The sequence below is a fragment of the Talpa europaea genome (assembly GCF_964194135.1).
Source record: "Talpa europaea genome assembly, contig: HAP1_SCAFFOLD_42, whole genome shotgun sequence".
NCBI lineage: Eukaryota > Metazoa > Chordata > Mammalia > Eulipotyphla > Talpidae > Talpa > Talpa europaea.
In genome coordinates, this window is record NW_028168046.1 from 1 (window position 1) to 490365 (window position 490365).

Consider the following 490365-nt stretch of genomic DNA (forward strand, 5'->3'; position numbering starts at 1 on the left):
TATAAATAGAAAAAAGTTCTATTTGCAGAACTTCTAACCTCCTGGAATCCCCTGTGCAGAGTAAGCAGGTGCTCTCAGAGACTCCAGCTCCCTTTAGGGTGGCAGGTGCCAGCACACCAGCAGAGGACCTTACACTACTTCAAAGGAAATTGGCACCCCCTGATCACTGCAGCACTATTTACAGTAGCCAGGCTGTGGAAGGGGTAGTACATTGATAATAGAATATTACTCATCAAGAAATATAAACTCATGCCATCTGGGGCAACATGGATGGAGCTAATGGAAATAAGCCCAAAGGAGAAAGACAAAAACATCACTTAGATATGGATATAGAGAAATTAAATAAAGGGCTAGGTTAAGCTATCCCTTGAGTCTCCCAGGTGGTGCCTGACTACTGGCTGGGGCTGCAGACCAGCCTAGACATCCTGGCCTGGCAGCACTGGATGATGGACTGACCCTCTGTAGTTTGACATCAAACTTATTTGACGACAAAGCCTGACTCCTGCTGACTGAGTGCCCCATTGTCTTGTTTCACTTACACCACCACTGGGTACCCAGCCTCTGCTATTTACTGGGTCTGAGAAGGATCTTGTACTTGATGCTGCATGTAATTTTTTGTTTCCTTGTTTTTAGATTCATTTTTAATTTATTTATGCATACGAGAACTGGGGTACAGGCCAGAGGTGCACAGGGTGAGAGGATTCACCAGACCCAGAGTAGGGAGCAGAATAGGCCAATCCACTGAAATCACCTGCTGAGGGGAGTAGTGGGTGAGACAGGAGAGGTCTGCTGCCCCATGTGGGTTGCTCCCTGGTCAGGAATCAAACTCAGGTCTAAGAAGTGATAGCACTCAGACTTAAACCTTATGCCCCCACGGAGGCCCTGTTTGTTTTTTTTTTTTTTTACATCTTTTGATATTATTTAAAATAATAGAAGCACTCCTACTGCTCTACTTTCATAATAAACACGCTCCAGCCCTTGGCTCAGGTCAGGTTTACAGGTGTCTTTGTCACCTTTACTCAGTGTCCATCTCTCACGACAGTGCAAGCTCCACATCTACAGGGTCCTCTCTCTGCTGCCATTGTATCTGCAGGGGAGGCAGCTTGGTGAGGCAGGAGCCAGCCAGGGAGAGGGATGCTGGCAAGTGAAGAGGAGGCAAAGGCAGAGAAGACTTGGGAGATGCTCCCTGGTTCACTGAGAAAAGCATTTCTCAAAGTGTGGTTGTGGAATCCTTGAAGTCACCCAGAGCCTGTCACAGGAGCCACGAGGTCAAACTATTTTCTAAACGTCACTAAGACACCATTGGCTTTTTCACTATTTTGACATCTGCTGAGGTAAAACTTACTAAAAATGGAGCTTATATTACTAACTGCAGTTATTCTTCACAACTACTAACCTCAGAAACACAACTCAAAGGCAGTGTCTTTCAAAGTGTCTTGGTTGAAGCATTAAAAATTATCTTCATTATTCTGTCATCCTCAAATCCACATTTTACAGCACCTGATGCGAGGACACGCAAGTGCACACACAACACTCCTTTTGTGTCCCTAACTACCATGTGCCAAGGAAAATATTTGCATGAGATGAATTAGGCTGTTTTTCTTTTTTTGTAGGCAATACCATCTTCACATGAAGGAATGAATGATAAAATCTGTGGCTATTTGATCTGGTTAATGAGCAGACATTGTCCTGAAAATGAGTGTGTGCTCCTTTGAGAAAATCAACTGACAATTGCTAACTGAGAGTAACTTCACCTTGACCAAATATAAGTGCTCAGAAAAAACCAGAATCATGGAAAATTGTGTCCTGTCACTAACTTGACAACTTCAAGTACTACTTTTACTTTTTGGATTTGTGGTGAAAAATAAAATAAATTTTTTAAAATAATTTGATTCCAGTGTAATGAACATTGAAGAGCTTTATAATTTGTGGAACAATATATTACTTTTAAAAAATCACACATTAAAACTAACTGCAGTTAGTTTTATGCAAGAGAGAACTAAGGAAATGTAACTGAATAAGAAATATTTAATGATATTGTTTCAGGTTTCACTTTGCAAATAACCTGGGAGAAAATGCCAGCTGTATAGATTTAATTTAGTATCCAAGTGGAATATTCACGATAATGTGAAAACACTACTTCAACATATTTGTGTGAGGCTGTAGACATTTTTTTTTTTTATAAATTTTATTGTTATATTCCCCATACAATTGCAGCCCCCCATTCCAACAATGTATCCATAAGATAATTCACCACGACCAAGTTGGATTCATTCCAGGGGCACAAGGATGGTTTAACATCCGAAAATCAATCAACGTTATCCAACACATCAACAAAAAGAAATATAAAAACCATATGATAATATCAATAGATGCTGAGAAAGCTTTCGACAAAGTGCAACACCCATTCATGATAAAAGCCCTTGAAATTCTTGGGATACAAGGAACATACCTCAACATCATAAAGGCCATCTATGACAAGCCAACAGCCAGTATCATTCTCAATGGTGAAAAGCTGAAAGCAATTCCATTAAGATCTGGAACATGGGCCTCCCCGGTGGCGCAGCGGTTGAGCGCTGGGTTGCGAAGCTGCCCGCAGCCTCTGCAGCGCCGGTTCGATCCCCGGCTGCTCCCCGGCCACTGGAGGAGGGTCCCACATGGCGCGCAGACCTCTCCTGCCGCCCGCTGCTCTCCTCAGCAGTGTACTTCGGTCCTTCTTGCCTGCTCTGCTCCCCGCTCTGGCTCTGGTGAATTCTCTCACCCTCCCGTGCTTCTGACTGTACCCAGTGCATGTATAACCAACCAACCAACCAAATAAATAAATAAAGCATGCCTCTAATCTGGAACAAGACAAGGATGTCCACTCTCACCATTGCTTTTCAATATAATACTGGAAGTCCTAGCCAGGGCAATAAGACAAGAGAAAGACATCCAAGGAATCCAAATAGGAAAAGAAGATGTAGACATTTTTTTAATAATAAATTTTATTTTTATATTCCCCATACAATTTCAACACCTCCATTCTGAGCTGTAGACATTTTTTCATAGACTTCAACCAGAACCACAGCTAAATGCAGAAGGAAACATGAAAATCCTACTGTCTTCTAATGAGACAGACAAGAAAACACAATGAGACAGACAAGAAAGACAACTGCAAGCATAAAACACATGAAAGATCCACTCTTCCCATTGCCCTGATTAAAGGAAGTTATTTAACAGGCATTGGTTATTGATTATATATTAACAGGCATTGGATTATTATTATTATTCTAAATGAAACAACTACATGATCAAACTCGCTTTATTCCCAGTGTGGTAAGTATGGGGAGCGTTACCTCCTAAACAAGATTATACTTGGCGTCCTCCCTAATTTGTAAGACTGGACACGGATCCGGAAGGAAAATACTGAGAATCACAGACCCAGTGCTTGGGTCATGGAGACAGGGTGAGGAAGCTTTGGGTGAGGAGAGGAGGGGCCAGAGCAAAGCCCCAGGTCCCTAGTCTGGTTCTCATAGTTCCAGGCCCCAGGGCTGTATCTAGAGCAGGAAGGTTACTGTTGGGGATACCCCACTGTCCCCTTAGCCTCCCTTCTGTCTCCACCACCTGTGCTGGGCCCTGGACACTTGTGACTCCTCCCCAGTTCTCAGTCCCCAGTGCCTGGAGGCTCCCAGGGAAGCCAATCAGCATGGCCCCCAGGTAAGTCTCCACCCACCAGCCTGGAGTCAGGAGCTCCCCAGACCCCAGTAGTGCTGGTCATGGGGTCCCCAACCCTCCTCCTGCTGCTTCTCTCCAGGGCTGTGGCCCAAACCTGGGCTGGTGAGAGCAGGGAGGAGGGAAAAGGCTTCTCTGGTGGAGGCTGTTGGCTTAGGCTCCTCTGTCCCCCCACAGTTCCTCTCAATCCTAGTCCCTTTCTGTCCCCCCACCCTAGCGCCCTCTTCTGTCCCCCTGAGTCCCACTCCTTCTCCACCTGATGCCCCTTTTCAAGCTCTCGAGCCTCCTCCCTTCCTGAACACGTTCTCCCCTCATGCCCCATCTCCCTGGGACTCAGGACCAGTGCAGGGAGGAGGTTCAGCCCAACTTTCACCCCTTCCTGCCCCCAGGCTCCCACTCTTTAAGGCTTTTAGAAATCAAGACCTCCCAGCCCAGCCTCCAGGAGCCCCGGTACATCACAGTGGGCTACATGGACCACGCACAGTTCAGGCGGTTTGACAGCAACTCTCCAGGTCAGTGTGGAGATGCTGGAGCCCAGGGCGGAGCAGGTGGGGCAGGAGGACCTGGACAAGGAGAGACAACCAAAGACAATAGGCACAGAGGTTCAAAGCTGCCCTAATGGCTCCTGGAGGACCTGCATGGCTGCTACAACCAGAGCTAGGATAGTGAACAATGCTTGCCCAGGGCCAGGTCATGCTCTCATTCCCCAGAGACCTTTGCCCCTAGTCAGGGTCGCAGTGATTCCCAGAGGCTATGGCACCTGCCATAGTGGAGGAGGGAGTTTGGGTAAAGCACAAAATGAACAACCTGTAGGGCAGGTACTTGGAGTGGATCCCAAGTCTCCTGGAGATGGGGAAGGAGGCGCTGCAGCTCAGAGGTAAGAGGGGCTACAGGGCCTTTGATCTCCCTGAGGCTCACACCCTACAGGGAAAACTGAATGGTCAGAAAAGCGCCCCCTTCTGGTTAGAAAGAGAACTGTCTCTCAAGTTTTCAAGCTCTGGGATGGAGACTGGCCCAGAGGGTCCTATTGTATCTGAAGGACAGTTAAGGAATCCAGTTTCTCCTCAGAAAGAGGGGAGACCACCCCTGAAATCACCCTGCACAGGACCCTTTTCACCAGCAGACATCGTAGGAACAATGAGTTTCTCTCTTGAGATCTTGTTTTTTGGTCAGAGAGCATTTTTGGAGATCTCACTCCTGCCTGTCTGTGTTATCACCCTCCACCCAAGACAGCAACAAAATGTTTAGAGACCTGCATCCCACCCTGGGCTCTCACCTGCTATCCCAGACTCCCAGACCAGGCTGGTTTCTGGGGTTTGTGCTACCTCCCTCCAAGCATGTTTTCCTGTCCATTCTGAGGATGGTCATGAGGCTGCTTCAGTGACCATAGAGGAAATAGCAACCATAAAATGTCCGATTCTTCCCGCTCAGGCCCCCAAAGGGCATGTGTGACCCAGCACCACATCTCTGAGCATGACTTCACCCTGAGGTTCTGGGCCCTGGGCTTCTGCCCTGACCTGGCCCTTTACATGGAGCTGGTGGAGACCAGGCTTGGCGGATGGAAACTTCCGGAAGTGGGCGGCTGTGGTGGTGCCCTCTGGAGAGGAGCAGAGATACATGTGTATCTTCAGCATGAGGGGCTGCTGGAGCCCCTTATCTTGAGATAGGGTAACTAGGGGGACTTGGGCACGGAGCCCATTCTCAGGACAATCAGGAGCCCTTTGAGAACTTCTAAGGGTCAGACTAAGGACTGGGGTCTCCCCTTCCCTTCCCTTCCAGTGCCCCCTCCTCAGCCCTCCATCCCCACTGAGGGCATCACTGCTGGCCTGGTTCTCCTTGGAGCTCTGCTCACTGGAGCTGCAGTGGCTGCAGCTGTGATGTGGAGGAAGAAGCGCTCAGGTGGGGAAGGGAGTGGGGGAATCTTGTCCACTGGGGGCTTCTATGTCCCAGGGAGAACTTGCCCTGCCTGGTTAATGGGAAGTACCATCCACACATGTGTGTTGCCCAGAGGGCATTTGGTTCAGTCCCCCCTCACCTCCTTTCTTCATTTTTCCCAGTCCTGACCTGGGTCTTTAATCACAGTATTCCAGGATTAGAAGATTCCTTAAAGAGTGCGTGGGCTGACTCCTCCCTTGTCTCACATGATAATTCTTCCCACAGGAAGACAAGGAGGAAGCTACACTCAGGTTGCAGGTAAGTGTGGATCAGGGGTTTGATCCCTGAGGCCTTGGGGATAGTGTTGATGAAGCCATTCAGTTTCCATTCATGATGGTGATTTTCATGTCTTCAAATCTTAAGGCCACTTATTAATGGCTCAGCTCACCATACAGACATTCACCTCTTTGACTTCAACTGTGGACAATAATTTACATTGTGGGGTAGAATTGGAGGGGCATTCTTCCTTTGAAGGAAAGAGACCACAGTTATGTGAAGAAGGTGACGAAGGAAAGCACAGCAGCAAGCAGGAAATGGTTGTAAAAATGAGAAATTAGGGCATCACTGGTGGTGCAGGTAGTTGAGTGCAGTGCTGTGAAGCAGTCCACACCCTGTGCAGTGGCACGGCAGACCTCTGCTGTCTTGCCCGCTGCTCCCCTCAGCAGTTTATTTCATCAGTCTGCCTGTTCTGTTCCCCACTCTATCCCTGGTGAATCCTCTCACCCTCTCGCACATCTGGCCTGCACCCTACTTCTTGTATAAATAAATCTTTAAAAGGAAAAGAGAGAGAGAGAAAAGACTCAACGCTGACTTTACAAAGACTGAGCACATTATTTTTTTTTGGTACGTCATGGCGCGTTCTGTCCTTGTTGTCTTCCATGGATTTTATGGTTTCTGGTCTTAAGTCCCAGCCTGTTATCCATTTTGAGTTGATTTTTGTGTGAGGTGGGAGACAGTGCTTTAGTTTCATTCTTTTGCACGTGGCTGTCCAGTGTCCCCAGCACCATTTATCGAAGAGCCTTTCCTTGTGACCCCTCATCTTAACCTTGTCTACATAAACTTCACTGGATGGCACATTGGAGAAAGGGGTTTACTTCTTCCCATCAGTAGTTGTATTTTAAAATTACAATTCATTTTACGTTCTCCATTGTCTTTCAGCAACCTTAGGTATTTACCTGGAACTATTTCAAAAGCACTTGAAACAATTGAAAGATTAGAGGCATATGTCCATTACAGAGGAAAGTGAATGAAGGACCCATCTGGATCAGGACCATTAATATCTGACAAGACAGAACAAGGAACAGTGTGGGCTGACAGAGCAGCAGGAACAGGCCCTGAAGGGCTGGGAGATGCAGTGAGGGGGTGAGTGTCCTTCCTGCAGGGTGTCCAGGATCCCCTAGTGTTGTCCAGGGACACCTGCCCTGTGCTCTGTACCCCCCTCTTTTCCCTCTCCACTTGGAACAAAAGGAAGCACTAATGGGGAGAAGTGTGTCCTCCTGGGGCAGTTTTGAGTCCAAGTCACTTCCTGCTCCCCTCCCCATGAGGTGGGTGGATTTAGGGGCTGCACTGTGCTGAGAGCTGGGTTGGGGGTGGTTTATATCCTGCAGCTGCAGCCCCACTCCCCAGGAAGTCTGGCTGGTCATCTACCCTTGGGAGAGGGGGCGTGGTAGTGCCAGAAAGGCACAGAGCTGATTCTCTATGATCTGAGCAAACGTGTAAAGAAAAGCCCTGGAGCCCTCGCTGGCTTTCTCAGGCTTTTATTGATCTTTTACATGTAGTGCGGCAACCAGGTACACAGCAGACAGGGGTGCTGGGGTGCCAGGAGCTGGCACTCTTTACTGGGCTCTCTGGCAGTTGTCCCTCTCCTGTGTTCTCTGCTTCTCTTGCCAATATAAATACTGCAGCCCCGGCCCACAGAAGTAAACAATACAACTGAATATAACAATGTAACAAAATACAGGTGTTCCATCAGGCATGCGATGCTAACGGCGGGAGAGCAGAAAAGCCTGACAATCATTTACCCCACAGGGTGGGTAACTTTCAGTGTTTTGTTGGGAAACTGTTATCCCACTGTAATAGGATGGTCTCCAGGAAATGAGGAGGTTCCAGGTTTCCTGCCCCACCCAAAAGGAGGGTGGAGCTGAGCGGGGAGATAAAAAGCTGCAGAGGAGACTGAGGAAAGGGGATGGAGCCAGAGGAGACCTGGAGGAGGCACATGGAGCGGAGAGAAACGTGAAGAAACTGCGCTTGCCTATTGGTCGTGGACTGGGTGACACAGATGTGGATGAGACCCGTGGGGAGGTGACAATGGCAGCTTTTATCTTTGATTTTGATTTTGCTTTTTTCCTCCCATACTTGTCTGGTTGTTTCTGATCCTTTTCTGTGGGTCCCCACTGGAGGATGCTTTAGACTTGTGGCAGGCTTTGGGGCCTTGCTCGGGGCCAATCCCGTTTGGGTAGAATTTTACCCACAAGGGTATGAATAACTTTGGGTGCTTGATTTAGAAACTATATTCTTTGTCTTTTTTGTACTGTTCCCTAATTGTATTAAATTTACATTTCATTAAAGTCTCATATGTTTTGTGTTGATGGGTGCATGGCAGAACCTATTTAGAGCAGGCAGGTTAGCGGGGTCAGGGTGCCCGTCTCCCTGCCCTGTAACAACATCTTCCCTTCCCCTCTGGCGCTCCTCTGGTGTGTTCTTTCACACTCAGAGTGTGCCCTGCCTTTATGAGGCAGATGGCAAAAGCCATTTGGAGCATACAGATTTGGGTGTCCCAGGGTGCCCCTCATTCTGCCTAACTGATTGAGGGTGTTTTCTCTGATCATGACTCATTTCCCTTCTCTATTGCTCTGCCTCCACTGGATCCTCACCCAGAGACAGGAATCCCCCAGGAGGAGGAATAAGCCCTCAGTGGGGATCTGAGCAGGTTCCTGCTGTTTGAGGCAGGCTGGGGAGGGACTGACCTTCAGGTAAACTAAAGGAGCAGACAGAGCAGAATAGAATAGGGGCCTGTGGGGGGGGGACCCCAACTCCTTGGGGGACAATATTGTGTGTCCTGATGCTTCTCCATGACACCTGCTCACACTGAGGGGGACAGGACCATAAGCAGGTGCTGGCCTGTCCTTCATGGGGGGCCTGGGTCTGGGCCTCTGACCTGGGAAGTCACTGGGTGATGAGGAGGAGGGAAGAGCAGTTTGCAGCCGGGACCAGGTGCTGGGAATGGAGGGGTCCAGTGTTTTGAGCAGAGTGGGTCTGGGGTGTGGGTTCCATGGGGTGGGAAGGGAAGGGAGGATGTTTTTTTTCCAATAAACCTCTTGGTCTCTAGCAGCACAGAGGCTCAGCAGCCCTGAGAGGAGCCAGGTCTGTCCTTGGTCTCAGGGCCTAAGGAGTCACCAGGAAGGGCCCTGCTCCTGCTGGTGGGGGTCCCTGGGCCCTTCTCCCCCCTGAGCCCAGAGCTCCTGGCTGCCCTGCTCCTCTGTGTGGGCCTGGCTCCCTCTTGCCCTGTTTCTCCCCAGCCCTGAGGAGATGGTGCCTGCTCTTGTCCCAGCTCTGTGCTCCTTGGGGACAATAGCATCAGCCTTGCCCCAGCTCTGCCTCCTCCCCTCCCTGCTGCTCCTCCTCCAGCTGTTCCCCGGGGTCCAAATGTGAGTGTGATGACCGAAGGGCATGATGGCTCAGAGTAGGATCTGTATGAACCCATGCAGAAGTGTGAAGGAGTCCTTGAGCCCTCAGTGGCTTTTTCAGGCTTTTATTGGGATTTTCAGGCTCTTATTGGGCACACCCCTGCCTGCCATATGCCTGGGGGCCAGGAGGCTGGCAGGCCTCATAGCTCCCGGTGAATCTTCACTTTTTTTTTTTTTTTTGCTCCCCACAGCAGTGTATTTCAGTCAATCTGACACTCTGGTGGATCTCTGGTGGATCCTCTCACCCCCCACCCCTTTCCTCATCGCAGGCCTTACCCCAGCTCTTGTATGCATAAATAAATAAATCTTTTAAAAAAAAAAAAAAGAAAAAGTATCTTCACTCTTTCTGGGTGCTCCAGCATTCTCTCATGGTCTTGTTCTCTCACTTCTGGTCGTTTTCCATTCTGCGACACCGCCCTTACAAGCCCCGTCTCAGCCCAGGTGCACCCACCTGCGCATGCCCACACCCTTCTCAGGTGCCCGCCATGAGACATGCATTCAGGACCACAGGGATCCATCATCAATCCTAGTGGCGAAAGAGCAGAAAAGCCTGACAATCATTTACCCTACAGTGTCCCTCCCTGTTCTGTGGAAGTGGAAACTGTCCAAAGTAATGTTGAAACTGATGGTGAAGGGGAAAGCAATGAAACAACTGATGCAGTAAAAGGGCCCATCACACCCGCCTGGCACAATTAGCACGTTTACCATCTTAGAATTTGCAAGTTCCTCTCTGAGCAATTTATGACTTGACTCTTTTTTTTTTTTAAAGATTTTTATTTTATTTATACAATAACTGGGGTACAGGCCAGATGAGCGGGAGGGTGAGAGGATTCACCGGAGACAGAGCGCGGAACAGAACAGGCAGACTGACGAAATACACTGCTGAGGGGAGCAGGGGGCGAGACAGGAGAGGTCTGCTCGCCAGGTGGGTGGCTCCAAGGCTGGCGGGGATCGAACAGGCACTGCAGAGGCTGCAGACAGCTTCACAGCGCTGCGCTCAACCGCCTGAGCCACCAGGGAGGCCCTGGTCTCTATCTTAACTGGGCCTCATTCCAAAAGAAAGGAGTCAAGTGGCTGGCTCCTTCCCCCTCCCATAGCACAGATCCTTGTCTAACCACCCCTCCACCCCGCCTTTGTCTAAACAGCCCTGTGCTCTACCAAATGGCCTGTGCACTACAAAAAAAAATGAAATCTGTCAAATTTATCAGTGTAACGAATGCTGAAATTCCTGAGTATAAATGGAAATCTTTGTATATGTTGGTGGCCCAGATCTTAGGGGGAGACTCTCCTGTCTGGTGCCCACTAGTGTGATAATAATGAAACCTGTACCCACTTGTCCTTGGAGTGCCCTTTGTTCCTTTCTAGCCTGGCAAAATAGTTTTCAAGTAGGTAGGGCCCTGGGGTCTGGAGCTCTTCCTTCAGGAAGGATGGCTGTGTGGGGGGACCCTGGCTCTAGAAAAATTGGGGTACTTCCCAGGGGAGGGAGAGGGATCAAAACAGAAGAGGGAAGAACACAAAGGATAATGCTGATGGTGCGTGGGTGAACTGGTGGTGGGAATTTTAAGGGGACTACACCTGAGAGTGTTACAGGGCAGGGAGAGGGGCACCCCAGAACCCCCAAACCTGCCTGCTCTAAATAGGTTCCGCCATCTGCCTCATCAACACAAAACATATAAGACTTTAATGGAAAGAAGCTTTAATACAATTAGTAAACAATACAGAAAAGACAAAGACTATAATTTCTCAATCAAGCACCTAAAGCTACCCGTCCCCTCGTGGGTAAAAGTTCACCCAAACAGGATTGGCCTCGAGCAAGACCTGAAAGCCTGCCCCAAGTCTAAGGCACCTTCTGGTGGGGACCCATAGAAAAGGATCAGAAACAACCAAATAAGTCTGGAAGGAAAAGAGCAAAATCAAAATCAAGACAAAAAACACCGTTGTCACCTCCCCATGAGTCACCCACATCTGTTTCAACCAGTCCACGACCAAAAGGCAAGCACAGTTTTTTCACAGTTCTCTCTGCTCCATGTGCCTCTTCCAGGTCTCCTTCTGGCTCTCTGTCCTGCTTCCTTCCTTCTCCAGTTTCCTCCTCCAGCTTCTGCTCCTCCCTGCTCAGCTCCACCCTACCTTGTGTGGGGCAGGGAACCTGGAACTTCTCCTTTTCGTGGGCACTACCCTGTTACAAGAGGAGAAAGCATACATTCCTTTCATCTGTTCTTTAGAACTTGGGTTGTTCCCTATTTTGGCTATTGTAAATAGCACTGCAATGAAAATAGGGGCCCTGTCTCCTTTTGAATAAGTGTTTTCTTATTCATCAGGTCAATATCCAGAGGTGGAAATCCTGCATCATATTGCAATTCTTTTTTATTTTCTTGAGAACCACCGTATTGTTTTTCCAAATGGCTGTACCAATTACATCCAACCATTAGTGCAAAGGGTCCTTTAAACCTTGTTCCTCACAGAATTTATTTCTTGACTTTTGATAATAGACATTTTTACTGGTGTGAGCAGAAATCTAATTGATTTTTTCAAATGTTGACCCATCCTTGTGTTGCTGAGATAAACCCCACTCTGTCATGATGTGTGATCCTTTTTCATGTGTGATTGAATTTGGTTTGTTAAGGTCTTGTTGAGGATGTTTGCATCTATGTTCATCAGGGATTAGTCTGTAGCTTTCTTTTTGTGTGATGTCCTTCTATGCTTTTGGTATCAAGGGAATGTTGGGCTCATGAGATGTGATGGCAGCATTCCCTCTTCCTCTGTTTTTTTGAAGAGTTGAGAAGTCAGGTGTTAGTTCATCTTTAAAGAGTTTGTAGAAGTCACTGAAAATGTCTGGTCCAGGACTTTGTTTTTCAGGAAACTTTTGATTCATGTTTTAATGTCTTTGCTTGTAGTTGCTTTGTTCTGAATCTTCCTGACTCAGTCTCAGAAGGTTGTATACTTCTAAGAATTTGTCACTTTCTTCCAGATTATTTGAGGTCATTCAATTTATTGACATATAGATATTTGGTATTATGACATATAGATATTTGGTATTATGATCTTTTGTATCCTAATGTGTCTGTTGTAACTTCTCCCCTTTTGTTTCTTATTCTATTAGTTTTTTTTTCCTTTTTTCCTCCTTGAAAGTGTAGTAAAATATTTGTCTGTTTTGTTTATTTTTTCAAAGAACCATATTTTGGTTTCATTGATTTTTTTGTCTGTCTTTGATTTCTCCATCATTTATTTCTGCTTTAATATTTTTTTCCTTCTACTGTCTCTTGGTTTCATTTGTTCTTTCTAGCTGTTTAGATTCTTTACCTGAGCTCTGTCTTGACTCTAGGTGTGGCCTGTATTGCTCTGTATTGCCCTCTTAGTGCTGCTTGTGCTGTGTCATTTGTCTCAAGGTATTTTTAAATTTCTTGGTTGTTTTCCTTCTTAACCCAAGAGTGATTTGGTAGAGTGTCGTTCAATCTTCACATGTTATTTTTCCCCCTGGTTTCTTTTTATGGTTGATTCGCGTTTGATACCATTGTGATCAGAGAGATACTTGTATGATTTCAGTCATCATGAATTTATGACACTTGTTAGATGACCCAACAAGTGATGTATTCTGGAGGCTATTCCAGGTGCACCTGACAAGAATATTATTTAGCTTTTTGGAGTGTAGCGCCCTATAAATATCTATTCAGCCCAGATGGTCTAATTTCTCACTTAAAGTTATAGTTTCCCGGAGTTCTGTAGGGTGATGTGTCCTTGATGAAAGTGCAGTGTTGAATTTCTTTACCACTGTTGTGTTGCTGCCAATATCTGTTTTCAGATGTGTTAATAGTTGCCTTATGTATTTTGCTGCTCCTTTGCTTGGTGCATGTGTATTGATGAGTGTTATGTCTTCCTGATGTAGGATTCCTTAATCGTATGATGTTCATCTCTGTCTCTTGTTACCTTTTTTTCTGGAAGCTTATTTTATCTTATATGGCAGCCCCTGCAAATTTGGGGGTGCCCCATTTTCTTGTGTTTTTCCCAAGAACTGTTTTGATCCAGTCTCCTGGAGACAGCATAAAGTTGGGTTTTATTTTTTGGTACAACCAGTCACTCTGTGTCTTTCTCTTTGGTGAGTTCAATTCATTTGCATAAAGGGTGATGACATGATGACTTACTACTGCCCTTTTGTCTTTAGTCAAATCCAGCCCAGAAATGTGCGGTATCTGGAGAGGGTGGTGGTGAGGGCTCCAGGGTCCCTGCCTCATAGGTCCTCTGGTCAGTTTGCAGGATGGTGTCAGGCGAGAGGCCCAGACATTAGCCAGGCAGCTGGGGTTCAGACCTGGACACTGCCATAACCCCTCAGGCTCCATGTCCTTGTTTCTGAAGGGGAATGTGGGGGAGGGGTGTCAGGATAGTATCAATTCCCAATTCACAGAGTGCTGGGGAAGAATCCCCGAGGTGACACAGAGAAAGTAACTGCTGAGTTATGTAGCCGGCTTCAGTCAGCACCCTGAGCCACTTCTGTTCCTGTGCCCACCTCTGGCTTTTGAGACCCAACTCCCATGTCCCCTTCCTGCTGAGGAAGGAACCTCCCTGGCTCTGTTTTGGCCCCCTCAGAGGCAACTACTGCAGCCCTTGTCTCCTCACACACCCCAGGCTGCAGGACCTCCAGGGCGGGGTCACGTGGTTCTCTGTGACCCCAGCACCCTGTGGAGTATGTTCCTGGGCAACAGCATGCATTGGGCTTGGGGACCCCAAATGCCTGACTGCAAGTCTGTGCCATAAGCATCACCAGGGGTGTATTTAGAGAGAAGTTCCCAGGCCTGTCCCCAGAGGCAGAGAGTGGGCTCTGGCTGCCCAGGGCTGGGGAAGGGAAGATCCTTCCACACTGATCACAGCCCTTCAGATCCACCAACATCTCATCCCCATCGCAGCCTCCTGAGACCCAGAGCAGGAGATCCTGAGCAAAGCCCCTCCTGCTGCCTCCCCCTCAGAGACTGTGCAAATTGCCAGATCTTTGTTTAATGTGCAAAGGATGAAGTGATTGGTACAAACTATTAAAAAAATTAAGGCAATAAAGTGATCAGTGTCTGTTTTCTTACAAGAAATAGTGGAGACTGAATAAGTCACGTGACAGTCAAGGTCCTGATAGCAATGAGCTGTCAGACAAGGATTCCACGTCCCCTGAAGTGTCCTTCAAAATAAACCTGATTTAAAAAAATTATTCCTAGTGTTTTAAAATTCCATTTAATGTTGCTGTTCATTTTTTTTCACATTATCCTCAGAGTGGTGTCTGCAGGATCACGGCACAGAGGGACTGTCAGCAGCCTGGGGCTGTGAGCAGGGTTGACTCTGACCCACCTGCAGGGAGTGGGGCCCTGGAGCCCCAGAATCAGTCCCAAGGGCTGGTCCTCCAGGGAGGCACAGGCCTTGCTCTGCCCTCCTCTTGGCTCCCTGAATCTCCCAGACCCCCCAGCAACGGGGAACTGAACGGGGATGTTCTGGATGAGGAAGGGGACTCCCCTTAACTATTATCTCCCCCATCTCCCTGCCATCCGCAGCATCAAGACAAAACATGGAAGACCTTTCATGGAAAGGATTTTTAATACAGTTAGTGTGCAACAAAGACAAATGAAAGAATAAAGTTTCCAAATCAAGCACCAAAGTCACCATCCCCTTGTGGGTAAATGTTCAGCCAAACAGGGTTGGCCCAAGCAGGGCCTGAAAGCCTGTCACAGTCTAAAGCACCTCCTGGCGGGACCCATAGAAAAGGGGGGACAGGGCTGTCAAGTCTGGAAGGAAAAGAGCAAAATCAAGATAGAAGCTTCCATTGTCACCTCCACATGGATTTCTCACCCATGTCTGTGTCACCCAGTCCAAGGCCAAGAAGCAAGAGCAGCTTCTTCACGTGTCTCTGTCCCATGTGCCTCCCCCAGGTCTCCTTCTGGTTCCATCCTGCTTCCTCCCTCCTCAGCCTCCTCTCAAGCTTCCTCTCCCTGCTCAGCTCCACCCTTCTTGGGTGGGGCAAAAACCCAGATCCTCCCTTGGGGGCCCCCCTGTTACAGTCCTCTCCGTCACCAGCATGTGCATATGTGTGGGTGACACCAGCCCTGCAAGGACAGGCAAGGCCCCAGATGTGCGCAGTTCCCTGGGCAGTTACAGGCCAGCACTGCTGCATCCCCCAAGGGAGACAGACGCTCCAGCTCCCCAGTGAGAGCCTATGTCACCCACACAGACCTTCCCCCTCAGTGTCCCCCGTGTTGCCCCTTCCCTGCCCGGTCCTCTCTGGCTCCCCCTGCACCCCTTTCCACCTCTGTCCCCTAAAGTCCCCATTTCCATCCTATGCTCTCTTTTCCAGGAGTCTCCCCATCTTCCTAGCCAGTGCCCTGGGGGATCTCCTAGGCCCTCCCCTCCTCCAAAGGATGGAGAATGTAAGGTGATTCCCAGGAGGAGGGGCTTTCGTCCTTGATAGCAGAGGCAGAAACAAATTACAGGGACCCTGGAATCTAAGTTTTCATATAAAGAGACTGAGGCAATCTATATATTTGGGGATTTGCCCAGAACCTAGGAACCAATTATGTCCTGGAGACCACTGGAAACGAAAAATAAGGACACTGAAACTGACGCAGACTTGGGCGCCCCCTTGTGTGCAGATCCCTGTCCTGCCGCTGGGGGCCCAGGGAGCCTGGGGAGGGCCTGGCTGAGCAGGAGAAAGGGCGGCTCTGGGCTCCTGTGCTCAGCCCTGTGGCCACACGGGGGCGCTGCCGCGCTGCTCCGGATTCTGGTGGAGCCGCCAGGTCGGGGCGGGGGCTGAGGTGGGCAGAGTTGGGGTTGCTGGAGGGCGGTGTTCTGGGATGAGATGCTCTGTGAGGAGTCAGAGCAGCAGGGCTCAGAGGAGAGGAGACTCCGGAGCCTGCCTTGTGTGTGAGGTTTCCGTCTTTTCTCCCCAGAACTCCTCTCTCCAGTCCCTGGACAGTGATACCTGGGAGAATCGGAAAAGAGAAAATTTTTTTCTTCTACAATCTATTCAATATTGAGGACATTTTTTAAAAAAATAATATTTAGGGCCTCCCTGGCGGCTCAAGGAGCTAAGACATAGCACTATGAAGCTCTCCGCAGCCACTACGGCATGAGTTTGATCCCCAGCCAGGGAGCTGCCCATATGGCAGGTCAGACCTCTCCTGTCTCGCCCGCTCCTCCCCTCAGCAGTGCATTTCAGTACATCTGCCTGTTCAGCTCCCCACCCTATCTCTGGTGAATCCTCTCACCTCCACATTTCTGGCCTGCACCCCAGTTCTTGTATGCATAAATAAATCTTTATAAAAAAAATAAATTGATCTTAAAAAATAACATTTAAAGAATACTATCAGATTTATAGAAAAGTTGCAAAGGCAGTACAGGTCTTGTTTATCCCACACCATTTCCATGTTGTTAACATCCTACATGAATACTTTTATTTTTTTACAACTAATGCAGCTATGTTGACATAATTACTAAATGCCATCTTTGCTACTGTCCATTTTATGCTCCATAATCCCATCCAGTTCGCCTGGATGACAGTTTCTCAGATTTTCCTTGTTTTTATAACATTGACACTGGTGAGGAGTGATGTTTGGGAGAGGTGTTGGGGTCACAGATGAGGGTTCTTGGGTCACCTCTAAGAAAAGCGTCACCAGAGTCCTCCTTTCAGTAGCGTGTGGGCACACACACACACACACAAGGAAAGAAGATGATGCTTGCGCAGACAACAGCAGGCAGGAGGAGCTGCCCCTGGAGAGGGTGGGTGTGTGAGGAGAAGCCTGTTAGTAGAGGCTCATTAGAACTCTGTTAGTGTGTGTGGTGTGGAATTACACATTCTAATAGATGTGTAGCTGTACTCCAAAGATTTATACAGTGTTATAAAGTAGTGTAACACACACACACACACATATATATTAATTATTGCTTTTGGGTATTTTGCTTACATTACTGCTAAAAGCCATGATCCATTACAGAGGTCTTACTATGTGGGCCTCTTAGTTGAATTATAGTCTCTGGTGTACTATCAGCTTTCCAATCCTCAGATATGGAGGAAATTTCTAATTCTGTTTATACCACAGCTAGGTCATGGGTAAGAAAATGTTTACTCCTCCGTTGATCTATGTAGCCAATATCTGCATCAATAATATAGAAAATCCTTGAATTTCCTCAAATTATGTCCTGGAAAATGTTCCTCAAATTATGTTCCCTGCAGTTATTTCATTGTTTTCCTTTCCTTTCCAGTCTGATTTGGCTAATTTTAATGCCATTCCAATAGGGAACTGTGGGAGAGAAAGAAATAGATGAGATAGTAATAAATCACTCCTTGAGTCTTGTAGCCCTAGGAAAATCAAGTGTCCTCTGTGGTGGCGAAAAGAGATGATTTCCCGATGCAGGAGCACTCACAGTGTAATGGAAATGCAGGGTTGGATTGCCTTGGGTTTGATCCCTAGCACATTTTGGAACAGGGCCCGAGTCCTGTGTCATAAGCCTATATAACTGACCTGGGACCTGGGTTCCAAGGAGGACAATGGACTTGTGACTCATGCATGCACACTTCTCTGCCCCACTGGGGGCCTTTTGTGGCACCACCCTTGTAGAGATTTGGGCCCAAGACCTGTTTCCTGAGGTGAGGTTCCCCAAACTGTGTTTGCATGGAATAGCTGTGAGCCATCCACAAACTTCCACAATGGAGTTTCCCTTCATGTATTTAAGTTTCATTCTATTGTGTAGTGATTTGTGGACTAGACAGTGTAGCAGAAGTACACTGAAGCAAGTTGAATAAGAGTGGATAAATGAATAAAGTGTAACAGAATTAGCTGATTGATTTATTCTCAAAATGTTTATACTTCAGTTAGTTTATGCTCTAGTTTGAGTTACCATGTTTATCCCTTCATCATATTGCTCTGTTAGTATTGTTGGTAGAGTTAAGTTAGCATTGCTAGTATTTAGTGAGGTTAGTGAATACTTTTTGAGTACTATTAATACTAGATTAATAGTACATTTGTTAATATCGCAGGAGAGTCAGTTGTCAGCAGAGGTAGCGCAAGGGCTGGGAGCACAGTCAGGGCTGGTGAGTGTAGTCAGCGTAGTCCAAGTGCATAGGCGCTATACATAGGGCACCTCCCTGCTGACCTCTGCAGGATTCAGAGGGAAGCAAGCCACTCCTGGGGAGTGGGAGGGGACCCTGACCCCGGCGACCCTGAGCTGGTCCTCAGCCTGCCCCTGCCCACTGCCCACAGGGGCACCCAGGAGCCCCAGGTACGCACACCTGTCAGGTGTGTTCACTCTATAGTGGGTGCCTGGTGTGCACTGTGTGTCACTCCTGCCTGGAGCCATGCACCGCCCGCCCGCCCCTCTGGCCACCCCCACTCTGCTGTCAGGTGCCTGTCCCTCACCCCAGCAGTGAGGCGACACCTGTCTTACCTCAAGAGCAGCTCCCTTGCTCTTTTAAGTGATTCGATGATTCGAGAATGTCTCCTGTGCACATTTTATTCAGAGGCCTCTCTGGCTGGCGTGCTGCCAGGGTCGGCAGGGCTTCAGAGGACAGCACTGCAGGTCTTGTCCTGAGGGACAGCCCGTGTCCCCGCGGACTGTGGGGCCAGCCCCACCTGGGTATTGGACACCAGCCAGCGCTGCCCAGACACCAAACCCTGCCTGCCCGCAGGCCCTGCCCTGTGCTCGGCCTTCTCCCTGTGGGGACCACGGCCTGGCCCTCGGGGCACAGCCCCTGCTCACCTCAGTGAGCACCAAGAATGGGAACCCCAGGTCCTCCCGGACCCAGCAGGCGAGCATGGGGGTGCAGAGAGAAGCCCTCCCCGCTGCAGGACACAAAGGGAGAGCGACTGGCCAGCTGGTGCGGAGGCGGCGGCCTATGAAGAGGGTTTTCCAAGAGGGAAATCAGCATGAGGCAAAGCACTCAAAAAAAGTACAAGTTTATCTTCAGTTATTTTGCTTAGAAATAAGCACATTTTCAAAGTTTGTAAGAAGTAATGTGATCAGAGCTGGACCCTTAAAAAGCAAAATCAAAAAATACTGTTTGGGAAATTGAAGGTGAAATCCTAACCATTACAGGCGCGGGGCGCACGGCCCTGCTCTGACTTTCTTTCCAGGCGAGGCCAGGGCCTGTGGCCGCCGCCAGGGGCTGTTGGGCGGGGAGGCACCCATGGGCGGTCACTGGGCAGCCCCGGGCTCGCAGGCCCTCTCTGGGGGCTGGGGATGTGGCTCGTTGGGCTGCTGGGTAGGGTTCCCAGCTTCCCTGCCGTGGGAATCAAACGTCCTGGTAGTTTCACGCTTTTCCTGGGGAGACCCTGATGAATGGAAAGCAGCTCCCCCAGGTGGACATGGGGCGGGCACAGGGTGCACCCCACCCGTGAGCAGGCTGCTAGGCCCGCAACTCAGCTGAGAGGCTCCGACCTGCCCTACCCATGTGCAGCGACGTTTATGTGCGCGATTCCTTGGTGGCCCTATGAGCAGGACCCTACTATCACCCTGCAGTTGCCCCGAAAGCCTGCATGATGGTGAAGGACCTGGAGGCAAGACCTCCCTTCTGACCCTGGTCTAACGCCCCCTCTGCTCCCTGGCACCCCCTCTGTGCCCTAGCACTCCCTCTGCGCCCTGGCACCCCCCCTTCGCCCAGGCACACCCCCTCTGTGCCCTGGTACCCCCTCTGTGTCCTGGCACACCCCCCTCTGTGCCCTGGCGAACCCCCTCCTCGCCCTGGCGCCCCTTCTTCCCCGGGAGCCTCCACTCTCTCCGCCTACAGCTGGTGGGCCCTGGGCCTTGGGCTGGCCTGGGTGGTATGGTGGGGTCTGGCATCTGACCTGCATTGAATAAACGCAAACCCATCACCCGCAAACCCATCACCCCCGCACACACTGTGCCCCAGAGGAAGGAAGGAAGGAAGGCGGTACCCTGGGACTTGCCTGCCTGGGCTAATTGTTCTGAGCTGGCTCCTCCTGCTGGGTGCTCAGCCTGGGGAGGAGGGAGGCCCCAGCCTGGGGAAGAGGGTGGCCCCAGCCTGGGGAGGAGGGTGGCCCCATCCTGGCGGGGGGCTGGTGAAGATGCTACCTCCATGTGGTGGCCTTGGAAGTTGTGCCCACGCTTCACTCGCTTGATTCCAGAGGGGGTTTAAATGATAAAAGAAGTCTCTCTCGCTGGGCCTCTAAGGGTCCAAACTGCAGAATCCCCCAGGGAGAGGGAGCAGAGAGGCCTCTGGCTCCCCTGAGGCCCACCCCCAGGGCCCTCAGCACTCTGGGGAAGGCACATCTGAGGTAACCAGCAGGCCTGGGGTACTGGACCCTCCCCCGCACCGAGCCCACGCCCAGGGCCCGTGGGTCTGGGAGTGGTTCTGAGAGCAGGTCTAGACAGATCATCGGGCACCCCCTCACCCTGTTCAGAGGCGGGGTTTGCACTGCTGGAGCTGGATCCAGACTTTGTCCACACTGTGCTCTGATGAATAACTGTCATCTATGAAACTTCCGAAGAAACGCAGGAGTTTTATAATCATTCCCTTTTTCATACCGAACCCAGTGATGCTCCGTGCGGGGCTTCAAGTGTGAGTCTTAGAATTTCCTTCCATGGACCCGGAAGACCTCCTCCTGAAGGCCCATCTGGAGCGGCGCCTCTACCCTTACAGGTAGAGATTCCACCCCTCCTGTAACGGCCGAGTCCCTGGAGTGACCCCACGAGAAAGCTCCTGGCCGGGCTTCCTCTGCTGACTGCCCCGTCCCCAGCGAGCACAACACACCCTCGCCCCCAGACCCCGGCCTGGGCCCGCGGGGTGGCTGCCCCCACAGCTCGCCAGGGCTCCCCCTGGACTCCTGCTTCCCCTTCCCTGCCTCACAGACCTGCCCCTGCCTGGGCGGCCCTCCCACCCCTGGGCCTGGTGCACCCCACATGCCCCAATCCCTGGGCTCCGGCCACGTTGCTCTGGGGCCCGCCATGGGATGAGCAAAGCCCCAACTCAGCCGCCCCAGGAAATGGCCGGCCAGGACCACGCACCGCCGCGCCAAGGGGGCAGGTCACTTTGCCTAGACTGAGGTGACTTCAGCACATCTGGTCAGCGTGAGAGTGACCACCGATGGCAGTTTCCGGCACCCCTGCCCGGCCCCTGTGCGGGATGGAGGGGCTGACCGCGTGGGCGTGAGGAAGTGTCCCAGCGACTGCGCGGGAAAGAGGAAGGAGGGATTCTGGAAGGTACTTCCGGGTGAGGATTTGAACATCTCAAAGTATCTGTGAGCTTGTCTTGGTGGAGACGGATACACAGATGCCGACTTGTAGCCGATGGTGCACCCGCACCCAGGGGCGCCCGCCTGAGTGAGAGCAGGCCGTTGTGCTGGGGACGAGGGCGCGTGCCAGGGTGAGGACGCGTGCCGGAGTGGTGCTGCGGGGATGGCACGGGCGCCTGGGGCTGGTCAGGCAGTGGAGGCTGGGGCCTGGGGAGTGGGGAGGACAGCCTGGGGCGCAAAGAGGTCTTGAGGCCAGTCCTGGGCCTGCATGTGCTCCCAGGGCCGGGACTGGAAGCCTGGGGAAGCCTGCTCTGGCCGGCCGGCTCGGGACGCAGCTGGGGCGCGTGTCTGCCATGGCCCTGCTGCCTCTTGGAGGTGACGTTTTCCGGCCTCTCCTCCGTCGCACGTCTGCCGGGGCGAGGGGCCCCTCAGATGTCAGCACACCTGAGCCGGGCGCCCCCCCAGGCTCCTCAGGCCAAGCCTCAGGCTGGTCGCCTGCTGGCACGTGAGTGCTGGGGTGACCTTGTGGGGCTTGCGTGCCAGTGCCCTTTGCCGGCCACCCTCACGTGGCAGTGCTGATGGGGTGGGTGGCCTGGGTGTCCCCAGGTCCCGCTGTACCCTGTGCTCTCACCTGCTGGAACCCACCCACCTGCCTGCTCGCCTGCTCCCTGGGTGCCTGCACTGCTCTCCTCCCCTGGCCGCGGCGTGCCAGGCGAAGAGTGGGGGCCCAGTGTGAAGACCTCACGGAAGAAGCCTGCCCACAGGCCGGGGTGCAGCTTGTTTTCTTCCCCATCTCTAGCAGTGAGAAAGACGGTGATGGAGAGGGGCTAAGGCCAGCCAAGGCCGCAGCCGCAGGGCGCGTGCTGCCCGCGAGGAACAGGAGAGCTGCGGGCTGGGCCATCAGGGGGCCAACTCGGGTGGAGTGTAGTGGACCCCACCCAGCCCAGGACCCTGCCTGGGACCCCATCCAAGAGCCTGGACACTCTTCCCTGCAGCCTCACCCCCATGAACTCAGGTTTCCTGGCGCCGCGGGCACCCCAAGACCCGGTGGTGCCAGCTAGAGCTTGCAGCGGCTCCTTACCCACTGCCCCAAAATGCACCTGTGCGTGTGCAGCCACCCGTGCCCCTGAGCGTGTTCACAGCGGGCACTCGTGCACGCGCCGCGCCCTGGCCGTCTTCTGTCTGCAAGTTTTCTGAAAAATATACACACGGATAACATTATTTTGGAAAATAAGTTATTAAGTCAAGCACAAGTGCGTCGCGGGACAGTGCCCCCCCATGCAGCAGCCTCTGGTCCTGCTGGTAAGAGGGGGGCGGGGGCATGTGGAGGGCTCCGCTCAGGCCTTTCCAGGCTGAGATGCTGCGTTTTCCTTGTGGAGTTGGGAGACGCCCTCGGCGCAGGTGCTCTGGTCTCTGGAAGTTGGCCTGGGTGGGGGGGTCTCACCGTGTGGGTGAGTGGATGTGCTCTCGTGGGCACACCTGAAACTGCAGTGTGAAGCGGAAGGCCGCTGGCACCCGTCTGTCCTCAGGATGGGCCCCTGGGTACCTGCTCCCTAGATTTTCAAGAAACACCCATTTGTTTGAGTCAGTCCAGTTCAGCATCTCCGGGGCCATCCTAAGCTACATTTTAAAAAAGTTTTCCAAAGAACTGCTTGGGTCCCAGGGGTGCCCCCGTGCTGAGCCCCCTGGGCAGCGGGGAGTCTCAAAAGTTTGCTTTTGTTGATTATTAACTCGTAGGCAAACTGTGGAAGAATACCTGGGAGGAAGATTCCCCGAAGGCCAGGCCCCAGGAGACCTGGGTTGTTGAAAGGTGGAGCGTGTTCCAGCCCCGTCACCCGCAGAAGATGGCCAGTCGCAGCAGCCAGGGCCAGCGTGCAGGGCGGAGGGCAGCAGGGCCGAGCCGGCAGCAGGGAGGACCGTGGGCGCCGTGTGCCAGGGAGATGGACAGGTAGGCTCAGGGCTCAGAAGGCCACCAGGAGAGGTGTGTTTGGAGCCAGAGGCCATGCCTGTGGGTGAGGGACTGCGAGCCTGAGGCTGCAGGCCCTGCGGATACTCTGTGGATACTCTGTCCAGGTGGGATCGCCCGCCCTGTGGTGCCTGGAGAGCAGCAGGGAGGCCCTAGCCCAGAGGCGCCTGGTGGCCCTGGATGGCGGGAGGTCTGTGGTACTGGGGCCTGTTTATTTCCATAAAGGCTCCAGGGAAGCTGTGAAATGAGATGTGGGGCTGGCACATGGGAGGTTCTGTCTCGGGGCGGGTCTTGTTGGCTGAGCTCATTGTAAATCAGGTGATCCAGTCCCTGGGATAGCCAGGACTTGATGTCAGCCCCAAGCAGGTCTGCACCCCCACCCCCATCACCCCACCACCTGCTCGCACCCCCACCCCTGCCACCCCCCACCCCCGCCAACCCCCCACCCTGTCACCCCAGCACCCCGTCCTGCCCCAAAGGGCTAGGCCCAGCAGGTCCTTTTTCCCTTGTGTCTTTGACTGCGTTTGAGGGGGACTTTAGGTGACTCAGAAATGGGGCCAAATGCCCTGTGACCCAACCACGTTGCCCATGCTGACCCCGTCAACCAGGCCCTGGTGGTCTCGGCATTTAAATTCTGCCTTTTTCCGGTCACTGCTCATGTCACGGAAGTGGAAGCAATGTCAGGAAAGGACCATGTTCCAAAGTGAATTGCATCACTCGCTGCCCTGTGGGGTCACGCTTCCCCTCAGCCTGGGCTCCTGGACTGGCCTGGGGTCAGCCTGCCCCGGGGCAGGGCCCAGGAACAGCAGTGAGCAGAGAAGGCCAGAGACTGTGGTCTGTGCTGTGCGCAGGAGCTGAGATGGGGTCAGAACAGAGACCCAGAGGTCTGGTGCCTCTGAGGAGGAAGGGGAGCGGCTGGGAGGGAGCAGGGCAGGCCGGCCCTAGGCACAGAGAGCAGACACCATGCAGCAGGGCCAGCTCCTGGGCACAGCCAGCAGGTGGAGCCAGGGGCCTTTTTCACTGTAGAGCTCCAGGGACCATGGCTCCAGAGCCCTGAACTGGCCACTCTCTGCAGCCTCATGCCCAAGCCCCTCGCCAAATCGTCTGCTTTGCGCGCTCTGGTTTCCACCCTAGCAGAGGCCTCTGCTGTGGCAGCTGCTCTGTCCACTTTCCCAGGAGGAAGGACGGGTGTGCCTGGGGCGCAGGGAGACTACAGCAGTCGGGTGGGAGGGGCGGTGCTCCTTGGGGGGATGCGGCATTTCCGAGGGGGGGGTTGTCGGTTAATTTGGGCAAGAGACCAAATAAAGCCACAGCCAGCTCAGGTGCAACCTCTGGGGGAGAGGGGGGGAGAAGGGGGTGATGCACCACCCATCGGGCTCCCGGGGAGACAGAGGGGGGCGGTGAAGGAGGGCCTCCGGTTACTTCAGCTTCATCACTTTCCTACACAAAAAGTCTTGGAAGGTTTTGGAGAAGCGCCTGAAATAGTCACTAGGGGAGAAGGAGGGACGTGGAAGGGCCTGCGGCTGGAGTCCTGCGCCTGGGCATTACAGAGGTGACATCACGCTCAGTCCTTGGTGAGGGAAGCCCCTGATGGCGGGTGGATGCTGGCTTCATCCAGAACTAGGCTAGACCTTGAAAAAAAGGAGGGGTGACTTGTTGACTGGACACAAAATCCGATCACTAAGCTGGTGTCCACCTGGGTGAGAAGGTACCAGTGGAGATGCAGGCTGGCTCAGCCCTGGCCACACAGACACACACAGACACACTCAGATGCTCAAGTACCTGGAGGAGGTGTCCATAAACACTGAGGGCAGAACACAGTCTCCCGGGGCTGGGAGACGGGCCAGGTGTGACCTGTTTCCAGATGAGGGTCACCTGTGGGAGGAAAGGGCCCAGGCCCTTTCCAGGAAAACATAGCTATTAATTTTTTAAAGGTTTATTTATTTATGCATAAAGAACTGGGGTACAGGCCAAAGGTTGGGGGTGGGTGGGTGAGAGGATTTACCAGAGACCAGAGACAGAGTGGGGAGCAGAACAGGTGCATCTACTGAAACACGCTGCTGAGGGGAGCAGCGGGGAGACAGAAGAGGTCTGCCTTGCCCTGTGGGTCACTCCCTGGCCGGGGATTGAACTCATGCCTTAGTGGCTGGGGACAGCTTCACAGTGCTGAGACTTAACCCTCGCGCCACCAGGGAGGCCCGGCTATTAATTGTATTTCCTGTGTTTGGCTCAGTGAGCCCCTTCTTACCTGGGGTGTTGAACCTGAAACTTCTAGATCTCAGAGAGCCTGGTGAGTGGAGCTTGCTGAGGCCCTCCCCCAACTCTTGCGCCCCTTTCGCCTAATGGGTTGAAACCACAGTGGTCTAAAAGCCAGGTGGAGCCGCGCACGTTCTTCCAGAAAGCTGTCGTGGAGACGGGAGTGCTCGAAGACAGTCTCTCATGTTCCAGATAGCACCGAGGATTTTCATGCCTTGTCCGCAGTGCTTTCCAAGGTCTCTTCCCCTCCGCAGGCGATGGAGCCCCCAAATGTGTCTGCTGTCACTGAGTTTCAGCTGCTGGGGTTCCAGAACCTTCTCGAGTGGCAGTCCCTGCTGTTTGCCATCTTTCTGTTCATCTACCTATGTGCTGACGGTGGTGGGGAACGTCGTCATCATTGCCGTGGCGAGCCATGACCGGCGGCTGCACACGCCCATGTACACGTTCCTCAAGCACCTGTCCTTCGTGGAGGTCTGGGACACCTCCACCGTCGTGCCGCCGCTGCTCGCCGGCCTGCTGTCCCCGGGCCGTGCCATCTCCTTCCCCGCCTGCATGGCCCAGCTCTACTTCTTTGTGTTTTTCGGGGCCACCGAGTGCTTCCTCCTGGCCACGATGGCCTATGACCGCTACCTGGCCGTCTGCAGCCCCCTGAGCTACCCCCTCCTGATGCGCCCCAGACCTGCGCCAAGCTGGTGGCCGTCTCCTGGGTGACCAGGGTGGGCACGGGGTCCTGCCCTGCCTGATGATCTTCAGGCTGGACTTCTGTGGCCCCAACCGGATCAACCACTTCTTCTGCGACCTGCCCCTCCATGCGGCTCTCCTGCTCCCGCGTCTACCTCACCGAGATGGTCGTCTTCGCCCTGTCCATCGCCGCCTGCGCGTGTGCCTCCTCCCCACCCTCGTGTCCCACGTCTTCATCGTGGCCGCCATCGTAAGCATCCCCTCCGCCTCCGGCCCGCGAAGACCTTCTCCACGGCGGCTCCCACCTGGCCGTGGTCACCACCTACTCCGGGACCACGATCTCCATGTACGTGCGCCCCAAAGCCCACCTGTCCCCTGAAATCAACAAGATCATTTCCGTCTTCTACACCGTGGTCACCCCACTGCTGAACCCATCATCTACCATTTGAGGAACAAAGACTTCCAAGAGGCCGCGAGGAAAGTTATGACGAGGAGGGGCCTCGTCTGAGGCCTCAGAGCGCAGGGCAGCTTCTCGCTCAGGTGCGGCCAGTTGGCGGGGCCAGGCGCAGCCCAGTGCGGTGGGGCCCTCGGGGGCGCTGCCCAGGCTGCCACAGGTGGGGGCTGCTCCCCGCCCCCCCCCCGCCCGCCGGCTGCTCGCTGGGCCCCTGCCGGCCCTGCTGTCCTCGCTCTGCCCTCCGGGGTCCCGCTGTGTGGCCGCGGGCTCTGCACGTCCCGTCCCCGTGCATGGCCGGCCCGAGCTCGTGGGGCCGCGGACAGAAGCCGCCCGGGGGCCTGCGCGGGGTGTCCCGGCGTCGCCCCGGCTCGCGGCAGGCGGCCCAGGGGCGCTTCCAAACGCCAGGCTGGTCTGCAGAGACTCAGATCCCGGGTGTGTGTTGAATGGAATCTTAGGAAAAGCAGTCAAGGCGGGAGGAGAGGGCGGGGCGGGTGAAGGGGGCAGAGGCGAGAGATGGACGGGCGGGGGGAGGAGGGAACCGAGGGGGCGGGGGGGCGGGGGAGGGACAGGCCGCCGTGGCCCGCGTGGCCGCCCCGTGCAGCTGCCGTCCCCGCCGACTCTGGACCCGCCGTCGACGCGCCGCTGCTGACCGGCTGCCCCTGCCCCTCCCCGGGTGCCTGTCCCCGCCGGCGTGGGGGCCGGGGCGGCCTGGGGCGTCTCTGCCTCGGTGGCGTCTGTCTCCGGCCTGCAGCGGAGGCCGGCAGTGCCCGCGGCGCCTCCCGCCCCCGCCTGGCTCGGGCCGCCCGCCGCCCTCCAGCTCGCCCCGGCCCCAGCGCGGGCCGCGGAGCTGCTCCCGCCTCCCCGGGCCCGCCCCCCAGGACGTCGTCGGGCCCGGGCGAGGCCTTCGGGCCGGGTGAGCGTGGACCAGGGCAGCGCGCGAGGGAGGCGGGGGACGGGCCGGCGCGGACCCGCCGCCCAGAGGCCCGGGAGGCCGAGGCCGGGCCCGCCAAGGGGCAGCGCGAGGGCGCACGGGGCGGCGGACGCCCAGGACCGGCCAGGGCCCCCCGGCCGCCGCTTCCCGCCCGCCGCTCACCGCGGGCGCCGGCCAGCCACGGGGGCCGCCGCGGGCCGCTCGGCGAGAGACACCGGCGCCCGCAGCTGCGTGAGTGGCGGGACGACACCTGCGGCAAGGGACGCCCTGAGACCCCGGGCCCCGGGGCGCCTTCGGGGGCCCCCAGAGAAGAGGCGGGGCCTGCAGCCCGCGCCCCCGCCCGTGTCTGAGCACCGCCAGCCCTGCTTATAGCCGCTCTCAGGCTGCCCCGCCCACACAGCTGATTGGACCGTTTTTCAATCCTGAGGCTGATTGGACCGTTTAGCACCAGTCAGCTGGTAGCTCACACCTGATTGGGCCAGCCCACAAGCCGGGAAGCACAGGTTGCATAAAAAGGCGCTGAGGCGCCGGTCGGCTCTGGCCCCGCTGCCCCAAGCCGGGGCCGGGCGTGGGGCGGGGCTTGGCCAGGCTCTGCGGGGAGTAGCGGGAGGGGTGACCCGCCGCGCCCGGCGATGCCCAGCGGTGGTCAGCGGCCTGCCAGGCCAGCGCTGTGGGCTTGTCCCTGACCCCCTGCCCTGGCGCCCGCTGTACGGGGAGCAGGCGGGGCTCCCTGCGCACCGAAGAGAGACCTGCGGGCTGAGGCGGGGCTTCCCTGGGTCGTGGTGGCGCTGGGGCTCGGAAATCCTCGGGGTTCCCGGGAACAGGACGCGCCCCTGAGCTAACCTGGGGCCGGGCCAGGGCCTCTCGGGCTTGACTGAGCGCGGGGCCGGGGCGGGCGGCTGCGTGGACCTGCTGGGCGGGGGGTGGGGGGCTGCGTGGGGGCTCCGGGGGCGCCATCCTGAGGCATCCGGGACGCACGGGGCCCTGCGCGGCCGGGAGACGCGTGGGTCCCGAGGAACGGCGCGAAGGCGAAGGCGCCCGCGCGGGCTGCGGGTCGGGCGAGGGGCGCGGCGGGGGCTCCCGGGGTGCCCGAGTCCTCGGCGGAGGGGCGTCCCTGCGCCCGGCGCCCCCGCCGAGCCCGCACCGAGGCCTGAGGACTTGCGGACGCGGTGCCCGGGCGGGCGGACGCGCCCCTGGCTCTGCCCCATCCTCTGCAGCCGGCCCGGCGGAGCCGCGGGCCCGGGATGTCCTCGGAGGCTCGGACGCGCGCCCGCCCGCCCCCGCTCTTTGGGGCACGGAGTTCTGTGACACCAGCCTCGTCGCCCGAGCCCGTCCCTCGCGAGGTCCGGCTCCGCGCTGCCGGGACGGGGGGCGCAGCCCAGGTGGCCAGGGGCGCTGCTTCCCCCCAGGCGCGTCGACCCCGGAGCCGCCGGGAACGCCCCTCGGCCGGCGGGGCCCGCGGGGCTAGCCGGGCCTGACCCCCGGGCGGGCGGACGCGCCCCTGGCTCTGCCCTGTCCTCTGCAGCCGGCCCGGCCGAGCCGCGGGCCCGGGATGTCCTCGGAGGCTCGGACGCGCGCCCGCCCCCCCCTCGGGCTTCTCTGCGGCCCTGGAGGAGGGTCCTCGCCGGCCGGGCCGGACAGGCAGCAGATGGACCGAGGGGCCCGAGGAGCCAAACCTGCGGGGCGGGGGCGCCTCGGGAAGCACCCGCGGTTTTTGAAAAAAAGACATGTATTTATTTATTCATGCGCACAAGAGCCGGAGTGCAGCCAGCGGCGGGGCGGGGGTGGCGGTGGGGAGACTCCCCAGGACAGCGAGGGGCGGAGCGGGCGGATGGGCTGAGGCGCCGCTGCGGGGCGGCGTGGCCAGAGCATCGGCTGCCCCTGGGGTCTGCGCCTGGCTGACCCACTCGGCGCCCGCCTGAGCCTCGGCCCGCGCGCCCTCGGCGCTCCCCGCCTCGGAGCCAGACTTGGGGACTCTGGGGCGCGTCCCTTAACGCCCGCCTTGGCGCTGCTTCTCCTGATTTTCCCTGCAGCCCCCCACCCCTTGTGCGGAGGGGGCCCCGCCGCGCCCACCCCGCCTGCGTCCAGTCCTCCTGGCGCGTGACCCGCGCGGGGGGGGGGGTGCGCGGGGAGCGCCAGAGCCCCTCGGAGCGGGGGCCTGGGCCTGGGAACTGAAGTGGCGGGCGGAGGACACGGGTCTCAGGGCGTCCCGTTCATCCCTCACGTTGGGTCCTCACCGGACACACCCCCTTCTGCTAGCTGGTTCCCCTCACCGCCCCCCTCCCCACCAGCTCCTGGCGGGACCGTCCCCACAGGGGACAGACAGAGGCTGCCAGGGAGCCCAGGGGCCCCTTTGGTGTCTGCAGCGCGCGCCAGCCTCCTCCGCGGCTCCTCACCCGGGCGCCCTGGCAGGGTGAGCAACGAGTGCGCACCCCCGCCCGCCCCATCACCCCCTCCCCAGCGCGCCCTGCTCTGGGGCTCCCCTGCGGGGCGCGGCCATAGTTTCGCAGTTGAGCGTGGCCCCACGATGGGTCTCAGTCCCCCAGGCTCCCCCCTCCGTCACGGGTGCCCCCAGGCGCCCCGAGGAGCCCAGGAAGACCCCGGGCGCGCCGCGGGCGCTGAGGAGGCGCCCAGTTCGCCTAATGAGCCCCGGGCCTCACAGGGGCGGTTTGGAAAGGGGGGGGCTCCGCGCCTTGCTGTCCCCAGCGCGCCTCCCCTGCGCTCCCTCCGCGCGGCCAGGGTAGCTGTGCCCCAGGATGGGAGAAGACCCTGGGGACCCCAGGGGCGCCCATAGACACCAGGAGGGCTCCGGGCGCGCCTGAAAGACCGACCTGCGCCGTCCCCGGCTCGAGCTGCTGTCCCGGGTCCCAGGGGGCCTCCAGCAGGGCGCAGAGTCCCCAGCCCAGACTCGGGCCAGGTGGGCGGCAGCGCCCCCCCCCCCAGCCCCCGGCCCCCACCCGCGCAGGGGACGGGCAAGGCCGCCTTACCGGGCGAGGGGAACGGGGCGGGGGAGCAAGCTCTGCTCGCCCGGCCGCCCGCGGGCCCCTGGGGGACGGTCCCGGGGAGCCCCCGCTGCTGCCCGGGCTCGGCTCCCGCCTTGCGGTCAGCGCCGAGCTCCCCGGCCGCGGTCACTCCGTCCCCCCAAGACCGTAGTCACCTCCCCGTCCCGGGGGATCCCTCGCGTCCACCGCGCCCCTCACTGATGGGACAGGGGTCGCTGCCCCCCCAACCCAGCGCGGGCCCTGACCTGGGGGAGCGGCGTCTACGCGGACCCGTCTCCCGCGGGGTACCCGGCCTGGCGGGTGCGGCGGCCTGAGGCTCCTCCCCTGCCTCGAGTGTGGCCCCGGGCTCCTGTGCCACAGGGAACCCAGACGGCGGGAGTGTCGGCTCCCTGCTGCGCATCCTCCCTCCTCTGGGCTCCTGCCTGGCCTCGGCTCTCCGAGAGGGCGGGATGGGGGCCCAGGGGGGCCCTGGAGGGGCCGAGAGCGCGGGCGGCCCAGCGCCCAGGGATGGCCGGTCCATGCCGGCCGGGGCGCCACACCTGCTGGACGCATGGCTGGGCGGCTCTGGGGCCTGAGCCCCTGGGCGGGTGAGCAAGGTCCGGGAAGTGGGGCGCGCGCAGAGCGGCGCGGGGTGCGGGCCTTTCCTAAACCGCGGTGCAGCAGGATCAGCCCGGGTCGCTGCCCGCCGCGGAGCTGCCCCTGCCGCGGGCCAGGAAGGGCCAGGAGCCCTGGAAGCGGCTCGGCTGCGGCTCGTCTCCGGCTCGGGGGCGGCCCTCGAGGGGCGGGGCCGGGAACCCCCCTTCCCGGCAGCGGTGGGGCCGGCGGGGCAGAGCTGGTGGGCGGGTGGCGGGCGCTGCCAGGGCTTCGGAGCCGTGGTGGGGGGAGGGGGTGGCCTGGCGCTCCAGCTCGATTTCAGCTTCGGTCTCCACAGTGACCCGCGCCCCTGCGCGCGCGAGAAAACAGGAGGCGAGTTCTGCTTCCCGCGGTCCAGCTTCTTGTGGTCAATAATTATCTTCCTTCCTTTTTAGCTTTTGATACTTTCTAGTGAATTTAAGTTCGTAATGTATTTCTTGACCTTCTATATCAACAGTTGGAATGTACGACTTCTGGCACATTGAGAATTTATAAAAATGTTATTTAATACCCACAACTGTGCTAGCAGCAAGTTAACATGATAAAAAGAAATAGTGAGATAAATCATTTAGTAACGCCAAGTAAGAAAAAAAAATCAGAAATCAATGGTTTTAATTGTGATTAAATGTTTGAATTCATACAACTCAAAGCAGTTAATGTTTTATTAACTTATATATCTAATTACGTTGTACAAGGTTGGCAAAAATGTTGGCAGTGAAGAGTATGTGTTTAGAATGGTCTGATCCAGTTTCTTGTTCAATGCACACACTGGATTCTCATTATATTCCATAACGTTTATTGACCAGTGTAACAGCATCATGAATTAATGTTAACAGAGTCACTTATCGGCACTAAAAATAAAAAGGCCAATCACTTAAAAGAGCAGTAGGCCGTTGTCAGCCCAGAAGCTCAAAGGTCAGGATTCTGCCACCTCTTCTACTGCCCCTGGCTGGTCTCCAGAATTGCCTGGTTCCACCTGGAACTCCCCCAGGCTGGACGCAAGGTTAGCCTGACTCAGCCCCTCCCAGGTGAGTGTTTGAGAGTGACTGAATGTCTGATATCCAATTGGAACTGCATTTCATCATGAAATATTTGGTGTGAAATTTTCAAGTATGGAACATCACAGATGGGAAAGTAAAGGATGATGCAGTCAGCGGAGAGGAGCTGAGGCCAGACAGCAGCCACACCCACGGGGCACTTCACTTCCCAAATGAGATCTTCTTCAAATCCTTTGCATGTCTATGAACACACCAAATGATAGTGTTACTTTTTGCACGTAAATCCGATGGCTTTTTTCACTTTAACGAGTTCATAAAAATGCAGACACTCTGTGTGAGATTCCTGTTGATGACCTGCCCAGCCAGGGCATTGTCCTGCCATTCCCACCCGCCCACTCTAGGTGATGAAATAAATGGGGACAACACTCCTGTGAAGTGTGGTGTGAGTCATGGATGGCATCCCTAACACATTTCTAGGAATATTAGATACGAGGTAGACTACTAGCTACCGTTTTGTTTTGAGCAGATTGTTTCTCAAAAATTCCCACCCAATGATTTTTGTAATATTTTAGTAATTATACTGCACAGGAACTTAACTTTCTTATTTCTGCTGTCCACCAAGCGCTGAGTGTGTTTATGGTAAATGTGGTGACACCCATACCAGAGCTTCCAGAGGGTCTCCACCACATCACGTGTGTGGGTCCTTCTCTACAGTGGATCGCAACTGCTCAGATTCTAACTTGGACCCTAAGACCTTGTTTATGCTGTGAAGGCCTCACTCACTAAGTACAGGGGCCTCTGTCCTACCATGACCCCTGATCCCACATGTGACCGTGAGGGTCAGTGACATTAGAGGGGAAGCCGCCTTAGAGACTGGAGATGCTGCCCCAGGGACAACTAAGATGACAACAGATGAAACTGCTGCTGACAACTGCTGACAACTGAGATGAAACCCAGCCATCTTCTCTCTTGGCCGGGAGCTACAGAAATGGAGAACAGCAAAGAGTGGCTGAAAGTTCAGTTACTCCAGTATACACGGAATATCACATGGCACCTAAGAGGTAAAAAGAGCAACAACTAAAACTAAGGGTATATGAAGTTATCTTAATATGATGATGGTAAAGGGAAATGTATAATTATTGTGACAAAAATCCACAGCATTTGCTTTTATATATTCTCTTTAAAAATCTTTAAAAATGATTTCTTTCCTTATTAAATTACCATTTTACTTGCTCTCAAGTAAAATGAGCGGGAATGAACATTTACAAAGGAAATTAAACCCTCTTGATAGAGCATGGTCAGTGGTCAGATTGTATAAGTGGGGAATTAGCCTGCAATCATATGTGCTTTCCTCCCTTCTGGTCCTCTTTTATGGCCATTTTCTTCTTCGGGTAGTTTGCTGGAGTCGTCCGTTTATCTTCTGTGTCCCAGTTCTCACTGGGACCTGCCGCTTTTCCTCCCTATTAACTTTTTTTAATGGGAGATCTTACTCACAGCGTCTTCTCGCTGCCATGTTGCTCTGCCCCTCCTGTTAGAATTTTTTAATGTCTTCTGTGACCTTGCTCTTCCCTCCTCTTGGCTCCCTGAATCTCTCTGATACCCCAGCATTCGGGAACTGAGGGGGGATATTCTGGATATGTAGCCTGGCCTCCACTTAACAATCTCCCCCAACTCTCTGCCATCCGCAGCATCAAGACAAGACCTGTAGGACCTTTAATGGAAAGGAACTTTAATACAGTTAGTGTGCAACAAAGACAAAGGAAAGAATAAAGTTTCCAAATCAAGCACCCAAAGTCACCATCCCCTTGTGGGTAAATGTTCAGCCAAACAGGGTTGGCCCAAGCAGGGCCTGAAAGCCTGTTACTGTCTAAAGCACCTCCTGGCGGGGACCCATAGAAAAGGGGGAACAGGGCTGACAAGTCTGGAAGGAAAAGAGCAAAATCAAGGTAGAAGCTGCCATTGTCACCTCCCATGGATTTCTCACCCACACCTGTGTAACCCAGTCCAAGGCCAAGAAGCAAGCGCAGCTTCTTCACTTGTCTCTGCCCCATGTGCCTCCCCCAGGTCTCCTTCTGGCTCCATCCTGCTTCCTTCCTCCTCAGCCTCCTCTCCAGATGCTTCTTTCTGTTCAGCTTCACCCTCCTCAGATGGGGCAGGAACCTGGACCCTCCCCTGGGTACCCCCCCATTACAGTACTCTCCGTCACCAGCATGTACATGTGTGTGGTTGACACCAGCCCTGCAAGGACGGGCAAGGCCCCGGATGTGCACAGTTCCCTGGGCAGTTACAGGCCAGCACTGCTGCATCCCCCTAGGGGAGAGAGACGCTCCAGCTCCCCAGTGAGAGCCCATGTCACCCACACAGACCTTCCCCCTCAGTGTCCCCTGTGCCGCCCCTTCCCTGCCCGGTCCTCTCTGGCTCTCCCTGCACCCCTTTCCGCCTCTGTCTCCTAAAGTCCCCATTTCCATCCTCTGCTTTTCCAGGAGTCTCCCCATCCTCCTAGACAGTGCCCTGGGGGCTCTGCTAGGCCCCTCCCCTCATCCAAGGATGGAGAATGTCAGGTGATTCCCAGGAGGAGGGGCTTTCATCTTTGGAAGCAGAAGCAGAAACTAATTCAGGGACCCAGGAATCTAAGTTTCCATCCCAAGAGACTGAGGCGACCTATATATTTGTGGATTTGCCCAGAACCTAGGAACCAGTTGTCATGTCCTGGAGACCACTGGAGACTAAAAAGGACACTTAATCTGACACAGCACTTGGACACCCCCTTGTGTGCAGATCCCTGTCCTGCCGCTGGGAGCCCAGGGAGCCTGGGGAGGGCCTGGCTGAGCAGGAGAAAGGGCGGCTCTGGGCTCCTGTGCTCAGCCCTGTGGCCACACGGGGGCGCTGCCGCGCTGCTCCGGATTCTGGTGGAGCCGCCAGGACGGGGCGGGGCTGAGGTGGCCAGAGTTGGGGGTCCTGGAGGGCGGCGTCCTGGGGGGTGAGATGCTCTGTGAGGAGTCAGAGCAGCAGGGCTCAGAGGAAAGGAGACTCCGGAGCCTGCCCTGTGTGTGAGGTTTCCAGCTTTTCTCCCAGAACCCCCCTCTCCAGTCCCGGATGATGATGCCTGGGAAAATTGGAAAAGAGAAAATTTTTCACTTCTACAACCTATTCAATATTGAGGGCATTACAAAAAAATAACATTTAGGGCCTCCCTGGCGGTTCAAGGGATTAAGACGCAGCACTATGCATGTATCCGCAGCCAAGGCGGCATAAGTTTGATTCCCCAGCCAGGAAGCTGCCCACATGGCGCAGCAGACCTCTCCTGACTCGCTCCCTTCTCCCCTCAGCAGTGTATTTCAGTCGGTCTGCCCGTTCTGCTCCCCACTCTGTCTCTGGTTAATCCTCTCACCTCCACATTTCTGGCCTGCACCCCAGTTCTTGTATGCATAAATAAATCCTCATAAAAAAATAAATTGATCTTTAAAAAAAAACATTTAAAGAATACTGTTAGATTTATAGAAAAGTTGCAAAGGCAGTACAGGTCTTGTTTATCCCACACCATTTCCATTTTGTTAACATCCTACATGAATACTTTTATTTTTTTACAACTAATGCAGCAATGTTGACATAATTACTAAATGCCATACTTTCATTAGTTTTTGCTAATGTCCATTTTATTCTCCATAATCTCATCCAGTTCGCCTGGATGACAGTTTCTCAGACTTTCCTTGTTTTTAAAACATTGACACTGGTGAAGAGTGATGTTTGGGAGAGGTGTTGGGATCACAAGTCTTGGGTCACCTCTAAGAAAATCTTCACCAGAGTCCTCCTTTCAGTGGCTTGTGGGCACACACACACACACACACACACACACACACAAAAGGAAAGAAGAAGCAGCTGCTTGCGCAGATGCCGGCAGGTAGGAGGAACTGCCCCTGGAGTGGGCCGTTGTGTGACGAGAAGCCTGCAGGCCCCAGGCGGAGCCTTGGGAGCAGAGCTGTGTCTTCCCAGGGCAGAAAGGGCCCTGAGGTAGTGTTCTAGTTGGGAGGGCTCATTCCTTTGTGGGATTGTCATCTGTCATTAAATTAATTACTTCTATGGTGTGACTAGGCTGATTTGTCAGGAGCAGCGAGTCTCTGCAAAGGCTCCATCCCTGTATCCCACCTCTACTCTGCGCCTCCTTATACTTCCTGCAGCATCTGATACTTGCTATATCAGTTGGCCCAAAACAATTTTCATTTCTATAGTTGGTTTAATAACTATGCTAATCACTTCTACCTCCACCTCTAGTTTTTTTTTTTTTTAAAGATTTATTTTATTTATTTATGCAAGCACTGGGTACAGTCAGAAGTGCGGGAGGGTGAGAGAATTCTCCAGAGCCAGAGCAGAGAGCAGACAGGCAGAAGGACCGAAGTACACTGCTGAGGGGGAGCAGCGGGCGGCAGGAGAGGTCTGTGTGCCATGTGGGACCCTCCTCCAGTGGCCGGGGAGCAGCCGGGGATCGAACCAGCGCTACAGAGGCTGCGGGCAGCTTCATAACCCAGCGCTCAACTGCTGCGCCACTGGGGAGGCCCTCCACCTCTAGTTTCTGGTCATGTTACCCCTGCACCCTAAATTTTCTACTCTTAGCCTCCATCAAGGAGCACTGCTCAGGACTATTGTTCTTCAACTTAGGGTTTTGTTTTTTTTTTTTTTTTGACTGGGACTCTGGGTTTAGGGAAGCAGACCCCAGGGGTGCAGGGCCATTGTCCACTCAACACGTCAGTGCTCATCATGTCCACCTGACTCATCACTGATGGTGTTAACCTTCAATGCCAGATTAAGGCAGTGTTACCCAGATACCACCTTACACCTGTGAGAATGACCCATTGAAGTGTGTGGAGAAAAAGGAATTCTGGTGGTGGGTCAGAATGGAGACTAGTCCTGTTAGCCAGCAGAATAAGGGGTTCTTAAACCTGTGCACTCCACATGAGTTATGTCATCAGCTGCATAAAGACAAAACATACTCTAATGCATAACACCTTCGTTAGAAAAGAAAATTAATACAAATCAGTGTGCAATAGAGAATTAATGTGCAATAGCAAAAGAGAAGAAAAGGAATATAGGTAGAATAGTTCCCAAGTGAAGCACCCAAAGTTACCCGTCCCCTCATGGGTAAATGCCCAGCCAAACAGGCTTGCCCAAAGCAGGCCAGCTGAGGCCCAAAGGCCTGCCACAAGGTGAAGGCATCTAGTGGTAGAGACCCATGGGACAGGGGTAGGAAATGCCAGACAAGTCTGGAAGGAAAAGAGAAAAGTCAAAATCCACAAAAACATAAGAGCAGCCATTGTCAGCCTCCCCTTGAGTCTCTCATGCACGTCTTTGTCTCTTTCACGTGTCTCTTTCCATGTCCCCAACTCCTTGGCACAAGTCCAAGCCTGAGGAGCGAGAGTGGCTTCTTCTTGGAATGTCTCTCTGCTCCATGCGCCTCCTCCAGTCTCCTCTCCCCATCGTGCTCCACGTCTTCCTCCTCTTCCTTGGCTTCTCCTCCCTGCTCAGCCCCACCTTTCCTGGGGCGGGGCAGGACACCTGGAACCTCCCTTTTCTATGGAGAGCACATGGTACAGTCCTGCCCCTGTGGAGAACAAATGAGGGTTCCTCAAAATATTCAAAATAGACCTGTCACCTGGTCAGGGACTCCATTCCTTGGGATTTATCCAAAGAAGGTAAAACACTAATTCCGAGGAATATGCGCCTCCTATGGTCACTGCAGCGCTGTCCACCATAACCAAGCTATGGACACAACCTAAGTGCCCAACGGCAGAGGAGGGGATAAAGAACACAAGCTTTATACCCAGTGGAATACTACCCAGCTGTGAAAAAGATGAAATATTGAATTTGCAACAACATGGATAGATGTGGATGGGATGACGCTAAGTGCTGCACCTCCCCCTGCAGTGACCTTTTGCGCAGTCTCTCAACCCTGAGACGGCCTCATCGTTCACTGCTGTGCTGGTCCGCGGCAGCTAAGTGAAAAAGTTTGGAGGCGAAAGTTAAATACTGGATGATTTTATTCATATGTGAAATATAAAGAAACAAAGCAGGGACTGGTAAAACTAAACCAAAACAAACTCTAGAACTGTAACTGCAAAACTGAAGCTATGGGGTGGGGTGAGAGCAGGAAACAAGGTAGGAAGAGGGTCCCATGGACTGTGGTGGAGGACTATGGGGGCCCTTAGGTGGGTGGGAAGTGATAATGAACATCTAAAGAGGGTGACCCTGTGCCTCGCACACATGCAGTGTGTAAACCAGTGTTACCTCAACTGAATAATACAATGAGGGGAAAAAAGAAAAGTTCTTAAGCAAAAGAAAAAAATTAACTGGTCTTCTCCATCAATCACCGGCCTCAGGACTTTGCCTTCGCCTCCTCACTGTCATGCAGGCTGAGGGGCTGGTTTTCCACAAGGGCAGAGGTGCAGGGACTCCTGGGGCTGCTCAGACACCGCTGGGTAGAGACACTGCAGAGAGGGCGGCTCTGAGGGGACCAGAGACAGAGGGTTAGAGTAACCCCAGTGCTGAGCGAGGATCTGGTTCCCAAGGAGAGGGGAGTGTGTGTGTGTGTGTGTGTGTGTGTGTGTGTGTGTGTAACAGCAGAGACAGGATACACAACATAAGATGATGGGAAGTCAATTAACATCAAGCTCCAGAATAAATTAATTCAAATCACACACAGAGTAGAGAGTGTCAGAACAACAACTCAGTAAATACAGTTCCACGGAGAAGCAGTTTTTGAGCAGGACTGAAAAAGCATTGGGCCTGAAGAGGAGGAGGAGGTTTAGAAATACCTAATGTTTGGCTTGAGGTGGAAGGAGCTGGGCAGGACCCCCCTCCAGTCCCGCCCACAATATGGTGGCACCTTCACCCTGACAGCTCCCTCCCCCAAACCCCAATTTTTCTCTCCTTTGGAGTCACCATAGAAAACCCACTGGCCTCAGAGTCAAGGAGCACCATGGGCTGCAGCTACTTTCTCTCTAGACCAGAGCTGGAGGGAGCCACACAGGGGGAGAGGGGAGTGTGTGCCCTGCTGGCCTGGTCCAGGGGCAGGATTAGCCCAGGTCACCCCAGTTACCAAGCTGAGCCTTTGTCCACAGTCCAGGAAGGGAGGGAGAGATGGAGCAGGGTCTGCCTCAGCTCCTGGAGGAAGGTGTAATGTTAGGTGGGTGAACTTAGGTTTCTTTCTCATTCTGGCCTCCCCCATCTCCCCAGGTACCCCTCCATGTGCAGCAGGGAGAGGATCTCAGAGAAACCCAGGCTGGATCCCGCACCTCCCTCCCCACTATAGTGTTCAGGATGAATCCCCTTGTATTCATGGCTACACTGGAGGAGAGCACAGAAAGGTAAGTATTATTATTGTATTCGCAAGTGATTAGAAGTAAGACTTTTTACTATAAATGCTCTTTTATTTTTGTTGTTGCTGTAACAGTGCTGTGCAATCAGAAAAAAAACCTGGGAGAGGGAGAAAGTGTGGACTTGAGTTTTCATGATGCAAACAAAAAAAAAAAAAAAAAGGAAAAAAAGCCAAAAATGAAAATAAGACAAACATGGATTATTCAGTTTAACCCATGACACCCTGGAAGTTGCCAGATATCATGATCCCAGAGCAATTAATGTCTGTGGGGAGTGAGACTCAAAAGCCCAGCCCAGGAAACACAGCAGGGGATGCAGGGCTCTGACCAGCCCAGGGCCCCCCTGCTGTGGCAGCTGTAGTGAGGAAGGGTCTCTGAGCTGAGGAGTCTGGGAACTCAGTGTGGTCACATCCACTGGAAACATCCAGAGTGAGGTTGGGTCATCCTAGTGACAGCTGCCTCACTACCAGCCCAGGCCGTCCTACTATTGATAAGTCAAATTTAAAAAATTCCTCCCTGGAGGGAAAGTGTCAGGGAAAGGTGGTGGTGTCCATGCAGCCCTTCCCTCACAGCCCGGCCCAAGGAGAGTCCCCGAGTGTCTCCTCAGGGGCCTCTGCTGCCTCCTCTAGTGAGCAGAGGACTCACATCACCGGGGAGGGAGACCTGCCCTGCCATGTCTTCCCTCCTGGGGATCCTGTGGGGAGTGAGCCCCTGAGCACGTGTGCAGACAGCTCGGGACCCAGCACAGGGAGTGCTTGATCCTGAGGGCTCCTGGGCCTTTGTGGGAAGGAACTTGAAATATAATTAGGTCTCCCCAGCTTCTCCTGGAGCTCCCAGAGGGACAGGGCTGTGCACACAAGGGGAGCCGCATCCAGAGTAAGGTTCTGTGTCTTAATTGTCTCCCCAAGAGGACATTGCCTACTCCCTAGAAGCTTCCTGGAGTGCTTGGATATCTAAATAACATTAAAATATTACGAAAATCGAAGCCTCCACCATCTGGGCGTCTAGCTCATCCCAAACCTGGCATTTATCCTAAAGACAGGCATCCTAAGACATTCAGGCACCCGAGCTCAGAACGCCCCACCCATTGCCTTCTCAAAACAGCATCATGCCTTGAGAACATCTTACCGACAAGGTAAAGGAAGGCTAAGGCCTAGGGTAAGGCAAAACTTAATTCTTTGCTCCCTCTAAGGAGCCATGTGGAATGGGGCATGGTGAGAACCTGAGGTTTAAGGAAAACCCGGCGTTTGGGGATGACCTGACAATTTGACTTATAAGTTATGGTTTTCAATAGAGAATAATTGAACTTAAAAGAGTGTTCATAAGTTTGTTTAATCGCCACTGGGTGGTAAAAACATCCATCGTGATGTTGGAAAACGACGCCTCTGGTGTGTTTCAGTCCCTAAACTGATGTTTGCAGGAAGTTTGCCTTTTCTTTCTTCTGGATTGTAGAATCAAGTGCCAGGTATCAACTTTTATTCAATTTTTTTCCCAGTGGGAAATTTTCTTCAATTCTCAAGTCAGAATTTACTAATATTTGAAGCTGCTGTCACCTGATGATTTTGGAACGGATTTCACCAACCTTCTTCATTCCAGTACACATTTCAAAATCCTTCATACTTAGAATCTTCACCCTGAAGATTTCCTCTGTGAGGGCTGTGATAACCGACTCTTTGAAATAGAAAGTTGCGGGCCTCCCTGGTGGTGCAGCGGGTGGAGCACTGCGCTGTGAAGCTGTCCGCAGCCTCTACAGTGTGGGTTCGATTCCCGGCCGCCCAGGGAGAAACCCACATGGCACGGCAGACCTCTCCTGCCTCTCCCGCTGCTCCCCTCAGGAGTGTCTTCTGTCTGTCTGCCTGTTCTGCTCCCCACTCTGTCTCTGGTGATTTCTTTCACCCTCCCAAGCCTCTGACTATACTCCAGTTCTTATATAAATAAATAAATATTTAAAAAGAAATAGAAAGTTGCCTATATTTTCCAAAATTCAAATCATAATTCATAAAAGGGCTTCAATCACTTCCCCCACCTCTCAAAAACACTGTCTCAATTCCTTCCCACTGCACGGTCTGGTTAGGAACTGAACCAAACTATATTAAGGACAATTATAAATGAAAGACTTGAAACAGTGGATCAGAGGGAGGGATAATGACGGAAAGAAAATTCTGAATAAACGGCATCATTCCTCATAGGGCCCAAATCAACCTTTGGAACACATAAGCCAATTTAATTCTTCTTGTTATCTCTCATAAGTGAGAATTTTGTGGCAATACCAAATGCCTGAGAGTTTAGGACATTTTTTTTTTCTTTTTCTCCAAGTGGGAGTTGGAGTTATCTGATTTCAGCAAGGTTGGAGGATGGTGTGTGAGGAGAGCAAGAGGTTCCAATGGAGCTCAGATTGAAGTCCAGCCCTTGCTATGCAACTAGTGGGCTTTGCTCATGCCTTGACACTTCTTTTGACAAGGTAAAACTTCTATTTACTTCCATAGGGAAGGGTTTGCTTTCTGGGTCTGCTTTCATGTGTAGATGTCTAAAGTGAGAAATCCCACCTTGTCTCATTATTTGTACTCCCATTTTTACTGTGTTTCTCTAATTATATTATGTAAATATCACACATTCATTGTGAACAACTCAAACCATTTATAAAATATGAAACTCTGAAATATAAAAATGTAATTAAAAATATCTTGTCATCTTACCATAATAATAAACATTAATATTTTGGTGACATTTTTGCATGCATCTCTTTACATATCTATGTGTTTTTAATAAACAGCATTTAGCATAAATGATAATTTTCCTGTGGATACCTTTCCACACCCATCTCAGCAGCTTAATCCCCATCTCCATTTTCCCCAAGTAACACACATATCTTAGCCAGAACAAAAACTTGAGATTTTGCATGGGAATAGTTTATTTGGGTTCATTACCGTGGGAACAGGAAACATAAAGCAGGGAGTGGAAAAAAAGTTGATACCAGGGAGCTTTACTGACCTGGGTACTGCCATGGGCAACTGGGGTTCAATCTCCCTGACAAATAAGGTGCAACTGGACTAAGGTGGTGGAAGTTGATACCTGCATGAAACTGCTTACTATGATACAATAAACTATAGCAGTAAAAAGGTGAACTGAAGGGATAGAAGACATGAGGTCTGAGAAATGTCCAATACAGTCTACTCCTTACACCACTCAGATCTTTTCATGGGCTCTGTGGAGTCCAGTCAGTCACAGGGTCTTTGATGTGGTGGCCAGTGACAAGCTCTACAAAAGATCAGTTAATGGGCCAAGCCTCCACAGATGGATGTGGTCACAACACCATTATTAATGTGCTTTGTCTCTTTCCCACATAGCCATTCCAGATTCCCCTCCCCCTGGAGCAAACCTACATTCTTCATCCCTGCAGAGTGGGAGGCTGAGTCCCTCACCCCCATCAGGACATGGCCTCTTTGTATTTCTACTTGGCAAGAAGCCCCAGTTCTCCAGAGTTTCTGCACGTGCTCATTTCTTATTACATTGTGCAGCAGCAACCCTAGCTCCTCATAGTAATCAGGGTCAATTATTCTGAAAACAATAACAATAGAGTTCATTATGGCTCACTGGCTCAAGGAATATAAATGCTTAGGCAGTAGATATAACATCAAATCTAGCAGAACCTTGCTGGTACAAATATGCCTCTCAACGTCCCACCTCACGTCCCTGGAGAGCCTCTAAACTAATAGGGTGAAGGCGTGGGGTGAGAAGGATAAATTCCTCCAGTGGATCATTAGGAGTAATGGTGAGAGTGGCTGATCCTTCTTCACCTCTTAGTTGCAGGATCCATGCTTTCTCGATATTGGAACACAGATTATATATTGGCCATTACTCAATGTGTATAACACATGTTGAAAGCTGCCTACCACCATCTCAGAGTGTTTTGCCCAAGATAAAATGTTAAAAGTTTTTAATGTCTCTCCTCCTTCAATTATGCTGTCAACTTCCAAGTGACATGCTGTGTGGTAGAATCAGTGATTCCTGCAGACATGCTGCCAATGTCATACTTATTTCACCATAAAACGTGCCCCTTATCAGAGGCAATGTTATATAGGCTCTATGCTGTTGAATCAGGCAATCTGTTGGCTCTTGAATGGAGATGCTGGCAGTCAGGGAAGGGAATCTTACATCCAGAATGGATGTCAATTCTTGAGAACACATCACTCTCCATAACAGGGTAAACTGAGTGAAGAAATCCACCTGTTTCCATGTAGCTGTCTGGTCTACTTAAGTGATGTTATCACAGCAAGAGCTTGACTGTGATTTCTTTGACTGGAAATCTGGGCATTCGTGAGTGACAGTGACTTATGAATCTCCCATGATGAGAAGAAACTCATGCTACTGGACTCAGGTATGATCAAATCACCCTTGATCTCGATTTCTATGACTTTCAGGGACTGTTGAATAAGCCCTGGGGTGACCAACGAGAGAGACTGAGTGTTATCCACACAAAGGGGATATTATCTGTGGTAGGTGCTCTCTGAGGTGAGAACTCACATGAGACACAAAGGTCTTACACCCTGTGTCCACTCCCATGGACAAAAATGCCTCATTTCCTAATTTCCTTTGACGTTCATCTTCTCATCTTGCTCCTTCTCAGCACTGAATCATTCAGAAAGTCACAAACCACTGCCAGGAGTCTATTTTATAGCCGTAACGGAGGGAGGTCAACATTGCCACCATTCAAATTAAGTCATCAGGGCACTGCCTGCAGCTCTTGCCAATCCTCACTGTCTCATTGGGTGCTCCTGGGTGAGGCTATTTAATGAAATTGTAGCCCTGGATGTCCCATTACATCTCTAATCTTAATATCTTCCTCCTAAAACATATGTTCTTATAAATGGATGCCCTAACATGGACTGATATAGACATTAATAATGATTTCTTGATTATACTTATGTAATGACCTATGGCTGATTTGATAGATATTGCTCATTTACAAAACCCTACTGTTTAACTAAAATTCAATATCCCCAATTTTTTTTTTCTTTCGGCATAGGGATAAGAGGATTCAGCAGAGACAGAGTGGGAAGCAGAACAGGTAGATTTACTGAAATACACTGTTAAGGGAGCATCTGGTGAGATAGGAGAAGTCTGCTGAGCCCTAGCAGGGTCAGCTCCCTGAGCTGGCCTAGATTCAGGCCTCAGTGGTGACAGCGCTGAGACTTCACCCCTAGGACACCAGGGAAGCCCAGCAAACCAAATTTGCATTACACCTACCATGTGTACTACCTCTATTGTGTACTTGGGAAGATCCCAGGTCACCACTTATTTGGTTCCTGCTCTGTAAAACGCCCAGGTAGAATTCAGAACAGAGACAGCAGACATGTGAAGGAATCAGTGCCTGAGGGGCCTGGGCAGTGAGTGGTTTGGCTAAAGGGTTTACACTAGTTGTAGATCTTCTGCAAAGGCCATAGCAAGAAGGAGGCCAGCACTATGACAGAACTGGACGCAAAAGGAGTGAAAAAATTTGGGTGAAACAAAACAAACTTTATTAGTATTTCTATAATGAACAAGAAACCCTGGAGGAAATAAAATGAAAACAATTTGAAATCAATTAGGAAACAAAGATTTTTGAATTACAAGAGGAGGGCCAGGTGTCAGTGGTTGGAGGGATAGTAGAAGTTAAACGAGGATATGTGGCTAGAGAGGTGGGTGAGGAGAGGTTTGGGGTCAGCGGTGCTTAGTCAGCACCAGAGGTGGGCAGGCAGGACAGGGGTCAGGGGATGGGACCCTGGAGGAACGGCATCAGGTGAGCACCCTCTGCATATGTTGTTCCAGACGAACAGGAGAGCCCAGCAGGCCTGCTGGGTCAGACAGACAATGCCCAGGGTACTGTAGATGTTCCTGGGCACTCTGAGCTCACTAAACCCCTACATAGCCTGAAACTCCCCAGATTCCAGCAGGATGTCCCCAGGCTGCTGAGCTAATACCAGCCCTCTGGGGAAACTAGTCCAGGACCTGCAACCTGTGGGACAACCTGCTGGACATAACCATACACCACCTGTTTGTGGGGAGCCAGGCCCTAGCCAGGCCCCAGCAGGGCATGCTGGCAGTGGTGTGTTTACACCAGCCCCACCGCGGGAGACAGGTAGAGGCCAGGATGCTTCAGGAGCTGCCCAGTGTGGGCAGTTCACACCCACCCCTTCTGGGGAAGCCAAGACTGGCGCAGGATCCCAAAGACTTCTTTGAGGATTTTGAGATAAGAGGAGTGCTGCAGGAGGAACCAGACAATGACCAGGATGCTGCACCCCATGGGGACAGTGCTGAGCTCACTTCACCCCTGCTGGAACAGCCAGGCCCTGGCCAGGAGAATGCAGCCTATGCAAGAGCGTCCTGAGCTCGAACCACACCTGTGGGAGGAAGCCACTTCTGGCCAAAATCCTGCAGGTTCCAGTGAGGGTGCGAAGGCAGCAGCAGCCCTGCCTGGGGAACCAGCCCCTGCAGGGATCCTGCAGCACAAGCAGAGACAACCCCGGTGTCTGCTTCTCTCCAGTCAGCAACTTGGCTGGGCTCTGGCCTGTCCCATGGGCTGCAGGGGAGCCTGACTGTGCTCCTTGAGAAGCGGCTAGAGATGCGATTGGACAGGCCATCAGCCACATGCCAGATTGCCACTTGCCTTTTCAAACAGACCACATGCTAGAGCCCTGAGCAGGGACCACCCTAAAATAGGGGGCCCTTGGTATTCTGTTCCTCAAATGAGGCAGTTGCAGATGCCAGGTCAGACTGCTCGTGGTCCAAATCTAGCCCGTGTGGTCTCCTCCAAGGGCCACCTGACCCTACCCCGCCCAGCCGGGCCCATGCACCAGCCTGGGCCACTCACCCTCGGATGGCTCCTCCCGGGATTTCGGGTACTGCAGCCAGTTCCTTTGGACATGTGCCCCAATCTCAAAGTTGCAGGTGCACTTCAACCTGGGCTCTGTGCTGGGACAGATCCCACACTGGGCTGTGGGAGGACAGTCGGGGAATTGCACTCTCTGGATCTCTTCACCTTCCTGGACACAAAAGACCTCCTGGGAGTAAACAGACGCACCTGCTGGGTAGCAACCAGCTGGGGCAAGAGGGAGCAGCCATGACGGTTTGGGTCCCACCACCAGCCAGGCTGGTTCTGGTGTAGACATGAGCAGACTCCTGGGTGGGCCAGACCCTCCTTCCTGGAGCACGCACACACTCACTCTCACTGCACGCACACCCGCACTCACAGGGTGAAGGGAGGAGTGGGGGCATCAGAGCCCTGGAGTGGTCTGACCTGTCCCCAGGGCCCCCCGAGTTACCTCAGGGGCAGTGCTGGCGCTGGCCTGAGGCGTATGCACAGGCTCCTCATGCCTTTCGGCAGAGTGTGACACGAGTTTTGGGGACCTTTTTTGGGTCCACTGTGGGGAGACCTGGGCAAACAGCAAGAAAACGTGGGGCGGGTCCAGGCCCACCAGGCAAGTGAGCTGGGTCAGGTTTGGTTCAGAACCAACTGCCTGGGGACCAGGGTTCCGAGGTCATGTGTGCCCTGTCATCTCGCGGAGGTGATGTCACTTCCTGGGTCCCCTTCCCTGGACTTCCTGCTCAGACAGATGCCCAACCCACTCCGCCCCCTCCTGGCCTGCCACATGGCTACCTGGGCCACTTCCTGTTGGCTCTCCATACCAGGCTCATCTCACAACACTGACAGCAGCACAGCCTCCCAGAGACCTTGGATGGAGCCATGCAGCCAGGGACAACCTGGGGACCCAGGTCTCTGGCTGCTGACCTGGCTCATCCTCCCTGCCAGGGAGCAGGCCCTGCAGCATCGGCAACTCCAGGCTCCTGTCTCCCATGGGCCCAGAGGAGCTCCAGAGTGTGGATCATCTCCCTGGGGCGGTCCTGGGGAGTGGGCCACTCCTCTCTGCTGCCCTTGGAGGGGAGGCTGGTGTCAGGCTCACAGCACTTGGAGGGTCCCACCCGGGGAAGGGCACCTGCACACGCCTCACCCAGGCCTGGCCAGCCCTGCTGGGGGCAGAGACATCTCCCACCCGGGGTGCCTGTCCTCCCACCCAGTGTGCCTGTCAGCCCTGCTCCTCTCTGGCCGTGCCCTACAGGGCCCTGTGGGCCCAGACAAGGTGCCAGGGCCACAGACAGTGCACACCTGCCGGCCACAGACTTCTCAGGGCCCCCTGCCTGCTCACACACCTGCCCACCTGCCTGGAGGTTGTATTGACTTGGGGCTGGGTTCTGACTGGGACGAGGCCACCCAAGGCAGGGGGTGTCCACTCCAACAGTGACTGATGCCAGCGAGGCCTCTTCTGTCTCCTTCCCTGTCCTCACTGGCTGACTCTCCCTTTCTCTTTCTGTATGTCCCTCTGATGTTCTCTCTCCCCCTCCTGGTCTGTCCTCATCTCACTCTCTGTGTGTGTCCCTGTCCTTCTCTGCTTCTCTGTCCCTGCCCCATTCCTCTGTGTCCCTGTCTCAGTCTCTCTCTGATCCCCAGTGTGCAGAGGACCAGAGGGAGGGAGGGAGGAGCACAGGAGCACAGGAGGACTGAGGTGATGGTGCACGGGTGCCTTGGAGAAGGAAACTCTATGGGGACTACACCTGAGGGGGTAGGTGGAAAACAAATAGTCTTTACAAGTGAAAAGTGAAGTTAAAAAATAAAAAAAGAAGAATATAAAAAAAAAATACAATCACGCCTGCAGGATCCTCATCCTGTCTTGGCTTCCCCAGCAGTGGGGGTGTGAACTGTCCACACTGGGCAGTTCCTCAAACATCCTGGCCTATACCTGTCTCCCGCAGTGGGGCTGTTTTGATCCTGTCTCCTGGAGGCAGCATAAAATTGGGTTTTGTTTTTGGTACAACCAGTCACTCTGTGTCTTTCTGTTTGGTGAATTCAATTCATTTCCATGAAGGGTGATGACATGATGACTTACTACTGCGCTTTTGTCTTTAGTCAAATCCAGGCAAGAAATGTGTGGTAGGGCCTCCCCGGTGGCGCAGCGGTTGAGCACTGGGTTGCAAGGCTGCCCGCAGCCTCTGCAGCATCGGTTCGATCTCTGGCTGCTCCCTGGCCACCGGAGGAGGGTCCCACATGGCGCGCAGACCTCTCCTGCTGCCCGCTGCTCCCATCAGCAGTGTACTTCATCAGTCTGCCTGTTCTGCAACCTGATCTGGCTCTGGTGAATTCTCTCACCCTCCTGCACTTCTCACTGTACCCAGTGCTTGTATAAATAAATAAATAAACAAATCTTTAAAAAAAAAAGTTGTATCTCAATAAATTTGCTTTAAAAACATAACAAATAGGGTCTACAAGTTGCCCTGTGTCTGTCCTCCACAGTATCCTCATCAAGGGCTTGTGGGGCAGGAAACTGCCTGAGCCCACGAGGAGCTGAGCACAGACGGTTTCACTGGACAGAAGCCGTCATGGCGCCTCCTCTGCGTGGTCCTGAGTCACACGATGAGATGCTGACATCACGCTGCATCTGTGATGGGAGAGACTTTAGGGGCCTTGGGTGGGAGGCAGCTTATTTTTCATGTGGGCAGAATAGAAATAATGAGTGTCCAGAAGGTCTACTGTGTTGGTTTTCAATTCTCCACCAGTTCTGGATACACAGGAAGGGAGACAGCTCCCCCCGTGAGTGTGTCTGACTCCCTGGCTCTTCCTCGTGAGGAGAATGAAGCAGAAGGGACGTGCCACGTCACAGAGTCAGGCTCACAGGGGCTGAGACTTCCCGCCCGGGCTGCCCCTCTCTGGGGTGACTCCCTGCACACGGTGGACCCTCAGCTAAGGGGACGCCCACAGGACAAGGACCTGAGGGTTTTCTCCAGGAGCCACATGCAGGAGCTCTGAGGCAGGTCCTTCCACGCTGATCACGGCCATTCAGAGTCGCCAACATCTCGTCCCCATCACAGCCTCGTGGAACCCAGAGCTGGAGCCTCTGAGTGAGGCCCCACCTGCCGCCTCCCCCTCAGAGACTGTGGAGATGCCAGATCTTTGTTTTAGGTGCAAAGGAGGAAGAGATTTGGTACAAACCAGTAAAATATTCAGGCGATAAAGTGATCAGTGGCTGTTTTCTCACAAGAAACAGTGGAGGCCAGAGTAGCTCACGTGACGGTCAAGGTCCTGATTGCAATGAGCTGTCAGACAAGGAATCCAAGTCCTCTGAAGTGTCCTTCAAAATATGTGATTTTTAAAAATCAGTTCTACCGTTTTCAGATTCCCATTTAATTTTGCTGTTTTGTTTTCTTTATACTATCCCCAGAGCGGTGTCTGCAGGGTCACGGCACAGAGGGGCTGTCAGCAGCCTGGAGCTGTGAGCAGGGCTGACTCTAACCTGCTAGCAGGGAGTGGGGCCCTGGAGCCCCAGAATCATTCCCCACAGATGGCCCTCCAGGGCAGCACAGGCCTTTCTCCTCTTGATTCCCTGAATCACCTCCTCTTCATTGCAGGAATCTCCCTGCCACCCCAGCATTGGGGAGTTGGGGAGGATGTTGAGGCTCAGGAAATGGGGGCCTCCTCCTAACCATCTGTCCTCTCCTCCTCTCTCTCCTTCATCAGCCTGAGTGTGCGTGTTTGAGTCACACAAGCCCTGCACTGACAGGAAAGGCCCAGATCCTAAGTGATTCCCTAATCAGTTACAGCTCCAGCCCCTCTGCAGTCCCACCAGGGGAGACAGAGACTCTCCCAGGCCCAGCCAGAGTCGCATCTCCCACACAGACCTTCCCCTCACAGTGTCCCCGATGCTGCCCCTTCCTGGCCCCACCCTTCTTCGTGCCCCCAACACTCCTTTTGGGCCCCATCCCCTAGTCCCCATTTTCATCCTCTGCTCCATTTCCAGGAGCCTCCCTGTCTTCCTAGTCATGCCCTGGGGGCTCTCCTCAACCTCCCCTCATTCAGGGATGGAAAATTTTTAAAAGATGTATATTTGTTTATTCATTTCCTTACAGCGTGGGTCATCTTTCTATAGTTATTGTTCCTCTTAGGTGCGGCCCTTCCACCAATGATCCACCACACACCACCACCAGCTCCCCGGGTCTCTCCCCGGCTCTGATCACTCCTGCTCCCCCCTGCTGTAAGACGTGGATGGTGGTTGGCCCCGGGTCTTGGTGTTTTCCTGGAACCTTGTCCTTTTCTTGGGCGAGGCCCTGGACTCCTGGGTAGAATTGAATGTTAATTCCCTGGAAGCAGAAGCAGAAACAAAGTACAGAGACTCTGGAGTCCAAGGATCCATCCGAGACTGAAGGAACCTCTATATTTGGGGATCAGCCCATAGTCTGGGAATCAGCTGTAATGACCTGGAAACCTGCCTTTGTCCTTTGTCCATAGGACTAAGAAAATTTGGGGACTTCTGACCTGACACTGGACTTGGGCGCCCCCTTGTGAGCAGATCCCTGTCCTGCCGCTGGGGGCGCAGAGAGCCTGGGGAGGGCCTGGCTGAGCAGGAGAAAGGGCGGCTCTGGGCTCCTGTGCTCAGCCCTGTGGCCACACGGGGGCGCTGCCGCGCTGCTCCGGATTTGGTGGCGCCGCCAGGACGGGGCGGGGGCTGAGGTGGGCACAGCTGGGGATGCTGGAGGGTGGCGACCTGGGGGTGAGATGCTCTGTGAGGAGTCAGAGCAGCAGGGCTCAGAGGAGAGGAGACTCCGGAGCCTGCCCTGTGTGTGAGGTTTCCATCTTTTCTCCCAGAACCCCTCTCTCCAGTCCCTGGACGGTGATACCTGGGAAAACTGGAAAAGAAAAAAATTTTTCTTTATATAACCTATTAAATATTGAGAGTATTTTAAAAAATAACATTTAAAGAATACTGTTCGATTTACAGAAAAGTTGCAAAGGCAGTACACGTCTTGTTTATCCCACACCATTTCCCTTTTGTTAACATCCTACATGAGTACAGATTTTTTTTTTTTACCACTAATGCAGCAATGTTGACATAATAACTAAACGCCATACTTTAATTCATTTTTGCTAATGTCCATTTTATGCCCAATAATCCCATCCAGTTTGCCTGGATGACAGTTTCTCAGACTTTCCTTGTTTCCTTGGGAGAGGTGTTGGGGTCACAGATGGGGGTTCTTGGGTCACCTCTAAGAAAAACTTCACCAGAGTCCTCCTTTCAGTGGGGTGAGGGCACACACACACACGCACACATATGAAAAGAAAGAAGTCCATGCTTGCACAGACACAAATTGGCAGGAGGACCTGATCCTGGAGTGGGGGGGGGTGTTGGGGAAGCCTGTTAGTGGAGGCTCATTAGAACTCTGTTGGTGTGTGTGGTGTGGAATTACACATTTTAATAGGTGTGAAGCTGTACTCCAAAAATTTATACAGTGTTATAAACTAGTGTAACACACGCATATATATATTAATTATTGCTTTTGGGTGTTTTGCTTACATTACTGCTAAAAGCCATGATCCATTACGGAGGTCTTACTATGTGGGCCTCTTAGTTGAATCATAGTCTCTGGTATACTATCAGCTTTCCAATCCTCAGATATGGAGGAAATTTCTAATTCCATTTATACCACATCTAGGTCATGGGTAAGAAAATGTTTGCTCCTCAGTTGATCTATGTAGCCAACATCTGCATCAGTAATATAGAAAATCCTTGAATTTCCTCAAATTATGTCCTGGAAAACGTTCCTCAAATTATGTCCCCTGCAGTTATTTCATTGTTTTCCTTTCCTTTCCAGTCTGATTTGGCTAATTTTAATGCCATTCCAATAGGGAGCAGTGGTAGAGAAAGAAATAGATGAGATAGTAATACATCACTCCTTAATTCTTGTAGCCCTAGGAAAATCAAGTGTTCTCTATGGTGGTGAAAAGAGGAGATTATTTCCTGATGCAGGAGCACTCACAATGTAATGGAAATGCAGGGTTGTATTGCCATGGTTTGATCCATAGCACATTTTGGAATAGTGCCCAAGTCCTGTTTCATAAGCCTAAATAACTAACCTGAACCCGGGTTCCAAGGAGGACCATGAATTTGTGGCTCATGCGTGCACACTCCTCTGCCCCACGGGGGGCATATTGTGGCAACACCCTTGTAGAGACTTTGTTTCCTGTGGTTTCCTGAGGGGAGGTTCCCCGAACTGTGTTTGCATGGAATAGCTGTGAGCCATCTACAAACTTCCATAATGGAGTTTCCCTTCATGTATTTAAGCTGTATTCTGTTGTATAGTGATTTGTGGACCAGACAATGTAGCAGAAGTACACTGAAGCAAGTTGATTAAGAGTTGATAAATGAATGTAATGTAACAGAATTAGCTGACTGCTTTATTCTCAAAATGTTTATACTTCAGTTAGTTTATGCTTTAGTTGGAATTACCATGTTAATCCCTTCATCATATTGCTCTGTACTATTCGCAAATAGTTTCTCATTAAAGTCTTTTCTCCTTGATCTGCTTTGCAGACTTTCCAAACAAAGACTGCCACCTTTTTCCAATGTATGTTTCTCAAGCATCACAGAACTGGGGTGTAGACCAGAGGTGCAGTGGTTGAAAGGATTCACCAGAGAGAGTGGGGAGCAGAACAGGCAGATGTACTGAAATACACTGCTCCAGGGAGCAGCAGGCATGACAGGAGAAGGCTGCTGTACCCTATGTGGCTTAGCTCCCTCGTGGGGAATTGAACTCAGGCCACAGCAGTGATAGAGCTGAGACTTACTCTCAAAGCCAACAGCGTGGCCCCTTTCCCAATAATTTCTCACTGCCCCATTGGCCATATAGAATTTAATATAAAATGAATGTGTCTTTACTGATCAATGAATCATGTCACAGGCAAGTTTTAGATTTAAATTAATTGGTATGCATGTGTAAGGACTATATACTACATGGTTACTATGAATAGTTTTTTCTGAAATTGAAAAGACTCTTTTTGGTAAATGTCAAAGTAAAAACTAATATGAAAATATTTAACCTTTCGTTCTTATTATAACAAAATGGAAAATAACAAATGACAGGGTTTCACATGGTAGCCCTGAAGGATAATGCTTTTCAGATCCCTTTTATCCATCTCTTTTAATAAATAGCCCTTCATTACCTTTTTATGTTACAAGTTTGCATACTGAACCAGATTGCAATGAAATAACAGTCTAATAAAAAACATTATGTTTGAAATAGATGTAGTTCATTCTGGCCCATAAATTTTTAAGTAGTTGATGGAAAATTGGTCTCTCTAAGTAAGAGATTTTTGTTTTATTTTCAAGTTAGGCTATAGTTTTGGATCTGTGGACAAACCATTTACTCTCCCTGGTATTATCTTTCTTCTAGCTAATTCTGTGAGTCATAGTCTCTTCTGGTACCATCGATATTATTGCAAAGAGGAAGATTTAATCCGGTGGGGTTTTTTTAGTAGCTGAGTAGCATTTGTGTGTTGTGCGCCATATTTTTGTAACCAACTCATCTATTGTTGGACCCTTAGGTTGCTTCTATCACTTTGGTATTGAAAATACTATTACAATGAACATAGGAGTGCACATATCCCTTCATATTAGTGGTTTTGTATACTTCAGAGAGATATCTAAGAATGGGATTGCTGGATCATCAGGTAGAACTATTTTTAGTGTTTTCAGAAATACCTATCCTACTTTTCTAGGAAAGGAAACAGTCTTCATTTCCACCAACAGTGGAGTAAAGACATGGCTATAAGTTCTGAAATCACAAAATACACAGAAAAACAAAAATGACACAGTTCCTTAATCAGCCTTAGAGATGACTTTTGTCAATCGGATTACATTGGCAAAGGAAACAAAAGCAAATATAAACAAATGGGACAATATTAAACTAAAAGGTTTCTATAGAGTGAAAGAAACCACCATTAAAAAAGCTAATGATTTGGAGAAAATACTTACATATGTCAGACAAGGGCTTAATATAGAAATTTTATAAAGAACTCATTAAACTCATCACCAAAAGAACAAATGCCCCCATTGAAAAGTGGACAGAGATGTTGAAGAGCGCCTTGTCCACAGGAGACAGAGATGGCAGCAGGCCCATGAACGTGTGTTCTTCCTCTCCTATTCAGAAAGCAAATCAGAAGCAAAATGAGCGATCATCTCCTATCTGTTAACAGGGTTATTATCAAAATAGACAAGAAACAAGTGATGGTAAAGTTGTGGAGAGAAAAAATTCTTTGTAGATGTTGTTACAAATTTAAACTCTTCTAATCATGGAAATAGTGTGGCAATCCCTCAACAAAATTAAGAAAAGAAATATCACATGACCCAGCTAGCTGACTTCTCTTTAGTTGTCAAGCTTTACCACAAAAATATACAAACTTAAATTCAAAGAGATATATGGAACACCATGTTCATCATAACATTATTCACAACACTCAAGACAGAGAAACAAACTCAGAGCCCACTGATAGATGATAAAATAAAAAAAAAGTGATATATATGATATATATATATATATATCATATATATATATACAGTGGGAGACTACTCAGCTATAAAGAAGATGAAATCCTGCTGTTTGCAACAACATGGATTGACCTAGAGTATCTATATTTTGCTATCTAAAATAAGTCAGAGGGATAATAAAAGCACCATATGATTTTGTTACAGGGCAAGGAGAGGGGTAGCCCAGACACCACAAACCTACCTGCTCTAAATGGGTTCTGCCGTCCTCCGCATCACCACAAACATATGAGACTTTACTGGGAAGGAACTTCAATACAATTAGGAAACAATATAGGAAAGGCAGAGACTACAGTTTCTTTTTTTTTAAATATTTTATTTTATATAATTCTTACATCATTTTTCATCTTGGCACAATGTATGCATTTTCAGTTTGGTTATATTCCCAATACAATTGCACCCCCCCCCTTATTTTGACTCTAGTCCTTCCTCTCCCTGCCCTCCCTCCCTCCCCCCACCCCGCACCCCCTCCCCCTGCAGTGTGTCTCTATAGTTTCTAAATAAAGTATCCAATGTTACCAGTCCCCTTGTTGGTAAAAGTCCATCCAAAAGGGATTGGCCCAGAATAAGGTCCCAAAGCCTGCCACAGGTCTAAGGCATCTTCCAGTGGGGACCCATAGAAAAGGATCAGAAACCACCAGACAAGTCTGGAAGGAAAAGAGTAAATTATCAAAAGCAAGGCAAAAACCGCCATTGCCACCTCCCCACGGGTCTCTCGCCCACATCTGTGTCACCCAGTCCACGACCAAAAGGCAAGCGTGGTTTCTTCACGCGTCTCTCTGCTCTACGTGCCTCCTCTGTGTCTCCTTCTGGCTCCATCCTGCTTCCTTCCTTCCTCAGTTTCCTCTGCAGCTTCTTCTCTCCCTGCTCAGCTCCACCCTCCCTTGGGTGGGGTGGGAACCTGGAACCTCCCCCTTTCCTGGGGACCACCCTGTTACAATTTCACTCCTATATGGATGATAGAGAAACAAAACAAATGAACAAACAAAACAAACCAAAAACAACATCTTAGTCTGTAAGAACAAAATATTTGCTGCCAGAGGGAAACAGGAAAAGGGGCTGAGGAATTTGGGTGAAGGAGTTCTTGTATGGTGAAGAATAGAAACTGTTTATTCAAATGTTAATTTTTAATGTACACCAAAACCTATCGCTATATAATGGTACAAACCAGTGGAACTTCAGTAAAAATTAAAAGAAAATGAAGTGAAACACAAAGATGTTTATTAGAGCTTATGAAATTTGTGATAATTCCGAATCTCCGTTTGTATATATATGTAAAAAAGTAAAAGCTATTCTGAGATATTTTGACTTGCTCTCTTATATGCAATCCTCATACTTTTCCTTTTTTAAATTTTTTCTCCCTCAGCAGTTAATTTTTAAAAACAATGGAATCAACTGATGGCCTATGAAGGGACATTTAAAGGTCTTAATTTCAGAGGACATTTATTCTGATTGCTGTGTGTTCTTTACAGTTTTTGCTATAATACATGGGAGTCAGAATCTCCAAGATGGATGAGGGTTGCTCAAAGACCCACATTTTGATGCAAATTTCCTAAGTCATCCTAAATTCCAGCCACTTCAAAATTCATGGAGCAAACCCAAAGATGTAAAATTGTGGAGAAAAGGGAAATGATTTCCTTAGAACAAGAAAATGACACCTCAGGCTAAATTCAACCTTGTAAATACAATGAAAAACCAGCCACATTCATTTGTTAATTGTCCTTGGCTATCTCCTTGCTGTAGTGCAGATTTTAGTAGTTGCAAAAGGAACTACAATATATGGTAAATAAAGTTTGAAATATTTATTCTTTGAGGAGAGAGAAATTTGTCAATCCTTGTTCTACAGTCATGATTTGTAAACATTCAAGCCAGCTTCTCTGGCATAGGGAGGGTGAAGAAAGAGATCTGAGCCTGTGTTCTTCTTCCCTTATCAGGTCTCTGAATCTACAGAAAATAAGGGAACTTTTTAGAGTTTGAAAATCAGTGAATTTATCTTTAATTGCCGCATCAATATTAGCTTGCTAATGCTGTTAATAACATTTATATCAGAAATAATAATAATTCAGGGTCAGTGATATAAGCGAAGATTGGATAGTTCATTAAGTGGAACAAACATTATTAAGCAGTCTTTGTGGTGGAACCATAGCTGGGGGAGGCGTGAGGTATGGGGGTGTAAGAGTGCGGCAGAGATGGAGTAGAGAACAGAAAAGGAGGATTTATTGAAATACCCTGCAAGGGAACAGGGGGCAAGAGGGAGCTATACAGCTGTGTGTGAAGGATTTGAGACTTTTACACTAGGGTTCCATAGGGTTTCTTACTTGGGGAGCCAGTTTGCACAGGTTATCGGCTGGGGTGTCTGCTCTTGGGTGCAGACCCTTGACACAGACACATGTGCAGGCCCTGCCTCTGCATTCCTGGAGTTGGGCTGGTTTATCTGCCATGGTGGTCAGTCTAGCGGCCCAGTTCCCATGGCAGCCTTATTGATGCCCTTCTCTGCTCAAGTCTCTCAAACATGACTGTGGGGTAAGAGTGAGAGCTTAGTTTTTAACCTTATGAAATGACACCCTGACACCCCTGTTGGGCCAGATGTATACTGCAGGAGTGACAACATAATCCTTTCTCTGGAAATCACAGTATTTTCTTTCCTTTTTCCAGAATTTATACTATTTTTGCTGATTTGATGGGCTCATGTTTTAATATTTGGTAATTAAACATGGTTTTGACAGGGAATGAGTAATAAAAAAATAAAGCAACCCAATTCAACCCCCTTTTGCTCTTTTGATTGTACCATAACTTACAACTTAATTGTCAGAAATGCTCTCTTAAGAAAATGTAGAATTGCTTCCGTGTTTAGCCTTTGGGGATTTGGGGTTCCCTTTTTGGTAATTTACTTGACACTTATTGATATAAGAGTGTTAAGTCATAAAGTGCATGCTTTGAATAGTTTCTGTCAGTAGAGACTTCCAAATTTAATGGCTGCAGACAGGTGAAGACCAAGAAGAGGGAATGTAAATCGCATATAGGGAATTATCCACTGTGGCAGAAAAACAGAAACCAAATGGTGGGGTAGTGTTAAATAAGGTTAAAATTAAGCCCCTACCCCTTGCCCAGCAGGAAGGTTTGGGAGGCTTGAACACAGAGAGAACTGATGAGGCTGCTCTGGGTCCCAATCCGTAAGATGGATCCCTTTGACCAGGAATGTGGAGGCAAGGCCAGGACACATTCTGGGTCAAAGATCAAGCCCCCAGGATCAGACACCCCTGTACTAACCAGCCCAAAACTAACTCCCCAAAGCAAAACTGACAAAACTATTTATAAAAGGGAGCCCAAAATCTTTCTTCACTTGCAGATCTTTCCTGTCTCCCTAGCTGCTTCTCTTAGCAGTGTATTTGAACAAATGTGCCTTTTCTGTTCTCCAGTCTGCCTCTGGTGAAATTTTTCACCCCTGCACATCTGGTCTGTCAAGGTATCATTAAGAATTTGAAAACCAAGCCCCCACTCCTTGGCCAGAGGCAAGTTTGGGAGGCTGGGATGATAAAGGGAGTGGATGGAACTGCCATGGAAACATGGACCTTAAGCTGGTGAGGCCCAGAACTGATGATCCTCTATGCTGATTCAGATCATCAGTCAGGACACACCCAAGACTAGTCAACCTAACCAGTCAATGGTTCTAAAGCGTAGAGACTTGGGACCCAAACTCTGAGCAGTCCACCCTTCCTGTTTCGCCCTCTGCTTCTTTTAGCAGTGTATTTCAATAAATTCGCCTGGTATTTCCCATCTGTCTCTGGTGAACTCTTTCACCCCTGCAGCAGGGCCTCCACCTTGATTCTTCCCCACAACATTCTATATCAATAATCTTTGTTAGATAGAGTGGTGTGATTTCTTATAAAAGAAGATGGAACCTAACCTCTTCAACTACACCAATCTTCCATCTACCCAAACCTCTACTCTTTGTTCTCTGAATTCAGCAAATAAAAATAAAACTTAAAAAAAAAAAAAAAAAGCATGGGCCTCCCCTAGTGGCGCAGGGGTTGAGTACTAGGTTGCGAAGCTGCCCACAGAATCTGCAGTGCCGGTTCAATACCTGGCCACCAGCGAGGGTCTCACATGGCACCACAGAACTCTCCTGTTGTGCCCGCTGCTCCCCTCAGCAGTGTATTTCGTCACTCTGCCTATTCTGTTCTCTGCTCTGGCTCTGGTGAATTCTCTTACCCTCCCGCACTTCAGACTGTACCCAGGGCTTGTATAAATAAATACATAAATCTTAAAAAAAAAAAAAGCAAATAGCAATTACATCTACCAAGTTGCTCAAGATAGAAAGTTTGGCAGCATCTTTAATTTCTGTCTTTCCCTCACTTTCTATATCCATCCAAATCAGCCCTATTAGCTAACATCCTAAGCAAAGTACCACTCTGACCCACTCCTCTCTCTTTGTCTACTGCAAGTTTCTCCGTTTTTTTTCCCTGTTGCATCTTGTTCTCCTACAATCTAGTTTCCCCAATGCAAAGAGATTTTTCTCAAACACAAATTATTCAATTCACTCCACTCGCCAACACCTCTCTCCATTTTCACAATTAGTTGAAGTTCAGGCCATCCCCCTGAATTAGGAAGTTCTGAGTGACTAGTTTCTGTGAATATCTTTGACCTTGTCTCACAATTCCTTCTCCTTTGTCCACATGAAACACTGACCTCCTTTTTCTTACTGCAGGGTGATTCAGTCCTTTCTGCCTCTCTGTGCTCCCCTCTGCAATTGTGCTTTCTCCCAAACTTTGCTGTATGCATCCTGGTCTGTCAATAGAGTTCATATTGTCATTTATTGAAGTCTTATCATTTCCATGAAAGAATAATGTTTTCATAGCTTTACAGATACATACATTTTATTAAAAATATCCTGATGGGTTTCATATTTTGATGTTATCCTAAATGGCATTGAAAATTCAATTGGTTTGTTTCGATCCTTTGTACAGTTCCTATCACCATTTGTTATTTCTCTGTTGGATATTTTAAAACTTATTTATATTGCTTTTATTCCCTGCCACTGAAAAGTCAGTTTTATCACAACAATCTCTCTATATCTTGATCACTAGAACACTATCAATTCTACAAAAGTACAGTGTAGTTTCTCAATAATTAGTCATTGTTTCTTTTGAGTGAATATCATATATAGGTAACCTTGGAAAAAGTAATTAGCCTCTCTAAATCTCCTTCCTCAGATATTAATATATATGTAAGTGCACATATTGATATATGTAATATACATAGAATTAAAACAATGATACTTATACTTCCTGATATTTATCACTATTAAATCACTTTATTTTGGTTGAAGTGTTAAAAGCAACCTAAAAAACAAAGTATTCTGAATTTCCTAACATTTTTGTTTAGTTTTAAGCACACTGGTACTGTTATGACCTATTGGATTTGTTAGTATATTCCTTCTCAAAGGAACTTTTGTGCATATAGTATTATTATTTAATGTTATTTTTCTACTAAACTGACTGCATGACACAATTACAGCCCCCCAAAAAGAAAGACAGGCTGAAAAAGAATCCTGAAATTACCTCTTGAAAATTTTAGAATTTAAACCTTACTAGTTCATTGCAACAGCAGTAACTGTGCCTTTATTTTTTTTTTTTAATTTTCTTAAAGATGTATTTTATTTATGCAAGCACCGGGGTGCAGGCCAGATGCGCGGGAGGGTGAGAGGATTCCCCAGAGACAGCCTGGAACAGAACAGACAGACTGACTGAAATCCACTGCTGAGGGGAGCAGCGGGCGGGGCAGGAGGGGTCTGGGCGCCACGTGGACCCTCGCGGGCGTGGCAGAGGCTGTGGACAGCTCCCCAGCGCGCGCCCAACCGCCTGCGCCCCCTGTTTGCTGTTCTCCCCACAGTGTGAGCGCGACCGTAAAGCATCTGCACAAGGCAGGGCCAGGATGGGGACGCCTGGAAAAGCCAAAACCCAGGACGGGATTGCTCAGGACCGATGAAAGGGCCTCTCGGGCATTCCAAGGGTTGTCGTTAAGCGGCAGCTTTTTCGTTAAGGCTGAGAAACCGCTGGCGGTTCCCTCTGCCAATGGCTGTGGCCTGTGGCTCTGACGCCACAAAGAGCCCTTGTGACGGCACCGGCACCGCCTGCATCAGGCCCGCCCGGACTGCGCCTGTGTCCTCAGGAGCCGGGAAGCTTTGGACAGTGACCTGTGCACTCCGGACGACGTGAGAGACAGTGAGAGCCTGTTTTGGTTCTCTTTGGGTTTATTTATTGGTTTATTTATTTAATTATTTGTTTAGGCTATTTATTTTAGTTATTTTATTTTTCTTTCTTTGTTTTTTACCTTATTTTCCTTGTTTTTGGTTTTTTTTTTTTTTTTGTATTTGCTTATACTCAGGGCTGGTGAGGGGGGTCAGCGTAGTCAAGCGCACAGGCGCTATGTCCCAGGGACGGCAAGGGCAAAGCTACCTGGTGCTGCGGGAGCTGGGGCGGGGCTCCCATGCCAAGGTGACGCTGGCGCTGCATGCGCTCACGGGCACGAAGGTGCTCATCAGGGGCGTCCACAAGTCCGAGGTGCCCGACCTCCGCCTCCTGGCCCGCGAGATGGGGTGCATGAAGGCCCTTCACCACCCAAACATCGTGGAGCTCTTCCAGGTGGTGGACACCGGGCCGGAGCTGCAGCTGGTCATGGAGTACGTGCAGGGGGAGGACCTGCAGGACTTCCTGGACAGGCGTGGGCGCCTGGGCGAGCGCGAGGCCCGGCCGCTCTTTCGGCAGATCCTCGCGGCCCTCAGCTACTGCCATGCCAAAGGCATCGCGCACAGGGATGTGAGGCCTGAGAACATTCTGCTGACCCGAGAGGGGAAAGTCAAGCTGGTGGACTTTGGGCTCAGCGTCCAGGCCTTCAACCGGGCGCTGAGCAGGTGCTGCTGTCGCCCAGAATACAGGGCCCCCGAGGTCTACCTTGGCCAGCGCTACAATGGCCCCAAGGTGGACGTGTGGAGCCTGGGCGTCGTGTTCTATAAAATGGTGACCGGCACACTGCCCTTCAGGGGCCCAAACCTCTGGGAGATCAGGGTGCGCGTCCTGGGCAGGCGGGTCCAGCTGCCCGACTATCTCACGGAGCAATGCCAGGACCTACTGGCCAAAATGCTGGCACCAGACCCCTGGAGGCGCAGCACCCTGGAGAGCATCCGGCAGCACGCCTGGGTAGCAGAAAAGACTGAGGGACTCCTGCCCTTCAGCGAGCCGTCCCTCAGCCCCCAGGACCCGGCCATAATCAAAGGTATGGAGCGCCTGGGCTACCAGAGGCAGGAAATTCGGGAGGCCATTGACGCTAACAAGTACGACAAGGTCATGGCCACCTACCTGATCCTCCGCTCCAGGAAGCAGGCGGGGGAGGAGGACTATGAGGAGGAGGGCCAGGAGCGGCCCAGGCGCGTCACTTTCCAGGTGCCAAATCTCGTCACCTTCCGGGAGCCCGGTGACCCCTATTCCAAGGACAGCCTCCCGCAGCCTGAGGTTTCGGGGAATACCCCAAGGCCGGGTATCCTGCGAAAGCAGGAAGTCCAAAAGAGGGCAAAGGATGCCACCCCGGGCACCAGGGTCATCTCCGCAGGAGTCCCTGAGCTGGTGGAAGCCCAGAAGCACACCACCGCCTCAGGGCCAGGCCGCCTGTTAGATGATGCCCCGAAGGGCAGACCCTCTGCGCTAGGCCCGGTACTGGAGGACGCCTGGGGGGACACCAGCACCTCTGTGGCCAGACCCCAGCAGGAGGACACCGGGGAGCACAGTAGCACCTTGGTGTCAGTCCTCCAGCTGGAGGACACTGGGGAGCACGGCAGCACCACTGAGACAGGCCCCCAGCTGGAAAGGGACCAGGAAAGCAGGGCCAGCACGATCTGTCCAGCTCCACAGGCCTCCAGCACCCCCCTAAGACCTCCCCCAAGACGTGGCTGGCCTTCCAGTGCAGTGGCCCCTTCAGCAATCATCAGGGCCAGAGACAGGATATTAGATATTATCCTAGAATTTTGTTGCTGCTGTGCAGCATTCGAGTTGCAGAGCAACAAAGACTAAAAATAGCACCACACCAGACAAAAGCCTCCCCACCCCAAAGCACAAAGTGGCCATGGGGAACAGGAGTACACCAGGGAAGGTTGAGGCTCTGGAGAGGCTCAGGGGCTGGGCCCAGTCACAGGAGCCAGGAGCAGCATGAGACCCATGGGACTGCAGCACAGAAATCTGGGCAAAACTGATGTCCCTGAGCAGAGCAGGTGAAGGGCCAGGAGGGCCACAGAACTGGTGAAACACCTGGAGGGGAGCAGAGTGGGTGAGTGGTGGGGTGTGGAGGGGCTGGGGAGAGCTGAGCAGGTACAGGGCCCAGGAGGGGTATGAGGCTGTGTGGGTGGCCCCAGGTCCAGAGGCAGGAAACCCTGGGCCTCTCTCCCCCATCATAGGCTCAGTTCCCTGAGGACCATACTGCCCCCTTGCTGGGAGAGACCTGCTGCTCTATCCTGGGCACAGGGAGGGCATAGAGGATGCAGGAGCTCTTGCAAAGGCTTGGGTCCAGATGGTAAAACGTGCAGATTGCAAGGAGCAGATAGAGAAGGTCTCTAGCTCCCCTTAAGAAAGACTCGGGGACCAGTATATTAGAATCCAAACAGGACTCTTCAAGGTGGACAGAGTTTATGCACAGACCAACCTTACTCCACACGACCTGCTCAGCTGGAAAATCTGCACATCTTCCTACACCAGGAAGCCCTAGGCTGTGATCAAACTCAGTCCCACAGTGAGCATTGTCACCTCAAATTTTTGCAGCTTGGGATTCTTACACAGTGTCAGCCCAGCTGGTATTTCCCCTTTTAAAAATCCTCTCCAGAGGGCCACCCACCCCTCCTCCTCCCTGGATTCAAACCCTGCAGGGTGACCTTAGCCAAATTGGAAACGTTAATATCACCCAACAGATGCAGGCTTTGGACACCAGTCTCTGCCAAGTAAATCACTGGGTCCAGGAACGAAAAGCTACAGGGGCTGTCTACCTTAAATTTGTGTTTTTCATCATTGTTTAGATGGTGTTCAAGATGGGTAAAATGAAATGGCATAAGAAAGAAAGAAAGCAAAAGAAAGTGTTGAAGGTCTGAGAGAGATTTTGGTGAGAAATCATGTGTACTCAGGTGTCTCCCCCTCCTCCAACACATTCATGGACTTGCTCATCTGACCAGCAAAGTCCCCTCTGATCGATACTTCATCAGCCGAAGCTGGGGCAGGACATCCAAATGTGGACCAGCTCTCCCTTACTGCCATGGATCCTGCCCCTAGTAGGCCCAGTGATTATGATGATGCTTTTCTTTGTTTCTACACCCTGTTTTCTCTGCTTTATCCACGCAAAGCTCTCTGAGATGAGCCTTCGCTCTCCCAGACCCGGGAAAGCCATTCCTGTTATTGACAGATGAGCAACAGGGCGTTGCTCTAGGGGTTCTGGGCCAACCTGGGCTGTCCAGCGACCAGTTGCTTATTTCCCTAAACAAACGGATCCCACTGTAAGAGGATGGCAGCCCTGCCTGCACGAACTTGCGGCAGCTGCTCGTCTCGCTAGACAGGCCTTAAAACCCACACTGGGCCAATCTGTAGATGTTCATTCTCCACATCGGCTCCAGGACCTACTCAAGCAGTATGTATGCAAGTGCTGGGCCCAACTCGGGCACGCATCACTGCTCCCCTGGTCCAGGTTCCACTCAGCCTACAGAGCAGAGACCCACTGTTTCTAATCCCATCACTTCAAGCCACTTCCCCTTCTTCTGTCTATACCTGGAAATTCCAGATCAGCGCAGCCTCAGGCAAGGTATTAGCACTCACAGGGCCTCTGATCCTAACCTTATTTTTTTCTTTTTGCCCCATGCTTACTGCATTTCATCCAACACCGGATCCAAGACCCACCCCGTAGCACCTTTAACCAAACCTTCCACCTATATCCTCCCGTCCCTGCAAAGACCTTCTCATAACCAGGCCTGAGCCCCCACCCCGGTCTTCGCCCCCGTCCAGCAGGAAGTAGCCAAGGAAAGAACCGTCGCCCCTTTTCCTATCAACAAAAGGCTGGTATGAAAGGTCGATGCAGGGGCCAGGAATGGGGAAGCCCACATACAAACAACAAGATGGCCCTGACACCAGTACCCCTGATTCCATCAAACCGAAACTGAAGCCATAAGCAGGGGAAAACAACTCGGCTCCACGAAAAAACAACTTTGTTCCACCTAAACCTGTTCCCCCCTGCCAACCCAGTTTTCCTGCCTAACCTCTCCTCACCCTATGAAATGACATCTCCCCCCACAACGGGCGTGACTTCAGGGACACCCCACCTTGAATCAGCAAAGCTCGCCTGGGGGCACAATGAATGTCCCTTCCTTTGAGAAAGTTTAGCCTGGCTCCCCTTTTCTTTACCGCGCCAAACCTTTCATCTTGGTGCCCGAAACCTGGAAGGCTGTGTCCCCTGGCGCTGGGGCCGCCTTCCCGTCCCTGGGACCTCTCCTCTCCATGGCAGACGCCTCACATCCACCACCGGCCTTGATCCTTGGGGTGAGTCACCTGCCTGACCCTCCTTCCTAGGAGGCCCTCAGCCCTGGTTACCTGGCTCCTCTCCTCACCCCCATCCTGGTCGACTGTTCCATAAACCGCAGGCCTACGCCAGCCGACCCCCATTGCTCCTGGGTCTGATTTGGGGACGCCCATCCAGTCCAGGTGTCCCTTTCTCATGCCCTCCCATCTCTCCCTCCTGCAAACCAGTTGTACTTTCCAAGTCTCCAGTCTCCTCTCCCTCTTCGCCCTCTCCTCTTCTGCGTTCTCTGATCCTCTAGATGTTCAGTCTTCACCTCCTTCAGCTCCCCAGGCCTGCCCCCGCTTCCACCTCCCAGCTACCACACCTGCTCTCACAGTCGTCCTCTTTGTCCCCTTAGGGAGGTTGCGGGGACTGAAGGAGCAGGTGGAGTCCACGATCCTTTCCCTCTGTCTGATCTCTCCCAGATTGAAAAGCATCTCGGCTGTTTCACTAAGGACCCCACTACCTACACCAAAGAATTTCTTTATCTTACCCAAGGTTACACCTAAGGTAACACCTATAACCTTCGGTGTCATGACTACACGTTATCCTCTCTTCCACCCTGACCTCTAATCAAAGAAAGCCACCCCGGGCAAAAGGGTAAGGAAGCCACCCCGGGCAAAAGGGTCACCTTTGCAGGAGTCCATGAGCTGGAGGACGCCCAGAAGCACACCACCGCCGCAGGGCCAGGCTTCCTGTTAGAGGACGCCCTGAAGGGCAGACCCTCTGCGCTAGGCCCGGTGCTGGAGGACGCCTGGGGGGACACCAGCACCTCTGTGGCCAGACCCCAGCAGGAGGACACCAGGGAGCACAGCAGCACCTCGGTGTCAGTCCTCCAGCTGGAGGAAGCTGGGGAGCACGGCAGCACCACTGAGACAGGCCCCCAGCTGGAGAGGGACCAGGAAAGCAGGGCCAGCACGATCTGTCCAGCTCCCCAGGCCTCCAGCACCACCCTAACACCTCCCCAAAGACGTGGCTGGCCTTCCAGTGCAGTGGCCCCTTCAGCAATCATCAGGGCCAGAGATAGGGTATTAGATATTATCCTAGAATTTTGTTGCTGCTGTGCAACATTCGAATTGCAGAGCAACAAAGACTAAAAATAGCACCACACCAGACAAAAGCCTCCCCACCCCCAAAGCACAACCACTCAGTGGCCATGGGGAACAGGAGTACACCAGGGAAGGTTGAGGCTCTGGAGAGTCTCAGGGACTGGGTCCAGTCACAGGAGCCAGGAGGAGCATGAGAACCACGGGACTGCAGCACAGAAATCTGGGCAAAACCGATGTCCCTGGAGCACAGATGTCCCTGGAGCAGAGCAGGTGAAGGGTCAGGAGGGCCACAGAACTGGTGAACCACCTGGAGGGGAGCAGAGCGGGTGAGTGGTGGGGTGTGGAGGGGCTGGGGAGAGCTGAGCAGGTACAGGGTCCCTGGAGGGTTATGAGGCTGTGTGGGTGGCCCCAGGGTCAGAGGCCCCAGGGCCAGAGGCAGGAAACCCTGGACCTCTCTCCCCCATCATAGGCTCAGTTCCTTGAGAACCATACTGCCCCCTTGCTGGGAGAGACCTGCTGCTCTATCTTGGGCACAGGGATGGCATAGAGGATGCAGGAGCTCTTGCAAAGGCTTGGGCCCAGGTGGTAAAACGTGCAGATTGCAAGGAGCAGATAGAGAAGGTCTTTAGCTCCCCTTAAGAAAGACTCGGGGACCAGTATATTAGAATCCAAACAGGACTTTTCAAGGTGGACAGAGTTTATTCACAGACCAGCCCTCCTCCACACGACCTGCTCAGCTGGAAAATCTGCACATCTTCCTACACCAGGAAGCCCTAGGCTATGATCAATCTCAGTCCCGCAGTGAGCACTGTCACCTCAAACTTTTGCAGCTTAGGATTCTTACACAGTGTCAGCCCAGCTGGAATTTCCCCTTTTAAAAATCCTCTCCAGACAGCCCCCCACCCCTCCTCCTCCCTGGATTCAAACCCTGCAGGGTGACCTTAGCCAAATTGGAAACGTTAATATCGCCCAACAGATGCAGGCTTTGGACACCAGTCTCTGCCAATTAAATCACTGGGTACAGGAACGAAAAGCTACAGGGGCTGTCTACCTTAAATTGGTGTTTTTTCATCATTGTTTAGATGGTGTTCAATTCCCTTCTAAAACTAAGGTTTTGCTAAGTCTGGTAAATGCAAGTGAGGTGAGGTATGTGTGTTTGAAAAAAGAAATGTATGGAAGAGGGATATTCTGAAGGGCCTTAAGATTATGTAAAGCCGGATGGATAAAATGAAATGGCATTAGAATGAAAGCAAGCAAAAGAAAGTATTGAAGGTCTGAGAGAGAGATTTTGGTGAGAAATCGTGTGTACTCATGTGCCTCCCCCTGCTCCAACACATTCGTGGGCTTGCTCATCTGACCAGCAAAGCCCCCTCTGATCACTACCTCGTCAGCCAAATGTGGGGCCAGGACATCATGGATCCTGCCCCTAGTAGGCCCAGTGATCATGATTATGCTTTTCTTTGTTTCTGCACCCTGATTGCTCTGCTTTATCCAGGCAAAGCTCTCTGACATGAGCCTTCACTCTCCTAGACCCGGGAAAGCCATTCCTGTAATTGACAGAGGAGCAACAGGGCATTGCTCTAGGGGTTCTGGGCCAACCTGGGCTGTCCAGCGACCAGTTGCTTATTTCTCTAAACAAATGGATCTCACTGTAAGAGGATGGCAGCCCTGCCTGCACGCAATTGTGGCAGCTGCTTGTGTCGCTAGACAAGCTTTAAAACCCACACTGGGCCAACCTGTAGATGTTAGTTCTCCACATCGGCTCCAGGACCTACTCATTCACCAGGCTCTCTCCCCTCCATCACCCTCTTGTCTGTTAGATTTCTACTCTCTTTGTCAAAGACCCTCTCATCTCCCTCTCCCAATCCTCGACTCTCCATCCTGCTAGGTCTCACGGGTGTTCCACTCCCTAACGCAGATAACACCCTCTTCTTACTATGGTAGACACCATCACCAGTCGCACAATGGACCTGCCTTTATCTCAAAGATTACTCCACAGGTCTCCTCCCTGGGCATCACCTGGAAACTACACATTCCCTCCCGACCGCAATCCTCTGGTAAGGGAGCACGGGTAAATGGTGTGACCAGAGACCACCTAACCAAACTCTCCACTGAGCTGCGGAAATCCTGCGTGGAGCTGCTCCCACTGGCTTTAATGCACCTCCGAGCCACCCCTTGTGGCCCCTTGTTCCTGACCCCCCCTTGAACGGATGTGTGGCAGACCTCCTCTTACTAACCATGAGCTCCCCGTCCAACCTTCGCTGTTGGCTGGATATTTTCCATACTTCTCTTTGCTCAGACAGCTGCTCCAAGAAAACGCACACCATTGTCTGCCACAACCTGTGCCTCCGTCCCCTGATGCACCTGTCAACCTGCTGTGTCCTGGAGACCAGGTTCTTCTGAAAGCCATCTCTCCAAAACCACTTCCGCCAAAGTGGATGGGTCCACACACGATCATCCTGACTACACCAATGGCTGTCAAGGTCTTGGGCAACACGTTCTGGCATCAGCTTTGCAGGTTCAAACCAGTCCCTGTGGACAAGCAGTATGTATGCGAGTGCTGGGCCCAACTCGGGTACACATCACTGTGCCCGTGGTCCAGGTTCCACTCAGCCTACAGAGCAGAGGCCCTCTGACTCTCCCTCCTCTGTTTCTAATCCAATCACTTCAAGCCACTTCCAGTTCTTCTGTCTATGCCTGGAGATTCCTATCAGCACAGCCTCAGGCAAGGTATTAGCACTCACAGGGCCTCTGATCCTAACCTTATTTTTTCTTTTTGCCCCATGCTTACTGCATTTCATCCAACACGGGATACAAGATCCGCCCCGTAGCACCTTTAACCAACTCCTCCACCCATGTCCTCGTGTCCCTGCAAAGACCTTCTCATAACCAGGCCTGAGCCCCCACCCCGGTCTTCGCCCCCATCCAGCAGGAAGTAGCCAAAGAAAGAACCGTCGCCCCTTTTCCTATCAACAAAAGGCTGGTATGAAAGGTCGATGCAGGGGCCAGGAATGGGAAGCCCACATACAAACAACAAGATGGCCCTGACACCAGTACCCCTGATTCCATCAAACCGAAACTGAAGCCATAAGCAGGAGAAAACAACTCGGCTCCACGAAAAAACAACTTTGCTCCCCCTAAGCCTGTTTCCCCCACTACCAACCCAGTTTTCCTGCCTAACCTCTCCTCACCCTATGAAATGACATCTCCCCCCACAACGGGCGTGACTTCAGGGACACCCCACCTTGAATCAGCAAAGCTCGCCTGGGGGCACAATGAGTTTTCCCTTCCTTTGAGAAAGTTTTGCCGCAGACCAGCACAGCAGTAGACGATGAGGCCACCTCAGGGTTGAGAGAAGCGTGCAGGGTGGTCAGGGAGTCGGCGAAAGAAATGACAAACAGACACACTTCAAGAGTGAAAATCTGAGTGTAATTTTTTTTAAGTTTGTGACTAGTATATATATGTTTTCTAAAAGCACAGGAATGAATATCAAAGAAATTAGCTTGCTCGCTGGCTCAAGGGGGAGGTGCAGCAAAGTTTAGCCTGGCTCCCCTTTTCTTTGCCACGCCAAACCTTTCATCTTGGTGCCCGAAACCTGGAAGGCTGTGTTCCTTGGCGCCGGGGCCGTCTCCCCTTCCCTGGGACTCTCCTCTCCATGGCAGACGCCTCACATCCACCACCGGCCTTGATCCTTGGGGTGAGTCGCCTGTTGACCCTCCTTCCTGGGAGGCCCTCACCCCTGGTTACCCGGCTCCTCTCCTCACCCCCATCCTGGTTACTGTTCCATAAACCGCAGGCCTATGCCAGCCGACCCCCATTGCTCCTGGTTCTGATTTGGGGACGCCCGTCCAGTCCAGGTGTCCCAGTCCAGGGGACAACCGAGCGGTGGGGACGTCACCCTCGCTCGCCTGCCCTCATTCCATAGGCCAGGACCAGGTCGTGTGTTGCTGCGATTCGGGGTCTGGGCCCCCAAAGGTCAGATCATGTCGTGGGACGCTCTGGTCCTGAGTCTGTACCCCCATTTCTTGGGGAGAGGAGCCGACTTAACCAGGAGTCCACAAATTCCAAGCCGAGCCCGGCCACCCCTCTGGGACGCCTTCTCTCAAACCTCGATCCTCTGGGACTCAGGCCAGATCTGCACCTCAGCGTCTCATCTTCTGCAACACTGCCCGGCCTCAGTGCCCATTGGAGAATGGCTCTCACTGGCCGGGACATGGCACTTTCCATTTCACGGTCCTTACAGACCTAAACAGTCTCTGTCACCGCAATGGAACATGGTCAGATCCCTCATGTCCAGGCTTGCTTTCTCGTGCGCTCCCGTCCCTCCCTCCTGCATACAAGTTCTACTTCCCAAGTCTCGAGACTCTTCTCACTCTTCACCCTTTCCGGACCCCTCTTCTGCATTCTCTGATCCTCTAGATGTTCAGTCTTCACCTCCTTCAGCTCCCCAAGCCTGCCCCCCTTTCCACCTCCCAGCCAGCACACCTGCTCTCACAGTCGTCCTCTTTGTCCCCTTAGGGAGGTTGCGGGGACTGAAGGAGCAGGTGGAGTCCAGGATCCTTTCCCTCTGTCTGATCTCTCCCAGATTGAAAAGCGTCTCGGCTGTTTCACAAGGACCCCACTACCTACACCAAAGAATTTCTTTATCTTACCCAAGGTTACACCTAAGGTTACACCTATAACCTTCGGTGTCATGACTACACGTTATCCTCTCTTCCACCCTGACCTCTAATCAAAGAGAACGTGTTTTTCAGTCTGCTCGAGGCCACGCAGATCAGGCCACTTCACTGACACAACCATGCCCCAGGCCCTGAAGCAGGTCCCCGCCAGGAGCCTGGCTGGGAATCCCAGACTGACACTGATGCTGGTCGTAGGGGCAGGGCTCGCTGCCTCTTAGCCAGGCTCCAAGCAGCAGCCTGTCTCCAAGGCAGTTAATTTTGACAAGCACGGGAGATCACCCAGTTCCACCCCATACGAGGAGGACGGTGACTACAAACAGCGATGAAGAGCATGTGGGTGCTAGATCTGTTCATAAACCTACCCGGGATGGGTTGGTTGCACTACAACTAGCGTAGACGGCAGGACGGTTCAAAGCAGGACGGCTCTACGCAGACGAAACCCTTTGGAACCTGGGGAGGGGTTGCCAGGTGGCCAGCCACGAGCAGATGGTACTCGGTGGCCAACCTCCTCGCCCTGTGGGCACCTCTCCAGGAATGGCCAGAGGTAGATGGATCCCCAGGGCAGTTGGAACAGGCCCTGTATGAAATAGAAGAAACCCTGAGTGGATGCAGTGCCCGCGAGGTGGCAGGAGCAGTGGGATGGGTGTTTCTCACAGCTCTGCTTGAGTCCAGGCAGAAAGAGCAATCTAGAGTCCAGCGAGTATGTGATGAGATGCGGGAAAAGATGCGAAAACTACAATGTTTGAGGATTCTGGAGGAAGAAGTTCGGAGAAACCAACCCACTATTCTGGAGATGCCAGACTCCAGCTCAGAAAGGAAGGAGAGGGAGGCTGGCCCTTTGCCCGAATCGCAGCTGGTGGTGGGAAACCAACCCATGACTCCAGAGATGCCAGACCCCTCCTCAGGACAGGAGGAGAGGGAGGCTGCCCCTTTGCCCGAGTCACAACCAGCAATGGCAAACCAACCTGCGACCCCTGAGATGCCGGACTCCTCTGGAGAGGAGGTGGAGGCTGGTCCCATGCTCCGGGCCCGCCGAGTGGTGACTCAGAAATAAAGCGGCAGCCACCCATGGCCCCAGGTGGGTGGTCAGGCTGCTGGACCACCACAAATGACAGAATTTACTTCCTATCAACCATACACCCAGGCGGAACTGGTGGACTTGGACAGTTTCCACCAGAAACCAGGGGAACCCTTGGCTGCTACATTTGTGGGGCCTGGGGCTGGATGGGATCATTTGCACGGCACAAGTGATGGAGAGACTGGCCTCCATGGTTTACACCCATCCTTGCGACAGAGGCTACAGAACAGCCAGCAGTATGGCCAGGGCGACCACACCCTCCGGGAATGGATAATGGCTGCCACACGGACAGTCTGGCTGATGCAGGAGACGTGCCGGACACAGTAAGTGGATGGCAGACGTACGCCGAGCTGGTACAGGTCCTTCGGGAATTGGGGATGCGGCAGGCCATGTTTAATGTGAATTCCCGTGGTCCTGATGATGAGCGTTTCACAGCAGGGATGAGAGACTTGGTATTAAAAAATGTCCCCTCATCCTCATTTGGATCCCTCATGGCAGTTGTAGCACCCCATGTGAGTCGTCAGCTACACAACGTCACAACAGTGATAGCCAGCTTGGGCGAAGTTGAGAGCCGGTGCTCTCAAAGTCAGAAGGGAATATGGGTAGTTGTTGAAAAGTCAAAAGGAATGCCAAGGAGGGAAAGGAATCTTCTTGGCACCACAGAACTTATTAAAGTCACCCATAACCAAATGTGGACAGATTTAGTGAGAGCAGGTGTAGATAGCACTAAAATACACGCACAGCCCAATCTATATTTGTTGGAATTATGGCAGCAGCTGCAAGAAGACCAGAGGTTCACGCCTATGAGAAGGACTGCTGCTCAGGGGGAGCCTGGAAGCTCCAGGCCTCAGGCACATGTCCTGCGCCTGGAAGACACTTGCTGCCAACCCCATCCTCGGGTGATGGCCTGATTGCTTTCAAATAGGGTGAGGGCCAAGGAACCTGTCCACAGGGGATGGGCGGGGACCGGAGGCCACATGTGGAGCTTGCCATCCACTGGTCCCCAACTAACATGCAAAGGGTTTTAGCTCTGGCAGACACAGGAGCAGAATGTACTCTGCTCTATGGAAATCCAGAAAGATTTCACAGGTGTACTTGTATTGATGGCTCTGGAGGCCAGAGTGTCAAGGTGATATCAGTGAGACTATCTCTGGGGATTGGGCCATTACCCCCCAAAAGAATATAAAGTATATGTTTCACCTGTCCTGGAGTACATCCTGGGGGTGGATGTACTATGTGGCTTATGGCGAGAGACCACAGCTGGAGAGTTTCACCTTAGAGTGCGTGTGGTAAAGGCAGTGGTGAGAGGACACGCTAAGCATCTGCCCACACAACTGCCAGTCCCTAGGCGAGTTACTAATACCAAGCAATATCTGTTGCCCAGAGGCCACAAGGAAATGACGGGCACAATATCAGAACTGGAGAAAGCGGGCATTGTGCGTACTGCCCACAGCCCCGACAATTCACCGGTGTGGCCAGTGAAGAAGCCGATGGCTCTTGGCGCATGACGGTAGATTATCATGAGTTAAATAAGCTAGTTCCCACTTTGCATGCTGCAGTGCCTTCGGCAGCAGATTTGGTGGATCATCTGCTGGTGCCAATGAATGTCTTTTGCCACTAGGTTTGTACCTCGCCTGGAATAACTTGTGTTCTCTTGTCTTTTTTGTTATAGTGTGATGTGTACTATTTACTTTTGTGGGCCATGGCTGCGTTGTTTATGTTTGCTAAGAAACAAAATTGTCTATATGTAGATGGTCTGGCAGAAAACCCTGAGGGGGTGGATTGTAGGGTAAGGTAAAAAGTATCAGGCTTTTCTGCTCTCCCGCCATTAGGAGAGATGACGCATCCCTGCGGGCCTGAACGCAGGCCTGATGGCGGCACCTGGAGTAGGGTGGGGGTGAGGTGTCGAGGGTGGAGGAGGACAGTGGAGTGTGTGGAGGAGAGCGGCGACTACAAACAAGGGCGAGGAGCATGTGGCTGCTAGAACCGTTCATAAACCCACCCGGAATGGATTGGTTGCGTTACAGCGGGGTCCTGGGGTTCACTCTGGGAAAGGTGTCTGCAGAGCTCCCCTGTCAGTGGCACGCGGCGAGTTTCCCAGGCGAGTTTCTCCACGAGACAGAGACGGTAGTTATATTTAAAAAACAGGTTTATTGGGGAAAGTGAAAGGGGCAGGTTTTGCTGAGAGAGGCCTGCATGGTTGAAGGCTGGCAGCCTTGACAGGTCATAGGCGGGCAGGAAGCTGCTGCCCTGCAGAGGGAGAGAGTTGGTAAGAAGAGGAACCTACACAGTCCCAGGTGGGCAGAGGGAGTGCTGCCCCGAGCCAGTGCAGAGAATTTACAGACACAGTCCTCTTCTGTTTGGGGGGGGTCACTCCTTGTGAGCCGTCAGTTGGTTGCTGATTTTTGGATAACCACGCAGAATCCAAGAGGGACTGGAGATACCAGGATGGGGAGTGGAGATTCCAGGATGGGCCCAATCTCCAAATCTTTCCCCTCAGGCCTGTGCTCCACTCCCTAGAGCATCTGATCCTGCTTGGGTCTCATGCCTTGTGATAAGGCCCTGGTGCCTAAGGGTCACGACCTCTACAGCTGAGTTAATGGTCATGCTATTTCCCTCTATCCCTACCTCCTTGTGAGTCAGGTTCTGGTGTCAGGGTACCTCCTTTCCAATCTTTCTATTCTGTCTGCTATTAAGGTATTCCTGTTTTGTGAGGAGGGGAAGCTGGGTCCCGAATGCTGGGTGAGTATGGAGTAAGTGGCTCCTATAGCAATCAGAGAATTAATATCTTACCTGTGACATCCAGGGTTACTCTAGGCTTAACCACAGAGACCATGTCATTGGGGACCTGGTGACGTCCTTGGGCCCTATCACTTGTCATCCAGGAGGTATCAGTAGTCAGTCTACTACAGGGCAGGGAGAGGGGCACCCCAGAACCCCCAAAGCTGCTTGCTCTAAATAGTTTCTGCCATCTGCCGCATCGACACAAAACATTTAAGACTTTAATAGAAAGGAACTTTAACACAATTAGTAAACAATACAGAAAAGACAAAGAATCTGTTAGAGGTCAGGGAGAAGGGCAGCCCAGACACCACAAACCTGCCTGCTCTAAATAGGTTCTGCCATCCGCCGCATCAACAGAAAACATGTGAGACTTAAATGAAAAGGAATGTTAATACAATTAGTAAACAATGCAGGAAAGGTAAAGAATATAGTTTCTAAAACAAGCATCCAAAGTTACCTGTCCCCTTGTGGGGAAAAGTCCACCCAAACAGGATTGGCCTAGAGCAAGGCCTGAAAGCCTCTCCAAAGTCTAAAGCGCCTTCCAGTGGGGACCCACAGAAAAGGATCAGAAACAACCAGACAAGTGTGGGAGGAAAAGAGCAAAATCAAAATCAAGACAAAAACCACCATTGTCACCTCCCCACCGGTCTCTTGCCCATGCTGTTGTCACCCGTCCACGACCAAAAGGCAAGTGCAGTTTCTGCACGTGTCTCTCGGCTCCATGTGCCTCCTCCAGGTCTCCTTCTGGCTCCATCCTGCTTCTTTCCTTCTCAGTCTCCACTGCAGCTTCTTCTCTCCCTTCTCAGCTCCCTTCTCTCTCTTCCTTTGGGTTGGGCAGGGAACCTGGAACTTCCCCTTTACCTGGGGACCACCCTATTATCTTGGATATCTCATACAGAAACACATATTTTAACTGTCTTAATTTGTTTAGGTGAGATGTCATTAAATTTTAGTTTTCTTATAATAATAAGAAAAAAAATAAACCTGCAAGCTCAACAATATTTAAAGAAAGTGATATTGTTTAACATTCTCATTCTTAAACTTAATAAGACCTTAGTTTTATATGAAATTTGGCCACCATTTAAATAATGATAAAAGAAAAAATTTAAGGGAGAGATACCAATTGTAGCTGTTAGTTTTTCTTAGGACAGGAATTTTAAATTAATTTCAGCGTTGCAAATTCTAACATCCCAAAAACCAAATTTCTTTCTTAGGCAAGTTCTAGACAGATTGATGAAAACCAAGAAAAATAAGAGAGACTTAATATCATATACATTTCCTACATACCTGTGAGGAACACAGTGTTGCTAAGGAACTTGCCCATGAGGCTAGATTTTGCTAGGACAAGGGGAAAGAAAGAAGTCAATCTGGGATTTTTCTGGAAAAGAATTTTATCAAGAGATTTAGGACTAATCATCAAAATGCAAACTTATCTTTTTTGATGTAGACTAGGTCAATTACTCTTTTTTTTTTCCTGAATACTGTGTGCTTCCTTTTGAAAATAGAGACATTTCAACATAAAATATTGATACTCAACATGAAAACTGTAAGGCTTGCATGCTACAAATTCAACCATTAAGTTTTGATCTAGTTTTTGATTACCAAAATCTTAAATCCTGATCTCAAAATTGGGAATTTTTTATAAGACTTTATATAGTTGTCATTTATAACTAATACTCCTAAGGCATTAGATAGTGATACAAACAGATTTTTTGATTTTTTTTTTTAAACTTTGGTCATGGTCATGTGCATTACTTTTAAAAAGTAGTTATTCTTTTTTTTTAATAATAAATTTTATTTTTATATTCCCCAACAATTGCAACCCCCCCCATTCTGACCCCAATCCCTCCCCTCCCGCCACCCACTCCCAAAAAAGTGTCTCTGGTTCAAAGTTTTTTGTTGATTTTGATTTTTACTTTCTTATAGTTACTCATTTTCCTGGTCCCTTATTTAAGTTTTCTAGATTCCTGCTATGAGTGAGACCATCCGGTAGTTTTCTTTTTCTTTCTGGCTTATTTCGCTGAGCATGATCCCTTCCAGCGCCATCCATGTTGCTGCAAACTGCATGTGTTTAACTTTTTTGAATGCTGAGTAATATTCCATGGTATATATGTACCACATCTTCTTGATCCAGTCAGCTCTCCATAGTGGTTGGACCAGTTTGCACTCCCACCAACAGTGCAGAGAGTTCCTTTTTCTCCACATCCTCGCCAATATTTGTTGTTGCTAGTTTTTTTAATATGTGCCATTCTCACTGGTGTAAGATGGTATCTCATGGTAGTTTTGATTTGCATTTCCCTGATTACAAGTGATGTTGAACATTTTTTTCATATGTCTGTTGGCCATTTGCATTTCCTCTTCAGAGAAGTTTCTTTTTAGCTCTTCTGCCCAATTTTTGACTGGATTATTTTCTTTGTTGTTGTTGAGTCTCATCAGCTCTTTGCAGATTTTTGTGATCAGTTCTTTATCATTAGTGTTGTGTAAAAAAATGTTATCCCAGTTGGTGGGGTTTCTCTTTGTTTTTGTTATTGTCTCTTTTGCTGTGCAGAAGCTCTTTAATTTGATGTAGTCCCAGCTGTTTATCTTTGCCTTCACTATCACTGCTTTGGGTGATGTGTTTGTAAAGATGTCTTTGACGTGCAAATCATGTAGTGTTTCGACTATATTTCCTTCTATGTATTTTATGGTTTCAGGTCTTATGTCTAGTTCTTTAATCCATTTTGAGTTGATTTTTGTGTATGGTGTGAGGTAGTGGTCAAGCTTCATTCTTTTGCATGTGGCAACCCAGTTCTCCCAGCCCCATTTATTGAACAAACTTTCTTTGCTCCAATGCATAGTCTTTGCTCCTTTGTCAAAGATTAGTTGACCATAAATCTGTGGGTTTATTTCTGGATTTTCTATTCGATTCCATTGGTCTGTGTGTCTGTTCTTGTTCCAATACCATGCAGTTTTGATGATTATGGCTTTGTAGTAGAGTTTGAAGTCTGGGAGTGTGATGCCTCCATTCCCTTCTTTTTTTTTCTCAGGAGAGCTTGGCTATTCGGAGTTTTTTGTAATTTCATCAATAATTGTTCTAGTTCTTTGAAGAATGACATTGAGATTTTCATTGGAATACCATTGAATCTGTATATTGCTTTTGGTAGGATGACCATTTAATAATGTTTATTCTACCAATCCATGAGCAGGGGATGTCTTTCCATTTCTTTGTGTCTTCTATTTCTTTTAATAGTGTTTTATACTTTTCTTTGTATAGGTCCTTTACCTCTTCGGGCTCAGTGTCCAAGACTTCCCCCAGGCGCTGAGCACGTGCTGCTGTCGCCCAGAATACAGGGCCCCCAAGGTCTACTTTGGCCAGCAGTACAACAGCCCCAAGGTGGACGTGTGGAGCCTGGGCATCATGCCCTACGAAATGGTGACCGGCACACTGCCCTTCAGGGGGCCCAGCCTCAGGGCAATCAGGGAGTGCGTTCTGGGTGGGAACGTCCACCAGACCACCTACCTCATGGTCCAGGGCGGGGACCTGCTGGCCAAAATGCTGGCACGGGACCCCTGGAAGCGCAGCACCCTGGAGAGCATCCAGTAGCACGCCTGGGTAGCAGAAACGAGCAGGGGACTCCTGCCCTTCAGCAAGCCGTCGCTCTGCCCCCAGGACCTGGCCAAAACCAAAGGTATGGAGCGCCTGGGCTACCAGAGGCAGGAAATTCGGGAGGCCATTGACACTAACAAGTACCGCGAGGTCATGGCCACCTACCTGATCCTCTGCTCTAGGAAGCAGGCGGGGGAGGAGGACTATGAGGAGGAGGGGGAGGAGCGGCCCAGGGGAGTTACCTTCCAGGTGCCGAAGCGCGTCACCTTCCGGGATCCCGGTTACCCTGATTACAAGGACTCCCCACCCACCCCCACCCCGCAGGCACCTGAGGTTTCGGGGAATACCCCAATGCCGGGTATCCTGGGAAAGCACCCAGTGCAGAAGATTGGAAAAGAAACCCACCCCACTCCCTCAGCCTGAGGTTTTGGGGAATGCCCCAAGGCCAGGTATCCTGCGAAAGCAGGAAGTCCAAAAGAGAGGAAAGGATGTCACCCTGGGCAACAGGGTCATCTCCACCAGGTCCCTGAGCTGGAGGATGCGCAGCAGCACACCACTGCTGCAGGTCCAAGCCCCCTGCTAGAGGACACCCCAAAGGGCATTCCCTCTGCGCTAGGCCCAGAGCTGGAGGATGGCTGGGGGGACACCAGCACCTCTGTGGCTAGACCCCAGCTGGAGAACACTGGGGAGCACGGCAGCACCACTGAGACAGGCCCCCAGCTGGAGAGGGACCAGGAAAGCAGGGCCAACACAATCAGTCCAGCTCCCCAGCCCTCCAGCACCCCCCTAAGCTGTCCCCCAATATGTGACTGGCCTTCCAGTGCAGTGGCCCCTTCAGCAATCATCAGGGCCAGAGATAGAGTATTAGAAATTATCCTAGAATTTTGTTGCTGCTGTGCAGCATTGGAACTGGAGAGCAACAAAGATTAAAAATAGTGCCATACCCGGCAGAAGACCCCCTACCCCCAAAGAACAAGCACTCAGTGGCCATGGTGAACAGGAGTACACCAGGGAAGGTTGAGGCTCTGGAGAGGCTCCGGGGCTGGGCCCAGTCAGAGGGGCCAGGAGCAGCATGAGACTCACAGGACTGCGGCACAGAAGTCTGGGCAGCACTGATGTCCCTGGAGCAGAGCAGGTGAAGGACCAGGCAGGCAACGAAACTGGTGAAGCATCTGGAGAGGAGCAGAGCAGGTGAGGGTTGGCGTGCGGAGTGGTTGGGGAGAGTTGAGCAGGTACAGGACCAGGAGAGGGGTGTGGGGCTGTGTGGGCAGAGCCTCCAGAGGTCTCAGGGCCACAGGCGAGGAACCCTGGGCCTCTCTCCCCCATCTTAGGTACTGCCCCCTTGGTGGGAGAAACCTGCTGCTCACCCCTGGGCACACGGATGGTGCAGAGGATGCAGGAGCTCTTGCAAAGGCTTGGGCCTGGGTGGTAAATCGTGCAGATTGCAAGGAGCACATAGATAGGCTCTCTAGCTCCCCTTAAGAAAGACTCTGGGACCAGTATATTAGAATCCAAACAGGACTCTCCAAGGTGGGCAGAGGTTATTCACAGAGCAGCCCTAATCCACCATGACCTGCTCAGCTGGAAAATCCGCACATCTTCCTGCTCCACGAAGCCTAGGCTATGATCAATCTCAGTCCCGCAGTGAGCACACCTAGGTGTCCAGTGTCCCCTGGGCCGAAGCTGCAGCTCGTCATGGAGTACGTGCAGGAGGGATTTTGCAACTTGGGATTCTTACACAGTGTCAGTCCAGCTGGAATTTCTCCTTTTAAAAATCCTCTCCAGACGGCTACCCACCCTTCCTCCTCCCTGGATTCAAACCCTGCAGGGTGACCTTAGCCAAATTGGAAACATTAATATGCCCAACAGATGCAGGCTTTGGACACCAGTCTCTGCCAATTAAATCACTGGGTACAGGAATGAAAATCTACAGGGGCTGTCTACCTTAAATTTGTGTTTTTTCATCATTGGTTAGATGGTGTTCAATTCCCTTCTAAAACTAAGGTTTTGCTAAGTCTGGTAAATGCAAGTGAGGTGAGGTATGTGTGTTTGAAAAAAGAAATGTATGGAAGAGGGATATTCTGAAGGGCCTTAAGATAATGTAAAGCCGGATGGGTAAAATGAAATGGCATTAGAATGAAAGCAAGCAAAAGAAAGTGTTGAAGGTCTGACAGGGAGGTTTTGGTGAGAAATCGTGTGTACTCAGGTGTCTCCCCCTCCTCCAACACATTCATGGGCTTGCTCATCTGACCAGCAAAGCCCCCTCAGACTGACCTTTTGTCAGCTGAAGCTGGGGCCAGGACATCCAAACTTGGACCAACTCTCCCTTACTGCCATGGTTCCTTCCCATCGTAGGCCTGGTGATCATGATCATGCTTTTATTTGTTTCTACACCCCATTTTCTCTGCTTTATCCAGGAAAAGCTCTCTGAGATGAGCCTTCACACTCCCAGACCCGGGAAAGCCATTCCTGTTATTGACAGATGAGCAAAAGGGCGTTGCTCTAGGGGTTCTGGGCCAACCTACGCCAGTCCAGCGAGCAGTTGCTTATTTCTCTAAACAAATGGATCCCACTGTAAGAGGATGGCAGCCCTGCCTGCGTGCCCTTGCGGTAGCTGCTCGTCTCGCTAGACCTAAGGCCTTAAAACCCACACTGGGCCAACCTGTAAATGTTAGTTCTCCACATTGGGTCCAGGACCTGCTCGCTCATCAGGCTCTCTCCCCTCCATCACCCTCTTGTCTGTTAGATTTCTACTCTCTTTGTCAAAGACCCTCTCATCTCCCTCTCCCAATCCTCGACTCTCCATCCTGCCAGGCTTCACGGGTGTTCCACTCCCTAACGCAGGTAACACCCTCTTCTTACTACGGTGGACACCATCACCAGTCGGACAGTGGACCTGCCTTTATCTCAAAGATTACTCCACAGGTCTCCTCCCTGGGCATCACCTGGAAACTACAAATTCCCTCCCGACTGCAATCCTCTGGTAAGGTAGAACGGGTAAATGGTCTGACCAGAGACCACCTAGCCAAACTCTCCACAGAGCCCACAAATCCTGGGTGGAGCTGCTCCCACTGGCTTTAGTGCATCTCCGAGCCACTCCTCATGGCCCCTTGTTCCTGAGCCCCCTTGAACGGATGTATGGCAGACCTCTTCTTACTAACCATGAGCTTCGCGTCCAACCTACACTGTTGGCTGGATATTTTCCATACTTCTCTTTGCTCAGACAGCTGCTCCAAGAACACGCAGACCTTTGTCTGCCACAACCTGTGCCTCCATCCCCTGATGCACCTGTCAACCTGCTGTGCCCTGGAGACCAGGTTCTTCTGAAAGCCATCTCTCCAAACCACTTCCGCCAAAGGGGATGGGTCCACACACGATCATCCTGACTACACCAATGGCTGTCAAGGCATCAGCTGTCCAGGGTCAAAGCGGCCCCTGTGGACAAGCAGTATGTGTACAAGCACATGGGCCCAACTCGGGTTTGCATCAATGCATCCCTGGTCCACATCCCACTCAGCCTATAGAGTAGAGGCCCTCTGATTCTCCTTCCTCTGTTTCTTTTTTTTTTTTTTAAAGATTTATTTATGCAAGCACTGGGTACAGTTAGAAACACAGGAGGGTGAGAGAACTCACCAGAGACAAAGCGAAGAGCAGAACAGGCAGACTTGACGAAGCACACTGCTGAGGGGAGCAGTGGGCGGCAGGAGAGGTCTGCCCGCACATGTGGGACCCTCGCCTTGAGGCCAGGGATTGAACCGGTGCTGTAGAGGCTGTGGGCAGCTTCACAACCCAGCGCTCAACCGTCAACCGCTGCGCCACCGGGGAGGCCCCTCTCCTTCCTCTGTTTCTAATCCCATCTCTTCAAGCCACTTCCAGTTCTTCTGTCTATGCCCAGCAATTCCAGATCAGCACAGCCTCAGACCAGGTATTACCACTCATAGGGCTTCTTATCCTAATCTCCTCATTTTTTCTGTTTGCCCCATGCTTACTCCATTTCATCCAACACCGGATCCAAGAACTGTCCCATACCACCTTTAACCAACTCCTTCTCCACCCATATCCTTGCGCTGCAAAGACTGTCTCATAACCAGGCCTGAGCGCCCACCCTGGTCTTCGCCCCTGTCCAGCAGGAAGTAGCCAAAGAGAGAACCATTTCCCCTTTTCAACAAAAGGCTGGTATGAAAGGTTGATGCAGGGACCAGGAATGGGGAAGCCCACATACAAACAACAAGATGGCCATGACACCAGTACCCCTGATTCCATCAAACCCAAACTGAAGCTATAAGCAGGAGAAAACTACTCAGCTCCACGAAAAAACAACTTAGTTCCCCCTAAGCCTGTTTCCCCCCGCTACCAACCCAGTTTTCCTGCCTAACCTCTCCTCACCCTATGAAATGACATCTCCCCCCACAACGGGCACGATTTCAGGGACACCCATCTTGGGTACGACACTTGCCTGGGGGCGCAATGAATTTTCCCTTCCTTTGAGAAAGTTTAGCTTGGCTCCCCTTTTCTTTACTGAGCCAAACTGTTACAGGGCAGCCCCGGTATAAAAAGGGTTGTCTGACTGTTTCCCGATTCTGGTGGAGTGTTTCGGATTCTGGTGGAGCTGCCCGGACAGGGCCGGTTCTAAGATGGGCAGAGTTGGGGGTCCTGGAGGGCGGCATCCTGGTGGTGAGATGCTCTGTGAGGAGTCAGAGAAGCAGGGCTCAGAGGAGAGGAGACTCGGGGGAATGCCCTGGGTGTGAGGTTTCCAGCTTTCCCCCCAGGACCCCTCTCTCCAGCCTCTGGATAACAAAACCTGGGGAAACAGGAAAGTAGATCATTTTTTCCTTTTACAACCTATTTAGTATTGAGGACTTTAAAAAAAAAAAAACATAACATTTAATGAATACTGTTAAATTTACAGAAAAGTTGCAAAGATAGTACAGTTCTTATTCATCCCACACCATTTCCACTTTAACATCTTACATGAAAACAGTTGTCTTTTTTTTTTTCACAGCTAATGAAGCAATGTTGACACAGTTACCAAACTCCGTGCTTAATTTCATCAGTTTTCCCTAATGTACATTTTATGTTCCATAATCCAAATTGCCTCACTCAGTTACAGCCAGTTCTCCTCGATGTGCCTCTTGCTGACTGTTTCTGACTTTGCTTGTTTTTATAACGTTGACATTGGTGAGGAGTGATATTTTGGAGAGGTGTTGGGTTCACAGTTGGGTTCTTGGGTCACGTCTGAGAAAAGTTTCACCAGATTCCCCCTTTCACATACACAGTGAGTTTCCCCACAAGACAGAGACTTTTTGTCTCTGCCAAAGAGAAGTTTTATTATTTCTTTTTTTAAAAAAAGGGAAAGAGTCAGAACCCTGCTACTCTCCCCCACCCACTGAGTAGGCTCTCTCCGACCAACGGAAAGGAGGGGAAAAAAAAAAAAAAAACTGCAAGAACGAACTACAGATCAAGTGGGACACTGAGTAGAGAGGAACTATTTCAGGCACCGCACCCCACAAATGGGAACTGTGGAGAACGGTGAAGAAATCACCACAGAGGTGATCGAGCGGCTCCGGGCGCCATCAGAGGAAGACAAGGATTCCATGGTGACCTACAAATAGCCTAAGGCCAGCCGAGAACCACTGGGAAAAAGCAAAGGTCAGCAAGGACAGGTCTCTGGTGCCACCTCATGACCAGAACAAAATCACCAACTAACTGATTCCCTGTTGGAACTAACTAAATACAGAGGGAGGGAACTGTAAGGGACAGTGCCCAGCAACACAGCATCAACACTCTGGTGGAGTGTTGTCCCCAGTGCTAGTCTCAGTCTGGTGAACAGTTTCCGACACCCCTAAAGGAGCACTCCAAAGAGATGGAAGCCACCCTTAGGACAACTTGGATCCTTCTCCTTTGGGGAATTGCTGGCGCGGGGTTGCACAGAGAGGAGGGGGCAGAGCTTGCTGGCTTTCAGGGCTGCTTCAGAACCCAGGGGTTCTCTGAGCCCCTCTGGCTGCCCCCCCCCAACAGTAAATGGACTGAACAGTGAAGAGGAGGAGGAAGAGGAGGACAAGGGTCCCCTGACAAAACTAAGCATCCCGGACGATCTAGACAGCTGCGAGGCCATGGTGAGCTCGGCCCTGGGCCCCCTTCCCTGCCCCACCTTCCCCCTCCCACCAGCACACCCTTCTTCTTGGTTCCCCTCCCTTTGATTAAGCTTTCACCCACCTCTGCTGGGAGCCAGTGGGTAGACACCAACACCATCCTCGAATCTCAGGTGTGCCCACGGAGGCCCTGAGAGGTGTGCCTCCCAACCTCCTGCCGGGCCCACAGGGGCACCCTGCACCTCTGGCCCACAGGTGGCATTTTGTGACTCGGCCTTGGCCAGTGCTGAGGAAGAACAGGCGCGGCTGCACAGGCAGCTAAAGGAGCAAAAGCTGCTCTGCTGGCTCCTGGCTCAGCAGGTAGCCCCATGGGACCAGGAGCCTGAGAAGATGGAGGCCCCAGCCCCCGGGGGGAAAGTGTGCCTGGGGAGACCCACCAGGCCCTTCAGGGAGCCATGGAGAAACTGCAGGTGAGTGTGTGTAAGGCAGGAAGGAATGTCCACAGGGCAGGTTTTCTGATCCAGCAGACCAGGTATAGGAGAAGTGAGTCCTGGAAGCCTCAGTGAATTTTGCAGACTTTTATTGGGATTTACCAGATACATGGCAGGTAGGGGTGCTAGGGGGCCAGGAGGCTGACAGGCCTCCCAGCCCCCAGCAAGTCTTCACTCTTTCTGGGCTCTCTGGCGTTCTCTGGTGGTCTCTGCTGCTCTGCTCTCTCGGTTCTGCTTCTGCTTCTCTGTTGCTGCTGGCGTCCCCATGACGCCACCCTTAAAAGCCCATCTTAGCCCAGGTGAATCCCATCTACCTATGCCCACACCCTACTCCAAGTGCCCGCATCAGGCATGCATTAGGGACCGCAGGGTTCCATCATCCATCCTATGGGCAGGAGAGCAGAAAAGCCTGATACTTTTACCTTACCCTACAATCCACCCCCTCAGGGTTTTCTGCCAGACAGTCTATACAAGTGATACACACGTTTCTCTTGACGAATAGGAACACTGCAGCCATGGCCCACAAAAGCAAATGAAATATATCACAATGAAATAGAACAGAACACAAATAAGTCCAGGCAGGGCATCAACCTAGTGGCAAAAGACAATTATTGGCACCAGTAGATGATCCACCACTTCCGCTGCCGAAGGCACTGCTCATGCGAGGGAGGGAACCACTCAGGCATCAGCCGTCACATGCCAGGAGCCATCAGGCCTCCCGGCCCCCTCCGGTTGCAGTCTCGGCTACAAGCCACACACCGCATCCACCCCCAGGATGCACTCACTCTTGGGTTGGCGATTCTGTATTCTTTGGGAGTAATCGCCCATCCCTCAGGGTTTTCTATCTGTGGTCGCTCCAACGCTCCAACATGCAGGCCCCTGCACTCAGGCCAACCCACTGCACAAGCACATGGGTCGGGGATCCGTGGATACAAGTCCACACGCGGCCTCTCTTGGGTCCCCTCTTTGGCTGTGGGCTCCACCACAAGCCACGTTCCCTACCCATCCCCCAAAGATGGGCTCCTCAGCTCCTCCCCCTCACTCAACTATGAGCAGGGCATCACCCACAGGTGATTTTAAAAGACTCACTGGCCTTTAGCTTACGTAGTGCTTAACAGCCGCTCAGGGCTTCCCGAATAGCACCAGCTTTTGCCTTCTCAGTTGGCTTTTCTCCTCTGCTTAGCTGCTGGGCAGTACACCGGCTGCCTTTGGCCACCAAGGCCCACTGACACCCCCAGACTCCCATCTCTGGGGGTGTACAATCCCATCCTTCCTCAGGGTCCCCAAAACATATCAAACTTGCCAAGGTCCTCCCCCTTCTGGCGGCATTGTTAGTCCATTAGTCCAAGTTCATCGGCTTTTCCCTTTGTCCACACTGGGGAGCTCTGAGTCGTGGTCCTTTCTCCCCCGATGATTCTTGCTGCCTCGGCGGGGATTGTTGGCTGGTCCTCTCGGGCATCTCCTCCTCCAGGCGAGGTCTCATCCCGCAGCTCCCGGACTTTGCCCTTCCCCTGTCCCGCCATGACACGTCCAGCGCTGTCACAGGCAAACACTGTCTGCTTCTCCTCAGTCCCTCCCGGTCTTCGGAGGGCTCCATACCGGTCTACATGGATCATCTTGCTGACTTATACCAATTTTAAGAGAGGAGGGAATGGACACGGGGCAGGTTTTCTGATCCAGCAGACTGGGTACAGGAGAAGAGAGTCCTGGAAGCCTCAGTGGCTTTTGTAGGCTTTTATTGGGATTTACTGGATACATGGCAGGTAGGGGTGCTAGGGGGTCAGGAGGCTGGCAGGCCTCCCAGCCCCCAGCAAGTCTTCACTCTTTCTGGGCTCTCTGGCGTTCTCTGGTGGTCTCTGCTGCTCTGCTCTCTCGGTTCTGCTTATGTTTCTCTGCTTTTGCTGTGAATGCCACCCTTAAAAGCCCAGTCTTAGCCCAGGTGAATCCCATCTACATATGCCCACACCCTACTCCAGGTGCCTGCATCAGGCTTGCATTCAGACCACAGGGTTCCCTCATCTATCCTAAAGGCGGGAGGGCAGAAAAGCCTGATAGTTTTATCTTACTCTACAGTGTGGTTTTCCGGAGGGCTGGGCGGGCTGGGTGCTGGGCAGGCCGGCACTGCTGAGCCCCTGAGCCCGATCTCTGGCCGAGGGCCGCTTTACCGAGCTCATGCAGGAGAAAGTGGGCTTACAGGACTGGATGGAGGAGCTGGAGCATCGATGTATCCAGATGTCTGGAGAGACTGACACCATCGGTGAGCGGGGAGGCTTGTGCCCTGCAGCTGGGGTGCTATGCAGAGGCTGGGGAGACCCCAGCAGCTGAGCTGTCTGCGCGCCCTCCCCCTAGGAGAATACATCGCTCTCTACCAGAACCAGAGAGCAGTGATGAGGGAGGAGCACCAAGAGAAGGAGGAGTCCATAAGCAGCTGGCCCAGGACAAAGAGGAGATGAAGGTAGTCAGAGCTCTGGCTCCATGGTGGTGCGGCTGGGGGGGGGGGGTGGGCTTCTGAGCATCTCTGCTTCTAGGTGAAGCTGTTAGAGCTGCAAGAGTTGGTTTTGCGGCTGGTGGAGGCACGCAACGAATGGCGGGCGAAGCCCTGAGCACCTGCCCAGAACCCTGCTGCTGAGCCCGCTAGCGCATGCCTAGTCCCCAAGAAGCTTGGCACCGCCAACGTCCAAGGTGAGGAAGGCCCCTAACGGGCGGCTGGTCAGGAAGAGCACACTCCGCCAGGCACACAGCATCCTGTCTCTGTCTCTCTGTAGGGTAAAGAAAATATCAGGCTTTTCTGCCCTTCCACCATCAGGATAGATGATGGATCCTTGTCCTGAATGCATGCCTGATGGTGGGCACTGGAGTAGGGTGTGGGCATAGGTAGATGGGATTCAGCTGAGCTAAGACTGTGCTTTTAAGGGCGGTGTCACGGGGACGCCAGCAGCAGCAGTAGAAGCCGAAGCCGAAGCTGGAAGAGAAGCCGAGATCACCAGAGAGCCCAGATAAAGTGAAGATTTGCTGGGAGCTGGGAGGCCTGCCAGCCTCCCAGCCCCCCAGCCAGCACCCCTGCCTGCCATATGCCTGGTGAACCCCAATAAAAAACCTGCAAAACCACTGAGGACACTGACTCCTCCTTTACCCGGTCTGCATGGGATCAGAAAACCTGCGCTGTGCCCTGCTCCTGCCCTTACTCTCTCTAAAGAACCAAGTAAGGTGAGCCTTGTCCACGATGTGTAGCTGACCCAGGGCGAGGCCCAGCTGGGCCTGACTCCCCTCGAGAAGCCTCTGCACAGCAGGTCGTTCAGCTGCTTCAAGAAATGCAGAACTCCCAGGAAGGCGTCACCATTGGAAACAGCCCATGCCTTCCCTTCTTCTACCAGGCTGACGGCAACGAGGTGAAGATAATGGTGGTCTAGGCCACCGGCATGGGGCCGGAAGCTCTGCCCCCACCTGGCCCTCACCAACCCATCCCTGTTCCCCAGGCTTTCCCCCCCCATCCTTTGGCTCTCCTTCCCAGTCGTCCTTTCATCCCTCGGCTTAAAAAAGGGGTACAACAACTCCCCTATCTAATAGGGTGAAATAGGTGCAGACCCTAGCCTCTGAGGTTAGGGCTGTGTCTTCATTTAACTCTGGACTAATCATACTTGCAGAGGCAAGGAGCTAGAAATATCCAGCTAGTTATTTAGGGGGCTCCGTTCTACAATATAGGGGCTCCTTGAATGACCAATTGAATCCTTACCAGGCCTTCTTGCAGAGGGCCTAGTTTATATTAGGCAATTTTGGGCCACGTGCCCCCCACCTCACCCCAACCATGTCGAGCGGGGCAGCACTTTGTGGAAGCCCAGCACGGGGGCTAAGTGCAGACAGAGATACCAGCTGGGGCAGGTGGGCACCAACACCTGTCTAGAGTGTAGCCACAGAGATAGCAGTGGTTTATTTGAGACCACCCAGATCCACAAAGGGGTGGCCTCCCCTGCTCCCTTTTGAAATTTCCCCATGGGCCTTTGCACCCAATTTTGTTTTTGTTTTTTTTTTGTTTTGTTTTGTTTTTAATTTTTTGTTGGACCAAATAATTGTTTTGATTTTTCTTTATTTTTTTTTATTTTTACTTTTTGTTGCACCCAATTATTCTGGAGGTGATCCCTATCTGCAAAGGGGAGGCCTCTCCTACTACCTAGCAAAAGTCCCCATGGGCCTGTGTGCCCGATTATTTTGTGGGAACCCACCTGTTAAGGGGGGGCTCTGCTCACTACATATGTCTTGCAGCTTGAGGTTACCCTGTCCCACTCACAAAAGTCCCGTGGGCATGAGGCCACCACAGTCCTCAAAGGGGTGTCCTCCCCTGTCCCCACTCACAAAAGGTCCGCGGGCATGAGGCAACCCAATCTGCAAGGGGGTGGCCTCGCCCATCACCCCTCAAGTCCTGCGGGCATGGGGCTACCCCAATCCACAAAGGGGTGGCTTCTGCTGTCCTCCTCACAAAAGCCCCATGGGCATGAGGCCACCCCAATGTGCAAAGGGGTGGCCTCCTCCTTCCCCCCTCACAAAAGGCCCATGGGCATGAGGCCACCCAATCTGCAGAGGAGTGGCCTCTCCCGTCCTGCACCTCACAAAAGATCCACAGGCATGAAGCCACCCCGGTGCACAAAGGGGTGGTCTCCCCCTTGCCCCCTCACAAAAGTATGAGGCTACCCCAATCCACAAAGGGGAGAACTCCCCCATCCCCCTCCTCACAAAAGTCCTGCAGGCATGAGGCCACCCCAATCCGCAAAGGTGTGGACTCCAGCGTCACTCCTCTCGAATGTCCCACAGGTATGAGGCCACCGCACTCCACAAGGGGGTGGCCTCCACTTGCTGTCTTTGCAAAAGTCCCGTGGGCCTCTGTGCCTGATTATCTTGGGGCCACCCCGGATTTGCAGAGGTGGCCTTCACTCTTCTTTTACAGAAAGTCCCCATAGAGGGGATGCATGGCTTACTCAGGCAATTTGGGGGTACACACTCCCCCAACCCTGTGGAAAACTGGGCTTGGCCAGAAGCCGGGCCGGGGTGGCTGGTGGAGGCCAGGCGGAAGGCGTGCGGGCACCCCGCGGTGTACATACTGTGCTGGGACGTGTGTACATGGGGCTGAGAAGGCCCCTGTATCACAGTGGAGGCTGCGGTGGCCCCTGGGAGAGGAGGTTTCTATGAATCAGTTGACATCGAGGAAACTTATTTATAGATCGCCCAGGACATAGGAAGGAGGCAAGGCCAGGGAGTGGTTCCTGGTGTTTCACTTTTGTTTCTGAATAAACCGAACTCACCACGTGGTCGGGCCCTGGGATCTGGGCTCAGGTGCTGCGCTGGGTGTGGGTCCTGCCAGCAGAGGGCAGGCTTCGGGGTGCAAGGTGCTCATTGGCGCTGCCTGTCAGGGCATCCAATCCCCCTCAGCTCTCTGACCTGTGGGGCCTGTGGGCTGCGTGCCGCGCCGGGAGGGCCAGAGTACTGGCTTCCAGCCTAGGCATTTCTCCTCTCACCCTGTTCCTCTGGGGCCCCCACCCAGGCCCCATGAGTCCTCCAGGCTGGCACTCTACCCCTGGTGGCCACAGCAGGGTTCAGATGAAGAACAGCTAAGTCCAGGTGCTTTCCCAAGCAGCCTGGGAAAAACTGGGGCCTCCCAGGCACCTCTGCGCCCCCATGCTTAAACCTTCCCTTCCCCTTGAACACCACAGAACACAACCAGCACACAACACGTTGCTCCCCATTGTTCAGAAATGGGTTTCATTCTCAGCCAAGAGACAGCAGGACTGGTCGCAGCCAGAAGCACACAGCTGCCAGGACAGCACCCCCATGCTCGGGGAAGGGGCAGGAAGGTGGCTGGGGGGCTGATTGTGCACAGGCCGGGAATGGCAGGGAGGCTCGTCGGAGGTGGCACGTGTTGGCGGGGGTGGCTGGGGTGACAGCGTTTGCTTGTAGTTGGGCCACAAGACTCAGAAGGACAGCACAGCCGGCGGTTCCCAGCACCAGAGATGCGCGCTTGCACGTGTGTGTGTGCCCGTGTATTTATAGACATGCATAGAGCAGGGCAGGGGCAATACCACCGAGGGGGCACAAGAGTCACCGAGGTCACGCCTGGGGTGTCAGCTCACCACCACAACAGACTAAAGTCACAGATGAAGGGGGAGGCTTGGGGGCTGGGGGCCAAGTCACAGAACAGCCACCCAGGCAGGCCTGGGAAGAGAGGTGTCCCAAGAAGAGGAGGGGTCTGGTTAGAGGCCGAAGGGGGCCCTGGGGCTCTCAGGTTGGATGGACTTGCCTGACCCGATCAGCTGGCAGCTGGAGAGAAGCAGAGAGAAAACGGGGGAGGGCAGAGAAGGGGGAGAGCTGGGAAGGCAGGTGCAGCCTGGGCTGCAGCGCTGGGGGGGAGGTGGGGAGGGAAGACGAAGCAGGGGAGGGTGTGGGCAGGGGTTCTGGATGAGAGGGGAGGGGGGAAAGGGAGGGGGGATGCAGGAGCAGGAGCTGGAGCCTCTCCCTGCTCACTCACCAGCCTCTCACACACAGGAGACAGTGCACCCCTGTGCCAGACATGTGATCGGCCCCCTCCGGCTCCCTCCTCTCTGTTCCCCTGTCTTTCAACCCCCCAGCCCAGGGTCACCCTTAGTGTCAGGAGGAGGCGGCCTCGGGCCCCACGTGACTCCACCATTTCTGATGGAGAAAGACAGGGGAATACCACTGTTTGCCCCGGGAGGGCAGAGCTGAGAGGATGGCTGGAGGGAGCACTGGGGGCCCCCTGGGGTAGGCAGAAAGCACAGTAGTTCCCCATATGGACCCTGGGGAGGCAGGGAGGGCAGGAGGCCAGATGCTAGTGGCCACAGGCTTATAAGTCTAAGAGGGGAGCCTCAGCAGGCTGGGGGACCACAGGTCGTGTAGGTGAGGCTGGGCCCTTCCTGGTGTGGAAAAGCAGAAGAGCAAGCATCAGTGTAGGGGTGCGGGGGCAGGCAGGTCTGTGGGGCGAGTTTTACTGACCAGCTTGGGTAGAACTCAGAGAAGCCGACTTGCCCAGGTCAGCCGACACTGAGGTCCCCTGGCTGAAAAAGGAGAGGTGACACTATGAACAACAGGCCCAGGTCCACGGGCCTGCAGGCGGGCTTCGGTGCTTCACCTGGGGCACAGGGGCTGCCGTGGCCCTGTGCTGGCGGGAACAGCAACAGCAGGCACGGAGGGCAAGGCGCTCTGTGGCCTGCCTGGTTGCAAGGTGGCTGCGGGCCGAGGGTGTGGCTTGGACCCTCAGGCTCTCCAAAGCCATCAGACAACCTGAGCCTTCCTGAAGGCAACTCAGTTGCCACAATAAGGAGGAGGGGTCAGACCTCCACTGCCCTGTGGTGGATCCGGTTCCAAAGCTCCCAAGGCTGCTGCCCTGCCCCAGCAGCACACTCACATAGGGGGATGGGGGCTGCACCCCCAGCATGAATTTCGAAGGCTCCCTGACGGCCTGCTCCCTGACAGCGGCACAAGCGGCCTATCAGCTCAACACCCTGCGTGACCATCTGCACTGCGGGTCCTCGAGCCTAGAGACTTCCACAGCCAGAGAACATCCACCTAGGTGGAAGGCCCGGGTAAGACAAGTCTCAGTGGCTGTCTTCAGTCGGAGGTACTTTGGGAACCTGGGGTTGGCTTGCCTGTATGAACTTAAGTGTGTGTGTGACCAATATAGGAATCAAATTCTCTCTGAGAGCCAACTTCTGACTGAAGCTTATCTATCACCCTCGCGGCAGATGCCTTCTCTCAAACCTCGGTCCCTTGGAGCTTAGGCCAGATATGTGCCCTAAGCGTCTCATCTTTTACTGCAGCGCTGCGTGGCCTCCATACCAATTGGACAATGGCTCCCACGGGCCGAGCATGGCGCTTTTGACTTCTCGATCCTTACAGACCTAAAGAGTTCTGTCACCGCAATGGAAAATGGTCAGAGATCCCTTAGGGCCAGGCTGTCTTTCTCTTGTGCTCCCGTGCCCCCCTCCAGCCCCTCCCTCCTGAAAACCTGCCACACTCTCCAAGTCTTGAGACTCCTCTCACTCTCCCCCTCTCTGGACCCTCTTCAATGTTCTCTGATCCTCTAGTTCTCAGTCTTCACCTCCTCCAGCTCCCCAATCCGGCCTCCCCTCTTTTTTTCACCTCCTAGCCACCACACCCGTTCTGGGTGGTCCTCTTCTGGGTCCCCTCAGGGAAGTGGCGGGGACTGAAGAGGAATTAGGGTCCATGGTCCTTCCTCTCTGTCTGGTCTCTCCCAGACTGAAAAGCTTCTTGGCTCTTTCACTAACAATCCCACCACCTACACCAAAGAGTTTCCTTGTCTTACCCAAGCCTGTGACCTTACTTGTCATGATTACATGTGATCTTCTCATCCACCCTGACCTATGAAAAAAGGGAGCAGGTTTTTAGGTCTGCCCAAGACCATGCAGATCAGGTCCCTGTGACTGACACAACCATGGCCCCAGGCTCTGCAGCAGTTCCCAGCCCAGAGCTGGGGTGGGGCTACCAGACTGACACAGGCAGGGCCCCCGGGGCAGGGCTCACCAAGACCATTTTATTACCTGTCTCCTAGCTGGTCTCCAAGCGGCTGTGCACAAAAGTGTAAATTTTGCTAAGCTCAGGGAGATCACCCAGTCGGCCTCAGAAAACCCTGCTGCCTTCCTTAGCCGCCTGACGGAGGCGTTCCAGCGCCATACCAGGCTTGACCCTGACTCAAATGGAGGCTCAACAGTTCTGGCTACCCATTTTATATCTCAGTCAGCTCCTGACATTAATAGAAGCTTAAGAAGTTTGAGAGGACTCCCCTGATGGCGCAGATGGCAAAGCGCCGCGCTGTGAGTCTCTCCGAGGCCTCTGCAGTGCCGGTTCCATGCCGGCCGGCCAGCAAGGGTCCCACATGGCACAGCTGACCAATCCTGCCTCGCCCGCTACTCCCCGCAGCAGTGTATTTCGTCAGTCTGCCTGTTCTGTTCCGCACTCTGTCTCTAGTGAATCCTCTCACCCTCCCACGTATCTGGCCTGGACCCCGGTTCTAGTGTAAATGAATAAATAAATCTTTTTTTTTTTTTTTTTTTTAAAGAAGGCTGAGGACTGTCCTCAAACCCCTATCCAGGATCTGCTGAATATGGCCTTGACAGTATTTAAAAACCGGAAGGAACAGTACAGGGCAGAGAGGGAACCCCGTAGTCTTCAGATGGCTGGGCTTCAAGCTCAGGCCCTGGTAGGGTCTTGAGACCGCCAGGCCATGTTCCTCCAACCACCGCAGTGCCTGCCGCCCGACAGAGGACGACAACGGGCCCCATGGCCCCCAACCGACCACCGCTGGGAGCCTGCTTCAAATGTGGTCGAGAAGGCCACTGGTCCAGACAATGCCCCAACACCTGCCAGGACCGTGCCCCATCTGCAACGTCCAGGGTCACTGGAAAAGTGACTGTCCCTCCATGCCTGGCTGCGGTGGACCAGTCCTTCCAGCCCCTGCAACTCTTGCCACCGGCGGTCTTTGGTTTGGCAGCTGAGGACTGAAGAGGCCCGGACTCATCGACCCCGATAAACTTCAAGGAGCCCAGGGTAACAGTCAAGGTAGCAGGTAAGTCCAACTCCTTTCTGGGCTCTCCTTTAATATGTTGCTGGCCTCCTCCTCTGCAGACCTTCTCTGCCACAATCTCAGCAACACACTGCACAACTCCTCACCTTCCTGGGCTCAAAAGGATACGGTGTCTCCCCGTCCAAAGCCCAACTTTCAGTTCCCACAGCCGTCTATCTGGGTCTTCCACTAACTCCTTCCTCCAAACAGCTGACGGTGGACCACAAACAGGCCATCCGGGACCTTCCCTCCCCTGAATCGGCAGAACAAATCCTTTCCTTCCTAGGTTTGGTCAGATTCTTCCGTCACTGGATCCCTAATTTTGCTTTCCCAGCCAAGCCACTGTACGACACAGCAAAAGCCTCCCTCGAAGGACTTCTCCAATCCCCCGGGGAGGTCTGCAGGGCCTTCCTTTTACTCACACATATCCTCCTTAGGGCACCTGCCCTTGGCCTTCCTGACCCAGAAAAGCCTTTCCTCCTGTGCACAGACGCACGTCGGGGTATGGCGGCAGGCGGCCTTTCCCAACCTCTGGGCCCAGCCCTGTGTCCTGTCGCTTATCTCTCCAAGCAGATGGATCCCACCGTCAGGGGCTGGCAACCTTGCCTTAGAGCCCTGGTGGCGGCAGCTCTACTCACCCGGGAAACCCTCAAACTTACTCTGGGAAGACCTGTCCAAGCACATTCCTTGCACCGCCTTCAGGCCCTCCTGTTTCCCGGCCCACTCTCCACTCTCACTCCTGCCCGCTCACAGGACTTCCACGTGCTCTTTCTCGAAAACCCTCTGGCGAGTCTCACTCAGTCAACTTCTCTCAACCCAGCCCCTCTTCTGTCTCTGGCCCCCCTTCTGCCGCTCATTCATGCCCTGAAATCCTGGGCGAAATGCAAACCTCCAGACTGGGTTCGGCCGACTCCCCTTGGTCAGATGCCTACTGGACTCTACCTGTAGGCGGCAGCTCTTGTGAAGGTGTGCGAGGTCAGCGGAGGGCTGCCCAGGCCATGGTTACCCTCGATCACGTCATCGAGGCAGGAAAGCCGCCCGGAGGAACCACTGCCACGGACCAGCGCAGCGGTAGACTTGCAGGACTGTCTCAGGATTGAGAAACTGTGAGGATGCTCAAGGAATCGGCGCATAAATGACAGACAGACACACAAATGACAGACAGACACACTTCAAGAGTGAAGATCTGAATGTAATTTGCTCAAAATCATCATACACTTTTATACCTTTTCCAACAATAGATGATTTCATACAATTTAATTCTTTCTCAGCATAAAATACTTTGTAAGGCATAAGACATCTACTTTGTTATTCATGTTCATGTGATCGCTGTTCCATGACATGGCACAGTAAACGATCTCCAGGTACTGAATCTACACAATCATTTTTGCTTATACAGAACAGCACTCTTTAAGCTAGTTTTTCTTGATTTGTTTCCCAAGACCTCCATTATCAGAAAGCATTGATATTTACCTACTGGCACCTTTTACTTTTAGTGATCACGAGCAATATATTCTCTACATAAGCATTTTGATTTTTATGGTGTTGTCTCATGTGAGAAGTATTATGATTATTATAAAACTACCATTGCCACACACTATTTTCTTTATCATGCATTTCCTGAAACTGATTGTACACATATAAAGAAAAAGCAAAGTAAGTGAAAAGTTGTATGATTATGGACAGGTTGCTAAGTTGTTGCTATTTCTGAAACAATGTCTATCTGGTTAATGGTTAAACTGCTTTGTAGGTAATTCCATCAGGCTTGTTTGCAGGTGACGCCCTTAGCAGCCTTGTTTCCATCAAAGGAGGGGTTAATTACTGGGGGCTTGTTGCCTAAATTAGGCTTATAGGCATGTGTGCCTTGTTTGATCTGAACACCAAAGTTTATCATGATGAAGCCCCTCGGGGACTGCGCCTGTCTTAGGTCGTCAGGAGTCACAGACATGAGGCTGGCCAGTGCCTTCTTTAGTCTGCCCCCGATCTTACCCGTCATTGACTGTCCAGTCCAGCGCACAGGGGAAGGGGGTCTTACTGTAAGGGCAGGAACTGGACACAGAGCAGGTTTTCTGATCCCATGCAGACTGGGTAAAGCAGTCAGAGTCCTTAGTGGGTTTTTGCAGGTTTTTTATTTGGGGTTCACCAGGCATATGGCAGGCAGGGGTGCTGGCTGGGGGGCTGGGAGGCTGGCAGGCCTCCCAGCCCCCAGCAAGTCTTCACTCTATCTGGGCTCTCTGGCGTTCTTTCTGCTGCTTTTCCGCTTCGGCTTCTACTGCTGCTACTGCTGCTGCTGCTGGCTGGGGCTGCTGGCGTCCCCCCTTGACGCCGCCCTTAAAAAGCACAGTCTTAACTCAGCTGAATCCCATCTACCTATGCCCACACCCTATTCCAGGTGCCCGCCATCAGGCATGCATTCAGGAAAAGGATCCATCATCTATCCTGATGGCGGAAGGGCAGAAAAGCCTGACATTTTCTTTACCCTACAGTCCACCCCCTCAGGGTTTTCTGCCATACAGTCTATACATATATATACAATTTTCTAAGCAAACAAACAATGCAGCCATGGCCCACAAAAGCAAATACATCAAATATAACAAAATACAATATAACAAAATACAACAGAACACAAATAAGTCCAGGCAGGGCACCAACCTAGCGCAAAAGACAATTATTGGTACCAGCAGATGAGCCACCAAATCTGCTGCCGAAGGCACTGCTCATACGAGGGAGGGGAATCACTCACGGCATCTACTATATCACACCAGGAGCCGTCAGGCTTCCTGGCCTTCTCTGGCTGTAGTCTCGGCTACAAGGCACACACAGCATCCACCCCCAGGATGCACTAGCTCTGGGATTGGCAATTTTATTCTCTTGGGGGTAATCACCAACCCTCAGGGTTTCTGTCTGCAGTCGCTCCAACACTCGGCCTTCATAGCCACCAATGCGACTCGCAGACCCCTGCACTCAGGCCAACCCACTGCACAAGCACATGGGTCGGGATCCAAACTCTGCATTCGGCTTGGGCTCCACCCCAAGCCACGTTCCCCACCCGTCCCCCAAGGACAGGTTCCTCAGCTCCTCACCCTCACTCAAGAATGAGCAGGGCATCACCCACAGGTGATTTTACGAGACTCACAGGGCTTCAGCATAGTCAGGCTGCTTAACAGCCGCTTAGGGCTTCTCAACTTAGCATCAGTACCAGCTTTTGCTGCCTTAGTTGGCTTTTCTCCTCCACCTGGCTGCTGGGCATGCACAGGCTGCTTTTGGCCATCAAGGCCCACTGGCCACCCCCAGATTCTCAAAAAAAAAAAAAAAAAAAAAAAAAAAAAAAAAAAACATAACCTGCCAAGGTCCTCCGCCTTCTGGCAGGATTGTCAGTCCAAGTTTATCAGTCCATGTCCATTGGCCTCTCCCTGCGTCAGCAGCGGCCTGCTGCCTCAGGGGTCATTGCCTGGTCCTTTCCGGTGTCGTTGGCTGGTCCTTTCCGGTATTGTTGCCTGGTCCTCTCGGGCATCTCCTCCATGCGAGGTCTCGTCCCACAGCTCCCGGACCGTATCCATCTTCTGTGCCGCCATGGCGCCTCCAGCGTCGTCACAGGCAAACACACAGTCTGTTCTCCTTAGTCCCTCCAGGTCTTCGGAGGGCTCCAATACCCGTCTGCATGGATCTTGCCGACTTACGCCAATTGTAAGGGCAGGAACTGGACACAGAGCAGGTTTTCTGATCCCATGCAGACCGGGTAAAGGAGTCAGAGTCCTTAGTGGGTTTTTGCAGGTTTTTTATTTGGGGTTCACCAGGCATATGGCAGGCAGGGGTGCTGGCTGGGGGGCTGGGAGGCCTGCCAGCAAGTCTTCACTCTATCTGGGCTCTCTGGCGTTCTTTCTGCTGCTTTTCCGCTTCGGCTTCTACTGCTGCTACTGCTGCTGCTGCTGGCTGGGGCTGCTGGCGTCCCCCCTTGACGCCGCCCTTAAAAAGCACAGTCTTAACTCAGCTGAATCCCATCTACCTATGCCCACACCCTACTCCAGGTGCCCGCCATCAGGCATGCATTCAGGAAAAGGATCCATCATCTATCCTGACGGCGGAAGGGCAGAAAAGCCTGACATTTTCTTTACCCTACACTTACTCACTCTGATGTGTCTGAGTGAAAGCCTCCCTCTTTCCAGTAAGTTCACTGGCGTTCAGCGGCAGAGGCTGCCGCAGTTCCCCCTCTATTTTTAAGTTTAAGCTGCATGGCGTACATGTCACGTTTTACCGTTAACCACCTCCCGAAAGGCAGAACTCAGAGCACTTACCGGGGCCCTCACCCTCAGCCACCATAAGAAAGTCACCATCTATACGGATTCAACATATGCCTTCCTTATGGCTCACAGTCCTGCTGCGATTTGGCAGGAAAGGGGGTTCCTCTCCACCCAGGGGTCCCCCATCATGAACGTTAAACTTGCCCTTAAGCTTCTAGCAGCCTTGCAGCTTCCAACTGAAGTCGCCATGATCCACTATGAAGGACACCACACGGACAATTCTTACGTGACCACAGGGAATAACAAGGCTGATGCAGCACCAAGGGCTCCCACCACTCACTCTGCTGCAGATCCTGGTCCTATTCTCTCTCTATCTGTCCCCTCCATCACTCCGACTTAGGAACCTAATGAACGCCAAATCCTGAGTCTGCTCTTCCACCCCTCCTTGAATGCAAAAGTCTGGCAGCTGTGTTCCCATCGTCAAACCGGTGCTCCTGGATCACCTCAAGGGGGAATTCACCAACCTCCTTCTTCTGCAGCTCACCAGCTGCGTGGACACTTACCCGGACAGGATAGGCAGGTTGATTTTACTCACCTCCCTACTCACAAAAAAGTTAAATATCTGCTCACAACGGTTGATACAATAACAGGTTGGGTCAAGCCCTTCCCCGCAGCTAGAGAAACGGCTCAGGGGGTAACCGAGGCCCTTCTTAACCACATTATCCCATGCGTTGGCCTCCCCACATCTGTCCTATCTGACAATGGTCCAGCTTTTATCTCAAAGATTACTCAGCAGGTCTCCGCAGCTCTGGGTATCACCTGGAAGCTTCACATTCCCCACCACCCACAATTCTCAGGGAAATTGGAGCGCGCCAATGAGCTAATCAAGGGTCACCTGACTAAACTCTCCTGAGAGCTCTGCGACTGCTCCAGGAACACGCAGACCGGTACTTACCCAGTCCTGCCCGAATCTCGACCTCCTCAACTGACCTTCCCCACCACTGCATCCAGGAGACCAAGTTCTGCTCAAACCGCTTCAGCCAAAGCCACTGCAGCCTCCATGGACTGGTCCGCACACAGTCATTCTCACCATGCCTATAGTGGTAACACCTCTGGGAGACCCCTCCTGGTACCATCTCTCTCGGGTCAAACGTGCGCCCGAAGACAAACAGTATGTATGTTGTAACCTGGGTCCTGCTAGGATGCACATTTCTTGTCAAAATCTCCCCTAGCTCAGTGTCCTATGTGTAGAAATTCAAAGTTAGGGAGACCTTTGTCTCAGGATCCACGGAGACTACCCACTTGGTGGGTACTGCAGAGTGCCCACAGGCCGGATGCACAGCACCCATCACTCTCACCCTAACTCTTTCATCAATGAACAACACTATGAACACCATGTTTTCTTTCTTTTACCATCAAACCTTAGATCATTGCAAGAATACCTACAAAGAATATGGGGGGTGCCCTTGCCCGTCATGTGCAGTGCACCTTCCAGACAAAGGCCGAATGTTCTCTCCATCTGTCATAATACGGGTTTCAATACGAATCAAGTTAACTATACTATTTCAGGTCCTTGGGACCTACGCTGGGTACAGGGAGTCCAAGCCACCGGGTACACAGGCTGGCATTCCTACACAGTGGCAACATTTTCCCATCTCAAGGGACTATGTCCCGACACAAAATGCCACAGTCCAAGTCTCCCAGGACATCCTCCATTCAGAGCAAGTCCTACATAATCAGCTAACATCATCAGAAAAGACTGAGACGCCCTCAACCTGGATTCGTAAAATACAAAACGCTATACTATTCCTACATAACTCTTTTGGATCTAATACCTTTCTTGTTTCCTCTGTGCTTCCCTTCAGAGGCCTCTACTGGCGGCAGCTCCAATTCATCTCAATACCACTATGATCAAGATTACAGACGCTGCTTGCCAGACTCTCCAACTCTCAGTCGCCCTATGGGACTCCAATCACAGCTACCCCTGCTATCCATCTGATGCCCTTGTCGGCTTTCATTCCTGCACTTCTAACATTTCGGTTAAAGGTATCTACCCCTCCTTAGAAAAAACCTCTGTGTCTTTAGCATCATCACAAAGACAGCTCCCCTCCCTGGCATAGGCCATGCTCCAAAACCGGCGGGCTCTGGACCTGTAAATGGCTAACAAGGGGGGCACCTGCCTGTTCCTCAGGGAAGAATGTTGTTATTGTATCAATGAATCAGAGATTGTAGAACAAAATGTGGAAGCCTTCATGAAACTACGCAAAGACATGGAAAGGGAAATTGGGGGCTCCAATTCCCCGCTGACATGGTTTCAAAATCCTATAGTGTCATGGCTCCTCCCACTCTTGGGGCCAATACTAATGATGACTTTACTTTTTTTTTTCTTTTTGCTCCTTGCCTCCTGAAATTCAGACAGGCTCACATTCAGGAAATGTCTCCTACCACCTTTAACCAACTCCTTCTCCACCAACGTTATCGCATCCCTGCAGAAGACCCTCATAACCAGGCCTGAGCCACCCCCTTGGCTCTCTGCCAGACCAGAGAGCAGTGACGAGGGAGCAGCACCTAGAGAAGGGGTTCTCATAAACGGGCTGGCCCAGGACAAAGAGGAGCGGCGAATGTGCGTGGCGGGGCAAGGGTTGGAAGGTAGTTCCCTCACAATCCCTGGGAACCATCCTTATGTCACATCAAGAGCTGGGTGCTTGATTTGTTGCCCCAGCCCCCCAGGACTAACCCCCTTTCAGGTTTCTCTTGTGGCTGCAGATTACCAACTTGAAGGGGACCCAAGACCATGGGACCCGACCCTGGGAGAGGGTTCAGGCTCGCTTGCTCTGTACTGTACCCCACCTTTAAACACTGAGCGCCTACAAAGCCTACGCTTCCCTAGTAAACTTGAAACGTTGGCAACTGCTCTGGGAGACACTGGGAAGAATTGTTTAGTTTGGTTTTCTGCGGGTTTCTACTCCACGGAGACTTTCCAATTTTTGTCTGACTTCTCCATCTCACATTCTAATTCCTTATGACCCTGGGGCCAGAGTGCCCCCCAATCAGTGCTCTTTGGAGTGATCTGTTTACCCTCTGTGGATCAGATCCCAGCAAACTGACCTTCCCAGTTGGGAATCTTCCCCCAGTCGTCTCAACATGGGTTGCTCAGCTCACCACAGGATAAACAGGCGACTGAAGCATCAATTCTGCTTGAGTCTCCTGAGAAAAAAAAGCCTTCTGTGTTAGTGCACGTATGCAGACATATGTGAGATTGTAACAGATTGCTCTGAAATGGGCCTGGCTGTGCCCCTGGCTGTCCCCTCACTGCCTCCTGCCATCAGCATCCATTGGTGCAGGAGCTTGAGCAGCGCTGCCTGCTGGCAGCTACTGAGTCATGGCATCCCAGAAGTTCGAGTCTGAAGACTGAGTGAAAATTCCTAAACATTTTTTCTTTAAACCAAGTTATCAGTCCATTTCTTCTGTCATTGGGAGGATGGGACGGGGGGATACTCACAGCACCTGGTGGAGATGTTGGTGGCATGACGTCAGATGGCAAATCTAACTTGTAAAGTGGGGTGTGAGTACAGGGGCTTGCCGTTCTCGTGAGCCTCAACTCTCTTTTTCCTCTCCGCAGTTGACAGACTACCAAAGGAAAAACACCTTGGGGTCTCCTGCAGGAGTTAAGGAAAAAAAGAAGAAACATGGCAGTAGGCCAGAGACAACCACTTCCAGTGGTTGTAAGTCATCTGAAGATGTAAGTCTTGCTCAGCCAGGCTGGGAGAGGGGTGCTCCAGGGGCAGCTGAGTGAGAGGTGAAGAGCATGAAAGAAGTGGGTAAGAACCCTGGGTCTGAGTGCGGCCTCTCCGTAGCTCTGCTGGGGATCTGATTTGGGGCAACACTGTTTAAGCTCTTTGTCCACCTGTGAGTCAGGGTGCTACAGCTCTACTTAAATCTAGGCAGCATCCGTGAGAGGATTGTGCATTCATCCCTTCATGCGGGGCCTGGTGCGCAGTGAGCCTTCAGTACAGGGCGTCGCTATGGACTTCTTGCTCTGGCAATTTCCCTCATCCCCAGCCTCAAGGGGAAGCCAGTCAGTGAGGACACCCTCTCCCTTTAGGGTGGCACAGATGAACCCTGGGTGCTCGGGATTAGGTGACCTCTGAGGTGGGAGTCCGTCTTTGCCACCTGCTTGCTGGGTGATCCCAGGGAAAGTCACGTCCCTCCCGGGCCTCAGTTTCCTCACCTGGAAGATGAAGTTGTTGGGCCAGATCAGTGTCCTCCAGACTGATTTGGTAGCTTTGATCATCTCTTGGTTCATGTTGCTTTCTGCCTCAGGTGAGGTGGTGAGTGGCCGTTTAGAAAGATGGCGCAGGCCGTGGTATGATCCCTCGACCATATCTCCAGCATCCATCGTCCAGAGCTGCTCTCTCTTTACTTCTCTGACCTTTTTGTCTTCTCTAAGCCACTTTTCTCTTCCTCCCCGCATACTCTTGTTTTTCTCTTTTCACCTCCTGTAGATTCAGGACATTCTGCAGGTGCTGGTGTCCGACCTTAACCGCTCCAATGGGGTAGCGCTCCCCCCATTTGACAGGAGGAAGGTGAGGCTGTGCTGAGACCCCCTCTCTGGCTTGCCCTCTCCCAGCATGCATGCCCGAGGATTGTCTGCTTGGGGTACTTGGCCTCTGGCTGATTTTATGTTGCCATCATTAACCCTCGGTATGTCCACGTCTGCTATTTCACCTGCTTGGTTGATCGTTCTTTTCCTTCCTGCACATCTTTATCATCTTGGAGAAGATACAATACACCGTGAAGGGTGAGAGGTCATTTGGGAAGAGCTTCCAGAGCAGGGGTGTGAGATTTGGGCCTTCCAAGCCTCCAGGGTGAATGCTCAGGGGCCCGTCCTACTGGGAGAGCCTCAATAAACCCCTGCCCCAAACACAGGGCTTGCCCTCTGGGCATGTCCTGCAAAGACCAACAGTCCACACTGCAGTTGATTTTCCAAAGTGATGAATTCATTTTAGCTTAGGAGTAGGAAATGCAAGATTAGGAGAAAAGGGGCTTTTGTTACAGGTGCAAGGACTAAGGTGAGTTTTGTAGCAGAACTGCAAGTGCGTGAGGTTCACCAGAGATAAGTGACTGGGACATCCTCCCCCACTGTCTTTTAAAAATCAACTGGACACTTACCCATCTCCCATGGGCCCTTGGCAGCAGACACTTTGCTAGGCGGCAAGGTGGGATGTGGCAACTGAGGGAGCAGTTGGCTCTGAAGGGTCTGGAGGCTGGAGGGGGTGGCCTTTGAGACTGATGTGTAGAGGTGGGCAGTGTTCATCCCCGTGGAGAACGGGTGACGTGGGAGTCCCGGGCAGAGGGTGGGTGCAGGAGATGATCGGATTTGGAGCCCAGAGAGCGCTTGGCAAGAAGGTAAGGTGCCTGGGGTGCCCTGGGCTGGGGGATGACCTCGTCCTGATGTGGAAGGGGACACTGAGCTTTGGGTCTCCAGCTGTATTGGGTGGCGTCTCATTGTTACTTCTGTCTGTCCTGGCCCATCAGAGTATGGACCGGCTCCCTCCAAACAGAGCAACACACCAAGAGCGAGCTGGCCATGAAACTCGGCCAGCTATGGGAGAAGCTGGCAGAGCTGAAGGAGCTGGTAAGGCCTGCGCTAGCTGGGAAGGGCTCGGAGGCCTCCGGGAGGGAGGTCCTTAGGCCAGGACAGAGGTAGCTCCAACTCAGGGCTGGGGGGCACTGATGACCCTGCAGTCCTGCAAGGTCTGTGACCACCTGTGCCCTAGGTTCTGACATGGAGTGGTGGGTTCCTCAGGACTGCAGGTCACCTCCCTGCTGAAGGCATGAGCCAGTAGGGGAGAGACGGAGGAGACGTGGAGACATCCTGGTTCCAGACTTGGCCCGGGTCATGCTTCACTGAACAGGGCTGAGCCTCAGCATCCTTCACTTCAGAGAGCACTAGAAAGCAGTTCTGCTGCGGTGAAGGAAGGGGCCTAGGCAGGTGGCAAAGTCCCACAGTGCCTGCCTCAGGAAGAGGGGCCCGCGCCTGTCCCCCGCATCTATGGGCATAGATCTGTGAGATGACTTGGCGGCAGGAGCCAGCAGCAGCGGTGGTCTCCACTCTGTTGCTCCACCACAAGTCTGTTGTAGCAGTTGCTCCTCAGAATTGCCCTTTTCTGCATGCTTCCTGGGTTATGGGCAGGACCAATGAGGTGCAAGTTCTGAGCTGATTGGTGCTAAGTGGTCCAGTCAGCCAAGGATGAAGATTGTCCAGGGCCTCCCTGGTGGCCTAGATGTTAAGTCTCGGCACCCATCATCACTACTGCCTGAGTTTGATCCCTGGCTGGGATCTGACCCACAGGGCACAGCAGACCTCTCCTGCCTTGCCAGCTGCTCCCCTCAGCAGTGTGTTTCAGTCAGTCTGCCTGTTCTGCTCACTCTACACCTTTGGCCAATACCCCAGTTCTTCTGCACAAAAAAGGAAAAATAGTCCAACCAGACTTGATGTTGGGACACCCTGAAGAGTGATATAAGCCAGGGTTAGAGGGAGCTGAGGGGCTCTGTTCCAACCTCCAAAGAAAGAAGGGGAAGACTCTGTTCCTGGCCTCTGAATAAAGGAGAACCAGAAGCTGAAAGAAGAAAAGCAGCACCCAGGAGCCAACCTCTGCAGGAGGAAGAGAGGATGAAGACCTCTGTCAGAGACTGGGCCTCCAGTCCGCAGTCTGACATCACCGGAAAGGAGCAAAGGCTCCGGGCCTCATGTCTGAAAGAGCTGTTTGTTGTTGGTGTTGTCCAGCAACTCATAAAGAGCTTTTAACACTTGGTGTCTCTGACACCGGCTGGGATCCCAACTGAAAAGGGTAGTCACGGGGCATGAGGATGGGATGCCAGGATAGGCCGCAGTGGCACCCACCTGCCCGGGCTCTAAGACAAGAGAGCCACCAAAAGCCCCAAAGCCAAAACCAAGGGCTGGAGCATTACAGTACCCATATGATAGGGGCCTACAGGCTGGAGCCGATGGAAGGATAGTGCCTGGTAGGGGACTCATCACTGTGGTTCTCAACCGTGTGCACAATTGCAAGAGACTTCAGTCTGGGAACAACCACCTTGGGGGCCTCCCCTGGTGGCGCAGCGGTTGAGTGCTGGGCTGTGAAGCTGCTGCCTCTGCTGCCTGCAGCCTCTGCAGCGCCGGTTCCCCGGCTCTATCCCTGGCCGCTGGTGAGGGTCCCACATGGCGGGACAGACCTCTCCTGCCACCCACTGTTCCCCTCAGCAATGTACTTGGGTCCTTCTGCCTGTTCTGCTTCCTGCCCTGGCTCTGGTGAATTCTCTCACTTTCCCGCGCTTCTGACTTTACCTAACGCTTATATGAATAAAAAAAAGAAAAAAGTTCTATTTGCAGAACTTCTAACCTCCTGCAACCCCCTGTGCAGAGTAAGCAGGTGCTCTCAGAGACTCCAGCTCCCTTTAGGGTGGCAGGTACCAGCATACCAGCAGAGGACCTTACACTACTTCAAAGGAAACTGGCACCCCCTGATCACTACAGCACAATTTACAGTAGCCGAGCTGTGGAAGGGGTTGTACATAGATAATAGAATACGACTCATCAAGAAACATAAACTCATGCCATCTGGGGCAACATGGACGGAGCTAATGGAAATAAGCCCAAAGGAGAAAGACAAAAACGTCACTTAGATATGGATATAGAGAAATTAAACAAAGGACTAGATTAAACTATCCCTTGAGTCTCCCAGGTGGTGCCTGACTACTGGCTGGGGCTGCAGACCAGCCTAGACTTCTTGGCCTGGCAGCACTGGATGGTGGACTGACCCTCTCTAGTTTGACATCAAACTCATTTGATGACAAAGTCTGACTCCTGCTGACTGAGTGCCCCATTGTCTTGTTTCACCTACACCACCACTGGGTCCCCAGCCTCTGCTGTTTACTGGGTCTGAGATGGATCTTGTACTTGATGCTGCATGTAATTTTTTATTTCTTTGTTTTTAGATGCATTTTTAATTTATTTATGCATACGAGAACTGGGGTACAGGCCAGAGGTGCAGAGGGTGAGAGGATTCACCAGACACAGAGTAGGGAGCAGAATAGGCCAATCCACTGAAATCACCTGCTGAGGGGAGTGGTGGGTGAGACAGGAGAGGTCTGCTGCCCCATGTGGGTTGCTCCCTGGTCAGGAATCAAACTCAGGTCTAAGAAGTGATAGCACTCAGACTTAAACCTTATGCCCCCACGGAGGCCCTGGTTTTTTTTTTTTTTAACATCTTTTGATATTATTTAAAATAATAGAAGCACTCCTACTGCTCTACTTTCATAATAAACACGCTCCAGCCCTTGGCTCAAGTCAGGTTTACACGTGTCTTTGTCACCTTTGCTCAGTGTCCATCTCTCATGACAGTGCAAGCTCCATGTCTCCAGAGTCCTCTCTCTGCTGCCATTGTGTCTGCAGGGGAGGCAGCTTGGGGAGGCAGGAGCCAGCCAGGGAGAGGGATGCTGGGAAGTGAAGAGGAGGCAAAGGCAGAGAACACTAGGGAGATGCTCCCTGGTTCACTGAGAAAAGCATTTCTCAAAGTGTGGTTGTGGAATCCTTGAAGTCACCCAGAGCCTGTCACAGGAGCCACGAGGTCAAAACTATTTTCTAAACGTCACTTAGACACCATTGGCTTTTTCACTACTTCGCCATCTGCTGAGGTAAAACTTACTAAAAATGGAGCTTAAATTACTAACTGCAGTTATTCTTCACAACTACTTACCTCAGAAACACAATTCAAAGGCAGTGTCATTTCAAAGTGTCTTGGTTGAAGCATTAAAAATTATCTTCATTATTCTGTCATCCTCAAATCCACATTTTACAGCACCTGATGCGATGACACGCAAGTGCACACACAACACTCCTGTTGCGTCCCCAACTACCATGTGCCAAGAAAAATATTTGCATGAGATGAATTAGACAGTTTTTCTTTTTTTGTAGGTAATTCCATCTGCACATGAAGGAATGAATGACAAAATCTGTGGCTATTTGATTCGGTTAATTAGACAGACATTGTCCTTAAAATGAGTGTGTGCTCCTTTGAGAAAATCAACTGACAATTGCTAACTGAGAGTAACTTCTCCTTGACCAAATATAAGTGCTCAGAAAAAACCAGAATCATGGAAAATTGTGTCCTATCACTAACTTGACAATTTCCAGTACTACTTTTACTTTTTGGATTTGTGGTGAAAAATAAAATGAATTTTTTAAAATAATTTGATTCCAGTGTAATGAACATTGAAGAGCTTTATAATTTGTGGAACAATATATTACTTTACAAAAATCACACATTAAAACTAACTGCAGTTAGTTTTATGCAAGAGAGAACTAAGGAAATGTAACAGAATAAGAAATATTTAATGATATTGTTTCAGGTTTCACTTTGCAAATAACCTGGGAGAAAATACCAGCTGTATAGATTTAATTTAGTATCAAAGTGAAATATTCACAATAATGTGAAAACACTACTCCAACATATTTGTGTGAGGCTGTAGACATTTTTTCATAGACTTCAACCAGAACCACAGCTAAATGCAGAAGGAAACTTGAAAATCCTACTGTCTTCTAATGAGACAGACAAGAAAAAACAATGAGACAGACAAGAAAGACAACTGCAAACATAAACCACGTGAAAGATCCACTCTTCCCATTGCCCTGATTAAAAGAAGTTATTTAACAGGCATTGGTTATTGATTATCTATTAAGACATTGGATTATTACTATAATTCTAAATGAAACAACTACATGATCAAACTCGCTTTATTCCCAGTGTGGTAAGTATGGGGAGCGATACCTCCTAAACAAGATTATGCTTGGCGTCCTCCCTAATTTGTCAGACTGGACACGGATCCGGAAGGAAAATACTGAGAATCACAGACCCAGTGCTTGGGTCACGGAGACAGGGTGGGGAAGCTTTGGGTGAGGACAGGAGGGGCCAGAGCAAAGCCCCAGGGCCCCAGTCTGGTTCTCATAATTCCAGGCCCCAGGGCTGTGTCTAGGGCAGGAAGGTTACTGTTGGGGATACCCCACTGCCCCCTTAGCCTCCCTTCTGTCTCCACCACCTGTGCTGGGCCCTGGACACTTGTGACTCCTCCCCAGTTCTCAGTCCCCAGTGCCTGGAGGTTCCCAGAGAACCAGTCAGCATCACTGCCTGCCCAGTTAAGTCTCCACCCACCAGCCTAGGGTCAGAAGCTCCCCAGACCCCAGCAGTGCTGGTCTTGGGGCCCCCAACCCTCCTCCTGCTGCTTCTCTCCAGGGCTCTGGCCCAGACAGACACCTGGGCTGGTGAGTGCAGGGTGGAGGGAAAAGGCTTCTGCAGAGGAAGCTGCTGCCTTAGGGCCCTCTGTCACCCCCGTGGCCCCCTCAGTCCTGGTCCCTTTCTGTCCCCCCACCCTGCCTCCTCCTTTTGTCCCCTGAGTCTTGCCCCCTCTGGACCCGCTGCCCATGTTCAGTCTCTGGAGCTCCCTCCCTCCTGGACACTTTCTCCCCTGCCCCATCTCCCCGGGACTCAGGACCTGCCCTGGGAGGAGGGTCCGCCCGGCTTTCACCCCTCCCCGCTCCCAGGCTCCCCCTCTCTGAGGGTGTTAGAAATGGTGATGTCCCGCCCGGCCTCGGGGAGCCCTGGTGCATCGCGGGGGCTACGTGGACAACACGCAGTTCGGGGTTCGACAGCGACTCCCCGGGCCAGAGCGCGGAGCCGCGGGCCCCTGGGCGGGCGGGCGGGCGGGCGGGGCGGGAGGTCGGGCGAGGAGACGCGGCTCCGCAGACACTCGGCGCGGAGGCTCCAAGCGCTCCTGGAGGCCCCGCGCGGCCGCCGCAGCCAGAGCCGGGCCGGGGAGCAGCGCGGGCCGGGGCGGGTCACCGCTCCCGCCCCACCCCCCGCCCCGAGTCTCGGGGCCCCGTGACCCCCGAGGCCGTGGCCCCTGCCAGGCCCCTTGACCAGGGAAGAGTCCGCGGGACTTTCCCCCTTTAGGTTTTATTTAAGTTTGGGATTATTCAGGGCGGGAGATCGGGTGCGGGCGGAGACCACGGGGTGACTGCAGGGCGGGCTCAGGGTCTCCCACGGTCCAGAGGACTCTGGGCTGCGCCGCGGGGCCCGACGGCGCCTCCCCCGCGGGCACGACCAGCTCCTCACGACGGCGCCGGGGACGCGCCCTGGGCGGGGACCTGCGCGCCTGGACCCGGCGGGCCCGCGGCTCAGCTCCCCGGCGCGAGGGGGAGGGGGAAGGTCGGGCAGAGCAGGACGGGAGCAGCCTGGGGGGCGGGTGCGGGGAGGGGCCCCCAGACTCCTGGGGATGTGGAAGGAGGCGCCGCAGCTCAGAGGTGAGAGGGCTGCGGGGCCTTTGATCTCCCTGAGGCGCGCACCCCGCAGGGCAATGGAATCATGGAGAGAAAGCGCCCCCTTCTGGCCAGAGAAGGAGCTGTCGGCCACGTTTTCCAGCTCTGGGATGGAGACTGGCCTGGAGGCTCCTGCTTTTTCTGAAGGACAGTTAAGGAATCCAGTTTCTCCTGAGAAAGAGGGGAGACCACCCCTGAAATCACCCTTCACTGGATCCTTCTGACCAGCAGCCATCGTAGGAGCAATGAGTTTCTCTCTCGAGATCTTGTTTTTGGTCAGAGAGCATTTTTGGAGATCTTACTCCTGCCTGTCTGTGTCATCACCCTCCACCCAGGTCAGCAACAAAATGCTCAGAGACCTGCATCCCTCCCTGGGCTCTCACCTACTACCCCAGACTCCCAGACCAGGCTGGTTTCTGGGGTTTGTGCCCCTCCCTCCATCTACACTGTTCTCTCCACTGGAGGATGGTCACATGAGGCTGCTTCAGTGTCCATGGAGGAAACAAAAAGCATTAAAATTCCATTTCTTCCTACTCAGGCCCCCCAATCGCCATATGTGACCCATCACCCCATCTCTGAGCATGAGGTCACCCTGAGGTGCTGGGCCTTGGGCTTCTACCCTGATGACATCACCCTGACCTGGCAGCGAGTTGGGGAGGACCTGACCCAGGACACAGAGCTGGTGAACACCAGGCGGGGGGCAGTGGGGACTGGAAACTTCCAGAAGTGGGCAGCTGTGGAGGTGCCTTCTGGAGAGGAGCAGAGATACACATGCCATGTGCAGCATGAGGGGTTGATAGCACCCCTAGTCCTGAGATGGGATAAGGAGGGAAATGTGGGCACAGAGGCTGACTCGGGGCCATCAGAAGCCCTTCTGGAGACCTTCAGAGAGTCAGACCGAGGCCTCAGGTTCAGGGTCTGACCTTCCCTTCCCTTCCAGTGCCACCTCCTCAGTTCTCCATCCTTGCCGTGGTCCTCATTTCCAGCTCGGTTTTCTTTAGAGGTGCTCATTGGACACAAGGTGGCTTCATGTGTGAGGGGGTAGAAGAAGTGCTCAGGTAGGGAAGGGAGTGAGGGGATCTTGTCCACTGGGGGCTTTCATGTCCCAGGGAGAAGTTGCCCTACCTGGTTAATGGGAAGTACCATCCACACACACGGGTGTTGCCCAGAGGGCATTTGGTCCAGTCCCCCTTCATCTCCTTTCCTCATTTTTCCCAGTCCTGACCTGGGTCTTTAGTCCCAGTTCTGGAAACTTCCCTGTTCTGCAGGATTAGAAGATTCCTTTAGGACTTCTGACCTGACTACTCCCTGGTCTCACCTGATGCTTCTTCCCACAGGAGGACAAGGAGGAAGCTACACTCAGGCTGCAAGTAAGTGTGGTCAAGGCTTGGATCCCTGAGCCCTGGGAATGGTGTAGATGGAGCCCATGAGAGAGTCACTCTCATCAGTTTCTCCTGTGGTCTCATCTCTCACCAAGTTTTGTTGTGTTCTCCCCTGGGCAGCCACAGTCCCTGTGCTCTGAAGTGTATCTCCGCCCCTATAGGTGAGACCCTGGAGAATTGCAGTGGGGGTGGGGATTGAGGCAGAGAGGCTGGGACTATGCAATGGGGATGCTTTCAGGAGGACATCTTGGGAATGCAGTGGACCATTGATAATGTTAACACTCGGGTAATGAGGGAGCTGTCAGGGGTGAAGATGCCACCACAACCTAGCAGGGGCCAGTGCAGGAGGAGGGGTCCCGCCCAGTTTCTTACACCTCAAGCCAACCATGAGGTATTTCTAAACCTCCTCCTCTTCTGCAGGTCCAGTGCTTTTTCAGTCCCACTCAGAAGCTTCTTCTCCATGGAATTGTATTTATTGGGGTGTTGTTCTGACACTCTTTACACTGTGTGAGATTTGAATTACTTTATTCTGGGGCTTGATGTTAACTGACTTCCCATCATTTTATATTGTGTACCCTGTCATTCTTGTTACACACACACACACGCACACACACACACACACACACACGCACGCACATTCCCCTCTCCTTGGGAACCAGCCCCTCACTCAGCACTGGGGTTACTCTGACTCTCTGTCTCTGGTCCCCTCAGAGCCGCCCTCTCTGCAGTGTCTCTACTCAGCGGTGTCTGAGCAGCCCCAGGAGTCCCTGCACCTCCTGCCTCTGACCTTGTGGGAAACCAGCCCCTCACCCTGCATGACAGTGAGGAGGCGAAGGCCAAGTCCTGAGGTCAGTGACCAATGGAGGAGACAATTTACCTATTTCTTTTCTTTTCCCCCTCATTGTATTATTCAATTGAGGTTAGCATTGGTTTACACACTGCATGTGTTCAGAGGCAAGGGTCACATCTCTTCAGATGTTTGTTACCAAATCACACCCACCCTAAGGGCACCCATAGTCTTCACTATAGTCCGTTGGGCCCTCTCCCTACTTTGTTTCCTACTCTTACCCCCAGCCATAGCTTCAATTCTGCAGTCATATATATATAGAATATGTTTTGGTTGAGTTTCATCTGTCCCAACTTTGTTTCTTTATATTCCAAATATGAATGAAATCATCTGTATGTAACTTTTTCCTTCAAATTTATTTCACTTAGTATAATCCCATCCACATCTATCCATGTTGTTGCAAATTCAATTATTTCATCTTTTTCACAGCTGAGTAGTATTCCATAGTGTGTATAGCTTGTGTTCTTTATCCCCTCATCTGCCGTTGGGCACTTAGTTTGTCTCCATTGCTTGGTTATGGTAGACAGCGCTGCAGTGACCGTAGGAGGCGCACATTCCTAGGAATTAGTGTTTTTACCTTCTTTGGATAAATACCATGGAATGGGATGCTTGACCATGTGACAGGTCTATTTTGAGGAACCTTCATTTTTTTTTTTTCCATAGGGGCAGGACCAATGTGCTATCCATAGAAAACAGAGGTACCAAGTTACTGCCCTGCCTAAGGAAAGGAGGAGCTGAGCAGGGATGAGAAGCTAAGGAAGAGGAGGAAGACGTGGAGCAAGATGGGGAAAGGAGGCTGGAGGAGGTGCATGGAGCAGAGAGACATGTGAAGAAGAAACCACGCCTTGCTTCTCACTTGGACTTGTGCCACGGAGTTGGGGACATGGAAAGAGTCATGTGAAAGAGACTAAAAACATGGGTGAGAGACTCATGGGGATGCTGACAATGACCGCTGTTATCTTGTTGTGGATTTTGATTTTGTTCTTTTCCTTCCAGACTTGCCTGGCCCCTCCTGCCCCTTTCCCATGGGTCTCTACCAGTAGGTGCCTTAGCCTTGTGGCAGGCGTTCGGGCCCCAGTGGGCCTGCTTTGGGCCCAGCCTGTTTGGCTGGGCATTTACCCTTGAGGGGTGGGTAACTGTGGGTGCTTCACTTGGGAACTATTCTAACTATATTCTTTCTCTTCTTCTCTCTATTGCACACTGATTCTCTGTTTTATAGTAATTGTATTAAAGTTCTTTTCTATTGAAGGTCTTACGCTTTAGTGTATGTTTTGTCTTTATGCAGCTGATGGCAGATCCCATGTAGAGTGTACAGTTTTGAGGGTCCAGGGAACCCCTCATTCTGCCCACTGACAGGACAAGACATCATTCCCACCCACCATGTGCCAGAATTCCTTTTCCTCCACACCTTTCAATGGGTCATTCTCACAGATGTGAGGTGGGAACTCACTGTGGTTTTATTTATTTTTTTAAAGAATTATTTATTTATTTAGTTCTCCACATCGGCTCCAGGACCTTCTCAGGCTCATTCACCAGGCTGAGAGCAGGTCTTGGAACGATGTGGAGAACTAACATTTACAGGTTGGCCCAGTGTGGGTTTTAAGGCCTGTCTAGCGAGACGAGAAGCTGCCGCAAGTGCACGCAGGCAGGGCTGTCATCTTCCTACTGTGGGATTCATTTGTATAGAGACATAAGCAACTGGTCACTGGACTGGCCCAGGTTGGCCCAGAACCCCTAGAGCAAAGCCCTAGTGTCAAAGACCCTCTCATTTCCCTCTCCCAATCCTCGACTCTCCATCCTGCTAGGCCTCACGGGTGTTCCACTCCCTAACGCAGATAACACCCTCTTCTTACTATGGTGGACACCATCACCAGTCGGACAATGGACCTGCCTTTATCTCAAAGATTACTCCACAGGTCTCCTCCCTGGGCCTCACCCGGGAACTACACATTCCCTTCCGACCGCAATCCTCTGGTAAGGGAGAACGGGTAAATGGTCTGACCAGAGACCACCTAACCACTGAGCTGCACAAATCCTGGGTGGAGCTGCTCCCACTGGCTTTAATGCACCTCTGAGCCACACCCTGTGGCCCCTTGTTCCCGAGCCCCCTTGTATGGATGTATGGCAGACCTCCTCTTACTAACCATGAGCTCCCCGTCCAACTTAAACTGTTGGCTGGATATTTTTCATACTTCTCTGCTCAGACAGCTGCTCCAAGAACACACAGACCGTTGTCTGCCACAACCTGTGCCTCGTCCCCTGATGCACCTGTCAACCTGCTGTGCCCTGGAGACCAGGTTCTTCTGAAAGCCATCTCTCCAAAACCACTTCCGCCAAAGTGGACGGGTCCACACACGATCATCCTGACTACACCAACAGCTGTCAAGGTCTTGGGCAACACGTCCTGGCATCAGCTTTGCAGGGTCAAACTGGTCCCTGTGGACAAGCAGTATGTATGCAAGCACATGGGCCCAACTCGGGCACGCATCACTGCGCCCCTGGTTCAGGTTCCACTCAGCCTACAGAGCAGAGGCCCTCTGACTCTCCTCTGTTTCTAATCCCATGACTTCAAGCCACTTCCTGTTCTTGTGTCTATACCTGGAGATTCCAGACCAGCACAGCCTCAGGCAAGGTATTAGCACTCACAGGGCCTCTGATCCTGATCTTATTTTTTCTTTTTTGCCCCATTTCATCCAACGCTTACTGTATTTCATCCAACGCTGGATCCAAGACCCGCCCCGTAGCACCTTTAACCAACTCCTCCACCCATATCCTCGCGTCCCTGCAAAGACCTTCTCATAACCAGGCCTGAGCCCCCACCCCGGTCTTCGCCCCCGTCCAGCAGGAAGTAGCCAAAGAAAGAACCGTCGCCCCTTTTCCAATCAACAAAAGGCTGGTATGAAAGGTCGATGCAGGGGCCAAGAGACTCTTCTCACTCCTCGCCCTCTCCGGACCCCTCTTCTGCGTTCTCTGATCCTCTAGATGTTTAGTCTTCACCTCTTTCAGCTCCCCAGTCCAGCCCCAGCTTCCACCTCCCAGCCAGCACACCTGCTCTCACAATCATCCTCTTTGTCCCCTTAGGGAGGTTGCGGGGACTGAAGGAGCAGGTGGAGTCCACGATCCTTTCCCTCTGTCTGATCTCTCCCAGATGGAAAAGCGTCTCGGCTCTTTCACTAACGACCCCACTACCTACACCAAAGAATTTTGTTATCTTACCCAAGGTTACACCTAAGGTTACACCTATAACCTTCGGTGTCATGACTACATGTTATCTTCTCTTCCAACCTGACCTCTAATCAAAGAGAACGTGTTTTTCAGTCTGATCGAGGCCACACAGATCAGGCCACTTCACTGACACAACCATGCCCCCAGGCCCTGAAGCAGGTCCCCGCCAGGAGCCTGGCTGGGAATCCCAGACTGACACTGAAGCGGGTCGCGGGGGCAGGGCTCGCTGAGATGCTTCATCCCCTGCCTCTTAGCTGGGCTCCAAGCAGCAGCCCGTCTCCAAGGCGGTTAGTTTTGACAAGCTGCGAGAGATCACCCAGTTCCACCCCGTACAGAGGAGGACGGTGACTACAAACAATGGCGAAGAGCATATGGCTGCTAGAACTTTTCATAAACCTACCCAGGATGCGTTGGTTGCGTTACAACTGGCGTAGACAGAGGGACAGTTCAAAGCAGGACGGCTCTACGCAGACGAAACCCTTTGGAACCTCTGGAGGGATTGCCGGGTGGCTGGCTAAGAGCAGATGGTACTCCGTGGCCAACCTCCTCGCCAAGTGGGCACCTCCCCAGGAATGGCCAGAGGTAGATGGATCGGCGGGGCAGTTGGAACAGGCCCTGTATGAAATAGAAGAAACCCTGAATGCATGCAGTGCCCGCGAGGCGGCAGGAGCCATGGGATGGGTGTTTCTCACAGCTCTGCTTGAGTCCAGGCAGAAAGAGCAATCTAGAATCCAGCAAGTATGAGATGAGATGTGGAAAGAGATGCAGAAACTTCAACAACATTTGAGGATTCTGGAGGAAGAAGTTCTGAGAAACCAACCCACCATTCCGGAGATGCCAGACTCAGAAAGAAAGGAAGGAGAGGGAGGCTGGTCCTTTGCCCCAATCTCAGCCGTTAATGGCAAACCAACCTGCAATGCTGGAGATGCCAGATTCCTATGGAGAGGAGGAGGAGGCTGGTCCCATGCTCTGGGTCTGCCTGGTGGTGACTCTGAAAATGAAGCAGCAGTGATCTATGGCCCCAAGGGGTCAGGCTGCTGGACCACCACAAATGACAGAATTTACTACCTATCGACCATACACCCAGGCAGAACTGGTGGACCTGGGCAAACATTTCCACCAGAAACCAGGGGAAACCCTTGGCAGCCTGGCTGCTATGTTTAGGGGACTGGGGGTGGATGGGATTATTTGCACAGCACAAGAGATGGACATACTTGACTGACTTTACACCCATCCTTGCAACAGAGGCTGCAGAACAGCCGATGGTGTTGCCAGGGCAACCACACCCTCCTGGAATGGATAATGGCTGCCATACGGACAGTATGGGCTGATGCGGGACACGTGCCGGACACAGTAAGCGGATGGCAGACGTACGCGGAGCTGGTACAGGTCCTTCGGGAATTGGGGATGTGGCAGGCCATGTTTTATGTGAATACCTGTGGTCCTGACGACGAATGTTTCACAGCAGGGATGAGAGACTTGGTATTAAAGAATGCCCCCTCATCCTCATTTGGATCCCTCCTGGCAGTTCTAGCACCCTATGTGGGACGTCAGATACACGACGTCACAAGAATGATAGCCAGCTTGGGCGAAGTAGAGAGCCGGCACTCTCAAACTCAGAAGGGAAAACGGGTAGTTGTTGAAAAGTCAAAAGGAATGCCAAGGAGGGAAAGGAAACCTCTTGGCATCAAAGAACCTATTAAAGTCACCCGTAACCAAATGTGGACAGATTTAGTGAGAGCAGGTGCAGATAGCACTAAAATAGACGCACAGCCCAATGCATATTTGTTGGAATTATGGCAGCAGCTGCAAGAAGACCAGAGGGTCACGCCCATGAGAAGGACTGCTGGTCAAGTGCAGCCTGGAAGCTCCAGGCCTCAGGAGTGCGCCCTGCGCCTGGAAGACCATTTGCTGCCAACCTCAACCTCGGGTAATGGCCTGATCACCTTCAATAGGGTGAGGGCCAAGGAACCCGTCCACAGGGACGGGCGGGGACTGGAGGCCACATGTGGAGCTTGCCATCCACTGGTCCCCAACTAACGTGCAAAGCGTTTTAGCTCTGGTAGACACAGGAGCAGAATGCACTCTGCTCTATGGAAATCCAGGAAGATATCATTGGTCTATTTGTTGTATTGATGGCTATGGAGGCCAGAGTGTCAAGGTGACAACAGTGAGACTATCTCTGGGTATTGGGCGATTACCCCGGAAAGAGTATAAAGTATATGTATCGCCCATCCCGGAGTACATCCTGGGGGTGGATGTACTAAGTGGCTTATGGCTAGAGACCACAGCCGGAGTGTTTCGCCTTAGAGTGCGTGTGGTAAAGGTAGTGGTCAGAGGACATGCTAAGCATCCAACCATACAACTGCCAGTCCCTAGGCGAGTGACTCATATCAAGCAATATCAGTTGTCCAGAGGGAACAAGGAAATTACGGGCACAATATCAGAACTGGAGAAAGCAGGCATTGTGCATACTGCCCACAGCCCCTACAATTCGGCGGTGTGGCAGGTGAAGAAGCCGATGGCTCTTGGCGCGTGACAGTAGATTATCATGAGTTCAATAAGCTAGTTCCCGCCTTGCATGCTGCAGTGCCTTCGACAGCAGATTTGGTGGATCATCTGCTGGTGCCAATAAATGTCTTTTGCCGCTAGGTTGGTACCTCGCCTGGACTAACTTGTGTTCTGTTGTATTTTGTTGTTATAGTGTGATGTGTACTATTTACTTTTGTGGGCCATGGCTGCGTTGTTTATGTTTGCTAAGAAACAAAATTGTCTATATGTAGATGGTCTGGCAGAAAACCCTGAGGGGATGGATTGTAGGGTAAGGTAAAAAGTATCAGGCTTTGGGCCTCCCCGGTGGCACAGCGGTTGAGCGCTGGGTTGCGAAGCTGCCTGCGGCCTCTGCAGCGCCGGTTTGATCCCTGGCTGCTCCCCGGCCACCGGAGGAGGGTCCCACATGGCGCGCAGACCTCTCCTGCCGCCCGCTGCTCCCCTCAGCAGTGTACTTCAGTCCTTCTGCCTGCTCTGCTCCCCGCTCTGGCTCTGGTGAATTCTCTCACCCTCCCGCGCTTCTGACTGTACCCAGTGCATGTATAAACCAAACAAACAAACAAATAATAAATAAATAAATAAATAAATAAGATATGCCTCTAGAAAATTAAAAAAAAAAAAAGTATCAGGCTTTTCTGCCCTCCCGCCATTAGGAGAGATGACGGATCCCTGTGGGCCTGAACGCAGGCCTGATGGCAGCACCTGGAGTAGGGTGGGGGTGCGGTGTCGAGGGTGGAGGAGGACAGTGGAGTGTGTGGAGGAGAGCGGCGACTACAAACAAGAGCGAGGAGCATGTGGCTGCTAGAACCGTTCATAAACCCACCCGGAATGGGTTGGTTGTGTTACAGCGGGGTCCTGGGGTTCACTCTGGGAAAGGTGTCTGCAGAGCTCGCCTGTCAGTGGCACACGGCGAGTTTTCAGGGCGAGTTTCTCCACGAGACAGAGACAGTAGTTACATTTAAAGACCAGGTTTATTAGAGAAAGGGGCAGGTTTTGCTAAGCAAGGCCTGCATGGTTGCTGGCGGGCAACCTTGACAGGTCACAGGCGGGCAGGAAGCTGTTGCCCTGAGGAGGGAGGGAGTTGGTAAGAAGAGGCACCTGCACAGTCCCAGGTGGGCAGAGGGAGTGCTGCCCTGAGCCAGTGCAGAGACTTTACAGACACAGTCCTCTTCTGTTTGGGGGGGGGGGGTCACTCCTTGTGAGCTGTCAGTTGGCTGCTGATTTTGGATAACCACGCAGAATCCAAGAGGGACTGGAGATACCAGGATGGGGAGTGGAGATTCCAGGATGGGCCCAATCTCTGTATCTTTTCCCTCTGGTCTGTGCTCCACTCCCTAGAGCATCTGATCCTGCTTGGATCTCATGCCTTGTGATAAGGCCCTGGTGCCTAAGGGTCACGACCTCTACAGCTGGGTTAATGGTCATGCTATTACCCTCTATCCCCACCTCCTTGTGAGTCAGCTATGGTCTTAGGGCACCTCCGTTCCAGCCTTTCTATTCTGTCCGCCATCAAGGCCATTCCTATTATATTTTGTGAGGAGGGGAAGGTGGGTCCAGAATGCTGGGTGAGTACAGAGTATGCGGCTCTCGTAGCAATCAGGAAATTCATATCTTGCCAGTGACATCCAGGATTACCCCAGGTTCAACCACAAAGACCTCGTCACTGGGGAGCTGACGACATCCTTGGGCCCTGTCACTTGTCTTCCAGGAGGTGTCAGTAGTCAGTCTGTTACAGGGCCAGAGAAGATCACCCCAGAACCCCCAAAGCTGCTTGCTCTAAATAGGTTCTGCCATCTGCTGCATCAACACAAAACATGTAAGACTTTGATGGAAAGGAACTTTAACACAATTAGTAAACAATACAGAAAAGACAAAGAATCTGTTAGAGGTCAGGGAGAAGGGCAGCCCAGACACCACAAACCTGCCAGCTCTAATTGGGTTCTGCCATCCACCGCATCAACATATAACATGAGATTTTAATGAAAAGTAATGTTAATACAGTTAGTTAACAATACAGGAAAGGTAAAGAATATAGTTTCTAAATCAAGCACCCAAAGTTACCTGTCCCCTCGTGGGTAAAATTCCACCCAAACAGGATTGGCCCAGAGCAAGGCCCAAAGCCTGTCCCAAGTCTAAAGCACCTTCCAGAGGGGACCCACAGAAAAGGATCAGAAACAACCAGACAAGTTTGGGAGGAAAAGAGTAAAACGAAAATCAAGACAAAAACCGCCATTGTCACCTCCCCATGGGTCTCTCACCCACATCTGTGTCACCCAGTCCACGACCAAAAGGCAAGGATAGTTTCTTCATGTGTTTCTTGGCTCCATGCGCCTCCTCCAGGTCTCCTTCTGGCTCTATCCTGCTTCCTTCCTCAGTCTCCTCTGCAACTTCTTCTCTCCCTGCTTAGCTCCACCTTCCTTCGGGTAGGGCAGGGAACCTGGAACTTCCGCTTTGCCTGGGGACCACCCTATTATCCTGGATAACTCATACAGAAACACATATTTTAATTGTCTTAATTTTTTTAGGTGAGATGTCATTAAATTTTAGTTTTCTTATAACTAGAAGCAAAAAGTAAACCTGCAAGCTCAATGATTTTTAGAGAAAGTGATATTAATTATTTAACAAATTCTCATTCTTAAACTTAATAAAACCTTAGTTTTATATGAAATTTGGTCACCATTTAAATAATGATAAAAAATACACACACCAGACTTTGCAACAGACCACATGCTAGACCCTGAGAGGCGACCAGGCCAGGATATTGAGCCCTTGGGGGATCTAGTTCCCTACATTTGGCAATTACAAGTCCCAGCTCATACTGCTTATGGTCCAAATCCAGCCCGTGTGGTCTCTACCCATAGCACCTGACCCTACCACTCCCAGTCCAGACAGGGCACCAGCCTGGGTCACTCACCCTCAGGCTGCTCCTCCATGGGCTTGATGTATTTGGTGACCCCAGAGCCCACAGGATCACCATGGGCATTTTCTGTCTGACCCAGCAGGCCTGCTGGGCTCTCCTGTTGCTCTGGAACCTCACATGCAGGAGCAGATTCTAGTGTCCCTTCAGGTCCCCTGGTGACTGTTGGCTTCCAATCAGCAAATTGGCTGGGTTCTTGGCCTGTCCCCTGGGCTTCAGGGGAGCCCTGTTAACTCCTGGAGAAGGCGCTGGAGATGCAAGAGGACAATCAGCCGCACACCAGACTTTGCAACAGACATGTTGCACATGCTAGAGCCTGAGAGGAGACCAGCCCAGGATAGTGGGCCCTTGGGGGTCTCGTTCCCTGCATTTGGCAACTGCAAGTCCCAGGTTATACTGCTTAGGGTCCAAATCCAGCCCGTGTGGTCTCCTCCCATGGCTCCTGACCCTACCCCTCCCAGTCAAGCCAGGACACCAGCCTAGGCACTCACCCTCAGGCAGCTCCTCCATGGGCTTTATGTACTCTAGCCAGTTCCTATGGACATGTGCGACAAGCTCAATGTTGCGGGTGCACTTCAAACTGGGCTCTGCTCTGGGTGGGATCCCACAGGGATGGGAGGGCTATGGGAGGGCAATGGGAGGGGCTACGGGAGGCCAGCCGCTGAAATGCACTCCCTGGGCCTCCTCAGTTTCCTGGACACAGAGCACCTTCTGGGAGCAAACAGACACACCTGCTGGGTAGCACCGAGCTGGGGCAAGAGGGAGCACCATGACTCTCAGGGTCCCACCACCATCCAGGCTGACCCTGGTGTAGATATCACACACCTCCTGGGTGTGTGAAGGAAGGAGGGCCAGACCCTCCTTCGTTGAGCACGCACACACTCACTCTCACAGCTTGCAACCCACACTCACAGGGGGAAAGGGAGGGGTGGGGGGCATCAGAGCCCTGGCCTGGCCTCACCTGTCCCCAGGGTCCCCCTAGTTACCTTAGGAGCAGTGCTGCCTGCTGGCCTGAGATGTCGACACAGGCTCCTCATGACTTTCCTCATGACTTTCCCCCTAGGCTACCATGAAGGCCCAACAACCCCAAATTTACATGTTCCATGTATACCACCTCTATTGTGTATTTGGGAAATTCCTAAAATGACCACTTATTTGGTTCCTTCGCTAGGAATCCCCCCGCAGGATTAGCAACAGAGGCAGCAGGCAGGTGAGGGCGTCAGGAATTGAAGAGCCAGGGAAGTGAATGGTTTGGCTAAAATGTTTCCACTGGGGAGTTGATTTTCTGCAAGTAAAAGGAGGCCAGGCCTATGAAGAGACTGGACTTCAAAGCATTAGACAACTTGGGTGAAATGAAACAAACTTTATTAGTATTTCCACAATGAACCAGAAACCTGAATGAAAAGAAAATGAAACCTCAACTTGAAACAATTAAAAACAAAAGATTTTGAAAACAAGACAAGACCCAGTTGTCTTGGGTGGGGACACGGTAGAAGCTAAACAAGGCATGTGGCTAGGGAGGAGGGCGAGGACAGGTTTGGGGTCAGCAGTGCTGAGTGGAGGCACCAATTGCATTGGATGTGGACAGGCAGGTCCAGGGCCATAGGCCATGTCCTTGGAGGGGTGGTGTCAGGTGAGCACCCTCTATTTTGCTGCAGGATCCCTGCAGGGGCTGGTTCCCCAGGCAGGGCTGCTGCTGGCTTAGAACCCTCTCTTGAACCTTCAGGATGTTGGCCAGAGGTGGCTGGTCATTGTCTGGTTCCTCCTGCAATACTCCTGTTGCCTCAGAATCCTCAAAGAAGTGTGCAGGATCCCAAGTCAGAGGCCTTAATCAGAGACATCCTGCAGAGGAGGAGGCAGAAGAAGGACCAGAGGGAGGGAGGGAGGAGCACAGGGGACTGCGGTGATGGTGCACGGGTGCCTTGCAGAAGGAAACTCTAGGGGACTGTTGAAGGGGTGGGGGGAAGCAAAGAGTGTTTGCAAGTGAAAAATGATGTAAAAAATAAAAAAAGAAGAATATTAAAAACAATACAATCAAGCCTGCGGGCTCCTGCTCCTTTCTTGGCTGCCCCAGCAGTGGGGGTGTGAACTGCCCACACTGGGCAGCTCCTGAAGCATCCTGGCCTATACCTGTCTCCCGTAGTGGGACTGGTATGAACACACCAATGCCAGCATGCCCTGCTGGGGCCTGGCTAGGGCCTGGCTCCCCACAAACTGGTGGTGTGAGTTTGTGCCCACCATGTTGTCCTGCAGTTTGTAGGTCCTGGCCTGGCTTCCCCAACAGGGCTGGTATTAGTTCAGCATCTTGGAGACCTCCTGGGGAACTCTGGGGAGTTTCAGGCTGACTGTGCAGGGGTTCAGTGACCTCAGAGGCACCGGGATCATCCTGGGCATATTCTGCCTGACTCAGTAGGCCTGCTTGGGCTCTCCTGTTGCTCTGGAATCGCATATGCAGAAACAGATTCTCCTGTCCCTTCAGGACCCCTGGTGACTATTGGCGTCCCACCCGCCAGGATAGTGGGCCCTTGGGGGTCTCGTTCCCTACATTTGGCAACTACAAGTCCCAGCTCATACTGCTTAGGGTCCAAATCCAGCCCGTGTGGTCTCCTCCCATGGCACCTGACCCTACCCCTCCCAGTCAAGCCAGGGCACCAGCCTAGGCCACTCACACATGGGCTGCTCCTCCATAGGCTTTATGGACTCCAGCCAGTTCCTATGGACATGTGCAGCAAGCTCAATGTTGGGGGTGCGCTTCAAACTGGGCTCTGCTCTGGGTGGGATCCCACACTAGGCTGAGGGAGGCCTGTCGCTGAAATGCACTCCCTGGGTCTCCTCAGTTTCCTGGACACAGAGCACCTTCTGGGAGCAAACAGACACACCTGCTGGGTAGCACCGAGCTGGGGCAAGAGGGAGCGGCCATGACTCTCAAGGTCCCACCACCATCCAGGCTGGTTCTGGTGTAGACATCACCACCTCCTGGATGGGCCAGACCCTCCTTCCTTGAGCACGCACACACTCACTCTCACAGCTCGCACACCCGCACTCATGGGGGAAAGGGAGGGGTGGGGTCATCAGAGCCCTGGTGTGGCCTGACCTGTCCCCAGGGCCCCCCTGATTTCCTTAGGGTCAGTGCCGCCTGCTGGCCTGAGACGTCGTCACAGGCTCCTCATGCCTTTCAGCAGAGGGTGACTTGCGTTTCAGGGACCTCTTTTTGGGTCACTGTGGGGGGACCTGGGCATACAGCAAGAAAGCATGGTGCCTGGACCAGGAATACCAGTCATGTGAGCCGGGTAGAGTTTGTGTTCAGAACCCAGCTGCCTGGGGACCAGCGTTCTGAGTTCTGTGCCGTGTCATCTCATGGAGGTGATGTCACTTCCTGGGTCCCCTTCTTTGGACTTCCTGCTCAGACAGATGCCCCCCCCCATCCCTATGGCTACCTGGGCCCTTCCTGTTCACCCTCCATGCCAGGCCCAGTCCACAACACTGACAGCAGCACAGCCTCCCCGAGCCCTTGGATGGCGAGTCTTAGCCAGGGCCCCTGCTGGGTACTCTGGCCTCTGGCTGCTGACCTGGCTCATCCTCCCTGCCAGGGAGCAGGCCCGGCAGGATCAGCAACTCCAAGCTTCTGTCCTCCATGGGCCTGGAGGAGCTCCAGAGTATGGAGCCTCTCCCTGGGGCAGTCCTGGGGAGTGGGCCACTCCTCTCTGCTGCCCTTGGAGAGTGGTTGGTGTCAGGCTCACAGCACTTGGAGGGTCCCCCTTGGGGAGGGCACCTGCACACGCCTCACCCAGGCTCGGCCAGCCCTGCTGGGGGCAGAGTCATCTCCCACCCGGTGTGCCTGTTCTCCTGAGAGGTGGAATCCACCCAAACTCAGCCCTGCTCCTCTCTGGCCGTGCCCTACAGGGGTCTTGTGGGCCCGAATCAAAGGGCCAGGGCCACACACATCCTGCGAGTGCCGGCCACAGTGTTCCCAGGCTCCCTCCTTGCTCGCAGATGTCTGCTGACCCTGCCCGGTAGTGTTATTTACTGAGGGCTGGGTTACGGCTGGATGATGAGGCCCGAGGCATGGGGTGTCCACTCCTACAGTGATTAGCTCCTTGCTGTCCTGTCCACGCTAGCTGACTCTCCCTTTCTTCTCTCTCTGTGTTCCTCTGACTCTGATTTTCTCTCTGCCTTTTTGGTCCGTCCTCAGCTCCTTCTTTCTGTTTGTCCCGGTCCTTCTCTTCATGCCCGTTTCTGCCCCAGTGTTCTGTGTCCCCCTCTGGTTTTCTCTGGGTTCCCCGAGTGGTGCTGACTCTAGCTCAGCTTCCCTTAGGTGATCAGACAGTCCCCAGGCCCTGCGGCATTCCCGTGAGAACAAGTTGGAGATGCCAGGGTTCTTCTGCCGGTCGGGCAGAGTTCATACAGCTGAGGGGCTGTGGGGCAGGGTTGCTGGGAGGGGAGGACTGGGCATACCCTGTGCTCTCCAGTGAGGGCAGTGAGAGTGAGTGAGGGGATGGGTGCACCCCATGGGGACAGAGGCCCTTCCTGGCTCCAGGTTGCTGGAATGTTGATGAAAATGACCTTGATGGCCACAATCCATGTTGCGTGTAAACAAACTGGGCCCTGGGAGGAGGCCCTGAATTTGGCCCTGGAGTCTAATGCAAGGTTTTATTGATGGAACCTCCATCTAAACACGTGGGCTGAGCTATCATGAAGCACAGAACCTGAACAGAGGGCCTGCTGGGAGGCACAGGACAGCTCTGTGCTCTGGCTGTTCTGGCCATGGTCCAGGCACCAGCCCTGAGGGCTGCTGATTTAGCAGACATTGTCCTGAAAATGAGTGTGTGCTCCTTTAAGAAAATCAACTGACAATTGATAACTGACAGTCACTTCTCCTTGACTAAATATAAGTGCTCAGAAAAAACCAGAATCATGGAAAATTGTGTCCTGTCACTAACTTGACAACTTCCAGTACTACTTTTACTTTTTGGATTTGTGGTGAAAAATAAAATGAATTTTTTTAAATAATTTGATTCTGGTGTAATGAACATTGAAGAGCTTTATAACTTGTGGAACAATATATTATTTTTAAAAAATCACACATTAAAACTAACTGCAGTTAGTTTTATGCAAGAGAGAACTATGGAAATGTAACAGAATAAGAAATATTCAATGATATTGTTTCAGGTTTCACTTTGCAAATAAGCTGGGAGAAAATACCACCTGCATAGATTTAATTTAGTATCAAAGTGGAATATTCAAAATAATGTGAAAACACTACTCCAACATATTTGTGTGAGGCTGTAGACATTTTTTTTCATAGACTTCAACCAGCACCAGAGCTAAATGCAGAAGGAAACATGAAAATCCTACTGTCTTCTAATGAGACAGACAAGAAAACCAATGAGACAGACAAGAAAGACAACTGCAAACATAAAACACGTGAAAGATCCACTCTTCCCATTGCCCTGATTATTTTCAGAAAGAAGTTATTTAACAGGCATTGATTATTGATTATCTATCAACAGGCATTGGATTATTACTATTATTCTAAATGAAACAGCTACATGATCAAACTCGCTTTATTCCCAGTGTGGTAAATATGGGGAGCGATACCTCCTAAACAAGATTATGCTTGGCGTCCTCCCTAATTTGTAAGACTGGACACGGATCCGGGAAGGAAAATGACTGAGAATCGCAGACCCAGCACTTGGGTCATGGAGACAGGGTGAGGAAGCTTTGGGTGAGGAGAGGAGGGGGCAGAGCAAAGCCCCAGGGCCCTAGTCTGGTTCTCATAGTTCCAGGCCCCAGGGCTGTGTCTAGGGCAGGAAGGTTACTGTTGGGGACACCCCACTGCCCCCTTAGCCTCACTTCTGTCTCCACCACCTGTGCTGGGCCCTGGACACTTGTGACTCCTCCCCAGTTCTCAGTCCCCAGTGCCTGGAAGGTTCCCAGAGAACCAGTCAGCATCACTGCCTGCCCAGGTAAGTCTCCACCCACCAGCCTGGAGTCAGAAGCTCTCCAGACCCCAGCAGTGCTGGTCATGGGGCCCCCAACCCTCCTCCTGCTGCTTCTCTCCAGGGCTCTGGCCCAGACAGACACCTGGGCTGGTGAGTGCAGGGTGGAGGGAAAAGGCTTCTGCAGAGGAAGCTGCTGCCTTAGGCCCCTCTGTCACCCCCTTCTCCCCCACAGTCCTGGTCCCTTTCTGTCCCCCCACCTGCCTCCTCCTTTTGTCCCCTGAGTCTTGCCCCTTCTGGACCCGCTGCCCATGTTCAGTCTCTGGAGCTCCCTCCCTCCTGGACACTTTCTCCCATGCCCCATCTCCCCGGGACTCAGGTCCTGCCCAGGGAGGAGGGTCCGCCCGGCTTCACCCCTCCCCGCCCCCAGGCCCCCCTCTCCGAGGCTTTTAGAAATGGTGATGTCCCGCCCGGCCTCGGGAAGCCCCGGTACATCGCGGGGGCTACGTGGACGACCCCGCAGTTCGGGGGTTCGAAAGCGACTCCCCGGGCCAGAGCGAGGAGCCGCGGGCCCCTGGGCGGGCGGGCGGGGCGGGAGGGTCGGGCGAGGAGACGCGGCTCCGCAGACACTCGGCGCGGAGGCTCCAAGCGCTCCTGGAGGCCCCGCGCGGCCGCCGCAGCCAGAGCCGGGCCGGGGAGCAGCGCGGGCCGGGGCGGGTCACCGCTCCCGCCCCACCCCCCGCCCCGAGTCTCGGGGCCCGTGACCCCCGAGGCCGTGGCCCCTGCCAGGCCCCTTGACCAGGGAAGAGCCCGCGGGACTTTCACCCTTTAGGTTTCATTTAAGTTTGGGATTATTCAGGGCGGGAGATCGGGCGCGGGCGGGAGACCACGGGGTGACTGCAGGGCGGGCTCAGGGTCTCCCACGGTCCAGAGGACTCTGGGCTGCGCCGCGGGGCCCGACGGCGCCTCCCCCGCGGGCACGACCAGCTCCCCACGACGGCGCCGGGGACGCGCCCTGGGCTGGGACCTGCGCGCCTGGACCCGGCGGGCCCGCGGCTCAGCTCCCCGGCGCGAGGGGGAGGGGGAAGGTCGGGCAGAGCAGGACGGGAGCAGCCTGGGGGCGGGTGCGTGGAGGGGCCCCCAGACTCCTGGGGATGGGGAAGGAGGCGCCGCAGCTCAGAGGAGAGAGGGCTGCGGGGCTTTGATCTCCCTGAGGCGCGCACCCCGCAGGGAAATGGAATCATGGTGAGGAAGCGCCCCCTTCTGGCCAGAGAGGGAGCTGTCGGCCACGTTTTCCAGCTCTGGGATGGAGACTGGCCCGGAGGCTCCTACTTTTTCTGAAGGACAGTTAAGGAATCCAGTTCCTCCTGAGAAAGAGGGGAAACCACCCTTCACAGGATCCTTTTGGCCGGCAGCCATCGTAGGAACAATGAGTTTCTCTCTCGAGATCTGTTTTTTGGTGAGAGAGCATTTTTGGAGATCTCACTCCTGCCTGTCTGTGTCATCACCCTCCACCCAAGTCAGCAACAAAATGCTCAGAGACCTGCATCCCACCCTGGGCTCTCACCTGCTATCCCGGACTCCCAGACCAGGCTGGTTTCTGGGGTTGTGCTTCCTCCCTCCAAACATACTGTTCTGTCCACTGCAGGATGGTCACATGAGGCTGCTTCAGAGTCCATGGAGGAAACACATGACATGAAATTTCTGATTCTTCCTACTCAGGCCCCCAATCGCCATATGTGACCCATCACCCCTTCTCTGAGTATGAGGTCACCCTGAGGTGCTAGGCCCTGGGCTTCTACCCTGCGGACATCACCCTGACCTGGCAGCGAGATGGGGAGGACCTGACCCAGGAAACGGAGCTGGTGAACACCAGGCCCAGGGGCGGAGGGGGATGAAAACTTCCAGAAGTGGGCAGCTGTGAAGGTGTCTTCCAGAGAGGAGAAGAGATACATGTGCCATGTGCAGCATGAGGGGCTAATAGCACCCTGAGTCCTAAGATGGGGTATTGAAGGGGATGTGGGCACAGAGGCTGACTCAGGTGCATCCGAAGCCCTTCTTGAGATCTTCAGAGGGTCAGACTGAGGCCTCAGGTTCAGTGTCTGACCTTCTCTTCCCTTCCAGTGCCACCTCCTCAGTTCTCCATCCTTGCTGTCGTCCTCATTTCTGGCTCGGATTTCTTTGTCGGTGTGCTCATTGGATATAAGTTGGCTTCATGAGTGAGGGGGTAGAAAAAGTGCTCAGGTAGGGAAGGAAATGGGGGGGGGGGATCTTGTCCACTGGGGGCTTTCATGTCCCAGGGAGAACTTGCCCTACCTGGTTAATGGGAAGTACCATTCACAGAGGTGTGTTGCCCAGAGGGCATTTGGTCCAGTCCCCTCTCACCTCCTTTCTTCATTTTTCTGAGTCCTGACCTGGGTCTTTACTCACAGTTCTGGAAACTTCCCTGTTCTGCAGGATTAAAAGATTCCATTAGGTCTTCTGACCTGGCTGCTCCCTGGTCTCACATAATGCTTCTTCCCATGGGAGGACAAGGAGGAAGCTACACTCAGGTTGCAAGTAAGTGTGGTCAAGGGTTGGATCCCTGAGCCCCTGGGGACAATGAAGATGGAACCCATGGGGGAGTCACTCTCATCAGTTCCTCCCATGGTCTCATCTCTGACCAAGTTTTGTGGTGTTCTCCCCCAGCAGCCACAGTCCCAGGCCTCTGAAGTGTATCTCAGTCCCTATAGGTGACACCCTGGAGGCATTCAGTGGGGGTGGGGGTTGAGGCAGAGAGCCTGGGACTAGGTGATGGGGATGCTTTCAGGAGGACATCTTGAGAATGCAGTGGACCATTGACATTGTTAACACTCAGATAATTCACCTGAATTTCTTCATGATTATTTTCTTTCACAGTGAGAGACAGCCTTGTATTGGCCTGAGTGGTACAAGATTTCTTTTGCCCACATTTTTTGGCTTTATGATCCCCTGGTTTAAACCTCCACACCTGCGAGACGGCCCATATCCAAAAGACCAGAAACTCAAGTGCTGGCAAGGATTTGGAAAAAAGGGGACAGTCCTGCAATGTTCTTGGATAAAGACTGAGCCAGCCCTTCTGGAAACAGTACTGAGGTTTTTTTTTTTTTTAATAATAAATTTTATTTTTATATTCCCCATACAATTGCAACCCCCCATTCTGACCCCAATCCCTCCCCTCCCGCCCCCCACTCCCCAAAAAGTGTCTCTGGTTCATAGTTTTTTTGTTGATTTTGATTTTCACTTTCTTATAGTTATTAATTTTCCTGGTCCCTTATTTAAGTTTTCTAGATTCCTGCTATGAGTGAGACCTATCCGGTATTTTTCTTTTTCTTTCTGGCTTATTTCGCTGAGATGATCCCTTCCAGCGCCATCCATGTTGCTGCAAATTGCATGTGTTTATCTTTTTTGAATGCTGAGTAATATTCCATGGTATATATGTACCATGGTATATATCCATGGTATATATCTTCTTGATCCAGTCATCTATTTTTGGGCATTTGGGTTGTTTCCAAAGCTTAGCTATTGTAAATAGTGCTGCTATAAACATAGGGGTGCAGGTGCTCTTTGGAATTGATGTTTCTGTGTCCTCTGGGTAAATACCTAGGAGTGGAATTGCTGGATCATATGGAAGCTCTATGTTTAGTAGGTCCAGAAATCTGCACACAGCTCTCCATAGTGGTTCGACCATTTTGCACTCCCACCAGCAGTGCAGGAGAGTTCCTTTTTCTCCACAACCTCACCAACATGTGTTGTTGCTAGTTTTTTTTACTATGTGCCATTCTCACTGGTGTAAGATGGTATCTCATGGCAGTTTTGATTTGCATTTCCCTGATTACAAGTGATGTTGAACATTTTTAATATGCCTGTTGGCCATTTGCATTTCCTCTTAAGAGAAGTTTCTTTTTAGCTCTTCTGCCCATTTTTTGACTGGATTATTTTCTTTGTTGTTGTTGAGTCTCATCAGCTCTTTGCAGATTTTTGTGATCAATCCTTTATCATTGGTGTTGTGTGCAAAAATGTTCTCCCAGTTGGTGGGGTTTCTCTTTGTTTTTGTTATTGTCTCTTTTGCTGTGCAGAAGCTTTTTAATTTGATGTAGTCCCAGCTGTTTATCTTTGCCTTCACTATCACTGCTTTGGGTGATGTGTCTGTAAAGATGTCTTTGATGTGCATATCCCATAGTGTTTCGCCTATATTTCCTTCTATGTATTTTATAGGCCAATCTCCCTAATGAACACTGATGCAAAAATCCTCAATAAAATTTTAGCTATCAGAATCCAACAGTGTATCCATAAGATAATTCACCACGACCAAGTAAGATTCATGCCAGGGACACAAGGATGGTTCAACATCCGAAAATCAATCAACGTTATCCAACACATCAACAAAAAGAAATATAAAAACCATATGATAATATCAATAGATGCCAAGAAAGCTTTCGACAAAGTGCAACACCCATTCATGATAAAAGCCCTTGAAATTCTTGGGATACAAGGAACATACCTCAACATCATAAAGGCCATCTATGACAAGCCAACAGCCAGTATCATTCTCAATGGTGAAAAGCTGAAAGCATTTCCATTAAGATCTGGAACAAGACAAGGATGTCCACTCTCACCACTGCTTTTCAATATAATACTGGAAGTCCTAGCCAGAGCAATAAGACAAGAGAAAGACATACAAGGAATCCAAATAGGAAAAGAAGAAGTCAAACTATCACTATTTGCAGATGATATGATAATATACATAGAGAACCCCAAAAACTCCATAGAAAAACTAATTAAACTCATCAATCAGTTCAGCAAAGTGGCAGGATACAAAATCAACATGCAAAAGTCAGAAGCCTTCCTATACACTAACAATAAATCTGAAGAAGAAGAAATGAAAAAAAACATCCCCTTTATTATCGAAACCAAAAAAATCAAATACTTGGGAATAAATCTAACAAAAGAGGTAAAGGACCTTTACAAAGAAAACTATAAAACACTGTTAAAAGAAATAGAAGAAGATACAAAGAAATGGAAAGACATCCCCTGCTCATGGATTGGAAGAATAAACATTATTAAAATGGCCATCCTACCAAAAGCAATATACCGATTCAATGCTATTCCAATAAAAATTTCAATGTTATTCTTCAAAGAAATAGAACAATTATTGATGAAATTCATATGGAATCACCAAAAACCACGAATAGCCAAAGCTCTCCTGAAAAAAAATGAAGGGAATGGAGGCATCACACTCCCAGATTTCAGGCTATACTACAAAGCCATAATCATCAAAACTGCATGGTATTGGAACAAGAACAGACACACAGACCAATGGAATTGAATAGAAAATCCAGAAATAAACCCACAGATTTATGGTCAACTAATATTTGACAAAGGAGCAAAGAATATGCATTGGAGCAAAGAAAGTTTGTTCAATAAATGGTGCTGGGAAAACTGGGTCGCTACATGCAAAAGAATGAAGCTTGACTACTACCTCACACCATACACAAAAACCAACTCAAAATGGGTTAAAGAACTAGACATAAAACCTGAAACCGTGAGGCCCTTTTTCTTAGCTGCTTGCCAGTGTCTTTTCTGGCTGGGGCAGTAAGGCCTCCCACAGTTTTGAGCAGATACTGGCTGATTGGGGTTCTGGGGGTGAGGGGGAATGACTTATCTATGTGAATCCTTGAGTGTTATTTAAATGTTCTTGCATGCACTAGAAATAATGTTTTCAAAAGTAAATTATGCTAAATTCCTCAACTTACAAGACACTTCTCAGATCACATCCAAACCACGTGGTAACACCAGAGTGAGGGACCCGCACGTCATCCCTTCTCAGAGTCCATGGTTTCCCTTTGGGTTCACTCTGGTGTTGTTTGTTCTCAGGGTGTTGGATAAGTGTATGATGACCTGTGTCCATCATGAGAACTTCATGCAGAGTATTTTCTCTGCACATAATGTCTTCTGTGCTCCAAGGAAACAAAAGCAAAAAAAAAAAAAATCACCAATGGAATCACATCAGACTAAAAACCTTCTACATGGTGAAGGAAACTATCATTAAAATCAAAAGACAGTGGGCCTCCCCTGGTGGCGCAGGCAGTTGAGTGTTGCGCTGTGAAGCTGTCCACAGCCTCTGCAGCGCCAGTTCGATCCCAGCCAGCTGGTGAGGGTCCCACATGGCGCGGTGACCTCTCCTGTCTTGCCTGCTGCTCGCCTCAGCAGTGTATTTCATCAGTCAGCCCATTCTATTCCCCGCTCTGTCTCTGGTGAATCCTCTCACCCTCCTGCGCATCTGGCCTGTACCCCGGTTCTTGTATAAATAAATAAATAGATCTTTAAAAAAAAAATCAAAAGACAGTATCAAATGGGAGAAAATATTTGTACAACCTATATCCAATAAGGGGTTAATATCTGAGATCTACAAATGACTCCAAAACAAGAAAACAAACTCAATTAAAACAAGAGCTAAATAGGCACTTCTCTAAAGAATACACACATGCGACCAATACATACATGGATACATGTTTGTCATCATGTGCTGTCAGGAAAATGCCAAGTAAAACCACAATGAGTTACCACCTCACACCTGTGACAATGACCCATTATAGGGTGGGGAGGAAAAGGAACTCTAGCACATGGTGGGTGGGGATGGAGACTGCTCCTGTTAGTGGGCAGAGTGAGGGGTTCCCCAGATCCTCAAGCCTGATCAATCTAAGTGGGTACTGTCATCGGTTACATAAAGACAAAAATACTATAATAAGACATTTAATAGAAAAGAATGATAATAAAATTAGTGTGCAAAAGAGAATTAGTGTGCAATTAGTGTGAGAATTAGTGTGAGAAAGAGAAGAGAAAGAAGATAGTTAAAATAGTTTCCAAATGAAACACCCAAAGTTACCCGTCCCCTCATGGGTAACGCCCAGCCAAACAGGGTGGGCCCAAAGCAGGACTGCTGAGGCCCAAAGGCCTGCCACAAGGCTAAGGCACCTCTGGTGGGGACTCCCAGGAAAGGGGCAGGAAGGGCCAGGCAAGTCTGGAAGGACCAGAGCAAAATCAAAATCCACATCAAAATAAAGGCTGCCATTGTCAGCCTCCCCTGGGTCTCTCACCCACGTCTTTGTCTCTTTCACGTGTCTCCTTCCATGACCCCCAGGCCCCGTCATGAGCCCAAAGCTCAGAAGCAATCATGATTTATCTTCACATGTCCCTCTGCTCCATGTGCCTCCTCCAGTCTCCTTTACCCACCTCATTGCTTCTGCCTCCTCTTTAGCTTCTCATCCCTGGTGGGCTCCACCCTTCCTGGGGTGGGGCAGGATAACCGGAACCTTCCTTTTCTATGGATGTCACACTGTTACAGTCCTGCCCCTGTGGAGAACAGAATGAAGGTTCCTCAAAATATTCAAAATACACCTTCCACATGGTCAAGCATTCCATAGCTTGGTATTTATCCAAAGGAGGTAAAAACACTAATTCCAAAGGATATGTGCCTGCTGTATTCATTGCAGCATGGTGCACAATAACCAACTGTGGAAACAACCTAAGTGTCAAACCACAGATGAGTGGACAAAGAAGAGGTGGTAGGTAGACACAATAGAATACTACTCAGCTGTGAAAAATATAAAACCTTGAATTTGTAAAACATGGATAGACGTGGAGGGGATGATGCTAAGTGAAATACGTTTGAAGAAGAAAGTGAAATTCTAGATGATTTCATTCATACGTGGAAAATACAGAAACAAAGCAGGGACAGATGACACTAAACAAAAACAAACGCTAGAACTATGACTGAGAATTGAGCCTATGGGTGAGGGAGGGTGAGAGCAGGACACAAGCAGGAAGAGGCCTCATGGACTATAGTGAGGACTGTGGTGCCCTTAGGTGGGCGTCATGTGGTAACAAACATCCAAAGAGGATGACCCTGTGCCTGTGAACACATACAGTGTGTAAACTGATGTTGCCTCAATAGAAAAGATACAATAATGAGGGAAAAAAGAAAACAAAAAAGTCAAATGTCTCCTTCATTCATCACTGACCTCAGGACTTTGCCTTCGCCTCCTCACTGTCATGCAGGTTGAAGGGCTAGTTCCCCACAAGGTCAGAGGCAGGAGGGGCAGGGACTCCTGGGGCTGCTCAGACACTGCTGAGTGGAGACACTGAAGAGAGGACAGCTCTGAGGGGACCAGAGACAGAGGGTCAGAGAAACCCCAGTGCTGAGTGAAGGTCTGGTTCCCAAGGACAGGGGAGTGTGTGTGTGTGTGTGTGTGTGTGTGTGTGTGTGTCAGGAGAGACAGGACACACAGCATAGACAGTGGGAGAACAATTACACATATAACCCAGCATAAATGAATTCAAATCCCACAAAGAGCAAAGAATGTCAGGACAACACCCCAATAGGTACAGTTCAGTGAAGAAGCAGTTTTTGAGCAGGACTCAAAAAAGCAGAACTGGAGAAAAGGAGGAAGTTTAGAACCGTTCTCGTGGTTAGAATGTAAGGAGGCTGGGTGGGACCTCTCTCAAGACCTCCTGCTATGATGTGGTGGCCCCCCACTCCTGACATTTCCCTCCCCCAGCCCCCAACGTTCACTTCAAGCTCATCTCCTTTCGGGTCACTGTAGAAAACACACTGGCCTCAGAGTCAGGGGGCTCCAGGCTCCCACCCCCTCTGTTTCCCAGGGGTCACTGCCTCTGTGGGCTGCAGCTACTTTCTCTCTAGAGCAGAGCTGGAGGGAGTCCCACAGGGGGAAGGAGGAGTGTGTGCCCTGCTGGCCTGGCCCAGGGGCAGGATTAGCCATTTCACCCCAGTTCCTGAGCTGAGCTTTTGTCCACAGTCCAGGAATGGAGGGGGGATGGGGCAGGGTCTACCTCAGCTCCTGGAGGAAGGTTAACGTTAGAGGAGGTGAAATTATTGTTCCTTTCTCATTTTCTTTTTTTTTTTTAATGATTTATTTATTTATTTATACAAGCACTGGGTATAGTCAGAAGCGGGGGAGGGGGAGGGAATTCACCAGAGCCAGAGCAGGGAACAGAACAGGTAGACCGACGAAACACTGCTGAGGGGAGCAGCGGGCACGACAGGAGAGGTCTGCGTGCCATGTGGCACCCTCCTCAGCAGCCAGGGATCGAACTGGCCGTGCAGAGGCTGTGGGCATTTCGCAGCCCAGCGCTCAACAGCTGCGCCACCAGGGGAGGCCCTATATGGACCTTTTTAAGAGAAACTTGATTTGACATAAAGTTGGGAGCTGGGTATTGCAATGATTGAAAAGTTTCACAGAGTTCAAAGGTAGGAATGCACTGGAGTTCTGGAAGGAAATGAAACTTGGCAACTAAGCTAACAGATTCTAAGAAATGCTCATGGTCTAAATCTGCTTCTTATTTTTGCATTTCCTCCTGTCTTCTTTATCCATAAAGTTTGCCTCTCTCTGGTCTTCACTTCACAAGTAAGCTTTAGTGGAAGGCCACATGAAGTGGCAAGATTTATTCCTGTACATAATGTTGAAATTCCTGGATGAGACCATAGTTGGCCAGTTAGTTCATGTTGCCAGAACTTCAACAGTCAGCAGTGGCCATGGACCATCTTACCTGCCATCCATTTTACTGCCTGGAGACAGCTTCTGTGGTTTTTCTTGTAACAGGATGCTTGAATATAATTTTGAAGTGCTCAGTTTTGAAACCTGCCCTAAATTTTCTTGTGGGCAGTGTCATAACTAAGTATACAAAGTACACAAAATATGTCTAACATAACAAAAAAGGCAAAAATGAATTTGTTCCACCCTTGCTTCCTTGCTTGCTCAACAGTCAAATTACACTTTTTTGAGCTTTTATGTAGTTGTTCAATGGCTTTATATATTTTTTACATTAGTTATTGTATTTATTTATTTTATTTTTTTATTGAGGATTGTGAAATGGGCAATTTCCATAGGAAGAGTCATGAGTTTTCTAGATACTCTAGAAATAGATGTTTATTAGATATACAATTTGGATATAGCTTTCACTTAAAGTTTATTTCTTTGGGAATTGAAATGTCACGAAAATGACATACAAATTTCATGAGAATAAGTTGAAATGAAAGCTAATATGGTCACATTACATTCAACAAAATAATAAAATTGCAAGGAATCATACAAAAGAAAAGCACGTGCAAAATAGTATTAGGTTAAAAAGGCATTAAACAAATTTTATGTTATCATTTGTAGAAGCTTAAAAACATCATCTCAATTTCAGTGATTCCTGGGTTGTATAATAATGGACAATTATTGTGCACTTTTTCTTTAATACTGGAACTGTTATTAATGACTACTATTATTTTAATAATTTAATTTTTTTTTATAAAGATAAGCTGCTATCCCTGTAGTAGGAATAGCGCTGGAATAGTGGAAACACTGTCTTGATTGCTGACACTAATCAGTAATGATACATTACTAATGTGTCACCAGAAAAGGATAAGAACAGAGTGTGGTTCTGGATGAGAGCAATGCTGAAGAATATTCAGGTTCCTTTTAAATAAACTTACCAGGGCCTCCCCTGGTGGCGCAGCGGTTGAACGCTGGGCTGCGAAGATGCCCGCAGCCTCTGCACCGCCAGTTCGATCCCCGGCTGCGGGTGAGCATCCCACATGGTGCACAGACCTCTCCTGCCACGCCCACTGCTCCCCTCAGCAGTGTATTGCGTCAGTCTGCCTGTTCTGTTCCCCGCTCTGGCTCTGGTGAATTCTCTCACCCTTCCGCGTTTCTGACTGTACCTCGTGCTTGTATGAATAAATAAATAAATCTTTAAATAAATAAATAAACTTTCCAGTCGAATACCCAATTGTTCCTGTACCTTTCATTACAAAAGTTCTCCTTGACCCCAATGCATTACTTTGCTGTGTTTGTTAAAAATTAAGTGATTGCCCAAGTGTATCTATTTCCAGACACTCTAAAATCTGTTCTGTTGATAACTGTCAGTACTTAGGCCAGGATCTTGATTTATGCAGCTTTAGTAAATTTTGAATTCAGGTACTGTAAATTTTGCAATTTTTTTCTTTTTCAAGGGAAAAGGTATATATGTCCATTTATATGAGTTTTCTGCAGCCAACCTCAGAGAGGAAATGTTTGGAGGCTTTGCAAGTAGCTGAGTGACTGAAACTGTTCCCGGTTTTGCTGCTGTCACAGCCTGGCAGGGAAGGCGAGACCTGGAGCCGGCACCTCACTGAGCTTTGAGTGTGGCCATTTGTCAGGTCTTTCTGCCACTGCTGCTGCTGTTTTGAGTGTCGCTTGTCTGGTGCTGTGCTGGGGCATCTCGGCATCTCCATTGAGTATCTCCTGTTGTGTCTTCTTCTGTCTTCCTGAGTTGGATCCTGGCCTATAGTCTGATGGCCACGTGCTCCAGGCCCTCAGTGGCAGGAAGATGCTACTTGGGAACATTTGTGTTTAGGACTTTAAAACACTGGCAACTGCTTCAGGTGAGGTAAATGGCCATTTGTGGTCTCAGTAACTTTTTTGTTTTTCCCTGGCTTTAAAATAAATCCCACTATTGTTGTCTTCTGAACCTGAGTGTCTTGTAATTGCGTGCACAGGGGAAGAACTCAGACTGGTAAACTATCTGGGCAGTGTCCTTGGTCAGCTGTAGTGCCCCTTACTGCCCTGTATCAGACAAGATAGTGGTCTGCATGAGAGGCACCCCAGACCTTCAAACTTGCACATTTAAATGGGTTCTGCCACCCATTGCATAAAAAAAACACATACTATAATGCATAAGATTTTCAATAGAAAAGGACTTTAATACACTTAGAGAGCAGCAAGGGGCACTAAAACTAGCCAAGGACAGTGCCCAAATAGTTTACAGGTCACTGTCTGAGTTCTTCACCTGTGTATAAAATTGCCAGACTACTCACTTCAGAGAACAACAATAACAGGATTTATTTAACAAACAGGCAAAACAAAGAATCACTGAGGCCACAAGGGCTGTTTATCTCACCCAAGGAGTGTTGAGTGTTTTGAAGTCTTAAACAAAAGGCATCTAAGATGGCATCCACCTGCCACTAAAGATATTCAAACCTATCCTGAGAAAAGGCATCCCTCCCAAAAGGACATCTTTCTGCCACTGACGGCCTGGAGCCTATGGCATCCAGACAATAGGCCAGTATCCAACTTGCTAAGTCAGCAGAAGACACAACACTAGATGCTCAATGGAGCTACTAAGAGGTGTGAGCACAGCAAAGACAATCAGCATTGAAACAGTAGATGCAGGACCTCCCCAGTGGCACAACAGGTTGAGCACAGCGCTGTGAAGCTGCACACAGCCTCTGTAGCACAGGTTCGATTTCCGGCTGGCCAGGGAGATACCTCTCCTGTCTTGTCCACTGCACCCCTCAGCAGTGCTATCTGTTAGCAGTGCTAACAGTCCTCTGCCTGTTCTGCTCCCCGCTCTGTTGCCTGTGAATCCTCTCATCCTCTGTGCCTCTGGCCTGTACCCCAGCTCTTGTATAAATAAATACATCTTAAAAAAAAAGAAAAAGAAACAGCAGCTGCAGTAGCCAAATGGCCTGACGAACAGCCCTAATCGCACATAGCTCAGTGAGGCGCCCAGTTCCGGGTCTTCACCTTCCCTTCCAGGCTCTAACAGCAGCAAAGCTGGGAACAGGTGAAGAAGCTGTGATTGCGTCTCAGCCTTAGCCTTGTACCAGAGACTTGGGGGACATGGAAGGAGACATGTGAAACAGATGTGGGTGCAGGGAGATCACAGTGGCAACATTTATCTTGATTTTGCTTTTGCTTTTTTCCTTCCTGATTTGTCTGGCTCTTTCTACTCCTTTCCCATAGGTCCCCACCATAAGGTTCCTTAGACTTTTGACAGGTTTTTGGGCCACACTGTTCCTGTTTTGGGCCAAACTGTTTGGCTGAGGTGACCCACAAGGGGATGGGTAACTTGGTTCCTTGATTGGGAAACCATAGTCTCTATTCTGTCCCTTTATTCTCTTCTTGCACAGTGATTGTATTAAAGTCCCTTCCTATTAAATGTTTTATGCACTAGAGTGTGTTTTGTTTTGATGCAGCAGATGGCAGAACCCATTTAGCGTGGGCAGGTTTGGGGATCCTGAGTTCCCTCACTCTGCCTGGTAGCAGAACCTCCCTTTACTATGGATATCACACTGTTACAGTCCTGCCCCTAAGCAAAAAAAAACATGAAGGTTTCTCAAAATATCCAAAATACACCTTCCATATGGTCAAGCATTCCATTCCTTGGTATTTATCCAAAGAAGGTAAAATCACTAATTCCAAAGGATATGCGCCTCCTGTGTTCACTGCAGCCTGTGCACAATTACCAACTATGGAAACACCTCAGTGCCCAACAGTAGATGAGTGGGTTAAGAAGAGGTGGTAGACAGACATGACGGAATACTACTCAGCTGTGAAAAAGCTGAATTTGCAACGACACGGATAGATGTGGAGGGGATTATGCTAAGAAATAAGTTAGAATGAGAAAGTCAAATGCTGAGAGATTTCACTCATTAGTGGAATATAAAGAAACAAAGCAGGGACAGATGAAACTAAACCAAAATATGCTCTAGAAACATGACTGGAGAACTGAGGCTATGTGGGAGGGGAGGGAGTAGGTTTGATGTAGGAAACAAAGTGGGAAGAGGGCCCGGTGATGGTGGTGAGGACTGTGGGTGCCCTTAGGTGGGTGTGAAGTGGTAACAAACATCTAAAGAGGTGTGACCCTGTGCTTCTGTACACATAGTGTGTAAACCAATGTTGCCTCAATGGAAACAATACAAGCATGGGAGCCTGGGAAAGAAACTATCTTGAGCAAAAGAAAGATAAATTGTCTCCTCCATCAGTCACTGACCTCAGGACTTTGCCTTCGCCTCCTCACTGTCATGTAGGGTGAGGAGCTGGTTCCCCACAAGGTCAGAGGCAGGAGGGGCAGGGGCTCCTGGGGCTGCTCAGACACCACTGAGTAGAGACACTGCAGAGCGGTCAGCTCTGAGGGGACCAGAGACAGAGGGTCAGAGTAACCCCAGTGTTGAGTGAGGGTCTGGTTCCCAAGGAGAGGGGTGTGTGTGTGTGTGTGTGTGTGTGTGTGTGTGTGTGTGTGATAGGAGAGAAGGGACACACAGCATAAGAAAATGAGGGAGAATTATACATCAAGTACCAGCATAAATAAATTCAAATCTCACAGAGAGGGAGAATGTCAGCCAATACCTCAATAAGTACGGTTCCAGGAAAAAACTGTCTTTCAGCAGGACGTGAAGGAGCACTGGGCCTCAAGAATAGAGGAAGTTTAAAATATGTCGTGGTTGGACTGAGCTGAAGGAGCTGGTTAGGACCCATTCGAGGCCCCTGCTAGGATGTGATTGCACCTGACAGCTCCCTCCCCCAGACTCCAACGTTCACTTCAAGCTCTTCTCCATTAGGATCACTATAGAAAACCCACAGGCCTCAGAGTCAGGGGTCTCCAGCCTGGCAACCCCTCTGTTTCCCAAGGGTTCACTTCCTCCATGGGTTGCAGCTACTCCCTCTCCAGACCAGAGCAGGAAGGAGTCCCACAGGGGGAGGGAGGTGTGTGTGCCCTGTTGGCCTGGCTCAGGGTCAGGATTCACCCAGGTCACACCAGTTACTGAACGGAGCCTTTGTCCATAGTCCAGGAAGGGAGGGAGAGATGGAACAGGGTCCACCTCAGCTCTTGGCGGAAGGTGTAACATTAGAGTGGGTAAATTGATGTTTCTTTCTCATTCTGGGGCTCTCCCATCTCCCCAGGGTAACGCTCCATGTACATCAGGGAGAGACTCTCAGATAAACCCAAGCTGGTTACCCCACCTCCCTCCCCTCTATAGTGTCAGGATGAATCTCCTTGTATTCATGGCCACACTGGAGGAAAGCATAGAAAGCTAATGTTTTTACTGTATTTGTTGTGGGGATTTGAGGTAAGATTTTTTTTTTTTTTACTGTAAAGCTACTTTCATTATTATTTTTTTAATTAATTAATTTATATATACTTTACATCATTTTTCCATTTTTAAACAATGTTTGCTTTTTTCCCCTTCAGGTGTAGTCCCCATAGAATTTCCTCCACCAATGCACCCCTGCACCATCACCTCAGTCCCCTGTGTTCCTTCCTCCCTCTTCCAAACCCTCTCCCTCCCCCTTGCCTGCAGGACGTCCCTGGTTTATAATTATCTGTATGTTTTTCTTTTGTTTTCTTCTGTGTTTTTTATTGCTATTATTTTTCCCCTTGATGTCTTATTTGGTTCCCCTATATTCCTCCTATAAGTGAAACCACCCAATACTTTTCATTTTCCTTCTGACTTATTTCACTGAGCATAATTCCTTCTAGTTCCATCTACATTGCTGCAAATGGCATTAATTTATCTTTATTGATTGCAGAATAGTATTCCATTGTCTATATGTACCACATCTTCTTGATCCAGACATCTATTTTTGGGCATTTGGGTGGTTTCCACATCTTTACCATTGTAAATAGTGCTGCAATAACCATAGGGGTACAGGTATTCTTTTGAATCAATGTTTTTTTGTCCTTTGGGAGATCCCTAGGAGTGGAATTGCTGAGTCATATGGTAGCTCCATTTTTAGTAGACTGAGAAAACTCCAGCCAGCTTTCCATAGTGGTTGGACCAGTTTGCACTCCCACCAGCAACACAGGAGAGTTCCTTTCTCACCACATCCTCACCAACATTTGTTGTTGCTAGTTTTTTTTGAAATGTGCCATTCTTACTGGTGTAAGGTAGTATCTCATTGTAGATTTGAATTGCATTTCTCTGACTATAAGGGATGTTGAACATTTTTTCATATGTCTGTTGGCCATTTGCATTTCTTCTTCGTAGAAGTGTCTTTTAAGTTCTTCTGCCCATTTCTTGACTAGATTATTTACTTTTTTTTTAATTGGACCAGGGGATCCCATTTTATTTTTTTAAAGATTTATTTATTTATTTATACAGCACTGGGTACAGTCAGAAGTGCGGGAGGGTGAGAGAATTCACCAGAGCCAGAGCAGGGAGCAGAGCAGGCAGAAAGACCAAAGTACACTGCTGAGGGGAGCAGCGGGCGGCAGGAGAGGTCTGCGTGCCATGCGGGACCCTCCTCTGCTGGCCAGGGAGCAGCTGGGGATTGAACTGGCGCTGCAGAGGCTGCGGGCAGCTTTGCAACCAGTGCTCAACTGCTGCGCCACCTGGGAGGCTCTATTTACTTTGTTTTTGTTGAATCATGTGAATTCTTTGTATATCTTTGTGTGATCAGTCCCTTATCAGTTGCATGGTGTGCAAAGATTTTTCCCAATCAGTGGGGTGTCTCTTTGTTTTGGTTAATGTCTTTTTTGCTGTACAGAAGCTTTCCAGTTTGATGTAATCCCAGGTGTTTATCTTTTCCTTGACTTTCTTTGCTTTGGGTGATGATTCTTTAAAGATGACACTGAGATGTATGTCTTGTGGTGCTTTACCTGTATTCTATATATTTTATTGTTTCAGATTTTATGTCCAGATCTTTTATCCATTTTGAGTTAACTTTTGTGCATGGTGAGAGATAGTGGTCTAGTTTCATTCTTTGGCATGTGGTGGTCCAGTTTTCCCAGCACCATTTATTGAACAAATTGTCCATGTTCCATTGCATATTCTTTGCTCCTTTGTCAAATATTAGTTGTCCATTTATGTGTGGCTTTATTTCTGGGCTCTCTATTCTGTTGCATCCATGCCCCTTGGTTGCTTCCAGTTACCCTTAATTTTGACCTGTTTGCCTGCCTGGTGCAGCATGAACTTGTTGGTCTCCTTTTGACGAACCTGGGCTTTTTGAGGGGGTCAGAGGGCAGCCCTGGCGCCAGGTGGGAGACAGCAGCTACCTCTGCAGGCAGCATTCGGGAAGACACATGATTATTTTTATAGTCTTCGGAATTATACATCCTTAACCTAACAGTCCACTTCCTATTACTAATATATAGGTTGACACAAGTGTAGGAATCTTGCAAATATTTAGACATGTGTACTCTGTACCTTTCATGTTGATGGTGTTACATGTTAAGTATTTCCATAGGTGACAAAGCCCGGGAATTTTTTTTTTTTTTTTTTTTTTTTTTTTTGTGGGACTCTCACCGGTGGCCGGGGATCGAACTGGTGCTGCAGAAGCTGCAGGCAGCCTCGCAACCCAGCGCTCAACCGCTGCGCCACCAGGGGAGGCCCCCGGGAATGTTTTAATTCTCATTTTAAACCCGTTTTTTATATTAAGTGATGAGAAAGGGAACAACAAAAAAGTGTGATAGATATTTGCATTTCTGATTCTCTTTCTTTTCTCTGAGAGTCTGAGTTTCCATCTTGTATCATTTGCCTGCAGCCTGGAAAATGCCCTTTACCATTTCACACAGGGTAGACCCTTGGGGACACAACCTGTGTTTTTATTTATCTGAAGACCTATTTTGTCTTCACTCTCAAAGGACATTTCTGGTGGATATAGAATTATGGGTAGACACTTTGTTTCTTTTGGGAGAGGTGTTCTACTTTCTTTACCTTGTTCCCGGACCCCCTATTATTGAAGTTTCACTGATTTAAGACCCTGTACATGGCTTAGGGATCAGGCTCACACCTCCCAGATGCAGGTGCCCACACCACACCCACTACCCAAGCATCCATAGTCCTTCACCATGGACCTCCATGACTTGTGTTTTCTGCTGAGAGTCATCAGATGGGAGAGGAGGCACAGAGGCCCCAACCAGAACTACCATGGTGGAGGGAAGATCTACCACATCAGCCTCTGCCATCATCCTCACGGTCATGCCAAGTTAAAGCAGAGGAGGCCGTACATGAACAATCATTGCAGCTCTGGGGGAGACAGAGCAAGACCAGGAAGGAGGATCCCTTTGGTTCCAGAAAATTCCCTGAAAGAGGAGGCTTATCGGGTCATCCAGGCCCCCCAGACAAAGCAGGCACTTTTGGAAATGAAGGAGCAGGGGAGGGAAAGACCTTAGGACTGTAAAGTAAAATCAATAATAAAAGGGTCCATCTGCCTGGTCTCATCCAAGGGTGCGCGCCCAAGAGCCAAGACACAGAGGGCCTTACTGAGAAGCCGCGTCAGCAATACCAAAAAGCTGTCTCCCCGCAGATCAGTAACTTCCAGTAAGGACAGAGCTCAAGCAAATGGCCCTGCTCACACCCCGGCTCCTGAAGATAAGGCTCCTTGTTCTCCTCAGTGCACAGACAGGTCAGATAGGCACATTAACTAGACGCCTGTTAATGGGCTGTTCTCTGTAAAAATCCTTGGAAGTGTAAGATGTTTTCCTGTGGACTCTATAAAATTCTCATCGTGAGGCTCAGAATTTGAACAGCTTTGCCCGAGCTGTTTGGGGGTCCTGAGGAGGCTGCACCAGGCTCCAGTCCTCAGTCTTATCGGTCAGTGAACTCACCTTTGCTTCTTTGATCTTATTGAAACCACAGCCTTCGAGGACAAGGATGATTTCTGCATGATTTCTGGTGGCAACAGCATCCCCAAGCCTCAGACAATAGAAGTGAAACCCCAGGACTTGGATACATGCTGCTTGGCTCACATTGCTCGCACCCTTGCGGGACCCCTTTGAAACACATCCCATGAGTCTTTGTCAGAGTAACCCCCCAGATCATGAAAGTGCTTCATCTACTCACACCGCAGGCTCTTATGTCACCGGGGTTTCCTGATGCTGAGGTCTGTCTGGGGATTGTCCTCAAAGGTGAGGAGCCAAGGGCAGGAATGAGATTGTGTCTCCACAGACAACACAGTGACTGAGGCATCTGGGGAACTTGGGGCCCCTTGTTTGGAAGATCTCGTCCAGGAATTTGCCTTCCTGTGAAGCATCCCAGGGGTTCTCTGTGCACCCCCACTGCTAAGAGTCGAGGGGCTTCCTTAGGGAGACGCTGCCTGGCTGTGATCATCAGTGCACAAAGCTTTGTCAGCACGTGTTTTGTTTTTGGAAAATATGGAGCTTAGATTTGGATTATTTTCTACTGTATCTTAAGAAACTGGAGGGAAAGTGTCAGAGGAAGGCGGTGGTGCAGGCCATGCCCGCATGTGCACCTGCCACGGCTCCTCTTGGCGTCAGTGGGCAGATCAGGAGACACGTGAGGAACACAGAAAGGCCATGCAGGCCCTTCCCTCACAGCCTGGCCCAAGGAGAGTGTCCCGACCCTCGGGATTCGGAGGCACGGAAAGAGAAGGGGTGAGGATTGAAATGAGGGGCTTGTGACGACTTGCCGCTAGCGGTTGCTTCTTTATTTTTCCTTTTTCCTTTTCCTACTTTTACATATTTTTCTTTTCCCTGTCCTACTGCCTTCCCTGGCCTTCTCTACGCTCCTCTCTCAGTACGTGTCTCAGTCTCCTCTCTCCAAGTCTCTACGCATTAGCCTTTCCACAGTCTCCTTCTCGAAGTCTCCTCGCCTCATCCTCTACGCAGTCTCCGCAGTCTCTCCCACTCGCTCCCATGGTTCCCTTCTTATACCCTCGTAGCTCCTCCCATCGTACCTCCCAGTCCCACGTGATTTACCGGAAACGCAGTGGTTTCTCAGAAGGCCAAACAGGAATCTAAACCTAACTTGCGAGCATGCGCAACACGGCGCATGCTCCAGGTGGCTCCGGACAGGAGAGTCCCCGAGTGTCTCCTCAGGGGCCTCTGCTGCCTCCTCTAGTGAGCAGAGGATTCACATCCCGGGGGAGGGAGACCTGCCCTGCCACATCTTCCCTCCTGGGGATCATGTTGGGAGTGAGCCCCCGAGCACATGTGCAGACAGCTTGGGACCCAGCACAGGGTGTGCTTGATCCTGAGGGCTCCTAGGGCCTTCGTGGGAAGGAACTTGAAATATAATTAGAAAGAAGAGCATAAAACAGCACTGAGCTGCCTCTGCTGAGAGCCCAAGTTCTAGCTCTCTGGTGAAAGCTGAGACAGACAGGCTGGCTCAAATGCATCTGGTGTTTTCTTTAGCCTGGCCAGGGCCTGACTTAGTCCTTTTCCTGAGCTCAGGATTGTCATCTGTTCTTGGTTTGTGAGAAGGGAAGTCTCTTTCCCCAGCACAGCATCATGAACTCAGGTTTTTGCTGGGGGTTCAGGGTGCTCATAGGCCCTTCACAGGGATCCAGTGCCGCGGACCAGCACAGCAGTAGACGATGAGGCCACCTCAGGGTTGAGAGAAGCGTGCAGGGTGGTCAGGGCATCGGCGCGAAAGAAATGACAAACAGACACACTTCAAGAGTGAAAATCTGAGTGTAATTTTCTTTAAGTTTGTGACCAGTATATATATGTTTTCCAAAAGCACAGGAATGAATGTCAATGAAATTAGCTTGCTCATGGGCTCAGTCTATAACCATCAGGGAGGTGATCTACATAACAAGCAATGACCATTATAGAAGAAAGAAGGAAGTTTAGAAAGACAAATAAGGGATTAAAGTTTGTAGTTCTAGAAAGACAGGATAAGATTTTTAGCATTCTTGTAGTGGCTTCTGTCTTTTTCTGTCTTTTCAGCTTCTGTCTTTTCAGGGAACTTCCTCTGCACTTCCTCTGCTTGCTTCAGGCTGTTCTCCCCCCCCCCCCAAAGCAAATTCCATATAGGCTTTGTGGACTCCACCCCAGGTCAAAGCCAAAGACACTGGGAACTCCAAATCCCATCACCACCAAAGGGAAGGTGGCTGGGACCTGAGGGTGGGGTTAAGCAGCCAGGTGGATACAAAAGGCAGACACGTGGGCTTTGGGGGCGCTCTCCATTTTTGGGCTCTTGGCCAGCAGCAGCGTCCGGCCACCTCTGAGAGTGACTTTGGGTTTCCAGGTCGTCGGATCGGGTAGGACGCATTAAAGACTTTATTTCCCTATTTTCTCCCTGAGTTGTACATTTTCCTTATTTCCTTTTCTCTTGTAAATAAAACCTTTTATTAACCCTTTTGCATGTGTCTGTAGTAGAGTATTCATAAGTCTCTTTAAAGCGCGTGGGTGAGGACCCACAGCCAGGAACCCGTTTAATATCGGGGTTGCTCTATAACAAAGACATGGAGATATTTTTATTAATTTAACTTTTAAGCAGTTTTGACTAACTTGAGGTCATTACTTAGGTCTGCTGCGCCTAAGTAACTCTCTCCAAGATAATGAGTAAGGTCAGGAGTAGCAAAACCCTGGGGCCTGTGATTAATAGTCACATCAGAGTGGAAACAGAAAGTGATTCAAAAGAGGGAATCCTCTCACTGCCCCACACCTCTGGCCTGTACCCCAGCTCTTGTATGCATAAATAAATAAATCTAAAAAAAAAAAAGAAAGAAAAAAAAAAAAAAGACCCGGAGTCTTCACTTTACACCACACAGCCTACCCTGAGACTTTTAGGCCAACAGACACCCTAATGGTTTCTTTTTAATTTATTCAGGCATACAAGAACTGGGGTTTAGGCCAGAGGTGTGTGTGTGTGGTGGGGGGTAGTGAGAGGATTCACCCTTGGCAAAGTGGGGAGCAGAAGAGGCAGACTGAATGAAATACACTGCTGAGGGGAGCAGTGGGTGAGTCAGGAGAGGTCTGCTGTGTCATAAGAGTCAGCTCCCTGGCTTGGGATCAAATACATGCTGCAGTGGCTGGTGATAGTGCTTAACTGTACTGAGATTTAACCCTTGCGCCACCAGAAAGGCCCCCACCCTAGTGTTTTCTTTTTAATTATTCATTTATTTATAAAAATTTTATATCATTGTTCATTTTGTGCAGTGTTTACTTTCTTTTCTCAGGTCTAGTCCCCATAGAATTCCCACCACCAATTCTCTGAGGCCCCATCACCATAGTCTAGTCCCTTGGGCTCTTCCCACACTTGTTTTGATCCCACTCCCTCCCCCTCCCCTCCAGAATGTCTCTGATTTATAGTTGCCTGTTTTTGTGTTTTGTTTTGTTTTTTTATTGTTATTATTTTTTCCCAATCCCTTATTTTTTCCCCATATATTCAATCCTATAAGGGAAACCATGCAATATTTTCATTTTTTGTTCTGACTTATTTCACTGAGCATAATCCCTTCTAGTTCCATCCATGTTGCTGTGAATGGCATTAGTTTATCTTTTTGGATTGCTGAATAGTATTCCATTGTGTATGTAAACCACATCTTCTTCATCCAATCATCTATTTTTGGGCATTTGGATTCTTTCCAAATCTTACCTAATTTAAATAATGCAGCAATAAACATAGCAGTGCAGGTATACTTACCAAGTGAAGCACCAACATCTATAAGACAACTGTTATCAGCTCTGAAAACAGAAGTTAGAGAAAAGAACGTTGAAGGAGACTTCAACACCCCATTCTCACCAATGGACATATCAATGAAACCAAAAATGAACAAGGACACTAGAGCCCTAAATAAAGACCTAGACCTCATGGGTTTAACAGACATCTATCAGACACTCTACCCAAAAAAATCCGAGTACACGTTTTTCTGAAATGTGCATGGATCATTCTCTAGAATCGATTGCATATTGGGCCACAAGACAAAGATCAACAGATACATTAAGATCAAAATCATTCCAGCTATCTTCTCTGATCATAAAAAGGCATCAAACCAGAAATAAACCATGAAAAGAAAGGAGGAACTTCCCACTTCATGGAGATTGAAACCCACACTACGGAAAGACCATTGGATTAAAGAAGAGATCAAAGTAGAAATTAAAAAATACTTTGAGTTGACCGACAGTGAGGACACAACTTTCCAGAATGTATGGGACACCCTACTGGTTTTTGTTTTTTTCTAAATATTTTTATACAAGCACTGGGTACAGTCAGAAGTGTGGGAGAGTGAGAGAATTCACCAGAGCCAGAGCAGGGAGCAGAACAGGCAGACTGACCAAGTACACTGCTGAGGGGAGCAGCGGGCAGCAAGAGAGGTCTGCGTGCCATGTGGGACCCTTGCCCGGCAGTTGGGGATCAAACCGGCCCTGCAGAGGCTGCGGGCAGCTTTGCAACCAGCGCCCAACCGCTGCGCCACCAGGGAGGCCCCCCTACTGGTTTTTAACAGGCCCACTGGGTCCCGGTAATTTGGGGGTCCGGGTAAATTTCTTTAATAAGAAAACATTTGTTTGAAGTTTGAATTTATAAAAAATACTTGTTTTTTGGCTTTAAACTGAGACAGGAGATTTACATTAGTTTCCCAAAGGCCTTGTTTTTCACTTGGTGTCACTGAGAACAAAGGCAGCTTCCCCATCAGCTGCTGTGAGTCTCTCGCTTTAGCCTCCAGCATTTTACCTCCTGCCTTGATTTTGGTGTAAAAATTGGAATTCATACTCCCAACCTCCTCCAGGATTTCTTTGTTCTCTAGTTTATGAGCTGGCCAGGCAGAAGTTCAAAAGATCTGAGGACACAGTCCAGGGATGAGCAGGCAGTGGAGGGCTCATTACCCACCTGGAAGAGAATAACAGGAAAAGCACCCCTTTTTGTCATCTCTGACCTGTAGCCAAAAGGCACCCCTTTTGGGTCTCGGAATTTGGAGGGGAAGGTGCCTGCGCCCACAAGTTGGAGGGAAGAGATCCTATGGATTAGTCACCCTTACCCATGCCCAGAAGTTTCTCTTCCTGTCCCTGCAGTCGGGCACCTGCCTGGAGGGCGGGTCTCAGGGACTGGTGAGATGCCAGGACACGGAGGAGGAGCCTTTCCCAGCTTCCAGGACAATATCTGTGGTGACTGAATGGAGGAGCAGGGAAACCAAGGAGGGGACCCAGGGGCCAGTCCAGGGGGGACAGAAAATCTGTGAGGACAGACTCTGGGGCCGGCTAGCACCAGAATAGTTTCGAGGGTTATGTCCCAAGTGGTGTGTGGGGAAAGGTGGGTGTAACTCAGGGCTTGGGACAGATTTAAGAATCACAGATTATTGAAGCAAAACCATGACCACGTGTCAGGGACGTGGACAGAGACCACCCTGCCCAGTATGAAGAATTCTGGGGTCCTGGACAGGAAGGCTCAGGCCTCCTCAAGCCCTGAGAGAAAAAGTTTGGAGACAAAGCAAACTGACTTGATAGTCTAGAAACTGAAATAACAAACCACAGACTACAGGCAATGAAGTGGAAACTACAGCTCATGCGCACTCAGTGAACATGGGCAGTTTTATTACCGTTTGAGGCCCAAAAAGCCACACATTCATTTAATCACAGTGTCAGTGAGGATCATCATGGCTTTTAATATTGTCCTCTGCTTAGGCTCGAGGAGGCAAATTGCCCCAAAACAAGGTAGATACAATCTGAGCACTTTTGATGGTCATTTCAGCTAAAACCTGGGAATTAGTTTGACTGTCCCACCACTTTACAAAGGTATGTAGTTTGTATGCTGTTATATGAAATGATTTTTACCTTTATGTCTTCAAAAATTAAGAAAAGCTGATGGTTGATGTGATGTTTAAGGCCATAAGTTTTCTGGCTTGTGTGTTTTCTGTTAATAACTTGTTATATAATGTGAAAGTAGTACTCATGTAAAGGAATTGATGTGATTTGGGTGAGTGTATACAGGTTAATTATAAAGTGAAATCATTATTTCCTTGTCTTTTTTATTAAAGATTTGTTTTTATTTATCTATGCATACAAGAACTGGGGTATAGGCCACAGGTGTGGGGGTAAGAAGATGCACCAGAGACAGAGTAGGGGAGCAGAACAGGTGGACCTACTGAAATACGCTGTTGAAGGGAGCAGCGGGTGAGACAGGAGAGGTCTGCTGTGCCTTGTGGGTTAGCTCCCTAATGAAATGATGCTTCAGACATTGCCTGTAAATGCAAGTTTTTCTAATTAAACTGATAATTAAAGTATTTACCATAGATATAAATGATAATATATGGCCATGAAGGTATGAAAACAGCTAAGCTGCTGCTTATGGTTAACTGATAGTTTGTGGATGAAAGAAAAAGGCAGAGTTTGATAAACTTATCTGATGAAAGACCAAAGATGAATAACATGTCATATATTGATATATCATATTTTTATGGGGCAATAACATATATTTTGGAGTTTTGCACCTATAACCCACCCAAAAATATGGTTGAAAAATCAAAGTTATCAGAATAAATATAATAAAATAAATAACTATGAAAATGAATCAGGCATGGACTCTGTTCCAGGCAGAGTGTTGTCCGGGAATGTTCTGAGAATGGAGGGACCAGGGAGGCTTCAGATTGGACTGTGGTAGTTACTCAAAAGGAGGGAGGGCTAATAAATTATATAGTTAAGTGAGACACATCATTAAATTATTTAAATGTTCCTTGTTTCCAAGAGAAGAAAGGAATAATATATCATAATGTTCTTCATAAGTGTCAAAACTCCTTTAATTGTATACTTAACATTTGTGCATCTCTCCAGATAGAGTTTTATCTCAAAAACATTTTTAACCCAAGTGTTGAGAAATGAAATGTGGGGAGTCCCTTATAACACAAGGGGTTAATGCTCAGCACTGTGAAGCTATTGGCAACCACTGCAATAAGTCTGAACCCCAGCCAGGGAGCTGACCCACATGGTACAGCAGACCTCCCCTGCCTTACCCGCGGCTCCCCTCAGCAGTGTATTTTGGTAGATCCACCTGCTCTGCTCCCCACTCTGTCTCTGGTGAATCCTCTCACCCTCATATCTCTGACTCTTGTATGCATAAATAAAATAAATCTCTAAAAATTCAAAAAAAAAAAAAAAAAGAAAGAAAGGTGCTGACTTCTGCAGCTAACTTTGAAATGCACCAGAAAAACAAGATGGATGAGTGAGATGTATCCGTGGATAAAGATAAGTGATAAAGCAAATGTGGCGAATGCTAATGCTGGATCTAGGTGGTGTGCTCTGCACTGTTATTTCAATTTTTCTGTGTATTTGAAAATGTTCATAAAGTACAACAGACTGAGTGGTGAATGTGGCCACACTCTGGGGGCAGGTCAAGGCCTCCAGCCTGTCCTTCAAAGCTTCAGAGGGCACCCATTTTTCTGAGTAGCCTCGAGGATGGAGACCATCACTCACTAAGGTGTTCCGTGTGCCTGTCAGCCTGGCAGAAATCACGGCTCTGTGTGGAGTTTTCAGTATCTCCTCAGTGTCAGCTCCCAACATGCTCACGCATCTGCTTCTTGGAGGTTCTGCAGCTGCTGCTCTCTGGACTTGGCCTGGTCCATGTCTACCAACACCTGCATTGGTTGAGATGCTTCCTGTTAGAATTTTTTAATGTCTTCCGTGACCAGAATCATGTGTTCTTTCAGAAAAGTTGTCTCCTGTGTCAGGGCTGTGGCACCACAGAGCACAGGTCATGATCTGAAGGGCCTGGGGACCTGCTTCCTCCTGGTGCTTTGGCTCTTGGGAGAGCAGCTGCAGCCTCCTCCCCAGGGAGGTTTATCACTCTCTCTTGGCAGTCTTTCTAGGGCTCCTGATGGTCGCCCTGCTCTCTGCTTCTGCACGTGGAATCTTTCAGCCAGGATCTTGGAGATGTCCCTGTCCACACAGTCCAGGCCTCTTGCCCAGGCCTTGAGAGCTGGTTGAGTGGCAAGGAGGCCTCAAAGTGGCCCCTCAGATCCACAACACAGGCATTTGCCCCCTGAGGCCCCTCTGGCAGGTTGTTGAGATACACACCAGGATTGTGACAGCCAGTCACAGCTGACCAGTGAGTAGATCAGATACTTTTCCTTCTTGGATTTTTTTTTATTAGCCCTGGAATTATAATTATCCTGTTCCCTCACTAGCTTAGTTCCTGTTGTGCTCATTCCTAATCACCCCCAAGACCACCCTGGGGTCGGAATCTCCATGGACATATCACACACACCAGCTATTCTGCCCACTTCACCCTGGGCAGACTCCACCAGCTATTCTGCCCACTTCACCCTGGGCAGACTCCTGTCCCACAACCTCAGTCCTGCCTCCTGGGGCCTGGGGCCTGCTCACCTGGGCAGGGCTTAGGCCCAGATCTCTCACCTCACCCTTGGTGTCTTTCCTGTCCCACTCCCCTGTGGCTGATTTTCTTGTGTCTTGTTCTCTGTGTCCATCATCTTTGCTTCCTCTTTGACCAACGGTGTCCTTTGCCCACTAGAGGAGGGACGTGGAAAATAACCCCTGAGACCATGAGCAGCTGAAGTGAATGTCTGTGCCCCCAGTGCCTCCCTCACCTGGGCCTGACATGGAGTCTGGGCTGGATTCCCCTGAGGACTGGGCAGGCCTGGCTCCAGGGTCTTCTGGCTTCCAGGTCTGTGTTTTCTCTTGAAGGTTCCAAGGTCTGTCCTTCTCCAGCCTCTTTCTGAAAGTTCCTGGTGGCAGGTCATTGTGATACTGAATGCTGGCCTCAGTTTCCCTCAGCCAATAAAAGGAAACAGAGTTTGAGGAAAAGGAAAGTCTTGTTTTAATTTGTCGACAAATGAGGAGGGCAGAAGACTCCTGTCTGAAAGACAACCGTCTTACTCTTTGGCAGAGTGCAGGGGTATTTATACAAAGGGAAAAACGGGGAGATGGGTTAGGGTCTGCAAAGGGGAGGGGGAGGGGGTCGGCACAGAGACAGGTGTGCGCCAGCTTGCTTTTCTTCAATAGCTGAGGTTTAACTCCCTCTTCCTTGAAACGCAGGAGACAGGTCATAAAGACACACCTGTCAAACAAGGGGGAAATTGCAGGAAATAAGGGAGAGACAAACTTGTTAATGCCTATCTAAGAGACCAGTCATTTGTGACTGCATCATAATCCCCACTCTCTGTTATGACATCTCATTTCTGTGGGAGAAAGGGGCGTCACATCTTCTGGCTGCTTCCTGCTGAATGGGGTCGTGGTGGTGGTTGTGGGGGTTTACCACGGAAGGCCTGCACTTGCTGGCGCCACAGTTCCCGACATGATGTTAAGGCTTTGGTGGCGGTGTGGCAGCCGTAGGTTATACAACATAGCATAGTCCTAGATGTACGAGGGATTACTTTTTCTCTTCCTCAAGATGATGACATTTAGGGTACAGCCCTCACTGAAGAGGACCAGAGACTAATGTATATAGTTACTGAGACATAATTTTTCTCTACCCTCATCCCAATTCTGTAAAATAGTAAAGCAAATCTAATTTTAAACAATTTTCCCTATATTTGTTTAAACTCATAGAGCAGAATAACCAAGAAGAATGTTGATGGCTTTGTTGAAAACTCCACAGGGCCTAGAGTGAGCCTTTTGACACCCAGTCCACGCAGGCTGCATCAAAGTCACAGTCTTACCAGACTTCACCTGAGATTTCCTCTTCTGGAGGTTCCCAAGGCTTTTCCCAGGGTTTTTCCAGCCCTGCCAATGGGGGCAGCTTCCTTACCTTTCATGGAGGGCTGTGGAACCCGGTAAGCAAGGTGACAGGCTCTTCTTGGCTCGTTCCTCTCAGCTCAGCTCAGCTCAAATTTTACTCCCAGAAGAATTTCAATCAAAGCCTTGTAACAAAACATGTTTTTAATTTTCTAATTTAAGAAGAAATAAACCAAATTCCCTATTGAGATTATGCAAAGCTACACATTGTCCTGAGAAGTACAAATATAGTCTATACATTTTGGGGATGAGAAAAGAGAAAAACAAATGTTTCAGTTTGCTCATAAAAAGATGCAACTTGCCACTACTAAGATCATAGCCCAGTTTAAAGACACGTTTTCTGGAGATAAAACAAAACATTAAAAACCAATATACTTTTTTAAAAAGTCATTAAATATTTTACAAATCCTCCTCAGTGTTGTTTTCCCTTGTATTAAGTCTCTATATCTTCTGTTGATAATTTTGATAAATCCAATTTTTGATAGGCTTGGTAGGTCTTCTCAGTTCCAAAACATATCTATATTGTCAGTCTCTTTTTGTGAGTTTTCTGAAGACAAAGCTCAGCAAGTAACCTTTGGAAATAACAAAAACTTGTAAGTAACCATACCTAAAATTATGGTTTAAGGCAAGAGACAAGGATGTTTGCTCAACTTTATGACACACACACACATATATTTCAGAATAATCAGAATCATCCAATAATATTAATATCCAATAATATCTCCTATATTTTAGAACACTTTTTTAAAAAAGATTTATTTATTTATTTATACAAGAACCAGGGTACAGTCCAGATTTGCAGGAGGGTGAGAGGATTCACCAGAGACAGAGCAGGGAACAGAAGAGGCAGACTGCTGAGGGGAGCAGTGGGCGTGACAGGAGAGGTCTGCCATGCTATGTGGGACCCTTGCAGGCTGGCTGAAACCGAACTGGTACTATAGAGGCTGTGGACATCTTCACAGCGCTGCGCTCAGCAGCCTGCACCACCAGGGGAGGCCCTATGTTAGAACACTTTAATCAATTTTTATATATGCTGAAAAGGTTTAACTTTTTCCTCAATAATGATATTTTTTTCTATGAAGTTTTAACATCTCGAGAGTGGTCCAATGTGTTTTAGCATTTTCCACATATCAAATCATTCTACTGATCAAAAACTTTACTATTTTTGAAATTTGACTTCAAGAAAAATTTTGTCACAGGCTTAATAAATATATACAGATTTTTATAAAACACTAAATTACCCAGACTGATAACTGGAGGTTTTTAAAAGTAGAGATCTTTTCACCGTGCTCAACAATGCTGACAGGACTACAATTTTCAGTTAACCAAGTCTGAGGGTAAAAGAGAACAAAGATGTTAGATCACCTTAACACCTTTAATTTGTCATCAAGAACTAATAAAAGCAGTTTAATAATACTTGAGTCTTTAATGCAAATGAAAAATAAATTAAAGTTTGGTTTTACATAAGTACACTGCTGATGATAAACTTAAAGATTTCTAAAGCAAGTCATTCTAGCACATAACGTTTTTTCTAAGATTCCTCTCTCAGACCTTCAGACCTTCAATACCTTTTTTTTTTTTTGCCTTCCTATTTTGCACCTTTTTTTTTTTCAAAGATAGCCATTTTGTTTTGACACCACATTATTCAAGACCTTTAACATATCTGTTTTAAATAAATGTCTTTCTTTCTTTTTAAAGATTTATTATTTAGGCATACAAGAACTGTGGTACAGGCCAGAGGTGCGGTACTGCTTAGGGGAGCAGCGGGACTTCTCCTCACTGACCTCCCTCAGAGGAGGAGCTCTCCTGAAGGCCTCCCACCTGCGACCATGCAGGCCTCTCTCAGCAAACCTATTCCTTTCAGGACAACTCTTCCTGCCCCTTGTGTCTATGCAAAGGTCTTTTTCTGTTTTATTCCTTCCTTAATAAACCTGGTCTTTAAACATAACTATGATCTCTGTCACGTGGAGAAACTCGCCTGGGAAATCGCCACGTGTTACTGAAACGGGAGCTCTGGTGAAAGCTTTCCAAGAGTGAACCCAAGGGCCCCACACTCCAAACCCACCTACTCCATAAACCACATCAGTGTTAGCTCTCCTGCTTCTCTGCTTTCACAATAAACACGCTCTTTCCTCCCAGCACTTGGTTCAGGTCCGGTTTGTCACCTTTACTCAGTGTCCATCTCTCCTGACAGTGCAAGCTCCATGTCTCCAGGGTCCTCTCTCTGCTCCCCATTGTATCTGCAGGGGAGGCAGATTGCGGAGGCAGGAGCCAGCCAGGGAGAGGGATGCTGGGAAGTGAAGAGGAGGCAAAGGCAGAGAACACTTGGGAGATGCTTCCTGGTTCATTGAGGCAACCATTTCTCAAAGTGCGGTCTGTGAAGCCCTTGAAGTCACCCAGAGCCTTTCATGGGATCCATGACGTAAAACTATTTTCAAAACATCACTTAGACACCATTTGTCTTTTCACTATTTTGGCATTTAATGAGGTAAAATTTAGTAAGAGTGGAGCTTATAGTACCACTGCAGAAGTAGTAATTCCTCACCAGCACTTACCTGCAGAAATAAAAATTAAAGCCAGTTTCACTTGAAAAAGTCCTAGAAAAAGCATTAAAAGTTATCTTCATTATTGTGTCACCCTCAACTCCACATTTTAAAATATCTGGTGTGCTGACCTGGAAGGGCACACAGAGCACTTCTGCGTTCCCAAGCACTGTGTCCCAAGGAACATATTTGTATGAGATGAATTAGACTTTTTTTATTGGAGGGCAATAGCAATATTACTTGAAGGGATGAATGACAAAAACTAAGGTTATTTAAATTGGGTTAATTAGCAGACACTTTCCTCAAAATGAATATCTGTTTCTTGAAGAAAATCAACAATTGGTAAATGATGGTAATTTTACCTGATAAAATATAAGCTGTCAGAGAAAACCACAATTATGAAAAACTGAGTGCATCACTACTTGACAACTTACACTACGAATTTTTCTTTTGTGATTCGTCATTAAAAAATAAAACATTTTTTGATAATTTGATTCCAGTGTAATTAGCATTGAAAATCTATGTAATCTATGTAACTTAGTGAAACAATATATCACCTTTAAAAAGCCATGCATTAGCACAAGTTCCAACCAATGCAACAGGACTATGGAAATGTAAGAGAAAAGGAAATATTCCATGATATTATTTCAGGTTTCACTTTGCAAATAACCTTCCAGGAACTACCACCTGTACAGTTTTAATTTAGTGTCAATATTCACAATTATCTGAAAATACTTTTAGTTTCTTCATTCCTCCAGGCTGCTGCTTCTCCGCCCCCTAAGGTGGGGAGAGAATTTGGAGCCTCCCCTCTCTGTGGATGTCACACTGTTACAGCACCATGTCTCCCTCTCACAGGCTCTGTGGGGTGGTGCAGCCTTGATGACCCCACACTCACCCCCATTCTCTCTCCCCATTTCCTGGGGGGGTGTCCAGGGAAGACAATCAGCATCATCCTGCTCCAGTTACAAAGTCTCCAAGGACCCTCCTGGACTCCTTCTCCCCAGACCCCTGGATGGGGTGTGATGCCCCTCACCCTCCTGCTGCTGCTCTGGGGGCCCCTGGCCCTGATGGAGACCCGGGCGGGTGAGTGCGTGTCCAGCTGGACACTGTTGCCCCAGGAGGGAGGAGCAAGGAGCCCACTGTGGGTGCAGGACCCCAGGAAAGGCTCATCTCCCCCCAACCTCTTGTACCCCTTCAGACCCCTTGTGTTCTGGCCCCTTCTGTCCCTTCCGCCTCCCCTGACTGCTCTGGCCCCCCTGAGTCTGGGCCCCTCCCTGCCCCCAGGTTCCCATTCCCTAAGGATTTTCCACACCGCGATGTCCCGCCCGGGACTCAGGGAGCCCCGCTTCATCGCCGTGGGCTACGTGGACGACACGCAGTTCGGGCGGTTCGACAGCGACTCTCCGGGCCAGAGCGCGGAGCCGCGGGCGCCCTGGGCGGGGCAGGTGGGGCAGGAGGACCTGGACGAGGAGACTCAGATCCAAAGGGACAACGCGCAGTGGTTCAAAGCGCTCCTGAGGGACCTGCGCGGCCGCTACAACCAGAGCGAGGACGGTGAGCTTCGAGGAGCGGTGCCAGGGTCAGGTCACCCCCCCCCATTCCCACCATCAGGCCGGGGTGTCCCGAGTCTCAGGGTCCACTGACCCCTCGAGGCTGGTGGATCTGCCAGGACCCTCCCCCGGGAAGAGCCGGAGGGATGTTCATGCCTGCAGTTTCCTTCTCAGTTTAGGTTTATTCAGGATGAGAGGCGGGGTGACCGCGCGGTGACCTCAGGGTGATCACAGGGGTGGGTCTCAGGGTCTCACACCCTCCAGAGGATGTTTGGCTGTGAAGTGGGGCCAGACCTGAGTCTCCTCGGCGGGTGTGACCAGTTCGCCTACGACGGCTGGGATTCCATCTCCCTGAGCGAGGACCTGCGCTCCTGGACCCCCGCGGACTCGGGGGCTCAGATCACCCAGCGCGCGTGGGAGGCGGCGGGCAGGGCTGAGCGCGTCAGGCACAGTGTGCAGAGCAGGTGCTTCCCGCGGCTCCTCAGGTTCCTGGTTTGGGGAAAGGAGGTGCTGCAGCGCACAGGTAAGAGGGGCCACTAGGCCTCGGACCTCCCCTCTCCTGGCGCCCCACAGGGAAATGGAATAATGGGCAGAACAGCAGCTGCTTTCTGGGCAGAGAGGGAGAGCCCCCCTGGGTGTCATGTTCTGTGCTAGAGAGAGACTCGCCCGGAAGACACCACTTTTCTGGACAGTTAAGGAATCCAGTCTCTCCTGAGGGAGGGGAGGCCATCCTGAAATAACTCTTCCTGGATCCTTTTGACCCAGGAGCCATCCTGGGAAACATGAGTTTCTCTTTCAAGGCCTTGTTTTTGGTCTGAGAACATTTCTGGATCTGACTCCTGCCTTTCTATGTCATTCACCCTCCACCCAGGTCAGGGGGAAAAGTCTGTGTTCTCCTTAAAGACCTGCACCCTCCTACCCTGGGCTCTCACCTGATTATCCCAGATTCGCCAGACTAGGCTGCATTCTGGGTTCTGGCCTCCCTCCCTCTGAAGCAATGATCCTGTCCATTCTGAGGATGGTTGCATGAGGCTGCTTCATGTGCATGTAAGAAAATCAAAGTGTGATATATCTGATTTGTTCCCTCTCAGATCCCCCAAAGATACACGTGACCCTCCACCTCACCTCTGACCAGAAGGTCACCTTGAGGTGCTGGGCCCTGGGCTTCTACCCTGCGGACATCACTCTGACCTGGCAGCGAGATGGGGGGTACCTGACCCAGGACACGGAGCTAGTGGAGACCAGGCCTGGAGGGGATGGAACCTTCCAGAAGTGGGCGGCTGTGGTGGTGCCTTCTGGAGAGGAGCAGAGATACACGTGCCATGTGCAGCATGAGGGGCTGCTGGAGCCCCTTATCTTGAGATGGGGTAAGGAGGGGGACTTGGGCTCAGAGCCTCTTTTCAGGAGAATCAGGAGCCATTCTGAGAACTTCTAAGGGTCAGACTAAGGACTGGGGCCTCCCCTTCCCTTCCCTTCCAGTGCCCCCTCCTCAGTCCTCCAACCCCACTGTGGGCACAATTGCTGGCCTGGTTCTCCTTGGAGCTGTGCTCACTGGAGCTGCGGTGGCTGCAGCTGTGATGTGGAGGAAGAAGTGCTCAGGTAGTGAAGGGAGTGGGGGATCTTGTCCACTGAGGGGTTTCATGTCCCAGGGAGAACTTGCCCTGCCTGGTTAATGGGAAGTACCATCCACACACGTGTGTTGCCCAGTCTGGAGCTGATTGCTAAGGCTCACTCTTTTGTAAAGCACTTAAGAAATTGAATCACAGTTGTTCATCTACATAATTCTGGTGATGGGGACCTGACTCTAATCAAACATCAGAGGGACAGGTCCCTGCTGAGGACAGACCCCAGGAGGCGGTGGGTCCAGACCCCCCTCATGTCCTTTCTTCATATTTCCTGGTCCTGCCCTGATTCATTTGTTACTTTCTGGAAACTCTCCTGTGGTCCAGACTTGGGGATTCCTTTAGGACTTCATGACCTAACTCCTCCCTCGTCTCACATGATGTTTTTTTCCCACAGGTGGACAAGGAGGAAGCTACACTCCAGCTCCAGGCAAGTGTGGATCAGGGGTTTGGTCCCTGAGCCCTGGGGACAGTGCAGATGGAGCCCATGGGGGAGTCCCCCCATCAGTCCCTTTTGCGGTTTCATCTCTTGTGGCTCTGACCAGGTTCTGTTTTGTTCTCCTCCAGGCAGCGACAGTGCCCAGGGCTCTGATGTGTCTCTCAGCCCCTAAGGTGAGACCCTGGAAGCCTGCAGTGGGAGGGGCTGGGGCAGAGAGGATGGGACCAGGTTATGGGGAAGCTGTGAGGGGGACATTCTGAGGATGCCGTGAACTATGGAGAATGTGTACGCTTAGTGATTCACCTGATTTATTTATTTATTTATTTGTTTGTTTGTTTGTTTATTTTTGGACAAGAGCCCCAGCTCTTATGCGGAGGCACAGGAGGGTGATAGGATTCACCAGAGACAAAGTGGGGAGCACAACAGGCAGATGACTGAAATATACTGCTGAGGGGAGCAGTGGGCAAGACAGGAGAGGTCTGCTGCGCCATGTGGGAATCTCCCTGGCTGGCCGGGAATCGAACTTGTGCTGCAAAGGCTGTGGACGCTTCACAGTGCTGCGTTCAACCCGCTGCACCACCGGGAGCCCTGATTCACCTGAATTTATTCCTGAGCAGTGTGAGACAGCTGCCTGTGGGGACTGAGTCTTAGAGAATTTCTCTCGCCCTCATTCTGTGACATCAGGAGCCTCTGGTTTATTTACTTTTGTTTTCTATCTGTCAGAGATTGATTTAATTTTTTTAAATTAAATTTATTTATTTGTTTCCTTATATCGTTAAATTTTATATTATGCTGCAGGGGGCCTTGCTGCCCCAGCCAGATAAGACATTGGAAAGCAGTTAAGTTAAAGGGCCTCACCCCGTGGGGCGGAAGCTACAGAGCCTCACACCGTGGGGCTGAAGATTCCTTGTGCCTCACACCATGGAGCTGAAGATCTAACATTCCTTCACTTTTTGTTCTTGGTCATAAAAAGAAAAAAAATTCCCAAAAAGTACATTAGGCAATAAATTATATGCATCAGTATACTGCAAATAAACGGCGTGGAAAATTATCTGTTTAAAAATTAGTTATTAAACAATTTGGCCCACTTGACAATGGGAGACAATTTATTGTATATATCTGACAAGCACAACTTTTATAGTAAGTCCTCTTTTGCTTTTTTAGAAGTTTCTTGGGAAAGTTTTAAATGAAGTTAACTGTGTTAAGGAGTTTCTAGGTAGAAAAAGTTCTGATAGCTGAGAAGCAGCTGGTCTCCGGCTAAAGCCCATATGAATAGAAGAGTCTTTTGATGCTTAGGCTTTAGCTGATAGGGGTGTACTGGCGGCTCTCCACTGTCTTAGGTAATGGTCTAGCTGAAATAATAAGTTTTAGTGTTAGGTTTGTTTTTTTATTATTAACCTTGAAGGCTACCATCTAGCTGAGACCCGTAGGAGCCAGTAGTCTATGGGAATAAAATACACTAATTGTTTCTGCTTTGCACATGATGATGTAATTTTTCTGATTACTAAAAATGAATAAATAAAGACCTGCTGAGTCTCTCAGCAGAAGAGATTTGCACCTCATCCAGTGTCAGTGTCTCCTCAATCCCCTTCCCTTCAGCCCCTAACATGTCGCCTAGGATGTCTCATCCTTTCAGGAACCCCTGACATGACATTTTGCCGGAGGCTGGTCCCCAGCAGTATAATATTTGACTCTTCTATGCAGGTCTGGTCCTCATAGTTCTCCTACCACCACTTGTGATTCCTCACACAAGCCTGCTGCTTTTCCCTCCCCTATTTTGACCCTTCTCCCTCCCTGTATCCCTCAGATCTAGTGTCAGCTTGCAAGTTTTATCTTTTTCTTGACCCTTTGTTTGGTTTCTGTCTATTCCACATTATTAGTGAGACATTTTGATATTTATCTTCTTCCTTTTAACTTAGTTCACTTAGCACAGTCCGTTCTAGTTCATCCACATCATTCAACCAGCATGAGTTTATCTTTCCTGATGACTGAGTAGTGTCCCACTGTGTGCACGTTCCCATCTTTATAAAAAATTCTTTTACTTCATTGTAGATCTCCATATATCTCCCATCAGTATATCACCCTTGAACATTCACCACATTCCCTTGTGTTCTTCCTCCCCTGTTCTGACCCCCTCCGTCCCCCTCCCTTGCCGTATGCCTCAGATCTATAGTCAGCTTCTGGGTTTTGACTTTTTCCTGACCTTTTGCTTGGTTTCTCTATAGTCTACATATAAGTGGGACAATCTGATCTTTACATTTTTCCTTCTAACTTAATCCCTTGCAGCTCTTTCCACGTTGCCACAAATGGCATGAATTTGTGTTTTTTGATCACCGAGTAGTACTCCATTGTGTAAATATACCAGACGTTTTGATCCATTTGTAGATAGTGGGGCATTTGAGTTGTTTCCATATCTTGGCCTTTGTAAATAGTGCTGTAAATGCTGTAATCCTAGAAGAACAGGTTTCCTTTCAAGTTAGTGTTTCTCTATCTTTTGCATAGAAACTTAGTTGTGGAATCCCTGGATCATATCGTGGATCCATTTTTAGTGAGAAAATGCCACACAGCTTTCCACAGTGGTTAGACCAGCTTTCAGTCCTACCAACAGTCTAAAAAGGTTCATTTATCTATATATCATCTCTGGCATTTGTTGTTTCTGTTTTTTTTTTTTTTTTTTAATGTGTGCCATTCTCACAGGAGTGAAGTATACTCCATCTTCTTGATCCATTCAAGATCCCCTGATTTAAAGCACAGTGAGAAATCACTTCACACCTGTGAGAATGGCCCATATCAAAATGACCAAACAAAGCAAGTGCTGGCCAGGACATGGAGAAAAGGGAACAGTCTTGCACTGTTTTGGGGAATGTAGATTAGTTCGGTCCTGAAGGAACAGTATCCAGGTTTCTAGAAAATTAAAAGTGGATCTGCCATAGCACCTAGCAGGCCCACTCCAGGGTATCTACCTGCAGAGCACAATACACTACTCTGAAGGGAACCTGCACTCCCATGATCACTGCAGCATTATGTACAGTAGCCAAGCTGTGGGAGAGGTGGTACATAGATAATAGAATACTACTCGTCAAGAAACATAAACTCATACCATCTGGGGCAGCATGGATGGAGCTGGAAAGGACTATGCTAATTGAAATAAGCCCAAAAGAGAAAGACAAATACATCACTTACACATGGATATAGGGAAATCAAAGAAAGGGCCAGACTTAATGCAAACCCTTGAGCCCCACGAGGCTGTGCCTATTGCTGACCAGGGCTGCAGACCAGCACAGGCTTCCTGGCCTTGCAGCACTGGATGGTGGACTGACCCTTTCTAGTTTGGCATCGAACTAATTTGACAAAGCCTGACTCCTGCTGATGAGTCCCCCATTGTGTCTTGTTGCACCTACACATCCAGCGGATCCTCCAGCCTCCCCTATTTGCTAGAGCTAAGATGGGTCTTGTACTCGATGGTGCAGATAATTATTTTTTTAAAGATTTATTTGTTTGTGCATACAAGAACTGAGGTACAGGCCAAAGGTGTGGGGGAGAGTGTGAGAGGATTCAACACAGACAGTGTGGGGAATAGAAGAGGCATCTGAGGGGAGCAATGGGAGAGTTAGGAGAGGTCTGCTGCACCATGTGGGTAGCTCCCTGGCCAGGGATCGAACTCATGTTGTAGTGACTGCGGACAGCTTCATAGATTGCATCTTAACCCCTTGTGCCACCAGAGAAACCCCTGTTTTTTATACCATTTCTATATCCAGCCACAGGGCCAGAGTATGACATCTTCCAACAAACTGTAATTCTCTTGATTATAAGAAATCTTGGTGTTTTATCCTTAATTTCCTCTGTGACAATGAGCTGTTATTTTGTCTATAGTTATTCCCAAATGAACCACTCATACTATTTAAATAATCAAGTCTACTGAGAATCATATTTACTGTCACTTCATTACCCTGCATTAAGTATTCCCACCATTTCACTGCTTCTGTGGAGCTGAGAGATTACAGCAAATTATATGACAACATAGGAGAGTTTCCAAACAGCTGGATTCAACTCATTTTCCTGTATGGTCCTTCCTCTTTTTCACCAACATGTTTATCTACTGGATTCACAGAGGCCTTCATCATATACTTACAGATAAGCGAATCTATGAACCTCATCTCTGGAAGATCCCTACTCCACCTGCAAGTCATGGTTTTCACCCTGTGGATGGCTTTCTTCAGAGTCTACCTTATCATCTCTACCCTTCATCTTTCCATTACATCAGCTGGTTTATTTAGGTTGTACATCTCGGTCAATGTCTGCACAATTTCCATTTATGACAGTGATTTTTCATCTCCTCAAATCTTAAGGACATTTATTAATGACTCAGCTCATCATACAGACCATCACCTCTTCTCTAACTACAACTGTGGACAATATTTTACATTGCGGGGTAGAATTGGAGGCTCATTCAAAAATCCTTCTTCTGAAGGGAAGGGGCCACAGTTATATGAGGAAGGTGACAGAAAAAAAGCACAGCAACCAGCAAGAAGTTGTAAAAAATGAGAAATTATTCAGTGGAGAGGTTGTAAAGACTGAGGAGATTATTGCCCAATTATTAAATATTTTTAATGAGGGAAAATAATTTATATTTTCCAGGAGACATAGCAATGGTAGCATTTGAAACTCCACATTGGGGGCCCTGCTGAGGGACGGTCATGCTGAGACACCAAGAGAAACCAACCTCCTGTGTAAATACCAGGAGTGACCTAAAAGGTGACTGTGTCTTCCTAACCAGTCAATCTGTACCTTATTTTGTCTCCTCTATAATTTTTAGAAAGGTGGAGAGAAAATAAATGATTGAGGGGACCAGGTTATGTCCTTTTGCCTTAAGCCACCACATTTATTAAGAAAAACTCATTGTTTTAATAGCACCAAGGCTCAGCACCATGACAAGGAACATGAATACAGTGACAGGTGGTGCCTGGTGTCAGGAGTGAGCTCCGTCTTCCCTGCTGGCCCGGCAATGACCACTTGTAGTACTTTGTTCAAGGGGGCACCCCAATGTGACCACAGGTCCGATATAATCCAGTAGTGACTCTGTGAATGTACTCATATTTCATATGACCCCATTATCTGGGGGCATTGGGAAATGTTACATTTTACTGTAAATAAATAAACTGGAATTAAAAAAAAATATTTATACTACCATGACTTCTCAGATGTGGGGTTATTTAGTTTAACATTTTGATGTTTATTTTTAGAAGCCATTATGTAATAAGGCTAAAATTATGTGAGTGTAAATACGTGTAGAAAGGGAAATGTGATGCCCAAGTAATATATTTCACTGTTGTTTATTTAAAGTAAACTGAGGCACTGCAGTTTTGATATGTTTCAAAGTTATAAATCAATAACTGTCCATGAAGGGAAACGCTGGCCAAGTATTTACCCTGTCGCTGAAGATTGGCTTTGACGTTGTCATCTTCCCCTCACTTTTTCCCTACCTCCTCTGCCAAAAAAATCTAATAAATACATTCATATGTGTTAACATAAATATATCGTAAAAACATGGCTTGCAAACTATTAGCTATTTATGCGAAACCAATAAAAGTTGATTGTGACTTAAAAACACACGCTCACACACACTAATACTTGAAATCTGAATGCAGAGCAGTGGCTACCAGAGGGGCAGTGGGAAGGGTGAAGATAAATCGGGGAGGGAGCACAGTGTAATATGATGGAGGACAATGGTATTTAGGTGTTGGATGTGTGTAGGGTAAATGATTGTCAGGTTTTTCTGCCCTCCTGCCATTAGGATTGATGATGGATCCCTGAGGTCCTGAATTCATGCCTGATGGCCTGACTGCCTGATGGCTTGATGGCCTGATGGACTGATGGTGGACACCTGGATTTTGTTATTACGTTGTTATATTCAGTTGTATTGTTTACTCTTCTGGGCCATGGCTGCAGTATTTATATTCGCCCAGGGAAACTTGTAGGAGGTGAGAAAACCCAATAAAGAGTGAAGATTTGTGGGGGGCTGGGAGGCCTGCGAGCTTCCCGGCCCCCGGCACCCCTGCCTGCCATATACCTGGTTGCTGCACTACATATAAAACCTCAATAGAAGCCTGAAAAAGCCACCTAGGGCTCCAGGAATCTCCTTTACCCGTCTACTCGGATCATAGAGAACCAGGTCTGTGCCTATGTGGCACTACGTTATGCTACATGAATAGCACCTGAGGGGGTGATCATACACTTTTAAAGTATAAGCAGTGATGTAAACTAACACTCCCTCAATAAAGATCTCTGGTTCCTCTTGTTGCAAAGGGCGTCCTCATGTATCTGGGGTCACAATAGCATAATGTGAGAAGGTGGGGAGACCAGCCCAGCCCTGCCCACCAGGCCCCTCCCCACACTGACCTGTGTCTCTCCCTGATGACTTTCCTGCTCCAGCAGAGGCAGTGCTGACTCCACCCCTGCCTGGACTTTGTGTTTTCCTGAGGAATAATGTCCACTTCCCTACTGAAAGTAGACATCCAGACATGAAACTGTTCTTTTTTTGCATTGTTTTTTTTGATGGGTTAATTGAAAACATTCTTAAAACTTGACAGGATTTAAGGAGGAGCCATGAGGACTAGCCAGAACTGTAGGTTTGCTGTGCTGAGTCCGTGCAGGTGGGGGTGGGAGATGCTGTGAAGAGCCAAGGGGGACAGGACCTGTGTCGAGTCGGTGCTCAGTGTATCATGGGCTTTGACGGGGTCACTCCTCAGGGTCATCTCTCTGCTCCTTTGTTCTTGTCCTTCTGTAGCACCTTTCCCAGAAGGACCTGTGATCACAGGGACTCAGACACCACCTGGGCCTGTCCTGTCTCCAGGAATGTGGGTGGAGGCTGCCTATGGCCAGTTCGACCTAGACTCAGGCCAGGGTTGGGTCCTCAGGCCTCATAGTTTGTTTATATTTTATTCTTTGTGTCTTAAACAGACCGATTACAAGTAAGGACATTGAAACAGTAATCAAAGGTTTCCACAAAAGGGCCTCCCTGGTGGTGCAAGGGACTAAGCACCACATTGTGAAAAAATCTGCAGCCTCTGCAGCATAAGTTCGATTCCCAGCCAGCCAGGGAGCAACCCACATGGTGCCGCAGACCTCTCCTGACTCACCCACTGCTCCCCTCAGCAGTGTATTTCAGTCAGTCTGCCTGTTCTATTCCCAACTCTGTCTCTAGTGAATCCTCTCACCCCACACATCTCTGGCTTGTACCCCAGTTCTTGTGTGAATAAATAAATAAATCTTTTAAAAAAAAAGTTTCCACAAAAAACATAGCCCAGAACACCTGTTCTTTCTCATGTTTAAAGATCAGAATTCATGTCCTCCGGGTGTCCCTGTCTCTGACAGCAGCAGGAAGCATCTGTCATTGTCCCCACAGGGCCCAAAGTGGCCCCTGCACACAGGAGTATCTGGTTAGAGAAGAATTTTCAGACTCATCCAGTTTTTGGTAAGAACAGCGGGGAAAGTGACCCAGAGTGAGTGTGTGGGGACAGGTAAGATGGCTATTTCCGGGATGTGGTCAGTGTGGGCCTCACTAAGAAGGTGACCTTTGAGAAGTGACTTGATGGACACCACATGCCCATGAAGATATCTGGGGATGTTCTGTCCAGGCAGTGTGACCTCCAGCCCAGACACACCAGGACGGGAATGTCTGCGTATCTGAGATGAGGCTGTGCACCCACATCATGTAGATCTCCATATTGGAAGGGTTTTGCCTCTTCACTGAGTAAGATGTGAGGTTACACGGCCTTTCTGGACACAGATTCAGCTATGAAACATCTCTTTAGGAGCATCAGTCATAGGATACAGGCTTGTTGGAAGAGAGAGCACTTGGAGAGAGACCACGTAGACAACAAAGGAGAGGCACATGTGGAGAAGCCCCCCTTGCTGGTGTATGTATGTGCATGTGTATACATATATCTATGTACAGCTGTGATATACATGTCACATTTTGTTATTCCATTCATCTGCCCTCCATTACCTGGGGTGTTCCATACTTTGGCGATTGTGAATAGTGCTACAATGAAAACGGGACTCGTCTCATTTTGAATCTGTGTTTTTATGTTCTTCATGCAAATACCCAAATGTGAATTACTGGATAATCTGGGAATTCTATTTTATTTTTTTTGAGAACCTGCCATATTATTTTCCAAAATGGCGGCACCAATTTCATCCCCACCAATAGTGCACAGGGGTCTTTTGGCCCCTAATCCTCAGCGACATTTATTATTTTTTGACTTATTGATAATAGACTTCTAACTTGTATGAGCAGAAAACTCACTGATTGATTTTTAAGTGTGGAAACAGCAGACTAGTCTCTCCTGCCAATCCCAGTCTGGACCCCTTTCAAGTGGGACCTTGTGTTGCTGGGATAAATCCCACTTGATAATGATGTGTGATCCTTTTCATGTTTTATTTAGTTTGGTTTGTAAGATGTTGTTGAGGATTTTTGTGTTTAAGTTCATCAGGACTATTGGTCTTTTTGGTGATGTCTTTCTTTTTGTTTTTAGTATCAAGATAGTGTTGGCCTCATAAAATGTGTGGGGAAGCATTTCCTCATCCTCCATTTCTTTTTAAAAAATTGAGAAGAACATGTATTAGTTCATTTGTGATGGCTGGATAGAACTCATTAGTGAAAATGTCTGCTCCTGGGCTTTGTTTTTTGTAGAAACTTTTAATTGCTGTTTTAATGTCTTTACTTGTAATTGATCTGTTCAGGTTTTCTATTTCTTCCTGATTCAGCCTCACCAGGTTATGTACTTCTAAGACTGAGCCTCTCTGTGCCCCTCCGCTCATGCAGGAGATGGAGAATTTAAGGTTGATTCCAAGGAGGAGGTTCTTTCATCCTTGGAAACCCAAGCAGGAGCAAGTTACAGGGACACTGGAGTCCAAGTTTCCATCGCAAGAGGCTGGGGGAATCTAATATTTGGGAATCTAGGATGCCAAGAACCTAGGAAGCAGCTGTTATGCCCTGGAGACCTGATTGTGTCCTGAGTCGAAAGTCACTCAATGGAAACTAAAAACAAGGACACTGAAACTGACACTGGACTTGGGCGCCCCCTTGTGAGCAGATCCCTGTCCTGCCGCTGGGGGCCCAGGGAGCCTGGGGAGGGCCTGGCTGAGCAGGAGAAAGGGCGGCTCTGGGCTCCTGTGCTCAGCCCTGTGGCCACACGGGGGCGCTGCCGCGCTGCTCCGGATTCTGGGGGAGCCGCCAGGACGGGGTGGGGGCTGAGGTGGGCAGAGTTGGGGGTCCAGGAGGGCGGCGTCCTGGGGTGAGATGCTCTGTGAGGAGTCAGAGCAGCAGGACTCAGAGGAGAGGAGACTCCGGAGCCTGCCCTGGGTGTGAGGTTTCCAGCTTTTCTCCCAGGAACCTCTCTCCAGTCCCTATATTATAAAACGTGAAAAACTGGAAAGTGGACAAATTTTTCCTTCCACAACCTAGTAATTATTGAGAGCATTTAAACAATAACATTTAAAAATACTATTATAGGGTCTCCCCGGTGGCGCAGCGGTTGAGAGCTGGGTTGCGAAGCTGCCCGCAGCCTCTGCGGCGCCAGTTCGATCCCCGGCTGCTCCTTGTCCACTGGAGGAGGGTCCCACATGGCGCGCAGACCTCTCCTGCCGCCCGCTGCTCCCCTCAGCAGTGTACTTCGGTCCTTCTGTCTGCTCTGCTCCCCACTCTGGCTCTGGTGAATTCTCTCACCCTCCCACGCTTCTGACTGTACCCAGTGCTTGTATAAATCAATCAATCAATCAATCAATCAATCAATCAATCAATCTTGTACAAATAAATAAATAAATCTTAAAAAAATAAAATAAAAATACTGTTATACTTGTTATCCCACACCATTTCCACTTGGGTAATATCTTACACGACTAACGTATTCTTTACAGGTCATGAAGCAATATTGACACAATTGCTAAACTCCATACTTAATTCCATGACTTTTTCCTACTGTCCATTTTATAGTGAACCCCATGCAGGGTGCCTGCTCAGCTCCCAGCACCTCTCCTTACCTCTCTGGCTGACGCTCCTCTCACCATCGCCATCGCTGAGGAGTCATGTCGTTTTGGAGAGGGGTTGGGTTCAGGAGTGTTGGGTCACCACCTAGGTGTAAAGTCTCACCCTCACCAGAATCCCCTTTCAGTTGCACATAGTGGGTTACCCCCTGAGGCCGAGATCTTTAGTTATTTAGCTATCACCAAAAGTACAGGTTTATAATGTAAAAAAAAAAAAAAAGGAAAGAAGATGCTTGTGCAGACCCCAGCAGGCAGGAAGAGCTGCCCGAGGGCGGGTGTGTGAGGAGAAGCCTGCAAGTCCCAGGCGGAGCCTTGGGAGCAGAGCTGCGTCTTCCCGGGGCAGAAAGGGCCCTGAGGTAGTGTTCTGGTTGGGAGGGCTCATTCCTTTGTGGGATTGTCATCTGTCGTTAAATTAATTACTTCTATGGTGTGACTGGGTTCATTTGTAAGGACAGGTGAGTCTCCTCAGTTGCCTCCACCCCCCACACCTCACTTCTGGTCTGAGCCTCCAGATACTTTCTATAGCAATTGATGCTGATTCGTGCTAGAGCAGTTGACGCCTAAGGATTTTTGTTTTTTATATCTATAGCTCCTTTAACAACTATGTTCGTTATTTCTTCCCACTTCCAAGTTTTGGTCTTATAACCTCTCTCTCCTAAATTTTGTACTCTTAGCCTCATCAAGGAGTACCCTCAGGTATATTGTCCCTCAGGTTCAGTTTTTTTGTTTTGTTTTTTTGAACGGGACTGTGGGATTGGGAAAGAAGACCACAGAGGAGAGTGACAGTCTCCATTCAACACATCAAGTGCACATAATGCCTGTTGCAGGGAGAAAGTCAGGGTGAGGCCAGAGGCCCTGAGGTGAAAGAATTCACCAGAGACAGAGTGGAGAACAGAAGGGGGGATTTATTGAAATTCACTGCTAAGGGGGGCAGGGGTGAGAGAGGAGAGGTCTGCATTTGAAGGAGGATTGGAGACTCTCTTCTACAACCTGTCTGCATGGGCTCTCTAATTTGGGGTGCACTTTGTAACAGTGGTCTGCTGGGATGTCTGGGCGGGCACTGGTCTGTGACACAGAATGAATCCTAGCTCTGTGTTTGCCTTCCTGGAGCTGGGCTGGTTTTTCTGGTCATGGTGGTGGATTTTATGGTCTGTCCCCAAGGCAGCCTTATCCATTCCCTCATTTATTCCAGCCTCCAACACCTCCCTGTTGGGCCAGGAGTGGGGACTTGGCTTTTCACCTTACTGAACTGTACCCAGACAATGTCCACTTGATGGATCACTGATGGTGTTAGCCTTCTACTACCTAAGGTGGAGTTTCCCAGATTTCTTACTGCTCATGTGGTTTGGAGAGCTGTTGGGTTCAGATAGTGGGGTCCGTGGGTTACCTCTGAGCAAAGTTTCCTCAGAGCTCCCCTTTCAGTGGCAAATGAGGAATTTCCCCAGGAGGCAGCGACATTTAGTACTCTTAAAAGGGCAGGTTTATTACAGAAGGGAAGGGAAGGAAAGGACACTGCACAGACACTCGCGGGCAGAAGGAGCTGCCCCGTAAGGGACAGGTTTGCTGAGAGAGGCCTGCGGGGTCACAGGGGGGTGGCCTTGAGGAGAGTAGCCCCTGCTGAGGGAGGTCAGTGAGGAGAAGCCCCGGCAGGCGCAGGAGGCTGCTGCCCCGCGGAGGGAGAGAGTTGGTGAAAAGACGCACCTGCATAGGCACAGGTGGGCAGAGGGAGGGCTGCCTCTTGCCAGTGCAGAGACTGCACTCATCTAGTCTTCTCTTTGGGAGGGCTCACTCCTTTGTGGAGTTCTTAGCTTTTTAAAACTTGGATAACTAAGAGGAATTTGAAAGAACCTGAGATTCTCTAATTGTTCAGTCCCCATTCCCTGCCTGCAATCTCTGTTTCCCCTCCTCCAATCTGTTTCCCCTCCTCTGATCTGGGCTTTGAAATTACAGCAGTTTGACACTTGCTATCAGTTGGTGCTTTACAGAATTTCTTCATTGGTTTGGCTAAGCGGGTGGCTTTGGGATTTATAGCAGCCTGAATTTGGCTATCAGTTGGCAACTAAATAATTTCTTTAATTGGCTTTACTGAGTGGATTGGAAAAGACCAGTGAATTTTTTTACAATGGCCCTCAATTTTTATATCCCTTCTCCCAATCTGTGCTCTGGATATTTTCTATAGCTAGTTTACTGACTCTGTTAATGACTTTTACCCCCTCCTCTAGCTTTTGGCCCTGTGTGATCCAGTTTCTGGTCTTGTGACGCCTTGTTTCCAAATTTTCTACTCTTAGCCTCCATCATTATCATCATGTATCATCAGGAAAATGCCAATTAAATCCACAATGAGATACCATGTCATACCTGGGACAATGGCCTGTATCAAAATGACCAGAAACAAAAGGCATTGCAAGGGCATGGGAAAAAGGACTCTGCTACATCATGGTGGGCATGGAGACTGGTCCTGTAACCTGTGGCTGGAGCCCAAGACTGTTACAGGTGCTGGTGAGGATGGGTGGCCCCAGGCGCAATGCACACCAAGTATGGGTGGGGGTGGAGACTCTGATAAGGAACATCAGGGACTGCTGAAGCAGCCCTGGGCAGTCAGTGTTCTAGGATAACAATTGGGATTCAGTGTTTTTGGATCTTCAGCCATTCTAGGGTCAGTGATTTCTGTTCCCACCATATTGATCATCGAGAAGTCTCTGAAGAATGTCGAAGAAGCTTTCTGCAGCCAACTTCAAAGAGGAAATGTTTGGAGGCTTTGCAAGTTGCTGAGTGACCGAAAGTGTTCCAGGTTTTGCTGCTGCTACAGCCTGGCAGGGAAGGCAAATACCTGGACCTGGGTGCCTCTCTGAGCTTTGAGTATGGAAATTTATCAGGCCTTTTGGCCACTGCAGCTGCTGGTTTTTTTTTTTTTTTTTAAGGATTTATTTATTTATTTATTTATACAAGCACTGGGTACAGTCAGAAGCACATGAGGGTGAGAGAATTCACCAGAGCCAGAGCGGGGAGCAGAACAGGCAGACTAACTGAAATACACTGCTGAGGGGAGCGGCGGGTATGGCAGGAGAGGTCTGTGAGCCACGTGGGACCCTCGCCGGTGGCCAGCTCTACAGAGGCTATGGGCAGCTTCGGAGTCCTGAGCACAACCGCTGTGCCACCAGGGGAGGCCCTGCAGCTGCTGTTTTGAGTGTTGCTTGTCTGGTGCTGTGCTGGGGCATCTTGGCAGCTCAGTTGAGCATCTCCTGTTGTGTCTTCTGCTGTCTTCGTGAGTTGGATCCTGGCCTATAGTCTGGCTGCCACACACTCCAGGCCCTCAGTGGCAGGAAGATGCCATCTTAGGAAATTCTGTGTTTGAGACTTTAAAAACCTGGACACTGCTTCAGGTGAGGTAAACAGCCATTTGTGGTCTCAGTAACTTTTTGTTTTTTCCTGGTTTTAAAATAAACCCCATTATTGTTGTCCTCTGAACCCAAGTGATCTTATAATTGTGTGCGTGGGGGAAGAACTCAGACTGGTAGACTATTTGAGCAGTGTTCTTGGCCAGGTTTAGTGCCCCTTGCAGCCCAGTATCAGTCCTGATAGTGGGTTGCATGACATGCACCCCAGATCTTCAAACCTGCACATTTAAATGGATTCTGCCACCCATTGCATAAAGACATACTATAATGCATAAGATGGTCAAGAAAAAGACTTTAATAAACTTAGTGAGCAATAAAGAGAACAGAAAGACTATAGTTAAAGTAGTTACTAAATAAAACACCCAAAGTCACCATCCCATCGGGTGTAAATGCCCAGTCAAACAGGGTTGGCCCAGAGCAGGACCACTGAGCCCTGAAAGCACTTTCTGGTGGAGACCCATAGCAAAGGGCAGAAGGGGCCAGGTAAGTCTGGAAGGAAAAGAGCAAAATAAAAGTGATACTGGTCAGTAAGGGGCACTAAAACTGGCCAAAGAGAGTGCCCAAATAGTTTACAGTCACTCTCAGAGCTCTTAACCCGTGTGCAAAATTGCAACATCACTCACGTTCAGAGAACAATAATGGGATTTATTTAACAAACAGGCAAAACAAAGAATCCCTGAGGCCACAAGGGCAGTTTATCTCACCCCAAGCAGTGTCCAGTATTTTGAAGTCCTAAACAAAAGGCATCTAAGATGGCATCCATCTGCCACTGAAGATGTTCAAACCTATCCTGAAACAAAGCATTGCTCTCAAAAGGACATCTTCCTGCCACTGTCAGCTTGGAGCTTGTGGCTTTTGGACAATAGGTCAGTATCGAGCTCACTAAGCCCACAGAAGACACATGAGATGCTCAGTGGAGCTGCTGAGAGGGGCCAGCACAGAAGCAGACAATCAGCATTGAAACCGCAGCTGCAGTAGCCAAACGGCCTGACAAACTGCCCATATCACACACAGCTCAGTGAGGCGCCCAGTTCTGGTAGATTGTGCTAAGTTAAATAAGTTAGAGTGAGAAAGTCAAATCCTCAGTGATTAGTGGAATATAAAGAAATCAGTCATTAATGGAATATAAAAAAACAAAGCAGCGACAGATGAAACTAAACCAAAACATACTCTAGAAATATGACTGCAGAACTGAGGCTATGTGGGAGGGAAGGGAGTGGGTGTGATGTAGGAAACAAAATGTGAAGGGGGCCCAGTGATGGTGGTGAGGATTGTGGTGCCCTTAGGTGGGTGTGAAGTGGTAACACACACCTGAAGAGGTGTGACGCTGTGCCCCTAACACATACAGTGTGTAAACCCATGTTTCATCAAAGGAAATAACACAATCATGGGGGCCGGGGAAAGAAACCATCTTCAGTAAAAGAAAGATAAATTGTCTCCTCCACCCATCACTGACCTCAGGACTTTGCCTTCACCTCGTCACTGTCATGCAGGCTGAGGGGCTGGTTTCCCACAAGGTCAGAGGCAGGAGGTGCAAGGACTCCTGGGGCTGCTCAGACCCTGCTGAGTAGAGACACTGCAGAGAGGGCGGCTCTGAGGGGAACCAGAGACAGAGGGTCAGTAACCCCCAGTGCTGAGTGAGGGTCTGGTTCCTAAGGAGAGGGGAGTGTGTGTGTGTGTGTGTATGTGTGTGTAATAGGAGAGAAGGGACACACAACATAAGAAAATGGGGGAGAATTATACATTAAGCCCCAGCATAAATAAATTCACCCCACAGAGAGAGAGAATGTCAGTACAACACTTCAATAAGTACAGTTCCATGAAGAAGTTGTCTTTGAGCAGGACATGAAGAAGCACTGGGCCTCAAGAAAAGAAGGAAGTTTAGAAATATGTTGTGGTTGGACTGAGCTTTAGAAGCTGGGTCAGACCATCTCTAGGGCCCCTGCTAGGATGTGGTTGTGCCTGACATCTCCCTCCCCAAGACTTCAACATTCATTTCAAGCTTTTCTCCTTTGGGGTCACTGTAGAAAACCCACAGTCCTCAGAGTCAGGGAGCTCCAGCCTGGCAGCGCCTCCATTTCACTTCCTCCATGGGCTGCAGCTACTTTCTCTCTAGAGCAGAGCTGGAGGGAGTCCCACAGGGGGAGGGAAGAGTATGTGCCCTGCTGGCCTGGCCCAGGGGCAGGATTAGCCCAGGTCACCCCAGTTCCTGAGCTGAGCCTTTGTCCACAGTCCAGGAAGGGAGGGAGAGATGGAGCAGGGTCTCCCTCAGCTCCTGGGGAAAGGTGTAAGGTTAGAGGGGGTGAACTCTTTGTATATCTTTGTGATCACTCCCTTATCAGTTGTATGGATTAGGAAGATTTTTTTCCCAATCAGTGGGGTGTCTCTTTGTTTTGGTTAATGTCTCTTGCTGTACAGAAGTTTTTCAGTTTGATGTCATCCCAGGTGTTTATCTTTTCTTTCACTTTCTTTGCTTTGGGTGATGAGTCTCTAAAGGTGTTACTGAGATGTATGTCTTGTAGTGTTTTACCTCTATTTTCTTCTATATATTTTATGGTTTCATGTCTTATGTCCAGATCTTTTATCCATTTTGAGTTGACTTTTGTGCATGGTGAGAGGTAGTGATCTGGTTTCATTCTTTGGCATGTGGGGGTCCAGTTTTCCCAGCACCATTTGTTGAACAAACTGTCCTTGTTTCTTTGTCAAAGACTAGTCCATTTATGTGTGGCTTTATTTCTGGGCTATCTATTCGGTTCCATCCATGCCCCTGGCTTGCTTCCAATTCCCCTTAATTTGACCTGCCAGTCTGACTGGTGCAGCATGAACTTTTTGGTCTCCTTTTGACAAACCTGGGCTTCCTGTGGGATCTGAGGGCAGCCCTGGTGCCAGATTGGAGACAGCGGCCACCTCCCCAGGCAGCGCCCAGGAAGAGGCACGATTATTTTTATAGTCCTCGGAATTACACATCCTTAACAGTCCACTTCCTATTACTAATATATAGGTTTACACAAGTGTAGGAATCTTACAACTATTTAGACATCTTTACTCTGTATCTTTTTTGTTGATGGTGTTACATGTTATATATCTCCCTAAGTGACAAAGCCTGAGGAATGTTTTTTTTTTAAGATTTATTTTATTTTAATTATACAAGAACCAGAGTACAGGCCAGATGCACGGGAGGGTGAGAGGATTCACCAGAGACAGAGTGGGGAACAGAACAGGCAGGCTGATGAAATACACCGTACACTGCTGAGGGGAGCAGCGGGCGAGATAGGAGAGGTCTGCCGCACCATCCTCGCCGGCCGGCCGGGATCGATCCGGTGCTGCAGAGGCTGTGGACAGCTTCACAGTGCAGCCCTTAACTGCCTGCGCCACCAGGGGAGGCCCCCAAGGAATGTTTTAATTCCCATTTTAAACCACGGTTTGTATATTAAGTAATGAAAAAGGAACCAAAAAAAAAGGGGGGGAGGGTGATAGATATTTGCATTTCCTCTTTCTCTTCCCTGAGATTCTGAGTTTCCATCTTGTATCATTTGCCTGAAGCCTGGAGAATGTCCTTTACCATTTCACATGGGGTAGACCTTTGGGGACACAATCTGTATTTTTGTTTGTCTGAAGACCTATTTTTTTCTCCAATCTTGAAGGACATTTTTGGTGGATATAGAATTATGGGTAAACCTTTTGTTTCTTTTGGGAGAGGTGTTTTACTTTCTTTGCCCTGTTCCCCACCCCGATTATTGAGGTATCATTGGTTTAAGACCCTGTACATGACTTAGGGATCAGACTCACATCTCCCAGATGCAGGTGCCCACACCACACCTACCACCCAAGCACACACAGTCCTTCCCCATGGACCTTCATGGCCTGTGTTTTCTGCTGAGAGTCATCGGACGGTAGAGGAGGCCCAGAGGCCCCAACCAGAACTACCATGGTGGAGGGAAGATCCATCACATCAGCCTCTACCATCATCCTCACAGTCACACCAATTAAAGACAGAGGAGGTCGCACATGAGCGATCCCTGCAGCACTGGGGGAGGCAGAACAAGAGGAGCAAGACAAGGTTCCAGAAAATCCCCTGAAAGAGAGGGAGGCTTATCAAGTCATCAAGGCCACCCAGACAAAGCAGGCACTTTTGGAAAAGAAGGAGCAGGGGGCAGGAAATAACTTAGACTATAAAGTAAAATCAACAATAAGAGGGTCCATCTGTCTGGTCTCATCCAAGGGCATGAGCCCAAGAGCCAAGACACAGCGAGCCTGGCCTTGCTGAGAAGCCACATCAGCAACACCAAAAAGCTGTCTCCCCGCAGATCAGTACCTTCCAGTAAAGACAGAGCCCAAGCGGATGGCCCTGCTCACACCCCTGCTCCCGGAGATAAGGCTCCTTGTTCTCCTCAGTGCACAGACAGGTCAGATAGGTGCATTAACTGCACAACTGTTAAGGGATGTTCTCTGTAAAAATCCTTGACAGTGTAAGATGTTTTCCTTGTGGACTCTATAAAATTCTCATCGTGAGGCTCAGAATTTGAACAGCTTTGCCAGAGCATCTGGAGGCTGCACCGGGCTCCAGTCCTCAGTCTTATCTGTCAGTAAACTCACCTTTGCTCGCTTCATCTTACTGAAACCATGGGCTTAAAGAACAAGATTGATTTCTGCATGATTTCTGGTAGTAACAGCGTGCCCAAACCCAGACAATAGAAATGAAACCCCAGGACTTGGATACACACTGGTTGACTCATGTTGTTCACATCCAAAGGCTCACTGGGGTGAGTTACTATGGGGACTCCCCTGCAGGGCCCCGTTGAAACACATCCCATGTGTCTTTGTCAGAGTGACCCCCCCAACCCATGAAAGTACTTCATTTCACACCGCGGGCTCTTATGGCACCGGGGCTTTCTGACACTGAGGTCTGTCTGGGGATCATCCTCAAAGGTGAGGAGCCAAGAGCAGGAATGAGATTCTGTCCCCACAGAAAACACAGTGATTGAGGTGCCTGGGGAACTTGGGGTCCCTTGTTTGGAAGATCTCATCCAGGAATTTGCCTTCCTGTGAATCATTCCCAGGGGGTCTCTGTGCACCCCCACCACTAAGAGTTGAGGGGCTTTCTCAGGGAGATGCTGCCTGGCTGTTGAAGGGGGGACCATCAGCACCTCCAGCAGCTCAGCTCAGCCCAGAGCCCTGGAAAGTACAAAGCTTTGTCAGCACGTGTTTTGTTTTTGAAAAATCTGGAGCTTAGATTTGGATTATTTTCTGCTTTATCTTAAGAAACCAGAGGGAAATTGTCAGAGGAAAGGCAGTGGTGTCCATGCAGGCCCTTCCCTCGCAGCCTGGCCCAGGACGGTCCCCAAGTGTCTCCTCAGGGGCCTCTGCTGCCTCCTCTAGTGAGCAGAGGACTCACGTCATGGAGGAGGGAGACCTGCCCTGTCACGTCTTCCCTCCTGGGGATGAATGTCCAGAGTGAGCAGACAGCACGGGACCCAGCACAGGGCGCACTTGAACCGGAGGTCCTAGGGCCTTTGTGGGAAGGAACTTGACATATAATTGGAAAGAAGAGCATAAAACAGCACTGCGCTGCCTCTGCTGAGAGCCCACGTTCTAGCTCTGGTGACAGCTGAGACTCAGACAGGCTGGCTCACATGCATCTGGTGGCTTCCTTAGCCTGGCTGGGCCCTGGCCTAGTCCTTTCCCTGAGCTTAGGGTTTTCATCTCTTCTTGGGTCTGTGAGAAAAGTCCCTTTCCCCAGCACAGCATCATGCACTCAGGTTTTTGTTAGGGGTTCAGGGTGCTCATAGGTCCTCCACAGGGACCCAGGCTCCTTATGTGATGATGCCCTGCACAGTCAGGATCTGGCACAGGGGCTTTGGCTGGAAATGGACGGTGATTAGGACCTGGAGCACCTTCCCTGTCTCCTCCTGGCATCAGTGGGCAGATCCGGGGACACGTGGGGAACACAGACCTTCCATCCTCATGACCCACACACTGTGATGCGGGGAGGCTGACACACCTGTCCCCTCACTGATGCCTCACTGGACTAGTATGATAGGACCCCTGATGCCCAATTCCAAGCCGGTTCTAATGAGCAACCGTGGAAAACCGTGTCTCTGCTGGTGACAAGGTCAGGTCTGGCCGTGTTATCAGAAACCAAAAATTGGGGCTGTGTCTCTTTAAAATTTCTTAAAAGGAAAAATATAATGGTCTGTTTTTCTGCACTAGTGATGGTCACCTGTCCTTTTTGAAATGCAAGATCACCTCTATCTTTGGGATTTTTTATGCAGGGTCAGTTTGGTTTCTGGGGTGTGAGAGCCCAGAACTGGCTTGCAGGAAGGTGACCTGCAGGGCCCAGATGCCCTCCTCCTGCAGAGAGAGATTCTTCCCTTTCACTCAAGGACTCTGCAGCCACCGCAGAGTGCAGTGTCCCTGTAAGACAGTGTCACCATCAGAGGTGTTTCTGAGGAGAAGCCTCTTCCCCAGCACAGGGGACTGCTGTCCAGTCTCTCAGGAAGATTGCATGACTCAGTAGAGAGACTCCCACAGTTCCCATCTGTGGGCACGCAGATCTTCGAGCGAGATGTGTCCCTCCATGACCTCTCTCCCTGCTGGAGATGAGACTGAGGTCAGAGCGTCACTGACGGAAACAGGAGCCCCATAGCTTACTTACCCCTGCATGGACTCAGAGCAGGTCATGTCAGTGATCTGTGGCTCAGTTTCTCCTCTACAGCAAGGTCTACCATTATTATAATTATTTTTTAAAGATTTATTTTTATTTATTTATGCACACAAGACCTGGGTGTAGGCCAGAGGTTCAGGGGGTGAGAGGATTCACCAGAGACAGAGTGAGGAGCAGAACAGGCAGATCAACTGAAATACACTGCTGAGGGGAGCAGCGGGCGAGACAGGAGAGGTCTGCAGCGCCATGTGGGTCAGCTCCCAGGCCAGGGATCAAACCCTTGCTGCAGTGACTGCAGATAGCTTCATAGTGCTGCGTCTTTCTTTATTTTCTGGAATTTATTTTTTAATAATGAAAAGTAAATTTTATTATCACAACAGTAAGATTAAAATCAACAAGTATTATTGAATGTATTTGATATAAAATTACTACAGAGCCACATGCTTAACAAAGGGATAACCAAACAAAATACCATGTAATTCTTGTGTTCAAGGAGCTTACAGTTTCTTTAGAAAACAATATGCCTTGGAGAAAAAAAAATTAGATAAATTTAGTATTAAATGATTTAGCAATTATTTTTATTTTTTATTAATATTTTTATTTGATATCATTTTCAAACTGACAGTTACAAAAACAAAAGGACCACCCATATAGGATTTGCCCTTTGTTAACATTTTACTCCACTTGATTTTTCACTTGCTCCATGTCTGCGCATACACATACTTAACTATGCCTGGGGAAAGCACTAAACGTAATACAAAATTTGTGTGTGATTTAAAACAAAATACTTCCCTTTACATTCCATTCCATAGGAATGGAACCTCTATAAGTCAAACAACAAACAACCCAATATGGATAACCGTTACTCCAGAATTAATAGTGTTGTGTCTTAACTCCTTGTGCCACCAGGGAGGCTCCCTATTAGTTTATTTTCATGCTGAAAAGGTATAACCATTTTTTTAATGGCAAAAAAAGTTTCTTGTCTGGTTTTATTTTATTTTATTTTATTTTTAAAAAAGATTTTATTTATTTATACAAGCACCGGGGTACAGACCAGAGGCACAGGAGGCTGAAAGAATCCACCAGAGAAAGAGCTGGGAGTAGAACAGGCCGAAGGACCGAAATACACTGCTGAGGTAAGCAGTGGGCAAGGCAGGAGAGGTCTGCCACGCCATGTGGGAATTGAACCTGCACTGCAGAGGCTGTGGACAGCTTCACAGCACTGCACTCAACCCACTGGGCCACTGGGGAGGTCCTTGACTGGTTTTAATACACTCAAATTGACCCAATTTATTTACAAGAAAAATAATTTCATCAGATGTCTTAGGAGTCCTTTCAAGACTTTTTAAAAATTATTTTATATATTTTTACATCATTTTTAATTTTTGTACAATGTATGCGTTTTCTTTTTTTAAATATTTTATTTTATATAATTCATACATCATTTTTCATCTTTCAATGTATGCATTTTCAACTCGGGTATAGGCCCCTGTAAAATTCCCATGCCCCTTGTCTTGTTCCTACTCCCTTCTTCCCAGCAACCCCCCGCCCCATTAGTTTGTTTCTGGTTTATAGTTACCTATTGATTTTGACCTTTCAAGACCTTAAAGAAAAAAACTTTACTATTTTAGAATATTTACTTAACTATTTTAGAATACTATCTAGAATATTTCATAATCCTATAGGATTATGAAATATACAGATTTTTAAAAATACTTAATTACCCAGAGTGGCTAAGATTTTTAAGAGCAGATCTATTTTCTGACAAGGCTTAACAATGCTGACAGGATTATTAAAAGTTAGTAAAGACAGTCCAAGAATACTTTAGTTCTTCTTGCAAATCAAAAATTTAAGTTTGGTATCACATAAGGACACTAGTAATATTATACTTTAGCTTCAATGCTATTCTAGTGAGTTAGAAGACTGCATAAAAAAATTTTATGATGTCTTTCTTAGACTTTAAATATTTTAATTTTCTTTTTTCTTTTCCATTTACATATTTTATTTCAAAGATAGCCAGTTTTATTTTGATATTAAACCCTTTTTTAAAAAATACGTTTAGCTTTACTTGTATTCAGATTTTTTTTTTAAAGATTTATTTTATTTATACAAGAACTGGGGTACAAGCCAAATGTGCAGGAGGGTGAGAGGATTCACTGAAGACAGAGCAGGGAACAGAACAGGCAGACTGACGAAATACACTGCTGAGGGGAGCAGCTGGCAAGATAGAAGTCTGACGTGCCATGTGGGATTCTCGCTGGCCAGCCGGGATCGAACCCGCACTGCAGAGGCTGCGGACAGCTTCACAGCGCTGCGCTCAACTGCTGCACCACCAGGGAGGCCCTGTATTCAGATTTATAACACCCTAGGTTTTTTTCTAGATTGTAAAATTTTGAAGCAAATACATTTTAAATTAAACTACTAAATTTTGAATTAGTTTTTATTTGTGAAGACGTGGAGAACTTTTATTAATTTGACTTTTAAGCAGCTTTTACTAACTTGAGATCATTACGTAGGTCTGATAATGAGTAAGGGCAGGAATAGCAAAGCCCTGGAGTAAGGTCAGGAGTAAGGTCAGGAGCAGCAAAACCCTGGGGCCTGTGATTAATATTCATATCAGAGTGAAAACAGAAAGTGATTCAAAAGAGGGAATCCTCTCACTCCCCACACCTCTGGCCTGTGCCCCAGCTCTTGTATGCATAAATAAATACATCTAAAAAAAAATAGAAAAAAGAAAAAGACCTGGGAGTCTTCACTTTACACCACACAGCCTACCCTGAGACTTTTAGGCCAACAGACACCCTAATGGTTTCTTTTTAATTTATTCATGTATACCAGAACTGGGGTGTAGGCCAGAGGTGTGTGTGTGGTGGGGGATAGTGAGAGGATTCACCCTTGGCAGAGTGGGGAGCAGAAGAGGCAGACTGAATGAAATACACTGCTGAGGGTAGTAGCAGCAGGTGAGTCAGGAGAGGTCTGCTGTGCCATATGAGTCAGCTCGCTGGCCTGGGATCAATACATGCTGCAGTGGCTGGTAATAGTGCTTAACTGTGCTAAGATTTAACCCTTGTGCCACTAAAAAGGCCCTCACCCTAGTGTTTTCTTTTTAATTATTCATTTATTTATAAAAATTTTACATCATTTTCATTTTGTGCAATGTTTGCTTTCTTTTCTCAGGTCTAGTCCCCATAGGATTCCCACCCTCAATTCTCTGGGGTCCCATCACCATAGTCTAGTCCCTTGGGCTCTTCCCACACTTGTTTTGATCCCACTCCCTCCCTCTCCCCTGCAGAATGTCTCTGATTTATAGTTGCCTGTTTTTTTGTTTTGTTTTTTATTGTTATTATTTTTTCCCAATCCCTTATTTTGTTCCCCTATATTCCTCTTATAAGGGAAACCATGCAATATTTTTCTTTTTCCTTCTGACTTATTTCACTGAGCATAATCCCTTCTAGTTTCATCCATGTTGCTGCGAATGGCATTAGTTTATCTTTTTTGATTGCTGACTAGTATTCCACTGTGTATGTAAACCACATCTTTTTCATCCAGTCATCTATTTTTGGGCATATGGATTCTTTCGGTTCTTTCCAAATCTTACATATTGTAAATAGTGCTGCAATACACATAGCAGTGCAGGTACACTCACCCAATGAAGGAGCACCAACATCTATAAGACAATTGTTATCAGCTCTGAAAACAGACATTAGAGAAAATACATATATAGTAGGAGACTTCAACACCTAACTCTCACCAATGGACAGATCAGCGAGACCAAAAATAAACAAGGACACTAGAGTCCTAAATAAAGACCTAGACCTCATGGGTTTAACAGACATCTATTGGACACTGTACCCAAAAAATCCGAGTACACATTTTTCTGAAATGCTCATGGATCATTCTCCAGAATCGATGGCATATTGGGCCACAAGACAAACATGAACAGATACGTTAAGATCAAAATCATTCCAACTATCTTCTCTGAACATAAAGGCATCAAACCAGAAATAAACCATGAAAAGAAAGGAGAAACCTCCCACTTCATGGAGATTGAAACCCACACTACGGGAAGACCATTGGATTAAAGAAGAGATCAAAGTAGAAATTAAAAAATACTTTGAGTTGACCGACAATGAGGAAACAACTTTCCAGAATGTATGGGACACCCTAATGGATTTTAACTGGCCCACGGGTAATTTGGGGGTCCTGGTAAATTGCTTTAATAAGAAAACATTTGTTTTAAGTTTGCATTTATAAGAAATACTTGTTTTTTGGCTTTAAACCAAGACAGGAGATTTACATTCGTTTCCCAAAGGCCTTGTTTTTCACTTGGTGTCACTGAGAACAAAGGCAGCTTCCCCATCAGCTGCTGTGAATCTCACTTTAGTCTCCAGCATTTTACCTCCTGCCTCGGTTTTGGTGTAAGAATTGAAATTCATACTCCTAACCTCCTCCAGGATTTCTTTGTTTTCTAGTTTATGAGCTGGCCAGGCAGGAGTTCAAAAGATCTGAGGACACTGTCCAGGGATGAGCAGGCAGTGGAGGGCTCATTACCCACAGGAAAAGCACCCCTTTTTGTCATCTCTGACCTGTAGCCAAAAGGCACCCTTTTTTGGTCTTGGAATTGTGGGGGGAAGGTACCTGCACCCACAATTTGGAGGGAAGAGATCCTGTGGATTAGTAACATGCCCAGCAGTCTCTCGTCCTGTCCCTGCGGTCGGGCACCCTGCCTGGAGGGCAGGTCTCAGGGGCTGGTAAGATGCCAGGACATGGAGGAGGAGCCTTTCCCAGCTTCCAGGACAATATCTGTGGTAACCGAATGGAGGAGCAGGGTGTAGGGTAAGGTAAAAAATGTCAGGTTTTTCTGCCCTCCCGCCATCAGGATAGATGATGGATCCTTGAGGTCCTGAATGCATGCCTGATGGCGGGCACCTGGAATAGGGTGTGGGCATAGGTAGATGGGATTCACCTGGGCTAAGACTGGGCTTTTAAGGGCGGCATCACGGGGACGTCAGTAGCAGCAGTAGAAGCTGAAAGAGAAGAAGCCCGAAGCAGAAGCAGAGAACGCCAGAGAGCCCAGATAGAGTGAAGACTTGCTGGGGGCTGGGAGGCCTGCCAGCCTCCCAGCCCCCCAGCCAGCACCCCTGCCTGCCATATGCCTGGTGAACCCCAATAAAAGACCTGCAAAAACCCACTGAGGACTCTGACTCCTCCTTTACCCGGTCTGCATGGGATCAAAGAAAACCTGCACTGATCCATTCCTGCCCTTACACAGGGAAACCAAAGAGGGGATCCAGGGACCAGTTCAGGGGGGACAGAAAATCTGTGAGAACAGACTCTGGGGCCGGCTGGGACAGGGATAGTTTCCAGGGTTATGTTCCAAGTGGTGTGTGGGGAAAGGTGGGTGGGACTCAGGGCTTGGGATTCATTTAAGAATCACAGATTATTGAAGCAAAACCATGACCACAACTGAGGGACATGGACAGAGACCACGTATTGTATGAAGAGACCACTGTCCAATATGAAGAATTCTGGGGTCCTGGACAGGAAGTCTCAGGCCTCCTCAAGCCCTGAGAGAAAGAATCTGGAGACAAAGTAAACTCACTTGATAGTCTATGTAAGGGCAGGAATGGGCCACTGAGCAGGTTTTCTGATCCCATGCAGACCGGGTAAAGGAGGAGTCAGAGTTCTCAGTGGTTTTTTGCAGGTCTTTTATTGGGGTTCACCAGGCATATGGCAGGCAGGGGTGCTGACATCTGCAGGCTAGCAGGCCTCCCAGCCCCCAGCAGGTCTTCACTCTGGGCTCTCCAGCCTTCTCTGGGCTTCTGCTTCTTTGCTTCTCTCTCGGCTTCTCTTTCGGCTTCTCCTGTTGCTGGCGTCCCCATGACGCCGCCCTTGAAAGTCCAGTCTCTCAGCCCAGGTGTACCCACTCCAGGTGCCCGCCATCAGGCATGCATTCAGGATCACAGGGTTCCCTCATCTATCCTGATGGCGGGAGGGCAGAAAAGCCTGATACCCTTTACCTTACCCTATGGTCTAGAAACTGAAATAACAAACCACAGACCACAGGAAATTAAGTGGAAACCACAGCTCATGCTCACTCAGTGAACATGGGGAGTTTTGTTACCATTTGAGGCCCAAAAAGCCACATACCCATTTACACCACAAAGTCAGTAAGGATCATTCATGACTTTTAATATTGTCCTCTGCTTAGTCTCAGGGAGGTAAATTGCCCAAAAACAAGGTAGATATAATCTGAGCACTTTTGATGGTCATTTCAGCTAAAACCTGGGAAATAGTTTGACTGTCCCACCACTTTAAAAAGGTATGTAGTTTGTATGCTGTTATATGAAATGATTTGTATTTTTATGTCTTCAAAAATTAAGAAAAGTTGATGGTTGATGTGATGTTTAAGGCTATAAGTTTTCTGGCTTGTGTTTTCTGTTAATAACTTGTTATATAATGTTAAAGTAGTACTCATGTAAAGGAATTGATATGATTTGGGTGACTGCGTACAGGTTAATTATAAGTGAAATTATTATTTCCTTGTCTTTTTTATTAAAGATTTGTTTTTATTTATCTATGCATACAAGAACTGGGGTATAGGCCACAGGTGTGGGGGGTAAGAAGATTCACCAGAGACAGAGTCGGGGAGCAGAACATGTGGATCTACTGAAATACACTGTTGAGGGGAGCAGCAGGTGAGACAGGTCTGCTGTGCCTTTTGGATTAGCTCCCTGTTTGGGGATCGAATTCATGCTGCAGTGGCTGGTGATATCTTGATAGAGCTGAGATTTTAACCTCTGGGCCACCAGGGAGGCCCTATTTGCTTGTCTTTCATCTAACTTCAGACATTTGTTTTTCTAGAAGAAATGATCACTTATTGCTCTAATGAAATGATGCTTCAGACATTGTCTGTAAATGCAAGTTTTTCTAATAAAACTGATAATTAAAATATTTACCATAGATATACATGATAACATATGGCCGTGAAGGTATGAAAACAGCTAAGCTGCTGCTTATGATTAACTAATAGTCTTGTGGATGAAAGGAAAAGGCAGAGTCTGATAAACTTATCTGATGAAAGACCAAAGATGAATAACATCATATATTGTTGGATCATATTTTTATGGGGCAATAACATACATTTTGGAGTTTTGGACCTATAACCCACCCAAAAAATATGGTTGAAAATCAAAGTTATCAGAATAAATAAAATAAATAACTATGAAGATGAATCAGTCATGGACTCTGTTCCAGGCAGAGTGTTGTCACAGGAATGTGCTGAGAATGGAGGGGCCAGGGAGGCCTCAGATTTGACTGTGGTAGTTACTCAAAAGAAGGGAGGGCTGATAAATTGTATAGTTAAGTGAGACACATCATTAAATTATTTAAATGTTCATTGTTTCCAAGAGAAGAAAAGAATAATATATAATAATGTTCTAGACAAGTGTCAAAACTCCTTTAATTGTATATTTAACATTTGTGCATTTGTCCAGATAGTTTTATCTCAAAATAAAATTCTTAACCCAAGTGTTGAGAAATGAAATGTGGGGAGTCCCTTATGACACAAGGGGTTAAGGCTCAGCACTGTGAAGCTATTGGCAGCCACTGCAGTAAGATTTTGAACCCCAGCCAGGGAGCTAACCCACATGACACACCAGACCTCTCCTGCCTCACCTGCTGCTCCCCTCAGCAGTGTATTTTGGTAGATCCACCTGCTCTGCTCCCCACTCTGTCTCTGGTGAATCCTCTCACTCCCATATCTCTTACTCTTGTATGCATAAATAAAATAAATCTCTAAAATTTTTTTTTAAAAAAGAAAGGTACTGACATCTGCAGCTAACTTTGAAATGCACCAGAAAAACAAGATGAATGAATAGAGAGATGGATCTGTGGATAAAGATAAGTCATAAAGCAAGTGTGACAAATGCTAATGCTGGATCTAGGTGGTGTGCTCTGCACTGTTATTTCAATTTTCTGTGTGCTTGAAAATGTTCATAAAGTACAACAAATTGAGTGGTGAATGTGGTCATACTTTGGAGGCAGGTCAAAGCCTCCAGCCTATCCTTCAAAGCCTAGAAGTGCACCCATTTTTCTGAGTAGCCTGGAGGATGGAGACCACCACTTACTAAGCTGTTATGCGTGCCTGTCAGCCTGGCAGAAATCACAGCTCTGTGTGGAGTTTTCAGTATCTCCTCAGTGTCAGCAACCAGCATGCTTACGCATCTGCTTCTTGGAGGTTCTGCAGCACTTGCTCTCTGGACTTGGCCTGGTCCATGTCTACCAACACCTGCATTGGTTGAGATGCTTCCTGTTAGAATTTTTAATATCTTCTGTGACCAGAATCATGTGTTCTTTCAGAAAAGTTGTCTCCTGTGTCAGGGCTGGGGCATCACAGAGCATGGGGGCATGTTCTGAAGGGCCTGGGGACTTTCCTCCTCCTGGTGCTTCAGCTCTTGAGTGAGCAGCTGCAACCTCCTCCCCACGGAGGCTTGTCACTGTCATCCCAGCAGCCTTTCTAGGGCCCCTGACGGTCGCCCTGCTCTCTGCTCCTTCACATGGATTCTTTCAGCCAGGACCTTGTAGAAGTTTCTGCCCACACCGCCCAGGCCTCTTGCCCAGGCCTTGAGAACTGTCTGAGTGGCAAGGAGATCTCAAGGTGGCCCCTGAGATCCACAGCACAGGCATTTGCCCCCTGAGACCCCTCTGGCAGATTGTTGAGATACACACCAGGATCGTGACAACAGTCACAGCTGAGCAGTGAGTAGACAAGGACACTTTTCCTTCTTGGAGTATTTTTTTTATTGGCCCTGGAGTTATAATTATCCTGTTCCCTCACTAGCTTAGCTCCTGTTGTGCTCATTCCTAATCACCCCCAAGACCACCCCAGGGTCAGAATCTCCATGGACATATCAACACACCAGCTATTCTGCCCTCTTCATCCTGGGCAGACCCCTGTCCCACAGCCTCAGTCCTGTCCCCCCGGGCCTGGGGCCTGCTCACCTGGGCAGGGCTGAAGGCCTGGATCCCTCACCTCACCCTTGGCCTCTCCTGTCCCCACTCCCCTATGGCTGATTTCCCTGTGTCCTGTTCTCTGTGTCCATCATCTTTCTTTCCCCTTTGCCCACCAGTGTCCTTTGCTCACTAGAGGAGGGACGTGGAAAGTAACCCCTGAGACCACAAACAGCTGAAGTGAATGTCTGTTCCCCCAACGCCTCCCTCACCTGGGCCTGACATGGAGTCTGGGCTGATTTCCCTGAGGACTGAGCAGGCCTGGCTCCAGGGTTTTCTGGCCTCCAAGCCTGAGTTGTCTCTTGAGGACCCCAAGGTCTGTCCTTCTCCAGCCTCTTTCTGAAAATTTCTGGTGGCAGGTCATTATGATACCAAATGCGGGCCTCAGTTTCCCTCAGCCAATAAAAGGAAACAGAGCTTGAGGAAAAGAAAGTGGTTTAATTTGTCGACAAATGAGGAGGGCAACATATTCCTGTCTGAAAGACAATCATCTTACTCTTGGCAGAGTGCAGGGGTATTTATACAAAGGGAAAAACGGGGAGTTGAGTTAGGGTCTGCAAAGGGGAGGGGGTAGGGTTGGCACAGAGGCAGGAGGGCACCAGCTTGCTTTTCTTCAATAGCTGAGTTTTAACTCCCTCTTCCTTGAAATGCAGGAGGACATGTTAATGCTCATGTGAGAGACAGGTCATAAAGACACACCTGTCAAACAAGGGGGAAATTGCAGGAAATACGGGAAAGACAAACTTGTTAATGCCTATCTAAGAGACCAGTCATTTGTGACTGCGTCATAATCCCCACTCTCTGTCATGACCTTCCATTTCTACGGGAGAAAGGGGTGTTACATCTTCTGGCTGCTTCCTGCTGAATGGGATCATGGTGGTGGGGGTTTACCATGGAAGGCCTGTACTTGCTGGTGCCACAGTTCCTGACATGATGTTAGGGCTTTGGTGGTGGTGTGGCAACAATAAGGTATACAACGTATCATAGTCCTAGATGTAATAGGGATTACTTTTTCCCTTCCTCAAGATGATGACATTTAGGATACAGCCCTCACTGAAGAGGACCAGAGACTAATGTATATAGTTACTGAGACATAATTTTTCTCTACCCTCATCCCAATTCTGTAAAATGGTAACCAAATCTAATTTTAAACAATTTTCCCTATATTTGTTTAAACTCATAGGGCAGAATAACCAAGAAAAATGTTGTTGGCTTTGTTGAAAACTCCACAGGGCCTAGAGTGAGCCTTTTGACACCCAGTCCATGCAGGCTGTGTCAAAGTCACGGTCTTACCAGACTTCACCTGAGATTCCCTGTTCTCAAGGTTCCCAGGGCTTTCCCTATGGTTTTCCAGTCCTGCCAATGGAGACAGCTTCCTCTCCTTTCATGGAGGGCTGTGGAACCCCGTAAGCAAGGTGACAGGCTCTTCTTGTCTCGTTCCTTGCAGCTCAGCTCAAATTTTACTCCCAGAAGAATTTCAGTCAAAGACTTGTAACAAAACATGTTTTTAATTTTCTAGATTAAGGAGAAATAAACCAAATTCCCTATTGAGATTATGCAAAGATACACATGGTCCTGAGAAGTACAAATATTGTCTACATATTTTTGGGATGAGAAAAGAGAAAAACAAATGTTTCAGTTTACTCATAAAAAGATGCAACTTGCCACTGCTAAGATCATTGCCCAGTTTAAAGACACATTTTCTGGAGATAAAAGAAAACATTAAAAACCACATTTTTTTTTTACAAAGTCATTAAATATTATACAAATCCTCCTCATTGTACTTTTCCTGTGTTTTAAGTCTCTATCTTCTGTTGGTAATTTTCATAAATCCAATTTTTTATAGGCTCAGTAGGTCTTCTCAGTTCCAAAACATATCTATATTGTCAGTCTCTTTTTGTGAGTTTTCTGAAGACAAAGCTCAGCAAGTAAACTTTGGAAATAACAAAAACTTGAAAATGACCATACCTAAAATTATGGTTTAAGGCAAGAGACGTGGATGTTTGCTCAATTTTATGACACACACACACACATATATTTCAGAATAATCAGAATCTTCCAATAATATTATACCAGAACATAGTAGGTTTTAAATATCTCCTATATTTTAGAACACTTTTTTAAAAAAGATTTATTTATTTATACAAGAACTGGGGTACAGTCCAGATTTGCAGAAGGGTAAGAGGATTCACCAGAGACAGAGCAGGGAACAGAACAGGCAGACTGACAAAATACACTGCTGAGGAGAGCAGCAGGCTGCGGGCCAGATAAGACACTAACAAGCAGCTAAGAAAAAGGGCCTCACACCATGGGGCCAAAGATCCCAAAGAGCCTCACACTGTGGGGCTGAAGATTCCTTGTGCCTCACACTGTGGGGCTGAAGATTAATCTATAACCTATAAGCATCCCTTTGTTTTTTGTTCTTGGTCATATAAGAAAAAACTTCTCAGAAAGTAGCACATTGGGCAATAAATTATACATATAGAATACTGTAAGTAAATGACACAAAGAAATACCGGCTTAAAAATTAAACACTGTAAATTTGGCCTGCCTGACAATGGGAAAGAGTTTGTTATACATGAGCATGCCTGACAAGCAATCCAGGACAATTATAGTAAGTCCTTCTTTTGCTTTTTTAGAAGCTTCTTGGGAAAGTTTTTAAATGAAGTTAATTGTGTTAAGAAGTTTCTTGGCAGAAAACCCTGCTAGCTGATAATCAGAAAGCATCTGGTCTCCAGCTGAAGGCCATTTGAATAGAAGAATCTTTTGATGTTTAGGCTTTAGCTGATAAAAGTGTACTGGCAGCTATCAACTGTCTTAGGTATTTGCCTAGGCAGAAATAATAAGTTTCAGTGTAAGGTTTAGTTTTTTATCTATTAACCTTGAAGGTTGCCTTCTTGCTGAGAGCACATAGCAGCCAAAAGTCTATGGGAAAAGAATGCACTGATTATTTTTGCTTTGCTTCTATGCATATGATGATGTCATCTCACTGCTTGCTAAAAATGAATAAAGACTTGCTGAGACTCTCAGTGAGAGACATACTAATACAAGACATTGCATGTGTCTAATCCATTCCTCAATTGCGCCGACGCTGTCCCATCCCTCAGGAACCCCGAAACCCAGTTTGCCGAGGCTGGTTGTCCACAGCGGGCATGACAGGAGAGGTCTGCCGCGCTATGTGGGACCCTTGCGGGCCAGCTGGTACTGAACTGGTGCTGCAGAGGCTGTGGACAGCTTCACAGCGCAGTGCTCAACAGCCTGCACCACCAGGGGAGGCCCTATTTTAGAACACTTTAATCAATTTTTACATATGCTGAAAAGGTATAACTTTTTCCTCAATGACGATATTTTGTGTATGAAGTTTTAACATCTCTAGATTGGTCCAATGTGTTTTAGCATTTTCCACATATCAAATCATTTCACTGATCAAAAACTTAAGTATTTTTGAAATTTTACTTCAAGAAAAATTTTGTCACAGGCTTAATAAATATATACAGATTTTTATAAAACAGCACTGAATTACTCAGACTGATAACCAGAGGTTTTTAAAAGTAGATATCTTTTTACAGTGCTCAACAATGCTGACAGGACTACAATTTTCAGTTAACCAAGTCTGAGTGTAAAAGAGAACCAAGATGTTAGATCACCTAAACAGTCTTTAATTTGTCATCAAGAACTAGTAAAAACAGTTTAAGAATACTTGAGTCTTTAATGCAAATGAAAAGTAAATTAAAGTTTGGTTTTACATAACTACACTGCTGATGATAAACTTAAAGATTTCTAAAGCAAGTCATTCTAGCACACAACATTTTTTCTAAGACACCTCTCACACCTTCAGACCTTCAACACCTTTTTTTTTTGCCTTCCTATTTTGCACCTTTTTTCTTCAAAGATAGCCATTTTGTTTTGACACCACATTATTCAAGACCTTTAACATATCTGTTTTAATAAATGTCTTTCTTTCTTTTAAAAGATTTATTATTTAGGCATACAAGAACTGTGGTACAGGCCAGAGGTGCGGTACTGCTTAGGGGAGCAGCGGGACTTCTCTTCACTGACCTCCCTCAGAGGAGGCAGCTCTCCTCAAGGCTGCCCACCTGCGACCACGCAGGCCTCTCTCAGTAAACCTATTCCTTTCAGGACAACTCTTCCTGCCCGCTTGTGTCTATGCAAGGGTCTTTTACTGTTTTAGCCCTTCCTTAATAAACCTGGTCTTTAAATATAACTATTGTCTCTGTCATGTGGAGAAACTTGCCTGGGAACTCCCCACGTGTCACTGAAACGGGAGCTCTGGTGAAAGCTTTCCACGAGTTAACCCAAGGGCCCCGCACTCCAAACCCACCTACTCCATAAACCACATCAGTGTTAGGGCTCCTGCTTCTCTGCTTTCATAATAAACACGCTCCTTCCTCCCAGCACGTGATTCAGGTCAGGTTTACACGTGTCCATCTCTCCTGACAGTGCAAGCTCCACATCTCCACGGCCTCTCTCTGTTCCCCATTGTGTCTGCAGGGGAGGCAGCTTGGGGAGGCAGGAACCAGCCAGGGAGAGGGATGCTGGGAAGTGAAGAGGAGGCAAAGGCAGAGAACATTTGGGAGATGCTCCCTGGTTTCCTGAGAAAAGCATTTCTCAAAGTGTGGTCTGTGGAGCCCTTGAAGTCACCCAGAGCCTTTCATGGGATCCATGATGTAAAACTATTTTCAAAACATCACTTAGACACCATTTGTCTTTTAACTATTTTGGTATTTGCTGAGGTGAAATTTAGTAAGAGTGGAGCTTATGGCACCACTGCAGAAGCAGTAATTCTTCACCAGCACTTACCTGCAGAAACAAAAATTAAAGCCAGTTTCACTTGAAAAAGTCCTGGAAAAAGCATTAAAAGTTATCTTCATTATTGTGTCATCCCCAACTTCACATTTTAAAATATCTAGTGTGCTGACCTGGAAGGACACACAGCACTTCTGCATTCCCAAGCTCTGCATTCCCAAGCGCTGTGTCCTGAGAAACATATTTGTATGAGATGAATTAGACTCTTTTTATTTGAGGGCAATATCAATATTACCTGAAGGGATGAATGACAAAAACTAAGGTTATTTAAATTGGGTTAATTAGTAGACACTTTCCTCAAAATGATTTTCTTGAAGAAAATCAACAATTGACAAATGACAGTAATTTTGCCTGATAAAATACAAGTTTTCAGAGAAAACCACCATTATAAAAAATTGAGTGCATCACTACTTGACAACTTACAGTACAAATTTTTCTTTTGGGATTTGTGATTAAAAAATAAAACATTTTTTGATAATTTGATTCCAGTGTAATTAGCATTGAAGATCTATGTAACTTAGTGAAACAATGTATCGCCTTAAACAAGCCATACATTAGCACAAGTTCCAAGCAATGTAAGAGGCCTATGGCAATGTAAGAGAGTAGGAAATATTCCATGATATTATTTCAGGTTTCACTTTGCAAATAACCTTCTAGGAACTACCACCTGTATAGCTTTAATTTAGTATCAATATTCACAATTATCTGAAAATACTTTCAGTTTCTTGATTCCTCCAGGCTGCTGCTTCTCCCAGCCCAAATCCACTCCTCCTGAAGGTGGGGAAGGGAATTTGGAGTCTCCCCTGTCTGTGGATGTGACACTGTCACAGCATCATGTCTCCCTCTCACAGGCTCTGTGGGGTGGTGCAGCCTTGAGGACCCCACACTCCCCCATTCTCTCTCCCCATTTCCTGGGGTGTCCAGGGAAGACAATCAGCAACATCCTGCTCCAGTTACAAAGTCTCCAAGGACCCTCCTGGACTCCTTCTCCCCAGGCCCCTGGAAGGAGTGTGATGCCCCTCACCCTCCTGCTGCTGCTCTGGGGGCCCCTGGCCCTGATGGAGACCCGGGCGGGTGAGTGCGAGTCCAGCTGGACACTGTTGCTCCAGGAGGGAGGAGCCAGGAGCCCCCTGTGGGTGCAGGACCCCAGGAAAGGCTCATCTCCCCGCAACCTCTTTTAACACTTCAGGCCCATTGCGTTCTGGCCCCTTCTGTCCCTCCCGCCTCCCCTGAATGCTCTGGCCCCCACTGAGTCTGGACCTCTCCCTCGCCACAGGTTCCCACTCCCTGAGGCTTTTCTATACCATGATGTCCCAGACCGGCCTCGGGGAGCCCCGCTACATCGCCGTGGGCTACGTGGACGACACGCAGTTCGGGGGGTTAGACAGCGACTCACCAGGCCTGAGCGCGGAGCCGCGGGTGCCCTGGGCGGGGCAGGTGGGGCCGGAGGACCTGGATGAGGAGACTCTGATCCAAAGGAACAACGCGCAGTGGTTCAAAGCGCTCCTGAGGGACCTGCGCGGCCGCTACAACCAGAGCGAGGACGGTGAGCTTCGAGGAGCGGTGCCAGGGTCAGGTCACCCCCATTCCCACCATAAGGCCGGGGTGTCCCGAGTCTCAGGGTCCACTGACCCCTCGAGGCTGGTGGATCTGCCAGGACCCTCCACCGGGAAGGGACTTTCCTGCCTGACCCTTGATTTTTCAGTTTAGGTTGATTCAGGGATAGAGGGCGGGGTGACTTCGTGGTGACCCCTGGGCTGACCACTGCGGGTGGGGGGCTCAGGGTCTCACACCCTCCAGAGGCTATTTGGCTGTGAAGTGGGACCCCACGGGAACCTCCTTGGCGGTTATGAAAAGTTCGCCTACGACGGCGCAGATTTCATCTCCCTGAGCGAGGACCTGCGCTCCTGGACCCCTGCGGACTCGGGGGCTCAGATCACCCAGCGCGCGTGGGAGGCGGCGGGCAGGGCCGAGCGCGTCAGGCACAGTGTGCAGAGCAGGTGCTTCCCGTGGCTCCGCAGACTCCTGGAGACGGGGAAGGAGGTGCTGCAGCGCGCAGGTAAGAGGGGCCACGAGGCCTCGGACCTCCCCTCTCCTGGCCCCCACAGGGAACTGGAATCATGGGCAGAACAGCAGCTTCTTTCTGGGCAGAGAGGGAGAGTCCCCCTGGGTTTCATGTTCTGTGCTAGAGAGAGACTCGCCCAGAAGACACCACTTTTCTGGACAGTCAAGGAATCCAGTCTCTCCTGAGGGAGGGGAGGCCATCCTGAAATAACTCTTTCCTGATCCTTTTGACTCCGCAGCCATCCTGGGAATCATGACTTTCTCTTTCAAGGGCTTGTTTTTGGTCTGAGAACATTTTTGGTCAGGGTGCCTTTGGTCACCCTGCCTTTCTGTGCCATTCACCCTCTACCCAGGTCAGGAGCAAAAGTCTGTGTTCTCCTTAGAAACCTGCATCCTCCTACCCTGGGCTCTCACCTGATTATCACAGATTCCCCAGATTAGGCTGGATTCTGGGTTTTGCGCTTCCTCCCTCCAAACCAATTGTCATGTTCCTTCTGAGGATGGTCAGTGAGATTACTTCAGTGTCCAGGAAGAAAAAACCCAAAGTGTGAATTTTTTTACCCTTCTCAGATCCCCCAAAGGCACAAGTGACCCTCAACCTCACCTCTGACCATGAGGTCACCCTGAAGTGCTGGGCCCTGGGCTTCTACCCTGCGGACATCACCCTGACCTGGCAGCGAGATGGGGAGAACCTGACCCAGGACATGGAGCTTGTGGACACCAGGCCTGGGGGTGATGGAACCTTCCAGAAGTGGGCAGCTGTGGTGGTGCCTTCTGGAGAGGAGCAGAGATACACGTGCCATGTGCAACATGCAGGGCTGGAGGAGCTCCGAGTCCTGAGATGGGGTGAGGAGGGGGACTGAACATTCTAGAAACCCTCAGAGGGGCAGGATGAGGCCTGGGGCTCAGAGTCTGACCTTCCCTTCCCTTCCCTTTCCTTCCAGTGCCCCCTCCTCAGGCCTCGGTCCTCACCGGGGGTGTCACTGCTGGACTGGTTCTCCTTGGTGCTGTGCTCACTGGAGCTGCAGTGGCTGCAGCTGTGATGTGGAGGAAGAAGTGCTCAGGTCGGGAAGGAGGTGGGGGATCTTGTCCACTGGGGGCTTTCATGTCCCAGGGAGAACTTGCCCTGCCTGGTTAAGGGAAGTACCATCCACACATGTACATTGCCCAGAGGGCATTTGGTCCAGTCCCCCCTTACCTCCTTTCTTCAGTTTTCCCAGTCCTGACCTGGGTCTTTACTCACAGTTCTGGAAACTTCCCTGTGGTGTAGGATTAGAATATTCCTTTAGGACTTCTGACCTGACTGCTCCCTGGTGTCACATGATGTTTCTTCTGACAGGTGGACAAGGAGGAAGCTACACTCTGGCTCCAGGTAAGTGTGGATCAAGAGTTTGATCCATGAGCCTCTGAGGACAGTGTAGATACAGCCCATGGGGGACTCCCCATCTTCAGTCCCTCCTGGTCTCATTTCTGACTAAGTTTTGTTGTGTTCTCCCCTGAACAGCGGCAGTGCCCGGGCTCTGAAATATATCTCAGCCCCTAATGGTGAGACCTTTGAGTATGCAGTGGTTGCTAGGGGTTGAAGCAGAGAGGCTGGGATTAGGTGATGGAGACACTTTCAGGAGGACATCTTGAGAATACAGTGGACCATTGATATTGTTAACACTCAGGTAATTCACCTGAATTTCTTCATAATCATTTTCTTTCACAGTGTGAGACAGCCGTGTGTTGGCCTGAGTGTTACAGGATTTCTTTTTTTCCACATTTTCTGGCTTTATGTTCCCCTGGTTTAAATCACTTGACACCAGCAAGAACAGCCCATATCCAAAAGACCAGAAACAAGTGCTGACAAGGATATGGAAAAAGGAGACAGTCCTGCATTGTTTTTGGATAAAGACTGAGCCAGCCCTTATGGAAACAGTACTGAGGTTTCTTAAAAGAGTAAATGTGGTTCTGCCATTGGACCCAGCAATTCTACACTGAGGATCTCCTCACAGAGGATAAATACTCTCCTGTGAAGGGACCTGCACTGCCGTCACCACTGCAGCACTATTTACAGTAGCCAAGCTATGGGAACCACCTGAATGCCCCAGACAGGTGACACACCAAGTAGAAGCTGGGATTACATGTATACATGTATGTACATATACAGGTGATGTATGTCCTTGTATAATGAAGTAGCATCCACGATCAGAGAGCATAACTCATGCCACTGTGGCAACATGGATGGAAGAGGGATAAGTAAGAAGGAAAAAGAGAAATCCTTATATATGGATGGAGAGAAAGCAGACAAAGGGCCAGATTAGATTAAGCCAAACTTGAAAACTAACACTTGACTCCCACCAGGCTGCGCCTATTGCTGACCAGGGCTGCAGACCAGCCCAGGCTTCCTGGCCGGGCAGTTCTGGATGGTGGACGGACCCTCTCTAGTTTGGCATCAGACTCATTTGATGTCAAAGCCTGACTCCCGCTGACTGAGTCCTCCCTTTTGTATTGTTTCACCTGCACCACCACTGGGTCCCCAGCCTCTGCTGTTTGCTGGGTCTGAGATGGATCTTGTACTCGATGCTGCAGATTATGACTTTTTTACACCACTTATATATCCACCACATGGCCAGAAGGTGACATCTTCTGACAAATTTTTATTCTCCTGATGGTAACAAATCTTGATGCTTTTATCCTTTATTTTCCCTTTACAACACTGTTATTATTTATCTATAATTTCCTAATGAAACGTCCACAATTTTTTAAGTATTTTTTTTTAATTTTTGTTTAGAATAACTGGGGTGTGGCCAGTGGTATAGGGCAGAGGCGTGAGAGGATTCACCAGAGACAGAGTGGGGAGCAGAACTGGTGGATATACTGAAATGCACTGCTGAGGGGAGCAGCGGGCGAGACAGAACTTGCCGCGGACCAGTACAGCGATGGACGATGAGGCCGTCTCAGGGTTGAGAGACTGCCCGGGGTGGTCCGGGATTTGGCGAATAAATGACAAACAGACACACTTCAAGAGAGTGAAAATCTGAGTGTAATTTTCTTTAGGTTTGTGACCAGTATATATGTTCTCTAAAAACATAGGAACAGTGAACATCAAAGATATCAGCTTGCTCATAGGTTTAGCTTATCATTGACAGGCAGTGGTTTATGTTCGAAGTTACATCTGGACCTAGCCACATTCCTAAGTAGACAGGCTACTAGTTTTTCTTTTGTTCTATGTAATTATATTCTTGTTGCACTAATTATTACTACTACCTAGTCAATTTTACTCATAATTAATTGTTATGGGTGAATTTATATTATAATGCAATTAAGATCAAAGGTACTAAAGTCAAGCACATAACAGAAAGATTATTAAACCAACATTTCTATTATTACACAGTGTTTAGTAATGTTTCATTTGGATTAGCCTGTTTATTAAATTACGTATGTTTTTTAATTAGCAACCAATGACCAGAAAAAGGAAAGATTTTAGAAAGACAGTTGTAGTAAAAATAAAGTTTGTGTGTCTTAAGAAGGTGAGATAAGGTTCTGTGTGGTCAGCATTTCTTTTAACTCTTGCCAGGCATCCGGCTTATCTGTGTCTTAGGGAGTTTGCTGTTCTCCCCCTGCGCACATGGTTCCTTGCCCACGCCGGACCTCAGGGACCATGGCAACAGCCATTAGCCCTGAAGGTCACTGCAGGGGGAGGTGCAGCAAGAACTGGTCTGCTGCTCCATGTGGGTCAGCTCCCTGGCCGGGGACCCACTCAGGCTGTTGCAGCGGGCCTTCTTGGTAGTAGTGCTGAGACTTAACCCTTAGGCAACCAGAAAGTTCCAACACCCACAATTTTTAAAGAATCAGGTCTTACAAGAAATTGTTTACTGTTACATCATTACCATGGATTAAATAGTTTCACCATTTCATTGTTCCTGCTGGAGCTGAGAGGATACAGCAAATTATATGACAAAATATGAGAGTTTCCAAATGACTGGATTCAACTCACTATTAGTGAATGGTCCACAAGCTGGCTTATTTAGGTTGTACAGTTTCCATTCATTATGGTGATTTTTGTATCAATACAAAAGATCTGGACAGTTTCCATTCATTATGGTGATTTTTGTATCTTCAATTCTTAAGGACATTTATTAATGGCTCAGCACCATAACAAGGAAACACAAATACACGATTCAGGTGGTGCCTGGTGTCAGGAGTGAGCTCTGTTTTCCGTACTGGTCCAGCAATGACCACTTATAGTACTTTGTTTTCGGGGAAGACTTAGTATGAGAGCAGTTCTGATATAATCTAGTAGTGACTATGCAAATGATCCACTGCATAGTAGGCGTGATAATACTATCATCTCCCTAAACACAGAAAGCTTATTCTCTGGAGATATTGTCAAATATTACATTTTACTGATGAATAAACTGGAATTTATAAAAATTATCCATACTACCATGATTCAATCCAGATGTGGGATTATTTAACTAAGGATTTTGATGGTTTTTATTTTTAAAAGCATTATGTAATAAGTGTAGAATTATGTGAATATAAGTGAATTTAGAAAGAGAAACTTGATGGCCAAGTAGTACATTTGGCTGCCGGATTTTTAACTAAGCTGATACAATGTGCTTTTGCTATGTTTCAAAGTGAAAAACCTATACTTTTCTATAAAAGGAAATAATTGACAAATATTTAGGCTTGTCACTGAAGTTTGGTTTGAAATTCATAATCTTTTCTCTGAGTAAGATGTGTTATCAATGGAACTTTTGGACAGAGTAACATGGTGCAACTTCTCTTTAGAAGCCTCAGTCTGGCTGCAAAGGTGAAGGTGAGAGGTGGGAAGATAAATATATGAAACTAGCACAGATTCTAGGATGGAAAATTTTGTAGCTTTTTGGGGTATGATCAGGAAAATAGTAGGAAGTCATTGGAGCTGGATATATTTAAGAGACAGACTTTACAGTATTTCCTAATGTAACATCTGGGGTATGAGAAAGAGGAGTCAGGAGGCCACCCAACATTTCAGACTGTGAAGCAGAGATGTGAAGGGCCTGTCACTATCCCTGGATGGATTTCTCACTCATTTGATACAAATTTACAACAGAATTTCTTTAAGTAAAATTTACTAAAGGCATTAATAGATGCATGTGAATGTGTGTATGTTTGTATATAATAGCATAGTGTGTAAAACTGACTCCAGATCCCTGTGGCTTACCCAGCTCTCTCCTGCCCCGAGTGGTGGGACATGCAGGCTTTGCTGGTGCAGCTGCCCCAGTGGGCACAGCCAGAGGCCAGTGGGAGCAGGCATCTGAAAGTACTGGCAGCAGCAGTAGGGGTTTCCTACCCTGGCACCCTGTGTGTGCAGGTGGGAGCTGTTGGGCATAGCTCTAGAAGTGGTGGCAGCGGGGGGTTTCCTGCCAGGGTGCAGGCAGCCTTCAGAGGGCCCCTCCCCCAGAGCAAGCCAAGTTTGAGCAAAGAAGCCCCTAGGGCTTAGGATCCTCTTCCCCTGCCCCCTAGAGGACTGCTTCTGGGCAGCCCCAAGGCTGCCCTGCAGTGGGTGCCACAGGACAGCTTTGCTGAGCCATCTCGCTGGGCTAGGGGAGAGCTGGGGGGCATCAGCTGGGTTTGAATGGACCCCACCTGCTCTGGCAGGCTCCAGGAGGCCGCTGCTTGAGGACAGGGCCCAGGCCACCCTGACAGCTGTGTCCACTGCAACCAGCAGCATGAGTGGCAGTGGATGATAGTAGGTGGGCACTTTACCACCAACCACTGTCAGTGTCATGGGCAAAGGCAGCAGCCAATCTGGTAGCAGAGGCTCTCTGTCTCCCCACACCACCCCAGGGCATGCATCCCACTGGGGTACAGCAACAAGATCACCTTTGAGACCTGTCATTGCTGCTGACTGTCCAGCACCACCTCCCAGTGCTGTTGCCTCCTTCCCCTCCAGACAGGCATTCAGACTGTGGCTGTGCCTGCTGGGGTGTCTCCTCAGAGGTGAGCACCTCCTGGGAGCACATCCCACTGCCACTGTGAGTTGGACCCTGGCCCAGTGCTTGTGGCTGTGCCCCACCTCCAGGCCCTCCCTGATGAAACTGTACCATCTTACACAGGCAGCCTTAATTTGGGACTCTTTGGGACACTGCGGACTCTCTCTCGGGTGACACAGCCGGCCACGGAGGCCGTAGAGACTCTTTTATTTCCCTGCTCTCCTGTTTGTTAGAGAAACCTCATTGCTGTTCCCTGAGCCTGAGTGGTTGCAACTGAGCACATGGGTGAGAACCCACAGACAGTGCCCTGTCCTCTACCTTAGCTCTGTCCTTCTGAGAGGGGGCCAGGGAGGAAGGGCCCATACCTGGTACAGGAACCTGCAAACACACAGGCTGCACGCACATGCTACATGACTCATGATCTGTTTTCTTTGAACTAAAGCCTTGTTTAAACTGAGATCCCACTGTGATGATGCCCCAAACAGTGCAGGACACTGACGCCCTCTGATGTACCAGGGGCAGGATACCCGGGAGGCTGACGGCAAGTTCTGGGGCTGAACAGGTCGGACACCAGGAATGTCAGCTGTGACGGGCTGTTCTGATGGATGATTTGCTCAGAACATGAGGGTTTGTCAGTGCAGAGAGCACTGGGAGACACACAGGAGAGAGACGTGTGGAGAAGCTGCCTTGCCTCTTGGCTTTGGACTTGAACCAGGAACTTAGAGACATGGAAGGAGATGCCTGGAAGAGACGCCATGATGGCCTGAGTTGGATCCCTGGTCAGGGAGCTACACACGTGGTGCAGCAGACCTCTCCTGTCTTGCCCACTGCTCCCCTCAGCAGTGTATTTCCGTAGATCTCCCTGTTCTGCTCCCTACTTTGCATCTGGTGAATCCTGTCATCATCACCGCCCCGCCTCCCACCCTCTGGCCTACACCCAGATCTTCTACACATAAATAAACAAATCTTAAAAAAATGTTTATTTCCATAAACCCATGAAGTTTTTCCCCCTTCTCTTCTATAGACAATTGGAATACAGGTATTTTACCAAGGCTTTATCTGTAGTGTTGTGTTTTCAGAAGCCAGGCTGATCTCAGAGCCTACAAGGAAACAATGCACTTGTTTTAGGGGTACAACAGTCTGTCATGATGGTAAAGAAGGCAACCCCTTGACAAGCCCAGATGTCTTGGGAGCCTCAAGAGGGATTTCCCTGAAGATACAGGTACCACAGGCCACGTCTGGTGGTGAGACCTTGGCATGGTCCTGAGCCTTGAGTCTTGGCTTTAGGAGATCTCAGTCTGAGGTTCGTGTAAGTTCCAACACAGCAAAATAAAAAAGTCTGCATAATAATTTGTGTTCCCGTTGAATTCATGCAAACTGACTGTGGCAGTGTAGTGTCTGGGTGAAGCCGGGGACTGATAACAATCTGGAGGCTGAACGTGCTGGATACCAGAAGCACAACTGTGACGGGCTGTTTGCTGTGACTGTCTGTGTGTAACTGATTATAACAAGGCCAGCTGGAGATGAGATGGGGGAACGGGCCCTTCAGGGTGATGCCCCCCATTCTCTCAGATCAATGGCCAGTGATCTGAGAAGTGAAAGTGCTTGTAGATTCCATTCCTGGCTCTGCTTGTGGCTTTCTGGGGGTGATGACAGCAGCACCCAGGCCTATCCCACCAACAGTTGCAGATATTTGCCGTCTGTGCTGTCAGGTGTATGGTGTGCACGTGCTTCCTCCCTCTCTGCAGGGCTCTCTGCGTTATGGCGCCTTCCTGTGCAGCAGCTGTTGAGTGTGTGGGAGCTCCTGGGTCACATTCCCTGTTGTTCTCCTCGTTGCAGGGGACGGGGCCACAGAGATATCTCTGACGTGTGTGTCATGGCGCGTTCTGTCCTTGTTTACTTCCGTGGATTTTATGTGCTTCTGGTCTGTTATCCCAGCCTGTTACCATTTTGAGTTGATTTTTGTATGAGGTGGGAGACAGTGGTCTAGTTTCATTCTTTTGCACGTGGCTGTCCAGTGTCCCCAGCACCATTTATCAAAGAGGCTTTCCCTGTGACCCCCTCATCTTAACCTTGTCTACATAAACTTCACTGGATTGCACGTTAGATAAAAGTGTTTATTCTTCCCATCAGTAGTTGTATTTTCAATTCACAACTCATTTTACAGTCTCCACTGTCTTTTGGTAACCTTAACTATTTCAAAAGCACTTGAAACAATTAAAAAAGTTAGAGGTAAATGCCCATTAAAGAGGGAAGGAGATGGTTATCCCATCAGGATCAGGACAATTTGCATCTGACAAGACAGTTCAGTCAACAGTGAAGAGTGTGTGTTGATAAAGCAGCAAAAACAGACCATGAGGAGCTAGAGAGGCAGTGAGGGGTGGGGGTGGGGGAGTCAGTGTCCTTCCTGCAGGGTGCCCAGGGTCCCCAGAGTTGTCCAGGGTCACCTGCCCTGTGCTCTGTACCCCCAGCCCCCCTTTTCCTCCTCACATGGAACCAAGGGCAGCACTGGGGGGAGATGAGGTTTCTGGGTGTGTCTTCTGGGGCAGTTTTGAGTCCAAGTTTCCCCTCCTGCTCCCCTCCCCCTGGGGTGGGTGGAGCTGGGGGCTGGGCTGGGCTAAAAGCTGGGGCAGGGTTGGGGCCTCTCATGAGCTGTAGCCCCTGCCCCAGGAAGTGGGGGGTGGGTAACTTTCAGTGTTTTCTTGGGAAACTGTTATCCCATCTTCCCTTCCTCTCTATGGCAGCTGCTCAACTGTGTTCTTTCACACTCAGAGTGTGCTCTGCCTTTATGTGGCAGCTGGTAAAAGCCATGTAGAACATATCCTCTCTATGGCAGCTGCTCAACTGTGTTCTTTCACACTCAGAGTGTGCTCTGCCTTTATGTGGCAGCTGGTAAAAGCCATGTAGAACATACAGGTTTGGGGTTCCTGGGGTGCCCCTCTTTCTGCCTGCTAACTGATTGAGTGTGTTTTCTCTGATCAGGACTCATTTTTCCTCTCAGCTGCTCTGTCCCACTGGGTCCCTCACACTGGGGCAGGAATCCCCCAGAGTTAGAGAGGAGGAGGAAGCCCTCAGTGGGGATCTGACCAGGTTCCTGCTGTGTTTGGAGCAGGACCTTATCCTTGTCCCTGGCAGGTCAGGGCTGGGGAGGGACTGACCTTCAGGTGAACTGAACAAGCAGACAAAGCAGGACAGGGGTCTGTGGGGGGTGCACTAACTCCTTGGGGACAATGTTGTGTGTCCTGATGTTTCTCACAGACACCTGCTCACACTGAGGGGACAGGACCACAAGCAGGCTCTGGCCTGTCCTTTATGGGGGCCTGGGTCTGGGCCTCTGTCCTGGGGAGTCACTGGGTATGATGATGGGGAGGGGAGGGCAGTCTGCACCCCGGGCCCAGGTGCTGGGAATGGAGGGGCCTGGTGCTCTGAGCAGAGTGGAAGAATGGATCTGGGGTGTGGGTTTGGTGAAGAGAGGATGTTTTTCTCTCCAATAAACCTCATGGTCTCCAGCAGCACAGAAGCTCAGCAGCCCTGAGAGGAGCCAGTTCTGTCCTTCTCTACTTTTGGTATCAAGGGAATGTTGGCCTCATGAGATGTGATGGCAGCATTCTCTCCTCCTCTGTTGTTTTTATTTATTTATTTTTTTGAAGCGCTGAGAAACCAGGTATTAGTTCATCTTTAAAGATTTTATAGAAGTCACTGAAAATGTGTGGTCTTGGGCTTTGTTTGGGAAACTTTTTGATTACTATTTCAGTGTCTGCTTGTAGTTGCTTTGTTCTGAATCTTCCTGATTCAGTCTCAGAAGGTTTTGTACTTCCAAGAATTTGCCAGTTTCTTCTAGGTTATTTGAGGTTATTCAATTTATCAGCATATAGATATTTAGTATTGTCCTACGATCCTCTCTATTCCTAACGTGTCTGTTGTAGCTTCTCCACTTTTGTTTCTTATTCTATTTATTAGAGTTTCCCCCTGCCCCCGTCTTTTTTCCTCTTTGAAAGTTCAGCAGAAGATTTGTCAATTTTGTTTATTTTTTTTCATGAACCAGTTTTTGGTTTCATTGATTTTTTGGTCTGTCCTTGATTTCTGTTTCATTTATTTCTGCTTTAATATTGTTCCTTCTACTGTCTTTTGGTTTCATTTGTTCTTTCTGGTTCTTTTAGGTGAAAGGTTAGATTCTTTCCTTGAACTCTGTCTTGACTGTAGGTGTGGCCTGTATTGCTCTATATTCCCCTCTTAGTGCTGTGTGTGCTGTGCCCACTGATAGGTTGTCATTTGTCTCAAGGTATTTTTAATTTTCTTCTTTGATTTCCTCCTTAACCCAATAGTCATGTGGTAGTGTGCTCAGTCATTATGAATTTATTGACACTTGTTCTGTGGCCCAACAAGTGGTTTATTCTGGAGATTATTCCCTGTGCACTTGAGAAGACTGTGAAGTGCAGTGCCCTGTAGATAGCTATTTAGCCCTTGGGGTTTAACGCCTCACTTAGAGCAACAGTTTCCTTGTTGATTTTCTGTCAGGTGATGTGTCCTTGATGAAAGTGGGGTGTTGAATTCCTTTACCACTTTAAGTTGCTGTCAATATCTGTTTTCAGATTTGTTAATAGTTGCCTTATGTATTTTCCTGCTCCTTTGTTTGGTGCATGTGTATTGATGATGTGGAATTCCTTAATCATATGATGTTCATCCCTGTCTCCTGTTACCTTTTTTTAGCTGGAAGTTTATTTTATCTTTTATGGCATTTTGGGGTGCCCCATTTTCTTTTCTTTTCTTTTTTTTAAAGATTTATTTATTTATTTAAACAAGCACTGAGTACAGTCAAAAGCACAGGAGGGTGAGAGAATTTACCAGAACCAGAGCGGGGAACAGAACAGGCAGACTGACGAAGTACACTGCTGAGGGGAGTAGCGGGCAGCAGGAGAGGTTTGTGTGCCATGTGGGACCCTTGCCCTGCAGCCGGGGATTGAACTGGCGCGGCAGAAGCTGCGGGCAGATTCACAATCCAGAGCTCAACCACTGCGCCACCAGGGAGGCCTGTGCCCCATTTTCTTGTGTTTTTTCCCCAAGAACTGCTTTGATCCTGTCTCCTGGAGGCAGCATAAGGTTGGGTTTTATTTTTTGGTGCAACCAGTCACTCTGTGTCTTTTTCTCTGGTGAGTTCAATTCATTTACATAAAGGGTGATGACATGATGAGTTATGACTGTCCTTTTGTCTTTAGTCAAATCTAGGCAAGAAATGTGTGGTATCTGGAGGGGGTGGTGACGGCTACAGGGTCCCTGCCTCATAGGTCCCTTGGTCAGTTTGCAGAATGGTGTTAGGTGGGAGGCCCAGACATTAGCCAGGTGGCTGGGGTTCAGACCTGGGCACTGCCATAACCCCCCAGTCTCCATGTCCTTGTTTCTGAAGGGGAATGGAGGAGGGATGTCAGGACAGTATCAATACCCAGTTCACAGAGTGCTGGGGAGGGATCTCCGGGGTCACACAGAGAAACTAGCTGCTGAGGTCACGTTGTCGGCCTTCCATCAGCTCCCTGAGCCACTTCTGTTCCTGTGCACACATCTGGCTTTCAAGACCCAGCTGCCATGTTCCCTTCCTGCTGAGGAAGGAACATCCTTGGCTCTGCCCTTGGCCCCCTCTAAGGTAGCTATTGCAGCCCTTCTCTCCTCACACCCCCCAGGCTGTAGGGCCTCCAGGGCAAAGTCACGGGGTTCTCTGTGACCCCATTACCCAGTGGAGCATGTTCCTGGGCAAGAGCAAGCATTGGGCTAGGGGACCCCAAATGCCTGACTGCAGGTCTGTGTCAGCAGAGTCACCTGGGATGTGTTTAGAGAGAAGTCCCAGTTGTATCTCCAGAGGCAGAGATGGGCTCTGGCTGCCCAGGGCTGGGGAGGGGAAGGTATGGGTGGTGCCCATGGGCCCAGGCTCAGGAAACAAGGTTGTGGTGATGGAGATGTTCTCAAGGTAGAGTATGGGATGATTGCTCTGCTCTGTACTTACCAAAAGGACATGAGAGGTGTCACTTCAACAAGTAACTCAATGGTCATAAGTTATATCTCAATAAATTTGCTTTAGAATCATATAAAAAAATGGGTCTACATGTTGCCCTGTGTCTGTCCTCCACTGTATCCATATCCAGGGCTTGTGGGGCAGGAAACTGTCTCAGCCCACGAGGAGCTGAGCACAGACGGCTTCACTGCACAGATGCTCTCAAGGCGCCCCCTCTGCGTGGTCCTGAGTCACATGATGAGATGCTGACGTCATGCTGCTTCTGCGATGGGAGAGACTTTTAGGGGCCTTGGGTTGGAGGGAGTTTATTTTTCGTGTTGGCAGAATGGAAATAATGAGTGTTCAGAAGGTGGGCTGTGTTGATTTTCAATTTTCCACAAATTCTCTGATACACAGGAGGGGACAGCCCCCCACCCCCACCCCGTGAGTGTGTCTGACTCGCTGGTTCTTCCTCGTGAGGAGAATGAAGCAGAAGGGATGTGCCACGTCACAGAGTCAGGCTCACAGGGGCTGAGACTTCCCGCCCAGGTTCCCCTCCTGGTCCCTCTCTGGGTTGACTCCCTGCACACGGTGGACCCTTAGCTAAGGGGATGCCCACAGGACAAGGACCTGAGGGTTTTCTCCAGGAGCCACATGCAGGAGCTCTGAGGCAGGTCCTTCTAAGCTGATCACGGCCGTTCAGAGCCGCCAACATCTGGTCCCCATCGCAGCCTCGTGGGACCCAGAGCTGGAGCCTCTGAGGGAGGCCCCTCCTGCTGCCTCCCCCTCAGAGACTGTGGAGATGCCAGATCTTTGTTTTAGGTGCAAAGGAGGAAGTGATTTGGTACAAACCAGTAAAATATTCAGGCGATACAGTCATCAATGGCTGTTTTCTCACAAGAAACAGTGGAGGCCAGAGTAGCTCACTAGACCGTCAAGGTCCTGATTGCAATGAGCTGTCAGACAAGGATTCGACGCCCCCTGAAGTGTCCTTCAAAATTCATGATTTAAGGGCCTCCCCTGGTGGCGCAGAGGTTGAGCACTGGTTTGTTCCCTGGCCGCCTGCGAGGGTCCCACAAAAAAAAAAAAAAAGTCATGAATTTAAAAAAATTTTTCTACTGTTTTTAGATTCCCATTTAATTTTGCTGTTTTGTTTCTTTATACTATCCCCAGAGCGGTGTCTGCAGGGTCACGGCACAGAGGGGCTGCCAGCAGCCTAGAGCTGTGAGCAGGGCTGACCCTGACCCGCCTTCAGGGAGTGGGGCCCTGGAGCCCCAGAATCAGCCCCCAGGGCTGGTCCTCCAGGGCAGCACAGGCCTTGCCTGCCCTCCTCTTGGCTCCCTGAATCTCCCTGACACCCCAGCATTGGGCAACTGAGGGGGAATATTCTGGCTCAGGAAATGCGGGCCTCTTCCTAACCATCTGTCCTCTCCTCCTCTCTCTCCTTCATCAGCCTGAGTGAGCACGTTTGAGTCACACCAGCCCTGCATGGACAGAAAAGGCCAAAAACTTAAGTGATTCCCTGGTCAGGTACAGCACCAGCCCCTCTGCAGTCCCACCAGGGGAGACAGAGACTCTCCCAGCCCCAGCCAGAGCCACATCACCCACACAGACCTTCCCCTCACAGTGTCCCCGATGCTGCCCCTTTCCAGCCCCACCCTTTCTGGTACCCCCACCACTCCTTTTGGGCCCCATCCCCTAGTCCCCATTTTCATCCTCTGCTCCATTTCCAGGAGCCACCCCGTCTTCCTAGCCAGGACCTGGGGCTCGCCTTGGCCCCTCCTCTCATTCAAGGATAGAGAAGTTTTTTTTAAAGGTTTATTTATTTATGCCTACAAGAACTGAGGTATAGGCCAGAGGTATGGGGAATGAGAGGATTCACCAGAGACAGAGTGGGGCATAGGACAGGCAGATCTACTGAAATACACTGCTGAGGGGTGCAGCGGTGGAGACGGGAGAGGTCTGTCGCGCCATGTGGGTAGCTTCCTGGCCTGCTGGAGATCAAACTTGTGCTGCAAGGTTGTGGATAGCTTCACAGTGCTGTGTTTAACACCTTGTGCCACCAGGGATGCCCATTAAGGATGGAAATTTTTAAAAATATATTTATTTATTTTCTTACATTGTGGGTCATCTTTCTATAGTTATTGCTCTCCTTAGATGTGACCCTCTCACCAATAACATCCTGCGCATAACACCACCCAGCAACTGGTGTGTCACCCCCACTCTGATCACTCTCCCTGCCCCCTGCATGATGTGGATGGATGGTCGCCCTCAGGCCTTGTCTTCTTCCTGGAATCTTGTCCTTTTCCTGGGCGAGGACCTGGGCTCCTGGGTAGAATTTAATGTTGATTCCCAGGGGGAGGTGATTTCACCCCTGGAAGCAGAAGCAGAAACAAATTACAGAGACTCTGGAGTCCAAGATTCCATTCCAAGACTGAAGGAACATCTACCTTTGGGGATCTGCCCATAATTTGGGAATCAGCTTTTATGACCTGGAAACCTGCTTTTGTCCTTTGTCCATGGACTAAGAAAATTGGAGGACTTCTGACCTGACACTGGACTTGGGCGCCCCCTTGTGAGCAGATCCCTGTCCTGCCGCTGGGGGCCCAGGGAGCCTGGGGAGGGCCTGGCTGAGCAGGAGAAAGGGCGGCTCTGGGCGCCTGTGCTCAGCCCTGTGGCCACACGGGGGCGCTTCTGCGCTGCTCCGGATTCTGGTGGAGCCGCCAGGACGGGGCGGGGGCTGAGGTGGGCAGAGTTGGGGGTCCTGGAGGGCGGCGTCCTGGGGGTGAGATGCTCTGTGAGGAGTCAGAGCAGCAGGGCTCAGAGGAGAGGAGACTCCGGAGCCTGCCCTGTGTGTGAGGTTTCCAGCTTTTCTCCCCAGAACCCCTCTCTCCAGTCTCTTATAGCAATACTTGGGAAAACTGGAAAGAAGACCTTTTTTTCCCTTCTAAAACCTATTACTTTATTGAGGGCTATTTTTTAAAGTTACATTAAAAATACTATTTGCAGATAATTTGCAAAGGTATTATTGTGTTCCTTTATATCCCACACTGTTTTCCCACATAGTTTATTAACATCTTACACTGCATCTGTGCAGCTGATGAAGCAACACTGACTCACGTTTACTGAACTCCATGCTCTCTTTGGAGTTCATTACTGTTACTTTTTATGTCCCAGGATCTCGTGCAGGATCTCAGTAAGTTCCAGCCACGTCTCTTTTAGTACCCTCTGGCTCAGGCAGTTTCTCGGACTTTCCGTATTTTGGTAACAGTGACACAGTGGCGACCGCTCAGGAATAATGTCCCTGAATTTGAGGTTTTTCACTGGGGCTGTGATTTGAAAAAGAAGGTGACAGAGGTGAAGTGCTCTTCTCCAGTCAGCATATCACATGCTCTGCACTTTGTCTTCCATTTCTTTTTTCTTTCCCATGTCTTTGGAAGGAAGTTACTATAGGGGGCTCACACATAATTGGTTTTCTGCTATAAACATTTTTTTAAGATCTATTTATACAAGAACTGGGGTACAGACAGAGGCCCAGGAGGGTGAGAGGATTCACCAGAGACAGAGAGGGGAGCAGAACAGGCAGTCAGACAGAAGACACTGCTGAGGGGAGCAGGAGGCGAGACAGGAGAGTTCTGCCACACCATGTGAGAATCTCCCTGGCTCGCCGGGGATCGAACCCCCGCTGCAGAGGCTGCTGACAGCTTCATAGTGCTACGCTCAACCTGCTGCACCACCAGGGAGGCCCCTGCTGTAAACATTTAGATGCATGGATGGTTTTTGTACAGATACAAGTTTTCAGATTAGTTGGGTAAATAGCTGGGGTAGTACTCACTGACTGTCTGGTGGGTGTGTGTTTGGCTTTCAAAGAAGCTTTCAAACCTCTTCCCTAGTGACAGTGCCACTTTGTATCTTGCTGTAATGAATGAGGATTCCCATTGCTCCTGGTCAGGACTTGTTTCTATGAGGTTTATTGGTATTGGCCTACTTTCTAGTAAGTATGTGATGACATTTGGTTGTCTGTATTTGTCTTTCCCTAAACTCTTGACTCCTGTCACCTAGATGTGGGACCTCCTTGGGCCTGGAGATGTGAAGCCCAGTCCCTCCCTCACATTCCTTCACCCCTTGTACATCCCAGCACTCCCCCATCCAGGGAGTGAGTTGTTTGGAGTGCCGATCCCACTAACTCCCTTGAGAGCCTTCTAGAATAAACTCTTCTGTGCAAAGACATTTCTCATGGCTTAGAGTTTGGCTTTGTCCACTCCAGGGAAAGGCCTGGTTCTGTCATTTACAATGTGGTGACTTTGCTCCAGATCCAGGGACTCTGGGATTTGCTGACCATGTCAGATCCCTGACCCCTCACACTGGGTGCAGGAGAAGGTGAGCACAGACATGGCTGGGGTGGACCCCTCAGCACCCCCTCCTCTCCCCACTCCCCTCCAGTCACAGCCCCTTCATCTCCCCCAGTGTCTGGATTTCATGACATCCCAGCACAACTGGGAGCAGGTCAGGAGACTCACTCCTGACCCCTCAGCGTCTCAGCAGGCCATGCTTCTGATATCTGTCCTCCCTCCCCCTCCCTGCTGCAGCCTCAGGGCTTCTCCAGCAGAGCCAGGGCTGTGCAAAGGGTGAGAACACTCTCCTCCCAGTGACACTGGATTCACTGCTGTAAATCCCAGCATTCACCTCCTTCAGGTCTGAGCTCTAATGTCACCTACAGGAAAGTCTTCCCTGAAGATAGCATTTTATATCACACCTGGCTCCCTCATCTCCCCTACCTTGTTTGTTCTCTAAATCACTCCTTACTCTTTGACCCTGATCACCGCAGTTGCTTTCTTGTTTATTGTCAGGTGTTCAATCCCTGACAAACCTAGGAAATTATCCTAGGTTCAAGGATTTTTCATAACAAGATATTTAGAGAGAGATCACATTCACATAAATTTTATTACAATACATCGTTGTGATTTTGATTGTCCTGTTTTAAAGTTATTGTTATTAATCACATGGTGCCCAATGTATATAGGAAATGTGTCATATGTATGTATGTGCAGGAAAATCTTCACGTAGGGAGGGCTCCATAGTATTGGTGGTTCTGGTATCCACTGGGTGTCTTGGAATACATCCCGCATGGATAAAGGGGGGACTGCTGTACTAGATTTGGATTTTGGCCATATAATAGGTGTGTATTGCGTGCCCTTGTTGATTTATTGGAACTTGCATTTATATATGTCTTTCAACATATTACATTGAGTTTCCGTTCATATGCCTACTTGCCATCAATATAGCTTCCTTGGAAACTGTTCAGAGCTTGCTCAATTTAAAAAAGTTACTTGCTACTTGTTGAATTTTAAGAGCCCCATACATATTCTAAAGCATGTATTATATTAGAGTCATATTTTGCAAATATTTTCTCCTTGGCCCCAGCTCTTTTACCAACCTAACACTCACATCAGTGCATACATAGACTTTTCTGGGAAAAGAACGGAGAAGTTGCTGACTGCAGTGGGTTCAGAGTAGAGGAGACTTGGTTGAGGAGGATATGACTTCCGTATTTGTGTATGGTTTTTTTTTAAGATTTATTTATTTATGTATACAAGAATTGGGGTACAGGCCAGAGGTGTGGTGGGTGAGAGGATTCACCAGAGACAGAGTGGGGGAACAGAACAGGCAGATGGACAGAAATACACTGCTGAGAGGAGCAGCGGGCAAGTCAGGAGAGGTCTGTGTGCCATGTGGGTAGCTGCGTGGCTGGGAACCAAACTCGTGCTGCAGTGGCTGCGGACAGCTTCATTGGTTGTGTCTCAACCCCTTGTGCCACCAGGGAGGACCTATATTTGTTTACGTTCTTGAGTATTTATGAATCCTCTGTGTGTGTGAATAACAAATATTAGTAATTATCAAGATCATTTATTATCAAAAATAAATTACACAACAATCTCTGACACTATCAAACACACGGCAGATCCCCCTCAGTCACATGTTCTCAGGCTCTGACCCTCTACTCTAGGACCCGCCATCTTGTCACTGAATAATTTTGCCTTAGAATTTCCACCTGACAAATGTGGGCTGGGTGGATGGACACACCTTCCCATTGAAAAGAGCTAAAAATGTGAGATGCGTGTGAGATACAAAACCGCCTTCCTAAAAGCGTTAGAACTTACAATATAGTAATAAATGGCCACACCCAGAAAAGAAGGGTGAGACTTGGTGTGGGCCCCACAGAGAGCAGCATCCTGAGGAGGGAGGAAGGGCTGTGAGGGCCCCACCCAGAGCAGACAGGAAGCCCAGCCCTTCAGCTCTGCGCTGAGCCTGAGGACCAACCCCCCCCCCTTTCAAAATTTAGGAAGTCCTGATTTATTATGCCAATGATGTGTGTGTGTGTATGTGTGTGTGTATATACACATATATACAGAGAGAGTACAGTCCTTAGGATATAATATGCGTTCACTATAAAAAATAGAAAATGTTACAAGCAAAGCATTTTCAGACCAGGAGGGAGTGAAAAACACTGGCAGCTGTTGTTAATAATGAGAAACAGAAAAGCATTGAAATGAGGCCCCAAGTGTGGAGATGACTCACCACTGTCAACCTTCCACAGGCAGGTCCAGCCCCTGAACCCAGAGGAGAAGGGCTGCACAGAAGGGAACAGGAGGGAGGGAGCAGGACATGAACAGAGACCACCCTGTCCAGTGTGAAGAGCTGTGGGGTCCTGGCCAGGGAGGCTCAGGAAAGCAGGGAGCATCTCCTCAAGCCTGAGAGAAAGAATCTCTTGATTCTTTCTGGACAAGAAGTAAACCCAGTTTCTGATGACATAGAGCACATAGAAGTCACTTCTGCCACATTCCAAAGTGTTATGTCCCAAGGAAACTAATTGGTATCAGGTGAATTAGACTTTTTTGTGTGGGGGGTGTGTGGGGGGAGGGCACTACCACCTTTAAAGGAAGAGATGAATGACAAACTATCAGTATTTAAGCTGTCCCTTTAAGAAAATCAACTGACAGTTGATAAATGATAGTAATTAACTGCCTTGATAAAGCAGAAGCTTCAAATAAAAACCAGATAGTGAAAAATTGTGTCCCATCACTGTGAACTTGACAACTTCCAGTAGCCACTTACTTTTCTTTGGGGATCCTTAGAATGCAAAACATGTATGATTTTCAAAATTTAATTATTGAATAATTAACATAAAGATGATATAACCTGGTAAAACAATGCATCACTTTTTAAAATCATGTATTGGTTCAAGATTAATAATCAATAGAGGCCTATGGAATTAATGTAACAGCATAAAAAGCATTCAATGATCTCATTCTACCACTCACTTTGCAGTCAGTCCACATGTTCTGTTCTCTACTCTGTGTCTGGTGAATCCTCTAACCAAGCTGACACACATACTTCTGACCTACATCCCAGTTCTTCTACACAAAAATAAATAAATCTTTAAAAAGCAAACCCTAGGAACCCCTTTTCAAAAGAAATAATGTGTAATGTGTAATGTGTCACATTATTAGTAAAGACACTGTCTCTAGAACAGGGAGGTGCTCTATACTGATGACACAACTGAGAACTGTTGCACCAGATGTGTGACTGACTGTTTATTCTTCTAGAAAACCTCAATGAACTAAAAACATGCACAACTTGTGGCCTGTGGAGAGTGTCTCCTAGTGTGGAGGGGAGACTGGGGACTGTGTGACAGTAGATCAGACAGTAAACCACACGTGTCTGGTTAGAAGTGGGTAAGGGGTCTGAGAATGCTACCGGATGGTTTTCTCCCCAGCGTGGTCAGTGTGGGTCTCACTGAAGTGACCTTTGAGAAGAAGTTTGATGGACACGTTGCCCACGAGGATGTGATGTGCAGGGAAGTTCAGCCCAGGCAGGACAACCTCCGTGAAGATGCCTGAGCAAGAACGTGTCTGTGTGACTGACATGAGCAGGGAGGCCAAGGGCTGGAGCAGAGACCAATGGAGATGGGATCTGTGTGCAGGCAGGTCATTCAGGCCTGAGGATGCTGGGAGGGTTTGACCCTGAGTAAGATGTGGGGTGACAAGACCTTCTGAACAGATAGACACCTGTGGGACTTCTCTCTGGTAGCCTCAGTCTGGCTGCTGTGCAGCATGGAAGGGTTAAGGTGGGAAGAGAAATGAGGGAAACCAGTGCAGGTCCCAGGTTGGTGGCTTCGTTGGGGGGTGAGCAGGGAAATAATAGGCAGTGATAGGACTGTGCATATGTAGACAAGGACTTTACAGAGTTTCCTACTGCTGGGCTGTGAGAAAGGGGTCAAGGATGACACTCAGTGTCTCAGACTGTGCAGGCAGAGAGGGGGAGTCTCAGTGATGTGGGGAAGACCCAGAAGGACCATAGGTGGGCATCCTAGGCATTCAATTTAGAAAAATTGAATCAGATTCATTAAAATTAAAAGTGATGTTGGCAGTTGGACAAGTCTGGGACACAGGTGAAATGTCTGAGGTAAGAAACATCTGGGAGGTGATGTGATGTAAATGATATTTAAAGTCTTGAGCATGTAAGGGTCACCCAGAAAGTGATGATCAAGCAAGAGAAAGGAGCAGACTGAACCCCAGATTCCACAGTGATAGCAATGAGCAATCTGAGCAGATGCCCCCCAGAGCTGACTGCACAGTCTGACCCCACATGGAGAAGACACAGAGACCAGGAAGCCCCCATTTCAGTGAGCACAGGAGTCACCTGGCTGCTCATGAAGACACAGAAGGTCTAGGACAGAGCCTGAGAGTCTGTTGCTTGGCCCCTCCCCTTACCTTAGGGATGGAGAATTTGGGGCTGATGCTCAGGAAGAGGCACTTTTGTCCATGGAAGCAGGAACAAGTAACAGGGACTCTGGAGTCCAAGTTCCCATCCAAAGAGATTGAGGGAAACTATAATTTTGGGGACCCAGAACTGGGAAAGCAACTTTTATGACCTAGACACCCATAGTTACCAACCAAGTGGTCAATTTGAGGACCCCTAACCTGACAGTGGACCTGTCCTGCCGCTGGGGGCCCAGGGAGCCTGGGGAGGGCCTGGCTGAGCAGGAGAAAGGGCGGCTCTGGGCTCCTGTGCTCAGCCCTGTGGCCACACGGGGGCGCTGCCGCGCTGCTCCGGATTCTGGTGGAGCCGCCAGGACGGGGCGGGGGCTGAGGTGGGCAGAGTTGGGGGTCCTGGAGGGCGGCGTCCTGGGGTGAGATGCTCTGTGAGAAGACAGAGAATCAGGGCTCAGAGGAGAGGAGACTCCGGAGCCTGCCTTGTGTGTGAGGTTTCCAGCTTTTCTCCCCAGGACCCCTCTCTCCAGTCCCTTGAAAGCAATACCTGGGAAAACTGTGAAGTTCATCATTTTCCTTCTACAACCTATAACTTTGTTGAGGGCTATTTTTTAAAAAAAATAATTTAATTTAATTTTAATTTAATTTCAAGCAACACTTTTAAAAATACTGTTAGATGTACAGAGATTTGGCAAAGTTAGTAGAGTTGCTATATTACCCACCTCGTTTCCAAATTGTTAACATCTCACGTGACCAACAGTGTGTTTGAGCAGCTGAGGAAGCAATACTGATTCACTGTCACTAAACTCTGCGCTCTATTTGGATCATTAATTTTCCTAATGGTCTTTTCATGCCCAGAAATCCCAGCCAGGACACCGCATAAAGTTCCAACCACAGTTCCTTAGTTCCTCTGGCTGACAGTTCCTCAAACTTTCTTCTTCTGATGACAACCTGTGAGCAGAGCTGCTCAGGCACAATGGCCTCCATTTGAGGCCGTTCTCCATCAGCACATCAAGTGTACAAATATCCACTTTTATTTTTCCTTTCTTTAGTTATTGTCTTCTGAAGGAAGTCACTATGGGCAGCTCACACTTAGTGTGGGTTCTGCTATAAACATTTAATACATGCAGGATTTTTTGGTTTGGTTTTCTTTGTTGCTTTGCAAATATAAGTTTCTGGATTAGTGGGGTAAATAGCAGGGACAGTGCTCATGGGACTGCATGGTTATTCTGTGTCTGGCTTTAAAAAAAAATGTCAGATCCTCCCTGGTAATTGGGTCATCCTATCCTGCCAGCAGTGATGAGGGGTCCTGTACTGCAGTCAGCACTTGGTGTTGCCCATTGTAGGGGGACTTTTGCCTTTTAATAAGCATGTAGTGGTACCACTGTTTGTTTGGTTTTTTAAAAGATTTATTTATTTATTTTATACGAGCACTGGTTATAGTCAGAAGCACGGAGGGAGAGAATATTCACCAGAGCCAGAGAGGGGAGCAGAACAGGCAGAATGATGAAGTACACTGCTGAGGGGAGCAGTGGGCGCTTAGGAGAGGTCTGTGCGCCATGTGGGACCCTCGCTGGCGGCCAGGAATCGAACCGGCGCTGCAGAGACTGCGGGCAGCTTCGCAGCCCAGTGCTCAACCACTGCACCACTGTTGTTTTTAGTCTGTATTTCCCTCATGACCTGTGATATTGAGCATCACAGTTATTTGGCATATGTATCCTTTATTGGTGAAGTCTTTTGTCCATTGTTTGCATTGGATCATTTCTTTTCTTATTGTTGAGTTGTAAGACTTCATTTATAATATCAGTTCTAGATACAAGTTCTTTATCAGATACATGATATCATTTTCAATCATTTCTCCCACTATGTGTCTTACACTCTTGTACTTATACAATAGTATACACTAGTGACTAGATACAGGCATCGATATATTTTTCTAGAAAGATAAATGATAAGTTGCTAAAGTGATAAATTACACTCCACTCCTTGGGATTTATCCAAGGAATGCAAAATTTCAAGGGATATGTGCACTCTTGTGTTCATGGAAACACTATTTACAATCGCCAAATTATGGAAACAGTCTATGTGCATAAAATAGATGACTGGAACTATTGTGGCAGGTACATGGAATCTTGAATTTATAACAACATGGATGGAAATGGGTAAAAGTATGCTAAGTGACATAAATCAGGAGAACCATAAATACCAGATGATATTGTTACAGGGCAACCCTGATATAAAACGGGTTGCGGGATTCTGGGTCCTCACCCACACACTTATAGGGGACTTATTAATGCTAATTGCAGACACACACAAAAGGTTGATAAAAGGTTTATTTACAAGGTTATGGAAAATGGGAAATGAATAACTTGGGGAGAAAAAAAGGGAGATAAGTTTGTAACTGTGTCCTACCCGTTCCGCTGACCTCGAATCCCAATGACCCGCCAAGCTGGTGAAAAACAGAGCTCACGGTGGCCAAGAGAGCGACCCCCGGCCATATGGCAGGTTAATTACTCAAGGAGAGAATGTATTTGCTTAACTCTGCCCTCAGGTCTCGCAACCTTCCCTTTGGAAGGAGTGGAGGGGAGTCGACAAAGCCTGTATGGAGTTTGCTCAGGACATCCTTTCCCCCCCTCACAATATGATTCCTATGTGTAATATATGGAAACCAAGCAAAGGAACAGATAAAACCTAACCTGCCCTTGGAGTCTGGCTGCAGAACTGAGGCACCAGAGGGGCCTGATGGTGGGGAGCAAAAGGAGAAAGAAGGCCCAGAGGAACACAGGGGAGGACTCTGGGTGCATTGGTGTTGGGGGGGTGAGGGAACCTGCATCTGAGGAGGTGAGTCTTTGAGTCATGTGCAGTGTGTAAATGCGTGTTACCTCAAAAATACAGTAATAAAAAAACTACTTTAAACCAAGAAAAATAAATAACTTGTGTCCTCCATCAATCATGGACCTCAGGACTTTGCCTTCTCCTCCTCACTGTCATGCTGGCTGAGGGGCTGGTTTCCCACAAGGTCAGAGGCAGGAGGTGCAGAGACTCCTGGGGCTGCTCAGACACCGCTGAGTAGAGACACTGCAGAGAGGGCGGCTCTGAGGGGACCAGAGACAGAGGGTCAGAGTAACCCCAGTGCTGAGTGAGGATCTGGTTCCCAAGGAGAGGGGAGTATGTGTGTGTGTGTGTGTGTGTGTGTGTGTGTGTGTGTGTGTGTGTGTGTGTGACAGGAGAGACAGGACACACAAGAGAAGGTAATGGAAGGACAAATGCATATCAAACTTCAGCATAAATTAATTCAAATTCCACAGAGTGAAGAGTGTCAGGCAGCCCCCCAGTAAGTACAGTTCCATGGAGAAGCAAGTTTTGAGCAGGACTTGGGGCAGCAGAGGATCTGGAGACAGGAAGGGGTTGGGGACTATTCTCATGGTTAGATGTAAGGAGACTGGGTGGGACCTTCTGGGATGTGGGGGCAGCCCCCCCTGACAGCTCCCTCTCTCCTCCTTTAATGCTCACTCCAGGCTTATCTCCTTTGGAGTCAGGGAGCTCCAGTTCCAGGGGGTCACTGCCTTCGTGGGTTACAGCTACTTTCTCTCTAGAGCAGAGCTGGAGGGAGTCCAACAAGGGGAGGGAGGAGTGTGTGTCCTGCTGGCCTGGCCCAGGGGCAGGATTAGCCCAGGTCACCCCAGTTCCTGAGCTGAGCCTTTGTCCACAGTCCAGGAAGGGAGGGAGAGATGGGGCAGGGTCTGCCTCAGCTCCTGGAGGAAGGGAAAATGTTAGAGTGGGTGAAATGTGAAATGACTGTTTTTCATTTCAGGGATTCTCCCATCTCCCCAGGGTCACCCTCCATGTGCAGCAGGGAGAGGATCTCAGATAAACCCAGGCTGGTTCCCCCACCTCCCTCCCTCCCTGCCTCACCGCTGTGCTCAGGATGACTGCCCTGGTCCACACTGGACCAGGATGCAGAAAAGAGTGTTGTTACCACACTAGCCACCAGGATTGGAAGTAAATGTTTTCTTTTTTACTGTAAAGTTCTATTATTTTTTGTGCTTATAATGATGTAAAATAGAAAATTGTGGGGAAGGGAGAAAAATGTTAACCCCAGCAAACGATAAAAGCAGGACAAAAAGGCAAAAATGAAACAAAATAAACAGTTTGCCTCAGGGACCCCCTCCTGTGGCAGCTGCAGTGAGGAAGATAAACTGGCTACACTGGCAAACTGCCCAGAGGGGAAAGTTGCAGTAACAGAGAAGAGAGGAAAGCAGCAGATCCCTGCGACCCCCCCACCCACAAAGCCTGCTAACCCCACCCTACAGAAAGGGGAAAGAAAAACAAAAAACAAACTAGGGACCCAGGTCCTGTGCCCAGGAACTGTGGGGAGCCACACCCAAACTGCCTAGGTGGTGAGAGGGTCAGCACTGGGTAATAAAGGACACAGCGCCCCCAGAGCAAGGCAGGGACCCCCCCCCCCCACCCCGCGGAGAGACCCGAAAACAGCCAAGGGCAGCCGGGAGTGCGGGAAGCACCGGCGGGTGCGGCTGGGCTGCCCAGGTCCCCGCCCGCGCCCTGGGGCTGTGGGGAGACGCGGAGCCGGTGCTGGGGTGAGTCTCCGGAGCGGGGTTCACCCCTGGCGGACCCAACTCCTGGTCAGGGCGCACAGCCCGTGCCCGCGGGGACAGACAGCAGCGCCCCCATCCCGGGTCAGGGATGGGACAGGCCGGGCCAGTCTGGTCCTGGCGGCGGGGTCGGTGCCAACCGCAGGCCTCGCCCAGACTCAGCAGGAGTGAGATGCCCGCACAGCTGTTAGGGCGGAGGGGTGGCGGTTTAGGAAGTTTAGAGTAAATAGAGCTTTATATATTTGTTCCCGTGGGGGCAACTTGCTCTCCTGATTCCCATTTTTTCTTTTATAAGTTGTGTTTTAAGGAGTCTTTTAGCTCCTTTTTTTTTTTTTTTTAAGATTTATTTATTTATTTATACAAGCACTGGGTACAGTCAGAAGCGCGGGAGGGTGAGAGAATTCACCAGAGCCAGAGCAGGGAGCAGAGCAGGCAGAAGGACTGAAGTACACTGCTGAGGGGAGCAGCGGGCGGCAGGAGAGGTCTGCGCGCCAAGTGGGACCCTCTTCTGGTGGCCGGGGAGCAGCCGGGGATCGAACCGGCGCTGAAGAGGCTGCGGGCAGCTTCGCAACCCAGCGCTCAACCGCTGCGCCACCTTTTAGCTCTTTTAACTATAGTTTGTCCTGTAGGGCTACAAGGGACTCCAGACACATGTTGAATATTCCAAACTTGCAGGAAAGCGTTAAAGGTTTTGCAGAAGTAAACAGGTCCACTATCAGTTGTTTTTTTTTTTTTTAAGATTTATTTATTTATGCATACAAGAACTGGGTACAGGCCAGATGTGTGGGGGGTGAGAGGATTCACCAGAGATGGAGTAGGGAACAGAACAGGTGGGCTAACTGAAGTACACTGCTGAGGGCATTAAGTGTCCTGTATAGTTTGTTAGCAATTCCAAAGTAACTTAGCAATTTTTACCTTAAACAGTCAGATTTCAAGATTAGGAAAACACAGGAAGGTAGAATTTTGTATGTGTAGAACAGACCAGAACATTATCTTTTGTAATGTTATGACTTTGTGAGAACCAATAACAGCTGAGCAGTGAGAAGACCAGGATGCTTTTCCTTCTTGGATTGATTTTTTTATTGGCCCTGGAGTTATAATTATCTTGTTCCCGCACTAGCTTAGTTCCTGTCGTGCTCATTCCTAATCACACCCAAGACCACCCCAGGGTCAGAATCACCAGGAACACATCAACACACCAGCTATTCCGCCCGCTTCATTCTGGGCAGACCCCTGTCCCACAGCCTCACTCCTGCCTCCCGGGGCCTGGGGCCTGCTCACCTGGGCAGGGCTGAAGGCCCGGATCCCTCACCTCACCCTTGGCCTCTCTCCTGTCCCTGCCCCACAGTGGTTGATTTTCCTGTGTCCTGTTCTCTGTGTCCATCATCTTTGTTTCCCCTTTGCCCACCAGTGTCCTTTGCCCACTAGAGGAGGGACGTGGACAGTAACCCCTGAGAACATGAACAGCTGAAGTGAATGTCTGTGCCCCCAGCGCCTCCCTCACCTGGCCCTGACATGGAGTCTGGGCTGGATTCCCCTGAGGACTGGGCAGGCCTGGCTCCAGGGTCTTCTGGCCTCCAGGTCTGAGATGTTTCTTGAGGGCCCCGAGGTCTGTCCTTCTCCAGCCTCTTTCTGAAAGTCCCTGGTGTGGGTCATGGTGTGGGGCTGCTCATCCTCTGTAGGAGGAACCCGGGCAGGACACTTAACGTGCGCATTTTATCTGTGAGTGCTCAGGGATTTTCTTGAATTTTTAAAATAATTTCCACTGTCCATTCTTTCAGACACTTGTATTATTAACTTGTTGGAATCTCCTGATCAATAGACTCGGGTTCCTGTAGTCTTCTCTCTGCTTGTCATTTCTTTTCCATTTATGTTATTTAGTGGGAGTGAGACTTTAATATTCCAGTTCATCTATTGAATTATTCATTTCTGTGATTAAGTCTCTAGATTTTCAAGAAATCTTATTCTGAACATATTAATACTTTATAAAATCTTTTATTTCTTTTTTTAGTACTAGAAAATAACCAAATTTACCTATATATGCATAGGGAATCTATACCTAAATGAGTGTCTGAAATCTGTGCAGGAAATGAGTGTGTGTCTCCTGAGCCAAGGAGAGGGATTGGGGCTTGGGATCTCCAGGAGAGAGAGAACATGGCAAGGAAAGGGTGACTCAGGGGAAAAAAAAAAACAAAAAAACAAAAAACAACAGATCTTCTGTAATTATGTTTGTGCTGACATATTGATAAATTTCTTTTTATTATTATTATTTATTTATTTGTTTGTTTGTTTGTTTGTTTGTTTTGTTTATACATGCACTGGATATAGTCAGAAGCGCGGGAGGGTGAGAGAATTCACCAGCGCCAGAGCGGGGAGCAGAGCAGGCAGAAGGACCGAAGTACACTGCTGAGGGGAGCAGCGGGTAGCAGGAGAGGTCTGCGCGCCATGTGGGACCCTCCTCCTGTGACCGGGGAGCAGCCAGGGATTGAACCAACGCTGCAGAGGCCGCGGGCAGCTTTGCAACCCAGCGCTCAACTGCTGCACCACCGGGGAGGCCCCATATTGCTAAATTTCTCAAATAGAAACCTTGTTTCTGGTAATAACCCTAATTTTGGGTAAGACCAATTTTCATACTAGGTAGTAATAGAAGTGGTAAACATTTCTTAAGATGAACCCCTGATGAAGCTCAGATGGAAATAATTCACATGCCAAAGTGGCCTGTCTTGGGGACACATTTCTGCACATCTTGGGGAGGCCTGTCCTTCAGAGCATAATAAATGAGGGGAAGAGCAGATGAGGGCGAGGATGGGGCAAGAGCAGGATGTGTCGGGGATGAGTGACAGCTGTGGGAAGAGATAAAATCTGTTTTCCTTATGCTTAATTTGTTTTTAATATTTTTTTACATCTCTTCATACTATTGATAATAGTGTTAGTGCTCCTGCTTCTCTGCTGTCACAATAAACATGCTCCTTCCTCCCAGCACCGGGCTCAGGTGGGGTTTACCCATGTCTTTGTCACCCTTACTCAGTGTCCATCTCTCCTGACAGTGCAAGCTCCACATCTCCAGGGTCCTCTCTCTGCTCCCCATTGTGTCTGCAGGGGAGGCAGCTTGGGGAGGCAGGAGCCAGCCAGGGAGAGGGATGCTGGGAAGTGAAGGGGAGACAAAGGCAGAGAACACTTGGGAGATGCTCCCTGGTTCACTGAGAAAAGCATTTTTCAAAGTGTGGTCCGTGGAGCCCTTGACATCACCCAGAACCTTTCATGGGATCCATGAGGTAAAACTATTTTCAAAACATCACTTAGACACCATTTGTCTTTTCACTATTTTGGCATTAGCTGAGGTTAAATTTAGTAAGAGTAGAGCTTAAAGTACCACTGCAGAAGTAGTAATTATTCACCAGCACTTACTGCAGAGACAAAAATTAAAAATTAAAGAAAAAAATTTCACTTGAAAATATCCTGGAAAAAGAATTAAAAGTTATGTTCATTACTGTGTCATCCTCAACTCCACATTTTAAAATATCCTGTGTGATGAGCTGGAAATACACACAGATCACTTCTGCTGCAATCCCAAGCACTGTGTCCCAAGGAACATATTTGTAGGAGATGAATTAGACTCTTTATTTGTGGGCAACACCGTCTTACTGAAGAGATGAATGACAAAAACTAAGATTAATTAAATTTGGTTCATTAGCAGACACTTTCCTCAAAATGAATGTCTGTTTCTTGAAGAAAATCAACAATTGACAAATGGCAGTAATTTTGCCTGATAAAATATAAGTTCTCAGAGAAAACCAGAATTATGAAAAATCGAGTGTGTCACGACTTGACAACTTACAGTACAAATTTTTATTTTGGGATTTGTGATTAAAAATAAAACATTTTTTGATCATTTGATTCCAGTGTAATTAACACTGAAGATCTATGTAACTTAGTGAAACAATGTATCACCTTCAACAATCACACAATAGCACAAGTTCCACCAATATGCAACAGAGGCCAATGGAAATGTAACAGAATAGGAAATATTCCCTGATATTATTTCAGGTTTCACTTTGCAAATAACCTTTGAGAAACTACCACCTGTACAGTTATAGTTCAGTATCAAAGTGGAATATTCACAATTATCTGAAAATACTTCTAGCTTCTTCATTCCTCCAGGCTGCTGCCTCTCCCAGCCCAAATCCACTCCTCCCTAAGGTGGGGAAGGGAATTTGGAGCCTCCCCTGTCTGTGGATGTCACACTGTCACAGCACCATGTCTCCCTCTCACGGGCTCTGTGGGGTGGTGCAGCCTTGATGACCCCACACTCACCCCCATTCTCTCTCTCCATTTCCTGGGGGTGTCCAGGGAAGACAATCAGCATCATCCTGCTCCAGTTACAAAGTTTCCACGGACTCTACTGGATCATTCTGCCCAGACCCCTGGATGGGGTGTGATGCCCCTCACCCTCCTGCTGCTGCTCTGGGGGCCCCTGGCCCTGATGGAGACCCGGGCGGGTGAGTGCGTGTCCAGCTGGACACTGTTGCCCCAGGATGGAGGAGCCAGGAGCCCACTGCGGGTGCAGGACCCCAGGAAAGGCTCATCTGCCCCCCAACCTCTTGTACCCCCTTCAGGCCCGTTGTGTTCTGGCCCCTTCTGTCCCTCCCGCCTCCCCTGAGTGGTCTGGGCCCCTGAGTCTGGGCCCTTCTTGGCCCACCGCCCCTTTTCACTCTCACGGCCCCGCCCCTTTCTCCCCTCCAGGCCCATCTCCCTGGGCCCTGGGCCCGCTGAGAGGAGGGTCAGCCCGGGTCTCCCCTCCCGCCCCCAGGCTCCCACTCCCTGAGGTTTTTCTCCACCACGATGTCCCGGCCTGGCCTCGGGGAGCCCCGCTACATCGCCGTGGGCTATGTGGAGGACACGCAGTTCGGGGGGTTCGACAGCGACTCTCCGGGCCAGAGTGCGGAGCCGCGGGCGCCCTGGGCGGGGCAGGTGGGGCAGGAGGACCTGGACGAGGAGACTCAGAGCCAAAGGGACAACGCGCAGTGGTTCAAAGCGCTCCTGAGGGACCTGCGCGGCCGCTACAACCAGAGCGAGGACGGTGAGCTTCGCGGAGCGGGGCCAGGTCAGGTCACCCCCATTCCCACCATAGGGCCGGGGTGTCCCGAGTCTCAGGGTCCACTGACACCTCGAGGCGGGTGGATCTGCCAGGCCCCTCCACCGGGATGGGACTGTCCTGCAGGCCCTTTCATTTTCAGTTTAGGTTTATTCAGGGTAAGTGGGCGGGGTGACTTCGTGGTGACCTCTAGGCTGACCGCTGGGTCGGGCTCAGGGTCTCACACTCTCCAGAAAATGTTTGGCTGTGAAGTGGGGCCCCACGGAAACCTCCTTGGCGTTTATGAAAAGTTCGCCTACGACGGCGCAGATTTCATCTCCCTGCGCTCCTGGACCCCCGCGGACTCGGGGGCTCAGATCACCCAGCGCGCGTGGGAGGCGGCGGGCAGGGCCGAGCGCGTCAGGCACAGTGTGCAGAGCAGGTGCTTCCCGTGGCTCCGCAGACTCCTGGAGACGGGCAAGGAGGTGCTGCAGCACACAGGTAAGAGGGGCCACGAGGCCTCGGACCTCCCCTCTCCTGGCCCCCACAGGGAAATGGAATCATGGGCAGAACAGCAGCTGCTTTCTGGGCAGAGAGGGAGAGTCCCCCTGGGTTTCATGTTCTGTGCTAGAGAGAGACTCGCCCAGAAGACACCACTTTTCTGGACAGTTAAGGAATCCAGTCCCTCCCCTGGGAGGGGAGGCCATGCTGAAATAACTCTTCCCTGGAACTTTTTGAACAGGCAGCCATCCTGGGAACCATGATTTTCTCTTTCTAGGTCTTGTTTTTGGTCTGAGAACATTTCTGGATCTGACTCCTGCCTTTCTGTGTCATTCACCCTCCACCCAGGTCAGGAGCAAAAGTCTGTGTTCTCCTCAGAGACCTGAATCCTCCTACCCTGGGCTCTCACCTGATTATCCCAGATTCTCCAGACCAGGCTGGTGCCGCGGACCAGCACAGCAGTAGACGATGAGGCCACCTCAGGGTTGAGAGAAGCGTGCAGGGTGGTCAGGGCGTCGGTGAAAGAAATGACAAACAGACACACTTCAAGAGTGAAAATCTGAGTGTAATTTTCTTTGAGTTTGTGACCAATATATATATGTTTTCCAAAAGCACAGGAACAATGAATATCAATGAAATCAGCTTGCTCATGGGCTCAGCCTATCACCATCAGGGCGGTGATCTACATCTGGACTCAGCCTCATTCCTAAGTAGATAGACCATTAGTTTTGTTTTTAAACTATATAATCGCATTTTTTATTAACTACTTTTTTACCTAAACTATATTTTAATTATTACAGGGTTTAGTAATGTTTCATTTGAGTCAGCCTTGTTTTAAGGATTTCATATGATTTTTTAATTAACAAGTAATGACCTTTATAGAAGAAAGAAGGAAGTTTAGAAAGACAATAAGGGATTAAAGTTTGTAGTTCTAGAAAGACGGGATAAGGTTTTTTAGCATTCTTGTAGTGGTTCCTGGTGGTCGTTATCTTTTGATAAGCTTCTGTCTTTTCAGGGAACTTCTGCTGTACTTCCTCTGCTTCAGGGTGTTATGCTGTTCTCCCCCTGTGCGCTGGTTGCCCAGCCAGACCTAGGGAAGGTTAGCCCTAAAGGTCACTGCAGGGGGAGGTGCAGCAGGCTGGTCTGCGTTTTGTGCTTCCTCCCTCCAAAGCAATTGTCATGTTCATTCTGAGGATGGTCAGTGAAGCTATTTCAGTGCCCAGGGAGGAAAAACCCAAAGTGTGAATTTTTTTACCCTTCTCCTCAGGTCCCCCAGAGACAAATGTGACCCTCCAGCTCACCTCTGACCATGAGGTCACCCTGAGGTGCTGGGCCCTGGGCTTCTACCCTGCGGACATCACCCTGACCTGGCAGCGAGATGGGGAGAACCTGACCCAGGACATAGAGCTGGTGGAGACCAGGCCTGGGGAGGACAGAACCTTCCAGAAGTGGGCAGCTGTGGAGGTGCCTTCTGGAGAGGAGCAGAGATACACATGCCATGTGCAACATGAGGGGCTTCTGGAGCCCCGAGTCCTGAGATGGGGTAAGGAGGCGGATGTGGCACTGAGCTTTTGCTCAGAGGAATCAGGAGCCCTCCTGAAGGCCTTGTAGGCCTCCTGAAGACCCTCCTGAGGGTCAGGATGAGGCCTGGGGCTCAAGGTCTCACCTTCCCTTCCCTTCCAGTGTCCCCTCCTCAGTCCTCCATTCCCTCCGTGGGCCTCATTGCTGGCCTGGTTCTCCTTGGAGCTGTGCTCACTGGAGCTGCAGTGGTTGCAGCTGTGATGTGGAGGAAGAAGTGCTCAGGTAGGGAAGGGAGTGGGGGATCTTGTCCCCCGGGGGCTTTCATGTCCCAGGGAGAACTTGCCCTGCCTGGTTAATGGGAAGTACCATCCACACACACGTGTGTTGCCCAGAGGACATTTGGTCCAGTCCCCATTCACCTCCTTTCTTCTTTTTTCCAGTCCTGACCTGGGTTTTTAGTCATAGTTCTGGAAACTTCCCTGTTCTGCAGGATTAGAAGATTCCTTTATGACTACTGACATGGCTGCTCCCTGGTCTCACGTGATTTTTTTTCCACAGGGAGACAACAAGGAAGTTACACTCCTGCTCCAGGTAAGTGTAGATTCCTGAGCCTCTGGGGACAGTGTAGATGGAGCCAATGGGGGAGTCACACACACATCAGTCCCCCTTGTCGTCTCATCTCTGATCAAGTTTTGTTGTGTTCTCCCCTGGGCAGTGGCAGTGCCCAGGGCTCTGAAGTGTATCTCAGCCCCTAAAAGTAAGACTCTTGAAGACTGCAGTGGGGGCTGGGTTTTGTGGCAGAGAGGCTGGGACTAGATTATGGGGATGCTTTCAGGAGGACATCTTGAGGATGCAGTGGACCATTGATAATGCTAACACTCAGGTAATTCACCTGAATTTCTTTTTTTTTTAAATAAATTTTCTTTTTATATCCCCCATACTATTGCAACCCCCTTATTTTGATCCCAATCCCTTCCCTCCCCACCCCCCATAGAGTGTCTCGGGTTCATAGTTTTTTGTTGATTTTGATTTTCACTTTCTTATAGTTATTCATTTTCCTGGTCCCTTATTTAAGTTTTCTAGATTCCTGCTATGAGTGAGACCATCCGGTATTTTTCTTTTTCTTTCTGGCTTATTTCGCTGAGCATGATCCCTTCCAGCACCATCCATGTTGCTGGAAATTGCATGTGCTTATCTTTTTTGAATGCTGAGTAATATTCCATGGTGTATATGTACCACATCTTCTTGATCCAGTCATCTATTTTTGGGCATTTGGGTTGCTTCCAAAGCTTAGCTATTGTAAACAGTGCTGCAATAAACATAGGGGTGCATCACCTGAATTTCCTCGTGATTATTTTCTTTCACAGTGTAAGACAGCCTTTTGTTGGCCTGAATGTTACAGAATTTCTTTTTGCCCACATTTTGTGGCTTTATGATCCCCTGGTTTAAACCACTTCACACCTGCGAAAACAGCCCATATCCAACAGACCAGAAACAAGTGCTGGTAAAGATATGGGAAAAACGGACAGTCCATTGTGTTTGGATATAGACTGAGCCAAACCTTCTGGAAACAGTATTGAGGTGTCTTAAAAGAGTGAATGTGGTTCTGCCATTGGACCCAGTAATTCTACACTGAGAATCTGCTCACAGAGGATAAATACTCTCCTGTGAAGGGACCTGCACTCCAGTCACCACTGCAGCACTATTTACAGTAGCCAAGCTATGGGAACCACCTGAATGTCCCAGACAGGTGACAAATCAAGAAGAAGCTGGGATACATGTATACATATATGTTCATACACAGGTGATATATGTCCCTGTATAATGAAACAGCATCCACAGTCAGAAAACATAAGTCATGCCACTGTGGCAACATGAATAGAAGAGGGAAAAGTCAGAAGGAAGGAGAAATACTGGATGTGCAGAAAGCAGACGAAGGGCCAGATTAAGCCAAACTTCAAAACTAACACTTGAGCCCCAGCAGGCTTCACCTATTGCTGACCAAGGGTGCAGACCAGTTTAAGCCCAGGCTTCCTGGCCTGGCAGCGCGGGGTGGTAGACGGACCCTCTGTAGTTTGGCATCTGACTCATTTGACGACAAAGCCTGACTCCCACTGACTAAGTCACCCCTTGTGTCTTGTTGCACCTGCACCACCACTGGGTCCCCAGCCTCTGCTGTTTGCTGGGTCTGAGATGGATCTTGTATTGATGCTGCAGATTATGACTTTTTTACACCACTTATATATCCCCCACATGGTCAGAAGGTGACACATCTTCTGACAAACTTATTCTCCTGATAGTAACAAATCTTGGTGCTTTTATCTTTTATTTTCTCTTTGCAACACTGAGATATTATTTATCTATAATTCCCTAATGCAACGACCACAATTTTTTTTTTTTTAATTTTTGTGTAGAAGAACTTGGGTGTAGGTCAGAGGTATGTGTCTGGGGTTGGTGGTGGGGAGGCAGTGAGAGGATTCACCAGAGGCAGAATTGGGAGCAGAACAGGCAGATATGTTGAAATACGCTGCTGAGGGGAATAGCAGGTGAGACAGGAGTGTATATTTGTATGTAACAGTATAGTGTGTAACACTGACTCCAGACCCCTGTGGCTTACCCAACTCTTTCCTGCCCCCTGAGTGGTGGAACATGCAGCTTTGTTGGTGCAACTGCCCCAGTGGGCACAGCCAGAAGCCAGTGGGAGCAGAAGTCTGAAAGGGCTGGCAGCAGCAGTGGGGGTTTCCTGCCCTGGCACCTGCATGTGCAGGTGGGAACTGGTGGGCACAGCTCAAGAGGTGGTAGCAGGGGGGGTTTTCCTGCCAGGGGGCAGGCAGCCTTCAGAGGGCCCCTCCCCCAGAGCAAGCCAGTTTTAAGCAAAGGAGCCCTTTGGGCTTAGGCTTCCCCTGTCCTGTCCCCAAAAGGAGCTGCCTTTGAGCATACCAAGGCTGTCCTGCAATGGGTGCCACAGGACAGCTTTGTGAGGCCCTCCTCGCTGGGCTAGGGATGATAGCTGGGGGTGGGGGACATCAGCTGTGTTTGAATGGACCTCCAGTCACTCAGGCAGGCTCCAGGAGGTGCTGCTTTGAGGACAGGGCCCAGGCCACCCTGACAGCTGTGCCCACTGCAACCAGCAGCAGGAGTGGCAGTGGGTGACAGTAGGTGGGCACTTTACCACCAGCCAACATCAGTGTTATCAACAAAGGTGGCAGCAAATCTGGCAGCAGAGGCTCTCTGTCTCCCCTGCCCCCACCGCTCCAGGACATGCAGCCCACTGGGGCTACAGCAGCAAGGTCACCTTTGAGACCTGTCATTGCTGCTGACTGTCCGGCACCACCTCCCAGTGCTGTTGCCTCCTTCCTGTCCGGCCTGGCATTCAGGCTGTGGCTGTGCCTGCTGGGGTGTCTCCTCAGAGGTGAGCACCCCCTTGGAGCATCTCCTGCTGCCGCTGTGAATTGGATCCTAGCCCAGTGCTTGTGGCTGTGCCACCAACTCCAGGCCCTCCCTGACGGGACTGTACCACCTTTCACAGGCAGCCTTAATTTGGGACAGTTGGACACTACAGAAACTATCTGGGGGGACACAGCCAGCCACTGAGGCCTTAAAAACTCTATTTCCCTGCTTTTCTGTTTGTTAAAGAAACCTCATTGCTGTTCCCTGAGCCTGAGTGGTCTTGCAACTGAGCACATGGCTGAAAATACACAGATAGTGCCCTGTGCTCTACCTTAGCTTTTCTGAGAGGGGCCCAGGGAGGAAGGGCCCATACCTAGGACAGGAACCTGCACACACACAGGCTGCACATACATGCTACATGACTCATGATCTGTTTTCTTTGAACTAAAGCTCCTGTTTAAACTGAGATCCTGCCCTGCTGATGACCCAAAGAGTGCTGGACACTGACGCCCTCTGATATACCAGGGGCAGGATACCCGGGAGGCTGATGGCAAGTTCTGGGGTTGATCATGACGGACACCAGGAGTGTCAGCTGTGACGGGCTGTTCTGATGGACGATTTGCTCAGAACATAAGGGTTTGTCAGCGCAGAGAGCACTGGGAGACACACAGGAGAGAGACGTGTGGAGAAGCTGCCTTGTTCTTGGCTTTGGACTTGAACCAGGAACTTAGAGACGTGGAAGGAGATGCCTGGGAGAAACCCATGGGGAGACTGATCTTTCCCTTGCCTTGTTTTTTAATTTTGCTCCTTTTGGCCCAGACTTGCTGGCTCCTTCCATCCACCTCCCAGGTCCCTACCTGAAGGTGCCTTAGACTCGGGGGGCCTTTCAGGCCGCAGTGGCCCTACTTTGGGCCAAGGCTGTGTGGTTGGGTCTTCACCCACAAGAGGATGGGGAACTTTGGTGTTTTATTCCCAGTGTTCTATCTTCTTTTTCTTTCTATGAGTATTAATTCTTTTGAAGTTCTTTCACACTAAAAAAAAAAAAAATATATATACATATTTGTCATGAAAGTAAAGAAAACTGCAAAACTTGACTCATAAATACTGCATCTATTTATGAGCAAGCTGGAACAACTGCTTTTTTCTCCCCCCAAAATGTAAAATTTTTACTAAATATTCTGATTTCTCATTTCAAAATGTGCTTTATGTAGATGCAATAATGTTCTTCCCCCCCTCTCTTTAATAGACAGTTGGAAATATGGGTGTTTTATCAAGGCTTTGTCTGGAATATTGTGTTTTCAGGAACCAGACTGATTTCAGAGCCAGTAAGGAAACAATAAACTGGCACCTGGTTGGGGGTAAAGGGGTCTGTCATGAGGGTAAAGAAGGTAACCTCCTATGAGGGAGGCCTTGCTGCCCCAGCCAGATAAGATGCTGGCAAGCACTTAAGAAAAGTGCCTCACACCGTGGGACTGAAAATTAATCTATAACCTATAAACATCTCTTTGTTTTTCTGTTCTTGGTCATATAAGAAAAAAGTTCTCAGAAAGTACATTGGACAATAAGTTATACGTATAGAATACTGTAAGTAAATGGCACAAAGAAATGCCTGCTTAAAAATTAAACACTAAATTTGGCCTACCTGACAATGGGAAAGAGTTTGTTATACATGAACATGCCTGACAAGCAACCCAGGACAACAATTGTAGTAAGTTCTTCTTTTGCCTTTTTTTTAGAAGTTTCTTAGGAAAGTTTTTAAATGAAGTTAATTGTGTTAAGAAGTTTCTAGGTAGAAAACCCTGTTAGCTGATAACCAGAAAGCAGCTGGTCTCCAGCTGAAGGCCATGTGAATAACAAGTCTTTTGATGCTTAGGCTTTAGCTAACAGGAGTGTACCGATGGCTATCAGCTGTCTTAGGTAATTGTCTAAGCTGAAATAATGGGTTTTAGTGTAAGGTTTAGTTTTTTATCTATTAACCTTGAAGGTTGCCTTTTTGCTAAGAGCACATAGGAGCCAGAAGTCTATGGGAAAAGAATGCACTGATTGTTTCTGCTTTGCTTCTATGCATGTGATGATGTAATCTCACTGCTTGCAAAAAATGAATAAATAAAGACCTGCTGAGTCTCTCAGCAGGAAATACTTGCACCAAAAAAGAGTGTGTCTGCCTGTAGGGTAAAGAAAATATCAGGCTTTTCTGCCCTTCCGCCATCAGGATAGATGATGGATCCTTGTCCTGAATGCATGCCTGATGGCGGACACCTGGAATAGGGTGTGGGCATAGGTAGATGGGATTCAGCTGAGCTAAGACTGTGCTTTTTAAGGGCGGCGTCACGGGGACACCAGCAGCAGCAGTAGAAGCCAAAAGAGCAGCAGCAGAAGCTGAGAGAAGCAGAGAAGAAGCAGCAGAAGCAGAGAAGGCCAGAGAGCCCAAATAGAGTGTAGATTTGCTGGGGGCTGGGAGGACTGCCAGCCTCCCAGCCCCCCAGCACCCCTGCCTGCCACATACCCGCTGAACCCCAATAAAAACCTGGAAAACCACTGAGGACTCTGACTCCTCCTTTACCCGGTCTGCATGGGATCAGAAAACCTGCACAGTGTCCCATTCCTGCCCATTACACTGCCTCACTCCCCTTCCCCTCAGCCCTCAAGTTTTGTCGACACCATCTCATCCTTTCAGGAACTCCTGACACGACATTTTGCCGAGGCTGGCCTTCGGCACCCCTATAAATCCAGAAACCCCAGATGTCTTGGGAGCCTCGAGAGGGATTTCCCCAAAGATACATGTACCGCCGGCCACGTCTGATGGTAATTCCTTGGCGTGGTCCTGAGCCCTGAGTCCTGGCTTTAGGAGATCTCACTCTGAGGTTCGTGTAAGTTCCAACAAAGCAAAATTAAAAGTTCTGGATAATAATTTCTGTTCCTGTTGAATTCATGCAAAGTGACTGTGGCGGTATAATGTCTGAGTGAGGCCAGAGGCTGGTAACAGTCTGGGGGCTGAACGTGCTGGATACCAGGAGCACCAACTGTCACAGGCTGTTCTGACGGCTGTTTGCTGTGACTGTCTGATTATAACAAGGTCAGCTGGAGATGAGATGGGGGAATGGGTCCTCCAGGGTGGATGCCCCCCATTCTCTCAGATCAATGGCCAGTGATCTGAAAAGTGAAAGTGCTTATAGATTCCATTCCTGGCTCTGCTTATGGCTTTCTGGGGATGACGGGCATCAAAGAAGGGACCCCCAAACCTGTATGCTCTAAATGGCTTCTGCCTATCCCACCAACAGTTGTAGATATTTGCTGTCTGTCCTGTCAGGGGTGTGGTGTGCATGTGCTTCCTCCCTCTCCACGGGGGCTCTGTGTTATGGCACCTTCCTGTGCAGCAGCTGTTTGGTGTGCTGGAGCCCCTGTTGTCACATTCCCTTCTGTTCCACAGAGATATCTCTGACATGTGTGTCATGGCGTGTGCTGTCCTTGTTTTCTTCCATGTATTTTATGGCTTCTGGTCTTACACCCCAGCCTGTTATCCATTTTGAGTTGATTTTTGTGTGAGGTGGGAGACAGAGGTCTGGTTTACATTCTTTTGCACATGGCTGTCCAGTGTCCCCAGCACCATTTATCGAAGAGGCTTTCCCCATGAACCCCTCATCTGAACTTTGTGAACCTAAACTTTACTGGATGGCACGTTGGAGAAAGGGGTTTACTTCTTCCCATCAGTAGTTATATTTTCAATTCACAACTCATGTTACATTCTCCTCTGTATTTTGGAAAACTTAGGTATTTACCTGAAACTATTTCAAAAGCCCTTGAAACAATTAGAGTTATATGCCCATTAAAGAGGGAAGTAAATTATTAACCCTTAAGGATTAGGACAATTTGTATCTGACCAGACAGTTCAGTGAACAGGGAACAGTGTGTGTTGACAAAGCAGCAGGAACAGACCCTGAGGAGCTGGAGAGGCAGAGAGTGGGGTGAGTATCCTTCCCGCAGGGTGTCCAGTGTCCCCCAGGGTTGTCTAGGGACACCTACCCTGTGCTCTGTACCCCCCTCTTTTTCCACCCCACATGGACGCAAGGGCAGCACTGGGGGGGAGATGAGGTTTCTGGGTGTGTCCTCCTGGGGCAGTTTTGAGTTCAAGTTTCTCCTCCTGCTCCCCTCCCCTGGGGTAGGTGGAGCTGGGGGCTGGGCTGGGCTGAGAGCTGGGGTGGAAGTGGGGCACATTCTGTAGCTGCAGCCCCTCCCCCCATGAAGTCTGGCTGGTCCTCTGCCCTGGAAAGAGGGGGGTAACTTTCAGTGTTTTGTTGGGCAACTTGCTATCCCATCTTGCCTTCCTCTCTATGGTGCTGCTCTACTGTGTTCTTTCACACTCAGAGTGTGCTCTGCCTCTATGTGGCAGAAGGCAGAAGCCATTTAGAGCATACAGGTTTGGGGATCCTGGGTGCCCCGAATTCTGCCTGCTAACTGACTGAAGATGTTTTCTCTGATCAGGACTCATTTCCCTCCTCTGCTGCTCTGTCTCCACTGGGTCCCTCACTCTGAGGCAGGGATCCCCCCCAGAGTTAGAGAAGAAGAGGAAGTCCTCAGTGGGGATCTGACCCGGTTCCTACTGTGTTTGGGTTAGGACCTTGTTCTTGTCCCTGGCAGGTCAGGGCTGAGGAGGGACTGACCTTCAGTCGAACCAAACAAGCAGAAAGAGTGGGACAGGGGCCTGTGGGGGGACCCAGACTCCTTGGTGACAATGTTGTATGTCCTGATTCTTCTCAGGGACACCTGCTCACACTGAGGGGACAGGACCACAAACAGGCTCTGGCCTGTCCTTCATGGGGGCCTGGGTCTGGGCCTCTGTCCTGAGGGGTCACTGGGTGTGATGATGGGGAGAGGAGGGCAGTCTGCACCGCAGGCCCAGGTGCTGTGAATGGAGGGGTCTGGTGCTCTGAGCAGAGTGGGTCTGGGGTGTGGGTTCCACGGTGGGGTCGGGGAGAAGGGAAGGGAGGATGTTTTTCTCCAATAAACCTCATGGTCTCTAGTAGCACAGAGGCTCAGCAGCCCTGAGAGAAGCCAGGTCTCTCCTTCTCTGCTTTCGGTATCGAGGGAATGTTGGCCTCATGAGATGTGTTGGCAGCGTTCCCTCTTCCTCTGTTTTTATTTTGAAGAGTTGAGAAGTCAGATATTAGCTCATCTTTAAGATTTTGTAGAAGTCACTGAAAACGCCTGGTCCTAGGCTTTGTTGTTTGGGAAACTTTTTGATTACTGTTTCAGTGACTTTGCTTGTAGTTGCTTTGTTCTGAATCTTCCTCATTCAGTCTCAGAAGGTTGTATATTGCTAAGAACTTGTCAGTTTCTTCTAGGTTATTTGAGGTTATTCAATTTCTCGACATAAAGATATTTAGTGTTGTCTTATGATCCTCTCTGTTCCTAACGTGTCTGCTGTAGCTTCTCCACTTTTGTTTCTTATTCTATTTATTAGAGTTTTTCCCCTTTTTCCTCCTTTAATGTGTAGCAAAAGATTTGTCTGTTTTGTTTCTTTTCAAGAACCAGTTTTTGGTTTCATTGACTTTTTGGATGTCTTTGATTTCTGTTTCATTTATTTCAGCTTTAATATTTTTCCTTCTACTGTCTCTTTGTTTCATTTGTCCTTTCTAGCTGTTTTAGGTGTAAGGTTAGATTCTTTCCTTGAGCTCTGTCTTGACTCTAGGTGTGGCCTGTATGGCTCTATATTCCCCTCTTTGTGATGTGTGTGCTGTGCCCACTGATAGGTTATCATTGGTCTCAAGGTATTTTTAATTTTCTCCTTTGATTTCCTTTTAACCCAATAATCATTGGGTAGTGTGTTGTTCAATCTCCACATATTATTTTTAATCCCCCTGGTTTCTTTTTGTGGTTGATTCAAGTTTGACACTTATATGATTTCAGAGAGATGCTTACATGATTTCAGTCATCAGGAATTTATAACACTTGTTGTGTGACCCAACAAGTGGTGTATTCTGGATATTATTTCATGTGCACCTGACAAGAATATGTATTCAGAATATGTTTTGGTGGGTAGTTGCCCTATAAATAACTTTTAGCCCACATGGTCTAATTCCTCACTTAAAGCTATAGTTTCCCTGAGTTCTGTCAGGTGGGTGTGTCCTTAATGGAAGTGGGGTGTTGAATTTCTTTACCACTATTGCATTGCTGCCAATATCTGTTTTCAGATTTGTTAATAGTGGCCTTATATATTTTGCTGCTCCTTTGTTTGGTGCATGTATACTGATGCATGTTATGTTTTCCTGATGCAGGATTCCTTAATCATAGGATGTTCATCCCTGTCTCTTGTTGCCTTTTTTAGCTGGAAGTTTGTTTTATCTTACATGGCAGCCCCTGAAATTTTGGGGGTGCCCCAATTACTTGTGTTCTTTCCAAAGAACTTTTTCAATCCTGTTTGTTTATCTTAGTAGCTCCAGTGGGTCTCCTGGACAGGCATAAAGTTGGATTTTATTTTTTGGTACAGTCAGTCACTGTGTCTTTTTGCTTAGTAAGTTCAATTCATTTCCATAAAGGGTGATGACATGATGACTTACTACTGCCCTTTTGTCTTAAGTCAAATCCAGCCAAGAAATGTTGGTATCTGGAGCGGGTGGTGAGGGCTGCAGGGTCACTGCCTCCTTGGTCCCCTGGTCAGTTTGCAGTATGATGTCAAGCAGGATGCCCAGACATTAGCCAGGTGGCTGGGGTTCATTCAGATCTTGGCATTTCCTAACCCCCCAGTCTCCATGTCCTAGTTTCTAAAGGGAGATCATTGGGGGGAAGGGTGTCAGCAAAGTTTCAATTCCCAATTCACAGAGTGGTGGGGAGGAATTTCCAAGGTCACACAGAGAAGTAGTTGCTGAAGTCACCTAGTCAGCCTTCCCTTAGCTCCCTGAGCCACTTCTGTTCCTGTGCCCACATCTGGCTTTCAAGACACAGCTCCCATGTCCCCTTCCTGTTGAGGAAGGAACCTCCCTGGCTCTGCCTTGGCCCCCTCTGAGGCAGCTACTGCAACCCTTCTCTCCTAACACACCCCAGGCTGCAGGACCTCCAGCTTTTATCTCAAAGATTACTCAGCAGGTCTCCATGGCTCTGGGTATGACCTGGAAGCTTCACAACACCCAGGGAAAGTGGAGCGAGCCAATGAGCTAATCAAGGGTCACCTGACTAAACTCTCCTGAGAGCTCTGCAACTGCTCCAGGAACATGCAGACCGGTACTTACCCAGTCCTGCCCGAATCTCGACCTCCTCAACTGACCTTCCCCACCACTGCATCCAGGAGACCAAGTTCTGCTCAAATCGCTTCAGCCAAAGCCACTGCAGCCTCCATGGACTGGTCCGCACACAGTCATTCTCACCACACCTATAGTGGTAACACCTCTGGGAGACCCCTCCTGGCACCATCTCTCTCGGGTCAAACGTGCGCCCGAAGACAAACAGTATGTATGTTGTAACCTGGGTCCTACTAGGATGCGCATTTCTTGTCAAAATCTCCCCTAGCTCAGTGTCCTATGTGTGGAAATTCAAAGTTATGGAGACCTTTGTCTCAGGATCCACGGAGACTACCCACTTGGTGGGTACTGCAGAATGCCCACAGGCCGGATGCACAGCACCCATCACTCTCACCCTAACTCTTTCATCAATTAACAACACTATGAACACCATGTTTTCTTTCTTTTACCATCAAACCTTAGATCATTGCAAGAATACCTACAAAGAATATGGGGGGTGCCCTTGCCCGTCATGTACAGTGCACCTTCCAGACAAAGGCCGAATGTTCTCTCCATCTGTCATAATACGGGTTTCAATACGAATCAAGTTAACTATCTTTTTCAGATCCTTGGGACCTACGCTGGGTACAGGGAGTCCAAGCCACAGGGTACACTGGCTGGCATTCCTACCCAGTGGCAACATTGTCCGTCTCAAGGGAATATGTCCCGACACAAAATGCCACAGTCCAAGTCTCCCAGGACATCCTCCATTCAGAGCAAGTCCTACAAAATCAGCTAACATGATCAGAAAAGACGGAGACACCCTCAACCTGGATTCATATAATCCAAAACACTCTACCCTTCCTGACTGACTCTTTTGGGACTAATACCTCCTCTTGTTTCCTCTGTGCTTCCCTTCAGAGGCCTCTACTGGCGGCAGCTCCAATTCATCTCAATACCACTACTACCAAGATAACGGATGCTGCTTGCCAGACTCCCCAACTCTCAGTCCCCCTATGGGACTCCAATCACAGCTACCCCTGCTATCCAACTGACGCCCTTGTCGGCTTTCATTCCTGCACTTCTAACATTTCGGTTAAATGTATCTACCCCTCCTTAGAAAAAACCTCTGTGTCTTTAGCATCATCACAAAGACAGCTCCCCCGCCCTGGCACAGGCCACTCCAAAACCGGCGGGCTCTGGACCTGTGAACGGCTAACAAGGGGGGCACCTGCCTGTTCCTCAGGGAAGAATGTTGTTATTGTATCAATGAATCAGAGATTGTAGAACAAAATGTGGAAGCCTTCATGAAACTACCCAAAGACATGGAAAGGGAAAGTGGGGGCTCCAAAACCCGCTGACAAGGTTTCAAAATCCTATAGTCTCATGGCTCCTCCCACTCTTGGGGCCAATACTAACGATAACTTTATTTTTTTCTTTTTGCTCCTTGCCTCCTAAAATTCACACAGGCTCACATTCAGGAAATGTCTCCTACCACCTTTAACCAACTCCTTCTCCACCCACATTCTCGCATCCCTGCAGAAGACCCTCATAACCAGGCCTGAGCCACCCCCCTGGCTCCTGCCAGACCAGAGAGCAGTAATGAGGGAGCAGCACCTAGAGAAGGGGTTCTCATAAACGGGTTGGCCCAGGACAAAGAGTAGCGGCGAATGTGCGTGGCGGGGCAAGGGGTGGAATGTAGTTCCCTCACAATCCCTGGGAACCATCCTTATCTCACATCAAGAGCTGGGTGCTTGATTTGTTGCCCCAGCCCCCCAGGACTAACTCCCTTTCAGGTTTCCCTTGTGGCCTCAGATTACCAACTTGAAGGGGACTCGAGACCATGGGACCCGACCCCGGGAGAGGGTTCAGGCTCGCTTGCTCTGTACTGTACCCCACCTTTAAACACTGAGCACCTACAAAGCCTACGCTTCCCTAGTAATCTTGAAACGTTGGCAACTGCTCTGGGTGACACTGGGAAGAATTGTTTAGTTTGGTTTTCTGCTGGGTTTCTACTTCTCCACGGAGACTTTCCAATTTTTGTCCGACTTCTCCATCTCACATTCTAATTCCTTATGACCCTGGGGCCAGAGTGCCCCCCAATCAGTGCTCTTTGGAGTGATCTGTTTATCCTCCATGGATCAGATCCCAGCAAACTGAACTTCCCAGTTGGGAATCTTCCCCCAGTCGTCTCAACATGGGTTGCTCAGCACGCCACAGGATAAACAGGCGACTGAAGCATCAATTCGGCTTGAGTCTCCTGAGGAAAAAAAAGCCTTCTGTGTTAATGCACGTATGCAGACATATGTGAGATTGTAACAGATTGCTCTGAAATGGGCCTGGCTGTGCCCCTGGCTGTCCCCTCACTGCCTCCTGCCATGAGCATCCACTGGTGCAGGAGCTTGAGCAGCGCTGCCTGCTGGCAGCTACTGAGTCATGGCATCCCGGAAGTTCGAGTCTGAAGACTGAGTGAAAATTCCTAAACATTTTTTCTTTAAACCAAGTTATCAGTCCATTTCTTCTGTCATTGGGAGGATGGGACGGGGGGACTACTCACAGCACCTGGTGGAGATGTTGGTGGCATGACGTCAGATGGCAAATCTAACTTGTAAAGTGGGGTGTGAGTACAGGGGCTTGCCGTTCTCGTGAGCCTCAACTCTCTTTTTCCTCTCCACAGTGGAGAGACTACCAAAGGAAAAACATCTTGGGGTCTCCTGCAACAGACCACTGGAGGTGGTTGTAAGTCATCTGAAGATGTAAGTCTTGCTCAGCCAGGCTGGGAGAGCTGCTCCAGGGGCAGCTCAGTGAGAGGTGAAGAGCATGGAAGAAGTGGGTAAGAACCCTGGGTCTGAGTGCGGCCTCTCCGTAGCTCTGCTGGGGATCTGATTTGGGGCAACACTGTTTAAGCTCTTTGTACTCCTGTGAGTCAGGGTGCTACAGCTCTACTTAAATCTAGGCAGCATCCGTGAGATGATTGTGCATTCATCCCTTCGTGCGGGGCCTGGGGCGCAGTGAGCCTTCAGTACAGGGCGTCGCTATGGACTTCTTGCTCTGGCAATTTCCCTCATCCCCAGCCTCAAGGGGAAGCCAGTCAGTGAGGACATCCTCTCCCTTTAGGGCGGCAAAGATGAGCCCCAGGTGCTTGGGATTAGGTGACCTCTGAGGTGGGAGTCCGTCTTTGCCACCGGCTTGCTGGGTGATCCCAGTGAAAGTAACGTCCTTCTCAGGCCTCAATTTCCTCAACTGGAAGATGAAGTTGTTGGGCCAGATCAGTGTCTTCCAGACTGATTTGGTAGCTTTGATCATCTCTTGGTTCATGTTGCTTCCTGCCTCGGGCGAGGTGGTGAGTGGCCGTTTGGAAAGAAGGCACAGGCCATGGTATGATCCGTCACCCATGTGTCCAGAGCTGCTCTCTCTTTCCTTCTCTGACCTTCTTGTCTTCTCTAAGCCACTTTTCTCTTCCTCCCCTTGCCCTTGTTTTTCTCTTTTCACCTCCTGTAGATTCAGGACATTCTGCAGGTGCTGGTGTCCGACCTTAACCGCTCCAATGGGGTAGCGCTCCCCCCATTGGACAGGAGGAAGGTGAGGCCGTGCCGAGACCCCCTCTCTGGCTTGGCCTCTCCCAGCATGCATGCCCGAGGCTTGTCTGGTTGAGGTACTTGGTCTCTGGCTGATTTTATGTTCCCATCATTAACCCTCGGTGTGTCCACGTCTGCTATTTCACCTGCTTGGTTGATCGTTGTTTTCCTTCCCGCACATCTTTATCATCTTGGAGAAGATACAATACACCGTGAAGGGTGAGAGGTCATTTGGGAAGAGCTTCCAGAGCAGGGGTGTGAGATTTGGGCCTTCCAAGCCTCCAGGGTGAATGCTCAGGGGCCCGTCCTACTAGGAGAGCCTCAAACCCCCGCCCCAAACACGGGGCTTGCCCTCTGGGCATGTCCCGCAAAGACCAGCAGTCCACACTGCAGTTGATTTTCCAAAGTGATGAATTCATTTTAGCTTAGGAGTGGGAAATGCAGGCTTAGGAGAAAGGGGGCTTTTGTTATAGGTGCAAGGACTAAGGTGAGTTTTGTAGCAGAACTGCAAGTGCGTGAGGTTCACCAGAGATGAGTGACTGGGACATTTTGCCCGTTGTCTTTTAAAAATCAACTGGACACTTACCATCTCCCATGGGCCCTTGGCAGCAGACACTTTGCTAGGCGGCAAGGTGGGATGTGGCAACTGAGGGAGCAGTTGGCTCTGAAGGGTCTGGAGGCTGGAGGGGTGGCTTTTGAGACTGATGTGTAGAGGTGGGCAGTGTTCATCCCCGTGGAGAGCGGGTGACGTGGGAGTCCCGGGCAGAGGGTGGGTGCAGGAGATGATCAGATTCGGAGCCCAGAGAGTGCTTGGCAAGAAGGTAAGGAGGCTGGGGTGCCCTGGGCTGGGGGATGACCTGGTCCTGATGTGGAAGGGGACACCGAGCTCTGGGTCTCCAGCTGTATTGGGTGGCGTCTCATTGTTACTTCTGTCTGTCCTGGCCCATCAGAGTATGGAGATGACCGGCTCCCTCCAAACAGAGCAACACACCAAGAGCGAGCTGGCCATGAAACTCGGCCAGGTACGGGAGAAGCTGGCAGAGCTGAAGGAGCTGGTAAGGCCTGCGCTAGCTGGGAAGGGCTCGGAGGCCTCTGGGAGGGAGGTCCTTAGGCCGGGACAGAGATGGCTCCAACTCAGGGCTGGGGGGCACTGAGGACCCTGCAGTCCTGCCAGGTCCGTGACCACCTGTGCTCTAGGCTCTGACATGAAGTGGTGAGTTCCTCGGGACTGCAGGTCACCTCCCTGCTGGAGGCAAGAGCCAGTAGGGGAGAGACGAGGAGACGTGGAGACATCCTGGTTCCAGACTTGGCTCTGGGTCGCGCTTCACTGAACAGGGCTGAGCCTCAGCATCCTTCACTTCAGAGAGCACTAGAAAGCAGTTCTGCTTCGGTGAGGGAAGGGGTCTGGGCAGGTGGCAAAGTCCCACAGTGACTGCCTCAGGAAGAGGGGCCTGTGCCTGTCCCCCGCATCTGTGGGCGCAGATCTGGGAGATGACTTGGTGGCGGGAGCCAGCAGCAGCGGTGGTCTCCACTCTGCTGCTCCACCACAAGTCCGTTGTAGCAGTTGCTCTTCAGAACTGCCCTTTTCTGCAAGCTTCCTGGGTTATGGGCAGGACCAATCAGGTGGTCCAGTCAGCCAAGGATGAATATGGTCCAGGGCCTCCCTGGTGGCCTAGAGGTTAAGTCTCGGCACCATCACCACTGCTGCCTGAGTTTGATCCCTGGCCGGGAGCTGACACACAGGGCGTAGCAGACCTCTCCTGCCTTGCCGGCTGCTCCCCTCAGCAATATACTTCGGTCCTTCTGCCTGTTCTGCTCCCTGCTCTGGCTCTGGTGAATTCTCTCACCCTCCCGCGCTTCTGACTTTACCCAGTGCTTATATAAATAAAAAAAAAAGAAAAAAGTTCTATTTGCAGAACTTCTAACCTCCTGAAACCCCTGTGCAGAGTAAGCAGGTGCTCTCAGACTCCAGCTCCCTTTAGGGTGGCAGGTGCCAGCACACCAGCAGAGGACCTTACACTACTTCAAAGGAAATTGGCACCCCCTGATCACTGCAGCACTGTTTACAGTAGCCAAGCTGTGGAAGGGGTTGTACATTGATAATAGAATATTACTCATCAAGAAATATAAACTCATGCCATCTGGGGCAACATGGATGGAGCTAATGGAAATAAGCCCAAAAGAAAGACAAAAACATCACTTAGATATGGATATAGAGAAATTAAACAAAGGGCTAGTTTAAGCCAAACTTAAAAGCTATCCCTTGAGTCTCTTAGGTGGTGCCTGACTACTGGCTGGGGCTGCAGACCAGCCCAGACTTCCTGGCCTGGCAGCGCTGGATGGCAGACAGACCCTCTCTAGTTTACATCAAACTCATTTGATGACAAAGCCTGACTCCTGCTGACTGAGTGCCCCATTGTCTTGTTTCACCTACACCACCACTGGGTCCCCAGCCTCTGCTGTTTACTGGGTCTGAGATGGATCTTGTACTTGATGCTGCATGTAATTTTTTGTTTCTTTGTTTTTAGATTCATTTTTAATTTATTTATGCATACGAGAACTGAGGTACAGACCACAGGTGCAGAGCGTGAGAGGATTCACCAGACACAGAGTAGGGAGCAGAATAGGCCGATCCACTGAAATCCACTGCTGAGGGGAGTAGTGGTTGAGACAGGAGAGGTCTGCTGCCCCATGTGGGTTGCTCCCTGGTCAGGAATCAAACTCAAGTCTAAGAAGTGATAGCACTCAGACTTAAACCTTATGCCCCCATGGAGGCACTGTTTCGTTTTTTTTTTTTTTTTTACATCTTTTGATATTATTTAAAATAATAGAAGCACTCCTACTGCTCTACTTTCATAATAAACACGCTCCAGCCCTTGGCTCAGGTCAGGTTTACAGGTGTCTTTGTCACCTTTACTCAGTGTCCATCTCTCATGACAGTGCAAGCTCCATGTCTCCAGGGTCCTCTCTCTGCTGCCATTGTGTCTGCAGGGGAGGCAGCTTGGGGAGGGAGGAGCCAGCCAGGGAGAGGGATGCTGGCAAGTGAAGAGGAGGCAAAGGCAGAGAACACTTGGGAGATACTCCCTGGTTCCCTGAGAAAAGCATTTCTCAAAGTGTGGTTGTGGAATCCTTGAAGTCACCCAGAGCCTGTCACAGGAGCCACGAGGTCAAAACTATTTTCTAAACGTCACTAAGACACCATTGGCTTTTTCACTATTTTGACATCTGCTGAGGTAAAACTTACTAAAAATGGAGCTTAAATTACTAACTGCAGTTATTCTTCACAACTACTTACCTCAGAAACACAACTCCAAGGCAGTGTCATTTCAAAGTGTCTTGGTTGAAGCATTAAAAATTATCTTCATTATTCTGTCATCCTCAAATCCACATTTTACAGCACCTGAAGCGAGGACACGCAAGTGCACACACAACACTCCTGCTGTGTCCCCAAGTACCATGTGCCAAGGAAAATATTTGCATGAGATGAATTAGGCTGTTTTTCTTTTTTTGTAGTCAATACCATCTTCACATGAAGGAATGAATGATAAAATCTGTGGCTATTTGATCTGGTTAATTAGCAGACATTGTCCTGAAAATGAGTGTGTGCTCCTTTGAGAAAATCAACTGACAATTGCTAACTGAGAGTAACTTCATCTTGACCGATTATAAGTGCTCAGAAAAAACCAGAATCATGGAAAATTGTGTCCTGTCACTAACTTGACAACTTCCAGTACTACTTTTACTTTTTGGATATGTGGTGAAAAATAAAATAAAATTTTTAAAATAATTTGATTCCAGTGTAATGAACATTGAAGAGCATTATAATTTGTGGAACAATATATTACTTTAAAAAAATCACACATTAAAACTAACTGCAGTTAGTTTTATGCAAGAGAGAAGTATGGAAATGTAACTGAATAAGAAATATTTAATGATATTGTTTCAGGTTTCACTTTGCAAATAACCTGGGAGAAAATACCACCTGTATAGATTTAATTTAGTATCAAAGTGGAATATTCACAATAATGTGAAAACACTACTCCAACATATTTGTGTGAGGCTGTAGACATTTTTTCATAGACTTCAACCAGAACCACAGCTAAATGCAGAAGGAAACATGAAAATCCTACTGTCTTCTAATTATACAGACAAGAAAAAACAATGAGACAGACAAGAAAGACAACTGTAAACATAAAACACGTGAAAGATCCACTCTTCCCATTGCCCTGATTAAAAGAAGTTATTTAACAGGCATTGGTTATTGATTATCTATTAACAGGCATTGGATTATTACTATTATTCTAAATGAAACAGCTACCTGATCAAACTCAGCTTTATTCCCAGTGTGGTCAATATGGGGAGCGATACCTCCTAAACAAGATTATACTTGGCGTCCTCCCTAATTTGTAAGACTGGACACGGATCCGGAATGGAAAATGACTGAGAATCCCAGACCCAGCGCTTGGGTCACGGAGACAGGGTGAGGAAGCTTTGGGTGAGGAGAGGAGGGGCCAGAGCAAAGCCCCAGATCCCCTAGTCTGGTTCTCATAGTTCCAGGCCCCAGGGCTGTGTCTAGGGCAGGAAGGTTACTGTTGGGGATACCCCACTGCCCCCTTAGCCTCCCTTCTGTCTCCACCACCTGTGCTGGGCCCTGGACACTTGTGACTCCTCCCCAGTTCTCAGTCCCAGTGCCTGGAGGTTCCCAGAGAACCAGTCAGCATCACTGCCTGCCCAGGTAAGTCTCCACCCACCAGGCTGGAGTCAGAAGCTCCCCAGACCCCAGCAGTGCTGGTCATGGTGTTACAGGGCAGGGAGAGGGGCAGCCCAAACCCCGCAAACCTGCCTATTCTAAACGGGTTCTGCCATCCGCCGCATCAACACAAAACACATGAGACTAATGGGAAGGATCTTTAATAAAACTAGGAAACAATACAGGTAAGGCAAAGAGTCTAGTTTCTAAATGAAGCACCCAAAGTTACCTGTCCCCTCGTGGGTAAAAGTCCATCCATATGGGATCGCCCAGAGCAAGGCCCCAAAGCCTGCTACAAGTCTAAAGCATCTTCCAGTGGGGACCCACAGAAAAGGGTCACAAACAACCAGACAAACCCAGAAGGAAAAGAGCAAAATCAACATCAAGATAAAAGCTGCCATTGTCAACTCCCCACAGGTCTCACCCACATCTGTGTCACCCAGTCCACGACCAAAAGACAAGCGCAGTTTCTTTATGTGTCTCTAGGCTCCATGTGCCTCCTCCAGGTCTCCTGGCTCCATCCTGCTTCCTTCCTCAGTCTCTTCTGCAGCTTCTTCTCTTCCTGCTCAGCTCCACCCTCCCTTGGGTGGGGCAGGGAACCTCCCCCTTTCCTGGGGACCACCTTGTTACAATGGGGCCCCCAACCCTCCTCCTGCTGCTTCTCTCCAGGGCTCTGGCCCAGACAGACACCTGGGCTGGTGAGAGCAGGGTGGAGGGAAAAGGCTTCTGCAGAGGAAGCTGCTGCCTTAGGCCCCTCTGTCACCCCCGTGGCGCCCCTCAGTCCTGGCCCCTTTCTGTCCCCCCACCCTGCCTCCTCCTTTAGTCCCCCTGAGTCTTGCCCCATCTGGACCCGCTGCCCATGTTCAGTCTCTGGAGCTCCCTCCCTCCTGGACACTTTCTCCCCTGCCCCATCTCCCTGGGACTCAGGACCCGCCCCGGGAGGAGGGTCTGCCCGGCTTTCACCCCTCCCCGCCCCCAGGCCCCCCTCTCTGAGGGTGTTAGAAATGGTGATGTCTCGCCCGGCCTCGGGGAGCCCCGGTACTTCGCGGGGGCTACGTGGACGACACGCAGTTCGGGGGTTCGACAGCGACTCCCCGGGCCAGAGCGCGGAGCCGCGGGCCCCTGGGCGGGCGGGCGGGGCGGGAGGGTCGGGCGAGGAGGCGCGGCTCCGCAGACACTCGGCGCGGAGGCTCCAAGCGCTCCTGGAGGCCCCGCGCGGCCGCCGCAGCCAGAGCCGGGCCGGGGAGCAGCGCGGGCCGGGGCGGGTCACTCCTCCCGCCCCACCCCCCGCCCCGAGTCTCGGGGCCCCGTGACCCCCGAGGCCGTGGCCCCTGCCAGGCCCCTTGACCAGGGAAGAGCCCGCGGGACTTTCCCCCTTTAGGTTTTATTTAAGTTCAGGATTATTCAGGGCGGGAGATCGGGCGCGGGCGGGAGACCACGGGGTGACTACAGGGCGGGCTCAGGGTCTCCCACGATCCAGAGGACTCTGGGCTGCGCCGCGGGGCCCGACGGCGCCTCCCCCGCGGGCACGACCAGCTCCCCACGACGGCGCCGGGGACGCGCCCTGGGTGGGGACCTGCGCGCCTGGACCCGGGGGGCCCGCGGCTCAGCTCCCCGGCGCGAGGGGGCGGGGGAAGGTCGGGCAGAGCAGGACGGGAGCAGCCTGGGGGCGGGTGCGTGCAGGGGCCCCCAGACTCCTGGGGATGGGGAAGGAGGCGCCGCAGCTCAGAGGTGAGAGGGCTGCGGGGCTTTGATCTCCCTGAGGCGCGCACCCCGCAGGGAAATGGAATCATGGTGAGGAAGCGCCCCCTTCTGGCCAGAGAGGGAGCTGTCGGCCACGTTTTCCAGCTCTGGGATGGAGACTGGCCCGGAGGCTCCTACTTTTTCTGAAGGACAGTTCAGGAATCCAGTTCCTCCTGAGAAAGAGGGGAGACCACCCCTGAAATCACCCTTCGCAGGATCCTTTTGACCGGCAGCCATCTTAGGAGCAATGAGTTTCTCTCTCGAGATCTTGTTTTTTGGTGAGAGAGCATTTTTGGAGATCTCCCTCCTGCCTGTCTGTGTCATCACCCTCCACCCAAGTCAGCAACAAAATGCTCAGGGACCTGCATCCCACCCTGGGCTCCCACCTGCTCTCCCGGACTCCCAGACCAGGCTGGTTTCTGGGATTTGTGCTTCCTCCCTCCAAGCATGTTGTCCTGTGCAGTCTGAGGATGGTCATGAGGCTGCTTCAGTGTCCATGAGGAAACAAAAAGCATGAAATTTACGATTCTTCCCACTCAGGCTCCCAAAGGGGACAGGTGACCCACCACCCCATCTCTGAGCATGAGGTCACCCTGAGGTGCTGGTCCCTAGGCTTCTACCCAGCGGACATAAACCTGACCTGGCAGTGAGATGGGGAGGACCTGGCCCAGTATACAGAGCTGGTGGAGACCAGGCCTGGGGCCAGGTTGAGTGGGGGCAGGAGCGGAACCTTCCAGAAGTGGGCGGCTGTGGTGGTGCCTTCTGGAAGGAGCAGAGATACACATGTCATGTGCAGCATGAGGGGCTGCTGCACCCCCGACTCTTGAGATGGGGTGAGAGGGGGGACATGGGCACAGAGCCTGTTCTCAAGGGAACCAGGAGCCCTTCTGGAGACTTTCAAAGGGTCAGACTGAGGCCTGGAGTTCAGTGTCTCCCCTTCCCTTCTCTTCTCTTCCCTTCCCTTCCCTTCCCGTGCCCCCTGAGTCCTCCATCCCCACTGCAGGCATCATTGCTGGCCTGGTTCTCCTTGGAGCTGTGCTCACTGGAGCTGCAGTGGCTGCAGCTGTTACGTGGACGAAGAAGCGCTCAGGTAGGGAAGGGAGTGGGGGATCTTATCCACTGGGGGCTTTCAAGTCCCACGGAGAACTTGCCCTGCCTGGTTAATGGAAATACCATCCATACACCTGTTGCCCAATCTGGAGCTGATTGCTAACACTTAGTCTTTGTAAAGCACATGTGAAAGTGAATCAACTTGTTCTCATTGCTAGTTCTTGTTATAGGGACCTGATTCCCAGAAAATATTAGAGGGCAAGTTTCTTGCATGGGACTGACTCCAGGAGGCAGTAAGCCCAGTCTCCCTTGATCTCCTTTTGTCATATTTCCCAGTCCTGACCTGGGTCTTCATTCACAGTTCTGGAAATGTCCCTGTGGTCCAGATTAGGGGATTCCTTTAAGACTTCAAGACCTGACCCCTCCATGGTCTCACATGATATTTTATTCCCACAGGTTGGAAAGAAGGAAGCTACTCCCAGACTGGAGGTAAATGGATCAGGTTTATGATTACTCAGACCCTTGGGATAGTGTAGATGGAGCCCACAGGATAAGCTGACCCGTCAGTTCCTCCTTCATTCTCATCTCCTATGGACCCTGACCTGGTTCTGTTTTGTTATACCTCAGGCATGACAGTGCCCAGGGCCCTGTAGCATAGGTGAGACCCTGGAGGCCTGCAGTGGGAGGGGCTGGAGCAAAGAGGATGGGGCCAGGTTATGGGGAAGCTGTGAGGGGAACTTTCTGAGGATTTGGTGGACTATTGAGAATGTCAACACTTTTGTGCGTCACCTGAATGTGTTCCTGACAATTTTTCCTTTACAGTGTGACATAGCTACCTTGCATGGACTAAGAGATGCAGATTTCTTCTGATCCCCATTTTGTGACTTTAGTATCCCCTAGTTAATCCACAATGAGATACAACCTCATACCTGTGAGAATGGCCCATAACAAAAAGACCAGAAACAGGATGTGGAGAAAAGGGGGAAAGTTCTACGCTGTTGGTGGGAATGCACACTGGTCCAGCTCCGATGGAAAAGGAAATAGTGCTTTCTCAAATATTAAAAAATGGGGCCTCCCTGTTGACCTAGGGGTTAAGTCTCAGTGCTATCACTGCTGTGGCCTGAGTTTAATCCCTGGCCAGGGAGATAACCGACATGCCGCAGACCTCTCCTGTCTCGCCCACTGCTCCCCTCAGCAGTGTATTTCAGTAGATCCACCTGTTCTGCTCCCCACTCTCTCTGGTGAAGCATCTCACCCCTGCACCCCTGACCTGCACCCCAGTTCTTCTATGTAAAGAAAAAATTAAATTTAAAAGGTTTAAAAAAAAGATTAAAAAATGGATCTGCCATGTGATCCAGCAATTCTACTCCTTAGCATCTACTTCCAGAATATAAAAAGACTAATTTAGAGGGAGACATGCACTCCCATGTTGATTGCAGCACTATTTTCAGTAGCCAAGTTTGTGGAAACAACTCAAATTCCCCAAAACAGATAATATATCAAGGAGATATGGTCTGTCTACACTGTGGAATACTACTCAGTGTTCAAAGAAGATAAACTCAGGGCCTCCATGGTGGCACAATGTGTTAAGGACCGCACTATGAAGCAATCCACAGCCTCTGCAGCACAAATTTGATCTCTGGCCGGCAATGGAGCAACCCACATGGCACAGCAGACCTCTCCTGTCTTGCCCGCTGCTCCCCTCAGCAGTGTATTTTCTTCAGGCCAAACATGGAGCTGGAAGGGATTATGCTAAGGAAACTAAGTCTGAGGGAGAAAAACAAAAACTACTTGTATCACTTCTATGTGGAATATAGAGAAACCACACAAAAGCTCAGACAAAGTCAAACTAAAAAACTAACCCTTGAAATCTGACTAGAACTGCAGCTACCAGAGGGGAAGTGGAAAGAGCAAGAACAAAGTGTGGAGGAGCACAGTGGTGGATTATGGGGGATTGGGTGGTGGGTGTGGTGTCTTAAAAACACCTGAAGGGGCTCATCTAACACTTCCAACAATGATGTAAACCAACATTACTTTATATATATATATATATAAAGTATATGTATATATGTATATAAATCAGATCTTCTGGGTTCTCTGGCTGCAAAGGGCATCTGCATGTGCCTGTGCTCATATCAGCATAACGTGAGGAGGTGGGGAGACTGGCCCAGTCCTGCCCGCCAGGCCCCTCCCCACACTGACCTGTGTCTCTCCCTGATGACTTTCCTGCTCCAGCAGAGGCGGGGCTGACTCCACCTCTGCCTGGACTTTGTGTTTTCCTGAGAATAATGTCTACTTCCCTGTTGAGAATAACCATCCACATATGAAATTATTTTTTTACCTTATCATGTGGGGTTGATGGGTTAATTAGAAAGATTTGAGAGAAAATAAAGAGTCCTGAGGACCAGACACAGCTGCATATTTGCTGTGCTGAGTCTGTGCAGGTGGGGGCAGGAGAGGCTGTGAGGAGCTGAGGGGGACGGGGCCTGTGTCCAGTTGGTGCTCAGTGTGCCGTGGCTTCGATGTGGTCACTCCTCAGGGGTCATCTCTCTGCTCTTTTCTCCTTGTCCTTCAGGAGCACCTGTCCCAGCAGGGCCTGTGATCACAGGGACTCTGACATCACCCGGGCCTGTCCTGTCTCCTGTAATGTGGGTGGAGGTTGCATGAGGCTTAGTCAGCCTAGGCTTGGGTCAAAGTTCGTTCCCTAGTCCTCATACTCTGTGTTTATGATTTTACTTCCTGGGTTTTATTGCTTTATGCCTGTTATTTTTCATGTTTACAGACCAGGGCTTATGTCCTCTGGGCATCCCTGTCTCTGACAGCAGCAGGAGTATCTGTCATTGTCCCCATATGGCACAGGGCGGCCCCTGCTCACAGGAGTATCTGGTGTTAGAAATTAATGTCCAGACTCAAATAGTTTTGGGACTGTTTTTTTTTTTTCTAAGATTTAATTATTTATGAATACAATTACTGGGGTATAAGCCAGTGGTGTGTGTGTGTGGGGGGGGGGAGAGGATTCACCAGAAAGAGTGGGGAGCAGAACAGGAGGATCTACTGAAATACACACTGAGGGGAGAGTGGGCAAGACAGGAGAGCTCTGCTGCGCCATGTGGTTTGCTCCCTGGCCGGCTGGGGATTGAACTTGTGCTGCAGTGACAGGCAATAGCTTGATAGCTCTGTCTTTGACCCCTGTGCCACCAGGGAGGCTCCGTTTTGGAACACTTTTTGAAAAGATTTCCATCTTTTTCCCCACCATTTAAAAGGACCCAATTTGGGTATTAGTAGAGAGGAGGATCAGATAATTCCTCTTCTTAGATGAGTCCCTGTTGGGTTTCTGTCTTCTCTGCAGCTGCCCCCTCTCCCCACCCTCAGGTCTGATATCCCAGATGTAAGCTATGTTCACTGCTGGTTAACAGTAAGACCCATAAACCTAGGATCTTCTTTTCTTTTTTTTATATATATTTTTTAAAGATTTATTTATTTATGTGTACAAGAACTGGGGTGTAGGCCAAAGGCGGGGGGTCGGTGAAAGGATTCTCCAGAGATAGAGTGGGGAACAGAACAGGCAGACTGACTGACATACACTGCTGAGGGGAGCAGCGGGCGAGGCAGGAGATGTCTGGGGCGCCATGTGGGTCACTTCATAATGGGGATCGAACTTGCGCTGCAGTGGCTGTCGATAGCTTGATAGTGCTGTGTCTTTAACCCCTGTGCCACCAGGGAGGCCCAGGATCTTCTTTTCTAAAGGGAGAAATATTCTTGTGTGCTGTGGTGTGCAGGTTTGGTGTGGGAGAAAAAGATGGGGGTGGGGGGGAAGGAGCAGCATTTGTGATAAAATAGAGGGGACACTGACGTCTCTAAGAGTGGAGGTGTGTGTAGAATGTGGTCTGAGGCTACCTTAGTAAAGACACTGTCTCTGCAATGGGGAGGTGCTTTACCCTGATCATTCATAAATTAATTGTTGCATCAGATGTGTGACAGGCTGTTTTTGCATCTAGGAAACCTCAATGAACTAAATACAGCCCAACTTGCTGGTCTGTGGAGCATGTGTCCTGGTGGGAAGGGGAGACTGGAGACTGTGACAGTAAATAAGGGGCATGTCTGGTTAGAGGTGGGTAAGGATGTGGGGAGGTGGCCCAGAGTCAGGGTGCAGGGGCAAGGAGGATGGCACAGTCAGTGTGGGAGGTCTGTGTTCCCCACGTGTCCCCAGATCTGCCAGTAGGAGCCCCGGTAGGCACTCCAGGTCCTAATCATCTCCCATTTCCAGCCACAGCCCAGATCCTGATGGTGCAGGACGTCCTCACAGAAGCAGCCTGGGTGCTGAGAGGGTCTATGGGCACCCGAACTCCCAAGTGAAAACGGGCGTGTGCGCATGTTGTGCAGGGAAAGGGGCTGTAGCGACAGGAAGGCACAGAGCAGGATCTCTAAGACCCTGTGCAGATGGGTAAAGGAGAGTCCTGGAGCCCTTGGTAACTTTCTCAGGCTTTTATTGGGATCTGCCAGGTACACCGCAGGCAGGTATGGTGGGGGCAGGGAGCTGGCAGGCCTCCCAGCCCCTGGTGAATCTTCACTTTTCCTGGACTTTCTGGCATTCTATCGTGGCCTCGTTCTCTCTCTTCTGCTTCTCTTTCTTTCTTCTGCTCTTGTGCTTCTACTCTTCTCATTTCCTTTCTATTCTTTTCTCCTTTGCTGTTCTGCTGGTGTCCCCGTGACACCACCCTTATAAGCCAGTCTCAGCCCAGGTGTACCTACGTGTGCCCACCCCCCACTCCAGGGGCCGCCATCAGGCATGCAATTCAGGACCGCAGGGTCCATCATCAATCCTAGTGGTTGGAGGGCAGAAAAGCCTGATAATCACTTTCCCTACAGGGGCCTTTCCTGCTCGTAGATCCAAGAATAGGTGAACATCTTGAGCGAGGGACAAGGCCTAAGGCAGGCCCAGGCTGGGCGAAGGAAGCCACCAGGTGAGTCACTTAGAACCAGCCCTGTCTGAGAGAGACCCCACAGCTGTCCCTGGAGCTTAGCCCTTGGACTCACAGCAGAGGAGCAGATACTGCTCTTGGTGCTCTTCTAGCTATTCATCAAGTCCTTTCCACCAAAAAGGGTCCTGGGAAGCCCCTGCACACATGCTCGGGGGCTCTGCACACATGCACACATGCTTGGGGGCTCACTCCCCACATTCATCCCCAGGAGGGAAGATATGACAAAGGAGGCAGCAGAGGCCCCTGAGGAGACACTCGGGGACTCTCCTTGGCCGCACTGTGAGGGCAGGGCATGCATGGACACCACCGCCTTCCTCTGACACGTTCCCTCCAGTTCCTTAAGATACAGCAGAAAATGATACAAATCTAAATTCTAGAAAATAATTCCCAAAAATGTAGCTGCATTGCTGTTATCAAATTGTAAACAATACCAATTATCACACCAAAGAAGCAGATGTGACTTCTCATCCCACAGGGTCTTCTGTGAGCCAGAATCTAATAATTAGGTAATGTGCAAAAAAATTCCCATTGGAAATGACACGTATGTTTGAGGGCCACACTGAGATCCCCCAAAGACTGCAATATCTAAAGAAATGGAAAAAAGAGAAGTTTTGCAGGAAGAAAGCTGGGAAACTGCCTTAGCCTGGTGTTGAAGGTTAACACCATCAGTGATGAGTCAGGTGGACATGATGTGCCCTTTTTGTGTTGAGTGGAGAATGACGCTGCATCCCTGTGGTCTACGTCCCCAAACCAACAGTCTCACTAAGAAAGAAAGAAAAAAAAAAACTAAATTAAGGGACAATATTCCTGAGCAGGACTCTGTGATGGAGGCTAAGAGTAGCAAATTCAGGATGGAGGAGTCACATGACCAGAAACTGGAGGAGGGGACAGAAGTGCTTAACATCATCATTAAACCCACTATAGAAATGAAAAAACACTTTGGGCCAACTGCTATCGCAAGTATCGGACACTATAGGAAATATAAGGAGGCGCAGACCAGAGCTGGGATGTGGGGATGGAGCCATTGCAGAGAATCACTGCTCCTGACAAATCAGCCTAGTCACACCATAGAAGTGATTAAAGAGAGATAACAATTAATTGCACAAAGGAATGAAGCCCTCCCAACTAGAACACTAAACCAGTGCACTGTGGGAAGACTCAGCTCTGCTCCCAAGGCAGCCACCTGGGACCTGCAGGCTTCTGCTAACACACCCGCCCTCTCCAGGTGCAGCTCTTCCTGCCTGTTTGTGTCTGCATGAGCATCTTCTTTCTGTGTGTGTGTGTGTGTGTGTGTGTGTGTGTGTGTGCGCGCGCACGCACACACACACGCAAGCCACTTAAAGGGGGACTCTGGAGAAACTCTTCTCAGAGGTGACCCAAGAACCCCCATCTGTGACCCCCAACACCTCTCCAGAGTATCACTCCTCACCAATGTCAATGTTATAAAAACAAGGAAAGCCTGAGAAACTGCCTTCTAGGCAAACTGGATGGGATTATGGAGCATAAAATGCACATTAGCTTTTGCTAATGAAAGCATGGCGTTTTGTAATTATGTCCACATTGCTGCATTAGTTGTAAAAATAAAAATTTTACTCATGTAGGATGTTAACACTGAAAATGGGATAAACAAGACCTGTGTGGGATAAACAAAACCTGTACTACCTATGCAAGTTTTCTGTAAGTCTAACAGTATTCTTTAAATGTTATTTTTTAAATACCCTCAATATTTAATAGGTTGGAGAAGGAAAAGTTTTTCTACTTTCCAGTTTTCCCAGATATCGTTATCCTGGGACTGGAGTAGGGATTTCGGGGGGAAGGGGGGAATTGGAAACCTCACAGTCAGGGCAGGCTCCGGAGTCTCCTCTCCTCTGAGCCCTGCTGCTCTGACTCCTCACAGAGCATCTCACCCCAGGACGCCGCCCTCCAGGACCCCCAACTCTGCCCACCTCAGCCCCGCCCCGTCCTGGCGGCTCCACCAGAATCCGGAGCAGCGCGGCAGCGCCCCCGTGTGGCCACAGGGCTGAGCACAGGAGCCCAGAGCCGCCCTTTCTCCTGCTCAGCCAGGCCCTCCCCAGGCTCCCTGGGCCCCCAGCGGCAGGACAGGGATCTGCACACAAGGGGGCGCCTAAGTCCAGTGTCAGGTCAGAAGTCCTCAAATTTTCTTCCTAGTGAGTCCTATGGACTAAGGATAGAACCAGGTTTCCAGGTTTTAACAGCTGATTCCCAGATTGTGGGCAGATCCTCCAAATATTCCTTGAGTCTTGGAATGGAGCCTTTGACTCCAGAGTCTCTGTAATTTGTTTCTGCTTCCAAGGGTGAAAGCACCTCCTCCTGGGAATCAAACTTCAATTTCCCCAGGAGCCCAGGACCTCACCCAGGTAAAGGACAAGTTTTCTAGAAAAGACAAGGCCCATGAGCTAACCATCTAGCCATGTCTTGCAGCAGGGGGCAGCAGAAATGATCCATCTGGGGAAGAGCTGGAGGTGGTATGTGGGTGGATTATTGGTGGGAGCACCACACCTAAGGGTAACAAAAACTATAGAAAGATGACCCACTATGTAAGAAAATAAATAAATATATATATTTTAAAGTTCACCACCTTGAATGAGGGGCGGACAGAGGAGAGTTCCCAGGGCATGACTTGGAAGATGGGGAGGCTCCTGGAAATGGAGCAGAGGATGAAAATGGGGACTAGGGGAGGGGGCCCAAAAGAAGTGGTGGGGGTGTTATAGAGCAACCCCGATATTAAACGGGTTCCTGGCTGTGGGTCCTCACCCGCGCGCTTTAAAGGGACTTATGAATACTCTACTACAGACATGCAAAAGGGTTAATAAAAGGTTTATTTACAAGAGAAAAAGAAATAAGGAATATATACAACTCAGGGAGAAAATAGGGAAATAAAGTCTTTAATGCGTCCTACACGATCCGACGACCTGGAAATCCAAAGTCACTCCCAGAGTTGGCCAGACGCTGTGAGCTGGCGGAGAGCCAAAATGGAGAGCCCCCCAAAGCCCACGTGTCTGCCTTTTGTATCCACCTGGCTGCTTAACCCCACCCTCAGGTCCCAGCCACCTTCCCTTTGGTGGTGATGGAATTTGGAGTTCCCAGTGTCTTTGGCTTTGACCTGGGGTGGGGGTGGAGTCCACAAAGCCTATATGGAATTTGCTTTGGGACATCCTTTTCCCCCTAACAGGGGCACTAGAGAGGATGGGGCCAGGACGGGCAGCGTCAGGGACACTGCCGGGAGAAGGTATGTGTGGGTGACACGGGCTCTGGCTGGGGGCTGGGAGCGTCTCTGTTTTCTCCTGGTAGAACTGTAGAGGGGTTGACTCTATAACTGACCAGTAAATTACTTGTTTTGGGCCTTTTCCTGTCCATTCAGGGCTGGTGTTACTCAAACACACATACTCAGGCTGATGAAGGAGAGAGATGAAGAGAAGACAGATGTTTGAAGGAGGCCCCCATTTCCTGAGCCAGAACATCATCCTCAACTCCACCAATGCTAGGCGCCAAGAGGAGGGCAGAGCAAGGCCTGTGCTGCCCTGGAGGACCAGCCCTGGGGGACTGATTCTGGGGCTCCAGGGCCCCACTCCCTGTAGGCATGTCAGAGTCAGGCCTGCTCACACCTCCAGGCTGCTGACAGCCCCTGTGTGCCATGACCCTGCAGACACTGCTCTGGAGATAGTGTGAAAAAAATAAAAGCAAACAGCAAAATTAAATGGAATCTAAAAACAACAGTAATAATTGTATTCAATCAGATTTATTTTGAAGGACACTTTAGGGGCTGAGAGACACATCAGAGCCCTGGGTACTGTCATTGCCTGGGGGAGAACAAAACAGAACCTGGTCAGAGAGGAGATCACAGGAGGGACTGATGGGGGTGACTCTCCCATAAAATCCACCTATACTGTCCCCAGGGGCTCAGGGATCCAACTCCTGATCCACACTTACCTGGAGCCTGAGTGTAGCTTCCTCCTTTTCCACCTGTGGGAAGAGACATCATGTGAGACCAGGGAGGAGTCAGGTCAAAAGCCTAAAGGAATCTTCTAATCCTGCACCGCAAGGAAGTTTCCAGAACTGTGAGTAAAAAGCCAGGACAGGACTGGGAAAAATGAAGAAAGGAGGTGAGGGTGTCTGGACCAAATGCCCTCTGGACAACACACGTGTGTGGATGGTACTTCCCATTAACCAGGCAGGGCAAGTTCTCCCTGGGACATGGAAGCCCCCAGTGGACAAGATCCCCCCAGTCCCTTTCCTACCTGAGCGCTTCTTCCTCCACATCACAGCTGCAGCCACTGCAGCTCCAGTGAGCACAGCTCCAAGGAGAACCAGGCCAGCAATGATGCCCGCGGTGGGGATGGAGAACTGAGGAGGGGGCACTGGAAGGGAAGGGAGAGTGAGACCCTGAGCCCCTGGTCCCCCATCCTGAGCCACTAGAGTTTTCCCAGAAGGGGTCCTGATTCCTCCAAGCAGACGCTCAGTGCCCATGTTCCCTCCTTACCCCATCTCAGGACTCGGGGCTCCAGCAGCCCCTCATGCTGCACATGGCATGTGTATCTCTGCTCCTCTCCAAAAGGCACCACCACAGCCGCCCACTTCTGGAAGGTTCCATCCCCTCCAGGCCTGGTCTCCACCAGTTCTGTGTCATGGGTCATGTCCTCCCCATCTCGCTGCCAGGTCAGGGTGATGTCCACAGGGTAGAAGCCCAGAGCCCAGCACCTCAGGGTGACCTCATGCTCAGAGGCGGGGTGGTGGGTCACGTGTGTCTTTGGGGGATCTGAGGTAGTAAATCAGAAAAGTCACATTTTGGGTTTCCTCCATGGACACTGAAGTATCCTCATGTGACCATCCTCGGAATGGACAGGACAACTGGTTTGGAAGGAAGAAACATAAAATGTAAAAAGCAGGGTAGTGGGGGGGATCTATGAGATTCCCTTATTCCTTAGAAAGTTCTAGAACCAGGATAAAAGCCCAGGCTAGGATGATGCAGGTCTCTAAGGAGTGGAACACAGACTTTATTTCCGACGAGGGGGGAGGGGAGGGGTGAATGACACAGAAAAGCAGGAATCACATAACTGAAAATGTTCTCAGACCAGAAACAAGACTGAGAGAGAAACTCGTGGTTCTCAAACAGGCCCCTGGTCAAAAGGACCCGGTGACGTGTGATGTCAGGGACTGTCTGTCTTTCTCAGGAGAGACGGGATCCCTTCACTGTCCTTCAGGAGAAGCCGGAGTCTCTGGGAGTCTCTCTAGTGCCGAACATGAACCCCAGGGGAGCCCCCCTCTCGGGACTAGAGAGAGGACTCATTTCCCGCAGTGACTCCAGGCAGGGGGGGACCGGGAGGCCTCCAGGCCCCTCTTACCCGTGCGCTGCAGAGTCTCCTTCCCGTGCTCCAGGCATGTGCGCAGCCACCTCAAGTACTTGTTCTCCAAATCGTTCCTGAATGTCTCTGCCTCACCCCGGGCCTCCCACCGGCGCCGGGTGATCTGAGCGGCCGTGTCCACCGCGGTCCAGGAGCGCAGATCCTCGTTCAGGGCCAGGTGATCGGCGCCATCGTAGGCGAACTGACTGTACCCGCGGAGGAGGCGCCCGTCGGGCCCCATGTCGCAGCCAGACATCCACTGGAAGGTGTGAGACCCTGTCCCCGCCCCGTCACCCTGCGGTCACCCCGCCCGCGCCCCCTCCCGCCGGGAATAAACTAAACAGAATGAAACGAGGTGACAGTCCCGCGGGCTGTTCCCGGGCAGGTTGCAGAGAAGCCTGGAGGGGGAGACCCTGAGCGACCCCCGTCCTTGGGGATGGGGGTGCTGACCCGGCCCGGACCCGCGCCAGCTCACCGGTCTCGCTCTGGTTGTAGAGGCCGCGCAGGGAGTCCAGGTGTGCTCCGTACCACAGTGTCATGTCCCTTAGGATCCGCGTCTCCTCGTCCCACTCCTCCTGCTCCTCCTGCCGCACCTGCTCCGCCCAGGGCGTCCGCGGCTCCAAGCTCCGGCCCGGAGAGTCGCTGTCGAAGCGGTCGAACTGCGTGTCGTCCACGTAGCCCACGGAGATGAAGCGGGGCTCCCCGAGGCCGGGCCGGGACATCGCGGTGTGGAAAAACCTCAGGGAGTGGGGGCCTGGGGGCGGGAGGGGAGACCCGGCCTGTTCTTCTCCCCTTCGGGGGCTCGAGTCCCAGGGGGCGCCCACGAGACAGAAAGTGGGTGAAAGACGAGTGAGAGTGAAAAGCGGCTGCGGGACGAAAATGGCCGGGACTCGGGGGGCCAAAGGAGGCTGGGGTCTCGGGGGGACGGAAAGGGGCCAGGACGGGGCGGGGCCGAGGTGGGGGGACAACTAGGGCGGCGGCGGGGTCGCGCCTTTCCCACCCCCGCTCACGCCCTCGCTCCCGCCTCTGGGAGCGCCCTGTCCCCTCCCGACCCGCACTCACCCGCCCGGGTCTCCCTCGGGGCCGCGGCCACCGCGAGCAGGAGCAGGAGGGCTGCGCCCCCATCCCCCAGGACGCGCCTCCACCCGGGCTGGGGAGACGGAGTCCCGGCGGGCGGGTGAGGACTTTGGAACGGGAGCCGCCCAGGTGCTGATTGGAAACCTCTGGAGACCTCCAGGCAATGGGGAGTGAGCCCTGGGGTGAGTCACCAGTATCCAGGCAGGAGGACCCGCCCAGGCTGTGAGCCCAGAAGTGGAACCGAGGGGAGAGGGCGAATCCCCAGCAGTCACCTTCCAGCCCTGCACCCTGCGCTGGGGACTGAGACCCAGACAGCCACACCCCGAGACCTGGGACTTTGCCGCCCCCTCCTCTCCTGCTCCAAGACCTTTGTCACACCGTGTCCCTGAGTCCAGGCCCAGGGACTGGGTCCGCAAGTCTCAGACATTTTTCTTTCAGAAACTCTGTTCAGTCTCATAAATTATTACGGATCCCATGTATAATTTTGTTATGTGGGTTACAGCTTTAAATATTTACTTTACTAGAATAAAACCTTTTTAAAAGATGTTATTGCTTCTTTACTTTAGAATATAAATAACCTGGGGCCTCCCTGGTGGCACAAGGGGTTAAGCATCAGCACTGTGAAGTGACCTGTAGCTGCAGCAGCACCAGTTCAATCCATGGCCAGGGAGCAACCCACATGGCCCAGCAGACCTCTCCTGCCTCACCTGCTGCTCCCCTCAGCAGTGTATTTCTGTAGATCTGCCTGTTCTGCTCCCCACTCTGCAAAAAAATTCCCATTGGAAATGACACGTATGTTTGAGGGCCACACTGAGATCCCCCAAAGACTGCAATATCTAAAGAAATGGAAAAAAGAGAAGTTTTGCAGGAAGAAAGCTGGGAAACTGCCTTAGCCTGGTGTTGAAGGTTAACACCATCAGTGATGAGTCAGGTGGACATGATGTGCCCTTTTTGTGTTGAGTGGAGAATGACGCTGCATCCCTGTGGTCTACTTCCCCAAACCAACAGTCTCACTAAAAAAAAAACTAAATTAAGGGACAATATTCCTGAGCAGGACTCTGTGATGGAGGCTAAGAGTAGCAAATTCAGGATGGAGGAGTCACATGACCAGAAACTGGAGGAGGGGACAGAAGTGCTTAACATCATCATTAAACCCACTATAGAAATGAAAAAACACTTTGGGCCAACTGCTATCGCAAGTATCGGACACTATAGGAAATATAAGGAGGCGCAGACCAGAGCTGGGATGTGGGGATGGAGCCATTGCAGAGAATCACTGCAAAAGAGACAGTAACAAAAACAAACAGAAACCCCACTGACTGGGAGAACATTTTTGCACACAACATTAATGATAAAGGACTGATCACAAATATCTATAAAGAGCTGATGAGACTCAACAAAAACAAAGAAAATAATCCAGTCAAAAAGTGGGCAGAAGAGCTAAAAAGAAACTTCTCTGAAGAGGAAATGCAAATGGCCAACAGACATATGAAAAAATGTTCAACATCACTTGTCATCAGGGAAATGCAAATCAAAACTACCATGAGATACCATCTTACACCAGTGAGAATGGCACATATTAAAAAAACTAGCAACAACAAATGTTGGGGAGGTTGTGGAGAAAAAGGAACTCTCCTGCACTGCTGGTGGGAGTGCAAACTGGTCCAACCACTATGGAGAGCTGTGTGGAGATTTCTTAACCTACTAAAGATAGAGTTTCCATATGAACCAGCAATTCCACTCCTAAGTATTTACCCAAAGGACACAGAAACATTAATTCAAAAGGGCACCTGCAGCCCTATATTTATAGCAGCACTGTTTACAATAGCTAAGCTATGGAAACAACCCAAATGCCCAAAATAGATGACTGGATCAAGAAGATGTGGAATATATACACAAAGGAATACTATTCAGCAATCAAAAAAGATAAACTCATGCAATTTGCAGCAACATAGATGGAGCTGGAAGGGATCATGCTCAGCGAAACAAGCCAGAAAGAAAAAGAAAAATACTGGATGGTCTCACTCATAGCAGGAATTTAGAAAACCTAAATAAGAGACCAGGAAAAAGACTAATTGCAATAAAGTAAAAATCAAAATCAACAAGCAACTATAGACCAGAGACACACTACAGTGAGAGGTGGGGGGAGGAGAAGAGGGATTAGGGTCAGAAAAAGGTGGTGGGAATTGTATGGGGAATATAACCAAAATGAAAAGGCATACATTATGCAAAAATGAAAAATGATGTAAGAAGTATATAAAATAAAGTAATTCATTAAAAAAAGAATACTTTGTTAACATGCATTGGGTTATTCATATTATTCTAAATGAAATAGTTACATGATTAAACACAGCTTTATTCCCAGTGTGTAAATATGGGGAGCAATACCTCCTAAATAAATGTATACTTGGCGTCCTCATGAGGACTGAAAGGAAAATGACTGAGAATCGCAGACCCAGCGCTTGGGTCACAGAGATGGGGTGAGGAAGCTCTGGGTGAGGAGAGGAGGGGCCAGAGCAAAGCCCCAGGTCCCCTAGTCTGGTTCTTACAGTTCCAGGCCCCAGAGCTGTGTCTAGGGCAGGAAGATTACTGTTGGGGATACCCCAGCGCCCCCCTTAGCCTGACTTCTGTCTCTAGCACCTGTGCTGGGCCCTGGACACTTATGAATGCTCATCCCCAGTTTCATTCCCCAGTGCCTGGATGGTTCCCAGGGAAGCCAATCAGCATGGCCCCCAGGTAAGTTTCCACCCACCAGCCTAGAGTCAGGAGCTCCCCCGACCCCAGCAGTGCTGGTCATGGGGCCCCCAACCTCCTCCTGCTGCTTCTCTCCAGGGCTGTGGCCCAGACAGACACCTGGGCTGGTGAGAGCAGGGAGGAGGGAAAAGGTTTCTCTGGTGGAGGCTGTTGCCTTAGGCCCCTCGGTCCCCCCACGGTTCCAATCCTAGTCCCTTTCTGTCCCCCCCCACCCTAGCGCCCTCTTCTGTCCCCCTGAGTCCCACTCCTTCTCCACCTGATGCCCCTTTTCAAGCTCTAGAGCCTCCTCCCTTCCTGAACACTTTCTCCCCTCATGCCCCATCTCCCTGGGACTCAGGACCAGTGCAGGGAGGAGGTTCAGCCCAACTTTCACCCCTTCCTGGCCCCAGGCTCCCACTCTTTAAGGCTTTTAGAAATCAAGACCTCCCAGCCCAGCCTCCAGGAGCCCCGGTACATTGCAGTGGGCTACATGGACCACGCACAGTTCAGGCAGTTTGACAGCGACTCTCCAGGTCACAGTGTGGAGATGCTGGAGCCCAGGGCGGAGCAGGTGGGGCAGGAGGACCTGGACAAGGAGACAGAACCAAAGACAATAGGCACAGAGGTTCAAAGCTGCCCTAATGGCTCCTGGAGGACCTGCATGGCTGCTACAACCAGAGCTAGGACAGTGAACAATGCTTGCCCAGGGCCAGGTCACAGCTCCCATTCCCTAGAGGCCTTTGCCCCTAGTGAGGGTCGCAGTGATTCCCAGAGGCGATGGCACCTGCCATAGTGGAGGAGGGAGTTTGGGTAAAGCACGAAATGAACAACCTGGAGGACAGGTACTTGGAGTGGATCCCAAGTCTCCTGGAGATGGGGAAGGAGGTGCTGCAGCTCAGAGGTAAGAGGGGCTGCAGGGCCTTTGATCTCCCTGAGACTCACACCCCACAGGGAAAACTGAATGGTCAGAAAAGCGCCCCCTTCTGGTCAGAGAGAGAACTGTCTCTCAAGTTTTCAAGCTCTGCATAGAGACTGGCCCAGAGGGTCCTATTGCTTCTGAAGGACAGTTAAGGAATCCAGTTTCTCCTGAGAAAGAGGGGAGACCATCCCTGAAATCACCCTTCACTGGATCCTTTTCACCGGCAGCCCTCTTAGGAACAATGACTTTCTCTCTCGAGATCTTGTTTTTTGGTCAGAGAGCATTTTTGGAGATCTCACTCCTGCCTGTCTGTGTCATCACCCTCCACCCAAGTCAGCAACAAAATGCTCAGAGACCTGCATCCCACCCTGGGCTCTCACCTGCTATCCCGGACTCCCAGACCAGGCTGGTTTCTGGGGTTTGTGCTCCTCCCTCCAAGCATGTTTTCCTGTCCATTCTGAGGATGGTCATGAGGCTGCTTCAGTGACCATTCAGGAAATAGAAACCTTAAAATGTCTGATTCTTCCCACTCAGGTCCACCACCCCATGTCTGAGCATGACATCACCCTGAGGTGCTGGGCCCTGGGCTTCTACCCTGTGAACATCACCCTGACCTGTCCCAGGACACGGAGCTGGTGGAGATCAGGCTTGGGGGGATGGAACTTTCTGGAAGTGGGTGGCTGTGGTGGTGCCTTCTGGAGAGGAGCAGAGATACATGTGTCATGTGCAGCATGAGGGGCTGCTGGAGCCCCTAATCTTGAGATGAGGCAAGTAGGGGCACTTGGGCACAGAGCCTCTTCTTAGGAGAATCAGGAGCCCTCTGAGAACTTCTAAGGGTCAGACTAAGGACTGGGGTCTCACCCTCCCTTCCCTTCCAGTGCCCCCTCCTCATCCCTCCATCCCCACTGCGGGCATCACTGCTGGCCTGGTTCTCCCTGGAGCTGTGCTCACTGGAGCTGCGGTGGCTGCAGCTGTGATGTGGAGGAAGAAGCACTCAGGTAGGGAAGGGAGTGGGGGATCTTGTCCACTGGGGGCTTCCATGCCCCAGGGAGAACTTGCCCTGCCTGGTTAATGGGAAGTACCATCCACACACGTGTGTTGCCCAGAGGGCATTTGGTTCAGTCCGCCCTCACCTCCTTTCTTCATTTTTCCCAGTCCTGACCTGGGTCTTTAGTCACAGTATTCCAGGATTAGAAGATTCCTTAAAGACTGCGTGGGCTGACTCCTCTCTTGTCTCACATGATGATTCTTCCCACAGGAGGACAAGGAGGAAGCTACACTCAGGTTGCAGGTAAGTGTGGATCAGGAATTTGATCCCTGAGGCCCTGGGGATAGTGTTGATGAAGCCATTCAGTTTCCATTCATGGTGGTGATTTTCATGTCTTCAAATCTTAAGGCCAGTTATTAGTGGCTCAGCTCACCATGCAGACGTTCACCTCTTCTTTGACTTCAACTGTGGACAATAATTTACATTGTGGGGTAGAATTGGAGGCGCATTCTTCCTTTGAAGGCAGAGACCAAAGTTATGTGAAGAAGGTGACAGAAGAAAAGCACAGCAGCAAGTTGGAAATGGTTGTAAAAATGAGAAATTAGGGCATCGCTGGTATTACAGGCAGTTGAGTGCAGTGCTGTGAAGCTGTCTGCAGCCTCTGCAGTGGCACAGCAGACCTCTCCTGTCTCACCCGCTGCTCCCCTCAGCAGTGTATTTCAGTCAGTCTGCCTGTCCTGTTCCCCACTCTGTCCCTGGTGAATCCTCTCACCTTCCTGCACATCTGGCCTGCACCCCGGTTCTTGTATAAATAAATCTGTAAAAAAAAAAAAAGAGAGAGAGAGAGAGAGAAATTATTCAACGCTGACTTTACAAAGACTGAACACATTAATTTTTTTGGTGTGTCATGGCGCGTTCTGTCCTTGTTTTCTTCAATGTATTTTATGGTTTCTGGTCTTAAGTCCCAGCCTGTTATCCATTTTGAGTTGAGTTTTGTGTGAGGTGGGAGACAGTGGTCTAGTTTCATTCTTTTGCACATGGCTGTCCAGTGTCCCCAGCACCGTTTATCGAAGAGGCTTTCCTTGGGAATCCCTCATCTTAACCTTGTCTGCATAAACTTCACTGGATGACATGTTGGAGAAAGGGGTTTACTTCTTCCCATCCGTAGTTGTATTTAGTTGTATTTTAAAATTACAATTCATTTTACGCTCTCCATTGTCTTCAGCAACCTTAGGTATTTACCTGGAACTATTTCAAAAGCACTTGAAACAATCGAAAGATTAGAGGCATATGTCCATTAAAGAGGAAAGTAAATGATTAAACCATCTGGATCAGGAAAATTAATATCTGACAAGACAGAACAAGAACAGTGTGGGCTGACAGAGCATCAGGAACAGGCCCTGAAGGGCTGGGAGAGGCAGTGAGGGGGTGAGTGTCCTTCCTGCAGGGTGTCCAGGATCCCCTAGTGTTGTCCAGGGACACCTGCCCTGTGCTCTGCACCCCCCCTCTATTCCCTCTCCACTTGGAACAAAAGGAAGCATTAATGGGGAGACCAGGTTTCTGGGTGTGTCCTCCTGGGGCAGTTTTGAGTCCCAGTCACTTCCTGCTCCTCTCCCCATGAGGTGGGTGGATTTAGGGGCTGGCCTGTGCTGAGAACTGGGGTGGGGGTGGGGTACATCCTGCAGCTGCAGTCCCTCCCCCCAGGAAGTCTGGCTGGTCATCTACCCTTGGGAGAGGGGGCGTGGTCGTTCCAGAAAGGCACAGAGCTGATTCTCTATGATCTGAGCAAATGTGTAAAGAAAAGCCCTGGAGCCCTCGGTGGTTCTCAGGCTTTTATTGAACTTTTACATGTAGTGCAGCAACCAGGTACCCTACAGACAGTGGTGCTGCGGTGCCAGGAGGCTGGCACTCTTTACTGGGCTCTCTGGCAGTTGTCCCTCTCCTGTGTTCTCTGCTTCTCTCTTCAATATAAATACTGCAGCCCTGGCCCACAGAAGTAAACAATACAACTGAATATAACAATGTAACAAAATGCAGGCTTCCATCAGGCATGGGATGCCATTTGGCGGGAGGGCAGAAAAGCCTGACAATCATTACCCTGCAGGGTGGGTAACTTTCAGTGTTTTGTTGGGAAACTGTTATCCCATTGTAACAGGGTGGTCTCCAGGAAAGGGGCAGGTTCCAGGTTTCCTGCCCCACCCAAAAGGAGGGTGGAGCTGAGCAAGGAGAGAGGAAGCTGCAGAGGAGACTGAGGAAGGAAGGAAGCAGGATGGAGCCAGAAGGGGACCCAGAGGAGGCACATGGAAGCGAGAGACACGTGAAGAAACTGCGCTTGCCTTTTGGTCGTGGACTGGGTGACATAGATGTGGATGAGAGACCCGTGGGGAGGTGACAATGGCAGCTTATCCCTTGATTTTGATTTTGCTCTTTTCCTCCCATACTTGTCTGGTGGTTTCTGATCCTTTTCTGTGGGTCCTGGCCAGAAGGTGCTTTAGACTTGGGCAGCCTTTGGGGCCTTGCTCTGGGCCAATCCGGTTTGGGTAGACTTTTACCCATGAGGGGACGGGAAACTTTGGGTGCTTGATTTAGAAACTATATTCTTTGTCTTTTCTGTATTGTTCCCTAATTGTATTAAATTTACTTTTCATTAAAGTCTCATATGTTTTGTGTTGATGGGGCAGATGGCAGAACCTATTTAGAGCAGGCAGGTTAGCGGGGTCAGGGTGCCCGTCTCCCTGCCCTGTGACACCATGTTCCCTTCCCCTCTGGCGCTCCTCTGGTGTGTTCTTTCACACTCAGAGTGTGCTCTGCCTTTATGAGGCAGATGGCAGAAGCCATTTGGAGCATACAGATTTGGGTGTCCCAGGGTGCCCCTCATTCTGCCTGCTGATTGAGGGTGTTTTCTCTGATCAGGACTCATTTCCCTCTCTACTGCTCTGTCTCCACTGGATCCTCACCCAGAGGCAGGAATCCCCCAGGAGGACTAAGCCCTCAGTGGGGATCTGATCAGGTTCCTGCTGTTTGAGGCAGGACCTTGTCTTTGGCCCTGGCAGGTCAGGGCTGGGGAGGGACTGACCTTCAGGTGAACTAAACAAGCAGACAGAGCAGAACAGAACAGGGGCCTTTGGGGGGGGGACCCCAACTCCTTGGGGACAATATTGTGTGTCCTGATTCTTCTCCATGACACCTGCTCACACTGAGGGGGATAGGACCATAAGCAGGCTCTGGTCTGTCCTTCATGGGGGGCCTGGGTCTGGGCCTCTGACCTGGGGAGTCGCTGGGTGATGAGGAGGAGGGAAGAGCAGTTTGCACCCCGGACCAGGTGCTGGGAATGAAGGGGTCCAGTGTTTTGAGCAGAGTGGGTCTGGGGAGTGGGTTCCACGGGGTGGGAAGGGAAGAGAGGATGTTTTTCTCCAATAAACCTCTTGGTCTCTAGCAGCACAGAGGCTCAGCAGCACTGAGAGGAGCCAGGTATGTCCTTGGTCTCAGGGCCTAAGGGGTCACCAGGAAGGGCCCTGCTCCTGCTGGTGGGAGTCCCTGGGCCCTTCTCCCCTGTGAGCCCAGAGCTCCTGGATGCCCTACTCCTCTGTGTGGGCCTGGCTGCCTCTTGTCTTGTCTCTCCCCAGCCCTGTGGAGATGGCGCCTGCTTCTGTTCCAGCTCTGTGCTCTGCCTCCCCCATCCCTGCTGCTGCTCCTCCAGCTGCCCGCCGGGGTCTGAAGGTGAGTGTGATGACCGAAGGGCATGATGGCTCAGAGTAGGATCTCTATGAACCCATGCAGAAGTGTGAAGGAGTCCTCGAAACCTCAGTGGCTTTTTCAGGCTTTTATTGGGATTTTCAGGCTGTTATTGGGCACACCCCTGCCTGCCATGTTCCTGGGGGCCAGGAGGCTGGCAGGCCTCCTAGCCCCTGGTGAATCTTCACTTTTTTTTTTTGCTCCCCTCAGCAGTGTATTTCAGTCAATCTGCCACTCTGTCTCTGGTTCTCTCACCACCCCCCCCTTCCCGCATGGCTGGCCTTTACCCCAGCACTTATACGCATAAATAAATAAATCTTAAAAAAAAAAAGAAAAGGAATCTTCACTCCGGGTGCTCCAGCGTTCTCTTATGGTCTCGTGCTCTCACTTCTGGTCATTTTCCATTCTGCGACGCTGCCCTTATAAGCCCCGTGTCAGCCAGGTGCACCCACCTGCGCATGCCCACACCCTACTCAGGTGCCCGCCATCAGACATGCATCCAGGACCACAGGGATCCATCATCAATCCTAATGGCGGAATAGCAGAAAAGCCTGACAATCATTTACCCTACAGTGTCCCTCCCTGTTCTGTGGAAGTGGAAACTGTCCAAAGTAATGTTGAAACTGATGGTGAAGGGGAAAGCAATGAAACAACTGATGCAGTAAAAGGGCCCATCACACCCGCCTGGCACAATTAGCACGTTTACCATCTTAGCATTTGCAAGTTCCCCTCTGAGCAATTTATGACTGGTCTCTTTTTTTTTTTTTTTTCAAGATTTTTATTTTATTTATACAAGAACTGGGGTACAGGCCAGATGCGCGGGAGGGTGAGAGGATTCACCAGAGACAGAGCGTGGAACAGAACAGGCAGACTGACGAAATACACTGCTGAGGGGAGCAGGGGGTGAGACAGGAGAGGTCTGCTCGCCAGGTGGGTTGCTCAGAGGCCGGCGTGGATCGAACTGGCACTGCAGAGGCTGCGGACAGCTTCACAGCGCTGCGCTCAACCGCCTGAGCCACCAGGGAGGCCCTGGTCTCTATCTTAACTGGGCCTCATTCCAAAAGAAAGGAGTCAAGTGGCTGGCTCCTTCCCCCTCCCATAGCACAGATCCTTGTCTAACCACCCCTCCCCCGCCTTTGTCTAAACAGCCCTGTGCTCTACCAAATGGCCTGCGCACTACAAAAAAAAGGAAATCTCAAATTTATCAGCGTAACAAATGCTGAAATTTCTGAGTATAAATGGAAATCTTTGTGTATGTTGGTGGCCCAGATCTTAGAGGTGAGACTCTCCTGTCTGGTGCCCACTAGTGTGATAATAATGAAACCTATACCCACTTGTCCTTGGAGTGCCATTTGGTCCTTTCTAGCCTGGCAAAATAGTTTTCAAGTAGGTAGGGCCCCTGGGGTCTGGAGCTCTTCCTTCAGGAAGGATGGCTGTGTGGGGGGGACCATGGCTCTAGAAAAATTGGGGTACTGCCCAGGGAAGGGAGAGGGATCAGAAGAGAAGAGGGAACAGAGAAACAGAAGAGGGAAGAACACAAAGGACAATGCTGATGGTGCATGAGTGAACTGGTGGTGGGAATTTTAAGGGGACTACACCTGAGAGTGTTACAGGGCAGGGAGAGGGGCACCCCAGAACCCCCAAACCTGCCTGCTCTAAATAGGTTCCGCCATCTGCCTCATCAACACAAAACATATAAGACTTTAATGGAAAGGAGCTTTAATACAATTAGTAAACAATACAGAAAAGACAAAGACTATAATTTCTAAATCAAGCACCTAAAGCTACCCGTCCCCTCGTGGGTAAAAGTTCACCCAAACAGGATTGGCCTCGAGCAAGGCCTGAAAGCCTGCCCCAAGTCTAAAGCACCTTCTGGTGGGGACCCACAGAAAAGGATCAGAAACAACCAAACAAGTCTGGAAGGAAAAGAGCAAAATCAAAATCAAGACAAAAAACACCGTTGTCACCTCCCCATGAGTCACCCACATCTGTTTCAACCAGTCCACGACCAAAAGGCAAGCACAGTTTTTTCACAGTTCTCTCTGCTCCATGTGCCTCTTCCAGGTCTCCTTCTGGCTCTCTGTCCTGCTTCCTTCCTTCTCCAGTTTCCTCCTCCAGCTTCTGCTCCTCCCTGCTCAGCTCCACCCTACCTTGGGTGGGGCAGGGAACCTGGAACTTCTCCTTTTCGTGGGCACTACCCTGTTACAAGAGGAGAAAGCATACATTCCACAAAAATGTAGAATGATGTGGTAGATAGATAGATAGATAGATAGATAGATAGATAGATAGATAGATATAAAAGATGGGGGTGCTCTCCAAAAACTATTGTGATGACACAGTTAAGAGCAGTCTCTGAGCTGCAACAAGAGGGGGAGGGATGACCATTGCTCAGTCAGGGGTTATGATGTTTCAAAAAGTGAACTATCAAAAATGTGAACATACCTATCCCCTCATTTTTTACTTTTGATTTATTTGTATCAAACACTTGTCAGTTAACTTAGGGGGAAGAAACAGATACCTTATAAGGGAAAACCAATCAGGTTAACTTCAGACTTCTCTGAAGAAACAATAACAATAATAACAGTACGAAACAATAAAGCAAAAACAGACAATTATAAATGAGAGACATCCTGCAGGGGAGGAGGAGGGAGAGGGATCAGAGGGAGGAAGGGAGGAACACAGGGGTCTGTGGTGATGGTGGACGGATACATTGGTGAAGGAAATTCTATGGGGACTACACCTGAGGGTGGGGGAGCAAATATTTTTTTAAAAATGAACAATGTTGTAAAAAATAAAAAAAAAAATTAAAAATTAAAAAGAAAAGAAACACTTGTCAGTTACTAATTCATTTAACTCCACCAATATTTACATGTTATGTGCTTGGTGCTGTGTACAAAACAGAGACATTCCTAACTTCAGAGAGCTGCTTTCATGCAGGAGACAGTGAATAATAAAGACAAGAAACCCACCCCATCCTGTAGAGGGGCTGAGAGGAGGGACAGGCAGGGAGCAGGTGGGGCAGCAAGAAAGGGGGGTGTGGGGGCAGCTGTGTCCATCAAGGGGGTCAGTGCAGAAGGTGGGATGGAAGCAAAGCCCTGGGAAGGGGATGTTCGGGAGTGAGGTTCCCATGGAAGGAACATCCTGTGGGGGGCTGGCTGGTGCCCGGGGTGCAAGGGCAGAGGGGATGAGGATCAGCTAGAGCAGAGGGAAAGGGAGGGACACAGGAGTGTGTGTCATAGGCCTGGGAAGGGGCCACCCTGTGAGGATGGGGGTGACTGTGGGGATGGGGAGCCCCTGCTAGGCTGTGAACAGACCAGGGCCTGGTTCAGCTCCCAGGTGGCAGGAGAGACTAGTCTGTGTGTCTCCAGGTGAGAGAGGAGGGGCTCAGGTCAAGCTGGGTGAGAAGTGGCTCTTTGGAGGTGCAGGGGGCTCCCAAGGACAGCACAGTCCTGTCCTGTCTTCCTAGGCCTCATCAGGTGAAGGGCCCTGACTGGGGAGCAGGCTGGGTGAAGCTTTTTCTTCTTCTTCTTCTTCTCTCTCTCTTTTTTTTAAAGATTTATTTATTTATTTATTTATACAAGCACTGGGTACAGTCAAAAGCACGGGAGGGTGAGAGCCAGAGCGGGGAGCAGAGCAGGCAGACTGACGAAGTACACAGCTGAGGGGAGCAGCGGGCAGCAGGAGAGGTCTGCGCGCCATGTGGGACCCTCCTCCGGTGGCTGGGGAGCAGCCGGGGATCAAATCAGTGCTGCAGAGGCTGTGGGCAGCTTGGCAACCCAGCGCTCAACCGCTGCGCCACCGGGGAGGCCCTCCTCTTCTTTTTTTAATTGAGGTAACATTAATTTACACACTGCATAGATGTGAGGTGTAGAGCTTCTCAGCAGGCAACTGTATATTTCACACATACCCATTAGCAAAAGTCCAATCACAATCCTTCACCAAGATATTCCCTCTACCCTCCGTCTCCTCTGGTCACTGCCATTTTGTTGTGGTTGTTGATTGCTTTTTTCCCTTCATAGTCCACAAATAAGTACAATCCTATGTTTTCTGTCTTTCTCAATTTGACATAGCATAATTCCCTGAAATTCTACCCACATTGTTGAAAATGGCAAGATTTCTTCTTTTTGCAGTATCTGAGTACTATTCCATTATGTGTGTGTATGATGTATGTAAATCACATTTTGTTAATCCTTTCATCTGTTCTTTAGAACTTGGGTTGTTCCCTATTTTGGCTATTGTAAATAGCACTGCAATGAAAATAGGGGCCCTGTCTCGTTTTGAATAAGTGTTTTCTTATTCATCAGGTCAATATCCAGAGGTGGAAATCCTGGAACATATTGCAATTCTTTTTTATTTTCTTGAGAACCACCGTATTGTTTTTCCAAATGGCTGTACCAATTATATCCAACCATTAGTGCAAAGGGTCCTTTAACCCTTGTTCCTCACAGAATTTATTTCTTGACTTTTGATAATAGACATTTTTACTGGTGTCAGCAGAAATCTAATTGATTTTTTCAAATGTTGACCCATCCTTGTGTTGCTGAGATAAACCCCACTCTGTCATGACGTGTGATCCTTTTTCATGTGTAATTGAATTTGGTTTGCTAAGGTCTTGTTGAGGATGTTTGCATCTATGTTCATCAGGGATTAGTCTGTAGATTTCTTTTTGTGTGATGTCCTTCTCTGCTTTTGGTATCAAGGGAATGTTGGGCTCATGAGATGTCATGGCAGCATTCCCTCTTCCTCTGTGTTTTTCACGAGTTGAGAAGTCAGGTGTTAGTTCATCTTTATAGAGTTTGTAGAAGTGACTGAAAATGTCTGGTCCTGGACTTTGTTTTTCAGGAAACTTGATTCATGTTTTAGTGTCTTTGCTTGTAGTTGCTTTGTTCTGAATCTTCCTGACTCAGTCTCAGAAGGTTTGTATACTTCTAAGAATTTGTCACTTTCTTACAGATTATTTGAGGTCATTCAATTTATTGACATATAGATATTTGGTATTATGACATATAGATATTTGGTATTATGATCTTTTGTATCCTAATGTGTCTGTTGTAACTTCTCCCCTTTTGTTTCTTATTCTATTAGTTTTTTTTTTCCTTTTTTCCTCCTTGAAAGTGTAGTAAAATATTTGTCTGTTTTGTTTATTTTTTTCAAAGAACCATATTTTGGTTTCATTGATTTTTTTGTGTCTCTTTGATTTCTTTGTCATTTATTTCTGCTTTAATATTTTTTTCCTTCTACTGTCTCTTGGTTTCATTTGTTCTTTCTAGCTGTTTGGATTCTTTACCTGAGCTCTGTCTTGACTGTAGGCGTGGCCTGTATTGCTCTGTATTGCCCTCTTAGTGCTGCTTGTGATGTGTCATTTGTCTCAAGGTATTTTTAAATTTCTTGGTTGTTTTCCTTCTTAACCCAAGAGTGATTTGGTAGAGTGTCGTTCGATCTTCACATGTTATTTTTCCCCCTGGTTTCTTTTTATGGTTGATTCGAGTTTGATACCATTGTGATCAGAGAGATACTTGTATGATTTCAGTCATCATGAATTTATGACACTTGTTAGATGACCCAACAAGTGATGTATTCTGCAGGCTATTCCAGGTGCACCTGACAAGAATATTATTTAGCTTTTTGGAGTATAGCGCCCTATAAATATCTATTCAGCCCAGATGGTCTAATTTCTCACTTAAAGTTATAGTTTCCCGGAGTTCTGTAGGGTGATGTGTCCTTGATGAAAGTGGAGTGTTGAATTTCTTTACCACTGTTGTGTTGCTGCCAATATCTGTTTTCAGATGTGTTAATAGTTGCCTTATGCATTTTGCTGCTCCTTTGTTTGGTGCATGTGTGTTGATGAGTGTTATGTCTTCCTGATGTAGGATTCCTTAATCGTATGATGTTCATCTCTGTCTCTTGTTAACTTTTTTGCTGGAAGCTTATTTTATCTTATATGGCAGCCCCTGCAATTTTGGGGGTGCCCCATTTTCTTGTGTTTTTCCCAAGAACTGTTTTGATCCAGTCTCCTGGAGACAGCATAAAGTTGGGTTTTATTTTTTGGTACAACCAGTCACTCTGTGTCTTTCTCTTTGGTGAGTTCAATTCATTTGCATAAAGGGTGATGACAGGATGACTTACTACTGCCCTTTTGTCTTTAGTCAAATGCAGCCCAGAAATGTGTGGTATCTGGAGAGGGTGGTGAGGGCTCCAGGGTCCCTGCCTCATAGGTCCCCTGGTCAGTTTGCAGGATGGTGTCAGGCGAGAGGCCCAGACATTAACCAGGCAGCTGGGGTTCAGACCTGGACACTGCCATAACCCCTCAGGCTCCATGTCCTTGTTTCTGAAGGGGAATGTGGGGGAGGGGTGTCAGGATAGTATCAATTCCCAATTCACAGAGTGCTGGGGAAGAATCCCCCAGGTGACACAGAGAAAGTAACTGCTGAGGTATGTAGCCGGCCTTCAGTCAGCACCCTGAGCCACTTCTGTTCCTGTGCCCACCTCTGGCTTTTGAGACCCAACTCCCATGTCCCCTTCCTGCTGAGGAAGGAACCTCCCTGGCTCTGTGTTGGCTCCCTCCGAGGCAACTACTGCAGCCCTTGTCTCCTCACACACCCCAGGCTGCAGGACCTCCAGGGCGGGGTCACGTGGTTCTCTGTGACCCCAGCACCCTGTGGAGTATGTTCCTGGGCAACAGCATGCATTGGGCTTGGGGACCCCAAATGCCTGACTGCAAGTCTGTGCCATAAGAGTCACCAGGGGTGTATTTAGAGAGAAGTTCCCAGGCCTGTCCCCAGAGGCAGAGAGTGGGCTCTGGCTGCCCAGGGCTGGGGAAGGGAAGATCCTTCCACACTGATCACAGCCCTTCAGATCCACCAACATCTCATCCCCATCGCAGCCTCCTGAGACCCAGAGCAGGAGCCCCTGAGCAAGGCCCCTCCTGCTGCCTCCCCCTCAGAGACTGTGCGAATTGCCAGATCTTTGTTGAATGTGCAAGGGATGAAGTGATTGGTACAAACTATTAAAAAAATTAAGGCAATAAAGTGATCAGTGTCTGTTTTCTTACAAGAAATAGTGGAGACTGAATAAGTCACGTGACAGTCAAGGTCCTGATAGCAATGAGCTGTCAGACAAGGATTCCACGTCCCCTGAAGTGTCCTTCAAAATAAACCTGATTTAAAAAAATTATTCCTAGTGTTTTAAAATTCCATTTAATGTTGCTGTTCATTTTTTTTTCACATTATCCTCAGAGCGGTGTCTGCAGGATCACGGCACAGAGGGACTGTCAGCAGCCTGGGGCTGTGAGCAGGGTTGACTCTGACCCACCTGCAGGGAGTGGGGCCCTGGAGCCCCAGAATCAGTCCCAAGGGCTGGTCCTCCAGGGAGGCACAGGCCTTGCTCTGCCCTCCTCTTGGCTCCCTGAATCTCCCAGACACCCCAGCATTGGGGAACTGAACGGGGATGTTCCGGATGAGGAAGGGGACTCCCCTTAACTATTATCTCCCCCATCTCCCTGCCATCCGCAGCATCAAGACAAAACATGGAAGACCTTTCATGGAAAGGATTTTTAATACAGTTAGTGTGCAACAAAGACAAATGAAAGAATAAAGTTTCCAAATCAAGCACCAAAGTCACCATCCCCTTGTGGGTAAATGTTCAGCCAAACAGGGTTGGCCCAAGCAGGGCCTGAAAGCCTGTCACAGTCTAAAGCACCTCCTGGCGAGACCCATAGAAAAGGGGGGACAGGGCTGTCAAGTCTGGAAGGAAAAGAGCAAAATCAAGATAGAAGCTTCCATTGTCACCTCCACATGGATTTCTCACCCATGTCTGTGTCACCCAGTCCAAGGCCAAGAAGCAAGTGCGGCTTCTTCACGTGTCTCTGCCCCATGCGCCTCCCCCAGGTCTCCTTCTGGTTCCATCCTGCTTCCTCCCTCCTCAGCCTCCTCTCAAGCTTCCACTCCCTGCTCAGCTCCACCCTTCTTGGGTGGGGCAAAAACCCAGATCCTCCCTTGGGGGCCCCCCTGTTACAGTCCTCTCCGTCACCAGCATGTGCATATGTGTGGGTGACACCAGCCCTGCAAGGACAGGCAAGGCCCCAGATGAGCGCAGTTCCCTGGGCAGTTACAGGCCAGCACTGCTGCATCCCCCAGGGGAGACAGACGCTCCAGCTCCCCAGTGAGAGCCCGTGTCACCCACACAGACCTTCCCCCTCAGTGTCCCCCGTGTTGCCCCTTCCCTGCCCGGTCCTCTCTGGCTCCCCCTGCACCCCTTTCCACCTCTGTCCCCTAAAGTCCCCATTTCCATCCTCTGCTCTCTTTTCAGGAGCTTCCCCATCTTCCTAGCCAGTGCCCTGGGGGCTCTCCTAGGCCCTCCCCTCCTCCAAAGGATGGAGAATGTAAGGTGATTCCCAGGAGGAGGGGCTTTCGTCCTTGATAGCAGAGGCAGAAACAAATTACAGGGACCCTGGAATCTAAGTTTTCATATAAAGAGACTGAGGCAATCTATATATTTGGGGATTTGCCCAGAACCTAGGAACCAATTATGTCCTGGAGACCACTGCAGACTAAAAATAAGGACACTGAAACTGACGCAGACTTGGGCGCCCCCTTGTGTGCAGATCCCTGTCCTGCCGCTGGGGGCCCAGGGAGCCTGGGGAGGGCCTGGCTGAGCAGGAGAAAGGGCGGCTCTGGGCTCCTGTGCTCAGCCCTGTGGCCACACGGGGGCGCTGCCGCGCTGCTCCGGATTCTGGTGGAGCCGCCAGGTCGGGGCCGGGGCTGAGGTGGGCAGAGTTGGGGGGTCCTGGAGGGCGGCGTCCTGGGGTGAGATGCTCTGTGAGGAGTCAGAGAAGCAGGGCTCAGAGGAGAGGAGACTCCGGAGCCTGCCCTGACTGTGAGGTTTCCGTCTTTTCTCCCCAGAACCCCTCTCTCCAGTCCCTGGACAGTGATACCTGGGAGAATCGGAAAAGAGAAAATTTTTTTCTTCCACAATCTATTCAATATTGAGGGCATTTTTTAAAAAAATAATATTTAGGGCCTCCCTGGCGGCTCAAGGAGCTAAGACATAGCAGTATGAAGCTCTCCGCAGCCACTACGGCATGAGTTTGATCCCCAGCCAGGGAGCTGCCCATATGGCACGTCAGACCTCTCCTGTCTCGCCCGCTCCTCCCCTCAGCAGTGCATTTCAGTACATCTGCCTGTTCTGCTCCCCACCCTATCTGTGGTGAATCCTCTCACCTCCACATTTCTGGCCTGCACCCCAGTTCTTGTATGCATAAATAAATCTTTATAAAAAAATTAATTGATCTTAAAAAATAACATTTAAAGAATACTATCAGATTTATAGAAAAGTTGCAAAGGCAGTACAGGTCTTGTTTATCCCACACCATTTCCATTTTGTTAACATCCTACATGAATACTTTTATTTTTTTACAACTAATGCAGCTATGTTGACATAATTACTAAATGCCATCTTTGCTACTGTCCATTTTATGCTCCATAATCCCATCCAGTTCGCCTGGATGACAGTTTCTCAGATTTCCCTTGTTTTTATAACATTGACACTGGTGAGGAGTGATGTTTGGAAGAGGTGTTGGGGTCACAGATGAGGGTTCTTGGGTCACCTCTAAGAAAAGCGTCACCAGAGTCCTCCTTTCAGTAGCGTGTGGGCACACACACACACACAGAAAGAAGAAGATGCTTGTGCAGACACCAGCAGGCAGGAGGAGCTGCCCCTGGAGAGGGCGGGTGTGTGAGGAGAAGCCTGCAGGCCCCAGGCGGAGCCTTGGGAGCAGAGCTGCCTCTTCCCGGGGCAGAAAGGGCCCTGAGGTAGTGTTCTAGTTGGGAGGGCCCATTCCTTTGTGGGAATGTTATATGTCATTAAATTAATTACTTCTATGGTGTGACTAGGCTGATTTGTCAGGAGCAGCGAGTCTCTGCAATGGCTCCAGCCCCACATCCCAGCTCTGGTCTGCGCCACCTTATACTTCCTGTAGCATCTGATACTTGCTATAGCAGTTGGCCCAAAGCGATTTTCATTTCTATAGTTGGTTTAATAACTGTGCTAATAATCACTTCTACCCCCACCTCTAGTTTCTGGTCATGTGACCCCTCCACCCTAAATTTTCTACTCTTAGCCTCCATCAAGGAGCACTGCTCAGGACTATTGCCTTAGGTTTTTTTTTTTTTTTTTTCATTGGGACTCTGGGTTTAGGGAAGCAGACCCCAGGGGTGCAGGGCCATTGTCCACTCAACACATCAGTGCTCATCATGTCTACCTGACTCATCACTGATGGCGTTAACCTTCAATGCCAGGCTAAGGCAGTATTACCCAGGTACCACCTTATACTTGTGAGAATGACCCACTGAAGGGTGTGGAGAAAAGGGAACTCTGGTACATGGTGGGTCAGAATGGAGACTGGTCCTGTTAGCCAGCAGAATGAGGGGTTCCCTGGCCCCTCAAACCTGCGCACTTGACATGAGTTGTGTCATCAGCTGCATAAAGAAAAAACATACTCTAATGCATAACACCTTCATTAGAAAAGAAATTGAATACAAATTAGCGTGCAATAGAGAATTAGTGTGCAATAGCAAAAGAGAAGAGAAAGAATATAGTTAGAATAGTTCCCAAATGAAGCACCCAAAGTTACCTGTCCCTCCATGGGTAAGGCCCAGCCAAACAGGCTTGCCCAAAGCAGGCCCGCTGAGGCCCGAAGGCCTGCCACAAGGCTAAGGCACCTACTGTAGAGACCCATGGGAAAGGCGCAGGAGGGGCCAGGCAAGTCTGGAAGGAAAAGAGCAAAGTCAAAATCCACAACAAGATAACAGCGGCCATTGTCAGCCTCCCCTTGAGTCTCTCAATAATGTCTTTGTCTCTTTCACGTGTCTCTTTCCATGTCCCCAACTCCCTGGCACAAGTCCAAGCCTGAGGAGCAAGAGTGGCTTCTTCTTTGAATGTCTCTCTGCTCCATGCGCCTCCTCCAGTCTTCTCTCCCCATCTTGCTCCACGTCTTCCTCCTCTTCCTTAGCTTCTCCTCCCTGCTCAGCCCCACTGCTGCGGACCAGCACAGCAGTGAACGATGAGGCCGTCTCAGGATTGAGAGACTGCGCAGGGTGGTCAGGGATTTGGTGAATAAATTACATACAGACACACATCAAGAAAGTGGAAATCTGAGTATAATTTTATTTAAGTTAGTGGCCAGTTTTTGAGCAGGACTGAAAAAGCATTGGACCTGAAGAGGAGGAGGAGGTTTAGAAATACCTCATGGTTGGCTTGAGGTGTAAGGAGCTGGGCGGGACCCTCCTCCAGGCCCCGCCTACAATATGGTGGCACCTTCACCCTGAGAGCTCCCTCCCCCAAGCCCCAATTTTTTTCTCCTTTGGAGTCACCATAGAAAACCCACTGGTCTCAGAGTCAAGGAGCACCATGGGCTGCGCCTACTTTCTCTCTAGACCAGAGCAGGAGGGAGCCACACAGGGGGAGGAGGAGTGTGTGTCCTGCTGGCCTGGCCCAGGGGCAGGATTAGCCCAGGTCACCCCAGTTCCTGAGCTGAGCCTTTGTCCACAGTCCAGGAAGGGAGGGAGAGATGGAGCAGGGTCTCCCTCAGCTCCTGGAGGAAGGTGTAACGTTAGGTGGTGAACTTAGGTTTCTTTCTCATTCTGGCCTCCCCCATCTCCCCAGGTACGCCTCCATGTGCAGCAGGGAGAGGATCTCAGATAAACCCAGGCTGGAGCCCGCACCTCCCTCCCCACTATAGTGTTCAGGATGAATCCCCTTGTATTCATGGCCACACTGGAGGAGAGCACAGAAAGGTAAGTATTATTATTGTGTTCGCAAGTGATTAGAAGTAAGATTTTTTACTGTAAATGCTCTTTTATTTTTGTTGTTGTTGTAATAATGCTGCACAATCAGAAAAAAAACCTGGGAGAGGGAGAAAGTGTGGAATTGAGTTTTCATGGTGCAAACAAAAAAAAAAAAAAGGAAAAAAAGCCAAAAATGAAAATAAGACAAACATGGATTATTCAGTTTAACCCATGACACCCTGGAAGTTGCCAGATATCATGATCCCAGAGCAATTCATGACTGTGGGGAGTGAGACTCAAAAGCCCAGCCCAGGAAACACAGCGGGGGATGCAGGGCTCTGACCAGCCCAGGGCCCCCCTGCTGTGGCAGCTGCAGTGGGGAAGGGTCTCCGAGCTGGGGAGTCTGGGAACTCAGTGTGGTCACATCCACTGGAAACATCCAGAGTGAGGTTGGGTCATCCTAGTGACAGCTGCCTCACTACCAGCCCAGGCCGTCCTACTCTATTGATAAGTCGAAATTAAAAAATTCCTCCCTGGAGGGAAAGTGTCAGGGAAAGGTGGTGGTGTCCATGCAGGCCCTTCCCTCACAGCCCGGCCCAAGGAGAGTCCCCGAGTGTCTCCTCAGGGGCCTCTGCTGCCTCCTCTAGTGAGCAGAGGACTCACGTCACGGGGGAGGGAGACCTGCCCTGCCACGTCTGTCTTCCCTCCTGGGGATCATGTTGGGAGTGAGCCCCCGAGCACGTGTGCAGACAGCTCAGGACCCAGCACAGGGAGTGCTTGATCCTGAGGGCTCCTAGGGCCTTTGTGGGAAGGAACTTGAAATATAATTAGGTCTCCCCAGCTTCTCCTGGAGCTCCCAGAGGGACAGGGCTGTGCACACAAGGGGGAGCTGCATCCAGAGTGAGGTTCTGTGTCTTAATTGTCTCCCCAAGAGGACATTTCCTGCTCCCTAGAAGCTTCCTGGAGTGCTTGGATATCTAAATAACATTAAAATATTATGAAAAATCGAAGCCTCCACCATCCGGATGGCTAGCTCATCCCAAACCTGGCATTTATCCTAAAGACAGGCATCCTAAGACATTCAGGCACCCGAGCTCAGAACGCCCCACCCACTGCCTTCTCAAAACAGCACCATGCCTTGAGAACAACTTATTGACAAGGTAAAGGAAGGCTAAGGCCTAGGGTAAGGCCAAACTTTATTCTTTGCTCCCTCTAAGGAGCCATGTGGAATGGGGGATGGTGAGAACCTGAGGTTTAAGGAAAACCCGGAGTTTGGGGATGACCTGACAGTTTGACTTATAAGTTATGGTTTCCAATAGAGAATATTGAACTGAAAAGAGTGTTTATAAGTTTGTTTAATCGCCACTGGGTGGTAAAAACATCCATCGTGATGTTGAAAAACGATGCCTCTGGTGTGTTTCAGTCCCTAAACTGATGTTTGCAGGAAGTTTGCCTTTTCTTTCTTCTGGATTGTAGAATCAAGTGCCAGGTATCAACTTTCATTCCTTTTTTTTCCCAGTGGGAAATTTTCTTCAATTCTCAAGTCAGGATTTACTAATATCTGAAGTTGCTGTCACCTGATGATTTTGGAACTGATTTCACTAACCTTCTTCATTCCAGTACACATTTCAAAATCCTTCATACTTAGAATCTTCACCCTGAGGATTTCCTCTGTGAGGGCTGTGATAACCGACTCTTTGAAATAGAAAGCTGCGGGCCTCCCTGGTGGTGCAGCGGGTGGAGCACTGCGCTGTGATGCTGTCCGCAGCCTCTGCAGTGTGGGTTCCATTCCCGGCCGCCCAGGGAGAAACCCACATGGCACGGCAGACCTCTCCTGCCTCTCCCGCTGCTCCCCTCAGCAGTGTCTTCTGTCTGTCTGCCTGTTCCGCTCCCCACTCTGTCTCTGGTGATTTCTTTCACCCTCCCAAGCCTCTGACTACACTCCAGTTCTTATATAAATAAATAAATCTTTAAAAAGAAATAGAAAGTTGCCTATATTTTCCAAAATTCAAATCCTAATTCATAAAAGGGCTTCAATCACTTCCCCCACCTCTCAAAAACACTGTCTCAATTCCTTCCCACTGCACGGTCTGGTTAGGAACTGAACCAAACTATATTGAGGACAATTATAAATGAAAGACTTGAAACAGTGGATCAGAGGGAGGGATAGTGGAGGAAAGAAAATTCTGAATAAACAGCATCATTCCTCATAGGGCCCAAATCAGCCTTTGGAACACATCAGCCAATTTAATTCCTCTTGTTATCTCTCATAAGTGAGAATTTTGAGGCAATACCAAATGCCTGAGAGTTTAGGACATTTTTCTTTTTCTCCAAGTGGGAGTTGGAGTTACGTGATTTCAGCAAGGTTGGAGGATGGAGTGTGAGGATAGCAAGAGGTTCCAGTGGAGCTCAGACTGAAGTCCAGCCCTTGCTATGCAACTAGTGGGCTCTGCTCATGCCTTGACACTGCTTTTGACAAGGTAAAACTTCTATTTACTTCCATAGGGAAGATTTTGCTTTCTGGCTTCAGGAAAAAAAGTTTTTTATGTGTAGATGTCTAAAGTGAGAAATCCCACCTTGTCTCATTATTTGTACTCCCATTTTTACTGTGTTTCTCTAATTATATTATGTAAATATCACACATTCATTGTGAACAACTCAAACCATTTATAAAATATGAAACTTCTGAAATATAAAAATGTAGTAAAAGTTATCTTGTCATCTTACCATAATAATAAACATTAATATTTTGGTGACATTTTTGCATGTATCTCTTCACATATCTATGTGTTTTTACATAAAACGGCATTTAGCATAAATGATAATTTTCCTGTGGATACCTTTCTACACCCATCACAGCAGCTTTATCCCCATCTCCATTTTCCCCAAGTAACACACACATCTTAGCCAGAAAAAAAACTTGAGATTTTGCATGCGAATAGTTTATTTGGGTTCATTACCATGGGAACAGGAAGCATAAAGCAGGGAGTGGGCTGCTCCCCTCCCCCGCCCACAGAAGCGGCACTCTCCGACCGGCAGAGAGGAGGGAAACAACAAACCAAAACGGCCAACAAGAAGAAACGACGCAGCAAGCAGGACTGTGAGTGGAAAGGAACTATTGCAGCCACCACACCCCGTGAACGGGAGCTGAGGCGAACCCTGCAGGATCCGCCGCGGCGGTGAATGATCGGCTCCGGGCGCCATTAGAGAAGAACAAAGACCCCAGGAGACGCGCACACAGCCCGGGCTGCCGGTAAGCTGGCGCGGGAAAGCGGCGCGCTCGGCGCACTTGAAAAGCAAGTGCAGACCGGGATCGCGGCTGCCCAGGTCCCCGCGCCTGCGACCTAGGCTTGCGGGGAGACGACCTAGGCTTGCGGGGAGACGCGCTGAGGTCCTCACTGAGGTGAAGGTCCCTCCCTGAGTGAGCAGGAACCAGGCGCCCAGGCACGGGAGCTGTGCAAAAGGCGCCATTCCCACGCCACTGAACTGGGCTACAGCCCGCGTCCTGGAACTGAGGGCTTTGAACTGAGACCCGGGGCACGAAAATTCGGGGCGTGGTTTCTCCACGACGGTGGGGCACAAGGCAGACACAGCACCCCAAAGCTGTTGAGGTGTACCCTACCATTCCCGCTCTGTTCTCTGTCCCACGGGGTGGGGGGAGGCGAAAAACAGCCCCCCAAGGACAATAGGAGAGATCTCTGGCGCCACCTAGCGACCAGGAAAAAAAAAGTCACTAACACCCTATAAAACAGGACATTTCTTAAGACTGCTTGAAAAGGGCAGAAGGTTTCTGGAGGACCCAGTGGCCAGCCGGGAAGTTATTCCACGCCAGGCCCCTTCCGACCAGCAGTCTGAGCCCACAGAGGGAGCAGGCACCCACGTCCGGGGCAGACCGGGTGCGCAGAAGAGTGTGCCTGAAACCGGAGGCGCAGGGACTGCATCCCGCTTCGCCATTTGAGAACAGGGACATTTCTTCAGTAAAAACTGCCTAAAACCAGCAGAAAGCTCCCCCAGAAGACAGAGATGGCTCCTGGAAGAGCCAGAGGGGAGCGGAGAAGTTCACCCAAGATGTCAGTCAGTCCGAGCAACACAGTGTCCCAACGCATACGACAAATTAGAAAACAGACAGTAGGGAGTAGAAGAACCACACGCAACCTAAAAACTCCTCAGGAAAGAAGCACACCACAAAAAGAAAACCACTCCCCAGATTGCAACGACAGCAACTTGGAAGAACTTCTGAGCCTTCCAGAAAGAGAATTTAAAATTGCCATGATTAAAAAAGTGATAGATCAGAAGAAGGAAATTGAGTCCCTAAAGAGGGAAGTAAGAGAAATGCAGGAGATCAAAGAATTAATGGAGGAACTAAAGAACTCTGGGAAAAGCAATGAAAGCAGAATAGATGAAATGGAAGAACGAATAAGTAATCTTGAAGACACAGAAATAAAAAGAACCAAAACAGAAAAGGAAAGAGAAGTACGAAGGAAAAAGAATGAAGAAAGACTTCGGGAACTATCTGACTCCATGAGGAAAGGAAATATAAGAGTTATAGGAATTCCAGAAGGAGAGGAGAGAGATGTAGGAACAGAGAAAATATTCATGGATATAATTGAAGAGAACTTCCCAAATGAGAAGAAGGAGCTGAAAATTGATATACAAGAAGCAAGAAGAACACCAAACTTCCACGACGAAAGGAAAAACACAGCAAGACACATAATAGTAAAGCTCCCAAGAATCCAGGACAAGGAAAAAATAATGAAGCTGACAAGAGGGAAGAAACGGATAACATTCAAAGGAAAACCAATCAGGATGACATCAGACTTCTCTGAAGAAACACTACGGGCAAGGAGAGAGTGGAGGGACATAGTCAACAGACTCCAAGAAAACAGATGCCAACCAAGAATACTCTATCCCGCAAAGCTCTCTTTCCTCCATGAAGAAAGAATATGGACCTTCCCAGACAAAGAGAAACTCCGGAATTTCATTGCGACTAAACCCCCACTCCAAAAAATACTACAAGGAATCCTAAAGCCAGAACCTCAGAGGGACGAATAACAACGAAAGAAGACCAAAAAAAAAAAAAAAAGTTATTAAAAGAATAAATAAATAAAATCAAAGGAAAGACAAACATAATGGCAAATACAGATGCTAACATATCAATATTAACTCTAAATGTAAATGGACTAAACTCTTCAATAAAAAGACACAGAGTTGCAGCCTGGATTAAGAAACAAAACCCAACCTTTTGCTGTCTCCAGGAAACACATTTAGCTACAAAAGATAAAAATAGGCTCAAAGTCAAAGGATGGAAAACAATCCTACAAGCAAATGGGCCAAAAAAGAAAGCAGGAACAGCTATACTTATATCAGATAAAACAGACTTCAAACTCAAAAAAATAAAAAGAGACCCCAATGGTCACTACATTATGATTAAGGGGACAATACTTCAAGAAGAAATAACACTCATTAACATATACTCACCAAACGAAAGAGCACCAAAATATATCAGACAACTGTTGTCCTCTCCGAAAACAGACATCAGAGAAAACACATATGTAGTGGGAGACTTCAACACACCACTATCAACAATGGATAGATCAACAAGACAAAAAATAAGTAAAGAAACTAAAGCTCTAAATAAGGACCTAGAGCATTTGGGCTTAACAGACATCTATAGAACACTAAACCCAAAAAAAACGGAGTACACATTTTTCTCAAGCGCACACGGATCATTCTCCAGGATCGATCACATACTGGGGCACAAGACAAACATCAACAGATACACCAAGATTGAAATCATACCAACCATCTTTTCTGACCACGAAGGCATCAAACTAGAAATAAATCATAAAAAGAAGGCAAGGAACTATCCTACCTCATGGAGATTAAAAGCCACACTACTGGAAGACCACTGGACTAACGAGGAGATCAAAGAAGAAATTAAAAAATTCTTTGAATTGAATGACAAGGAGGACACCAATATCCTAAATGTATGGGATGCAGCAAAAGCAGTAATAAGAGGAAAATATATAGCAATAGAAGCTCACATCAAAAAACAAGAAAGAACTCAAAGAAACAACCTAATCTCGAAGCTCAAAGATCTAGAAAAAGAACAACAAAAAAACCCCAGAACCAGTAGAAGAAAAGAAATAATAAAAACCAAAGCAGAAATAAATGAAATTGAAACTAAAAAAACAATCCAAAAGATCAATGAAACCAAGAGCTGGTTCTTTGAAAAAATAAATAAAATAGACAAACCCCTAGCCAGGCTCACAAAGGAAAAAAGGGAGAAAGCACAAATACACAGAATCATAAATGAAAGAGGAGAAATCACAACGGACACAGCAGAAATCAAAAGAATAATCAGTAACTACTATGAACAGTTATATGGAAACAAGTTTAACAATCTAGAGGAGATGGACAAATTCCTACAGCTCTACAATCACCCAAAGCTAGATAAAGAAGAAATAGAACACCTAAACAGACCAATTACAAGCAGCGAAATTGAAATGGTAATTAAAAACCTCCCCAAAAACAAAAGCCCAGGACCTGATGGATTTACAAATGAATTCTACCAAACATTCAGAGACGAATTAGTGCCTATCCTTCACAAACTCTTCCAAAAAATTGAGAAGGAAGGGACAATACCAAACACGTTCTATGAAGCCAATATTACACTAATACCAAAACCGAATAAGGACAACACAAAAAAGGAAAACTATAGGCCAATCTCCCTAATGAACACTGATGCAAAAATCCTCAATAAAATTTTAGCTATCAGAATCCAACAATGTATCCATAAGATAATTCACCACGACCAAGTTGGATTCATTCCAGGGGCACAAGGATGGTTTAACATCCGAAAATCAATCAACGTTATCCAACACATCAACAAAAAGAAATATAAAAACCATATGATAATATCAATAGATGCTGAGAAAGCTTTCGACAAAGTGCAACACCCATTCATGATAAAAGCCCTTGAAATTCTTGGGATACAAGGAACATACCTCAACATCATAAAGGCCATCTATGACAAGCCAACAGCCAGTATCATTCTCAATGGTGAAAAGCTGAAAGCAATTCCATTAAGATCTGGAACAAGACAAGGATGTCCACTCTCACCACTGCTTTTCAATATAATACTGGAAGTCCTAGCCAGAGCAATAAGACAAGAGAAAGACATCCAAGGAATCCAAATAGGAAAAGAAGAAGTCAAACTATCACTATTTGCAGATGATATGATAATATACATAGAGAACCCCAAAATCTCCACAGAAAAACTAATTCAACTCATCAATCAATTCAGTAAAGTGGCAGGATACAAAATCAACACGCAAAAGTCAGTAGCCTTCCTATACACAAACAATAAATCTGAAGAAGAAGAAATCAAAAAAACCACCCCTTTTATTATCGAAACAAAAAAAATCAAATATTTGGGAATAAATCTAACAAAAGAGGTAAAGGACCTATACAAAGAAAACTATAAAACACTGTTAAAAGAAATAGAAGAAGACACAAAGAAATGGAAAGACATCCCCTGCTCATGGATTGGAAGAATAAACATTATTAAAATGGCCATCCTACCAAAAGCAATATACAGATTCAATGCTATTCCAATCAAAATCTCAATGGCATTCTTCAAAGAAATAGAACAATTATTGATGAAATTCATATGGAATCACCAAAAACCCCGAATAGCCAAAGCTCTACTGAAAAAAAAAAGAAGGAAATGGAGGCATCACACTCCCAGGCTTCAAACTATACTACAAAGCCATAATCATCAAAACTGCATGGTATTGGAACAAGAACAGACATACAGACCAATGGAATCGAATAGAAAATCCAGAAATAAACCCACAGATTTATGGTCAACTAATCTTTGACAAAGGAGCAAAGACTATGCATTGGAGCAAAGAAAGTTTGTTCAATAAATGGTGCTGGGAAAACTGGGTCGCTACATGCAAAAGAATGAAGCTTGACCACTACCTCACACCATACACAAAAATCAACTCAAAATGGATTAAAGAACTAGACATAAGACCTGAAACCATAAAATACATAGAAGGAAATATAGGCGAAACACTACGGGATTTGCACATCAAAGACATCTTTACAGACACATCACCCAAAGCAGTGATAGTGAAGAGAAAGATAAACAGCTGGGACTACATCAAATTAAAGAGCTTCTGCACAGCAAAAGAGACAATAACAAAAACAAAGAGAAACCCCACCAACTGGGAGAACATTTTTGCACCCAACTCTAATGATAAAGGACTGATCACAAAAATCTGCAAAGAGCTGATGAGACTCAGCAACAACAAAGAAAATAATCCAGTCAAAAAATGGGCAGAAGAGCTAAAAAGAAACTTCTCTGAAGAGGAAATGCAAATGGCCAACAGACATATGAAAAAATGTTCAACATCACTTGTAATCAGGGAAATGCAAATCAAAACTACCGTGAGATACCATCTCACACCAGTGAGAATGGCACATATTAAAAAAAACTAGCAACAACAAATGTTGGCGAGGATGTGGAGAAAAAGGAACTCTTGTGCACTGTTGGTGGGAGTGCAAACTGGTCCAACCACTATGGAGAGCTGTGTGGAGATTTCTGGACCTACTAAACATAGAGCTTCCATATGATCCAGCAATTCCACTCCTAGGTATTTACCCAAAGGACACAGAAACATCAATTCCAAAGAGCACCTGCACTCCTATGTTTATAGCAGCACTGTTTACAATAGCTAAGCTTTGGAAACAACCCAAATGCCCAAAAATAGATGACTGGATCAAGAAGATGTGGTACATATATACCATGGAATATTACTCAGCATTCAAAAAAGATAAACACATGCAATTTGCAGCAACATGGATGGCACTGGAAGGGATCATGCTCAGCGAAATAAGCCAAAAAGAAAAAGAATAATACCGGATGGTCTCACTCATAGCAGGAATCTAGAAAACTTAAATAAGGGACCAGGAAAATGAATATAAGAAAGTGAAAATCAAAATCAACAAAAAACTATGAACCAGAGACACTTTTTGGGGGGTGGGGGGCGGGAGGGGAAAGATTGGGGTCAGAATGGGGCGTTTGCAATTGTATGGGGGAATATAAAAATAAAATTTAATATTTAAAAAAAAAAAAAAAAGCAGGGAGTGGAAGAAAAGTTGATACCAGGGAGCTTTACTGACCTGGGTACTGCCATGGGCAACTGGGGTTCAATCTCCCTGACAAATAATGTGCAACTGGACTAAGGTGGTGGAAGGTTATACCTGCATGAAACTGCTCACTATGAAACAATAAATGATAGCAGTAAAAAGGTGAACTGACAGGATAGAAGACAGGAGGACTGAGAAATGTCCAATAGAGTCTACTCCTTACACCACTCAGATCTTTTCACGCGCTCTGCGGAGTCCAGTCAGTCACAGGGTCTTTGATGTGGTGGCCAGTGACAAGCTCTACAAAAGACTCTGTTAATGGACCAAGCCTCCACAGATGCATGTGGTCACAACACCATTATTAATGTGCTTTGTCTCTTTCCCACACAGCCATTCCAGATTCCCCTCTCCCTGGAGCAAACCTACATTCTTCATCCCTGCAGAGTGGGAGGCTGAGTCCCTTACCCCCATCAGGGCATGGTTGCTGCATGGCCTGTTTGTATTTCTACTTGGCCAGAAGCCCAGATCTCCAGAGTTTCTACACGTGCTCCTTTCTTACTCCATTGTGCAGCAGCAACCCTAGCTCCTCATAGTAATCAGGGTCAATTATTCTGAAAACGATCACAATAGAGTTCATTGTGGCTCACTGGCTCAAGGAATATAAATGCTTAGGCAGTAGATATAACATCAAATCCAGCAGAACCTTGCTGGTACAAATATGCCTCCCAACCTCCCACCTCACGTCCCTGGAGAGCCTCTAATCTAATAGGGTGAAGGTGTGGGGTGAGAAGGATAAATTCCTCCAGTGGATCACTAGGAGTAATGGTGAGAGTGGCTGATCTTTCTTCACCTCTTAGTTGCAGGATCCATGCTTTCTCAATATTGGAACACAGATTATATATTGGCCATTACTTCAATGTGTATAACACATGTTGAAAGCTGCCTTCCACCATCTCAGAGTGTTTTGCCCAAGATAAAATGTTAAAAGTTTTTATTGTCTCTCCTCCTTCAATTATGCTGTCAACTTCCAAGTGACATGCTGTGTGGTAGAATCAGTGATTCCTGCAGACATGCTGCCAATGTCATACTAATTTCACCATAAAACGTGCCCCTATTCAGAGGCAATGTTATATAGGCTCTATGCTGGTGAATCAGGCAATCTGTTGGCTCTTGAATGGAGATGCTGGCAGTCAGGGAAGGGAATCTTACATCCAGAATGGATGTCAATTCTTGAGAACAAATCACTCTCCATAACAGGGTAAACTGAGTGAAGAAATCCACCTGTTACCATGTAGCTGTCTGGTCTACTAAGTGATGTTATCACAGCAAGAGCTTGACTATGATTTCTTTGACTGGAAATCTGGGCATTCGTGAGTGACAGTGACTGATGAATCTCCCATGATGAGAAAAAACTCATGCTACTGGACTCAGGTATGATCAAATTGCCCTTGATCTCGATTTCTATGACTTTCAGGGACTGTTGAATAAGCCCTGGGGTGACCAACGAGAGAGGCTGAGTCTTATCCACACAAAGGGGACATTCTCTGTGGTAGGTGCTCTCTGAGGTGAGAACTAACATGAGACACAAAGGTCTTAAACCCTGTGTCCACTCCCATGGACAAAAATGCCTCATTTCTAACTTCCTTTGACGTTCATCTTTTCATCTTGCTCCTTCTCAGCACTGAATCATTCAGAAAGTCACAAACCACTGCCAGGAGTCTATTTTATAGCCATAACGGAGGGAGGTCAACATTGCCACCATTCAAATTAAGTCATCAGGGCACTGCCTGCAGCTCTTGCCACTCCTCGCTGTCTCATTGGGCGCTCCTGGGTGAGGCTATTTAATGAAATTGTAGCCCTGGATATCCCATTACATCTCTCATCTTAATATCTTCCTCCTAACACATATGTTCTTATAAATGGATGTCCTAACATGGACTGATATAGACATTAACAATGATTTCTTGATTATACTTATGTAATGACATATGGCTGATTTGATAGATATTGCTCATTTACAAAACCCTACTGTTTAACTAAAATTCAATATCCCCATTTTTTTTTTTTTCCTTTCGGCATAGGGATAAGAGGATTCAGCAGAGACAGAGTGGGAAGCAGAACAGGTAGATTTACTGAAATACACTGCTAAGGGGAGCATCTGGTGAGACAGGAGAAGTCTGCTGAGCCCTAGGAGGGTCAGATCCCTGAGCTGGGCTAGATTCAGGGCTCAGTGGTGGCAGCGCTGAGACTTCACCCCTGGGACACCAGGGAGGCCCAACAAACCAAATTTGCATTACACCTACCATGTGTACTACCTCTATTGTGTACTTGGGAAGATCCCAGGTCACCACTTATTTGGTTCCTGCTCTGTAAAACACCCAGGTAGAATTCAGAACAGAGGCAGCAGACATGTGAAGGAATCAGGGCCTGAGGGGCCTGGGCAGTGAGTGGTTTGGCTAAAGGGTTTACACTAGTTGTAGATCTTCTGCAAAGGCCATAGCAAGAAGGAGGCCAGCACTATGACAGAACTGGACGCAAAAGGAGTGAAAAAATTTGGGTGATACAAAACAAACTTTATTAGTATTTCCATAATGAACAAGAAACACTGGAGGAAATAAAACGAAAACAACTTGAAATCAATTAGGAAACAAAGATTTTTGAATTACAAGAGGAGGGCCAGGTGTCTGTGGGTGGAGGGATAGTAGAAGTTAAACGAGGACATGTGGCTAGAGAGGTGGGTGAGGAGAGGTTTGGGGTCAGCGGTGCTTAGTCAGCACCAGAGGTGGGCAGGCAGGACAGGGGTCAGGGGATGGGACCCTGGAGGAATGGCATCAGGTGAGCACCCTCTGCATATGTTGCTCCAGAGGAACAGGAGAGCCCAGCAGGCCTGCTGGGTCAGACAGATAATGCCCAGGGTACTGTAGCTGTTCTGGGCACTCTGAGCTCACTAAACCCCTACATAGCCTGAAACTCTCCAGATTCCAGCAGGATGTCCCCAGGCTGCTGAGCTAATACCAGCCCTGCTGGGGAAACCAGGCCAGGACCTGCAACCTGTGGGACAACCTGCTGGGCATAAGCAAACACCACCTGTTTGCGGGGAGCCAGGCCCTAGCCAGGCCCCAGCAGGGCAGCTGGCAGTGGTGTGTTTACACCAGCCCCACCTCGGGAGACAGGTAGAGGCCAGGATGCTTCAGGAGCTGCCCAGTGTGGGCAGTTCACACCCACCCCTTCTGGGGAAGCCAAGACTGGCGCAGGATCCCAAAGACTTCTTTGAGGATTCTGAGATAAGAGGAGTGCTGCAGGAGGAACCAGACAATGACCAGGATGCTGCACCCCATGGGGACAGTGCTGAGCTCACTCCACCCTGCTGGGACAGCCAGGCCCTGGCCAGGAGAATGCAGCCTGTGCAAGAGCGTCCTGAGCTCAAACCACACCTGTGGGAGGAAGCCACCTCTGGCCAACATCCTGCAGGTTCAAGTGAGGGTGCGAAGGCAGCAGCAGCCCTGCCTGGGGAACCAGCCCCTGCAGGGATCCTGCAGCACAAGCAGAGACAACCCCGGTGTCTGCTTCTCTCCCATCAGCAACTTGGCTGGGCTCTGACCTGTCCCATGGGCTGCAGGGGAGCCCGACTGTACTCCTTGAGAAGCGGCTAGAGATGCGAGAGGACAGGCCATCAGCCACACGCCAGATTGCCACTTGCCTTTTCAAACAGACCACATGCTAGAGCCCTGAGCAGGGACCAGCCTAAAATAGGGGGCCCTTGGGATTCTGTTCCTCAAATGAGGCAGTTGCAGATGCCAGGTCAGACTGCTCGTGGTCCAAATCTAGCCCGTGTGGTCTCCTCCAAGGGCCACCTGACCCTACCCCGCCCAGCCGGACCCATGCACCAGCCTGGGCCACTCACCCTCGGACAGCTCCTCCAGGGATTTCGGGTACTGCAGCCAGTTCCTTTGGACATGTGCCCCAATCTCAAATTGCGGGTGTACTTCAACCTGGGCTCTGTGCTGGGACAGATCCCACACTGGGCTGTGGGAGGACAGTCGGGGAATTGCACTCTCTGGATCTCTTCACCTTCCTGGACACAAAAGACCTCCGGGGAGTAAACAGACACACCTGCTGGGTAGCAACCAGCTGGGGCAAGAGGGAGCAGCCATGATGGTTTGGGTCCCACCACCAGCCAGGCTGGTTCTGGTGTAGACATGAGCAGACTCCTGGGTGGGCCAGACCCTCCTTCCTTGAGCAGGAACACACTCACTCTCACCGCACGCACACCTGCACTCACAGGGGGAAGGGAGGGGTGGGGGCATCAGAGCCCTGGCGTGGTCTGACCTGTCCCCAGGGCACCCCTAGTTACCTCAGGGGCAGTGCTGGTGCTGGCCTGAGGCGTACGCACAGGCTCCTCATGCCTTTCAGCAGAGTGTGACACGAGTTTCGGGGACGTTTTTTGGGTCCACTGCGGGGAGACCTGGGCAAACAGCAAGAAAACGTGGGGCCGGGTCCAGGCCCACCAGGAAAGTGAGCTGGGTCAGGTTTGGTTCAGAACCAACTGCCTGGGGACCAGGGTTCCGAGGTCATGTGTGCCCTGTCATCTCGCGGAGGTGATGTCACTTCCTGGGTCCCCTTCCCTGGACTTCCTGCTCAGACAGATGCCCCCCCCCCATCCCCCCCGGCCCGCCACATGGCTACCTGGGCCACTTCCTGTTGGACCTCCATACCAGGCTCATCTCACAACACTGACAGCAGCACAGCCTCCCAGAGACCTTGGATGGAGCCATGCAGCCAGGGACAACCTGGGGACCCAGGTCTCTGGCTGCTGACCTGGCTCATCCTCCCTGCCAGGGAGCAGGCCCTGCAGCATCGGCAACTCCAGGCTCCTGTCTCCCATGGGCCCAGAGGAGCTCCAGAGTGTGGAGCCTCTCCCTGGGGAGTGGGCCACTCCTCTCTGCTGCCCTTGGAGGGGAGGCTGGTGTCAGGCTCACAGCACTTGGAGGGTCCCACCCGGGGGAGGGCACCTGCACACGCCTCACCCAGGCCTGGCCAGCCCTGCTGGGGGCAGAGACATCTCCCACCCGAGGTGCCTGTCCTCCCACCCAGTGTGCCTGTCAGCCCTGCTCCTCTCTAGCCGTGCCCTACAGGGCCTTGCGGGCCCAGTAAAGGTGCCAGGGCCACAGACAGTGCACATGTGCCAGCCACAGACTTCTCAGGGCCACCTCCTGGCTCACATACCTGCCCACCTGCCTGGAGGTTGTATCGACTTGTGACTGGGTTCTGATTGGGACGAGGCCACCCAAGGCATGGGGTGTCCACTCCAACAGTGACTGATGCCAGCGAGGCCTCTTCTGTCTCCTTCCCTGTCCTCACTGGCTGACTCTCCCTTTCTCTTTCTGTATGTCCCTCTGATGTTCTCTCTCCCCTTCTTGGTCTGTCCTCATCTCACTCTCTGTGTGTGTCCCTGTCATTCTCGGCCTCTCTGTCCCTGCCCCATTCCTCTGTGTCCCTGTCTCAGTCTCTCTCTGATCCCCAGTGTGCAGAGGACCAGAGGGAGGGAGGGAGGAGCACAGGGGACTGAGGTGATGGTGCACGGGTGCCTTGGAGAAGGAAACTCTATGGGGACTACACCTGAGGGGGTGGGGGAAAGCAAATAGTCTTTACAAGTGAAAAGTGAAGTTAAAAAATAAAAAAAAAAGAAGAATATAAAAAAAAATACAATCACGCCTGCAGGATCCTCATCCTGTCTTGGCTTCCCCAGCAGTGGGGGTGTGAACTGTCCACACTGGGCAGCTCCTGAAGCATCCTGGCCTATACCTGTCTCCCGCAGTGGGGCTGTTTTGATCCTGTCTCCTGGAGACAGCATAAAATTGGGTTTTGTTTTTTGGTACAACCAGTCACTCTGTGTCTTTCTCTTTGGTGAGTTCAATTCATTTCCATGAAGGGTGATGACATGATGACTTACTACTGCGCTTTTGTCTTTAGTCAAACCCAGGCAAGAAATGTGTGGTAGGGACTCCCCGGTGGCGCAGCGGTTGAGCGCTGGGTTGCAAGGCTGCCCGCAGCCTCTGCAGCATCGGTTCGATCTCTGACTGCTCCCCAGCCACCGGAGGAGGGTCCCACATGGCGCGCAGATCTCTCCTGCTGCCCGCTGCTCCCCTCAGCAGTGTACTTCATCAGTCTGCCTGTTCTGCAATCTGATCTGGCTCTGGTGAATTCTCTTACCCTCCTGCACTTCTGCTTGTATAAATAAATAAAGAAAGAAATCTTTTAAAAAAAAGTTATATCTCAATAAATTTGCTTTAAAAACATAACAAATAGGGTCTACAAGTTGCCCTGTGTCTGTCCTCCACAGTATCCTCATCAAGGGCTTGTGGGGCAGGGAACTGCCTGAGCACATGAGGAGCTGAGCACAGCCGGTTTCACTGGACAGAAGCTGTCAAGGCGCCTCCTCTGCGTGGTCCTGAGTCACGCGATGAGATGCTGACATCACGCTGCTTCTGTGATGGGAGAGACTTTAGGGGCCTTGGGTGGGAGGCAGCTTATTTTTCATGTGGGCAGAATGGAAATAATGAGTGTCCAGAAGGTCTACTGTGTTGGTTTTCAATTCTCCACCAGTTCTGGGATACACAGGAGGGGAGACAGTTCCCCCCGTGAGTGTGTCTGACTCGCTGGCTCTTCCTCGTGAGGAGAATGAAGCAGAAGGGACGCGCCACGTCACAGAGTCAGGCTCACATGGGCTGAGACTTCCCGCCCGGGCTCCCTTCCTGGTCCCTCTCTGGTGTGACTCCCTGCACACGGTGGACCCTCAGCTAAGGGGACGCCCACAGGACAAGGACCTGAGGGTTTTCTCCAGGAGCCACATGCAGGAGCTCTGAGGCAGGTCCTTCCACGCTGATCACGGCCATTCAGAGTAGCCAACATCTCGTACCCATCGCAGCCTCGAGGGACCCAGAGCTGGAGCCTCTGAGTGAGGCCCCTCCTGCCGCCTCCCCCTCAGAGACTGTGGAGACGCCAGATCTTTGTTTTAGGTGCAAAGGAGGAAGAGATTTGGTACAAACCAGTAAAATATTCAGGTGATAAAGTGATCAGTGGCTGTTTTCTCACAAGAAACAGTGGAGGCCAGAGTAGCTCACGTGACTGTCAAGGTCCTGATTGCAATGAGCTGTCAGACAAGGAATCCACATCCTCTGAAGTGTCCTTCAAAATATGTGATTTTTAAAAATCAGTTCTACGGTTTTCAGATTCCCATTTAATTTTGCTGTTTTGTTTTCTTTATACTATCCCCAGAGCCGTGTCTGCAGGGTCACGGCACAGAGGGGCTGTCAGCAGCCTGGAGCTGTGAGCAGGGCTGACTCTAACCTGCTAGCAGGGAGTGGGGCCTTGGAGCCCCAAATCATTCCCCACAGAAGGCCCTCCAGGGCAGCACAGGCCTTTCTCCTCTTGATTCCTTGAATCACCTCCTCTTCATTGCAGGAATCTCCCTGCCACCCCAGCATTGGGGAGTTGGGGAGGATGTTGAGGCTCAGGAAATGGGGGCCTCCTCCTAACCATCTGTCCTCTCCTCCTCTCTCTCCTTCATCAGCCTGAGTGTGCGTGTTTGAGTCACACCAGCCCTGCACGGACAGGAAAGGCCCAGAACCTAAGTGATTCCCTAATCAGTTACAGCACCAGCCCCTCTGCAGTCCCACCAGGGGAGACAGAGACTCTCCCAGCCCCAGCCAGAGCCGCGTCTCCCACACAGACCTTCCTCTCACAGTGTCCCTGATGCTGCCCCTTCCTGGCCCCACCCTTCCTGGTGCCCCCACCACTCCTTTGGGGCCCCATCCCCTAGTCCCCATTTTCATCCTCTGCTCCATTTCCAGGAGCCTCCCCATCTTCCTAGTCATGCCCTGGGGGCTCTCCTCAACCTCCCCTCATTCAGGGATGGAGAATTTTTAAAAGATGTATATTTGTTTATTTATTTCCTTACAGTGTGGGTCATCTTTCTATAGTTATTGTTCCTCTTAGGTGCGGCCCTTCCACCAATGATCCACCACACACCACCACCAGCTCCCCGGGTCTCTCCCCGGCTCTGATCACTCCTGCTCCCCCTGCTGCAAGACGTGGATGGTGGTTGGCCCCGGGTCTTGGTGTTTTCCTGGAACCTTGTCCTTTTCTTGGGCGAACCTGGGCTCCTGGGTAGAATTGAATGTTAATTCCCTGGAAGCAGAAGCAGAAACAAAGTACAGAGACTCTGGAGTCCAAGGATCCATCCGAGACTGAAGGAACCTCTACATTTGGGGATCAGCCCATAATCTGGGAATCAGCTATAATGACCTGGAAACCTGCTTTTGTCCTTTGTCCACAGGACTAAGAAAATTTGGGGACTTCTGACCTGACACTGGACTTGGGCGCCCCCTTGTGAGCATATCCCTGTCCTGCCACTGGGGGCCCAGGGAGCCTGGGGAGGGCCTGGCTGAGCAGGAGAAAGGGCAGCTCTGGGCTCCTGTGCTCAGCCCTGTGGCCACACGGGGGCGCTGCCGCGCTGCTCCGGATTCTGGTGGAGCCTCAAGGATGGGGCTGGGGCTGAGGTGGGCAGAGTTGGGGGTCCTGGAGGGCGGCTTCCTTGGGTGAGATGCTCTGTGAGGAGTCAGAGCAGCAGGGCTCAGAGGAGAGGAGACTCCAGAGCCTACCCTGTGTGTGAGGTTTCCATCTTTTCTCCCAGAACCCCTCTCTCCAGTCCCTGGACGGTGATACCAGGAAAACTGGAAAAGAAAAAAATTTTTCTTTATATAACCTATTAAATATTGAGAGTATTTTTAAAAATAACATTTAAAGAGTACTGTTCGATTTACAGAAAAGTTGCAAAGGCAGTACACGTCTTGTTTATCCCACACCATTTCAATTTTGTTAACATCCCACATGAGTACAGATTTTTCTTTTACCACTAATGCAGCAATGTTGACATAATAACTAAACGCCATACTTTAATTAGTTTTTGTTAATGTCCATTTTATGCCCAATAATCCCATCCAGTTTGCCTGGATGACAGTTTCTCAGACTTTCCTTGTTTCCTTGGGAGAGGTGTTGGAGTCACAGATGGGGGTTCTTGGGTCACCTCTAAGAAAAACTTCACCAGAGTCCTCCTTTCAGTGGGGTGAGGGCACACACACACACACACACACACACACACATATGAAAAGAAAGAAGTCGATGCTTGCACAGACAAAATTGGCAGGAGGACCTGCTCCTGGAGGGGGGGGGGGGTGTTAGGGGAAGCCTGTTAGTGGAGGCTCATTAGAACTCTGTTGGTGTGTGTGGTGTGGAATTACACATTTTAATAGGTGTGAAGCTGTACTCCAAAAATTTATACAGTGTTATAAACTAGTGTAACACTCACATATATATATTAATTATTGCTTTTGGGTGTTTTGCTTACATTACTGCTAAAAGCCATGATCCATTACGGAGGTCTTACTATGTGGGCCTCTTAGTTGAATCATAGTCTCTGGTATACTATCAGCTTTCCAATCCTCAGATATGGAGGAAATTCCTAATTCCATTTATACCACATCTAGGTCATGGGTAAGAAAATGTTTGCTCCTCAGTTGATCTATGTAGCCAACATCTGCATCAGTAATATAGAAAATCCTTGAATTTCCTCAAATTATGTCCTGGAAAATGTTCCTCAAATTATGTCCCCTGAAGTTATTTCATTGTTTTCCTTTCCTTTCCAGTCGGATTTGGCTAATTTTAATGCCATTCCAATAGGGAACAGTGGTAGAGAAAGAAATAGACGAGATAGTAAAACATCACTCCTTAATTCTTGTAGCCCTAGGAAAATCAAGTGTTCTCTATGGTGGTGAAAAGAGGAGATTATTTCCTGATGCAGGAGCACTCACAATGTAATGGAAATGCAGGGTTGTATTGCCATGGTTTGATCCATAGCACATTTTGGAATAGTGCCCAAGTCCTGTTTCATAAACCTAAATAACTAACCTGGACCCGCGTTCCAAGGAGGACCATGAATTTGTGGCTCATGTGTGCACACTCCTCTGCCCCACGGGGGCATATTGTGGCAACACCCTTGTAGAGACTTTGTTTCCTGTGGTTTCCTGAGGGGAGGTTCCCCGAACTGTGTTTGCATGGAATAGCTGTGAGCCATCTACAAACTTCCATAATGGAGTTTCCCTTCATATATTTAAGTTGTATTCTGTTGTATAGTGATTTGTGGACCAGACAATGTAGCAGAAGTACACTGAAGCAAGTTGATTAAGAGTTGATAAATGAATGTAATGTAACAGAATTAGCTGACTGCTTTATTCTCAAAATGTTTATACTTCAGTTAGTTTATGCTTTAGTTGGAATTACCATGTTAATCCCTTCATCATATTGCTCTGTACTATTCTCAAATAGTTTCTCATTAAAGTCTTTTCTCCTTGATCTGCTTTGCAGACTTTCCAAACAAAGACTGCCACCTTTTTCCAATGTATGTTTTTCAAGCATAACAGAACTGGGGTGTAGACCAGAGGTGCAGTGGTTGAAAGGATTCACCAGAGAGAGTGGGGAGCAGAACAGGCAGATGTACTGAAATACACTGCTCCAGGGAGCAGCAGGCATGACAGGAGAAGGCTGCTGCACCCTATGTGGCTTAGCTCCCTCGTGGGGAATTGAACTCAGGCCACAGCAGTGATAGAGCTGAGACTTACTCTCAAAGCCAACAGCGTGCCCCCTTTCCCAATAATTTCTCACTGCACCATTGGCCATATAGAATTTAATATAAAATGAATGTGTCTTTACTGATCAATGAATCATGTCACAGGCAAGTTTTAGATTTAAATTAATTGGTATGCATGTGTAAGGACTATATACTACATGGTTACTATGAATAGATTTTTATGAAATTGAAAAGACTCTTTTTGGTAAATGTCAAAGTAAAAACTAATATGAAAATAGTTAACCTTTCGTTCTTATTATAACAAAATGGAAAATAACAAATGACAGGGTTTCACATGGTAGCCCTGAAGGATAATGCTTTTCAGATCCCTTTTATCCATCTCTTTTAATAAATAGCCCTTCATTACCTTTTTATGTTACAGGTTTGCATACTGAACCAGATTGCAATGAAAGAACAGTCTAATGAAAAACACTATGTTTGAAATAGATGTAGGTCATTCTGTGCCCATAAATTTTTAAGTAGTTGATGGAAAATTGGTCTCTCTAAGTAAGAGATTTTTGTTTTATTTTCAAGTTAGGCTATAGTTTTGGATCTGTGGACAAACCATTTACTCTCCCTGGTATTATCTTTCTTCTAGCTAATTCTGTGAGTCATAGTCTCTTCTGGTACCATCGATATTATTGCAAAGAGAAGATTTAATCCGGTGGTGTTTTTTAGTAGCTGAGTAGTATTTGTGTGTTGTGCGCCATATTTTTGTAACCAACTCATCTATTGTTGGACCCTTAGGTTGTTTCTATCACTTTGGTATTGAAAATACTATTACAATGAACATAGGAGTGCACATATCCCTTCATATTAGTGGTTTTGTATACTTCAGAGAGATATCTAAGAATGGGATTGCTGGATCATCAGGTAGAACTATTTTTAGTATTTTCAGAAATATCTATCCTACTTTTCTAGGAAAGGAAACAGTCTTCATTTCCACCAACAGTGGAGTAAAGACATGGATATAAGTTCTGAAATCACAAAATACACAGAAAAACAAAAATGACACAGTTCCTTAATCAGCCTTAGAGATGACTTTTGTCAATCGGATTACATTGGCAAAGGAAACAAAAGCAAATATAAACAAATGGGACAATATTAAACTAAAAGGTTTCTATAGAGTGAAAGAAACCACCATTAAAAAAGCTAATGATTTGGAGAAAATACTTATATATGTCAGACAAGGGCTTAATATAGAAATTTTATAAAGAACTCATTAAACTCATCACCAAAAGAACAAATGTCCCCATTGAAAAGTGGACAGAGTTGTTGAAGAGCGCCTTGTCCACAGGAGACAGAGATGGCAACAGGCCCATGAACGTGTGTTCTTCCTCTCCTATTCAGAAAGCAAATCAGAAGCAAAATGAGCGATCATCTCCTATCTGTTAAGAGGGTTATTATCAAAATAGACAAGAAACAAGTGATGGTAAATTTGTGGAGAGAAAAAATTCTCTGTAGATGTTGTTACAAATTTAAACTGTTCTAATCATGGAAATAGTGTGGCAATCCCTCAACAAAATTAAGAAAAGAAATATCACATGACCCAGCTAGCTGACTTCTCTTTAGTTGTCAAGCTTTACCACAAAAATATACAAACTTAAATTCAAAGAGATATATGGAACACCATGTTCATCATAACATTATTCACAACACTCAAGACAGAGAAACAAACTCAGAGCCCACTGATAGATGATAAAATAAAAAAAAAAGTGATATATATGATATATATATATCATATATATATACAGTGGGAGACTACTCAGCTATAAAGAAGATGAAATCCTGCTGTTTGCAACAACATGGATTGACCTAGAGTATCTATATTTTGCTATCTAAAATAAGTCAGAGGGATAATAAAAGCACCATATGATTTTGTTACAGGGCAAGGAGAGGAGCAGCCCAGACACCACAAACCTACCTGCTCTAAATGGGTTCTGCCGTCCACCGCATCACCACAAACATATGAGACTTTACTGGGAAGGAACTTCAATACAATTAGGAAACAATATAGGAAAGGCAGAGACTACAGTTTCTTTTTTTTTAAATATTTTATTTTATATAATTCTTACATCATTTTTCATCTTGGCACAATGTATGCATTTTCATTTTGGTTATATTCCCAATACAATTGCACCCCCCCCCTTATTTTGACTCTAGTCCTTCCTCTCCCTGCCCTCCCTCCCTCCCCCCACCCCGCACCCCCTCCCCCTGCAGTGTGTCTCTATAGTTTCTAAATAAAGTATCCAATGTTACCAGTCCCCTTGTTGGTAAAAGTCCATCCAAAAGGGATTGGCCCAGAATAAGGTCCCAAAGCCTGCCACAGGTCTAAGGCATCTTCCAGTGGGGACCCATAGAAAAGGATCAGAAACCACCAGACAAGTCTGGAAGGAAAAGAGTAAATTATCAAAAGCAAGACAAAAACCGCCATTGCCACCTCCCCACGGGTCTCTCGCCCACATCTGTGTCACCCAGTCCACGACCAAAAGGCAAGCGTGGTTTCTTCACGCGTCTCTCTGCTCTACGTGCCTCCTCTGTGTCTCCTTCTGGCTCCATCCTGCTTCCTTCCTTCCTCAGTTTCCTCTGCAGCTTCTTCTCTCCCTGCTCAGCTCCACCCTCCCTTGGGTGGGGTGGGAACCTGGAACCTCCCCCTTTCCTGGGGACCACCCTGTTACAATTTCACTCCTATATGGATGATAGAGAAACAAAAAAAAATGAACAAACAAAACAAACCAAAAACAACATCTTAGTCTGTAAGAACAAAATATTTGCTGCCAGAGGGAAACAGGAAAAGGGGCTGAGGAATTTGGGTGAAGGAGTTCTTGTATGGTGAAGAATAGAAACTGTTTATTCAAATGTTAATTTTTAATGTACACCAAAACCTATCGCTATATAATGGTACAAACCAGTGGAACTTCAGTAAAAATTAAAAGAAAATGAAGTGAAACACAAAGATGTTTATTAGAGCTCATGAAATTTGTGATAATTCCGAAGCTCCGTTTGTATATATATGTAAAAAAGTAAAAGCTATTCTGAGATATTTTGACTTGCTCTCTTATATGCAATCCTCATACTTTTCCTTTTTTAAATTTTTTCTCCCTCAGCAGTTAATTTTTAAAAACAATGGAATCAACTGATGGCCTATGAAGGGACATTTAAAGGTCTTAATTTCAGAGGACATTTATTCTGATTGCTGTGTGTTCTTTACAGTTTTTGCTGTAATACATGGGAGTCAGAATCTCCAAGATGGATGAGGGTTGCTCAAAGACCCACATTTTGATGCAAATTTCCTAAGTCATCCTAAATTCCAGCCACTTCAAAATTCATGGAGCAAACCCAAAGATGTAAAATTGTGGAGAAAAGGGAAATGATTTCCTTAGAACAAGAAAATGACACCTCAGGCTAAATTCAACCTTGTAAATACAATGAAAAACCAGCCACATTCATTTGTTAATTGTCCTTGGCTATCTCCTTGCTGTAGTGCAGATTTTAGTAGTTGCAAAAGGAACTACAATATATGGTAAATAAAGTTTGAAATATTTATTCTTTGAGGAGAGAGAAATTTGTCAATCCTTGTTCTACAGTCATGATTTGTAAACATTCAAGCGCAGCTTCTCTGGCATAGGGAGGGTGAAGAAAGAGATCTGAGCCTGTGTTCTTCTTCCCTTATCAGGTCTCTGAATCTACAGAAAATAAGGGAACTTTTTAGAGTTTGAAAATCAGTGAATTTATCTTTAATTGCCGCATCAATATTAGCTTGCTAATGCTGTTAATAACATTTATATCAGAAATAATAATAATTCAGTGTCAGTGATATAAGCGATGATTGGATAGTTCGTTAAGTGGAACAAACATTATTAAGCAGTCTTTGTGGTGGAACCATAGCTGGGGGAGGCGTGAGGTATGGGGGTGTAAGAGTGCAGCAGAGATGGAGTAGAGAACAGAAAAGGAGGATTTATTGAAATACCCTGCAAGGGAACAGGGGGCAAGAGGGAGCTATACAGCTGTGTGTGAAGGATTTGAGACTTTTACACTAGGGTTCCATAGGGTTTCTTACTTGGGGAGCCAGTTTGCACGGGTTATCGGCTGGGGTGTCTGCTCTTGGGTGCAGACCCTTGACACAGACACATGTGCAGGCCCTGCCTCTGCATTCCTGGAGTTGGGCTGGTTTATCTGCCATGGTGGTCAGTCTAGCGGCCCAGTTCCCGTGGCAGCCTTATGGATGCCCTTCTCTGCTCAAGTCTCTCAAACATGACTGTGGGGTAAGAGTGAGAGCTTAGTTTTTAACCTTATGAAATGAAACCCTGACACCCGTGTTGGACCAGATGTATACTTCAGGAGTGACAACATAATCCTTTCTCTGGAAATCACAGTATTTTCTTTCCTTTTTCCAGAATTTATACTATTTTTGCTGATTTGATGGGCTCATGTTTTAATATTTGGTAATTAAACATGGTTTTGACAGGGAATGAGTAATAAGAAAATAAAGCAACCCAATTCAACCCCCTTTTGCTCTTTTGATTGTACCATAACTTACAACTTAATTGTCAGAAATTCTCTCTTAAGAAAATGTAGAATTGCTTCCGTGTTTAGCCTTTGGGGATTTGGGGTTCCCTTTTTGGTAATTTACTTGACACTTATTGATATAAGAGTGTTAAGTCATAAAGTGCATGCTTTGAATTGTTTCTGTCGGTAGAGACTTCCAAATTTAATGGATGCAGACAGGTGAAGACCAAGAAGAGGGAATGTAAATCGCATATAGGAAATTATCCACTGTGGCAGAAAAACAGAAACCAAATGGTGGGGTAGTGTTAAATAAGGTTAAAATTAAGCCCCTACCCCTTGCCCAGCAGGAAGGTTTAGGAGGCTTGAACACAGAGAGAACTGATGAGGCTGCTCTGGGTCCCAATCCGTAAGATGGATCCCTTTGACCAGGAATGTGGAGGCAAGGCCAGGACACATTCTGGGTCAAATATCAAGCCCCCAGGATCAGACATCCCTGTACTAACCAGCCCAAAACTAACTCCCCAAAGCAAAACTGACAAAACTATTTATAAAAGCGAGCCCAAAATCTTTCTTCACTTGTAGATCTTTCCTGTCTCCCTAGCTGCTTCTCTTAGCAGTGTATTTGAACAAATGTGCCTTTTCTGTTCTCCAGTCTGCCTCTGTTGAAATTTTTCACACCTGCACCTCTGGTCTGTCAAGGTATCATAGTTAAGAATTTGAAAACCAAGCCCCCACTCCTTGGCCAGAGGCAAGTTTGGGAGGCTGGAATGATAAAGGGAGTGGATGGAACTGCCATGGAAACATGGACCTTAAGCTGGTGAGGCCCAGAACTGATGATCCTCTATGCTGATTCAGATCATCAGTCAGGACACACCCAAGACTAGTCACCCTAACCAGTCAATGGTTCTGAAGCGTAGAGACTTGGGACCCAAACTCTGAGCAGCACACCCTTCCTGTTTCGCCCTCTGCTTCTTTTAGCAGTGTATTTCAATAAATTCACCTGGCCTTTCCCATATGTCTCTGGTGAACTCTTTCACCCCTGCAACAGGGCCTCCACCTTGATTCTTCCCCACAACATTCTATATCAATAATCTTTGTTAGATAGAGTGGTGTGATTTCTTATAAAAGAAGATGGAACCTAACCTCTTCAACTACACCAATCTTCCATCTACCCAAACCTCTACTCTTTGTTCTCTGAATTCAGCAAATAAAAATAAAACTTAAAAAAAAAAAAGCATGGGCCTCCCCTAGTGGCGCAGCGGTTGAGTACTAGGTTGCGAAGCTGCCCACAGACTCTGCAGTGCCGGTTCAATCCCTGGCCCCCAGCGAGGGTCTCACATGGCACCACAGAACTCTCCTGTTGTGCCCGCTGCTCCCCTCAGCAGTGTATTTCGTCACTCTGCCTATTCTGTTCTCTGCTCTGGCTCTGGTGAATTCTCTTACCCTCCCGCACTTCTGACTGTACCCAGGGCTTGTATAAATAAATCAATAAATCTTTAAAAAAAAAAAAAAGCAAATAGCAATTACATCTACCAAGTTGCTCAAGATAGAAAGTTTGGCAGCATCTTTAATTTCTGTCTTTCCCTCACTTTCTATATCCATCCAAAGCAGCCCTATTAGCTAACATCCTAAGCAAAGTACCACTCTGACCCACTCCTCTCTCTTTGTCTACTGCAAGTTTCTCCGTTTTTTTCCCTGTTGCATCTTGTTCTCCTACAATCTAGTTTCCCCAATGCAAAGAGATTTTCCTCAAACACAAATTACTCAATTCACTCCACTCGCCAACACCTCTCTCCATTTTCACAATTAGTTGAAGTTCAGGCCATCCCCCTGAATTAGGAAGTTCTGAGTGACTAGTTTCTGTGAATATCTTTGACCTTGTCTCACAATTCCTTCTCCTTTGTCCACATGAACCACTGACCTGCTTTTTCTTACTGCAGGGTGATTCAGTCCTTTCTGCCTCTCTGTGCTCCCCTCTGCAATTGTGCTTTCTCCCAAACTTTGCTGTATGCATCCTGGTCTGTCAATAGAGTTCATATTGTCATTTATTGAAGTCTTATCATTTCCATGAAAGAATAATGTTTTCATAGCTTTACAGATACATACATTTTATTAAAAATATCCTGGTGGGTTTCATATTTTGATGTTATCCTAAATGGCATTGAAAATTCAATTGGTTTGTTTCGATCCTTTGTACAGTTCCTATCACCATTTGTTATTTCTCTGTTGGATATTTTAAAACTTATTTATATTGCTTTTATTCCCTGCCACTGAAAAGTCAGTTTTATCACAACAATCTCTCTATATCTTGATCACTAGAACACTATCAATTCTACAAAAGTACAGTGTAGTTTCTCAATAATTAGTCATTGTTTCTTTTGAGTGAATATCATATATAGGTAACCTTGGAAAAAGTAATTAGCCTCTCTAAATCTCCTTCCTCAGATATTAATATATATGTAAGTGCACATATTGATATATGTAATATACATAGAATTAAACCAATGATACTTATACTTCCTGATATTTATCACTATTAAATCACTTTATTTTGGTTGAAGTGTTAAAAGCAACCTAAAAAACAAAGTATTCTGAATTTCCTAACATTTTTGTTTAGTTTTAAGCACACTGGTACTGTTATGACCTATTGGATTTGTTAGTATATTCCTTCTCAAAGGAACTTTTGTGCATATAGTATTATTATTTAATGTTATTTTTCTACTAAACTGACTGCATGACACAATTGCAGCCCCCCAAAAAGAAAGACAGGCTGAAAAAGAATCCTGAAATTACCTCTTGAAAATTTTAGAATTTAAACCTTACTAGTTCATTGCAACAGCAGTAACTGTGCCTTTATTTTTTTTTTTAATTTTCTTAAAGATGTATTTTATTTATGCAAGCACCGGGGTGCAGGCCAGATGCGCGGGAGGGTGAGAGGATTCCCCAAAGACAGCCTGGAACAGAACAGACAGACTGACTGAAATCCACTGCTGAGGGGAGCAGCGGGCGGGGCAGGAGGGGTCTGCGCGCCACGTGGGCCCTCGCGGGCGCGGCAGAGGCTGTGGACAGCTCCCCAGCGCGCGCCCAACCGCCTGCGCCCCCTGTTTGCTGTTCTCCCCACAGTGTGAGCGCGACAGTAAAGCATCTGCACAAGGCAGGGCCAGGATGGGGACGCCTGGAAAAGCCAAAACCCAGGACGGGATTGCTCAGGACCGATGAAAGGGCCTCTCGGGCATTCCAAGGGTTATCGTTAAGCGGCAGCTTTTTCGTTAAGGCTGAGAAACCGCTGGCGGTTCCCTCTGCCAATGGCTGTGGCCTGTGGCTCTGACGCCACAAAGAGCCCTTGTGACGGCACCGGCACCGCCTACATCAGCCCGCCCGGACTGCGCCTGTGTCCTCAGGAGCCGGGAAGCTCTGGACAGTGACCTGTGCACTCCGGACGACGTGAGAGACAGTGAGAGCCTGTTTTGGTTCTCTTTTGTTTTATTTATTGGTTTATTTATTGAATTATTTGTTTAGGCTATTTATTTTAGTTATTTTATTTTTCTTTCTTTGTTTTTTACCTTATTTTCCTTGTTTTTGGTTTTTTTTTTTTTTGTATTTGCTTATAGTCAGGGCTGGTGAGGGTGGTCAGCGTAGTCAAGCGCACAGGCGCTATGTCCCAGGGACGTCAAGGGCAAAGCTACCTGGTGCTGCGGGAGCTGGGGCGGGGCTCCCACGCCAAGGTGACGCTGGCGCTGCACGCGCTCACGGGCACGAAGGTGCTCATCAGGGGCGTCCACAAGTCCGAGGTGCCCGACCTCCGCCTCCTGGCCCGCGAGATGGGGTGCATGAAGGCCCTTCACCACCCAAACATCGTGGAGCTCTTCCAGGTGGTGGACACCGGGCCGGAGCTGCAGCTGGTCATGGAGTACGTGCAGGGGGAGGACCTGCAGGACTTCCTGGACAGGCGTGGGCGCCTGGGCGAGCGCGAGGCCCGGCCGCTCTTTCGGCAGATCCTCGCGGCCCTCAGCTACTGCCATGCCAAAGGCATCGCGCACAGGGATGTGAGGCCTGAGAACATTCTGCTGACCCGAGAGGGGAAAGTCAAGCTGGTGGACTTTGGGCTCAGCGTCCAGGCCTTCAACCGGGCGCTGAGCAGGTGCTGCTGTCGCCCAGAATACAGGGCCCCCGAGGTCTACCTTGGCCAGCGCTACAATGGCCCCAAGGTGGACGTGTGGAGCCTGGGCGTCGTGTTCTATAAAATGGTGACCGGCACACTGCCCTTCAGGGGCCCAAACCTCTGGGCGATCAGGGTGCGCGTCGTGGGCAGGCGGGTCCAGCTGCCCGACTATCTCACGGAGCAATGCCAGGACCTACTGGCCAAAATGCTGGCACCAGACCCCTGGAGGCGCAGCACCCTGGAGAGCATCCGGCAGCACGCCTGGCTAGCAGAAAACACTGAGGGACTCCTGCCCTTCAGCGAGCCGTCCCTCAGCCCCCAGGACCCGGCCATAATCAAAGGTATGGAGCACCTGGGCTACCAGAGGCAGGAAATTCGGGAGGCCATTGACGCTAACAAGTACGACAAGGTCATGGCCACCTACCTGATCCTCCGCTCCAGGAAGCAGGCGGGGGAGGAGGACTATGAGGAGGAGGGCCAGGAGCGGCCCAGGCGCGTCACTTTCCAGGTGCCAAAGCTCGTCACCTTCCGGGAGCCCGGTGACCCCGATTCCAAGGACAGCCTCCCGCAGCCTGAGGTTTCGGGGAATACCCCAAGGCCGGGTATCCTGCGAAAGCAGGAAGTCCAAAAGAGGGCAAAGGATGCCACCCCGGGCACCAGGGTCATCTCCGCAGGAGTCCCTGAGCTGGAGGACGCCCAGAAGCACACCACCGCCGCAGGGCCAGGCCGCCTGTTAGATGATGCCCCGAAGGGCAGACCCTCTGCGCTAGGCCCGGTACTGGAGGACGCCTGGGGGGACACCAGCACCTCTGTGGCCAGACCCCAGCAGGAGGACACCAGGGAGCACAGCAGCACCTCGGTGTCAGTCCTCCAGCTGGAGGACACTGGGGAGCACGGCAGCACTACTGAGACAGGCCCCCAGCTGGAGAGGGACCAGGAAAGCAGGGCCAGCACGATCTGTCCAGCTCCCCAGGCCTCCAGCACCCCCCTAAGACCTCCCCCAAGACGTGGCTGGCCTTCCAGTGCAGTGGCCCCTTCAGCAATCATCAGGGCCAGAGACAGGGTATTAGATATTATCCTAGAATTTTGTTGCTGCTGTGCAGCATTCGAGTTGCAGAGCAACAAAGACTAAAAATAGCACCACACCAGACAAAAGCCTCCCCACCCCAAAGCACAAAGTGGCCATGGTGAACAGGAGTACACCAGGGAAGGTTGAGGCTCTGGAGAGGCTCAGGGGCTGGGCCCAGTCACAGGAGCCAGGAGCAGCATGAGACCCATGGGACTGCAGCACAGAAATCTGGGCAAAACTGATGTCCCTGAGCAGAGCAGGTGAAGGGCCAGGAGGGCCACGGAACTGGTGAAACACCTGGAGGGGAGCAGAGTGGGTGAGTGGTGGGGTGTGGAGGGGCTGGGGAGAGCTGAGCAGGTACAGGGCCCAGGAGGGGTATGAGGCTGTGTGGGTGGCCCCAGGTCCAGAGGCAGGAAACCCTGGGCCTCTCTCCCCCATCAAAGGCTCAGTTCCCTGAGGACCATACTGCCCCCTTGCTGGGAGAGACCTGCTGCTCTATCCTGGGCACAGGGATGGCATAGAGGATGCAGGAGCTCTTGCAAAGGCTTGGGTCCAGATGGTAAAACGTGCAGATTGCAAGGAGCAGATAGAGAAGGTCTCTAGCTCCCCTTAAGAAAGACTCGGGGACCAGTATATTAGAATCCAAACAGGACTCTTCAAGGTGGACAGAGTTTCTGCACAGACCAACCTTACTCCACACGACCTGCTCAGCTGGAAAATCTGCACATCTTCCTACACCAGGAAGCCCTAGGCTGTGACCAAACTCAGTCCCACAGTGAGCATTGTCACCTCAAATTTTTGCAGCTTGGGATTCTTACACAGTGTCAGCCCAGCTGGTATTTCCCCTTTTAAAAATCCTCTCCAGAGGGCCACCCACCCCTCCTCCTCCCTGGATTCAAACCCTGCAGGGTGACCTTAGCCAAATTGGAAACGTTAATAACGCCCAACAGATGCAGGCTTCGGACACCAGTCTCTGCCAAGTAAATCACTGGGTCCAGGAACGAAAAGCTACAGGGGCTGTCTACCTTAAATTTGTGTTTTTTATCATTGTTTAGATGGTGTTCAAGATGGGTAAAATGAAATGGCATAAGAAAGAAAGAAAGCAAAAGAAAGTGTTGAAGGTCTGAGAGAGATTTTGGTGAGAAATCATGTGTACTCATGTGTCTCCCCCTCCTCCAACACATTCATGGACTTGCTCATCTGACCAGCAAAGTCCCCTCTGATTGATACTTCATCAGCCGAAGCTGGGACCAGGACATCCAAATGTGGACCAGCTCTCCCTTACTGCCATGGATCCTGCCCCTAGTAGGCCCAGTGATTATGATGATGCTTTTCTTTGTTTCTACACCCTGTTTTCTCTGCTTTATCCACGCAAAGCTCTCTGAGATGAGCCTTCGCTCTCCCAGACCCGGGAAAGCCATTCCTGTTATTGACAGATGAGAAAAAGGGCATTGCTCTAGGGGTTCTGGGCCAACCTGGGCTGTCCAGCGACCAGTTGCTTATTTCCTTAAACAAAGGGATCCCACTGTAAGAGGATGGCAGCCCTGCCTGCACGCACTTGCGGCAGCTGCTCGTCTCGCTAGACAGGCCTTAAAACCCACACTGGGCCAATCTGTAGATGTTAATTCTCCACATCGGCTCCAGGACCTACTCAAGCAGTATGTATGCAAGTGCTGGGCCCAACTCGGGCACGCATCACTGCTCCCCTGGTCCAGGTTCCACTCAGCCTACAGAGCAGAGACCCACTGTTTCTAATCCCATCACTTCAAGCCACTTCCCCTTCTTCTGTCTATACCTGGAAATTCCAGATCAGCGCAGCCTCAGGCAAGGTATTAGCACTCACAGGGCCTCTGATCCTAACCTTATTTTTTTCTTTTTGCCCCATGCTTACTGCATTTCATCCAACACCGGATCCAAGACCCACCCCGTAGCACCTTTAACCAAACCTTCCACCTATATCCTCGCGTCCCTGCAAAGACCTTCTCATAACCAGGCCTGAGCCCCCACCCCGGTCTTCGCCCCCGTCCAGCAGGAAGTAGCCAAAGAAAGAACCGTCGCCCCTTTTCCTATCAACAAAAGGCTGGTATGAAAGGTCGATGCAGGGGCCAGGAATGGGGAAGCCCACATACAAACAACAAGATGGCCCTGACACCAGTACCCCTGATTCCATCAAACCGAAACTGAAGCCATAAGCAGGGGAAAACAACTCGGCTCCACGAAAAAACAACTTTGTTCCACTTAAACCTGTTCCCCCCTGCCAACCCAGTTTTCCTGCCTAACCTCTCCTCACCCTATGAAATGACATCTCCCCCCACATTGGTCGTGACTTCAGGGACACCCCACCTTGAATCAGCAAAGCTCGCCTGGGGGCACAATGAATGTTCCCTTCCTTTGAGAAAGTTTAGCCTGGCTCCCCTTTTCTTTACTGTGCCAAACCTTTCATCTTGGTGCCCGAAACCTGGAAGGCTGTGTCCCCTGGCGCTGGGGCCGCCTTCCCGTCCCTGGGACCTCTCCTCTCCATGGCAGACGCCTCACATCCACCACCGGCCTTGATCCTTGGGGTGAGTCACCTGCCTGACCCTCCTTCCTAGGAGGCCCTCACCCCTGGTTACCTGGCTCCTCTCCTCACCCCCATCCTGGTCGACTGTTCCATAAACCGCGGGCCTACGCCAGCCGAACCCCATTGCTCCTGGTTCTGATTTGGGGACGCCCATCCAGTCCAGGTGTCCCTTTCTCATGCCCTCCCATCTCTCCCTCCTGCAAACCAGTTGTACTTTCCAAGTCTCCATTCTCCTCTCCCTCTTCGCCCTCTCCTCTTCTGCGTTCTCTTGTCCTCTAGATGTTCAGTCTTCACCTCCTTCAGCTCCCCAGGCCTGCCCCCGCTTCCACCTCCCAGCTACCACACCTGCTCTCACAGTCGTCCTCTTTGTCCCCTTAGGGAGGTTGCGGGGACTGAAGGAGCAGGTGGAGTCCACGATCCTTTCCCTCTGTCTGATCTCTCCCAGATTGAAAAGCATCTCGGCTGTTTCACTAAGGACCCCACTACCTACACCAAAGAATTTCGTTATCTTACCCAAGGTTACACCTAAGGTTACACCTATAACCTTCGGTGTCATGACTACACGTTATCCTCTCTTCCACCCTGACCTCTAATCAAAGAAAGCCACCCCGGGCAAAAGGGTAAGGAAGCCACCCCGGGCAAAAGGGTCACCTTTGCAGGAGTCCATGAGCTGGAGGACGCCCAGAAGCACACCACCGCCGCAGGGCCATGCTTCCTGTTAGAGGACGCCCTGAAGGGCAGACCCTCTGCGCTAGGCCCGGTGCTGGAGGACGCCTGGGGGGACACCAGCACCTCTGTGGCCAGACCCCAGCAGGAGGACACCAGGGAGCACAGCAGCACCTCGGTGTCAGTCCTCCAGCTGGAGGAAGCTGGGGAGCACGGCAGCACCACTGAGACAGGCCCCCAGCTGGAGAGGGACCAGGAAAGCAGGGCCAGCACGATCTGTCCAGCTCCCCAGGCCTCCAGCACCACCCTAACACCTCCCCAAAGACGTGGCTGGCCTTCCAGTGCAGTGGCCCCTTCAGCAATCATCAGGGCCAGAGATAGGGTATTAGATATTATCCTAGAATTTTGTTGCTGCTGTGCAACATTCGAATTGCAGAGCAACAAAGACTACAAATAGCACCACACCAGACAAAAGCCTCCCCACCCCCAAAGCACAACCACTCAGTGGCCATGGGGAACAGGAGTACACCAGGGAAGGTTGAGGCTCTGGAGAGTCTCAGGGACTGGGTCCAGTCACAGGAGCCAGGAGGAGCATGAGAACCACGGGACTGCAGCACAGAAATCTGGGCAAAACCGATGTCCCTGGAGCACAGATGTCCCTGGAGCAGAGCAGGTGAAGGGTCAGGAGGGCCACAGAACTGGTGAACCACCTGGAGGGGAGCAGAGCGGGTGAGTGGTGGGGTGTGGAGGGGCTGGGGAGAGCTGAGCAGGTACAGGGTCCCTGGAGGGTTATGAGGCTGTGTGGGTGGCCCCAGGGTCAGAGGCCCCAGGGCCAGAGGCAGGAAACCCTGGACCTCTCTCCCCCATCATAGGCTCAGTTCCCTGAGAACCATACTGCCCCCTTGCTGGGAGAGACCTGCTGCTCTATCTTGGGCACAGGGATGGCATAGAGGATGCAGGAGCTCTTGCAAAGGCTTGGGCCCAGGTGGTAAAACGTGCAGATTGCAAGGAGCAGATAGAGAAGGTCTTTAGCTCCCCTTAAGAAAGACTCGGGGACCAGTATATTAGAATCCAAACAGGACTTTTCAAGGTGGACAGAGTTTATTCACAGACCAGCCCTCCTCCACACGACCTGCTCAGCTGGAAAATCTGCACATCTTCCTACACCAGGAAGCCCTAGGCTATGATCAATCTCAGTCCCGCAGTGAGCACTGTCACCTCAAACTTTTGCAGCTTAGGATTCTTACACAGTGTCAGCCCAGCTGGAATTTCCCCTTTTAAAAATCCTCTCCAGACAGCCCCCCACCCCTCCTCCTCCCTGGATTCAAACCCTGCAGGGTGACCTTAGCCAAATTGGAAACGTTAATATCGCCCAACAGATGCAGGCTTTGGACACCAGTCTCTGCCAATTAAATCACTGGGTCCAGGAACGAAAAGCTACAGGGGCTGTCTACCTTAAATTGGTGTTTTTTCATCATTGTTTAGATGGTGTTCAATTCCCTTCTAAAACTAAGGTTTTGCTAAGTCTGGTAAATGCAAGTGAGGTGAGGTATGTGTGTTTGAAAAAAGAAATGTATGGAAGAGGGATATTCTGAAGGGCCTTAAGATTATGTAAAGCCGGATGGGTAAAATGAAATGGCATTAGAATGAAAGCAAGCAAAAGAAAGTATTGAAGGTCTGAGAGAGAGATTTTGGTGAGAAATCGTGTGTACTCAGGTGCCTCCCCCTCCTCCAACACATTCGTGGGCTTGCTCATCTGACCAGCAAAGCCCCCTCTGATCACTACCTCGTCAGCCAAATGTGGGGCCAGGACATCATGGATCCTGCCCCTAGTAGGCCCAGTGATCATGATTATGCTTTTCTTTGTTTCTGCACCCTGATTGCTCTGCTTTATCCAGGCAAAGCTCTCTGACATGAGCCTTCACTCTCCTAGACCCGGGAAAGCCATTCCTGTAATTGACAGAGGAGCAACAGGGCATTGCTCTAGGGGTTCTGGGCCAACCTGGGCTGTCCAGCGACCAGTTGCTTATTTCTCTAAACAAATGGATCCCACTGTAAGAGGATGGCAGCCCTGCCTGCGCGCACTTGTGGCAGCTGCTTGTGTCGCTAGACAAGCTTTAAAACCCACACTGGGCCAACCTGTAGATGTTAGTTCTCCACATCGGCTCCAGGACCTACTCATTCACCAGGCTCTCTCCCCTCCATCACCTTCTTGTCTGTTAGATTTCTACTCTCTTTGTCAAAGACCCTCTCATCTCCCTCTCCCAATCCTCGACTCTCCATCCTGCTAGGTCTCACAGGTGTTCCACTCCCTAACGCAGATAACACCCTCTTCTTACTATGGTGGACACCATCACCAGTCGCACAATGGACCTGCCTTTATCTCAAAGATTACTCCACAGGTCTCCTCCCTGGGCATCACCTGGAAACTACACATTCCCTCCCGACCGCAATCCTCTGGTAAGGGAGAACGGGTAAATGGTGTGACCAGAGACCACCTAACCAAACTCTCCACTGAGCTGGGGAAATCCTGCGTGGAGCTGCTCCCACTGGCTTTAATGCACCTCGAGCCACCCCTTGTGGCCCCTTGTTCCTGACCCCCCTTGAACGGATGTGTGGCAGACCTCCTCTTACTAACCATGAGCTCCCCGTCCAACCTTCGCTGTTGGCTGGATATTTTCCATACTTCTCTTTGCTCAGACAGCTGCTCCAAGAACACGCACACCATTGTCTGCCACAACCTGTGCCTCCGTCCCCTGATGCACCTGTCAACCTGCTGTGTCCTGGAGACCAGGTTCTTCTGAAAGCCATCTCTCCAAAACCACTTCCGCCAAAGTGGATGGGTCCACACACGATCATCCTGACTACACCAATGGCTGTCAAGGTCTTGGGCAACACGTTCTGGCATCAGCTTTGCAGGTTCAAACCAGTCCCTGTGGACAAGCAGTATGTATGCGAGTGCTGGGCCCAACTCGGGTACACATCACTGCGCCCCTGGTCCAGGTTCCACTCAGCCTACAGAGCAGAGGCCCTCTGACTCTCCCTCCTCTGTTTCTAATCCAATCACTTCAAGCCACTTCCAGTTCTTCTGTCTATGCCTGGAGATTCCTATCAGCACAGCCTCAGGCAAGGTATTAGCACTCACAGGGCCTCTGATCCTAACCTTATTTTTTCTTTTTGCCCCATGCTTACTGCATTTCATCCAACACGGGATCCAAGATCCGCCCCGTAGCACCTTTAACCAACTCCTCCACCCATGTCCTCGTGTCCCTGCAAAGACCTTCTCATAACCAGGCCTGAGCCCCCACCCCGGTCTTTGCCCCTGTCCAGCAGGAAGTAGCCAAAGAAAGAACCGTCGCCCCTTTTCCTATCAACAAAAGGCTGGTATGAAAGGTCGATGCAGGGGCCAGGAATGGGAAGCCCACATACAAACAACAAGATGGCCCTGACACCAGTACCCCTAATTCCATCAAACCGAAACTGAAGCCATAAGCAGGAGAAAACAACTCGGCTCCACGAAAAAACAACTTTGTTCCCCCTAAGCCTGTTTCCCCCACTACCAACCCAGTTTTCCTGCCTAACCTCTCCTCACCCTATGAAATGACATCTCCCCCCACAACGGGCGTGACTTCAGGGACACCCCACCTTGGGTCAGCAAAGCTCGCCTGGGGGCACAATGAGTTTTCCCTTCCTTTGAGAAAGTTTAGCCTGGCTCCCCTTTTCTTTGCCACGCCAAACCTTTCATCTTGGTGCCCGAAACCTGGAAGGCTGTGTTCCTTGGCGCCGGGGCCGTCTCCCCTTCCCTGGGACTCTCCTCTCCATGGCAGACGCCTCACATCCACCACTGGCCTTGATCCTTGGGGTGAGTCGCCTGTTGACCCTCCTTCCTGGGAGGCCCTCACCCCTGGTTACCCGGCTCCTCTCCTCACCCCCATCCTGGTTACTGTTCCATAAACCGCAGGCCTATGCCAGCCGACCCCCATTGCTCCTGGTTCTGATTTGGGGACGCCCGTCCAGTCCAGGTGTCCCAGTCCAGGGGACAACCGAGCGGTGGGGACGTCACCCTCTCTCGCCTGCCCCCATTCCATAGGCCAGGACCAGGTCGTGTGTTGCTGCGATTCGGGGTCTGGGCCCCCAAAGGTCAGATCATGTCGTGGGATGCTCTGGTCCTGAGTCTGTACCCCCATTTGTTGGGGAGAGGAGCCGACTTAACCAGGAGTCCACAAATTCCAAGCCGAGCCCGGCCACCCCTCTGGGACGCCTTCTCTCAAACCTCGATCCTCTGGGACTCAGGCCAGATCTGCACCTCAGCGTCTCATCTTCTGCAACACTGCCCGGCCTCAGTGCCCATTGGAGAATGGCTCTCACTGGCCGGGACATGGCACTTTCCATTTCACGGTCCTTACAGACCTAAACAGTCTCTGTCACCGCAATGGAACATGGTCAGATCCCTCATGTCCAGGCTTGCTTTCTCGTGCGCTCCCGTCCCTCCCTCCTGCAAACAAGTTCTACTTCCCATGTCTCGAGACTCTTCTCACTCTTCACCCTTTCCGGACCCCTCTTCTGCATTCTCTGATCCTCTAGATGTTCAGTCTTCACCTCCTTCAGCTCCCCAAGCCTGCCCCCCCTTCCACCTCCCAGCCAGCACACCTGCTCTCACAGTCGTCCTCTTTGTCCCCTTAGGGAGGTTGCGGGGACTGAAGGAGCAGGTGGAGTCCAGGATCCTTTCCCTCTGTCTGATCTCTCCCAGATTGAAAAGCATCTCGGCTGTTTCACAAGGACCCCACTACCTACACCAAAGAATTTCGTTATCTTAACCAAGGTTACGCCTAAGGTTACACCTATAACCTTCGGTGTCATGACTACACGTTATCCTCTCTTCCACCCTGACCTCTAATCACAGAGAACGTGTTTTTCAGTCTGCTCGAGGCCACGCAGATCAGGTCACTTCACTGACACAACCATGCCCCCAGGCCCTGAAGCAGGTCCCTGCCAGGAGCCTGGCTGGGAATCCCAGACTGACACTGACGCGGGTCGCGGGGGCAGGGCTCGCTGAGACGCTTCATCCCCTGCCTCTTAGCTGGGCTCCTAGTAGCAGCCGGTCTCCAAGGCAGTTAATTTTGACAAGCTGCGGGAGATCACCCAGTTCCACCCCGTACAGAGGAGGACGGGGACTACAAACAGCGATGAAGAGCATGTGGCTGCTAGATCCGCTCATAAACCTACCCGGGATGGGTTGGTTGCTTTACAACTGGCGTAGAGGGCAGGACAGTTCAAAGCAGGACGGCTCTACGCAGACGAAACCCTTTGGAACCTGGGGAGGGATTGCCAGGTGGCCGGCCACGAGCAGATGGTGCTCGGTGGCCAACCTCCTCGCCCTGTGGGCACCTCTCCAGGAATGGCCAGAGGTAGATGGATCGGCGGGGCAGTTGGAACAGGCCCTGTACGAAATAGAAGAAACCCTGAATGCATGCAGTGCCCGCGAGGCGGCAGGAGCCGTGGGATGGGTGTTTCTCACAGCTCTGCTTGAGTCCAGGCAGAAAGAGCAATCTAGAGTCCAGCGAGTATGGGATGAGATGAGGGAAGAGATGCGGAAACTGCAACAATGTTTGAGGATTCTGGAGGAAGAAGTTCGGAGAAACCAACCCACCATTCTGGAGATGCCAGACTCCTGCTCAGAAAGGAAGGAGAGGGAGGCTGGCCCTTTGCCCGAGTCCCAACTGGCGATGGCAAACCAACCTGCGACCCCAGAGATGCCGGACTCCTCTGGAGAGGAGGTGGAGGCTGGTCCCATGCTCCGGGCCCACCAAGTGGTGACTCAGAAATAAAGTGGCAGCCACCCATGGTCCCAGCGTGGGGGGTGGGGGGGGTCAGGCTGCTGGACCACCACAAATGACAGAATTTACTTCCTATCAAACATACACCCAGGCAGAACTGGTGGACTTGGGCAAACAGTTTCCACCAGAAACCAGGGGAACCCTTGGCAGCCTGGCTGCTACATTTGTGGGGCCTGGGGCTGGATGGGATTATTTGCACAGCACAAGTGACGGAGAGACTGGCCTCCATGGCTTTACACCCATCCTTGCGACAGAGGCTACAGAACAGCCAGCGGTATGGCCAGGGCGACCACACCCTCCGGGAATGGATAATGGCTGCCACACGGACAGTCTGTCTGATGCAGGAGACATGCCGGACACAGTAAGTGGATGGCAGACGTACACCGAGCTGGTACAGGTCCTTCGGGAATTGGGGATGCAGCAGGCCATGTTTAATGTGAATTCCCGTGGTCCTGATGATGAGCGTTTCACAGCAGGGATGAGAGACTTGGTATTAAAAAATGTCCCCTCATCCTCATTTGGATCCCTAATGGCAGTTGTAGCACCCCATGTGAGTCGTCAGCTACACAACGTCACAACAGTGATAGCCAGCTTGGGCGAAGTTGAGAGCCGTTGCTCTCAAAGTCCGAAGGGAATATGGGTAGTTGTTGAAAAGTCAAAAGGAATGCCAAGGAGGGAAAGGAAGCCTCTGGCATCACAGAACTTATTAAAGTCACCCATAACCAAATGTGGACAGATTTAGTGAGAGCAGGTGTAGATAGCAGTAAAATACATGCTCAGCCCAATCTATATTTGTTGGAATTATGGCAGCAGCTGCAAGAAGACCAGAGGTTCATGCCCATGAGAAGGACTGCTGCTCAGGGGGAGCCTGGAAGCTCCAGGTCTCAGGCACACGCCCTGTGCCTGGAACACACTTGCTGCCAACCCCATCCTCAGGTGATGGCCTGATTGCTTTCAAATAGGGTGAGGGCCAAGGAACCTGTCCACAGGGGATGGGCGGGGACCGGAGGCCACATGTGGAGCTTGCCATCCACTGGTCCCCAACTAACATGCAAAGAGTTTTAGCTCTGGCAGACACAGGAGCAGAATGTACTCTGCTCTATGGAAATCCAGAAAGATTTCACAGGTCTACTTGTATTGATGGCTCTGGAGGCCAGAGTGTCAAGGTGATATCAGTGAGACTATCTCTGGGGATTGGGCCATTACCCCCCAAAAGAATATAAAGTATATGTTTCACCTGTCCTGGAGTACATCCTGGGGGTGGATGTACTATGTGGCTTATGGCGAGAGACCACAGCTGGAGAGTTTCACCTTAGAGTGCGTGTGGTAAAGGCAGTGGTGAGAGGACACGCTAAGCATCTGCCCACACAACTGCCAGTCCCTAGGCGAGTTACTAATACCAAGCAATATCTGTTGCCCAGAGGCTACAAGGAAATGACGGGCACAATATCAGAACTGGAGAAAGCGGGCATTGTGCGTACTGCCCACAGCCCCGACAATTCACCAGTGTGGCCAGTGAAGAAGCCAATGGCTCTTGGCGCATGACAGTAGATTATAGTGAGTTAAATAAGCTAGTTCCCGCCTTGCATGCTGCAGTGCCTTAGGCAGCAGATTTGGTGGATCATCTGCTGGTGCCAATGAATGTCTTTTGCCACTAGGTTGGTACCTCGCCTGGACTAACGTGTGTTCTGTTGTCTATTGTTATTATAGTGTGATGTACACTATTCACTTTTGTGGGCCATGGCTGCATTGTTTATGTTTGCTAAGAAACAAAATTGTATTATGTAGATGGTCTGGCAGAAAACCCTGAGGGGGTGGATTGTAGGGTAAGGTAAAAAGCATCAGGCTTTTCTCCCCTCCCGCCATTAGGAGAGATGACGGATCCCTGCGGGCCTGAACGCAGGCCTGATGGCGGCACCTGGAGTAGGGTGGGGGTGCGGTGTCGAGGGTGGAGGAGGGCAGTGGAGTGTGCGGAGGAGAGCGGCGACTACAAACAAGGGCGAGGAGCATGTGGCTGCTAGAACCGTTCATAAACACACCTGGAATGTGTTGGTTGCGTTACAGCGGGGTCCTGGGGTTCACTCTGGGAAAGGTGTCTGCAGAGCTCCCCTGTCAGTGGCACGCGGCGAGTTTTCCAGGCGAGTTTCTCCACGAGACAGAGATGGTAGTTATATTTAAAAAACAGGTTTATTGGGGAAAGGGAAAGGGGCAGGTTTTGCTGAGAGAGGCCTGCATGGTTGAAGGCGGGCGGCCTTGACAGGTCATAGGCGGGCAGGAAGCTGCTGCCCTGCAGAGGGAGAGAGTTGGTAAGAAGAGGAACCTACACAGTCCCAGGTGGGCAGAGGGAGTGCTGCCCCGAGCCAGTGCAGAGACTTTACAGACACAGTCCTCTTCTGTTTGGGGGGGAGGGGTCACTCCTTGTGAGCAGTCAGTTGGCTGCTGATTTTGGATAACCACGCAGAATCCAAGAGGGACCGGAGATACCAGGATGGGGAGTGGAGATTCCAGGATGGGCCCAATCTCTGTATCATTTCCCTCAGGTCTGTGATCCACTCCCTAGAGCATCTGATCCTGCTTGGGTCTCATGCCTTGTGATAAGGCCCTGGTGCCTAAGGGTCACGACCTCTACAGCTGGGTTAATGGTCATGCTATTACCTTCTATCCCTACCTCCTTGTGAGTCAGCTATGGTCTTAGGGCACCTCCTTTCCAGTCTTTCTATTCTGTCCACCATCAAGGCCATTACTATTATATTTTGTGAGGAGTGGAAGTTGGGTCCAGAATGCTGGGTGAATACAGAGTATGCGGCTCTCGTAGCAATCAGAAAATTCATATCTTGCCAGTGACATCCAGGATTACCCCAGCCTCAACCACAAAGACCTCCTCACTGGGGAGTTGACGACCTCCTTGGTCCCTGTCACTTGTCTTCCAGGAGGTGGCAGTAGTCAGTCTGTTACAGGGCCGGAGAAGGACACCCCAGAACCCCCAAAGCTGCTTACTCTAAATAGGTTCTGCCATCTGCGGCATCAACACAAAACATGTAAGATTTTAATGGAAAGGAACTTTAACACAATTAGTAAACAATACAGAAAAGACAAAGAATCTATTGGAGGTCAGGGAGAAGGGCAGCCCAGACACCACAAACTTGCCTGCTCTAAATAGGTTCTGCCATCCGCCGCATCAACAGAAAACATATGAGACTTAAATGAAAAGGAACGTTAATACAATAAGTAAACAATGCAGGAAAGGTAAAGAATATAGTTTCTAAAACAAGCATCCAAAGTTACCTGTCCCCTTGTGGGGAAAAGTCCACCCAAACAGGATTGGCCCAGAGCAAGGCCTGAAAGCCTCTCCCAAGTCTAAAGCACCTTCCAGTGGAGACCCACAGAAAAGGATCAGAAACAACCACACAAGTGTGGGAGGAAAAGAGCAAAATCAAAATCAAGACAAAAACCACCATTGTCACCTCCCCACCGGTCTCTCGCCCATGCTGTTGTCACCCAGTCCACGACCAAAAGGCAAGTGCAGTTTCTGCACGTGTCTCTCGGCTCCATGTGCCTCCTCCAGGTCTCCTTCTGGCTCCATCCTGCTTCTTTCCTTCTCAGTCTCCACTGCAGCTTCTTCTCTCCTTCTCAGCTCCCTTCTCTCTCTTCCTTTGGGTTGGGCAGGGAACCTGGAACTTCCCCTTTACCTGGGGACCACCCTATTATCTTGGATATCTCATACAGAAACACATATTTTAACTGTCTTAATTTGTTTAAGTGAGATGTCATTAAATTTTAGTTTTCTTATAAGAAGCAAAAAATAAACCTGCAAGCTCAACAATATTTAGAGAAAGTGATATTGTTTAACATTCTCATTCTTAAACTTAATAAGACCTTAGTTTTATATGAAATTTGGCCACCATTTTTTTTTTTTTGGGAAGTTTTTTTTTTTTTTTAATAGAGGCATGCTTTATTTATTTGTTTTGTTTATACATGCACTGGGTACAGTCAGAAGCGCGGGAGGGCGAGAGAATTCACCAGAGCCAGAGCAGGGAGCAGAGCAGAAGGACAGAAGTACACTGCTGAGGGGAGCAGCGGGCGGCAGGAGAGGTCTGCGCGCCATGCGGGACCCTCTGCCGGTGGCCGGGGAGCAGCCGGGATCGAACCGGCGCCGCAGAGGCCGCGGGCAGCTTCGCAACCCAGCGCTCAACCGCTGCGCCACCGGGGAGTTGGCCACCATTTAAATAATGATAAAAGAAAAAATTTAAGGGAGAGATACCAATTGTAGCTGTTAGTTTTTCTTAGGACAGGAATTTTAAATTAATTTCAGAGTTGCAAATTCTAACATCCCAAAAACCAAATTTCTTTCCTAGGCAAGTACTAGATAGATTGATGAAAACCAAGAAAAATAAGAGAGACTTAATATCATATACATTTCCTACATACCTGTGAGGAACACAGTGTTGCTAAAGAACTTGCCCATGAGGCTAGGTTTTGCTAGGACAAGGGGAAAGAAAGAAGTCAATCTGGGATTTTTCTGGAAAAGAATTTTATCAAGAGATTTAGGTCTAATCATCAAAATGCAAACTTATCTTTTTTGATGTAGACTAGGTCAATTACTCTTCTTTTTTTTCCTGAATACTGTGTACTTCCTTTTGAAAATAGAGACATTTCAACAAAAAATGTTGATACTCAACATGAAAACTGTAAGGCTTGCATGCTACAAATTCAACCATTAAGTTTTGATCTAGTTTTTGATTACCAAAATCTTAAATCCTGATCTCAAAATTGGGAATTTTTTATTAGACTTTATATAGTTGTCATTTATAACTAATACTCCTAAGGCATTAGATAGTGATACAAACAGATTTTTTGATTTTTTTTTTAAACTTTGGTCATGTGCATTAGTTTTTAAAAGTAGTTATTCTTTTTTTTTTTAATAATAAATTTTATTTTTATATTCCCCAACAATTGCAACCCCCCCATTCTGACCCCAATCCCTCCCCTCCCGGCCCCCACCCTCCAAAAAGTGTCTCTGGTTCATAGTTTTTTGTTGATTTTGATTTTCACTTTCTTATAGTTATTCTTTTTCCTGGTCCCTTATTTAAGTTTTCTAGATTCCTGCTATGAGTGAGACCATCCGGTAGTTTTCTTTTTCTTTCTGGCTTATTTCGCTGAGCATGATCCCTTCTAGCGCCATCCATGTTGCTGCAAACTGCATGTGTTTATCTTTTTTGAATGCTGAGTAATATTCCATGGTGTATACGTACCACATCTTCTTGATCCAGTCATCTATTTTTGGGCATTTGGGCTGTTTCCAAAGCTTAGCTATTGTAAATTGTGCTGCTATAAACCTAGGGGTGCAGGTGTTCTTTGGAATTGATGTTTCTGTGTCCTTTGGGTAAATACCTAGGAGTGGAATTGCTGGATCCTAGGGAAGCTCTATGTTTAGTAGGTCCAGAAATCTCCACACAGCTCTCCATAGTGGTTGGACCAGTTTGCACTCCCACCAACACTAATGTTCTCCCAGTTGGTGGGGTTTCTCTTTGTTTTTGTTATTGTCTCTTTTGCTGTGCAGAAGCTCTTTAATTTGATGTAGTCCCAGCTGTTTATCTTTGCCTTCACTATCACTGCTTTGGGTAATATGTTTGTAAAGATGTCTTTGATGTGCAAATCATGTAGTGTTTCGCCTATATTTCCTTCTATGTATTTTATGGTTTCAGGTCTTTTGTCTAGTTCTTTAATCCATTTTGAGTTGATTTTTGTGTATGGTGTGAGGTAGTGGTCAAGCTTCATTCTTTTGCATGTGGCAACCCAGTTTTCCCAGCACCATTTATTGAACAAACTTTCTTTGCTCCAATGCATAGTCTTTGCTCCTTTGTCAAAGATTAGTTGACCATAAATCTGTGGGTTTATTTCTGGATTTTTTATTCGATTCCATTGGTCTGTGTGTCTGTTCTTGTTCCAATACCATGCAGTTTTGATGATTATGGCTTTGTAGTAGAGTTTGAAGTCTGGGAGTGTGATGCCTCCATTCCCTTCTTTTTTTTTTTTTTCAGGAGAGCTTGGCTATTCAGAGTTTCTTGTGATTCCATATGAATTTCATCAATAATTGTTCTAGTTCTTTGAAGAATGACATTGAGATTTTGATTGGAATAGCATTGAATCTGTATATTGCTTTTGGTAGGATGGCCATTTAATAATGTTTATTCTACCAATCCATGAGCAGTGGATGTCTTTCCATTTCTTTGTGTCTTCTATTCCTTTTAACAGTGTTTTATAGTTTTCTTTGTATAGGTCCTTTACCTCTTCGGGCTCAGTGTCCAAGGCTTCCCCCAGGCGCTGAGCACGTGCTGCTGTCGCCCAGAATACAGGGCCCCCAAGGTCTCCTTGGCCAGCAGTACAACGGCCCCAAGGTGGACATGTGGAGCCTGGGCATCATGCCCTACCAAATGGTGACCGGCACATGGCCCTTCAGGGGGCGCAGCCTCAGGGCAATCAGGGAGTGCATCCTGGGTGGGAACATCCACCAGACCACCTACTTCATGGTCCAGGGCGGGGACCTGCTGGCCAAAATGCTGGCATGGGACCCCTGGAGGCGCAGCACCCTGGAGAGCATCCAGCAGCACGCCTGGGTAGCAGAAACGAGCAGGGGACTCTGTCTTCAGCAAGCCGTCGCTCTGCCCCCAAGACCTGGAAATAACCAAAGGTATGGAGCGCCTGGGCTACCAGAGGCAGGAAATTCGGGAGGCCATTGACACTAACAAGTACCGCGAGGTCATGGCCACCTACCTGATCCTCTGCTCCAGGAAGCAGGCGGGGGAGGAGGACTATGAGGAGGAGGGGGAGGAGCGGCCCAGGCGCGTTACCTTCCAGGTGCCGAAGCGCGTCACCTTCCGGGATCCCGGTTACCCTGATTACAAGGCCTCCCCACCCACACCCACCCCGCCGGCACCTGAGGTTTCGGGGAATACCCCAAGGCTGGGCATCCTGGGAAAGCACCCAGTACAGAAGATTGAAAAAGGATACCAACCCCCACTCCCTCAGCCTGAGGTTTTGGGGAATGCCCCAAGGCCAGGTATCCTGCGAAAGCAGGAAGTCCAAAAGAGGGGAAAGGATGCCACCCTGGACAACAGGGTCATCTCCACCATGTTCCTGAGCTGGAGGATGCGCAGCAGCACACCACTGCTGCAGGTCCAAGCCCCCTGCTAGAGGACACCCCAAAGGGCAGTCCCTCTGCGCTAGGCCCAGAGCTGGAGGATGGCTGGGGGGACACCAGCACCTCTGTGGCTAGACCCCAGCAGGAGGACACCAGGGAGCACAGCAGCACCTCGGTGTCAGTCCTCCAGCTGGAGGACGCTGGGGAGCACGGTAGCACCACTGAGACAGGCCCCCAGCTGGAGAGGGACCAGGAAAGCAGGGCCAGCACAATCTGTCCAGCTCCCCAGCCCTCCAGCACCACCCTAAGACGTCCCCCAATATGTGACTGGCCTTCCAGTGCAGTGGCCCCTTCAGCAATCATCAGGGCCAGAGATAGAGTATTAGAAATTATCCGAGAATTTTGTTGCTGCTGTGCAGCATTGGAACTGGAAAGCAACAAAGATTAAAAATAGTGCCATACCCGGCAGAAGACCCCCCACCCCCAAAGAACAACCACTCAGTGGCCATGGAGAACAGGAGTACACCAGGGAAGGTTGAGGCTCTGGAGAGGCTCTGGGGCTGGGCCCAGTCGAGGGGCCAGGAGCAGCATGAGACTCACAGGACTGCAGCACAGAAGTCTGGGCAGCACTGATGTCCCTGGAGCAGAGCAGGTGAAGGACCAGGCAGGCAAGGAAACTGGTGAAGCATCTGGAGAGGAGCAGAGCGGGTGAGGGTTGGCGTGCGGAGGGGTTGGGGAGAGTTGAGCAGGTACAGGACCAGGAGAGGGGTGTGGGGCTGTGTGGGCAGAGCCTCCAGAGGTAGGTCCCGGGGCCACAGGCGAGGAACCCTGGGCCTCTCTCCCCCATCTTAGGTACTGCCCCCTTGGTGGGAGAGACCTGCTGCTCACCCCGGGCACACGGATGGTGCAGAGGATGCAGGAGCTCTTGCAAAGGCTTGGGCCTGGGTGGTAAATCGTGCAGATTGCAAGGAGCACATAGATAGGATCTCTAGCTCCCCTTAAGAAAGACTCTGGGACCAGTATATTAGAATCCAAACGGGACTCTCCAAGGTGGGCAGAGGTTATTCACAGAGCAGCCCTAATCCACCATGACCTGCTCAGCTGGAAAATCCGCACATCTTCCTGCTCCACGAAGCCTAGGCTATGATCAGTCTCAGTCCCGCAGTGAGCACACCTAGGTGTCCAGTGTCCCCTGGGCCGAAGCTGCAGCTCGTCATGGAGTACGTGCAGAAGGGATTTTGCAACTTGGGATTCTTACACAGTGTCAGTCCAGCTGGAATTTCTCCTTTTAAAAATCCTCTCCAGACGGCTACCCACCCTTCCTCCTCCCTGGATTCAAACCCTGCAGGGTGACTTTAGCCAAATTGGAAACATTAATATCGCCGAACAGATGCAGGCTTTGGACACCAGTCTCTGCCAATTAAATCACTGGGTACAGGAACGAAAAACTACAGGGGCTGTCTACCTTAAATTTGTGTTTTTTCATCATTGTTTAGATGGTGTTCAATTCCCTTCTAAAACTAAGGTTTTGCTAAGTCTGGTAAATGCAAGTGAGGTGAGGTATGAGTGTTTAAAAAAATAAATGTATGGAAGAGGGATATTCTGAAGGGCCTTAAGATAATGTAAAGCCGGATGGGTAAAATGAAATGGCATTAGAATGAAAGCAAGCAAAAGAAAGTGTTGAAGGTCTGAGAGAGAGATTTTGGTGAGAAATCGTGTGTACTCAGGTGTCCCCCTCCTCCAACACATTCATGGGCTTGCTCATCTGACCAGCAAAGCCCCCTCTGACTGACCTTTTGTCAGCTGAAGCTGGGGCCAGGACATCCAAACTTGGACCAACTCTCCCTTACTGCCATGGATCCTTCCCATAGTAGGCCTGGTGATCATGATCATGCTTTTATTTGTTTCTACACCCCATTTTCTCTGCTTTATCCAGGAAAAGCTCTCTGAGATGAGCCTTCGCACTCCCAGACCCGGGAAAGCCATTCCTGTTATTGACAGATGAGCAACAGGGCGTTGCTCTAGGGGTTCTGGGCCAACCTACGCCAGTCAAGCGAGCAGTTGCTTATTTCTCTAAACAAATGGATCCCACTGTAAGAGGATGGCAGCCCTGCCTGCGTGCCCTTGCGGTAGCTGCTCGTCTCGCTAGACCTAAGGCCGTAAAACCCACACTGGGCCAACCTGTAAATGTTAGTTCTCCACTTCGGCTCCAGGACCTGCTCACTCATCAGGCTCTCTCCCCTCCATCACCTTCTTGTCTGTTAGATTTCTACTCTCTTTGTCAAAGACCCTCTCATCTCTCTCTCCCAATCCTCGACTCTCCATCCTGCCAGGCTTCACGGGTGTTCCACTCCCTAACGCAGGTAACACCCTCTTATTACTACGGTGGACACCATCATCAGTTGGACAGTGGACCTGCCTTTATCTCAAAGATTACTCCACAGGTCTCCTCCCTGAGCATCACCTGGAAACTACACATTCCCTCCCGACTGCAATCCTCTGGTAAGGTAGAACGGGTAAATGGTCTGACCAGAGACCACCTAGCCAAACTCTCCACAGAACCCACAAATCCTGGATGGAGCTGCTCCCACTGGCTTTAGTGCACCTCCGAGCAACTCCCCATGGCCCCTTGTTCCTGAGCCCCCTTGAACGGATGTATGGCAGACCTCTTCTTACTAACCACGAGCTCCGCGTCCAACCTACACTGTTGGCTGGATATTTTCCATACTTCTCTTTGCTCAGACAGCTGCTCCAAGAACACGCAGACCTTTGTCTGCCACAACCTGTGCCTCCGTCCCCTGATGCACCTGTCAACATGCTGTGCCCTGGAGACCAGGTTCTTCTGAAAGCCATCTCTCCAAAAGCACTTCCGCCAAAGTGGATGGGTCCACACACGATCATCCTGACTACACCAATGGCTGTCAAGGCATCAGCTGTCCAGGGTCAAAGCGGTCCCTGTGGACAAGCAGTATGTATACAAGCACATGGGCCCAACTCGGGTTTGCATCAATGCATCCCTGGTCCACATCCCACTCAGCCTATAGAGTAGAGGCCCTCTGATTCTCCTTCCTCTGTTTCTTTTTTTTTTTTTTTAAGATTTATTTATGCAAGCACTGGGTACAGTCAGAAACACAGGAGGGTGAGAGAACTCACCAGAGACAAAGCGAAGGGCAGAACAGGCAGACTTGACGAAGCACACTGCTGAGGGGAGCAGTGGGCGGCAGGAGAGGTCTGCCCGCCATGTGGGACCCTCGCCTTGAGGCCAGGGATTGAACCGGTGCTGTAGAGGCTGTGGGCAGCTTCACAACCCAGCGCTCAACCGTCAACCGCTGCGCCACCGGGGAGGCCCCTCTCCTTCCTCTGTTTCTAATCCCATCTCTTCAAGCCACTTCCAGTTCTTCTGTGTATGCCCAGCAATTCCAGATCAGCACAGCCTCGGACCAGGTATTACCTTGGCCCACAGGTGGCATTTTGTGACTCAGCCTTGGCCAGTGCGGAGGAAGAACAGGCGCGGCTGCACAGGCAGCTAAAGGAGCAAAAGCTGGTCTGCTGGCTCTTGGCTCAGCAGGTAGCCCCATGGGACCAGGAGCCTGAGAAGATGGAGGCCCCAGCCCCCGGGGGGAAAGTGTGCCTGGGGAGACCCACCAGGCCCTTCAGGGAGCCATGGAGAAACTGCAGGTGAGTTTGTGTAAGGCAGGAAGGAATGGCCACAGGGCAGGTTTTCTGATCCAGCAGACCGGGTAAAGGAGAAGTGAGTCCTGGAAGCCTCAGTGAATTTTGCAGACTTTTATTGAGATTTACCAGATACATGGCAGGTAGGGGTGCTAGTGGGCCAGGAGGCTGACAGGCCTCCCAGCCCGCAGCAAGTCTTCACTCTTTCTGGGCTCTCTGGCGTTCTCTGGTGGTCTCTGCTGCTCTGCTCTCTCGGTTCTGCTTCTGCTTCTCTGCTGCTGCGGGCGTCCCCGTGACGCCACCCTTAAAAGCCCATCTTAGCCCAGGTGAATCCCATCTACCTATGCCCACACCCTACTCCAGGTGCCCGCATCAGGCATGCATTTGGGACCGCAGGGTTCCATCATCCATCCTATGGGCGGGAGAGCAGAAAAGCCTGATACTTTTACCTTACCCTACAATCCACCCCCTCAGGGTTTTCTGCCAGACAGTCTATACAAGTGATACACACGTTTCTCTTGACGAATAGGAACACTGCAGCCATGGCCCACAAAAGCAAATGAAATATATCACAATGAAATATAACAGAACACAAATAAGTCCAGGCAGGGCATCAACCTAGTGGCAAAAGACAATTATTGGCACCAGTAGATGATCCACCACTTCCGCTGCCGAAGGCACTGCTCATGCGAGGGAGGGAACCACTCAGGCTTCAGCTGTCACACGCCGGGAGCCATCAGGCCTCCTGGCCCCCTCCGGCTGCAGTCTCGGCCACAAGCGGCACACCGCATCCACCCCCAGGATGCACTCACTCTTGGGTTGGCGATTCTGTACTCTTTGGGGGTAATCGCCCATCCCTCAGGATTTTCTATCTGTGGTTGCTCCAACGCTCCAACATGCAGGCCCCTGCACTCAGGCCAACCCAGTGCACAAGCACATGGGTCGGGGATCCGTGGATACAAGTCCACATGCGGCTTCTCTTGGGTCCCCCTCTTTGGCTGTGGGCTCCACCACAAGCCACGTTCCCTACCCATCCCCCAAAGATGGGCTCCTCAGCTCCTCACCCTCACTCAACTATGAGCAGGGCATCACCCACAGGTGATTTTCAAAGACTCACTGGCCTTTAGCTTACGTAGTGCTTAACAGCCGCTCAGGGCTTCCCGAACTTAGCACCAGCTTTTGCCTTCTCAGTTGGCTTTTCTCCTCTGCTTAGCTGCTGGGCAGTACACCGGCTGCCTTTGGCCACCAAGGCCCACTGACACCCCCAGACTCCCATCTCCGGGGGTGTACAATCCCATCCTTCCTCAGGGTCTCCAAAACATATCAAACTTGCCAAGGTCCTCCCCCTTCTGGCGGGATTGTTAGTCCATTAGTCCAAGTTCATCGGCTTTTCCCTTTGTCCACACTGGGGAGCTCTGAATCGTGGTCCTTTCCCCCCCGATGATTCTTGCTGCCTAGGCGGGGATTGTTGGCTGGTCCTCTCGGGCATCTCCTCCTCCAGGCGAGGTCTCATCCCGCAGCTCCCGGACTTTGCCCTTCCCCTGTCCCGCCATGACACGTCCAGCGCTGTCACAGGCAAACACTGTCTGCTGCTCCTCAGTCCCTCCCGGTCTTCGGAGGGCTCCATACCGGTCTGCATGGATCATCTTGCTGACTTACACCAATTGTAAGAGAGGAAGGAATGGACACGGGGCAGGTTTTCTGATCCAGCAGACTGGGTCCAGGAGAAGAGTGTCCTGGAAGCCTCAGTGGCTTTTGTAGGCTTTTATTGGGATTTACTGGATACATGGCAGGTAGGGGTGCTAGGGGGTCAGGAGGCTGATAGGCCTCCCAGCCCCCGGCAAGTCTTCACTCTTTCTGGGCTCTCTGGCGTTCTCTGGTGGTCTCTGCTGCTCTGCTCTCTCGGTTCTGCTTACGTTTCTCTGCTTTTGCTATGAATGCCACCCTTAAAAGCCCGGTCTTAGCCCAGGTGAATCCCATCTACATATGCCCACACCCTACTCCAGGTGCCTGCATCAGGCTTGCATTCAGACCACAGGGTTCCCTCATCTATCCTAAGGGCGGGAGGGCAGAAAAGACTGATAGTTTTATCTTTCCCTACAGTCGGTTTTCCAGAGGGCTAGGCGGGCTGGGTGCTGGGCAGGCCGGCACTGCTGAGCCCCTGAGCCCCCTGTCTGGCCGAGGGCCGCTTTACCGAGCTCATGCAGGAGAAAGTGGGCTTACAGGACTGGATGGAGGAGCTGGAGCATCGATGTATCCAGATGTCTGGAGAGACTGACACCATCGGTGAGCGGGGAGGCTTGTGCCCTGCAGCTGGGGTGCTATGCAGAGGCTGGGAGACCCCAGCAGCTGAGCTGTCTGCGTGCCCTCCCCCTGGGAGAATACATCGCTCTCTACCAGAACCAGAGAGCAGTGATGAGGGAGGAGCACCAAGAGAAGGAGGAGTCCATAAGCCAGCTGGCCCAGGACAAAGAGGAGATGAAGGTAGTCAGAGCTCTGGCTCCATGGTGGTGCGGCTGGGGGCGGGGCGGGCTTCTGAGCATCTCTGCTTCCAGGTGAAGCTGTTAGAGCTGCATGAGCTGGTTTTGTGGCTGGTGGAAGTGCACAACGAATGGCGGGCGAAGCCCTGAGCACCTGCCCAGAACCCTGCTGCTGAGCACACTAGCGCATGCCTAGTCCCCAAGAAGCTTGGCACCGCCAACGTCCAAGGTGAGGAAAGCCCCTAACGGGCAGCTGGTCAGGAAGAGCACACTCCGCCAGGCACACAGCATCCTGTCTCTGTCTCTCTGTAGGGTAAAGAAAATATCAGGCTTTTCTGCCCTCCGCCATCAGGATAGATGATGGATCCTTGTCCTGAATGCATGCCTGATGGCGTGCACCTGGAGTAGGGTGTGGCCATAGGTAGATGGGATTCAGCTGAGCTAAGACTGTGCTTTTAAGGGCGGTGTCACGGGGACGCCAGCAGCAGCAGTAGAAGCCGAAGCTGAAGCCGGAAGAGAAGCCGAGATCACCAGAGAGCCCAGATAAAGTGAAGATTTGCTGGGGGCTGGCAGGCCTCCCAGCCCCCCAGCACCCCAGCCAGCACCCCTGCCTGCCATATGCCTGGTGAACCCCAATAAAAAACCTGCAAAGCCACTGAGGACTCTGACTCCTCCTTTACCCGGTCTGCATGGGATCAGAAAACCTGCGCTGTGCCCTGCTCCTGCCCTTACTCTCTCTAAAGAACCAAGTAAGGTGAGCCTTGTCCACGATGTGCAGCCGACCCAGGGTGAGGCCCAGCTGGGCCTGACTCCGCTCGAGAAAGCCTCTGCGCAACAGGTCGTTCAGCTGCTTCAAGAAATGCAGAACTCCCAGGAAGGCGTCACCATTGGAAACAGCCCATGCCTTCCCTTCTTCTACCAGGCTGACGACAATGAGGTGAAGATAATGGTGGTCTAGGCCACCGGCATGGGGCCGGAGGCTCTGCCCCCACCTGGCGCTCACCAACCCATCCCTGTTCCCCAGGCTTTCCCCCCCATCCTTTGGCTCTCCTTCCCAGTCGTCCTTTCATCCCTCGGCTTAAAAAAGGGGTCCAACAACTCCCCTATCTAATAGGGTGAAATAGGTGCAGACCCTAGCCTCTGAGGTTAGGGCTGTGTCTTAATTTAACTCTGGACTAATCATACTTTCAGAGGCAAGGAGCTAGAAATATCCAGCTAGTTATTTAGGGGGCTCCATTCTACAATATAGGGGCTCCTTGAATGACCAATTGAATCCTTACCAGGCCTTCTTGCAGAGGGCCTAGGTTATATTAGGCAATTCTGGGCCACGTGCCCCCCACCTCACCCCAACCATGTCGAGCGGGGCAGCACTTTGAAAGCCCAGCACGGGGGCTAAGTGCAGACAGAGATACCAGCTGGGGCAGGTGGGCACCAACACCTGTCTAGAGTGTAGCCACAGAGATAGCAGTGGTTTATTTGAGACCACCCATATCCACAAAGGGGTGGCCTCCCCTGCTCCCTTTTGAAATTTCCCCATGGGCCTTTGCACCCAATTTTGTTTTTGTTTTTTTTGCTTTGTTTTTAATTTTTTGTTGGACCTAATAATTGTTTTGATTTTTCTTTATTTTTTTAATTTTTACTTTTTGTTGCACCCAATTATTCTGGACGTGATCCCTATCTGCAAAGAGGAGGCCTCTCCTACTACCTAGCAAAAGTCCCCATGGGCATGTGTGCCTGATTATTTTGTGGGAACCCACCTGTTAAGGGGGGGGCTCTGCTCACTACACATGTCTTGCAGCTTGAGGTTACCCTGTCCCACTCACAAAAGTCAAGCGGGCATGAGGTCACCACAGTCCTCAAAGGGGTGTCCTCCCCTGTCCCTGCTCACAAAAGGTCCGTGGGCATGAGGCCACCCCAATCTGCAAAGGGGTGGCCTCCCCCATTACCCCTTAAGTCCTGCGGGCATGAGGCCACCCCAATCCAAAAAGGGGTGGCTTCCCCTGTCCTCCTCACAAAAGTCCCATGGGCATGAGGCCACCCCAATGTGCAAAGGGGTGGCCTCCTCCTTCCCCCCTCACAAAAGGCCCATGGGCATGAGGCCACCCAATCTGCAGAGGAGTGGCCTCTCCCGTCCTGCCCCTCACAAAAGATCCACAGGCCTGAAGCCACCCCAGTGCACAAAGGGGTGGTCTCCCCCATGCCCCCTCACAAAAGTATGAGGCACCCCAATCCACAAAGGGGAGAACTCCCCCATCCCCCTCCTCACAAAAGTCCTGCAGGCATGAGGTCACCCCAATCCGCAAAGGGGTGGCCTCCCCCGTCACTCCTCTCGAATGTCCCACAGGTATGAGGCCACCGCAGTCCACAAGGGGGTGGCCTCCACTTGCTGTCTTTGCAAAAGTCCCGTGGGCCTCGGTGCCTGATTATCTTGGGGCCACCCCGGATTTGCAGAGAGGTGGCCTTCACTGCTTCTTTTACAGAAAGTCCCCATAGAGGGGATGCATGGCTTACTCAGGCAATTTGGGGGTACACACTCCCCCAACCCTGTGGAAAACTGGGCTTGGCCAGAAGCCGGGCCGGGGTGGCTGGTGGAGGCCAGGCGGAAGGCGCGCGGGTGCCATACTGTGCTGGGACGTGTGTACATGGGGCTGAGACGGCCCCTGTATCACAGCGGAGGCTGCGGTGGCCCCTGGGAGAGGAGGTTTCTATGAATCAGTTGACATCGAGGAAACTTATTTATAGATCGCCCAGGACAGAGGAAGGAGGCAAGGCCAGGAGTGGTTCCTGGTGTTTCACTTTTGTTTCTGAATAAACCGAACTCACCACGTGGTCTGGCCCTGGGATCTGGGCTCAGGCGCTGCGCTGGGTGTGGGTCCTGCCAGCAGAGGGCAGGCTTCGGGGTGCAAGGTGCGCATTGGCGCTGCCTGTCAAGGCATCCAATCCCCCTCAGCTCTCTGACCTGTCAGGCCTGTGGGCTGCGTGCCGCCCCGGGAGGGCCAGAGTACTGGCTCCCAGCCTAGGCATTTCTCCTCTCACCCTGTTCTTCTGGGGCTCCCACCCAGGCCCCATGAGTCCTCCAGGCTGGCACTCTACCCCTGGTGGCCACAGCAGGGTTCAGATGAAGACCAGCTAAGTCCAGGTGCTTTCCCGAGCAGCCTGGGAAAAACTGGGGCCTCCCAGGCACCCCTGCGCCCCCATGCTTAAACCTTCCCTTCCCCCTGAATGCCACAGAACACAGCCAGCACACAACATGTTGCTCCCCATTGTTCAGAAATGGGTTTCATTCTCAGCCAAGAGACAGCAGGACTGGTCGCGGCCAGAAGCACACAGCTGCCGGAACAGCACCCCCATGCTCGGGGAAGGGGCAGGAACTTGGCTGGGGGGGCTGACTGTGCATAGGCCGGGAATGGCAGGGAGGCTCGTCGGAGGTGGCACGTGTTGGTGGGGGTGGCTGGGGTGACAGTGTTTGCTTGTTGTTGGGCCACAAGACTCAGAAGGACAGCACAGCCGGCGGTCCCCAGCACCAGAGATGCACGCGTGCACGTGTGTGTGTGCCCGTGTATTTATAGACATGCATAGAGCAGGGCAGGAGCAATACCACCGAGGGGGCACAAGAGTCACCGAGGTCACGCCTGGGGTGTCAGCTCACCACCACAACAGACTAAAGTCACAGATGAAGGGGGAGGCTTGGGGGCCGGGGGCCAAGTCACAGAACAGTCACCCAGGCAGGCCCGGGAAGAGAGGTGTCCCAGGAAGAGGAGGGGTCTGGTTAGAGGTCGAAGGGGGCCCTGGGGCTCTCAGGTTGGATGGACTTGCCTGAACCGATCAGCTGGCAGCTGGAGAGAAGCAGAGAGAAAACTGGGGAGGGAGAGAAGGGGGAGAGCTGGGAAGGCAGGTGCAGCCTGGGCTGCAGCGCTGGGGGGGAGGTGGGGAGGGAAGACGAAGCAGGGGAGGGTGTGGGCAGGGGTTCTGGATGAGAGGGGAGGGGGACAGGGATGGGGGATGCAGGAGCAGGAGCTGGAGCCTCTCCCTGCTCACTCGCAGGCCTCTCACACACACGAGACAGTGCACCCATGTGCCAGACATGTGATCGGCCCCCTCCGGCTCCCTCCTCTCTGCTCCCCTGTCTTTCAACCCACTGGCCCAGGGTCACCCTTAGTGTCAGGAGTAGGCGGCCTCGGGCCCCACATGACTCCACCATTTCTGATGGAGAAAGACAGGGGAATACCACTGTTTGCCCCGGGAGGGCAGAGCTGAGAGGTTGGCTGGAGGGAGCACCGGGGCCCCCTGGGGTAGGCAGAAAGCACAGTAGTTCCCCATATGGACCCTGGGGAGGCAGGGAGGGCAGGAGGCCGGATGCTAGTGGCCACAGGCTTATAAGTCTAAGAGGGGAGCCTCAGCTGGCTGGGGGACCGCAGGTCGTGTAGGTGAGGCTGGGCCCTTCCTGGTGTGGAAAAGCAGACGAGCAAGCATCAGTGTAGGGGTGCGGGGGCAGGCAGGTCTGTGGGGCAAGTTTTACTGACCAGCTTGGGTAGAACTCAGAGAAGCCGACTTGCCCAGGTCAGCCGACACTGAGGTCCCCTGGCTGAAAAAGGAGAAGTGACACTATGAACAACAGGCCCAGGTCCACGGGCCTGCAGGCAGGCTTCGGTGCTTCACCTGGGGCACAGGGACGGCCGTGGCCCTGTGCTGGCGGGAACAGCAACAGCAGGCACGGAGGGCAAGGCGCTCTGTGGCCTGCCTGGTTGCAAGGTGGCTGCGGGCCGAGGGTGTGGCTTGGACCCTCAGGCTTTCCAAAGCCATCAGACAACCTGAGCCTTCCTGAAGGGACTCAGTTGCCACAATAAGGAGGAGGGGTCAGACCTCCTCTGCCCTGTGGTGGATCCGGTTCCAAAGCTCCCAAGGTGGCTGCCCTGCCCCAGCAGCACACTCACATAGGGGGATGGGGGCTGCACCCCCAGCATGAATTTCGAAGGCTCCCTGACGGCCTGCTCCCTGACAGCGGCACAAGCGGCCTATCAGCTCAACACCCTGCGTGACCATCTGCACTGCGGGTCCTCGAGCCTGGAGACTTCCTCAGCCAGAGAACATCCACCTAGGTGGAAGGCCCGGGTAAGACAAGTCTCAGCGGCTGTCTTCAGTCGGAGGTACTTTGGGAACCTGGGGTTGGCTTGCCTGTATGAACTTAAGTGTGTGTGTGACCAATATAGGAATCAAATTCTCTCTGAGAGCCAACTTCTGACTGAAGCTTATCTATCACCCTCGCGGCAGATGCCTTCTCTCAAACCTCGGTCCCTTGGAGCTTAGGCCAGATATGTGCCCTAAGCGTCTCATCTTTTACTGCAGCGCTGCGTGGCCTCAATACCAATTGGACAATGGCTCCCACGGGCCGAGCATGGCACTTTTGACTTCTCGATCCTTACAGACCTAAAGAGTTCTGTCACCGCAATGGAAAATGGTCAGAGATCCCTTAGGGCCAGGCTGGCTTTCTCTTGTGCTCCCGTGCCCCCCTCCAGCCCCTCCCTCCTGAAAACCTGCCACACTCTCCAAGTCTTGAGACTCCTCTCACTCTCCCCCTCTCTGGACCCTCTTCAATGTTCTGATCCTCTAAATTCTCAGTCTTCACCTCCTCCAGCTCCCCAATCCGGCCTCCCCTCTTTTCTTCACCTCCTAGCCACCACACCCGTTCTGGGTGGTCCTCTTCTGGGTCCCCTCAGGGAAGTGGCGGGGAATGAAGGAGAAATTAGGGTCCATGGTCCATACTCTCTGTCTGGTCTCTCCCAGACTGAAAAGCTTCTTGGCTCTTTCACTAACAATCCCACCACCAACACCAAGGAGTTTCCTTGTCTTACCCAAGCCTGTGACCTTACTTGTCATGACTACATGTGATCCTCTCTTACACCCTGACCTCTGACAAAAGGGAGCAGGTTTTTAGGTCTGCCCAAGACCATGCAGATCAGGTCCCTGTGACTGACACAACCATGGCCCCAGGCTCTGCAGCAGTTCCCAGCCCAGAGCTGGCCTGGGGCTACCAGACTGACACAGGCAGGGCCCCCGGGGCAGGACTCACCAAGACCATTTTATTACCTGTCTCCTAGCTGGTCTCCAAGTGGCTGTGCACAAAAGTGTAAATTTTGCTAAGCTCAGGGAGATCACCCAGTCTGCCTCAGAAAACCCTGCTGCCTTCCTTAGTCGCCTGACAGAGGCATTCCAGCGCCATACCAGGCTTGACCCTGACTCAAATGGAGGCTCAACAGTTCTGGCTACCCATTTTATATCTCAGTCAGCTCCTGACATTAATAGAAGCTTAAGAAGTTTGAGAGGACTCCCCTGATGGCGCAGATGGCAAAGCGCCGCGCTGTGAGTCTCTCCGAGGCCTCTGCAGTGCCGGTTCCATGCCGGTCGGCCAGCGAGGGTCCCACATGGCACAGCAGACCTCTCCTGCCTCGCCCGCTACTCCCCTCAGCAGTGTATTTCGTCAGTCTGCCTGATCTGTTCCCCACTCTGTCTCTAGTGAATCCTCTCACCCTCCCACATATCTGGCCTGGACCCCTGTTCTAGTGTAAATGAATAAATAAACTTTTTTTTTTTTTAAAGAAGGCTGAGGACTGTCCTCAAACCCCTATCCAGGATCTGCTGAATATGGCCTTGACAGTTTTTAAAAACCGGAAGGAACAGGACAGGGCAGAGAGGGAACCCCTTAGTCTCCAGAAGGCTGGGCTTCAAGCTCAGGCCCTGGTAGGGCCTTGAGACCGACAGGCCATGTTCCTCCAACCACCGCAGTGCCTGCCGCCCGACAGAGGACGACAACGGGCCCCATGGCCCCCAACCGACCACCGCTGGGAGCCTGCTTCAAATCTGGTCGAGAAGGCCACTGGACCAGACAATGCCCCAACACCTGCCAGGACCATGCCCCATCTGCAACGTCCAGGGTCACTGGAAAAGTGACTGTCCCTCCATGCCTGGCTGTGGTGGACCAGTCCTTCCAGCCCCTGCAACTCTTGCCACCGGCGGTCTTCGGTTTGGCAGCTGAGGACTGAAGAGGCCCGGACTCATCGACCCCGATAAACTTCAAGGAGCCCAGGGTAATAGTCAAGGTAGCAGGTAAGTCCAACTCCTTTCTGGGCTCTCCTTTAATATGTTGCTGGCCTCCTTCTCTGCAGACCTTCTCTGCCACAATCTCAGCAACTCACTGCACAACTCCTCACCTTCCTGGGCTCAAAAGGATACCGTGTCTCCCCGTCCAAAGCCCAACTTTCAGTTCCCACAGCCGTCTATCTGGGTCTTCCACTAACTCCTTGGATATTAAATCCTTATTGGATTGATGATGTACAAATAGTTTCTCCAATTTGATATTGTCTTTTCATTTTAAGGATAGCTTCCTTCACTATGTAGCTTTTTAGTCTGATGTGATTCCACTGGTTCCTTTTTGCTTTTGAATCCTTGGAGCACAGAAGACACTATGGGCAGTGAAAATCCTCTGTATGATATTCTCATGATGGACACAGGTCATTACACGTGTCCAACACCCCAAGAATGGACAATACCAGAGTAAACCCAAAGGGAAACCATGACTTTGCAACTATGACGAGCAGGTCCATTACTTGTAACCCACGTGTCAGTCTGGTCTTAACACGTGATTTGGTCATGATGTGTGAAGAGTTTTATAAGTTGAGGAATGAAGTGTAATTTACTTTAGAAAGCATATTTCATGCTCATACAAGGACATTTAAATAACACTCAAGGATACGCATAAGTCATTCCCCTCCACCCCCAACACCCCAATCAGCCAGTATCTGCTCAAAACCTAGCAATTTATCTTTTCTCTTCCAAATATATGTAACTCCATGCTCCTGTCTGGGCAATAGTGTTCGTTTTCCCATCAGTAAAGGAGTTCAGGTCACAGAGTTGGGGGGAAACATTTGCAAATCACGAATCTGACAAAGGACTGTATCTACAAATAATGCCGAAAACTCAATGATCAGAAAGAAATAACCCAATTTTAATAAGGACAAAAATAGTGTAATAAATGAATGGCACCTCATCTGTAAAAATGTACAAAACTTCTATACAAACGGCAACTGTATTCATAGAAAAGTGAAAATATGAACAAATGCTCACTATCACAGTTAAGAACAGTGACACCATCACACCTAGGAGAGACTGAAAATGCAAACTCTGCACAATACCAGGTGCTGTCAAGGGTGTGAACAACAGAAGCCTCATTACATTCATTTTTTTAAATTTTTTTATTTATATAAGAGCTGGGGTACAGGCCCAAGTCGCGGGAGAGTGAAAGGGTTCACCAGAGACCTGATTCACCAGATCTGGTGAATCAGGATTCACCAGAGTGGGGAGCAGAACAGACAGACGGACTGAAAGCACTGCTGAGGGAAGCAGCGGGCGAGAGAGGAGATGTCTGCCCTGCCAAGTGGGAGTCTTCCTGGCTGGCCGGGAATCGAACCTGCACTGCGGAGGCTGCGGACAGCTTCACAGCACTGCGTTCAACCCACTGTGCCACCGTGGAGGGCCCTCATCACATTCATTTTAAAAGATGCTTTAGGGGCTGAGAGACACATCAGAGCCCTGGGCACTATTGTTGCCTGGTTGAGAACAAAACAGAACCTGGTAAGAGATGACACCACAGGAGGGACAGATGAGGGTGACTCCCCCATGGAGTCCATTTACACTGTCCCCAGGGGCTCAGGGTCAAACCACTGATCTACACTTACCTAGAGCCTGAGTGTAGCTTCCTCCTTGTCTCCCTGTGGGTAGAAAAATCATGTGAGACCAGGGAGCAGTCAGGTCAGAAGCCTAAAGGAATCTTCTAATCCTGCACCACAGGGAAGTTTCCAGAACTGGGACTAAAGACCCAGGTCAGGACTGGGGAAAAAGAAGAAAGGAGGTGAGGGGGGACTGGAGCAAATGCCCTCTGGGCAACACATGTGTGTGGATGGCACTTCCCAATAAACAGGCAGGGCAAGTTCTGCCTGGGACATGGAAGCCCCAGTGGACAAGATCCCCCACTCCCTTCCCTACCTGAGTGCTTCCTCCTCCACATCACAGCTGCAGCCACCGCAGCTCCAGTGAGCACAGCTCCAAGGAGAACCAGGCCAGCAATGATGCCCGCGGTGGGGATGGAGGACTGAGGAGGGGGCACTGGAAGGGAAGGGAAGATCATACCCTGAGCCCCAGACCTTATCCTGACCCTCTGAAGGGCTCCAGAAGGGCTCCTGATGGCCCTGAGAACAGTCTCAGTGCCCACATCCTCCTCCTTACCCCATCTCAGTACTTGGGGCTCCAGCAGTCCCTCATGCTGCACGTGGCACGTGTATCTCTGCTCCTCTCCAGAAGGCACCACCACAGCCGCCCACTTCTGGAAGGTTCCATCTCCCCCAGGCCTGGTCTCCACCAGCTCCATCTCCTGGGTCAGGTCCTCCCCATCTCGCTGCCAGGTCAGGGTGATGTCCACTGGGTAGAAGCCCAGGGCCCAGCACCTCAGGGTAACCTCATCCTCAGAGGTGGGGTGGTGAGTCACATGTGTCCTTGGGGGATCTGAGGTGGTAAATCAGAAAAGTCATTTTGTGTTTCCTCCATGGACACTGAAGAATCCTCATGAGAGCATCCTCACAATGGACAAGACAACTGGTGTGGCAGGAAGAAGCATAAACTGTAAAAAACAGGCTAATCTGGGGAATCTGTGCAATTCTCCTATTCCTAAGAAAGTTCTGGAATGAGGAGGAAAGCCCAGGGTAGGATGAAGCAGAGGGAGTGGAACACAGACTTTTTATTCCTGACCTGGGTGGAAGGTGAATGACACAGAAAAGCAGGAATCACATAACTGAAAATGTTCTCAGACCAGAAACAAGACTGAGAGAGAAACTCGTGGTTCTCAAACAGGCCCCTGGTCAAAAGGACCCGGTGACGTGTGATGTCAGGGACTGTCTGTCTTTCTCAGGAGAGACGGGATCCCTTCACTGTCCTTCAGGAGAAGCCGGAGTCTCTGGGAGTCTCTCTAGTGCAGAACATGAAACCCAGGGGAGCCCCCCTCTCGGGACTAGAGAGAGGACTCGTTTCCCGCAGTGACTCCAGGCAGGGGGGGACCGGGAGGCCTCCAGGCCCCTCTTACCGGTGCGCTGCAGAGTCTCCTTCCCGTGCTCCAGGCATGTGTGCAGCCACCTCAAGCACCTGCCCTCCGCATAGTTCCTGAATTTCTCTGCCTCACCCTGGGCCTCCCACTCGCGCCAGGTGATCTGAGCGGCCGTGTCCGCAGTGGTCCAGGAGCGCAGGTTCTAGTTCAGGGCCAGGTAATCAGCGCTGTCGTAGGCGAACTGATCATACCCGAGGAGGAGGCGCCTGTCGGGCCCCACGTCACAGCCAAACATGTTCTGGAAGGTGTGAGAGCCTGTCCCCGCCCTGTCACCCAGGGATCTCCCCGCCCACGCCCCCTCCCGCCGGGAATAAACTAAACAGAATGAAATGGGGTGAAAGTCCCGCGGGCTGTTCCCGGGCAGGTTGCAGAGAAGCCTGGATGGGGAGACCCTGAGCGACCCCCGTCCGTGGGGATGGGGGTGCTGACCCGGCCCGGACCCGCGCCAGCTCACCGGTCTCCCTCTGGTTGTAGAGGCCTCCCAGGGAGTCCAGGTGCGCTCCGAACCAAGGTATGCGGTCCCTTAGGATCCGCGTCCTCCTGTCCCTCTCCTCCTGCTCCTCCTGCTCCACCTGCCCCGCCCAGGGCGCCCGTGGCTCCGCACTCTGGCCCGGAGAGTCGCTGTCGAACCGCCCGAACTGCGTGTCGTCCACGTAGCCCACGGCCATGAAGCGGGGCTCCCCGAGGCCGGGCCGGGTCATCGCGGTGTAGAAAGTCCTCAGGGAGTGGGGGCCTGGGGGCGGGAGGGGAGACCCGGCCTGTTCTTCTCCCCTTCGGGGGCTCGAGTCCCAGGGGGCGCCCACGAGACAGAAAGTGGGTGAAAGACGAGTGAGAGTGAAAAGCGGCTGCGGGACGAAAATGGCCGGGACTCGGGGGGCCAGAGGAGGCTGGGGTCTCGGGGGACGGAAAGGGGCCAGGACGGGGCGGGGCCGAGGTGGGGGGACAACTAGGGCGGCGGCGAGGTCGCGCCTTTCCCACGCCCGCCCGCGCCCTCGCCCCCGCCTCTGGGAGCGCCCTGTCCCCTCCCGACCCGCACTCACCCGGCCGGGTCTCCCTCGGGGCCGCGGCCCCCGCGAGCAGGAGCAGGAGGGCTGCGCCCCCCATCCCCCAGGACGCGCCTCCACCCGGGCTGGGGAGATGGAGTCCCGGCGGGCGGGCGAGGGCTTTGGAACGGGAGCCGCGGGGCTGCTGATTGGCTGCTCCGGAGACCTCCAGGCAATGGGGAGTGAGCCCTGGGGTGAGTCACCAGTATCCAGGCAGGAGGACCCGCCCAGGCTGTGAGCCCAGAAGGGGAACCGAGGGGAGAGGGCGAATCCCCAGCAGTCACCTTCCAGCCCTGCACCCCGCGCTGGGGACTGAGACCCAGACAGCCACACCCGAGACTGGGACTTTGCCGCCCCCTCCTCTCCTGCTCCGAGACCTTTGTCACACCGTGTCCCTGAGTCCAGGCCCAGGGACTGGGTCCGCAATTCTCAGACATTTTTCTTTCAGAAACTCTGTTCAGTCTCACAAATTATTACGGGTCCCATGTATAATTTTGTTACGTGGGTTACAGCTTTAAATATTTACTTTACTAGAATAAAACCTTTTTAAAAGATGTTATTGCTTCTTTACTTTAGAATATAAATAACCTGGGGCCTCCCTGGTGGCGCAAGGGGTTAAGCATCAGCACTGTGAAGTGACCTGTAGCTGCAGCAGCACTAGTTGGCCAGGGAGCAACTCACATGGCACCGCAGACCTCTCCTGCCTCACCTGCTGCTCCCCTCAGCAGTGGATTTCTGTAGATCTGCCTGTTCTGCTCCCCACTCTCTGTCTTTGGTGAATCCACTCACCTGCCACATCTCTGGCCTGTACTCCAGTTCTTGTGTGCATAAATAAATAAATCTTTTTTAAAAAGAATACTAATAACCTATGATATGCTAATGATGGAGTTTTTGAGTCAGTGGGTTTGGAGTGAGGGATCCTTGGGGTCACTCTGGGAAAGATGTCACCAGGGCTCCCATTTCAGCGGTACGTGGAGAGTTCCCCAGGCAAGTTTCTTCACGAGACAGGGACAATAGTTATATTTAAAGGGAAGGTTTTTTACGGGGAAAAGGATGTCCTAAAGCTAATTCCATACAGGCTTTGTGGACTCCACCCCCACCCCAGGCCAAAGCCAAAGACACTGGGAACTCCAAATCCCATCACCACCCAAGGGAAGGTGGCTGGGACCTGAGGGTGGGGTTAAGCAGCCAGGTTTGGTATAAAACCAGACACGTGGGCTTTGGTGGGGGGCTCTTTTTTTGGCTCTCCGCCAGCTGGCAGCGCTTGGCCAGCTCTGAGAGTGCCTTTGTGTTTCCAGGTTGGCGAATAGGGTAGGACGCATTAAAGACTTTATTTCCCTATTTTCTCCCTGAGTTGTACATTTCCTCATGTCCCTTTCCCTTTTATTAACCTTTTGTGTGTGCCTGTAGTGGAGTACAAATAAGTCCCTTTTATGCGCGCAGGTGAGAACCCACAGCCAGGCAACCCATTTTTATATCGGGGCTGCTCAGGTTTATTAGGGAAAGGTTTATTAGGGAAAGGGACAGAAGAGTAAAGGATATTTGCATAGACACAGGTGGGCAGGAAGAGCTGCCCAGAAAGGGACAGGTTTGCTGAGAGAGGCCTGCATGGTTGCAAGTGGGCGGCCTTGAGGAGAGCTGCCTCCACTGAGGGAGGTCAATGAAGAGAAGTGCAGGCATGATACAGGTCATGGGCAGGCAGGAGGCTGCTGCCCTGCAGAGGAGAGAGTTGGTGAAAAGAGGCACCTGCATAGTCACAGGTGGACAGAGGGAGTGCTACCCCAGCCTGCGCAGAGACCGCACTAATACAGTCTTCTGTTGGGGAGGGGCCACTCCTTGTGAGCCTTTGGGTTAGTTGCTGATTATGTATAACTGTGCAGAATCTGAAAGCGACCAGAGATTCCACCATGGGCTCAATCTCCATATCTTTACCCTTGGGCCTGTGCTCTAGACAGCAGTCTGATACCTGCTTGGATTTTCTGTTTTGTAATCTAGGCTTTGGTGCCTAAGGATCTTGGTTTCTAGATCTGTGTCAGTGGCTGTGTTAATCCCTTCTACCCCCTGCTCCTGTGTGAGCCAGATTTCTGGTCTTGGGGAACCTCCTTTCCAGTCTTTTTCTATTGCTGTTCTCCATCATTTACTAACTTGACAACTTCCAGTACTATTTTTACTATTGGGATTTGTGGTGCAAAATAAAGTGAAAAAATTTTTTTTAAATAATTTGATTCCAGGGACCTCCCTGTTGGCGCAAGGGGTTAAGACGCAACCTATGAGGTAATCAGAAGCCTCTGCAGCCTCAGTAGGCTCTGGATTCCCAGGCCAGCCAGGGAGCAACCCACATGGCATAGCAGACCTCTCCTGACTAGCCCACTGCTACCCTCAGCAGTGTCCTTTGGTCAATCTGCCTGTTCTGTTCCCCACTCTGTGTCTGGTGAATCCTCTCACCCCCCACACCTCTGGTCTGTTCTCCAGCTCTTGTATGCATAAATAAATAAATCTTTTAAAAAAATAAATAATTTGATTCCAGTGTAATGAATACTGAAGAGCTTTATGAAAGGTTTGGCCTGGTAAAGAAAAGGAGAGCCAGGCTAAACTTTCTCAAAGGAAGGGAAAATTTATTGCGCCCCGGGCGGACTTCACGGACCCATGGTGGGGGTCAGTGAAGCCTGGTGGGCTGTTCCCAGGTGGGCTGCCTGGTGGGTTTTTGCATTTGGCCTCCTGCATGGACCTTGACTTTATAACTTAGTGGAACAATATATTACTTTAAAAAAAAAAAATCACACATTAGCACAAGACCCAACCAATATGCAAGAGAGTGATGAGAAAATATATTATTGAGCAAATGAATATAAAGATTCCAGCAGAATTTCCAGTCTAGGTGCAATTGTAATAGAGTGGTGCCCAGGAAAATGTTCCCTTGCCCCACCCAAAGGAGGGTGGAGCTAAAGAGAAGAGAAGAACCTGGAGAGGAGACAGAAGAAGAAATGAAGCAGGATGGAGCCAGAAGGAGACATGGAGGAGGCACATGGAACAGAGAGACACGTGAAGAAACTGCGTTTGCCTTTTGGTCCTGAAACAGACGTGGTTGAGAGACCCATGGGGAGGAGAGCAATGTTAGCTTTTATCTTGATTTTGATTTTGCTCTTTTCCCTCCAGACTTGTCTGGTTGTCTGGTTATTTCTGATCCTTTTCTGTGGGTCCCCACTAAAAGATGCTTTAGATTTGTGGCAGGCTTTTGGGCCTCGCTCTGGGCCAATCCCATTCGGGTGGTCTTTTACCCATGAGGGGACGGGTAACTTTGGGTGCTGGATTTAGAAACTATATTCTTTGTCTTTTCTATATAGTTTACTAATTGTATTCAATTTCCTTTCCATTACAGTCTTAAATGTTTTGTCTTGATATGGCCGATGACAGAACCTATGTAGAGCAGGCAGGTTTGCGGGGCCTGGGGTGCTCCTCTCCCTGCCCTGTAACACAATGAACACTCCCATGCAGGCATAATTAACAAGTTTGATTACTCACAGCTCTTTCCCTTCTAAGATGCATGGCCAGGGCCTGAGCACTCTTATCTACAAAGTTGGGCAGTAAACCAGCTGGCCTGTCTCTTAAAGGGCATCCTCAAATACCTCATCTTGCCCCCTTTGCCTGGCGCCCCTTGTCTGGGGACTTTGCAGCAAATGGTTGTGCCTGCTTGTAGGGTAAAGAAAATATCAAGCTTTTCTGCCCTTCCGCCATCAGGATAGATGATGGATCCTTGTCCTGAATGCATGCCTGATGGCGGGCACCTGGAATAGGGTGTGGGCATAGGTAGATGGGATTCAGCTGAGCTAAGACTGTGCTTTTAAGGGCGGTGTCACGGGGATGCCAGCAGCAGCAGTAGAAGCCGAAGCCGAAGCCGAAACCGAAAGAGGAGCCGAGATCACCAGAGAGCCCAGATAGAGTGAGGATTTGCTGGGGGCTGGGAGGCCTGCCAGCGTCCCGCCCCCCCAACACCCCTGCCTGCCATATGCCTGGTGAACCCCAATAAAAGACCTGCAAAAAACCCACTGAGGACTCTGACTCCTCCTTTACCCGGTCTGCATGGGATCAGAAAACCTGCACTGTATCCAGTCCTGACCCTGCACTGCTGAAAACGATGCTATTGATGGAGGACAGGAATGAAAAAAACTGAAGAAAGGAAGCACCACAAGACCAGAAACCTGGCTGTAGGATAAATGGTTTTCAGGCTTTTCTGCCCTTCCACCATCAGGATTGCCTTGCCTGATGGGGCACCTGCAGTTGTTACATTGTTGCAAGCTGTCTGGTTTACTTCTGTGGGCCGTGGGAGGGGTATTGAGATAGGCTCCAGAGAAGCAGAAGCAGGAGAGCAGCAGAAGAGAAAAGGGGAGAAAGTAGCCAGAGAAGCCCAAAGTGAAGACTTGCCAGGGGCTAGGAGGCCTGCAGGCTTTCTGGCCCCCTGGCACCCCTGCCTACCCTGTACCTGTTTGCCACACTACATGTAAAGCTCAATAAAAGCCTAATAAAACCAATGCTGGCTCCAGGACTCTCCTTTACCCCATCTGCCGAATCATAAATAACCTGCTCTGTGGCCATCCTGGTCCTACACTGGCTCTCACAAGGATGGGGGTAGAAGAGATTAGCATAACCATCAACACAGTTGTGGAAACTAGGATCCTCAGGCACAGACTACACAGTTGTGAAAACGAAGATCCTTTGGTGCCAAAGCCTAGATTACAAAGCATAACATCCAAGCAGGTATCCCAGGGCGCATCCAAAGGTAAAGATATGGAGATTGAGCCCATTGTGGAATTTCAGGTCTTTTTCAGATTCTGCAAAGTTATCCCAAATCAGCCACTAACCCTAAAGCTTACAAGGAGTGGCCCCTCCCAACAGAAAAGGACTATATCAGTGCAGTCTGCACAAGCTTGGGGTAGCTCTCCCTCTGCCCACCTGTGACAGATACCTCTCTCCGCAGGGCAGCAGCCTCCCTGCCTGCCATGACCTGTACCTGCCAAGGCTTCTCCTCACTGACTTCCCTCAGTGGAGGCAGCTCTCCTCAAGGCCGCTCGCCTGCAACCACGCAGGCCTCTCTCAGCAAACCTGTCCCTTTCGGAGCAGCTCTTCCTGCCCACCTGTGTCTATGTAAGTGTCTTACTCTTCTGTCTCTTGCCCTAATAAACCTTCCCTTTAAATATAACTAGTGTCTCTGTCCCGTGGAGAAACTCGCCTGGAGAATTCTCCATGTGTCGCTGAAATAGGAGCTCTGGTGAAACCTTTCCCAGAGTGACCCCAAGGACCCCACATTCTAAACCCACAGACCACAAAAACCACATCACTATCAATGTAAGAGATATGGACACAGTAGTGTATAAAAGGAACCCTTGGTCTTTATTTTTTGTTTTGTTTTGTTTTGTTGATTTTTTTAAAATAAATTTTATTTTTATATTCCCCATACAATTGGAACCCCCTTATTTTGACCCCAATCCCTCCCCTCCCCGCCCCCCACCCCCCATAAAGTGTCTCTGGTTCATAGTTGTTTGTTGATTTTGATTTTCACTTTCTTATAGTTATTCATTTTCCTGGTCCCTTATTTAAGTTTTCTAGATTCCTGCTATGAGTGAGACCATCCGGTATTTTTCTTTTTCTTTCTTGCTTATTTCGCTGAGCATGATCCCTTCCAGCGCCATCCATGTTGCTGCAAATTGCATGTGTTTATCTTTTTTGAATGCTGAGTAATATTCCATGGTGTATATGTACCACACCTTCTTGATCTCTGAAGAGGAAATGCAAATGGCCAACAGGCATATGAAAAAATGTTGAACATCACTTGTCATCAGGGAAATGCAAATCAAAACTACCATGAGATACCATCTTACCCCAGTGAGAATGGCACATATTAAAAAAACTAGCAACAACAAATGTTGGCGAGGATGTAGAGAAAAAGGAACTCTCCTGCGCTGTTGGTGGGAGTGCAAACTGGTCCAACCACTATGGAGAGCTGTGTGGAGATTTCTGGACCTACTAAACATAGAGCTTCCATAGGATCCAGCAATTCCACTCCTAGGTATTTACCCAAAGGACACAGAAACATCAATTCCAAAGAGCACCTGCACCCCTATGTTTATAGCAGCACTGTTTACAATAGCTAAGCTTTGGAAACAAACCAAATGCCCTTGGTCTTTAAACCGGTGCTCAAACCTTATGGGGCTACCCAGGTCTGGGACCTCATACATGAATAATAAAGCTTCTGACCTCACCATTCCTGAAGTACCGATTGTTCTTCCTCTGCCTGGATAAAAGGCCAGAATTTATTTCTACAAGAACACTATGGAAATGTAACAGAATAAGAAATATTCAATGATACTGTTTCAGGTTTCACTTTGCAATTAACCTTGGAGAAAATACCAAAACACCACCTGTATAGTTTTAATGTAGTATCGAAGTGGAATATTTCAAATTGTCTGAAAACACTACTTCAACATATTTGTGTAAGGCAGTGTCTGCATAGTTATAGTAAGGCAGTGTGTATTTTTTCATAGACTTCAACCAGAACAACAGACCAAATGGAGAAGAAAATATGAAAATGCAAAGGTCTTCTAATGAGACAGACAAGAAAGACAATTGCAAAAATATAAAATGCAAAAGATCCACTCTTCTCATTGCCCCGATTATTTTCAGAAATATTATTTCTGTTAAGAACACTTTCTGTTAACATGCATTGGGTTATACATATTATTCTAAATGAAATAGTTACATGATTAATCACAGCTTTATTCCTAGGGTGGTAAATAGGGGTAGTAATACCTCATAAACAAAAGTATACTTGGCGTCCTCACTTATCTGTAAGACTTTATGCAGATTCTGAAAGGAAAATGACTGAGAAGCGCTGACCCAGTCCTTGGGCCTGGAATCGGGGAGACAGTGTGACAAAGCTCTGGGTGAGGAGAGGAGGGGGCAGAGCAAAGCCCCAGGGCCCTAGTCTGGTTCTCATAGTTCCAGGCCCCAGGGCTGTGTCCAGGGCAGGAAGGTTACTGTTGGGGATACCCCACTGCCCCCTTAGCCTCACTTCTGTCTCCACCACCTGTGCTGGACCCTGGACACTTGTGACTCCCCCCCGTTCTCAGTCCCCAGTGCCTGGAGGTTCCCAGAGAAGCCAATCAGCATGGCCCCCAGTTAAGTCTCTGTCCACCAGCCTAGAGTCAGAAGCTCCCCAGACCCCAGCAGTGCTGGTCATGGGGCCCCCAACCTCCTCCTGCTGCTTCTCTCCAGGGCTGTGTCCCAGGCCCAGGCTGGTGAGTGCAGGATGGGGAGAGAAAAGGCTTCTCTGGTGGAGGCTGTTGCCTTAGGCCCCTCTGTCCCCCCACGGTTCCTCTCAGTCCTAGTGCCTTTCTGTCCCTCCCACACTAGCTCCCTCTTCTGTCCCCCTGAGTCCCACTCCTTCTCCACCTGATGCCCCATTTCAAGCTCTGGAGGCTCCTCCTTCCCTGAACACTTTCTCCCCTCATGCCCCATCTTCCTGGGACTCAGGACCCAGGGAGATGGGTCAGCCTGGCTTTCACCCCTTCCTGCCTCCAGGCTCCCACTATCTAAGGCTTTTCGAAACCAAGATCTCCCAGGGCCTCCGGTGGCACAGTGGTTGAGCGTCGCACTGCAAAGCTGTCCGCAGGCTCTGCAGCACTGGTTCAATTCTACGCTGGCCAGGGAGAAGCCCACATGGCACAGCAGACCTCTCCTGTCTCGCCCACTGCTCCCCTCAGTAGTGTCTTCGGTCCGTCTGCCTGTTCTGCTCCCTACTCTGTCCCTGGTGAATCCTCTCACCCTCCCACGCTTCTGACCTGTACCACCAAGACCTCCCAGCCCAGCCTCAAGGAGCCCCAGTACATCGCCGTGGGCTACATGGACGACACACACAGTTCAGGCGGTTTGACAGCGACTCTCCAGGTCACAGTGTGGAGGTGCTGGAGCCCAGGGTAGAGCAGATGGGACAGAAGGATCTGGACAATGATACAGAACCAAAGACAATAGGCACAGAGGTTCAAAGCTGCCCTACATGGCTCCTGGAGGGCCTGCACAGCTACTACAATCAGAGCTAGGATGGTGAACAATGTTTGCCCAGGGCAGGTCACAGATCCCATTCCACAGTGATTTCGAGAGGCTATGGCACCTGCCATAGTGGAGGAGGAAGTTTGGGCAAAGCACAAAATGAACAACCTGGAGGGCAGGTGCGTGGAGTGACTCCCAAGACTCCTGCAGATGGGGAAGGAGGTGCTGCAGCTCAGAAGTAAGAGGCGCTGAGGGGCCTTTCATCTCCCTGAGGCTTACACCCCTCAGGGAAAACGGAATCATGGTCTGAAAAGCGCCCCCTTCTGGTCAGAGAAGGAGCTGTCTGTCACATTTCAAAACTGTAGTAGAGACTGGTCCAGCGGCTCCTATTTTTTCTGAGGGACAGTTAAGGAATCCAGTTTCTCCTGAGAAAGAGGGGAGACCACCCCCTGAAATCACCCTGCATAGGATCCTTTTCACTGGCAGTCTTCTTAGGAACAATGAGTTTCTCCCTCAAGATCTTGATTTTTAGTCAGAGAGCATTTTTGGAGATCTCACTCCTGCCTGTCTGTGTCATCACCCTCCACCCAAGTCAGCAACAAAATGCTTAGAGACCTGCATCCTACCCCAGGCTCTCACCTACTCTCCCGGACTCCCAGACCAGGCTGGTTTCTGGGGTTTGTGCTTCCTTCTTCCAAGCATATTGTCCTGTCCATTCTGAGGATCGTCATGAAGCTGCTTCAGTGTCCATGGAGAAAATATAAACCATAAAATTTCCGATTCTTCCCACTCAGACCCCCAAAGGGCACATGTGGCCCACAACCCCATCTCTGAGCATGAGGTCACCCCGAGGTGCTGGGCCCTGGGCTTTTACCCTGTGGACATCAGCCTGAACTGGCAGAGAAATGCGGAAGATCTGATGCAGGACATGGATTGGGTGGACACCAGGCCTGCAGGTGATGGAAGCTTCCAGAAGTGGTTGGCTGTGGTGGTGCCTTCTAGAGAGGAGCAGAGAGACACATACTATGTGCAGCATGAGGGGCTGCTGGAGCCCCTTATCTTGAGATGGGGTAAGGAGGGGGACTTGGGCACAGGGCCTCTTCTCAAGGGAATCAGGAGTCCTTCTGAGAACTTCAAAAGCATCATTGCTGACCTGGTTCTCCTTGGAGCTGTGCTCACTGGAGCTGCAGTGGCTGCAGCTGTGATCTGGAGGAAGAAGCACTCAGGTAGGGAAGGGACTGGGGGGATCTTGTCCACTGAGGGCTTTCAAGTCCGAGGGAGAACTTGCCCTGCCTGGTTAATGGGAAGTACCATCCACACACATGTTGCCCAGAAGGCATTTGGTCCAGTCCCTGCACTTCCTTTTTTCATTTTTCCCAGTCCTAACCTGGGTCTTTAGTCAAAGTATTCCAGGATTAGAAGATTCCTTTAGGACTGCACGGGCTGACTCCTCCCTTGTCTCACATGATGATTCATCCCACAGGAGGACAAAGAGGAAGCTACACTCAGGTTGCAGGTAAGTGTGGGTCAGGGGTTTGATCCCTGAGGCCCTGGGGATAGTGCTGATGAAGCCATTCAGTTTCCATTCATGATGGTGATTTTCATGTCTTCAGATCTTAAGGCCACTTATTAGTGGCTCAGCTCACCATACAGACATTCACCTCTTCTTTTGACTTCAGCTGTGAACAATAATTTACATTGTGGGGTAGAATTGGAGGCTCATTCCTCCTTTGAAGGAAAGAGACCACAGTTATGGAAGAAGGTGACAGAAGAAAAGCACAGCAGCAAGCAGGAAATGGTTGTGAAAAATGAGAAATTAGGGCCTCCCTGATGGTGCAGAAGGTTGAGCGCAGCACTGTGTAGCTGTCTGCAGCCTCTGCAGTGCCGGTTCGATCCTCGCCAGCCACAGAGCAACCCACATGGCATGGCAGACTTCTCCTGTCTCGCCCGCTGTGCCCCTCAGCAGTGTATTTCGTCAGTCTGCCTGTTCTGTTCCCTGCTCTGGCTCTGGTGAATCTTCTCACCTCCCATGCATCTGGCCTGTGCCCCGGTTCTTCTGTGCATGAATAAATCTTTCAAAAAAAGAGAGAGAGAAATTATTCAATGCTGACTTTACAAAGACTGAGCACATTATTTTTTCTTTAAAGATTTATTTATTTATACAAGAAATAGGGTATAGGCCAGAGGTGCGGGAAGGTGAGAGAATTCACCAGAGACAGAGTGGGGAGCAGAACAAACAGACGGACTGAAAGCACTGCTGAGGGGAGCAGCAGGTGAGACAGGAGAGGTCTGCCATGCCATGTCAATAACTCTCTGGTGGGCCAGGAATTGAACCTGCGCTGCATAGGCTGTGGACAGCTTCGTAGCACTGTGCACAACCCGCTGCACCACCGGGGACACCCTGAGCACATTATTGCTCCATTATTAAATATTTTTAATGAGGGGTAATAATCTATATCCAGCCAGGAGACATAGCAATGACAGCATTTGAAACTCCACATTGAGGGCACTGCTGACAGATAGATGATGGTCATGGTGAGAGACCAAGAGAAACCAACCTCATGGGTAAACACCAGGGTTTGACCTAAGAGGTCACTGTGTCTTCCTAGCCAGTGAATCCATAACTTATATAGTCTCATCAATAATTTTTAAAAAGTTGGAGAGATAGTAAATTATTGAGGGAGCCAGGTAATATACCTTTGCTTTAACTCCCAAAATTCATTAAGGAAAACTCATTGTGCTTAATAGCACCAAGGCTCAGCACCATGACAAGGGAACATAAGTACAGGATTCAGGTGGTGTCTGGTGTCAGGAGTGAGCTCCGTCTTCCTGCTGGTCTGGCAATGACCACTTGTAGTACTTTGTTCACGGGAAGCCTCAGTATGACAGCAGGTCTGATGGAATTTAGTAGTGACTGTGCAAGTGACCCACTTCCTAGCAGGTGTGATGACACTGTCAACTCCTGACACACAGGAAGCTTCTTCTTTGGGGACATTGTGAAATGCATTTTACTGATGAATAGATAAACTGGAATTTCTTTATTTTTTAAGATTTATTTATTTATGTATACAAGAACTGGGGTACAGGCCAGAAGCGGGGGAGTGAGAGGATTCACCAGAAACAGAGTGGGGAACAGAACAGGCAGATTGACTGAAGTACACTGCTGAGGGGAGCAGCAGGCAAGTCAGGAGAGGTCCGCTGCACCATGCGGGTAGCTCCCTGGCTGGCCAGGGATCGAAGTCTTGCTGCAGTGGCTGAGGATAGCATCATAGGTTGTGTCTTAACCCCTGCACCACCAGGGAGGCCCTACACTGGAATTTCTAAAAAATATCTATACTACCATGATTCAATCCAGATGTGGGGCTATTTAACTAAAGATTTTATGGCTTTTAATTTAAAACCATCATGAAATAATTGTAAAATAGTGTGCATCTAAATGTATTTGGAAAGGGAACATTGATGGCCAAGTAGTATATTTGGCTGCTGGATTTCTAGCTAAACTGATACATTGTGCTTTTGCTTTTTTCAAAGTGAAAAACCTATACTTTTCCTAAAAAGAAATAACTGCCAAATATTTATTCTTGTCACTGAAGACTGGTTTTTCTCTGAGTAAGATGTGGGATTACCAGACCTTTCTGGGCAGAGATTGACATGGTGCAACTTCTTTTTGGAAGCCTCCGTCTGGCTGCTGTGCAGAATCAAGAGGTGAAGGTGATAGGTGGGAAGATAAATGTGGGAAACTAGCACAGGTTCTAAGATGGAAAATTTGGTAGCTTTATGGGGTATGATGAGGAAAGTAACACAGTGTTTGGATCTGGATATATTTAGAGATGGACTTTACAGCATTTCCTAATGTAACATCTGGGTTGTGAGAAAGATGGGTCAGGATGCCACCCAACATCTCAGACTGTGAAGTAGAGATGTGGAGCCCTCGGTGACACGAGCAGGCTTCAGAAGTAGCACATTTGTGGAAATGGCATCCGAGGTGTTCATTAGGAGAGTTGAAGCTGAGGGTTACTGAAAATATAGTGATGGTGGCAAAGGTCAGACAAGCCTGGAGCACAGGTGAAATATGTAAACTGAGAAATAGATCTGGGAGGTGATATGATATAAATGATATTTGTTGGGTGACCTGATCAGACCAAAGCCCCACTCACTGCACAGTCTGACCCCACGTGGAGAAGACACAAAGATCAAAGAGGCCCACTTCAGTGAGCCGAGGAGTCACTGGGATGCTTATGAAGACTGAGAAGGTCTAGAACAGAGCCCGAGAGTCTGTGTTTATAACAGCGCTGGTGCTGATGTGCTGGTTTCAGATCACACTTTTAGCAGCAAGTCAACACCATGACTCCCACCTGGCTGTGCGTCAGCCTCACATGCAGAGCATGTTGAAGAAGAGATTCCCAGGCTCCCTGTTCATCACTCTGAGCTGCTGGATCTGGGTGAGACCTGAGCATTTGTAACACGCCCACATACATCCTGGGGCTCAACCATGTGGGTCTGCCAGACTTCAGTGGCCCGTTCAACCACCATTACGGTTACCTGCAGTTCTGCATTCCTATACCAAGGTCAGAACGGTCCAGTCACAGTCATATGAGCCAAACCTTACAAGGTGCTTTCATACCAATCAAGAGCAGAAAGCTGGATCACTCTGGAAAGGGTGTGCATCAAGAGGTAGGACCGGGAACACCCTGGGCGCTGAGGACTGATGTATGACAAGGGACCCCAGAGGCTGATCAGTGGAATGCCTTCTTAATAAGATTAGAAACATGGCCGGGGGTTTGGGGTCCAGTTTTCGATTACAACACTTGGTCATCAAGCTGATAACATAGTCAGCAGACTCATGTCCCCCCAAGCCCTTGATGACATTCCCGAGTTTCACCCATCCTTTCTCCTTGTCCTCCTAACGCACGTAGCTGATGCTCTATGATTATTCCACCAATAAAAACGGTCAGGATCTTGCTCGCAGCGGCAGTCTGCATTATGCAGCCTGCTCCACGGCTCCCGCGTCTTTGTCAGTGTGGGGTTGCCCGATGCAACACAGCCAAATTGGGATCCCCCTGATGTCGGTGATCAGGGAGCTGTGAGGACCTGGGAGGAAAAAGACAAGACATGTGCTGGGGGGTCTGTTTTGCTTTCTCTCCCAGAAGGCATATCCAGGTGGACATGAGGAAGTGGTTCAGCATAAGGAAAATCTGTCACTATTCCTGGATGGATTTCTTACTCGTTTCATACAAATTTACAACATAGATTTTTCAAGTAAAATTTACTAAAGGCATTAATAGATACATGTGAATGTGTATATGTCTGTATATAATAGTGTAGTGTGTAACACTGACTCCAGATCCCTGTGGCTTACCCAGCTCTGTCCTGCCCCCTGAGTGGTGGGACATGTGGGCTTTGTTGGTGCAGCTGCCCCAGTGGGCACAGCCAGAGGCCAGTGGGAGCAGGAGTCTGAAAGGGCTGGCAGATGCAGTGGGGCTTTCCTACCCTGGCACCCTGTGTGTGCAGGTGGGAGCTGGTGGGCGCAGCTCTAGAGGTGGTGGCAGAGGGGGAGTTTCCTGACAGGGGGCAGACAGACTTCAGAGGGCCCCTCCCCCAGAGCAAGCCAGGGTTAAGCACAGGAGCACCTAGGGCTTGGCTCCTCCATCCCTGGCCCCTCAGAGGAGCTGCTTCTGGGCAGCACCAAGGCCGCCCTGCAGTGGGTGCCACATGACAGCTTCGCTAAGGACCTCCTCACTGAGCTAGGGATGATAGCTGGGGGGCATCAGCTGGGTATGAATGGACCCCACCAGCTCTGGCAGGCTCCAGAAGGCCACTGCTTGAGGACAGGGCTGAGGCCACCCTGACAGCTGTGGCCACTGCACCCAGCAGCGGGAGTGGCAGTGGGTGACAGTAGGTGGGCACTTTACCAGCAGCCACCGTCAGTGTCATGGAAATGGCGGCAACCAATCTGGCAGCAGAGGCTCTCTGTCCCCACACACCACCCCAGGGCATGCAGCCCACTGGGGCTACAGCAGCAAGGTCAGCTTTGAGACCTGTCATTGCTGCTGACTGTCCGGCACCACCTCCCGGTGCTGTTGCCTCCTTCCCTTCAGGCCCAGCATTCAGACTGTGGCTGTGCCTGCTGGGGTGATGCTCAGAGGGGAGCACCCCCGGGGAACACCCCCTGCTGCCACTATGGGTTGGGTCCTGGCCCAGTGCTTCCGGCTGTTCCACCAGCTCCAGGCCCTCCCTGATGGGACTGTACCACCTTACACAGGCAGCCTTAATTTGGGACTATTGGACACAGCGGACACTATCTGGGGTGACACAGCTGGCCACTGAGGCCTTAGAAACTCTTTATTTCCCTGCTCTCCTGTTTGTTAGAGAAACCTCATTGCTGTTCCCTGAGCCTGAGTGGTTGCAATTGAGCACAGGGGTGAGAACCACAGTGTCCTCTCCCCTACCTTAGCTCTGTCTTTCTGAGAGGGGGCCAGGAAGGAAGGGCCCATACCTAGTAGAGGAATCTGCACACATGCAGGCTGCACATACATGCTACATGACTCATGATCTGTTTGCTTTGAACTAAAGCTCTTGTTTAAACTGAGATCCTGCCCTGCTGATGTCCCAAAGAGTGCCGGACACTGATGCCTTCTGATGTACCAGGGGCAGGATACCCAGGAGGTTGATGGCAAGTTCTGGGGCTGCTCATGACAGACAGACACCAAGAGTGTCAGCTGTGACAGGCTGTTCTGATGGATGATTTTCTCAGAACATAAAGGTTTGCCAGCACAGAGAGCCCCGGGAGACACACAGGAGAGAGGCGTGTGGAGAAGCTGCCTTGCTTCTTGGCTTTGGACTTGAACCAGGAACTTAGAGACATGGAAGGAGACTCCTGGAAGAGACCCAGGGGGGAGACAGACCTTTCCCTTGTACTTTAATTTTGCTCCTTTTGGCCCAGACTTACTGGCTCCTTTCATCCACTTCCCAGGTCCCCACCTGAAGGTGCCTTAGCATTGGGGGACCTTTCAGGCCACAGTGGCCTGCTTTGGGCCAAGGCTGTGTGTTTGGGTCTTTACCCACGAGGGGCTGGGGAACTTTGGGTGTTTTATTCCTAATGTTATTTCTTCCTTTCTCTCTATGAACATTAATTCTTTTAAACTTCTTTCACACTAAGAAATAAAACTACAGTTTTGTCATGAAACTAAAGAAAACTACAAAACTTATGCAAAGCTGGGCCCATAAATATATCTTTTGATATATGATATATCTTTTTTTAAAAGATTTATCTATTCATTTACACAAGAACCAGGGTACCGGCTAGATGCGCAGGAGGGTGAGAGGATTCACCAGAGACAGAGCGGGGAACAGAACAGGCAGACTGACAAAATACACTGCTGAAGAGAGCAGCGGGCATGACAAGAGAGTTCTGCTGCACCATTTGGGACCATCGCCAGCCGGCCGGGATAGAACCGGCGCTGCAGAGGCTGCAGACAGCTTCACAGCACAGGGCTCAACCACCTGCGCCACCAGGGGAGGCCCGATATATCTTTTTTTAAAAAGATTTATGTATTTATCCATATAAGAACTGGGGTACAGGCCAGAGATAGGGGGGCGAGAGAATTCACCAGAGAAAAGTGGGGAACAGAACAGGCAGATTGACGAAGTACACTGCTGAGGGGAGCAGCAGGCAAGTCAGGAGAGGTCTGCTGCACCATGTGGGTAGCTCTCTAGCTGGGGATCAAACTAGTGCTGCAGTGGCTGCAGATAGCTTCATTGATTGTATCTTAACCCCTGCACCACCAGGGAGGCCCTGATATATCTTTCAATAAAAATATATATATATAAAAGCTAACTGAAATATTTCCTTTCTTTCTCTCTCCCAAGGATGTAAAATGCCGGAAGCCATGCTACTCATGTTGTCTGACAAGGGTCCGGGCCGCACCCTGATTAAGTGTTTGCATCTCATCCTCACTCATTTTCTACAATCGCGCCGACGCTGTCCCATATTTCAGGAACCCCTGACACCCAGGCTGTTGCGGCTGGTTTGCAGCAGTAAAACTTTTACTAAGTATTCTATTTTCTCATGTCAAAATGTTAGTTTGCATATATCCAATAAGGTTCTTTTTTCCCTTCTAGTTGACTGACTATTGGAAATATGGGTGTTTTACCAAGTGTTGCATCTGGCAACACCACACTGATAAAGAAATGGGAGTCATGGAGCAGGCTACATAATGCAGCATGCTGCTGAAGAGCAAGATCCTGGCCTTTTTATTAACAGAATAATCATACAGTAGCAGTTGTAAGGGGAAGGAAAAAAGAAAAAGGGGAAGAAGGTGACTAGAAAATGTGCTCCACATCTATATTTTCAGGGGTTGTGAGTCTGCTCTCCAGGCACTTCTCATCTGCTGGTTGACTGGGTATTGTAATTGAGATCAGCCCACACAGACCTTCCCCCCACAGTGTCCCCGATGCTGCCCCGTCCCTGCCCGGTCCTCTCTGGCTCCCCACTGTACCCCTTTCCACCTCTGTCCCCTAAAGTCCCCATTTCCATCTTCTCTCTCTTTTCCAGGAGCCTCCCCATCTTCCTAGTCAGTGCCCTGGGGGCTCTCCTAGGCCCTCCCCTCCTCCAAGGATGGAGAATGTCAGGTGATTCCCAGGAGGAAGGCCTTTCGTCCTTGGATGCAGAAGCAGAAACAAATTACAGGGACCCTGGGATCTAAGTTTCCATCCCAAGAGACTGAGGCAACCTTTATATTTGGGGATTTTCTCAGAATCTAGGAACCAGTTGTCATGTCCACTGGAGACTAAAAATGAAGACACTAAAACTGACACAGACTTGGGCGCCCCCTTGTGGCAGATCCCTGTCCTGCCGCTGAGAGCCCAGGGCCTGGGGAGGGCCTGGCTGAGCGGGAGAAAGGGCGGCTCTGGGCTCCTGTGCTCAGCCCTGTGGCCACACGGGGGCGCTGCCGCGCTGCTCCGGATTCTGGTGGAGCCGCCAGGATGGGGCGGGATGTGAATTGGGCAGAGTTGGGGGCTCTGGGGTCGGTGTCCTGGGGTTAGATACTCTGTGAGGAGTCAGAGAAGCAGGACTCAGAGGAGAGAAGACTCTGGAGCCTGCCCTGTGTGTGAGGTTTCCAGCTTTTCTCCCCAGGACCCCTCCAGTCCCTGGATAACAAAACAAGTCCCTGGATTCCAGTCTCTGGAAAACAGGAAAGTGGATCATTTTTTCCTTCTACAATCTATTTAGTATTCAGGACATTAAAAAAAATAACATTTAAAGAATACTGTTAAATTTACAGAAAAGTTGCAAAGGTAGTACAGTTCTTGTTTACCCCACACCATTTCCACTTTGTTAACATCTTGCATGACTAAAGTTGTTATTTATTTTATAGCTAATAAAGCAATGGTGACACAATTACCAAACTCCATGCTTAATTTCCTTGAATAGTGTCTCAGTGCCTTGGTCTCTCTCCTCACCTTCTGGGATACCTATAACTCTTTTTTTTTTTTTTAAGATTTATTTATACATATAAGAACTGGCGTATGGGCCAGAGGCGTGGAGGGTGAGAGAATTCACTGGAGACAGAGTGGGGAGTAGAACAGGCAGACTGACTGAAATACACTGCTGAAGGGAGTAGCTGGCAAGTCAGGAGAGGTCTGCTGTGCCATGTGGGTAGCTCCCTGGCTAGGGCTAGAACTCCTGCTTCAGTGGCTGCTGATAGCTTCATAGGTTGCGTCTTAACTCCTTGCACCACCAGGGAGGTCCTGTGGAAGCACAGGCCGGCAATACCGGAGGGTGCTCTTGGACTTAGGGTCTTGCCATTCAAAGGCAAAAAGCAGTTGATCCTGGGCCTCCCTGGTGGTGCAGCAGTCGAGCGCTGGGTTGCGAAGCTGCCCACAGCCTCTGCAGCACTGGTTCGATTCCCGGCTGCTCCCCGGACACCGGAGGAGGTTCCCACATGGCGCGCAGACCTCTCCTGCCGCCCGCTGCTCCCCTCAGCAGTGTACTTCGGTCCTTCTGCCTGCTCTGCTCCCTGCTCTGGCTCTGGTGAATTCTCTCACCCTCCCGCACTTCTGACTGTACCCAGTGCATGTATAAACAAAACAAACAAATAAATAAATAAAAATACATACCTCTTTAAAAAAAAAAAAAGCAGTTGATCCTGAACATCTATTGGGATACATAAAAAGTCATCTTTAAGATCTAATATAGAAAACCATCCAAAGTCACCAGGTATGGCAGTTAATAAGGTGTAGGGATTAGGCACAGTCGGGATATAAATCCTGGACAATGTCATTAATGGCCCAAAAATCTTGGACAAAACGGCCTGTATGGGGTTTCCTCACTGGCAACATCGGAGTGTTGTATGGTGAGCGGCAGGGCCTAATGAGTCCAGATTGAAGGAATCTTTTTAACACTGGCTCAATTCCCCTCAAGGCCTCCTTCTTTAAGGGGTATTGCTTCCTCCTTGGGGTTTTGTTCCCTTCTCTCACTTCTTTTATTTTTTTAAAGATTTATTTATTTTTATACAAGAACTGGGGTACAGGACACAAGCGAGGGATGGTGAGAGGATTCACCAGAGACAGAATGGGGAACAGAACAGGCAGAAATACACTGCTGAGGGGAGCAGTGGGCAAGGCAGGAGAGGCCTGCCCCGCCATGTGGGAATCTCCCTGGCCGGCCAGGAATCGAACCAGCGCTGCAGAGGCTGCAGACAGCTTCACAGCGCAGCACTCAACACACTGTGCCACCAGGGAGGCCCCCTGCAATCACTTCTATCTTTATAGACTCTGCATTTTTTGCACGTCCTGGGGTCCCACCAGCCCATACCCATTTACTTACTCGTTCAATGATTTCTGAAGGTAAAACTTCACTTTTGGTGGAACATCTTGAGTAAAAAACATCTGGAACTACAGAGCATTTTCTGGAGGTACCTGTAGGTGAAGCCTCAGAATTTTGGGTGAAAACATAATTCGTGCGTTAAGCTTACTTAAAAGGTCACAACCAAGCAGCGGGATTGGACACTCTTCCATGTACAGGACGCTGTGCTGGAGCTGTGTGGTGCCCAGCCGGCATCCAGAGGCTGTAAGAAGGCTTTCTGTTGTGGCCTTCCTGGGATCCCAGTGACTGCTGCGGTCTCTTTGCTCACTTTAGTCAATTTAGAATTCAGAACTGAGAATGTTGCTCCAGTGTCCACCAAGAAATCAATCAGACGATCCCCCTCAGCGAGTGTTATCGGGGCTCTGAGGCGGTTATTGTAATGGGCTTCTTTAGATTTAGTGGAGCCCCCGGGAACGCCTATTCTTCATCTGAACCTTCTCCATGAATATCATTTGTCTCCTTTCCTCTGTAATTGGCTCTAGATTCCTTCTATTCTGTCTATATTCCCTCCTATCTTCACCTGAGCCTCTACTCTGTGCTATCATTTCTCTCCTTTCCTCTCTCTGTGGTTCTGGGTTCTGTGTGCTCTGTCTATATTCTGTCCAGTCACCCCTGGGTGAATCGTCCTGTCGTGGTGTCCTCTGTCTTCTGTCCTGTCTTCTGTCATTATTGTGTCTGCTGCTCCCCTGTAATCTGGGACAACTGTACTTCCAATGTCACTCCTCCCTGCAGTGAGCATGGACTGTTAGGGCGTTGGGAGAGGAAGATAAATGCAGACAAGTTCGCCATCCTCTTAGCAGCCTGCCGGTATGAGGGGACAGATCTCCTCCAATTTAGGAGGTCCGCGGTGCTAAAGGGATGGTGTGACCAAAAGTACCCAGCAGGTCACCCATGTTCATTCAAGCCACCCACTGACAGCTGTCGGAGAGGAAACTGTCCTGCTTCAGGGTGATTCTTCCTGCAAAAGTGGGTGCCCCATCTAGTGTGGGGGGAGATGCCATTTTTTTTTTTCTTCCCTGGAGGGCAGTGGAGGCTGTGAAGCCTCAGGAGTCTGCGTGGGAGGGGCCTTGTCGCACGGAGAAGGACTTTGTCTTGGTGTGTTTAAGATGTTTAACACGTGATAATCCTCCTCTTCTAACTCTGCCCTCTTGCAGTCCTCGTGGAGGGTGGCCTGTAGCTGGTCCTGCATACTTTTACAAGCTTGATCCTGCATGCTTTTAAAAGCTGACTCAAAAACAGTACGGTTTTCATCCCTCATACTCTTAATAGTTAAATCAAGAGCCTGAATTTGTTGTTGCATGGCTAAGTTAAGAGCCTGAATGCGTTCTTGCACATTCTCAGTATGTGAAGTAGAACATCTACCTCTCATAGAAACAAGAATGTAGCAAATGGCGCTTATGCACATTACCAAAAAATAACCCCAGAAGCAAAGATTGTAAAGTAGGGATGGCTTGTAAACCACCCACATTTGTGTGCAGAAGTAAAAAAAATGTGCCCTATACCAGGTTTTATCAAATTATGTACATTTATAAAACTGGTGATAATATTTAATGGAAAAAGGCTACTTAAACTCAAGGCTGGAAAAAACTGAAAGAACTCAAAGTAGGGATAAAACTGCTTAAGCTCATGGTTGAGGCCATGCTTTGGTCAAAAACACACCCATAAGAGAGAGCTGTACACAAGCGGGGGAAAAAGCAGACTTTTCAAGACCTGAGACAAAGATTACACCATGCATCCTGCAGACCTAGTGGCACTTGTGGTGACCATCACAAGGAAAGTTACTTTGGGCTGGTCAACCACAGGTGTAACTTGGTCAACCACGTTGAACACCAAACTTTTACAGGACAACCCCCTTATGAAACTGGTTGTGTGACTGTGGGTCCTCACCTGCGCGCTTAGAAGGGCCTTATTAATGCTTGACTGCAGGCACACACAAATGGTTAATAAAAAGTTAATTTACAAAAGAAGGGGAAATTTAGAAATGAATAACTCAGGGAGATAAAGAGGGAGATAAATTCATGAATGCATCCTACAAGTTCTGCTGACCTGGAATCCCAAGGGCACGCTGAGAGCTGGGGACGAGCCAAGAGCCATGTGCGGCCAACACAAGCCCACGTGTCTGGTTTTATACCAAACCTGGCAGCTTAACCCCACCTCAGGTCCCAGCCACCCTCCCTTTGGTGGTGATGGGATTTGTCTTTCCCAATGTCCTGATGGCTTTGGTCTGGAGTGGGGGTGGAGTCCACAAAGCCTGTATGAAGCTTGCTCAGGACATCCTGTCCCCCTAATATTGTCACTATAGTTTTTATTTTGGAAAAAAGTTTTTATAAAAATATTTTATTCCTATTAACATGTAGGGTTGTTAATATCATTCTAAATGAATAAGCATTTTTTAATTTTCGATCTCTAGCATGGCAAATATTGATAGATATAACCAACAAAATTACCTTGGATCCTCATTCATCTGTGAGAGTGTATTTAGATCATAAAGACAGAAATTTTGAGAATCACTGACTGAAACAGACCCTGGTACTCAGAGAGACGGCGTGAGAAAGGCTCCTCAATGCAGAAGCAAAGACGCCAGAGCCAAGAGCCACCTGCAGGAGGGTCAGGACCCAGTCCCAGCTCTCAGGCTGGTTCTCAGGGCTTCAGGCCTCAGGACAGTGTTTGGGTGGGGAGCCAAGCAAAGGGAATATTCATCTCCACTTTGCTCTGTCACAGGCTGCCCAGTTCTATTTCCCTGTACACGACCGTCCGGATAAGTCAATCAACGTCAAGGCTTTCGGGGTGTAAAGTCTGAACTGGGTTTTAGAGTCTTCCCAGACCAGGAGGATCCAGACTATGGATCCTCCAACCTTCCTCCTGCTGCTGTCCGGGTCCCTGGTCGTGACTGAGACCTGGGCAGGTGAGTGCGAAGTTCGGAGGGGAAAAATTCAGAGGAGAAAAGTCCTTCCAGGCTTTGGCCTGGAAGGAGTGAGAGGACCCTGCAGTGGCGAGGACCCTGCAGTGGCCAGGACCCAGGAAGAGTCCCCCGACCGCCCTCTCCTCAACCCGCATCAAACCCACACCTCGGTGTCCTGCTCCTCCCTTCCACCCACTCCTGTGCCCTGACCTTTTCCTGCCACCCCTTTTTACTCTCACGAATCCCCTTGCTCTCTCCCCCTGCCCGGCCCCTTCATCCTCGGACCCAGACACTGGCGCCCAGAGGAGAGTTGGGGTCTCAGCCCCTCCCCTCCCCCAGGCTCCCACTCTGTAATGTACTTGCACGCCGCGATGTCCTGGCCTGGCCCCGGGGAACCCCACTTCATCTGCGTGGGCTACGTGGACGACACGCAGTTCCTGCGGTGCCACAACAATGACCTGAGTCTGAAAATGGAGGCTACAGTGCCCTGGATGGAGCTAGAGGGGTTGGGAGAGCTAAAAGCGGATTGTCGAGAGCCACGTACACCTGTCCAGGCTCCGACTGAGCAACCTGCGGATGTACTACACCCAGAGCGGAACAGGTGCGTGATCCCCACCTACGGACAGGGGTTCCCTCCAGTCTCTGGGTCCGAGCTTCCCCTCGAGGCCTTGGAACTTTTACCCTGTTTCTGTGTTAGTTTATTACAAATCCCCAACAGCTGTGCTTGCCTGGGGATGGGAGGTGCTAAGTGGGTGCGGCTGACGTGGCGGGGGCGGCTGGGGTCTCACACCTTGCAGGTGAGGGATGGCTGTGAAGTGGGCCTGGACAGTAGCCTAAGCCTCTTCAATCAGTTCGCCTACGACGGCGTTGATCCCCTCACCCTGATGGAGGAGCTGCGCGCCAGGACCCCAGCGGGCATGGAGGTGCAGACCTGGGAGGGTGAGTGGGAGGAGGTCCTCGCTTGGAATTCCACACTCCCCGCCTGGAACACGAGTGTGGGCAGTGGCTCCAAGGACAACTGAAGAAAGGGAACCGGACACCGCATGCAAGTAAGAGTTGCCTCGGGCCTTCCCTATGGCCAAGGCTGGCGTCCAGCACAGGGAAGCAGAGTGTGCTCAAGGCCAGATACCACCCTCCTATGGCCCCAGAAGGTGAGGAGTCCTCCTTGGTGTCCAGATACTGGAAAGTGACCCCTAGAGTGCCAGCCCTTCCTGGGGCCAATTAAGGAAGGCACTCTCTCCAGGTGAGAAACAGTCCTGAAATAACTGATCTCTCTGATCCTGGCGGTGTTCTGGTGAACCGTGTATTTCTTGCTCACATCTGATTCTCAGAGGTCTTGGATCCTGACTCCAACTTTCCTGAGTCACTTGGGCCTCTATCCAGGTCAAGACGAGAGGTCTCTAGTCTCTCCCTCAGAGCCCTGCAGCCTGCCACCCTGAACTGCTGCACCCTGATTCTAGAACTTTCCAAGGATTAGGAGACTATCCCAGTGATCCAAGGCCAGGCTGGTGTTCCAGTTTTGCACTCTGTCCACCCAGTGCAATTATCTGTCCATTCTCAGGATGGTCACATGAGGCTGCTTCAGTGGCCTATGAAAGTAACCCAAAGTATGAATTTTCAGAACTCCCAAAGACACTCGTGACCCACTATGCTACCTCTGACCATGAGGTCACCCTGAGGTGCTGGGCCCTGGGCTTCTACCCTACAGACATCATCCTGACCTGGCAGTGAGATGGGGAGGACATAACCCATGACATGGAGCTGGTGGACACCCAGCCTGGGGGGGATGGAACCTTCCAGAAGTGGGCAGCTGTGGAGGTGCCTTCTGGAGAGGAGCAGAGATACACATGCCACGTGCAGCATGAGGGGCTGCTGGAGCCCTGAGTCCTGAGATGGGGTAAGGAGGGGGTCATGGGCACAGAGCTTCTCAGGGGCATCGGGAGCCCTTCTGAAGCCCTCCAGCAGGATGGGGGCTGAGGCCTGAAAGTCAGAGTCTCAACTTTTCCCTTCCAGAGCCATCTCCTCAGTCCTCCTTCCCCACCGTGGACATCATTGCTGTCCTGGTTCTCCTTGGGGTTGTGCTCACTGGAGCTGTGATTTGGAGGAAGAGGCTCTCAGGTAGAGAAAACCTCATATGAGGTCTGAGATTTCTTGTCTAACGTCTGCTTGATACTGTGAGGCATGATCTCACATACATGCACTTTCTCAGCTGAGAGCCAGGTTTGCTGACACTTTTTTGTAAAGCTCATGAAACTCCTTGGTATGAAAAATGAAGGACAAATATTTCAACTGATGACTTTGGTCATGGGGACCTCACTTGAGTAGCTGCAGGTAAAAAGGAAATGTCCCTGCTAAGGACGGAGGAGGCTGGCCCAGCTCCCACACGTGCTTTCTCCTCATGTTCCCTGATCCTGTCCTGAAGACCAGGACAGGCCAGTTCCTCAGGACTTCTTGGTCCTGCCTCCTCCCTGACCTCTCACAAAATGTTTTCTTCCTATAGGAAGAGAAGGAGAGAAATACTAAGTCTGGATATGTGGGGTAGGAAGGCCCTTAGAAAAGTGTAGATGGTGGGCCTCCCTGGTGGCACATGGGCTTGGGCACGGCACTATGGGGTGGTCTGCTGCCTCTGCAGAGCGAGTTCAGTCCCCAACCGGCCAGGGTGCATCTCACATGGCGAGACAGACCTCTCCTGTCACGCCCGCTGCTCCCCTCAGCAGTGTATTTCAGTCAGTCTGCCTGTTCTGTTCCCCACTCTGTCTCTGGTGAATCCTCTCACCCCCCGCATCTCTGGCCTTTATCCCAGCTCTTATATGCATAAATGAATAAATCTTTAAAAAAAGAAAAGTGTAGATGGAGTCCATGGGGGAGCTCACCCACCCCATAATCGCTCCTTAGTCTCATCTTCTGGGCACTCTAACCAGGGTCTGTCTTCTGGTTTTGCCCCAACCAACTTTTAAAGTAAAACTCTGGGGCCTCCCTGGTGGTGAAAGGGTTTAAGATACAACCTATGAAGCTCGCCACAGCCACTACAGCATGAGTTCGATCCCCTGCCAGGGAGCTACCCACATGGCACAGCAGACCTCTCCTGATTCACCCGCTGCTGCCCTCAGCAGTGTATTTCAGTAGATCTGCCTGTTCTGTTCCTCACTCTGTCTCTGGTGAATCCTCTCACCCCCCCCCACAACTCTGGCCTGTATCCCAGCTCTTATATGCACAAATAAATAAATCTTTAAAAAGAAAAGACCACCTAACTTCTCTTGTTGCAAAGGGTACCTGCATGTGTCTGTCTGTGCTCCTACTAGCATAACGTGAGGAGGTGGGGAGACTGGCCCAGCCCTGCCCACCAGATCCCTCCCCACACTGACCTGTGTCTCTCCCTGATGACTTTCCTGCTCCAGCAGAGGCGGGACTGGGTCGTCTTCATCCCTGTCTTAACTTCTATTGCACTGAGCTGCAGCTTCTCCTCTGTTAAAATAGAGAATCTAAATAAATCTTAAAAAAAAATAAAATAGAGAATCTGATACTAAACAGAAGGGGCTGGAAAGGCCACATGCAGTCGGATTCTGGCAGCAGCCGTAGCAGCTCTTGCCTTTCCTGGCTCTCCTTGCTTTCTCGGGAAACATGGCTTCTGGCGTGGCTGTCTCTGAAGGTGTCAGGAAAGTGTCCAAGGACATGAAGGTGCGTAAGTCATCAACACCACAGGAAGTGAAGAGGCGCAAGAAGGTGGTGCTCTTCTGCCCAAGTGAGGACAAGAAGAACATCATCCCGGAGGGCAGAGAAATCCTGGTAGCTGATTTGGGCCAGGCCATGAATCTTTGTCAAGATACTGCCAGACCAGGACTGTGCCCTCCATGACGCAACCTAACAGACCAAGGAGAGCAAGAAGGAGGCCTTGATGCTTATCTTCTGGGCCCCTGAGTGTGCACCCTTAAGCGCAAAATCATCTCTGCCAGCTCCAAGGAGAAGCTGACATGGATCAAGTATGAATTACAAACTGCTGGGGCCTCCCTGGTGGTGTAAGGGGTTATGTCTCCGCAGTATGAAGCTATCTGCAGCCACTGCAGCACGAGTTCGATCCCTGGCCAGGGAGTTACCCACATGGCGCAGCAGACCTCTCCTGTCTCGCCCGCTGCTCCCCTCAGCAGTGTATTTCAGTCAGTCTGCCTGTTCTGCTCCCCACTCTGTCTCTGGTGAATCCTCTCACTCCCCACTCCACACCTCTGGCCTGCACCCTAGCTCTTGTATGCATAATTAAAAAAAAAAAACTCTACCCTGGCAGAGAAGCTGGGGGTAGCGTGTCATCTCCCTGGAGGGCAAGCCCCTTCCAACCCCTGCCTAAAGCATCTGGCTTCCCCAGACCTGCCCACAGGGGTTGCAGACTGCCCCCTTCCTGCCAGACCAGAGGGACTAGGGAATACCAGAAGGGGGAGGACAATGCCTCTACCTAGTTGCCAAAAGCCCCCCCACCCCCAGAACTTCTTCCAACCTCCATCCCTGACAGATCTGGCCTTCCCAAACCACCTTTGATCTGATCCCTCTTGGGTTTAAGCAGACCACGTTCCCCCCAGAAGGGAATTATGACTGTTTTGTGCTCAGTTCTGTTCTCCTCCTCTGGGTGCCCCCCTCTCCAGCAGCAAGAGGAATATTGGGGTATTTTTTATAAAGATTTATTTATTTATTTATTTATTTATTTATACAAGAACTGGGGTACAGCCCAGATGCGCAGGAGGGTGAGAGGCTTCACCAGAGACATATATACACAGTTTTCTTTTAATTGTTGTGCTTTTCCTTTGTAATAGAAGGTCCCTTACTAGTCCTGCCTCCATGAGTGGCCATGACCAGGGAGGGGGAGGGGAACCAGGCAGTGTGGGGAGTGGGTCATCTCTACGACATCCCGTTTCTACACAGAATCAGACAGCACAGGGTTGCTATTGCGGTTGAAAGGTGGCAGCACGGAAGAGAAGGAACAGTGAGGGCTTGGAGTATTATTAAAAAAAAATAAATACCCCGGGACTCCCCTTATGGCGCAGGTGGTTGAGCACAGCGCTGTGAAGCTGTCTGCAGCCTCTGCAGCGCCAGTTCCATCCCAGCCGGCGGGTGAGGGTCCCACATGGCACAGCAGACCTCTCCTGTCTCGTGCGCTGCTCCCCTCAGCAGCATATTTCATCAGTCTGCCTGTTCTGCTCCCCGCTCTGTCTCTGGTGAATCCTCTCACCACCCCTTCCCCCGTACCTCTGGCCTGTACCCCAGTTCTGGTATGCATTAATAAATAAATCTTTAAAAAAAAAAAAGGAAAAAATAAAATGAAAAAAAAAAGGAAATGCAGGAACATTCATCTGGGAGATGAGTCATAAAGATAAATCTCTCAAACAAGGGGGAAATTGCAACAAATGGGGGGAAGACAAACTCTTAGTCTTGCTAATGCCCATCAAAGACAAACCTGTAGGGACATAGGGGAAAGACAACCTTGTTAATGCCTGTCTAAGAGACTAGTCATTTGTAACTGCATCACCCCCACCTGTAGAGGGGCTGAGAGGAGGTCAGGCAGGGAGCAGGTCGGGCAGCAGGGGAGGGAGGGATGTGGAGGTTCCTGTGTCCATTAAGGGGGTCAGTGTAGATGGTGGGATGGGAGCAAAGCCCTGGGGAGGAGTGATGGGGGTGAGGGTCCCATGGAGGGAACAGCCCGTGGGGGACTGGCTGGTGCCCGGTGAGCAAGGACAGAGGGGGTCGCCCGGCTCATTACTTACAGGAAGGACATGAGAGGTGAGCCTCAGCTAGTGACTTGATGGTCATAAGTTATATCTCAATTAAGTGGCTTTAGAACCATATTAAGAAATGGGTCTACAAGTTGCCCTGTGTCTGTCCTCCACTGTACCCACATCCAGGGCTTGTGGGGCAGGGAACTGCCTCAGCCCACGAGGAGCTGAGCACAGACGGCTTCACTGCACAGATGCTCTCAAGGAACTTCCTCTGCATGGTCCTGAGTCACCTGATGAGATGCTGACATCACGCTGCTTCTGTGATGGGAGAGACTTTTGGGGGCCTTGGGTGGGAGGCAGCTTATTTTTCATGTGGGCAGAATGGAAATAATGAGTGCCCAGAAGTTCTTCTGTGTTGATTTTTGATTTTCCACCAATTCGGTGATAAACATGAGGGGAGACAACTCCCGCTGTCAGTGTGTCTGACTCTCTGGCTCTTCCTTGTGAGGAGAATGAAGCAGAAGGGACGTGCAGAGTCAGGCTCACAGGGGCTGAGACTTCCCGCCCGGGCTCCCCTCCTGGTCCCTCTCTGGGGTGACTCCCTGCACACGGTGGACCCTCAGCTAAGGGGATGCCCCCAGGACAAGGACCTGAGGGTTTTCTCCAGGAGCCACATGCAAGAGCTCTGAGGCAGGTCCTTCCACGCTGATCACGGCCGTTCAGATCCGCCAACATCTCGTCCCCATCGCAGCCTCGTGGGATCCAGAGCTGGAGCCTCTGTGGGAGGCCCCTCCTGCCGCCTCCCCCTCAGAGACTGTGGAGACGCCAGATCTTTGTTTTAGGTGCAAAGGAGGAAGAGATTTGGTACAAACCAGTAAAATATTCAGGCGATAAAGTGATCAGTGGCTGTTTTCTCACAAGAAACAGTGGAGGCCAGAGTAGCTCACGTGACGGTCAAGGTCCTGATTGCAATGAGCTGTCAGACAAGGATTCCACATCCTCTGAAGTGTCCTTCAAAATATGTGATTTTAAAAAATGAGTTCTACCGTTTTTAGATTCCCATTTAGTTTTACTCTTTTTTCTTTATACTATCCCCAGAGCGGTGTCTGCAGGGTCATGGCACAGAGGGGCTGTCAGCAGCCTGGAGCTGTAAGCAGGGCTGACTCTGACCCGCCTGCAGGGAGTGGGGCCCTGGAGCCCCAGAATCAGCCCCCAGGGCTGGCCCTCCAGAGCAACACAGGCCTTTCTCCTCTTGATTCCCTGAATCACCTCCTCTTGATTCCAGGAATCTCCCTGCCACCCGAGCATTGGGGAGTTGGGGAGGATGTTGAGGCTCAGGAAATGGGGGCCTCCTCCAAACCATCTGTCCTCTCCTCCTCTCTCTCCTTCATCAGCCTGAGTGTGTGTGTTTGAGTCACACCAGCCCTGCACGGACAGGAGAGGCCCAGAACTTAAGTGATTCCCTGGTCAGTTACAGCACCAGCCCCTCTGCAGTCCCACCAGGGGAGACAGAGACTCTTCCAGCCCCAGCCAGAGCCGATTCACCCACACAGACCTTCCCCTCACAGTGTCCCCAATGCTGCCCCTTCCTGGCCCCACCCTCCCTGGTGCCCCCACCACTCCTTTTGGGCCCCATTTTCCTAGTCCCCATTTTCATCCTCTGCTCCATTTCCAGGAGCCTCCCTGTCTTCCTAGTCATGCCCTGGGGGCTCTCCTCAACCTCCCCTCATTCAGGGATGGAAAATTTTTTAAATATGTATATTTATTTCCTTACAGCGTGGGTCATCTTTCTATAGTTATTGTTTCTCTTAGGTGCGGCCCTTTCACCAATGATCCACCACATACCACCACCAGCTCCTCGTGTCTCTCCCCGGCTCTGATCACTCCTGCTCCCCCCTGCTGTAAGACGTGGATGGGTGGTTGGCCCACGGGTCTTGGCGTTTTCCTGGAACCTTGTCCTTTTCCTAGGTGAGGACCTGGGCTCCTGGGTAGAATTGAATGTTAATTCCCAGGTGGAAGTGATTTCACCTCTGGAAGCAGAAGCAGAAACAAATGACAGAGACTCTGGAGTCCAAGGATCCATCCAAGACTAAAGGAAACTCTATATTTGGGGATCAGCCCATAATCTGGGAATCAGCTGTTATGACCTGGAAACCTGCTTTGTCCTTTGGCCATAGGACAAGAAAATTTGAGGACTTCAGACCTGACACTGGACTTGGGCGCCCCCTTGTGAGCAGATCCCTGTCCTGCCGCTGGGGGCCCAGGGAGCCTGGGGAGGGCCTGGCTGAGCAGGAGAAAGGGCAGCTCTGGGCTCCTGTGCTCAGCCCTGTGGCCACACGGGGGCGCTGCCGCCTGTTCCGGATTCTGGTGGAGCCGCCAGGACGGGGCGGGGGCTGAGGTGGGCAGAGTTGGGGGTCCTGGAGGGCGGCGGCGTGGGGGTGAAATGCTCTGTGAGGAGTCAGAGCAGCAGGGCTCAGAGGAGAGGAGACTCCGGAGCCTGCCCTGTGTGTGAGGTTTCCAGCTTTTCTACTCAGAACCCCTCTCTCCAGTCCCTGGACGGTGATTCCTGGGACCAATGGAAAAAGAGAAAATATTTCCTTCTATAACCTATTAAATATTGAGAGTATTTTAAAAAATAACATTTAAAGAATACTGTTCGATTTACAGAAAAGTTGCAAAGGCAGTACACGTCTTGTTTCTCCCACACCATTTCCATGTTAACATCCTACACGAGTACAGTTTTTTTTTTTTAACTACTGCAGCAATGTTGACATAATAACTAAACGCCATACTTTCATTTCAGTTTTTGCTAATGTCCATTTGATGCTCCATAATCCCATCCAGTTTGCCTGGATGACAGTTCCTCAGACTTTCCTTGTTTTTATAACATTGACACTGGTGAGGAGTGATGTTCGGGAGAGGTGTTGGGGTCACAGATGGAGGTTCTTGGGTCACCTGTAAGAAAAGCTTCACCAGAGTCCTCCTCTCAGTGGCGTGAGGGGACACACACACACACACACACACACACAAGGAAAGAAGACGATGCTTGTGCAGACACCAGTAGACAGGAGGAGCTGCCCTTGGAGAGGGCGGGTGTGTGAGGAGAAGCCTGCAGGCCCCAGGCGGAGCCTTGGGAGCAGAGCTGCGTCTTCCTGGGGCAGAAAAGGCACTGAGGTCGTGTTCTAGTTGGGAGGGCTCATTCCTTTGTGGAATTGTCATCTGTTGTTAAATTAATTACTTCTATGGTGTGACTAGGCTGATTTGTCAGGAGCAGCGAGTTTCTGCAGTGGCTCCATCCCTGTATCCCGCCTCTGGTCTGCACCTCCTTATACTTCCTGTAGCATCTGATACTTGCTATAGCAGTTGGCCCACAGCGATTTTCATTTCCATAATTTATTTAATGACTATGTTAATCACTTCTACCCCCACCTCCAGTTTCAGGTCTTGTGACCCCTCCACCCTAAATTTCCTACTCTTAGCATCCGTCAAGGAGCACTGCTCAGGAGTATTGTCCCTCAATTTAGGTTTTTTGTTTTGACTGGGACGGTGGGTTTGGGGAAGCAGACTCCAGGGGTGCAGGGACATTGTCCAATCACCACGGCAGTGCTCATTATGTCCACCTGACCCATCACTGATGGTGTTAACCTTCAACACCTGGCTAAGGCACACTTTCCCAGATTTCTTCCTGAAAAGCTTCTCTTTTTCCCATTTATTTAGAGGCTGTTGTCTTTGGAAGGAAGTCAGTATGGGCAGCTCACACTTACGGGTGTGCTGCTATAAACATTTACATGCATGATTCTACTCCTAGGCATTGACCCAAATGACACAGAAACATTCATTTCAAGGGCACCTGCACCCCTAAGTTTATAGCAGCACTATTTACAATAGTTAAGTTATGGAAACAACCCAAATGCCCAAAAATAGATGACTGGATCAAGAAGATGTGGTACATATACACCATGGAATATTACTCAGCAATCGAAAAAGGTAAACACATGCAGTTTGCAGCAACATGGATGGAGCTGGAAGGGATCATGCTCAGCGAAATAAGCCAGAAAGAAAAAGAAAAATACCAGATGGTCTCACTCATAGCAGGAATCTAGAAAACCTAAATAAGGGACTAGGAAAAAGAATAACTATAATAAAGAAAAAATCAAAATCAACAAGCAACTATAAACCAGAGACACACTATGGGGGGGAGGGGAGAAGAGGGATTGGGGTCAAAATGAGGGGGGTGCAATTGTATGGGGAATATAAAAAAATAAATCTTAATAAAAAATAAAGTAGAAAAAACCATTTACATGCATGCAGAGTTTTTTAATATAAGTTTTCATTTTTTTAAAGATTTATTTATTCATGCATACAAGAACTGGGGTACAGGCCAGGGATGAGGGGGTTGAGAGGATTCACCAGAGACAGAGTGGGGGGCAGAACAGGCAGCTAACTGAAATACACTGCTTGAGGGAGCAGTGGACGAGTCAAGAGAGGTCTGCTGTGCCATGTGTGTCACCTCCCCAACTGCACACAGCTTCATAGGTTGCGTCTTAACCACTTGTGCCTCCAGGGAGGCCCCCAAATGTGTTTTCAAAATATTTGGGTAACTAGCTGGGGCAGTGATCGCTGGGCTGTATGTCAGGTTTTTGGGTTTTCAAAGAAACTGTCAAAGATCTTTGACAGTGACCGCACCCTTTAGCATTTCTGCAGGCAGTGTTGAGGCTCCTGTTGTCCACATCCTGGGCAGCACCTGTGCAGGGTTTGCATTTTTCAGCCCCTACCAGGTGTGATGGTGTCACTGTTGTTCCCTTTGTCTTTCCCTAGTGCCCTGTGATGCTGAGCATCTGTTCATGTTCTTCCTTGTCGTCTGTGTCTCTTCTTGGTGACGTGTCTGTTAAAGTCTTTTGTCCATTTTTCAAATGAGGCACCACTCATTTACAACACTGTTTTTGTCCCTTTTAAATTGTGTTATTTCTCTCTGCTCATTGAGTTTTAAGCGTTATTTTGTAAATTCTAGATACAGTCCTTGATCAGATTCATGATTTGCAAATGTTTCCCCCACTCTGTGTCCTGAACTCCTGTACTGACAGGAAAACAAGCATTGTTGTCCAGACAGAAGCTTGGAGATATATATATATATATATATATATATATATATATATTTTTTTTTTTTTTTAAAGAAGAGAAATGATAAATCACTAACTGGCTTTGAGCAGATGTCCTAGCTGACTGGGTGTTGGGGGGGGTGACTTACCTATGTGTGTCCTTGAGTGTTATTTAAATGTTCTTGTATGTGCATGAAATATGCTTTCAAAAGTAAATTACACTACATTACTCAATTTATAACACTCCTCACACATCACGACCAAATCACGTGTTAAGACCAGACTGGCACGTGTGTTACCAGTGATGGACCCGCACGTCACAGTCGCCAAACTCATGGTTTCCCTTTGGGTTCACTCTGGTGTTGTCCGTTCTGTGGGTGTTGTTGGACAAATGTACAATGACCTGTGCCCATCAGAGTATTTTCACTGCCCATAATGTCTTCTGTGCCCCAATGAAACAAAAGCAAAAAAAAACCAAAAACCCAATGGAATCACATGGGACTAAAAAGCTTCTACATAGTGAAGCAAACTATCATTAAAATGAAAAGACAATATAGAGTCAGAGAAAATATTTGCACATCATCAATCCAACAAGGAGTTACTATCCAAGATCTACAAAGAACTCCAAAACAAGGAAACAACCCAATCAAAACAGGGGCAGAGAAGCTAAATAGGTACTTTTCTAAAGAAGACACACATGTGGCCAACAGGTACATGGATACATGTTTATCATCATGTGCTGTCAGGAAAATGCCAATTAAAACCACAATGAGTTACCACCTCACACCTGTGAGAATGACCCGTTGAAGGGTGTGGAGGGAAAGGAACTCTGGCACATGAGGATGAAGTCTGGTCCTGTTAGCGGTCTGAATGAGAGGTTCCCAGGGGCCCTCAAACCTGTACACTCTACATGGGATCTGCATCAGCTGCCTAAAGACAAAATCTAACGCATAACATCTTTGTTAGAAAAGAACTTGAACACAATGTGTGTGCAATAGAGAATTAGTGTGCAATAGGGAAAGAGAAGAGAAAGAACATAGATAAATAATTCCCAATTAAGCACCCAAAGCTACCTGTCCCCTCATGGGTAAATGTCCAGCCAAACAGGCTTGGCTCCAAGCAGAACCACTGAGGCCCAAAAGCCTGCCACAATCTATGGCACCTACTGGTGACCCATGGGACAGGGGCAGGAGGGGCCAGGCAAGTCTGGAAGGACAAGAGCAATGTCAAATCCACATCAAGATAACAGCTGCCATTGTCAGGCTCCCCTGGGTCTCTCACCCACATCTCTGTCTCTTTCACGTGTCTCTGACCCTACATAGGTCCTCACACGTGTGCTCACAGGCTGCACCTGCAGAACTTCCTCTTGCACCTGTGCGTGTCCACCGGGCGTCTGTCCTGAAATCCTCCATGTCGCTTCAATAATGATGTATTGTATCGCCTCAGTACCCCGGACTCATAAGTATCCTTTTGCTTTAAACTTGATTCCTCATTTTCCCTCTATATCAACATCCTTTCAGTGAGAAGGTTTGAAGTGTTTGGGGAGAAACAGGAACCCTCTGCTGCATGGTCCCCCTCCTAGATGATGTTGTCATCAGGGCTCACAGCCTTATGGTCACATCTCCTAGCGCACAGCCCTCCCCGGGCAAGGACTGGTCATGGGAGACAGACATACAGCTTCCCGTGGCCTGAACTTTTCTCACCATTTGGCTCCTGCTTTTTCCATGAGGGCCGAGCAGGAGGAGGGGAGTGTCCAGCTCCTCTCCGGACCCTCAGCCTCTGTCCTCCCTCAGGCGTCAGGGCATGAACAAGGACAGGGAGTCGGGGTACCTGCTGTGTCTAGGTTCTGCCATCACTGGCCTGATGCTCTTTTCATTATTTACCCTCATCTAGAAAATAAGAATGAATTTGAAGTTCTTTTTAGCTCAAATCCTAACACTCTGGCAGGCATGGATTTTGTTTTTAAGATTTATTTAATTATTTTTAAATTTATGTGTTTATGCATACAAGAACTGGGGTACAGAACAGAGGTGGGGGTGAGAGGGCTCACCAGAGACAGCGGGAACAGAACAGGCAGAGTGACTGAAATACATTGCTGAGGGGAGCAGTGGGCAAGTCAGGAGAGGTCTGCTGCGCCATGTGGGTATCTCCATGGCCAGGGATTGAACTCGTGCTGCAGAGACTGCGGACAGCTTCATAGGTTGCATCTTAAGCCCTTGTGCCACTGGGAGGCCCAAGATTTATTTATTCATGCTTATAAGAACTGGGATACAGGGCAGAGGTGTGGGGCGTAAGAGGATTCACCAGAGGCAATGGGGAGCAGGACAGGCAGACTGACTGAAATCCACTGCTGAGGGGAACAGTGGGTGAGACAGGCGAAGTCTGCTGCACCATGTGGGTTGCTCCCTGGCCTGGGATCTAACTCACGCTTCAGAGTCTGTGGATGGCTTCACAGTGCTGTGCTTAACCCCTTATGCCACCAGGGAGGACGAGGCATGAATTTTTGCAGCTTCACTTGTCACTTTCTCAAGACAGAACAGAGAAGGGGGGGTCAGGTGGGCGCAGGACACCACACCCTGCAGCGGGACAGTCACCAGTTCCACTCTCAGGTTATGTTAAAACAGGGCAATGTTGGGGACAGTCACTGTCTCTGGGTCCTCATCCACGTATTCACACTTGCAAGACAACACTCAGGCTCAGGATGTAAAAGCAACAGGGTTTATTAAAAAGGGGAGACTGCAAACAAGGAAGGAGTGTCTAAGCCCAGAAACGGCCATCCATCCTACCTCAGACAGTGTCCTCAGTGTCCAGTGGTCCGAAACAAAGGCTACTCATACAAGCTGTGCTATGACAGCCTGGAGCTGGTGACAACAGGTCAGCAGTGGAGCAGGATCCAACTCCCGGTGGCAGCAGGAGGTGATCCCAGGTGGGGCTGCTCAGGTGATGCTGCAGCAGCCAGCAACAGCTGTCCAAAGGCCAGGCGAACAGCACCAGACCCTGGACTGGACACTGTCAAATGCAACAGCACCAGGAGATGGTGCCAAAGAATGAGAAGTGGTGGACAGCTCTCAGAGGAGGCCGGATACAGGTCAGCAGTGCTGGTCAGCACTGGTCCAGCAGGCAATGGTGCCAGAGATGCCAGTTTACATCTTAATCAAGATGCCATTGTACCAACAGCAAACAGCCTTAGAGAGGCTGGACATAAGCCACCAGCAAACAGCCCCTTTAGAAACCCCAGGGACAGCCTGACGATGTTCTCTGCAGGCGGTGTTAGAGCCAGGGCCAGAGGCAGGTGTAGCCATCAGGTCTCAGAAAGGTGTCTGGAAAGGTCTCACACTCTGCAGAGGGCTTGGCAAAGATCTTTCTAGGAGTACCGACAAATCTGACCAGGAGCTGTCTATCAAGTGGCTCAGGCTGGCTGCTGCTCTGGCTTGTATCCTCTTCAGGGTGCCACCTTTCAAGCTTGATTGGCCCCTTTATAATGCCAGCTGTTTGGTTGGTGCCAGTGGAGCTCCAATCAGATTGGTCCATTTAGAGGCCTGGATGGTCTCAAAAACCTTGAATAGTGGGGTGCTCCCTGGCGGTACAGGGGTTAAAGACACAGCACAATCAAGCTATTGCCAGCCACTACAACATGAGTTCGATCCCTGGCCAGGGAGCCAATCCACGTGGCACAGCAGGCCTCTCCTGTCTAGCCCGATGCTCCCCTTAGCAATGTATTTCAGTAGATCCTCCTGTTCTGCTCCCTACTCTGACTCTGGTGAATCCTCTTACCCCTGACACCTCTGGCCTAAACCCCCATTCTTGTGTGCATACATAAGTAAAAATAAAAATCTCTTTTAAAACAAACAAACAAAACAAAAAATATCTTGAATGACACCTGTCAGAGCCTGAATCTGTTTGGTCCATTACAATTCTGGCACTGTGTTCTCAAATGAAACACCTGCCAGTGTGTCCAGATGCCTGAGGTCAGATAGTCTCACCCTGGAGTGCGGGCTGCTGTCACTCAGATGGCATCAAACAGGCCCATAGGCTGCACGCAGTAAGGTCCCCTCTCCCCCCAGCATCAGGGATCACAGTGGGTGTGGGCTTCAGCAGGGCCAGATGCTCACCTGAGCATCCAGAGCAGGCACCCCTCTATCACAGGCCACCAGGCCGGTCTCCCACCTGCCACAGCACAGCCCAGGCCAACGCTGCCAGAGCTCAGGGAGGCCCACAGTCCACATGCTGAGTTTGGGCCTAGAATGCCATGGGCCTCTCTCCCCATGGCTTCTGTCAAGGCTTGCTACTGAAGTAGGCCTCAGCAAAGCTGGTCATACCCCACCACTTGCACCAGGCTGCAGGGATCCAGATTAAATGTAAAAGCAGGAAAATGACCTCTGGGCAAGTTTGCTCCCAGAGGACAAACTGACCAGAATAAAACTGAACCTGCTGTTCCCTCTTGTGGTGGCTCCTGGCAGCATGGACAGCACACAGTGACCTCGGCGGGTCAGAGAGTCACTCAGCTGAGAGCAGGCCTGGCAGAAGCTGTGGACACAGGAGATGCTCCCAGGGGCCTCCTGTCTCCAGGCAGATGCTGCAGGTCACTTCTTCCAGGAGGGGTCCAGTAGTGACCCCAAGGCCATGACTGTCCTGCAAGGTGGGTGAGGAAGTTGAACAAGGGAGGGCAGAGGAGACGCTCAGGGAGGAGGTGACCACACCTGCCCTGGTCAGACCGCAGGAGCCTCCTCCCTGCCCCGCACACTCTCACCCTCTCCAGTCTCTGCTCCCCACGGTGCCCCAGGCCTTTCTCAAACTGGACCCTCAGCTGCCTTCTCTGCTCCCCACACCAGGCAGGGAGGGCTCACAGGGCCTGGCATCACCTCCACTTTCTCTCCCACCTCACCTGCCTCCAGCACCAGAGCAACATCAGGAGGAATGTTTTTTAATTTGACTTGTCAGTAGAAGGGCGCCTGGGCAGGTAGTGGGTGGCCATCACTAAGAGGACCCAACCCTCACTCTGGATGTTTCCAGTGGATGTGACCACACTGAGGCCTCAGCCTACTCAGCTCGGAGACCCTTCCTCACTGCAGCTGCCACAGCAGGGGGCCCTGGGTGGTCAGAACCCCGGGTCTCCCGATGTGCGGCCTGGGCTGAGCTTCTGAGTCTCACTCCCCACAGTCATGAGTTACCCTGGGATCATGGTATCTGACAACTCACAGGGTGTCGTGGGTTAACTGAATAATTCATGCAAATGTTTCTCTTATTTTCACTGTTGACTTTTTTTCTTTTTTTTTTTTTGGTTGTATTATGAAAACTCAGTTCAACACTTTCTCCTTCTCCCAGGTGTTTTTCTAATTGCACAGCCTTGTTACAGCAACAACCCAAATAAAAGATCTTTTATTGTAAAAAAAAAAAAATTACCTCCAATCCCAGTAGCAAATATCATGATGATACTTACCTTTCCGTGCTCTCCTCCAGCGTGGCCATGCGGACAAGCAGATGCATCCTGAACACTAGTGGGGAGAGGCGTGGGGGAAGCAGCCTGGGTTTGACCTGACATCCTCTCCCTGCTGCACGTGGAGGGTTATGCTGGGGAGACGGGAGAGCCCCAGAATGAGAAAGAAACGTCAGTTCACCCCTCTAACATTACATCTTCCCCTAAGAGCTGAGGGAGACCCTGGCGGGTCCGCTAAACTTGAGCAGCCTGTTCAGGTGCCATTTGTGTGACCTGCAGTTCTGCATTCCTGCACAAGGTCAGAGCTGCCGGGTCACTCAGTCACGGGAGCCAAGCCTTACAAGGTGCCTTTCAAATCTTTCCAGAGAGAAAGCTTGATCTCCCTGGAAGGCGATGCATCCCGAGGTGGGACAAGGGAGCCCAGAAGCTGACCAGGGGACCGCCTTGTTGATAAGATTAGGCCCATGGTCCAGGGTCTGGGGTCTGGTTTCGATTCCAACACGTGATCATCAAGCAGATAAGAATTATCTGGTCAGCAGACTCCTGTGCCCCCAAAGCCCAAGATGACATTCCTTATTTCACCCATCCTTTCCTCCTCGTCCTCCTACCCCACGTAACTGACGCTGTACGATTATTCTAGCAATAAAAACGGCCCGGATCTTCCTCTTCCGCAGCATCCTGCATCATGTAGCCTGCTCCACGACTCCCGTTTCTTTATCAGTGTGATGTTGCCTGACGCAACAGACCCTGCTCCATCTCCCCTCCATTCCTGGACTGTGGACAAAGGCTCAGCTCAGGAACTGGGGTGACTCTGGCTAATCCTGCCCCTGGGCCAGGCCAGTGGGGGACACACATTCCTCCCTCCCCCTGTGTGGCTCCCTCCAGTTCTGGTCTAGAGAGAAAGTAGCTGAAGCGCATGGAACAACCTCATTTTGAGGCCCGTGGGTTTTCTATGGTGAGTCCAAAGAAGATGAACGTCGGGGACTGAAGAGGAACATTGGCGACTGGGGGAGGGAGCTGTCAGGGGTGAAGTTACCACCACATCCTAGCAGGGGCCTGGAGCAGGGGTCCTGCCCAGCTCCTTACACCTCAAGCCAACCATGAGATAGTTCTAAACCTCAGCCTCTTCAGGTCCAACGCCTTTTCAGTCCTGCTTGGAAACTGCTTCTCCACAGAACTGCATTTACTGAGGTGTTGTTCTCACACTCTTTACTCTGTGTGCGATTTCAATTCATTTATTCTGGGGCTTGATGTTAATTGTCTTCCCATCATCTTGTGTTGTATATCCTGTCATTCTTGTTACACACACACACACACACACACACACACATACTCCCCTCTCCTTGGGAACCAGACCCTCACTCAGCACTGGGGTTACTCTGACCCTCTGTCTCTGGTCCCCTCAGAGCCGCCCTCTCTGCAGTGTCTCTACTCAGCAGGGTCTGAGCAGCCCCAGGAGTCCCTCCACCTCCTGCCTCTGACCTTGTGGGAAACCAGCCCCTAAGCCTGCGTGACAGTGAGGAGGCGAAGGCAAAGTCCTGAGGTCAGTGACTGCTGGAGGAGACAATTTTCTTTTTTCGTTTCTTTTTCCCCTCATTGTACTACTCAGTTGAGGTAACATTGCTTTACACACCGTATGTGTTCAGAGGCCCAGGGTCACCCCTCTTCAGATGTTTGTTACCACATCACGCCTACCATAAGGGCACCCACAGTCTTCACCATAGTTCACTGGGCCCTTTTCCTACCTTGTTTCCTGCTCTTACCCCACTCCATACCTTCAATTCCACAGTCATATTTCTAGAGTTTGTTTTGGTTTAGTTTCACCTGTGCCTGCTTTGTTTCTTTATATTCCACATATGAATGAAATCATCCAGTATTTAACTTTCTCCTTCAAACTTATTTTACTTAGCATAATCCCATCCATATCTATCCTTGTTGCAAAGTCAGTATTTTTCTTTTTCATGACTGAGTAGTATTCCATTGTGTATACGGTTTGTGTTCTTTATCCCCTCACCTGCCGTTGGGCACTTAGGTAGTCTCCATTGCTTGGTTATGGCAGACAGTGCTGCAGTGACCATAGGAGGCGCATATTCCTTTGAATTAGCATTTTACATTCTTTGGATAAATACCAAGGAATGGAATGCTTGACCATGGGTCAGGTCTATTTTGAATATTTTGAGGAAACTTCATTTGTTTTCCATAGGGGCAGGACCAATGTGCTATCCGTAGAAAAGAGAGGTTCCAGGTTACCGCCCCACCCAAGGAAATGTGGGGCTGAGCAGGGATGAGAAGCTAAGGAACAGGAGGAAGACGTGGATTGAGATGAGGAAAGAAGACTGGAGGTGTGGTACATATACACCACGGAATATTACTCAGCAATCAGAAAGGATAAACTCATGCCATTTGCAGCAACATGGATAGAGCTATAAGGGATCATGCTCAGCGAAATAAGCCAGAAAGAAAAGAAAAATACCGGATGGTCTCACTCATAGCAGGAATTTAGAAAACCAAAATAAGGGACCAGGAAAAAGACTAATTGCAATAAAGTAAAAATCAAAATCAATAAGCACCTCTAGACCAGAGACACACTACAGTGGGGGGGGGGAAGAGAAGAGGGATTAGGGTCAGAATAAGGGGGGTGGGAATTGTGTGGGAATATAACCAAAATAAAAATGCATACACTATGCAAAAATGAAAAATGATGTAAGAATTATATAAAATTCAAAAAAAGCCTGCAATTCTCAGATTGGATAATATGAAGGAGATTTGTATTCTGTGTGTGTTAGAAAGACTTTCTATACAAACAAATGTAGTTTAAAAGTGAAAGGGTGAAAGGATATGCCAAGGAAATAGAAAGTAGAACCACAAACCTTTACTGTCATTGCAGAAGGTGGCAGGAGCGAGGCCTGAGGGACCCAGACAGCAGGTCCCTGCCTCTCTGTCCAGGAGGGAGGGTGAGAGCAGAGTGTGGGGGGCACAGTGGATCTGGAAAAGGACTCTGGGCACTGGGGTGGAGGGGTGGTGTGGTCACTACCTCTGAAGAGATGGGAGCCTGTTCCCTACATGAATTGTAAATCAATGTTACTGCAATTTGAAAAACAGCCCTCAGCAAAGGGACAGGGAGTGGAAGAGAAACGTATCTGCTTTGGTAATTTCACATCGAAGAGATGTGAAATTATTCCCCTAAATCACACACAGTACTGTAAATCAGTGTTGCTTCAATTAAAAAAAAAAAAAAATAGGCCTCATGAAAGTAACAGGGAGTTGAAGGGAAAAGCATCTGCTTTGCAGTCTCCAGGGTGTTGTCATCAAGGGGCTCAGAGAGAGGCTGTGGGGAGAGAAGATGGCAGCTCCAGAGCCTCCTCTCCTCACTGCCCCCACCCCAGCCTGGTGCCAGGGTTGCTCACAGGGCATCTCACCGGCTCCCCTAGTGATGCTCAGCCCCAGCTCACCCTCTCAGCCTGAGTCACACACACCCAGCCTCTCCCCTGGCTGCCAGACTAGGACAGCGCCGCAGCGCCCCCGTGTGGCCACGGGGCAGAGGACAAGGGGCGAGAACCCTTAGGTCTCTCCAGGTTCTCATGGAGCTCCCAGAAGGACAGGGCTGTGCACAAGAGGGGGAACCCCACACAGCTTCAGGTTCTCAGTCTGACCTGTTTCCTAATACACGCTGACATGATGAAGGTCTCGCCCGCTGCTCCCCTCAGCAGTGTATTTCGTCAGTCACCTATTCTGTCCCCTGCTCTGTCTCTGGTGAATCCTCTCCCGCACATCTGGCCTGAACCCCGGTTCTTGTATGCATGAATAAATAAAACTTTTTTAAAAAAGGGTCTAGAAGTACAGATGATGACTTGAGCTGCAGTATCATCACTGGTCCATACAAGGTGTTTAACCTTAATAAGATCCTTAACGGATCACTGGAGGAGGGGGAGGTTAAGGCAATGCACCAAGAACACTTTCTGAAGGGACACATTGGAGAGTGATATGATTCTAAATAAAGGCCCAGCTAAACCTGGATTCCAGTGTCTAGGACAGCCATACTAGTTAAATGGAAGGTCCCAGCTCCAGGTTGTGTTGGTATCCTGTGGTGAATCCCTGTCTCATTCACCCCCAGGTGCTCTCCAGTGTATCACCCTCTTTTCTCTCTGTTTTATGACTTACTACTCTCCAACATTTTCTAGTTGTTCCACCATTCACTAGTACATTGTCCATGTTTTCACTGTCATTTGAGATCGTTGAAGTCAGGAGAATTGTCCCATGAACACATTTCCTCAAATGTAGTCATTGGCTAGAAATATCCATTAAAGTAATGAAGAAATGTACTGGCTCCTCTCTCATTACTTCTTGGTTCACATCCTAATCCACTGTCAGTTCTCCCCTGTATCTCTTCTGATTTTTCTATCTCTGTGCCTTCCCCAGACCTCATCTCCTCCCTTAGGCTCCTGCCCCAGACTAACGACTTTTCCTAGATGATCCTGGAGGGGAGGGTTTTAGACCCTTCCTTCCATCTGGAGGACATTAGGTTGAAATAATCCAACCTCAAAAGGAAACACTGAGAATAGTCAACCTTTCATAGGCTAATATTGCTAAATATACAGCTCATGCATTATTATGCCCATAGTTGTTCCTTCTCATCAAAAATGGACTTCTGACCAGGGAATGAGGATGAGGTAGGGGGAGAAAACTCCATCCTGCCACATTATCCAACAAGCATTACTGGTGATATGTTGGAACCCAAAGTGAAAGCCCTCTAAGAAAATGAAGGAGGAGGAAAGTAAGATTACCTTCAGACAGGTGTACAGGAAACGCACTAGTGCTGGAAGCCAGAGGAGGAAGGTAAATCTCAGGTGGAGGCATTACCATGTCTAAGCAAAGAATTTATCCCTGATGAAGGGCTGATCAAAACTGGAATTAGGGGCCTCCCCGGTGGCGCAGCGGTTGAGCGCTGGGTTGCAAAGCTGCCCACAGCCTCTGCAGCGCTGGTTCGATCCCCGGCTGCTCCCCAGCCACCAGAGGAGGGTCCTGCATGGCGCGTACACCTCTTCTGTCGCCCGCTGCTCCCCTCAGCAGTGTACTTTGGTCCTTCTGCCTGCTCTGCTCCCCGCTCTGGCTCTGGTGAATTCTCTCACCCTCCCGCGCTTCTGACTGTACCCAGTGCTTGTATAAGTAACTAAGTAAGTAAGTAAATAAATAAATCTTAAAAAAAAAAACTGGAATTAGACTAAATATTTACTTAGCCTCATTATTTCCAAACACCTTACTAAGAGATTTCCTTGTATTATCTCTTGTAATCCTCCAAAGAGCCCATTGGTCACTGATCTTATCATCAGAGCTAGATTACTAAGACCAAGGGAACAGGAACCATGTCTTTTGTTCTCTTAATTCTTTCGCTTGATATTTGTCCAAACATCACAGCACAAAACACAATAATTGGAAGGAACAACCAACACTGGTTGATTGATTAGTTCCTCTAGTCAGCAATTTTCCTCCCCTCTGAAAATACTCTCCTCCTTTAGCTTTTATCTCTGTAACGGTTATATGCATAGCCTCCTCCTTGCCCTTAACTTTGGGGTCTTCCTTCCCTCTGTGAGAAATGCCTCTTCCATCTTTATTTGGCAGACATCACCTATCTGAAAACAATATAACTTGGTCACTGGGTGTGTGGACTTGTAAGAACAAGATCCACAAAATAGCCATGTGACATTAGGCACATTAACACTTTATGTCTGTTTCCCTTCAGTGAAATGGTACTAAAAATAAATAATTCTAGAATGATTGTAAGAGTTGTTGTAAAGAGTTGAAATATAAAGAGTTATCATAGAGTTAAAACCTAATTACAGACAAAGCATAATACCTCAAATGCAAAGTCAACTGAAGAGAATATTTGGGGGAGAAGAAAATAAGTTCTCACTAAATGATAGCTGGTAGGGTATTTTGATTGTAGGCAAAAGAAATAGCATTTGACTGGTTTAAACCCCCAAGCCCACACCAAATGGCATTTACTAGCATTCTAACTGGCTCAGAGGTAACCAGTCAACATTGGGAAGGATAGACATACAGGGGTCTCAAGTGTTGAAATTCATTTAAGATCTCCTGGGGGATGCACTGGGATGATTTTGATCCAACTGTCTTCCATTCTGATCTTGGTCTAGAAAATGTGGGTTATGTCTTTTCTTTGAAGAAGAAGAAAGAGTGGAAAAGTACATGATTAATAGTCACCAAAATCATGTAGAATGGGGCAGGGGTTGAAATCTCTATTGCTATGGAAATAAATTACCACACAGCCAGTGGCTTAAAATAACACAAATCTGTTATTTTGTTGTTATTTTATTGTTCTGGAGATCAGAAGTTCAAAATCAATCACAGTGGACCAAAATCAAGAACCCCTGTAGCGCAGTGTCCCTGCCACCTGCTCTGAAAATCTTATAGAACATTATAGAACATTATATTATTCCCTCATCTTTGTCATATAAAGTAACCTGATCCATGGGACAATAACCCTCCTTAAGCGCAAGTCCTGCCCATATGCAAAGGAAGAGGATTATACACACCCTTTGTGCGTCTAAAAATGAACCCTTTAGTAAGTAGAATGGGTATAGACTGGGACACAGATTGTAGTTCAACCTAGGAGGTGTAGGCACAAAGGTGTGTATGTGAACTTAAGAGCAATTTTGTGTAAAAGTGTCTGAGGAAGGAGAGGGGAAAATTGGGTTCAGAAATGAGGTGATTTCTGAGCTGAGTTTTAATAGACAAGAATTCATCTCTAATGAGTGCTACACATGTAAACCTAAGAGAAGCCAAATTCAGATTTCTGAGTAAAAGACTAATGCTTTACTCTAGACCACAGATGAATTCCCAAAAGAGCCAAAAATTAAATCCAGGCAGAAATAATCATTTAATCAGTCAGTCAGGCCACCTTGCCTTGCTTTGTGATTTAAAAGGGCTTAAAGAATACATCTGGATCCCATTTTGAAAGCTTATTGAATCTTGAAATTCTTGTTATCTTAGGATTACTAGTGATTTTCAGGATCTTTTTGCTAAAAAATGCCATAAAAGAGCAGGCATATGTGGTGTTGCTGGGAGGAAAAGTAGTCATACTATTGTCTAGATGGCACAGTAGTTGAATTCAATGATCGGCCAGTTGCCTTGGGCTTACTAATTTCTTTTTAATCTTACACTGCAATGAAGAATTGCAGGGTGGCGTGAAATGTGAGAAGGGAAAAGGGGGAGAAGACTAGTAAGTCAAACACAAAATAGAAAGGGAGCAAGTGAAAGCAGTGCATGACGTTCCAGCTGGCTAGCAGCGATTCACCACTGCTCCGTTTGCTATTAGAATTCCGGAGGCTTGGAGGGTAAAGGAATGTCCCCAGATATTCCTTTTTCAATGGTTCTAGGGTTGGTTGAATCTAGTGTTCACCTAGTCTGAACACTTTTCCGTATTCAAAGGTTTTTTTTTTTTTTTGTATTTGCAATTTTTATCCAGCTAGTATATTAACATTTTTTTAAAATCAGGTTTTATAAGGAATTCTCAAGTAGACATGAATTCTCATGTCTCAAGTAGTGTACTAGAGGTATACTAAAAACACTATTCATTTTTTATCTGACACTCTTTTTTGTTCTAGTATTCAACTAGCCTACAGTTAATCAAACAATGAAAAACAGCAGCCTGTCTTGTGCTCTCCCCTGACCGGTTTCAGTATTTTGGATATATTCTATGCTACCTACAGATAATGTATTTATGTCACTCTTGCTTTGTGAGCTTATTTGAGAAATGTTTCCTGACACCAGTAGCTTTTTATCACTATTTGTACTTCCTCTCTTGATTAATTTTGCAATGGTAAATGATATCCCCCTTTTATATAGTGTTGGATTATCTGTACAATAGTACCTCTTGACTTTCTCTCTTGCCTTAAAAGGACTTAATAGGAATGATGACAGGTGAAAATAGTTACACGGAATATTAACAGATGGGTCATAAAGAAAGGTGTTTCATGTATAAATGAGTTTAAGAAATTCTGGGTAAATAAGTAGAAGTTGTTTATAATGGAGCATATAGAAGCTTTGATGTGCAAATATGTGCTGTAAAGCTTCAAAAGAGCATGTATGTGATATGCAAAATTTTCCAAACTTCTGATGATAGAAACTTTTTCACAGCACATCCAGTGATATCTTAAGGAAATGTTTATAAAAAGGTCCAGGAGACAATCTCCTCTTTGATGTGATGGAAGGAACACAAAGTTGCCTTTTAGGGAAACAGTAGTGATCTGCTAGGGCCTTGAGAACCGGATACCTGCGGGTGCTATGCTGAGTGCCAGCTGTGCTAACAGTGCCTCAATTTCACAAAGAGAGAGGCTGAGGCATAGAAATGGCAAATAGTTTGGACAGTGTCCCACCACATTAAGTGGCAGTCATGATTCAAATCGAGGACTCAGGTTTAGAAATCCCCCAGGACACTCTTCTGCCTCCCCCAATGACAGCTAAACTGCCTAAAAGGAAAGCAGTGCAAAAGGACTGTTTAAAGACCCAGGCACTTTAATCAGATTCTGTCATTTTCTGTAAACATCATGCTGACTTTTACCCTGTAGAGCAACTTATTTTACACCAACATCATTTACATTTATTATCTCCTAGAGTCTCACCCAACCCTGTCAGTGGACTGAGAAGTCCACTGGATACAAAAAGTTTGAAGGATACAAAAGTTTGAATGTGCTGGCTAACTCAACATCACTCATCAAGGACTAAAATAGTCAGGGGTTTACCTTTTTACTATCTCTATCCTAGCGAGAAGAGTGTCCAAATTTAATGAATAAAAATACAGGAATCTACGATTAAAAAAATAAAAATAAGAATAAAAATCTTTGAATAGTCTAAATTATCAGGTTTGATTAACTCCAGGCTAGTTGAATAGTAGAACAAAAAAGAATGTCAGATAAAGAATGACTAGTGGTTTTAGTATATGTCTAGTACACCACTTGAGACATGCTTACAGTAAGATTTCACATGCATTGTTGATGTAAAAATTTTTATATGCATTTTATCTGGCAACTTGATAACTGGAAACAGAGCTCAGAACACAGGATTGAGTAAAAGTAGAGATGGGAGGCTAAGTGACCTGGAAGCAGTGGGACATTAAGCTCTGTCTCTGAGCTTCTCAAGTGGTGTGTGCTGATGGTTTAACAAGATGGAGAAGTACTGGTTCCCTCAGCCCCCTGCACAGTTAAGGAAGTCAGAAGTGGTAGAAACACAACTTCTTTCCAGGACTCCTTGAAGGGTGACCCAAGCATGATGAGGTCTAAAGGGGGCCCAACATTCTCTCGGATGACTTTCAGAATAGTTCCATCTACATCGGCAGCCAGCTGCAAAGCATGCCACTGCCCACCATGGACAAGGAGACCCATGCACCTTCAAGTTTGCATTCCAAATGCTCGAAGAGCAGGTCTCACAGCCCAAGGTGCAAGTTGTCGGGGTGAAGGTGGTCAGGACATCTTTCAGGTATGGGCCCACACAATATAACTCCAAATCTCTTTCACATATATTGGATAAATGTTGCTTTGTGGCCCATGTGCTCTTACTGGCAATCTAGCAAGCTTCTCAGATGACTGTATTCATATTCTGTAAATTAGAGTTTCATTGTTACTTTCAAATACTTGATATGTAAAATATAGTTTTTGAACTCTGATTGCATTATTGTAAGCTAAAATTTAACATATCATTTGTCAACAAGGAAAAGGAAAAACTATTGAAGTCTTTAAATATAAATTTACCCTTGCAAGTGTTTGAATAGGCTGTGAAATAATGGTTTCAAAGTGTTATCACCTATGTGCAAAACTGTTTTTAAGGGTGATGATGAGAATTTCAAGAGAATGCATTAAAAAGTCAATTAGGGTTCACTTGTAATCATTTCAACATAAAACATGATAGAAAAAGCTATCTTGACTTTCACATCCACAAGAGAACACTGCTCCCACCTTAAGAAGAGCAACCCAGATAATCTACAAAAATCATGTTTTTTTAAGCCTGAAGAGAATTCAGGTTGTAAAAAAAGCCTAATGAACCGGATCCAAAAAGTGACAACAACCTCCTAGGAGAGCGGCTTTTATCCTGGGCAGCAAATCCAATGGAAAAGGAAGCTGAAAAAAAAAGCAGCTGAGCCTTCAAGGCAATTTTAAAGGGTTTAGAATCCTCAAGAGCTCTGACACAGTAGGCCTGTACCTATCCTTTGGCCCTTTTCCATGGACCTTCACAGGACAGCTTGAGGGGGCAGGGAGAAAACTGAGAGACCCTGAACTCAGGCATGGAAATCCTGCTGAAGTCAGAGAGGAAGAACCAGTGGAAGTCCCCAACACCCACATCATGGTGCTGCTGATGAGCAGCATGTACGTCTGGGTGAGGAGCTGCAGAACTGAGAAAAACATCTACTCTCTGCCCCCAGGTACAGATGGGAGTCTAAGGAAAACTGAGAGTGATTCCAGGAGAACTCAGAGTCATCCCAGAGATACACATGGGCCTTACCCTGGGTTAGGTTCTTCTCCCCACTGAGGGAAGGACCAGGAAGTTGAGGTAGACAGACCACCCCAAACACAACTACAAAAGACCTCCTGAAGACTAAGGGCAGAACAGGGATATGGAGAGAAACCCCAGACCTTGCACTGAGTACTAGGAAGGGACCATGTACAGTTGGTAGAGGGCAGGAGCGTGGATACCTGTGTTAGGATACAGGGGGAAATTTTTCCCCACCCCCCTGGGTTCTTCTGACACTAGACAAATACATTTATATCAAACAGATAAGTAGGAGAAAATAGCAAATTTAATAACAGATATATGGAGAATTTACATTATAAATTCTAAAATAAATGATGCAAGTCTGGGGTTTATATTCTGTGTGAAGGGATCTAAAGTATAAGGTGGTTGGAGGTCATTTCACATGACGAGGAGGGAACAACTTCATATGACAAAATCTTCCCTCTGGATGTTTGCCCTGACTTAAGGTAGGTTCCTCTGATTTTAAAAAGGAAAAAAAAAAAAAAAAAGGTTGTTTCTGGAAATATCCTAAATTTAGTAAATCTAGGTAATCATTCTTGAAGAAGTAGTAACAGTTTCAGTTGAGGATCTCAATTGATCCTAGTTCTACATATCAAGATAACATATATGGGGGGGCGGGAATCTAGATATCTTAGAAAAAGTCTATGTGAACCCTTTTCAAGAGACTACTACCACAGAGGAATAAAGCAAAAGCAAACAGATCTTGTTAAAAATGAAGGTATGAAAGAAGGGATTGGCCTCCCTGGTGGCGCAGGGGTGAAGACGTAACCTATGACGCTGCCCACAGCCACTGCAGCATGAGTTTGATCCGGAGCCAGGGAGCAACCTACATCGCACAGCAGACCTCTCCTGACTCGCCTGCTGTTCCCCTCAGCAATGCATTTCAGTCAGTCTGCCTGTTCTGTGCCCGGCTCTGTCTCTGGTGAATCCTCACACCCCCCACAACTCTGACCTGTACCCCAGTTCTTGTATGCATAAATAAATGAATCTTGAAAAAAAAAAAAAAAGAAGTGATTAAATACTCCCAGGTGTTCACATCCCAGTTCCTGCTAAAGGGAAGTGGAGGATAGGCCTCTGTAAGTGTTTTAGAAGAGGCTTGATGGAGATGTGTCAATTTGGCATGTGGATTATTTCAAACTAAGGTTAATAAAGACCCTGCAGGTTCTCATAGGAGAAACCTTTACCACTCCCTTAACTATCTTGAAAAATGAAAATTGAGACTATTACTTAGAATTAGGCTTTTTACCAGAAAGAACCCTTCGATGGTAGAAACCTATCTACAAGGCAGGGCAAACATCTAATTCAAAAATCTGGTCTTTGTCATATGAGTCACCCAGTCCTCATAATGTGAGTTCCCTTCCTCTCTCCTTGAAGGCCCTGGCCTCTATCTTACTCTTTAGCTAAGGACATAGACCCTCATTTGCCCCCACTGACCCTGGAATTCACATCCACTTAAATTCTCCATATGTGGGCCTCCCCAGTGGCTCAGCGGCTGAGTGCTGGGTTGCTAAGCTGCCCGCAGCCTCTGCAGCACCAGTTCGATTACCGGCCGCAGGGCGAGGGTCCCACATGGCGCGCAGACCTCTCCTGCCGCCCGCTGCTCCCCTCAGCAGAGTACTTCGGTCCTTCTGCCTGCTCTGCTCTCTCCTCTGGCTCTGGTGAATTCTCTCACCCTCCCGCGCTTCTGACTGTACCCAAAACTTGTATAAATAAATAATAAATCTTTTAAAAAAATTCTCCATATGTATGTAACTCAATTTTGTTTTTTTTTGTCCTATTGATGTATCTGACATTACTTTGTTGTTCAGTCAGTCTAAAAGAACCCAAAGGGGTAGGGAGAAACTTCCTCTCTTCCCCTACAGGAAGTTGTGATTCCTCTACCACGTAACATGAAACCTATAATGAACTAAATAACTAAAGCCACAAAACCTTACAGGCCTAGCTCCACTACTGACTAGATTGTCTCAAATCGTCTCACTAATGGTGAGCCAGATAACAAAAGTCAGCCCTTTCTCTAGAGATGATTGCTGTTTTTCTTCAGACGCTACTATTTCTTTATAATTGATGATGTCTGAATTTAATCTTTATCAAAATCAAATTATAAAACACATAGAAAAAGTAAGAAAACTAATATGTCCTCAAAGAGAAAACAGTAAATGAAACCTTCCCTACAGAATAAAATTGTTGTTGGAATTATAAGGCAGACACTTTAAAATAATACTTATAAATATTTAAGATGAAAGAAATAGAATAAGTGAACATGTTTGGATAATTTCAGAGTCAAATGCAAATGCTAGAAATGAAAGATGTATTACAGATAAATAATACTGTCAATGAGTTTATTATGTTGTATACAGCAGAAGAAGGAATCAGTGTCATTGAAAACAGACAATGTGATTTTAAAACATATTTGCGTTCAGGATAAACATGCTAATAAATACATAACTTGATTTCCAGGAGAAATACTTTAATGGCCCAGAACATATGAAAGCCATTGACCCAAGATTCAATAGACTCAGAAACCTAAAGAAGAATAAATACAAAGAAATACCAAAATTATACATCACCGTCTAACTGCTTAAAATCAAACATGAAAAGAAAAATCTTAAAAGCCACAAGAGAAAACAAAACACATTCCAGAAAGGAGAAAAACAATAGAAATTATATCTCCTCATCAGAATCAATAGAGACCAGAAGACACAGCCATGACAACTTTAAAGTGTTAAACAGAAAAACATATTAGTCTAGAATTCTAGAACTAGTTAAATTATCTTTCAAAAATAAAGATATTTCCCCAAGGAAAAGGTGAAAGAAATTGTCTTAAATAGACTTCGATAAGGAATACTAAAATGTATTAGTTCAAGGAATACTAAAGGAACACTAAAATGTTTAGTTCAAAAAGAAAAATACCCAGTAGAGACCCAGTTATTTGGGAAGGTGTGAAGAACACTGGAAAGAGAAAAGACATATCAGTAGATATAAGTAACAAACACATACACACACAAATACATACATTTTAAAGACTATTAATCTTATAAGGTAAAAACAGTAACAACGTAATGTTAGGTTATACCATATTTAGAAATAAAAAAATGTGTGGCAAGACAGAGCACAGGGGAAGAGAGAGCGATCATTAAAATATGCTATTTTAATATCCTTACATTGTAAAGTAGCAGAATTTTGTTATTATATACATATGACAAGTTAGAGATATATAATGTAATCTTTAAATCAACCACTAAGAACATAACATAAAATGATATAACTAAAGATAATACCTAACATAGAAAATGAAAATAAAAGTAAACACCTAAAAATACTTAATTAACAATAAAAAGGGAGGAACAAAGAAAGAGCAAATGCAACAATAAAAATCTAATATCAGCATTGTAGTTTAAAACCCACATATACTAATAATAACTAATAATAACTAAAAAAAGAAATTAAAAGATGCAGACTCAGACTGGCTAAAGAATGCAACATCAAAGTAGATGTTTTGACAAGTAACACTCTTTAAACATAGCGACAACAGAAAAGGGGGCCTCCCTGGTGGCGCAGGGGTTAAATACACGCACTATCGAGCTCTCCCCAACCACTGCATCATGAGTTCTACCCTCAGCCAGCCAGGGCGCAACCCACATGGCACAGCAGACCTCTCCTTGTCTTGCCCACTTCTCCCCTCAGCAGTATATTTCAGTAGATCTTCCTGTTCTGCTCCCCACTCTCTCTGGTGAATCCTCTCACCACCCCTCACCCCCCCACACCTCTGGTCTACACCCCAGTTCTTGTGTGCATAAATAAATAAATCTTAAAAAAAAAGTCAACAGGAAAATTGAAAATGAAAGAATGGAAAATACACAGCATTGAAATACTAATCATAACACATCGTCCATTACCGTATTTTTTATAATAGAAGTAGATTTCAAAGAGTATTACCAAGATAGGCATTTCATAATGATAAAAGGGTTAAGTCATCAAGAAATCTTAAAAATTTTAAAGCTGTCATATTACTAGTTCTGTTATGAACTAATAAAAAGTATAGACAGATCCAAATTATTGTTGCAGATTTTAGCACCTATATCTCAGCAGTTGATAACAAGACAAAAATTTAACAAAGACATCGGAGATATAAATCAACTTAGTTGAAAGTTATAGAACACTACACCCAAGAACCGAAAGGAATTGTATAATCTTCTCATGTGCACTTGAATAATTCACCAAGGTAGACTATACTCTGAGACATAAAACAAGTCTCAATAAATGTCAAAAGTCAAAATCATACAAACAAAGCATGTTCTAAGGCTGTAACAGTATTAGATTAGAAATCATTAACAAAATATTATAATAGAATTTTCTGTAATGATGAAAAGGTTCTATATCTGTACCACCCAAATATGGTACCCATTATCCATATATGACTTTCAAGCAATTAAAATTTGGCTAGAATGCCTTAGCCACTGAATTTTATTTTTTTTTTCTAAAAGACACTTCAGTCTTTTTTTTTTTTATAATTGCTCTTTTTTGTTTGTTTGTTTTAAAGATTTATTTATTTATTTATACAAGCACTGGGTACAGTCAGAAGCGCAGGAGGGTGAGAGAATTCACCAGAGCCAGGGCAGGGAGCAGAGCAGGCAGAAGGACCAAAGTACACTGCTGAGGGGAGCAACGGGCGGCAGGAGAGGTCTGTGCGCCATGTGGGACCCTCCTCCTGCGGCCGGGGAGCAGCCGGGGATCGAACCGGCCCTGCAGAGGGCAACTCAGCACTCAACCACTGCGCCACCTGGGAGGCCCTGAATTTTAATTTAAATTCATTTAAATAAATTAAATATCCACAACTGACCAATGAATATCATATTGGACAGTTCAGATCCATTAAATCTCCAAATATTCAGAAATTTAAAAGACACATTTTTAATACACTTAATACACAAAACCACATTTTCTTGGGTCAAACAAATCACAAGCAAAACTAGAAAATATTTTGAACAAACTCATAATAAAACACACGATGTCAAATTTCATGGAATACACATAAAGCAGTTCTCAGAGGGTACTTCATAATTTGCAGACTTGTAGATATTACCTAACTTCTCTGAACCTCCATTCTGATTTCTTAATGGGGAAAATAATGCTACCTACCTAGATATTTTTGGAGGAATTAGATGAGAAAATCTTGCATTGGTTTGTGATTATAAAGTGCTATTACTTTAAGACAAACTTAATAAAGATAAGATATCCAAAAAAGCATATTTAGGAACAAAATATCACCCATGTTTGAATTATTATCTCGCCATTACCTAGTTGGGTGACTGTGGATACTTTGCATAAGGTCACTTGACCTCAGTTTTAAAAAAAGATAAAAACAAAAGCAATGCAATTTTAAAGTTATTTTCAAACTCTAATTTTTAAGAACTATGAAAGTGACACATTTCCTTTGTAATGTCTACATGACTACAAAGTGCACTGCGTTATCATCACCAGGATTCCCTTCTTTCCGGTGGGATCAGGAAAGAGAATGGTGGAACCATCTGCTGCCAAACACTGCACTCACTTCTTCACACGCATCATTCCATTTCTTCCTCACACTCCTCCTGGGGGGCTGGTATTTTAAGAAAAGTGTTACTGAAGAATCTGAGGTTCAGAGAAATAAAATGATTTGCCTAAGTCTGCACAGTTACACAAGAAGGGGCAGTTCTCAAATTTACCCCCCACCCTCTCTCTCTCTCTAACTTCATATTCACCCTGGAAAGTGACCTCGAGGACCCGCCAAGCTCACCAGGGAGCAGGACCCAGGGAGTCTCTGGTCCAGAAGTGGACACGCCCGTCCAGTCACCCGCATCCCCGCGGGGAGTGTCCGGGCCTCGCGCGTCCCCGTCTGTCTCGGGCCCAGGCCCGGGGACTCGCGCTGGGCGGGGCGGGGACGCGAGAACCAGGAGGAGCCGCGACCCGCCGCCGGGTGACCGCGAAGACGGTCACGAGCACCAGCGCGGGCGCGTCACGCAGAGACGGGAACAGGGGTTTCCTCTGAGAGAACGTGTGATGTCCCCCAAGGACACCTTCTGTTGGGGCAAATGTTTTCTTTCTAAAGATTTATTTATTTACACACGCAAGAACTGGGCAACCCGCCGCCCCGGGGAGGTTCATTACCGGCTCCAGCAGCCCCGGTGGTGTCGTCACGCTCTCCGCGCTCAGCCGTCCCCGCGCCCCGTCCGCTGGGCCACTCCAGCCCCTCCTCCGGCCTCGGCACCGCACCACACTGCGCTGCGCCACGCCACGCACGCCACGCCACGCACGCCACGCACGCCACGCCACGCACGCCACGCCACGCACGCCACGCCATGCCCGCCATGCCATGCACTCCGCGCCACGCACGCTGCACCACGCCGTTTGGCCAAGTGCGCATGTACAGTGGGAGGGCGGCAAAGCCTGAAGCTTCCCCCCTACTTACCCCCACACCCCTTCAGATGCATCTTGTCTTTCCACACCAACCACCAAAGCACCCACAACCCTCCACCAGTCCATTGTGGTTCCCCCCTTTTTCTCCCCCAACACGCCCTCTGGTAACCTCAATTCTATGGTAGGATTTCTAGGGTTTGATTTAATTGTGTCTGTTCCTTTGTTTTGATGTTCCGTATATGAGTATAATCATCCAGTATTTGTCTTTCTCCAACTTACTTCACTTAGTGTAATCCCCTCCAGTTCCATCAGTTCCCTCCATGTTGTTGCAAATGGCATGACTTCATTTTTTTGTGTAGTTGAACAGTATTTCATTGTGTAAATTTACCATAAATTCTTTATTCACCCATCAGTCCTCGGGAACATAGACTACTTCCACAACTCAGCTGTTATAAATAGTGCTGGATTTAGCATAGGAATTCATCTATCTCTTTAAGTTAGTGTTTTTGCATTTTGGGAAATAGATACTTAGGAATGGAATTGCCAGACCATATGGAAGATGTATTTTACTTTTTTGAGAAACCTCCATACTGTTTCCGTAAAGGCTGAACCAGTGTACAGTCCCACCAACAGTATATGAGGGTTTCTTTTTCTCCTCATCGATATTGTTGTTTCTGATATTTTTGTTATGGGCCATTCTCACAGGTGTGAGGTGGGTGATATCTTGCCAAATCAATCCAAACCAAAAAGAACAGAAGAATTACACTACTAGACTTCAGACTATACAACAAAACTATAGTAATAAAAATAGTAATTGAATAAAACAGACAAGTAGACCACTGGAATACAATTAAACACCCAGAAAAAAACCCATGCTTATACAGACAAGTAATCTTCAACAAAAGAGCCAAGACTGTACATTGGGAAAAGGAAAGCCCCTTCAATAAATGACACTGGGAAAAGTGGACAACCAAATGCAGAGAAATTACACTAGACCACTGTTTCACACCATACACAAAAGTAAACTCAAAATGTATTAAAGACATGAAGGTAAGACCTTAAATCATAAAATACATAGAAGAAAAACATAGACAAAACACTCCACAACATTGGCTTCAAGGATGTTTTGGGGGACTTGACTCCAAAGGCAAGGTAAACAAAAGCAAAATAAACAAATGGCATTATATCAAACTAAAAGCTTCTGCACAGTGAAATAAATATCATTAAAATAAAAGATATCTACTGAGAGGGAGAAAGTATTTGTACATCACACATTCTACAAAGGACTGATTACCAAAATCTACACAAAATCTACAAAGAACTCATGCAATTTAGTAAAAAGAATGCAAATAACCTAATCAAAAAATGGGCAGGAGAACAAAATAGACACTTCTCCAATTAAGACATGCAGATGGCGAACAGACACAGGGGGAAAATGTGGAGGAGTGAGGGTGCCTGGTGGTGGGTGTGGTGTGGTAAAATATACCTAAAGAGGTGTAAACCTATACCTCTGAATCATACACAGTGTTGGGAGCCAATGTTATCTCAGTGGAAAACTAAACATTGGTTTTTGTTCTCATTCAGTGAACATACAAAAATATGAGATAGCAAAAGAAGACATCAAAGGAAAAGAATATTCATTGTCTCTTATCATCATTGTTTATTTCTCTGTATTTCATATACGAATCAAATCATCCAGTATTTGTCTTTCTTCTTCTTAGTTCCTTAGCATAATCCCCTCCAGTTCTATGCATGTTGTTCTGGCAAATTTTCATCTATTTTTAAACTGAGTAATATTCATTGTACATGTATGCCACAACTTCTTTACCCACTCATCTATCCTTGGGCACTGAGGTTATTTCTATAACCAATGCAAATAGTGCTGTAGCGAACATAGGAGTGCAAATATCCCTTTGAATTAGTCTTTTTGTAATTCTTCTAGTGCATACCTAAGTAACTTCAGATAGATACCTAGGAATGTTGCATCAACCATCAGATCTGTTTTTAATATTTTGAGCAAACTCCATACTGTTTTCTATAAGGGCTAGCCCTGTCTGCATCCCACCAACATCCTCCCCAACACTTGTTCTGGTCTTATCAATATGGGTCATTCTCACAATGTAAGGTGGTAACCCACTGTGGTTTTGATTTACATATGATGAAAAGTGATGATGAACATTTTTTCATGTTCCTGCTGGTCATCTATATGTTTTCTTTGGAGAAGTGTCTATTTTATTGGATAATTTTTGTTGCTGAATTTTGTAGATCTTTGATATTAGTCCCCTTTGATATTAGAAAATACAAATATTTTCTTCCACTCAGTGGGGCATCTTTTTATTTTAATGATAGTTTATTTCACTGTGCAAAACTTTTCAGTTGGGTGTCATCCCATTTGTTTATTTTTGCTTCTGTTTACCTTGCCGTTGGAGTCAATTCCCCAAATACATCCCTGAAGTCAATGTAGTAGAGTGTTCTGCTTATGTTTTCTTCTATGTATTTTTTACGATTTCAGATCTTACATCCACATCTCTATTCCATTTTGAGTTAACTTTTGTATGTGGTATGAGACAGTGGTCTAATTTCATTTTTCTGCATGTGACTGTCCAGTTTTCCTAGTACCATTTGTTGAAGAAAGTTTCCTTTCTCTAATCTATACTTTTGGCTCCTTTGTCATAGATTAATTGTCCATATAAGTATGGGTTTATTTCTGTAGTCTCTAAAAAATGTATGTTAGAAGTTAGTGTGATAGATAATATTTTGTTATTTTATAAAGAATATGGTAAGTTGGGCTAGTTATCTACTTTGGGTTATCTTCCCTCCACATTCAATCTGATGTTAAGCAGACCACTTAGTAGTTTGTTTTGGAATCTTTATGGAGCAGATAAATTTAAAGATTTGGGAATTTGATCCGTAGTAAAGTAAATAAGTATAACTCCATGTCTTACCTACCTATGAAAGATGAAATAATTGAATTTCACAACTCTGAAATATTAAGACAAGAGTCAGTTTTCCTACTATGTAAAAAAATGAAAGGACATTATTCACCACATTATTCACCACTTCCTGAAAGCACAACAGGGAGTTAATTGAGTAATTATAACTAACTTAATCATAATGGAAATGAAAGTGCTATAGCTTATATTTATTAAAAATCTGAAAGGTTACAATTTGCTATAGAATAGAGTCAAAATTGAGAACTATCTATTAACCTAAAATATTCCATGTAATGGTAAAATTACAAGTACTTATGACAATTGAAACTAACAGTAGCATCATTCCATAAATTAGCTTTTGCATTTTAAAAATTGCCACAGTATTATCCTTTGTCACAATAGTTGATATATAATTTTAATGGATATGGCAATCCTTATTTCATATGATCATTATGAAGTTTACATGATTAAATTCATATAAAGCATATGTCAAACAACAGTTCACGAGTGGAAAATCTTCAATAAATTATAAACTAATAATTAATTGCTACCTATTTCAAATTACCAAATAAGTGAATATCCAAATCGTGATGCAATCTTCCCATTGATGATGGCCTTGATCTTCCACTAGATAATCCATCCATTATTGGATAGCTCTAATGCTGAGAAAGGAAACTTGTATATTACATTCCAGCCTTCAACTTTTGCTGTAAATTTTGTTCATTGGACAACACAGACCAGCTTCCCTGTTTTCCACATGACAACTCTTCAAACATTTCTGTACAGCTACATCCTCTTCCTTCAGACCTATCCCTTGACAGTCATCTTTAGAAAACTGAACCTGGAAATGACCACTGTAGTCCACCCAGTATAATCAGGGCAGAGCTTAGATTTAATACTTTATTAGTACTACCTAGAGATTTAATACTTTATTATTATTCCACCCTTATTCCAGACACGATGTTGGAGGTCAAGTTTAAATATTATTACTGACATTTTGTGTTGCAAATGACAGAATCTTAATTAGCTTGAGTTAAAAGGGAATTTACTAGATTCTGTCAGGTTATTACAGTAGAATGGCACTAAGAGATAAAGATGCACCTCAGCCACAGAAGCAACTGACCCAAGGAAACTAAAAATAGAAAAAAGTCTCTCCTGTTCCTGTCTATACAGATCAGATCCCTGTGTTGCCCCCATAGTGGAGATATGGCTACCACCCAACCCAAGGTTTTACCTCTTAGACCCCAGACTTCCTAAAAGGGACTGTCTTACCATTCTCCGATCTGATTTTGGAATCCTCCGAAACAGATTCTCTTTCTTGTTCAAGTGTCCACTTCTGGTCTTATCACCTACGCCACGTTGTACCTTAAGTGCTTATGTGGCTACCATTCTGTATAGGTAGAGAGTTAATTTCTGGAAAAGATGTGCTAGAAGGACAGCCCTGCCAGTGTTCACTGGAGAACACATTGTTTTAGTTTTCTTTTCTTTTTTTTTTTTTGAATAGCAATTAGTTTAACCCACTTTAACATTTATATTTAAACCTCAGTTTAGTCTCATGTCCTGTTCTATTCTTGTGATTGTGACATCGTTTTTACTAACTGAACTTCAGAACACCTTTGCAGCCTATATCCATTGCTTTTGTATTCTACTTATCCAGAGTCTGACTTTCACATCTTCGTGAGTGAATGATAAAGTTTAGAGAGTTACAGATAGAACCTTGTTGCAGCCCATTAGAAATTTCTTTGGGGGTGAACATGGATCCATTTATCAATACCTTTTGGGTACAATCATTCAAACAACCACGATGTCTTAGAAGTGAATCTTTGTAGGAGCTCATGGATGTAATGTCAGAGACACTGAGGTTAGAACACTCAACATCTCCTCATCCCACGGGCGAAAACTATTTGAGGAGCAATGTTCCTGCTGCACCAAAAGAATAAAAGCATTTCTTTTTTTTCTTTTTTTTAATTAATATTTTATTTTATATAATTCTTATATCATTTTTCATTTTTGCACAATGTCTGCATTTTCATATTGGTTATATTCCCCATACAATTGCACCCCCCCCTTGTTTTGACCCAGTCCTTCCTTTCCCTGCCCGCCCCCCATAGTGTGTCTTTGGTTTATAGTTGCTTGTTGATTTTGATTTTTACTTTGTATTAATTAGTCTTTTTCCTGGTCCCTTATTTAGGTTTTTAAATTCCTGCTTTGAGTGAGGCCATGTGGTATTTTTCTTTTTCTTTCTGACTTATTTCGATGAGCATGATCCCTTCTAGCTCCATCCATGTTGCTGCAAACTGCATGCGCTTATCTTTTTTGATTGCTGAGTAATATTCCATTGTGTATATGTACCACATCTCCTTGATCCAGTCATCTATTTTTGGGCATTTGGGTTGTTGCCATAGCTTAGCTATTGTAAATAGTGCTGCTATAAACAAAGGCGTGCAGGTGCCCTTTGGAATGACTGTTTCTGTGTCATTTGGGTAAATACCTAGGAGTGGAATTGCTGGATCATATGGAAGCTCTATCTTTAGTAGGTCAAGTAACCTCCATACAGCTCTCCATAGTGGTTGGACCAGTTTGCACTCCCACCAGCAATGCAGGAGAGTTCCTTTTTCTCCACAACCTTACCAACATTTGTTGTTGCTAGTTTTTTAATATGTGCCATTCTCACTGGTGTAAGATGGTATCTCATTGTAGTTTTGATTTGTATTTTCCTGATTGCAAGTGATGTTGAACATTTTTTCATATGCCTGTTGGCCATTTGCATTTCCTCTTTGAAGAAGTTTTTTTTAGCTCTTCTGCCCATTTTGTCACTGGAATATTTTCTTTGTTTTTGTTGAGTCTCATCAGCTCTTTGTAGATTTTTGTGATCAGTCCTTTATCATTAGTGTCGTGTGCAAAAATTTTCTTCCAGTTGGTGGGATTTCTCTTTGTTTTGGTTATTGCCTCTTTTGCTGTGCAGAAGCTCTTTAATTTGATGTCGTCACAGCTATTCATCTTTTTTTTTAAATTCTCTTTTTTTTTTATAGAGGCACTTTTTTTTATTTACTTATTATTCATTTATTTGTTTGTTTGTTTGTTTGTTTTATACATGCACTGGGTACAGTCGGAAGCACGGGAGGGAGAGAATTCACCAGAGCCAGAGCAGGGAGCAGAGCAAGCAGAAGGACCAAAGTACACTGCTGAGGGGAGCAGCGGGCAGCAGGTAGGTCTGCGCGCCATGTGGGACCCTCCTCCTGTGGCCGGGGAGCAGCCGGGGATCGAATCGGCGCCGCAGAGGCCGCGGGCAGCTTCGCAACCCAGCGCTCAACCGCTGCACCACTGGGGAGGCCCCCAGCTGTTAATCTTTGCTTTCACTCTCACTGCTTTGGGTGATGTGTCTGTAAAGATGTCTTTGAGGTACATGTCATGTAGTGTTTCGCCTGCATTTCCTTCTATGTATTTTCAGGTCTTATGTCTACTTCTTTAATCCATTTTGAGTTGGTTTTTGTGCATGGTGTGAGGTAGTAGTCAAGCTTCATTCTTTTGCATGTAGCGACCCAGTTTTCCCAGCACCATTTATTGAACAAACTTTCTTTGCTCCAATGCATATTCTTTGCTCCTTTGTCAAAGATTAGCTGACCATAAATCTGTGGGCTTATTTCTGGATTTTCTATTCGGTTCCATTGGTCCATTTATCTGTTCTTGGTCCAATACTATGCAGTTCTGATGATTATGGCTTGTTAGTATAGTTTGAAGTCTGAGAGTGTGATGCCTCCATTCCCTTCTTTTTTATTTCAAGCGAGCTTTGGCTATTTGGGGTTTCTGGTGATTCCATATGAATTTCATCAATAATTGTTCTATTTCTTTGAAGAATGTCATTGAAATTTTTATTGGAATAGCATTGAATCTGTAAATTGCTTTTGGTAGGATGGCCATTTTAATAATGTTAATTCTTCCAATCCATGAGCAGGGGATGTCTTTTTTTATTTCAAGATGGGCTTTCCTCTTGGGCATGAAGTGGTGCCTCATTGTGGGTTTACCTTTAATTTTTTTTTTTTTCCACTAAAGAGAAAGGCATTTTTTTTAAAGATTTATTTATTTATTTATACAAGCACTGGGTACAGTCAGAAGTGTGGGAGGGTGAGAGAATTCACCACAGCCAGAGCGGAGAACAGAACAGGCAGACTGACGAAATACACGGCTGAGGGGAGCAGCGGGCGGCAGGAGAGGTCTGTGCGCCACGTGGGACCTTCACCAGTGGCTGGGATCGAACTGGTGCTGCAGAGCCTGCAGGCAGCTTCGCAGCCCAGCGCTCAACTGCTGTGCCACCAGGGGAGGCCCATGAGAAAGGCATTTTTTAAAAATGAAATCCAAAGCAGAGGAAAAATAATTTTCCACCCATTTTCCCTTGGAAGCAAATTCACTTCCTGCTTATATTTCATCCCTTCACTGTTTTGTGTGCTCACTGAGGAGACTCATTAGCCACCTCCTGTCTTCCCCCTCTTCTTTCTCACTGTCCCTCCCACCCCCACTGCTTTTCCAGGCCTGCTAAGTTCGGGTAGCCAACAAGGAATTATTGACAATCCGCCCAGTAATGCCAAATGAAAACAGCGCAGGCAGTCACAGATGGCCTACTTGAATAAGTGCCGCAGACCAGCTTTCAGCAAAATGTCGGGTCAGAAGTCCTTGAAAGGAAAAGACGGCCTAGGTGTGGTGTATAGGACTGAGGGGAAGGGGATGAGGCAGTGAGGAGACACTGACACAGGATGAGGTGCAAGTATCTTCTGCTGAGAGACTCAGCAGGTCTTTCTTTATTCAATTTTAGTAATCAGAAAAAAAATGCATTATCATGTGTAAAGCAGAGACAATCAGAGTATTCTATTCCCATGGACTACTGGCTCCTACAGGTTTCAGCTAGACGGTAGCCTTCAAGGTCAATAGATAAAAAACCAAACCTAACACTAAAACTTATGATTTCAGCTAGACAATTACCTAAGACAGTGGATAGCCGCCAGTACATCCCTATCAGCTAAAGCTTAAGCAAGAAAAGACTTTTCTTATTCGCATGGCCTTCAGCCAGGACCGGCTGCTACTCAGCTATCAGAACTTTTTCTAACTAGAAACTTCTTAACACAGTTAACTTCATTTAAAAACTTTCCTAAGAAACTTCTAAATAAAAAGGAACTTCTAAAAAAGCAAAAGAAGGACTTACTATAATAGTTGTGCTGGTTTGCTTGTCAGGCATGTACAATAAATTGTCTCCCATTGTCAAGTGGGTCAAATTGTTTAATAACTAATTTCTAAACAATTTTCCACGCCATCCACCCACAGTCTGCTGACACGTACAATCCACTGCCCAATATACTCTCTAATAAATTTTTTCTCTCTCTATGACCAAGAACAAAAAGTGAAGGGATGCCAGATCTTCAGCCCCATGGTGTGAGGCCCTTTCTCTTTGCTGCTTGTCAGTATCCTATCTGGCTGGGGCAACAAGACCCCCTGCAGCAAATAAGCAAGAGCAGGACCCTTGTAAGAATCTTTCCAGGGAGGGAGAACAATGAATCAGTTTCTCAACTACCTGGGGTTTCCTCATGCAGGCTTGTCTCTCACCAGCAACCCTATGACACCTTCATTATTGAGGAATCCCAACTCCAATCCTTCAGAGGAATGACATTTTAGGAGCCTTCAAAGGAGAAGCAGATGTTTCTCTAGTGAAGAAGGCAGAGAAAGATGGTCCAGGCAAAGGGACCAGCATATACTAAGGGACGAGAAGACCTGGAAAAGAATGAACATTTAGGAAGCATCTAGAGGTCAGCTAAATTAGAGGGTTCCCAGGTAGGGCATGGCAGGGCGTGATGGGAACACACTGGCCATGGAGGGCCAGGTCAAGTCCAGATGTGAAAAGTGAAGGAATCCCTTTGTTACAGGAGGACGAGGGGTACCCCAGGACCTCCAAACCTGTTACAAGAGACACAGCCGGCTCTTATTAAATTTCCCAGAAACACAATGTGTGCATTAATTAGTCTAAAGCACCTGGAACCTAATGCAAGAGAGATTTACAGAGAGCAGCTGTACAGAGATGGATTAACCCCAGAAATAGGTTTGGCTCTGAGGCTGATGTTTTCTTTTCCTCTCTGAATGGAACAAGATAAGACACATTACTTACAAAATGTAACCATTTCTGGCAGTTTTACCTCTGATTCCTGCCTCCTAACCCCCACCCCAAGTGCTGCCAGGCACAGAGACTGGTTCTGAACACAAACCCCTGGGGCCTCTTCAGCTCAAGCCCCAGAGACACTTGTGGGTGAATTGTGCAAAGGGGGGGGGCAGAATATGCCAGTTCCTGATCCTCTCAGGCTTGGCCCTGTTTTCTGTCAATCCAGCTTTGCATGAGGAATTGAAGAATTTCCCATATGGCTGAAGGCACCAAGGCACCATCACCACTGGGCTTAATCCTAATGCATTTTTAACTTCCCCTTTTTTAACCAGGCGCCAAGGAGAAAAGACCAACTTGAAAAAATTCCCTGAACAGGCACCAAGGAAGCAAGAGGCATGAATGCCACTTTCTTTGAAAGGCTGAGGCACTGGGAGTAGAAGAGTTGTCATAAAATGCAGGCTAGAGCTCCAGACCCCCTGGGCTGTGACTGCGGCCAAGGCCAGTGTGGCACCCTCAGGACAGTTGTGACCTGCCTCTTTATGCTCCTGTGGAGAGTTCAGCAGGTGTGATGGGATTTTTTTGGAGTTAGTGGGTTTGGAGTGCGGGGTCCTTGGGCTCACTCTGGGAAAGGTTTCACCAGAGCTCCCGTTTCAGCAATACGCGGTGAGTTTCCCAGGCAAGTTCCTCCACGAGAACAGAGACATTGGTTATATTTAAAAAGCAGGTTTGTTAGGGAAAGGGACAGAAGAATAAAGGACACTTGCATAGACACAAGCAGGCAGGAAGAGCTGCCCTGAAAGGGACAGGTTGGCTAAGAGAGGCCTGCATGTTTGCAGGCAGGTGGCCTTGAGGAGAGCGGCCTCCGCTGAAGGAGGTCAATGAGGGGAAGTACAGGTCACGGGCAGGTAGGGAGCTGCTGCCCTGCAGAAGGAGAGGGTTGGTAAAAAGAAGCACCTGCATAGGCACAGATGGGCAGAGAGATGGCTCCCAGAGCCTGTGCAGAGACTGCACTGATAAAGTCTTCTCTTGTTTGGGAGGGGCTCACTCCTTGTGAGCCTTAGGTTAGTTGCTTATTTTTTTTTTTAAGATCTATTTATTTATGCATACAAGAGCTGGGGTACAGGCCAGAGGTGTGGGGGGTAAGAGGTTTCACCAGAAACAGAGTGGGGAGCAGAACAGTCAGACTGACAGAAATACACTGCTGAGGGAAGCAGCGGGCGAGTCAGGAGAGCTCTACTGCGCCATGTGGGTTGCTCCCTGGCTGGGGATGGAACTCGTCCTGCAGTGGCTTCAGATAGCTTCATAGGTTGCATCTTAACCCCTTGTGCCACCAGGAAGGCCCATTTGCTCATTTTGAATAACTTTGTAGAATCTGAAAAGGACAGGAGATTCCACAATGGACTTGATCTCCATATCTTTACCCCTGAACCTTTGCTCTGGACACTGCCTACAGCAGCTTGATACCTGCTTGGATCTTATGCTTTGTAAATTGGGCTTTGGCACCTAAGGATCTTGGTTTCCATAGCTGTGTCAACAGCTATGCTAATCTCTTCTACCCCCAATTCCTGTGTGAGCCAGGTCGCTGGTCTTGTGGGGCCGCCTTTGCAGTTTTGCTATTCCTGTCCTCCATCAGGTGTATACCATGTGAACAGTCTTGTTCTGGAAAGAACAGACTTATTTTGCTGTAATCTTGCTGAGTGATCATGGGCAAGTCACTGAACCCCACATTTTCCTCCACTGTTCAACAGAGAGGTAGACTGGCATGATCTCCAATATCCGCATGATGTTACGATCCTATTATTTTACTAACAGCAACCTTATGCTTTCACATTGTGGTGGACATGGTGATGGGCCTCCCAGATGGTCCTTCTGTAACAGGGAGCTTCCCAGGAAAAGGGTAAGTGCCAGATTCCCTGCCCCACCCAAGGGAGGTTATAGCTGATCAGGGAAGAGAAGAAGCTGAAGAGGAGACTGGAGAAGGAAGGAAGCAGGATGGAGAGCCAGAAGGAGACCTAGAGGAGGCACATGGAGTGAAGAGACATGTGAAGAAGCTGTGCTTGATGTTTGGTCCTAGACGGACTGAAACAGATGTGGGTGAGAGACCAATGGCAGCATTGATTTTGATTTTGATTTTGCACTTTTCCTCCAGACTTGTCTGGCTGTTTCTGACCCTTTTCTATGGGTCCCCACCAGAAGGTGCTTTAGACTTGTGGCAGAATTTTGGGCCTCAGTGGCCCTGCTTTGGTTCAACCCAGTTTGGCTGGGCATTCACCCATGAGGGCATGGGTAACTTTAGGTGCTTGATTTGGAAACTATATTCTTTGTCTTTTCTGTACTGCACACTAATTGTATTAAAGTTACTTTCCATTAAAGGTCTTGTATGTTTTGTCTTGGTGTGGCAGACGGCAGAACGTATTTAGAATGGGCAGGTTTGGTGGTTCTGGGGTGTCCCTCTCTTGCCCTGTAACACTTAAGTGAAGACCTTATTGTCCAGAGTTGGAAAGTGTCACCAGGAAAAATTGCCTCAAATTGCATAAAACTATATACCAGAGTCAATGATGCTCCTCAGTTCCTCCTGAATAAGCAGCCTTCCTGCTAAGCCCCTTCATGGAGTCAGCTTCCGAGAAAGCCCAGCCTGTCAAGGTCACTCCATAGAGTTGTACAGTTTGAGCCTCTGACTGCGCGTCACCCCAGCCTTCCTCCCTCATTGTAGAGGAAATGATGTCTCAGATAATGACTTGCCAAGTTCATTCTATAAGCAGGGCTGGGACTAAGTCTTCAGTTTCCCACATCTCAACCAAGCCCTCCTATCATTACTCACTGATTTCCTCAACTTAAACCACTTTTCTTTGCATATGGAGAGAGAGAGATGTGTAGACAGAGAGATAAATAGAGTCATCCATCCATCTCCTCTGCGAGGAAGAATAATAAGCAAATGCATGCATTCATGAGCTCATTGCCTCTACTTTATATAAATAAACCATTGGCTTTTGTTTGAGGGAATTTTTTTATGTCCTTGAGAAGCCATATCACATAAAGACAATAAGCTGTGGCTCAGGAACCAGGAAAGGCTTCTTATTCTCAGATCCTCATTCTTGTGCTGCAAATATGCTGCCATTTGAGAGTAGGATTTTTTCAGAATCCAAGACTGATGGCTGGAGGATAAGAGTGGGGAAGGGGTAATCATGTTATGAAATGATGGTTCCACAAAGATTGATGTCATTGGGGAAAGCAGAGTGAAGGAGAAATAGGAATTTCTGTATACACACACATATTTGTATATATTTATATACATATATTTTTATATACACATTTATATTTTATATATGTATTTTTAGCAATATCTTGTGGTCAAAATTATTTCATAAACATTTGATAATAATAATAACTCTCAATGGTTTCAGTTATTCTCACAAAGAGTGGATGACTTGAGGGGTGGGGGAGGGATGGGCAAGATACAGAGCATACTCACAGCACCTCATTGCCAAGATAGTGTATTTTGAGTGCCACTCAGTGAGGTAGAGGTGATGAAACTTGTTGCACCAGGCATGTGTTTTTGAAAAACATGCTCTCTATGAAAAAGCTAAGGGACGGACATTCTTTAACCAAAGCACTGAACACTGTCTGCTACAGCACCTGTTTTCTTGTTTGGGTTATATCACCCCAGGTGATTTAAGTCAGACCAGCTCCTTCATTTCATAGGTGAACAAAAACAGAAACCCTGAGAAGAAAACAGCTTTTGCAGGTCGGCCAAAGAGTGACTGATTTAACAAAAGCAAACAATTCCAAATTGGAAATACATACCTGGTCCGTGGTCTGGAGAGCACCCTCTTCTGTTTCAAGAGCCCGGGGTGCATGGGTGGGGAGGAGAGCAAAAGCCAGCTGCCGCTAGGCTCCCCGCCATGTGCACTGGCATCGGGACTGCCCCATGCAGGCTGCAGGCTCCAGCCAAGAGTGGCCTGCAGCATGGTCAGCAGGTTGTCCAAGGACGGTCATGGAAGTCACGTCCTAAGAAAGGAGCCAGAAAGCAAGAATTAAGCATTTCCAGTTTTATAACTAAATAGCATTCCAAGGTACTATCAACTATAAATCAAATGTGATGTTAAAAAGGAAAAGAAACGAATCACCTAAATGGAAATAACTGTCTCCGATCAAAATATCTTGCAATTAAATATCCATTTCTTCTCTAAGTTCTAATTTTCTCTTAGGAGAAGTCAATGTTTTTGCAGTGACAGTCCAAAGTCATGAGGAGAACAGTGTGAGGTTTTATCCCTGGCACTGAACATTTTAAAGGTATATGTTTTTAATAGCGCTTTAAACTGAAATATATCTTATTTATAATCAAGTGCATGAAAATTGGTTTTTACGTTTTATAAACCTGATAACCACTGCCCCGCTGACCAAGACCAACAGGACATTTCCTGCTCCCTAGAAGCTTCCTGGAGTGCTTGGATATCTAAATAACATTAAAATATTACGAAAATGGAAACCTCCACCATCCGGGTGGCTAGCTCATCCCAAACCCGGCATTATCCTGAAGACAGGCCTCCTAAGACATTCAGGCACCCGAGCTCAGAACGCCCCACCCACTGCCTTCTCAAAACAGGACCATGCCTTGAGAACATCTTATTGACAAGGTAAAGGAAGGCTAAGGCCTAGGGTAAGGCCAAACTTTATTCTTTGCTCCCTCTAAGGAGCCATGTGGAATGGGGGATTGCCGCAGACCAGCTTTCAGCAAAATGTCAGGTCTGAAGTCCTTGAAAGGAAAAGACGGTCTAGGTGCAGCGAAAAGGACTGAGGGGAAGGGGATGAGGCAGTGAGGAGACACTGACACTGGATGAGGTGCAAGTATCTTCTGCCGAGAGACTCAGCAGGTTCTTTATACTTTTTTAGCAAGCCGTGAGATGACAATATCATGTGCATAGAAACAAAGCAGAAACAATCAGTGCATCCTTTTTTCCATAGACTTTTGGCCACTACGTGCTCTCAGTAAGAAGGCAACCTTCAAGGTTAATAAAAAACTAAGCCTTACACTAAAACTCATTGTTTCAGTTAAACAATAACCTAAGACAGTGGATAGCCGCCAGGACACCCCTATCAGCTAAAGCCTAAGCAAGAAAAGACTTTTCTTATTCGCATGGCCTTCAGCCAGGGGACAGGCTGCTACTCAACTATCAGAACTTTTTCTACCTAGAAACTCCTTAACTCAAATAGCTTCATTAAAAAACTTTCCCAAGAAGCTTCAAGAGAAAGCAAAAGAAGGACCTACTATAATTGTTGTGCTGGATTGCTTGTCAGGCATGTACAATAAATTGTCTCCCATTGTCAAGTGGGCCAAATTGTTTAATAACTAATTTCTAAACAGATAATTTTCCGTGCTGTTCACTTACAATATGCTGATACGTGTAATTTATTGCCTAATAAATTTTTCTCTTTTTGTGACCAAGAACAACAAGCAAAGGGTTGTTAAATCTTCAGCCCCACGGTGTGAGGCCCTTTTTCTTAGCTGCTTGCTAGTACCTTATCTGACTGGGCCAAAAAGGCCCCCTGCAGCCGGGGATGGTGAGAACCTGAGGTTTAAGGAAAACCCGGCGTTTGGGGATGACCTGATAGTTTGTCTTATAAGTTATGGTTTTCAATAAAGAATATTGAACTTAAAAGAGTGTTCATAAGTTTGTTTAATCGCCACTGGGTGGTAGAAACATACACCTTGAAGTTGAAAAACGATGCTTCTGGTGTGTTTAAGTCCCTAAACTGATGTTTGCAGGAAGTTTGCCTTTTCTTTCTTCTGGATTGTAGAATCAAGTGCCAGGTATCAACTTCCATTCCATTTTTTTTTTCCCCCAGTGGGAAATTTTCTTCAATTCTCAAGTCAGGATTTACTAATATTTGAAGCTGCTGTCACCTGATGATTTTGGAACGGATTTCCCCAACCTTCTTCATTCCAGTACACATTTCAAAATCCTTCATACTTAGAATCTTCACCCTGAAGATTTCTTCTGTGAGGGGTTTGAAATAGAAAGTTGTGGGCCTCCCTGGTGGTGCAGTGGGTGGAACACTGCACTGTGAAGCTGTCCGCAGCCTCTGCAGTGTGGGTTCGATTCCCGGCCGCCCAGGGAGAAACCCACATGGCACGGCAGACCTCTCCTGCCTCTCCCGCTGCTGCCCTCAGCAGTGTCTTCTGTCTGGCTGCCTGTTCTTCTCCCTGCTCTGTCTCTGGTGAATTCTTTCACCGTCCCATGCCTCTGACTACACTCCAGTTCTTATATAAATAAAAAAAATCTTTAAAAAGAAATAGAAAGTTACCTATATTTTCCAAAATTCAAATCCTAGTTCATAAAAGGGCTTCAATCACTTTCCCCACCTCTCAAAAACACTGTCTCAATTCCTTCCCAGTGCACGTTCTAGTTAGGAACTGAACCAAACTATATTAAGGGCAATTATAAATAAAAGACTTGAAACTGTGGATCAGAGGGAGGGATAGTGGAGGAAAGATAATTGTAAATAGATGCCATCATTCCTCATAGGGCCCAAATCAGCCTTTGGAACAAATAAGCCAATTTAATTCCTCTTGTTATCTCTCATAAGTAAGAATTTTGAGGAAATACCAAATGCCTAAGAGTTTAGGACATTTTTTTTCTTTTTCTCCAAGTGGGAGTTGGAGTTATGTGATTTCAGCAAGGTTGGAGGATGGTGTGTGAGGAGAGCAAGAGGTTCCAGTGGAGCTCAGACTGAAGTCCAGCCCTTGCTATGCAACTAGTGGGCTCTGCTCATGCCTTGACACTTGTTTTGACAAGGTAAAACTTCTATTTACTTCTATAGAGATGGGTTTGCTTTCTGGCTTCAGGAAAAAAAGATTGTTATGTGTAGATGTCTAAAGCGAGAAATACCACCTTGGCCCAAAGATCTATTTATTGTCTCATTATTTGTACTCCCATTTTTACTACGTTTCTCTAATTATATAATGTAAATATCACACATTCATTGTGAACAACTCAAACCATTTATAAAATATGAAACTTTTGAAATATAAAAATATAATAAAAATTATCTTGTCATCTTACCATAATAATAAGCATTAATATTTTTGTGACATTTTTGCATGCATCTCTTTACATATCTATGTGTTTTTACATAAACAGCATTTAGCATAAATGATAATTTTCCTGGGATATCTTTCCACACCCATGTCAGCAGATTTATCCCCATCTCCATTTTCCCCAAGTAACACACGTATCTTAGCCAGAAAAAAAACTTGAGGTTTTGCATGCAAATAGTTTGTTTGGGTTCTTTACCATGGGAACAGGAAACATAAAGCAGGGAGTGGAAGAAAAGTTGATACCAGGGTGCTTTACTGACCTGGGTACTGCCATGGGCAACTGGGGTTCAGTCTCCCTGGGGCTCTCTAAGGAGCTAATTCTGTGGAATACAGAAAATTATCCACCGATGGAAGGAAAGATGGAGGGACCTATTAACCCGCTGATTTCTATCTCCCATAGATCGAGGGTCACCACATGGGCTATTAATTCCCTCTCCTAGGTTGTACATGAGTGAGCAGGTGCCAGACCAGTGCAGCAGTCATCTCACAGAATGGCTTCAGAAAGGACCTGAGGCAGCAAGTGACACATACGGTGCAACTGGACTAAGGTGGTGGAAGGTTATACCTGCATGAAACTGCTCACTATGAAACAATAAACTATAGCAGTAAAAAGGTGAACTGAAGGGATAGAAGACATGAGGCCTGAGAAATGTCCCATACAGTCTACTCCTTACACCACTCAGATCTATTCACGCACTCTGTGGAGTCCAGTCAGTCACAGTCTTTGATGTGGTGGCCAGTGACAAGCTCTACAAAAGACTCTGTTAATGGACCAAGCCTCCACAGATGCATGTGGTCACAACACCATTATTAATGTGCTTTGTCTCTTTCCCACACAGTCATTCCAGATTCCACTCTCCCTGGAGCAAACCTATATTCTTCATCCCTGCAGAGTGGGAGACTGAGTCCCTCACCCCCATCAGGACATGGTTGCTGCATGGCCCGTTTGTATTTCTATTTGGCAAGAAGCCCCAGTTCTCCAGAGTTTCTACATGAGCTCCTTTCTTACTCCATTGTGCAGCAGCAACCCTAGCTCATCATAGTAATCAGGGTCAATTATTCTGAAAACGATCACAATAGAGTTCATTATGGCTCACTGGCTCAAGGAATATAAATGCTTAGGCAGTAGATATAACATCAAATCCAGCAGAACCTTGCTGGTACAAATATGCCTCCCAACCTCCCACCTCATGTCCCTGGAGAGCCTCTAATCTAATAGGGTGAAGGCGTGGGGTGAAAAGTATAAATTCCTCCAGTGCATCGTTAGGAGTAATGGTGAGAGTGGCTGATCCTTCTTCACCTCTTAGTTGCAGGATCCATGCTTTCTCAATATTGGAACACAGATTATATATTGGCCATTACTTCAATGTGTATAGCACATGTTGAAAGCTGTCTTCCACCATCTCAGAGTGTTTTGCCCAAGATAAAATGTTAAAAGTTTTTAATGTCTCTCATACTTCAATTATGCTGTCAACTTCCAGGTGACATGCTGTGTGGTAGAATCAGTGATTCCTGCAGACACGCTGCCAATGTCATACTTACTTCACCATAAAATGTGCCCCTTATCAGAGGCAATGTTATATAGGCTCTATGCTGGTGAATCAGGCAATCTGTTGGCTCTTGAAAGGAGATGCTGGCAGTCAGGGAAGGGAATCTTACATCCAGAATGGATGTCAATTCTTGAGAACAAATCACTCTCCATAACAGAGTAAAATGAGTGAAGAAATCCACCTGTTACCATGTAGCTGTCTGGTCTACTTAAGTGATGTTATCACAGCAAGAGCTTGACTGTGATTTCTTTGACTGGAAATCTGGGCATTCGTGAGTGACAGTGACTGATGAATCTCCCATGATAAGAAGAAACTCATGCTACTGGACTCAGGTATGATGAAATCACCCTTGATCTCGATTTCTATGACTTTCAGGGACTGTTGAATAAGCCCTGGGGTGACCAACGAGAGAGGCTGAGTGTTATCCACACAAAGGGGACATGATCTGTGGTAGGTGCTCTCTGAGGTGAGAACTAACATGAGACACAAAGGTCTTAAACCCTGTGTCCACTCCCATGGACAAAAATGCCTCATTTCCTAACTTCCTTTGATGTTCATCTTTCGCCTTCTCATCTTTCGCCTTCTCAGCACTGAATCATTCAGAAAGTCACAAACCACTGCCAGGAGTCTATTTTATAGCCATAATGGAGGGAGGTCAACATTGGGAGGTCAACATTGCCACCATTCAAATTAAGTCATCAGGGCACTGCCTGCAGCTCTTGCCACTCCTCACTGTCTCATTGGGTGCTCCTGGGTGAGGCTATTTAATGAAATTGTAGCCCTGGATATCCCATTACATCTCTAATCTTAATATCTTCCTCCTAAAACATATGTTCTTATAAATGGATGTCCTAACATGGACTGATATAGACATTAATAATGATTTCTTGATTATACTTACGTAATGACCTATGGCTGATTTGATAGATATTGCTCATTTACAAAACCCTACTGTTTAACTAAAATTCAATATCCCCAATTTTTTTTTTCTTTCGGCATAGGGATAAGAGGATTCAGCAGAGACAGACTGGGAAGCAGAACAGGTAGATTTACTGAAATACACTGTTAAGGGGAGCATCTGGTGAGATAGGAGAAGTCTGCTGAGCCCTAGCAGGTTCAGCTCCCAGAGCTGGCCTAGATTCAGGCCTCAGTGGTGCAGCACTGAGACTTCACCCCTAGGACACCAGGGAGGCCCAACAAACCAAATTTGCATTACACCTACCATGTGTACTACCTCTATTGTGTACTTGGGAAGATCCCAGGTCACCACTTATTTGGTTCCTGCTCTGTAAAACGCCCAGGTAGAATTCAGAACAGAGGCAGCAGACATGTGAAGGAATCAGTGCCTGAGGGGCCTGGGCAGTGAGTGGTTTGGCTAAAGGGTTTACACTAGTTGTAGATCTTCTGCATAGGCCATAGCAAGAAGGAGGCCAGCACTATGACAGAACTGGACGCAAAAGGAGTGAAAAAATTTGGGTGATACAAAACAAACTTTATTAGTATTTCTATAATGAACAAGAAACCCTGGAGGAAATAAAATGAAAAAAACGTGAAATCAATTAGGAAACAAAGATTTTTGAACTACAAGAGGAGGGCCAGGTGTCAGTGGGTGGAGGGACAGTAGAAGTTAAACGAGGATATGTGGCTAGAGAGGTGGGTGAGGAGAGGTTTGGGGTCAGCGGTGCTTAGTCAACACCAGAGGTGGGCAGGCAGGACAGGGGTCAGGGGATGGGACCCTGGAGGAATGGCATCAGGTGAGCACCCTCTGCATATGTTGTTCCAGAGCAACAGGAGAGCCCAGCAGGCCTGCTGGGTCAGACAGACAATGCCCAGGGTACTGTAGCTGTTCCTGGGCACTCTGAGCTCACTAAACCCCTACATAGCCTGAAACCCTCCAGATTCCAGCAGGATGTCCCCAGGCTGCTGAGCTAATACCAGCCCTGCTGGGGAAACCAGTCCAGGACCTGCAACCTGTGGGACAACCTGCCGGGCATAAGCACACACCACCTGTTTGTGGGGAGCCAGGCCCTAGCCAGGCCTAGCAGGGCAGCTGGCAGTGGTGTGTTTACACCAGCCCCACCGCGGGAGACAGGTAGAGGCCAGGATGCTTCAGGAGCTGCCCAGTGTGGACAGTTCACACCCCACCCCTTCTGGGGAAGCCAAGACTGGCGCAGGATCCCAAAGACTTCTTTGAGGATTTTGAGATAAGAGGAGTGCTGCAGGAGGAACCAGACAATGACCAGGATGCTGCACCCCATGGGGACAGTGCTGAGCTCACTCCACCCCTTCTGGAACAGCCAGGCCCTGGCCAGGTGAATGCAGCCTACGCAAGAGCGTCCTGAGCTCGAACCACACCTGTGGGAGGAAGCCATCTCAGGCCAACATCCTGCAGGTTCAAGTGAGGGTGCGAAGGCAGCAGCAGCCCTGCCTGGGGAACCAGCCCCTGCAGGGATCCTGCAGCACAAGCAGAGACAACCCCGGTGTCTGCTTCTCTCCAATCAGCAACTTGGCTGGGCTCTGGCCTGTCCCATGGGCTGCAGGGGAGCCCGACTGTGCTCCTTGAGAAGCGGCTACAGATGCAAGAGTACAGGCCATCAGCCACACGCCAGATTGCCTCTTGCCTTTTCAAACAGACCACATGCTAGAGACCTGAGCAGGGACCACCCTAAAATAGGGGGCCCTTGGGATTCTGTTCCTCAAATGAGGCAGTTGCAGATGCCAGGTCAGACTGCTCGTGGTCCAAATCTAGCCCGTGTGGTCTCCTCCAAGGGCCACCTGACCCTACCCCGCCCAGCCGGGCCCATGCACCAGCCTGGGCCACTCACCCTCGGACGGCTCCTCCAGGGATTTCGGGTACTGCAGCCAGTTCCTTTGGACATGTGCCCCAATCTCAAAGTTGCAGGTGCACTTCAACCTGGGCTCTGTGCTGGGACAGATCCCACACTGGGCTGTGGGAGGACAGTCGGGGAATTGCACTCTCTGGATCTCTTCACCTTCCTGGACACAAAAGACCTCCTGGGAGTAAACAGACGCACCTGCTGGGTAGCAACCAGCTGGGGCAAGAGGGAGCAGCCATGACGCTTTGGGTCCCACCACCAGCCAGGCTGGTTCTGGTGTAGACATGAGCAGACTCCTGGGTGGGCCAGACCCTCCTTCCTGGAGCATGCACACACTCACTCTCACTGCACGCACACCCGCACTCACAGGGGGAAGGGAGGGGTGGGGGCATCAGAGTCCTGGCGTTGTCTGACCTGTCCCTAGGGCCCCCCTAGTTACCTGAGGGGCAGTGCTGGTGCTGGCCCGAGGCGTACGCACAGGCTCCTCATGCCTTTCGGCAGAGTGTGACACGAGTTTCGTGGACCTTTTTTGGGTCCACTGCGGGGAGACCTGGGCAAACAGCAAGAAAACGTGGGGCCGGGTCCAGGCCCACCAGGCAAGTGAGCTGGGTCAGGTTTGGTTCAGAACCAACTGCCTGGGGACCAGGGTTCCGAGGTCATGTGTGCCCTGTCATCTCGTGGAGGTGATGTCACTTCCTGGGTCCCCTTCCCTGGACTTCCTGCTCAGACAGATGCACCCCCCCCTGCTCCCCCCCCAGCCCGCCACATGGCTACCTGGGCCACTTCCTGTTGGCCCTCCATACCAGGCTCATCTCACAACACTGACAGCAGCACAGCCTCCCAGAGACCTTGGATGGAGCCATGCAGCCAGGGACAACCTGGGGACCCAGGTCTCTGGCTGCTGACCTGGCTCATCCTCCCTGCCAGGGAGCAGGCCCTGCAGCATCGGCAACTCCAGGCTCCTGTCTCCCATGGGCCCAGAGGAGCTCCAGAGTGTGGAGCCTCTCCCTGGGGAGTGGGCCACTCCTCTCTGCTGCCCTTGGAGGGGAGGCTGGTGTCAGGCTCACAGCACTTGGAGGGTCCCACCCGGGGAAGGGCACCTGCACACGCCTCACCCAGGCCTGGCCAGCCCTGCTGGGGGCAGAGACATCTCCCACCCGGGGTGCCTGTCCTCCCACCCAGTGTTCCTGTCAGCCCTGCTCCTCTCTGGCCGTGCCCTACAGGGCTTTGCGGGCCTAGTCAAGGTGCCAGGGCCACAGACAGTGCACACGTGCCGGCCACAGATTTCTCAGGGCCCCCAAACTGCTCACACACCTGCCCACCTGCCTGGAGGTTGTATTGACTTGGGACTGGGTTCTGACGGGGACGAGGCCACCCAAGGCAGGGGGTGTCCACTCCAACAGTGACTGATGCCAGCGAGGCTTCTTCTGTCTCCTTCCCTGTCCTCACTGGCTGACTCTCCCTTTCTCTTTCTGTATGTCCCTCTGATGTTCTCTCTCCCCCTCCTGGTCTGTCCTCATCTCACTCTCTGTGTGTGTCCCTGTCCCTCTTGGCCTCTCTGTCCCTGCCCCATTCCTCTGTGTCCCTGTCTCAGTCTCTCTCTGATCCCCAGTGTGCAGAGGACCAGAGGGAGGGAGGGAGGAGCACAGGGGACTGAGGTGATGGTGCACGGGTGCCTTGGAGAAGGAAACTCTATGGGGACTACACCTGAGGGGGTAGGTGGAAAACAAATAGTCTTTACAAGTGAAAAGTGAAGTTAAAAAATAAAAAAAAAGAAGAATATAAAAAAAAAATACAATCACGCCTGCAAGATCCTCATCCTGGTCCTGGTTTCTGCAGCAGTGGGGGTGTGAACTGTCCACACTGGGCAGTTCCTCAAGCATCCTGGCCTATACCTGTCTCCCGCAGTGGGGCTGTTTTGATCCTGTCTCCTGGAGACAGCATAAAATTGGGTTTTGTTTTTTGGTACAACCAGTCACTCTGTGTCTTTCTCTTTGGTGAGTTCAATTCATTTCCATGAAGGGTGATGACATGATGACTTTCTACTGTGCTTTTGTCTTTAGTCAAATCCAGGCAAGAAATGTGTGGTAGGGCCTCCCCGGTGGCGCAGCGGTTGAGCGCTGGGTTGCAAGGCTGCCCGCAGCCTCTACAGCATCGGTTCGATCTCTGGCTGCTCCCCGGCCACCTGAGGATGGTCCCACATGGCGCGCAGATCTCTCCTGCTGCCCGCTGCTCCCCTCAGCAGTGTACTTCATCAGTCTGCCTGTTCTGCAACCTGATCTGGCTCTGGTGAATTCTCTCACCCTCCTGTACCTCTCACTGTACCCAGTGCTTGTATAAATAAATAAATAAATATTTTTTTTAAAAAAACTTATATCTCAATAAATTTGCTTTAAAAACATAACAAATAGGGTCTACAAGTTGCCCTGTGTCTGTCCTCCACAGTATCCTCATCAAGGGCTTGTGTGGCAGAGAACTGCCTGAGCCCATGAGGAGCTGAGCACAGACGGTTTCACTGGACAGATGCCGTCAAGGCGCCTCCTCTGCCTGGTCCTGAGTCACGCGATGAGATGCTGACATCACGCTGCTTCTGTGATGGGAGAGACTTTAGGGGCCTTGGGTGGGAGGCAGCTTATTTTTCATGTGGGCAGAATGGAAATAATGAGTGTCCAGAAGGTCTACTGTGTTGGTTTTCAATTCTCCACCAGTTCTGGGATACACAGGAGGGGAGACAGCTCCCCCCGTGAGTGTGTCTGACTCCCTGGCTCTTCCTCGTGAGGAGAATGAAGCAGAAGGGACGCGCCACGTCACAGAGTCAGGCTCACAGGGGCTGAGACTTCCCGCCCGGGCTCCCCCTCTCTGGGGTGACTCCCTGCACACGGTGGACCCTCAGCTAAGGGGACGCCCACAGGACAAGGACCTGAGGGTTTTCTCCAGGAGCCACATGCAGGAGCTCTGAGGCAGGTCCTTCCACGCTGATCACGGCCATTCAGAGTCGCCAACATCTCGTCCCCATCACAGCCTCGTGGAACCCAGAGCTGGAGCCTCTGAGTGAGGCCCCACCTGCCGCCTCCCCCTCAGAGACTGTGGAGATGCCAGATCTTTGTTTTAGGTGCAAAGGAGGAAGAGATTTGGTACAAACCAGTAAAATATTCAGGCGATAAAGTGATCAGTGGCAGTTTTCTCACAAGAAACAGTGGAGGCCAGAGTAGCTCATGTGACGGTCAAGGTCCTGATTGCAATGAGCTGTCAGACAAGGAATCCACGTCCTCTGAAGTGTCCTTCAAAATATGTGATTTTTAAAAATCAGCTCTACCGTTTTCAGATTCCCATTTAATTTTGCTGTTTTGTTTTCTTTATACTATCCCCAGAGCGGTGTCTGCAGGGTCACGGCACAGAGGGGCTGTCAGCAGCCTGGAGCTGTGAGCAGGGCTGACTCTAACCTGCTAGCAGGGAGTGGGGCCCTGGAGCCCCAGAATCATTCCCCACAGATGGCCCTCCAGGGCAGCACAGGCCTTTCTCCTCTTGATTCCCTGAATCACCTCCTCTTCATTGCAGGAATCTCCCTGCCACCCCAGCATTGGGGAGTTGGGGAGGATGTTGAGGCTCAGGAAATGGGGGCCTCCTCCAAACCATCTATCCTCTCCTCCTCTCTCTCCTTCATCAGCCTGAGTGTGCGTGTTTGAGTCACACCAGCCCTGCACTGACAGGAAAGGCCCAGAACCTAAGTGATTCCCTAATCAGTTACAGCTCCAGCCCCTCTGCAGTCCCACCAGGGGAGACAGAGACTCTCCCAGCCCCAGCCAGAGTCGCATCTCCCACACAGACCTTCCCCTCACAGTGTCCCCGATGCTGCCCCTTCCTGGCCCCTTCCTGGTGCCCCTACCACTCCTTTTGGGCCCCATCCCCTAGTCCCAATTTTCATCCTCTGCTCCATTTCCAGGAGCCTCCCTGTCTTCCTAGTCATGCCCTGGGGGCTCTCCTCAACCTCCCCTCATTCAGGGATGGAAATTTTTTAAAAGATGTATATTTGTTTATTTATTTCCTTACAGCGTGGGTCATCTTTCTATCTTTATTGTTCCTCTTAGGTGCGGCCCTTCCACCAAGGATCCACCACACACCACCACCAGCTCCCCGGGTCTCTCCCCGGCTCTGATCACTCCTGCTCCCCCCTGCTGCAAGACGTGGATGGTGGTTGGCCCCGGGTCTTGGCGTTTCCTGGAACCTTGTCCTTTTCTTGGTCGAGGCCCTAGGCTCCTGGGTAGAATTGAATGTTAATTCCCTGGAAGCAGAAGCAGAAACAAAGTACAGAGACTCTGGAGTCCACGGATCCATCCGAGACTGAAGGAACCTCTATATTTGGGGAACAGCCCATAGTCTGGTTATCAGCTGTAATGACCTGGAAACCTGCTTTTGTCCTTTGTCCATAGGACTAAGAAAATTTGGGGACTTCTGACCTGACACTGGACTTGGGCGCCCCCTTGTGTGCAGATCCCTGTCCTGCCGCTGGGGGCCCAGGGAGCCTGGGGAGGGCCTGGCTGAGCAGGAGAAAGGGCGGCTCTGGTCTCCTGTGCTCAGCCCTGTGGCCACACGGGGGCGCTGCCGCGCTGCTCCGGATTTGGTGGCGCCGCCAGGACGGGGCGGGGGCTGAGGTGGGCACAGCTGGGGATGCTGGAGGGTGGCGACCTGGGGGTGAGATGCTCTGTGAGGAGTCAGAGCAGCAGGGCTCAGAGGAGAGGAGACTCCGGAGCCTGCCCTGTGTGTGAGGTTTCCATCTTTTCTCCAGAACCCCTCTCTCCAGTCCCTGGACGGTGATACCTGGGAAAACTGGAAAAGAAAAAAATTTTTCTTTATATAACCTATTAAATATTGAGAGTATTTTAAAAAATAACATTTAAAGAATACTGTTCGATTTACAGAAAAGTTGCAAAGGCATTACACGTCTTGTTTATCCCACACCATTTCCCTTTTGCTAACATCCTACATGAGTACAGATTTTTTTTTTTTTACCACTAATGCAGCAATGTTGACATAATAACTAAACGCCATACTTTAATTCGTTTTTGCTAATGTCCATTTTATGCCCAATAATCCCATCCAGTTTGCCTGGATGACAGTTTCTCAGACTTTCCTTGTTTCCTTGGGAGAGGTGTTGGGGTCACAGATGGGGGTTCTTGGGTCACCTCTAAGAAAAACTTCACCAGAGTCCTCCTTTCAGTGGGGTGAGGGCACACACACACACGCACACATATGAAAAGAAAGAAGTCCATGCTTGCACAGACACAAATTGGCAGGAGGATCTGATCCTGGAGGGGGGGGGTGTTGGGGAAGCCTGTTAGTGGAGGCTCATTAGAACTCTGTTGGTGTGTGTGGTGTGGAATTACACATTTTAATAGGTGTGAAGCTGTACTCCAAAAATTTATACAGTGTTATAAACTAGTGTAACACACGCATATATATATTAATTATTGCTTTTGGGTGTTTTGCTTACATTACTGCTAAAAGCCATGATCCATTACGGAGGTCTTACTATGTGGGCCTCTTAGTTGAATCATAGTCTCTGGTATACTATCAGCTTTCCAATCCTTAGATATGGAGGAAATTTCTAATTCCATTTATACCACATCTAGGTCATGGGTAAGAAAATGTTTGCTCCTCAGTTGATCTATGTAGCCAACATCTGCATCAGTAATATAGAAAATCCTTGAATTTCCTCAAATTATGTCCCGGTAAACGTTCCTCAAATTATGTCCCCTGCAGTTATTTCATTGTTTTCCTTTCCTTTCCAGTCTGATTTGGCTAATTTTAATGCCATTCCAATAGGGAACAGTGGTAGAGAAAGAAATAGATGAGATAGTAATACATCACTCCGTAATTCTTGTAGCCCTAGGAAAATCAAGTGTTCTCTATGGTGGTGAAAAGAGGAGATTATTTCCTGATGCAGGAGCACTCACAATGTAATGGAAATGCAGGGTTGTATTGCCATGGTTTGATCCATAGCACATTTTGGAATAGTGCCCAAGTCCTGTTTCATAAGCCTAAATAACTAACCTGGACCCGGGTTCCAAGGAGGACCATGAATTTGTGGCTCATGCGTGCACACTCCTCTGCCCCACGGGGGGCATATTGTGGCAACATCCTTGTACAGACTTTGTTTCCTGTGGTTTCCTGAGAGGAGGTTCCCCGAACTGTGTTTGCATGGAATAGCTGTGAGCCATCTACAAACTTCCATAATGGAGTTTCCCTTCATGTATTTAAGCTGTATTCTGTTGTATAGTGATTTGTGGACCAGACAATGTAGCAGAAGTACACTGAAGCAAGTTGATTAAGAGTTGATAAATGAATGTAATGTAACAGAATTAGCTGACTGCTTTATTCTCAAAATGTTTATACTTCAGTAAGTTTATGCTTTAGTTGGAATTACCATGTTAATCCCTTCATCATATTGCTCTGTACTATTCGCAAATAGTTTCTCATTAAAGTCTTTTCTCCTTGATCTGCTTTGCAGACTTTCCAAACAAAGACTGCCACCTTTTTCCAATGTATGTTTTTCAAGCATAACAGAACTGGGGTGTAGACCAGAGGTGCAGTGGTTGAAAGGATTCACCAGAGAGAGTGGGGAGCAGAACAGGCAGATGTACTGAAATACACTGCTCCAGGGAGCAGCAGGCATGACAGGAGAAGGCTGCTGCACCCTATGTGGCTTAGCTCCCTCGTGGGGAATTGAACTCAGGCCACAGCAGTGATAGAGCTGAGACTTACTCTCAAAGCCAACAGCGTGGCCCCTTTCCCAATAATTTCTTACTGCCCCATTGGCCATATAGAATTTAATATAAAATGAATGTGTCTTTACTGATCAATGAATCATGTCACAGGCAAGTTTTAGATTTAAATTAATTGGTATGCATGTGTAAGGACTATATACTACATGGTTACTATGAATAGTTTTTTCTGAAATTGAAAAGACTCTTTTTGGTAAATGTCAAAGTATAAACTAATATGAAAATATTTAACCTTTCGTTCTTATTATAACAAAATGGAAAATAACAAATGACAGGGTTTCACATGGTAGCCCTGAAGGATAATGCTTTTCAGATCCCTTTTATCCATCTCTTTTAATAAATAGCCCTTCATTACCTTTTTATGTTACAAGTTTGCATACTGAACCAGATTGCAATGAAATAACAGTCTAATAAAAACATTATGTTTGAAATAGATGTAGTTCATTCTGTGCCCATAAATTTTTAAGTAGTTGATGGAAAATTGGTCTCTCTAAGTAAGAGATTTTTGTTTTATTTTCAAGTTAGGCTATAGTTTTGGATCTGTGGACAAACCATTTACTCTCCCTGGTATTATCTTTCTTCTAGCTAATTCTGTGAGTCATAGTCTCTTCTGGTACCATTGATATTATTGCAAAGAGGAAGATTTAATCCGGTGGGGTTTTTTTAGTAGCTGAGTAGTATTTGTGTGTTGTGCGCCATATTTTTGTAACCAACTCATCTATTGTTGGACCCTTAGGTTGCTTCTATCACTTTGGTATTGAAAATACTATTACAATGAACATAGGAGTGCACATATCCCTTCATATTAGTGGTTTTGTATACTTCAGAGAGATATCTAAGAATGGGATTGCTGGATCATCAGGTAGAACTATTTTTAGTATTTTCAGAAACACCTATCCTACTTTTCTAGGAAAGGAAACAGTCTTCATTTCCACCAACAGTGGAGTAAAGACATGGATATAAGTTCTGAAATCACAAAATACACAGAAAAACAAAAATGACACAGTTCCTTAATCAGCCTTAGAGATGACTTTTGTCAATCGGATTACATTGGCAAAGGAAACAAAAGCAAATATAAACAAATGGGACAATATTAAACTAAAAGGTTTCTATAGAGTGAAAGAAACCACCATTAAAAAAGCTAATGATTTGGAGAAAATACTTATATATGTCAGACAAGGGCTTAATATAGAAATTTTATAAAGAAGTCATTAAACTCATCACCAAAAGAACAAATGTCCCCATTGAAAAGTGGACAGAGATGTTGAAGAGCGCCTTGTCCACAGGAGACAGAGATGGCAGCAGGCCCATGAACGTGTGTTCTTCCTCTCCTATTCAGAAAGCAAATCAGAAGCAAAATGAGCGATCATCTCCTATCTGTTAAGAGGGTTATTATCAAAATAGACAAGAAACAAGTGATGGTAAAGTTGTGGAGAGAAAAAATTCTTTGTAGATGTTGTTACAAATTTAAACTGTTCTAATCATGGAAATAGTGTGGCAATCCCTCAACAAAATTAAGAAAAGAAATATCACATGACCCAGCTAGCTGACTTCTCTTTTGTTGTCAAGCTTTACCACAAAAATATACAAACTTAAATTCAAAGAGATATATGGAACACCATGTTCATCATAACATTATTCACAACACTCAAGACAGAGAAACAAACTCAGAGCCCACTGATAGATGATAAAATAAAAAAAAAAGTGATATATATGATATATATATCATATATATATATATAGTGGGAGACTACTCAGCTATAAAGAAGATGAAATCCTGCTGTTTGCAACAACATGGATTGACCTAGAGTATCTATATTTTGCTATCTAAAATAAGTCAGAGGGATAATAAAAGCACCATATGATTTTGTTACAGGGCAAGGAGAGGGGTAGCCCAGACACCACAAACCTACCTGCTCTAAATGGGTTCTGCCGTCCACTGCATCACCACAAACATATGAGACTTTACTGGGAAGGAACTTCAATACAATTAGGAAACAATATAGGAAAGGCAGAGACTACAGTTTCTTTTTTTTAAATATTTTATTTAATATAATTCTTATATCATTTTTCATCTTGGCACAATGTATGCATTTTCATTTTGGTTATATTCCCAATACAATTGCACCTCCCCCTTATTTTGACTCTAGTCTTCCTCTCCCTGCCCTCCCTCCCTCCCCCCACCCCGCACCCCCTCCCCCTGCAGTGTGTCTCTATAGTTTCTAAATAAAGTATCCAATGTTACCAGTCCCCTTGTTGGTAAAAGTCCATCCAAAAGGGATTGGCCCAGAATAAGGTCCCAAAGCCTGCCACAGGTCTAAGGCATCTTCCAGTGGGGAGCCATAGAAAAGGATCAGAAACCACCAGACAAGTCTGGAAGGAAAAGAGTAAATTATCAAAAGCAAGACAAAAACCGCCATTGCCACCTCCCCACGGGTCTCTCGCCCACATCTGTGTCACCCAGTCCACGACCAAAAGGCAAGCGTGGTTTCTTCACGCGTCTCTCTGCTCTACGTGCCTCCTCTGGGTCTCCTTCTGGCTCCATCCTGCTTCCTTCCTTCCTCAGTTTCCTCTGCAGCTTCTTCTCTCCCTGCTCAGCTCCACCCTCCCTTGGGTGGGGTGGGAACCTGGAACCTCCCCCTTTCCTGGGGACCACCCTGTTACAATTTCACTCCTATATGGATGATAGAGAAACAAAACAAATGAACAAACAAAACAAACCAAAAACAACATCTTAGTCTGTAAGAACAAAATATTTGCTGCCAGAGGGAAACAGGAAAAGGGGCTGAGGAATTTGGGTGAAGGAGTTCTTGTATGGGGAAGAATAGAAACTGTTTATTCAAATGTTAATTTTTAATGTACACCAAAACCTATCCCTATATAATGGTACAAACCAGTGGAACTTCAGTAAAAATTAACAGAAAATGAAGTGAAACACAAAGATGTTTATTAGAGCTCATGAAATTTGTGATAATTCCAAAGCTCTGTTTGTATATATATGTAAAAAAATAAAAGCTATTCTGAGATATTTTGACTTGCTCTCTTATATGCAATCCTCATACTTTTCCTTTTTTAAATTTTTTCTCCCTCAGCAGTTAATTTTTAAAAACAATGGAATCAACTGATGGCCTATGAAGGGACATTTCAAGGTCTTAATTTCAGAGGACATTTATTCTGATTGCTGTGTGTTCTTTACAGTTTTTGCTATAATACATGGGAGTCAGAATCTACAAGATGGATGAGGGTTGCTCAAAGACCCACATTTTGATGCAAATTTCCTAAGTCATCCTAAATTCCAGCCACTTCAAAATTCATGGAGCAAACCCAAAGATGTAAAATTGTGGAGAAAAGGGAAATGATTTCCTTAGAACAAGAAAATGACACCTCAGGCTAAATTCAACCTTGTAAATACAATGAAAAACCAGCCACATTCATTTGTTAATTGTCCTTGGCTATCTCCTTGCTGTAGTGCAGATTTTAGTAGTTGCAAAAGGAACTACAATATATGGTAAATAAAGTTTGAAATATTTATTCTTTGAGGAGAGAGAAATTTGTCAATCCTTGTTCTACAGTCATGATTTGTAAACATTCAAGGGCAACTTCTCTGGCATAGGGAGGGTGAAGAAAGACATCTGAGCCTGTGTTCTTCTTCCCTTATCAGGTCTCTGAATCTACAGAAAATAAGGGAACTTTTTAGAGTTTGAAAATCAGTGAATTTATCTTTAATTGCCGCATCAATATTAGCTTGGTAATGCTGTTAATAACATTTATATCAGAAATAATGATAATTCAGGGTCAGTGATATAAGCGATGATTGGATAGTTCATTAAGTGGAACAAACATTATTAAGCAGTCTTTGTGGTGGAACCATAGCTGGGGGAGGCGTGAGGTATGGGGGTGTAAGAGTGTGGCAGAGATGGAGTAGAGAACAGAAAAGGAGGATTTATTGAAATACCCTGCAAGGGAACAGGGGGCAAGAGGGAGCTATACAGCTGTGTGTGAAGGATTTGAGACTTTTACACTAGGGTTCCATAGGGTTTCTTACTTGGGGAGCCAGTTTGCACAGGTTATCGGCTGGGGTGTCTGCTGTTGGGTGCAGACCCTTGACACAGACACATGTGCAGGCCCTGCCTCTGCATTCCTGGAGTTGGGCTGGTTTATCTGCCATGGTGGTCAGTCTAGCGGCCCAGTTCCCATGGCAGCCTTATTGATGCCCTTCTCTGCTCAAGTCTCTCAAACATGACTGTGGGGTAAGAGTGAGAGTTTAGTTTTTAACCTTATGAAATGAAACCCTGACACCCGTGTTGGGCCAGATGTATACTTCAGGAGTGACAACATAATCCTTTCTCTGGAAATCACAGTATTTTCTTTCCTTTTTCCAGAATTTATACTATTTTTGCTGATTTGATGGGCTCATGTTTTAATATTTGGTAATTAAACATGGTTTTGACAGGGAATGAGTAATAAAAAAATAAAGCAACCCAATTCAACCCCCTTTTGCTCTTTTGATTGTACCATAACTTACAACTTAATTGTCAGAAATTCTCTCTTAAGAAAATGTAGAATTGCTTCCGTGGGGAAGCAATTTGGGGATTTGGGGTTCCCTTTTTGGTAATTTACTTGACACTTATTGATACAAGAGTGTTAAGTCATAAAGTGCATGCTTTGAATTGTTTCTGTCAGTAGAGACTTCCAAATTTAATGGATGCAGACAGGTGAAGACCAAGAAGAGGGAATGTAAATCGCATATAGGAAATTATCCACTGTGGCAGAAAAACAGAAACCAAATGGTGGGGTAGTGTTCAATAAGGTTAAAATTAAGCCCCTACCCCTTGCCCAGCAGGAAGGTTTGGGAGGCTTGAACACAGAGAGAACTGATGAGGCTGCTCTGGGTCCCAATCTGTAAGATGGATCCCTTTGACCAGGAATGTGGAGACAAGGCCAGGACACATTCTGGGTCAAAGATCAAGCCCCCAGGATCAGACACCCCTGTACTAACCAGCCCAAAACTAACTCCCCAAAGCAAAACTGACAAAACTATTTATAAAAGGGAGCCCAAAATCTTTCTTCACCTGTAGATCTTTCCTGTCTCCCTAGCTGCTTCTCTTAGCAGTGTATTTGAACAAATGTGCCTTTTCTGTTCTCCAGTCTGCCTCTGGTGAAATTTTTCACCCCTGCACATGTGGTCTGTCAAGGTATCATTAAGAATTTGAAAACCAAGCCCCCACTCCTTGGCCAGAGGCAAGTTTGGGAGGCTGGGATGATAAAGGGAGTGGATGGAACTGCCATGGAAACATGGACCTTAAGCTGGTGAGGCCCAGAACTGATGATCCTCTATGCTGATTCAGATCATCAGTCAGGACACACCCAAGACTAGTCACCCTAACCAGTCAATGATTCTAAAGCGTAGAGACTTGGGACCCAAACTCTGAGCAGTCCACCCTTCCTGTTTCGCCCTCTGCTTCTTTTAGCAGTGCATTTCAATAAATTCGCCTGGTATTTCCCATCTGTCTCTGGTGAACTCTTTCACCCCTGCAACAGGGACTCCACCTTGATTCTTCCCCACAACATTCTATATCAATAATCTTTGTTAGATAGAGTGGTGTGATTTCTTATAAAAGAAGATGGAACCTAACCTCTTCAACTACACCAATCTTCCATCTACCCAAACCTCTACTCTTTGTTCTCTGAATTCAGCAAATAAAAATAAAACTTAAAAAAAAAAAAAAGCATGGGCCTCCCCTAGTGGCGCAGGGGTTGAGTACTAGGTTGCGAAGCTGCCCACAGAATCTGCAGTGCCGGTTCAATACCTGGCCACCAGCGAGGGTCTCACATGGCACCACAGAACTCTCCTGTTGTGCCCGCTGCTCCCCTCAGCAGTGTATTTCGTCACTCTGCCTATTCTGTTCTCTGCTCTGGCTCTGGTGAATTCTCTTACCCTCCCGCACTTCTGACTGTACCCAGGGCTTGTATAAATAAATACATAAATCTTAAAAAAAAAAAAAGCAAATAGCAATTACATCTACCAAGTTGCTCAAGATAGAAAGTTTGGCAGCATCTTTAATTTCTGTCTTTCCCTCACTTTCTATATCCATCCAAATCAGCCCTATTAGCTAACATCCTAAGCAAAGTACCACTCTGTCCTACTCCTCTCTATTTGTCTACTGCAAGTTTCTCCGTTTTTTTTCCCTGTTGCATCTTGTTCTCCTACAATCTAGTTTCCCCAATGCAAAGAGATTTTTCCTCAAACACAAATTATTCAATTCACTCCACTCGCCAACACCTCTCTCCATTTTCACAATTAGTTGAAGTTCAGGCCATCCCCCTGAATTAGGAAGTTCTGAGTGACTAGTTTCTGTGAATATCTTTGACCTTGTCTCACAATTCCTTCTCCTTTGTCCTCATGAAACACTGACCTCCTTTTTCTTACTGCAGGGTGATTCAGTCCTTTCTGCCTCTCTGTGCTCCCCTCTGCAATTGTGCTTTCTCCCAAACTTTGCTGTATGCATCCTGGTCTGTCAATAGAGTTCATATTGTCATTTATTGAAGTCTTATCATTTCCATGAAAGAATAATGTTTTCATAGCTTTACAGATACATACATTTTATTAAAAATATCCTGGTGGGTTTCATATTTTGATGTTATCCTAAATGGCATTGAAAATTCAATTGGTTTGTTTCGATCCTTTGTACAGTTCCTATCACCATTTGTTATTTCTCTGTTGGATATTTTAAAACTTATTTATATTGCTTTTATTCCCTGCCACTGAAAAGTCAGTTTTATCACAACAATCTCTCTATATCTTGATCACTAGAACACTATCAATTCTACAAAAGTACAGTGTAGTTTCTCAATAATTAGTCATTGTTTCTTTTGAGTGAATATCATATATAGGTAACCTTGGAAAAAGTAATTAGCCTCTCTAAATCTCCTTCCTCAGATATTAATATATATGTAAGTGCACATATTGATATATGTAATATACATAGAATTAAACCAATGATACTTATACTTCCTGATATTTATCACTATTAAATCACTTTATTTTGGTTGAAGTGTTAAAAGCAACCTAAAAAACAAAGTATTCTGAATTTCCTAACATTTTTGTTTAGTTTGAAGCACACTGGTACTGTTATGACCTATTGGATTTGTTAGTATATTCCTTCTCAAAGGAACTTTTGTGCATATAGCATTATTATTTAATGTTATTTTTCTACTAAACTGACTGCATGACACAATTACAGCCCCCCAAAAAGAAAGACAGGCTGAAAAAGAATCCTGAAATTACCTCTTGAAAATTTTAGAATTTAAACCTTACTAGTTCATTGCAACAGCAGTAACTGTGCCTTTATTTTTTTTTTAATTTTCTTAAAGATGTATTTTATTTATGCAAGCACCGGGGTGCAGGCCAGATGCGCGGGAGGGTGAGAGGATTCCCCAGAGACAGCCTGGAACAGAACAGACAGACTGACTGAAATCCACTGCTGAGGGGAGCAGTGGGCGCTGCAGGAGGGGTCTGCGCGCCACGTGGACCCTCGCGGGCGCGGCAGAGGCTGTGGACAGCTCCCCAGCGCGCGCCCAACCGCCTGCCCCCCCTGTTTGCTGTTCTCCCCACAGTGTGAGCGCGACAGTAAAGCATCTGCACAAGGCAGGGCCAGGATGGGGACGCCTGGAAAAGCCAAATCCCAGGACGGGATTGCTCAGGACCGATGAAAGGGCCTCTCGGGCATTCCAAGGGTTGTCGTTAAGCGGCAGCTTTTTCGTTAAGGCTGAGAAACCGCTGGCGGTTCCCTCTGCCAATGGCTGTGGCCTGTGGCTCTGACGCCACAAAGAGCCCTTGTGACGGCACCGGCACCGCCTGCATCAGGCCCGCCCGGACTGCGCCTGTGTCCTCAGGAGCCGGGAAGCTCTGGACAGTGACCTGTGCACTCCGGACGACGAGAGAGACAGTGAGAGCCTGTTTTGGTTCTCTTTTGTTTTATTTATTGGTTTATTTATTTAATTATTTGTTTAGGCTATTTATTTTAGTTATTTTATTTTTCTTTCTTTGTTTTTTACCTTATTTTCCTTGTTTTTGTTTTTTTTTTTGTATTTGCTTATAGTCAGGGCTGGTGAGGGTGGTCAGCGTAGTCAAGCGCACAGGCGCTATGTCCCAGGGACGGCAAGGGCAAAGCTACCTGGTGCTGGGGGAGCTGGGGCGGGGCTCCCACGCCAAGGTGACGCTGGCGCTGCACGCGCTCACGGGCACGAAGGTGCTCATCAGGGGCGTCCGCAAGTCTGAGGTGCCCGACCTCCGCCTCCTGGCCCGCGAGATGGGGTGCATGAAGGCCCTTCACCACCCGAACATCGTGGAGCTCTTCCAGGTGGTGGACACCGGGCCGGAGCTGCAGCTGGTCATGGAGTACGTGCAGGGGGAGGACCTGCAGGACTTCCTGGACAGGCGTGGGCGCCTGGGCGAGCGCGAGGCCCGGCCGCTCTTTCGGCAGATCCTCGCGGCCCTCAGCTACTGCCATGCCAAAGGCATCGCGCACAGGGATGTGAGGCCTGAGAACATTCTGCTGACCCGAGAGGGGAAAGTCAAGCTGGTGGACTTTGGGCTCAGCGTCCAGGCCTTCAACCGGGCGCTGAGCAGGTGCTGCTGTCGCCCAGAATACAGGGCCCCCGAGGTCTACCTTGGCCAGCGCTACAATGGCCCCAAGGTGGACGTGTGGAGCCTGGGCGTCGTGTTCTATAAAATGGTGACCGGCACACTGCCCTTCAGGGGCCCAAACCTCTGGGCGATCAGGGTGCGCGTCGTGGGCAGGCGGGTCCAGCTGCCCGACTATCTCACGGAGCAATGCCAGGACCTACTGGCCAAAATGCTGGCACCAGACCCCTGGAGGCGCAGCACCCTGGAGAGCATCCGGCAGCACGCCTGGGTAGCAGAAAACACTGAGGGACTCCTGCCCTTCAGCGAGCCGTCCCTCAGCCCCCAGGACCCGGCCATAATCAAAGGTATGGAGCGCCTGGGCTACCAGAGGCAGGAAATTCGGGAGGCCATTGACGCTAACAAGTACGACAAGGTCATGGCCACCTACCTGATCCTCCGCTCCAGGAAGCAGGCGGGGGAGGAGGACTATGAGGAGGAGGGCCAGGAGCGGCCCAGGCGCGTCACTTTCCAGGTGCCAAAGCTCGTCACCTTCCGGGAGCCCGGTGACCCCTATTCCAAGGACAGCCTCCCGCAGCCTGAGGTTTCGGGGAATACCCCAAGGCCGGGTATCCTGCGAAAGCAGGAAGTCCAAAAGAGGGCAAAGGATGCCACCCCGGGCACCAGGGTCATCTCCGCAGGAGTCCCTGAGCTGGTGGAAGCCCAGAAGCACACCACCGCCGCAGGGCCAGGCCGCCTGTTAGATGATGCCCCGAAGGGCAGACCCTCTGCGCTAGGCCCGGTACTGGAGGACGCCTGGGGGGACACCAGCACCTCTGTGGCCAGACCCCAGCAGGAGGACACCAGGGAGCACAGTAGCACCTTGGTGTCAGTCCTCCAGCTGGAGGACACTGGGGAGCACGGCAGCACCACTGAGACAGGCCCCCAGCTGGAAAGGGACCAGGAAAGCAGGGCCAGCACGATCTGTCCAGCTCCACAGGCCTCCAGCACCCCCCTAAGACCTCCCCCAAGACGTGGCTGGCCTTCCAGTGCAGTGGCCCCTTCAGCAATCATCAGGGCCAGAGACAGGATATTAGATATTATCCTAGAATTTTGTTGCTGCTGTGCAGCATTCGAGTTGCAGAGCAACAAAGACTAAAAATAGCACCACACCAGACAAAAGCCTCCCCACCCCAAAGCACAAAGTGGCCATGGTGAACAGGAGTACACCAGGGAAGGTTGAGGCTCTGGAGAGGCTCAGGGGCTGGGCCCAGTCACAGGAGCCAGGAGCAGCATGAGACCCATGGGACTGCAGCACAGAAATCTGGGCAAAACTGATGTCCCTGAGCAGAGCAGGTGAAGGGCCAGGAGGGCCACGGAACTGGTGAAACACCTGGAGGGGAGCAGAGTGGGTGAGTGGTGGGGTGTGGAGGGGCTGGGGAGAGCTGAGCAGGTACAGGGCCCAGGAGGGGTATGAGGCTGTGTGGGTGGCCCCAGGGCCAGAGGCAGGAAACCCTGGGCCTCTCTCCCCCATCATAGGCTCAGTTCCCTGAGGACCATACTGCCCCCTTGCTGGGAGAGACCTGCTGCTCTATCCTGGGCACAGGGATGGCATAGAGGATGCAGGAGCTCTTGCAAAGGCTTGGGTCCAGGTGGTAAAACATGCAGATTGCAAGGAGCAGATAGAGAAGGTCTCTAGCTCCCCTTAAGAAAGACTCGGGGACCAGTATATTAGAATCCAAACAGGACTCTTCAAGGTGGACAGAGTTTATGCACAGACCAACCTTACTCCACACGACCTGCTCAGCTGGAAAATCTGCACATCTTCCTACACCAGGAAGCCCTAGGCTGTGATCAAACTCAGTCCCACAGTGAGCATTGTCACCTCAAATTTTTGCAGCTTGGGATTCTTACACAGTGTCAGCCCAGCTGGTATTTCCCCTTTTAAAAATCCTCTCCAGAGGGCCACCCACCCCTCCTCCTCCCTGGATTCAAACCCTGCAGGGTGACCTTAGCCAAATTGGAAACGTTAATATCGCCCAACAGATGCAGGCTTTGGACACCAGTCTCTGCCAAGTAAATCACTGGGTCCAGGAACGAAAAGCTACAGGGGCTGTCTACCTTAAATTTGTGTTTTTCATCATTGTTTAGATGGTGTTCAAGATGGGTAAAATGAAATGGCATAAGAAAGAAAGCAAAAGAAAGTGTTGAAGGTCTGAGAGAGATATTGGTGAGAAATCATGTGTACTCAGGTGTCTCCCCCTCCTCCAACACATTCATGGACTTGCTCATCTGACCAGCAAAGTCCCCTCTGATCGATACTTCGTCAGCCGAAGCTGGGGCCAGGACATCCAAATGTGGACCAGCTCTCCCTTACTGCCATGGATCCTGCCCCTAGTAGGCCCAGTGATTATGATGATGCTTTTCTTTGTTTCTACACCCTGTTTTCTCTGCTTTATCCACGCAAAGCTCTCTGAGATGAGCCTTCGCTCTCCCAGACCCGGGAAAGCCATTCCTGTTATTGACAGATGAGCAACAGGGCATTGCTCTAGGGGTTCTGGGCCAACCTGGGCTGTCCAGCGACCAGTTACTTATTTCCCTAAACAAAGGGATCCCACTGTAAGAGGATGGCAGCCCTGCCTGCACGCACTTGCGGCAGCTGCTCGTCTCGCTAGACAGGCCTTAAAACCTACACTGGGCCAATCTGTAGATGTTAATTCTCCACATCGGCTCCAGGACCTACTCAAGCAGTATGTATGCAAGTGCTGGGCCCAACTCGGGCACGCATCACTGCTCCCCTGGTCCAGGTTCCACTCAGCCTACAGAGCAGAGACCCACTGTTTCTAATCCCATCACTTCAAGCCACTTCCCGTTCTTCTATCTATACCTGGAAATTCCAGATCAGCGCAGCCTCAGGCAAAGTATTAGCACTCACAGGGCCTCTGAACCTAACCTTATTTTTTTCTTTTTGCCCCATGCTTACTGCATTTCATCCAACACGGGATCCAAGATCCGCCCCGTAGCACCTTTAACCAACTCCTCCACCCATGTCCTCCTGTCCCTGCAAAGACCTTCTCATAACCAGGCCTGAGCCCCCACCCCGGTCTTCGCCCCCGTCCAGCAGGAAGTAGCCAAAGAAAGAACCGTCGCCCCTTTTCCTATCAACAAAAGGCTGGTATGAAAGGTCGATGCAGGGGCCAGGAATGGGGAAGCCCACATACAAACAACAAGATGGCCCTGACACCAGTACCCCTGATTCCATCAAACTGAAACTGAAGCCATAAGCAGGGGAAAACAACTCGGCTCCACGAAAAAACAACTTTGTTCCACCTAAACCTGTTCCCCCTGCCAACCCAGTTTTCCTGCCTAACCTCTCCTCACCCTATGAAATGACATCTCCCCCCACGACGGGCGTGACTTCAGGGACACCCCACCTTGAATCAGCAAAGCTCGCCTGGGGGCACAATGAATGTCCCTTCCTTTGAGAAAGTTTAGCCTGGCTCCCCTTTTCTTTACCGCGCCAAACCTTTCATCTTGGTGCCCGAAACCTGGAAGGCTGTGTCCCCTGGCGCTGGGGCCGCCTTCCCGTCCCTGGGACCTCTCCTCTCCATGGCAGACGCCTCACATCCACCACCGGCCTTGATCCTTGGGGTGAGTCACCTGCCTGACCCTCCTTCCTAGGAGGCCCTCACCCCTGGTTACCTGGCTCCTCTCCTCACCCCCATCCTGGTCGACTGTTCCATAAACCGCGGGCCTACACCAGCCGACCCCCATTGCTCCTGGTTCTGATTTGGGGAAGCCCATCCAGTCCAGGTGTCCCTTTCTCATGCCCTCCCATCTCTCCCTCCTGCAAACCAGTTGTACTTTCCAAGTCTCCATTCTCCTCTCCCTCTTCGCTCTCTCCTCTTCTGCGTTCTCTTGTCCTCTAGATGTTCAGTCTTCACCTCCTTCAGCTCCCCAGGCCTGCCCCCGCTTCCACCTCCCAGCTACCACACCTGCTCTCACAGTCGTCCTCTTTGTCCCCTTAGGGAGGTTGCGGGGACTGAAGGAGCAGGTGGAGTCCACGATCCTTTCCCTCTGTCTGATCTCTCCCAGATTGAAAAGCATCTCGGCTGTTTCACTAAGGACCCCACTACCTACACCAAAGAATTTCGTTATCTTACCCAAGGTTACACCTAAGGTTACACCTATAACCTTCGGTGTCATGACTACACGTTATCCTCTCTTCCACCCTGACCTCTAATCAAAGAGAACTTGTTTTTCAGTCTGCTCAAGGCCACCCAGATCAGGCCACTTCACTGACACAACCATGCCCCCAGGCCCTGAAGCAGGTCCCCGCCAGGAGCCTGGCTGGGAATCCCAGACTGACACTGATGCGGGTCGCAGGGGCAGGGCTCGCTGCCTCTTAGCCAGGCTCCAAGCAGCAGCCTGTCTCCAAGGCAGTTAATTTTGACAAGCACGGGAGATCACCCATTTCCACCCCATACGAGGAGGACGGTGACTACAAACAGCGATGAAGAGCATGTGGGTGCTAGATCTGTTCATAAACCTACCCGGGATGGGTTGGTTGCACTACAACTAGCGTAGACGGCAGGACGGTTCAAAGCAGGACGGCTCTACGCAGACGAAACCCTTTGGAACCTGGGGAGGGGTTGCCAGGTGGCCAGCCACGAGCAGATGGTACTCGGTGGCCAACCTCCTCGCCCTGTGGGCACCTCTCCAGGAATGGCCAGAGGTAGATGGATCCCCAGGGCAGTTGGAACAGGCCCTGTATGAAATAGAAGAAACCCTGAGTGGATGTGTTATAGGACAGGGAGAGGGGCAGCCCAAACCCCGCAAACCTGCCTATTCTACATGGGTTCTGCCATCCGCCGCATCAACACAAAACATAGGAGACTTTAATGGGAAGGAACTTTAATAAAACTAGGAAACAATACAGGGAAGGCAAAGAGTCTAGTTTCTAAATGAAACATCCAGAGTTACCCGTCCCCTCGTGGGTAAAAGTCCATCCAAATGGGATTGGCCCAGAACAAGGCCCCAAAGCCTGCTACAAGTCTAAAGCATCTTCCAGTGGGGACCCACAGAAAAGGGTCACAAACAACTGAACAAGCCCGGAAGGAAAAGAGCAAAATCAACATCAAGATAAAAGCTGCCATTGTCACCTCCCCACGGGTCTCACCCACATCTGTGTCACCCAGTCCACGACCAAAAGACAAGCACAGTTTCTACACATGTCTCTAGGCTCCATGCGCCTCCTCCAGGTCTCCTTGCTCCATCCTGCTTCCTTCCTCAGTCTCTTCTTCAGCTTCTCCTCTTCCTGCTCAGCTCCACCCTCCCTTGGGTGGGGCAGGGAACCTCCCCCTTTCCTGGGGACCACCCTGTTACAGATGCAGTTCCCGCGAGGTGGCAGGAGCAGTGGGATGGGTGTTTCTCACAGCTCTGCTTGAGTCCAGGCAGAAAGAGCAATCTAGAGTCCAGCGAGTATGGGATGAGATGCGGGAAAAGATGCGAAAACTACAATGTTTGAGGATTCTGGAGGAAGAAGTTCAGAGAAACCAACCCACCATTCTGGAGATGCCAGACTCCAGCTCAGAAAGGAAGGAGAGGGAGGCTGGCCCTTTGCCCGAATCGCAGCTGGTGGTGGGAAACCAACCCATGACTCCAGAGATGCCAGACCCCTCCTCAGGACAGGAGGAGAGGGAGGCTGCCCCTTTGTCCGAGTCACAACCAGCAATGGCAAACCAACCTGCGACCCCTGAGATGCCGGACTCCTCTGGAGAGGAGGTGGAGGCTGGTCCCATGCTCTGGGCCCGCCGAGTGGTGACTCAGAAATAAAGCGGCAGCCACCCATGGCCCCAGGTGGGTGGTCAGGCTGCTGGACCACCACAAATGACAGAATTTACTTCCTATCAACCATACACCCAGGCGGAACTGGTGGACTTGGACAAACAGTTTCCACCAGAAACCAGGGGAACCCTTGGCAGCCTGGCTGCTACATTTGTGGGGCCTGGGGCTGGATGGGATCATTTGCACGGCACAAGTGATGGAGAGACTGGCCTCCATGGTTTACACCCATCCTTGCGACAGAGGCTACAGAACAGCCAGCGGTATGGCCAGGGCGACCACACCCTCCGGGAATGGATAATGGCTGCCACACGGACAGTCTGGCTGATGCAGGAGACGTGCCGGACACAGTAAGTGGATGGCAGACGTACGCCGAGCTGGTACAGGTCCTTCGGGAATTGGGGATGCGGCAGGCCATGTTTAATGTGAATTCCCGTGGTCCTGATGATGAGCGTTTCACAGCAGGGATGAGAGACTTGGTATTAAAAAATGTCCCCTCATCCTCATTTGGATCCCTCATGGCAGTTGTAGCACCCCATGTGAGTCGTCAGCTACACGACGTCACAACAGTGATAGCCAGCTTGGGCGAAGTTGAGAACTGGCGCTCTCAAACTCAGGAGGGAATATGGGTAGTTGTTGAAAAGTTAAAAGGAATGCCAAGGAGGGAAAGGAATCTTCTTGGCACCACAGAATTTATTAAAGTCACCCATAACCAAATGTGGACAGATTTAGTGAGAGCAGGTGTAGATAGCACTAAAATACACGCACAGCCCAATCTATATTTGTTGGAATTATGGCAGCTGCTGCAAGAAGACCAGAGGTTCACGCCCATGAGAAGGACTGCTGCTCAGAGGGAGCCTGGAAGCTCCAGGCCTCAGGCACATGTCCTGCGCCTGGAAGACACTTGCTGCCAACCCCATCCTGATGGCCTGATCGCTTTCAAATAGGGTGAGGGCCAAGGAACCCGTCCACAGGGGACGGGCGGGGACCGGAGGCCACATGTGGAGCTTGCCATCCACTGGTCCCCAACTAACATGCAAAGGGTTTTAGCTCTGGTAGACACAGGAGCAGAATGTACTCTGCTCTATGGAAATCCAGAAAGATTTCACAGGTCTACTTGTATTGATGGCTATGGAGGCCAGAGTGTCAAGGTGACATCAGTGAGACTATCTCTGGGGATTGGGCCATTACCCCCCAAAAGAGTATAAAGTATATGTGTTGCCCGTCCTGGAGTACATCCTGGGGGTGGATGTACTATGTGGCTTATGGCGAGAGACCACAGCCGGAGAGTTTCACCTTAGAGTGCGTGTGGTAAAGGCAGTGGTGAGAGGACACGCTAAGCATCTGCCCACACAACTGCCAGTCCCTAGGCAAGTGACTAATACCAACCAATATCAGTTGCCCGGAGTCTACAAGGAAATTGGGCACAATATCAGAACTGGAGAAAGCGGGCATTGTGCGTACTGCCCACAGCCCCGACAATTCACCGGTGTGGCCAGTGAAGAAGCCGATGGCTCTTGGCGCATGACGGTAGATTATCATGAGTTAAATAAGCTAGTTCCCACTTTGCATGCTGCAGTGCCTTCGGCAGCAGATTTGGGGATCATCTGCTGGTGCCAATGAATGTCTTTTGCCACTAGGTTGGTACCTCGCCTGGACTAACTTGTGTTCTGTTGTATTTTGTTGTTATAGTGTGATGTGTACTATTTACTTTTATGGGACATGGCTGCGTTGTTTATGTTTGCTAAGAAACAAAATTGTGTATATGTGGATGGTCTGGCAGAAAACCCTGAGGGGGTGGATTGTAGGGTAAGGTAAAAAGTATCAGGCTTTTCTGCTCTCCCGCCATTAGGAGAGATGACGCATCAGTGCGGGCCTGAACGCAGGCCTGATGGCGGCACCTGGAGTAGGGTGGGGGTGCGGTGTCGAGGGTGGAGGAGGACAATGGAGTGTGTGGAGGAGAGCGGCGACTACAAACAAGAGCGAGGAGCATGTGGCTGCTAGAACCGTTCATAAACACACCTGGAATGGGTTGGTTGCGTTACAGCGGGGTCCTGGGCTTCACTCTGGGATAGGTATCTGCAGAGCTCCCCTGTCAGTGGCACGCGGCGAGTTTCCCAGGCGAGTTTCTCCACGAGACAGAGACGGTAGTTACATTTAAAAAACAGGTTTATTGGGGAAAGGGAAAGGGGCAGGTTTTGCTGAGAGAGGCCTGCATGGTTGAAGGCTGGCAGCCTTGACATGTCATAGGCGGGCAGGAAGCTGCTGCCCTGCAGAGGGAGAGAGTTGGTAAGAAGAGGAACCTACACAGTCCCAGGTGGGCAGAGGGAGTGCTGCCCCGAGCCAGTGCAGAGAATTTACAGACACAGTCCTCTTCTGTTTGGGGGGGTCACTCCTTGTGAGCCGTCAGTTGGTTGCTGATTTTGGATAACCACGCAGAATCCAAGAGGCACTGGAGATACCAGGATGGGGTGTGGAGATTCCAGGATGGGCCCAATCTCCAAATCTTTCCCCTCAGGCCTGTGCTCCACTCCCTAGAGCATCTGATCCTGCTTGGCTCTCATGCCTTGTGATAAGGCCCTGGTGCCTAAGGGTCATGACCTCTACCGCTGAGTTAATGGTCATGCTATTTGCCTCTATCCCTACCTCCTTGTGAGTCAGGTTCTGGTGTCAGGGTACCTCCTTTCCAATCTTTCTATTATGTCTGCTATTAAGGTATTCCTATTTTGTGAGGAGGGGAAGCTGGGTCCCGAATGCTGGGTGAGTATGGAGTAAGTGGCTCCTATAGCAATCAGAGAATTAATATCTTACCTGTGACATCCAGGGTTACTCTAGGCTTAACCACAGAGACCATGACATTGGGGACCTGGTGACGTCCTTGGGCCCTATCACTTGTCATCCAGGAGGTGTCAGTAGTCAGTCTACTACAGGGCAGGGAGAGGGGCACCCCAGAACCCCCAAAGCTGCTTGCTCGAAATAGTTTCTGCCATCTGCCGCATGGACACAAAACATTTAAGACTTTAATGGAAAGGAACTTTAACACAATTAGTAAACAATACAGAAAAGACAAAGAATCTGTTAGAGGTCAGGGAGAAGGGCAGCCCAGACACCACAAACCTGCCTGCTCTAAATAGGTTCTGCCATCCGCCGCATCAACAGAAAACATATGAGACTTAAATGAAAAGGAACGTTAATACAATTAGTAAACAATGCAGGAAAGGTAAAGAATATAGTTTCTAAAATAAGCATCCAAAGTTACCCATCCCCTTGTGGGGAAAAGTCCACCCAAACAGGATTGGCCTAGAGCAAGTCCTGAAAGCCTCTCCAAAGTCTAAAGCGCCTTCCAGTGGGGACCCACAGAAAAGGATCAGAAACAACCAGACAAGTGTGGGAGGAAAACAGCAAAATCAAAATCAAGACAAAAACCACCATTGTCACCTCCCCACCGGTCTCTTGCCCATGCTGTTGTCACCCAGTCCACGACCAAAAGGCAAGTGCAGTTTCTGCACGTGTCTCTCGGCTCCATGTGCCTCCTCCAGGTCTCCTTCTGGCTCCATCCTGCTTCTTTCCTTCTCAGTCTCCACTGCAGCTTCTTCTCTCCCTTCTCAGCTCCCTTCCCTCTCTTCCTTTGGGTTGGGCAGGGAACCTGGAACTTCCCCTTTACCTGGGGACCACCCTATTATCTTGGATATCTCATACAGAAACACATATTTTAACTGTCTTAATTTGTTTAGGTGAGATGTCATTAAATTTTAGTTTTCTTATAATAAGAAGCAAAAAAATAAACCTGCAAGCTCAACAATATTTAGAGAAAGTGATATTGTTTAACATTCTCATTCTTAAACTTAATAAGACCTTAGTTTTATATGAAATTTGGCCACCATTTAAATAGTGATAAAAGAAAAAATTTAAGGGAGAGATACCAATTGTAGCTGTTAGTTTTTCTTAGGACAGGAATTTTAAATTAATTTCAGAGTTGCAAATTCTAACATCCCAAAAACCAAATTTCTTTCTTAGGCAAGTACTAGATAGATTGATGAAAACCAAGAAAAATAAGAGAGACTTAATATCATATACATTTCCTACATACCTGTGAGGAACACAGTGTTGCTAAGGAACTTGCCCATGAGGCTAGATTTTGCTAGGACAAGGGGAAAGAAAGAAGTCAATCTGGGATTTTTCTGGAAAAGAATTTTATCAAGAGATTTAGGACTAACCATCAAAATGCAAACTTATCTTTTTTGATGTAGACTAGGTCAATTACTCTTTTTTTTTCCTGAATACTGTGTGCTTCCTTTTCAAAATAGAGACATTTCAACATAAAATATTGATACTCAACATGAAAACTGTAAGGCTTGAATGCTACAAATTCAACCATTAAGTTTTGATCTAGTTTTTGATTACCAAAATCTTAAATCCTGATCTCAAAATTGGGAATTTTTTATTAGACTTTATATAGTTGTCATTTATAACTAATACTCCTAAGGCATTAGATAGTGATACAAACAGATTTTTTGATTTTTTTTTTAAAACTTTGGTCATGTGCATTAGTTTTAAAAAGTAGTTATTCATTTTTTTTAATAATAAATTTTATTTTTATATTCCCCAACAATTGCAAACCCCCCCCCATTCTGACCCCAATCCCTCCCCTCCCGCCACCCACCCCCAAAAAAGTGTCTCTGGTTCAAAGTTTTTTGTTGATTTTGATTTTTACTTTCATATAGTTACTCATTTTCCTGGTCCCTTATTTAAGTTTTCTAGATTCCTGCTATGAGTGAGTCCATCCGGTAGTTTTGCTTTTCTTTCTGGCTTATTTCGCTGAGCATGATCCCTTCCGGCGCCATCCATGTTGCTGCAAACTGCATGTGTTTATCTTTTTTGAATGCTGAGTAATATTCCATGGTATATATGTACCACATCTTCTTGATCCAGTCATCTATTTTTGGGCATTTGGGCTGTTTCCAAAGCTTAGCTATTGTAAGTAGTGCTGCTATAAACGTAGGGGTGCAGGTGTTCTTTGGAATTGATGTTTCTGTGTCCTTTGGGTAAATACCTAGGAGTGGAATTGCTGGATCATATGGAAGCTCTATGTTTAGTAGGTCCAGAAATCTCCACACAGCTCTCCATAGTGGTTAGACCAGTTTGCACTCCCACCAGCAGTGCAGAGAGTTCCTTTTTCTCCACACCCTCGCCAATATTTGTTGTTGCTAGTTTTTTTAATATGTGCCATTCTCACTGGTGTAAGATGGTATCTCATGGTAGTTTTGATTTGCATTTCCCTGATGACAAGTGATGTTGAACATTTTTTCATATGTCTGTTGGCCATTTGCATTTCCTCTTCAGAGAAGTTTCTTTTTAGCTCTTCTGCCCAATTTTTGACTGGATTATTTTCTTTGTTGTTGTTGAGTCTCATCAGCTCTTTGCAGATTTTTGTGATCAGTTCTTTATCATTAGTGTTGTGTAAAAAAATGTTCTCCCGCAACATGGATGGCGCTGGAAGGGATCATGCTCAGCAAAATAAGCCAAAAAGAAAAAGAAAATACCGGAAGGTCTCACTCATAGCAGGAATCTAGAAAACTTAAATAAGGGACCAGGAAAATGAATAACTATAAGAAAGTGAAAATCAAAATCAACAAAAAACTATGAACCAGAGACACTTTTAGGGGGGCGGGGCGGGAGGGGAGGGATTGGGTCAGAATGGGGGGACTGCAATTGTATGGGGAATATAACAATAAAATTTATTATCAAAAAAATAAATAAAAAACAAAATTAAAAAAAAAATAAAAATAAAAAAAAATGTTCTCCCAGTTGGTGGGGTTTCTCTTTGTTTTTGTTATTGTCTCTTTTGCTGTGCAGAAGCTCTTTAATTTGATGTAGTCCCAGCTGTTTATCTTTGCCTTCACTATCACTGCTTTGGGTGATGTGTTTGTAAAGATGTCTTTGATGTGCAAATCATGTAGTGTTTCGCCTATATTTCCTTCTATGTATTTTATGGTTTCAGGTCTTATGTCTAGTTCTTTAATCCATTTTGAGTTGATTTTTGTGTATGGTGTGAGGTAGTGGTCAAGCTTCATTCTTTTGCATGTGGCAACCCAGTTTTCCCAGCACCATTTATTGAACAAACTTTCTTTGCTCCAATGCATAGTCTTTGCTCCTTTGTCAAAGATTAGTTGACATAAATCTGTGGGTTTATTTCTGGATTTTCTATTCGATTCCATTGGTCTGTGTGTCTGTTCTTCTTCCAATACCATGCAGTTTTGATGATTATGGCTTTGTAGTAGAGTTTGAAGTCTGGGAGTGTGATGCCTCCATTCCCTTCTTTTTTTTTTCAGGAGAGCTTGGCTATTCGGAGTTTTTTGTAATTCCATATGAATTTCATCAATAATTGTTCTAGTTCTTTGAAGAATGACATTGAGATTTTGATTGGAATAGCATTGAATCTGTATATTGCTTTTGGTAGGATGGCCATTTAATAATGTTTATTCTACCAATCCATGAGCAGGGGATGTCTTTCCATTTATTTGTGTCTTCTTCTATTTCTTTTAATAGTGTGTTATAGTTTTCTTTCTATAGGTCCTTTACCTCTTCAGGCTCAGTGTCCAAGGCTTCCCCCAGGCACTGAGCACGTGCTGCTGTCGCCCAGAATACAGGGCCCCCAAGGTCTACCTTGGCCAGCAGTACAACGGCCCCAAGGTGGACGTGTGGAGCCTGGGCATCATGCCCTACGAAATGGTGACCGGCACACTGCCCTTCAGGGGGCCCAGCCTCAGGGCAATCAGGGAGTGCGTCCTGGGTGGGAACGTCCACCAGACCACCTACTTCATGGTCCAGGGCGGGGACCTGCTGGCCAAAATGCTGGCACGGGACCCCTGGAAGCGCAGCACCCTGGAGAGCATCCAGCAGCACGCCTGGGTAGCAGAAACGAGCAGGGGACTCCTGCCCTTCAGCGAGCCGTCGCTCTGCCCCAGGACCTGGCCATAACCAAAGGTATGGAGCGCCTGGGCTACCAGAGGCAGGAAATTCGGGAGGCCATTGACACTAACAAGTACCGCGAGGTCATGGCCACCTACCTGATCCTCCGCTCCAGGAAGCAGGCGGGGGAGGAGGACTATGAGGAGGAGGGCGAGGAGCGGCCCAGGCGCGTTACCTTCCAGGTGCCGAAGCGCGTCACCTTCCGGGATCCCGGTTACCCTGATTACAAGGACTCCCCACCCACACCCACCCCGCCGGCACCTGAGGTTTCGGGGAATACCCCAAGGCCGGGTATCCTGGGAAAACACCCAGTGCAGAAGATTGGAAAGGATACCCACCCCACTCCCTCAGCCTGAGGTTTTGGGGAATGCCCCAAGGCCAGGAATCCTGCGAAAGCAGGAAATCCAAAAGAGGGGAAAGGATGCCACCCCGGACAACAGGGTCAACTCCACCAGGTCCCTGAGCTGGAGGATGCGCAGCAGCACACCACTGCTGCAGGTCCAAGCCCCCTGCTAGAGGACACCCCAAAGGGCAGTCCCTCTGCGCTAGGCCCAGAGCTGGAGGATGCCTGGGGGGACACCAGCACCTCTGTGGCTAGACCCCAGCAGGAGGACCCTGGGGAGCACAGGAGCACCGCGGTGTCAGTCCTCCAGCTGGAGAACACTGGGGAGCACGGCAGCACCACTGAGACAGGCCCCCAGCTGGAGAGGGACCAGGAAAGCAGGGCCAACAGGATCAGTCCAGCTCCCCAGCCCTCCAGCACCAACCTAAGACGTCCCCCAATATGTGACTGGCCTTCCAGTGCAGTGGCCCCTTCAGCAATCATCAGGGCCAGAGATAGAGTATTAGAAATTATCCTAGAATTTTGTTGCTGCTGTGCAGCATTGGAACTGGAGAGCAACAAAGATTAAAAATAGCACCATACCCGGCAGAAGACCCCCCACCCCCAAAGAACAAGCACTCAGTGGCCATGGTGAACAGGAGTACACCAGGGAAGGTTGAGGCTCTGGAGAGGCTCTGGGGCTGGGCCCAGTCAGAGGGGCCAAGAGCAGCATGAGACTCACAGGACTGCAGCACAGAAGTCTGGGCAGCACTGATGTCCCTGGGGCAGAGCAGGTGAAGGACCAGGCAGGCAACGAAACTGGTGAAGCATCTGGAGAGGAGCAGAGCGGGTGAGGGTTGGCGTGCGGATGGGTTGGGGAGAGTTGAGCAGGTACAGGACCAGGAGAGGGGTGTGGGGCTGTGTGGGCAGAGCCTCCAGAGGTCCCAGGGCCACAGACGAAGAACCCTAGGCCTCTCTCCCCCATCTTAGGTACTGCCCCCTTGGTGGGAGAGACCTGCTGCTCACCCCTGGGCACACAGATGGTGCAGAGGATGCAGGAGCTCTTGCAAAGGCTTGGGCCTGGGTGGTAAATCGTGCAGATTGCAAGGAGCACAAAGATAGGCTCTCTAGCTCCCCTTAAGAAAGACTCTGGGACCAGTATATTAGAATCCAAACGGGACTCTCCAAGGTGGGCAGAGGTTATTCACAGAGCAGCCCTAATCCACCATGACCTGCTCAGCTGGAAAATCCGCACATCTTCCTGCTCCACGAAGCCTAGGCTATGATCAGTCTCAGTCCCGCAGTGAGCACACCTAGGTGTCCAGTGTCCCCTGGGCCGAAGCTGCAGCTCGTCATGGAGTACGTGCAGAAGGGATTTTGCAACTTGGGATTCTTACACAGTGTCAGTCCAGTTGGAATTTCTCCTTTTAAAAATCCTCTCCAGAGGGCTACCCACCCTTCCTCCTCCCTGGATTCAAACCCTGCAGGGTGACCTTAGCCAAATTGGAAACATTAATATGCCCAACAGATGCAGGCTTTGGACACCATTCCCTGCCAATTAAATCACTGGGTACAGGAATGAAAAACTACAGGGGCTGTCTACCTTAAATTGGTGTTTTTTCATCATTGGTTAGATGGTGTTCAATTCCCTTCTAAAACTAAGGTTTTGCTAAGTCTGGTAAATGCAAGTGAGGTGAGGTATGTGTGTTTGAAAAAAGAAATGTATGGAAGAGGGATATTCTGAAGGGCCTTAAGATTATGTAAAGCCAGATGGGTAAAATGAAATGGCATTAGAATGAAAGCAAGCAAGAGAAAGTGTTGAAGGTCTGAGAGGGAATTTTTGGTGAGAAATCGTGTGTACTCAGGTGTCTCCCCCTCCTCCAACACATTCCTGGGCTTGCTCATCTGACAAGCAAAGCCCCCTCTGACTGACCTTTTGTCAGCTGAAGCTGGGGCCAGGACATCCAAACTTGGACCAACTCTCCCTTACTGCCATGGATCCTTCCCATAGTAGGCCTGGTGATCATGATCATGCTTTTATTTGTTTCTACACCCCATTTTCTCTGCTTTATCCAGGAAAAGCTCTCTGAGATGAGCCTTCGCACTCCCAGACCCGGGAAAGCCATTCCTGTTATTGACAGATGAGGAACAGGGCGTTGCTCTAGGGGTTCTGGGCCAACCTACACCAGTCCAGCGAGCAGTTGCTTATTTCTCTAAACAAATGGATCCCACTGTAAGAGGATGGCAGCCCTGCCTGCGTACACTTGCGACAGCTTCTCGTCTCGCTAGACCTAAGGCCTTAAAACCCACACTGGGCCAACCTGTAAATGTTAGTTCTCCACATTGGCTCCAGGACCTGCTCACTCATCAGGCTCTCTCCCCTCCATCACCCTCTTGTCTGTTAGATTTCTACTCTCTTTGTCAAAGACCCTCTCATCTCCCTCTCCCAATCCTCGACTCTCCATCCTGCCAGGCTTCACGGGTGTTCCACTCCCTAACGCAGGTAACACCCTCTTCTTACTACGGGGGACACCATCACCATTCGGACAGTGGACCTGCCTTTATCTCAAAGATTACTCCACAGGTCTCCTCCCTGGGCATCACCTGGGAACTACACATTCCCTCCCGACTGCAATCCTCTGGTAAGGTAGAACGGGTAAATGGTCTGACCAGAGACCACCTAGCCAAACTCTCCACAGAGCCCACAAATCCTGGGTGGAGCTGCTCCCACTGGCTTTAGTGCACCTCCGAACCACTCCCCATGGCCCCTTGTTCCTGAGCCCCCTTGAACGGATGTATGGCAGACCTCTTCTTACTAACCATGAGCTCCGCGTCCAATCTACACTGTTGGCTGGATATTTTCCATACTTCTCTTTGCTCAGACAGCTGCTCCAAGAACACGCAGACCTTTGTCTGCCACAACCTGTGCCTCTGTCCCCTGATGCACCTGTCAACCTGCTGTGCCCTGGAGACCAGGTTCTTCTGAAAGCCATCTCTCCAAAACCACTTCCGCCAAAGTGGATGGGTCCACACATGATCATCCTGACTACACCAATGGCTGTCAAGGCATCAGCTGTCCAGGGTCAAAGTGGTCCCTGTGGACAAGCAGTATGTATACAAGCACATGGGCCCAACTCGGGTTTGCATCAATGCATCCCTGGTCCACATCCCACTCAGCCTATAGAGTAGAGGCCCTCTGATTCTCCTTCCTCTGTTTCTTTTTTTTTTTTCTTTAAAGATTTATTTATGCAAGGACTGGGTACAGTCAGAAACACAAGAGGGTGAGAGAACTCACCAGAGACAAAGCGAAGAGCAGAACAGGCAGACTTGACGAAGCACACTGCTGAGGGGAGCAGTGGGCGGCAGGAGAGGTCTGCCCGCCATGTGGGACGCTCGCCTTGAGGCCAGGGATTGAACCAGTGCTGTAGAGGCTGTGGGCAGCTTCACAACCCAGCGCTCAACCGTCAACCGCTGCACCACCGGGGAGGCCCCTCTCCTTCCTCTGTTTCTAATCCCATCTCTTCAAGCCACTTCCAGTTCTTCTGTCTATGCCCAGCAATTCCAGATCAGCACAGCCTCGGACCAGGTATTACCACTCACAGGGCTTCTTATCCTAATCTCCTCATTTTTTCTTTTTGCCCCATGCTTAGTCCATTTCATCCAACACCGGATCCAAGAATTGTCCCATACCACCTTTAACCAACTCCTTCTCCACCCATATCCTCGCGCTGCAAAGACTGTCTCATAACCAGGCCTGAGCGCCCACCCTGGTCTTTGCCCCTGTCCAGCAGGAAGTAGCCAAAGAGAGAACCATTGCCCCTTTTCAACAAAAGGCTGGTATGAAAGGTCGATGCAGGGGCCAGGAATGGGGAAGCCCACATACAAACAACAGGATGGCCCTGACACCAGTACCCCTGATTCCATCAAACCGAAACTGAAGCCATAAGCAGGAGAAAACAACTCGGCTCCACGAAAAAACAACTTAGTTCCCCCTAAGCCTGTTTCCCCCCCGCTACCAACCCAGTTTTCCTGCCTAACCTCTCCTCACCCTATGAAATGACATCTCCCCCCACAACGGGCACGATTTCAGGGACACCCATCTTGGGTATGACGCTTGCCTGGGGGCGCAATGAATTGTCCCTTCCTTTGAGGAAGTTTAGCTTGGCTCCCCTTTTCTTTACTGCGCCAAACTGTTACAGGGCAGCCCTGGTATAAAAAGGGTTGTCTGACTGTTTCCCGATTCTGGTGGAGTGTTTCGGATTCTGGTGGAGCTGCCCGGACAGGGCCGGATTTGAGATGGGCAGAGTTGGGGGTCCTGGAGGGCGGCATCCTGGTGGTGAGATGCTCTGTGAGGAGTCAGAGAAGCAGGGCTCAGAGGACAGGAGACTCGGGGGAATGCCCTGGGTGTGAGGTTTCCAGCTTTTCTCCCCAGGACCCCTCTCTCCAGCCTCTGGATAACAAAACCTTGGGAAACAGGAAAGTAGATCATTTTTTCCTTTTACAACCTATTTAGTATTGAGGACTTAAAAAAAAAAAAACATAACATTTAATGAATACTGTTAAATTTACAGAAAAGTTGCAAAGATAGTACAGTTCTTATTCATCCCACACCATTTCCACTTTGTTAACATCTTACATGAATACAGTTGTCTTTTTTTTTTTTTTCACAGCTAATGAAGCAATGTTGACACAGTTACCAAACTCCGTGCTTAATTTCATCAGTTTTTCCTAATGCACATTTTATGTTCCATAATCCAAATTGCCTCACTCAGTTACAGCCAGTTCTCCTCGATGTGCCTCTTGCTGACTGTTTCTCTGACTTTGCTTGTTTTTATAACGTTGACATTGGTGAGGAGTGATATTTTGGAGAGGTGGTGGGTTTACAGTTGGGGTTCTTGGGTCACGTCTGAGAAAAGTTTCACCACCCTCCCCCACCCACTGAGTAGGCTCTCTCCGACCAACGGAAAGGAGGGAAAAAAAAACTGCAAGAACGAACTACAGATCAAGTGGGACACTGAGTAGAGAGGAACTATTTCAGGCACCGCACCCCACAAATGGGAACTGTGGAGAACGGTGAAGAAATCACCACAGAGGTGATCGAGCGGCTCCGGGCGCCATCAGAGGAAGACAAGGATTCCACGGTGACCTACAAATAGCCTAAGGCCAGCCGAGAACCACTGGGAAAAAGCAAAGGTCAGCAAGGACAGGTCTCTCTGCCACCTCATGACCAGAACAAAATCACCAACTAACTGATTCCCTGTTGGAACTAAGTAAATACAGAGGGAGGGAACTGTAAGGGACAGTGCCCAGCAACACAGCATCAACACTCTGGTGGAGTGTTGTCCCCAGTGCTAGTCTCAGTCTGCTGAAGAGTTTCCGACACCCCTGAAGGAGCACTCCAAAGAGATGGAAGCCACCCTTAGGACAACTTGGATCCTTCTCCTTTGGGGACTTGCTGGCGCGGGGTTGCACAGAGAGGAGGGGGCAGATCTTGCTGGCTTTCAGGGCTGCTTCAGAACCCAGGGGTTCTCTGAGCCCCTCTGGCTGCCCCCCCAACAGTAAATGGACTGAACGGTGAAGAGGAGGAGGAAGAGGAGGACAAGGGTCCCCTGACAAAACTAAGCATCCCGGACGATCTAGACAGCTGCGAGGCCATGGTGAGCTCGGCCCTGGGGCCCCCTCCCTGCCCCACCTTCCCCCTCCCACCAGCACACCCTTCTTCTTGGTTCCCCTCCCTTTGATTAAGCTTTCACCCACCTCTGCTGGGAGCCAGTGGGTAGACACCAACACCATCCTCGAATCTAAGGTGTGCCCACGGAGGCCCTGAGAGGTGTGCCTCCCAACCTCCTGCCCGGCCCACAGGGGCACCCTGCACCTCTGGCCCACAGGTGGCATTTTGTAACTTGGCCTTGGCCAGTGCTGAGGAAGAACAGGCGCGGCTGCACAGGCAGCTAAAGGAGCAAAAGCTGCTCAGGTGGCTCCTGGCTCAGCAGGTAGCCCCATGGGACCAGGAGACTGAGAAGATGGAGGCCCCAGCCCCCGGGGGGAAAGTGTGCCTGGGGAGACCCACCAGGCCCTTCAGGGAGCCATGGAGAAACTGCAGGTGAGTGTGTGTAAGGCAGGAAGGAATGGCCACAGGGCAGGTTTTCTGATCCAGCAGAGCAGGTACAGGAGAAGTGAGTCCTGGAAGCCTCAGTGAATTTTGCAGACTTTATTGGGATTTACCAGATACATGGCAGGTAGGGGTGCTAGGGGGCCAGGAGGCTGACAGGCCTCCCAGCACACAGCAAGTCTTCACTCTTTCTGGGCTCTCTGGCGTTCTCTGGTGGTCTCTGCTGCTCTGCTCTCTCGGTTCTGCTTCTGCTTCTCTGCTTCTGCTGGCGTCCCCGTGACGCCACCCTTAAAAGCCCATCTTAGCCCAGGTGAATCCCATCTACCTATGCCCACACCCTACTCCAGGTGCCCGCATCAGGCATGCATTCGGGACCACAGGGTTCCATCATCCATCCTATGGGCGGGAGAGCAGAAAAGCCTGATACTTTTACCTTACCCTACAATCCACCCCCTCAGGGTTTTCTGCCAGACAGTCTATACAAGTGATACACACGTTTCTCTTGACGAATATGAACACTGCAGCCATGGCCCACAAAAGCAAATGAAATATATCACAATGAAATATAACAGAACACAAATAAGTCCAGGCAGGGCATCAACCTAGTGCAAAAGACAATTATTGGCACCAGTAGATGATCCACCACTTCCGCTGCCGAAGGCACTGCTCATGCGAGGGAGGGAACCACTCAGGCATCAGCTGTCACACGCCGGGAGCCATCAGGCCTCCCGGCCCCCTCCGGCTGCAGTCTCGGCCACAAGCCACACACCGCATCCACCCCCAGGATGCACTCACTCTTGGGTTGGCGATTCTGTACTCTTTGGGGGTAATCGCCCATCCCTCAGGGTTTTCTATCTGTGGTCGCTCCAACGCTCCAACATGCAGGCCCCTGCACTCAGGCCAACCCACTGCACAAGCACATGGGTCGGGGATCCGTGGATACAAGTCCACATGCGGCCTCTCTTGGGTCCCCTCTTTGGCTGTGGGCTCCACCACAAGCCACGTTCCCTAACCATCCCCCAAAGATGGGCTCCTCAGCTCCTCACCCTCACTCAACTATGAGCAGGGCATCACCCACAGGTGATTTTAAAAGACTCACTGGCCTTTAGCTTACGTAGTGCTTAACAGCCGCTCAGGGCTTCCCGAACTTAGCACAAGCTTTTGCCTTCTCAGTTGGCTTTTCTCCTCTGCTTAGCCGCTGGGCAGTACACCGGCTGCCTTTGGCCACCAAGGCCCACTGACACCCCCAGACTCCCATCTCTGGGGGTGTACAATCCCATCCTTCCTCAGGGTCCCCAAAACATATCAAACTTGCCAAGGTCCTCCCCCTTCTGGCGGGATTGTTAGTCCATTAGTCCAAGTTCATCGTCTTTTCCCTTTGTCCACACTGGGGAGCTCTGAGTCGTGGTCCTTTCTCCCCCGACGATTCTTGCTGCCTAGGCGGGGATTGTTGGCTGGTCCTCTCGGGCATCTCCTCCTCCAGGCGAGGTCTCATCCCGCAGGTCCCGCACCTTTCCCTTCCCCTGTCCCGCCATGACACGTCCAGCGCTGTCACAGGCAAACACTGTCTGCTGCTCCTCAGTCCCTCCCGGTCTTCGGAGGGCTCCATACCGGTCTACATGGATCATCTTGCTGACTTATACCAATTGTAAGAGAGGAAGGAATGGACACGGGGCAGATTTTCTGATCCAGCAGACTCGGTCTTGGAGAAGAGTGTCCTGGAAGCCTCAGTGGCTTTTGTAGGCTTTTATTGGGATTTACTGGATACATGGCAGGTAGGGGTGCTAGGGGGTCAGGAGGCTGGCAGGCCTCCCAGCCCCCAGCAAGTCTTCACTCTTTATGGGCTCTCTGGCGTTCTCTGGTGGTCTCTGCTGCTCTGCTCTCTCGGTTCTGCTTATGTTTCTCTGCTGTTGCTGTGAATGCCACCCTTAAAAGCCCGGTCTTAGCCCAGGTGAATGCCATCTACATATGCCCACACCCTACTCCAGGTGCCTGCATCAGGCTTGCATTCAGACCACAGGGTTCCCTCATCTATCCTAAAGGCGGGAGGGCAGAAAAGCCTGATAGTTTTATCTTTCCCTACAGTGTGGTTTTCCAGAGGGCTAGGCGGGCTGGGTGCTGGGCAGGCCAGCACTGCTGAGCCCCTGAGCCCGCTGTCTGGCCGAGGGCCGATTTACCGAGCTCATGCAGGAAAAAGTGGGCTTACAGGACTGGATGGAGGAGCTGGAGCATCGATGTATCCAGATGTCTGGAGAGACTGACACCATCGGTGAGCAGGGAGGCTTGTGCCCTGCAGCTGGGGTGCTATGCAGAGGCTGGGGAGACCCCAGCAGCTGAGCTGTCTGCGCGCCCTCCCCCTAGGAGAATACATCGCTCTCTACCAGAACCAGAGAGCAGTGATGAGGGAGGAGCACCAAGAGAAGGAGGAGTCCATAAGGCAGCTGGCCCAGGACAAAGAGGAGATGAAGGTAGTCAGAGCTCTGGCTCCATGGTGGTGCGGCTAGGGGCGGGGCGGGCTTCTGAGCATCTCTGCTTCCAGGTGAAGCTGTTAGAGCTGCAAGAGTTGGTTTTGCGGCTGGTGGAGGCACGCAACGAATGGCGGGCAAAGCCCTGAGCACCCACCCAGAACCCTGCTGCTGAGCCCACTAGCGCATGCCTAGTCCCCAAGAAGCTTGGCACCGCCAACGTCCAAGGTGAGGAAAGCCCCTAACGGGCAGCTGGTCAGGAAGAGCACACTCCGCCAGGCACACAGCATCCTGTCTCTGTCTCTCTGTAGGGTAAAGAAAATATCAGGCTTTTCTGCCCTTCCGCCATCAGGATAGATGATGGATCCTTGTCCTGAATGCATGCCTGATGGCGGGCACCTGGAGTAGGGTGTGGGCATAGGTAGATGGGATTCAGCTGAGCTAAGACTGTGCTTTTAAGGGCGGTGTGACGGGGACGCCAGCAGCAGCAGTAGAAGCCGAAGCTGAAGCCGGTAGAGAAGCCAAGATCACCAGAGAGCCCAGATAAAGTGAAGATTTGCTGGGGGCCGGAGGCCTGCCAGCCTCCCAACCCCCCAGCCAGCACTCCTGCCTGCCATATGCCTGGTGAACCCCAATAAAAAACCTGCAAAACCACTGAGGACTCTGACTCCTCCTTTACCCGGTCTGCATGGGATCAGAAAACCTGCGCTGTGCCCTGCTCCTGCCCTTACTCTCTCTAAAGAACCAAGTAAGGTGAGCCTTGTCCACGATGTGCAGCCGACCCCGGGTGAGGCCCAGCTGGGCCTGACTCCCCTCGAGAACGCCTCTGCGCAGCAGGTTGTTCAGCTGCTTCAAGAAATGCAGAACTCCCAGGAAGGCGTCACCATTGGAAACAGCCCATGCCTTCCCTTCTTCTACCAGGCTGACGACAACGAGGTGAAGATAATGGTGGTCTAGGCCACCGGCATGGGGCCGGAGGCTCTGCCCCCACCTGGCCCTCACCAACCCATCCCTGTTCCCCAGGCTTCCCCCCCCCCATCCTTTGGCTCTCCTTCCCAGTCGTCCTTTCATCCCTCGGCTTAAAAAAGGGGTACAACAACTCCCCTATCTAATAGGGTGAAATAGGTGCAGACCCTAGCCTCTGAGGTTAGGGCTGTGTCTTCATTTAACTCTGGACTAATCATACTTGCAGAGGCAAGGAGCTAGAAATATCCAGCTAGTTATTTAGGGGGCTCCGTTCTACAATATAGGGGCTCCTTGAATGACCAATTGAATCCTTACCAGGCCTTCTTGCAGAGGGCCTAGGTTATATTAGGCAATTTTGGGCCACGTGCCCCCCACCTCACCCCAACCATGTCGAGCGGGGCAGCACTTTGAAAGCCCAGCACGGGGGCTAAGTGCAGACAGAGATACCAGCTGGGGCAGGTGGGCACCAACACCTGTCTAGAGTGTAGCCACAGAGATAGCAGTGGTTTATTTGAGACCACCCAGATCCACAAAGGGGTGGCCTCCCCTGCTCCCTTTTGAAATTTCCCCATGGGCCTTTGCACCCAATTTTGTTTTTGTTTTTCTTTGTTTTGTTTTGTTTTTAATTTTTTGTTGGACCCAATAATTGTTTTGATTTTTCTTTATTTTTTTTATTTTTACTTTTTGTTGCACCCAATTATTCTGGAGGTGATCCCTATCTGCAAAGGGGAGGCCTCTCCTACTACCTAGCAAAAGTCCCCATGGGACTGTGTGCCCGATTATTTTGTGGGAACCCACCTGTTAAGGGGGGGCTCTGCTCACTACACATGTCTTGCAGCTTGAGGTTACCCTGTCCCAATCACAAAAGGCCCGCGGGCATGAGGCCACCCCAATCTGCAAAGGGGTGGCCTCCCCCATCACCCCTCAAGTCCTGCGGGCATGAGGCTACCCCAATCCACAAAGGGGTGGCTTCTGCTGTCCTCCTCACAAAAGTCCCACGGGCATGAGGCCACCCCAATGTGCAAAGGGGTGGCCTACTCCTTCCCGCCTCACAAAAGTCCCATGGGCATGAGGCCACCCAATCTGCAGAGGAGTGGCCTCTCCCATCCCGCCCCTCACAAAAGATCCACAGGCCTGAAGCCACCCCAGTGCACAAAGGGGTGGTCTCCCCCTTGCCCCCTCACAAAAGTATGAGGCCACCCCAATCCACAAAGGGGAGAACTCCCCCATCCCCCTCCTCACATAAGTCCTGCAGGCATGAGGCCACCCCAATCCGCAAAGGGGTGGCCTCCCCCGTCGCTCCTCTCGAATGCCCCACAGGTATGAGGCCACCGCAGTCCACAAGGGGGTGGCCTCCACTTGCTGTCTTTGCAAAAGTCCCGTGGGCCTCTGTGCCTGATTATCTTGGGACCACCCCGGATTTGCAGAGAGGTGGCCTTCAGTGCTTCTTTTACAGAAAGTACCCATAGAGGGGATGCATGGCTTACTGAGGCAATTTGGGGGTACACACTCCCCCAACCCTGTGGAAAACTGGGCTTGACCAGAAGCCGGGCCGGGGTGGCTGGTGGAGGCCAGGCGGAAGGCGCGCGGGCGCCCCGCGGTGTACATACTGTGCTGGGACGTGTGTACATGGGACTGAGATGGCCCCTGTATCACAGCGGAGGCTGGGGTGGCCCCTGGGAGAGGAGGTTTCTATGAATCAGTTGACATCGAGGAAACTTATTTATAGATCGCCCAGGACAGAGGAAGGAGGCAAGGCCAGGGAGTGGTTCCTGGTGTTTCACTTTTGTTTCTGAATAAACCGAACTCACCACGTGGTCGGGCCCTGGGTTCTGGGCTCAGGCCCTGCGCTGGGTGTGGGTCCTGCCAGCAGAGGGCAGGCTTCGGGGTGCAAGGTGCGCATTGGCGCTGCCTGTCAGGGCATCTAATCCCCCTCAGCTCTCTGACCTGTAGGGCCTGTGGGCTGCTTGCTGCCCCGGGAGGGCCAGAGTACTGGCTTCCAGCCTAGGCATTTCTCCTCTCACCCTGTTCTTCTGGGGCTCCCACCCAGGCCCCATGAGTCCTCCAGGCTGGCACTCTACCCCTGGTGGCCACAGCAGGGTTCAGATGAAGACCAGCTAAGTGCAGGTGCTTTCCCGAGCAGCCTGGGAAAAACTGGTGCCTCCCAGGCACCCCTGCGCCCCCATGCTTAAACCTTCCCTTCCCCCTGAATGCCACAGAACACAACCAGCACACAACACGTTGCTCCCCATTGTTCAGAAATGGGTTTCATTCTCAGCCAAGAGACAGCAGGACTGGTCGCGGCCAGAAGCACAAAGCTGCCGGAGCAGCACCCCCATGCTTGGGGAAGGGACAGGAAGGTGGCTGGGGGGGCTGACTGTGCACAGGCAGGGAATGGCAGGGAGGCTCGTCGGAGGCGGCACGTGTTGGCGGGGGTGGCTGGGGTGACAGTGTTTGCTTGTAGTTGGGCCACAAGACTCAGAAGGACAGCACAGCCAGCGGTTCCCAGCACCAGAGATGCGCGCTTGCACGTGTGTGTGTGCCCGTGTATTTATAGACATGCATAGAGCAGGGCAGGAGCAATACCACCGAGGAGGCACAAGAGTCACCGAGGTCACGCCTGGGGTGTCAGCTCACCACCACAACAGACTAAAGTCACAGATGAAGGGGTAGGCTTGGGGGCTGGGGGCCAATCACAGAACAGTCACCCAGGCAGGCCTGGGAAGAGAGGTGTCCCAGGAAGAGGAGGGGTCTGGTTAGAGGCCGAAGGGGGCCCTGGGTCTCTCAGGTTGGATGGACTTGCCTGACCCGATCAGCTGGCAGCTGGAGAGAAGCAGAGAGAAAACGGGGGAGGGCAGAGAAGGGGGAGAGCTGGGAAGGCAGGTGCAGCCTGGGCTGCAGCGCTGGGGGGGAGGTGGGGAGGGAAGACGAAGCAGGGGAGGGTGTGGGCAGGGGTTCTGGATGAGAGGGGAGGGGGACAGGGATGGGGGATGCAGGAGCAGGAGCTGGAGCCTCTCCCTGCTCACTCGCCGGCCTCTCACACACACGAGACAGTGCACCCGTGGGCCAGACATGTGACCGGCCCCCTCCGGCTCCCTCCTCTCTGCTCCCCTGTCTTTCAACCCGCCAGCCCAGGGTCACCCTTAGTGTCAGGAGTAGGCGGCCTTGGGCCCCACGTGACTCCACCATTTCTGATGGAGAAAGACAGGGGAATACCACTGTTTGCCCCGGGAGGGCAGAGCTGAGAGGATGGCTGGAGGGAGCACCGGGGGCCCCCTGGGGTAGGCAGAAAGCACAGTAGTTCCCCATATGGACCCTGGGGAGGCAGGGAGGGCAGGAGGCCGGATGCTAGTGGCCACAGGCTTATAAGTCTAAGAGGGGAGCCTCAGCTGGCTGGGGGACCACAGGTCGTGTAGGTGAGGCTGGGCCCTTCCTGGTGTGGAAAAGCAGAAGAGCCAGCATCAGTGTAGGGGTGCGGGGGCAGGCAGGTCTGTGGGGCAAGTTTTACTGACCAGCTGGGGTAGAACTCAGAGAAGCCGACTTGCTCAGGTCAGCCGACACTGAGGTCCCCTGGCTGAAAAAGGAGAAGTGACACTATGAACAACAGGCCCAGGTCCACGGGCCTGCAGGCAGGCTTCGGTGCTTCACCTGGGGCACAGGGACTGCCGTGGCCCTGTGCTGGCGGGAACAGCAACAGCAGGCACGGAGGGCAAGGCGCTCTGTGGCCTGCCTGGTTGCAAGGTGGCTGCGGGCCGAGGGTGTGGCTTGGACCCTCAGGCTTTCCAAAGCCATCAGACAACCTGAGCCTTCCTGAAGGCGACTCAGTTGCCACAATAAGGAGGAGGGGTTAGACCTCCTCTGCCCTGTGGTGGATCTGGTTCCAAAGCTCCCAAGGCGGCTGCCCTGCCCCAGCAGCACACTCACATTGGGGGATGGGGGCTGCACCCCCAGCATGAATTTCGAAGGCTCCCTGATGGCCTGCTCCCTGACAGCGGCACAAGCGGCCTATCAGCTCAACACCCTGCGTGACCATCTGCACTGCAGGTCCTCGAGCCTAGAGACTTCCACAGCCAGAGAACATCCACCTAGGTGGAAGGCCCGGGTAAGACAAGTCTCAGTGGCTGTCTTCAGTCGGAGGTACTTTGGGAACCTGGGGTTGGCTTGCCTGTATGAACTTAAGTGTGTGTGTGACCAATATAGGAATCAAATTCTCTCTGAGAGCCAACTTCTGACTGAAGCTTATCTATCACCCTCGCGGCAGATGCCTTCTCTCAAACCTCGGTCCCTTGGAGCTTAGGCCAGATATGTGCCCTAAGCGTCTCATCTTTTACCGCAGCGCTGCGTGGCCTCAATACCAATTGGACAATGGCTCCCACGGGCCGAGCATGGCGCTTTTGACTTCTCCATCCTTACAGACCTAAAGAGTTCTGTCACCGCAATGGAAAATGGTCAGAGATCCCTTAGGGCCAGGCTGGCTTTCTCTTGTGCTCCCGAGCCCCCCTCCAGCCCCTCCCTCCTGAAAACCTGCCACAGTCTCCAAGTCTTGAGACTCCTCTCACTCTCCCCCTCTCTGGACCCTCTTCAACGTTCTGATCCTCTAAATTCTCAGTCTTCACCTCCTCCAGCTCCCCAATCCGGCCTCCCCTCTTTTTTTCACCTCCTATCCACCACACCCGTTCTGGGTGGTCCTCTTCTGGGTCCTCTCAGGGAAGTGGCGGGGAATGAAGGAGGAATTAGGGTCCATGGTCCTTCCTCTCTGTCTGGTCTCTCCCAGACTGAAAAGCTTCTTGGCTCTTTCACTAACAATCCCACCACCTACACCAAAGAGTTTCCTTGTCTTACCCAAGCCTGTGACCTTACTTGTCATGATTACATGTGATCCTCTCTTCCACCCTGACCTCTGACAAAAGGGAGCAGGTTTTTAGGTCTGCCCAAGACCAAGCAGATCAGGTCCCTGTGACTGACACAACCATGGCCCCAGGCTCTGCAGCAGTTCCCAGCCCAGAGCTGGGGTGGGGCTTCCAGACTGACACAGGCAGGGCCCCCAGGGCAGGACTCACCAAGACCATTTTATTACCTGTCTCCTAGCTGGTCTCCAAGAGGCTGTGCACAAAAGTGTAAATTTTGCTAAGCTCAGGGAGATCACCCAGTCTGCCTCAGAAAACCCTGCTGCCTTCCTTAGTCGCCTGACGGAGGCGCCAGGGCTCTAAGGCAAGGTTGCCAGCCCCTGACGGTGGGATCCATCTGCTTGGAGAGATAAGCGACAGGACACAGGGCTGGGCCCAGAGGCTGGGAAAGGCCACCTGCCGCCATACCCCTATGTGCGTCTGTGCACAGGAGGAAAGGCTTTTCTGGGTCAGGAAGGCCAAGGACAGGTGCCCTAAGGAGGATATGTGTGAGTAAAAGGAAGGCCCTGCAGACGTTCCAGCGCCATACCAGGCTTGACCCTGACTCAAATGGAGGCGCAACAGTTCTGGCTACCCATTTTATATCTCAGTCAGCTCCTGACATTAATAGAAGCTTAAAAAGTTTGAGAGGACTCCCCTGATGGCGCAGATGGCAAAGCGCCGCGCTGTGAGTCTCTCCGAGGCCTCTGCAGTGCCGGTTCCATGCCGGCCGGCCAGCAAGGGTCCCACATGGCACAGCAGACCTCTCCTGCCTCGCCCGCTACTCCCTTCAGCAGTGTATTTCGTCAGTCGGCCTGATCTGTTCCCCACTCTGTCTCTGGTGAATCCTCTCACCCTCCCACATATCTGGCCTGGACCCCTGTTCTAGTGTAAATGAATAAATAAACCTTTTTTTTTTTTTTTAAAGAAGGCTGAGGACTGTCCTCAAACCCCTATCCAGGATCTGCTGAATATGGCCTTGACAGTTTTTAAAAACCGGAAGGAACAGGACAGGGCAGAGAGGGAACCCCGTAGTCTCCAGAAGGCTGGGCTTCAAGCTCAGGCCCTGGTAGGGCCTTGAGACTGCCAGGCCATGTTCCTTCAACCACCGCAGTTCCTGCCGGCCGACAGAGGATGACAACGGGCCCCATGGCCCCCAACCGACCACCGCTGGGAGCCTGCTTCAAATGTGGTCGAGAAGGCCACTGGACCAGACAATGCCTCAACACCTGCCAGGACCATGCCCCATCTGCAACGTCCAGGGTCACTGGAAAAGTGACTGTCCCTCCATGCCTGGCTGCGGTGGACCAGTCCTTCCAGCCCCTGCAACTCTTGCCACCGGCGGTCTTCGGTTTGGCAGCTGAGGACTGAAGAGGCCCGGACTCATCGACCCCGATAAACTTCAAGGAGCCCAGGGTAACAGTCAAGGTAGCAGGTAAGTCCAACTCCTTTCTGGGCTCTCCTTTAATATGTTGCTGGCCTCCTCCTCTGCAGACCTTCTCTGCCACAATCTCAGCAACTCACTGCACAACTCCTCACCTTCCTGGGCTCAAAAGGATACCGTGTCTCCCCGTCCAAATCCCAACTTTCAGTTCCCACAGCCGTCTATCTGGGTCTTCCACTAACTCCTTCCTCCAAACAGCTGACGGTGGACCACAAACAGGCCATCCGGGACCTTCCCTCCCCTGAATCGGCAGAACAAATCCTTTCCTTCCTAGGTTTGGTCGGATTCTTCCGTCACTGGATCCCTAATTTTGCTTTCCTAGCCAAGCCACTGTACGACACAGCAAAAGCCTCCCTCGAAGGACGTCTCCAATCTCCCGGGGAGGTCTGAAGGGCCTTCCTTTTACTCACACATATCCTCCTTAGGGCACCTGTCCTTGGCCTTCCTGACCCAGAAAAGCCTTTCCTCCTGTGCACGAACGCACATAGGGGTATGGCGGCAGGTGGCCTTTCCCAGCCTCTGGGCCCAGCCCTGTGTCCTGTCGCTTATCTCTCCAAGCAGATGGATCCCACCGTCAGGGGCTGGCAACCTTGCCTTAGAGCCCTGGCGGCGGCAGCTCTACTCATCCGGGAACCCCTCAAACTTACTCTGGGAGGACCTGTCCAAGCACATTCCTCGCACAGCCTTCAGGCCCTCCTGTCTCCCCGCCCGCTCTCCACTCTCCCTCCTGCCCACTCACAGGACTTCCACGTGCTCTTTATCGAAAACCCTCTGGCGAGTCTCACTCAGTCAACTTCTCTCAACCCAGCCCCTCTTCTGTCTCTGGCCCCCCTTCTGCCGCTCATTCATGCCCTGAAATCCTGGGCGAAATGCAAACCTCCAGACTGGGTTTGGCCGACTCCCCTTTGTCAGCTGCCTACTGGGCTCTGTCTGTAGACTGCAGCTCTTGCGAAGGTGCGCGAGGTCAGCGGAGGGCTGCCTAGGCCATGGTTACCCTCGATCAGGTCATCGAGGCAGGAAAGCTGCCCGGGGGAACCACCTCCTGAAAGGCAGAATTCAGAGCACTTACCGGGGCCCTGACCCTCAGCAACCATAAGAAAGTCACGATCTATACGGATTCAACATATGCCTTCCTTATGGCTCACAGTCTTGCTGCGATTTGGCAGGAAAGGGGGTTCCTCTCCACCCAGGGGTCCCCCATCATGAGCGTTAAACTTGCCCTTAAGCTTCTAGCGGCCTTGCAGCTTCCAACTGAAGTCGCCATTATCCACTGTGAAGGACACCACACGGACAATTCTTACGTGACCACAGGGAATAACAGGGCTGATGCAGCAACAAGGGCTCCCACAACTCACTCTGCTGCAGATCCTGGTCCTATTCTCTCTCTATCTGTCCCCTCCATCTCTCCGACTTAGAACCTAATGAACGCCAAATCCTGAGTCTGCTCTTCCACCCCTCCTTGAATGCAAAAGTCTGGCAGCTGTGTTCCCATCGTCAAACAGGTGCTCGTGGATCACCTCAAGGGGGAATTCGCCAACCTCCTTCTTCTGCAGCTCACCAGCTGCGTGGACACTTACCCGGACAGGATAGGCAGGTTGATTTTACTCACCTCCTACTCACAAAAAAGTTAAATATCTGCTCACAAGGGTTGATACAATAACAGGTTGGGTCAAGCCCTTCCCCGCAGCTAGAGAAACGGCTCAGGGGGTAACCGAGGCCCTTCTTAACCACATTATCCCATGCGTTGGCCTCCCCACGTCTGTCCTATCTGACAATGGTCCAGCTTTTATCTCAAAGATTACTCAGCAGGTCTCCGCAGCTCTGGGTATCACCTGGAAGCTTCACATTCCCCACCACCAGCAATCCTCAGGGAAAGTGGAGCGCGCCAATGGGCTAATCAAGGGTCACCTGACTAAACTCTCCTGAGAGCTCTGCAACTGCTCCAGGAACACGCAGACCGGTACTTACCCAGTCCTGCCCGAATCTCGACCTCCTCAACTGACCTCCCCCACCACTGCATCCAGGAGACAAAGTTCTGCTCAAACCGCTTCAGCCAAAGCCACTGCAGCCTCCATGGACTGGTCCGCACACAGTCATTCTCATCACGCCTATAGCGGTAACACCTCTGGGAGACCCCTGCTGGCACCATCTCTCTTGGGTCAAACGTGCGCCCGAAGACAAACAGTATGTATGTTGTAACCTGGGTCCTACTAGGATGCGCATTTCTTGTCAAAATCTCCCCTAGCTCAGTGTCCTATGTGTGGAAATTCAAAGTTAGGGAGACCTTTGTCTCAGGATCCACGGAGAGTACCCACTTGGTGGGTACTGCGGATGCCCACAGGCCGGATGCACAGCACCCATCACTCTCACCCTAACTCTTTCATCAATGAACAACACTATGAACACCATGTTTTCTTTCTTTTACCATCAAACCTTAGATCATTGCAAGAATACCTACAAAGAATATGGGGGGTGCCCTTGCCCGTCATGTGCAGTGCACCTTCCAGACAAAGGCCGAATGTTCTCTCCATCTGTCATAATACGGGTTTCAATACGAATCAAGTTAACTATACTATTTCAGGTCCTTGGGACCTACGCTGGGTACAGGGAGTCCAAGCCACAGGGTACACGGGCTGGCATTCCTACACAGTGGCAACATTTTCCCATCTCAAGGGACTATGTCCCGACACAAAATGCCACAGTCCAAGTCTCCCAGGACATCCTCCATTCAGAGCAAGTCCTACAAAATCAGCTAACATCATCAGAAAAGACTGAGACACCCCCAACCTGGATTCGTAAAATACAAAACGCTATACTATTCCTACATAACTCTTTTGGATCTAATACCTTTCTTGTTTCCTCTGTGCTTCCCTTCAGAGGCCTCTACTGGCAGCAGCTCCAATTCATCTCAATACCACTATGATCAAGATTACAGATGCTGCTTGCCAGACTCCCCAACTCTCAGTCCCCCTATGGGACTCCAATCACAGCTACCCCTGCTATCCAACTGATGCCCTTGTCGGCTTTCTTTCCTGCACTTCTAACATTTCGGTTAAAGGTATCTACCCCTCCTTAGAAAAAACCTCTGTGTCTTTAGCATCATCACAAAGACAGCTCCCCTCCCTGGCACAGGCCATGCTCCAAAACCGGCGGGCTCTGGACCTGTTGACGACTAACAAGGGGGGCACCTGCCTGTTCCTCAGGGAAGAATATTGTTATTGTATCAATGAATCAAAGATTGTAGAACAAAATGTGGAAGCCTTCATGAAACTACGCAAAGACATGGAAAGGGAAATTGGGGGCTCCAATTCCCTGCTGACATGGTTTCAAAATCCTATAGTGTCATGGCTCCTCCCACTCTTGGGGCCAATACTAATGATGACTTTACTTTTTTTTTTCTTTTTGCTCCTTGCCTCCTGAAATTCACACAGGCTCACATTCAGGAAATGTCTCCTACCACCTTTGACCAACTCCTTCTCCACCCACGTTATCGCATCCCTGCAGAAGACCCTCATAACCAGGCCTGAGCCACCCCCTTGGCTCTCTGCCAGACCAGAGAGCAGTAATGAGGGAGCAGCACCTAGAGAAGGGGTTCTCATAAACGGGCTGGCCCAGGACAAAGAGGAGCGGCGAATGTGCGTGGAGGGGCAAGGGGTGGAAAGTAGCTACGTCACAATCCCTGGGAACCATCCTTATGTCACATCAAGAGCTGGGTGCTTGATTTGTTGCCCCAGCCCCCAGGACTAACCCCCTTTCAGGTTTCTCTTGTGGCTGCAGATTACCAACTTGAAGGGGACCCAAGACCTGACCCTGGGAGAGGGTTCAGGCTCGCTTGCTCTGTACTGTACCCCACCTTTAAACACTGAGCGCCTACAAAGCCTACGCTTCCCTAGTAAACTTGAAACGCTGGCAACTGCTCTGGGAGACACTGGGAAGAACTGTTTAGTTTGGTTTTCTGCGGGGTTTCTACTTCTCCACGGAGACTTTCCAATTTTTGTCTGACTCCTCCATCTCACATTCTAATTCCTTATGACCCTGGGGCCAGAGTGCCCCCCAATCAGTGCTCTTTGGAGTGATCTGTTTACCCTCTGTGGATCAGATCCCAGCAAACTGACCTTCCCAGTTGGGAATCTTCCCCCAGTCGTCTCAACATGGGTTGCTCTGCTCGCCACAGGATAAACAGGCGACTGAAGCATCAATTCTGCTTGAGTCTCCTGAGAAAAAAAAGCCTTCTGTGTTAGTGCACGTATGCAGACATATGTGAGATTGTAACAGATTGCTCTGAAATGGGCCTGGCTGTGCCCCTGGCTGTCCCCTCACTGCCTCCTACCATCAGCATCCACTGGTGCAGGAGCTTGAGCAGCGCTGCCTGCTGGCAGCTACTGAGTCATGGCATCCCAGAAGTTCGAGTCTGAAGACTGAGTGAAAATTCCTAAACATTTTTTCTTTAAACCAAGTTATCAGTCCATTTCTTCTGTCATTGGGAGGATGGGACGGGGGGACTACTCACAGCACCTGGTGGAGATGTTGGTGGCATGACGTCAGATGGCAAATCTAACTTGTAAAGTGGGGTGTGAGTACAGTGGCTTGCCGTTCTCGTGAGCCTCAACTCTCTTTTTCCTCTCCACAGTGGAGAGACTACCAAAGGAAAAACATCTTGGGGTCTCCTGCAAGAGACCACTGGAAGTGGTTGTAAGTCATCTGAAGATGTAAGTCTTGCTCAGCCAGGCTGGGAGAGGGGTGCTCCAGGGGCAGCTCAGTGAGAGGTGAAGAGCATGAAAGAAGTGGGTAAGAACCCTGGGTCTGAGTGCGGCCTTTCCATAGCACTGCTGGGGATCTGATTTGGGGCAACACTGTTTAAGCTCTTTGTCCACCTGTGAGTCAGGGTGCTACAGCTCTACTTAAATCTAGGCAGCATCCGTGAGAGGATTGTGCGTTCATCCCTTCGCGTGGGGCCTGGTGCGCAGTGAGCCTTCAGTACAGGGCGTCGCTATGGACTTCTTGCTCTGGCAATTTCCCTCATCCCCAGCCTCAAGGGGAAGCCAGTCAGTGAGGACACCCTCTCCCTTTAGGGCGGCAAAGATGAGCCCCAGGTGCTTGGGATTAGGTGACCTCTGAGGTGGGAGTCCGTCTTTGCCACCGGCTTGCTGGGTGATCCCAGGGAAAGTCACGTCCTTCTCAGGCCTCAGTTTCCTCAACTGGAAGATGAAGTTGTTGGGCCAGATCAGTGTCTTTCAGACTGATTTGGTAGCTTTGATCATCTCTTGGTTCATGTTGCTTTCTGCCTCGGGCGAGGTGGTGAGTGGCCGTTTGGAAAGAAGGCACAGGCCATGTTATGATCCGTCACCCATGTCTCCATCATCCATCGTCCAGAGCTGCTCTCTCTTTCCTTCTCTGACCTTCTTGTCTTCTCTAAGTCGCTTTTCTCTTCCTCCCCTTGCCCTTGTTTTTCTCTTTTCACCTCCTGTAGATGCAGGACATTCTGCAGGTGCTGTGTCCGACCTTAACCGCTCCAATGGGGTAGCGCTCCCCCCATTGGACAGGAGGAAGGTGAGGCCGTGCCGAGACCCCCTCTCTGGCTTGGCCTCTCCCAGCGTGCATGCCCGAGGCTTGTCTGGTTGAGGTACTTGGCCTCTGGCTGATTTTATGTTGCCATCATTAACCCTCGGTGTGTCCATGTCTGCTGTTTCACCTGCTTGGTTGATCGTTGTTTTCCTTCCCGCACATCTTTATCATCTTGGAGAAGATACAATACACCGTGAAGGGTGAGAGGTCATTTGTGAAGAGCTTCCAGAGCAGGAGTGTGAGATTTGGGCCTTCCAAGCCTCCAGGGTGAATGCTCAGGGGCCCGTCCTACTAGGAGAGCCTCAAACCCCCGCCCCAAACACGGGGCTTGCCCTCTGGTCATGTCCCGCAACAACCAACAGTCCACACTGCAGTTGATTTTCCAAAGTGATGAATTCATTTTAGCTTAGGAATGGGAAATGCAGGCTTAGGAGAAAGGGGGCTTTTGTTACAGGTGCAAGGACTAAGGTGAGTTTTGTAGCAGAACTGCATGTGCGTGAGGTTCACCAGAGATGAGTGGCTGGGACATCCTCCCCCACTGTCTTTTAAAAATCAACTGGACACTTACCCATCTCCCATGGGCCCTTGGCAGCAGACACTTTGCTAGGCGGCAAGGTGGGATGTGGCAACTGAGGGAGCAGTTGGCTCTGAAGGGTTTGGAGGCTGGAGGGGTGGGTTTTGAGACTGATGTGTAGAGGTGGGCAGTGTTCATCCCCGTGGAGAGCGGGTGACCTGGGAGTCCCGGGCAGAGGGTGGGTGCAGGAGATGATCAGATTCGGAGCCCAGAGAGTGGTTGGCAAGAAGGTAAGGTGCCTGGGGTGCCCTGGCCTGGGGGATGACCTCTTCCTGATGTGGGAGGGGACACCGAGCTCTGGGTCTCCAGCTGTATTGGGTGGCGTCTCATTGTTACTTCTGTCTATCCAGGCCCATCAGAGTATGGAGGTGACCGGCTCCCTCCAAACAGAGCAACACACCAAGAGCGAGCTGGCCATGAAACTCGGCTAGGTACGGGAGAAGCTGGCAGAGCTGAAGGAGCTGGTAAGGCCTGCGCTAGCTGGGAAGGGCTCGGAGGCCTCCGGGAGGGAGGTCCTTAGGCCGGGACAGAGATGGCTCCAACTCAGGGCTGGGGGGCACTGAGGACCCTGCAATCCTGCCAGGTCCGTGACCACCTGTGCCCTAGGCTCTGACATGGAGTGGTGGGTTCCTCGGGACTGCAGGTCACCTCCCTGCTGGAGGCATGAGCCAGTAGGGGTGAGACGAGGAGATGTGGAGACATCCTGGTTCCAGAATTGGCTCTGGGTTGCGCTTCACTGAACAGGGCTGAGCCTCAGCATCCTTCACTTCAGAGTGCACTAGAAAGCAGTTCTGCTTCGGTGAGGGAAGGGGTCTGGGCAGGTGGCAAAGTCCCACAGTGCCTGCCTCAGGAAGAGGGGTCCGTGCCTGTCCCCCGCATCTGTGGGCGCAGATCTGGGAGATGACTTGGTGGCGGGAGCCAGCAGCAGCGGTGGTCTCCACTCTGCTGCTCCACCACAAGTCCGTTGTAGCAGTTGCTCTTCAGAACTGCCCTTTTCTGCATGCTTCCTGGGTTATGGGCAGGACCAATCAGGTGGTCCAGTCAGCCAAGGATGAAGATGGTCCAGGGCCTCCCTGGTGGCCTAGAGGTTAAGTCTCGGCACCATCACCACTGCTGCCTGAGTTTGATCCCTGGCCGGGTGCTGACCCACAGGGCATAGCAGACCTCTCCTGCCTTGCCGGCTGCTCCCCTCAGCAGTGTGTTTCAGTCAGTCTGCCTGTTCTGCTCACTCTACACCTCTGGCCAATACCCCAGTTCTTCTGCACAAAAAAAGAAAAATAGTCCAACCAGACTTGATGTTGGGACACCCTGAAGAGTGATATAAGCCAGGGTTAGAGGGAGCTGAGGGGCTCTGTTCCAACCTCCAAAGAAAGAAGGGGAAGACTCTGTTCCTGGCCTCTCAAGAAAGGAGGGCCAGAAGCTGAAAGAAGACAAGCAGCATCCAGTAGCCAACCTCTGTGGGAGGAAGAGAGGATGAAGACCTCTGTCAGAGACTGGGCCTCCAGTCCTCAGTCTGACATCACCGGAAAGGAGCAAAGGCTCCGGGCCTCATGTCTGAAAGAGCTGTTCGTTGTTGGTGTTGTCCAGCAACTCATAAAGAGCTTTTAACACTTGGTGTCTCTGACACCGGCTGGGATCCCAACTGAAATGGGTATTCATGGGGCATAAGGATGGGATGCCAGGATAGGCTGCAGTGGCACCCACCTGCCCGGGCTCTAAGACAAGAGAGCCACCAAAAGCCCCAAAGCTAAAACCAAGGGCTGGAGCATTACAGTACCCATACGATAGGGGCCTACAGGCTAGAGCCGATGGAAGGATAGTGCCCAGTAGGGGACTCATCACCGTGGTTCTCAACCGTGTGCACAATTGCAAGAGACTTCAGTCTGGAAACAACCACCTTGAGGGCCTCTGCTGGTGGTGCAGCAGTTGAGTGCTGGGCTGTGAAGCTGCTGCCTCTGCTGCCCGCAGCCTCTGCAGTGCCGGTTCACCGGCTCGATCCCTGGCCGCTGATGAGGGTCCCACATGGTGCGAAGGACCTCTTCTGCCACCCACTGCTCCCCTCAGCAATATACTTCAGTCCTTCTACCTGTTCTGCTCCCTGCTCTGGCTCTGGTGAATTCTCTCACCCTCCCCCGCTTCTGACTTTACCCAGTGCTTATATAAATAGAAAAAAGTTCTATTTGCAGAACTTCTAACCTCCTGGAATCCCCTGTGCAGAGTAAGCAGGTGCTCTCAGAGACTCCAGCTCCCTTTAGGGTGGCAGGTGCCAGCACACCAGCAGAGGACCTTACACTACTTCAAAGGAAATTGGCACCCCCTGATCACTGCAGCACTATTTACAGTAGCCAGGCTGTGGAAGGGGTTGTACATTGATAATAGAATATTACTCATCAAGAAATATAAACTCATGCCATCTGGGGCAACATGGATGGAGCTAATGGAAATAAGCCCAAAGGAGAAAGACAAAAACATCACTTAGATATGGATATAGAGAAATTAAACAAAGGACTAGATTAAGCTATACCTTGAGTCTCCCAGGTGGTGCCTGACTACTGGCTGGGGCTGCAGACCAGCCTAGACTTCCTGGCCTGGCAGCACTGGATGGTGGACTGACCCTCTCTAGTTTGACATCAAACTTATTTGACGACAAAGCCTGACTCCTGCTGACTGAGTGCCCCATTGTCTTGTTTCACTTACACCACCACTGGGTCCCCAGCCTCTGCTATTTACTGGGTCTGAGATGGATCTTGTACTTGATGCTGCATGTAATTTTTTGTTTCTTTGTTTTTAGATTCATTTTTAATTTATTTATGCATACGAGAACTGGGGTACAGGCCAGAGGTACAGAGGGTGAGAGGATTCACCAGACACAGAGTAGGGAGCAGAATAGGCCGATCCACTGAAATCCACTGCTGAGGGGAGTGGTGGGTGAGACAGGAGAGGTCTGCTGCCCCTGTGGGTTGCTCCCTGGTCAGGAATCAAACTCAGGTGTAAGAAGTGATAGCACTCAGACTTAAACCTTATGCCCCCACGGAGGCCCTGGTTTTTTTTTTTTTTACATCTTTTGATATTATTTAAAATAATAGAAGCACTCCTTCTGCTCTAATTTCATAATAAACACGCTCCAGCCCTTGGCTCAGGTCAGGTTTACACGTGTCTTTGTCACCTTTACTCAGTGTCCATCTCTCATGACAGTGCAAGCTCCATGTCTCCAGGGTCCTCTCTCTGCTGCCATTGTGTCTGCAGGGGAGGCAGCTTGGGGAGGCAGGAGCCAGCCAGGGAGAGGGATGCTGGGAAGTGAAGAGGAGGCAAAGGCAGAGAACACTTGGGAGATGTTCCCTGGTTCACTGAGAAAAGCATTTCTCAAAGTGTGGTTGTGGAATCCTTGAAGTCACCCAGAGCCTGTCATAGGAGCCACGAGGTCAAAACTATTTTCTAAATGTCACTTAGACACCATTGGCTTTTTCACTATTTTGACATCTGCTGAGGTAAAACTTACTAAAAATGGAGCTTATATTACTAACTGCAGTTATTCTTCACAACTTCTTACCTCAGAAACACAACTCAAAGGCAGTGTCTTTCAAAGTGTCTTGGTTGAAGTATTAAAAATTATCTTCATTATTCTGTCATCCTCAAATCCACATTTTACAGCACCTGATGCGATGACACGCAAGTGCACACACAACACTCCTGTTGCGTCCCCAACTACCATGTGCCAAGGAAAATATTTGCATGAGATGAATTAGACTGTTTTTCTTTTTTTGTAGGCAATACCATCTTCACATGAAGGAATGATTGATAAAATCTGTGGCTATTTGATCTGGTTAATTAGCAGACATTGTCCTGAAAATGAGTGTGTGCTCCTTTGAGAAAATCAACTGACAATTGCTAACTGAGACTAACTTCAACTTGACCAAATGCAAGTGCTCAGAAAAAAAACAGAATCATGGAAAATTGTGTCCTATCACTAACTTGACAACTTCCAGTACTACTTTTACTTTTTGGATTTGTGGTGAAAAATAAAATAAATTTTTTAAAATAATTTGATTCCAGTGTAATGAACATTGAAGAGCTTTATAATTTGTGGAACAATATATTACTTTAAAAAAAATCACACATTAAAACTAACTGCAGTTAGTTTTATGCAAGAGAGAACTATGGAAATGTAACTGAATAAGAAATATTTAATGATATTGTTTCAGGTTTGACTTTGCAAATAACCTGGGAGAAAATGCCAGCTGTATAGATTTTTTTTTTTTATTTGTTTGTTTGTTTGTTTTGTTTATACATGCACTGGGTACAGTCAGAAGCGCGGGAGGGTGAGAGAATTCACCAGAGCCAGAGCGGGGAGCAGAGCAGGCAGAAGGATCGAAGTACACTGCTGAGGGGAGCAGCGGGTGGCAGGAGAGGTCTGCGTGCCATGTGGGACCCTCCTCCGGTGGCGGGGAGCAGCCGGGGATCAAACTGGCGCCGCAGAGGCCGTGAGCAGATTCGCAACCCAGCGCTCAACCGCTGTGCCACAGGGGAGGCCCCAGCTGTATAGATTTAATTTAGTATCCAAGTGGAATATTCACGATAATGTGAAAACACTACTTCAACATATTTGTGTGAGGCTGTAGACATTTTTTTTAATAATAAATTTTATTTTTATATTCCCCATACAATTTCAACACCTCCATTCTGAGCTGTAGACATTTTTTCATAGACTTCAACCAGAACCACAGCTAAATGCAGAAGGAAACATGAAAATCCTACTCTCTTCTAATGAGACAGACAAGAAAAAACAATGAGACAGACAAGAAAGACAACTGCAAACATAAAACACGTGAAAGATCCACTCTTCCCATTGCCCTGATTAAAAGAAGTTATTTAACAGGCATTGGTTATTGATTATCTATTAACAGGCATTGGATTATTATTATTATTCTAAATGAAACAACTACATGATCAAACTCGCTTTATTCCCAGTGTGGTAAGTATGGGGAGTGATACCTCCTAAACAAGATTATGCTTGGCGTCCTCCCTAATTTGTAAGACTGGACACGGATCCGGAAGGAAAATACTGAGAATCGCAGACCCAGTGCTTGGGTCATGGAGACAGGGTGAGGAAGCTTTGGGTGAGGACAGGAGGGGCCAGAGCAAAGCCCCAGGTCCCTAGTCTGGTTCTCATAGTTCCAGGCCCCAGGACTGTGTCTAGGGCAGGAAGGTTACTGTTGGGGATACCCCACTGCCCCCTTAGCCTCCCTTCTGTCTCCACCACCTGTGCTGGGCCCTGGACACTTGTGACTCCTCCTCAGTTCTCAGTCCCCAGTGCCTAGATGGTTCCCAGGGAAGCCAATCAGCATGGCCCCCGGGTAAGTCTCCACCCACCAGCCTAGAGTCAGGAGCTCCCCAGACCCCAGTAGTGCTGGTCATGGGGTCCCCAACCCTCCTCCTGCTGCTTCTCTCCAGGGCTGTGGCCCAAACCTGGGCTGGTGAGAGCAGGGAGGAGGGAAAAGCCTTCTCTGGAGGAGGCTGTTGCCTTAGGCTCCTCTGTCCCCCCACGCTTCCTCTCAATCCTAGTCCCTTTCTGTCCCCCCACCCTAGCGCCCTCTTCTGTCCCCCTGAGTCCCTCTCCTTCTCCACCTGATGCCCCTTTTCAAGCTCTCGAGCCTCCTCCCTTCCTGAACACGTTCTCCCCTCATGCCCCATCTCCCTGGGACTCAGGACCAGTGCAGGGAGGAGGTTCAGCCCAACTTTCACCCCTTCCTGCCCCCAGGCTCCCACTCTTTAAGGCTTTTAGAAATAAAGACCTCCCAGCCCAGCCTCCAGGAGCCCCGGTACATCACAGTGGGCTACATGGACCACGCACAGTTCAGGCGGTTTGACAGCAACTCTCCAGGTCACAGTGTGGAGATGCTGCAGCCCAGGGCAGAGCAGGTGGGGCAGGAGGACCTGGACTAGGAGACAGAACCAAAGACAATAGGCACAGAGGTTCAAAGCTGCCCTAATGGCTCCTGGAGGACCTGCATGGCTGCTACAACCAGAGCTAGGACAGTGAACAATGCTTGCCCAGGGCCAGGTCACAGCTCCCATTCGCCAGACCTTTGCCCCTAGTCAGGGTCGCAGTGATTCCCAGAGGCTATGGCACCTGCCATAGTGGAGGAGGGAGTTTGGGTAAAGCACGAAATGAACAACCCGGAGGGCAGGTATTTGGAGTGGATCCCAAGTCTCCTGGAGATGGGGAAGGAGGCGCTGCAGCTCAGTGGTAAGAGGGGCTACAGGGCTTTTGATCTCCCTGAGGCTCACACCCTACAGGGAAAACTGAATGGTCAGAAAAGCGCCCCCTTCTGGTCAGAAAGAGAACTGTCTCTCAAGTTTTCAAGCTCTGGGATGGAGACTGGCCCAGAGGGTCCTATTGTTTCTGAAGGACACTTAAGGAATCCAGTTTCTCCTGAGAAAGAGGGGAGACCACCCCTGAAATCACCCTGCACAGGACCCTTTTCACCAGCAGCCATCGTAGGAACAATGAGTTTCTCTCTTGAGATCTTGTTTTTTGGTCAGAGAGCATTTTTGGAGATCTCACTCCCGCCTGTGTCCTCACCCTCCACCCAAGTCAGCAACAAAATGTTTAGAGACCTGCATCCCACCCTGGGCTCTCACCTACTATCCCAGACTCCCAGACCAGGCTGGTTTCTGGGGTTTGTGCTACCTCCCTCCAAGCATGTTTTCCTGTCCATTCTGAGGATGGCCATGAGGCTGCTTCAGTGACCATAGAGGAAATAGCAACCATAAAATGTCCGATTCTTCTTGCTCAGACCCCCAAAGGGCATGTGTGACCCAGTACCCCATCTCTGAGCATGACATCACCCTGAGGTTCTGGGTCCTGGGCTTCTACCCTGACCTGGCCCCGTACATGGAGCTGGTGGAGACCAGGCTTGGCGGATGGAAACTTCCGGAAGTGGGCGGCTGTGGTGGTGCCTTCTGGAGAGGAGCAGAGATACATGTGTATCTTCAGCATGAGGGGCTGCTGGAGCCCCTTATCTTGAGATAGGGTAACTAGGGGGACTTGGGCACGGAGCCCATTCTCAGGAGTATTAGGAGCCCTTTGAGAACTTCTAAGGGTCAGACTAAGGACTGGGGTCTCCCCTTCCCTTCCCTTCCAGTGCCCCCTCCTCAGCCTTCCATCCCCACTGTGGGCATCACTGCTGGCCTGGTTCTCCTTGGAGCTCTGCTCACTGGAGCTGCAGTGGCTGCAGCTGTGATGTGGAGGAAGAAGCGCTCAGGTGGGGAAGGGAGTGGGGGAATCTTGTCCACTGGGGGCTTTCATGTCCCAGGGAGAACTTGCCCTGCCTGGTTAATGGGAAGTACCATCCACGCATGTGTGTTGCCCAGAGGGCATTTTGTCCAGTCCCCCCTCACCTCCTTTCTTCATTTTTCCCAGTCCTGACCTGGGTCTTTAGTCACAGTATTCCAGGATTAGAAGATTCCTTAAAGACTGCAAGGGCTGACTCCTCCCTTGTCTCACATGATGATTCTTCCCACAGGAAGACAAGGAGGAAGCTACACTCAGGTTGCAGGTAAGTGTGGATCAGGGGTTTGATCCCTGAGGCCCTGTGGATAGTGTTGATGAAGCCATTCAGTTTCCATTCATGATGGTGATATTCATGTCTTCAAATCTTAAGGCCACTTATTAATGGCTCACCTCACCATGCAGACGTTCACCTCTTTGACTTCAACTGTGGACAATAATTTACATTGTGGGGTAGAATTGGAGGGGCATTCTTCCTTGGAAGGAAAGAGACCACAGTTATGTGAAGAAGGTGACGAAGGAAAGCACAGCAGCAAGCAGGGAATGGTTGTAAAAATGAGAAATTAGGGCATCGCTGGTGGTGAAGGCAGTTGAGTGCAGTGCTGTGAAGCAGTCCGCACCCTCTGCAGTGGCACGGCAGACCTGTCCTGTCTTGCCCGCTGCTCCCCTCAGCAGTGGATTTCAGTCAGTCTGCCTGTTCTGTTCCCCACTCTGTCCCTGCTGAATCCTCTCACCCTCCCCCACATCTGGCCTGCACCCTACTTCTTGTATAAATAAATCTTTAAAAAGAAAAGAGAGAGAGAAATGACTCAACGCTGACTTTTCAAAGACTGAGCACATTATTTTTTTTTTTGGTATGTCATGGGTGTTCTGTCCTTGTTGTCTTCCATGGATTTTATGGTTTCTTGTCTTAAGTCCCATCCTGTTATCCATTTTGAGTTGATTTTTGTGTGAGGTGGGAGACAGTGGTCTAGTTTCATTCTTTTGCACGTGGCTGTCCAGTGTCCCCAGCACTGTTTATCGAAGAGCCTTTCCTTGTGACCCCCTCATCTTAACCTTGTCTACATAAACTTCAGTGGATGGCACGTTGGAGAAAGGGGTTTACTTCTTCCCATCCATAGTTGTATTTTAAAATTACAATTCATTTTACGTTCTCCATTGTCTTTCAGCAACCTTAGGTATTTACCTGGAACTATTTCAAAAGCACTTGAAACAATTGAAAGATTAGCGGCATATGTCCTTTAAAGAGGAAAGTAAATGATGAACCCATCTGGATCAGGACCATTAATATCTGACAAGACAGAACAGGGAACAGTGTGGGCTGACAGAACAGCAGGAACAGGCCCCTAAGGGCTGGGAGATGCAGTGAGGGGGTGAGTGTCCTTCCTGCAGGGTGTGCAGGATCCCCTAGTGTTGTCCAGGGACACCTGCCCTGTGCTCTGTACCCCCCTCTTTTCCCTCTCCACTTGGAACAAAAGGAAGCACTAATGGGGAGACTTGTGTCCTCCTGGGGCAGTTTTGATTCCAAGTCACTTCCTGCTCCCCTCCCCATGAGGTGGGTGGATTTAGGGGCTGCACTGTGCTGAGAGCTGGGGTGGGGGTGGTTTATATCCTGCAGCTGCAGCCCTGCCCCCCAAGAAGTCTGGCTGGTCATCTACCCTGGGGAGAGGGGGCATGGTAGTGCCAGAAAGGCACAGAGCTGATTCTCTATGATCTGAGCAAACGTGTAAAGAAAAGTTTGCCCTGGAGCCCTCAGTGGCTTTCTCAGGCTTTTATTGATCTTTTACATGTAGTGCGGCAACCAGGTACACGGCAGACAGGGGTGCTGGGGTGCCAGGAGCTGGCACTCTTTACTGGGCTCTCTGGCAGTTTTCCCTCTCCTGTGTTCTTTGCTTCTCTTGCCAATATAAATACTGCAGCCCCAGCCCACAGAAGTAAACAATACAACTGAATATAACAGTGTAACAAAATGCAGGCTTCCATCAGGCATGCGATGCTAATGGCGGGAGGGCAGAAGCCTGACAATCATTTACCCCACAGGGTGGGTAACTTTCAGTGTTTTGTTGGGAAACTGTTATCCCACTGTAATAGGATGGTCTCCAGGAAATGGGGAGGTTCCAGGTTTCCTGCCCCACCCAAAAGGAGGGTGGAGCTGAGCGGGGAGAGAAAAAGCTGCAGAGGAGACTGAGGAAAGAGGATGGAGCCAGAGGAGACCTGGAGGAGGCACATGGAGCGGAGAGAAACGTGAAGAAACTGCGCTTGCCTATTGGTCGTGGACTGGGTGACACAGATGTGGATGAGACCCGTGGGGAGGTGACAATGGCAGCTTTTATCTTTGATTTTGATTTTGCTCTTTTCCTCCCATACTTGTCTGGTTGTTTCTGATCCTTTTCTGTGGGTCCCCACTGGAGGATGCTTTAGACTTGGGGCAGGCTTTGGGGCCTTGCTCGGGGCCAATCCCGTTTGGGTAGACTTTTACCCACGAGGGGATGGATAACTTTGGTTGCTTGATTTAGAAACTATATTCTTTGTCTTTTTTGTACTGTTCCCTAATTGTATTAAATTTACATTTCATTAAAATCTCATATGTTTTGTGTTGATGGGCGCATGGCAGAACCTATATAGAGCAGGCAGGTTAGCGGGGTCAGGGTGCCCGTCTCCCTGCCCTGTAACACCATCTTCCCTTCCCCTCTGGCGCTCCTCTAGTGTGTTCTTTCACACTCAGAGTGTGCTCTGCCTTTATGAGGCAGATGGCAAAAGCCATTTGGAGCATACAGATTTGGGTGTCCCAGGGTGCCCCTCATTCTGCCTAACTGATTGAGGTTGTTTTCTCTGATCAGGACTCATTTCACTTCTCTACTGCTCTGCCTCCACTGGATCCTCACCCAGAGGCAGGAATCCCCCAGGAGGAATAAGCCCTCAGTGGGGATCTGAGCAGGTTCCTGCTGTTTGAGGCAGGACCTTGTCTTCAGCCCTGGCAGGTCAGGGCTGGGGAGGGACAGACCTTCAGGTAAACTAAAGGAGCAGACAGAGCAGAATAGAATAGAGGCCTGTGGGGGATACCCCAACTCCTTGGGGACAATATTGTGTGTCCTGATGCTTCTCCATGACACCTGCTCACACTGAGGGGCATAGGACCACAAGCAGGTGCTGGCCTGTCCTTCATGGGGGGCCTGGGTCTGGGCCTCTGACCTGGGAAGTCACTGGGTGATGAGGAGGAGGGAAGAGCAGTTTGCAGCCGGGACCAGGTGCTGGGAATGAAGGGGTCCAGTGTTTTGAGCAGAGTGGGTCTGGGGTGTGGGTTCCACGGGGTGGGAAGGGAAGGGAGGATGTTTTTTCCCAATAAACCTCTTGGTCTCTAGCAGCACAGAGGCTCAGCAGCCCTGAGAGTAGCCAGGTGTGTCCTTGGTCTCAGGGCCTAAGGAGTCACCAGAAGGGCCCTGCTGCTGCTGGTGGGGGTCCCTGGGCCCTTCTCCCCCCTGAGCCCAGAGCTCCTGGCTGCCCTGCTCCTCTGTGTGGCCCTGGCTGCCTCTTGCCCTGTTTCTCCCCAGCCCTGAGGAGATGGCGCCTGCTCTTGTCCCAGCTCTGTGCTCCTTGGGGACAATAGCATTAGGCTTGTCCCAGCTCTGCCTCCTCCCCTCCCTGCTGCTCCTCCTCCAGCTGCTCCCCGGGGTCCAAACGTGAGTGTGATGACCGAAGGGCATGATGGCTCAGAGTAGGATCTCTATGAACCCATGCAGAAATGTGAAGGAGTCCTTGAGCCCTCAGTGGCTTTTTCAGGCTTTTATTGGGATTTTCAGGCTCTTACTGGGCACACCCCTGCCTGCCATGTGCCTGGGGGCCAGGAGGCTGGCAGGCCTCATAGCTCCCGGTGAATCTTCACTTTTTTTTTTTTGCTCCCCACAGCAGTGTATTTCAGTCAATCTGCCACTCTGGTGGATCTCTGGTGGATCCTCTCACCCCCCACCCCTTTCCTCATCTCAGGCCTTACCCCAGCTCTTGTATGCATAAATAAAAAAACTTAAAAAAAAAAAAAAGAAAAAGAATCTTCACTCTTTCTGGGTGCTCCAGCATTCTCTCATGGTCTTGTTCTCTCACTTCTGGTCGTTTTCCATTCTGCGACACCGCCCTTACAAGCCCCGTCTCAGCACAGGTGCACCCACCTGCGCATGCCCACACCCTTCTCAGGTGCCCGCCATCAGACATGCATTCAGGACCGCAGGGATCCATCATCAATCCTAATGGTGGAAGAGCAGAAAAGCCTGACAATCATTTACCCTACAGTGTCCCTCCGTGTTCTGTGGAAGTGGAAACTGTCCAAAGTAATGTTGAAACTGATGGTGAAGGGGAAAGCAATGAAACAACTGATGCAGTAAAAGGGCCCATCACACCCGCCTGGCACAATTAGCACGTTTACCATCTTAGCATTTGCAAGTTCCCCTCTGAGCAATTTATGACTTGACTCTTTTTTTTTAAAGATTTTTATTTTATTTATACAAGAACTGGGGTACAGGCCAGATGCGCGGGAGGGTGAGAGGATTCACCAGAGACAGAGCGCGGAACAAAACAGGCAGACTGACGAAATACTCTGCTGAGGGGAGCAGGGGGCGAGACAGGAGAGGTCTGCTCGCCAGGTGGGTTGCTCCAAGGCTGGCGGGGATCAAAGCGGCACTGTAGTGTCTGCGGACAACTTCACAGCGCTGCGCTCAACCGCCTGAGCCACCAGGGAGGCCCTGGTCTCTATCTTAACTGGGCCTCATTCCAAAAGAAAGGAGTCAAGTGGCTGGCTCCTTCCCCCTCCCATAGCACAGATCCTTGTTTAACCACCCCCCCCCCCGCCTTTGTCTAAACAGCCCTGTGCTCTACCAAATGGCCTGTGCACTACAAAAAAAATGAAATCTGTCAAATTTATCAGCGTAATGAATGCTGAAATCCCTGAGTATAAATGGAAATCTTTGTGTATGTTGGTGGCCCAGATCTTAGGGGGAGACTCTCCTGTCTGGTGTCCACTAGTGTGATAATAATGAAACCTGTACCCACCTGTCCTTGGAGTGCCCTTTGTTCCTTTCTAGCCTGGCAAAATAGTTTTCGAGTAGGTAGGGCCCTGGGGTCTGGAGCTCTTCCTTCAGGAATGATGGCTGTGTGGGGGGACCCTGGCTCTAGAAAAATTGGGGTACTTCCCAGGGGAGGGAGAGGGATCGAAACAGAAGAGGGAAGAACACAAAGGACAATGCTGATGGTGCGTGGGTGAACTGGTGGTGGGAATTTTAAGGGGACTACACCTGAGAGTGTTACAGGGCAGGGAGAGGGGCACCCCAGAACCCCCAAACCTGCCTGCTCTAAATAGGTTCTGCCATCTGCCTCATCAACACAAAACATATAAGACTTTAATGGAAAGGAGCTTTAATACAATTAGTAAACAATACAGAAAAGACAAAGACTATAATTTCTCAATCAAGCACCTAAAGCTACCCGTCCCCTCGTGGGTAAAAGTTCATCCAAACAGGATTGGCCTCGAGCAAGGCCTGAAAGCCTGCCCCAAGTCTAAGGCACCTTCTGGTGGGGACCCACAGAAAAGGATCAGAAACAACCAAACAAGTCTGGAAGGAAAAGAGCAAAATCAAAATCAAGACAAAAAATACCACTGTCACCTCCCCATGAGTCTCACCCACATCTGTTTCAACCAGTCCACGACCAAAAGGCAAGCACAGTTTTTTCACAGTTCTCTCTGCTCCATGTGCCTCTTCCAGGTCTCCTTCTGGCTCTCTGTCCTGCTTCCTTCCTTCTCCAGTTTCCTCCTCCAGCTTCTGCTCCTCCCTGCTCAGCTCCACCCTACCTTGGGTGGGGCAGGGAACCTGGAACTTCCCCTTTTCGTGGGCACTACCCCGTTACAAGAGGAGAAAGCATACATTCCAAAAAAATGTAGAATGATGTGGTAGATAGATAGATAGATAGATAGATAGATAGATAGATATAAAAGATGGGGGTGCTCTCCAAAAACTATTGTGATGACACAGTTAAGAGCAGTCTCTGAGCTGCAACAAGAGGGGGAGGGATGACCATTGCTCAGTCAGGGGTTATGATGTTTCAAAAAGTGAACTATCAAAAATGTGAACATACCTATCCCCTCATTTTTTACTTTTGATTTATTTGTATCAAACACTTGTCAGTTAACTTAGGGGGAAGAAACAGACACCTTATAAGGGAAAACCAATCAGGTTAACTTCAGACTTCTCTGAAGAAACAATAACAATAATAACAGTACGAAACAATAAAGCAAAAACAGACAATTATAAATGAGAGACATCCTACAGGGGAGGAGGAGGGAGAGGGATCAGAGGGAGGGAGGGAGGAGCACAGGGGACTGTGGTGATGGTGCACGGATACATCGGTGAAGGAAATTCTATGGGGACTACACCTGAGGGTGGGGGAGCAAATATTTTTTTTTTTAAATGAACAATGTTGTAAAAAATAAAAAAAAATTAAAAATTAAAAAGAAAAGAAACACTTGTCAGTTACTAATTCATTTAACTCCACCAATATTTGTATGTTATGTGCTTGGTGCTGTGTACAAAACAGAGACATTCCCTAACTTCAGAGAGCTGCTTTCATGCAGGAGACAGTGAATAATAAAGACAAGAAACCCACCCCATCCTGTAGAGGGGCTGAGGGGAGGGACAGGCAGGGAGCAGGTGGGGCAGCAAGAAATGGGGGTATGGGGGCAGCTGTGTCCATCAAGGGGGTCAGTGCAGAAGGTGGGATGGAAGCAAAGCCCTGGGAAGGGGATGTTCGGGAGTGAGGTTCCCATGGAAGGAACATCCTGTGGGGGGCTGGCTGGTGCCCGGGGTGCAAGGGCAGAGGGGATGAGGATCAGCTAGAGCAGAGGGAAAGGGAGGGACACAGGAGTGGGTGTCATAGGCCTGGGAAGGGGCCACCTTGTGAGGATGGGGGTGACTGTGGGGTTGGGGCGCCCCTGCCAGGCTGTGAACAGACCAGGGCCTGGTTCAGCTCCCAGGTGGCAGGAGAGACTAGTCTGTGTGTCTCCAGGTGAGAGAGGAGGGGCTCAGGTCAAGCTGGGTGAGAAGTGGCTCTTTGGAGGTGCAGGGGGCTCCCAAGGACAGCACAGTCCTGTCCTGTCTTCCTAGGCCTCATCATCAGGTGAAGGGCCCTGACTGGGGAGCAGGCTGGGTGAAGCTTTTTCTTCTTCTTCTTCTTCTCTCTCTCTCTCTTTTTTTTAAAGATTTATTTATTTATTTATACAAGCACTGGGTACAGTCAAAAGCACGGGAGGGTGAGAGCCAGAGCGGGGAGCAGAGCAGGCAGACTGACGAAGTACACAGCTGAGGGGAGCAGGGGGCAGCAGGAGAGGTCTGCGTGCCATGTGGGACCCTCCTCTGGTGGCCGGGGAGCAGCCGGGGATCAAATCAGTGCTGCAGAGGCTGTGGGCAGCTTGGCAACCCAGCGCTCAACTGCTGCGCCACCGGGGAGGCCCTCCTCTTCTTTTTTTAATTGAGGTAACATTAATTTACACACTGCATAGATGTGAGGTGTAGAGCTTCTCAGCAGGCAACTGTATATTTCACACATACCCATTAGCAAAAGTCCAATCACAATCCTTCACCAAGATATTCCCTCTACCCTCCGTCTCCTCTGGTGACTGCCATTTTGTTGTGGTTGTTGATTGCTTTTTTCCCTTCATAGTCCACAAATAAGTACAATCCTATGTTTTCTGTCTTTCTCAATTTGACATAGCATAATTCCCTGAAATTCTATCCACATTGTTGAAAATGGCGAGATTTCTTCTTTTTGCAGTATCTGAGTACTATTCCATTATGTGTGTGTATGATGTATGTAAATCACATTTTGTTAATCCTTTCATCTGTTCTTTAGAACTTGGGTTGTTCCCTATTTTGGCTATTGTAAATAGCACTGCAATGAAAATAGGGGCCCTGTCTCGTTTTGAATAAGTGTTTTCTTATTCATCAGGTCAATATCCAGAGGTGGAAATCCTGCATCATATTGCAATTCTTTTTTATTTTCTTGAGAACCACCGTATTGTTTTTCCAAATGGCTGTACCAATTACATCCAACCATTAGTGCAAAGGGTCCTTTAACCCTTGTTCCTCACAGAATTTATTTCTTGACTTTTGATAATAGACATTTTTACTGGTGTGAGCAGAAATCTAATTGATTTTTTCAAATGTTGACCCATCCTTGTGTTGCTGAGATAAAACTCACTCTGTCATGGTGTGTGATCCTTTTTCATGTGTGATTGAATTTGGTTTGCTAAGGTCTTGTTGAGGATGTTTGCATCTATGTTCATCAGGGATTAGTCTGTAGCTTTCTTTTTGTGTGATGTCCTTCTCTGCTTTTGGTATCAAGGGAATGTTGGGCTCATGAGATGTGATGGCAGCATTCCCTCTTCCTCTGTGTTTTTGAAGAGTTGAGAAGTCAGGTGTTAGTTCATCTTTAAAGAGTTTGTAGAAGTCACTGAAAATGTCTGGTCCTGGACTTTGTTTTTCAGGAAACTTTTGATTCATGTTTTAGTGTCTTTGCTTGTAGTTGCTTTGTTCTGAATCTTCCTGACTCAGTCTCAGAAGGTTTGTATACTTCTAAGAATTTGTCACTTTCTTCCAGGTTATTTGAGGTCATTCAATTTATTGACATATAGGTATTTGGAATTATGACATATAGATATTTGGTATTATGATCTTTTGTATCCTAATGTGTCTGTTGTAACTTCTCCCCTTTTGTTTCTTATTCTATTAGTTTTTTTTTCCTTTTTTCCTCCTTGAAAGTGTAGTAAAATATTTGTCTGTTTTGTTTATTTTTTTCAAAGAACCATATTTTGGTTTCATTGATTTTTTTGTCTCTCTTTGATTTCTTTGTTATTTATTTCTGCTTTAATATTTTTTTCCTTCGACTGTCTCTTGGTTTCATTTGTTCTTTCTAGCTGTTTAGATTCTTTACCTGAGCTCTGTCTTGACTCTAGGTGTGGCCTGTATTGCTCTGTATTGCCCTCTTAGTGCTGCTTGTGCTGTGTCATTTGTCTCAAGGTATTTTAAAATTTCTTGGTTGCTTTCCTTCTTAACCCAAGAGTGATTTGGTAGAGTGTCATTCAATCTTCACATGTTATTTTTCCCCCTGGTTTCTTTTTATGGTTGATTTGAGTTTGATACCATTGTGATCAGAGAGATACTTGTATGATTTCAGTCATCATGAATTTATGACACTTGTTAGATGACCCAACAAGTGATGTATTCTGGAGGCTATTCCAGGTGCACCTGACAAGAATATTATTTAGCTTTTTGGAGTATAAATATTCAGCCCAGATGGTCTAATTTCTCACTTAAAGTTATAGTTTCCCGGAGTTCTGTAGGGTGATGTGTCCTTGATGAAAGTGGAGTGTTGAATTTCTTTACCACTGTTGTGTTGCTGCCAATATCTGTTTTCAGATGTGTTAATAGTTGCCTTATGCATTTTGCTGCTCCTTTGTTTGGTGCATGTGTATTGATGAGTGTTATGTCTTCCTGATGTAGGATTCCTTAATCGTATGATGTTCATCTCTGTCTCTTGTTACCTTTTTTTCTGGAAGCTTATTTTATCTTATATGGCAGCCCCTGCAATTTTTGGGGTGCCCCATTTTCTTGTGTTTTTCCCAAGAACTGTTTTGATCCAGTCTCCTGGAGACAGCATAAAGTTGGGTTTTATTTTTTGGTGCAACCAGTCACTCTGTGTCTTTCTCTTTGGTGAGTTCAATTCATTTGCATAAAGGGTGATGACAGGATGACTTACTACTGCCCTTTTGTCTTTAGTCAAATGCAGCCCAGAAATGTGTGGTATCTGGAGAGGGTGGTGAGGGCTCCAGGGAACCTGCCTCATAGGTTCCCCGGTCAGATTGCAGGATGGTGTCAGGCGAGAGGCCCAGACATTAACCAGGCAGCTGGGGTTCAGACCTGGACACTGCCATAACCCCTCAGGCTCCATGTCCTTGTTTCTGAAGGGGAATGTGGGGGAGGGGTGTCAGGATAGTATCAATTCCCAATTCACAGAGTGCTGGAGAAGAATCCCCGAGGT

General features: G+C 49.3%; 1 protein-coding gene and 3 pseudogenes across 4 annotated transcripts; 3 read left to right on the top strand and 1 right to left on the bottom strand.

Moving 5' to 3' along the window:
* The first annotated feature begins 26023 nt into the window (after window positions 1-26023).
* LOC311187909 (olfactory receptor 11L1-like) lies at window positions 26024-26955 on the top strand (annotated as a pseudogene). Its single transcript has one exon. The product of its transcript is annotated as an olfactory receptor 11L1-like (transcript).
* Window positions 26956-27191: 236 nt separating this feature from the next.
* LOC311187910 (lathosterol oxidase-like) lies at window positions 27192-168820 on the top strand (annotated as a pseudogene). Its single transcript has 4 exons — window positions 27192-27333; window positions 31195-31387; window positions 165970-166507; window positions 168797-168820. The product of its transcript is annotated as a lathosterol oxidase-like (transcript).
* A 57342-nt stretch (window positions 168821-226162) lies between these two features.
* On the top strand, window positions 226163-480262 carry LOC311187911 (patr class I histocompatibility antigen, A-126 alpha chain-like; the record flags this gene model as incomplete). Its single annotated transcript, XM_084259687.1, has 4 exons — window positions 226163-226202; window positions 228168-228394; window positions 230229-230475; window positions 480143-480262. Coding segments are annotated over 4 exons (634 nt in total), but the record flags the coding sequence as incomplete, so codon positions are not given.
* On the bottom strand, window positions 257042-346551 carry LOC311187912 (patr class I histocompatibility antigen, alpha chain E-like; annotated as a pseudogene). The gene is made up of 10 exons: window positions 346474-346551; window positions 345830-346148; window positions 344980-345255; window positions 344716-344859; window positions 262999-263277; window positions 262524-262799; window positions 261662-261937; window positions 261420-261539; window positions 261112-261144; window positions 257042-257121 (listed from the first exon to the last, which is right to left on the bottom strand). The product of its transcript is annotated as a patr class I histocompatibility antigen, alpha chain E-like (transcript).
* Window positions 480263-490365: the final 10103 nt, after the last annotated feature.